This window comes from Podarcis cretensis (genome assembly GCF_951804945.1).
Source record: "Podarcis cretensis genome assembly, chromosome: 3".
NCBI lineage: Eukaryota > Metazoa > Chordata > Lepidosauria > Squamata > Lacertidae > Podarcis > Podarcis cretensis.
In genome coordinates this window covers 86,867,460-87,305,164 of record NC_137172.1, presented here as the reverse complement: position 1 = coordinate 87,305,164, position 437,705 = coordinate 86,867,460, and the positions used below count along the sequence as shown (strand labels likewise).

Sequence of the window (437,705 nt, the reverse complement as noted above, 5' to 3'; positions counted from 1 at the left end):
ATTAATTGTGCATATTTATCTACATCATCATCATCTATCTATGAATATTAACGCCCTGTCGAGAGAAGAGCCCACTTCTTCCAAAAGCATAGCAACCACTTTTGCAACTGTCTAGAGAAATGGTTTTTGGAAATTGCTAAAGGCTAGTTTGAATTGAAGGGGGGACGCAGGTGGCGCTGTGGGTTAAAGCCTCAGCGCCTAGGGCTTGCCGATCGAAAGGTCGGCGGTTCGAATCCCTGCGGCGGGGTGCGCTCCCGCTGCTCGGTCCCAGCGCCTGCCAACCTAGCAGTTCGGAAGCACCTCCGGGTGCAAGTAGATAAATAGGGACCGCTTACCAGCGGGAAGGTAAACGGCGTTTCCGTGTGCGGCTCTGGCTCGCCAGAGCAGTGATGTCACGCTGGCCACGTGACCCGGAAGTGTCTCCGGACAGCGCTGGCCCCATGCCTCTTAAGTGAGATGGGCGCACAACCCCAGAGTCTGTCAAGACTGGCCCGTACGGGCAGGGGTACCTTTACCTTTACCTTTTTAGTTTGAATTGAGGTGATTTTTAACAGCTGCATGTAAAATCAAAACGTATTCCTGCTGCCAATTAAATACTTCCACATGCATATAAGCAATTACCTGAACAGGCAACTCTCCCCCTGCTACCCCTAGGAAACTGCCATCTTTCTATTCTGACCGCACATGATTTGCAACTTTACTTGCCCCTGATGCACATGCACTGTAGAGGGCAATTTCCAGCTTGCTCTCCTCCATTTTGAACAACACATCATCAGAGCAGCCTCATCCTACTGTTTATAATTTGTTTTATGAAGGCTAGGGAAGTTGAGATGTCGCACAGCTTCATCCAGTCTCCTAGGTGAACAGTAAACACTATACACCCAACCATCAAAGATATGTAGTTTGTTTTGTTGCTGGGGAAGTTTTCAGAGAAAAGCCAAATAGGTGAGAGAGCTCATGGGAAGGAAGAGCTACAATGACATAACACATGCATTAGAGTGGCACGACTGTATAAACAGGAGCAAGGAGCCCACATAATCCACCACAGATGAATTGGGCTCTGGAGTATTTATTTATTTATTTTTGATTTTTGCAAATGCTGTTGCTAATGCTACTCTGGACGTCTTTCTAGAAGGGTCCAGGATGGGTGGGTGTGGCGGAGATGCGTCTATTTTTCTTTATACCTGAAGCATGTTCCACCTGTGTAATAAAACTCTTACAAAACAATTATAATACAGCTAACCAAAACGATAAGGGACGTGGGTGGTGCTGTGGGTTAAACCACAGAGCCTAGGACTTGTTGAGCAGAAGGTTGGCAGTTCGAATCCCCGCGACGGGGTGAGCTCCCATTGCTCGGTCCCTGCTCCTGCCAACCTAGCAGTTCGAAAGCACAAAGTGCAAGTAGATAAATAGCTACCGCTCCGGAGGGAAGGTAAACGGCGTTTCCATGCGCTGCTCTGGTTCACCAGAAGCGGCTTAGTCATGCTGGCTCCCTTGGCCGGCTCCCTTGGCCAATAAAGCGAGATGAGCACCGCAACCCCAGAGTCGGTCACGACTGGACCTAAGGGTCAGGGGTCCCTTTACCTTTAACCAAATGATATTTCATGCTCGAATCAGTCTTGATCACCTTCTGCTGTAATAATTTATTGGGGTGGGGTGGGGTGGAATATTGCCAAAATAAAATTGTAATATTAAAAAACACACACACAAACAATAGCATCTGAATGGGTAGTCACAGCAGTTTTGCTGAACTCTAGGACATCTAGGCTGAGATGGTCTATGGGAGGGGCAACATTTTTATTGTTGAAGGCCACATTCCCTAGGGGATGATATATGATAGTGGGGTCCCTGGAGTACAGCACTGTTGCCACTGCTGGCGTGCATGCTGTGTGTTTTATCTCTCATTATTGACCTGTTTAAGTTAACTTGAACCAAGTTAGGAGTAACTTCAAAATATAACTGGAGCCAACAGAGATTTCTGAGCCTTGACTTTTCCTTGGAACATCAGCTTTGTCGGTAGCTGTCAGGAGACCTGTTCTTTCCACTGAGCTTGTTGGAGAGATTAATGTTGGAGGGATTAATGTAAGCAATAACTCACACAGGAAATGGAGGCAATATCAAGTCTTTTGATTCAAAAAGGGGAGAAAATATGAAAAGTACAAACAAATAGCACATTTTCTGCTATTGCAATATGCCGCACGATGGAAGGATGCTCTAACTTCATTACAAAAACAATATACAACTATAAATCATATCTAGGACAAACAGCCTTCTCATGAAGTGACAGTTTATGCAGCATGAAGAACACCAGAAAACATTGATAGCTGCCGTTTACTTGAAGCTTTATATTTGTACTATGTCACAACTGAGCCTCTGTCAAGAGCGTTAGCTTATTTTCTACAGCTGTGATGGTGTAAGTCAGCACCCCTCATTTATTTCCCTTTGGCATCCTGTGGTATGAGTCCCATTTGTGGCAAGTAGGGCATAGTAGAGGTTGCCCAGTACAGGGTAGGAATCTACGTGGGAGAGTGAGGCTTTCAAAGCCTTTAAACTCCATCTAGAAAGCCTGGGATGATATCATCAACATTAAACACCTGGTGCCAAAAAGAGTGCAAAGTAGGTACCAATGTGATTCTCCCTGGATAGGGCATCTGGGGATGATGCCATTGAGAAACGCCTTTCCTCCACCCCGCAAATATATATATATATATATATATAAATATACATGTGCATAAAAGGTACCCCTGCCATACGGGCCAGTCTTGACAGACTCTAGGGTTGTGCGCTCATCTCACTCTAGAGGCCGGGAGCCAGCGCTGTCCGCAGACACTTCCGGGTCACGTGGCCAGCGTGACGAAGCTGCTCTGGCGAGCCAGCACCAGAGCAGCACCCGGAAACGCCGTTTACCTTCCCGCTACAAAGCGGTACCTATTTATCTACTTGCACTTAAGGGTGCTTTCGAACTGCTAGGTGGGCAGGAGCTGGGACCGAACGACGGGAGCTCACCCCGCCGCGGGGATTCGAACCGCCGACCTGACGATCGGCAAGTCCTAGGCGCTGAGGTTTTACCCACAGCGCCACCCGCATCCCCAATACATGTGCATACACATGATTAAAAACCTTGTAACAGACAGCACTATAAATACTCATTTTCCACTAAAGTAAATAGAACCATATCAGACAGTGAACATGAAGTTTTTGTGAAAAAGCCTGCCTATATTACTATTTTATTTTTTATTATTGATGAACTTATATACCCACTTAATGCCAAAATAGGCTCCGAAATGGTTTGCGAAGTGTATGTTTGTTCCATCTACTCCTGTGTCCTCAAAGCAGTCTTCATGTCCCCTCAACCTGCCCTGCTCTGAGGAAGAAAGGACAGTATTGATTGATATGATGAAGAGCCAATGAGGAGTGTTCCACCCCTCCAAAGTCATAAAGTACCATATTTTTTGCTCTATAAGACTCACTTTTCCCCTCCTAAAAAGTAAGGGGAAACGTGTGTGTGTCTTATGGAGCGAATGCAGGCTGCGCAGCTATCCCAGAAGCCAGAACAGCAAGAGGGACCACTGCTTTCACTGCGCAGCGATCCCTCCTGGTGTTCTGGCTTCTGAGATTCAGAATATTTTTTTCCTTGTTTTCCTCCTCCAAAAACTAGGTGCGTCTAGTGGTCTGGTGCATCTTATAGAGCGAAAAATACGGTAATCAAGAGCAGAACAGACAGACTATGGAGATGGTGCAAGCTTTAAGCCTCTCTCCACTGGGACATGGAATAGTACCTCAGAGAAGCAATAACTGTATTTTAAGGCATTCAAAGAAAGGGAGAGTAAGTCTGGAGGAGTAACAATTACTACTCTCTTCTCTGTTTTGCTTAATGGTCCTTTACCCAAATAAAGGATGGGTTATTGACCATGCTTGTGGAACTGACTTTGGTCTCAGAAGAAAGATAAGCATGGCTTCTCAGCCTCCCAAAAGTAATGCATCCAGAAGAGCTTAATTTGGATCTGGATTTTAAGATTCCTCGTTTAGCAACATCATAGTATATGCTGCAGAAACCACAATGAGATTTTTTTTTTGCCTACCATTTCGATTGAAGAAATATGTATGTGGTTAGCTTAGTGAGGGAGAGAGAGCACTAGGTCAAGAAAGACTGAAATGTTCCTGATTCCAGTAGTATGCCACTCTTAATTGCTGAACCCGGGTTGGAATCAGTTCAGAGTAAAAAATCTGTCGAAGCAAAATATACATATAGGTAGGAGAATTCCTAGATGCCAAAATCCAAGTTTGGGGCAAGTAGACTTTGGCGAGAGAACCCCAGCAGAGATTTAAAATTACAAAATATTCAACAAAGTAAGCACAAATCACAAAAATCACAAAATAGTCAACAAAGTAAGCATGGAAATATAGGCTGTTAGGCCTTTAAAATATTCCCTTTTGAGTTCCATAACTTCCCTTTTCCCCCACCATAGGAAAAGAACACGCATCCAGTAAGTTAAAAATTGGTTTACTTACTAACTCTTCAAATGTCTTGTTCATGTGTTTTTCCATGCATGAGTCAGAAAAGCTTCACAGACAGTAAAACTTGATTTAGTTACAGCGGTGAAAGTTCCTAGATTATTTGTACTGACTGATGAGAGCCTTGCTTCACATAGCAAGGTTCACATGTTGACTGGGGATGGAACAAGGAATTGACTACCTAGTTCCTCCCAAGGTGAAGGGAAGTGGACATAGCTAAGCCTGACAGGACAGCGTACTCTATGGTCTTAACCCCTTCATTCATTCATTCATTCATTCATTCATTAGACTTAAGCATATTGGTTATATGAAAACTTGCCCATTAAGGACCAAAGCTGCTGCAGAGGCCACTGGAGAAAATCTTTCTAATTTCATCCTCTCCCCTTTGAAGCCCTTGCACCCAGTTCTCAGAGCTTAACATTAACCTTAGAACTTAGACCTTACATACCCAACTACTGCTATTTCCTCCTCTAACCATAATTATGTTTAAGAGTTTGCACATCCTGTTGCCAGTAAGTATTTTTCCTGTGTGCGAACATGAGAAAGTACCATCAGTCCCTAAGGAAATATGGCAAATAAAGCTGTTGTTTCTGTAAAAAGAAGAAACAAGATGTATTAAGTAAAAAATATGAATGTACTGCATAATACATGTAAGTGGCTTGACTAAAATGATTATAACACAGCAGGGGGGCTGCAGGGTTGCAGAACTGAATGACCCTGCTGCCATATTCTATTGGCAAAGTCTCAGTGGGAAGTTACAGGAATAAGCATTCTGGAGGGATGATGGCGACAAACAGGATAGAATAGCACCTTTCCTTTCAAGAGGAACTACCAAGGCAGTTCACAGACAACAACTAAGCAAAATAACAAGAATAAGACTGATTCTAAAAACACAGCTTTCTGTAATTAAAATATTTAGTGAAACAGCAACATTAAAATACCCACAATTGAAAGTCCTCAAACAACAATTAGACCAGGAGATTAAAGTCTGGAGATCAGGGAAATGCTTGTCTTCACAGGCATGTTAGATAAAAAACGAATGATGGAACAGAAATCTATGGTGAAAGTTGGAGTCAAATATATACAGTATAATGCCACAACCATGTTAGAAAGATGGCAGAGTATGAACTACAGGAACCACAATACTGGCAAATATGTGTTAGGGCCTCACAGCATCTGAGCCTGGCAGAAGAGACCTGACATTATGTAGGAACCTGCAATGTGCCTTGGTCCAACATATCTGAAATTTGCATTAGTATATGAGGTCTCCTCATGACTACCCCACTGCAAAGCTAAGGCAGTAGGAAGCAAGCTTATAATTTTCTGAGTTTTATTTTTTCCTTGCCAGAAGCCAAATTTATTTTAGATCAGTTTATTACCCTTCTTATTACTTCCAAATGAATAATTAAGGGAATAATTGTAAAAAACACTGTTATTCAATTTAAAGAGCCCGGCATCAATCACAAAGTACATCATAAACTTCATTTATCTGAAAACATCTGTAGCCATATATATTACTCCAGATAATCCAATTACCTCTTCCCATGATTTACAGTTAGATTTTTTTTGTCATTAGACTTAAGCATTTCCATAAGAGTGATAGAGATGTCACATTGAAAAGTTGCATGCAGTACTTTGCAAGACAAGAATAATGGCTTAAACCTGACTTGCTTAACATTCTGATGAGGAAATTTATAGCATAATTGTTAGATGAGTTGGAGCAATGCTCAGATGTCTTCAACTATGACTTCTGGACACATTGTGGGTTTTCTTGCTGACTATAATTGGCAGAAGACCTGAATAAACAGTACACTATTAACCCGAATATAACACTAGGCTAGATTCACACCACGTAATGTACTACAACACCAGTTTGAAGAGTCATGGCACTGCTCTGGTTCTCCTGGCTGGTACACCTTCAGTCAGCTACACCTTGTCTGCTTTCCCCACCTTAGTCTACAGAGGCTCCTACACCCACACACCTAAAACCATATATAGCTTTAACTCACTTGATTTTCTTTATAGAAGGGGACTTCTGCCTGCAACATTGCTATGGGCATCAGTCACTCGATGGTTCTCAGGGAGAACCTACAGGCAGATAGGGTTTGGTCCTGTAGGGCTTTCTCCTACCTCACAGCACTGGCAGAGCAAATTGGAGTGTTCTCATTATTTCTATTCTTGTTACAGCTTGTGACAACTTGTGGAGGCAGGAAAGGCATTGGGTTGAATCTTTAGAAGGGATGAGCAGGGGAAGGACACATTTTTGTTGGGAAGGCAGGCTTTTATTAAGGGGGAATAGAACCTCAGATTTGTATTGATTTATATTGATTGATTGATTGATTGATTGATTGATTGGCAGCTGCCCCTCTGCCCCCCTTGGCTACGCCCATGGAAGGGTCCCCTGCTTTCTCCTAATGGGAGATCCCCAATGCACTTTGGAGGACAGCACTTTCTGCCCAGAAGGCCATCTCAAGGACCCTCTAATAGGTTGCCTGAAGGGGCCCACTTGAAGCAGTTCATATTGTGATGGACTCCAACATAAGGCAGCCCCCACAGTGGACTTGTAGCTCATTGACCAGCAGTTGGGCTGCTCAGTCAGTGGGTCCATGTCTCATGCTTATGCCGAACCTATTCTTCTGCAACCAATAAAGTTGTGGCCTAATTTTATCCCTATAGCAGGCTCTTCGGTGTTTCTTTCCATCTCCCCCTCCCTTCTTCACTGTGTGTGGGATTTATTGCTCCTTTTGGACAGATGGGAAGCTGAGGCTAAGAGAGAGACAGGCAAGGGAGAGCAGAGCAAAGCAGGGATTCAAACACATAAATTCTTGCCCCGGTTCTTAACACATTTCTTCACACACACTAGCTCTGTAATACCTTCACTTGGCTGTAGTGGGGAGCCGACATTTCGGACAAAAAATTATTATTGCTGTAAAATATTCCCTTTTCCTACTTTAAAGAATGGGCTTATTTTGTAATTCAGACACAGTGCTAAGAGAGGATCCCTTAGAGTCCTTTTTTTCAATTAGCCAGAGCAGAGTTAATAACACTCCAGCATCCCAACCCAATGAGCAAATATTATCACCCACTCATTTCTGCGTATGCTGGCAATACTTTCTGTAACTGGCAATACATTATTATTGATGGCATTAGAATCTTATTTTATCATAGATCAGTGGTTAATTAATTCATGCACAATAAAATGCATGGCTATCCACTATCCCTGACAATAAGTAATAAGTGCTCTTTTCTACAGAGTAAGCTTTCCCATTAAGAGTCTGCTCCCATTATGATCAGCATTATACGTTTTGCAGCTCCCTCCTGCATCCCTTTCCCGTTTGCTGCCTTGTATCATCCTAGTGGCAGCTGCCACAATTGTTCGTATGGGAGGAGGGGAGTGCTTTGACGTGCGTGGAGCTTCTTGTAATGAGATTTTAGCAGGTGGATAGAGAGAAAGAAGGGTGTTTGAAGAGCCATATGGCTAGCTCACTCTCCTAGGAACTGCCATGATTACTCTATGGACCTCCATTGATGTATGGATCACTACTGGAGAACTACTCAGCTAAATGGCTCTTTTCTTACCAAGTTAGATTAGTTCTATGGAATGTTTCCGCTGAGAGATTTAGAAATTCTGCTTTCCATCTTGCATTAAGTGAGGGATAATATACACTATGGGCTTTTTACGCTCTGTTCAGCTATACACATCTAGTGGCTTCTCCTTGAGACATATGTCTGACTCGCTTTTCATTACAGAGGATTTTGTCACTGCGAAGTGCAAAAGGAAATGGATTTTGCAAAATCTGGGTTAAGGATAATAGAGAGCCTGCTGGCCAAAGCTAATAGAGAACTCCCTGTAGATCAATGACACAGCTCATGCTTTTATAACTGAAGATCCTGGATTTGAGTGCCAGTAGCAACCTTTCTTGCTAATTAATTCTACAAGTACCGCAGTCCGTAGGGGTGTTTGAAGGCTCCAGCGCACCGGTAACTGTTGATAAGCCAGGAGAAGTTACAAAGTCAGTTACTTCTTTTAACTATCTTGGGAGGTAGGGGGACAGGGAGAGGAAAAATAACACTTTTTAAAATTTTATGCTGCGTTCCTGCTGCCTTTCAAATCACCTCTTTTAAATCAGAGACACAAGTGTTGATTTACAGCAGTGTTTACTCAAAAGTAAGCCTCACTAAATTCTTACACTTCCTAGTAAGTGTGTTTTGGATTGCTGTTTTGACTCAGTTAAAGATTTGACTGCAGATTAAAACTCCCGGTTAAGGTGAGCTGAAAGGTGCGCTACACTGCCAGCCATAAAGACACGCCAGGTCTCTTTCTCTCGTGAGAAAGACCCCTTAGAAGTTTGTTTTTCTTTCTAGCTCGTTTCCAAAGCTGGGAGGTATTTTGCATTTCAGGATGAATCCATGCTGACATTCCCTCTAGCAGCACACAGGAACACAGGAAGCCGTCTCATGCAAGTCAGACCAGCAGTCTATTTAGCTCACTATTGTATGATTGGCATGGGCTCTCCAAGGTTTCAAGCAAGGAATCTTTCCCAACCCTACCTGAAAGATGCTGGAGATTGAGCCTGGGTCCTCCTGCATTGCAAGCCAACATGCTCTACCCCGGAGCTATGGCCCTTCCCCAACAGATGCTTCCGAAGTAGTTTCTTGATAGGTGAAATAAATGTAAACATGTCTTTTAAATCTGAAATTCCAGCAATTTCCTGATGGGATTTGAACTTGACTGCAAGAAGATCAAACCTATCCATTCTTAAGGAAATCAGCCCTGAGTGCTCACTGGAAGGACAGATCATGAAGCTGAGGCTCCAATACTTTGGCCACCTCATGAGAAGAGAAGACTCCCTGGAAAAGACCCTGATGTTGGGAAAGATGGAGGGCACAAGGAGAAGGGGACGACAGAGGATGAGATGGTTGGACAGTGTTCTTGAAGCTACCAGTATGAGTTTGACCAAACTGCGGGAGGCAGTGGAAGACAGGAGTGCCTGGCGTGCTCTGGTCCATGGGGTCACGAAGAGTCGGACACAACTAAACAACAACAACAAATATGTGACGCGTGCCTTCATAACTCCCAACATTTCATTGGGTGGAAATAAGGATATACTTGTACTTGTAGCACCTGCATTCTCACACTATGGATCATGGCCTCGCCCTGATGGCACATTCTTCTCTGTATCGTGCATTACTGTTCGTATCATGTGGCCTTCCAGATGTTGTTGGACTCACTCCTAGCCAGCATGGCCAATGGTCAGGGATGACGAGATTATACAACATCATCTGCAGCACCACAAGTTCCCCCACTCTAGAATAAACAAGCATAACTCCCAGACTGAGCTGTTTGACTTCCCATTTGGCCAGGGACCCTGAAGAATGGCAAGTGATAACTCAAGTGCCCATACACACAGACAAATAAGAATGCAGGGGGAGAGGTATCCCGAAACCACTCCCCCCAAAGCTAATATTGAAACAATGATTTGTCAGAGACAGGTGCCTGAAAAGGACTATTTCTGATAAATAGGGGCAACTGAAGCATACATAGCTTGTGGTTTGTCTTTCAATAAAACTGTTGTTGTTCTGATTGCGTATTGTTCTCTTTATATTGTATACCTGGTACATATTTGGTAATGAAATCTTTTGAAACTTGCAGCAATGTTGTTTAGGTTTCCCATGAACCTCCTCTTTTTTTTAGTCATGGGATTTGAATCTGATGTTATTACTGTGACAGGGAATAGCCTAGACTGCCAAACCAAAAAAGAGAATGTCCAGTCGTACCTTGGAAGTTGAACGCCTTGCGAGTTGAACATATTGGCTCCTGAACGCCGCAAACCTGGAAGTGTGTGTTCCAGTTTGCGAATGTTCTTTGGAAGCCGAATGTCTTCCGCGGCTTCCGATTGCGTGCAGGAAGCTCCCACAGCCAATCGGAAGCTGTGCCTTGGTTATCAAACGTTTTGGAAGTCGAACAGACTTCCGGAACGGATTCCGTTCAGCTTCCAAGGTACGACTGTATTGTTCTTTTCTGGGAGGAAAGGTAACCTTAGGACAGGACATTAGAACTATCTCCTCTACTACTCTTACCAACATACGTTAGGAATCAGGTGGTTTTAAGCTTGTCTATAAGGTTTCACAGGGCATGACATAACATGACCTCACTCCTTAAAATTCTTGGTACTCATTTACATTTGCCTCCGTCTAGAATTGATTTGATCCAATTAATGTCTCTTCCTTCATGCTCAGGTTCTAAAGAGATTTTTTTTTATGTTTAACCCTCCTTAACTTCTTAGATCTCAAGAGAAAGGAAGAAAGCTATTAGCTGCAGCTGGGGTTTTCCCTAAACAAGTGTTTAGGGCAGAAGCTATCTCTCCCTTATTTTGTAACCATACCACTCCCTCCTTAATGAACCCCCAAACTGCCAACTATGTTCATCATGGTTCTGCTTTAACAGATGACAGGGAAGAGTGATAAGCTGCCATCATGCTCAGAGGCAGGGATGAACAAGCCCTGGGAGTTCTTTGCTCTACCGTTTCTGGGGTGTCAAGAGCATGTTGAGGAGAATCTATTGAGTTCCTTTGTAAATCCACCTAATGAAAAGCAGGAAGCTATTTGGGCTAAGCTTGAAACCTTACAGCGTAAATTACTCTCTGCAAAGGAATTACATTCTAAAAGCAACGCTTTGCAGCTAGAGCCACCCTAATTAACATTTTCTTCAGCTAGCAATGCCAAGCAAGCTGCTCATTCTTCCTTATGTGTTTTATCTCTGGAGGGCTTTCTTCACCATCTGCCCCACAGCCAAAATCCCAACCAATTAGATTACTTGAGCAACCCTTCATTGAACTCTCATTCAACTAGGATAGATTGGGTTAGGAAACCTTTGAATTCACCAACTTCTAGAAACTGGATGGTTAAGCATTAAATTGAACTGAATGAATTTGGGTCATCCAGTTCAGGTGCTGCTGCTAATACAGCAATGACAGCCTTAGAAACTGTGAAGGCGCTGAAGGATAATGGCTGCATTTTTCTATACTCAGAGGGGTTTCCCGATGGCATCACACACACAAACACAATTGTTTAACACCATTGACTCCCTTTTCATATTTTCTCTGCATTAGGCTGTTGCAGCAAACACCATCAAGAGTCTTGTGGCTAACCATTTTGTCATGGCACAAGCTTTCTTGGACTGGAGACCGCTGCATCAGATACATGAAATTATCCTACATTGGATGGTCTGTAGATGTACTGTATTTTTCCATGTATAAGACGACCCCTATTTTGAACTTAAAACATTTTTCAAAAAGCATCATCTTAAATGCAAAAAAAAAAAAAAAAAAAAGGTTGATTCACACACATTGATGTAGAGGGAGAAAATGTTAGCTGAGTGATGCAAAAAGCACAGGCTATGATAATTATATTAGAGCGTAAATGTTTGTAAAGTAATTAGAGTTGGTCATTCACAATGCAATTATGTTAAAGCTTCTATGTACCCGCAGTATGGTCTGTAGGCAGATAGAAGCCCAGTATATATGGCAAGAAGAGTGAGTTGTCCAAATTTCCTTCCCTATATTCTCAGGATGTTGTTCTGAAATCATTGGTAGGGCTGAAGGGATAATTCAGTCTTAATGAAATATATGGTGGTTTATTTCTCTCACTATGAAACTTGGCCTTTACTCTCAAATGCTTGGCAATTTATTTCAACTCTCCATACAAAAATTGACTGGAAAAAGAAGATTTGGCCTGCTATACAAATAATAAGAAGACTTGTCATTTTAAGAAAGCCCTTTCAGTTCCACTACAGGGCATTTGGCAGAGAGTGTTAAATTAGAAATATATAATCAGAAATTAGATGCTCAGCAAAATTTAGTCTGAACATTCAGTTAAATTCTTCCCACGGGCATTAAGTATCATTTGGGAATAGGCAATAAGAAGTCACTCCTCCACTGTTTAACTTACTATTAAGAAATCACTTACTATTAATATTGCAGTTATGTTGGATTGGTTATTCATTGTGCAGCTGACTGCGATGGAGGGGGAAGGGGGCTGGATCTTTTAAAAGTTGACCCTATTTTGGGGGCCCTAAAACATCTAGGAAAGAAACAGAAGCATCTGATTGATTGATTGATTGATTGGTCAGTTGGTCTGTCTGTCATAGCCAGTTTCCAGGATTTTCTCTTTTTGTCCTCTCCCAACATTCCATGATGATCTAGTGCAGGCATCCCCAACCTTCGGCCCTCCAGATGTTTTGGACTACAATTCCCATCGGCCCTGACCACTGGTCCTGTTAGCTAGGGCTCATGGGAGTTGTAGGCCAAAACATCTGGAGGGCCGCAAGTTGGGGATGCCTGATCTACATGTCTGAGAAACAGAACTCAGGGGGGAGTTATGCAGATAGGGGTTGGCTCAGTTCTCAGTGGTTCCTTTTGACTTCTATAGGAGAAAGTAGATGGATTTCACTATGGGACACAGCTGAAGAAGTGCAGAAGGGGAGATTGGCAATTGGCCAGTAATTACTAAGATTTTCCAAAATCTAGGAAGCGTTTCTTGAAGAGTGGTTTTACCACTTCTTCCTTCAAGCAGGCAGGGACCACCCCCTATCACAAGGAGGTATTAATCACCTTCCTGGCCCAGCTATCTGCCCCTTTCCTTCTAGTTTTTATCACCCAAGAGGGGCAAGGGTCCAGAGCATAAGTGGTCACCCTGACCAATCTAAGCACCTTGCCCATATCCCCAAGCCTTACTAACTGAAACTCATCCAACATAACAGGACTAGACAGTAATCTGGACACCTTGAGATTCATCTGCATCAACAGTGAAGTCAAGGTCTTGGCAGCTGCAAGCAATTTTATCCTAAAAAATGCTTTGCTAGTCAAAATGAGCTACCGTCGGTTCTGTCACCTCCTTTGCACCACCTAGAAAAGCTCTGCTGGATGGCACAATAAGGATGCAGTGAACACAGCAAACTATACCTTCGTTGCTATCTTCACTGCCACTAGGTAGGCTCAATGATGAGCCTTCACCAGTGTTCAATTGCATTCAACCAGAGTTTTCCTCCACTTGTGTGCAAGCCATCTCCCAGCTTCTTTCCTCATCCTAAGATCTGGAATATACCAGAGAGCCGAGCATGCTCCAAGAAGGGGGAGAGGGCCCTCAGCGACAATTGTGTCACTGGCCCAAGCCATTTGGATGTTCCAGAGGTCAGCCAGACATTTGACAGGTGCACCAGTTATATCAGTTGGAAAATCCCCCAGAGCCATCTGGAAACCTATTAGATCCATTAGCCTCTGAGGGATACCATCCTCATAGGTTCCCTGCCTCTGCAGAGGGGAAAGGATGCTGAAAGTCTATTTTTTTTTTAAATAATATTTATTAAATTTTTAGTTTAACAATAAAATAGATAGATAATAACACAGTCTTTTCCAATATCCACATTTCATATTCATCTTTGGACTTCCTCACAACCCTTGTTCCCGCTTTCTAAACTCATAAATTTTACCAGCAAATTATTAACTTAATTTAATTCATATAATATAATTTCAATATTTAATATCTCAAATTTTGGGATTTAACTTATTCACATTGAAGCTTAATCATAAAGTATTACTTATCCACAATTTATCTTTTCATCTTCCAATTACTTTAAATTTAAATTCTTTATAACTCGTTTGTTGGAGCCATATTTTTACTAATCTTACATCTTTCTTAACATTCATACAATTTGCAATATTTTTGTAGATAGTCCTTGAATTTCTTCCAGTCTTCCTCCACCAGTTCTTCTCCCAGGTCTCGGATTCTGCCAGTCATCCCGGCCAATTCCATATAGTCTATCAGTTGCACCTGCAATTCTTCCAGTGTGGGTAATTCTTGAGTTTTCCAGCTTTTAGCGATGAGTATCCTTGCTGCTGTAGTAGCATACATAAAAAAAGTTCGGTCCTTCTTTTGCACACTCTGACCAACAATGCCCAAGAGAAAGGCCTCTGGTTTCTTAGGGAAGGTATACTTAAATACCTTTTTCAGTTCATTATAAATCATTTCCCAGAAAACCTTCACTCTAGGGCAAGTCCACCAGAGGTGAAAGAATGTTCCTTCAGTTTCTTTACATTTCCAGCACTTATTGTCTGACAGGTGATATATTTTTGCTAGCTTGACTGGGGTCATGTACCACCTATATATCATTTTCATAATGTTTTCTTTCAAGGCATTACATGCCGTAAACTTCATACCGGTGGTCCATAACTTTTCCCAGTCAGCAAACATGATGTTATAGCCAATGTCCTGTGCCCATTTTATCATAGCTGATTTAACCGTTTCATCCTGTGTATTCCATTTTAACAGCAAGTTATACATTCTTGAAAGTATCTTAGAGCTGGGTTCTAACAGTTCTGTTTCTAACTTTGATTTTTCCACCTGGAATCCTATCTTTTTATCCAACTTAAAAACTTCTTTAATCTGAGCATAATGTAACCAATCTCGCACTTTATCTTTTATTTTCTCCATACTCTGCAACCTCCGGGTCTCTCCATCTTTTTCTATAATTTCCCAATATTTCGGCCATTTGGCCTCCATATTGAGTTTTTTCAGGGCCTTAGCCTCCATTGGTGATAGCCACCTTGGGGTCTTGTTTTCCAATAAGTCTTTATATTTCAACCAGACATTAAATATTGCTTTTCTGACAACATGGTTCTTGAAATTCTTATGTATTTTAACCTTGTCATACCACAAATATGCATGCCACCCAAATGCATTGTTGAATCCTTCCAAATCTAAAACATCAGTGTTCTCAAGAAGTAGCCAGTCTTTCAGCCAGCAAAAAGCTGCTGATTCATAATACAACTTTAGGTCTGGCAGGGCAAATCCCCCTCTTTCTTTAGCATCAGTTAATATCTTAAACTTGATTCTGGGCTTTTTGCCCTGCCAGACGAATCTTGAAATATCTCTCTGCCACCTCCCAAAACACTCCATTTTGTCCACAATCTGCAAAGTTTGAAACAGAAATAACATTTTTGGCAATACATTCATCTTAATAGCTGCAATACGTCCTGACAAGGAAAGTTTCAATCTTGACCAAACATCTAAATCTCTTTTAATTTCAGACCAACATTTTTCATAATTGTCTTTAAATAAGTTCCTGTTCTTCGCTGTTATGTTTACCCCTAGGTATCTCACTTTTTTAACCACATTTAATTCTGTCTCTTTCTGAAACCTTTCTGATTCTGAAGAAGTCAAATTTTTTTCTAAAACCTTGGTTTTTTGCTTATTAAGTTTAAATCCCGCCACTCGACCAAACTCATAAATCAGTTGTAATACCCTTTTAGTACTAGGCTCTGGCTCCTGTAAGGTCAAAACTAGGTCGTCTGCAAATGCCTTCAGCTTATATTGTTTCGCTCCGACCTGGATACCTTCCACCAACCGGTCTCCTCTGATCATATTCAAGAGCACTTCTAGGACCGATATAAATAACAAAGGGGATATAGGGCAACCTTGTTGTGTTCCTTTTTCAATTCTAAACTCTTCTGTCACCACATTGTTAACTATCAGTTTTGCCTTTTGCTCCGAATAAATTGCCTCTATCCCATTATAAAACCCCCGCCCCACTCCCATTCCATCCAAGTTTTTCTTCATAAACTTCCAGGAGATATTATCAAAGGCCTTCTCCGCATCTATAAATATCAAGACTGCTTTTGTATTAATATTTGTTTGCAAGAGTTCCAAGATATCAATAATGTTCCTTGTGTTTGCAAACAAATGTCTGCCTGGGAGAAAGCCTGCCTGGTCCTTATGAATTACTTCATTTAAGACTTTTTTGAGTCTACTTGCTAAAATGTCAGCAAATATTTTATAATCCACATTTAGGAGGGAGATGGGGCGGTAGTTCTTAAGTTGTGTCTTTTCAGTCTCTAGTTTGGGTATCAATGTGATGAAAGCTTCTTTCCACGACTCCGGTGCCTTCTTCCCCTCCATAATTTCATTACAAACCTCCATTAATGGATGTATCAAATAGTCTTTCAATGTCTTATAATATTTGGAGGTAAGTCCATCTGGCCCTGGAGACTTGCCCAATTGCATATTCTGAATGGCCTCCTCAATCTCTAATTGTGTTATTTTATAATTCAGGATTGTTCTATTCCGGAGAGACAACTTTGGTAAACCATTCTTCTTTAGAAACTGTTCTATCTCTGATTCATTTTGCGGCCCTTGAGTATATAGTTGTTTGAAATATCTCTGGAAGGACTTTCTGATTTCCACTGGGTTCTGAATATTTCTTCCCTCGATTTCTAAATTTGTTACTGTGTTCAGCGTTTGTCTCTTTTTCAGCTGCCATGCTAGCAGCTTTCCACATTTATTTGCCGATTCAAAAGATCTTTGTTTCATTAGCTTAACTTTCCATTCCACTTCCTGATTTATCAGTTTTGAATATTGTGCTTGATAATGTTTGATTTCTCTTAATATCTCCTTTGATTTCGGTCTCGATCTTAACTTCTTCTCACCTTCTTTAATTTTCTCCAAAATCTTATCTTTCTTATCATTCTGTACTTTTTCTTGATAGTATTCTGTTGTATCAGAAATCCTCTCATGACCGCCTTACTTGCGTCCCAAACAGTTCTTTTTTCCACCGTGGTGTTCAGGTTTATCTCAAAATAGTCCTTCAGAGCTTTTTGGGCCTTCTTAATAATGTCCTGATCTCTAAACAAATTGTCATTCATTCTCCATCTAAAGGAGCTGGTTGGAGTTAATCTCATATCCATCTTCACCGCATTATGGTCGGAGCAAGTCTTTGAGCAGATTTCCACTTTTTTTATCTTGGGTGCCAGGCCTCTAGTTATCCAAATTTGGTCGATTCTTGTCCATGTCAGTTGGGCTTCAGAAAAGAATGTTCCTTCTCTTCCTAGAGGGTTCTTTGTTCTCCAAATGTCAATCAAGTCCATGTTGTCAGTCATTTCAAAGGATGCTGAAAGTCTAAATCTCAACAGGAAGTGATCTAGTTACAGGTTGGTAGCAGTGTTGGTCTGCCATAGTCGAAACAAAATAAAAAAATTCCTTCCAGTAGCACCTTAGAGACCAACTAAGTTTGTTATTGGTATGAGCTTTCATGTGCATTCACACTTCTTCATATCTGACCATGACAAGGGACTGATGTCAACATCCCCCACTTTCAGAGCACCCTCTTCCTGCCCAGTTGAGAAAACAAGGTCCAGAATATGGCCCGTCATATGCATTGGGCCAGTGCCATGTTGGAATAACCCTATGGTCATCATGGCTGCCACAGAGTCCTGAGCCACCCCAGACCCACTCTTTGGATGTTGAAATCCCCCAAAACCAGCTGTCTGGGAGTCCTCAATGCTGCCTCTGAGACCAGCTCAGGCAGGGAGACTGCTGGGCAGTGAGGCATGTAGGAAACCAGCAGAATCCCAAAAATCAGTCCCAGTTTCACAGGAACAGATATATACTTGATGCCACTTGTTCTGGCAACCCAAAAGGTTTGCAGCTATTAAAAAAACACACACAAAAAAACTCCACATAGAAAGCTGTGTTATACAGAGCCAGACTGCTGGTTCAGCTAGTTCAATATCGTCCGCTATGACTGCCAGTTGTTCTCTAGGGTTTCATACAGGGAGTGTTTTCTAGCCCTACATGAAGACGCCAGCGATTGAACCTGGAACATTGTGCATGCAAAGCAGATGCTGTACCACTGAGCTGCAGCCCCGGTTTACAAAATGAAAAAAGATGGCCTTAAATAAGATAAAATACTGTAACACAAGCCACCACAATTAGAAATAGAACAACTGAAAGGGATACAGGAGAAAATGCAAGGGTAATAACACTTCAGGCAAAAGGATAGATGAAAGAAATAGGTATTATAACCTCTCCGAAAACCTATTCTTCTAACCCTTTAAGGAAGACTCCATCATTCTGAAGCCATAATTGAAAGGACTTGACACTTACCAGCCATTATTCTGCTGCCCTCCTGTAAGAATGAAACGGACAACAAGACTTATTGACTTGCCTTTATTGCAAGCAGTAAATTTTATTTGCTCGCCTAGTTGCCAACTGCTGTGAGTGGCATTTGGGCCTTTTATGAAGGACCTAAAAGTATGTGATGATAGCTGCAATGCACACAATAGTCAAGAGGTTATTACGGCAACACTGTTCTGTCCAGTCCACCTAGCAAGCGAAAATCGTTTTGTATCGTGCTACATTGATGCATCTCAGAAGCCCAGAATAAAGTCTTCATGCATCATCAGGTATGGATGTTAAGGCTGAACTTTTGGTTGGTTCCAGAATAGTTTTCTTTCATGCTGGTGTTTGTTGTCTCTGGAGGGCAGCACATTGCAGGGGCAACATGTATTGCTGATATCACTAAAACATCATGTTTTTATGCTCAGATTGGTAGTCTGATTTCAGAACTGTGCTAGAAGATGTGTTCAAAAGAGAACAGTACTATTTTTGACAGCTTTGATAAAAAATGAGGGATGGGCAGATATCCCATTCCCTCCCCCTGATTCCTCTGTTGTTCTTCCAGTCTCTCATTTGTATCCATTCCACCCCTCTGTGCTACCTATGTGCACGTGTTAATTGAGTTAATTTGGATGAGGGAGAATTTCAGCTATCCCTAATAAAAATGGATAAATCTGTGGCTCACAGGCAGCCTCCCCTTTGATTTCTCTGCAGACATGCCATCATCTGTCTGCATTTGGTTCCTAAGCCTGAAAGATTGTGCCCTTTTCTGAAAGGTGAAAATTTTATATGAATTAGGTTGGTGGTTGTGTTGTTTTTAACCAGCTACACAATGAGAGAGGGAATCATTTGTTCTAGTTCTTACTTGCATTTATTTCTCCATTCGGTGCAGCTGAAGAAGTTACACGAACAAAGATATTCTTCGGGAACAAAAGGCCACTTCACACAATCAGTGGTTGGAAATCCTGTAAATGCTGGAGGGTTGGGCCATAATATGTAACACAAGACATACATACATATGTTTATCTGTATGCATGTATGCTTGGTCCACAGTGAGGATGAGGAATGCTTTAGGTCACATATTATTACCATGTTTGTGTGCATAATAGCCAGCAGCAGTTGGGGGGGGGTGTCATTGGGTTAATGTTTTTATTTTGATCTTATATATTGTGATATTTTCTGTGAACCACCCTGAGACCTCCGGGTAGAGGGTGGTATATAATTTCAATAAATAAATAAAATAAAAGCAGGTAGGGTGGTGTTGCACACCCGGCTTCCTGATGGTGAGCACCAGTGCTGCTTACAAAGAGGGAGAGGGATGAGGAAGAAGGAGCACAGTGCAGTGGGAGTGCAACTGCAGAGCCAGTCCAGTGCTCCTGCTGCTGTGCCAGCACTGCACTGAGTTCCCAGCACATTGCACCTCCCCTTCTCGGTAAGCAGAAACAATTAGGGAAGTCAAGTGCATGGCATTGCCCTGCCTTCACTGCCCCACGGACTCCTGCTGGTAGTGGGTGCATTTCAGGTTTGTTGCCGGCATCCATGTGTCTTGAGAGACAAGGGAGTGCACCTCCAGGGGTGAAGTCAAAGTGCTGTGTTAGCAGCAGCACTGAAGTGACCTCTGCAGGACGCAAGCCTGGGCAATGTGCATGGAGGTCCTGGGCTGGCCAGACGACAGGACCACCCTACACATGGCTTCGCTGGTGTGGTCCAAAGGAAAGCAGAGTAATGCATTTTGCACTACCTTGGACTCCATTCTAGATTTGTGTGGGGTTTACTCTTTAGATTTTTCTTCTCCCAAAGATATCCCACAAGGCAGTGGAGGTTTAGGATCAGAGTTTTCCTTCACCTAGAAGGGGTCTACCTTCCCAGGTAGATTAGCCCCATCTGCTCCTCGCTTCCCTCTGCAGCACTGCAGACACTACCTTCTTGACAGTTGGGTCCACAATTGGTCTCATCTGCTCAACCCACCAGAGCCTGTCTTCACATGCAACGGGAAGTCCCTAACTCACTGAGGGTTTGAGACCCAACAGCTACCCACACCTGGTTTAGCCAGGCATTTGAAGCCATTTCCTGGGGTGTGGCCACTGTCGCATGTTGGCACAGGCACACACATACACACTGCAAGCAAATGGAGATTAATGTTCACTGCCATATGCCCACCCTGTAAACAAATCAGAACAAATGTTCAGTGAAGTACAAACATAGTCTAACCACAGTGTAAGGTAATCAGGATAAATCCTGAATAAACATGTTGTCTGGAAGAGCTTTAACATTCTTCTTTCTGCCTGCTGTATCATACTGAGACTGGGAGACAGAAGTTCATCTCTTGGACTTCCAGGTCGGCGCCATCCGGAGGGAGTCAGCTGGGTAGGGGTCGGGTCCTGCCGTGCCGGCGACGCGGGGCCCCTCAAAAACCATGGGCGGAGATGCCCATGGACTTGGTGACTCGGCGGGCACCGTTTGCGCCCCCCCGACCCGCGAAGGAGCCTTTTTAAAGGCTGCGGAGCGGGTGACGGGGGGGGGGGTGCTGTGAGTCCAATGCTTCCCCTGCCCAGCGAAGCCGCATGCCATTCGGCGGAGAGCAACGACTTCTTCTTTGAAAATTTTGGATTTGGACTAAAAGGAACAACCCGTGAGTAAATTGATTGGACTTAAAAGGGAAATTTGATCTTTGAATTTGGAGCGAGCGGGGGGAGTGCAAAAAGGAAGTCCGCCCCCCCTGTTGTAGATGGCTCAACGCAAGGATTTGACAACTAAGATCGAGAGATGAACTTGTTTACCTGAAAAAAATTTTTAACTTCACGAAGGGAAATTACAATAATTGTGCTGGAGGAGAAGACTGATTTGTGAGAACTAAAATGCAACCCCCCCGGGAACCGGGAACGATCCGCTATGAGAGACTGGTGAAGAGACACAGAAACTTTGACAGCTGTCAAAGTAGCTGTCAAAGCAGGAAAATAAAAGAGAACTTTGTTACGATGGCTTTGCTGGTTAGATTTGTTACAATTTGGACATAAATTATTGGAAATAAAGGCAACAAGTTATTTGACTTTTGGGTCTGATTTTGAAAGAAATTAAGTTACCATATTCCCTCTAGAGGGAGGCTGGGACATTGCAACAGTAGCAGCAAGTGGAAAAATCCTATGAATTTGAGCAGGATCTGTTATCTCTTGGGAAAGCTGCAAAAACGAAGCATTATTTTGTCTACAGAGGTTTCTATACTAAAGGAGACAATGGATTTATCTATTGAAGAAAGGAAGGGACTTGACGCAAGTTATGTTCCTGAATAACAAAAGCCTCTGTGGAGAACAAGAAGTTTCTGAATTAGAAGGTTTCTGCAGCAGAACAGGAAAAAGCAACCTGAGGAATAAGAGCTGGACCAAATTTGAAGCCAGAGTATTTGGAACATCCAGACTTTAAAAGGACCAAGAAATAGAATTTAAGTTAGACTCTTAAACATAGAGGTCTGGATGGAAGAACAATGACTTTTTCTGAGAGTTTTTTCGAGATTGGACTTTCTGAAATTAAAAGCTATCAAAAGACGGCAAAGTGGAGTTGAGATATAGACGTGGATACACCAGGCTGGCAGTAGACAATGGATGAACTTTGGGGATTGGAACCGGGGAATGGGGGGGGGGGGGAGATTTGGAATCCAAAGGCTGTAAAATTATATATTATTTCTTTCTTTTCTTTTTTTCATGTTTGTTGTTTGAAAATAGGGGAATTCGTGGAAGGGAAATGGGGTCGATCTTAGGGAATCATATAAAATATAAGGAGAAATGGTTCATTAAGATAAATAAGATAAATTAATTTGGAATAAATGGGTTATTTAAAATTACAAATAAGGTTTTAAAATTTGGGGTAAGAATCTGTGGAATCAATTTAAGGGAAATGGAATACAAGAGGGGGAGGGGGGGAAGTCCGGGAAAGATGCCACTGAAACCAAGCGTAAATCATATTTGTTTTTTCTTTTTTTCTTGCTATCTCTCCTTTTTATTCTGGAAATTTTTTAATAAATAAATAAATAAAAAAGAAGTTCATCTCTTGGATTGGGACATGGTCCTTTTATACTCACTCGAGCATCTTGTGCAGTTTTGCTGTAGCTTCTTAGCTGTAAGCACTCTGCTGAGTGCTACAGGGGTTGGGGTGATGCTCATGGATGAAGCTGAGGGCAGAACTGTCTAGTGATTGGTCGCTGTAAGAGTTAAAAAGGTAAAGGGACCCCTGACCATTAGGTCCGGTCGTGATCGACTCTAGGGTTGCGGCGCTCATCTCGCTTTATTGGCCAAGGGAGCCGGCGTACAGCTTCCGGGTCATGTGGCCGGCATGACTAAGCCGCTTCTGGAGAAACCAGAGCAGTGCACGGAAATGCCCTTTATCTTCCCACCAGAGTGGTACCTATGTATCTACTTGCACTTTGACGTGTTTCGAACTGCTAGGTTGGCAGGAGCAGGGACCAAGCAACGGGAGCTCACCCCGTCATGGGGATTCGAACCGCCGACCTTCTGATCTGCAAGTCCTAGGCTCTGTGGTTTAACCCATAGCACCACCCGTGTCCCCTGTAAGAGTTAAGAGCCACCATTTCCTGTTCTGACAGTGGTGGGAGGTCTTGAAATGGCAGCACAATCCAAAAACCATTTTATCACACATGAAATGATTAAATCATAAGAAAAACCAAAACAATTAGAACATGCCACCGGCTTCTCTTTTTTTAAAGAAGACAAAGAACAAACTTAGAGGATGATGTGGTTAGATGCCAGGGGGGAAATACTTCTGGATAAAATGGGAGGGAGAAATTGGTGGATAAATCACACCCACTCTCATTTGGAGTACACCCTTTGTGTATGCATGTTTGTTGCTAAAAATATAGCTAACATTTCCAGGCTTCAAGTGCTCAGTTTGGCTGAAAAACTGCAACAAACAGTTTAATGATATGAGGGGAAAATTTCTGTGTAAGCAATTTAAAAGAAGAGGGGGAAAGCTTAAGTGTAGGTGGAACCTTCTGCAGTCTAGGAGGGAGGGAAGAAACTGCATTTCTGTTAGTCATTCCTAATGAAATTGAACTATTTATAGTGTGGTGGCAATGGATTGTCGCTAGTAGTTAAAGAAGCACCTTTAAACATAATTAATACAGTTAATAAAAAGATTTAAAGACAGGGGTGAAAGGCCTGGTTTGCAGAGGCAAAAGGAAAAGGTTTATTAATTTACACAGGAAACACTCATATGGTTGGTATAAAATTGATTTTACAGTGTATTAGGTTTAGCGGGTCAAAGGCTTCGTTATAAATCAGAGCTATAGCAAAAGTAAGGGTGTTATGGACATGGGCAAGTATGTGGTCATGATTGTGTGCCAAAGGAGCAGAGGGGGGAAATGCTTCCAACGTCAAATCAAGAGGTCTTTTCAGTACAGATCGTTGAGTTCTGTCCCCACCCCACCCCACCCGGACCCTGTTTCTGGGTACATCTCCAACATCGGATTAATTAATTAATTAATTAATTAATTATGTCTAGCTGTAGCCATTACAAAAGCTAAAATGCATAAAACAGAACAAAATGCATTACACAGTTAAAATAATTACGGAAATTAGACATTCTGTCAGACAAGAGTTCGCTCCCCTGAAGAATTTAACTTATCGTCCCCAGAAACTTTTCGCCACTCAAAGCAGACCACATTTTCAGACCAGCCTCAGATGGGATGACATCCCTCATGCCGTCATATGTTAGCCCCCAGAACCCTCTTGCTCCTGATGCTTACTTGCTGAGCACATAACTTCATCCTCTCATCCAGGGCCGGCCAGAGACGTTTTGCTGCTATAGGCCCCTGCCCTAACGCTGCTGCCCCTGCAGATCTGGGTCCCCTCTGCCTCCCTGCACAGTACTGCCAGTTCCATCACCACAACTGTATCCTCACCTGTGGCAGCACCTATAGTGCTGCCACGACACAATGGCAGCGGTGAGGGCACAGTGGGCACAGAAATGAGGGCAACAGTGCTGTGTTAGCAGTACAGGAAGCCCCAGGCAGCAGCACAGTGGCCACCTGAGGAAAATGGCTTCACCTTGCCTCATGTACAGGCTGTTCCTGTTTCCAGCATGAAATCCATCCACCCAGCCTAAGGCAAGTTGATGTTTGTCAGAGCATCCAATCTGCATGTCTCTGAAATCTCTGGTGGTTAGATAGATTAACCTGGCAGTTCACTTCCCTTTTATAATGCTAAGAGAATAATATTTGTGTTAACTCAACTAGTCACCCACAACATCTGGTGTTGGCAGAGGTTTCTTTTTCTCTTTGTAATCTTCATTATTTCAGCCTTTTTCTATCTGAATATGAGAGGGGGAATTCGAAGTACATCTAATAAGCATGGGGAGGGGGAGATTGGGCAACATAGCTTGAGGACAGAGTGGGAGAAAAATTCAGAGGGACCTGGAAGAAAAACAAGTGTGGTAAAATCTTGAAAGTGAACTGGAAAGAAGATCTGGAGAGATGGGGAAGAACAACACTATAATGTAACACTGCTCATGACTTCTCAAGTGACTTCATTCACTCTCCTGTCATGTCAAATTTCCTCTCTACAGCCCTTTCATAAATTCCATTTATATTTCACAGCCAGCCATTATCACATAGAACACTCAGTACCCCAACTTCCAAAAGCTTCCGAAAGTCCATGGAAGTGATAAACCAGAGGCTGCTTTGCTAAGAGATGTGGGACCCGTGTATAAAAGGGTTGCTGGCATGCCGATCAGATTGGAGTCCTTTGAGACACAAGTCCCTGGAAAGTTGTCCTTTAAAGTCTCCACATCCTGTTGAGCTGTAAAATCCTAGCATTTGATTTTGTTCTCATGAAATGTATCAAGTCAGAATGGAGAGATCAGAGAACCTCAGCAAAAGCAAACATCATCCTGGCACTTTTTCCAAAGCAGTTTATTCTCAGGAAGTACTCGACCAACCAATTGGGCATATATAATAAACAGACTGATTCAAGCAATCTCTGATTCAATTCGATTAAGTTGTTTGATTGGGCTAGTTGTATGATAGGTCTTATGAAAACTTTCCCGGCCAAGAATCCAAGAACATAAGAATATTAAAAGAGGGATCAGGCCACAGACCCATTTATTTCAGCATCCTTTTCCTACAGTGGCCAACCAGATGCCCATGGGAAACCCATGCGCATCTGTAAGCCTGTCTTTCTCAGGGCATATATTGTGACTGCATTAAGCCACCCAGTGCACTGAGTCACACCATTTGTAAAGATTTTATTGTTATTATTAATGGCCCGCACACTAAATGGAAGAGAAAATACACACCTGATAGGAGCAAGCCAGCAGTAAATCACACCAAGCAAGCTGGAGTTAACTCTGGGGAAACCCAGCCAGATGGGTGGGGTATAAATAATAAATTATTATTATTATTATTATTATTATTATTATTATTATTATTATTAAAAACAGGATCTGCACAAGAGTGTCAGGCCTAATGAGCACAATATTCATCTCCAGTAGGTCTTGGCCCCATGAAGCTGTTGCTGAGACTGAAGGTCCCTGCCTCCCCATAGCTGCCTGAGTAAGTCTCCTCTTCTCTAGGTTTCTTCCCCAAGCCTGTGAAAAGCTAACTTCCCCTCCTCCCTCTTCATACCACCTCTTCTGGTTCTGTGAGACCAAGGGGAGGGGAGCTTGTTGCAGTAGGAGAGGGAGACACCTGTGCCTCTTCACCAGCTATACTCATCTCTCCTCTCCTGCTTCAGCTTCTGCCACAGACTCCCCACACCCACTAAGCCCTGTTACCCTTTCAGTTTCCAACACCTTGTTCCAGTCTTCCCCCTCTGACCACTCATCATCATCCTGCCACCCAATCCTCTGGCTCTGAGCCTTCCTGCCTCAGGGGTTCCCCAGCTGGTTCCTCCCACCATTCCTCTGCATCCAACCAGCCTGTGACAGCATCAGTATTTTGTTGGTTAGACTGGGTTTTGTTTTTAACTAACTAAATTTGCAGGTCTCAACCCTACAGCCTGTGAAATCTTTTAAAATTTCAGACTTGATGTACTTATGGTGGTGACCTGCCCGGTAATCACTTGGCGATAAACTGGGGGATTTAAGTTTTATGGGTGTGTAAGTGGAAAGAATGTGCTTGTGCTCATGTGCTTGCATGCACTGCATAGCACATCTGGCTGGCCACTGTGAGAACAAAATGCTGGACTAGAAGGGCATTTGGTCAGATTCTGCAGGGCTTTTCTCATGTTCTTAAATAAAAGGATTCTCACGTTCTTAAATAAAAGGATTTTTAATGTTACTATTCCCCAGCCTCTTGCCACAATCTTCTGTTCTCTAGACTAACATTTTACATCTTCTTCAAAATTTATTTATATATGCTTTTTAGCCCAGACATACTCTTTTCCTTTGTCTTTACCTCCCTTTGAACACTCTCCAATTGTCAGCATTGTTCTTTAAGATCTTTAAAACCAGATGTGGTTGTTTGAATGAAGCACCTCCAGTGCAGAATGGATTTGCAACCAATCTTAGACACTTCCACTAATGTTACTGCTTTTGCAGAAGCATTTTACTCCTATTCAGAAGATGTTCCTCCAGCAACTTCCAATTTATGTTACTAGCGTTAGGTCTACTCACTTATCCCTGCCCGCCCCCCGCTTTCTCATTTGTGTATGGTATTGGTAGGCTGGGAATATATATGCAGAGTGATTTTTTTTAAAAAAAATCCATATGTCCTTGCAATATTTGAAGGATTGCCTTTGTATGCTCTGTGTGAAACACTTCTATAAGGAATATGTGAAGAATTATTTGTATATAAAAAACATTTGTTGGGATGTTTAATAGGGAGGGAAACACATCCACCCTTCAAAATTTGCACTTGTCCAAATTTTGCAATGTAGTTCTCCAGCCAGGTAATGCATATAAAAATGCATACAATAGGGTAAAAGTGTGCATATATTCATGAAAATAACGAAAATGAGCTGTTTTCAGGGAAATTGATTTGCAAAAATGTGTATAATTACACAAAATTGCATACAAAATGTGCACTAGGAGAAATTTGCATTAAAATGCTGGTGACATTTCATTTACAACAACAATAAACTGGCATAGACATACAGAGAACTTAATTTAGGGTTGGGAAAAACATGAAACTCAGAGATACCAGAATTGACATGTTTTCCCATCCCTACTTCTAGGTAAGGCCATCCTGCAAAGGGCCCATGTGGTAGGAGGACAAATTCTCCCCATCTGTTCTTCCTTCTCCTCATCTTCCACCCCACAATGGTCCATGCCACAACTGCTGCTGTTCAGTCCTGAGTATCATGTGTTAAGTGGCAGTGATGTTAGTGGATCCTTCTTCATAACACTGCAGCACCCAGCAGGTGCCGTTGCTGCCATAATTTGTGCAAACAGGCTGAGCTCCACGTCCTTCAGATACCTCCCATCTTTGTAATTCTCTTACTCTGGTTTTCATTTTAGTGATGTTCAGCTGGGTGCATTTGTCCTAGGTAGAAGGCCTAATGTAAGCAAGCCCAGTGAAAGTTTCCATTCTTAGCAGTCCAGGAAATGATTAACTTGGCAAGGAGAATAATGGAGAGCCAGAAGATAATGGAATTGACCAGGCTTCAGGGTCAGACTATAGAATGCTTCACTAGTTGCTCTGTGTAATGAACTCTTTGAACCTTGTAGGCTCTTTTTCAGGTTAAATCCGTTCTGGGAGGGGTGAGATGGATTGATCACAACATTCTGCAGCTTCCAATTACACTGCTTACAAATGCCAAGCAAGCTATGGAAAGGTTTGAGTAGATTGATTTGCAGCAACTTTCCTGGTTTAATGGTGAAGGGGGAAAGAAAGGATTTTGAAAATGCAAGGGATGGGATACAGTGGTGAGCTAAAGAAGCCTGAAGCACAATAAACTTGAGGCATTAACTGCGAAGTGTTGTTAGTCACTTAGATTTGCTTGCAATATGTTTCTGATCACTGCATATATGTACGCATTCAAAAGTTCTAGCAATATGTTATATAAAACGCCATGGTAAAAACCTACACAGTAACATAGATAACAAATACTGATATCTGGCCTGTCCACTAGATGGAAGGGACACTTGTCCTAAACCATAGATTCACAGAGAGAGGGGGAAACAGGATCTTGTGAGAAGAAAAGGTGGGGATCAGAAGGCATGATTTGCAGGCAAATAAGTATGATGGCATGGCAGCTGAAGAGAAAACAGATCCAGAAAACAGATTCCACCACCAATAACCTAGCTGTCCGGTTGCAGTGGTGCTGCAAAAGTGAGGCACTCAAAACAAGCACCAATAGATAAGTGGTCAGCAGTGACCCTAAATTAGATGCAAGAGAAGAAGGAAGCCAGAAAGGGAGATAGATTGGCCATGCGCTTGTCACTTGAAGTGAGATTAAGTCAGAAACCTGACCCATTGTGCAGCTCTGCAAAAAAAAAAAAAAGCATAGTTGCAACATTAAAATATCAGTAGCTATCTGAATGATGAAAGCATAGGATAGTGAAAGCTCTCTAATAATGGTGTAGCAATCTGAATGTAGGTAAGATTCCACAGAGCATTAGTGCAGCTTTTTCAATGAAAAGGGACTGAATCTGTTGCCTCTTCAGTTGTTGCTGAGGGTATAATTTTGACATACACAATAAAGGGGGTGTATGGGTGTTTTACAGTAGAAGCCTTCAGCAGAGATGAGATTATAATCTGGGGTTTTCTTCCACCATGGACATGGAGGGGACTACAAAGTTAGTTGCAGAACACATGCTTTGAATACAGAAGGTCTCATCGTCTCCAGTTTAAAAATAGTCAGGTAGTGGGAGACTGAAATACATCTGCCTGAAATGCCGAAGAGCAACTACCAGACCCAGTAGATGTCCCTGGGACAGATGGACAAATTGCTTGACCAAATTGCCTGACGAAGGCAGTGGAACATTTAGTATTCCCACAAGTCAGTCTAATATGAGGAACTGGATCTTCCCGTCCGTATGTGAAAGGCACAGCAAATAAAGCCAAGCAGAGCTAAATCTATGGGTTACTTTGCTTCGAATGTCAGCCTGCTTCGTTGGGGTAGAGTGAGATGGCATGTAGTTGCAGTAATGCTATTGGCACAATTTAGAGTTCTGCCTTGATGCAGAAGTAGGAAAGCTCATCAACTGAGCAGACTTTACAGTTAGTCTTTTCGCAGAACAGATGAACACTAGGCTAAGCATATATCAACCACAACTGGTGCATCAGGAAAGATTCGATATTAAGATCTTAAAATATCTCTCTCTCCTGGCAACTTCCTTCTGGCAAGAGAAGCGGCTTAAACTGCCTTCTGAGATAATACGGATGCCTCTCCATGGGTTGCAGTTATGGTGTGCCATCTCAGCAGCTGGCTCCTTTCCCATATCCCAGGATCTATCAAGCATTAGAAAAATCACATAACTGCCTGTCCCCAAATTCAATTCTCACTGATCACAGCCACAACCTTCTGAGCCAGTACTAATGTAAGTTAGCTCTAGCTCTTAGAAGTGTGAGGTTTTCTTATTGCTTGATGAGGATATGCATATATTTGAAGATACATGGATTTGACGGGTTAGGCCTTTTAGCAGAGAAGCATTTGATGCAGCTGTTCCCATTGTGAATTGGCACTTTTTCTCAGTGTGAGGGGCTAACCTACGAGCTTACATACAAATGCATATACAGTACTGCAACCTGAACAGCATTTATTGCACAGAGTGATGACTTCAGAAATGGTGGTATGCTTAACCTCTTTCTAATCAATCATGTCTCTACCCAGAAGCAACACCGCTTCCCCTTCCTGCTTCCAGCCTACATTTGTAATCCAGGGAAAGCTGCTGGTGGGGGAGCAATTTGGGCTGGAGAAATGACAGCCAGGAAAAGATATTAGAAGTCCTCTTCCCCATCACTATTCAGCTCAAAATCCCACCCCACTGCTTTTCTGTTCAGCTTTAAGCCAGCGAATGGCCTCTGCTACCGGTATTTGCATGCACTATGCAATTCCCCTGAGTGCCAATTGCTTGACTGCACCATATTTATACCCCACTTATTCCTAATAATGCAGTATATCCTCCAGGTGTATCTTTCCTAGTTGCTAAAATATTTCCTGCTCTGGTGTAATTTTGAGAAGTATTGCTTATATATACAAGGTTACGAAATGCCTATGGCACATGCAGGGCTGCTGCCAGACTTCTTTTTTGGGGGAGGACCGCTTGGCACATTCCCCAACTAGGTTAGAACACGGCCCTGTTTGTAGTGACCACTGCAACAAATGCCATACTCTGTTTTCTTTGCCAGTCTTCACCAAGCCCTCAGACACACTTCAGCAGATGGCAGTGCTTTGGAACAGAAACTAGCCTTGCCTCTCCTTTGTGAATGCCACCCACCCACCTTCTTACATGCTATCAATGGATTTCATAGATCTGTGGGATTGGTGGGGGGTTGACATTTTTGGTGAATTCATATGGAGGCAGCCAGCATCAATGAAAACTTAACTTAGCACCTGCTCAAAAGTAGCACTACTGCTTGAAAAAATCTGGGGGCCCAGCAAGGAGGAGCATGGCTGGGTCAGGGCAGTAAAGGACCCTTCCAAATCCTTGGGACCATTGACTAGTGCCTGGCATGGCCAACAGCTGATGCCATGTCTGGGCACATAGAATATATGGACATTTGTCCCATCTAAGTGAAAGCAGGTATTCTATTAATGGAAGGGCAAGCTATATTTCCAAAATTCTTCAGCACCATATGCCAATCTTTGGACCCCATGGGATCAGCCTGCTTATGAATCTCATTACTTTGCTAACATAATTGTTTTCATCTGACAAATTTTGGAAAGAACGTATTAGCAGGAAACATGATGTGAGGCCAGGAAAGGACAGCAGCTAAACTGTGGGAGTGGTTTTACCTGCCAAAATCTACCTTGTGATCCTGCCAGTTCAGAGATCCCGTTTTAATTTTTAAAGAGTCTCTTCATTATGGGCCAGCAATTTTATTTATTAAGGTAGTTGTATACTGCCCATCATATAAATATATCTCAGAGTGGTTCACAATAAGAAATTGCAATACAAGACAATAACATAATTAAAATACTACAACAAGCTCACACATTATTATTTTTTAAAGCACTCTCCAAATTCACTGCAACTTCAAAACCAGTTCAGAAAGAATGGGTGACTCATAGCTTCCTTTTTCATCTTGTCTAAAACATTCATTTTATTTAAAATGTCTGAGAGAATAAATATGTTTTAGTATGGTACCTAAAGTCACAGGCACCATCCAAAGGCCCTTCAGAAGGGTATTCCGTAACACTGATATGGCCCCCACCTCTCAAAACTGAACATGACAATTACTCCGTGTTTACTTTGGATTGGATTGGAGAATGATGACTGGGGAGTGAGTGGGATACAAGCCAGAAAGAAAAAATCAAGGATATGCACTGGAAGGATGGGCAGAAATGAAAGCCAACATGGTGTAGTGGTTGGAGTGTTGGACTAGGATCTGGAAGACCAAGGTTCAAAAATCCACTCAGCCATGAATCTCACTGGGAGACCTGAGGCCTGTCACTGTCCCTCAGCCTAACCTGCCTCAAAGAGTTGTTCTGAGGAGCAAGAGGAGAACTAGTGCTGGATTTATCAGTACGCAGAGAATTAGGGCCTCCTGCAGTTATTTGTACACACTGTAAACTGAGATGATACCTTTGGAACATGACTACAAACAATGAATTGCCATTTTTTGAATTCTAGTATTTTAGTGTGCTGTGTTTCCACTCTTCTTTTCTCATAACTCCCTGGTTAGAGTCAGTGGAGGATGGTCCATTAGCCTGTGAAGACTTCCAGTGGTGAAGATTTCCATGGAATGGCATTTTTAAAGGTGAGAACTAAAAAATCCTGTGCTCATTTGCCTCCTCTTTGCTTTGCTGCCTGTTGACTTCATAAAGCAAACAGCGGATAGGTGCCTTGGCCATGGAGGCCATGGAGTTTGGGTAAGTTTGTGTGTGGAGGAGGAAGTGCAGGATCCACCCATTTGCTGCTCTATTGTTGTTGTTTTGCTGCCAGCCAGGCATGTGGAACAGCAGACAGGCAGTTACTAAAAAAAGAAAAGAAAAGTGTGTGTTTGCATGGGAGGGAGTACAGGAAGTGCCTATCACTTATTTTGCTGCCCACCAGCCCATGTGGCAAGGAGCTGCTTGAGGGATTTTTTGAACATGGGGGGAGAGTTGTTGGAAGATGAAATGTGGGAATTGTCCTGTTGTTGCTGCTGTGCTTGTTTTGCTATCTGCTGGCACCAAAAAGGGCTTCCCCAAAGAGATACGCACAGGCCTCCACAGGCCAGAAATCTGTCACTGAAGAGAACCATTTATGTCACCTTGAGCTACTTGGAAGAAATGCAGGCTAGAAACGTAATAATAAATGAATTATTGAGGTTTACATTCACATGTAAATAAAAAAAAAGTCACAGCTAGCATCACATAAAAACAATTTTGGAGTTTTCTGCTTCTGTAGTTACCATTATATGCATTACCTTCTATGCTCACCAGATGGATGAGCCCCCCCCCCCCCCGGATCCTTTTCATTCAGTTTCATTCAGGGCACCTCCAGATGGGCCTTTCACTGCAGGTGTATACAGCAACAACCCACTCAGACAATTAAAGTGTGTTCATAGTAACTGCCATAGTAAATGGATTTGAAGTAATTGTCTGCACCACTAACCCCTTCCTAAATTGATCTGTGATGCTCCTGCATTACTGCCTGTGCAGTAGCATTGCACCTTATAAGTCATGCCTGGAGGTGCCCTGGGTTCCTTTTCAGATCATTTGTACCCTACTTTCCCATCCAAAAACAACTCCAATAATTTCAGAGGACAGTAAGACAAATGATCTGACAATTAAAAATAGCTCAATAGATCTTCAGTTCAGTTATTTTTTATTGGTTTTCCAATTCATTAGTAAAAAATAAAATAAAATAAATCAATTCCGTACACAGGAAAACATCAATTCAATTAATAAACAATACATACAAAATTCATAAACAACACATTGGTAAACAACACAGATGTTATATATGCAGGTTTTTAAATGTTATCATCAAGCTTGTCAAATTACCTGCCCATTTGAAAACTGTAAATATTCATAACTGAAAAGGAAGGGTTTCTTTAAATGCTAAAGAAAAAATGGATGTCTTGCCACAGTTCTTGAAGATTTTAAAGGGGTGCTTTTGTTAGGCTGAAAAATACAACTCGGAATGTAGGATGCAAAGTGTCAGTGAGATAAAATGGATGCAGCTAACAGGCTCCTTTGCATTTTTAAAGAGTAATTTCATACGCTGAAGGCAATTTAATCTGGAAACATGACAAGAACAGGATAAATGGGGATTTACATGAAAATGACCTGCTAGGTTGTACAAGTAGTCCGTCCGTTCCCCCCCCCCCCACTTCCAAAATTAACTACAGTTTTTTGGACAAATTGCAATTTTTTTACTGCCTGGTAAACCAGAGTGGCAAGTCGAAATTTTATTCAGTCTCTAAAACCCAAATAGAAAAGGGAGCCTTGCTGAGATGCCAGATGTTCTTAAAAATAGATTTCTAAAGATGTATTCAGTTAGGGAATGAGATCGTTCCATTGGCTCTATGAATTTACTTGTGTACTTCGAACCTTAGGGTTGTACTCCTAAGCAGGCAAGCAGTGATCAGTGGGACACAGAAGCATAGTCAAAAGCCAGGCGAGGGCCAAGATCCAAGGCAGCAATCCTGGGTTGGATGCGTCAGAAGCAGCTGAAAGGTTAAAGTCTGGAAGAGATCACAGCTTGTCAGGCAAAGGGAACAGGAGCCACACACAATTCTCCCACTTGAGACAACTTACTCAGACCCAGGAACAAGGTCTGAGACCCATCAGGGTTAGCTGACCTTGCCTGATCCAGCAGGCTGTTCTTATGCTCTTACTTTGGAATCAGTTGTGCAATCCTACAGCAAATGACAACTCGATGCGTGAAGAGGGAACCACTCCATTTTTCACCTTTGTTGACAGTTTGTTGTTATGAAACTCACTGTAGCCCTAACATAGTCCTGGAATGGAGGGTGTTGTTTGGTTACATTTTTTCCTGTGTCCAGACACTGAGCAACTTGGAAATTGACTGGAAAGATCAGTCCGTAAGCTAGACAAGTATTGAGACAAGTGGAAGCCTCATTGCAGATAAGATTCATATCCTAAAATCGGTAAGACTTCTTACTAGAGATGAAATCTTCAGAGAACTCATTAAAACTAGCTTAGTGCAGGTAGCTCGGCTAATAAAAGCACCTCCTTGACACAACAAAGCGAACTGGACTCCTTGGTTGGTTTTGAATAAACATTCACCAACTTTTTATTGATAATTATTACTGAAATAGTTTGAGGATCTATACAATTGTGTAACATGCAGAAAACAGCATTTTTAGAGAAATCAAAGACTGGAACTGAGGGAAGTCGGGGGTGGGGGTGGGTGGGTTCTGTGGGGGGGAGGGGGAGGAAAAAAGGGGAAAATAAGGATGATATGTTTCTGGATAATATGTTTTGTTTTAATTTTGAATTAAAAAGTAATTTTTAAAAAAGCACCTCCTTAAGCCACTTAAGCTGCTCTCTGACCATCTGAATGTGATATATCCAACCATTACTGTTTGTAGGAATAGTTCATATGCACACTCCTGCATTGTAGTATGTTTTGCTTATTTGTACTGGTAGGTGTGTAAATTACCAGTCTGGAATGAAAATGAATATACTGATGTGCTAGGAATGAAAGCAAACTAAAATAATGTATGGCTGGAATTCCATAGCTTTATTTGGGGAGGGGGATTAGAAATTCAATCTACAGATAACGCATCCTGGTTCGTTGTTCTTTTAAATGGCACTGGTGGAACAAGCAAATATTGTTCAATAGTAGAATATACAGATGACCTCTCTGGGACCACGATCCCCCTGTCCCCCCTGCAATTCCATAACAGGGAGTCACATCTGTAGAGGGGAGCACACTGCACAATTGGTGAGGAAGCTGAAAGGTGGAAATAAGTGAGGTTTTATAATAATGAAAACAAGCTAGTTTTAAAAATTAAAACAGAAGTGTTCATTGCAATGGCAACAGTTCAGAGAGAGAGGGAGAGATGGATGAAGTAGTCTCTGCTTTCCCAGCTATCATATGAGCAACTGGTAAGAAGAATTTCAGTCTCATCAAGGAGACGTAATTTGGTCAGAGTCACATATTATAGCATTCATGGCATAAAGGTTGATCCAGGCTGAAATAAAATCCCACTCTTTACTGCTCACAAAGTTACAGCTACTGCTAACATGCATGTTTTGCATGCCCTCCCATGGATGAAATTCCAACACTGAATTTCTTATAACGCAATTATATGTTTTCTTTAGAACTTTGTGTTCATAGCTTTGATGTGTTAAATCCAGAGCTTCTCCATACTTCACTTGTCCTAGATTCCTGCCTATGTCATTCTGGGAAACATGTGTACTCCAGAAACGCACCTAGACTGACGTGAAGTCTTCTGTGATATCATCACATCTGCTCCCATGATTCATTCTTTGCTTCATCGTTTTGTTCTTCTGCTGCAAGAATTTGCATACTGCACAGTGTTAAGCTTCAGTGTTGCTTTAGCTTTCATGTTTCATTTTCCTGACTGGGTCTGTCTTCTTCTTTGATGGTTGCAGTTCTGATATATAAGGCCAAACAGATTTTGCTGAGGCTGGAATTTTACAGACGCTTGGCAATTGTCGGAGAATTTCTGGAGTGCATGCTGGCAACTGCAGAAAACCAAGTACTCCTGATAGCTAGAAGGAGGAGGGGATGCAAAATGACTCAGTGCCCACAGAGTGACCAGATGTAAAGAAGGGCATGGCCCCTGAATCTTTAACAGTCTATGTAACTATTAAAGGAACAGAAGACCTACCACCCTTTGCATCTGGTTCCCCCAAGTCAGCAGTGGGCAGCCTCCAGCCCATGGGCCTCATTAAGCCCACCAGCCTTCCCATTTGGTCCACTAGGCTGTTTCGATAAAGCCCTGCCCACAATCACTCTAACTGTCATGTCATATGACAATTAGAGTGCACTCTTCGTTCTTTCTTTGATGCCATGAGTTGAAGTTTGAAACCTCTGACATCCTACAATGTCCGAAAATTGACAAATGGGGGTCTCCTGTCAAAGTGGCCCACAGCACATTGGGTACTTCTGGATCCGGCCCTCTGACCATATCCGGTTCCCCATTCCTGCCCTAAGTTGCTAGCTTCAACCCAAACTTTAGAGAAGTTAAGACCTGAATGTGTGTCTAGGAACAAGAGAACAGTCATTTGCAAACAACGCTTTCTTCCTACTTTCCCCAGTGTCATTCCCTTCCCATTAGTGGTTCCTTGTTGGTTGCAATCTGATTTATGCTTACTTTACTCTCTAGTTTGTGGCCTCAATGTTGAAGCTCTTTCCCATGTTTTGCATTATGATTATGACTATTCAAACTCCTGGGCTATAATTATAGTTAGGGATGGGTAACAAAATGAGACAAGGACAAAACCAAGACTTCAGGCTCCCAACCCGCTCTCCTTGTTTCATCAGGAGCAGCAATATACCAATGGCTCCAGTTAAAGATCTATCTGTAGAGAGCTGAGGATCATGTCGGGGGGAGGGAGGGGGGGAGTCCAACCTTTGGGACCTACTTTCAAAGAGGCAGTACCAATATCCAACAGCCTTCCTTGACCTGGTGCCCTCCAGATGTTTTGTTTCACTAGCCCCTGACAACATGGTGAAGTCTGTACTACAGTAACGTGGGAATCTTGCAGTATTATAAATCTGTGCTTTAATGCTGTGGCTGGGCTACATGACTTTCAGATTCCTTTCAATTAGAGCTGGCCACTCAGATAATATTACGCCTATTTCGCTATTCATTTCCAGACCCAATTTAAGGTGCTGGTTTGGGTCCTTGAAGCCCTAAATGGTTTGAGACCATATTATCTGAAGGCAGAATGACCATGCATCCTACTTAACTGAGGACAGTCCTCTATTATGAAGGGCTGTCAGAGGACAATCCTCTGTGTGATGGGCTGACCAGTCCAAAGATAAAGAGCTCTAAGAAGGGAGATCAGGGGCTTTGAAGTTTCTCATTAGCACTTTGCACCTGGATATCAGACTGAGCCTTCTCCACTGCTGTGCTATGTATTGTTTTTCTGTTTAAATTATAATAATAGGTTTTTAAAATATGCAGTTTTTGTGCAAATTTTATGCAGATCAGTGCCACCTTTTAAACACCCCCCATGTTTTGGTAATGCAACTCCTCTTCTTCGCATTGTGTATATGGTAGTGTTACCAGATGTCCCCGGTTCCCGGGAACAGTCCCCGGATTTGCAAATCTGTCCCCGGACAAATTCTATCCCTGGAATGTCCCCAGATTTGCAAATCTGTCCCCGGGAAACGTGGCAGCAGCAGCCTCAGCAACCTGGAGCCAGCCAGGTAGCGCAGTTGGCTCTGGCTGGCTTCAGGAGCTGCTTTCTGCCATGGCGCCCGCTATTTTTCCTCACCGAAAGTCCCCATATTATGTGTCTTGTGCGCAACACATCATATGGGGACTTCCGGTGAGGGAAAATGGCAGGCCCCACAGCAGCGAGCAGCTCCTGAAGCCATCCAGAGCCAACTGTGCTTACCAGGCTGGCTACAGGCTGCTGACTGCCGCCGGCGCTGCCACTGCCACCGGGGAACCAGGGGAAGTCCAGTGGTACAGATCTTCTTCCCCCATCCCCCTTTGTTTTGACTCATCGGGGGAGGCTCGGGAGTTGTGGCCGGCTGGCCGTTGCCCATTTTTTAAAAAAACTCTGCACATTTATGTTTCACAGAATGTGAAAGAACCAGTGGCGTAGCGTGGGTTATCAGCACCCGGGGCAAGGCAAGTAATTTGCGCCCCCTAACCCATGGATTTGCGCGGCCTAACCCGTGGATTTGCGCCCCCTAACCCGTGGATTTCCCTAACCCCCAGATGTTGCGCCCAGTGCGGCCGGCCCCCCCTGCACCCCCCACGCTACGCCACTGGAAAGAACAGCTTTGACCTTGCCTGGCAGAGAAACTGTGTGCCTTGTGCCCCTCCTGGGCAATGGTCACCCACCCGCAACCCCCAAGCCTCCCCCGATCTGTCAAAACAAAGGGGGAAGGGGGCGGATCATCGGGGAAGGCTCGGGATATGCATGTGTGCTTGGGCCCAGAGTTTTTGCCTCTCCATCCCCACTACTGACTCCCTGTTGCTACTCAGCTTTGAAAAAAAAAAGTGTCCCTGGATTCATTGAAAAAATCTGGTAACCATAGTATATAGTCACACTATCTAAAGGACCATAAATATTTATGTGAGCCTGACTAGGCATTAAGATCAGGGTCAGAGACTCTGCTTTTTGGGCCCACCAACAAAAGCTATTAGAATGGAGGAAACTAGGAAAAGGGCTTTTTAGTAGTGAATTCACACCATTAGAACTCCCTCGCCAGAGAGACATAAAAAGGCTCATGACTACTAGTTGGGTTTTTTGTTTTTTGTTTTTAAGAAACTGTGAAGACTCTCAATTCAAGTCTGTGTTTGGCTGAATTGCACTATAATTTTCAACTAGTGTTAAAGCTTCCTCCTCCCCCCAAAGCCTTATTTATAAAACAGCAAACTTAAATAATGCAAGAAAAACAACAGTGTGTAAATATGAACAGAACATCATTCATATTCTTTCATACATTGATAAATAAGAAATGCCATAGTCAGCCACAGGCCAGTATAATATAGTAAGCTTCTGGCCTCCCTGCTTCTCTCCAGATCAAGTCTCCTGGGATCAAGTAAGAAAAATCCCTCCAGCAAGTCCCCAAACGGCAGTCCCAAGGTATCTGTCAACCAGACTAGTCTCTGTATTTCTCAAGAAGCACAGTTCCATTGCAGGTGATGAAAGGACTCAATAAACCTAGGCCATGCATGTCTGTAGACAACAGCTGTTTTGTAGGATTCTATAGACTCATTTGTTGTTGTTTAGTCGTTTAGTCGTGTCCGACTCTTCGTGACCCCATGGACCAGAGCACGTCAGGCACTTCTGTCTTCCACTGCCTCCCGCAGTTTAGTCAAACTCATGCTGGTAGCCTCGAGAACACTGTCCAACCATCTCGTCGTCCTCTGTCGTCTCCTTCTCCTTGTGCCCTCCATCTTTCCCAACATCAGGGTCTTTTCCAGGGAGTCTTCTCTTCTCATGAGGTGGCCAAAGTATTGGAGCCTCAGCTTCAGGATCTGACCTTCCAGTGAGCACTCAGGGCTGATTTCCTTCAAAATGGAGAGGCTTGATCTTCTTGCAATCCATGGGACTCTCAAGAGTCTCCTCCAGCACCATAATTCAAAAGCATCAATTTTTCGGCGATCAGCCTTCTTTATGGTCCAGCTCTCACTTCCATACATTACTACTTGGAAAACCATAGCTTTAACTATACGGACCTTTGTTGGCAAGGTGATGTCTCTACTTTTTAAGATGCTGTCTAGGTTTGTCTAGGTTTGTCTAGACTCATAGATTTCTATAAACTGAATAGGCTATTGTCTCTTGAAACTATGTGAGGAAAAACTGGGTCTGATTTGCCCTCCTTGGTTGTGTTTGACACAATTCAATTCTGTGCTTTCAGAACAGGCTGTACAAAAGCTTGCCACTAGGAAACTGTGCCATTTGAAAAGGTGGTATTGGACTGTTCTTGGGTTATGAGGGGCTTAACCTACATTATTTTTAAAGAGATTCTGAACTCGGCAATAGGCAATGGGCTCCAGGGACTTTTTACAAGCCATGCGGGACAAGGAATTAGATATTGTAGGGTGGAGATGGAATACACATCCCAATATAACTTTATCTGTTGGTGCTAGAGAGCTAACTTAAAAACTATTGCACAAATGGTACCTCACCCCAAGAAAGTTGCCCCTTATGTGTCCTAATACATCTCCTACACGTTGGAGAGGATGCCAACTTGTTGGTACATATTGTATGTACCCATGTGGTCGGAACACTCTTGTGCGCAAACGTTTTGGGTGAGAGTGTTTCAAGATCTTAGCTGCCTCGCCAGGCAATGGGTTCAAGCCTCCTTGCAGTTAGCACTGCTGAACTTTTACATCATAGGTTTAGATTTAGAACTGAAACACAAATAATTGCTGGATCACCTACTGGCAGCAGCAAGAACTATTATACAGTAACTTGCAAATGGGAGGAGTTTAATTTGGTGATATTAGACCTATGGTATCAGAGAATATGAAAGATTGCTGTTTTGGAAAAATTAGTACAAAAATTGAGGGTGACCTACGAGCAGCGGGGGGGGGGGGGGGGACAACAATCAAATCAGTTTGGTTTTCCATTTACTGTATTAACTTTCCAAATGTCATAAAACAGTTGCTCACCTCCGTCAGCATATGCTCACCTTTGAGCATACTAAATATTTTTTGTTCCTCCTTGATATCTTTATGCACCTAAGAGGAAGAATAAGAGAAGTTGACTGCTTGTTTGTTTGTTTGTTTGTTTACTGAGCAGTACTACTGTGCTGAGCTCTGAGACAATGTATTTCCACTTCTCTAGGCAACTACTTTCTGTATACAGTACTGACAACTCACCTTATCTGCACAGCTATGCAAAACTGTGGTGACAGGGATGGGTGGAAGTGGTGTGGGGTTTCACCCGTATTTCCATTTGGTTCAGGAATTCTAGGCACGGATGCGAGAGGTTTCTTCCCTTTTGTCCCACAGCTTTCCCCAGAAAAACCTGCTGTTTACTGCCGAATCACAGCAAACATCAATCAGGTTTTCTGCAGATTGGTGTTTGCTCTTATTCAGTAGAAAGCAGTGGGTTTTCCCTGGGTAAGCAGAGGAATAAAAGAAAAACCTCTTCAATCCGTGCCTAGGTGATATGTCACCCTTTCAGCCTCCACTATATTTCGCACATGGCAATAGCAGAATTCGCAATCCAAACCCTAAAGCATCTTCCACTTCTGTGCACTGCAGTTAACAAAACGGTTAGCAAAATTAATAATAATAATAATGTGTGTGAATATGAGAATTCTCATATGCAGATTCTCTCTCAATGACAGCAGAAAAACTACACCAGCTAAAATCCTATTTTCTACCCTTAATAGAATTTATTTAATTGTTATGAAATTACAAAGCATTTCACAATATACGTATTATTACAGTAACCTGTACAACTGATCTGGAAAGCGATTCAGAATAATTTTCTCTGTGTTCAAGATGGAGGTTGAAGCTGGAGAATGGAGGCTTGCCAAACACAACATAATGAATTCATGGCTGAGGTGAGATTTGTCCCAGGGACATCCTGGGGCACATAGCTATAGTGAGGGTTAGCCCTAAGGTCCCTTGGTCAAATTTCCTCTCAGGCATAAATTCATTATGTAGTCCTAGACACACTACAGTAGCTCAATTTATTAAAACACATGCTGTGACCTGAGCTATGACCCCCCTTTACATATCTATTAAAGTCGCAGAGATTCTGTTTCACACTGATTTTCAAAGACGTACATTCACCCCTACAGTTCTGTGTTTTGACCGAAAGTATCTCCACATCTCAAGTCAACAGTAAAACATTTGTTAGGTTCCATGCATGACCATCTTGATGAAGAAAAATAGACTGAGGTACTTTAAGCTCTTGCCTAATTTAGATTTTTGTCAAACTCCTTTTTGGCAGGTCTTTATCACTTGTTGTGTTTCCCCCCAGATACTTGCATGTAATGGAAACGTCGTGGGTTTCTGTCTTTGCAATATCTGTTCTGAACTTCAATAAAAGATGTTTATGCTGCATTTGCTGTTATGGCAACAGCATCCGAGTCTTAAAAATGACACTACGGAAATAATGGGCCCTTATGTGTCAAGGTTGCTATGGAAACCCTTTTTCTAAAAGCAACCTGTTCAGGACAGCCAGTTAATAGTGTCACACATGCTTTAGGAAGTATCCATAGTATGGCCTAGTCCTGAATGACTGTGAACTGGTCTCAGGAGTGTAGAAGTCGGAGGCCCTTTCAGAGACATAGAAGATTACTGTGTTGACTGAGGAACAAGAGCTGCCTTCCCATTGGCGGACAGTTGACCATTAGCACAAGCAACCTGCAACAAGGCAAGACGGTCAAAAGACTAACATTTTATTATTTCTTTAACTTATTAATTTTATCTCCCTCCCTTTCTTCCACAGTAGCAAACAGCTAATAGTTTCAAGGCTGCCTAGAACAGTTATCATTGAGCCATCAAACGCCTGGGTGGAGACACAAATGTTTTAAAATTCCTCCTGAATGTTAATCAAGAGGAAGAAATGTGCTACAGAGGGCATTCCACTAATAAGGAACCACGACCCAACAGGTCCTGTCACAGGGCAGTGCTAGCTGGGCAGCTCCTAGGAGATAATACAGCTAGTGTGTGTGCCACTTCAGGTTTCAGTATAGGGGAACAAAGGGGTTTCAGTGGTTGTGGTGGTAGGCAAACTTCATGACAAGGTTCAAACTCTTGTCCTTTGATATATTCGGGATGCAACTGCCAAAAAGTAGTTGTTCCAGTCCAATGGAGCTTGCCCTGAGCAGCCAAGACTGTGCACACAGAGCCTCCTGTGCTGCTGCTGGTGGGGTGTGTGTGTGTGTGTGTGTGTGTGTGAGAGAGAGAGAGAGAGAGAGAGAGAGAGAGAGAGAGAGACTGTGGCAGCAATTGCAACCTATACATTAGTAGAGATATTTCTACTAATTTCTAGTGGATAGATAATACTGGTTGAATGAGCAAACAGCAACAGATTTCAGCATAAATATGGCCTCTACAGCGGAAACACCATATCTCAACTATCAAGAGACTTTCACATCAAATATTAGAGGGTAGTGCTTTGAGTAGGCAGCATAGAATATTTCTCACACAGGCTTTCTGTGGTGATTAGACATGGTGCTTCAGTGCACCTGAACTGTGCTAACTGCATAAGCCTTGGACTGAGTCTATGTTGTCTCTGTCGCCGCCACCAATCTGTCCTCATGGCAGAAGGGACAGCATAAGTGAAGCCATCTCTAGCTGGGCTGTCTACACAACACAAGCTGCCACGTTGGCACAAGGGTCTTCTGAACCACATTGCATACTTAACAACTTCTTCTTCTTCTTCTTCTTCTTCTTCTTCTTCTTCTTCTTCAGGAAAACCTCCTGAACTTTTGGTGCGGTGCTGAAAGCTCAAACCACAAGCAGCAGATTCTTCCATTCATACTGATCATTTGTGTATGTAAACAAACAGACCTCTCCTTCTAAACTGAGTTCAATAAATCAGCAAATCTCATCCAACTTAACTTTAAAATAATCATCAAAACCCACTAACTACTACCTATGAAGCTATCTCAAGGAGAAACTGTGGGAAAGGACAGCTTTCTGTTATGACCACTTCGTGGGGCTGTGTGTGTGTGTGTGTTTGGCACAGTCTTAATTTAAAACAATGGGATTCTTCTTGCATGTACAGTACCCAAAGTTTATTCTCACTGCTTTTGTTTAGAATAAAGCTATCTCATCCCTTCTGTTATGTTACATACTGCTTTTAATTGTGAGAATGGCTGGTGGTTGTTGCCAATGTTCCCATTCAGATGGTTGGAGCCTAAAACCCTTTAACGATTAAAGGTACAGAAGCCCTACTATCTTATAAACCAGGAATGAGGACCCCCTTCTCACCCCAAGGTCCACATTGCTTTATGGTCAACCTTCCGGGTACTGCCTGTCAGTGGAGACTAGGGCCAAAAAGGGTGTGGCCTGGGGTGGAGGGAGAGACTTAAGGACCAGAAAAAGAGGTCCAGAGAGCCACATCAGTGACCAGGCCTGAGGGTTGCAATCCTATGTCAGTTCCATGTGAATATATCTATTGATTCCAGTGGGAGATGAACATGCATAGGGTCATGTTGCAGAAAGTTCTTTTTCAATTTGAGTCATGACTTGGATCACCTCGTGCATGCATGACATCATGTAGCAGACGACAGCATGCAAGGGCTCTATTTTCCACACACCACCATCAAATGGGATCAGATCCTGAAAGGTGATGCCCACACATCGAAATTCTGGCTCCATACATGAATCTCCCGTACGGGCCTTAGATTAATGTGTTTAAAACCAGGACATAATTTTTTGTACTTTCAGCAATTTGCAAATAACACATGAAAACAGAAGTGCTAATGAGCATGTGAAGGTTTTGGCCACTTAGAATAGTTACTGTTACACAGTATAAATTCATTTTGTCGAATCATCAAGCGGAGAAACAGACTCCTTTCTATGGTCTAGCTCTTGCAAAGAGGAAACCTGTGAGTGGACTGGACTACTTCAGATTGCATTTTTCTATTTCCAGGAAAACCACCTCAGCAAGGACTGTGGAAGAAAAATGCACATGAGGATTCATCAGACATTTGCCTCACTCAAAATAAGTCATTGCTTATCCTTTGTACCCCAAATTCAGCATGGACCTTTCTCAAACTTGCCTCTCCTACTCTGCCAAGTTTCAAAGCAGTCAGCAGAAACATTTTTGAACTTTGAGCTGCAGAGTCTTTTCACTCCCCACCTGATTTCTCATTATAATGGTGGGGTGAGATTCAGTAGACTTACCTGCAATTATTAACACAGAGCCATGTCTGTGGCCTTATAATTCAATGACTTTACTAAACGGTATGATCTCATGCCACTCTAAATCAGTCAATCTCCAGGATGCTGCAGCACCTTTTCTCTGCGCTAACAAGGCAAAAAGAGAACAAATGGTTTGCAGATGTACATGGTGAGGCTGTCAAATAAGGCTAGCAAGTGAAAAACTCGTTATCTGTGTACTGACAAGGTTTCCAATTTGCTCTTTTCTATATATATATAAACAAATGGGAAGAGAATGTAGGTGCACGGAACATAATGGTGAAAAATTAAATGGTAAGTTCTACGGCAGCCGCAGAGAAAGAGAAGCTCTGAACCATTTCAAATTTGCTCAGGTCAGAGGTTTAAATCAAATCATTTTGGCACAGTGCTGCAAAATTCCCCCAGTAGGAGCAGACACGAACCCTCCAAAGTGGAGATGGGGAGTAGTGGTCAGCCTGGACATTCGGGCATTGCTCAGCTGGCTTTGGAATGCCTCACATCACTGCTACTTATGGAGGCAGGGAGAAGCAAGGCAGTGAGGAATGCATTGCAGCATGGGTACAATGTCATGAGCATCAGATTGCCTCCATGCCCAAACCATGCTGAGCTCCCCGCTGCCTTGCCCTTCTCCCTCTTGGTAACTGGCAGCAACCTGCAGCATTGGGATATCAAGTGAGCAACCCTGCCCTACTGGATGCTACTGCCTCAAGATGTTTAATGGACTACAACTCCCATCATCCAGGAGCATTGGCCATGGTGGCTGGGGCTGATGGGAGTTGGAGTCCGGCAACATCTGATGGGCCTTAGATTCCCCAGCCAGATTCTAAGCTGACTATTTTAGAGTATCAGGTGCACAAACAGAATACTGGAACCTATATTTTAAAAGACAGCAGCCTTCAAGTTGATGCTTAGGTGTTCATACTTTGCCATCTGGGTCAGGCTGCAAGGAGCTTTATTTCAGAATTTTTCAGCCTGAGGAATCTTTCAAATGGAAACCTGTTAAGTATTAGTGCTACTGGAAACATCATGCAGTGATATAGAGGCTTAAAAGTAAACCAGAATAAGATACAGCTTAGAGTCAGTAGTGTTCCTTATTTTGACCACATTATTTTGACCACCATTGTAAAGGTAAAGGGACCCCTGACCATTAGGTCCAGTCGTGACTGACTCTGGGGTTGCAGCACTCATCTCGCTTTATTGGCCGAGGGAGCCGGCGCACAGCTTCCGGGTCATGTGGCCAGCATGACTAAGCCGCTTCTGGCGAACCAGAGCAGTGCACGGAAACGCCATTTACCTTCCTGCCGGAGTGGTACCTAGTTATCTACTTGCACTTTGACGTGCTTTCGAACTGCTAGGTTGGCAGGAGCAGGGACCAAGCAATGGGAGCTCACCCCGTCGTAGGGATTCAAACTGCCGACCTTCTGATTGGCAAGCCCTAGGCTCTGTGGTTTAACCCACAGCGCCACCCGCGTCCCTCTGACTCTATTGAGAAGGTATCAAATGAGATGCAGACAGAACTGTAGTGATAAATCAGTTGCAGAGCTAGAAAAGATCAGAGCTGGAAACAGTAAGTAGAACGTTTAACCACCTAACCAGATTTTTTTCCTCAGGGTTAGCACAAGGTACCAACCACTGATGGTATTGCTCTGTGGCTCTAGAATTAGACCTATGACAAGGTTGCTACATGCAGACACAAATATCTAGCCATCCAGCCATCCAAGCAAGCATGTGGTGTTATTACAGTTCAATAACACAAGTGATCCAGCCAAAAGCGTTCAAAGAAGATGTGGAAAAGGACTGGTGTTGGGTATGTGGTTTGTGGGGCAGATGAAAACGGCCTGGAGAGCTGCATTTGTCTCCTGCCCTTGAGGTTCCCATTCCTGCCACAAGCTGTTTGAGAACATAATAAAGAAGGCTCCAAATAAGGCATCATCCAGACTTCAAAAAAATTATTTTCTCATCTTGGAAAAAAAAAAGGACCTGAAAACCATGTACAAACCAAGGAAAGAGCCTACACTGTCCAGAACTTTTCCACCTGGAAAGCAAGTTAAAGAGGTAGATCTGAAATAGCAGCCAGGATTTGTTGCTAGTCAGTGAAGAAAAACTGGAGGAACTTTTTAAATTAAAAAACAGCTGGCGTAAATGAGACAGAAAAGAGATCAAGATGAAACATATGCAAGAGTTGCTTTAAGATGGTAAAAGGCGGCTGTCTCAAAGCCATATCTCAGTACCATGGAAATATAAAGGCTTCTAGAACAGCAAAGAAGAATTAAGAGCAGGAAAAGCCTGGTGCTCTTAGGATTGCACTCTAAAACCCCGGAGTCCAGGCAGGCATGTTTTGCAAAAACCCACACAGCACATTTGGGCACAATATTATACCAAAGGACATTTGGCATAGTATAGTGACCTGATAGAAGTGTTCAGATAAAAAAATATAATGTCCACCAAAAGTCAATGACATTTTGAGACGTCCTTAATATGCCGTGGGATCAAAGTAACAACCTACTTGTTCACATGAGAAAAACCACCACTTACTCACTGCAGACTTCCAGCTGGTATCCAGAGATACAGCGATCAGGTACCAGGAGGCAACTTTACCAAGTCAGTTCTGGAAACAAGGCATGATACATGAGATGAATTTATGTCTAACTATGCTCCTTTGCATTTGCCAGAAAGTGAGGCTTTCTAACAGACACGTTCACAGGCCCACACTTTCCACATTCAAATAGACGTGCTGAGAATTATGCACTGATAATAAAACATTATTAAAAGCAGTGCTGTTGAGATATGTACCTAAGCTTGTACAGCTACAGAAAGATGCCAGCTGCATCCCAGAAGGCAGCGCAGTCCACACGCACATTGCTCTTGCTACATCAAAGCACTATTTTTAGAGTTTATTATTATGCTTTGGGTAATTTGTATGCTTTTCCATAGAAATAATATGTTTAGAGCCTTCAGAACTGAGCAGGACAATAAGCCAAAATTACTTAAATAAATTCAATATTGCCAAGTACTGTGCTGGAACTTGCCCAGGACGAAGCCTTACAATCTGATTTAACCCCCAAATGCAAAACAGAGCTGAAAGGAAAAGGTACAACAAGATATAGATGCCAAGGACAATACCTAGATTAATCTGTACAAAATCAGAACAAAACTACCCTGATATTCAGGAGGAAATTATTTTCAGAAGCTGCTGACCTAAATGTATAGGAAGGCCAAGCAGGATTATTTTTTGAGGAAAACATTAAAAATATGTCTGTTTTTCTATATATTTTAAAGGTTAAAAGTGCATACACAAAACAAGATTAGGAGCGTGTTTCACTTTTTCCTAAACCTAATCAGTGAAGTAAAGCAAACAGGGACCAAACTGAAAATGACATCCATTGTGAGTCCACTATGAATTGTGATCCTATGTGTGTTATCTACAGAGCTAGGTGCACTGTGTTCAGTAGGGCTCACTTCCAAAAAAATTGTGCATAGGATTGCAGCCTGAACTTCTAATTTGGAATGCATGCTATATAGTGTCAGTAAAGATAAAGTCCATCATAGGGTTGCTAGGAAATTTCTTCATCGGATCTGGGAAAGCATTCACATTGCACACAACCAGGAAAAAGATAAAAGTTTCTAGAACTGTCCTTTGATAGGAATTATTTGCATTTTCCCTTACAAATGCATTTTATTAAAAGGATGCTGTTTACCTCTCATTTAGAGCACCACTTTGATTGAACTTGTTCTTAATCAGTAAATTAATAGATCCAATCTCATGGAGCTTTCTGTTTTCTTGTTTTATGGCCAGTGCCTTTCCAGAGGGAAGAGCAATGACAGTTGCCAAGCAACAGAAAGATCCAGACTGACAAACAATCATTCTGACGTACAGGTCAGTTGTGTTTGTAAGCGCACCAAAAATATGCTGGAATTTTACATCTCATGAATTATGTATGGGCAAACATTAAGGATGATGTCCTTTTATGAGGACAGCTTCATAAAATATGAATCAGCCTTTCAAAATTTTTCCTCTTAATTTAAAGAAGAGTGAAGTGCTTAAACATGAATGTGGGAGGTGACATGAGCAAAATTAAGATCACTCTGTTTTGACCACTGACTGCCTTTTAATGGCACTCTAAAATCTGCCACCTGAGGTGAGCCACCTCCCACTGCTAAAGATAGGGCTGGCCCTGGATTCCCATAGAAGCAACCATCTTCCAAAGGTTTTCTTAAGCCAGGATGCTGAAGGCTGCAAGACATGATGCTATGGATGTCCAGCAACAATGACCATCAAAGCTAAAACAGCTGAGACGGCTACTCATGGCTAACTAACTAATGGAGACACCTGGGACTTCCTGAAGCATCACCCTGTGGCAGGGCCATGCAGGCCTGTCTTGTTCTACTCCTCCACAGTTGCCACTGGCGGCTTCAGCAAGAGAGACCACCTATTTTATATATATGAGGTATTATAGCCCACCTTTCACTTATGCACATACCAGTGTGGGGTACAGAATGTATGTCAAATAATAAAATACACAAAAATAAATTAAACATCCCATGCAAAAAAATAAAAACTAGAGGTAGATAAAATAAATCAAGCAAGCAGAGCAAGCGAGGCACCTTTCATGATATCATAATGTGAGGTGAGGTGCTTAATAGCTTACAGCATCTCATACCGTGACACTGAGGTGCTGCAAACTATTAAGGCACCTTGGCTGAGCAGAAATTTCTTCACAGCAAATTGTTATGTGCTGAAACGTGTTGAAACTAGTACAAAGTCAAAATAAACTGGATATCTCTTGGTGGACAGACATACACCACAGACTGGCTTATATGAGTAACCTCATGCTTCCCTGAATAAACCCAGTGAAACTTACATGACTGTCTAAAATTCATGCCCCCTCTCTCAAATTGCTGAAGCTTTTCCACAATTATCCTTATTCTGCTTTTTCTAGGCATGGTCCACGATTTAAAACTCTGTGTCCGAGAGCTGCTATTATTATTATTATCATCCAGAACTTTCTTTACAAAAACTTGCTCTTTGAAGCTCAATTGGAGCAAGCATCAATCCGCAGAAAACCCAAATTGAAGTTTTCTCTGATTCAGCTTTAAAGAGCAGGTTTTCACGGGGAAAGCTTGGGGCAAAAAAACGCCACACACACTTGGACATGGAGTGCTAAAGCACAGACCTGTGCTTGGAAAGGGTGGGACAAAAGGTAAATGTGGATTTCTTTCTTTCTTTCTTTCTTTCTTTCTTTCTTTCTTTCTTTCTTTCTTTCTTTTTCTTCTTTAAGTCCACAATCAATTTCTATTCAGCTGTTGTCCCTCACTTGGAATATGAGAAATGAAAATATTTCCCACTTGCAACTTGTATTGAATTTTACCTGAAAGAGTTGTTAAATTTAAGGCATGGTCAATAATACATATGACACAGATGAGAAATCAAGCACATTTTGATAGGTGTCATTGATTGTACGACCTGCAGAGCTCATGTATGTCATTGAGTGGTAGTTTTTATATTGCTCATGCTGAAATAACAGATGCACAACAGTCAAAGGATAGCATGAGCTCCCAGGGAAGACTAGCTCCTGAAACAGCAAAGACACTGCAGTTGATTGAGGGTGCAGAAGGGTGAAGAGTGTAAAGCTACAATGGAGTAATCAAACTCATTCCAGATTGCTTGTGTGATGGAGAAATCAATTCAGGGCAAACACTGCATTATTAGCAGAATCTAACCATGGGTGAAAGTGCAGAGTTAACATTGCAGGCCCAAGCACAGTATGCATGCAGGCAGTGCTGGTGCAGAGCCAGGAAATGATGAACATTGGTATTGGGTGAAAATAGGCCCCAACTTCATTGATTACTGGTGTAATCAATGTAAGCTCCTATACAGAAACACCCCCTCCTGGACTCCTTTAACTGGGTACCTAATAGGCTAAGGATCCAACTGAATGCCTAACCTGCTACCCAAGCCGGCCTCCCCAATAGCCGACAAATTACCTCCCCAATAGCCGACTTAAATTACCTATAGGCAGACCTGACTGAGAACTGCATCTTCCAGGCCTGCCACTGTGGCCACGCCTCCCCACCCAATCCCAACTGGCCACTTTAATGGTAGCCTCCACCAGGCAACAGCCATGCCAGACCGCAAGCCGCCTCTCCCCAGCACCAGACTGGTAAGCAGCTATGCCCAGCAGTTGTGCAATAGACAACCTGAATGAAGTTTCACAGATTGAGTTTAGGCACCACCAGGATGAGTAAAGAAGACTTATTACAGTGGTACCTCGGGTTACAGACGCTTCAGGTTACAGACATTTCAGGTTACAGACTCCACTAACCCAGAAATAGTACTTCAGGTTAAGAACTTTGCTTCAGGATGAGAACAGAAATCGTGCTCTGGCGGTGCGGCAGCAGTGGGAGAACCCAAAAGCTAAAGTGGTGCTTCAGGTTAAGAACAGTTTCAGGTTAAGAACAGACCTCCAGAATGAATTAATTTCTTAACCTGAGGTACCACTGTACAGAAATTCTCCTTCCTGGTCAGGTTATATACATATGGGGTGCTTTGCAGAAACAGGGATCCAAGCTCTTTCCTTAGCACCTAGTCATACCCCTTACCTTAGGTCTGGGTGTCAGGGTGGGGAACATCTGGCCTGTGGGCCAAAGGTGGCCCTCCAGTTTCCTCTCCCTAGGTCACATTCCTCTTTAGTGCTTTCCCCTGCTTATCAGGTTGAAAAGAAGGTGGTCTACAAGGGGATGGAGCCATTGGGTTCATAAGGGTTCTATCCACACTTCATGTCTTCTTGTGTCATTTTCCTTTTGCTAGGAACTTGTGAGAAAGAACTCTAGGTGTATGCACACTCAAGCATGCACACACGCACACACTGCCCTACCAGGCATATTAAAGTCTCCCCCCACCCCCACCCCCACCCCCGCCCCTGTTCTAAGCAACACTTTATTGCAAAGGCTTGAGGGATCAGAAAAGAAGAACTTGGTGTGAAATGTGTATGGCTGAAGAACAAGGCTCTTCTTGATAGAGGCTATCCATTATATTAAATGTCTGGCATCTTGGAAATCTAGCACTGTAATAACTGTGTGGTAACAAGAGCGGAGACTCAAAACCAATTACTTTCTTGAAAATTGTGTGCCACCCAACTATCACTACTCAAAATTGAGTATGTCATATTGTGAGTTGAGGAAGGCTGAATTAAAAGTATGAAAATACCCTAACATCGCCACACATCCAGTTATAATCTGATCCATCTTGTGGAAGAAAGATAATATTTATACCCATAGCCATTTTCTCCGTCGCTTAAGACATTTAAGCTGCCTTTCTTTGAGATCTACCATGTCCTCTTAATCATTCTAAAAATGCCCCTAAGCAACATTCTATTGTCTCTTTATATCTAAGCAACCTACAGTCATCTCTTTATATTTATACTGTAAGCTATTTGACTCAAGAACCTTCCTTTGTTATGTTTTCCTGCGGTGGTAGCCACAAGATAATTACAATAAACATAGGTTTGGGTTTAACACTATTCTTCTGTTTTTGCTCAAACCTTTATCTGACAATAAAGATATTGTAGTATAGTGAGATATCTTTTCTACGGAGCTCAGGCTAGTTACAGCATTCTCTCAGCCCCCTGTTGATAACAGGCTTAGAGTACAATCCTATACATATCTAGTGCTTTTTCCCCTGGGGGGATGCAGGGGGACACATACCCCTAAACATTTTGTGAATCTAAGTCTGACCTCATTGAGGGGCAGTATTTCAATATGAGTAGGAAAATGAGAATACCCCTAAACATTTTTTTGGAGAAGAAAAAAAGCACTGTACATATCCACTCATAAGAAGGTCCTATTGAGTCCAGTGGAATTTACTGCCAGGTAAGTGAGCATAACAAGGGATGCGGGTGGCGCTGTGGGTTAAACCACAGAGCCTAGGACCTGCCAATCAGAAGGTCGGCGGTTCGAATCCCTGCAACGGGGTGAGCTCCCGTTACTCGGTCCCTGCTCCTGCAAATCTAGCAGTTTGAAAGCATGTCAAAGTGCAAGTAGATAGATAGGTACCGCTCCGTCGGGAAGGTAAATGGTGTTTCCATGCGCTGCTCTGGTTCGCCAGAAACGGCTTAGTCATGCTGGCCACATGACCCGGAAGCTGTACGCCGGCTCCCTTGGCCAATAAAGCGAGATGAGCGCCGCAACCCCAGAGTCAGCCATGCGGCGCTCATCTCGCTTTATTGGCTGAGGGAGCCGGCGTACAGCTTCCGGGTCATGTGGCCAGCATGACTAAGCCGCTTCTGGCATATCAGAGCAGCGCACAGAAACGCCGTTTACCTTCCTGCTGGAGTGGTACCTATTTATCTACTTGCACTTTGACGTGCTTTCGAACTGCTAGGTTGGCAGGAGCTGGGACCGAGTAACGGGAGCTCACCTCGTTGCAGGGATTCGAACTGCCAACCTTCTGATTGACAAGTCCTAGGCTCTGTGGTTTAACCCACAGCACCACCTGCGTCCCTACCTGGAGATACCAAATAGCAAACCTGGAACCTTTCTCATGTAAAGCGTCTGCTCTACTGGTAAGCTACAACCTGACATAACCACTGATAGGGCATTCTTTACCTAATAATCAAGAAACGCCTTACACAAAAATTAACTCTTTGTTTATCTCTGGTTTGGTCAGAGAACGTCACATCAGTTAAGCTGTCAAAGCCCATGCTGATGTAGGCATTCGACGAACCAAAATTACTGCACATGTTCCTTCAAGGGGAAGGTTGCGGGAAAACCATTCCTTCCAAGTCACTAATCTTCGTAAAGTTCCGAAACACTTTCCCCAGAGCTAAGCACAATCACTTGATAAGATGCCAGAGGACACTTTATCACACAGGCAGTGAAGCAAGGATGCAAAAGTTGATATTGATGACCAATGTGAACATATATAGCAAGAGTCGTATCTGGCTTTACTACTAAGGGTGTTTGGCTGACTCAGAAATTTACAGCTTGTTTTTTGGGTTTTTTTAAGCTGCTTAAATAATAGTTATATAGTTTAAATTAATTTGTTTCAGTGGGTCTGATAAATGTACAACAGTGTGCAGGGCAAACCACTTGAAAATGCTGCCAAACTCTTTAGTTTTATATCGGGGTGCTTCATATTTTTGCAGTGCTGAATTGAGCCCATTTGGAGTGGCCATCCTGAGAGAAGCTCCAGGTTTAATTTAATGTTGACATTCAAGGTAGTCAGAGTAGTCGTAGTAGTAGTAAACAACTTTACTGGCTGTGGTGTTGGTGGCATTGGATGAGGCGCACAGATGTCCCTCTTCCCAACTCTCCTGGTTCAGCTGGCCTCCCATTGGCCACCATTGGAGTGATGCAAGCATCGCTTTGAGAGCTCAGACCTTTCCCTTCTGCCTCTTGAATTTTCAAGAATTTGTTTATTTTTAAAAACAAGGAGTGATGAGCCCATGCTTATCTCTCTAGGAAGGAAGTTTCAAAAGTGTGGGGCCACCACTGAGAAAGCCCTGTCTTTAGTATTTGCAGCCTAACAGCTCTTGCTGATAGGCCAAGTGAGTTGGGTTTCTGGCCCTGGTTTTAATACTTTGATATGTTCATACAGGTGCTGGCAGTCCACCAGATAAATGGGTCCGATGCACTCATTCACAGATAAGAGTATGCATAGTTGAAACTAACAATAACAATAAATCCTGAAAAAGCCATCTTTTTTCCTGGCTCAGAAAATATCGTCCATTTTAGCTTACCAAGTGTCAGCATAGTAACACATGCCCCAAACTGCCCTGATATGGTTCCTCATCTGAAATAGTAACTCCACTACTCTTAGACTTTTAAAATGTTGTTGTTTTCATCATCCCCCTGGTCAATGATATTTCAGTGTTATTTTTAACTAAATGGAGACGGGTGTTTACCGACTAACAATAAGTAACTGGAGGTATACTTTCTCTCATTGACTTGCAGCACTGCATAATTATATGTAGTCTCCTTCTGCCAGCCTGCTTTCTTCTTTTCCTTCTCTTTCTCCTGTGAGAAACTCCGTAGTTGTGAAGAGAAGTGCTGCAAACCCAAAAGGGGGAAAGTCAGGCAAGCAAAGCAATATTGCCAAGGCCAGTAGAAAGTGTCTAGTTACAAGAAGAGTTGAGAGGCAGACAAATAACAGGATATGGCCGGCAGAATAAATAGAAAGAGGCTAGTCTTAAGGAGTTTCCATGACTCACTGCTGGGCCACACTCACTAAAGCGGCACACAGGAATGATTCAAAAGGATGCAAGGAAAATGGATGTGGAAGAAATAAAATAAATTTTTTAGAAAAGGGAGGAGGATAAAAGCTTTGTAGGGCTGAGGAGACAGGGAAATGGATGAGATGGAATGATGTCATGGAGAGATACCTTTCTTGGCTAGACATGTGGAAAATTGAGGCACACAGATTATAGCTCTGTTTATGATCCTCTGCCAGCAAGTACTTGTTTACAGCATAGAGGGTTAAGAAAAGATGACAGCTGATCCTTAATGTGACAGGAAACGTTGTTTCACAGCAAGTCTGGATAGGCCTGGCAATGGGATCAGGTTTGATAGAAACAGAGGCATGAAAAGATTTTGTTTCGATGTAATAGGCAAGTAAAAAGAGCAGATTTATTTTCAGAGCAAGGAAACAATGGGGGAAGAAACTCTTCTCCGGTCTGAGTCGTAAGGACTGGTGAGCACAAAACACCCTCCATATGGAGGCCTCTTTAAAATTGCTGCCTGAGGCATTGTCTCAGCTGGCTTGCTACACAGATTGAGGATCAGAGTGCAGTTGCTTGCTGCACAGATAAGATTTCCTTAGTATGGCCACGAACTTCCCACCACACCCTGACACAGACACACACGCACACAGAGAGAGACACTCAACAGGAGTGTGGGGAAGACTCCAACCCAAATGGAAAGCCATTGCATGTAAATAGCTCCTATGCAGAGACGGCTGCTGAAGGAACCAGTTTAAAATAGACTCCAGGTGGCGTCTCTTTCCTTAGCACTTTACTGAGGAGAACAGAGTGACTGCTAATACCATACAGAAATAATGTAGAGTTTTGTTTTGGTTTTTTTTTTAAAAAAGAGAGAGAGAGAGAGAGAGAGAGAGAGAGAGAGAGAGAAATTAGTTTTCACTCTCCCCAGGAGCCGATGTCAGAACAATTCTTAGCCTTCAATAGCTGCATAAGTGTTTGAAATTAAACAAGCAGATAGTTTTGATAGAACAGATGTCCCCATGGCAATACAAGGATATCTTACTCACTAAGGAGTGAAGGGAATGAACAGATGAGAAAGATTCACAGTATTCCCTGACAGTACTCAAGGTACACTGTGTATCTTTAGAAGCAAGCTGTAAAGGATACACATGGGTGGAGGAACAGTGTCACCATCGCAGGATTCGTAAGTAACGTGAGACAAGTTTGTTTTGAGAGTCAAATGAGGACAGCAATGGAAGGCAGGGTGAGGTGGGGAAAATCCCTCCTTGTTATTTTTAGTAGCAATGCTGTTTGGTATGGTTGATGCAGACAAGAAACACCATTTCAGAAATGGTCAGTTTTTAAAATCCAAAACCATCAATTTTCATGGCCTAGATTTCCATTAAATAGAATAAATCTCAATCTAGCAAGAGAGACCCACAGTGGACTTCTGTGTACATTGTTGATGTAGGCACACATTTAGGTGCAAAGCATCAGGAGCATCACAAGGCACATCTGTGTCACACTGAGATGGATGCTTTTTTAAAAATAAAGATTTTCCAAGTATTGTCACTGGAAAGTATGGCATGTTGTGACATAGTGGCACTCCCATTGAGGCATTCCATTCAAAGTGAAGAAGGAAAACTGCAAGGTGGCTCTTCTGTTGCCTGAAGCAGCAGCCGTGTTTTTGCTATGGAAGAAATAGAGGAACCACCTGTCGCCTCATCAGGATGGTAAACCCATCCTCCATGGAAAGTATATGATTCTGGCAATTTTTGTCCAGCCACAAAACTGATGAAAATGTCTCAGCCAAATACTTCAGTCCTGCTTTAATGATGACATTGCTCCTGCTGTTTTGTTGTTGTTTTTAATGGGTAGCATCACAGATTCACAGGACTTGCATGTACCAAGAATTTATTCATTCCAGTATCTTTGAACAAAGGCAAAATCATCCACACACCAGTGCCACACAGATGCAGAATCTATCCAGATTAACAGTTGTTCATATTTGCCTGCAACACATAGTAATACAGTGCTGCAGTGGGGAGGGAAGTCCATACTAGTGTCATGAACTAGCTGGATGTGGAGGAATGGTGGGAGGCACCAGCTGGAGAACCCCCCCCCAAGGGAAACCCCAAGGGAGGACGGCTCAGAGCCAGGAGATTGGTGGTGGGACAAGGATGAGTGGTCAGAAGGAGAAGAGGAAGCAGACTGGGAGGCAGAGTTGTTGGAATCTGAAGAGGTAACAGGGTCTAATAAGCAGGAAGAGTCTGTGACAGAGATCAGTCCAGAACCAGAGGCTGGAGAGGAGGGGGGTCAAGAGGCCGAGATGAAGCAGCCTGCTGAAGAAGCACTTCCCCTGCTGTGACCAGCTCCTCCCCACCCCATCTTCCAGAACCAGAAGAGGTATGAACAGGGCAGAGCAAAGACAGACAAGGTGTTGGAGTCTCAGATTGCTTAGGAAGGACCCAGGGGAGGAGGAGGAGACTTAGGGAGTTGTGGGAAGGTCCTCAGTCCTCACAACTGCCTCATTGGGGGAATATCTACCAGGAAGAGTTGCCGTGCTCACTAGGGCTGGCCTCCTGAGCTGTTTTGTTTCTTTGAATAAAGAGAGTTAACTTCACTGACACCGTGTGAGTGATTGCTGACCTGTACCTAACACCTGCCCTGACATCTGGTTGATTTTCACTCTTCTTCCTATGATAGTTTTTTACCCCACCATGAGAGTTTTTAATGCAACCTAGACAGATGTCTCACCATCCTCTTTATTATAAGAACAGCAAGAACAACACCTGGTGTCAATATCTGAATACTTATAAGGATGGACAAATCAGTCTATTTCCAGCTTGTGCCCCTTTTGCGTCTGTTCATTCCTAAATTCATCCCATGCTGTTTCTGGAGTCATCTGCACAAGTTAAAAAAAAAAACCCACACCAAAACAATCACTTAAATCTTTATTTAAATATATTTCTAGACATATTTTACCTCAGATGGCATCATTCTAAATATATTTCATATCCATTTCAAGACCTTAAAAAGAAAAAGAAGCTAAGAACTGCATTGCAACGTTCAGAAAAGTGTGGAATCCAACTGTTTATCCACATTCCTTTTTTAAAAAATAATATTTATTACTTTTAAACCTTACAAAAAAGAAGAAAAAGAAAAGAAAAAAAGAAGAAGCAAAAGAAAGAAAAAACAATACAATACAATATATAATCAGTACACAATGCAACATTAACACATTAGACTAAACAAAACAGAGCAAAAACAATTTAAAAACATACATCATACCATTTCAATGCCTTATCTTTCATTCCCTTGTTTCATCGACCTCCTCTCACCTCCCTTTTTGTATTCCACTTCTATTAATTGTTTCAGCAATTCCTTTCTTATCTTAACTTATTTTAACTTTATTTTCCATTAATACTATAATACTTATTTATGCTTAACTCCTTATAACATTTCTACTAAAGCCATATAATTTCATTCCAACATTTTTCTAACACTCATGAATTTTACAGTATTTCTATAAATAAACTTTAAACTTTTTCCAATCTTCTTCCACCGTCTCTTCTCCCTGGTCTCGGATTCTGCCAGTCATTTCCGTCAATTCCATATAGTCCATCAACCTGGTGATCTTCTGTCCGAGGCTCTTACCTCTTTTCCAAGTCCCTTCTGCAGGTCTTCTTTATATTTATACATGCACTTTACTTTGTCTTCTGCTGATCTTGTTCTTAATTTCCTTCCTTTGATGCTGAAGAGTAGATCTCGGGAAAGCTCCGACCTAGCAATGTTTTTATTCCTTCTCGACAGGTCAGCCAAATTTCCGTAGTTAAAACTAAAATCCAAAAGATATTTCAGGACGTGTTTCAAAATCCCTCCAAATCTGAAAGTCCCCACAACTCCAATCTCCTCCTGGCCCAGGTCCAGGTCCCAAAGGTCAGTAAATCCCTGCATGAGGTGATCTATCCAACTTTCCTTCTCCAGCCCAAGTAGGGTTCCAATCATCAAAATCTGACTTTCTCTGAATTCAATCATAGAAGGCAACAACTTATAGTCATCAAATTGCCTCTCTCCCTCTCCACTTGTATTACTTTAGGTTCAACAACAACAACTTTCTCCCTTGCCTTCTCCACAGTTTGCCATGTCAAAGTAGATTCCTGTATCGATTCCTGAATAGTTTCTGTATAGATGTTCATTTTTTGTCCCAAATTAGTCACTTTTTGTCCCAAGTTATCAATTTTGATAGTCATCAGATCCGTCTTCTTGTGGAGCTGTTCCAATGAATCACTTATCTTACATAATGCAATCACTAAGGCTTCTTCTGTTGACATTCTTAACCTATCCAAGGTCAATCCCTGGTTCTCACGGTTTTTTATCTTGCAGCTGGAGATTCCACCAGCTCAACTCTTGTAACAGTTTCAAAGGCTCCCTCTAGAGGGAAACAATTTCTATTTGTATCAATCCTTTTAAGCACAGTTCAAGCAATAAAATTAGTTTCAATTTTCAGTTACTGTTACTCCTTTTTGAACGCAGGAGACAATGGAAACAATGGATTTCTCTTATTTAACTAGCTGTCAAGATACGTTTTATTCACAGTCAATGAACTTTCCCAAAACGTCAGTCTTACTAGCAGCCCATTTCCAGGTTCAGAGTGGTGGTAATTTAACTTTCTTCACTCTCTCCTGCAGGCTTACGCGACCCCAAATTTCCCCCCCTCTTCTCTTGCTTCCAAGGGGGGTTTAATGATTTTAGCCGATGAAAGTTTAATCCTTTACAGAGGACTTTCCAAGACTTTAGCTTGCAAGCTCTTTGCTTCAATCTATTTACAAAAAGGGGAAGGCGGACTTCCTGTTTGAAACCTCCCCGTTTCGGTGCCAAATTAAGACGTTTAAAAAATCCACTTCTCTGTTCTACTCACGGGTAGTTGTTTAGGATCAAATTGTCCACAGGAAAAAGTCAGCGCTCTCTGGCAACTGCAGTGCGGCTTCACTCCGTGAAAGAAGCAGTCAATTTGAAGCACCGCGCCGCTCACCCCACGTCACTCCGGATCCCCGAAACCGGGTCTCCCCGCGAGTAGGGGAGGCGCAAAAGGTGCCAGCCGAATTCCACGTTCACAGGCTTCTCCCGCCTGTGATTTTTAGTGGGTCTCCGCCTTCGCCGTGGCGGTCAGACCCTGGTTTCCACGGAGCAAATTCCTCCCGATCAGAGGAATTCCGCCATTGTCGGAGGCGCCAACCTGGAAGTCCTCTATCCACATTCCAATCTGCTCATTAGTATGGGAAGCGCAGATCAGGTCAATTTGCATTAGAATTCATGGCAGTCAAATGCCTCCAGCACCCCTAGGTGCCCACACCGCAGCAGAGGATTCATCTTCCCTTCACATCCAGGGGGAGAGGGCAAGCATGTGAAAGGCTGGCAACTGCCTCTTTTCTTCTAGAGGATGGTTGCAGGTGGAAGCAACAGGGAGCAGCCTGTATTGTACTGACAGGCAATCAACAAGAAGGAATGGCTGGGTCTGGGCTGCCAGGATGAAAATGGCAGCACTGCTGTAATGCAGGGGTGGGGAGCAGCATTCAGCATTGCTTCACTGAAGGATGAAGGTTCCCTCAAGGTTGTAGGGCCAGCTTAGACAGTGACTCATTATAAAACCTGGGTGGACTGGAGGCCATCAATGGTGGGCTTTAACTTTCAAATTTCAGTGGCACCCAGTGTAATGCTAAAATTCAGTGGTGTCTGTCCCCACTGCCCTGCCTCTTGCACTTCATTCTACAACATTGCTGTGGCACCCCCCTGCAGCACGGTGCCCAGTGCAAATCTACATTTTCTTTTAGATTTATGATTCCACCTAGTTCCTAGATGCTCTTGATTGGTCAAGCTACAGGGTGGGGCCAGTTCGTATTTCCTTTTCTTCAATCTGTCTCCCATGTAGTGATGGCAGCCTTTAAGCTTTTAAGACAGGCCTCTACTGTTGCACATGCATGTATTTGCATAAGGGCCCTTCTGTCATACCCTAGTCATCCGCCTGAATCCAAGAAAACGAGGAAGGTAGGGGTGCATTTATATGACCTGCACCAGAACCAGGGGCAGCCACCAAATAGAGCTAGGGAGACAGCTTGCAGTAGTTTTTAGAACAATCGATCAATCAATCTTTATTGCAGGTGGTGAATGAGGCTGTTGTCAAACTGGCATCTGTTCAGGGCTGCCCTGAGTCACCTGGCGACTTACTGTAACAAATTCATGGTGAGTTCTGGCACCTATTTTTCTTGAAAAACAACACTATGTGGAGCACATAGTGGAACAGAAAGAATATAGTAGACTCAGTGTTTTAAAAGGACCTTATGAATGTGGAAGAATATTAAATATGTACCGTAATAGAAGATAAGCTTAGAGTTTGCTGCATGTTTATATATTATGTAAGAAATAAAATTATGATACACAATAATTCCTCCCAAGAAAGGAATTTGATTTGTTATGGTTCAAATGAAACATTCACTGATAAATATTCCTGTGAACAAATTTATATTAAAATCATAATTTTTTAAAAAAGTGTTAGCTACTAATGGTGACAGAAAACAAGAAAGCGTTTACTGGGAATGTTTTGTAAGCATTGTCAAATGGACCATGTATCTTAGTAAGGTGCACAAAAGACAAACAACACTTTGACTGGGTAATAAATAGGTTTTCAACATAGATAACAGGGTGCTTTTTAATTTAAAAAAATCCTTATACACAAAATATACATAGGCCCTAGATGTTTTGCTGCCTGAGCTAGAGCAGCAAATGGCACCCAAGTCAAGGTGCATAGTTCCCTCAATAATAATAATAATAATAATTTATTATTTATACCCCGCACATCTGGCTGGGCCTCCCCAGCCACTCTGGGCGGCTTACATAAAAACCAAAAATACAGTAAAATATCACACGTTAAAAACTTCCCTGAACAGGGCTGCCTTAAGATGTCTTCTGAATGTCAGGTAGTTGTTTATCACTTTGACATCTGCTGGAAGGGCGTTCCACAGGGCGGGCGCCACTACCGAGAAGGCCCTCTGCCTGGTTCCCTGTAGCTTTGCTTCTCGCAATGAGGGAACCGCCAGAAGGCCCTCGGCGCTGGACCTCAGCGTCCGGGCAGAATGATGGGGGTGGAGACGCTCCTTCAGGTATACTGGACCGAGGCCGTTTAGGGCTTTAAAGGTCAGCACCAACACTTTGAATTGTGCTCGGAAACATACTGGGAGCCAATGTAGGTCTTTCAAGACCGGTGTTATATGGTCTCGGCGGCCGCTCCCAGTCACCAGTCTAGCTGCCGCATTCTGGATTAGTTGTAGTTTCCGAGTCACCTTCAAAGGTAGCCCCACATAGAGTGCATTGCAGTAGTCCAAGCGGGAGATAACCAGAGCATGCACCACTCTGGCGAGACAGTCTGCAGGCAGATAGTGTCTCAGCCTACGTACCAGATGGAGCTGGTAAACAGCTGCCCTGGATACAGATTTGACCTGTGCTTCCATGGACAGCTGTGAGTCCAAAATGACTCCCAGGCTGTGCACCTGGTCCTTCAGGGGCACAGTTACCCCATTCAGGACCAGGGAAGGCTCAAGCTATTTTGGCATGTAAGGCAGCAAACCCCACAAGCACCTGTCCAGTAAAAATGCATAGTAATATGTGTAATAAGCTTCGGGTGCCACAGTTTGTGGATGCAAGTCACCCATAATTCTTGAATTTAGAAAAAGTTAGAATTAATTAAAGTTTGACTAAACTGTGCCAAACATGGAACCCCCTGGATTCATCTTATGGTAAAGAACCAAGCCAACTTGGCAGAGATTGCTGAGGATGGGTCATTGGAGGAACAAAGGCTGATGGTGGCCAGTCATTAATCCATCAAGGAAACGATTAAGAGGATGAAGATGTACCAGGCAAGGAGGAGGTGGGGCTCCTTCTTCAGCTGTGCGTTAGTGGGCAGAGACCAAAAGGGTTTAGGATTTCAGTCTGGATTCTATAGACTGGTGTATCACTGGGTTGGCAGTGAGAGTGGGGGGAAGGCTGGCAGAATACCATGTGAACGGACTGTGACAGGAGCATGGCTGATTTCTCTGTTTTTAGACCCAAGCCTGCTGTGCCCATGGAAAGGAGGGGTAGGACCATTTGTATGGGTGTAATGCTGAGATTCCCCTCCATCTAGGCTTTTTGTTGCATTATGTAAGTAAACCATATATTATAAAACACCACAGTCTCCACTGTGCCTCATTTTTCCAACATACACCCTGGGTTTAGCAGACATGGGACCCCTGAAATCTCACACTGCTCATGGAGATTGGGATGGTGTGTAACAGTATATACAGAGTGGGACCCTCTTTGAGTGAGCTGGAGGAGTGAATAGGCTACCCCAAGGGAGAGGTGTTGGTAGGAAGTGTTGCTATAAGGCAATATGGGGTGTTTCAGTCAGTTGGATGTCTATTTTCTTTACCCAAGTATTTTGTTAAATAAGAAGTGCTTATTGTCGCCCTCGCTGCAATTTGTTTTGTTTGTTTTATGACGCAGTTGTCAATTTGTTTCTTATTTACTGAACAGGCAGGTAGAAAAACAGGTTTACTTAATGAGATGCTGGTGAGATGCCATAAAAACGTAAACAAGGCCTTGCAGGATTAGACCAAGGCTGATCCATTTCTGCATCTTTTCCTCCCAACAGAGGCCAGCCAGATGCTTTTTAGGAGCCCATAAGAAGGTGATGAGTGTGATGACATTCTCCCGCTCATGTTGCCCAGCGACTGGAATTCTGAGGTATGTAGGCTGCATCTGATCCGGGAGGTGGAATACAGCTGGCGCGGTTTGTAGCTATACTTTGCTAATGGGCTGCTTACTCCTTGCTGGGTCACAAGCTGTGCAGACCTGTGTCAATGTGAAGCACGTGGAACTGCATGTGTTGCATGGTACCCTTGCAAAGCTTTATATCAAAGCCTTTCAACTGTATAAAGACAGAACAGAGAGTCAGGGAAGTCAGGAAGGTCTGCAGCTGAATCATAATTTCTGTTGACTGTTTCAAATGAGACTTCATGAATATTTGGATTCTATAGCACATGATGTTTATTAGCTGCAACTAAACATAGAGCTTTGCAGTTAAGAATACCGATTTCTTCTGGATAAGATTTCTGTTTTATGGTAAGAGACAAAATTACAGTTAAGGTAATTAATGTAATCTGCATCATAGACATTTACCAAAAGTGTATGCAGGCTGTGTTGAACAGACACAGATGTAGCTTTACCTTATGGCACATGACTCCCAAGTTTCAGAACTGACTAAAATCTTGGAAAAGTTCTGTGCACGCTTGTGTTGTAAGATTGGGGGTAGAACAGGCAAAGGTTAATGGTGAGGCTGGAGGCTGCCTTAAAGAGTCCTAGCATAATTGTCGCATACTTTCCTTTCCTGGACAAATTGGCTGATTACTGTCAACAGCTGGCCTTCTCAGCTGGAAATACCTGACAGGGAAATTCCACTCCTCTGCCCCTGCTGCAGATACATACCCACACACCATCAACGTGATTCAAGATTGGGCAGATATCAGGCTTGTGGGATCTACTCCCCCTCCCCACAAAAAACCTTGAAATCTATCAGCCATAGCTAGGCGTAAAATGGTTATTCCACCTGATATAATCCAGCCAAGCATTAAGGAATAGGGTGCTTCTGAGCACTTGATCAGCCAAGGAATTTGTGTGTAATGCCAGAACCAAGCTCACAAAAAATTTCATAACTCCTGCAACTTCCAGTCACCCAACTCCTGAAGCACCCCCCCCCCTGCAATCGAGTTTCAGAATGGAAGCTTTTTAGTTGTTGCTATTAGACACACAGGGACGCGAGTGGTGCTGTGGGTTAAACCACAGAGCCTGGGACTTGCCAATCACAAGGTCGGTGGTTCGAATCCCCGTGACGGGGTGAGCACCTGTTGCTCGGTCCCTGCTCCTGCCAACCTAGCAGTTCGAAAGCACATCAAAGTGCAAGTAGATAAATAGGTACCGCTCCGGCGGGAAGGTAAACGGCGTTTCCGTGAGCTGCTCTGGTTCGCCAGAAGCGGCTTAGTCATGCTGGCCACATGACCCAGAAGCTGCATGCCGGCTCCCTTGGCCAATAAAGCAAGATGAGCGCCGCAACCCCAGAGTCAACCACGACTGGACCTAATGGTCAGGGGTCCCTTTACCTTTACATTAGACACACAGAGATTTAGCAGTAGATCCTGATCTACCACATCTGCATGTGAAGGAAAATGGCACTTCAAGAACCGGAGAGCAGAGTTTGGGCTCTGTAAGCATTTGAGATATTTGTATCATTATCATTATTTATTAAATTTATTAAATTTGTACACCGAGTGTTTAGGCTGTGCTTCTACCTATGTTCAACCTATATGTTTGTCAAGAAGTGCACCCACTGCAAAATGCCAATGGCAAACTAACTCCTACACCTGGAATATCTCATTGCTTGGAGAAGTGGGGTAAATATAACACTAGTATTTCCAAGCAGTTGGGTAAAACAGAAATTCCTTATCTCAAGTTCAGTAAAAACATAATTAGATGATGAGTATTGTGACTGCACTTCTGTACAGCAGTTAGCAGAAGCACTGCTTCCACTGTTTCTACTTCAGCGTACAAACAAACATGTACATGGATTCTCTTGAAAGGACAAGAATACTTTCTTCCAAGTGTTCCACTCAAATGCCATCACTGGGAAGCCAGGATTGCAAATTGCACAGCCTGTGTTGACCATCATTATCTCTGCTGGTGGTGTTGATTTTGATGATTGCATATGCTGTCCTCCAATTCAATTTCCAGATCCTGCAGTTATGACCTCTCGGTCTGTGCCTCCTATTGTCTTTTATTCTCCACTGCATAAAATAGCCTGAATTCTGCATAAACATGACTGATTCAATAATAAATATTGCATCCAATAATAAATGTGCACAAATGTACACAATCTACATAATTTATTATATAAGCACACTTTATGTTTCCATGGTGCAGTTTGTATGGATTCTCTAATTTGAATAATGAATATTGCATAATACTCTTCCAAAACAGGCTGTGATTACTCCTTGCCTCCCCCCCCCCGCCCCCAATACAAACTGTTCCATTATTATTAGCTTAGTTTGGAACCCTTTAAGCTAAAAATGCTGAAGAGGGTGTTATTCTCATTTTCTTTCCTTCTTCCTGCACTGTCCAGAGTTCTTGTTGGCATGGCTAATGTTGCATTATCTTCCAGTCACTGGAGCTTAATAGTTTGCCAAAAAGTTGCTTAACCCACAAAGCAAATTTGTAGAACTCTGTTTAACTCTATAATGAATGTCAGCACTATAAAAATCATAACGTATTAACAATAGATTGATGGAAAGCAGGCTTTCAGACAAAAGCATACATTATAAATTCCATTACTGCTTTGCCCTGAAGTAAATGTTTGATCTTGAGGTAGTAACCTAAATTCCTAAACACAATAAAATGAAAAATGATTTTTTTACCCCTGACAGTACTTTTATTGCTTTGTTGATTTACTGGGGGGGGGGGGGGGAATCATAGTGGAAAATGAAAATATTTGTAGGAATTCTAAGGGCACATAATAATCCTGTCACTACTGGTGCTGGCATGGACCATCAGACTAGTGGCTGCACACGCTGAATAAAGTTTGATGTAATTAAACAGCTCCAAAATGAGCTCTCCAAAGTGGGTGAATGGGCAGTAAAATGGCAAATGCAATTCCTTCTAAGCAAGGATGCAGCCATGCACATGGGGCAAAGAAATCCTAATTTCATATATAAGTGAATAGGGTCTGAACTGGCAGTGACTGACCAGGAAGGAGACCTTGTGGTCATAGGAGATAGCTTGGTGAAGCTGTCAAACCAGTGTGTGGCAGCTGTGAGAAAGGCAAGTCTATGTTAGGGATAATTAGGAGCAGAATCCAAAATTAAAATGCCAGTATCATAATGCCATTATACAATCTATGGTGGCACTGTCCTTGGAATACTATGTACAGTTAGGTGTACATACATCTCAAAAAGAGGATACTGTGGAGCTGGAAAAGATTCAGAAAAAGGCAACCGAAGTGATCTAGAGGCTGCAACAACTCCTTTATGAGGAAGATTTCAACATTTGGGGCTTTTTAGTTTAGGGAAAAGATGAGGAAGTGAGGGCATGAGAGAGGTGCCATGGAGGGGACATGGTGCAGAAAAATTGGATAGTGGAATGTTTTCTATAATTCTCCCTGTCATAATACGAGAACTCGGGGCCATCCAATGAAGTTCAGTGTTCTTGACAAAATGTCCCTTCCTGTTCTTGACATTCCCAACATTTTTATACACTCTGAGTCGTTTCTCAGGAGTTAGGTACCTAGGATACCTTTCTATGCTGGGCACAGGCGAGGGACACAGTGTTGCATTCCTTGTCTACCAGCTCACACCTTCACCTGCATGCAATTTATTCTAGCCTATTACTACCAGGCTAGTCCTTAAATGCAAGGCTGCTCTGTTGCGCTACTAGTATTTACCTGAGTGTTTGGTTACTGTTCATGTGAAAGAGAAATAATAATAATAATAATAATAATAATAATAATAATAATAATAATTTATACCTCACCCATCTGGCTGGGTTTCCCCAGAAAGCAGAGGATCAGCACTTAAAGTGGGATTCATCTGAGCTGGGTCAGTGGAAGCCCTGTGCAAGAACTTCCACTTACCCAATGAGGCTTTCTCCCTCTCTCCTCCCCTCATGCCCAATACACTTCCCAAAACTGGTTCAGTGTGTGTGTGTGTGTGTGTGTGTGTGTGTGTGTCAGGAGAACCTTAAGAACAGCTCTTGCAGAGAGGAAATTGTTCTGTCTGGTGAGCTGAAACCCAAACAGAACATTTGTCATAGCACAACACTGCATTTCTCCCTAACAGTCCAAATTCATCCTGGACCAAGCATTGGCAAACACCTCATTTGCTTGTCCAAGATGGCCTGCAGTCAGAATCCTCATCCCTAGATGTGAGTAGGCAGAGAGGCTGTTTATGGTTCTGGATGCTGTTGTAAAGGAAACTGCTTTTTCAGACGTTTATATGGGTGCCAGCCGTTTATATGGGTGCCAGCCGTAGAACAGAATGTGATCTTAAACCTGCAGAATGGAGCAAGTGATCCATAAAATGAATCTGTGCAACCATGTAATTTCTCAGCTTGAATACTGCAATGTGCTGCCTTTGGGGCTAGCCTTGAAGATGGTTCAGAGACTGTAGCCAGTGCATCATTTTGCAGCCCATGTGTTGATGGATGCCACCTTGAGAGCATATAACACCCATCTTGGAGCAGTTGCACTGCCTACATGTTTGTCACCAAACACAATTCAAGGAGTTAACTTGTCATAAAGGTAAAGGTAAAGGGACCCCTGACCGTTAGGTCCAGTCGTGGCCGACTCTGGGGTTGCGGCGCTCATCTTGCTTTATTGGAAGAGGGAGCCAGTGTACAGCTTCCGGGTCATGTGGCCAGCATGACGAAGCCGCTTCTGGTGAACCAGAGCAGCACACAGAAACGCCGTTTACCTTCCCGCCGGAGCGGTACCTATTTATGGCAGGAGCAGGGACCGAGCAACGGGAGCTCACCCCGTCGCGGGGATTCGAACCGCTGACCTTCTGACTGGCAAGTCCTAGGCTCTGTGGTTTAACCCACAGCGCCACCCGCGTCCCTCTTAACTTGTCATAGAAAGCCCTAAATTGCTTGGGGGCCCAACTACGTGGGGAGGGGGGGGACTGCTCTTCCAGTACTATCCTGCGTGTTACCTGAGGTCAGCCAGGTAAGCTTTATTAGTTATTCCATCAGCAAAGGAAAATTTGGTTATCTGGGACCCAGAATAGGGCTTTCTCAGCCTTGGCTCTGGAATGAGCTCTTCCGGGAGATCAGGCAGGCTGCTATTGCAAAATGAGTTCTGGCTATAGTTAAAAAAACCCAACATTCTGATTTTGCTAGGCCTTTGGCAGCAGGTGTAAATTATATTATTCATCAGACTGAGAAATGTTGTATGCTGGTTTTAGATTATTCGTAATTTAAATTGTGCATATGGATGGTATCTCATTTGTATTGCTTATTGCAACCTGCACTGTGACCTCTGGGTGAAGGGTGGATACGGATCTTATTAATAAAATAATAAATAAATGAAGCATGATGCTACGTGATCAGACTAACTAACAAACGCTGGTCACAGATCCTGCTGTAATGATCAGTCTGGGTTATTTATTTGTTTATAAATATCAATGGTATGCCCAGTAATGAAAAGAGTTGTGATAAATTCTGCTTTGGTCTAGTAAAACATCAGTCGAGAAAAGTGGGGATGGTTGGGGGGGGGAACACACGGTGAAGAGAATACATAAAGCAAAAAAATTAATGCTACTTGTAGAACAGCATGCCTTCTCTTTCGACACAGGAGACCTCCATTTAAAGCTCATGCCAATGTAGAGGCATGAATACACCATATACAAAGCTGTATTGTAACTTTTGAATAATTGTGGGGTTTTTTAGAAATGAATACACTGTGATACAAAGGCTGTTCCTATACAACTTTATTTACTTGTTTTCCAGCAGTGACTCATTCCGCACAAACTTTTTAAAGAAACAGTGCTCACTGCTCATACGTCTGCCCAGGCTTTCTTTTAAAGATCCCGACTGCATGCTATGGCAATGGGTTTTGATTTGCTGTAAGCATGATAAATCCCGGATCTGGAAAACACATTGCTAATTCTAACACCCAGAACTACGGTATTTCAATTTCTCTCAGCTTGTGATCACCTATTGCAAATATTCTGTTCCCCTTCCCTTCTTTAAGGAAGGTGATTCTATTGTCTCCCTGCTTATCTACATCCCACCCCCTGTTACTTTTTCTGCTTGTAGACTTTATTTTGCATTGTTGAAACCAATAGGTTCCATTATACCTCCTGCCTACCCCTGCACTAAACCTTTTGTAAGGCCTACCTTTCAGGATTGTTGTAGCATGGTTTGAAGGAGTGTGTGCAAGAATAAAACTACGACAGGTCAGACTCTTCAAAACATTGCACAATTTCATTTGTATGCCCCTTTTCAGTGGTTCAAACCATGCCCAAAGTAGCTTACAACATGAAAAGGTTTACGTAATTACAAACATAACAAAAGTAGTCATAAGCAATAAATAACATATAAAATGTACACAACCACAATTGAACAATTTCCACTTAAATTACAATAAAATCTAAAAATAAAGATAGAAAAAAGAAACAATACCAGTAACAGCAACAACAAAAACCTTCACAATTTCCCAGCCCAAGAGTCTATTCAGCAGCCTCAGCTTTTGGAGTTGGAGTCAGTCAGGACTGGTGGAAAAGGCCAAGAAGCCAAGTCTTCCAGGACTCACAGCCAAGATGCTCGCAAACCCCCATTCCCCTCAAATATTTTCATATATAAACATTTAATACATTTAGAGCTACAAATATACAGATATATATCTGAGTCCCAATGAACCTTCTGGGAGTACCTCTGAGTAGCCATATATAGGATTGTGCTGGCACTCCCCACTCGAATTGCCCCAGAAGCCACCAGTCACACAAGCAATTAATTGCCATGAAACAACACATCTCTAATGAATTTGGTCCTTGTAATTTTGGCACACAGGAATAAAATGGTCTCCACCAGGCGCTGTTTACAAAAACAACGAAGGGTAATACTATCCATATTTGTGTTCTGAGGCTTGTGGAAGGCTGCTTTCCATCCACTCAAAGTCATGAACATCCACATTTAGCTAGATCAGATATGAAGACAAATATAAAATTTACATATAGGTGACTCCCTATTTATGTGGGGGTTACGTTCCAGTCCCCTGCACATATGCAAAATCACGTAAATTTGGGAGCACTGTGGAGAGTCCTCCTGGGTCAGGAGGAGAGACACGCCAGAACCCAGAACCTCTTTGGGGTCCAGAGAGGTTCTCCTTGTGAGTTGGAGGGACAGCGGGGCTGTTGACCAGGTGCTCCCCATTTCTGGGTGCCACTTCCAGGCACCCTGCACCACACGTGTGTCTGGTTATGTGCAAATAGAACGCAGGTAAATGGGGAATTGCCTGCACTCTATAGTACCCATGTAAACAGAAACATTTGTCCTGAAAAGAACACTTCCGTTGAACATCAAGTACATTTATTTGTAACAGTATATGCAAATTCCCAAGCACAGTATATGTGCAAATATTCTAACGTGTGAATGTGCAAGCAGCCTGTAATAGCATTTAATTTCCAAAATACTGTTTTGAGCAAGATTTTTTTTCTGTGTGAAATGTCCTGGCATTTTTTATTTTTGTATCTAATTTGCATAATGTTGAGAATCAGACTAGAAGAGAAGGATTGAATGCTTCGGTGGTTTGCATTCAGTTTTCCATTATGCAGAGATTTAAAATCAGGCCAGCCTTTTCAAACCTGACTAGTGGTTTTGAATGATTTTTTACGCAGAGAACCTGAGATCCGAAAAAGGCTAATATTTTCAGTATCGGCAGAACACTCAACTATTTTTGAAAAACGTGGGCTTTTAAAAATTGCTAACTCTTGACTGAACAGCTTTCCGATGATAGAACAAATGAAAAAATGATACAAACAAACTTGCAAAACAAAAGGAAGAGAGGTAAGGAGGGAAACTGATTGGGGTTGGGGAATAAAAAGGGATTGTGAATGCTGACCAATTGGATAGCAGGGGAAAGAAACTTGAGTAGTGGACAGAACCGGTGTCATACAGATGGGCATGGCTTGGCCAAAACAGCTTTTCACCCCAAATGGGGAGGCCTGGAAAGCCTAATTAGGTGCATAGTCTAGGGATCCCCCACCCCTGCTTTATCCACCTGTTGCTGGGGGCAGGGCGGGTAGTGATAGCTTTGTTAAAGGCAAAATCAGTCTGATGCCAACCATCATAAAGCTACAGTAAATCTAGTACAGTGGTACCTCGGGTTACATACGCTTCAGGTTAATACGTTTCAGGTTACAGACTCCGTTAACCCAGAAATAGTGCTTTAGGTTAAGAACTTTGCTTCAGGATGAGAACAGAAATCGTGCTCTGGCGGCGCAGCAGCAGCAGGAGGCCCCATTAACTAAAGTGGTGCTTCAGGTTAAGAACAGTTTCAGTTTAAGAACAGCACGGACCTCGGGAACGAATTAAGTACTTAACCCGAGGTACCACTGTACCAAGAAGGAATCAGTAACTCTCTAAATAGGATAGGTTCCAGATTTGAGGGGGTCCTCCCAGCAAAAAACCACATGGTGTCTCTGTCCTAGTTTAGTGGGATTCCATACCCTCCAAGTGTCCCTATTTTTCAGGGACAGTCCCAGAATTACAAAATCCATCCCAGCATCTTATTTGATCCTGGAATGCCCCTGTTTCCCCCATCAGTGCCTCTACTGCCATTCTGGCCATATGATACTGTTGTGTATTGAGTCAAAGGATTTTATATCTGTATTATTATTGTCTGTATTTGCATTAGGGTAAAGTAACTGCCTTTTGGTTCCAGAGGGTACAGCTAATATTGGTTCATTTAAGCTGCTGTATTTGGATCCTCTGTCTTATTGGTTTCCTCCAAAAGGCAGGACTGTGATTGCCTGATATTGTTCCCTCCAAAATGTATCCTTTCTAGCTAGTTCCCTGTCCCTATAAATGTAGCTCTCCCCTCCTCAGGTCTCAGTCTTGTTGCTTTAATAAAGAAGTGTTACTAGAGAACTGTCTCCAGCATATTATGTCAAGAGAGCTGAAATCACAAACCCCACGTCACAACAGATACCTTTCTAAGCTATCTGCATTTACGGTATTTCAAACACATTTCTAAGCTCAGTTCACGATGCTCATCTTACTCCCCGCAGCACTAAATGACCTGAAACTAAGGTTGTTAAAGGACCATCTTCTACAGTATGAACTGTCCGAAACCCCAAAGTAAAGATTCAAATCAGAGGCACTTCTCCAGCTGTAGTTACATAGGGGGAAGGCATAGAGAGGTGTTTCTTTTTCTTTCTGCTATATCCCTCCTGTTCTCCAAATAGCACCCATAGCTGTCACCACTTTTTTAATATTGTTGTTGTTGTTGTTACTATTATGCCACCCATCTGTCTGGGTTGCCCCAGCCACTCTGGATGGCTCCCAACAAATATAGTAAAAACACAATACAACATCAAACACTAAAAACTTCCCTGAACTGATTTTATCTTCACAACAACTTTTTGAGGTAGGTTAGGCTGCTGAGGGAGAGAATGGCTGGCTAAACATCACCACTGAGCTTCATGGCCAAGTGATTTGAACCCTGATCTCTCAGGCCCTTGGTCTGACACTCCCAGTTCTGACACTAACCATACCACTACACTCGCTCTCAGTCAGTTATGCCACCCTACCAGTAGAGAACCCCCTCAAACCTAGACAACATCTATTTACCATGGTTTTTAGTGGTTTTTCTAGATTTTACTAGATTTTACTGTTTTAATTAATGTTATAGCTTCTACTGTTTTATCTGGAATTTATTGATTCTCCTGTGCTTAGATTTCACATTTTTAAAGTTTTCAAATATTTATTGCCCTTGTTGCTGCTTGTTTTATAGATTGTGATGTAAGTATGTATGTATGTATGTATGTATGTATGTATGTATGGGATTGGACTAAATGACCCTTGTAGTCCCTTTCAATGCCACAATTCTATTTGTTTTCCAATCTCAAATATATAAATATTTTAGATAGAGATCTACATACGTGTTGAGGGGAATGATTGCTGTTCTTACAGTTATTTTCCATTCTGCAGACAGAACAGTCACTTCCAAATCAGAATTCTACCTTTTCTTATAAGACACCTTTAGATCAGGTTCAACAAATTCTATTAACTACCTGTGTGGAAATACGTACATGCTCTCTGTTACATACCCTATTGTTTCAGCTTTGTGACTTGCCTTTTCGTATAAGTTGAAATGTTTGTTATATAAAATTGTCAGTGAGTTAAAAGTTAATTTCCCCAGTCCAATGAGCTGAAGCAAAGCTAAAAACCATTTCCTGTCCACTCCTTATAAAATGGCACTAACATGCAGTGATAGGTTCCCCTATCAGCCAGAGGGTTCAGGTTTTCAGATGTAAGGATATTCCACTATGTTCTACTTTTTTTCTTTCTTTTCTTTCTTTTTTTGCTGAAAAAGAAATATAAACAACTATATCATGTCAAAAGTGCTGTCAAGTAGCTTTTATTTTCATTATATTAAAAACAGAAACCAAGAGATACTACACGCCTGTAGTTTTTTTTAACCAATTGAGATATCATTTGTTGAAAGACGAATTCAACCACTACGATGCAGTTAAAAACATCTCTCAGTCTAGTATTTATATTGAAAATTAACATAAATCATAATGGCGTTAATGCACAGCATATTTGGTAGCCATGATTTCAGGGATAACAAATTAGTCCTTACCTCAGAATCATGGCATTGCATGGAAAAGGATAAAAGCTTTTATATATGGCTTCATCAAGTAATTTGCAATTAGACAGCCATCCATTATCCCCTTCTTGTAAAGTAATATGTCAGCCTTCACTTCAATAATTCTCCACTCTCTCATAATATATGTATCGTTCAATAGAACTATAATAACCATAGGGCTAAATTGGAATTTCCTGTCTGGGGAATTCTTTTTCTGGGTGTGTGGGCGTTTTCTAGGAACATTTTGCCCATGTTTTCTGGGGAAAGCACATTTTAAATCAGTGATAGAGAACATCTGTCCTGCAGGTCTAATTGGGCAGAGCAGGATTTGACTAGGGCAGTTGTTCTGAAAAAAATTTCTCTGGGCCACGCTTTCAGAATAAAAATTTGCTCGCACCAATTTTTTATTGATCAGAAATACATTGGAAAACAAAAAGAAACATCTCATAGCAGTGCTTGATTTATAACACAGATCACAGCTACTTGATAAATGATTATGGAACATCCAGAAAGTATAAAACATGAATCATTCCCAAAATACAATTATAAATGAGCATCTTACATATGTACCTTAGGTATGTATACAAACTCAGTGAGAGGTGTGAGCTTGCAGTATCACTTGATGCTCTTGCTCTTATTTTGAAAAGATATTGATCCACACTGTTAGTGCTATTTTTTTATTTTTTTTGGTGGCGGGGAAGGTGCTGGAACTCACCATGAACACCTCTCTTGTTCTCTTAGAATGGCAATGGCACCCACTTGAGAGGTGCCGAAACTGTACTCCAGGGAGTTCCAGTTGAAAAAAGGCCCTGCATATTCTGTAAATTAAATTCTGCAAATTATTTTGATACTATACTGTGCTATACTGAATTGTTTAAATGAATCTTCCCGCCACACTTGCCATCTGCTCCTGCCACACCCTTTGAGAGGCACTGGACTAGGGAGACCATTTTCACACCAACCTGCCCTACACCTCAGGTGTGGGACAGGTAAAGATGCAGGTCCCTGGCCAAACCACATTTTGCTGATCAGATGTACGCCAGTGCTTGCAAACCCCTGGCCTTTGCTCATTGTGGTTGGATTTTAAAATTTTAGTGCAGTAGATATATTTTATGCTTCATTCCCCCTCCCCACCCCTGCCCAAAACAATTGTTATTACGTATTTGGGAGGGTGACAGTCCATGGACTCTACAGTGTCCCAGCCCAGCCTCCTTTTAATAGATATCTGGAATGGGATGTAAATAAACCCCACGTTCTGCATCTGCCATCCAAACTGTGACCTAAAGTCAGTTTGAAGGCCAGCACATATATTATTGCAAAGAGAGGATAAGGTATGACTGTTAGAGCAAACAAGCTGTATCTGTCACTGAGGAGCCATCAGACGAGTCAGGGTTGGGTTTGCAGAGTTCATCACTAGCTGATTTTTCCAGAGTTTGTCTTCTTGCCAGAGCTTTGTGAATGTGGACTTGTCTGAAATAATTAGGTGCTTCATATAGCTAAGAATCTAGGCATGGAGACTGAAGGTATCCTCTACTCAGTCAAAGCACACAAAGGGAAACGAGGAGGAAGGTTGTGTACCTTCTCCTTAGAAAAAGATTATTTTAATAATCCTGGTCTGTCTTCCTGTTCCAAGTTCTTTTTATGTATAATAATGAGACACATTCAGACATCATAATTAAGTTTTGCAAAGCATGCAAGCGAACAACTGTAGTACATTGACAAATAAATCTCACCTATGTGCCTTACTTATATATCTAAAATCTAGTGCTGATAAGAGTACGGGCAATGGATTGTAAAAAGTTATTAGCAATCGTAATAAAGATAAAAGGCTTATAATTAGTTTTTCCCCTCTTTGTATGTAATACCTACAAGAGGATTTTTCACAGGAAAATTGGCGAGAAAATATAATGCAAACCTCACCTGCAAAAAAGCACAGATATGCACAAAAGGTTGTCCAAAGTAACCTCTTTGAAAACACTGTTGTTGTTTTTGGTTTTAAATTTTGCATCTGGCTGTCTGGTCCGTCTTGCATCAGCATTTTTTCCTGACAGTGTATTCAATAATGCAACTATAGATTAACTTTTTTTGGTGCCAACTGTGTGCTAAGTAATATAATCCCACCTTTTCCAGTTCTGTGTGCACGAAGGTGAAAAAGGTCACTGCTGAGAGAATTTATAATATGCATTAAGTGGACCGATGGGGGATGGTCTGGCCAATAAGTGAAGGTGAGGCTAGAGTGTTTCAGTGCAGTTGTGGCTTATAGCTGGAAAATGCTCTCACAAACTGACATGAAACATGGCACTGCAGGAGAAGTTTGAGGATGGAAGAGTTGACCAATTATGGGAGGCATCTCAGAACAATACAGAATCTATGCACTGGCATGGTTGTGTGCCAAGAAGAACATGATGGAATTTTGTGCTCCATATTTAAACTTTTTTTAAATTTTGTATCAGATGTTTACATTGCCCTAGCTTCTTCGTGCTCTGGGAAAGTCAAATGCTCACCAAACTGTCCTGCATATCATGCTATGAATGTCCTTATGAAAAGTGAGACATTTTGTGCCTGGTCCTTCTTGCATCTTCAATGTGTAGTTGATATTATATGCACACAGCATCTATATTGCTTAGCTTTCTTTTCTGTGACTTGATGTACCACTAGAGGGCACAGAATTCTTATGGTATTCTCTAGCTCACAAAAAGAACATGTCCTCTGCAGCTAGATGTAATTGTTTTGCTTTTTCTAAACATTTTTGCCCCAACTCTTGCAAATGTAAACCCATTTGTATCTATATATAGAATTAGGAGAACAATGAGATTAGCAAAAAAAAAAAAAAAAGAAGAAGAAAAAAAGTTTATTGCCAATGTTTCAGTCCTGTCACACAATGTATACAAGTGGACTCTTTCTGCAGTGTCAGTCGACAATTATTTCATTAAGGTTGCAATTAGGTGGCAAAGATGTTGCATTTTATAAGCACACAGAACACTATGTCATCATCATCAAATCTTTATTATGGTGTGGTACAATCATTTAGAATCTGTAAAACGTTTTGGAAAGCTAAAAAGTATTAAAACAGAAGGAATATATAAAAGACTACAAGAATCTAAAATAAACTAAAAGAATCTAAAAAAAGGGTCAGGAGCATTAAATGGATGTAGAAGAGCATAAAAAATTAGTATATAAAAGACTAACTATCAATTTAGAGAGCACTTGAATGTGAGTGTTCATTAACTCTAATTTGTGACACAGGTCATCAAAGAACACTATATTCTGTACCATTCAATGCTGTGGTGTATGGAATGTGACCATTTAAGTGTCAGGGGCACCTGTTAGATAACTATTATTATTAACAGTGATAATACAGTACATAGCATGTGTCTCATGTTTCTAATCTGTCTCAGGTATTATCTTTTGTAATGGCTTGGAGGTGGGGGAGAAATATATATATATAATGCTTTCAAGTGTTCAAAGCACTTCACATGCATTACTTAGTTGTTAATGCCTACAACCGCCATGTAAGGAAATTCAGTACAGTGGTACAGTACCTCTGGTTATGAATTTAATTCGTTCTGGAGGTCCGTTCTTAATCTGAAACCGTTCTTGACCTGAGGTACCACTTTAGCTAATGGGGCCTCTTGCTGCCGCTGCGCCGGCGGCGCACAATTTCTGTTCTCATCCTGAGGTAAAGTTCTTAACCTGCGATACTACTTCCGGGTTAGCGGAGCCTGTAACCTGAAGAGTTTGTAACCCGAAGCATTTGTAACCTGAGGTACCACTGTATTATTATTCCCTCATACTGCTGAGGGAGAGAGGAACCGAGGCTGCAGCAGAGAGGCTCATCTAATGCCACACAGTGAGTTCCAGTTCATGGCAGAAGCTAGTTTCAAGGCAGGAACTTCCTGATTAGCCACTACACCACCTTTTGTGACAGGACTCCCACCCCCACTATTTCTACATGCCCACTATTAAAAGTTTTTTCCCCCTTTAACTATTAAAAGATTTCTTTGGTGCACACTTTCCCTCTACGTAATTCCAGCTAAAAATATATACCGTATTTTTTGCCCTATAGGACGCACCGTCCCATAAGGTGCACCTAGTTTTTGGGGGGGGGGAAATAAAGGGGAAAAAATGATTTCCCCCCCAGGCGTGGGGCTGGGGCGGGGGAGGCCCACCCGAGCTTCCCCCGACCCCAGCCCCCAAACAGGCAGCTCTCTGCAAGCTGTGGGAGCCCAGCGCTGGCTCCCGCTGCATGCTGAGAGGTCCGCGAAGCCTGGATGCACTGATCTCAGCGCGCGCAGGCTTCAGCACGCAGGCAACTCTCCGCAAGCAATGGGAGCGCTCCCGCTGCTTGTGGAGAGGTCCGCGAAGCCTGGAGAGCGAGAGGGGTCGGTGTGCACCGACCCCTCTCGCTCTCCAGGCTTCACCGAAAGCCTGCATTCGCCCCATAGGACGCACACACATTTCCCCTTCATTTTTGGAGGGGAAAAAGTGCGTCCTATAGGGCGAAAAATACGGTATTCATTCAGCTGTATTTTTTAAAAAAAAACAAACAAACAAACCACAGCAACACAACAGGAACACTAAAGCCTGCAGCAATGCATTTATGTTTGCAAAATCTGCTGGTATGCATTCTTAATAGTTAAACAATAGCATCGTGATATACCCAGAGCAGATCTTTCCCCCACTAGCATTGCAATCTGGTGCATTTTTGTTTAGAAATAAACACCACTGAACCCAGTGAGATTCACTTCTCAGTTAATATTTAGAATTGTGCTGTTAATGAGGAAAATTTAGGCACGTTTAAGCTGTCGTATACTGAATTGGGTCACTGATCAATATTCTTCTCTGTGTTGACTGGAACCAGCTCACCAGGGTTCCAGACAGGGTTTTTTCTTAGCCCTACCTGTAGATGTTGGGGATTAAACCTATGTCCCCACATTTCTTGAAGCTTACTAAGTCATTAAAACAATGTATCTCAGACTAAGTTGTTTCCAACATTAGTACTACTCAGAGTAAATCTGTTGAAATTGATGGACTTTATTAACCTAGGTCCATTAAGTCCCCTTGTTTGCATCAGAGTTTCCACTTGCTAAAGGAAACTTCCTCTTCCCTTAGCACCCCAATCTTTTCTGGGGTTCTGTTCTCTCCTCCACCCCCCCTCGAGTACATGGGGGGGGGCAGGATGAAGAGAGGGGAGAGGGAAAATTCCACCGAGCAAGTGGATGTCCTTGTGCAATGCAGTGGGTCTACTCTAAGTAGAATTTAGTTGGTTACAACACAATATTTATTTCTTTAACAGTTTGATATGCCACTCTTTGCCAACAGGGCCCCTGTTTTCCTGACGGGACATCTGTGCTGATAATCAATAATAAAACTGTGTGAGGATGATAATGAAAAAGTCAACATACACACAGCTTTTCCTGGCATGCACAAGTAGTGATGACTGGAAACACATCACTTCTTGAGATTCTGTTCATTGTGCAGCTGTTAAAGGTACAGGAATCCTCTGAGAAAGGAGAAAACAGAAAACCGTAATTCTGTTACTGTTGAAATTAAGGTTTCAGATATAGTTGCAGAATCACTGGGTGATCTTCAGCTAAGTTTCTCTCAGAGTAAACCCATTGAAATGAATGAAAAGGGTGAAGTCAGGGCTTTTTTAAAGCCGGAACCTGGTTCTGGCACCTCTCAGGTGGGCGCCATTGCCATTATGAGAGAACAAGAGATGGGTTCATAGTGAGTTCTGACACCACTCTTTCTAGAAAAATAGCACTGGGCGAAGTTAAGTCGATTCATTTCAATGGATCCACTCTGAGTAAGCCTTAGTTAAGCGGCAACCTATGCCCATGATGTCAGCAGACAATGGGCAATGTAAATGGTTAGAAAATGGAGAACAAATGGAATACAGTTTCTAATTCCAATTATGTGTAAGCCCATCTCTGTAAATAACACTAAATGGCAACTAAAGACCCTTCCTTTCCCACCTCCACTTCTCCCATGTAACTAATGCTCTGTTGAAAATTTATTTGGAGTCCTTTTTCTTTTCTTTTTATTGCTTTTTATTTGATTTTCTTTCATTATAGAATTACAAATTCACATCCATATTTTCACTTGTAATTAAAGTATAACAATGGAGTCCTTTTTGTACCATTCTCCATCAAGGTTTCCTTCACCCACAGGCCAATGTTGATAACTGGGTGTAACTGCCCACCTGCCAATGACCTGATGTCCATACAATTCTGCTTGAATGTCCTTTGAAGTCTGCTTGAATAGCGTGTTTTTTTGTTAAAACAATCCACTTGCAAATGGACTTCAAATTGATAGCAGTCATGCCTTCACCTGCTTCACATCATCTGATGCCCACATATCAAGCCAGGGGTGCGGCAGAGATTTGTGGTTTGGGGAACTGTATAAAGCCTTTTCTAATATAATACAAAGCCTTTTCTACCATTTGCTTTCAAATGGTTGTTTTTACAAAGAAAAATCCAGGAAGCATTAAATGAAGAGCAAAAGCTTGTTACAAAAAACCCGAAAGGAAACGAACTTGTTACAAGTTGATGAACATAGTAAGGAAACCATTCAAGGCTTGTATGTTAAACAAATTAATGTATCTCCGCCCAAAACAAAATTAAACAAAATGCTACTGGCCACAATCACTTGAAAAAGATGTTCAACAAACATTTGTGAGGCTTGCTGTCATGGGAATGTATCCAGGATCCTGGCGTTGGTATAATAGTACTTTAAATACAATATTCTTAAGGCTGTGATCCTGTGCACACAATCCTGAAAGCAATTCCCCCTGAACTCAGTTGCTTACTTTCTGAATAGATACAGATAAGGGACTGCCATGTTAAGGGACAACGGGATTCTTTTTCTTCTCAGATTTAACCGTCAGGAGCCATTCATAACCATCTGGATTCAATGTCTCTGGAGGCTTTGGTAGTTAGGAGTGCCTTTTTCAGTTCTGGCTGGTTTGCTAGCTAAGACCACTTTTGGACAGAGTTGACTTGGCCACTGTACTCTACGCTCTGGTAACTTCCAGACTGGATTATTGTAATGCGCTGCCCTTCAATTCATCCAAAATGCAGCAGGCAGATCACTGTCAAGGATTCACTTCAGATCTCATAATAACCCATTTTAAAACAGCTGCACAGCTCGCCAGCTTGCTTTCTGCCCCAATTCAATGTGCTCACATTACTGTTTAAAGCCCTAAATGACTGAGGCCCCAAATACCCAAAGACCGCCTCCTTCCCTACAATCCCTCTCGGGTGCTAAGACTGTTGGAGGGGGGCCTCATCATTGTTCCACTGCCCACAGAAGGTTGTGTGGCCTGGGAGAGGGCCTTCTCTGTGGCAGCCCCTAAGTTGGCAGCCCCCATAGTGGTAGAGCTGGCACCTTCATTGGTCAGCTTTTGGCAAATGCCAAAGACAAACCTCCCTACCTTGGCTTTTGTGACTTGAAATGCATGGTTTCTTTTAGGACCCACCTTATTCCTGTAATTTAAAGTTTCTAAAAACTGTTTAAAATATTGTGCTTTGATCTTTGCAACCTGCCCTGGGTCCTCAGGGTAAATGGCAGGATAACAAATGATAGTAATAATACTAACTAAAGCAGTTCAGTTGCAGTGTAAACAAAAGCTTTAAAGGGGTGTTTGGGGAAGTTGGTGGAAGCGGGACATCTCTAATGTGGAAGGCTGTGCAGCTCTGTGACAATTGCAGGAACCATCACAGCCTCCCATGGAGATACATAACATTTCCCAGTAAATATCAGATCTCTCCTCTGTAACTCTTTGAGGACTCCCAGCGTGTCTCAGGGAAGGGTCTGGTGGATTCCAGCAATCAGCCTTTAGGGAGGTCTATTTCACTATTTCTATGGAAGTGAGAGCTGGACCACAAGGAAGGCTGATCGCCGAAGAATTGATGCTTTTGAATTATGGTGCTGGAGGAGACTCTTCAGAGTCCCCTGGACTGCAAGAAGATCAAACCTATCCATTCTTAAGGAAATCAGCCCTGAGTGCTCACTGGAAGGACAGATCCTGAAGCTGAGACTCCAATACTTTGGCCACCGCATGAGAAGAGAAGACTCCCTGGAAAAGACCCTGATGTTGGGAAGGATGGAGGGCACAAGGAGAAGGGGAAGACAGAGGACGAGATGGTTGGATAGTGTTCTTAAAGCTACCAGCATGAGTCTGACCAAACTGCAGGAGGCAGTGGAAGACAGAAGTGCCTGGCGTGCTCTGGTCATGGGGTCACGAAGAGTCGGACACGACTAAACAACAACAACATTTCACCCCTTTAAAGCCACTGAATCCTGGAATGTTCCATATTTTTTCAGACCTACGTGATTTTTATCCCTGGAAAGCTAGCACTTGACTGTGTGCTGTGCATAGCTTCTGACTATTAACCACTTCCTTGTCTTGCTTGAGTCTGTGCTTCCTGCTCTTTTAAATCACCCCTCAAAATGACCTTTTATCTCCCTGCCTCCCCCAGGGTGTCTCTTCAGGATTTCTTTCTCACTAGATGCTGGCTAAGATAATGCTAGTAGCATTATCAGATGATGAAAGAGAGAGAGAAGTTTTCCCCCCTTAGAATGACACTTGCAAGAACTCTGATCTAGTAACAACAGCCTAATATCCCATCTCTAGCTAGCAAATATGGGGTGGTAGTCTTGCTGCAGGCAAATATTCTGCAGTGACACATAGCAGTACAGGTGCTTGACTCTCTTTTTTCTTTCTTAATCAGGCTTGTTTACAGTTCTGCTGGAGAGGAGGATGAAGACTTAACGTTCAGAAACTAAATAATGAAAAATGTGGCAGGGGGGACTACCTCCAGAATGAAATGGCAGTGTATTGCTGTAGGAGATGGGATTATGTTACCTATTCTCACCCTTTAAACCAGGCATAGGCAAACTCGGCCCTCCAGATGTTTTGGGACTACAGCTCCCATCAACCCTGACCACTGGTCCTGTTAGCTAGGGATGATCTGGAGGGCCAAGTTTGCCTATGTCTGCTTTATACAAAAGGTTTCATTTAATTTCATTTTGTTTATAAAACAGCAGCATACAAAATACAAGGTAGTACAAACAAAAGCAGATTGATACTGTATATGTTACAATGAACCCAATGATGTATAAGGTGATGCATTTTCCTCAGTTTTATCACTCCACTACATAACAAACCCCTCTTTTTTAAAAAGGTTGTTTCATTGGCTATCCTTCCTATCCTTTATTAGGTTTGTTAATTTAATCATGTACACCATATCCCAAATCTAAACATTGGGAGTCCTTATTTTCTTCCTGTTTGCAAAAATCAACATTCTGGCAGCTGTTAGAAAGATGCACCGAATCGTTTACAAATCCAAACAATATGAACAATTTATCTAATGGTAGCTTGTAACCTGTTATTATTTCAATTTCATTTATTATCTCTTACCACAATTTTCTTTAGGGCAACCCCAGAAGATGTGGGCCATGGCTGTATTTATTACTTTGCATCCCCAACACATGCTGTTAGCATAAAACAACAACAAAATGTTTAAAGGACTACTGTACATGAAAGCTCCTGGAATGCAACAGAAGGCAGCACACTCAGCCTCTGCAAAATTTTATATGTGTATGTTCAACACATTTCACAAAGTTATGATGGAAAGGGCTGAGTTGTGTCGCTTGTCACCAAAGATGTCATAGGTCACTATCTACTGTCATTTCAAAAACTTGCACAATTACATTGCATTATTTGCCCCACCTGTTACGTAAGTGTAAACTGGCAGGGAGGAATATTGCATTTTCCCAGTCAAAATATTGTTTTTTGACAGCTGAGAAATAAGTGATTTGCCTGCAATAGAAGCAGTACTACCTTGAGTAAAGATGTCTCCATCTCTTGTGACAGCTGAGAGCTATGTAATACTGGACAGAAATAATTGTCTGGAAAGACTCTGTCTGCATTCTAATTCACTCTTTGGTACAGCTTCACTTCAAATGGACATGCTTTAGAACTCTCACTCCCTCATTAGAATGGGGAAGTGAGAGCTCTGAAAAATACTTGCTCTTAAAAGGAAATTTTTCGGGGATTTTGGGATCGAGTTTTCCACCAATTGTATATTCCCACCCCCTCACTTAATTACAGATTGTGCTGTTCCATTTGAACCATAGCCCAAATCTGAACCAGAGCTCTAGGAAGTGATCTAACATAAACAAGTGTTTCTCAAACTTTTGAAGGTTGGGACCCCTTCTAAACTTCCTGTGCCCTTTGTCTCCCTTGACCTCTCCTCACCCTGCAAACTCAGATCTGGTTCAGTGGATATTATGAGGTCATATTATGCACTCGTGTGCATGCAGTGTGTAGGTGTTCATGTAAAGAATGAACGATTACTTGGCAAGAGCTTTCACCTGCCCCTCCATCAGCATCCGATGGAGGCTGGCTGGTCTGTTAGGGTGAATGGGACACTCCACACTGATCTCAGTCTGCTTTTCGCCAAACATCACCTGCCTGCTTTCTTACTCCCAAACAGTCCAGTGGGTGGCATTGCTTGTCAACTGCCCCACCAACCTCAGTTTGACCTCAGCCAGCCTCTCACCTAATGATTCATCCACATATCAGCTTGTGCCATGCCTAGAAATCATGGGTCCGAGCGGTTTCCCCCTTGCTCCACTCATTTCCAAAGGAAAACCTGCTTTTAGCGATAGATATGAACAAATGGCAATCTGAGGAAATTTTGGATCCCCCACCGCACAATGAAGCTGCCATTCACACATGCACAGCTGTCTCAAATGTCCATCACCATTCTGAAGTGAAAAATGAATGTAGCTTAAGTTTTCTAGTCGGTTTGAGGAAAAACACATCAAGCAGCAGTATTTATCAATAGACTTCAAAACAAGCAGCTGGAGAACACTGGATGCAGAGTAAGCAGTAATGTGAACATACCCTAAGTGCATTAAAAATATGACACTTTTCCTTCCACACAGGAATGGAACTGAACAGTACAAATCAATGCATTACAGATACAGACGAGGCAGCTAATATGGCTTAATGCATTCTTTGCAAAAGCCAACAAAACAAAACAAAGCACTCCAACAAGTTAAATTTAAAAATGGACATCAAGAGCTCTCTTAATGGGTCCCAGCCCTTTTCCAGTTTACTTTTTATGATCTTGACAATAAAGCAAACAGCTCTCAAAGGTGAACACTGAAGAGCGAAGGATCTTACTCTGAAAGAGTGGCAGCGATGAGGGAGGTTAGACGTTCAGAGAGGCTCATCATTCTTCCTCCATGCTACACTTGTTGTCACAGCATCATTTCCTGACCTGTTTTCTTTTCAAAGCAAGCTTGCCTGCGTGTAGATGACAAGGCTGGGTGCAGTTGACATTGGAAATGAATGTCACGCTGAGCTTCAGAAGCAGTATGCAAAAAAGAACAGAGAAAAAAAGAAAAAGAAGCTCTAAGCTACAGGAAGAATTCCCATTTTTGCTCGAGAATGGCAAGTGCTGGAAAAGAAGGGGCAGAAACACGATGTAAACGTCGAGAACCTTGAATTGCAACTGGGGTTTCATGATCTGTTACTTGTGCCACACCTGTACTTCTCTGGATTTAAACGACCCACGCAGTTTCCTCCCAGGCCACCTTCCCTTCCTCACGGCTCTGAGGAACTTAGGCGAGGGAGCGACCCAACTTGGCCACAGCCGCCTCGCGCCTAAGTTCCTGGGCGTCACGTGGGAGCGCGTCTCCCGCCAACCGCGCGTCGCGTCGCCTGGGGACGTGGTGTTTCTTCTGGCATTGGAGGGGATCTCGGGGAAGGGGCGGGATGCCTCCTCCAGCCCCGAGGAGTCGCCACCTGCTCCTTAAATGCGCGCCACAATGAGCGAGGGAAGAAGCGGCGGCGCTTCTCGCGGGCGCTGCTCCGCGAAGGGAGCCAAAGAAAGGCAGCCGCTACCTTCTTAGCAGCGGGAGCTTTGCCGCCCCGCGGGCCCTCTTCCACCCGCAACTTCGCTTTGCATGTCAGGCCGGGCAAACGTCCTGCAACTTGGCGCGAGTTCGCACGCGCCGAAGGAGGGCGTCCCTTTCCCGCCTTCCCCGCCCTGGTGGATTTATTTGGCCCTCAGGTCGACGCCGGCTCCGCTCTCTTCCCAAGACGGCGCTGCTTCGTCGTCTCGAGGGAGCTAAGCGAAGCATGCCAAGCTGAAGGGGCGCTTATTGCGCGGCGCTCTTAACAAGGGCGAGCAGCAATGAAAACCCGCCAGAGAGTGAGGCGTTAAAACTTAACAGATGCGTGTTCGGAGTATGGTGCCTTTCGACGGAGCCGCCGCCGCCAGGAGCTGCTGCTACTGGGCTTGACTCTTGAGGCCGCTTTATGACTTTCCGGCGGAGATTTCCTTATGGCGTAATTGCCGTGAGCTGCGCCTCTCTCTCACACAGACACTGCTGCTCATTTGGCCCAGGAAGCCGAGGGCGCGTCTGGGTGCCTCTTCCGACTTTCTGCTCTCGTCCGTTTTATGGACGGAGAGCAACAGCTTGCCCGCCCGCCCGCCCGCCCGCCGGAGAAGCGCTCGCCCTGCAAAGTGCGCTGACAAGCCAAGGTGGCAGCAGGAGCCTTGGGCATGAGTTTGCCTCTCTCCGAGGCTGCCCGGCTTCCCCCCCTCCTGGCGGTCCTTTTCCAATTTCTATAAATCAAGACAGCAGCAGACTTCTCTCTTTCTCTGGGCTCGCCCCCCCCCCCGTCGTTCCTCTCCCTCCCTCCTTCCCTCCTCCTCCAAAGCAGCAACTCACTATCCTCGTGTTATTTGTGGATGCGCCCCTCTCGCTCGGAAAGCCGAGCGGCGCTCTGTTGCTTCGCAGGCGCTCGCTTTTAACTCTAAAGTTTCATACGGTGTTTTTTTTGTTTTTCTTTTAAAGGCGGCATCTGAGGAGGCGAAGCGGTTGGCGGGGGGAAACGAGGCGAGCGAGCCGGAGCTTGAAGAGAGCGGACGCGCCTGAGAGGAGCCGTCGCTTTTTCTCTTCTCCCGCCTCAGAAGCCTCGGCGCTGCCTGCTGCGTGCTGCGCGTGGCAAGGTGGCCCCCACGGCTCTGCCTGCCCCCTTCCTGCTCGGCGGGAGCTGTGGGGAGAGCGCGAGGCTCCTGCAGCCGCCCCAGTCTCTTTTCTCCCGCCTTCTCCTCGCCGCCTCCTCAGCGCCCGGAGGAAGCTGCTCGCCTCCGCCCTCCAGCCAAGCGGGGACCCGCTGCTGCTGCTGCTGCTGCTGCCGGCGCCGCCGCTTTTGCCCCCGCCGTGATGCCATGCCCCGCAGCCACAGCCGAGGAGACGACGAGGGCGGCTCCGCCGGCGGGCTCTGGCTGAAGAGCAGCACGGCGGGGTGTCGCGGCGGCGGGGGCAGCGGCATGAAGGATGTGGAGTCTGGCCGGAGCAGGGTGCTCCTGAACTCGGCGCCCTCGCGAGGGGACGGCTTGCTCCTCTTGGGCACCGGCGGCGGGCTCGGCGGCTTGCGGGAGAGCCGGCGAGGCAAGAAACGAGGAGCCCGGATGAGCCTGCTGGGGAAGCCGCTCTCCTACAGCAGCAACCCGACCTACCGGCGGAACGCCAAGTACAGGAGGCTGCAAAACTATCTCTACAACGTGCTCGAGAGACCCCGCGGCTGGGCGTTCATCTACCACGCCTTCGTGTGAGTAGTAGCGCCGCGGGACGCGCGCTCAGGGGGCTGTGGATAGGGCCACCTGGGAGGGAGGGGCGCCCACCTGGCCCGGGGGGGGGTGAGGAGTGCGGTGGGTTCTAACGCGGTGGGATGTTGCTGGACTACCTTGGCGACGGTTCTCTGCAATGAGCAGCCATTGGGTGCTGCCCAGATGTGGTGCTGTCTCTAAGTGAGGCATCATCTACTCCGGATGACTTCACTTGGGTTTTTAAATGTCCCTTTAAAGCATTTTGTTTTGTTTGTTTTGTTAGCCCACTCTTTATTGCAAGAAAAAAACAAAAGCTGGTTGCACCCAAAACATTCTCCATATACATTTTGTCACTCTTTGGGTTCTTTTCACACATCGTGCCATTAAAAGCTCCCTGTCCACACTTGTAGATGCCTTTTATTTGAGGTAGGAAACTGGACAGAGAAACATGAAAGCCAAATGCACACCCTAGCCAGCTTCCAAAATACGGCACAAAAACTGCAATAAATAACCAATAAATCCAAAACGATGTAAGACTTTACACACTTACCTGGAAGCAAGTCTGTTGAATGCAGAGTGGCTTACTTCCAAGGAAGACATACATGTAACCAGGCTGTATGCGTCATGTGTGAAAGTGCCCTTAGAAAGCCTGCTTTAATCCCTTCACATTGTGTTTATAGTAGAAGGGTGGACAGCCTCACTTAAATGACTGTACTTGTGAAAACCTGAAGGTGAAAGTTAAGGTGGGGACCAGTTCTTTCAGGTTAATTGATATGTGATGATACCAGATGTTGCGTAGTTGAAAATATGGGACATATGGCAATATTTTCTGGCACTGCCAGGTTCACTGGCGGGGGGCAAATGAGGGTCTGAATTGATATGTTCTGAGGTGCACAGGCTCTTCCCTTTTGAGAAGTGCTGACAGGTGCAATAGGCGACAAGATCCTAAATATGGCGTGTAATGCCTTAAGTTTTCCCCAAGGCCAGAACAAACAGAACTTTTTTGGAATGTAGGGGTGGAAAGGTAGGACATACTGGTTCTCAATAATGCAGAGGGAGGAACCAGTAATAATGCACACATGCTGCAAATGAGTCCAAAGGGGAGAAATCTGAAGCGATTTAAGAATGATCCATAATGGGTTTGTGGAATGGCTCTAGGAAAGCAGTTTTCCATTGGAAATTGCGGAGTTATAGAATGGCTGTAAAATCCAGAACTATGACAAAAGCAACCATAGAAGCTATTAAGGGAGGTTCTGAGGAAAAAGAAAGACTGTTTAAAAACTATGTTCTTACTGTCATTATGCAGCACTCTAATTGCGCACACTTCTTTTCATTTACAATAATAGCACTTACATAGAACATCCAAGTGTTCGAAGTACTTCAAGGTTTCAATAGCCCTGTAAAGTAGGCCACTATTACTTTCCCCATTTTGCAGACAGGGGTCTGAGGCCGAAAGAATAGTGCTGAATACTTCTATATTGCACTTGAACTTTCAAGTGTTCAAAGCACTTCACATGCATTATCTGGTTGTAATCCTTACACAATCCTTAGCAGTGAGGTGAATATTATTGTATTGCAGGTGAGGGTGGTGTGACTGAGGTTTGCCTGAGGCCATCTTGCAAGTTCATGGACCACACACTTGTAGATTAGCTGTGCAGTCTCCTAGCCACTATGCCCCATCAGTTCCCATAACAGTGCTTGCATAAAGCTACCTAGCTGGTTAATGGCCAAGATGTGATTTGAATTATGGATTTCCTAGGTCATAACAGTTCACTTTCTTATTATACATTGCATTACATGATTTCTGCATCTCCATTGAAGTCAGTTTTCCATTCTGTGGAACAGGGTTAGGGGTGAGCAGTGAGATAGCCGGATTTGCATATGATATCTACAGGATCTTTCTAAACCGAGCAGTGAAATGGCAAATGTGATTCAGTAGAAACAAGTGTAAAGTGATTTGTGTCGAGGCAAAACATGCCCCCCTCCATAAACATGTACACTCATGGGGACTGAACTGCGGGTAATTGACCAGGAATGAAACCTTGGGATTGTAGTGGATAGCTTGATAAAGATATTGACCCAGTATGTGGCAGCCATGGAGAAAGGCAAATTGTGTGCTACGGATCATTATGAAAGGAATTGGAAATAAAACTGCCAATATTATAATGTCTTTATACAAATCTGTTGTGTGGTTGCACATGCAATACTGCGATATAGTTCTGGTCACCTCATTTTGAAAAGGATATTGTGGAACTGGGATGGAGTCAGAAAAGGACAAGGAGGCAAGTTACAACATTAAGGACTTTTTCGTTTAGAGAAAAGGCAAGTAAAGAGGGAACACGATCGAGATGTGCAATTATGTGTGGTGTGGATAAAGTGAATAGAGAAAAGCTTTTCTCCCTTGCTCATGACATTATACCTCGGGGACATCCAGTTGAGCTGAAAGTTGGAAGATTCAGGACAATCAAAATAAAATACTTCTTCACGCTGTCACACAACACATAGTTGAGCGATGGAATTTGCTCCTGCAGAAACTAGCGATCACCACCAACTTGGGTGGCTTCAAAAGAGGATTAGGCAAATTAATGGAGGGTAAGGCTATCAATGGCTGCTAGCTATGATGTTTATGTTCTGCTTCCACTGTCTGAGACAGTATTGCTCTGAAAGCCAATTGTTTTACGGTTGCCTCAGAAAGTGGCAGAAAGCAGTTAGGCGGAATAGCTGCTTTTTGCTTTTGAAATGTGTTGGGCCTGGACTGTAAACTTGCAGGCTTTTGTAGAGCAACTGAGAAACAAAAGAATTGCACCAGCCAACAATATCAGCAGGTGTTATAAACATTATTTCTGATCTTTGAATTCACCTAAAGTATTTTCATCTACAGCTGTTTCTTAAACTCTTGTCAGGATGAACAGCTACGAGTGTGCTAGATAGCATACAACCCTTTGGAAGAACAGACTTAGTCCTATATCCCCTGATAACAGGACATAACAGTTCTTAGGTCTTTTTAATCTCAGTTTGCATATGTGTGTGCAAAGAAAGGCATCCTCTAGCCCAGTGCAGCAAACTAACCACCTTATAACTAGATGCATGCACTGATTACAAGACTCAGTTTGGATCCCAATTTGGTGGTTATGAAACAGCCTGATCAAGCTCTGACCCAATTGGAGGCTGTTTATAACTTAATTTATCTGTTGTCAGAATTAGGTGAAGTTTACAAGAACGGTTGCCCCTTCTGAGGGCATGAATCCTTCCAAAATTCAGAAGGGTAGTTGTTGCAGTTTTGGAATCTGCTCCATTTTTCCTTTTGACAGAAGTGAGGGCCTTTCCACACTTACTTTTCATAGTAGTGTAGTTGCTGTTTGATTTGTGTTTTTTTTTTTTTTAAGTGAATTTGGAGCAGAGCATCTGCACCTGCAGTCAGTTGTAACTGTATATGGGAGACTAAGTGCAGTTTTTCCTGTCCACACCAATGGCTGGCTGTGCCTGCTTACTTTTTGGCTCTAGTACACTTCCATTGCTGGTTTTTGTTTTTTTAAAATTGTTAAAAAATTTCAACACAATAATTTTAACAAAAATACATCACCCATATTGTTCCCCCCTCCATTTCCCCCTCCCCCCAAAACAGAAAACCCAACCTCCCACCCCACCCCCGGACTTCCCTCAGCTCCTTTCTCTGGTTTCTCAACACATCTTTCTGTCTGCATGTTGTAAGATTGTCAAGATCCTCAAATTATCTATCTATATATTACAACAAAGAGTTTGTGAATGTTTATTCAAAACCTGCCAAAGAGTCCAGTTCATTCTGTGGCTTCTTCAAGTATTTCGTAAAAGGTTCCCATTCATCTTTAAAATCAGTTATCCTTGTCACGTAGTTTGTGTGTCAGTTTTGCCAATTCCGCATAGTCCATCAGTTTTTCTTGCACAGTTCTTTCGTTGGGATTTCCTCATTCTTCCATCCTTGTGCTATTAAGACTCTTGCCGCCGTTGTCCATTGCTGGTTTTTGAATCCATGTGCACATGACTTTAGCCACAATCCAAAGGTACTCTGTAGTTTCTTATGAAATACTGCTATTTGTTGTGTCTCCCTCCAAGCCATCATTGATCTGACTATAGCCTAGTTGAATTCATAGTAAAGTCCAGTTGTGTACATTTGAGATGCTGACCAGATGACAGTCCGCACAAGCAGCACCCTCCCCTCCCCCTCCCCACATGCCTTTTGCCACACACCCCTCCCTCTCTGTACAAGATGGCATCAGTTGCACCCAGCACCACCACTCTCCAGAAAAAAAATGTTTGTGGCTTAAAGCAAAATGTTGCGAGTGGGGAAGGGACATAGATTTTGTCTTTGTCCTTTGGGGAGGCAGGTATTCAAACTGCTGTGAGGCACAAAAGTTGTGAACATTTGTGGCACAGCGCCATAGGATTAAAGGTGGCGGGGGGGCAGCCGGGTTTGTTTTTGCAGAACTCAGGAACATCATCCCCCCCCCCCAATAAGTTGTTTATTATTATTTTCAGCCAGAATTGGATGAAATTTGCAGACAGAGTTGCCCCCCTGAGATAATGATACCTGCTAAATTTCAGAAGGATCACTGTTTTTCAAGGTGTGTACACGAGGAATCAGTCTACCTTTGTATTTTGTGGCCAAGTGGCCTGAAAATTGCAGACATGAGGAATTAGCTTCTGGGTAAGAATTTGCCACATTGCAGAGAAATAGGTCCAGGGAGTTTTGTGCCAGGAACCTTTAATTTTGGAGTGGAAAGAACTAAAAAGGGTTCACTTTCCATGTAAAATCGCTCCCTCTGGTTGCATGGTAGGCCTTTCAATTACCAAAGAGAGATCCCTCTCCCTCTCTCTCTGTCCTGGCATCTTCCTTTAGCTTAGAGGCAGAAGTGCCTGGCGGGCTGCTGCACTATTGCTCTCCTGTCTTCCAGGTACTATCGGTGGCTGTCACTTTCCAAGAGGGGAGCTTGGTGTGGCACCTGGCAGTGTTGGATTGGCTCCACCGCAACTCACCATTGCAAGCCTCTCATGCCTCCCCTCTCGGTAAGCGGCAATGACCCACTGTGTTGGGAGGCTGGGAGAGCAGTGGTTCCCTCCCTGCTCTCCTTCCTCTATTGCTTAGAGATATACCTTGGAAAGCTGATATCCCTCCACAGGTATTGGAACTGGAGAGCACCATTAAAATAATTTCTTCCTTTTACAAGCTAGACCTGTCAATCACAGTGGAGCTCTTCCTCCACACCCTCGCTTCACTCTAGGTTTTGCTCACCCTTCCCCTATCATCCCACTACAGTGGTACCTCGGGTTACATACGCTTCAGGTTACAGACTCCGCTAACCCAGAAATAGTACCTCGCTTTAAGAACTTTGCTTCAGGATGAGAACAGAAACTGTGCTCCGGCGGCGCGGCAGCAGCAGGAGGCCCCATTAGCTAAAGTGGTGCTTCAGGTTAAGAACCGTTTCAGGTTAAGAACAGACCTCCGGAACGAGTTAAGTACTTAACCCGAGGTACCACTGTATAGCATAATGGTAAGTTTGGAGAATTGCTTTAGATTTCAGCAGATACATTTTTTATTGTTGCCTGGATCATTGAGTCCCTATTTCACTCGAACCTGGCTTGTAGGATCCTGCTTTGTTTACTTAAGGCGTTTAGCTTTAGCTAAAAAGTATCTCAGATGTACTTGGAAAAATCATTAATAGCATGCTCCCTGCCCTCAGGCTTACAATCTAAACAGAGACAATATATAAGGAAGAAGGACAGAGAAGGGGAAAGGCTTTGCCTCTGACAAGCCCCAAACACCTCAGAGACATCCTGCATTACCTCGGGATTTGTGATATTCCTGAATTATATGCAAACCTCAATTTATAACACTTTCTCCGAAGGAACTTTTTATGTGAGAGAGCTGTAGGTTGGGAGTGTTGCAGATTTCCTTGCTTCAATTCTGTTGAAGGTTTATTGTGATTATTCTATCTGACAATTTCTAACATTAGCCATAGGTAAAGGTAAAGGGACCCCTGACCATTAGGTCCAGTTGTGGCTGACTCTGGGGTTGTGGCGCTCATCTCGCTTTATTGGCTGAGGGAGCCGGCACACAACTTTCGGGGCATGTGGCCAGCATGACTAAGCCGCTTCTGGCGAACCAGAGCAGCACATGGAAACACTGTTTACCTTCCCACCGGAGCGGTACTTATTTATCTACTTGCACTTTGGCGTGCTTTCAAACTGCTAGGTGGGCAGGAGCTGGGACCAAACAACGGGAGCTCACCCCGTTGCGGGGATTTGAACCACCGACCACCTGACCCACAGCACCACCCGCGTCCCAACATTAGCCATAGGTTATAGTTATTCCATTATCCTAGTGTTGGTATTTGGCTTCTGGGTTGGATGCATGGCTCGTTATTCTTCTATGTCCCTTCTGCCTGGAATGGTATAACATGTTCTATGAAATTCCTACCGAAAGGAATGATAGCTGGCACAGGGAAAGTATAAGTTACCTTGGGGTGCATATGCAAAATCTTCACTGATTTTAAACCCTTTAACTACGCTTAACCACCATATAACACTTGAAATGAAATTAAGAGAAATTAAGTTGTGCTTTCCCCCACCCCACCCAACACTTACTGAATGTTTTAAGAGTCAAGTACAGCTTTTACATGTGCTAGTGACTGGTAGCCTGAAATTTAAAAAAATGGTAGTTCTATCTTTTTTGTGCTTAATGTTGACTGTCGAATGTGTGATCTGTGTGATCCTTCTATATATATTTGGCTCAACTGTCAGACAGAGCACTGACAATCCGAAGTATTCTGAAGTTAGGAACTTGATTATGTATAGGGTATCAATATAGTTTTTAGCCCTTCGGAATAAAGCTCAGGAACACGTGAAGGAGGAGTTTTGCAAGGTATTTTGACAGCTAATTCACAGCTTCATTTAGGGATCAATTTTATGGAGTCTGGCTTGGTATCATCCGTAGGGCAAAAAGGAAAAAACAGGAAGAGCAGAAAAGATCTAATTGAGAGAATGATCGGAAGCAAATGTTTTCCCCTCCCTTGGGCTTTGAATATCTCTGAATGAGTATATTGCATCTTTGGCACATCCATCCATTCACTTAGATTCATGTTTGGTTGTTCACTCAGTCTCCTGTAACAGTTTTGTCTCCTTGGTTATTTGTAGATACTTTATTCATGGTTTCTGAATGAATGCACATTAAAAACAGTATAAACATTTGTTGGGGCAGTCAGCAGATTGCATGGGTTTTCAAGGTGTGCCCCCCCCCCCCAATTCTCAATTTCAGTAGCTTTTGTTTATTGTATAAATCTTACTTGCTTAGATTTTGCTTTTTAAATTTTTGAATTGATTGAAAGGTACTTAGGGAAAAATAAATATATAGAGAGAGAGACGCTAGGCTCTAAAACTCTCATTAAAGATTGAGAGGACTGTTTAAACGTCTTTAAAAGATAAGGGAAAGTCTTAGCAAATATCCAAATTTTGGATATTTGCAAACTGAAGAATTAGTTTTTGCTGTCTGTTCCTCATATGTTTCCTTCACTGGACTTTCAACAAAATACTTTATTCCCCTGATGATGAATACATCACCTGTTGTGACAAATTGTTTTTGATCATTAAGAGCTTGAATAGCACCCGCCTGGATTACACTGTTGTAATTCAACATATGATTTCCTCAATAATGGTAGTAATTACTAAACACAGTTTTACTGTAATATACTAATCAAACTTTTATTACTCAACAAATCAGTCTTAAGATACCTAAGGAGATTTGCATTATTCTGTACACTCAGTTGCAAGCCTGTGGATGTTTATTTGGGAGTAGGTTCCACTGAGCAGCCTCAGAGCACAATTTAATAGATGCTTAAGTAGGAACTTACCTACCTATTGCAGGTATCTGGAGCACCTAAAGGTCCCAGAGTGGATTATATATTCACTAAAAGTCGTAATGAATAGTGTGTTTAAATCTGAAACAATGAAACATCAACCAACTGAACATCGGAATTGTCAACAGAATTGAGATGGTGGCAGGAACAAAAGTAAAACAGCCTTAAAATCAACACTGCACTCCATCGCTTGACAAAGAGGTGCACCTTTCAATAAAATGAAAGTTATGCTGAAGTAGGACAGGACTTAAAGGGGAGGGCCCTTCAGGGTTGGAGTTTATTCTTCAGTTTCTAACCTTACAGTGAAGCCCATGATACTACCCCTGAAGTTCAATTTGTTCTGTGAGTAGTTGTGATTGAATTTTGCAGATGTATGTGTATTCCCTTTGAGGAATATTGGGTTACTACTGCAAAGATACAACTGCTTTGGATGGTTGTTTTAAAAATAGCCTTTTTAGTGAATACATGCGAAGGATGGATTTATATCAAGTTTCAGGGATGTACATGCTATTCTGTAGTGACCAGTAACATCTTCTAGGGATGCTGTATTCCCAGTAATGTAGAATAAGATGCGAATTATGGAAGTTGGTATCTATATATTAATTAGTGTTTCTAGCAGTTTCAATAAAAAATTATGCAATTTTTTTTGTCACCTTTAATGATTTTGTTCTGTTGGACTATAACGCTCCAAAAATGAGATGGTGAGGTAGCTTGGAGGAATGCCAAGAAAGCAGGGTTTTTGCTACTGTTATTTGTGAGTGTGATTCAAATATGAGCCTAGCTGAAAATAAATCTGACAATGTTAAATCTATTAAAATATAAATTCCCAGATTAATGAAGTCATGACACAGCAGCGGCACCGTAAACAATGACGACTGCCAGCTACCTTTAGATAATTGCCTGCATGGGATGAGTGCTGCAGCTTTAATTTTTAATTGCAAATGGCAGTTTTGGCAACTGAAAATATTCTATGGTTTTTCCCCCTGGAGCAAACTTATATGGAAATTCTTGAAAAATGATTGTAATACAGATGCACCAATTGTTCCAATGCATATCAGCTTCTCTCAGTCTTTGAAAATAGTTGCCATTCAATGTTGTTGTCTTTTCTAACTGGTTAACTTTAATTTGAAGCTTTGTTCCATGAAAATTTTGCAGGCTGTGTTCTCCTGCATGAAGTTACTGACATAGACTCAGATAGTTTGATTTCTCTAGAATCAAAGAGTTGAATATAGAGGAAGCAGCATGATGAAAGGAGACAATTTATGTCTCTTCTTTAGCCCTCAAAAAGAGTCCACAAAATCAGACCAGATGGTACATTGGATGCCTCATCCAGACCTTTCAGAACAACTTGTATGATTTGGTTGGATACTAGTCATAATGAATATGCTAGCTACTTGTAGTTCATCATGATTGGGATACTTCTGAATAGTTTGGGTATCAAAGTATAAAGCAGTTGGCTATATGGTGGTAGGCAGAGGGAATCAATATTTTACATGAGAAATGAAAGTATAGTTGCCAAAAAATATTTTAAGTGTTTTTTCCATATGTACTGCATACTTTGTCCCTTCACATTATAAGAGAGATCTGAGAAGCAACAGCTAATTACAGCCTAACGAATCATCAGTGCTATTTTTCTAGAAAAAACGGTGCTGGAACTCACCACGAACACCTTCTTCATTCTCTTAGAATAGCAATGGGGCCCACCTGAGAGGTTCCAGTGAGTTCTGACTGAAAAAAAGCCCTGCAAATCATTAAAACATAAGCTCCAAGTTTAACATCATCACAAGAGATATTTTTCTCACAAATGCATTGCTTTAGTACTTCATTGCTCTTGTTTTGAAGCTAAATTAAGGACCATCATGAGCTGGAACAATGACTCACGTTTTTCTCAGTGTAATTTATTATGAATTTTCTCCAAAATTCACCTTAATAAACATTAGCACATAAAAAGGCAAGAGGAATTTTTAATCATTTTAAGACAAAAATTGCTATCTTCATGTGTTTTTATAATATTCAAGTCGTGTGAGACAGAAATGAACACTTCTTACTTGATTGTTTTTCAACTGCGTATTACAGTAGTTTATTTTTCCCTACCACATTATCCTTTGGGGCTAATTATCTCTTTCCACCTCAGTTAATGAGAGTTTTGCCATTTTGTGTGATAGCAACAGGACCCTTCCTGTTCTGTCCATCTGAAACAGCTAAACTGCAGAGGAAATGGTTGAGTGAGGGGAAATGCATTGCTAAATCTAAGTTTTAAACATTGGCATTTAAATGTAGAGCTATTAAAATAACATGTGGTTTGTAAAAAAGAAAGAATTCCTCCCCCTTTGCTTTACCTTCCCTTTGAATCTAAGCTGGAGCCAGCTCAGAAGAAAGTCACTGTTGTCTGAGAAGTGCCTAAGTCTTGCAGAGGGGCTCAGGCTAGTCTCCTGTGGGTGGGAAAAATTGGGTTCTTTCTTTATTTGCTCAGCACTGCCACTGCTTATCTTCTTCCTTTATCCCCTCTTCACCTCTTCTCTTTTCACTCTCACTCAACCCTCTCTCATCCATTTTGTTTCCACTCCTCACTCCCAAAGCAGCTGGCCAAGTCAGGAACTCACCTGTGTCTTTTCAGGGGAGGAAGTTTTACAGGAGAATCAGGTCCACATGTCCTTCCTGTGTTTCACCTTCCACTGGACATCCTCCTTTAAAACTTCCAACGGAGCAAGGAAATTTGTGCGTGAAAGTTCCACCACTACTGCCATTTCAAAGTCAGTTCTCCATGGTAAGACTCAGGCTGAATGGAAGACTGATGGATTGCTAGCTTCCTCTTAGCATAACAGCAAGCTCTGACAACCAAGAGTTTGTATCTTCACATGGTGCTCAGTTTTACCATGGCTCAATGGCTGTTAAGGACAATGCATATGATGTATGCAGAGTTTGGGGGTCTTATCCAGTGCTCTGAATGCATAGATCTACTGGCACAATGGGACTTCTATCTCCTCTCCTTCCTCTGCACTCTCCAAATATGCTCCAGAGCATTCTCCCACCCTCCTGATTTGATTTTGAGGGGGTGCAGGGAGCGGAAGGGAACAGGAGAAGAAGAGGAAGTTCTGTTACCTACGCATAGATGCCTGTTAGGCCAGTAAACTAACTGTCTCTAGTGGTTTGGAAGGAGCTTGTTGGATGCGTGATGGGCTGTTGTGTGTGTTTTTAAACATATTACAAGAAATACTACTGCTTGCCCTCTTCTTGCTTGGTTTGGGTTCCCAGTGCACCCATGAAACCCTGTTTCAAAATAAGGGAGTGATTTGAAAATGTTGACCATTTATTAGGCCTGTGAGCAATTGTGGAGAAATGATAGATTTTGCTATATTTTTTGTCATATCCTGCAACTTTTCATAGCCTTAGATACATGGCAACCTTGAGATATTAGTATGAATTTATGCCTCGGGCGAAACACTACTGGAATATTATCACCTTCTTGAAGTGTCTGAAAAACAATGAAATACGAATAAAGAGTGGACACAATCCAGCATGCAGTAAAGGTCTGTAGCTATGCATGTGTTTAACAGTGTATTCCTGTGTTTACTGAGAAGTACGTCCCACCGTGTTCCTGAGTAGGCATCGTAAGCATGCATAGGATTGATTGCACGGAAATCTCCCATTGATACCAATCAGAATTTAAAATGTTTAATGCTGGCTGGCTGAATTGTGCAAATGGGCTTATAGGTTCATGTGGGATGCTATAGATAAAATATGATGCCTCAAAATACTCAACATAGTTTGTCAAAGGCACCATATTTAGGTTTGCATACAAATAAGCATACTTAGATGTGCATTGAGTCCCATTGATTCTCCCATCCATATACTGACCAGAGCCAGATAATATGCTGAGCTTCAGCAAGCCAGCACCATTGTTTGGCACCTTGACCATGCTCTGTGTCAGCCCACATGGATCATTTGCAAATGAATATTTTTCTAATGTAAGGATCGTGCAACTGCTATCAAAAAATTAATATTAGCTATCTTTTAGTACAGTTTTGATGCCACGAGTTAAGTACTAGATCCTGGAAACAGAAACAATTAATATGTGCATAGCATTAACCATGATTTTCCTAACACTCAAGTTGTAGGATCCTGGTGTTTCACGACATCTGCAGTTTCCTTTGTAGCCGCTAACTTGTTTTGTTATTAAACAAGAAAGCAAAATCCTGGTGCTTTGCAAAGTACAATTAACAAACAGATGGCACTTATTAAAGTCATGATTCATGTATTAATTCCATTAGGAATAAAAAGACCAGCCTATACCTGTCTTTTTTCCCTTTTTTTTAAATTCATGCAGGGCACCTTTTCACCTTGGCTTCCATCCTTTGCTTGATACAGCATGTCTTTCATTTCTGAGTTGTTTAAAATATAAATAAACCCAATGAATTTGGGAATAGAGAATGGGCTGATTGTCTCCTAGTTGGAAAAAAGAAGGTTGGGGAATGTACATTTCACATTCTTGACCTGAGGCTCCTACCCTTGGAGTCCAAATATATGCACTACACCCATTTCTAACTCTCTGGATGTCTGCATGACTCCATTCTTGAATGGACATCATTTATATTAACTGTGACTGAGAGCAGCCAGAGCAATTGCCAGAGTTCAAATGCTACTTTGATTAATAGGCAACTGTATATTCTTATTGCAAACAGTGTACCAAATCTGCCATGATGAAAGAGGGTTGAACAATAATTAAGAATCAATGCACATGTACACGACTGGATCAATTATGAAATATCTTAACTTTTTTTAAAGCAGCTTTGTCAGTGCACTAAATGGGTGCCCAGTTTCCCCAATCCTAAAGATGGTTGTTGAGCTACAAACGGGTGCCTATGCAGTATGGAACAGGGTTCAGTGATACAGGCAGCCTGGCTAATCTGGGCAATGAGGTATGGCTTTGTCTGCTAATTGCACAGCAGCTACTTGGGCCTCCCCTTTACCTTAAATGGTATTGCTTTCTTTCTTCTAGAAACTGAAGAAGGCAAGGAAATAGAGACATTTTGGATCACACTGCAAAGACAGGGTTTTTGCCTCCGTGAGAAAACTGGGAATCTTGTCTCTTTAAGAGGGGTCAGAGAGGGGAAAATGCAAATGTGTTTTTTTGGAAGGAAGCATGAAATTAATACAACTGAGCCAGGTTCAAGGTTCTTGTTTACAAAGAACCTTACAAAGCCCTGGTTACAAACTTAGCTCCAGAGTACTTAAGGTGTACCAGATCCCTACCATCACAGCTCGATGAATGATATCATGAATGATATCATCTGTAGCAGCATAGCCGGTTGATAAGGCTCGTTTGACGTCAACATGACACCAGGCTCTCAGTTTTATTGCTCCAGTCTTGTGGAATGCAGTCTTCCAATAGAGATTTGGCAGGTGTCTTCAGTATTAATTTTTTAACCTTTGTTGAAAACATTTCTATGCTGCCAGGCTTACACAGACATTTAAAGGAAAAGCAGTAATATTGCAGTTAGCCAGTGATTTGTCCTTTTGGTTATTATGTGGGGGTTTTTTTATTGTGTGCAAATATTGTGAATGTATATATTGTATGCAGTGATGATATTTCTTTATGAAATTGTGGTGCATGCAAATAACATTTTGACAGATTAATACTTTTGTTGGGTATCAATTTTTGGAAGGGGAAATGGTTTGGAGAGGAACTGTGAAACAACTGAATGACGTGGGGATATTCGTTTAAGGGGGAATGAATAGCGGAGATAATCTAGGTGTAAAAAAGTGGGGGGGGGGTGAGGAGGGTACATTAACTGAAGGAGAAAATTTCCAGAGGGATCTGAGATGGAAATTGATTTCAGTAGAATTTAATTGATGGGGATTTGATTTCGAGGGTTTGTTGTTCGAACACACATCAACTCTTACCTAGTTCTTACTGCTACAGGCAAGTCACTTCTCTCTCTCAGACTGACTTGTTTACTTCCTGTAAAATTGTTCTGGCAAAAGCAGATGTGGGGTCATTAGCCAAATGTATCAGGGTAATCGTCTGCCTAGTATTCAGAGGTATAGTGCATCTTATACAGCCACTGGACTGATAAAATGGTCTTACATGGATAAAGCTGCCCTAGAGCAGGGAGGAACAGCTTTTGGTGAACAGACATAGGGAAAGTATCCTTGGAGATGCTTGGCAAGGTGGGTGACTTTTTGGGGGCAGCGCTGCCCCTAGGCACATTATAAAACATCAAACATTATACACATCACCCAGGGACACTTCGCTGCCACATATACTGTGTGGTCCTTTGGAGAATATAATGTATGCAAGGAGGCCTGTTGGAGTCGGTGACCAGAAAATGGTCATTGCTCAGTGGTATTGTATTGGGAGGGTTGTGGATGTTTTGCCTGTTTAAGGGTGAAGTTCTGAGCACTGCCCATTTTTCTTCTGTGAAATGGCAGCTTACCTAATACTGGAGTGGGCAGTGGTTGCAGCCCATCAATGCAGAAGAAGGGCCTTTCCATTTGTGACCAGCTTCTGGGGATTTCCCATGGCTGGTCGCAAAGGAGGACAAGATAGCCCACCAAAGTCATTGTTAACCAATTGGGAGGCTGCTAAGCCTCCATATTTAAGCAGGCGGTCATTGGGTACAGGATTACAGTTGGCTGCAGTTGGCTACAGGATTACAGTTGGCTACAGGGTGCACCATTGGAGGGGTCTAGAGTGATGTCTCTCTCCAGAAGCCAAGAATGGGGCAGATGGGCCACAGAACTTCCAATGGCAGCCTCAGAGGGCCACGTAAGTAGACCCTTGTCTTGAGGTGGTCCTTCTACTCCAGGTTTGACCCTGCTCAGGCGTTCCCCCCACCCCAACAGGGGCCTGAGAATGGATATACACCCAATGCCTGAGCCAAAGCCTACCTACACCTGAAATCAATACAGTTGTGACCAATTTTACAATCTCAGAATGTTGCCCTGCACAGTTTTTACACCCATAAAAGACTAGGCCTTTGTTCCCTGGGGGTGGGTTACCGTTATTGGGTCCTTAATTGATGTTTTGTGGTGTCCACAACAATTCATTAGATTTCTAAATATGCCCTGGGCCCAAGAAAAGGTTGGGGACCCTTCAACACAGTGAACAGATTTAATTTATTTGATTTTTTTTAAATCATACCAGATGAAAATAAATTTGACACAGGTGTCTTTCTGTATAAAAAGGTAAAGGTAACCCTGACCGTTAGGTCCAGTCGCAGATGACTCTGGGGTTGCATGCTCATCTCACTCTATAGGCCGAGGGAGCCGGTGTTTGTCTGCAGACAGTTTTTCCGGGTCATGTGGCCAGCATGACTAAGCTGCTTCTGGTGAACCAGAGCAGCTCACGGAAACGCCGCTTACCTTCCTGCTGGAGTGGTACCTATTTATCTATTTGCACTTTGATGAGCTTTCGAAATGCTAGATGGGCAGGAGCTGGGACCGAACAATGGGAGCTCACCCCGTTGCGGGGATTCAAACCGCCGACCTTCTGATCAGCAAGCCCTAGTCTCTGTGGTTTAGACCACAGCACCACCTGCGTCCCATCTTTCTGTATACAGTGTGTAACATTATAGCAAGCCTGAATTCCATGTGCAGATTGCCAAGGCATATTATTGCCTCTCCATTTAGTGATTGTATTTGTTTAATTGGAGCAAGCTCACCTTTTGTGAATCTGTTCTTTGCTCTATCTATTAAAAAGTGTATATGAGTGCTAAATCAAACGAGTGTAATCCATGGAACAGAGTGTGTGTATCAAACAGTTTGCAAGTCTTAGTACACAGAGATTTCAGAAACACAGTAAATTTGTGGTATTAGGAGAAACTGTTTGCTTCTATGTGAAATCCATGGTGGTGGTGGGATTTATTTTATATGTAACATTATTTGTGAATTATTTGCTGCTGAATGTAATCAGCAAATAGTTCACTGGCATGGACAGAACTGTTCATGGAAGCAAATATCTGTCCAAACATTAAAGGATTCCATATGTATTTTTTCCCCAGAGAAAAATATAGCAAAACTAAAGAAATAGGATTTTCAGAGTTCTCAAGCATAGGCAGTAGAAGGATCTGACAGATATCTCTAATTGAAATAAAATAAATAAAAGTAATTGGATGTCCAGTGTGCTTGATTAATTTTGATAGTGCAGTAACTTTTAATAAAAAAAGATATGAGTCTGAACTTCTATAGCTGTCTTGTATGTAGCATTCAGGTTTTAATTGGGAGCATATCACCAAACTGACTGTTCTGTTAGGTTACTTGAGAAACTAACTGTACATTCATTATATTTAATTGTTATTTTGACTTTACAAAAAAAAATAAGAGAGTCTTACTTGGTTTCCTGTTTCCAACTAATTTTTAAAAACTGTATTTTAAAAAATTCTGCTGAATTATTGTCTTAGCTGATAGCATTCCTATTGTTATTATTTTAAGATTGTGCATCCCTTCTTGGCAAACATTATGAAACATGTCTAAGCGTTTCTTGTCAATCATTCAATCAATCACTTAAGACAGCGGGAATTTGCCAAATGCAGATTGAGCTCAAGATTAGCTAGATTTCCTCCCTGAGTCTTTTTTTTCTGAAAGAACTTGTCATTTTGCAATAAGATCTGTTTCTTGCAGTTTTACAATAAAAGCACATGACCTTACCAAATATTGCTGCAGATTCTACTGCTTGTCACTTTTAGAACTGTTTTTGACACCCAGAGTGAAGTTAGCTGCACAAACCAAGACGTGTTTGGTTCAACTGGATTTCAGCATGGGTTGCAATCCTAGTCGTACTTCTCTTGGACTCTGTGACTTAGCTCTCAATTAATATGTCTAGGATAGGGCTGGATGTGTGTTTAGCACTGCAGCCTGAGTCAGATTGCTACCTCTCCACCTTGCACCCAGGTGAGTAGGGGTTCCTCATCATCCCTTGACGGTAAGGTGGAAGTTGATGTGATTCTTTGCAAACTTCCCTTGGAGCTTCTAGATGGTTTTCTAATCCATGATATATCCCCTATTTTATGTTAAACTTTGGCTCTCAGCAATCAGACAAGGCTTGCGGTTTTGCCAAGAGCTTTAAATGACCCAGATAAAGAACTAGTCAATGAAGCAAACATTTATTTAGGAAAAGATAATGTAATTTCAAACATAGATCCCCTCTTCCAAAAACCGTGTCGTTGGCAAAGAACAGGATTCCATAGTTTTGAGCTGCAAAGAAATGGTTTCCTAAAGTGGTTTGCAGTACCAAAAGCCTCATCGTTTGAGCTTGTCCTGATCTGGGTGTATCCATGGAGCTGAATGAACACAAGGGTTAGACAAGCTTGTTCTGTTATAAAGTGGAGAATGATTTGTAGGCAGAGTTCCCTTGTGTTGGAAACTATCTCCTGAATCTTTTGAAATCCCTGTGGACAATGGGCATGTTTACATATGGCTCCAAGAAAGGATGGTTACATATTAGTAAACTTGTTAACATAATTAAAACAATGTTACTATGTGATGTTTCCAAAAAGGAAACTCAGTGCTTTGAAAAGGGTAGAGAAAAGTACCTTTGCAACAGATTCAGAAATAAAGACTAATGAAACAAGGAAACTTGTGTGCTATGTTTATATTTTGTTGAAAAATCAATTTAACAATTCTCTCTCTCTCCACATATATGTACCATTTGGAAAACTGCAACCTTTTCCACATGTGGTTTTACAATAAAGATAAATACACAATTATATAGAATATATGGATGGCCCCATGAATATGTCAGGCAGTTTATTTCCATATCACTATTTATCTGCATCTATTCTAGGGGCATTTGACAACAGGTTCTGTGCAGTTACAAATGTGAAATTGTTTGGAAGAAACCTGTTTCAATAAATACTTGATCAGTAATACTAGGAAAGTCAAAAAGAGTACTTAAAGTGTAATATTTTCATTTGATTTTGTGTGTTTTTTTCAAGAAACTTAAAGCTCAAAACAGGATATAGTGGCTATATCTTCCAACCACAGCAACGTTTTCCTTGTGAGATAGAAATGATATGATTACACAGTGAACTGCTGACAGCAAAAAGTATAACCAATATTAGAGGTAGGCAGTTTTCTGAATTATCTCAGGGAAATTTCACTAACAATTAAGTCTGTTGATTATTTCCCAGAACACTATTTAAAAGGAAAGGAAAATTTAAAAGAGTTACATCTGTGCTGTGCAAGATCTGACTGTACGGTGCTGCTAAGACTTTCCTGGTTTAACCAATCGGGATGGAATATATCAAGCTTTGCCATTTTATATACATATAGATAGGTAGAGGTTTATTTGGAAGTTATATTAGGAAGAGAAGACTCCTATTATAGCATTGTTCAGTTATGTCTCCAGAAGAGCTTTTGTAGCTCTGACAAACCTTAGTGTAATGTGTGAACTAGCACTCAATGGTTTCTCTCTCCCCAGACAAACCACAAACAGTACTCAAGGTTTGTCCTTGGCTTTCCGCTTTGTTTGGGTAGAATCAAACCACAAGCACTGGTTTGCAAGTTTCCGCTTGGGAAGTTTCCATAGGGAAGAAAACAGCTGGTGCATTTAGCAGCCTGCACTAGCAATACTGCTTATTTGCTTTAGACCATGGCTTACTGAGCCAATGTATAAGAACAATGACTTAAAAGTATATTCAGAAAAGATTAGAAAACATAATGTTTTCATTATGAAAACATAATGATTAGAAAACTAAATGTTACATTAAATATGCTCAGCTCCTTACACCAGATTGTCACAGTGTCCATAGGTGCTAAATCACTTGGTCTATATCTATTCCAAAATAGCGAGAGGATAGTCAAGTTCTTCTGAAGAATCTCTGAATTATTTATTGCTTCTCATTTACAAGCAGTTATCTTATTCACTAGCACAATATTCCAAATATTATTTTTCTGTTGACCAGAAGTTGGCACTGGATGTTCCTTCTTGACTTCCTTTATTGCTCCCAAAAACATGCTTGCAGATTCACTTGAATCCAGTATCCTGCTGTACCTCTGATGTCCTGTATAATATCAAACCAATTTTTAAATATGATCTCGGGTAGTGCAAGGTTTCTTAGGACTGACTCAGACATGCATGTGTTGTGGCTTAATCTCAAAGAGACTCCAATGGAAGCTGTTATGTTTGAAGTGATACCAGATTATTTGAAAGCTCTGTCTGTGGTGTTTGATACTGATAGCTGTTTCATACATGTAAATAATCTCTTAATGGCGGTGTCTTTGAGTTTGAGCAGATGCATGTGATTTTGGCAACCAAGGCACCCACTTTTCCCATCACCTGTCCATATGATTGTTGTTGGGTACAGCTGCTTGCTTTGTGACTACAGGTAAAGTTCACTTTGAGAAGTGGAGAGTGCTGTTGCACCCATTTCCTGATTTTGGGCTTCTCATAGGCATCTGGTTGGCCACTGTGAAACAGGATGATGGTTCAAATGAGCCTTTGACCTGATCCTGCTGAGGATTCTGCTTAACTTGCATCCTGCTGAGTGTCTAGTTATGCCCAGTGCTTATGCCTAGTGCAGGTTGCTCCCTTTGTGGCCTCAATGTGCCTTAATTATAAATGTTATTGGTAACAATACTTTGATGTGGGTTTGTGAACTTTGGTTTGGAACAAAAATGCTAACAATAGTTTGTCCATTTGAACTTTACTGCCAAATGGAAGTGTACAACAACTTCCGATTGCAGATGCTTCCAATTGCCACACAACAGGGGGACACCTCCACAGTGAACGGAACGGAACTGATTTGCTGGATATTCTGTGTATTCTGTGTATAGTCACACTTACCAGAAATCTTAGCTATACTGCAGAATATTAGCTCATTGCTCGATTTTGGCCTAGATTGGAAAGGATTCTTTGCTTATAGCCAGCACTACCCTTTCCAGTACTTAGAAATATGAAAAAACGTGTTACATAAGAAATACAGACATACTATTTTGAACCCTATTTGTTTTGAAGAGGACAGAAATTAAACATGAGGCTGCTCTAAAGGTATAATGATTAGAGTGGCTGGAAAGGAATAGCACTGGCAGTTCTTATGATTTTTATCTTGTACCTTGTTACCAGAATCTTGAGGACCGGAAATACATATAATCTAGGGCATATAACTAGGAAACAAATATTGAAGAAAATGTAGAATGTAAGATGCGAAAATGATAAACACACACATACAATGAATAAGAGCACACTTAAGAAATCATTAAATTTTTCTAGTACATGATTACTTAAAGATAATAAACATTGTAGATGCAGTGTAGTGCCTAGTTAGGGAGGCAAACTTCATTCCTGTTGAAATCAAAATCTGTTGTGTACCGGTCATGCCAGAAGCTGTGGTATACTTTAAATCCATTGTGAAATTAACATTGGCATTAAGGCAGCGGTATAGTCAGAACCAGAGTGGTACTGTGTAATACACAGAATATTGGGCTGGGACCAGGGAAGCCCAAATTAAAAGCCCTGCATGGCCATGAAGTTCACTTCATGGTGGGTTCCTTTCTCAGCCAAACCTGACATATGAGAATAAAATGAGGGAAGCCCTTGTATGTTGCCCAGGGGGAAAGGATGGATAAAGATGTTGAAAAATAAATAAAATGTTTCAAGGTCATGTATGGTGGGACAGATATCAAACTAAGCATAAGATTCCTTTTACTTAGACACACTAGGTGTTGTATGTGTCTACAAAAGGAGCTCTTAATAACTAAAAATTGGTCTACCCTCACCCACCCACCCTTGGCTCCATATGCCTGGTGCTTCATGGCGGGGGTGGGGGAATTCTCCTTGTATAATAACTTTAGGTGCTTCCCTTTTATTACCCTGTATTTCGTTTGGGATATTAATGAATTTAATTGGTCCTCAGGGTCAAATTATACTAAAGGAAATTTGTCTTTAAAAGTATAGTTAACTGCTTCTAAATTACTGTTGCATGAGAAGTCTTCCTAGTGATTTGCAATCCTTTTTTTTTGATCTATAAATGGAACCAATTATTCCTCCTAAGGAGTGGAAACCTGGATATGTTCCTGTTCCAAAACCAGAGCTTTTAAGAACATGTTTTAATGTTTTCCACTTTGAAACCTGACAATGTATTGTGTTTATTACCACACTAACACGGGAAACACAGCAACTAGTTTTATTGACAAAAGGGAGCAAGTGGCAGCCTGTGTCATGGATTGAGAATGCTACTGCCTTATTTATATACATTCTAAAGTGTAGAGGGACGCGGGTGGCACTGTGGGTTAAACAACAGAGCCTAGGACTTGCCGATAAGAAGGTTGGTGGTTCGAATCCCCGCGATGGGGTAAGCTCCCATTGCTCGGTCCCTGCTCCTGCCAACCTAGCAGTTCAAAAGCACGTCAAAGTGCAAGTAGATACAGTGGTACCTCGGGTTAAGTACTTAATTCGTTCCAGAGGTCTGTTCTTAACCTGAAACTGTTCTTAACCTGAAGCACCACTTTAGCTAATGGGGCCTCCCGCTGCTGCTGCGCCGCCGGAGCACGATTTCTGTTCTCATCCTGAAGCAAAGTTATTAACCTGATGTACTATTTCTGGGTTAGCAGAGTCTGTAACCTGAAGCGTATGTAACCTGAAGCATATGTAATCCAAGGTACCACTGTAAATAGGTACCGTTACGGCGGGAAGGTAAATGGCGTTTCCGTGCGCTGCTCTGGTTCGCCAGAAGCGGCTTAGTCATGCTGGCCACATGACCCGGAAGCTGTACGTCGGCTTCCTTGGCCAATAAAGCGAGATGAGCGCCGCAACCCCAGAGTCAGTCACGACTGGACCTAATGGTCAGGGGTCCCTTTACCTTTTAAATTGTAATGAAGTAAGGCTTTAGGGAGTTAAAAACCAGGACCCAGGTTATTGTTGAACATAATGAAGAGCAGCACAACCTTGCAGTGTGGGTAGATTTTCCCCAATAGGTGGTGACTTGAGAAAGCACTTCCTGTGTATACATGTATTCAGGAAGTTATGGTTATAACCATTCCTGCAGAGTGCACTTTGGGTTGACAAATAGTGTGGGGCAGGGATGACGCCATGTGCACAAAGGCACTTGCTTCTAGCCAAAGGCACCTGCATCTAGCACTGAATGCACATTATCACACATTGCGTACACACCATGTGATAAGATGCTGGACTTACATGTGCCTTTGAAGCCATCCAACATTATAGTCATCCTTCTTACAGCCAGAAAATATAGGCAGTAGATGTGCGCTTTGTTATGGTGACTATAAGGTAAAACAAGGAATGAAAGTGTGTATCTTTGTTTTGAGTTTTGTTCTAAGTTGTCCAACTTGTATTGATACTCATTCAGATCACATTCAGCATTGAGCTGCTATTGTGAGTCTAGGATTTCTCTCTATACTGCAGCTCTTTTGTACCTCGAGGTGTGCTGATATATGTCAGAAGCTGCAGCCTGTTGTATCTTACTGCTTAATTTAACCGGAGCTGGTGTATTTCTTGTGGTCTGATAGGCTGGCTGAGGACACAGAAATTCTGAGTCATGTATACCTATTTATGGATACCCAGTATAATTAGGCACAGCCTTGTAGCATTACACTCTAAAGAGTGTTTTAAAGTCCAAGGAACATGGTTAGGAGTGGGAATAAGAGAAACACTAATATGTTTCACAGCACAACTCAATACATATCTACTCACATTGTAAGCCCAACAGTGTTCAATGGGACTTGCCCCCAGTAAAGTGTGTATACTGAGGATTGCAGCCCTTGTATAAAACAACTTTAGAATAATATTAAAAAACCTTTAAACTACCAAATTCATGTTCCTTTTTTTTGTAAAGATAGGCCTGCTTTATTCAATTTACAAAATATTGCTATACAACCCAAAACCAACAATAAAACCACCTCTGTAAAAAAGCACAAAATGCATTGTGATTAACTGGAAACTTGGTTACATGAAATTGTGTTGGCATATTTAGACCTGGCTCACTCATTGCACAAATGGAACATTTGTCCCACTGCTACCAGTGTCCCTGTTCTTCTAGCTGCTTTGCTCCCAACCTTCTTGCTTAATTTTTAAACATAATTTTATTAATCTAGATTTTCAAGATAGCCTGCAAAAGAGAACCATAAAGCAAATATAAAACAGATCCAAAATATCTGAAACAAAAGCAATTATCATAAAACATATACTATTTTAAGTTCTGTGATGAAGTGATCTTTTTAAAAGCTGTCAACAAAAACAGTGCTAATTTCTTAACATTTGAGGGAAATGTGTGCTTCGTTTGATAGTCAGGCCTCCCTTTCATCATGGCCATATTTTTGCTATTTGTTTGGCATCTCACTAGTCATTTGGAATTACTGGAATTTCTAGTGAGATGCCCAAGAAATAGTGCAAACATGGTTATAAAAATAGGTTGTAATTTAGTGGGTTGACGAATGCCAATTCCAGCTTCCTTTCCCAGCTGGCTCTGCTATCTTTCAGGATGGACAGACCTTTCAGATTTGGAATGGGACTGGTTAAAATATATTAACATGAGCAAGAATATATGCAACAATATTAATAATGTTTGTGTGTGTGTGTGTGTGTGTGCGCGCGCGCACACACACACACACACACACACACACACACAAACAAATTTCCTATTATTATCTTGGACCCTGACACTAGGAGAGCGATAGAGGTGTTTGAATAGCTTCTTAGCAGTTCTTCTGAATACACCTAAATTATGTTTGGGTGAGTGAGTCAGTTGAATCACATTTCATTATGGTAAGAAGAAATCATGGGCAGTAGGTTTTATAGCGTATAGTTAGAAAATGGTTAAATGGACTGATTTGAAGTTTGCTACTGTAGAGGGCAATAGGAGGATAGTCCATGCTTATTTTGAACAAGTTAAACGTTGGGTGAGTGACTTTGTGAATCCCACCATGATAACAAGAAGTTGGTGGGGGGCAGCGCAGTATCGTGTCATGCAGCTACACTGCTGGGAGGCTCAGTTTTGCACTGTCTCTTCAGGAAGCAACATCTCAGCTGGGTACATTCTGTGTGGATGGTATTGGTTGCAAGCTGGGTGACTTTTGCTGTGGAATGGTAGCTTCAGTTCCACGATAGCTTCCGTTGCATGGAGTCCATGTGTCCATCGCAGTCAAATCGGGGAGCTACATCCACCCCCCTTGTCAATCGGTCATTCAGCTCTGAGGTAGTGGTGAAGGTTGTACTGACCGCAACTTAAGATACCATACCATATCCATATTGCACCCCAAAATAACCCATATATTAAGGGCGTGACTTCATGCGTGTAATTTCCCTGCCATTTGGAGCGTGTGTGAATATGGAAAACCTTTAAAGCAACGTGTTAAGTCAAAAGCATTTTTGTTAACTGAATATACCTGTTATGCACCACAGTTGATTTCAGATGGTAACAATTACCCATACACAGAGTTATCTTAAAAGTTAGCCACAATTTAGTGATAGAAAAGTTCCTTTGAGCATGCATGCATGCAGTGGGAACATGAACTGTTTTTCTTTGAACAGGCAAATATTATGATCTCTTCTTGTTTTCAGATTTGTTTCTCTTGCATCTCAAGGAGAACAACCAAAGTCAAACGACTGTTCTTATGCAAAGTTATTTGAGTTGTAACCTATAGTTATTACATATAACACCATCCAGCTCCTGCAATGTACAGTATAACACCCAAAAGGAAATTGGAGTTCTCAGCAGTAAACTCAATAGTTGTAACAGCAACAGCAATTGCACATGAATCCTACTAATAGCTGATAATACACAGTGATTGTCATGTAAATACTGCCTGTTGAATAGATCTTGCTGTCTTGCTTTTTGTGTTGGACCTTTGAAATGCCATTGTGGCAGTGTAATTCCGTGATAAAATGAAGACGGTCCTTTAAAATAGTTTATGTATGCCCAAGGGGTTCTGCTTGCCAAATAGGGTGGTCCTTTGACTTTTTCCCTTGGAGCAGCAAGACATGCACCCTTCCTCTTTCTATCTGTATTTTACACACACACACACACACACACACACACACACACACACACAGCCTGCCATATCTCAAAGTACTTTTAGCTCTCCACCAGTTTTCAAAAGTGGTTGGATCTGTGGCAGAAGGAACTGATACCTAAGAAGAATAAGTCCAAAGATCAGCTGAGTGCACAAAACTAATTGTACAGCTGTCTGGATTGTGGCCAATGTTATTGTGTATGGCCTTCCAGTAACATTTTCAGCTAAGCAGTCACCCATGCTTTGAATCTGAAGCCTTTATAATGCGTACAAATCAGAAAAGGCTTGTTTTTGTTGTTGTTGTTACCAAGGGAAGCTTTGTGTTACTAAGGGCTTCATTCCTATCTCATTTGTTTGGAAATGTAAAATCAAGAAGTAGAACAGCATGGATTTTACAAACCTTTTATGTTCTTGGTGCAACTAACTTCTAATTCATGCTGCACCAACTCGTTGTTTCCTTATTAAAGATACTTTTGGAATAGGCCCAAGGGGGGGGGGGAGTTGGTTATGCTAAACACGAGGCTTTTATTCCTTGCACATTAATTGTTTGTATACTCCTACCTGGAAATTAACAGGTGTCAGGTGCATTTTTGGTGGCAAAATTGATGTTATGCGTAAGCCTCTATTTAGAATGCTTAAAATCATTTTCTTTTGAAATGAAATGGAATCAGTTTCTTTGGGAAATGGGAAATATTAATTTTTGTATGCAAATTGTGCAGCTGGGTGATGCCCTCTGGATATGCTACATGCTGAGTGAAATTTGGACTCCCAAATAATAATTCATAAATTATGTATAGTTTTGATTACCTATAACACCTCCCATCAGTGTTAAACCCTCTCATTCATAGTATAATTAGAATCAAATTACCATATAAAGATGCCATATAAAGATTACATATGCACACTAGGTCTGGGTGATAACTGGTTTTCAATATCATGATATATCACCAGCTAAATATATTGATTTATCAATATATCACGATATCTGAAATAAGAAAGGAACTACATAGAGGTGAACAGGACAATGTCCTGGCAACTGCTACTACCTAGGGGTTTAAAACGGATAAATGGTGATACCATCAATCACCTCATGGTCACTTTCACCAGCAGGCAAGCCAAAATGCCTCCCAAGAGGAATTTTTGGTTTTGGGCTTGGTTAACAAATGGTGGTATTCAGGACAATCCAAAGTCCGGTGATGAGTCAAGTCGTGATTCCCTTATTGTCAGGTGAGAAATGCCACTCCATTTTGGATCTTGTATGTTTGCATGGTTTCACACAACTAATGGTACCATCTTGAGAGCACCTATGGACACTTCTCTCGTGAGAATGGTTCAGTGTACATTCAGACTCTGCGTCAGTGTATAACATTCTGGAGACTTGCTGAATCTAAAAGTATGTTTTTGTTTGCAGTCATACCATTTTATAGTTACTAAATGTTGGAGGGGGAGGGGGTTATCCTTGGCTTTAAAGGTGAATTGTTTAGTGGGATTGTGGATGCCACCAGCTGGCGTAACTGTTAACAACAGCAAAAGCAGACAGCACTAAATAAAGTCATTTTCGCACCAGAAAATTAGAAATGAGGATCTGTCTCTCACAACTGTGTAACTGATATGATGATGATCCTCCATGGCAACGTTCCAGGTCCCATGACTCTGCATTTCTGGAAATTATTCTGACTTCATGAACTGCCTACAAATGATTTTATTCTCAGGAATGAATCCTAGCTATATGGCTTTGTTGTAATGACAGTCATCCTAATTTTCTCTCTGCATTCCCCCCCCCCCCCAATCTAACACATGGACAAAAATGAAGAAAATATTAAGATATCCTTACCATTTACTTGGATCTGTTGTTGTTTCTTCTTAATTATGCAGATGACAAAATTCCAAAATTAAATCACTATCTTCTAAGGAAGCAGTAGTGTATGCTAGTTTTTAGAAGTAATGTAATATTCCTCAAATGAGGGACTGACTAGAAAAAATTATGGGAATATTTTAAAATTGCATTGATATTATGTTATTTTCTCCCTGAAAAATCGCAGAGTGAAGTGGTTTCAGGAAGAAAAGCACAGGCAGATATGGATTTGGCTGTCCTCCCACCTTACTATATTGTTGTTGTGAGTGGCCTCATACCATGCACTGCTTCAAATTAGTTTGGTTGAAAGCCAAGTCTTACACACAGGTCTGCCATTGTAATGCCTGGTATTTCCAGAATGGTACCATTAAGATGGGTCTATCACTCAATCGTAGCTACTCTAGTCAGTTCAAATCCATTTTGTATCTCTTTCTTGCTCTCTAGATATGTTTGTAAGTCCCACCCTCCCCCCCCCCCCCGGAAATGCCTTTGCCCTTTAAACAGTGGAAGGTGATTTTAGGACTGCTGCTTATGATTACCAGAAAATAGGTCTGAGCCTGTTTTACCTTGGTTATAAAATAGAATGGAAGGAAGGAAATATACTGAATATAACAAAAGGAATTTGGAAAAGGCAAGGTGGTTTTAGCTGTCATAGAAGACTGTGTGAGAGTCCCGTTCACATTGTATTGCACTGAACCGTTACATCCTAATCTATTACTGATATATAGGTCCTCTTGGTTCAGCTAGCTCAGTGTTTTATAAACTAATGGGCAGCAGTTTTCCAGATATCAGGCAGGAGTCTTTCCTAGGCCTTCATGGTGATGTGATTGGGATAGAAACTCATAACTTTATCATGCAAAGGGCTGAGCTATGACTCTTCCACTTAGCTATGATTAAAGTATAGCATTGGTTCCAGAAGGACCAAGGGGGTTGTGTTGGAGTGGGGCCAAACATAGAGACAAGGGTTGTGTGGTTTGGGAAGAGAGTGCCAAAGGTTTGTGTTTGTGTGGGGGGGGGGGAGAGAACACCATGGAATATTTCCAGGATAGGAAGAGAAAACTGGTGAGGCGGAGAATGGAAGGATGGGCAAAATTCTGTAGCCTTACAGAATTACCCAGATGCAACCTCTCCTTCAACACAAACTTTTCTGGGCTTTTTGCTAGTGAATAATAAGAACCCATTATTGGAAGATTCAGGATAGACAACAGAAAGCACTTATTCAGCACAAGAATGGAATCAGTAGATTCCACAAAAATGTAGTGATGGCCACCATACTGGGTGGCTTTGAAAGAGAATTAGGCAAATTCATGGGCTGTCAGTGACTACTAGCCTTGATGGCTGTGTTCTTCTGCCTCTACTATCAGAGGCAGGAAGATTTGTGCATTAAAGTGGGAATAATGCTGGTGTATTTAGTTCCATTTAGATCCTGCTTGCACACTTCCCATAGACATTTGGTTGGCTACTCTACTGTGAGAATATGATGCTGGACTAGATGGGCCTTTGGTCTCATCCAACTGGGCTCTTCTTATGTTTGCCCCATTTTTTGTAGATGTATCTCGTGTGTGTTTTAAAATACGTATTTGGGGACACTAAGCATTGCATTTGAGCATGCATATGTATATAGGCACATCCTTAAACAAATACCTGATGTTCATGTGGGTCTAGCAGTGTGCTTTGTTGAGTCCTGTATATAATTTATGGGTTCCTTACACTAACAGATAAAGTTGAGGCTTTTTGTCTATGGCTTTCTTCAAGTGACTTATATGACAGAATGAATGAGAAAGAGATTGTTCATGGTGGTACAGTTGGTATGGTAAACAAAGAATAGAAGTGATGTTTGTGCACTATACCACACTATTCCTCCTTTTTTCGTTCTCTGATGCCACACAGTATCTGGAAATTTATTAAGCAAAGGAGACTGGTAGTTCCAAAAATATGCTTCCTTTTACCTTTGAGACGTTCGTTATGGTGCAGGGACAAATCTGAGTATAAGGAGAATATCCCACCAAGTGGAATGGGAGGAGGAGGAGGAGGAGGAGGAGGAGGAGGAGGAGGAGGAGGAGGAGGAGAAGAAGAAGAAGAAGAAGAAGAAGAAGAAGAAGAAGAAGAAGAAGAAGAAGAAGAAGAAGAAGAAGAACAACAACAACAACAACAACAACAACAACAACAACAACAACAACAACAACAACAACAACAACAACAACAACAACAACAACAACACATCTTATATTCTTTCAGGGGCTACACCTTTCAAACTAAACAAAACAGGGCAACGTGAGTATTTTTTAGCAGTGCTTTGGGGGTTTGAAATATGAAATAATGGGGAAAACATCAATTTTTAATTAAGTAGAAGTCAATTAAATATTTATGGTTGCTTGAAGGATGGAAACAAATCTGAAAAACCAAACAAACACCTAATTTGTATCAACTGTAATTGGGAAAAGCAGTTTACCACTGCAGGCTTTTTCATTTCTAAAATTATTTTTGAAGTTGTCAACATAGCCCTGCCACAGCATGCAAGTACATATAATATTAACGAAATTGCTGCAGAGTTCCTATTAAACCTTTCTGTCCTGTAATTTCTGCTTTGGCTAGCATTCAGTTGGATGTTAATTTCACCTGAAATTCAAAGTGGAAATGGAACAATTTCTCTACATGTTATGGAGCAGTCTAGGTGCAAACAAAAGTCCAAGCAATAATCATTTTAAAAGGCATATTAAATTTAGCACAAATCACCAGGTTCCCAAAACTTAAACTGTGTGTCAGGAGGAGTCCAAATAGTTGCAAAATTCTTCCTGAAGCCACAATTCTTGACTCATAAATTTCACTTTTCCTTGTTCTTGAAAAAAACAAATGAAATACTGACTAGAAATTAACAGTCAATTAAAAACACAAATGCATATTCTAATCCCATTCGTTTTGTAGCACACATTTCAGGAGGTTGGGATGCTCATTGTTTATAGAAAACTGCTTTGCAAATGAGATATTTTAAGGACCAACTATAAGGGGAGTAGTTGTTGAATGTGTGGATTTGTAGTTGTTTTGCAGCACAAAACGTGCCTCATAATTGAGTATTTTTAAGAGTCTTGCTTGTGGTTTAAGAGAGTAGCACACAGTCATGGAAAAAATTCTGACATTTTCCTGCTTTCAGAATGAACATCTAAATTAGGATTGCAGTTAACAACTAATACAGGCAATCCAGATTCTCTCCATAGCCGACTCTGTGTCCTGGTACTTCCATACCTAGTTTTTCTGTTCATCCAAGGAGGTACTTTGTGGGGGGGGGGGATCCAATTCTCACTGACTCTGCTGAAAATGAAAGTTCCTAAATTGCATAATAAAGGAAGGCAATTAAGTAAATATACATGCAGATTTTCCCGATAGGTTTAAGTTGTCCTAGTGACAGAAGTTGGGCTTCCTTTAATATTTATGTTGTTGAAATCCTCTGTATTTATGAATTTACAACCTGGTTTTCAGAGCCACAAGAGAACTATTTTCTTCAAAAGGACTATTAATGCACTATTTTAAAGTTCAGGCAGTGAATCCTTAAATAAACTGTTACCATACTTGCAGGGTATGATTATATTACTTACCATCTTTTTGATGTGTACATAAACAAATTGACCAGATGTTAAATGTCTTACTTCACTGTAGACTCCATAGTGAAAGTAAACATTTAACATCTGGTCGATATGATCAATATGTAGGGAATCATGATTTCCTTGTCATCTTTGTTCGAAAAATTCTAAAATAACCAAGTTCAGAAAGCCTCCAGTGACCTACTCCAAAGGAAGCAGCCGAGTGTGAACATTGTACCAAAATGTTTCACTGCATGGACGTAATAGTGCTCTTAAATTTTCCAGTGCTGTGGGATAGAAAGCAGCTGCAGCTCTTCCCATCCATCTCCTACATGGGTCTTTTACACATGTTCGTGAGGATACATCCACATTGGACAATTCCCCCCACCAAAGGATGCTGGGAACTATTGTTCATTAAGGGTGCTGTGAATTGTAGCTCTGGTAACTACAGTTCCCATGGTTCTTTGCGGGATGCCACATGCTTTAAATGTGTGTTTAATGAATGGGCAAGGATGAACAACAGAACCAGTAAGGGAACAGGCAAGAGGAACTATGACTGTTCTCTCCTGTAGGGAGATTGAATTGAGAGCGTAGGTCTGAGGTTTTTAACCTTTTTGAGTCCATGGCTCCCTTAACCAACTACATTCTTTCTGTGGAACCCCTTTAGGGCTCAGGAGCCCAGTTATGTCAACCCTTGCCTGCAGAACTGGCAGCTTTTTGAACACCCTCCCTTGTGGAGTGTTCCCTCAACCTCCTCTCCCCCCCCCCCTTCCTTAGGAGTCCTATGGGCAGCTGATGCTGCCGTCCCTGGCCTCTGAGCTTCCCCCGTCACCCCAAAGAGAGGAGCCTCCCAGAGGCACCATTCACCTGCGGAGCTGCTGCAATAAAAAACTGTGTAAGCCTTTGGGAGGCAAAGATGTGAGAGGGCATCAGAGGAGGGAGGGAAAGAAAGAGGGACAGAGGCCAGTGGCCCTCACTCCTGACCATCATTCAAGGCACCCCAGGGTGCCACAGCACACTGGTTGAAAACCAGTACATCAGCCTCTACCAAAACAACTTTCATTCTCTTAAAACACACACACACACACACACACACACACACACACACACACACACACTATTTTCACCACTGCTGGTTGCCCGCAAAAAAACAAAATACAGTGGTACCTCTGGTTACAGACGCTTCAGGTTACAGACTCCGCTAACTCAGAAATAGTACATCAGCTTAAGAACTTTGCTTCAGGATGAGAACAGAAATTGTGCTCTCGTGGCGTGGCGGCAGTGGGAGGCCCCATTAGCTAAAGTGGTACCTCAGGTTAAGAACAGTTTCAGGTTAAGAATGGACCTCCAGAACGAATTAAGTTCTTAACCCGAGGTACCACTGTAGGTTTTTGATAGGTCGCACCAAAGCAGGAAGCGGCAGAGGAAGATGAAGCAGGGGGGAAAGGTGTGAGGCGGGAGGGAAAGGGTGGGGGTACGGCGTACCGGCACATACCACCTTTTTGAAAAGTACTTGTTCTGCGGCTCTTGTGTATCATGGCCATTTAAGTAGGGCATGTCAATCTGCTTTAGGGCTCATGAGCAGGATCAAGGTGAGTAGAGTCTTTGCTTTCCTTAATCCTCTGAGTGTCACTGCCACCAGTCTCCTGTCCCCAAAGCTCAATAGCTTGCCTTGAAGAGCAACAAGGAGTGGAGCAATCAGTGCTCTCAAGGCTACAACAGAGAGTCTTTTCTTGACATGGATGGAACGGGAGCTAGAGTCTGTTACCATGCATGCCATTTCCACCAGGGAGAAGGCCCTTAAGCAGGTGGTAGTGAAGGGTGCTTTCCTGTCAAACCCACTCACTCACTCACAAAAAGCTCCAGGATTTTGCCAGACTTCCATGTGAAAAGCTTGCAAAGGCTCAGCTACTTTCAGGGCTAGCAGAGGAATGCCCTTGCGCATAGCAAGTGGCGTGCTTGTAAGTTCCCTTGATTTTTGGAATTTGACTTTAACAAGATTGCGTGTTTAAAAGAGAGGTTCATATTTTATTTTAATTTTTAAAAAACTTGTTTAGCAGCAGCAACTGACTTTACTGCTATCTGGATACAATTATATATGCATACTTGCTTGAAGTTACAGGAAGAGGCCCACAAGAGCAAAAGAAGTTCAGAGATAGAGAGGTTGATGAAATTATTCTTACCACTTTCATTTATCAAGTTTTTAAATTAAAAAGCTGTCCCTCTCTTTTGAGACACGAGGAAACAAATTCCAAAAGTATTTACTTTTCCCAGTTGACATCTTGGGCAGCAACTCTCATAACTGGGGGAGATTTTTAACAGCCTTTGGACTGGCATTACCTTCATTTGGCACATGGGAATCATGCTTAGAGTCAGACCTGTGATCTTAAGTTGAAATCACTTGCTGTTTTTAGAGATTATTGACTTACGGCTTTAAATCCATTCCAGTATCTAGGATTCTGTGGATGTTTCCAAAATAACTTCTTTAACATTGTTAGCCAAAAGGTTCAATTCAGCCAAGAAATATAAATATGAAACTTTCTTAGCTATCCAGTATGGATGAATTTTGCCAATCATAAAAGAGGTACACGCTCCCATTTTGTTTTAATCCTCAAATAAAAATTAATGTTGCTCTTTAAAAACCTGGGTATTGTTATACATATACTGGATTACCCAGTATATATATTTGTATTTCATTATGTAGGCACTGCAAATGAATGAGAGAGAGAGAGAGAGAGAGAGAGAGAGAGAGAGAGGGAAAGAAGCAACTCTCTGAGGAAACTTATGGCTTTGACCCTTATTCTAATCCAGGCATAGGCAAACTCAGCCCTCCAGATGTTTTGGGACTACAGCTCCCATCATCCCTGACCATTGGCCCTGTTAGCTAGGGATGTATGCATGTATACTTTGAAGTCAGTGCTGCTCAGTTCAATAAGACTTACAGATACTGGACTGCAGTCTGATCCAGAAGGGCTTTTATGTTCTTATGAACCTCAGCCTGAGAATCTTATATTAGGAATTAGAATGTCATAAGGAACATAAAAAAGCTGAACACGAATGCCAAAAAGCATGTTGAGTCAGATGTCGCTATTTGCAGGTTGTGGTGATGAAAGCAATGACGTCTTTCTTTTTGGCCACATTTTTATCAGCTGAATCTCATTCAGAGCTTTCTCTGAATGTTGGAGATGGGTTTAGTAGCTCATTTGGAGATGAGCAAGGGTATGCCTCTCTCTCTGTTGCCTCTCCTTGACATATCAGTGGTGTTTTACACTGTGGATCATGACATAGTTAGGTGTTAATGTTTTGCATTGTTAATTGGTTTAGTTCATTTTAATAATAATTTACTTCAAAGTCCATTCATTTCAGTAGAGTGGATTTACATGTGCTTCGGATTGAGGAATAAAACAAGTTTTCACTAAAATGGCATGCCTAATGATCAGCAATGATTAATAGGGGCAGGATCACTGCCAAAGAGCATGCTGCTGCATATCAAAATCAGTTGCTAAATTAAAGTTATCAGACAGGAAATTGTTCTGTGGACTAGATGGGGAAATCTACCATCTACCATTTTTATCTGGATTTAAGGAGTCTACCATAAGCCAATCCATTTCAGATCAGGTCTGGTCTGTGTCCAAATGCAGTCTGACATCTACCGTATTTACTTGAGTCTAATGTGCACCCCAATTTACAGAACCTTGAAACAAAAACAAAATATAGTATTTTCTGGCGAGTGTAAATGTGTCATTGAATCTAATGTGCACCTTAATTTTCACAACGTAATTTGGCCAAAAAAGGTGAGAATTAGAATCGAGTAAATACAGTAGGTTGGACCTTTTGAGGCCTCTGAACTTTGGCATGAGAATGACATAATTTGCTGAGCCTGGAGGCCTCAGATCTGAGCCAAGAGCCTAATACATCACAAAGACACATTCCAGCCAGGTAAAAGCACTCAGGCGTGATGTGGAACAGCACTGTCGAGGCATATAACCTGAGGAAAGTCCCAAGGGCCAAACAGAGTCCTGTGGAGCCACATTTGACCCCTGGGCCTAAAGTTCCCTACCCCTGAGGTAAACTGTCACTGAGGTCATCTTGATGTTCTCACAAACTCATTTTAAAACTATATTCAGATTTTATTGATAATTATTTCCCATGAGTGATCATGGATAAACTTAATTGTTTTATTAAAATTGGGATTGGTTGCCTTCATTTTTGGCATATGGTAATGAATCTATATGTGTTATTATGAGGTTCTCGAGTAAAGGCCAGTTCATAAAACTAAATTTACATACTGAGTTTGTCTTTGAATTTTCACAATCTAGTTGGGTGGGATGATTAGACTTATTGGCCCATATAACTGACATGCCTGACTGTGACCACCCGTGTGGTCTGAACAGTACATGGAGATGATCCAAAAGAAAAGTTAGGGATATTCCCACACTTCCAGTTGTGTCTCTAGCCCTGCCATCTTATGAAGAGCTTGCATTGCAATTTGAAAACAGAATTTTATAAATACAGAGGAACAATAAAGAAGAGACTATAAAATACATTTCGGCTCATAATGTGCTAAATTGTATGTTTACACAAAAGTATAGTATTCTATCCCTCTGAGGTTGCAAGAACATAGAATTTTAAAACGTTCGTGGTGATTACGGGGTAAATAAGAAAATTCAACTGTTTAAATTGTTGTTATTGCAAACTGGCATTATAACCTAGGAATCTATATTGGAAAATGGCATGTGAAGGGGCATTTAGCAGATTCGTGAGATGCTGCTGCTGCTGAGCCTGGGAAAATTAAGATCTGCAAAATGAGCAATATTATAATAGTGAAGGACGTTGTTGATCCTATCCCATCATGTGGCTCAGGGACTGAAAGCTGTAGCCTTGCAAGTGATATTGAATTACAATGCACATCATCCATGACCTTTTGCCATGCTGACTGGAGCTGATGAAAGTTGGAGTCCACCAATGCCATGTCTACATCTGGAGAGGTAGTGTAGCCGCTGCAGAAAAAGCAGAAACATATACATTAGGTAACCAATTAATGAAAAAGAAGTAGTTCTCTTGGTGTGATATTGGGGAGGGGAGGTTGTTTTCACTTTGTCAGTATGCTTTGCATATGAGAAGCAGATGCAGTGGGAGCAAACTTGGTAAATGCTTATTAAGCAGAACTTGGAAACTTGTTCTCACATTGCTGAGGGTATTATTAAAGGATAGTTTATAGTGGCATTTCTGTCACAAGTAAAAGCCAAGGAAATTTTGCTCCAGAAAGGATTTATAGCAAATGACTTCCTGTGCAAAACAAGCCATGAAGAAGGGGGGTGGGGAGAGTTTCACCCAAGTTGCAAGGGGAAATCTTCATACTGCAGAATCTAAAGAAAATAAAACCGGAGAAGTCTGCAGTATGAGGTTTAGGATAGGGTGCAAGATTCCAGTGGTGACCATCATCATCATCATCATCATTTTTTATTTGTATGCTGCCTTTCCACAGTTAAAAAAACAATGCTCAAGGCGGTTTGCAGCATAACAAGATTTACATAATTACAAAAGTCATTAACAATAAATAAACCACATCAAAAAAATACACAACCAAATGGGAAACAATTTCCACATAAATCAAAATCTAAAACTAAGAATACAGCATTAATATCACAGTTTAAAATGACATAGGTAAAAAATAACAGCAATTTAAACAAAAACGAAACAAAATGAAGCCCTCTGTGCCCAGCAGCAGCAGCAGCAGCCCTTTATAGAGCCCATCAGGCAGGACTGGGGGCCTCAGGCGCTGAGTAGGGGAGTCCTCTGCTACCCTGACTATCTAATTCTTCCCCTTGAATTCCACAGAATTCCACAACACTGTTTTTCCTGCAACAGCCACATGGTGGGATAGGATCAGGCCATTCACCTTTAAAGCTGTTCTGTATGCCAGGGGTGGCTAACCTGTAGCATTCTAGATGGTGGTGGAGTTTGTCAGCCCTAGCCAGTAATTGGGGATTATGGGAGTTGAAGACTAACAACATATGGAAGGTCAAAGGTTAGCAATATCTGCTTTTTTCACTTTAGGACAGTCCACACATACAAAAATGTGTACAATCAGCCTGCATGGAGACTCACATTTGCTGACCCCACTCCTAATTCTGCACTTTGATTCATTCTCAGGGAATTCTCCTTTTCACAGTTCTGTCCATTTCTTTCTGCTTTCTGTATTTTATAAAGAAATTGTGTAGCTCTTCATAACACAGCAGATATGCAAGTTCTGAACTGTGTATAAGCCCGCAGTGTTGACACATGTATTCTGCCTGTATCCAATCGATCATGATCGCAAGATTGATAGCTATGTAAGGTTTGAAGTAACCTATTACAGGCTATGCAAATTCAACAGTACATTTCTCAGGTCATTGTGGCTCCTTCATATTGAACAGGTTTTATTTGCTGGCATCTATCTGAGATCCATTTTTAGCAGTGGATCCATTAATCTTTATGAAACCGCTGTTTTGTAGTTTGCTCCCTGAAGAGTATCCTACTGTTAGTATCATGTAAAGTACCTCATGTTCTGTACAGAAGTGAACAAAGGGCAAAAAATTAATCTAATGAATCATTACTTCCAGATATAAACAAAATAGATATTGTTATGACAGGTAGCTTTCCTGAGGAGACGCTGTATGAGGACACCTGGGGATCAGGTAGGTTGCCTTAGCAACCAGCAACCAGCCTGGCTGCTGGATTAAGCTAGAAGATCCGGATGAGGCCTATCACTGGCAGAAACAGATGCCCCAAACCAAAACGAAAGGGACCTGTTACAAGACCCACTACTAATGGGAAATTCATGCAGCTATGTTGTTTACCTATGAATTTCAGCTACGTTGGGTGTTTGAAACTTTGTTTATGTGTGAGCTCCCTGCTGCCCTCAGACTTTTCAACGTGCAGTTCCCTCAGTGAGGAAAAAACACCACAGACATTTCTCTTGCCATGTAGCAAATACTGCTCATAATCATTTTGAATGTTCAAAGTGTTTCATGTCCATTATTACAGCAGTCCTTTCAGTCATTGTGCAAAAGGTAAGCAAGTACTATTGCCGTGTTGTAGATGATGAAAAAAAGGCTACCTCATGGATGAGAGGATTCCTTGGTGTACCTCTGCTGCACTTTACCACTTTGCAACCCATGAAGTACACTGGATGATAATAAAACAAGTTAGTAGGGTAAGAGCAGGCTGTATCATTTGCTGAAGCACTGTACCTATCAAAGCCAGAGCATGAAAACCTTCCCTCCTTTTTCCTTCCACCAAATTGGCTTTACCTCTCTGGTGAAATAGATGAGACATACCATAGGTTTTCTCTGAAGCGTCACAGCACTTTTGGTCATCCTGTTGCTACAATCTGCTCTTTGAGGGAGGAAGTAACATGCATGGAACAAAACAACCTCCTGTTTACTTGATCCAGGACATTACAATGACAGCCTAGGTCGTGCTGGATCTCAGGAGTTGGCAGTGGTCAGCTGCAAGTACAGTAACTTCTTTACCAGTTAGTAATGTGTGCCACGGCATATTCAAAGGTATATTTGCATTTTATCTGCAGTAGAAATTAACTTGTTAAAAAGTGCCTGGGATTATCAGGGTTTTTGTAATAAGAGTAGGTAAGCTTTGCATAACAAGGCAGAATCTAGAACTGCAAATTACTTCAGCAAGTCGTCGTAATTATCCATATTGCAGATGATGGTTCTGAGGCTACGACAGAGTGGTGTGCCTAAGGCGATGTAGTGATTTTGTGTTTTTACCTTGTGGCAGATGCAAAATTTGAACCAAGGACTTACTGATTCATAGCTTAGTAACTGAGGAACAAATGAGACTGCAATGCCATTTTATATCAGATAATGCACACCTTGACATTTAAAAAGTGCCATGATATGAATTACCTTAATAATACTGAAAGTAGGTGAAAATGGATAGGGTTTTTTGTTGTTGTTGCATGGGTAGGGGTGGGTTTTTTTGTGTATGGCATTTCTGATACTTCAAATTAAAACGTTTAATTTTTATGCCAGGCGTACCACACTATCTGCTCCTCAAGGATTTTTGAAATGACAAATGAACAATCACAGTATTTATTTATAGTTATGCTGCACTTAGTTTTGTATTTGACCACAGCAAAGCCTTTCGTTTCTTAAAATAATATTATTAAAACTGCTTTCTTAAAATAAATTGTGCACAACTGAATTTGGTATAACAACATATGGGTGAATAATTTAGAGTGAATTTTGTTTGTAGCCGTGGGAAATGAGAAACAATGTTTCTTCATTGTGGCCTCTCTGCTGTCCTACATTTTTTTATTAAAAAAGTGTATTCTCAGAGTGGATCTTTCCACCACTGTCTAACAAGAAAGACATCTCTTCCTGCCTCCTCTCCTCAGCTGACATTTTTCCACTCTAGGCACATGTGCCAAACTCATTGTCTTTTCACTACCATGGAGAGCAGCAGCAGGAGAAACCGTTTATATTTGACAGAAATGTGCTTTTTTATCCTTCAGATTTTATCCTTGTTTATTGCATTGCAGCAATGGGTGCTGACGTATTTTTTTCAAAATAGAACCACAGTACTGTTTTAAGCTTAAGAGTACTGTGTTAATTAATTCTTAACAGAGACACTCTCGTCTAAGGATACTAAAAATGTGTTTTCTGCAGGTTCAGGCTGAAGCCCACCTTGCATTCTTGGCAAGAATTTGAGCCACCAGCAGGCACTGGTTCATCTCCAAAACATCTGGAGGGTTGGTGAAGGCTGTTGTAAGAGGTTTTTGGTCCTTAGAGCACACCTAGGCTAGTTAAAAGTCTACAATCCAACTCAATCTGTGCTACTCATTTAAAAAAGTGGATCAAGTTGGTTTGTAAGATTTCAGATTAAAATTGCCGCTGCTGGAGCTGAGGGTGTGGCAGGAGAAATTCCTCCCTGCTCAACTTCCAAGAGTGTCAGGAAAAGCTGATAGGTTCCACCTCTCAACTGGCCTTACAGAAAGGCAGCGTTTTTCTCTCAGCGGCCTCAAAAAATGAGCATAAGACTTTAGCTGCAGTTCACTCATTTTCAGCTTTGTATGCTTGTTATAAAAAAGTGCGTCTAGACAGTCTGTTGTTGCGCCCGTAACCTAGGTTTAAGGTGCCATTTAGCTCCTACTTTCATATCTTGGTTTCTAACACTGCACACAACATACGATATGATTAAATCTGCAGTGCAGAGATTCTGTGGGAAAGGCCTAATAGGCAGCATAAATAAGCAAAGCAATATTTTTTTGTTTGTAGTTGGCACTTTCACAGGCAGTCTATAAACATGTGCTTGCAGATCTGTCTTTGTTCTTCTCTCTTTCTCCAACTGTGCATGTGCTCATGTGTTAAGGCAAGGCAGCAAAATGAAATGAAAACTAGTACAGCTTTCACAAGCATGTGAAATAAAATGTCAACTTGCAAACACTGGCCTAATGCATGTAATGATCCCCTGTTTGTGAGTGTGGGGTGAGAATCCTGTATGCAGTTGTTCAAAAAGTAGGAATACGTGAGACTCTCTGCATATTTTCCATAAATATTTGTGACTATGGTGCAACAGAGTGGAAAAGTCTCTGGAAATAAGGGGATATGTTCCAGATACTCCTACTTTCTAGGAAAGTTCAGAAGTATTTCAGGGAGGTAGGTGTGAAAGTAGGTCTGCCACTCACCTGTCCAGACATCAAAAGAAGGTTTGTTGACACTCAGCAAAATAATGGCACAAACTTTGCTGCAGCCCACAGTATCGTGGAATTTAGCTAAGGCATTGATAATTCCTTCAAGGGATTCTGTTATTCGGTGTCTCTACTCTTAACTCAGAGCTGTGCTTTACGAGCACAGTCTAACTCACATAAATGGCTGCAAAATCTTGAGTTCATTCTGATGAGATTTCTAACCAATTCACTAAATGTAGACTGGCATAAAATGCATATCTGTAAGCACAAAATAAAGACAGAGTTTGATGGTTTGATAAACCAAACTAACTTGGGGCATGTTGGTAGCTTCCCAGCACATTTCATTTTCCTGCAGTGCTGAAGCCAGTTTCCGTCATTTATTTGGTTCTCCAAGGTACTTTATTTCACTCTTAGAGCTGAAGGCTTGTCAGCAGTTTTATTTTAAAAGGCCTATTTTGGGGACTTTATCCCTTGGCAGTGACATTTTAACACAGACTTGAAACATGTCATAAGACTTTTGGGTAAAATTTAGTTTGGTTTTAAATATATCTTTTAAAAGAATGTAGTCCTGTTTAACCATTTGGAGGCTGGTAATGCATTTGTACATTTAATAATTCTGCGGTAGAGGCAAACTACCACCAGTGTATAACACACGACCTGTGGGATTTGCACTGACTGTCAATCCACCATGGTGCCAGGTTCATTGTGTTGGTGCGAACATATAAAGTCCCATACCTGCTTACTTAAGAGACCACCTTATCCTTTATACCCAGTATATGTTGTTGTGAGGGCGGGAGCTTCTCCTGCAAGTCCCAAACATCTCAGAAGCCCACTCCACAGTATTTCAGAGGAGGGCTTTTAGTGTGATTGCTGCTGTTCTCTGCAATAGCACTGCTGTTCAAATCCGACAGTTGCCCATGATCTGCACTTTCCAGAAAGAACTGAAGATCTTGTTCTCCCCCAACAGGCTTTTCCAGATAAATAAATGGCTTTTTCCCACAAGTGTTTATTTTATATGATATTTGTTTTGTTTTAATGCAACTGCTGTTTTGTGCTTTAACTGTTGTTGTTGTTTTGGTTTTTTATTGTATATCACATTGAGAAAACTGTATGGAAGGTGATTAAATTGATGGAGATGTTGATGATCCAGAGATCTCTGTATATAAGAGGTTCTACATGCACAAGAATTGGGTGTAACTATCTCCCTTGCTCCTCAAAATGTAATGTGGGCAAGGTCTGAGCAGGGCACATTCTTGGAGCCTCTTTTGAAGCTCAGCTGGGTGTGGTTAGAGCCAGGGTGAGGGACTACCTGGGAAGCTCATGTTATACCACTGTAAGTTTCATGATGGAAGAAAAGTGGAGCATAAATGTACTAAATAGAATAATAATAAAATTATTGGCCCTCCCTGCTCTGGCAGGCATTGACTTGGAGGGCCAGGAGTTCATCAGTTTTCTCTCCCCCCAAAAAAATCTTCAAAGGACTTAACTTCATGGCAGTGCACTGTGCATAGCACAGGGACGGAAATGTGCATCCTCTCTGGTGCTAGATGTCAGAGCTACTGTTCTGCATGCACAGAGAGGAATCCAGAAGGATAATACATGCCCAGAAACAGGTTATATGCGTGGGATGTGTATTCTTTACGAAGGCAAAAATATCTGGAGGTTGTGGAGCCCTAGTAACCAAATGTGTTTTCAGTTGCTAGCACTTTAACCTGGCATACTGTAGGATGCAGAGGGTTCAGGGACCTTGCAGAGCAGATTTAGCATTGTGGGGGAGAGGAAATGGAAGTTTTGTTGTGTGAGTGGAACTCTGCTGACGCAAAATTGGATGCAACCATGTACGTATAAATAATCTTCTTGTAAATCACTTTTTGTTTGACAATGCATTTCCACTTTTCTGTTAGTGACTGAGTAACCACTCTAAGGAATGCAGGTGGTGCTGTGGGTTAAACCATAGAGCCTAGGACTTGCCGATCAGAAGGTCGGCAGTTCGAATCCCCGTGATGGGATGAGCTCCCATTGTTCGGTCCCTTCTCCTGCCAACCTAGCAGTTCAAAAGCACGTCAAAGTGCAAGTAGATAAATAGGTACCGCTCCAACAGGAAGGTAAACAGCGTGTGCTGCTCAGGTTCGCCAGAAGCGGCTTAGTCATGCTGGCCACATGACCCGGAAGCTGTACGCGGGCTCCCTCGGCCAGTAAAGCGAGATGAGCGCCGCAACCCCAGAGTCAGTCACGACTGGACCTAATGGTCAGGGGTCCCTTTACCTTTTAACCACTCTAAAGTGATCATATTGACATCTCTCCTCCCTCTAAACTACTGTGGTCCAATACGCAGCCCAAGGGCACATGCGGCCCTTGAGGCTTTTTTTGGTGGCCCTTAGCATCATTTGACACACACCCATCAGACCTTGTGCTGGACTTTGGGAAGGAGGCATGAGAGCTCTGACAGAGTCCTAGAGTCCTCCCTCCTTCCCAAAGCCTAATTAGTGCTTGCCCAGCTTTGGGAAGGAGATGGAATGTCCTAGGACCCTGCCAGAGCCTCTCTTAACCGGCTTTGAGAAGGCAGCTGGTGGGGGGGGGGAGGCATGAAATTTGGGCCTTGCTTCTCCCCTCTTGTGTGACAAGGCAGTGTGCTGCCTGTGGGTTCCATGTCAAAGTACTTTTGCAGCTCACTTAGTATGAAAAGTTGGGCCACTCTGCTCCAAGCAATACACAATTTCTGTGCTTTCAGAGAAACAAAAGTGTTATTGACTGCAATTGTTCATGAAGTGTAATTCACTACATATTCAGTCAGAAGCAGGTCTTACTGTCCTCAATGGACCATATTCCCCATAAGTGCTCCTTCAGCAGTCTAAGCAGCCTAACTACACCTAATCACCATCTTTATCAAGAAATACCTTGAGAACATTTACTATATTGAGAAACAGGAACTTTTCTATACAGTATTGCATTACTTAATTAGTTAAAAAGAGAGCTGTGACCTGATCCTGCTTTTCTCTCTCCCATTCTCTCTCTCTCCTTCCCTCTTTCTCGGAGATGCACATAGAGAATAACGACTTTTTAGGTTTGGTGTATCTGAAGAAGTGTGCATGCACACGAAAGCTCATACCAAGAACTAACTTAGTTGGTCTTTAAGGTGCTACTGGAAGGAATTTTTTTTGTTTTGACTTTTTAGGTTGTTTGTTGTATTTCGACAAAACAAGACAAAAAACTTTTTTAAAAAATAGGTTTAAAAATTTAAAAGAACTGCTGACACATTTAATTATAGTTACAAATGGAAAGTAAATAAAGAGGATTTGGTTTCAGTTTGAATAAAAATATACTCAATTATTGCATATTTCAAAAGCTGTACATTTATCGTGGTGAAACATAATTTCACTAAGTACTTTATATTTTGAATTATGTTGGTAGAATTGTTTCCATTACACTGTTTCCGGAGGAGTTAGCTTACCAATGCCAGGATGTCTGTACTATCAACAAATATTTTGTAAATGAAACTGTTAATTACATAATTGCAAGTGTCTCTCTACTTTCTTGTGCTGTAAAAAAATTGCTAGCCTTTAAGATATGACAAGTCTCCTTTTTCTTGCCTTTCTACTGCACAAGTTAGTGATATAATGGACCAATCTAGAGTACTTCATTAAGAAAATTCTGGTTATTTTACTAAATATTAAATCAGGTGCAGCCAACATGTACAGAACAAGGCACACCGTCAACAACATTAGCTAAACACATGGACTTATTTTGCAAATCTCATTACTTCACATGAACTTTCTAGAGTTCAGCCCAAAAATCCTTCCAATTAAAAAAAAAAGTGATGCACTTAAAAATGAGTTTTTTCATAATTTGTTTTATTGTATCTTTGAACTCATTAGTGAATGGGTTTTTTTCTGAATGGAAACTGTGAGTCGTGAGAGCCCATCAAGACCACTGTGGGTGTAAAGTACAAAAAACAATATGTTAGCATCCTAGCAGATAAATGCCAGGAAGCTGTCATGATGCTACACAGAGGAAGCATTAACAGTGCTTCTCTTTTAAAATACGCTGTAACAACCCTACAGTGAGATAATGTTTTGGAATAGCTTTATGTTAGCAGGCAGATTATCAAAACAGTGCCTTTCAATTGTTAAAAAAGTATTTCTTAATTATTTTTTTTACTGCAGTGTAAAGTTTTTCCATTACTATCAATCTGAGTATTAAGATCTAAGCAATATGAATGATGAACTGATAATCTGATTTACCAAACAAGGTAAACTAATTTATCCCTTGAATAAAATAATATGGACAAATACTAGGAGCTCTTTAGAATCTAAATGCAGTAATTCTAGCCAATCATCTCTGCTTCCCTCTCAGAAAGGGGGGAGGAGGAGTATCCTATTAAGATTCTAGGTATAAAATGCAGAATAATAATAATTTGTGAATCAGAAACATGAACTTCCTTAAGAGTCTCTCTAGCTCAGAGGTTGGCAGCCTAAGGCCCATGGGCCAGTTCCAGCACATGAGCTTCCTGGAACCGGCCTACGGCCGTTACGTGAATCGACGTGGGGATTCTGTGTTTTTTCCGCGGCAACATTTTTTTCCTCACCGCAGGGACCGACTTCTGGGTTGGAAGAGCGCCGGAAATAGCCTGTGTGCACAGGCACTCACCTGGCCCACCGAGAGGTCTGCCAGGGAGTGGACCGGCCTGGCCTCAAAAAACGTTGCCGACCCCTGCTCTAGCTCTTAAACTTCACAGACTGATCAGAATTATGTACTGTGGATTAGTGCCTGGCCCCTTACCATATCACATTTGTTTATACTGGAAGAGAAAGTGGCAACGTTTTTAACTTTTCTTTGAATCTTACTACTACTAACACTCAGCAGCGTACTATAATAATAAAATGAGTGGTTCCAAAACTGTTTTTAAGCAGACCTATTTAGACCGTTCACTGTTTTTGCAGCAGCATAGGAGGAGGAGCAAGCTGATCAGACGCCTGGGGTGGCGCACGTGCCCTGCACCCAGGAGCAAGGCCAGCCCCCTGTGGGGAGAGCCGGGGCTGGACCACAGCCAGTTGTGGGAGCTGTTGAGATGCTTCAGCAACTCAAATTCAGATGGGCCAGTCACCTCCAACTTACTTAAACTAGCTTCACTGTCGCGCCTGGTGGGTTGGGTGATTCGCAATCGTGTTCAGCAGTGTGACTGTTTACAGGCCTGATGGTGTGCATCTTTCATCAAGGGGCAATGAGGTTTGGCTCCTTGACAACTACTGGGGCCTACGTAATTGGTTGCAGATGTGAGTGGTTTGGTGGTGAGCTAGCAGGGTGGGACTGACTTGAGTGGTGGAATAAGGCATTGGGTTGGATCCTTAGTTTAAGCAGGAGTCCGTGCTTCCTGATCTAATTATCTAATTATCAGGATACCCCAGTAAATGGGTCCAAGGGGCTAGCAGGCTATAGAACCCCCCAAATGGCATCCTGGGATGATTGCCCTATTTGATGTGTGTCATGGTGAATCCTTAACCCATGATCGACCCTGATGGAGTAATCAGCCAGCATACCCGGTGACTGTGCCAAAGTCTACTGACATCTGTATTCAATAAAGTTGTCGCCATTTCAACCTCAATATGTTGTCAGGTAATTTTTTATTGCTTCCCGTGCCCTAGCCCCAGTGGGCTGGGCCCGCAACTTAAGTTTTCTCTTCAAATAGTAAAGTTAAAAGTAAGTGACTGTTGACAACACAGTGAGGACTTGAAGACAAAGATGAAGGTATGGGCAGTGGAAATTGTAGTCTAGTTTATAGATCTCCTCACATAGGCCTTTTCATCTTGGAGATTGCAGGGTTTGGGTTGTATCCAGTGCTGTGTAAGCAGCATTCTGCTTGGGCAGTGAGACTTCATTTTGTCTCCCAAAATCTGTGTGTTTCCCAAACCTTTGGAGCAGGTTTTTAGGGAGCATAGGGAGCGTCAGAGACTTGGGGGAAGTTCTTTTGTGCAAGAGGAAGTATGTTGCACAAGCTGAACAGCAGTGTTGGATATAAACCTTTGTGATTACTGTAACCAGAACTGTTCAGTATAACCATTTCTAAAAAAAAAAAAAACAAAAAAAAAAACCTGTATTGGTCCAGAAAAAGTTGCTTTCATTTTGGGGGGGTTGAAGGAGAAACAAAGTGTGCTGAGTATGAAACACTCAATAAGATTCCCATAGAAATGTGGATAGGACATGCAAGCCTGCTGAATCATAGCTTTTTGCATACTTATGGGCTACATTTGCAAACACTTCAAAGGCTATAATCCTAACTTCACTTACATAGAGAGTAAACTCTTATCAGTATGCAGTAGTACCTCGGGTTACATACGCTTCAGGTTACATACACTTCAGGTTACAGATTCTGCTAACCCAGAAATAGTACCTTGGGTTAAGAACTTTGCTTCAGGATGAGAACAGAAATCGTGCTCTAGCGGTGCGGCAGCAGCAGCAGGCCCCATTAGCTGAAGTGGTGCTTCAGGTTAAGAACAGTTTCAGGTTAAGAATGGACCTCCGGAACGAATTAAGTACTTAACCCGAGGTACCACTGTATGTGTAGTTTCATGGGAATCCTTTGTACCCAGTGCATACTTACACAGTGTATCCCGCATGGGAGAGATCAGGTGAACTGTGTCAGCTTGCTTCTGCAAGAGCCATTTGGCTGGTGGGAGCCTTATGCACAGCAGAGTGCTGCAGCCGAATCAAGTGAAAGTCCAGAGCAGTATAGCCCATGCTGTGCACCCTATTGTCTGAAGTATGGTCTGTGACAGATGTTTATATGCTGCTTTCTGGGTATGGTGACTGCACAGTTGGAGAATAGGACTGTTGCAGTGGTGTGGGCAGAGTGGGACAATATGTTTTGACTTTCTGCTGAAATCAAAAGGAATGTTTAATTTGCACCATCTCGTCTGCTTACAGGTTGTAGGCATGAAGTCTGGGCTATGTTGAATTCAAATTTAGGCCACGTCTCTGCTGCCTATCACATGCTTTATCCAACTCATTAAGGACCCTAGCCTATGTAAATTTAGACTAGGATTGCACAGTAGTATCCCAAACAGTGCATTTTGCAAAACTAGGTAAACGCTGTGTTTCTTTGCTTCCTTAGACTATAGTCAACTTTTCTTCAGCTCCTTTCATGCAAAAGCCATAATGTATTGAATTGCTGGGGTGTGCGGGTTTCCCCCCCTAAGTGGGTGTTCAGCAAATAGCAACAGTCAAAAAATAGTCTTAGAGCACAATTACGTATTGCAAATCACAAGTTGCTAGAAATACAGCTCATTAATTGGCTTCTTAAAGAGATGAAAAGGGGAAAGAGCAGGCACTTAAAATAAAGCTTCATGTGTCCTTGGTTACGTCTTTGTATATATAAAAAAATAGCTTTTCAGATATGCTCCTGTTTTTAACCCAAGATAAAATACCTGTTGACATTAATGAATGTGAAAGCCTGGGGTAGGGACTGGAAAAGAGGACAGGAGATTGTTTCCTCCCAAACCCAGAAATAGAAGAAATGGAAATGTTGGGAGAAATGCTTTCTCTTTTGGAACGATGAGAGAAATAGTTTTTAAAGCAATATTTTAAAATAATATTTATAATCCATTCTTGCTTCTATAAATCTTCTGGATTAAAGATTCTAAGGTAGCGATGTTAGTGATGATAGCATTGCTACAGCATTTGATTGGATTACTAAACACACTGGAGAAGTACTTTAAAGTGCTGCCAGTGTAGATTCATTTAAATCAAGGCAATTAAAATAATTGATCTAAATAGCCAAGGAAAAGGCTGATTTGAATCATTGATTTGGATTAAGTTTCCAGCTTTCTAACTCATATATTTTATAAATAGGTATGTATACTAATTGGTTGCTATAGCAATTGTAACCTATATTTGAGACTGAATAAATCTTTTATTATATCCACAGGGATCCATCATCATAATGCAGAATCTCTAGTCATGTGGTACTTTTGCCTTTTGTGCAACAGAATTAACATTTGTTTAGAGGAACAATTCTGAAATTAAGGATATCTGTTTGGCCATATGTATATGTGTGATAAATATATTAAATAATTTAGGTAAAGGTAAAGGGACCCCTGACCATTAGGTCCAGTCGTGGCCGACTCTTGGGTTGCGGCGCACATCTCGCTTTATTGGCTGAGGGAGCTGGCGTACAGCTTCTGGGTCATGTGGCCAGCATGACTAAGCTGCTTCTGGCAAACCAGAGCAGTGCACGGAAACGCCATTTACCTTTCCGCCGGAGCGTTACCTATTTATCTACTTGTACTTTGACGTGCTTTCCAACTGCAAGGACTAATACCACCTTCAGACACTCAACTTGCATAGAATTAAATATGTGGGGGACAGATCTGGTATGTTAGCTTTGGCCCCTGACTGATGCATAACCAACCATTGGAGGGGCTTATTCTGAAACATCCTATATACATCCGTTGTGCACGCTCAGGATGTCTGAAAAGAGCTGAAGTGTCCAAAATGTGTCAAGGCTTGTCATTACTGAACAGTAAATTGCTTTTTATTCACTTTGTTGCAAAATACTAAACATCTTCAGGTGCTATTTGGGAACCTGCCATTTCTCCCCAAAAGCAACAAGGCCTAGGTACTCCATCCTCTTATTTCTGTTGCTTTCACCTTCTCTATCAAGTGAAACAAACTGATGAATGTTTGAAAAGACACGAACATAATCAAGAAACAAACTAGCACATGGGAGACTTGAGAAGCTGCAATTCATTCAAGCCTTTATTTTCTGAAGTCTATAAAGCTCAAGGTTTAAAATTCAGAGTCTGTCTGAGGATTGTTTCCTGTTGTGTTCCTCCATAGAGGTTTCTATCTGCAGACTGGAAGACAATTTTTGATCGTCGCCCCTCCTGCTGTAGCCTCCCCACCCCCACCCCGCCTGGCATCCCTGCAATCTGCTCCAGAAGATTTAGTGGGGATGGGGCTTGGAACAGTGTAGGAGGGAGAGGGGATTAGCAAAAAGCACGTTCCTTCCCCACCTGCTGATAGAAGTACAGTGGTACCTCTGGTTACAGACGCTTCAGGTTACAGACTCCGCTAACCCAGAAATAGTACCTTGGGTTAAGAACTTTGCTTCAGGATGAGAACAGAAATTGTGCTCTGGCGGCGCGGCAGCAGCAGGAGGCCCCATTAGCTAAAGTGGTGCTTCAGGTTAAGAACAGTTTCAGGTTAAGTACGGACCTCCGGAATGAATTAAGTACATAACCAGAGGTACCACTGTACCAGACAATTTTCCATCAGCACTAGGACACCATCGGATACAAGATTCTGATATTTAAGATAGTGTTTCTCTAATGAGAATTATGCAGCTATTTTCAAGGATTTACTCTTTATTGGAACAGAGCAGGATATAAATCAATCAAATAGATAGAGTCTTGGAATAGCTAAGTTTGCATACAGTAACTATGACACTTTGTGTTTCTCATGATGATATACTATTGAAGGGTTTGGTATTATTATAAAGCTTAACCAAACATTCAGATTTATTACCACTTCTTTACATTATGGGAATGTTTATTTTATAAGCATTTTCTCTAAAATATGAATTACTTCTGTTTTATGCATGGCAATCTTGAGGCCTGTATACTGTTTATAAACTCAGATAATAAAACCTTCATTTTTTGTGACAATTTATAATGACAATGTTTTAGTTTTTCAACTTTTCTTTTTGTTACTTGTTTTTCCAACTGGCAAAAACTATCTTATAGTGCAACAGCTTGCATCTATGTATCTATTAGTAATGATTGCTTCAATAAAACTAAGGCATTTATATGTTTACATTTCATAAATACAGCGAACAGTACAATTTTATGTGCTAAATTATACATAATGCATTTCATTTCATGCTGACAAATTGCAAAGCAGTATTAAGTTTGCATATATTTTGTTTTCCCTCACCACAAAAACAAGAAAGTTATCCCAGTTTCCAAGACTGTGAAATTTCTTTAAAATAAATAAATAATACAGCTCTGGACTTTAGGCATATAGTGTTCCATATGGAAACTTTGGAAGTTTTTATGGTGAAGAAGGCTATGAAAGTCCTGTCTTTGCAAAATGGATTACTGCATGCCCTTGATGTTCAATTAATTTTATGAAATAGCTGTTTAATTATTTTATTGGTGCATTCAGAGCTACACATGACAAGCGATAATTACAGTGCTTCTCATCCGAGAAGATTGATTCCTCGGGTCAAGCCATTTTCTTTCTCTTGTTTTGACAAACTTGTACACATTGCAGTTTGTGTAATAGATTTTGAAAAACAAAACAACTCATTCATGCTGCCGAAGGGCTGTAAGAGTCAGAACAGAATCAGAATGCTCTGCACAACACTTGACAGAGCTGTGACTTGGCTATATACCAAGCTGGAATTCACCTCCATGTTTTTTTAGGCTGAGATGCATATAATGTGTTTGGGAAATGATCTGTAACCTTTGGCCAGCAATGTCACAAGACATGGAAAGTATTTTTAAAAAGAAGCAGTGGTTTTTAATTCAAATGAAAGCAGGACTTGTCTTGTACCTTTTCAAGCTGAAGACCGACCTCCTGCAATAGCCATGAAATTGACCCTTTGGATCTGCTCAGAACTGCCAAATGAAAATAAGGTTTTCCTTCAAGCCTTGGTTGCTAAGGGCAACTGGAACTGACTCCAAAAGATAAATACTCTACCTACTTAGAGCATAATGCTTACTTTGTGAGCTAAATAAAGAGCTAAATTACAGAGAAGGAAGTTGCTTAAATGTGAAATATCAAGGGAGCAAAAACCTAAAATCATTAAGGGCACAGAACTCGGAAAGGGCTTGTAATGCAGTGATTGTGGTGCAGTGATTGTAACTGGCTGAAATTGTTTTAGCCATGCTATTCAAGGTCCATCCCTCATTATAATGGGTAGGATTAGAGAACTGTCAGGTCCCTATTGGCACTAAATTTGATTGCAATTGCAAATTGTCACTGGGTGTATATCTGTAAAGCACCCTAATTGTTCCTAAAATAATTTTAAAGTATTACAAGATGACCCAGATCAATATGGTGGCCCTTGAATTAGTTCTCCTAACTGAAGGCAGGGCAGAGTCAGATGTCCACACCATAAGGATCAGCACAGTCACACACAACAGGAATTCATAGTTCAGTTTATGGAATATATATTTTACATCTAAGATCTCCTGCTTTAGCAAGGGAATTGTTTTCCAGTGTTCACTGCAGATAAGAAAGAAAAGCAGGATTAATTATTTCTGTCGGGAAATGTAGTAGGAGGGAAACAACACATGTTTTGTGCTTACTATGTGATGAATTAAAGAGGCAGTTGGTTGCAAATACATCTTCGAAGCATTCCAGGCAGTCACAGCTGTTTCATGTTCCTTATTCCTAATTTTATATAGTCTGTGTCTGAGACTTTTGTGAGTGGTTTCCTGGTTATGTACCTGGATAGAGAAGCACTCTTGTGCTGCCTTTCGGACAGTGGATACATTCAGACATAAGGCCAAACAATGGATTGACACTATGTTGAAACTTAGAGCAGCTTACAAACCAGAGTATCAACCCATGGTTGGAAGCTGGTTTGCAAACCCAAAGTTCTGCTCCTGCTTGTTATTCTGAATTGATAAACTAATCTTTGAGTGATTACTTCAACTAGGGTGAAGTGTAGGTGGATTCAGGCATGACCCAAGACTGAGATTCAGCTCAAGAAGGATTTATTGGAACATCAGGAACAAGAAGAACAAGAATGATAAACAGGGGCACTTGGCCTAGTACAGTCATACCTCGGGTTAAAGTTGCTTCAGGTTGAGCGTTTTCGGGTTAGAATCATAGAATCATAGAGTTGGAAGAGACCACAAGGGCCATTGAGTCCAACCCCCTGCTCAGCAGGAAACACCATCAGAGCACTCCTGACATATGGTTGTCAAGCCTCTGCTTAAAGACCTCCAAAGAAGGAGACTCCACCACACTCCTAAATTCCACTGTCGAACAGCTCTTCCTGTCAGGAAGTTCTTCCTAATGTTTAGGTGGAATCTTCTTTCTTGTAGTTTGGAACCATTGTTCCGTGTCCGCTTCTCTGGAGCAGCAGAAAACAACCTTTCTCCCTCCTCTATGTGACATCCTTTTATATATTTGAACATGGCTATCATATCACCCCTTAACCTCCTCTTCTCCAGGCTAAACATGCCCAGCTCCCTTAGCCGTTCCTCATAAGGCATCGTTTCCAGGCCTTTGACCATTTTGGTTGCCCTCCTCTGGACACGTTCCAGTTTGTCAGTGTCCTCCTTGAACTGTGGTGCCCAGAACTGGACACAGTACTCCAGGTGAGGTCTGACCAGAGCAGAATACAGTGGCACTATGACTTCCCTTGATCTAGATGCTATACTCCTATTGATGCAGCCCAGAATTGCATTGGCTTTTTTAGCTGCCGCATCACACTGTTGGCTCATGTCAAGTTTGTGGTCAACCAAGACTCCTAGCTCCTTTTCACATGTACTGCTCTCAAGCCAGGTGTCACCCATCTTGTATTTGTGCCTCTCATTTTTTTTGCCCAAGTGCAATACTTTACATTTCTCCCTGTTAAAATTCATCTTGTTTGTTTTGGCCCAGTTCTCTAATCTGTCAAGGTCATTTTGAAGTGTGATCCTGTCCTCTGGGGTATTAGCTCCACGGCAACCCGGAAGTAACGGAACGCATTACTTCTGGGTTTTGCCACTTATGCATGCGCAGATGCTCAAAATGACGTCACATACATGCGCAGAAGCGGCAAATCGCGACCCTTGCACACGCAGACGCGGGTTGCGTTCTCTTCAGGATGTGAACGGGGCTCCAGAACAGATCCCATTCGCATCCAGAGGTACCACTATATATACCTTAAGTCAGCCCAGGCAAAATACACATACTGCCCGTGTTAGGTCGCCTTAATACTGCAGTTAGTGAATCACAACACTGGCCCTATCTCAGCAGGGATTGGCTGCCTGCCAGCTACTAACAATGTCATTGGAGGGTTTTAGAATCCTCTCTGTCTTTTGTTATGCAGATGAAGCTCCTGACCTCCAGGAGGCCTGAAGGCCTAGGCCTGCATTGCATGCATAGAGTCTGGCTTTGGCCTACAGTGCTTGCATACATAACATGGGGGTTCAGCAGATAGCAAACAAAAGCAGAATAAACCATGGTAAGTAATTGTTTCTCTTCTGTGTCCAGAAATTCAAGCCATGGTATGGGATTTTTTAGTAAAAGCATGTAAGGTGGGGCACAACCACTGAACTACTCAGTGGGACAGCAGTTGGGTAGAACATCATGGCTGTGAGGGCATGGGAGCACCTGGTTGGTTGTGGCAGGCATAGATACACATGTACTTGTGCCTGCCACTACCAACCCTGTGTTTCCTCTGCCCTCAATGCCACACTGCTCCATTGTTTGTCGCTTGAGAAAATGAAATAGCAAGAGGATGTTAGATCCCCAGGAGGAGGGGAAACGGTACCCGTTACTCAAAGTTGTGTTTGGGTCCCTGGGTAAAGAATAATTGTAAAGCAAACCAACCACTGTAAATAGAGTTGTTTTCCTCAGGACTGGCAAATCAACATGGCAACCCACTGATTGAAGCAGAGGAGACAGGTGTAGGCCTGGAAATGATCTGGGTCCAGACTATTTCAGGGAATGTCTTATTCCAAAGTTCTTTGAGATTCTTTGAGATTTCCTAGTGACACCCTGCTAGGGATGTCATCGTTTGTGGTTGGAAGGTTAGGGCCTGCTAGGAGCAGGGCCTCCTCTGAGGTTGCTTGGATAATGTAGACTTCCCTTCCACAGAAGGTATGTTTGACCTCGTTATCTCTTTACTTTCGGAAGTGGGCAAAATCTTGCGCCAGGCCTTGAATCCACGGTAGTCCTGCTTTTTACTGTTCGGTTGTTCTGCTTTTTATGTGTTTTTAAGTTATTATGTTTTTTGCATTGGATCATGCTTTTATATTGTAAACCATTTTATAAATGAATATGGAAAAATGGCATACAAACCTTAGGTATGGAACCAGAGGTACCACTGTACTTTAATGGTCGCTATGAGGTACGCATAGAAATGGGTATGGTTCAATCAGTAGTTGGATCTAAAGATGGCACGTCAATTATTAAATCCGTTGACTATTTAGGTATTGTATTTTTGTTTAGTGATGGTTTTAAAAGAAATCTCCATGACTGCAGTGCCGCTTCTGAAGATGAGACAACTAAGCTGGGATACAGAAAGACTTGAGCCAAAATCAATTGGAGCTTTCCACTAACCGTATAATAGGCTTAGTTCCAGATCTACAGCTGAGAAGATGTAACCCTCAGTTGAAATAGAAAGGCAGAATGTAAGCCCCACTCTGCACTGTAAAAGCAGGGAGCCTGCTGCAGTAACATTTACAGTAATTGGCTTATTACAACTACTCTTGCAGGGTTTGGTTTTTCTTTAAGATTTATTAAGCTTTTGGATTTCGCAGTAATAAGGTGCTTACCTGTGAGGATGTCATTTGAGCTAATTCTGCAAACTACATTGATGGACTTGTGGGTTACTTGCCATAAATATTCGCTCTCCCCATCCCCATTTAATAGGGAGGTCCATTTTTGTAAATCTTGGTGAGTAAGCTGGTATAATAGTTGTACATATTTTCTCTCTGTTCAGTGCTGGGCATGTTTGCAGTATGAGGCTTGTTCCTGTTATATAAAATAACATTGTTGAAACAGCGTTCCAGATCATTTACTGATGGTTTGTAATAGAGGAAGAGAACGGGTGTAATCATATAAGCATCTAGAAACACAAACATAAAAATATCAAAATGCAGCAGCTGGCATGTCTGTCAATGCCATTAACAAGGTGACAATTTTTTCAGGGAGCCATCTGCTATTTGTCAATAAGCCAATGAAATAACAAGTGACCGTCAGAGGATAACAAGGAGGCTAGCATTTGCTACTGTGCAGACTCCCATCTATAGAGTAATATGGAACCACAGTGTTAGAATAAAGTTGAAATACACAAAAGGGCATGCAGACAGTTTTGATGGGTATGGGTGGAAGGGGCTCATACTGATCCCTGTTAACTGGGAAAGATTTCTATAAAAAAAATAAAACCTATTGCTGGACATATTTTGGGTTCTAAAGGAATCTCCCATCTGTGGGCTGTATCCAACACTTCTGTTGTTCAAGTGGGACAGACTTCTGCTTGTGCAGTAGGACTTTCTCTCCTTGTCAGCCCCCCTGCACACAATCAAAATCCATCCTAGAGGGTTGAGGGACAATTTGGAGCACATTTTAAGGAGCATGGGAAGGGCTGCCAGAGGGAGGAGAGGAAGGGCAATCGTGTTGCACATTTATAACTCTGCTCATACAGCACTGAATACAACTCTGTGTTCCTTCAAAGCCCTCTGAGCAGGCTGGGCAGGTTTTAAAGGGAGAGATGTTTGAGAATAAGTTTGTTCAAAGGAAAACAGACCTGCCATGATAAGAGTCTAGCGTGAGCCCTATAACTGGACTTGCTTCCTAGCTGCATCACAACTTCCTGTCCTTTTCAGTTAGCTGTGTCTTGACATTGGGCCCTAAGTAGATGCTTACAGAAATTAATTAGCTGCAAGGATGCATATCAAATGCCTGTTCCAAAGGGCGACTGAGAATCAGTTAATTTACTGTTGATTTGAAATATACGTTTTCAATTTTTTTCCATAGGTCCAGCCCTCTTCAGTCCTACTAGGAACATCCACATATGTGGTCTGAAGTAAACGGCCTAAGCATCATGATCTATGCTGGTAATATCACATCAACTCTGGAAATCCACTGAAACCTGGAGCCAGAGGACAAAGGTCCAGGTGAGTACTGTTTTTAGTATATTGTGCTGTTTCACAAAGTGGTCAACATGACTTTTAACCCAAAGAAATATAGAACTTTGCAAAACGACACAATATACTAAAAAGTTCTGAAAGTAAACAACCCTCCCCTTACTCCCAATCCAACATTTCTTGAATTCTCCTGACTCTGCATAGGCTTGACTGCATGCTCCAGTGGACTTCCATAGTTGTTGTGAAATCACCAGTATGGCGTAAGTAACATTTCTGAGATGCAATTACTATGGTGCATGCACTCATCATAAACGGCAAGTTAAAATGCAGTCCCTAGTTGCAACATCTGTGGCTTATAAATCTAAGAATACCAATTCCACACCCAAAACAATTCTGCAGATACAGTCACATATTAGCCTGGTTTGGAAAATTGTATCTTGACTTAATAAGCTGATATATGAATGCATCATTTTGTCTGTGTAGACTGCCCTGCCACAACTCTTGGCAGTACAAGCAATCAAACCAAGAAATTTGTATTGTATTGTATTGTATTGTATTGTATTGTATTGTATTGTATTGTATTAATTCCACTTAGCTTTTTTAGAGAGAAAAAGTCTATGCCATTTATAATTATCCATTGTTTCCTATTTCATCCAAACAAGTTAGGATATTAAGCCAGTTTTATTTAATACACTGGCTTCTTCCAAAACAGGCAACCATAGTTTCCCAGTTTGGACAAATTAGGAAACTATTGTTAGAGGCTTCCTGGTTTGACTGCACACACTGCAGAAGGGACTGTATGTGTTGGCAAAAGTCTTGTTCATATTTTTGCTTATTAAGCTAATACGATTGTTTGAACATAGTCACTAATAACTATGTTACAAGTTCTTCCTTGTCCATGAAATGTGATTTAGACTAGTCTTGTTCTGATCTAAATAGACCATATATCAAAGACAACACAGGCTTTCTATTTAAATGCATACAGTATTTTTAAAAATAAACCAGAGAATAACTTTGTCTGTTCAGTGTTGCCAAACAACACACTTTTCTACACTTTCTAGAGGAAGAGTAGAGGCCACAATTTATTCTAATCTTAGGTCTGAAGACAATAAGTCTTTGTAATTAATCAAATAGATAGTTTTAACACATACTATTAGGTGTCTGGTTTGCTTTCACTCTTCCTCTTTTCATGAGCAAATTTCACTTAAAACAAAAACGGAAACCTGTATGGACCATTCAAGAAGCTATAAACTTGTTAAAGTGGCTAGATTTCTTGCAAGTTACGACATATTGGTTGCCTTAAGATACTTATCCATAGAGTTGAAATTAGTACGTCTTCATTAATGTGTATTTTTGACTTACACATAGAGAGATTGGGAAATATACTATTCACTACCTTATCTATGGTATGTTTGTGTAAACACACACACACACACACACACACACACACACACACACGGCTGAACCCAATGGTCTAAACTGGGTATAAACTGCCTAAATACTTGCATGCCTGAAGTTGCAAGGGGGGGATGGAGAGATGGAGATGGGTCTACGTTTCTTTCAGAGCTGCGAAATCTTCTGCCTCTTCTGTTACTTACCCTCTTTGATCTAGCTGTCAGTACCCTGCGCACAAACCAGTAATCAGCAGAGGTGCCAAAGACTGGCTAAAGATCTGGATGGTTGCCTCCAGCAACTGCAGACTTCTGGGGGAGCAGGGATTCTCCCTTCTGCGCACCTAGCAGTACATAGAAATGCTCATATTCCAGCTCCATCGTGAAACACAGCTAGTATATATTGGAGATACATCATATTTGTATTGTAAACTGAACTGTGATCTTCGAATGAGGGGCAGTATCGAAATTTTATTAATGATGATGAAGGTGATGACTTGTCAGTGCACATTCACTGGCATAAGAAGCAAACATGAGACCAAAAGCAAATGTGTGTCTGCGAGGTTACACTCAGAAGTGTGTGTTACAGTCTCCCATGAAAATGTTTGTCTTACCTTTACTGATGAGCTTGCCCAGCAATCTATTAACACCTAATTTATAAGTAGGAAATCACCTTCCTTGCAGAATACTCGGCTGGGGCTTTTTTTGGGAGGGGGAGGGTGGAGGAATCCATCAGTGTTTTGATTTTCCACCTGAGTTGCTTAATTTGGAGGGGAGAATCATGCTGCAGCATCAGAAATGCTTTTTCTGTATTTCTTACAGTACAGGCAATGGCAGTTTTGCACTGGGGTTGCGTTCCTGACCTGCCCCCGCCCCCGCCCCCCCCGCCCCCGGGTGCACGTTGGTAATGTGTTCGTAAGCCCATTCTGCTCCCTTTTCTGGCCGCTTCCAGAATGCTCATGGCTGCAGTCGTGTGTCAATTGATTGTTGCCTGTACTTACTCTCTCTTAATAATCATTCATAAATGAAGATACTACTAACATTCAGAGTCATTATAGCTACATATCTATACAGTGGTACCTCGGATTACAGACGCTTCAGGTTACAGAGTCCGCTAACCCAGAAATAGTGCTTTAGGTTAAGAACTTTGCTTCAGGATGAGAACAGAAATTGTGCTACGGCGGCGTGGCAGCAGCAGGAGGCCCCATTAGCTAAAGTGGTGCTTCAGGTTAAGAACAGTTTCAGGTTAAGTACGGACCTCCAGAACGAATTAAGTACTTAACCCGAGGTACCACTGTATATCATACTGTGTATCACTGTTTCTCCAGAAAAAGGTACGGTATACAGTTTTTAACAAATTGTATCTAATCTGCAGAAATTCCTCATATGTTTCACTACTCCCAAAAGGTTAAGGGTATTTTAACTACTGATCTCCAAAGTTGAAAAAAATAAATACATGTTTATGTAACCTCTAGGCAATCAGGGATTTGTTTTGTTTTTGTTTTTTAGAAGATCTAACATTGTGTTTTATTTGTGTTTTATTTTATTTATTTTTATCATATAGGTTTTTTTTATCACGCTCATTGAGCATTCTGTTTATATATCATAAGATTATTTGCAACACAAATTGGCATTCATTATAACTCCAGATTATTCTTTTTTTAAAGAGGCATTTTAATTTGTATAGAACAGTTTGCATTATTAGCAGTACAATTAATGATGACAAATGCACTCAGAGCTAATGGAAAAAAATTATTGTGAAATTTCAGGTTTTCCTTTGCACCAAATAGGAATAGTATCATCGCAAGTCCTAAAAATGTATCTTGTCATGCTTAGTCAGGATATAAAAAGGTTCCAGGGCACTTTTTCATTGCAGTAGAACAACTGCTATGAGACTGAACCCGGTGGTGTTTGCAGCATACTTAATATATGAAACAATAAGAGAACAGTTAGGGTTGTTTCCCCCCTCTTCTTAACCCCCAAAACATTTGTGCATAATCTTAGTAAACATAACTCACAATTGCTTTGTCAATTGATACTACCCTCATGAAGTGTTAAAATGAACAGGTAGAACTTCCATCGTCTTCTACGAAATGCTGGCAGAATTGGAGCACAAAGTTTAATCACAGCTTGAAATTGAGCCCTTTGTTAAAGTTACTAACACTGCATTGAACCTATCCAAGGACAGTGGCATTAAGAAACTTTCTAATCACTCAGTAGATTTAGGTCAAAGCCTTCAATAGTGGTTCCATGTATTTAGGAGTGAAAGTGAGGAACTAAATTACATTTCTGTTATGAGGAAGCCAGAGTTGAGAGTTATTTGTAGATGAATTTCCTGTAGCTTTAATATAAATTGGGTAGGGAAGTTTGCCTGTCTTATCATTTGTTTCTAAGAAAGTTGCTGGTCTGTACATCTGCCCTCTCAAAAACAAAAGGCATAATAAAATCACAGAATATTCCAAACACCTGAGCAGCTTTCACATTATGTGGGTACATAGGTAGAACACAGAGTGGGGCTGCATTGTTGGCCCCACCTCTGACATGCCCAGTCATGCTAGATCAACCCCACAATGTCTGGATGTCTGAATAACTGCTAATACATAAGGACTACTATTCAGACATCCATGTTCAGTCTGTAGATGTGGGAGGGAAGGCAACACTTTAAGGCTGCAAACTCACTGGTACCTCTGGGTAGACACTGCATATTCTTCAGACAAATACAGACGATGCAGTCCTTGACCGTAAGCTTGCAATCTAAAAAGACACAACGCAAAAGGACAACAGGTTGGGAGGGAGGAGAAAACAAGCACAACAGATACAAGTTCTTCTGGTGTCTAATTGGGGTGCGGGAAACTCAAGGAGAGGAGAAGCCAGCCATTGCTTGTCTCCTAAGATGTGCCCCTGCTTCTTTTCACTTCCCCTCTGCTACAGCCTGACGTAATGGATTCTGCCAGTGAAATTGGGAGGGAGCAGCCTAGCTTCTCAGAGGAACTTACCATTTGCCCCCTCTAAGGTCTGATCCAGGACCCCATTTCTGCAATTTCCATAGGGGGGAGGAAGCTACCATTGAAAGAAATGGAAGCTATTTTCCTAAGTAAATTGCACAGGGAGCAGGGGGGAGTTAAAGCTCCCCCTCCCATACCAGTGTAGAGTTTGGGCACACTATACTGAAAAAACCCAACAACCAGGTCTGTGGGATGCTTGCCCTCAAGGGCTAACTACGAAGTCAGATGACCTGAAAAGTGAGATGCTAACTAACTAACTAAAGCTCTGTAAGAGGAAAAGCACGCTGCTGGAAAAAGTCGATCGACTTTATTCCATTTGTTAACATATTACTAGCATTATGTCAGTGACAGACTGTGTATGTTAAATGACAGACAAATTACATCTTGTCAGGTAATTTAATAAGACTTGAATGCTTACTAATGTAGGTTCTGCTTCTGCACATAAGGCAGGTTTCATATTATACAGCAGAATTTCACGCAGATGGAAGAAACAACGTTGCAGATTTTGGGAAATCCTTGGCAAGGGTTCTTATCCCCCCCCAATCATCTGTCAGTTTAGAAAACGTATATATTACATTTACTGTGTGTGTTGCATCATTCAAAAATATCATAAACAGTTATAAATATGATATTAAAACCACTGAAATCTTAATATTCTTAAAAATAGGCTCCTAATTGAAGCATCCCATTTAATATTCATACTTAGATTAAGAGGTATGGACGAACATTTCCTCTGCAACATGGTGCTTTTGCAAAACCAACAACAATCGCTGCACAGTAGTATCCACTTCGAACTGCGAGTCATAATATAGCCAAAATTAACTATTTAATATACAGAAGTCTATTAAGAACTGATTCATAGTGATGTTCCTCTTGGAGATTAGTGGGAAACATGCACTCTTGCTCCAATCTCCTGCAATTATAGTCAGAGAAAAATTATATTCAAATATTAAAGAGACTACCAGTCATCCATAGAATTGCCATAATTAAGAAAGAACAGTCCTTGAATAGTCATTAAGTAGTCTTAGCAATTCAGATTAAGCTTAGTAAAGTGAAAGGAAGCTCTTTCCACTGTACAGTAGCCCTTTCAGTGTCTCTTCATCATAATGAAAATGTGAATAGTTCTGTCCCACTAGAATTACTCTAGCGTCTATTCTTAGGTCATTACTTTTTAAGAATATGAAGCTGACAATGATTGAAAATGCCGACATTTATAGAGATGCCTGCCTGTTAACTGCGATTTGCCCTAGTTTATAGAATATCCTTAAGGTGTATCACAACTGTGAAATCAGTTGACAAAGCAGAAAGACTGACATTGCAGATTATTCAGTGCAATGAGTACATCACCAAAAATGCATGCTCATTGTATAGATTTCTGAGTATTTCTCCTAGTCTCTTAAGGCTTTTATCAGTAAGTATTCACATTGTACGTAAACATTTCTTCAGCATTATACCTCCTCTCTCTCTGACTTCCCCTGCCCTAAGGAGAAATTGCAATACCTTAAAAATTCCCAGTTCCTAGCTATGTCTGAAACATACACACATGCTGAATACTCTCAATTTTACACTCAGGCTGTGAAATTTTAATTTCTAACTTTCTTAAAAATTGAGAAAGTTACATTTCCACTGCATCTCGCGATTATGGGGCATTTTTTGTGTTTAATTTCTAAAAGACTACTGTATTTACAAATACTGAAAAAGGAAATAAGGTAAAGGTAAAGGTACCCCTGCCCATACGGGCCAGTCTTGACAGACTCTGGGGTTGTGCGCCCATCTCACTTAAGAGGCCAGGGGCCAGCGCTGTCCGGAGACACTTCCGGGTCACGTGGCCAGCGTGACATCGCTGCTCTGCCGAGCCAGAGCCGCACACGGAAACGCCGTTTACCTTCCCGCTAGTAAGCGGTCCCTATTTATCTACTTGCACCCGGAGGTGCTTTCGAACTGCTAGGTTGGCAGGCGCTGGGACCGAGCAGCGGGAGCGCACCCCGCCGCAGGGATTCGAACCGCCGACCTTTCGATCGGCAAGTCCTAGGCGCTGAGGCTTTAACCCACAGCGCCACCTGCGTCCCGAAAAAGGAAATACAGTACTATAATTTTAATAAAAGACTCAGACATTTTTGCCCAGCTATGTGCTTTCCCAGAAAGTCTTTTCAAACATCAGCATCAGATCACTTTTTAATGTTGCGCTTCAGGCTTTCTGGTAGAATTATTGTCGTGAGTCATATTTAACCTTTGTACAATTTCGGGTTGCAGGCAGAGGTAGAGATGAAATACTTCTTCATCCTGAAGTACGCCAATGATTCTTTACAGTCATTGGAGACTGACATGCCGTTAAGAGCTTAGACAAGGAGCTACATCAGAAATGAAATCTTTGTTTTGTCTGCTTCCTATTATCACCTGGCGATTTGCTAATCAGCTGACCAGTTAAGGAAGAGCTTTTCTATGTAAGGAAGAGCTTTTCTATTGGTAAAGAGAAACCATTTTCAGACACAAACATGAGGAATGTATAGCAGCCATGATATCAGAGTGGCTATATGTTTTCTGTTTTGAGTGGCGCTGTGACGAGGTTTTTATGAATCCTTGTGTGCAGCATCTGCAGATAATAAAGAAGCACTTGTTTTTGTAATTTCTTTGTGCTACTTCTGATATTGAAATGCCCCTCCCCGAATGCTATGGCAGTAAGTCATGTGATAGAAACTCATGTGTCAGAGTTGGCATATCCTGAATAGGGATGTCTGAGAATTTAGCCAGAAAGAGAAGTGCAAATTCCTGGTGTTTGCTTATTTGTCCCATGTCCAGAACAAAAAGCCATCTTGCCAATAACTATTGATATTTACTGTTGCTATTGTTTTCAGTCTCCAAATGATACATAACTGCTTATGTTCGCTCCCATCACCACCACGTTTCCATTTCCTTTCCTTTCCATTGAAATGAATGGTTTGGGGAAATATAATATATTACATTATTAATTATGTAAAATTCCGTCCCAACAGATAGCGAGATGGAAAGCGTATTTTTTTTATCAGAAACCAAACTGTAGCAGAATGGAGACAGTGCTGCATGCAAAATGAAAACAGTTCAGAACAGAAATCAGTTATTTTTTACATTTCTAATCCTGAATTATTTAGCAAAAGAGGCTAGGTCTGAATTGAATGTTCAAGAGTGCCCCTTTGAAAGAGGTCAGTTCAAAATGCATAGGGATCAATAAAAATATGTGTATCCTGTGCATCTAGAGATCTCCTTCCTTAATTTTTATTTCAGTTGGTCCCTCCTCGCCTATTTTTCTTGTTCATGCTTCTATTTGGTCATAATTCCTCAGCTGGATTTGGTAGATGGCCACATCATGGTGAATGTGCTGAGAATCCCAGAGAATATTTGGCATACCGGTTTTATTTTTTTATTTATAAAAATACTTATAGGTCATTCATATAAAATATCAGGGCAGTATCCAACCAAATGTGCAAGTATAATCAAACATAACATACTGTAAAAACAATAGAATACAATATTTGGCTTGGATGTGCAAATAAGGAGTCCTGCACCAAAAAGCTTTTAAAAATAAACAAATAAATGAACACCTGTCATCATGCTGTGGCTACCAGGGAATTCCTATTTCGAATGATTTGAAGTCTGCCCTGGACTATACAGAGGAAGCAACAGCGGTAACGAATTGACTTCTGAGGAATCCACTGCACAATGGGCAATCCCAGTGGAGAGACCTTAGAAGTCTCTTCCTATAGGATTAAGAGGGACATGGATGCATATGCCAGATTCCAATGAACCACCTGACAAGTTTCACGTATCCAAAGGGGACCTTGGGCTTGTCTGTATTGGATAGCACCTGTGTTGAAACTGAGTTTCAATAGTATTTTGTAATATTGCATGAGGGCCTGCAGTTTAAAGTGGGGGAATGGGCAGTAGTACGCATATCAAGCATTGTGTGGCTATTCCCTCCCCCCCACAGGTGGAATAAATGAAGACAACGGACACAGAGTTTTAGGTTAATGGGCGAAAAATGGCCACAACTTTATTGATTACAGGAAAGAAGGGTATTGGCTTTAGGCATTGGCCCTAACCGACTATCCGGTCTGACCGGGAAGGGTTAAACACCAACAGGGGGAGCCACCCGAGATGCATATCCCTGGGCGCTCCCCAAGGGGTTACCGCTCGGGGGCGCGCTTTAGGCCCTAGCCTCCGTAGGTTTCGGACGAGGCGTCGCCCCTCGGAGTCCTTTAACGAACTACCCTTCAAGCATTGGGGGAGGTGATGGCGTTCCTCCCCCCCAACCTCATCTGCATGATAATACCCCGGCCAATGCCTACCGCCACCGAGCCGCAAGCCGGCTCGCCGCCAATACCCTCAGACCTGTAACCAATCCCTAACGCCTTGAAAATTATCTGCCAACCAAATAGCATTGCCAGCATCAGATAGATGCACGCCATCCCAGTGATAAAGCATTTCCTTGTCAAACCGTATGCACGCCATCCCAGTGATAAAGCATTTCCTTGTCAAACCATATGCATGGGTGCTGAATGACCCGACCGCCCCATGCGGCCACTCTACGAGCCACCGTGCGCTCCACAATCCTCCTAGCTTTGTTCACAGCCACGGGTTTTTCTGCATCCCTTTCCAACATCGCCTTTCCAGCAAAGATGACCAGATTATTGTAATGTTTTCATGGGATGCCCTCAACAATTCCAAGTCATTGATAATGTTCCATATCAAGTCCACCCCTTTCCTATACGCCAAGTCGTTCTCGCTCAGCTGGATGACCATGGCACTGGGTGGGCCCTCAATGCCACTCCCACCCAGGGCTGCCACTCTACGCACCACCGCCCAATGCCAGGCTTTCCTAGCCCTGTTTGTGGCTATCGGGCACCTGCAATCTCTCCAAACCCGCCTCTCCATCCACGAGGCCCCAAATAAACTAGTAGTGACGTTTGGGTAAGAGGCCTTAAGTTCCTCCAAGTCACTAAAGATATGCCACATCAAGTCGACTGCCTTTCTGTACGCTAACACTTTTCGCCTAATTGGATATCTAAAGCATCTGGGGGCCCCTCCGCCGCCTCTCTGGCCCTAATAGCGGGCAACATTTTTTGGCCCAGCGCATTCTCCTTCGAGAGATCCAAGATATATTTATGTAGCTAAGGTGCGGCCCGAGACCGGAATTGATGGCGCGGACCCTGGCCCAATGCACCATGCTGTGCCCGATTATCCAGATGCGCGCCCTCGTAGCTCCTGCACCCTAGGTCCCCATTAGCGGCATGGTTTATATCCCAGTGGACGGTGCAGGGCCTATACTCCAAATATGCATCACAACGTCACCTGAAAGCAAAAGAAGGTAACAAAGCCAGGTCAGGTATACTGTGAACAATCACAAGGTCTTATGAATATATCCTTTATATGCATCAGACTTCCCTTAATGCATCAGACTTCCACTGCCCCCAAGTCCTTCATCCTTTCAGATGAGAGTCCCAAATGCACTGCTGTGGTGGCGGCCCCAATCCGAAAGGAGTTAACCGTGAATTTAGCTGAGGGTAAACCTCAGGCAGCAATCGCCCTTCGCATAACGTGCATGGACTGATGCCGTGCAAGGCCGGAGCCATCCCAATGTTAGAGGAATGGACCTGAGACGGTTGGTCCCATGTACATGAATTGTTTAGTGTCCTTTACTGCTGATCGGTTTTGGAACATTGGACATGCAGGACTAAATTGGATCTGAACAAGGTCAGGTCTCTCAAACTACCTCGGGCAATGGAATCTGGTTGGCCCTTACAAACCACTTCGCCACTGCGCATAGCGCCAAAGGCAATGGAGTATGCAGCTGTAAATAACTGGGCCTTGTCCTCGGACCAACAGATACTTCTTAATTTTCTTCCTTCTTGTTTTTTTTTTATGGTTTATTATTATTATTATTATTATTATTTTACATTTATTTATTTATTTATGAATTAGCATAGAATGTCATAAGTTAAGGGCCTTCTACCATCACTTTTAGGAGGCTGCGGCCTGCGCCAGCCCCACAGTGCCCTTCACACTAAGAAGGCCACACCAGGGTCTCTGGATTAAACAACCTTACAGAAAAAAGAGATTGCCGCCTACTGGATGTTTAAGAGTCTTTGCTGCACGACCCAGCACTCTCCAATGTACCAAGTATTGCAGAGCTTCAGCCTTGGTAGGAGGCGTGTGAAGCTTAGGATTTTTTAATTTACCTTGAGGTGTGTCAAGTGTAGGTTTTTGGTTTTTTTGTTTTGTTTTGTTTTTGTTTTTGTTTTTTTTTTGTTTTTTACTATTATTATTATTGTCATTATTATTATTATCATTATCATATTTTATTATTATTATTTTATAAGTTTGCCTTGAAACTCCATAAAGTCCACCCAAGCCCTTTTAAAAGATCTAAGCGTGGGCTTGGCTCCTGAAGCTAATACTCCCTTCAGGACATCCTGTTCCCAAGGCTCCAAAGGTGCTCCCGGAATGGCTGTGGCAATTCGCTGCACCTGTGCATCCGTGATGCCCTTGTTAACCCCAGGGGTAAATTTGTTAGAGAAGTAGATGTTTATTTCTAAGCACTAAAGGTCAAAGGTCCGGGACAGGTTTGCCACTCTAGGAGTGCGATAATTGTTTAGACGGGACACTTCCCGAACTGATTCTTTGGTTTGGGGGGGGGTCCCCGAGTTAGGGGGTAATGAAATGAGGATCCTGAGGCCATAAGAGAAACTCTTTGCTGCCTCTATTTTTAGGGTATCTATCGAGAAGGGTTCTAAGAGGTGAGGGCTCAACAGAAGAGAACATGCCAGTCAAGGGCCAAATTAATACCAGTTTCTGGCTGTTCTTTTTGGCGGGTCTGTGAGCTTTTCAAGACCCCTGATGGAAATGCCCCCTGCTGCCCGGAAAAGGCTGTTTACCTTTAAAACACGAAGACGCTGGGTGGTTACCTAGGCACTTCTCACATTCATGCACATACTTACAATTTGGCCCTTGGCACACACCCGTGTTGTACTCCCAGCAAACCTCATGGTGAGGGACTCGCTTGGCTTCAAATTTTCTGACTTTCCTTTTCCCACATAGGGACCCATATGCTCCATCCAGTAATTCTGGTCGCTCGGAACACAGCAGGTGGTGGGCAGCAGGAAGCTTTTCTGAATCGTCCTCGGCATCAGAAGGCTTACTTCTTTTGCTCTTCTTGGCCGAATGCTTCTTCTTACTTAGACTTCTTTCTCCCTTCCACAGCATTCCCTGTGGAATACTGGGAAAGTCTGGGGTATACTGAGAGGCAGAAAGGTTATAATTGTAAGCATGAGCCCTACCTCCCGAGGATCTGTCATTGGAAACCCAGGGACACGTAGACTGTAATTATGTGTGAGGATGCATAAATGGATTGCTACACTGCTGCGGTGGCCGCGGAGGTGCCAGGGTGGTCCACAACGTTAGGTGGCGTATCCGGGATGCATTTATTAATATTTTATATTTATTAATATATATATAAAGATGCTTCCTACTTCATATTATAATATCTCATTCAAACCCCTGCAATGCAGAATATGCTGCGGTCCCGTACAGGGATCAAACCAGCAACCTTGGCATTATAGGCACCATGCTCTAACCAATGAGCTATCCAGGCTCTCTAGAATTGTGTGGGACCCCAAGGGTCATTTAGTCCAACCCCTTGCAAAGCAGGAATATGTAATTGTTCCATACAGGGATCAAACCTGCAACCTTGGCATTATTGTCGCCACGCTCTAACCAACTGACGGTTCCGAAATATATGTAAATTATTTATTATTAATGAATTTTATTTTATTTTATTTGTTTATTTATATATTTATCTATAGATTTGTTCAATTAATTAATCAATTTAATCTTGGTATGTGACATCATTCCACTTATTCTCTTTTATTATTATAATGTATATTATCATTATTAATTTTTATTTATTATAATATTTTTTTAAAAAAAAAATTATTAAATTTAAATCCACTTATTTTATTTATTATTAGTAGTCTTTCTTTTTTTATTATTCTATAATTTATCTATTCATTTTTATTTATTTATTTGTTGTTATTATTATTCTATTATTTATTGTTATTGTTATTTATTACGATCTATGACAGTATTTTTTTGTTCAATTAATTACCACTGTAAGTAGAATTAATTGATGATGCTATAAATTGTCTAGCATAACTAATGATGATATGAAATACTTATTCTTCACTTGACTGTTTGGTTTGTATTTGCCTATAAATTTATTTATTTGCCTCCTAACAAAGGGTCAGGCAGATAGACACAGCTAAATAACTCACAAGCATATAGGGATGGAACAATAGGCAGCCCCACCTGCAATCAAATGGAATCAAAGAAAATCGCTCTCTGGGAATTGTCCCTTTAACTAACACTTTGAAAAACAAAAGGTTATGCTGGAGGCCCAGCAGAAGGAAAATGCTGCCAAAGACAATGTATCCTTGATTGGCCATCCACCAGGTACCTGAATTAACAATGTAGGACGAACTGCCTGTCGTTAAGCGACAATGTATACTGCCTGGAAGCCGGGACAATTGTGATGGGATTTCTTAAACCAGGCAGCAGAATGAGTCAGACTGAAAGAAGGAAATAAAATGTAAGAGTAAAGGACTACACGAAGGGGAAACTTAAGGAGGGGGGAATAAATCAGGAAATAAGGCTCAACACCAGAAACAGAAAGCGGGTAAAAGGCTGCTGACTATAAGGCACACGGCAGGCTAACAAGGAGATAGCTACTAGACCAGCTGCCCGTTATAACTCACTAAACGCAGCCCACATGTTGAGTCAAAATCGGCAGGGAAAGGCTCATGCTTTAGCACGACTCAAAAGGGGGCGGCATTCTTATTTAAGACAATAAGGGACGTCGTCTTCCGCCCGCAGAAGGCTCAGGCGTAACTCCTAGGGCTATCTGCTTTAGCGAGATTCACAAAGATTTGCTTATATGCTTCTATCCCCCAAAGCAAGCCCCTGGATTATTGAAACAAGTTGGAAACAATAACAAAACAAAACAAAACAAACAAACAAACAAACAAACAAAAACACTAGTTGGGACTTGAAGCTTTCTCCCGAATACTAACGCTGATTAGTCAATTGGGGGAGGAGCAGAAACCAAAATGCAGCAGCTGCAAGCCAAGAAATGGCAGAACAGAAAAAACGGAAGGCAGGGACTTTTTAAAGAGGCAGCTACAGGCACAAAGAATGGCAAGCAGGGACTTATAAAGAGCGCAGTTTTCAGCTGTGTCTAAGGGCACGAATTGTACCACACAGTAGCCACACATGCATAGGGAATCACGCACATTAGTGCCCCAGTTGGCACTCAAAATGTAAGAGGAGGGAGTGGGTTGAAGAGGAAACATGCTCACTCTACCCACCTGGGGAATCACGCACGCTAGCACTGTCTGTTCAAACGTACCACCAGCCTTAGATATATGTTTTAGGCAGTAGCCCAGTGGCTCTCACAAAATACAATTTAAAAGAAAAAGAGAGGCTGGTGGAAATTCGCTACGCTCTGAATCGCACTTATCCTCAGCCACAGATGAGGCAAGCGCTGAATACAGCTTCAGTACCGAGAGTATAAAACCACTAAGACAGACTCATAAAATTTCACGGGTGGGGGTTAGACGACCTGAACGGCAAGAATATAGATAGGCTGCCCAGCACGTGCTCCCACAACACTCCCCGCGCTCTTACTGCTTTGTTAAAGCCACTGCGGGGAGGGGGAGAAGCAAGCGTTTTGTTTTGTATTTTAAATCACTGACGCAGGAGGAGCGAATGGGGGGGGGACCCCCTGGGGAGCTCCAACAAATGTCCCGCTGTCTACAGCAACTCTGGAGAATTACTGCCAAAACAGCTGTGTAAATTGCTCCATCAGCTGTTTGGCGGGAGGCTTAAAAGTAGCTGCGGATAAACGGAAGCAGCCATGGCCACGTGGGCTGAGGCAAAGGGGGGGGGCGAAATAAAAGCAGGGGTTAAGCCAGTTTTGTGGTAATATTAGTAACTCTGCTGCAGCGGGGCGCAGGGGATCACACATAGATGCACACTCCCCCAGCACACACAGCTGCGAAACCAAATTTGGACTGTTTGCACTTGCGCCCGAAATGAGTGGGGGTAGCCAGAAAAGGATACTTTGTGTGTGTGAGCGCGCGTGCGTGTGTGTAACCAGGCACTAGGAATGGGGGAAAGACAGCAGACCAGCAGATTTGGATTTAGAAAATTAGGAACCCCCTACTTAACAACCCTGAAATTAAACCGAACACCAGAAATGGGGGGAAATAGGGAAGTTAGCTCAACGAAAAGTAAACTGAAGCAATTTACATCCAAGCAAAGATCCAAACTCTCCCAGTACTCTAATCACAAGGAATTAGCTCCAATAGCAATAAACAGCCCCCCCCCCCACTCTAGGCCTTGCGAAATACTTCCCTGGCTTCTGCAGACAGCAAGGAGGTTAGACCTGTTGACTCCCCACGGGACGACGATGAGGGCTGCGTCGTCTCCAGGGAAGAAAGGGGGTGAGCCAGGGGCTGCCCTGACCTTAAGTGGCCCTAGGAAGGCCCGCCCCTGCCGCCAGCCAATTGGCTGGCGCCACAGGGTATGCTAATTGGGTGAATCCCTGTCTCCTGCGAGGCTGACGCCAGCCTCGCAGAGTGTGGGCGGGGTCGTGATCCCACAACCCCCCCTCCTCCTGAAGGTCGGAAGGGGCATTGTGACTCTTGGCCAAAGCTCCTCAACTAGAAGTTGTAGGTGATCATTCTTAGGTGAGGTCATTCTCATTGACAATGCTTTTTTTCCCCTCAAATTTTTTTTTAGGGTTACTCTCATTTTGACTCAAGAAAATCAACATTTTATAGTTCAAATTGGGGAAAATAAAATAAATAAATAAATAAATGGACGAAAGTACAAAGATTCACAAAATGTTTAGGGGTTTGCGTACTCCTGTGTCTCCCCAGAAAAAAGCACTGCTTATGGGAGATCAATACGTTGTCTCTAGGATGTGGTAAAAGGGGTTCCCCTAACTAGCAGAGACTGCTCAAGAGTCACCACAAGGCCAGTATCTAAAGATAAGGAAATCTTTAAAATAAATAAAAAATCCAAACAAATTATTTAAAGCTGCTATGATTTTTATTTTTATTTTTGCCCCTGGTTTGTAGAATAGAATTTTCATTTTTCTTTCTTAGTGGTTCCATGTTCTCAAATGGGAAGACTGGTTTGGGTGCCGGAGAAATGTAACCTCCTTTCACTGTACAGTGTAAAAGTAAAATGAAATGAAATCTGTATTTGGCTTCGAGGCCTGGATTAAATAGTGTATTAGTCACTCGCTATTGGATTTGTGTCTGCTACACATAATCAAATCTATTGCTAATTGAACAAAAAGGGATTACATTGACTGGCTATAAAAAGGCTTAAGTATAAAGATTCCAAATGGATAAACCGGCAGCACTGGCTCGGTGTGTTATGTTGACTGAGGTGAAAGGAAAAAGGTGCCCAAGACCAGTACTCCTACTGAAGAAAATAAACAGCAGAATAAAGCCATATGCAGATACATTGCCCTATGGATAACTGTTCAGCAGATTCAAAATTATAGTTGTGAATCTGATAATTTGTATTGCATACTTACAATAAAAATAAAAGTTGCAAGGCAGAAAGGGAGGCCAAAGATTCTCTTAGCTGTGGGGCAGCAGATCATGAGATCTTGTGGGTGGAGACCGATCAACACTGAAGTTAGAATATACGAATCTGTTCTGACATTCATTCATACTTTCACCTGGTATTTTCTGTTGGGTTTGCAAGAGGTTCATTTTCCACAAGTCTGTCTTCTGTTTTCCTGTCCGCTGATGCAACTTAGTGGGGTGACACCTCTGGAAATATGGCTGGAAAGTTAACCGAATTTGGCTGCATTCCGCTTTTGTTTTGGATTAACCATCGTTTAGCATATTGGCCCTAAACTGTGGTTTATTCTTAACAGTGGTTAATTGGAACAAGCCAGATCATGAGATTTGAATTTTTGATTATTTGAATTAAGAGCAGTCTAGGTTCGAACTGCAGTTAATCTAAAATGACAGCAAAAGCTTTCAATCTCCTCCTTGCGGCTAGGAGAATCCAGGGCTCACTGTGGTGCATTTCACATAGGAGGCCACGCTCTACAGCTGATTGTTGCTGCCCTAATTCACTCAGTCATCCTCCCCCCTTCTTGCTTGTTGTCTTGTGAGCTGTCTCCAGCTTTTTGGATATCTCAAATAATTGACTAACAACCCAATCCTAAATCCATTAATTCTGAAATAAGATTCATGGCTTTCAATGGGAGTTGCTTGCTGACAGATACACTTGGCGTTGCAACTTAAAAACTGGCCTTTATTTGAGCTGCCACCTCTGTTGTTTATTAGGTTTGTGTGTTGCCTACAGCAGAGACTCTAGGTGAATTACAACATACAAAATCATGGATAACAAAGTTTAAAATACATAATTACATCTCATAAAACAACATCAAACAAGCAACTCCTCTATTATACAGAACTATAAATAAAAGAAAATCCTGCATACCAAAAGCAACAAAAGTAACAATCATCCCACAGTTGCTAGGAGAATAGTGTTGGCTGTAAACCCTCTGAGCTACTCTTAAAACTAATAAAAGTACAGTCATACGTCGGGTTAGATGTGCTTCGGGTTGAGCGTTTTCAAGTTACGCTCCACGGTGACCCGGAAGTAATGGAGCACGTTACTTCCGGGTTTCGCCACATGCGCAGACGCTCAAAATGACATCATGCGCATGCGCGGAAGCAGCAAAACGCAATCCGCAGATGTGCTGTCGCGTCTTACGTTTTACTCAGGATGCGAACGGGGCTCCGGAACAGATCCCGTTCGCATCCAGAGGTGCCACTGTACTAAAAAGAGTACTAAAAATTAATAAAAATCTGCAAATATAAGTCTCTGGGATGAATTAAAAACATACTGTCAAATGGGTGATTCCTAGCACCATGGGAGCCAACACCTAGGGGCCGAAGTCCCTTCACCCCCCCCCCCTAAAAATTTGAGGGAGCTGCTCCCCAAGTTGAAGAGCATTCCCACATCACCAGTTATGCAGGGCAGGGCTTACCTGCCCCCCTTCCAATATTTTATTCAAGTTGGCACCCCTGCCTGGCACTACCTAATAATTGCTCTTCAACTCTAACCTACAAGTTGAATTGCAACTGAATTTCCAAACTCCTGGGAGCATTGCATTTTAAAAATGTATGCATCTTGCTGTGTTCCAGCACACTAGCAGGCATGATATTGCCAGTGTGGATGGGATTCAGAATATTTGGCTGGTTGGTTTTTTGTTGTTGTTTTTTTTTAAAAAAAATACTTAATTAGCACTAGAGTGCTTATTCATAAAAATGAAAAGTAATGTTTTAAAAGGTTTGCCTTTGATTACAAATGTAAATCTGTATAAAAGAGTATGAAAATATTTTCTGGAATTTGATTTGGCCAACGTTTTGCGGTTTTACTTTCTAATTTAATGAAAACGTTGAAACCCATTTAAAGCTATCACAGAACTGCAAGAGATATCCCAAAAATCCAGAGAAAACTGCGCTATTTTTATGGCCTGGGAAGCTGCTACTTTCTGGATATACCCCAAAATTGCTCCTCTGTGATAATAGCTTTGTGCTCTCACTGCTAGGGGTGCTGAGACCCTTCTTTGATATTTACATTCTGTTTGCATCTTTTAATGACTCTCATGAGTTTTCACTGTCAAAGGTGATCAGATTCCAGGTATTAGAATGACAGACTTAAGCACCTGTAGGGAAAATGTGTTTATTGCCTGTCAAAATAAAAGTTATTTTTGCTGGTATTTTTTAAAAGGTCAGAGACTGAATAGTTTTTTTCTGTGTGTTAGCATTAAATTCCTATCATAACCATTAGCACCTATTTTCAGTTTCAGTATAAAAAAACACCACTTTTCTTTTTTGCCTTCACAAAGACTCAGGGCAACTTTGAATAACAGAACAGCAGTTTCTTGCTCTGAAAGTATTCCAAACATGCTCAGCAAGTTTAACTTTTAATTTGATTTAGGGTTTATTATAGTGAACTGCTGGATGTCCCTAAATAACATCCAGTGACATCATCATATGTTTTCATGTGCAAAGTAAATATTTTACGTGAAAGCCAAATCTTAATCTTGCTCAGAGAATTAGAACACCATACAAATTGCCCTTTCATCAGAAGAGCACTAGAGATGCTTGAGGATTTTTGGGTGCATTGGTGAGGAGATCTGCAGAGTGAATTCACTTTATACAGTGGTACCTCGGGTTACAAACACCTCGAGTTACAAACACTTCGGGTTACAGACTCTGCTAACCCGGAAGTAGTACCTCAGGTTAAGAACTTTACCTCAGGATGAGAGAACAGAAATCGCGCAGCAGCGATGCAGCGGCAGCTGGAGGCCCCATTAGCTAAAGTGGTACCTCAGGTTAAGAACAGTTTCATTTTAAGAACGGACCTCTGGAACAAATTAAGTTCGTAACCAGAGGTGCCACTTGGAACAGTTAGAAACAGGGCCACAACAACCTCTGAGAGGACGGGACATGATGGAATGGCATATATCTTCTTACATTTTGTATGGGGGGGGACTGCTACCATGGATATAAGGAGCAGCCATCTTTATTTCTGTCTGAAGAGATGGCATGGCATCATATCCTGAGCTCAACTTTTGATGCCCCGTTTGTAACATGTACAGCAGCTACATGCTTTCTAGCCATTCCAAATGTCTAGACCTACTTGAAAAAGACAAAAGAGAAGGGTAGGAGGTGGCACCCACTGGAACACCTCAGAAAAACCTTTAAAAGTTGTAGATAAAAAAAATTCACACATGGAAATGGAATGGAATGGAATGAGAAATCAGACAAATGCATAATTGCAGTGGACCAAATTTGCCCATCCCTACAAGCCATCACCATATTCTCCTTGTACAGTGGTACCTCAGGTTACATATGCTTCAGGTTACATACGCTTCAGGTTACAGACTCCACTAACCTAGAAATAGTACCTCGGGTTAAGAACTTTGCTTCAGGATGAGAACAGAAATCGTGCTCCGGCAGCGCGGCGGCAGCAGGAGGCCCCATTAGCTAAAGTGGTGCTTCAGGTTAAGAACAGTTTCAGGTTAAGAACGGACCTCCGGAGCACATTAAGTACTTAACCCGAGGTCCCACTGTATAGAGACTGGGCTGTTAATCAGTTCTCTCAATATTAAGCTAGGTTTCCTGAGTGAAGTTCTGCAATAGATCATTTAAAATAAAATAATAAGGAATATTGCCTAAGTAAAATAGCAACTTCTTTATTCACTCCTCTGATTAAATTAGGAGATTAATTAGTCCGTGTATAATTAGTCTACCTGTGGCTTCTAGCCATGGTAACTATTTTGAGAGACTACACGTTTGAATTATTATTATGTTCCACCACTGTTTCTCCTCTCCTAGCTCTCAAGTGAAAACAAACCTTAAGTATCTCCTAAGAAGATGATCATGAAGCAACCGAGATTTCCATTATACTTCTATAGTGTAGCTTTCAGTTTAGGAATTTAGGCTTCCCGCAGGGTTTACCTGGGGACCTATAGGTTCCCAGGTGACATCCTGCTACAACTTCAGAACCCAGAGTGTACTCATAAGTAGTTTAATAATTACAGATCAGAACCCCAGAGCTACACTAAGAACTTTAATATCAGTACTAGAATTGCAACTGTAAAGGCATATGCAAGCCATTTATAACTTAACCAAGCAAGTTGTTGTTTAGGTATAATTCATAAAATAGGATTGTTTATAGCATCTAGCTTCACTTTATTCTCTTGGTATTTGTGCTTCAGATATGATCCTGTGGTATATTTTATTCATTGGAGCCAGAGAGCAGCATACCTTGGTTACAAAACCAAGCCTCCCCTATGAAACTTTGAAACCACAGGCTAGCTGCAACTGTATTTTTCAGCTTTTGGGGCAGAGGGGGAGGGCAGAACGGCAGCTTCACAGCAACCCCCACCAGCTCCTAAGGCAGACCAAGGTTGTTGAGCTTTTTTCTAGGGGAGCCACCTGGAGAAAGGGTTTAAAAATAGTGTGTGCACGTTATTTGCCTACTGAAATTCATGTTCAATATTGGTCCTAAGCAAATCTGTATCATAGTAACTTCTATTTAAATCAAACAGACTTATATCAGTCTAGGTATAGGAGCATGACAAGGACATGGGCCATAATTCAGAAAAAGCTAGTCATAGTTAAGCCATATTGAAATCAAAGTTTTCAATTATTTGCTAAATTTAATTTCTTTGGACTTCATGTTACAAAGTACTTCCTATGCCTCAAGTACTGTTTGCTGGTGACAAACAGTGGGATGAAACATTCATGCTTTCCTTCATTAGCTCCCTGAAGTCGTTATGGTTGGTCGTTATGGGTAACAGGATGCTTCTCCAGCAGGGGTCTTCTTATGTTCTTCGTTATGAAGGACTAAACATTTTTATTTTAATGGAATTTGGAATCTGACCTCTTACCAAGGGTCCCTGGTGTCTGAATGAGGGTATCAGTTAGCTGTTAGTAAGTATTTGCTTCTTCTAGCTACTACCTACCATGGTGAGAAGGGTGCACCTGTTTTGCACAAGAAACTGTTGGTCCACACAGTAGTGAGATAGTGTTATTCAAATGATAGATTTGATTCAGAAATGACAGATTAGAATTGCGCAAAGATCATTCTCACACTTTCTCAGCAAAAGCAGTCTCACAACACTAGAAGCAACAGTAGGTTAAGTGGTATGAATGGCACATCGGTCATCTTGTGAATGAACCATCAGGAGCTTTTCCAAAGAAAGGAGGACGATTTTGTATCACTCAGAGTCTGCAGTTCATATTATTCTTTCCTCTCACAGTCTGAGCTGAAGAAGGTACTTACATTTGCCAGACACTGGTATCTGTGCCCTGTGTTCCATGGAAGCCCCCAAATGCCTTTTCCATCCCTTGACGTTTTATATCAGGCATAGGCATAGGCAAACTCCAGATGTTTTGGGACTACAATTCCCATAATCTTTGACCACTGGTCCTGTTAGCTAGGGATGATGGGAATTGTAGGCCAAAAACATCTGGCGGGCCAAATTTGCCTATGCCTGTTTTATATCATCAGGCTAGATTCACCTGAACTTCAGAAAGAGACAGTTCTGCATAATTTCCTTATAGCTTTAGACCCCCAATGTACCAATCATTCAAGCATATAAAAAGTATTTCTCCTTAATTTTGGTCACAACATCAGCTTCTCTTGTTCTCACATTTAGACCCAAGATATACCAGCACTAACAACAAAAGTTGCTCAAACATTTCAAGAGAACTTTCCCTTTTTTGCTTACAGAATGTCAGGGTTTATTTTCTTGTTTAATTCACCTATGACCCTTGAAACGTTTGTCAGATACATTTGACCCTAGTATATATTTTCAAGTGAATAATGCTTCCTATTAATCTAAGAAAGCAATACTATGGAGATAAGAAATTCCTATAATTTGGCTAACATGTCCTGAAAAAGGACCATATTTTCCTTTTTACCTGTCCATTCTTTCCCCCATCCCAAATTCACTTTTTTTCCTGGTTCCCATAGATGATTGTCAACAAAGCATATCAAAGAATGTCACATGTTGTTTATCTTCTCCTGTCACTTGAGAAAACTAATTGACAAAATGGGTCCTCTTGAGAAAATAGCTAATGAAAGAAATCTGCAAATCTGATTACATATCCACAGATTTAATTTACTCTCAACCTTTTGGCTAGTTATTTCGTAGGAAATAAATCTTCATATTGTCTGGTCTCATCTTTGAAAGCAGATGCAGGTGGCATTCCAGGTATATATTACCCAAATTCAGAAAATTGGTTTATTTGTTAAAATGAAATTTTTACAAAGGTGGAGTCATATTTTATGATCCTAGCAAAAAACAGTATAATCTCAATAAGATGTATTTGAGGACAGTGACATGTAATTATGCAATGGTTTTACATTCAAGTGGTCTATGAATCTTAGTTAAAAACTGCTGGGGACACCTCTAATCTAAAACTAGTTTGTTTCCAGCTCAGTCTAATGTGCTGATATTAGCATTTAAAGCCTAAAAGGTTTTGTAGCCAGGTATGTGAAGGACTTCCTCCACACGCATGATCCTGGACATCTGTTAAGCTTGGAAAGTCCAACACATATGTCCCCCCATACTGGCAGGCATGAGAGACAGGGTCTTCTCAGTTGTGGTCTCAAACTCATGTAACTCCCAACACAATTACGCATTATCTCAACACTGCAGGTATTCAGATGCACTTAAAAAACTTAATTGTTACAAGCTTCTGTTTCTCCAAACATTGTTTCTGTGTTGCTATTTTTTTTCAAATTTTTGAGCTGCATTGCAATTTCATATCTCCAATGCATATCTTAATCTGTTTTACTGTGTACATCACCTTGTGAGGGCAATGCCATCTCGAACATAAACAATAACATATGTTCTACAGTGACAAATTTGTGGGATCTATTTTTAGGATTTTTGTTTCTTATGTTGGTTGATAACACTTCTAGAGCTTCTGCTTCCTGTGGGAAATAGTTTCCCCCCCCCTCAAGGTGAAACACCCTTAGAATTGACAGTGGGAATGAACGGTAACACTTTAAAATAGGAGTGGAACGATATTTCATCACCAGTGCCTCACTGCTTCACAGTTTACAGGGATTCTGCTGACAATATAGAAATAAGCATTCGGAATCTGCAATACATCTCTTAACATTGATAACAAGAGATGGTTCTGGTAGGCAAGCCTGTGATTCCATTCTCAAAGGTTTTAGTGTCATCTTGCAAATAAGCATAAACATTTGCCTGCACCTTAATTCTTTAACCAGGAGTAGTTTGTTTATTTTTCATTTATTAAATTTATACACTGCCATTCATTCAAACATCACAGGGTGGTTTGCAACGTAAAAACACAGGATAAAAAACACAAGATACGTAACATAAGAGCAAAAAAAATATCCCAATAACCTCCCAACCCCTGCTTTCCAGAAGTCATTGAATTCCAAATCCCATCAGCAATGACCAGTAGTAAGGGATAGGAAATGTAGTCCTACAATATCGGGAGATCCACATAGCTACCCCTGTTTTAAGACACTGATAGCTAAGACAACAGAATTAGGAGCCACTAGAGAGTAGCTTGTATATTTCAGTTTGTCTACAGGCAAATTCCTTCCTAGCTCCGAATACAGCAACCATTAGCAACCATAGCAAGGCCAGGAAACCTAACAAATCAAAACATGACTAAACAGAATAAAACCTAGGGAATAAAGCAAGGTTAAAGCAGCAGCCTGAAAAACAAAATAGGTTTGAAATGCATGATAAAGGATTGACCTAGAATGTAATAAAAAATGAAGGAGGGAGGAAGGGTTTGCTGCGGCCAGTGTCCAGTCAGCCAGGTTGTGGGGTGGGGGAGTTCTGATGGGCCCGTTTGAACTTAACTTTTTGGTGGGGAGTCCCGCTTTGTGACCCTGCCAGCAGGGGAAATTTTCAGAAAGCCAGGGACAGTGGCTGCAACCACTGCCCACCCCCTAGGAAAGCGGTGAATAGCTATTCCTGCTATATCTAATGAGTGGAGATACAGAATTCCTGTGTTACCAGTAATGTGTATATCCACTCTTAGGGCCAGACAAGACCTCATGCTATTCACTTTGCATGGTATTTTTTTAAAATAAATAAATAACAGGCATGCCCTTCATGAACCAGATTAGGACAATGGCATAGGAAAGGCTTAAAGGTCTCTCCCTAATGGTCATGATCTCCCTTTAGCTGCCCTAAATTTACTATTTATTAATACAAGGGCTAACAACATGGATAGCATAAACAGTTTAGCTCTTAGACTCCTTCCTTCTGGGCCATGGCTTTCAATTGGGGGGGGGGCGTGTTGCAGATTGCAATATTATTATTATTATTTTTTAGTATTGGAAAATCACTGCCCCTTCTGACTTCACACAGCCCCCTTCCCCTCCCCCATTATCATAAAAAGATAATGGACATAGAATGTTAGAGTTTGTCATACAAAGGTGTTTCAATTCCCTCACCCATATTGCTACTTTCTTTCATCTTTTCACTGATAATTGCTTTCCAGGCTCTCTCGGTGAAGAGTGTGAATATTCAGTGTTACAAGGAAATGGTGTGAGAAATGAATTGACATTGTGCTGGTAGTAAGCACCCGCCAATGAAAACTACCATATTACAAAGATGCTATTGCAGACATCTCTTCTGGAATTACTAAATTATGATTGCAAGAGATATGCTTTTGAAAGTTTTAATTGTGACTGTACTACATAAAGTTAAGCAAGGGAGTGCACGGTCCACTATGGTATAGTATGAATTAATGTTATTGTTGAATGCTAGCCAGTCTATAATAAAAACTTGCTGTTTTTATATACTGTACATTAAAATGTGTAAGTCAAACCAACAATCCCTGGATCCCAAGGAAAAAGTAGTCCTAACAAAAATAGATTTTTGAAAGATTTCTTTATGGAAGAAGAAACATCAGGATTTGCTGAGTTTCTGCCTCTGTGTCTTGGTAAATTCCTTTGCTGCTTTTTGTGGATTTGCAATCTACACAAACTGCAGAATAGGAATTACTTTCTTTTTTTATATAACATTTTATTAATTTTCCAAAAATGACAACAAAAGAAATAAAAATTATGACAACAATATTTAAAGAAAAAGAAAACATCATAAAAAAAAAATTTAAACCATGATTTTTGCTTGACTTTCCTCCACTCCCCCTCTTGGTTCCATTGTTTAAAACTCGTTCATGCACGTCCTTAAAGCCTTATATTCTTAATAATCCCATTTTTAAACCTTCTTCATCTAATTACAAGTGACTTTTAAAAGTTATACTAATGTAAAAATCTATACACGAAGCTTAAAAGACATGCCTTAAACACTTGCCACTTTAAAAAAAATTCAAAGTCCTCTTTCTTTCTTGGGTTTCAAGTTAACTGATTTGTCCTGCATAGTTCAATAGTTTATTTTGCCAATCTTCTATATCTTCTTTGGCGGAGGCTTCTTTCTTCTGCAGGAGCTGGCTGGTCTTCGCCTGGCGCCTTAAGTACAGGGACAAAGTCTTTCTTTCAGTAAGTCCATCAAGTCCTGTATGTCTCAATATCAAAGAATGGGAATTACTTTCAAGCAAGCCCCTACTGGGACACTTAATTTACACTGAGAGCCAAGGAAAGGCTCCAGTCTGCTGCCTCACATGACAACCTCCATGCCTAATTTTCCAAGGGCGTCAGCTGATAGGGAGGGCCACATCTTGCCCTCCCTGCAGACCTACTTGCAAAGAGGAGGGCTAAAACTTTCTGCTTCAATTTAGTTATTAAAAATATATATATTTACTACTGTATCATTTTAAAAAATGTGGTTTACAGCAACAATATATACAGTAAAAATCATAAAACTCTGATCATTCTTACAGAAATAAGGTAAAGGTAAAGGTACCCCTGCCCGTACGGGCCAGTGTTGACAGACTCTGGGGTTGTGCGCCCATCTCACTTAAGAGGCCAGGGGCCAGCGCTGTCCGGAGACACTTCCGGGTCACGTGGCCAGCGTGACATCGCTGCTCTGGCCAGAGCCAGAGCCAGAGCCGCACACGGAAACGCCGTTTACCTTCCCGCTGGTAAGCGGTCCCTATTTATCTACTTGCACCCGGAGGTGCTTTCGAACTGCTAGGTTGGCAGGCGCTGGGACCGAGCAGCGGGAGCGCACCCCGCCGCAGGGATTCGAACCGCCGACCTTTCGATCGGCAAGCCCTAGGCGCTGAGGCTTTAACCCACAGCGCCACCTGCGTCCTTCTTACAGAAATAGGTTTTCCTAATTACCCGCAGAAGCCTGGCAGCATTAAAAAGTTCTCAGCAGGTATTTAAATATTAAATCGGACAGTGCCTGCTAAGTATCTATTGGCTGAGCAATTCACAGGACTTGGTTGATGACACTAAAGGCTCAGTTTCTTGTTTCTGTCAAATGAGCCTCACCAACTCAGGGGTGCTCCTTCAGATTGCCTCAGCTATTGCCCTGGCATATGAGAGTTCAGGCAGTCGCTAAAGTAGCCTAGACCTAAATTGCTGAGGATTTTGTAATTTAATGCAAATATCTTGAACCTGCTAGGTAGGGAATGGACAACCAGTGCAGATGTTTTAACAAAGGTGTCACATGTCGGCAACTATGTGCCCCCCCAATACACCCTTTGGAGGTTCTGAGCCGGGCCCAATGGCACCCCACATAAAGCATGTTGCGGTAATCCACCAGGTTACCACCTCATGGACTACAATAGTTAGGCTGTAGCCCTTCCTTAGGTGAATTTAGTTGTGAAGTAAAAGTGCAACTTGCTATCCATCCACTCATGTTGGATAGATCTGCTTTCCAGGATCTGCTTTCCAGGAAAGGACTACAATGTGCTGTGTGAAAATAAAATCTTTATACGGTATATACACCCCTGCTGTGGTAGATTTGCTGAGAAAGAGAGGGGCGATGTTCTTTGAAATGGGTTCAATCGTTACCTACCCCTTTTCCAGTTCCCCCCAAAAAAGCCTCTCCTGGGGGTTGGGGGGGCTCTGTTAAATGGGGATAGGGCCTGGGGAATACTTAAAAGATTCCCTCCCCCCCCAGCCCCTATGCCACTGTCTCCCCTATTTAGCAGGTTACTCCAGTTCTCAGGAGAGGCTTCAGAATGGAGATTTCCAAGAGGAGGAAGAAGCAGGTGAGTTAGCTTCCACCATCCACATTTCCCACACACCTTTGTGGCTCCAATACAACTTCTGTTCAGACATCACAAGGAATATTTCAGGGAAAGTGAGTACCCACTGTAATAAAGTACTTACCTTCTCTTCAGAAAGCCCAGAGGTGGAGCCCTAAAGAGAGACATTGCTAAATGTGTTGACAAGAATTGGTCCTGAGACTCCCCATAAAATGTTTTCCTTCTATCTCTTCTATGTTTGGCATTACAATCATTGTGTGGTTTAATTTTTCTTCCCTGTTCTGTTTTTGAAGATGTTACTTTTATTATCCATTTGCTTTAAATGGTGCACACTGTATTAATTTATTGCAAAAGTTGATGGAAAGATTGATTTCTATAATAAAAATGTATTGTTCTTTAATAGTATTAGTACAGAGAAAATTAAAAAGGAAACAAGATAGTGTCGTCCTCCCCCCCTCTCCACTTGGACTGTCCTTTCTGGCATGCATTGCAGGAAACCAAAATGAAAGTGCGACTTTTTCAGTCATTTTTAATATTACTAAATCAGTTAATGGAACTGTGATTATTGCTTTGATACCAATATACCGTAAGTAGGAGTATAATTAATCTAAAACACTTGTAGGTATTTAAGTTCATAGCTTTCAGGCTGACTACACTTGAAACAATCCAAGAATCTCAATTGCGTGGACAGGCGGAGTCCCCAGATCCCAAGTGGTCCCCCCCGTCATGTGGAATAACGACTCTAGACAACGTGCTATGGGATTAAATTGGCCACAACTTTATTAAATTTCAAATGTGGGTAGACCTTGGCTCAGGCATTGGGCGTTCTCCCTCCCTAGTCCCCAGCCGGGGACCTAGGGAGCATCAGGGTTATCCAGTGTGTGGGGGGGGATGGGCCGGCTCTGGAGAACATATGTTCAAGCAGAGATAGCCGCCCCCGTTACGCCGCCGCAGGGGAGAGCAATGACGACCTTTCGGCGTACGGCCAAAGCCTCCCTTCAAAAACCCCTTTAACGGGGAACCCTGGTATCGCCGCCGCAAAGAGGAAGATGGACTAAAGGATTCCGCCCAAGGCCTGATACCGCCAAAGTTGTGACGTTTTGCTACGGGAAAGGCGAAACCTGCCAATGCAGGGAAATTCCTTTCCGGCCCTTTAACAGCGACCTTATCGTAGCCGCGCCCGCATACCTGTGGAGAAAGGTTAACCTGCAAAACCTATGAAGAAAAGATAACCTGTAAAAGAAGGCATTAACTGAGGGTGGGTAGGGTGGGAGAAGCTCTGGAGCCAAGTGAGGATTAACAATTAAGATCCACCCTCTATTGTGTGGGCAGGTAATCCCTCCCCCTACCTGGCCTGGTTTCCCTGGCAACGCTTCCCCCAGGTGGGATTGGACAACTCACTGGGGTAGGCGGGGACCTCCAGGTATCCCACCTGAGGGAAGGCAAAGCCTATGCTGATGGGGCCACTCCAGATCCAGGGCTGCACGCGTCCCCGCAAAGGGCGCCCCCCGTTTTAAGTGGGGAGCGGTCATTGCGTGGACAGGCGGAGTCCCCAGATCCCGAGTGGTCCCCCCCGTCATGTGGAATAACGACTCTAGACAACGTGCTATGGGATTAAATTGGCCACAACTTTATTAAATTTCAAATGTGGGTAGACCTTGGCTCAGGCATTGGGCGTTCTCCCTCCCTAGTCCCCAGCCGGGGACCTAGGGAGCATCAGGGTTATCCAGTGTGTGTGTGGGGGATGGGCCGGCTCTGGAGAACATATGTTCAAGCAGAGATAGCCGCCCCCGTTACGCCGCCGCAGGGGAGAGCAATGACGACCTTTCGGCGTACGGCCAAAGCCTCCCTTCAAAAACCCCTTTAACGGGGAACCCTGGTATCGCCGCCGCAAAGAGGAAGATGGACTAAAGGATTCCGCCCAAGGCCTGATACCGCCACCCGAGACCGCAAAGATTGCGGTCTCGCCGCCAAGACTACCTACATCTGAAAATCCCCTTTGCCATCCTCCAACCAGTCAATCAGGCCATGCCTGATGTCGCTCAGCCAACGCTCGTTACCACGGTCTGATAGGTGCCCACCATAGCTCCTTCAGACCAGAAAATCATGATGTTGGGGTGAGCGGCCTGTAGCTCCTTCAGACCAGAAAATCATGATGTTGGGGTGAGCGGCATGTACGCTTTCCAGGTCCGCGATCGCTGTTTTGATCAGAATTATGCTTTTTTGCGCGACCAAGTCATTTTCGCCAAGGTGGAGCACAACCGCGTTTGGCGGATGGCGGAACGCAAGTTCGTGACGCAACCAAGGGAGCAGGGCATCCCATCGCATTCCACGTTTGCACGACCACGTCATTTTCGCCAAGGTGGAGCACAACCGCGTTTGGCGGATGGCGGAACGCAAGTTCGTGACGCAACCAAGGGAGCAGGGCATCCCATCACATTCCACGTTTGCACGACCAAGTCATTTTCGCCAAGGTGGAGCACAACCGCGTTTGGCGGATGGCGGAACGCAAGTTCGTGACGCAACCAAGGGAGCAGGGCATCCCATCGCATTCCACGTTTGCACGACCAAGTCATTTTCGCCAAGGTGGAGCACAACCGCGTTTGGCGGATGGCGGAACGCAAGTTCGTGACGCAACCAAGGGAGCAGGGCATCCCATCGCATTCCACGTTGGCCGAACCAGGAAATGGAGATCTTTGGCTGCAGACCCAGATGTTCTCCGCCTGGACCAGTAGTGGCATGGATGGCCACCGAATGCACTATGCTGTGGCCAAAGATCCACACATGTTTGGGGGTTGAGCCTGAAAGAAAGGATTATATGGTATCTGTCAGTGTCTGCTGGTTGTTTCGAATATAGCCTTTGAAGGCAGCTGAACGCCACCGCCCCATTGTTTTTATGTGTTCCACCGGGAGGCCGCTCGCAGCTGCCGAGGTTGCTGCACCGATATGAAAGGAATGCCCGGAAAATTGTGCCGGGTCGCCTCCACAAGCATGGATGGCCTTACGCAATATTGAGACAAATTGGCAACGGGTCATGGGGCGGCCTGATGCATGAATGAGGAGGGGGGCTGGCCCCGGAGGATGTACCTTCAGGAATTTGCGTGTGTCCGCGACAGGGCATGGTCCAGTGTGTGGGGAGGAGGCTAGACTTAGCGTGGAACCCCTACCTAGTTGATCGGTTTTTGGAGGCTTGGATTTTGACTTGTATCATGCGCCTGTCAAGGTTGATATCAGCCACAGACAAGCCCCTGCGATGAGGTGACAATGTGCCCCCTATGCACTCCCCGATACGGAGCGCACCAAAGAAGGATAGGGAGAAGGCTGCCCTTAAGAGCCTGACCTCATAGCTTCCTTACGTGGAAAGTGTTACAGGGGTCTGGGAGCCAAAACAGTTACTTAAGTAGGAGATAGCGGCCTTGTGCAGGCTGATGGTTTTAAGGGCCATGCCCCTACGCTTTAGGTGAACCAAATATTTTAGGACATCAGACTCCTTAGCTGTACGCCTGCGACGTAAGCCAAACTTATCTCTGAACCCCTCGAATTGGGACCATGCTCTGGTGTAGGACCGCAGCGTTGATGGTGCAAGGGCGCTCAGAACTCCTGCTGTCACTTCTCCCGTCCAATTTCCCAGAGGTCCTCCAGAAAGGCTTCTGGGAGTTGATCGGCCTCGGGTGCTAGGTCGCGAAAGCGCTCCATCTGAAAGCGAGACAGGGCATCTGCAATGTCGTTATTGAGGCCCGGGATGAACCGCGCAGAAAAGGAAATGTTACCTTTCAGACATTCCAGCACGAAGAGACGGAGCACGCGAATTACCCTATTGGATTTTGCGGATTGCTTTGCAATGATTCTTACCACCGCCTGGTTGTCTGACCAGAAGCACACCCTGGTGTCCTTGAGGAGGTGCCCCCAAGCACGGAAAGCCACTAGGATTGGGAAAACTCAAGGAAAGTTAAGTCAAATGTAATGCCCTCCTCAAGCCAAGATGTCGGCCAAGGCTGCGCGCACCAGTGACCCCTGAAGTAAGCGCCGAAGCCAAAGCGACCAGAGGCGTCAGAGTGCACCTGTAGCTGTTCCTTAGGCAGCAGGCAAGATTGGCCAGGGGCAGGTGAGAGGTTTGGCTCACAGAATCCAGTTCAATACCCAGATATGAGATGACGGTGGTTGGACCTTCAGTCTTGTCCGCTGCCAATGGGATGCCCAATTCAGCTGCCAGCTGAATGAAGCATGCCAGCGCCCTAGCGCAGGCGTCTGAGCCCGCTGGCTGGACGTAATGGGAAATGCGGTGGGACCCTGACCTGCGTTTCATGGCCCATACCACAAATGCAACCAGAAGTCCCCGGGGTGGACTGGTAACAGACGGAAGGCTGATTCGATGTCACATTTTGCCATGAGCGCGCCCGGGCCACACTCCCTAACCAGCCTGATTGCCTGATCAAGAGATGCATTTTTGACTGGGCCTTGTTCTTGAGGAATGGCATCATTTACTGACCCACCCCTTGGGTAAGAAAGGTTATGTATTAATCGAAACTCGCCTGGGGCCTTCTTAGGTACAATACCTAGTGGAGACACTATGAAGTTTGGAAATGGAGGTTCTGTGAAGGGACCTGCCACTCGCCCCAGCAAGCGTTCTTTGGTAATCTTCTTCTCGGCAATGTGTGGCATATCTCGGACAGACTTTTGGTTGGGGGGATTGGTGCATGAGGGGGTGCCTACCACTGGGATGCGGAAGCCTTCCTTAAAGCCCTCCTCAATGTATTTTGCTGCCTCTTTATTAGGGTACTGGTGTAACAAAAGCAGCATTGCTGATAGAGATATGGGTGAGGGGGCTAGGGAAAGGAGAACACTATTTGCGGGCATTGTTTTTGCTTTGCTGAGCGCCAGAGGAGCCTGTAGAGGCTCCGGCCTCTCTTTTGTCATGAGATGTGCCTGTGCCTGATCCACGGGAGCCTCGAAAAAGCTTCTTCCCCCGAATACATTTGATGGTGGGGTGAGATCCACTACAGCGCTCGCAAGATCTCCCAGCAAGATCTCTTGGGGGCCTTGGATTGATATTTGGACTGTTTCACATTGTTGGGCCCTTTCTTGAAGAACGGGGAAACCAACTCAGACCACACGTCATCATCTTTGATATCCCATCTAACTGTGTCGTCCTCTGCCGCCCACTCCCTGAATGCCTGGTCATAGGCGAGTGCCGCCTCCCCCCCCCAGACATGGCTTCAGCCTTTAGGATGATGAGTAGGTAGTTGGTCAGGTGCCAACCCCTGTCAGGGTAACTAGTGACTATAATACCCATATAAGTGGTATATGCAGTGAGCCAATTACGAAAGGTACGCTCAACACTCACTTTTTTTTTCTCCCCCCTTCTGCTCGGCGGATTTAGATTTTAGGGCTGTCGAAGCGGCAGGGGATAGCAGATCAAACAAATCCACGAACTCCCCATTAAGGATGCGTTCCCGCAACTTCTCACGCAGGCGAATGCCTGGGGGCTGCTCGGTTCTTTTGTGGTTGGATTTCCTAATTCTACCTCTGGAGTCAGTGCCCTCCTCCCCGCATGGCGCGATAGCACCATGTTCACGCCTGTGCCTCCGGTGCGGCGCCGCCAGACCCAGTGCGGCAGCCCTGGGGCGTGGGGGCCTGTAACCCAATAGCCTTTGATGCTCCCCCCCCCCCCGTTCACTATCAGTGGAGCTGGATCTACCTGAGGTACTAGATGATCCAGGAGAGTCCCTCTTGGACTTGTGGCCCCTCCTCCTGGATTTGTGGTGCTTCCTCCCGCGATGACGCGATCTGCGCGACTCAGGGCTCTTGTCACTCTTGTACCTGTCAGAGGAGCTGGAACGGGGGGACCTACATCTGCGCCTGGTGGATGCGGATGATGAGCGTGATCCCGCTTCCTGAGCACGGCGGTCAGCGGAGCTGCTACTGCGCCCTCGCCTGCGGCTGTGAGGTGACACAGAGCGCCCTCTGCGCGAATCCCGCCGCTCAAGACGGGCGTGGCTTGCCAAGGCTAGTGGGCTTATGGACCCAGAAGACCCTCTAGGTGCCGCTGCCCTCTTGGGCGCGGTCTTCCTGGGCTTGGCCTGCTCCTTCCTGGTTGGACGCGCCTCCCGCTGTCCAGTCGCCTGTCTCTGGGCAGGCTTGGTGGGCGCGCCCCTTACAATGCCCCTTCTGGTGCGGGGAGGAGAGGCAGCCTGACGCTTTGGCGGCATGGTGTGGGGCTGATAGAGTGGGGTATGCTAGGGAATCCGGAAAACAAGGGGGGGGGCAATGATTGGTAGGAAATGCCCGCTATCAATTTGCAAAAACACACTAGTGATAAAGGTAATGGTACAGATAATGGGAGGGGAGGAGATAAGGCAAGAACTGAGTCACAGCAGGAATCGCTACTGAAGGCTGCAAAATAACAAGCAATAGTTTAGAAAATCACTGCACAGATTTCAGTTGAGGTCCATTGGCGGTCTCCCCTCGACGATAATGAGCGCGATGCCTGCTGTCCGCTGCACCTGCTGGCAAGTCATGGTGGTGATATGTAAAACCAATACGTACCTAATGAGGCTATAGGTGTGCCTGAGGACCACCGAGGCATGACCGCTGCCATGCGGCCAGATCCAGGATGGCTGCCGCCATGTGGCCACCAGCGCAATGGCTGCCGCCATGCGGTCACCATTGAAATGGCTGCAGACATGGGGCCACCCCCAAGCAGGCCCTGCACGCCCCCAACAGAGACCAGTCCTACAGTGGGTTGGCAGGGCCCCGTGATGTGGCTCCACCCCCCCCCGCCACACAGTTTGAGGGGGGTGGGGCAAGCAGGGGCCCACACTGTCCCCCGGGGCCGACTCAGGGGGGTATACCCGCCGGCTGCAGAGATCCCCCCTGCTGCCCAGGGGAGGTTCAGAGTTGCCAGCGGCCTCTGCAGCCGGGGGAGGCAGGATCGCGGGGGCGACAGGAAGGCCCCCGCCGCCCAGGGGAGGCTCCGGGGCCGGCCAAGGCCAGATTAGGCCTCGGAGCCTCCCGAGCCGGGGGGAGGCCACACGGCACGGCCTGCGCCCCCCCCCCAGCAATCGCGAGGGCGACAGGAAGGCCCCCGCCGCCCAGGGGAGGCTCCGGGGCCGCCCAAGGCCCGCTTAGGCCGCGGAGCCTCCCGAGGCCCAGCCAGGCCTCCCTGAGGCCTAGCTAGGCCTCTGGAGCCGGGGGGAGGCCACACGGCGCGGCCTGTGCCCCCCCGGCAATCGCGGGGGCGGCAGGAAGGCCCCTGCCGCCCAGGGGAGGCTCCGGGGCCGCCCAAGGCCCGATTAGGCCGGCGGAGTCCCCCCGAGGCCTAGTAAGGCCCCCAAAACGCGGCAGGCCTCCCTGCGGCCTAAAAAGGCCGCCTGGAGGCCACAAAGGCCCTGGGGGGTGGCCGGGGACCCCCTCCGCCACCACCCACCACACCCCAGGGGCGCCAGGCCTAGCAGGGAAAGGGGAAGGGGCCACGTGTGGCGTTGCCTCCCAGCACCCCAGGGCATCAGGGCCCGCCTAGGGAAAAGGATCCCCTTTTTAAAAGGGGATCCTGGAATCCATTACCCCCCCCCGCTAGCCTTTGGAACCCAATCGCGGGGGGGGGGGAGGCCAAAGGCCCCAGGCTTACCTTTTGGAGCAAGGAAGTACAGCAACGTCCTTCCAGGAGAAGCTCTGGAGCCAAGTGAGGATTAACAATTAAGATCCACCCTCTATTGTGTGGGCAGGTAATCCCTCCCCCTACCTGGCCTGGTTTCCCTGGCAACGCTTCCCCCAGGTGGGATTGGACAACTCACTGGGGTAGGCGGGGACCTCCAGGTATCCCACCTGAGGGAAGGCAAAGCCTATGCTGATGGGGCCACTCCAGATCCAGGGCTGCACGCGTCCCCGCAAAGGGCGCCCCCCGTTTTAAGTGGGGAGCGGTCATTATATAATATAAGCCATCAGTTTCACTTTTCAATGGTCTACATTTCAACACGTATACTTGGCACATTTGTGTTCATCATGATGTTTTGCACAAGTAGACACACACACAAACAAATCTTATATATTTGGATGTGATTTTGAAGTGCACTTCACCTTTTGGTTACCCTTCCTCTGAGTATTCCTGTTTACCCCAGTATATTTTGTGTCCGAATGAAAGGAAGAAAACAAAATACTTGTGAGATACAGTACATTTGGTTTGCCTGCTTTTCCAAATACAGAAATGGAACTGTTTGTTTTAAATTCTGCTCATGCATACTGCTAGGTACATAGGCCAGTATCTGATGGATGCATGTAGCAAGGAGGCAACTTACAAATCAAGTAACAATTTAATTTCCCAATTCATTGTGAAGGCATTCTTTTCCATTTGTGTTTAACTTTCCACAGAGCATCCATTCAAGCTCTGGCTCTGGGGGACTACCAGTTGTTTCTTAGCAACTGGTGGTCACTGGGGCCTTGCCATCCTGGCTATATTTAATCAGAATTTTTATAAAGCATTCCCTAATTATTTAGAGGCAAAACACAAAACAAAACAAATTGATGGTGAAATAAGTTTTAATCTAGTGCAGACGAGGAAAGGACTTGGTTGTTATGTGTAGTGTCATTTGACAATGGCACTAGGTAGAATTGGGCTGTATTGTATCTGGTTAGAGTTGTGTGTTTCCTGTTGCTTCTTGTTTAAGAGAGACAATAAAATTCATATTCCTCTTCTTAACTGCTACAGCTTCTAAGCCTTCCATGAGAGGTATGTAATAATAAAGGTGCTTTTTTAAAAAGGCCAGCCAGATTATCAGATGGACAAAACATTCATCAGCACTTTCGCACTGAAATTTAAGCTACACACAACTGGCATGTTTATTTTTAAATGCAGAATATGTGTTGATGGAAGCTGGGGCCTGTTCCAGGCTTCTGAGCATCTCTAGCAAGGTCCCTCTTCTCCCCCACCCCCACCCGCAGTAGGCTTAGTTTATCTGATCTGTGTCTGCAGGTGTGCAACAGGACAGAAGAGTTCAACAGGTGAAGTTTTCAAACCCTTTATCATTATGGTAAGGAATTGGTATCCTGATGAATTTCTATCATGCTGTTGTTACGGACAAGCATTTCCATCTTCACCAGACCTACTCTGTAAGTCAGAATGGGAAGGCTTCCCAATGCTACTCTCTTTATTAAGAAAAAAAGATTAGTAAAAACTAGAGAAACTTTTTTAGTATTTTTTTTTTAAAAAAGCAAGCCAATTCCCAAGTTTCAATTAAAGCTGGAATCATAAATATGCTTGCATGGATGTAAAACTTACTGAAACCAGTGTTGCTGACTTAGTATATATACCTAGAATTGGAACATTTATGTGAAATCCTATATTCATATAGTATATATGCATATACTAAGGCTGTGGACAAATTACCATTTACCAGTGTGGTTCCACTGCTAGTGTTTAATGGTGTTAGCAACAATCCATATCTATCCTGGAGATCCTGGAGAAATATTTCTGTTTGATGTGTTTCCCCTCAAAGCAGCTTCTATCCAGTTTCAAAATGTAAGCCACGGTTAGGCTGAGGTGTGTACATCTGAGACACCCATTGTGCATGTGTGGATAGCAACTACATAGCATAGGAGTTTGGCGCACTGCAGACACAGGGAAACATATCCAGAAATGTTCCTCTGGTGAAGATATCTCTACCCCCTCTCTGGTGTGTATAGCAACATAAAAATGTGATGAGAAAAGGGGTGGGTGACCTCATTGCATTTTAAGCCACTAATACATATTGTCAGGGAACTGCCATCGGAGCCAGAGGGAGAGGGAGGGCTCCAGAGGGATTCCGGAGAGCGTACCGGGAGGGAGAGAAGCAGCCCATCGTCTGGGGAAGGAAATCAGTGTAACACTAGTGGAGAAGGGGGGCAGATGGGGGAATCGGCGAGGTGGCTCCATGACTCCTTGTTGGAGACCAGCGGGGAGAGCATGGGTCCTCCGCTGCCCACACCCTCCCTGCGCAGAAGGCTTCCGCGCAGGGAGAGTAGGCGGAGACTAGGCGTCAAAGAGCTTCTTTGCTGGAAGAAGTTCAAGAAACGCCCACTGACGGATTCTGCCAGCGATTGAGACAGCCACGGGTGAGTGGTTGTCCGGACAGAAAGGGTTCACCCAAGTAACTCAGCCAAGCGTGGCGCCGATTTACGCATGAGCAACCCCTAGAACCATTACACATATTTAGGCTAAGTCTTCAAAATCGAGTCAGGTGCCTCCACTTGGGAGCTATAAGATATGAATCAGCCCTCAGAAATTTTGTTTAGTCACATAAAAAACTGAAGTGGAATAAGGTGGTTACATATCTTTCCTGCCTCTTTTTTGCACCAATTTGACTATTTTCTGAAAGTATGGTCGGGGGGAGAAAAACTGCAAAAGAAACTGTAAGTTTATTAACAAGATATAGTTCTGACAGCAATTAAATCAATGGACAGTGCATCTTTTAAGTAAGCATCCTACTGAATTCAGTGAAGCTAAATTCTTTTCAAATGGAAAAACACAGGTCAGCTTAACCTGCTGTGTTATCACGGGTAACCTGATATCACATAGCCAAGGGAAAGTGATTTAAATGTCTAGATATGGAAGACAAGTCTGCCACAATCCTGTAATGGAAAAAGGTCAACACAGATCCTTGGTATACATATAAATCTGTTCCTAAACTCTGATCACCATTCACATATTGAGCTACATAGCAAGGCTCATATCCCACAGGACATTGTTCAAATTAATAGGCCTGAAACAGAAGCAGTGAAAATTTAGTAAAGGGCAAAGGATATCAAGACCCAGAACAATAAATCTTCATGGATTTAGGAACATGGTGCCATTTGAGACTCAAAAGCCACAAGCAACACAGTTTTCCTCCCTAAATCACTCTATAAACTCTGGCAATCTTCTGAGCTCCCTTTTGAAACAATACTTATTTTCCTAGTTCCCAGTGCATGCAAATGTTTTGCCATTACAAAACAAGTGCTATTAAATATAATGGATAAATAATAAGCAATGCTTCCATATGGTCTAGGGAATCATCCACTAACAGTGCCTCAGTCTTATTTGGATTGAGTTTCTCTCAGGAGCCAGTGTCGGGAGTAGGTCAGCAAAACAAAACAAAAAAACACCGGTGTCAGTGAAGTTAACTCTTCATTCAAAGAAACCGAAACAGTGCAGGCTTAGTGATCACAGCACCTCTTCCCAGTAGAGCTTGCCCCAGTGAAGCAGTTGTGAGGACTGAAGGTCCCTGCCTTCCCACCACTCTTTAAGGCTCCTCCTTTGGTTCCATCTTGCCTCTTTGCTCCACCCTCTTCATTTCAATGCAAGTTCTGTGAAACCAGGGAGGAGGGGAGCTGGTTGCAGCAGGAGGGAGAGACTCCCTGGATTCCTCAGCACCCTGCCTCTTCTCTACCTCGTGGCCCCGCTCCTATTTTGCCTCTGATTCTGGAACGCCCTCTGCCCCAGCTTCTTCCTGCTCAGTCAACCCTGTTGCCTCTTCAGCTCCTGACACCTCATCCTCCCAGCCTTCTCCCTCTTCTCCCTTTTACCACTTGTCACACCACCAATCCCTTGGCTCTGAGCCTTCTTACCCTGGGAGTTCCTTTGGGGGTTCCCCAGCTGGTGCCTCCCATCCAGCCAGTCCATGACATCTTCAATTTTCCTTGGCTCTTATTCAGTTTACTACTGAAGAAAGAGAACAGTCCAGCACGGTCTCACCTGTAGATGTACGGGAAAGTAGTGTTGTGTGTCATCAACATATTGCTGACCACTTACTCCAAATTTCCAGACATCCCCACTCAGTAGTTTCATGTAGATGTTAAACAGCATAGGGGACAAAATCAAACTCTGAGGAAACCTACATTGAAGGCTCCACAGGACTGAACAATACTCCCCATGCAACACCCTCTGCAAACATCCATTCAGGTAGGACCGGAACCACCTCAAAGCGGTGCCACCCACCCCTAACTCAGACAGCTGCTCTGGAGGGATACCATGGTTGATGGTATTGAAAGCTGCTGAGGTTGAGAATTAACGGGGACACATTTCCCCTGTCCCTCTCCCAACACAGATCATCATACAAGGCAACCAAAGCAGTTTCAGTGCCAAATCTGGGCCTAAACCCCTAGTGACTGCCTGGATCTGGTCTGCAACCACCTGCTCAAGAACTTTGCCCAAGAAGGGGAGATTGGCAAGTGGCTGGTAGTTATACTTAGATTTTCTTGAGGAGTGGCAGGGACCACCCCCTCTTGCAAGGAGGCATTAATCACCTCCCTGGCCCAGCCAGCTGTCCCCTTCCTACTAGTTTTTTCAGCTAAGGGAACAGGGGTCCAGAGTGCAAGTGGTCATCCTGACCGATTCAAGCACCTTGTCCACATCCTTAAGGCTTACCTTCATGTAGATATTCAACAGTATGGGGGATAAAATGGAACTGAAGGCTCCATGAAGCTACATAATTTAGTGCAAGATGTATGCCTAGAATGAGACATTAAAGTTTGCAATATTATTTTGTATAGGTAGGCATATGAACAACATGGTTATGAAACAGTACTGAATGTACTGGTACAGAAAAAGCCTGTTTTGTAGTCCTGTGGGAAGTTGTGTGAGCATCAAACAACAGTTTCTTCCAGAGCTTTCTTTTCCTGGAGACAAAAGGTATCTGGAAACATTTGAGGATAGGGTGCTGCTCAATTATTAATGAGACACTTCAAAAATTCTGCAGTTGGAGTGGTAAAAGTCTCCATATAATGTACGATTAAGGTAGAAGGATTTTAACATCAAAAGAGTAGGCAGTACACAATTTGATAATTCCTAACCTCAGCACGGTAGTCTTCATGGCAAGCTAAAGCAGTAAAACAGCCAAACACACCAAACTGTTAATTACTTTGAAATCACATTTAAGGCTCCCAGGAAGATCAAATAAGATAACATTCTGAAATCTTTGATTGTATGGATTATAGTTTAGTTGACTTACCCTTAATTAGTTTTGCCTTTGTATTTTTCACCGTGATGGTTTTGCAAATGTCTGGGGCCAATTTTCATGTGATGTCGGAGCTTAGAGTTACGGCCACTGTGTCAGCTATTGAAGGATAACCTTAAGAAAAAACATTCCTTCTTCAAATGAGTGAGGCCCAAAACATGAAAACAACATCTGCTACTGAAAACAAAGGGAACTGGCAAGTCCCACTGACCCCTGTGCTGACTGTATTATATATGTTGCAGTCTGTATTATATATGTTGCTCTGCAGCTTAGTCAGTTGGGTGCTGTGGTCTCGGTAACAACTGAAGGGCAAAACTGGCGTTCTTACACAATACTGGCTTGATCCCTGCTTTATCACACCCTTTATCAGTGTTTCCTGCCTATCCTAGATTCAGCAAAACTCTACCACATAAGGGAAGTCATGAACCTCTGGAGGGGTGAGAGGGCAAATGTATTCAGTATTTTATGGGCTTTTCTGGTTTATATCATCTGGGGAGGTTGGTACAAGAGCTAGCACAATTTTTCACAATGGATGGAGGCAGAGCTTCCACCTGCCAGGCAGGGAGGGAGTCGGGTTTCAGATGTGATATGTTTGGGCACCAATTGAATCTAGGGTCTGGTGCAAGGTTGGATCTGGCTAGTATCTTCATGATTATAGATGAGCAATAGCAGAACATGCGAAGATGTCTTATGCTGAGTTGGACCATTGACTCATCTGGTTTGGCTCATTTGGTATGCTATCTAAACTGATGGAGCGCAGTCTCCAGCCAAGCTCTTCCCTAACTTTGCTAGTTGGGATCCTTTTAAATGGAGGTGCCAATAATTGAACCTAGCTTCTTCTACATGCAGTATGTGTGCTCTGTCACCAAACTATGGCCTCTCTTTGAGGGTGAAGACGAGTGTATGGCAAAGGCAGTGTTGAAGCAAGGTCTAAAGCAGAGACAACAAGTAGTAAGGCAAACAGACTAGATGGAAAATGGGAGACTTAAGACAACATGGGAAAACATTCACAGAAGGTTTATGGCAAAGAATTATGTGCAAGGATAGATTAAAGGACTCTTGCATGAAGCATAGTTTAGAAGTTGAATTACTTAAACTTAATTTGATTTGATTTAGAGAACTGTAGCAGAAAAAAGTATTTCTGAACAAAGTCGCCTTATGCTTTATGAGGCCTTATTTTATGTCCCATTGATATAAATTCATGAGCAGAATCTGACTCTCATTGTCTACCCTCTGAACTAAATGCGCAGCAGGGGGTGGGACAGGACATTCATACATTGTGTATATGTGTGTTTTGTACTTTTTACACTTAATATCACACAAAATGGTATTTCTAGTGACATATTAGTTGTGCCTCATTTTGCTCATCGTGAATGTTTTGAGAAAGTGCCAGGTAATGTTGCATAAAATGAAAGTAACGTTGGGAAAACGTTGCTCCGTTTTACAGAATATTGTATGCCAACATGATGATAACTTTAGTTTTTGTGCTAAATTGTCATGGCATTGTTTTTAATCTTTTCAAACTTATTATTGATACCAAATGCTTTTCTACGAATGTAGAAATAGCAGTTCTTACTATGGTAAACTAGGGGGAACAGAAGAGGGAGGCTGAAATTCTATGCACATTTACCTGGGAACAAGAGATAGGTTGCATTGTAAATGGAGTTAATTGATGGGCAGAGCATTTGTAAGTGGGGAGGGAGAAATGAAGTGGTGAGTGATCCACTGCTTCCACAGCTCTGCTTACTTGGGGCAGTTAGGGCAAGCAGTCCATGCCTGCCCACCCCCCAAAAAAACCCCCAAACAGGTCTAGCAAATATTTGCTTTTTGAAACCTTTCAAGGGAAAAATTAACTAGGCCAGCTCTATCCTGATGGGCCCAACCTGGGGCTGCCCAGAAGATAAAGATGCAAGGTTGCCTGTGCGTCACCTGCAGAATATGCCACCTTTCAGGAAACACAGACAATGATAGATTTATGCCCACAGATTTCTCCCTGGCAGAGGCACATGTTCACCCTGACCAAACACCCTCCAACCAGTGGTCCTGCAGGTTAGGATTTTACTGCGAGTTGCTATGCTGTCCTCCTACTTGGCTGAGGTAAAAAATTGCAGTACATATTGCAAGGTGGGCAACCATTTTCATCAGAAGGACAACCTTCAGAGGGCCAATGCCAATGGTGGGTGGAACCATACATGTAAAACATGCTTTTGTACAGTAGGCCACCTTACACACACACACACACACACCCCTCTGTTCTCCATAAAAAAAAAAGCAGGAGGCATTGGCGGAGTCCAAGGACAAATCCAGTTGAGGCAAAACACTCAGGTTCTGGGGGGGGGGGTATAGCCTAGGGAGAGTTCAAGGCCCACACAGAGAGGCCTAGAAGGCACCATTTAGCTCCCAGGCCTGAGTTCCTCCATCTCTGCGCTATATATAGTTGAAGGTCTTCCCATTCAGTTGGAGAATTCAAGGTTTTAACTGCACAAAAGATGAATAGTTTAATCTAGTTCAGGTAGAGACACTCTCTAGTGATAGAATTACCAAATTCAGAGCCCGACAGGTTCACTGGCCAGAACAGAATATGAGGGGGCAGCTTGAGAGGAAATAATTACACCAGGTCCAGGGTTTGTATATTTCCCCTGCCTTGCCAAGTGGGTGTTGGGAGAATGGGAGGTCTTTGGACCTTGCAGATGGCTGTTGTGATTACTGCAATTGTATTGAAGAGACCTTCAGGGGGGGGGGGCTCCTCTGCCTGGTGACAGGAAGACCCACAATACCATATGGCCCTTGGGATACCATCCCAAAAACCATGGGATTGAATTCTAAATGGCATTTTTCGTGTTTATTATCCCTCCTCAAACCAGATGAAGAATTCCTAGTTGCCAAAACAGTAATAAAGATGGATGTTGATTGTTGGACATGGTTATTTATTTTCAGCTGGATTCAGTCTGCATCAAACCCACTGTCTTCAGATTAAGTCCTAATTAAGGGTAGAAGTGCTTAAAAATGAATCATTAACTCCCACTGTTTCAGGTAGTCCTTCAAAGATCTCATCAAAAGCATTTATATGTCAAAGGAAGACACTGTGCTGCTATCTGTGCTATTTTTTTTTAACCTAATGAGAAACTCAGAGCACACTTTAATTAAAAAAAATATGAAGCAATGCATTGGAAAGAAAGCTAATGAAAGAAGGACAATTGTAACTACATCCTCCTTTCTGGTTATTCATACATTTCCGAGTTTCTAGATCTAAAGTATTTTAAAAATACAGTGCATTAAGTTCTGAGTAGTCTTGCATTCTTCAGAAGTCTCAGTTCCCACCCACATGCAGTTACCCACCCACCCCATATAGTCCCCATTCTTATCTCCCTCATCCATCATTCACTAGAGATTGAATAGGGCTATGGATCATTTTAATTCTAGCATTCCATTGCTTCCAGATTTATGTCGTTCAATTAAAAGACAAAATTCAGGCTGCAGTACTAAACATGTTTTAATGGAAAGTAAGTTAAACTGATCTTGGTGGGTCCTGTTTCTGAGTAAACATTTTTAGGATGCAATTGTATGCCTACCTTGAATTCTCTTAACTTTCTCTACAGAACTTCTGTATCAAGCAAGCTTTGCATCTATTTCAATCTTTCAGCCAAGTATGTGTCCAAATAAAGGAAAGCTCCATCTGTTTGTCATTTTTGTTGATGTGCTTGATCTCTGTGAATTGATGGAGCAAAATGTTCTTATAAATAGGGCACAGGTGTTGATCTCAGGATACAGCATGCTTAATCTAGCTCCATGTCAATCTTCTTTTTGAGAGCATTTATAAAAACAGGTGCACGTTCCAAGGGTATTTTTCCCCCATCTGCACTCCTTTGTATGTTTGGCCATTTCTTGTACTGTATTGAATACTGAATGCTCTTTTTCAGAATTTAAATATATTCCTTGCACTTTGTGATAATCTGCTAAATTTGCATCCAGTATAGGCTGATCTTGAAGTCTTTCATTTATTGCTGTGCCACAATATACAGAAATTTAGAAGACGGAAGATAGAAAAATCAATGTTTTTTATCGTAACCACTGAGAAATCACTTAAAAAGTTTATATCTTGTAAGATAGCATCCATAGCCCAAACTCCACCTCTCTCTGTTTTAACTTATGAACTGTGTCAATTGAAAAGACCAGATGAGCTAAATCAAACATACCATGTGTCAAGTTACAGTGGCCAGAATCTGGCTTAAGGATGCTAATGCACACTGTGAAAGCATCACAAAGAATAAAAGAGTCATTCGGGGTTCTCTTTCTATGGAACATTCAAACCACGGCGTTTTAGTGCTTATGGATGCAAAGATATGCTTGAAAGCATGTTGGCAACCCCGCTAAATATAGATTTCCAGCAGACAGAGAGTGGGGATTTTTTTACCATTACCATTGAAAAATCACTTTAAAAGGTTGCACTTTTAAATCACTTGCAAAGCCCTTCCCATGGCTTGGAAAGGTGAATAGCTTTTGAATTTATACTGAATATAACAGCTCGTAGATTTTCTTTGTGTCTCTGTATATCATTACACCTCGGACCATCAATACAACATTTGTAATGACCAGAATATAAATACAGATTTGATACTATTGGGCGTTCATTGTTCTTTATCTGCAGCTGGATTCAGTATGCACCTATTCCATTATCTTCAAGGAAAATGAAATCAGGAAAGGACCTGGACCTCTGCATGGTCAGGGTTCTAGAGTGTGTGAAAGTCTATATGCATGGAGATCTATGCAGATATGTGGTGCAGACATTCACACTCAATACATAGGCATCAGAGAGTGGTCTCTGAGAAGGTGTGCAGTACTTGGAGCAGAGCCAGAGATGCGCACAAGGCATAAAGAGAGCTCATACGAAGGATACTGATGAAATATGGAAGGATATAGAACTCAGAGTAAATTTCTTAAAACAATGAACATTGTTGAACAAACATGAAAACCGGGGAGAGTGGATGCAAATTGGGAAAATCTACAAGGTGCAGAATTCAAGTTAAGTATGGGTTGTTGGGTTTTTTCTGCTCACAGTGTTGACCTCTCCAACATATAAGATAATAGTAAAGGTAAAATAAAGAAACTACCTGCAAGGAATCACGTATGTAAGACAGCTCGTATTTCTGTTTCAAAGAGCAATATATTTTCCAAATGCTCTTGTCTCCCTATCTCTCTGTGAGAGATATAATATCTCTTCATTCTTCTGCTTAAAGTCCTAGCAATTGATAAATTTTAATTATTTTAATTGTTCTAAATTGAACGATTTAATTATTTTATCACATCATGTTCTTTTCTTCAGAACTTACATATTTTACATCCACAGCTTGTGCCTCTCCTGTGAAGGATCCTGATAGGGCTGAACAGACTGATTTTCAAGCCAAGGAGAAGGAGGGCTCACATTTCCATTAACATCCCGTCACACATCTTGAGAATCCAGAAACTTGTTATTCTGTGACTTTTGATACTGATTAGTGATAGTAGGATACAACCTAGCTCCGGTATTTTTCATAGCACCATCCCTTTCTTTGCACCCGTTCAGGTATGTGATTCTAGATATTCAGAAGCAAAATACATACCTGAGGGTGTGGGGAACCTTTGGCCAGGGGCGGGCTGTGCAGTTTCATCACTTGAAGCACAATGAGCTGCAGATTTCCAGTGAGATCTCATGACATGATGCTGAAATCTTGTGAAATCTTCCTGGAAATCTTTGCTGATGCCAGCACTGATTCTCCACCAGTGGTGGAGCAGGCAGGGCATCTGAGACAGCTGCTTCACCAGTCCTCAAGATCTGCCTTGGGCAGGTCTGCCTTTGCTCCCCACCCCCATGTTGCCTAACTACATCTCCCACCATCACTGGTCATAGGGCATGCTTGTAGAGACTGATAGTTCCCCTCACCTCATCTGTGCAAACTTTCATTGTTGCTTACAAGTGATCTTCCAATTAACTACCTTAATCTCCTTTTTATCTTGCTTTAACACACTTTGCTTGGTTGTCTAAGAATTTTGAACTATGTTGGGGCAAATAAAGAAGTGTTTTTTAAATGATAAAAAGTAAGGTATATTCAAGAAACAAAATCAATTCAATCATGTCAAGGAAAAAACAAAGTAGCATTCCATGGACAAACAGTAAAGAGTTATAAAGAATCTGTGTGGGTGGCACTGTGGGTTAAACCACAGAGCCTAGGATCAGAAGGTTGGCAGTTCGAGATCAGTACATGTGAAAAGGATCTAGGAGTCTTGGTTGACCACAAACTTGACATGAGCCAACAGTGTGACGCGGCAGCTAAAAAAGCCAATGCAATTCTGGGCTGCATCAATAGGAGTATTGCATCTAGATCAAGGGAAGTAATAGTGCCACTGTATTCTGCTCTGGTCAGACCTCACCTGGAGTACTGTGTCCAGTTCTGGGTACCACAGTTCAAGAAGGACACTGACAAACTGGAACGTGTCCAGAGGAGGGCAACCAAAATGGTCAAAGGCCTGGAAACGATGCCTTATGAGGAACGGCTAAGGGAGCTGGGCATGTTTAGCCTGGAGAAGAGGAGGTTAAGGGGTGATATGATAGCCATGTTCAAATATATAAAAGGATGTCACATAGAGGAGGGAGAAAGGTTGTTTTCTGCTGCTCCAGAGAAGCGGACATGGAGCAATGGTTCCAAACTACAAGAAAGAAGATTCCACCTAAACATTAGGAAGAACTTCCTGACAGGAAGAGCTGTTCGACAGTGGAATTTGCTGCCAAGGAGTGTGGTGGAGTCTCCTTCTTTGGAGGTCTTTAAGCAGAGGCTTGACAACCATATGTCAGGAGTGCTCTGATGGTGTTTCCTGCTTGGCAGGGGGTTGGACTCGATGGCCCTTGTGGTCTCTTCCAACTCTATGATTCTATGATTCTATGAATCCCCGTGATGGGGTGAGCTCCTGTTGCTTGGTCCCTGCTCCTGCCAACCTAGCAGTTCGAAAGCACGTCAAAAAAAAAGCCACACCGGGTATACCTGCGCGTTTATGGTTGGCTAAACCTATTTTTGTATCAGTGGAATAAATCATCTGGATTTTATAAGTTACGTAGCACCAGCCTTTTATATGGCATAACCCAAGCAAAAGCTTCCCTATCTCAAAGTGCTAACAATTTTAATGTGGAAAGAAGTTATAACCTCTAGTGAGTTTTGTAAAAAACAAAAAAACAGGGGGGAAAACCCATAAACCTGTCACTTTAAAGAAAGTTTTACTAACAATGGGCATCTATCAAAGGCTTAATTGCAGTAACTGACTTGTAAAAGGGAACTGCACTTTAAAAGTCCTATTAGCACAGTTAGTCATTATGCAAACGAAGGAAGGTTCGCAATTTAGTTCAAAAGAAAGCCAAAGGAAGGTGAACACTGTTTTCAGTATAACCCCTTTCAGTATAAATTTTTACAGCAAATACGGTAATAAAATTAGTAACCATTTTTATAAAGCACAACCACATTTATATTTCCATATATCCTTTTTTTTTGTAAAAACCTTACTTTACAAAGTTGTAAATTCTTCTTTAAAATTAAATATGGAAGCTGAAAGAAGGCATCATTACTGAACTTTGGTAGTGTGGAGTACATAATTTACCATTTTTAAATGACAGCAATGTTAGTACTTAGTATAAAGTACACTTGGCAAATCAGAAGATCTTTGTCCAATGAGGGCCAAGTCATGTGATAAAAGCCATTTTTGGCAAATGTTACCCATTCTGAAACAGTTTAGCAAAGGCTCCAGAACATTGCATGTCAAACCTTATGTATTCACGCAGGTCTTCAGCATATATCAACTACTGTTGTGATTTCAACAGCGACTATTTTGGTTGTGTGAATTAACCCTGAGACAAAGGCATTATGCTAGGTGGAAAATGCGACAAACATGCATTATGTACTAACATAGTTGCCCTAATTGTAGTTTGAAGAACCTCCTACTTCAAATTAACACCCCTTTTCCCCCATGGAGATTCGAAACCTTGTAGAGTAAAACTTGCTTGCCTGACATAAAAATAGAAACAAGTTAGTTATAATAGCATAGTAATAATAAAAGACCGGCTTCATGTTGTGTTGGCCCTTTGGGAAGTGTGACTGAGTCAGCCTTAATCACAGCAAAACAGCAAAAGGGATAAGATGTGACTCACGATCTGCCAAGCAAGGCTCTACATGAAAATATGTTCTTGGGAGCGAAAAATCACCACGTAATATGAATATCAGACATCTAACACTTAAAAGGTTCTTGACTAGGAGCCTGTTTCTAACAGATTTTTAAATGATTTTGGATTAACATTGTGTATTCTCTTTCTGTCAGATTAGGAGGCCTGATCTGAGCCTCTCTTTAAACTGCAGTCATGAAAGGGCACTTCTGTTGATTTTATACCAGATATATCAGTCTATTAAACAGATGTGTTGTATTCCAGCCAAGTGGATACAAGAGCTATGAATTTCCTCTGTCAATTAGATGGCGGCATCTGTAGAAGAGCTGGTTTAGAATAAGAATTGGTCCGTGGCCAGTGAACTTCCGTGTCTAGTATTTAGGCAGTGGAGAAACAGCAGCTGACTACAATTTACCTGGGCATAGCCTTGGTTGATTGATTGATTAATGTATGTTGATTGCCATAGACTTTAATTTGTAATATTTTATGGTGGTGGCGAGCACATAAAAACAAAACATTCCTCCCACCATTCAAATGGGTAGGTTTTTTTTGGGGGGGAGCAACAGTCCCAAGAAGTAGTCTTGGCCACGTTTATAATTGGAATGGTGGGATATAAATTCCCTTATAATAAAATCAAATAAAGTCAAAGCACTGTTGATGCAGGTGAAATGCTATAGAAAGTAAATTGTTTTGCTTAAGTTATCCCTCTGTGCTTTCCTGTTGGGTGCAAAATCACTCCCAGCTATTTTGATTCAGCAGGGTAATAAGGTTTCACAAAGTTGCTCTTCCTGTATACCAGCAACTTTGAAAATATTCCCAGTTTGTCTCACATCATGTTCCCAAAGATAGTCCCTTCTTTCCCTTTTAAATTAAAGACAGAGAGAGTTTCTTTTGAGTATGTTTTAATTGACATAACAAATTCATGAATGGTATGGTAATTACTTTCTATAGCAGATTGATTAAGGCTTAATAACATTTTCATAAAATAAATGCTTTGCAATTATGTAGGAACAAAATACCATCTGGGTTCCTCCTATCATCACCTCCTGTTTATTTTAAGTGTCTTCTCACTGAACATTTTTAAGGCTAGAGACAGTATTGCTCAGACTACACATCAAGCTTAGCTGATGGACCAGCACAGTGGGTCAGTTACATTTCCTGCATCTTTCTCCTGAAAATGAGAACTGCAGCTAAAGTGTTCCGTGTTTGATACCATTGTAACTTGCATTCATATAATTATGTGTAGATAGATAGAAAGCAAGAGATTGTGAGCATTTTGAGGACTATAAGGCATCCTTTAGTATACTGACGATGAAAAAAGTTAGGTTGCAAAATATTGTTAAAATGTGTTGTCCTCAAAGGGACGAGGTACTATATAAACACTGTTCCTCTTAGGCAGTTGAAAGAAACAGTGTGGGAGTCACAATTACAGGTTCAAGAACCGATTTTCTTCCTTCTCCCACACAAGCCCTGCCATATTCTTTCCTGATAGTGTTTCTCAGTATACCCTCTTATGTGTGTTGCTGACTCTGTCTACATATGAAAAGGAAAAATCAACTTATTTATACTGTTAGCTGCTTTCCCATCTTTCATCCAACCCTAGTGATGTGAGGTGAGAATATTCTCTGGATAATATTCTAGAGAATGAGAATATTCTCAAGAATATTCTCTGCTAGAAAATTCTCCAGAGAATACTCTCCACAAACTGTAAATTCTAATGTAAGAACCAGTTTTACAACCCACATTTTAAAAATCTAGTAAATAATAAAGTCAAGCTGTGATATTGCCAGTGTAGGTAATGAATAATTAATTTTTTTTTAATCCAGTAATGACACTGGCCATTGTGTCATTCACCATTGGCAGTTCTGAAATGTGAGCTACAGAAAATATTTTTGTTTTTTGTTTTAAAAATGCTATTCATTTAATTCGATGAACATTTGAATTCATATGTATTTCAACTATATGTAATAGCCTTTTTTCTGTTTTGGTGTGACTTTATTTTTAGCAATTCTATACCCTTGGCCATACAGTGTGATTTTTTTTTACAGAAAGTAGATTTAATGCTTTATAAACTTAAAGTACCTAGACCAATACAATTATGTGTAACAGCATGTGAAGTGGGCTTGATTTAAACAGTTGACGTTTCTATATTTTTATTTAGGGCCAGTAACTGGTTTTTGCAGTGCCATTCAATGATACAATATTCTCATTAATCAAGAATATTCTCGAGAAAAGATTATTCTCAAGAATTTAACATCACTAACCCCACCAATGCTGGGACCATGTGGACATTACATACAAGCAAAAATGCACACATAGGTCTTCATCATGAATAGAACAAGACTTAGGGTACGTCCAGATAGACTGTTTATTTGCATAAAATTTGGTTGTTCTCTCATACTTCCTAGTAAAATTGCCCTGTCCTTTTTGTAACTTCAAAAAAGTGATAAGAAAAGAGAAAGAAAATCGCACTAAAAAGTGTTCGATAACTACCACTTGCTGGTGATAACTTCAGTACAAGCATATAAGGACGAATACTCAACACAGATGTAGAAGAAGAAGAGGAGTTTGGATTTGATATCCTGCCTTTCACTCCCCTTCAGGAGTCTCAAAGCCGCTAACATTCTCCTTTCCCTTCCTCCCCCACAACAAACACTCTGTGAGGTGAGTGAGGCTGAGAGACTTCAAAGAAGTGTGACTGGCCCAAGGTTACCCAGCAGCTGCATGCGGAGGAGCGGAGACGCGAACCCGGTTCCCCAGATTACGAGACTACCGCTCTTAACCACTACACCACACTGGCTCTCTTAAAGTTGTAACATTCTTTAAGCCCCATACAAGTTTTGTGTGAACATAATCAGCATAAGTCCTCAATAGACAGCTGGGCCTGATCTCCCTTACAGGAAGGGAGGTCATTGGCAAAAGAAATTAGGACTCCTAACATAGCAAGTTCTGTTAAAATCGAAAGACTGCTGCTTTTCTCTGTCTTGCAACACAGAGGGAATGAAAGATGTGTAACTGATCTGTGCAGTTATTCTTTATTGCAATTTATTTATTTAAGACATTTATACACTGCTTAATCATTAGAATTTCTAATTGTTTGCAACATTTGAAAGGAAAGTAAGGAATGAAGCACCCACACTTCGGGTACATTCACTGTACATTTTTGGTGCCTGCTAAAAACATTTTTGTTTAGGCAAGCCCATCCAGAAATGTAGAATGTTGACATGTGTTTTCATCTGTTCCTCACTCCACCCCGCTTATTGTAGATTTTAATTATTATCTTTTCTACTTTAAATAGTTTTAAATGAAAGGTCTGTTGTTACCAGTCCCTCAAATGACGGTGCAATGTGTTAACCATTTCCCTGTGCTGTGGAGTAAGTGTGTGTGTGAAACAATACAGTTGAGGAAGACACTATAGGCAAGTTCCTTGGGAGTCGAATGGAGCTCCAATTGCATGTAGCCTGTGAATTTTTTTTTACCCTGTTTCATCTTTTTCACAGCCAAAGAACCCACATCTCATAATTCAACCAAAGTTTTTTAAAAAAACTGTTTTGAAAAGTCAATTTGACTTTAGTGGGAAAGGGGTTCATTTGGCGAGTGAGGCATGCTTAGCTTTTTTTTTTTGTTTATTACATGGGCAAAGCAGCCCATACCTCTGACCTGCCATGCTGGATGAGCTTGTTGTGCCCCTCCACCTAGCCTTGCCTGATCCACTTGCTTCTAATGCTCAAATGATGGGAGGATGGAAGCTACCACCGGTAGTGTCTCCACCAATGGTAGCTAGTGTAAACCCCCAAACAGGGCAGTGAGGGACCAGCACAGGATCCAACTGGATCCTAACCTTGCTCTTTGGCCATCATGTGAAGGTTATGGGCCCAAACCAGGCCTCTTTGCTTTGCCAGCCTGGGACCCGGCTAAGTGAAGACATTATCTCCCCTCTCATTTTCCTCCCTAGCATGTGTAAGTGGCAGAGCTCTCGGTGTGGTGGCAACTATGCCATTCCTTTTAGCCCAGCCGCTGCTGGCCAGGGGTTTAGGTTGCCCACCCTTTGTCCAATGAGATTACGGCAGTGTACATTATCCCCACCAACTTTGTCCTTCTAATGAGGTAGGTTAGGCTGAGAAAGGGCCAGTTTTCCAAGGTAACCCAGCAAATCTCATGCCTGTGCAGATTTGAATCCAGGTCTCCGCAGTCTTAACTAACTACTTTAAAGGGGAAAGGGCCATAGCTCTGTGGTTGATCATCTGCTCTGCGAGCAGAAGTTCTTAGGCTCAACTCTTGGCATCTACAGTGTGGGCTTGAAGAGAACACTGTCCGAAATCCTGGAGAGCTGCTGCCAGTGTAAACAATGCTGAGCTGGATGTACTACCAATAGTCTGACTCAGTATAATGCAGCTTCCTATGTTTCTATATGCTGTAGCATACTGCCTCAAGTAGAATAGGATCACTTGCTCTTGCGATAGCATATCCAAGCACAAGAAGATACAAGTTTTTACTTCACAGCTATTTTTACATGTCAGCTTACTGTGAATAAAGAACATGATTAAAGAAGGTCCAGTATGTCAGTTCCAAAACCTATAGTGCTGATATGCAAATACATTTAGATAATATTTGCATATTTCAGCATTCTTAATCAGGCAACCCTGGCACTGATCCAGTTCTGAGCAACTATTTTTTTTTTAATGTGCATAAGCTGAACTAAAATATTCTGGAAAGTGTGTTTTAATAAACACTGGTTAAAAAGCTATCATGTCTTATAACCTCAATTGTCTCAAGAACTAAATTTAGTCTTTGATGTGGGCCCAACCAAATATAGTCTAATTTAAATGCAAAAACATCAATTTCTGGGTAATAATATCTTTATACAGAAAAGTATTGCTACAGATATTAATATCCTAAATGAGTAAAAGAGTAGAGGAAGTCATGATTGCACTGATTAAAAGACTAGAACTGATGTCAAATATTTCTGCCAGTTAACATTTGAGTAGGTTTGGCATTCTTTTTCATCTGCTGCAAAAATCTACGCATTTGCATGGAATCTTTAAAAGGTGCATTTTATATATTCAGAGAAGATTTGCAGTTTGTAACCAGAATAAAAGTCAAATCTATCCCTGCAAAAATGGTAGTACCATATTTTATGTGCCCTTACGATCTGGGGACACTAAAATTTCTTTCTGCTTACATTTTTGTGTATAAAAATGGGATTCTGAAACTGATCAGTTGACCAAACAGATATTGTCAGTTGAGCATCTGTTATTTGACCATCGTCAAATAGTGTCAGCTATTCCATGGTATTAAGATAGCCTACTTTTTTCTTTTTATTTGGGATCAACTGATAGCAATAGCAGGCGTTTAAATCACTTGGTCACTTGCCTTGCAGGTGTCAGGGTGACATTAACAGAGGCACCCATACACTGTCTTAGAGCTTTTGCATCTTCCCTCCTTGTTTTGCCTACTACCCGCTGATTGACTGCTGGCATTTTAGAACAGACCTACATGCAAAAAAGCTTCCCCTCCATTAAAGTGAATGGGGAAGCTCTTGTGAGCCCATGGAGCTCTCAGTGAATCATTAGCTCATGATACCTATTTGCTGAAGGCAGTTTGTTGATGTACTTGAAAATCACAATAAAGTACTTATGGTTTCCTTGTGTCCTCCATATAGTGTCACAGAGCACCTCTGACTGAATTGATACAGTATAATTAGCTTTACAGCAGATTTTTGGGCACTTAACATTCTGTTTTTCATGAAGCAAAGCTTTGAAGTAAAATAGGAAGTGTTATTTAAGGACTTGTTGAAACAGAAAAAAAAATGAGATTGATTTCATGACATTTCTGCATGAATTACAGAAATCAATTTTCTCTGTTTTGTGTCTGTTCTCAAGCATAATTGAGGACACTTTTGGTATTAACATAACTGGAAGATTATTATATACCATTTACTTTTCCAAATCTATGTATGCAGTGACTATGTAGCTAATAAATGTGTGTTGTTTTCCCATTCCCTGTTGTTTTGTTAGTTACAGTAAATATATCTCAAGTCTTTGTTTTTAGAGGATTAGGTCTCTTACAGCACAATCCAATGTCTGTTTGCTCAGAAGTAAAGCGCCACTGTGTTCAGTGGTCTAAGACGAGTGCGCAAAGTATTGCTGTTGTTCAGAATGGATGGCATCATATGCCAAGTTGATGCCATTTCAAAATCTGTTTATATTTTTAATATGTGTTGACTATTAGTTTTATATTGGGTTGTGTTTTAGGATATTCTATATTAGCTTAATTATCTTATTACCTTATTCAAAGTGGTACAAATCTCTGTCTATACATTGCAGGCTGCAGGAGAGGCTGCTGCCCATTGGGATTGGTAGAGCAGAAGTAAGGGAGGCTGACAGGAGTTGGCGCCAGAGATAGTAATAAAGGTAAAGGGACCCCTGACCCTTAGGTCCAGTTGTGACCGACTCTGGGGTTGCGGCGCTCATCTCTCTTTATTGGCCAAGGGAGCCAGCGTACAGTTTCCGGGTCATGTGGCCAGCATGACTAAGCCGCTTCTGGCGAACCAGAGCAGCGCACGGAAACACCATTTACCTTTATCTACTTGCACTTTGATGTGCTTTCGAACTGCTAGGTTGGCAGGAGCAGGGACCAAGCAACAGGAGCTCACCCCATCATGGGGATTCGAATCGCCGACCATCTGATCAGCAAGTCCTAGGCTCTATGGTTTAACCCACAGTGCCACCCGCGTCCCTAGAGATAGTAATAGTTGGAAACAAATAATTCTGGTTTTGTCTCATTGCTGAATTCTAAAAAAACAACACTGAGCCTCACATCCACACCCAACAGGTAAAACACATGGCTTCCCTCAAAGAATCCTAGGAGTTGTAGTTTACTCCTCACAGCAGAAACAAAGGCTCCTGGCATTTTATTGGGAAAGCAACATGTTTTAAATATACGGTGTGGATTTGACAAGGGCGACAGCGAGTGCCACCTCCTGGACTGGTTTTAAGTAAACAGGTGGGGGCTGTCTGAGGGCAGACTGAGTTTGGCCAGATAGTGCTCCATTTGACCCAATGGACCAGTATCCGCTGACTGATTTTGGTCTAGGTGATGTTAAGAAAGTTAAATCCCAATGAGTTAACCCAATATCTTACACTTCACTGCTCCATCATCTCACTTGTTTCTGTCAGTGAATGTCTGTGGAAAGAGGGAGTTAATACTATTCCAAATTGAAATACGTTATCTAGCTGTCACATGGAAAAAGAATAATAGTAATCTGGTTCATTTGCCATCTAGTTTTCAAATGATCGAAATTGCTACTAAAGTATGGTTTTCTGGTTCAAAAGATATACATGCTGTTGTGTATTGAGTCAAAGGATTTTATATCTGTATTATTATTGTCTGTATTTGCATTAGGGTAAAGTAACTGCCTTTTGGTTCCAGAGGGTACAGCTACTATTGGTTCATTTAAGCTGCTGTATTTGGATCCTCTGTCTTATTGGTTTCCTCCAAAAGGCAGGACTGTGATTGCCTGATATTGTTCCCTCCAAAATGTATCCTTTCTAGCTAGTTCCCTGTCCCTATAAATGTAGCTCTCCCCTCCTCAGGTGTCAGTCTTGTTGCTTTAGTAAAGAAGTGTTACTAGAGAACTGTCTCCAGCATATTATGTCAAGAGAGCTGAAATCACAAACCCCACGTCACAACACATACAACCCGCTAAACATTGCTGATCTGCATCCTCCATTCATTTCACTTGCCTTTGCAAAGAATAATTGTGCAAGTCCTGCAGAAATGGATAGAAGATGCACAACACTGCTGCAAATTGGATGGATTGTGCCTCTCACTTTCTGTACTGATAGTATTGCAAACATTAATCTTCAAAAGAAGCCTTATGAGGGATGCATTACTTACACTTTACACACAAAGAAAACAGTCCTTTCTACCTCCCAGTAATATGTTCATTTTATTTTGGACTTTCAGACCTGTTGTTTATAATATTGACTACACAGCCTTGATGTTGTGGATTCACAGAGCTCATGTGATCATGCTGAATGCTGGTACTTTAGAGGGCAGCAAAGTGAAAAATGGTATCATTGGTATCTCAAGAGGAAAAAATGGTTTTGTTTTTCTGTCTGCAAGTGTGTTTTAAAGAATATGAGGAGTGTCGTCCAAATCATTAGCCAGAAAAAATAAATTAACACATTTGCAATGCAACTGAATCTGTTGCGAAACACAAATGTGTCTATGAAAATTGCTAATAGGGCTTGGAGGCAATCAGTTTAAGAACAATTTTATTTCTGTTATAAAAGATTATATCCTCTAAATAATAACGGAACAATTTACACAGAAAGCACTACATAATGTATTTTATCTTCCTTGCAGGGGCTATTTTTACATGAATCGTGTTCATAGTGGCATACATACTGGAGGCAATGCCTGAAATCCTGGGAGATGTGTATTTTCTCCGTGGATTTACTGGCAGAAGCTCATCATTTTCTAATGACCTTGTGTTTGGGTTATTTACAAAGGGCTGCCCTTGAAAACAATCTGGAAGCTACACTTAAGTGCAGAATGCATCTGTCAGGTGATTAACTAGGACAACAAGAAGGGATCACCTTCCCTATGAGCTCTGCGATGGCTGTCCATATGCTGCTGGGGTAGATTTGGGAGTAGATTTGTCAGTGGTGGCTTACAAAACCCTAAATGACTTGGAGACCATTTATCTGCAGGAGCATCTCCTCTGGTAGCAGCCAATCTGATCCTTCAGATCAGATGGGCAGGGGAGGACTCTGTTTGTGATCCCCACAAGGATTTGGAGTGAGGGAACGTTCAAAAGGACCTTCTCTGTGGTAGAGCCCCAACTTTGGAATAATCTTTTGTTAGAGATATGTCTGTCTTCCACTTTGCTAGTTTTCAGGTGTGTGTGTGTGTGTGTGTGTGTGTGTGTGTGTGTGTCTGTCTCCCTAAGCTAGGGGCTTTTGCCATTTGATAAATAAAAAAGTAAAGTTCTTATCAGGAACATATGTATTTCTGTTGTAATTTATCTACTACAGATTTATGAAATTAATGACTTTGACTAAGTTAGGTCCATTAGTTTCAATGAGTCAACTCAAACTAAAGCTTCATTGTATATGTTTTTAGTGCTATTTGTTATATTTTGGTCATAAGTTTTTACATTGCTCTGGGGTCTTTCTGAGGATGGGTGATTAATACATTAATAATAAATACAATAATAATTAACAATACTAATGTAGATCCCTTTCAGCTGTTCTCTAAAGACTGCTGTTTGGGAAAACTATGGAGAGAGCTCTTTTTCACAAACAGAACGCCTGTGCTCATAGAATTTGCAAATTGTGATTGTGACCATTGAGTAATATATACATGGATCCGGTCTTGTATGGAGCATTTGAATCCCCAACACAGCAGAAATCGCAGACGTTTTCACATCAGGGTAGGGCAGGGTAGAATTTCACACCTTGCCTTAGTGTAATAAACCATGATTTGGACTATATCTCTTGTCTTGTCAATTAAGTAGCTTTCTAAAAATACATTCTTTGTAGCATAGCAGTGTGGATAATGGAGATATATGTATATGACGAAAGAGTTTCTAAACATTACTCGTTCATATTAGTGTATGGAATATTGAACACTTGTAGAAGACTTCCACAGTTCGATTAAAATAGCTTTATTAAAACATAACTTTTTAAATGGAGAAAATCATAGTTCTTTAAAAGGTTTTTTAAGCTATTTGTCATCCAGAATAACAGCCCCTGAACTGACAACAACACAGAGAAAGAGAATTATTATTATTATTATTATTATTATTATTATTATTATTATTTTCTAAAAAGGCTTTCAAGGGGTAATTTTGAAGTTGAAGTGAGCGATGAGTCAGCAGGGGATAACTTATACCTCTTTCACTCCACATCAGAGATGGCTATCTATAGCCTGTGTGAGCTTCACAAGCATTCATTCATAAACCTGTTCCGTTCCATTTCCACATTAAATTTCAGTTTAAAAAAATTAAAAATGTATGAAAAGCCATATTTAAATACACACCGTTCCATTTCCACATTAAATTTCAGTTAAAAAAAATTAAAAATGTATGAAAAGCCATATTTAAATACACACCTAAACATGTATTTTGAATGAATTTTCTCACAAAAGACACATTCTGAAACGAATGTGTTTCAATACCAACATTTGTCAGGGAAATGCAGCTCAGGTCTGTTTGCATCAGATTTTGTAGATAATGTATTCTGCAAGCATTTCTATACTACATTTCATTTTCATGTAAACAGTATCGGCATCACTGTCTAATGATCTCTGTGTTACCCAAGATTCATTTATTAATAAAGACATTCATAAGGGGAATAACGGTTCATAAACAGATTCTCTTATTTGTTGTTGTTTTATTTAATATTTTTATTTAGTTTTCACATTCAAACAGACATATTCTCACCCACATTAGAAAAAAATCCAAAGCAAAAAAAACAGAGATGCAAACATTAACAATAATAATTACTATACCTATGTGACTTCCCTCTGCCAGTGAACGTCATTTCTTGATTCCTTTATATTCTTGTTTACATTGCAGCTTATATCTCACATCCCTAATATTGTTATTTTACCAGAACTTTATATTATTAATCAACTTTACAAACTTAATCTAAACATATCAGCATGTTATCTTTAGAACAGTGTTTACTAATGTAATCATCGAACCATTTCCATTGGGCCCTTAATTTCTGGTTTGTTTGATATCTTATTGCTGTTGTTAATTTCGCGAAATCTATAAATTCAGATAATTTGTGTAGCCAATCCTCTTTTGTGGGTATGTAATCTCCTTTCCAATTCTTTGCAGATTCTCTTATTCGTGTAAATCAAACCATGTATTGAGCATCAAGCAATAACTATAAAGCTGTCCAACCTACAATCAGAGGCATTTCTAGACCATATATAAGAGTGAGCTCTTTAAAAAAAAGTATTATACAAATACTTAGTTATTCTTGAGCAGCAGCCTGGATCTAGAAATTAAATTTTGCTCAACTCAACTAGGTTGTGATCAAACATGTCTAGATGCAACTTCTCCGGTGCCATCCTGATTATTGGTAATCTGAGGTTTTTTTGTAAATTAATAATAATAAGAGGGGAAAAAGAGAGGAGCATGACATGATTGTGCCCAGTATAAAAATCTCTTCAGATGAATGCTGTCTAAGAAAGTCTGGCATAAAGAGATCATTGATATGTGCCTGAGTAAGCTAAAGGTTACTGAAATGACAGTATGGTACTTGTTTTAGCTGTATCTCATAGGTCAAACATTCTTTTCCTGGGAAAAAAAATCTAACATTTCTACTGGCTCTGCTCTGTTCAAGACAAATTCCTAAGTACGAGCTTGTTAGCTCAAAAGTCCTGTATTTTTAATATTCAGAAAAGCTGCATGTTCCTGGCAATCATAGATTCCTGTGTTTTTAAAATGAAAATATGTTTCACTTCAGCAATATGGGGACCAGTCACAAGTTGTTTATCTTTATTGGAAAGTATTCAAAATATTTTCTGAAATAATACATCTTCCAATGGTATGTAGTCTCCATGTGATAGGAATACATTACACTGTCCTTAAAGAAACAACCACATATTAGGTGTAGAAACCACCCAAGAGGGAGCAGAGGTATGGCAGAGAATGACAAATCAGCATTTCAGAAAGATTTGAGATTCAGCTGGAGCTTTTTGATGTATGCACTCTTCAGTGTTTGCTCACTCTTGGGTTATGAGGCTGGACGCTGAAAACAGTTGGCCAGGTTCCATTAATGTACACGTGTCTCTGTGTCCCATTCATCTAAGGCAGGGATGGGGAAAACAGGTTTCCCTATTTGGCCTTGTATTCTTCTGACTCCATCCTTTCCCAAGCCATGCCCCCTAGTCCCCAGGCTACATCCCTCAACAGCCCTGATCTCAGCGTTAGCCTGCTCATTCATCATGGTATAACCCTTGCACTATTCTGCCACTTCAGATTGCAGATGAGGAATCATATTTTTCATGCTTCCTTATGTAAAAACCCATCAGAGAGAAGAATGGTTCTTGGTTAGCTCTCACTCAAAAATGTTAATTTTCCTAGTGCCAGGGGTATTTTTGTTAATTAGTACTTTGCATGAGGTGCTCTGCCTGCAATTTGAGGTGGTAAAAAAATGCCAGAAGGATTCTACAGCGTTATTTGGTTAACATGTCTTTCAGTACTAAGTAGTTGAAAGGAATCCAAAACTGAAGTATCTGCGTTATCTCACCTGTTGAACTCCTCCTTACACCTAGATGGTAACATTACAGGAAAACCTAGATACACAAGAGAATAGGAGAAATGATGCTCTGAATAGGACATCTGTAATGAGAAAATGAGAACGGGTCAGACAATTGTTTTGAAAACCACACCAGAGATTGGAAGTATTCAACCCAATTTTGTTTGAAATCTGCATTTCCGTAGATCTATCATAAGAGGAAGAATGGCTGCACCAATTTATAGTATAATAATGAAAATTTCTTAAAATACAGTTCTTACTGCCGCTTAATGATCTTCAGATTGGATTGTTGGAGAGCCTGTGTTAAAGTGTTGGATTAGGACTGGCGAGAGAGACAAATTGCCATTCAATCATCAAGTCCACTTATTCCAGTAAAAAATAAAATAATAATAATAATAATAATAATAATAATAATAATAATAAATTATTTGTACCCCACCCATCTGACTGGGTTGCTGCAGCCACTCTGGGTGGCTTCCAACATATATAAAAACATGATAAAACTTTAAACCTTAAAAAGTCCCAGTCTAACCCACTGGTAGGGTTGTTGTGGGGATACAATGCAGAGAAGGAAACCCATGTATGCCACCTGAGTTCCTTGAAGGAAACATAATAAATGTATAAACTATATAAATGCATCTAACCAAACCTGAGCATGTTAGAGTCCCATTGATTTCGAATTAAAAAATACTGAAATCAGTGGGACTTGGAACAGCTTTAACCTGAAGATGGAGGTTGCTCTAGAAATATATGTGAGAGCATTCTTCTTGAACCACAAGCCAAGTCAGTTATTATTATCTGGGCCTCCACTGTGGTATTCACAGCATCAGGTGAAGACCTTTTTGTTCATCTAGGGCATGTCACTGATTTTGTACAATTTTACTTAAGCTTCTATATCCAGACCTTTCATACTCTGGGAATATATTTGTCCCCAAGTCTTCTTATATATACATGGGTTGATACAACTCATGAAGATAAGAGCCCAATGAGACTAAAAAGCAGGGCAAGAACAGAATTAACAAGGTATAAGGTGGAATTTCAACAGCTGGCAGAGAAAGAATTTATAAGGTGTAGTATAGGGATGGGGCACCCGTGGCCCAACAATTCCCATTAGTCCTAGTCAACATGGCAAATGGTTGAGGCTGATGTAATCAAGCAACATTGTGTGTGTGTGTGCACAGAGATGCCTCATCCTTAGTGCACAGTTAGTGATTAAGAACATGACCCGGGCAATAGAAAAAACCCATTCAATCCCAGCCTTTTATTTCAATGGGCAGTGTTAAACTACTCTTCTTTCAGCTTCACCTCACCTGGTCTTACATCTATCACAAGATGACACACATTGTTAAAACAATATTCTCATAGAAAAATTAATCACAGCTTGAGTGGTTTTGGGGAGGATTTATCAGTATCTTTTTCACCAGAATATTATCCTCGTCATTCCCTGGTTAATACTAAATAACACAGTCCTTGCTTGCATTGATTTATTGACTCATAATGTCTTAAAGTACTGCACAGGCCTTACAGACATATTTGCCCTGGAAGCATGTCAAATGACACCTCCAAGCGCTTTTTAAAAAAATGGTACGCAGAGATGGAGGTTGTCTACAGGGAAACGGTGTTTGGTTTGGGATCGCCTGCCTGAAGCAATAGGTTTATATCCTAACACAGCTAGGAGCTAATGTAGATGTGCTTTATCAGATTAACCAACTCATATCACAGTCTCTGATCACTACATGAAAATGTGAATTATAATGGCAAGCCTCATGTGGTTATTGGGTTACTTGCTGTGCAAACCTATACATGCTTACAGGGAAGTATGGTCCATTAAAAATAGCAGGAGTCTATGGAGTTTGTATCTCCAGGGTTGTATCACAAGTATTCTAAAATACTTGCTCTTATAAACAACAACTACTTAACTAATTCTCTTTTCTTAACTAAAACCCATGCAAGTAGTTGTGCAAAAGAACTCAAACAAGGCAGCAGCAAATCATATAAACATCTAACTTCACACACACACCCCAACTCCCTTTTTCGCTGCAGCCTTCTGATCATTTTGGGCCTTCTACTACAGTAATTACAAGTTAGTCATTAGTCATGCATATGCTTAGCGCCCTAAGGTCAGAATAATGATGAATGAACATGCTTTCCTTACGAACTCCAGTTGTCTGAGCGCAGTACTTTGATTCCCCAGCTGGAGGAAATCGTTGTCTGCCTGCCCCAGTAATAAAAAGAAAAATGCTGGTTTTTTAGAGCTGAGGTTTTTCCATAAAATGGTCTGATTAATGCTCTTGTCACTTTTGCTGCTGATAGAAGTAACTGGTGATTCAATTTCACAGTGATCCTGAAGCCAGTTTAATTATTATTAAGCAGGAAGCTTTTTGCTTATCTCAGCTGTATGGCATCGTTATACTAACAGAGGAATCCTGTACATGTTTACTTTTTCAATAAGGGATGCAGCTTCAGGCTGTGATCTATATACATTTCCCTGGAAGCAATCCCCACTGAATTCTATGGGACTTAAATATATGTATCAAATTGCACTGTAAGTCACATAATAGGTAGGCAGCTTTTGGGTGGCGGGGTTTCAGTGCACGCCTCTCTACTCAGAAGTAAGCCAAACATTGTTCAAAGGGACTTAATCCCAGGGAAATGGAATTGCAGGACATTTATTGTTACTATACTTGAATTAACTCACTTTATATAGCTTTTAAAAGTCCTTTTAAAAGATTATTCCAAAATCTTAACTTGTGGGACAAGTTAATAATAACCAGTGAAAAATAATTGTTAGGGTCCAACCTAATTAAATGGAACCCATTAGGCATTTATGATTGAGACACATTTTTTGTATATATAATTTACTATGATTCCCCTTCCCCTTTGGACCTGAACAGTAACAAGAAACCTAAGGGAGGAAATAACTACACTTTAATACCTTCAGGGAAGATCTTAAAGAACAGTGAGTAAAAGCTAGGTGTTGCCACCCATGATTATAAATTAAACAGGACAGTGACATTTCCAGAAGATTACAAAAACAGATTCCCTTTCCCCTTGTTGTGACTGGGTGCATTAACTGTAATCTAACACAACTTGCAGGGACGCAGGTGGCGCTGTGGGTTAAAGCCTCAGCGCCTAGGGCTTGCCGATCGAAAGGTCGGCGGTTCGAATCCCTGCGGCGGGGTGCGCTTCCGCTGCTCGGTCCCAGCGCCTGCCAACCCAGCAGTTCGAAAGCACCTCCGGGTGCAAGTAGATAAATAGGGACCGCTTACCAGCGGGAAGGTAAACGGCGTTTCCGTGTGCGGCTCTGGCTCTGGCTCTGGCTCTGGCCAGAGCAGCGATGTCACGCTGGCCACGTGATCCAGAAGTGTCTCCGGACAGCGCTGGCCCCTGGCCTCTTAAGTGAGATGGGCGCACAACCCCAGAGTCTGTCAAGACTGGCCCGTACGGGCAGGGGTACCTTTACCTTTACCTTTAACACAACTTGCAAGACATCCTAGCACAACGTAATGAATGGAGATTAATATTGCTGAAGAGGATAAGCCATATTCTTTTTGGCGGCTTCGAAAAGCGGTAGAGCATTTATTTTATTTTATTTTTTGCTCTAGCAGTGTTGAAAGAGAAGCCACAACTTTCAAAGAACTATGTTTATGTGTGATTTTTTTTAAGCATTCATGAAAATTCATCAACATTCTTACAAATTTCTCCTGATATGTGCATTTTTGCAAATCAATTTCCCCTAATATGATGCATTCTTGTAAGTTATTTTCACTAATATATGCATCTATATTGCACTTTACCCTTGCATATGCCTTTTTGTACACATCTCTTGGCTGGAGAAATTCAGAGAAGTGAGAGTTTTGAAGGATGACTGTGTTTTGTTGACGTATTGTTTCAGAAGGTGCAAATTCAGTAAGTTTGTCTTTATATGAAAACTGAACTGGATTTCTCCCTCCTACCTGGTGTGTGTGTGTGTGTATGTGTGTGTGTCACATAAATGAAATATTTGCACAATGGCAGAGCATAGAAGCAGGAAAAGTGAGTTATATTGCTGATATTTCCACTTCAGAAAAGAAGGACAATCACAGCACTACTCTTTAGTCGTATCTCATTACAATGATACCTTAGATGCCCATTATCTGTCAGAGCCCCATCACATATAGTATTATCATTGCAGTACCTGTGTTATTAGAGTGTGGGTGTGGTAGAGAACCGAAATAATGTGATGTTGTGGTTATCTGCTATATTAAGGCGATACTTTGAGTGGGCTCCCTTCATACACTATCTTTATAACATGTATACCACTGCAATGCACACAAAGCTATTACCAGAATTACCAGGAGAGACAAGAGGAAACTATGTGACAGCTCCTACCCAGGCCTCTATGGCCCCACTTAAGCCTGATATTGGTGTGGGAGCACTGGCCAGAGCTTCCCATTTGACCTTTGTGCACACAAAGACATTGTGAGAAGAGACCCAAAGGGGTATCTTGCAGGATTTGAGATTTACTTAGTATTGGGTAATAATTACTTAACATATATATATATAATGCATGTTTATGTAAGTTCATAAAAGAAGCATGCTCATTCAACATTCTGACACTTAGCATATGTGTGACTAATGCACCTATAATATGTCTTTAATTATGTGTAATATAGCAGATGAAATCTACTCTAGTCCACAGATATTTAATGGCATAATAAATTTGTTAGTCTTTAAGGTGTGAGAGGACTCTTTGTTATCCTAATGCCTAATCTGTGCCTGTGAAATAACAGTTATGCTTCTGAAGTTCTGGGAGTCTCACAGTGCAGACTTTTGAGAAAGGAGTTCCTATCGTTCTGTGTTTTAGAACGATAGGAAGTCCTTTATGCCCTCATGTGCACATGAGAAACAAGAACCAAACAAAATTTAACAACTTGCATGTTCCAGGCAATTAAAACATTTCACGTAGTAATTGCTTCACATGAACACCTGCTCAAAAGTGCTTTTCAGAGACATGCATTGCAGATGCTGCTGGCTTTAATTGCAACTATTAATGGAATTTTGAGTGGCTGGAGAAACTGTATTCAAAGACAAGTCTTCAAGTTCAACTTCATTATGTATAATACTGCAGGCTATAAATGTTTATTGGAACTATATTTGGAATGATACCCTATAACTAGCCTGCATATGCTTATCTTTGCCCCTTCTTTAATATTGGATGCCAGGTGAAATATCTGTTTGACTGATGAAACTTGGTTGTTACAGTTTCTTGGTGCTGGTTTCACACATGCTCAGAAAATAAGAAAAACTACCCTGTATGTTTAAGTTTCAACTAAGCCATGTCTTATGGTTAATCAGGATTGAACAGCATGCTAACTCCTACCTTAGTCCTTCTTTGGCACAAGCCATGAAGCCTTGACTTGTTATGTCCAATCCAGGACTGTGGTTTTTCCTCTCTCTAACAGACCACCATTGCTACCCATTGTGAAGCCATGATTTGCTGTTGGCATGTTGATCATAGTTGGGGTTTTTTTTTAGTGAGAAACAAACCACAGGCTCAGTTTGGCCTTCATGGCTTGCTGCTCCTGCTGGCACCAAAGGATAAAAGATCAGGGGGAATGGTCAGGCAGCTTGTACTAATACGCACCTTCACCTTAAAAAGACATTAACCATGATTTATTGATAGATGAAAACTGACACTGTACCACACCATAATGAGAAGCACCAGAAATATTGATGGCAGCATGAAAGAAAAAACCATTCATCTGGGTAAATAAGGGGAGGGGGAGGAATAAGGACCGCTTACCTTCTGAGTGGGAAGCAGCGGTTGTGGCCCATGGCGGTGCTGGGGGCAGTCTGCCAGCTCTTGCATGATCGGGAGAGGATGCCATTTCCTCCTCTAATGACTGCAGAGGCTTCTGGGGCTTGCCTGTGGATCTGGCCAATCGCAGGTGAGCTGGGGGGTGTGGCTTGGGAGCGGATGAGAGGCAAAACTTTTTCGTTTTTCCCTATACCCAGATGTATCATTGCAAGGCTTACGATGGAATGATACTAGTGAGGCCACAGGAAGTGTGTGTGAGAGAGAGAGTGAGAGAGAGAGAGACTGGGGAAATGGTACAGGATAAACACTCCAGTGCTGCTGCTCCAGCCCAAACCCTCCCTTCCCCCAGTGACTACTTTGAAATGAAAATAAATATATTAAGGCACCCAGCTGTGGGTCTCCTGCATAGTGTGTAGCTTTAAAACACACACCCTTTTCCTATCACATTATTTCATGTTCTAGCCTGGATCCAGATATCCTTACAAACTCAGTTGGACACATTGATTTGGGCCAACAAATACATAAAGTGCTTTAACCCTACTTATGCAAAGTTGTCTTGACCTGCAATTTCTAATCTAATGAGAACACCATTCTTTCGGTGCACCAAGGCCATGAGCAAGAGCTGCACATTAACATGCATTCAAAGTAGCCACCACAGTATCATCGTTAACTTCCCTGAGACATTGGGATAAAAATGATGAGCACAAATGTTGGGCTTTGCAAAGTAAAACAATTGCATCCTGCCTACTATGAAAGAGCTTTGGAATGTGTTAATTTCTTTCTGGGGTGGAGATCTCAATAGTGTCGTTTCATCCTAAGCCTTTTAACAAACACAGAACTGTTCTCAGAAAATGAGCAAACATACTTTCTGAATATTGCCCGAGTGTGTGTGTGTGTGTTCGTACACATTGCATGGTTTCACAGGCCAAGCCTTAGAATATCCTGCTGCTTCTGTGAAACACCTCCCTAATTTCACATCCAGCAGAGTATGCTGAAGAGAAAAGAACATATAAATCTTGTTTTGTAATTGGACCTGTGTGAGGCCTGCCTTTGTGAGTGAGTGAGAAACATTGGTAGCCCTGTTTGCTTCATGCAGGGAAAGAAGAGGAGAGAGAAGGAGAGCTAGTTTTCCCAAATTGGCTTGCAAATCACTTTTGTAAGGGGATGTAGATATTGGAGAAGAAAAGAACAAAAAGGGCAAAAAGTCAAAAACCATGGGAAGCCAAGTGAGATTCCTTTCTGCATTTGAATTTTACAACAGGGGACCTATTAAAATGGTCAGACCCCTGGAGGCTAATGGATTCTGATGTATTCTGGAGAACTCTAGAGAATTTTCCCGCTGGTGTGGCTGGTCGCTCTGTATAATGTGGAGATGACTTGGGCAGTTGACATTATTGTTCCCAACCGCATTTTCCCTCTGAGCAGAGCCTAGGCAGCTCCTTGGTATACACCTGAGTTGGTGGCAAAGAAACAGGAGGGGTGATGGCTAGAACACAGAGGAAGACTCGTGCTGAGTCTGAACAGGTTGGAATTAATCTCCAGGTCTACAGTATCCTGTGGTGATGATAGTGGCAAAGAAAATTATTTCTCTGTGTTGTTTCCCAAGTGGTTTGTGGCCTGTTGAAATCTGTGCCAGTGAGAGATATGATGGAAAACTCAGGGCTCACCCACACTTCCAGTCACATGTCCAAGAGGTTTTTCTTTTGCCTACCACTTTCCCTGGGAAAACCTCCAGGTTACTGCTAAATCGGAACAAATGTTTTCTGTGTGTTAATATCTCTTCCATTCAGCAGTAAACAGTGAACAGGAGAACCCCAGACCATGGCCTTGAAATTTCAGAGAGGCTTGCCTGGTACCAGCTGAAGAACCTTTCATTTTAATAGGCTTAGAAAAATGTTTTAGTGCTTTTTAGAACTTGGCCATCATTGTTCTCTCTGTACCTGGTTTTGTTCTGCTTTTATTCTGATGCTGTTTTAACTTTTTTTCAAAATGTGTTCCTGTGACATTTTTATATGTTATAGTTGTCTGTACAATGCCCTGAAAACTTATTATTAATGTGTGGTGTAAAAAAATAATCTGTACCTAGGAAAGTAAATAATACATGTTGAGTAGGAATGAAGAACCACTTCTTTTTATTAGCATCTTGTAAAATGTGTAACAGCCCCACCAGAACAAAAGGTTTGCTTTTCTCTTTAGATACCTGTTGTTGTCCTTGCTGAGAGAGGTGTTTTTTAATAAGCGCTACCCGCACTGAACACCATCCCAATATGCATATTTCATTTAAAAATATGCATTGGCGTGTTTTGTTTACATCAATTGGGTTTATAATTCTCATGGAATTTGTAGAGTAGAAACAGCAAGCTGTTTTTCTTTTACTAATAAAACAGTGGGAAACTTTTTGAAGCAAAGCCCCTTCTGTGGAAATGGATCGGAAGAATTGTTATGTGAACTGTGTAGCTTTATCTAGGTTACACTGATTGTCTTGTGTACCTAGGAAACCTGTCCAAACTAATGTAATTTTGAGCTTATTTTAGAAGTAAGTGATATTAGAACAAACTCTACAGCTGTGCATGCATTGCATTTTAATTGCTGGAGCTCCTGTTAGAGACCAGTGGTGGCATATAGGGTAATGCCAGCCACTTTAGGGATGATGCTCATCTGTAGACCAAACTGATTACTTGAAATGCATCTGCTGCAGTGCTTTTCATAGAAGGTGGGCCTCTTGAAAAGGAGCTGTTGGCAGGAAGAGCTGACAAACCCCCTTGTGAAGGTTCGTCCAGGTTAATTAGACCAGTTTTCAGCCCTTTCTGTCAACATTTCAGTTCCAGGATAAATGAGGGTCAGCCACGGGGCTTCAATTAAACAAGGCCTCGTCAAGGTTCCTCCCCCCCAAAAAAATTGATATTCAGTGGTAGAGTTCAGCTTGTGCCGTGTGAAATGTTAAAAACTGTCTTTAAATGTTCTCACCACAAAGCACACATAAAGCAGTCTTATACTGAGTCAGACCATTAATCTGTCTAGCTCCAGGCATTTACTCTGCAGAAACCCAGACAAATATAGGTCTTAGCCCCACTACACTATGTAGATGCTTGTAAGGAATGTGTTCTATCCAGCAACATGGGGCAGAAGATTTCACAGTGCTTTTATTTTGCTGTGGATTCTCCCCCCACCCCCATTTCATAAGTTTATTACTATCAATGAACGGATGGATGGAAGCCAACTGCAAATAAACATTACGCAGCTTCAAAGTTTGTAGCTTTGTTTACTCAGTCCAAGTAAAATAAACATGCTAAATTAGGTCACTTTCTAGGGAATCAGAACTTTTTCTCATGCAAAAATTTCTTATGCAATTCAGCACTTGCCAGAAAAAAAACACATCATTGGTTCTATCACTGGGCTTTGGTCCTGCCCCCCCCCCAAGTAACTTCAGTCACACCCTTAGAGTTGGGACTACATGGTAAGATTTTAAGATAACAAGATGGTAGTCCTTGCACTTACTGTTTAAAAATTAAAACTATCTCAACAACCATATAGGGCATTTTGAGTTCTTAATACTGTTCCCTTCCTTTTCTTTTGTTCCAAATCAAGAGTGAATATTGGAAGCTGTGCCCTTGTCTTTGAGTTATTTTTGCAAGCCATACCCTCAGCTTTCAGGGTTTTTTGTTTTATTCTGTTTTACTTGGAGTGACTTACTGTTGCAATCTGAAACCTCATGGTCTACTTGATGTCTTAATACAATCAAAGCTCAGATCCTGAACGCCTCTGTTTTGGAACGTTTTGGCTCCCAAATGCCAAAAACCCGGAAGTTGAACATCTGACGTGGCTTCCGCTTGAGTGCAGGAAAATCCTGCAACCAATCAGAAGCCGCTCCTTGGTTGTTGATCATTTTGGAAGCCAAACGGGCTTCCGGAATGGATTACATTCAACAACCGAGGTTTGACTGTATAGAGAATGGAAACCCATGACAGTCTGAAATCTTGTGGTCTAGTACTATGCCCCTGATCTGAATCGCCAACTCTGCAACTGCTTTGAAAAAAAGAAGACGTAATGAAATGTATACATGCAATTTCTGCATCCCGTTTAGTTTGGCTATGAGATAAATGTAAGATGGAGGTGGCCTTGAGCTGGAGCGTGTACACTCTGCCTGCCCTGAATGTTGAGCATTGAGACACTGAGGAGGAGTACCACTAAGGCACTTGTATGCTGCTCCCTTTCCAGTCTTCCACTTGAGCCTGCCAGATCTGCATGTGGAGCACTACACATATGGCAAGAGACAAGTGAGGTGACTCTTAAGTGGTGAATGATTTTGCAGCTGTGATTCCTGCTCCCTACTTTTGCCACATCCAATTTCAAGGCTGCTGCTGTAGAATTAGGAGAGAGGAGGAAGAGGAAGGATGAAAACAAGGAGAATAGACCTAAACTACCTGCTCTCTCACCTGTAAGCAAATAATATGGTTTTGATAGCAGCCCATTTTTTAAAGTATAAAAGGTAAAGGTAAAGGTACCCCTGCCCGTACGGGCCAGTCTTGACAGACTCTGGGGTTGTGCGCCCATCTCACTTAAGAGGCCAGGGGCCAGCGCTGTCCGGAGACACTTCCGGGTCACGTGGCCAGCGTGACATCGCTGCTCTGGCCAGAGCCAGAGCCGCACACGGAAACGCCGTTTACCTTCCCGCTGGTAAGCGGTCCCTATTTATCTACTTGCACCCGGAGGTGCTTTCGAACTGCTAGGTTGGCAGGCGCTGGGACCGAGCAGCGGGAGCGCACCCCACCGCAGGGATTCGAACCGCCGACCTTTCGATCGGCAAGCCCTAGGCGCTGAGGCTTTAACCCACAGCGCCACCTGCGTCCCTTTTTTAAAGTATAGGGTTGCCTATATTTGGGGAGGGAGCTAGTGATGGAAAGCGCTTGTTGTAGACAGATAAAGCATTGTGCCCTTCATTCTAAAGGATTGTCCTAGAGATTTCCAGCCAGAGTCTCTGGAACTTGTCATTTTCTATGGCACTTAGTTCAATACATTCAGCTGAATGGCATAGGGAACATGTGGGGGACAGGTGGTCTTTCAGATATTGCTGAACTACAGCTCCCATCACCCCTGGACATTGGCCATGCTTGCCATGGCTGATGGGAGTTGCAATGCATCAGCATCTGGAGAGTGTCAGGTGGAACCCCCAGGCATTGGAAATTGACATTCAGGAGCATCTGGACATTAAGGATGAGTCCTGTCAGTCCCCTCCTATCTCCAGCAAATCCCTCCCACCACCACTCTATTTACAAAGGTAAGTTTACTGAGGATGGCTAACACGGAAAGCTGAAGTTGAACCCTACACTTGGTTTCCCTGAGATTTCAATGGGAAACCACAGAAAAAACTGAGATTTTAAATAATAATTTTCTGAGGAAGCTCAGAAAAACCAAATCAATTTGCCAAGTGAGCCAGGGGGAACTCAACCACCCCTAATAGTATGGTTCCTGCCTGTAAAAAAAAAATAAATATAGATTTGGATTTGAACAGCAGCTAATGTGCAGCTGTCCAGCCATAGGAAAGTATCCTCAAGTGTATGTTTTATGCAAATAGGAACAGCTGTACTAATGGCCAAGTGGGCAAAACATTCATTAGCGCCTAGTTCTCAGCAGAAGATCCGAACAATACTTATGGATATGTCCTGTGTACAATAACCTTAGAGGGAGACAGATTGAACTCCAGAGGAGACACCAAATGGCTCATAACCTTTAGGAAACTAAAGTAGACTGCACAAAACCATTGCTTTTATGATGAGGTTTGTTCTTATGGCTCAAAGCTATGTTTTTGCACATGTGTTAGGTACTCTGGTTTTATATGCTGTAGTCTTGCATTTTCAAAAATTGTTTGTAGGTGCAAAAGTATAGGCTTTATTTTTTCCAATCTGGAGCGATGAATGCATGATCAATGCCTACAACTGCTGTGTTGTGGGAACTATCTGTGCAGAAGATGCCCTCCAAAGTGTATCCAAGGTGCACTTTGAACTCCACCAATTAGGTGTGAGAGTCTTTCAAAGAAGGGAATTGGTGTGTTTGTACTGACTTTTCTTTGAAAAGTTCTTGCACCTAATCACCAAACTACTTTTTGATCTCAGTTCAAAGAGCAGTTTTGTGGGGGGGGGGGTGAGAGAGAGAGAGAAAGACTGCAGAGGTAACTCTAGAAAAATAATAATGTGTGTACATGCCCTTTTGGATGCCACCTTTTATTTCAAATGAATGGCAGCTTTCCCACTTAGGTGCATGGAGCCAGACTAACAATTTGATTAAGAAGCTTTTTAGTTTTCTGATTTTTGGCAGAGGTATTTCATGGAGTGTACTTGGTGCTATCCCAAGCTGCCAAGCATAAAATTCAGAAACTTGCAATGAACTAGTGGCCTCCAGGTTGAGTCATATAATTATCTTTCCCAGTTTGTTGAGAGAGAACCAACATTCATCTCCATGCCTGGGGAATCCCAACACTGCAGCTGCTAGTTACACAACAACATAGCATGCAATGAGGTGTAATTGCATACAGCAATGAACAGAATTTCAGGAGAATATAACATGTTCTGCCGTGCAGAGTGTGATCATGATTGCTGCCTTCTCGTGAAACTGTGAAGTGCCACACTGTTAGGAAGGATGCATATTGTGTTGTTTCTCTCTATACCAGTAGAGATTTCCAAAAATAACAGTCAGGAATTGTTGCAAGCCAAAAACCAGTATCAAAAGAAACAGACAATTGGAAATGTGAGTGTCTTGATCTCCCCTATCTTTTCTTCTCATGCAACACCGTTTCTTTCTTATTGAGACTCTCATATGTATGCCAATGGCTGGTCTTGTATCAAAGCTAACATTAGTGGTTGTTCAGGTTGAACCTTTAACCAGGGCAGATGTGCATCAGTGGGTGCTGAACAGCTAGGTGACAACAAAGTGGAAGAAGTATGGCAGAGTTCAGAAACTGCCAAATACTGGGTTTCTGATCCATTGCCAAACTAGATGTGCATCACTGTTTTCTTAATTTTCTTTTGTTGCTGCTGCTGTTGCTTTAAGCAGATCCAGCTGTGAAGGGGGAGACATTAAGGCACCCTGTTTTCCTAGCAGCAGCTGGATTAGGGCTTCAGCATTGAGGAAAGCTTTTAACTCCCTCCTTTCCCCCACCCCCTCACTGCTTCCATCTATATTCACATCTAGTTTAGGCCTCCAAGCCAGTTCATTAGAGCTTCTAGGTGCCTATCTTGCTCCTAGTGCAGGGAGGAGAGGGCTTGAGAAAGAACTCAGGCAGGGGAGTGGTACCACAGACAGCTCCCAGGGAGCTGGAAAGAATAATAGCTGAATACAGACATTTCGGGAACATAAAACTATACTCCATGAAAGATCTGGAGCCAAATGGAGGTTTTAAAGGGCTGTAGTCAGGTCAAGGTTTTATAGCTCTTCTCCTCCCTGCCTACCCCAAGGAAGTGGTCCTGTTTCATCCATCAGCTGCAGGCTCTGGCAATTCTTGCTTACATTTGTTTTCATTTAGAAAAATGTATAGACTGCTTAATTAGAAAACTCTCCCAAGTGGTATGCATGATAAAACTATCAATTAAACACAAATAAAAATCAGCAAAACTGTTTTTTAAAAACAAGTATACATATGATAATTATCAATAAAGCATGGCTAAAAACAGCAAAACTCTTTTAAAAAAAACACCATACATAATATATGTATGTATTACTGAGACCTGAGTAGGTGAGCTGGAGGGAGCTGATCTGAACCAACTCTGTCCATCCACGTGCTTTGGGTAAAACCAGTCCTGGCTCCTAGCATATGGGTCAAATTGTAACTGAGGAGACAATACATACCACCTCTCTGTTGATGGCAGTGGAAGGTGGTGCAGGGCATTCCCATTTTACATACCTAGGCCACAACACCTTCCATCCAAAAAGGGGTGTTAAGTAAGCCATTTCTAAAACTGCCCTGTGGACGTATTCATAGGAAAAGAGACTTGCCAATCATTTGTATGTGCTAAAAGATATGTGTTGTAGACGAATGTCTGGAAAATGAAATCTTTATTCCAGTATAGGTAACTGCATTCTTTTAAGGGATTGTTGAAGTGGATAATTGCCCCCCAAACAAGACAGCACATTGATGTTTGCAAAATATGCTTGGGGAGTATATAAAGAAATACCATGCAGCACATATATTATTGATGGCAAGATTTTCATCTTAGGTGTATTAACTTTACCCCCAATACAAAACCTGAGTAATGCCCATCTTTCTAAATCAATGGAGAATTCTGTTATCAAACTATTAAATAATTTGAAAAATTTCTGTAGGAACCAAAGTACCTCTGAAATCATGAATTAGCATACAAAACAGCTTCACACAGTTAAGCCAGGTTGAAATTAAGGTAAAGGATATGTGCAGTGGTAGATAAAAATATATTTCTAGTCCTGCAGAATGAAAGCTGTGTTTATTATTATTGTATTTATAATAAAAAATACATAATATTAATTAATCCATTAGTATAATAGCTGTTAGAAAAGTCTGCTCTTCCTCTGCTTCAGAAAGGGGAAGAAAATAGTTCAAACAACCAAACAATTGCGTACCCATTTTAGAACAGCTGGCATTCTAGACTGACCTTCTGCAACCTTGTGCACACCACATGTGTTGATGGGGACGGGTGGGAACTGTAGTCTAAAACACCTGAAGGGCACCAGGTTGAGGAAGTCTGTTCTAGACAGTGTGGCAAACCAGAGAGCACATAAGCATTAGAAGAAACAGGTATATGTAATTAAAGTAGCAGCTTCAGAGTGAACTCAGACTCGAGATGGACTCCACGGCAATAACATGTGCTATGAGGCAGACTTTAGAGTGGCTACTGTGTGACTTCTGCCACCTGGACCTACCATCAGAATGATATTACAGGAAGTAATAACAATATGCAATCTAACCAGCTGTATTCATTGTGCACAGAAGAAATGCTGAAGTGGAATATGGGAGGCAACCACAGGCCACCCATTTCCCATAATGGCCTGGCACAATGCCTGCATGCACACTAATGGTGGTGATGGAGTGGGGGAAGAGGGGCAAGGCTCTGTTGAACTCCATGGAGTTCTGTGCGTGGCTAATTGGCCCGTAGAAGGACTGGCTTTTTACATGTCCTCCAATTTACAAGATTGCTATTATCTGTAAGATGGAATTTAGAATGCTGTTGCTCACTTAACACCCATTTCCCTGATTTTTTTGTGGTATGTGCACCCTAATTAATTATCTCTCTGAGCAGATTATGAATCATAACGTTTGATTGCAGGCTTTCTGGCTGCTGAGGGTGGAATGTGCAATAGAATGTGACCTTTTCATTCAACAGCTAGTGGTCGCTTAGGAACCAGCCCTCTTGCTGGTACAGAAGGTTAGGAGGGGTATATAAAGGGGGGGAGGGAATTTCTTCAATTTATAATGCTTAAAACATTGGAGAAAGCTCTTGGCGTATCTTGTTTAACTCTTAAAGTGTGTTGACTCTCCACTTATTGCACCTTAATGAAAGACTTGAAAAGGGAAACCAGAGTATCCTATTCAGTTTAGTCCTTGTCTTATTGCTGCAGGCAGCTTATTGATTTAAAAAAACCCTGTTTCCAGCATAGTTATTAGACCTCCTGAGATTACTAGCCTTTTAAAACACCATTGGAGTGGCGGGGGGGGGGGGGTGCTTGTAATTAGGGAATTCTAAATTTAGCTACCAGTGCTTTTTTGTTTTGTTTTTTAACCAAATTAGAAGTGGCTGGTGTTTCGTCCTTTTCTCCTGATAGGCTAGAAACTGATGGAATAAATTATCTGGCCATTTGCTCTTCAGTACCACTGGAGGTATTGACCACCTATGCTGCAGTCCCATAGGGACATAAAGGTTTCCCAGTGTGCTAGGGAAAATGCATTTGTTCCTCAAAGGGCCTAGGAGGAGAAATCCAAAGAAGTCATGTTGTTGTTGGGTTAAAAAAAACAACAACCAAACACTTAATTCAAAAAGGAATTAAACCCCTCTTGAGTTGCCATGAAACCATCCTCCTCAACTATGGAGAATTTTGCAGTCAGTCTGTGGTGATATTCTTTTGCTTGTTAGGCTTAAGAAGCGGGGTAATAGTAGTTTGACACCCACCCGACATAGACCCAGTACAGACCAAGCCTTGCCATTTAGGAACCCGCCTTGAGAATGCATGCTCCCTCCCTTTCTCCCATCCTTCTCTCTCTATTGAAAACCAACATGGTTTTGCATTTATTTCTTTATCTATTGATATTATTATTATTTCATTTCTATACCACTTTATGTTTTTAAGAAAAAAAGTCATAGCAGTTTATAAACACATTGAAACATCAAATAAAACAATCTAGAATAAAGATATCCAGAATCCAGAAAGTCAAATATATAGTACACGTTCAAAGCAACATAATTAATAGGCAATTAAAATATTATCTTAAACATTTCAAAAGTAAACATTATTAAAAGAAGGCAAAATTCACATTTAAGGTAAAGGTAAAGGTACCCCTGCCCGTACGGGCCAGTCTTGACAGACTCTGGGGTTGTGCGCCCATCTCACTCAAGAGGCCAGGGGCCAGCGCTGTCCGGAGACACTTCCGGCAAAATTCACATTTAAAACAGCATAATTAGCAAGAGAATAAAATAGTATCTTAAGCACAGGACAGAGCTGCTGCTGTCGCTGCCAATCCTGCCAATGGTGTTTCATGGTGGACAACGGCTGCGGAAGCTGAAGTTTGATGACCTGGGATGGCACAAAAAAAAACCAATCAAGATGGTCTCTGGCCTCTTCAGCAGTCTCAGCTTCTGCAGTTGGAGTCAATCAGGGCCCTGCCTGATGACTTTTCCATGCCACTATTCAGTGGCCCAGTTTGGACATAATGCTGAACCTGGGCTGCCTTTCATGTGGTGGCCATACATTTGATGGGTTCGTCTGCTTCACAAGAATAGGTACATAGCCGTCAACGTTTCCATTTTTTAAAGGGAAATTCCCTTATTCCGAATAGGATTCCTCGCAAGAAAAGGGAAAAGTTGACAGCTATGAATAGGTATTCAATGGATGTGTTGTTGGTAATATTAGCATAGTGCTGACCCTATGGAATTACATAGATGGCATGTTTCTTCTGGAACTAACAAATAGTAGACACTTATGCTTGATTAGAGCAATTCTTTCAAATAAGTTAGGAAAAGGAAGGGTGGGTGAAGAAAAGTGGTTATTTCTTTTGGACTGACTGGAAGTACAGTTAAAAAAGGTCTTTGGCAGTAATGCTGTGAATCTACATAAGGGGGATGTTATTACTATTCCAAAAAACAGTCTATCATATAACCTCAGTATCCCAAGTCCCACCCACCCCTCATTTGCAAGGATGTCATATTATCTAGCCGAAACAAAATAAAAAAAAAAAATCCTTCCAGTAGCACCTTAGAGATCAACTAAATTTGTTATATTATCTAGCATCATTCATACAAATGTGTATGCTAGAAAAACATAGATATATTGACTTTAATTTAAACCATTCTTTAAATTGTCTGTATTTCAACCAATACGAAATGCATTACCTTTTACAGCAGATGTAGAAATTCCATGCTACATCTAATGTGAGCAATTATCATTAGTGAGAACAAATGCTTTTGATGAGGCCAGGGGACCAGCTGATTCTATAGCGGTAGCAGCTTCTTTTTCAGTTACACTGGACATGTATATGAAAGATAATAGTAACATGTTATTATCATTTCCAGTAGGTATTTTTTTTCCCTTTACTAATATTAATGATTTCATAATCCAACCCTTATGTAGCACCCACAGCTTTAACTGAATGATATGGATTGCATTCCCCATTCTTAAGAACCCTTCTTGGTTTTTAAAAGTCCACCTGAACTAATATCAATGCTCACTGCCCATGCCCTTCCTGAATCAGCTGGACTTGTATCCTGCCTAATACCCTTCTTCCTGCTTCTTTTAGTCACTCGAGTTGTAGGGTTTGGTTCATGGTACAGAGTGCTTCCTCACCAGTCCTAGACAATGGTGAGAAAGTTGGACTACAGTTCCCATCATACCTGGTATCGGCCAAGCTGTCTGTGACCGATGAGATAGTGTCCAACAATATCTTCAGCAGGATTGACAAATGTGGTGCTCTCCCATCAGCCCCTGTCAACATGGCTGATGATCAGGGATGGGTCCAACAGTATCTGGAGAGGACACCAGATTAGATACACCTGATGCAGATGTTTGAAGGGCTTCAAATCCTTATTAGTGAATTTTCTTGGTCATTTGTTCTTATGGCTAGTATGTATGGAAGCATCCTCTGGACACTGCTTTAAATTGCTATATGTGACAACTCTTCCTCTTAATGCAAAACAGCTACTTATATGGGTGGGGACTTAAATCTCCCCATAAATCTTTGCATAACTCCATGAAACTGCAGGGATATCCAGTTTACATAGCCAGTTATGCCTGAGAAATACATGACAACCCAATCCAAACAGGGTTTTCATTGGTCTGCATCAATGAGCTATTTTGGTATCATTCAAACTTGGAATTTCAAGCAGATTCTTTCTTTATAGCATTTTTTGGATAAGAACAATAGAGAGAGGAAACCTCTGAAAAACATCATTTGAAATCTCCATCGCCCTATGTTCTTCTGTAATGCAGACAAATTAGTTTATGGTTCAATAATACTGCCTTAAGAAGGAACTTTGAAAAATACACTGAGTTGTTCATCCTCTCTGTATACAGATTATGTATAAAAGATGCTGTGGGAAGGTTAATACCATTGAAGTGATATCTCCCTGGGGAGAGGAAGAAAGTGATGAAGTTATTATAAGTCATATACAAAATGAACAAACCGAAGAGAAGTAAAGAGTCCCAAAGGAGAAACTGTGCTAAATATCTGCAGTTTTTCATTCATGTGAGAGTATATGTTGCTATAAAGGAGACTGTAAACCTATTCTAAAAGATGGCTTGCATATTGGTGAATTCTTTATCTGAAGTAGAGGAGCAAGCAGACAAATGTCACACAGAACGTGCTGTCTTCTCTGAGTCACACTGGATGCATGTATATTCAAGTGATATTCCTCAAAACTGGATGGAATAATTCCAGGAACTGGGGACGTTGCATAATCAACGTACACCTACACTGCCCAATTCCACTTTACTTCCATATCCAGGAAACTGTTTGATTCACCAATATGTGAATCAGCTCATAAATAAATCAAGGGAGCACAATTCAACCAGTTTAAAGGATCGCATATCTTCTGAGCTTCCTAAAATAAAAATGGAAAGATATTGTTGCATAGCATAATTGCTACAAGTTTTGTGAGTGATATCTATGAAGCCCCTCTGGGTAAAAGATCAGTCTAATACAGATATATTTTAAAAATATTTTGACAGCCATTATTATGTTGCAGTTTTGTACTATAGCTTCTGGCTTAGTCTGACTTCAGTGAGAATTAAGAAACAGCAACACTCTGATATTTTACATCTACTCATTTCCCTGCCAACTATATAAACTTAATATGGAAATAAAAGCTGGAAAGTGGAAGTATATCACACAGTCACTTTGAGGATAGTGTTAAATATGCCCATTCAGAGGTGACACGGTCTCAGTGGCTGTTTATATGTTGGAAGTTGGAAATTGATTTAGCATCCATTTCTGGAACATGGATAGGCCATCTAAAAGGATCCCTTTGAGATATGACCATGAGTAGTGGTGTGGGGGGAAATGGGGTGGGGTTTTTTTTTTGGGGGGGGAGTATCACACAAAGTTTGGTGCCAGTAATTTAGGTTCCATAGTGAAATTTAAGTTCTACGATACACATATGACCGCTACCCCACACATGTGGCATTTATGAGGAGAATATGGGATTGTAATAATGATGCTTTAAAATCCTGATATCATTGTATGAATGTGGGGCTTGAATCTTAAATCTTGGTGCCACCGTACAGCACCAGCTGTGAGGAAAACTTTGGAAGTGTTTGTTTCCATTTTCACTTGGTTTGACTTTATGTGCAAACCATGAACAATAGTTAATCTGAACAAGCAAGGATTGTAAACTACGTTATGAAGTTTGTTTGGACAAAGCATAATTAAACCTAGTAGCAGTTCCTCCCAATTCAAATGTTATTGACAAGCTGCATTCATTGAAAATGGAAGGAAATGCTTCCAAAGTCCTCCTGATGGCTGCACTGGAGGAAAGGGGGGGGGGAGCATACTAAATCCAAGGCTTCTTCACATAGCACTAAACCATAGTTCAATGCAGCATCCAAACTTAGTCCCAGTCTAATAGCTGTTTACTACACTAGACTCATTAAGCAATGTAAGTAAGTTCCCTCTTGATGGTTTTTAACAGATGACAAGAGTGACATTCAGCAACATTTATTATTTGCTCACTTATAAGAGGGCTTGAAAGGAAAGCTCAGCTGTTTGCCAAAACAGATTGCAAAAGGTTGTTCTTTTCATAAATGCTTCAGAAACAATACGTCCTATTTTTCCAGAAAACATATTTGATTTGATTTGTTTTTCTGCAAAAGACGATACTACCATGACACCTACACTATAGTTCTTTGAAGGATTACACACACACAACATAACATAACTGATGCAGTATTCACAGGAGAGGGGGGAAATTGGGAGCTATCATTATGACAGCAATCTTAGTGTCCCAAAATAGCTACAACAAATCAGGATATACCAGGGTTTTAGATCTTTTCTGATTTTCAAATTTAAAACAAATCACCGTCTCCCGAGTTCAGATATTACATGGAGCTGTGGTTTATTTAAAACTGAAAGTAGAAGTGCAAAAGAGGAGGAGCATGTGACCCTGCAGTTTGCACAGTGGGAAATCAGGTGCAATGCATTTTCCTACCTGACTTAGGACATTTGTTTTTATCAGCTGTAGTCCTGTGCAGTAGGAGCAGCTTGTCCATTGGAGTTGAGCTGCAGCAAGCAAGGTAATGGCTGCACAGGGACACTAGCAAAGCCAATCCAGCCCTCAAACCAGTGTACCTGTATGGTCCCAGCTTCACTGCTACCTCACCTGTCTCCCTCCTCTTAAGTGGCAGCATCGCTGCTGCCAGGAGGCTATTGCTGTGGCTCCCCTCTACCAGGAAAGCCACTCCTGGTGCTCTGAGGTAGAATGTTTTGTATAAGATATATCTAATATATAAACCAAATAAAAACGGCAATGATTTGACTGTATAATACATTTATTTACAAAATACCACTTCAAAACCTCGAGAGTTGGAAGTTTGTTCCACAGTTTAGGTGTTATTTGAAAACACCGCAGGTCATGAGCAGTATTGTAACTCGTGTTCTATAAATGCATTATTAAATACAATGGGTGATATTCAGTGCTAGTCACGCTCAGAGTAGAGCCGCTGAAATCAATGGAATTAAGTAACCGTTTATTTCAATGGATTAGCTCCGAGTGTGACTTAGTTCATTATCACTCGGTGTAAGTAAAATTATATACAGGCCTAATTAGACAAGTAAACAAAGAGCTGTGATTACATCTGCGATATCATTAAATTTTAGTAAATAGCTGTTGGAGGGGGGCAGATTGGGACTGTTTTGCTCTGGGGGGGGGGTTCTTTCCTCAGTGGTGGGTTTTTTTAATAATCTTTCTCTCCCTCACTTTCTCACGCATACCAGAATGGTTGTATGCACCATTAGGGGAAACTTTATTTGTATACTTTACACACACACACAAACACACCTACAAACCTACACAGGACAAATAGCAGCTTTAGAGGGGGTGATTTTCATTCGGAAGATGGCCTAGAGGGAAAGCTTAAAACACACAGACAGACAGACAGACAGACAGACAGAGTTTCAGTTGCTGCTATTTGATAAAATGGAAAGAGATGAGAGTTCTGATCACAAATCTCCACCACCTCCTTGAGTTATGCCCAATGTATCCTTCACTTTGCTCAGATAGACGTTTACCACTGTCTCTGTGCTTCCAGAGCACAAATCTGCTTTCCATTTGTATCTTCTGCTTTATGACCTCTCCTGTACCTTTGCAACACTCATAGCCCCATCGTTTATTTTGCTTCCTCTTTTTTCTGTTTGGCCTCTTACTGTCCTTATCATACCCCCTAATAATTTATTATATTCCTGTAATCCTTCTAGTGCCTCCTCTCAAAAGTTCTTGGTTGAACCAGTTATAAGATCTGCAGCCCAGTCTAGAAGAAGACTGGAGATATAGATATAGATATAGATATAGATAATAGGTTTAGCTCAGAAGTAACAACCAACATTTACAGTAGGGTTTACTCATGAGTGTATTCAGTGGCTACCACGATGGCAGGGATGGCATTAGCTAGCATGTCCTTCTTCTCCCCTTACATAATTCTAACCATGTGAGTCTCCTGAGTGCCTGAAAAGGGCTATTTTTTCCCCAAAGAAGTGTCTTATTTAAAATTCATTTAATTTATTTCAATAGCTGCCTTGAATACTTGATCAGTAAGGCACTATAGAGAAATGTTTAAAATAAATAAATAAACCCCTAATCTGAAGTTGGATTGGCTTTCTGCACTCAGTGGCAACTTTTCTAAAAAGCTGCAGCCGCGTGCCAAGAAAACCAGCAGATAATGGACAACATCAGAAGGCGTCGGTTGACCAAAAATGAAAGAATACACAGCAGCAAATGGCAGCACGAGTGAGCTATGCAAGCCAATTCATACATTACTTTAACAGCATGACTTTCAGAAGCTTTGAGTGCCTCGCAACTCAATTTGCACTCCTCACAATTTAATTGCCTGCAATTAAAGTAATATTTGAAGTGAGACTCCAGGTGACCTTCTGATTGGTGAGATCCATGAGTCGCTCTTCAAACATTAATTGTGGGAATCAGAAAGAAGCGTGAGGCACCTGAGCTTCTGCAGGGTGTGTAATTAAAATAAGGCATTAGCCGGCTGTCAGCACTGACGTCTGAGCATTTATGTTGCCCACAACACTTCAGAATTTAGATAACTGTTTTTTTTGATCCCTTGGTAAATTCATGTTCCACAGACATAACACACACTTGTGCACATTCTGTAGTTAAGGCAGAGACTGGTGATAAAGAGAATACTAAACTATATATTGTTATCATTCCTCTTTCCAAATTTTTCTTGTTTAACTCATAACCATTGTGTAAAGAAAAGATTGGGTAATGGGAGGAGAATATAGCCTTAGGCTGCAATCCTATACATGCTTTCCTTAAGATAAGCCCCAATGAATGGTTTTGAGGGGGCAAGTCTCCTCCACCCATGGAGGCTCTGTGTGTGATTTAAGACCCTGCACAATGGGGGAGCCTCATTGAGCAAAGGAGGGCCCTGCCTCAGCCTTCGCCCTCAAACTTGATAGAAATGACATGCTATGATACGTGGAGCTCGGCGATGTGTCCCTGCTTCTCCTTGCATGTGTGTCTGAATGGGCCTCATGTCATTCTGACCTCCCATATCCTGCCCCCACAGACATTTTCTTAATTGTTTATTATTAAGAGGGGAAGGGTTTTTTTTTTTTTTAATAAATAGTGGGAGTAAGGTAAAGGTAAAGAGACCCCTGGCCATTAGGTCCAGTCATGACCAACTGTGGGGTTGCGAAGCTCATCTCGCTTTATTGGCTGAGGGAGCCGGCGTTCAGCATGTGGCCAGCATGACTAAGCCGCTTCCGGCGAACCAGAGCAGCGCATGGAAATGCCGTTTACCTTCCCACCAGAACGGTACCTATTTATCTACTTGCACTTTGAGGTGCTTTCAAACTGCTAGGTTGGCAGGAGCTGGGACCGAGAAACGGGAGCTCACCCCGTCACAGGGATTCGAACCGCTGACCTTCTGATCGGCAAGTCCTAGGCTCTGCGGTTTAACCCACACCCGTGCCCCTAATAGTGGGAGTACTCAAACATTATTTGAATTGTGAAAATTAGAATTGTGGGGCCCTTGAGCTTCCGCAAAGTTTGTAATTAAAAGTAAGGTAAATCCATTGCAGAGTGAGTCTGAACAGGTCCATCATACCAACACAGAGATTGCCATGATAAGTTTTGCAGGTATTTATGTCTGGTATTTCACAATAGCTGATTCTGCATTACAAAAACAAGCCTAGAATCTCTCCAGGCTAGTGCACTGCTCACCTGGAGCAGCCACAATGAGGAGGAGTTGAATTTTTTTACTTCCCAGTATAATAAATGCGGGACGCAGGTGGCACTGTGGGTTAAACCACAGAGCCTAGGGCTTGCCGATCAGAAGGTCGGTGGTTCAAATCCCCTTTACTATAATAAATGCAGTTTGTTGTATCGTCCAAACCTCAGACAAACTGGATAACCTTAACTATGGTTAGTGAAACTAAGCCAGCTACATCAATTATGGTTCAAAATGGAAGCAAACGCTTCTGAACATCTTGCGGCTACACTGGACAAGGTGGAAGTGCACTAGCTGGCAAGGGGAGCAAGGCCAGGCTCATTCACATAATGCTATGCTGTGATTTAGCAAGTGGTGCATCTGAATCAGCCATGTGACTCTACTGTACAGTATTACACCAATTAGCAACTTCAAGCAGCACAAAGCTGTTAATTTTCACCAGTATCAAAACTGTTGCATGAATTATCCAAATGCCAGGATACAACAGCTCATTAGCAGCTCTCTTAATGATGTGTACACAATAATCTGCCACTTTTACTGGTGTAATCACCGCTGGTGGGAATTCCAGACTGAGTGTAAAATACACATCTAGAAAACAGTTTGAGTATGGTAATCAGCTCAGATGTCCATTTGGACACTGAAATTTTCCCCAAGGGCTTTTCATCAATTGATCTAATGCATACATGGAAATAAGCAGTTTCATTTATTTAAAAAACCCAGGGTCGAAGTTATTTAGATTCTGGATCAAGTGATTATATTTTATTTCTTTATTTTGGCAATCAAAGTATGAGTTTGCATGCGTGAATGAATTTTAAACAAACACAGTAATTATTTGATAATTTGCTGCAGATATACTGCCCTATAATTCTTTTTCACTGTTATTATTTGAATAAATTCTACCAGTAGAAGTTGCATCTGAGTATTTTTATCAGCTTCCTTATACCCTGTTTTCTGATTGTTGCTTGACATGCAAGATTTATTTTGACACAACGTTGTTAAATTTTGACACTATAGTTTATCCAACGAGAGTGAAATGTCACAGAATGGTACAAAACTGAAGTAAGGAATTAGCTTTTGACATTTTGCAAAGAATAAGAATAATAGGGATCCTGATTTTAAAAGATGGTTCAATATGAAGGTATCCTTTAAGCAAACAATGGCTTTTTAAACATATTTCAGTAGTGTAGCTGTCTTAGTCTGCTGTATCAAAAATAACAGAGTATTGTGGCACCTTAAAGGCTAACATCTTTATTATGGTATTAGCTTTCATGCATCTGATGAAGTCCACAAAAACTTATCCGATAATAAATTACTTAGCTTTTAAGATGTGACAAGACTCACATTTGAGTCTTATTTTTTACCATTTGTTCACTTGCATACACAAAATGTGGGAGACCTTTTCTAACTGTAACCACTGAAATAATTTTACAGAAAATGTCAAGAGATTCAGGCTAGACTAGTATGCCTTAAGTGGACTGATGTGTACAATACTCTGCCTTTGATCATGGAGTTTAATCTGCCTTTCTAGCCCTTTCTAGCTGGTTCATGATCATTGAGCTGAATATTGCAATTATCATGTGACAACCAGGTTACCCATCTTTTGCCCTGCATGTCAGCTATACCAGATAAATCCAGTAATTGGATCCAAAAAACAACAACAACCCCCCACAAATGTGAGGGGGGGGGAATCCATTAGCATTCTTCTACAAACACAAGCTCTTACACAAGCTCAATAACATCTTTGGATTTTACTTTTCTCACACAGCACTCTAACATGAAATCTACTGTGAATAAAAGAAGACTTCTATACACAGAATGCACCTTGGAATTCAACCCATGATATAAATTTGTAGTATGTTCACATTTGGAATATTGTGTGAAGTTCCAACTAACTCCTTTTTTAAAAAAAAAGGAAAAAGGATGCTATAGAGTTAGAAGATACAGAAAAGGACAATTAATATGATCAAGAATATGAACAACAGAGAAATTTTCCATATATATATATATATAAATAATCACAAAACCAGTTGTGAAGTTCACCCTTGAAGGAGTTTAAGGAGTTGTGTTAAGTCAAAATTTTACTGACAATGCACATTATTATCTTATTTGATATGCTTTCTCTTGCATCTTCTAAATTAAATTTGAGATGTGAATGAAATTATATTTTTGGATGTTTTTACATTGTGTTGTAGAAATAGTCTGAGGTGCTAGGTTAATCCAAGGTGGCTAGAGTCTGGAGTGTCAGTTGATCCAAGAGAGAGAGAAAAGTTCTTCCCACACCACATGCTTCATCAGTGCAGGGTATTATTATAGTCAACTAGCATAATGACCTTTAAAGATGATGCTCATTGGCATGTATCCAGTGGTGGCAATGACCTAGCTCAGGCTTTCTCACCCTGTGATCTGCAGTATGTCTGTAAAAATGCGGTTAAAAATTACACTGTATCTAGCACAGCCCACAACACTTGCTACAACAAACAGAAAAAATATTAAATGGTTTGCAAAGACCTTGAGAAATTTTCAAGTGCTTCATGGCAAGCGGGGTTTGGGAGCCAACTGCACTAGCGGAAAGTGCTTCTGCTCTCATAAGGCGGGACACTAAACTTTTGTTCCTGCCTGCTGCAGCCATCTGTGCCATTGCTCATTCTATTCTGGAGCCCCCTAACCCTCAGGAGCAACTTTTCAGGGGCGTGGGGAACCGTAATAGGTGGAAGGGGGGATAAGGAAAAATTGAGTGCCCTGCCTTGTGTGATCAGAAATGTTGTCCAATAGTGCAAAGTCACCATGTAGCTTGTTTTTTTAAAGGGAGTCATTTAATCTTAAATGTTCAAAGATGGCAGTGTTCAGTCTCCAGCAGTGGCAGACTGGGATAAAGCCAGGCTGTTACAGCTTTTCCAAAACATTCTTAGCTATTATGTTTCACCAATCCTCTCTGCATTGTTGGAAACATAATGCTAGTCTAGTTGAAACTTCGTTCTGATCCAGCGAAACAACACACGCTCATTACTTATGGGACTTCATCTTTTATTTCTCTCATTTCCAACATGCTTTGATAAGCAGTTGTGTATGCCCCTGAATGCAAACTTAATACAGAGATCCTGGGGAGAGCCATTTGTGACAATGCAGTTTAGCTGTGATGAATGCTTGAGCACAAAGGTTGTGATCATTGGTAATTGTGGCATTAGACTTAATTAGGCAGACCTGAAGATTTCCCACAAGGACTTGGAGGCAATTGCCCTTTGTGGTTGTCAGAGAATAAAAGATGGCAGAACGGTAAGTGGCCCAACTATTTTTTTTATTTAGGTCTTACACTACTATTCTAAGCATTCAGATTAAGCATGGGCACTTCTCCAAAAGAGTTCATTTAATATGTAAAGTGGTATGATTCAGATTTATTCCTCATTTTCTCAACAATATTAAGTGAATAACTAAAGATACAGTAGTAGCCCAAGAAAAACGACACATAAAATAATACGCTTTGCTAGAACATTTGCATTTACAATTCTGTTTTAGCACAAAATCATCACTTGTACATACAACTAACCTGAATTTTTATAGCATATACCATACAGAATTTTTTAAAGCCCTGCCTTAAAATTAGTCATTAAGTTAGCTGGACAATTTTGTCTGCCTATGTTTGGAGTTCACTTTAGTGCTATGGCATACAACTTTCTGGACAGAAAGAAATAAGCAATGTGATTCAGATTTTGTGTGATATGGATGCTTTTAAATTAAAGTGCATCTTCAGATTAAAGTAAGGTTTTGTGAACAAGTCACGCTTACTAGCGGTACAGCTGGTTGTGAATAAACTTTGAATTATTTTGCTAATTGTTTTAAGCATCTTTTAGTTGACAGAACTGAAATAGAAGGGAACGAATCTTCAGAGCACTTTGAGGAGAGAAAGGAAGATAAGATTTAAAAGTACAGTAAGCCTAAAATTTGTGCACTTTTAACTTGTGCACATTCTGCTTTGTGCACTTGGCAAAAAATAATAATTAAAAAATAAGAAAGGGGGAGGGCGTCTGGGGAAAAGACTTTGGTAATCCCACCCATCATTGCACCCAATGCATTTTGACTATACAGGCACCTCCCCACTCACACACAACCAGCATGTGCACAACTGCTGACATGCACACTGTTTTCTGCGCTGAAAGCAGGCAGAGATGGAACCGACTTGCATGCATTCCAGTGACATGAATAGTGGCTGGGAATAAAAACCCCATGTAAGTTGTAGGCTTACTGTACCTTAGGTCTCTCTCTCTCTCTCTCTCTCTCTCTCTCTCTCTCTCTCTCTGTGTGTAGATAGGCTATTTTTTACTACTTCAGAAAAAAATAAAATAGATATTTTATTGTGTAGATACAGCTTATTTCAGAATGTGGGTAATGTGTGGGAATGAGGGCTTCCCAACTCATTATCTTATTTTGAGGTGTTTCGTATGCATTTGGTATGTGTGATGGAAACTTATTCTAACCACACTGAGGTCCCACTTATTTATGGTCTAGTGTCAGTGGTGACATTACAAAAAAAAATATGATAACCCCTTCACCATATGTTTGTTGGCAATTTGGGGAAAATGGCAGAAAAATATATCCCTGTCTACTCTCCAATTACTCTGCTATTGACTCATCAATACAGAGAGCCCTTCTTAAGTTACGTCCCAAGGGTTATTATCGCATACTGGACTTCTATCCTAATGACAGAACAATCATGTGTTAACAGTTACAATTGGCAATCCAAGATCTGAATATAGAGTGGTTTCAGGTATACCATACTGTATTTGGAAAGTTTTGCATGATCCTGTGATTAAGACCCAAGCAACGTGTGAATTTACACAAATGGAAAACGTTGTTGTTGTTTTTTAACCTGGGCCCAACAGCTAAAGATTTGTGTCAGGAGCTTAGTAAACATGGGATTTGGAAATCTAAATAGCTTGAAGCATATATGGGAAACAGACTTGCAGGAGAAAATTGTGGGGGATAAATGGGAAAGGGTCTGGAGGGGAAATAGTTAAACATATCAATATCAGCCAAAACAAGGGAGCTTGCATTAAAAATAAATTACAGATGGCATTATACACTGGTTCAACTTCCCTGCATCACCTCCAATCAATCTTCCAGTTGTGAAAGAGGATATGAAAATAGAGGAACGTATTTTCATATGTGGTGGGAGTACCCTTAGGCACAGGCATTATGGTCCCATTTTTTTTATTGAAATGAGGAATATTCTTGGAGAAGCTGTTCAAGCTACACCTCAACTGGTGCTATTATCAATATTTGATAGTAGAAATGAGGAAATGAAATTGAAGACATCATTAATTCTTTTATTAGTGGCAGCATGTACTACCATGTTCAGAAGTGGAAAACATTAGAGGAAACTGGCACTGGAAAATGGTGGCATAACATCTGGAGTATAGCTATACGGGAAAAGCTTGCATGGCATGTAAAACTCTTGTCTGGTAGGACTAAACCAGAAGCCTTTTGAGCAGTTTGGAAAGATCTTATGCAATATACGAACAGGGCTACAGCTTCCACACTCCCCAATAGCAGCCTCAGCAAATATGTGCACTGGCTTTGAGTTTCAAGAGAGATAACCATGTTGGTCATTAAGGGGCCACTAGACTCCTGTTCATGTTGAGAACGATGAACAAATTTATTATGGGATAAGTTGCATGGACAGAGTCCACTTCGTTAGATATATCTGATAAAGTGTAGTCTGATCTACAAAAAAAATTATGCCATCATAAATTTGCTTGCCTTTAAGACTCTTTGTTGTGGCTTTGAGTTGAACCTGAAAATGGCCATCAAATCAGCATTTTTAAAAAATAACTAGAAGGGACAGACTACTTCCTATTTTATATGCTTTAGTACAGTTTCATTTTCTATTTTTTATGGTGATGGTTCATTGCTGAAAATAGATTCAATCGGGATACTGGGAAATTGGTTTCTTTGTTTAATAGTTAAAGAGAAAAGACCAGAATGAAAGTGTATGTGTGAATAATACATGACAGTAATTTGGGACATTATTACAGATTGTTTCTGCTAGATCTAGAGGAAGAGATAATTTTGCTTTTGCCTTTTTTGGTTTTTAGCATTGGATCACCTGTTACTCTATTAGTCATGCTATCAATTATCTTTTCAACCTAGCAACAATGTAATTGCTTTTGGTAACACTCTAATAATGACGCTCCAGGGTTGTCAGCATCAAGAATCATTTGTACTTGCCTCGTCTCTGTTTTGAAACAAGTTGGATTCTGTACCATACCTACTACTTTGCAAAATTTGGGAAATGCACCCCAAAAGTCAAGGAAGTAAATACATGTATTTGGAATGCTGAAATATAGTTTTCCAATTTAAAACAGGTGAGACAAGTTCCCCAGGGCAATATTCCTATATAGTAGATGTGGAATTTATTTGCAGTTCAAGCAAGAAAGAACCTAATAATAGGGCAGGAGTACAATTTTGAAAATAAAAGGCAAAGTTTATTATTATGAAGGACTGAAAGCTGCTCCTTCTCTGGAAAAAGTTTCGTTAGAATGGAATGTAAACACAGAATTCCCTTTCTCTTGTGATTGTCATGGCAACTGTGGAATGGAGAAATATTAGAGTGAGGAAGAAAAACTTTTCATCTACAGTATTCACTTCTTGTCTTTAACAATTCCCTTATGAACTCAGATGGCATTAGGTAAGAGGCTTCTGTTGACATTATTTAAAATCACCCTGTAGGGAAGCGCTTTAGAGACAAGATTAATACTGATTCAAGAGGCATTTTTATTCTCGCTGTGAATGAAATGCTCTGCTTGCTTGCTTTGCGAATTATTCCTTTGCTAAGAGCCAGTGAAGGAGGGGATTTTTCTAAGTTTAATTTGGGCAGATTTGCATGAGTAATTTAATGAATTGTCCAAAAATGAACCGATCGGGCCTCTATCACCTAATATGCAAACATATTACCATGTGCAATTATAATACCGTGTGAAATCAGTCCTTAGTTCATGTATGTAAACAATGGAGTTGATTGTATAATCAAGATTCAGAGCTTGTTGTCTCATGATGTTAGTTCTTAAATGAGTGCTGATTATATATGTAACTGTCTTATACTGAGTTGGATCATTGGCTCAAGTAGCCTAGTCTACTATGACTGATGACCGTAGCTGTCAAGGGTATTATAGGAGCCTTTCCTAACTGTCGTACCTAAGATTCTTTTTCAACTGGACATCTGAAGAACTGAATTCAGACATGCCTCATGGTTCAGTGGAACTTAAGAGTAAGTGTTTATATGATTGGAGACTGAATATTCAAAATGTTTTTGTATTATCATATACATACTATTTACAGTACTTCCTATTGATTTGTTGACCCACTGTAGTTTTCACATTTGGTAGGGGGAAATGTCTCCTAGCTTTGGATAAAACTAAAAGGAAAAAAAAGTCTTCTGTTTGACCGAGTTTGATGTACAGGGAACGGAGCTCAAACATGATGTGGGAGTAGCAATTTTGAGCTAAAATTAAAGCTTGTAGTTGATTAATTACACTGATTAATGCATTAAAGTTTGCAACCCCACTTCTTATCTGTATTTTCAAAAAGTTGAGTTGATAGAAATTTAAGTGATGGATTTGGCTTGAATTGTGCTGTAATCGTCCAAATCTCTGTCCATAATGAGGTCAAATTCTAGCCCTAAGAAATGTTATTACAACTCCCACTGAAATTAGTGGGAGTTTTGGACATCCAACTGTAGGCAATCTGGCAAATTTTAAATTACTTATAATAGAAGACAAAAAGAACAGTGTGTCACATACACAGAGAGAGAGAGAGAATGAATATGGATTGTGGGTGCAAGATACTTCTGCATTTTCAACACAAAGGAAATCCTTAGAAAAGACATAAATACGTTTGGTGTGCTCTGCTTAACATCACATTATTAGAAAACCGCTACATAAATTACATTAATAGAATCAGCCGAAGATTAACATCTCTTCCTGTATTAAACTACTAATCGTAAAAGGCATGGCCTTCATTTAGACAATGAAATGAAAAAGATTTTGTAGGGGCTCAGAAAGATGCTGGGGGGGGGGAGGAAAACTTAATAGAAGAGCTATTCTCTCCCTTCACGGAAGGGCTATTTTCAATTTCTCAGTATCCCACTGCTAATACTCAGTTTTCAGGATTATTAATTACATATTGTGTTAGCTCAATTGCACTTAGACAGCTCATGTTTACATTTGCTTGCATATGGTTTCTTGATTTTATAGGTTTCATTTCTGCTTCTTTGGTCATGGCTACTGTCAGCACTGGCCCACCTGTGAAGCAAAGTAAAGCAGTTGCCTCAGGCAGAAGCCCCTGAGGTGCCACCCCAATGGGTGCCCCGCCACCTCCACTTCTGTTGGAGAAGCAGTGCCGGCATAGGCACTAACTGCTAGTGAAAATCTCATGCATTTTCCTTTCTATAGATAATTAGAAGACCCTCTGTGGCAATTTAACCCTTACCATTTCCCCTGTACTGCTTCCCCAGCGTAAATCATTCCTGTGCTGCTTTTATCTTCATGTGGGAAACTTGCAGATACTATACCTGCGTTTACTCCCACCCCCACCGCAGAGGTGCAAACACCTCCCCTGACACCATTTCCTCAATCTTCAAAGCAGTACTTACTAAAATGAAATGAAATTTAACAAGATATCCTTATCATAGATCCCTCGCACCATGCCTAGTTTGTACCTGTGACTCTCTCCACATGTTGTTTACTCCAGTCCCCATCAGTCCCTGCCAGCAATAGGCAATAGTTGGGATGATGGGAGTTGTAGTCCGCCCTGAGATCTATGGTTATAGGGTGGTATACAAATTTAATAAAGAAATAGTAGTAGTACAACAATATCTGGAGGGCCAATGTTTTTCCATCCCTGATGTAGTTAGGTGGAATCTACACACATATAAAAAGACACGGTGAAAATCCTTTTTTAAAAAAAAATGTTTTGAAAAATAATTTAATTTTGCATAGCCATCTAGTGTCATATTTGTACAGTGGTACCTCTGGTTACAAACGCTTCTGGTTACGAGCTACGCTAACCTGGAAGTAGCTGCTCCTGGTTGTGAACTTTGCCCCAGGATGCGAACAGGAGGCCCCATTAGTGAAAGTGCGCCTCAGGATAAGAATGGTTTCAGCTTAAGAATGAACCTCCGGAACAAATTAAGTTCATAACCAGAGGTGCCACTTTACAACACATTTAAAACGTTTTATTTTTAGCTGTGTAGCTGAGTCCTTAGGCAGCATTCTGTCAGTTGCACAGGAAGGTGGGATTGGATATACCTTCTGTGTCAGTTGGTACATGTGTATTTTATTTAAAACATTTGTATGCTGTCCTTCATTCAGTTCATATTCTAGTAATAATCACCAGCCCTTTAGTCACCGTTAGTCGTCAGATTTAAGGAGGAAGCAAACAAATACGGAATATTACGGTTATGTAATAGAACAAATTAGAAGTTGCCAAATATATTGAAATCAGTGGCAAACTATCCATGAATGGATATAGGTTGCATATAGGATTATTAGCCCTTTTCTGTTGGTAATTTGATTTGGGCATGAATTGTACTGCATACAAATTATGCTCTATACAACTTAAATGCAAAATGTTTTTCTGCTGCTGATTCCAATGCAACCTTCAAAATAATTCTTTTACCTTATATTGGGGTGGGGGTAGAGAAACCATCCAAGCTCTTCACGGTCTGGTATTTTTAAAGAGAGGGGGCTGATAGAATCAGTCTTTGTAGTCCTCTGTCAGGATGTGCAAGATAAGATCATCTTACAACTGAGGATTTAACTGATAATCTTCAGTGGATCTAAAGGACTGTAGGGGAAAGAACATATAGGAGGAATTTCTAAGTACATCAGATAATAAATGATATGTCTGTAGAGTAAAACACCATTCAGTGTTGTAAGTATAATTCTGCTGGCTTTGTTCCCACTCTCTAAACAAACAAAACACAAAACAAATAGTGTTTATCGAGTCTGCCTTGTGTGTCAGATTTCAGTTTCAAATAAACCATTTTCATTTATTTAAGACATTTATTCCTTAAATAAGGCATTCATACCTTTAGCCAAAAGGGCTCTCAAAGCAGATTTAGATATTTCAACAATAGGCATTATCGGACTAGTGGAGAAGGAGTAATGATAATGATTTCTAGGGGAAAATAAACACCTTATATTTATAAATAACTGAAGAAAAGACATTTAATGTTCCTGCACTCATACTAACAGCATGTAGTAATTACCATTTCCAGTAATGAAATTAGCTGGCACACCACAGAGGCCAAGACTTAGCTGTCTTAGAAAAATCAGGAGATCATTAAAGCAGGCTCTAAACATGTTCTGCCCCATTTATTTTTTTAAAAAAGAAGAATAACTCCTCTAACTTTGCATTCTCTCCCCAGCCCGGAATACGTTGTATTTGCATTTAATTTTAGAACCTATAATGCTACTTACTGTGAAACTGCTTTTGCATAACTCTGAGATTCATTCTGTTTACAGAACCTACCAAATAGTATTTTCTCCTAATTCAAAATGTTTTAATAACTTTGCACAAACATCTCTTTCACCCCATCTCTTTATTATACTGGGGAGTGACCAAGAGACACAGCACTGTCAAATGTGGGCTGGCCTTGACTCCTTAACTGTTTCAGTTATTTGGAAAGATTCAGGCTATGGATGCTGCCAAAAACCAAGGCCCCATTTTACGGCAGTCATACAATACAAGCTGCAGCTATGTGGCTCTTTCAGGTGATATGATAACTTCCGCCATGCCACAAGTGCAGAATACTATCCGAATGAGCACACTTGTAGCTGCCTTATGCCAGCTCATACTGTTTGGAGCATCTAACCCTAGCACCTTGACTAGCAATGCCAGAAGTGCCAGGAAGAAGACTTTCACACCACCCTTCTGTCTGAGATCCTTTAACTGGAAATGCCAATCACTGAGCCTGAGCTCTTATAGGCTGAAATGACGTTTTACAACTACGACTAAGCTATGGCCCTTCCCACCTGAGGCCTCTGGTGCTAGCATTCACATTGCTGTTTACTACAGTGCCAGTGTGCTCCCACCACTGGCTTTTTAAAAGCCAGGTTCACATGACATTAGCCACAATCCATATGTGTACCTGTAGCTTTTAGAGAAATACTCCTCTTAGAGGTGCCTTTCCTCAAACCAGCTTCCATCTGATTCAGAAATGGAAGCCACGGTTCCATTGTGGTGTGATACGACTGTGGCTTTTGTGTGATGTCGCATGTGCCGATGAAACCTTCACTTGGTGTGCGGAAAGAAGTCACCAGCCCGCATCCCCCTCTTTTGTGAACAGTGGCAGAAGAAAGTGGCTTGGGAATGCAGTGGGGGGAAATGACCTCACTGCGTTTCAAGGTGCAAATGGGAACATAGTTTTAATTTAAGCATACAGTATGGGAAACTCATATTCCTGAGGCTTGCACATGTTGGTGTCGGAATATGGAGCCCAAATTATGTATTATGTAAATCCAGCTGCACACGTTCTCAAAGAGTGAGGTTTGCTGCAACAAGTTGTGTGTCGAGGTCCCCAAGCCACCCCTCACACGGAATTTTTGTTTAAGGTTTTTGGCATAATTTTGGCCACAACTTTATTTATACTCAAAAACAAATTGCACCTGTTAGGTTCAGTGGGTAAAGAGTGCAGTTCTCCTGTTACCTGCAATAGAATCTCAAGACATTTGCTCAAGAGTTACCCTTCTGAAGATGTAAGGATAATTTTATAAGAAGCAGTTTGAAAATTGTACGTCAGGTCTTCACACATAAAATAAAGGTTGATTATGGATTTAAGTTTTGATTGGGACATTTCAGTAAGAAATATAGCTTAATTAAGACACAAAATTATAGTGGAAATTGTGTGTGTGTGAAGTTTCAACAGGGGAAATGTAACAAAAAGATCATTGGGTTGTTGTTTTTAAAAAATGCAGTTTTAAAAACTAAATAAGCACATTGTTTTGAATCTCTGAAATTATGTTTTTAAACTATAGTAGCTGCTGCTTTTGACAAGAAATGTATCCTCTGTCATTCTCATTGCCATTTTTAAAAAGCGCACCATGGGTGGGATTCAACCTATGAGTCCCATCAGCTGAAGCGCTGTGCAAGGACTTCTGCTTGTGCAACTGGGCTTTCCCCCCTTTCTTTCCCCATGCCCCCCACAATTGGCTGTGCAGGGAAGACCCCCCTGGAACACACAGCAGGGAGACTCTTCCATCTGGCAAGCCAAAATGCTTGCTTTGATGGAACAAATGCCTTTGTGTGATGTTAAATTCCTTCCCATTACTTTGCAACATCAAACTTAATATACTGTTTTTCTTACTAGAGATGTCCAGCTTTGTGGGTTTGCTCTTGAAGACAGTCTGGAAACTTTAATAGGTCCATAATGTTCCGGCAGGGAAGTGGGAGAATGGGACATAATACTCCAGTATTTTACCAACTCCACTGCAAAAAAATTATTCTGGGCTCACTTCAAGGTGCCCGCTTAGAATTATAAGGCCCTGAACAGCCTGGGGCCAAAGTACCATTGGAATCACCTTGTCCCATATGGTTCAGTTGGTTAGAGAGTAGTGCTAAGAACACCAAGGTTGCAGGTTCAATCCCTGATGGCTCCATATGGAAGTTGGACTAGATGATCCTCAAGGTTGCTTCCAACTCTGCAATTCTGTGATCTATGGACTTGTCCAATAACTCAGCTCTGTTCCAGAGGCCCTCTTCCATATCACCTGGAAGAGGCCCTCTTCCAGAGGCCCTCTTCCATATCACCTGGGGTACAGTCGGTGCTCACAATTCTGGTGCTCAGATTTTTGAAGTGTTTGCCTAGAAAGGTGTGCTTGGCCTTCTTCATGGGCAATGAAAATGACTGTGTCCCACTGAGTGTTCTCTCTTTTTGGCTTCTATTGTGTTGTTTTTTTATCTGCTGCTTTTTACTGCTTTATTTCTAATGCTGTGCTTTTATCAAAACAAAAAAATTCCTTCCAGTAGCACCTTAAAGACCAACTAAGTCAGTTCTTGGTATGAGCTTTCGTGTGCATGCACACTTCTTCAGATACACTGAAACAGAAGTTTCCAGACCCTTCTATATAGTGAGAAGGTGGGGAGGGGTATTACTCAGAAGGGTGGTGGGAATGGGTGATTGGCAGATAGCTGTGATGAGCCTGTTGACGACTCTTAACGACTGCAATAGGTCTTTCATTGCCTACAGACAGCCTTTCATTGCCTACAGACAGCCACCCAATCTTAAACAACTCCTAACCCACAATAATACTACAACCAGACCTAACACGGACACTGGCACCAGAGCCTGCAATAAACCCAGATGCCAACTTTGCTGCCACATACACCCGGACAACACCATTACTGGCCCCAACAACATCACACATACCATCTCGGGACTATTTAATTGCTCATCGTGTACATTGTGTATGCCATCGTCTAACATTGTGTATGCCATTGTGTATGCCATCAAATGCCAACAGTGTCCTTCAGCTCTCTATATTGGACAAACAGGCCAGACCTTACGCCAAAGAATAAACGGACATAAATCTGACATCAGGAATCACAAGACAGAGAAACCAGTAGGAGAACACTTCAATCTCCCAGGACATTCTATACAAGATCTCAAAGTAGCTGTTTTACTACAAAGGAATTTCAGAAATAGACTGGAAAGAGAAGCTGCTGAATTGCAACTTATCACCAAACTTAAAACCATGGAGAGTCCTGGTCTGAACAAAGACCTTGGATTCTTATCTCATTATACATGACAAAGCCATTTTTCACCTTCTCACCCCTTGCTTTTTCCTGTAAGACCTATTGCAGTCGTTAAGAGTCGTCAACAGGCTCATCACAGCTATCTGCCAATCACCCATTCCCACCACCCTTCTGAGTAATACCCCTCCCCACCTTCTCACTATATAGAAGGGTCTGGAAACTTCTGTTTCAGTGTATCTGAAGAAGTGTGCATGCACACGAAAGCTCATACCAAGAACTGACTTAGTTGGTCTTTAAGGTGCTACTGGAAGGAATTTTTTTGTTTTGACTATGGCAGACCAACACGGCTACCTATCTGTAGCTGTGCTTTTATGTATAACAGTGTGCTTATAATTGGTCACCACAATCTTGGCGGACTGGGACTTTCATCCATTCACTTGGTCCTTTGCAGCAGTCATTACTGAGATGGTCTCCATAACTATATATATATATATATATATATATATATATATATATATATTTCTTTTCGGTGAGAAGCCAGCTGCTTACACAGTACTTCTCCCTCCCAAAATCAGATGTGATTTATTACTGAGCACGGCTGTGTGTGCAGCAACTCTAATAGGTTTAGTAATAGCCTAACTGCATTTTCTGCTTAATTGCGTTAGTAGCCATTTTAGTGTTTAATTACCTTTCCAATGTCCATAATAGGAGTAGCATTGTTAACATATTACATTTTAAATGAACCTGAAAAATTCAGGTCATCCTCCTTAGTAATGATAAGACTTAACCATTCCAACAGAGGGGATTGGCTTGAACAATTATACCTCTACTAATTAAAGCTATTTTTGTATCACTGAGCATGTAAGTGAATGGCCTAACGAGCGTACATCCTGAGACTTAAACTGTAATAGTGATTCCTCCTCCTTTAGAGTACTAAAACCAGACATGATGCAGGAAATCCATTTTATTTTATTTACTTTAAAACAGGCACAGGTTGGAACAGTTTTGATCACCTCATTGGTACTGGGCAAGGGAGTCCTTTCCCTAATCTAAATCTCACCTCCTAACTCTGCTGGTGAAAAATACAGGAATAGATGCTGTGCTTTAGTAATTATGGAAAACATTTACCCACAATCCAGTAGCCATTCATATATCTGCCATCACTCTTAAAAGTAGCTTCTGTGATTCTATGAACCTCATTAAAATTGTGCCTTGACTGTACAGTGCGGATGAACTGCTGTGTGGGGAGGGAGTTTATATATCTTTAAGTTAACCCTCCCAGTAAACTCCTGCTGCCACCATATACCTTAAAAATAAACAATTCCTTAATTACTCCTCTTTCTGTAGTAGCGTGGTTACTATAGTGTCGGTGTGAGAGACCCATAACTGAGACCTAAAACTCAGCTACATTCGTTAAGATAAAGCACTTTATGTGCGTTATAATGCTGTGACACCAGATGGCGCTGTGTAGTCCCGTTTTTCGCAAATGGGATTTCCCTGTGTGAACTTTACAGCACGTTTAACTGAATCGCTTCTTTCATGTGTCTAGATCTAGTCAGAGCTTAAACAAAATATCAAAACAATAAAGATTAATAAATATGTGATTACTTTAAAGATCACATGAAAATATATCATTGTTAGATGTTGCTACAGACTTAAATTTTAAAACTTCAGATGTTATATCTTAAAGGTAAAGGGATCCCTGACCATTAGGTCCAGTCGTGGCCGACTCTGGGGTTGCGGTGTTCATCTCGCTTTATTGGCCGAGGGAGCCGGCGTACAGCTTCCGGGTCATGTGGCCAGCATGACTAAGCTGCTTCTGGCAAACCAGAGCAGCGCACGGAAACGCCGTTTACCTTCCCGCCGGAGCGGTACCTATTTATCTACTTTGATGTGCTTTCGAACCGCTAGGTTGGCAGGAGCAGGGACCGAGCAACGGGAGCTCACCCCGTTGCAGGGATTCGAACCACCAACCTCCAACACGCTCACAGACGTGGGGATACAGGGCATAGCCCGTAACTGGTTGTGCTCTTTTATCTCCGAGCACAATTCAAAGTGCTGGTGTTGACCTTTAAAGCCCTAAACGGCCTCGGCCCAGTATACCTGAAGGAGCGTCTCCACCCCCATCGTTCTGCCCGGACGCTGAGGTCCAGCGCCGAGGGCCTTCTGGTGGTTCCCTCATTACGAGAAGCAAAGCTACAGGGAACCAGGCAGAGGGCCTTCTCGGTAGTGGCACCCGCCCTGTGGAACGCCCTCCCATCAGATGTCAAAGCGATAAATAACTACCTGACATTCAGAAGACATCTTAAGGCAGCCCTGTTCAGGGAAGTTTTTAATCTGTGATATTTTAGTGTATTTCTGGTTTTTATGGAAGCCGCCCAGAGTGGCTGGGGAAACCCAGCCAGATGGGCGGGGTACAAATAATAAATTATTATTATTATTATTATTATTATTATTATTATTATTATTATCATCATCTCTGGTCGGGGACAGAGGGTGGCACTAGGGAGGGAAATGCCGTCGCGCCACTCCTTGGTGTGTGGAGTGCCGCAGGGTGCAATTCTCTCCCCGATGCTTTTTAACATCTTTATGCGCCCCCTTGCCCAGATTATCCGGAGCTTTGGGCTGGGCTGTCACCAATATGCTGATGACACTCAGCTCTATCTGCTGATGGATGGCCACACTGACTCGGCCCCGAACACACTGACCAGATGCTTGGAAGCTGTGGCTGGATGGTTTCGTGGGAGCCGATTGAAACTAAATCCTTCGAAGACAGAGGTCCTATGGCTAGGTCTGGATGGCATGGGATGAGGGACCAACTCCCTTCTCTTGCGGGGGCCCAATTAGTGCCATTGCCTTCCGTTAAGAGTTTGGGTGTAATCCTTGACGCCTCCCTTTCCATGGAGGCGCAAGTTACAGCAACAGCCAAGGCGACATTTTTCCACCTTTGCCGCATCAAGCAGTTGGTCCCTTACCTTTCCTGCCCCGACCTGGCCACGGTGATCCATGCGACGGTCATCTCCAGGCTTGACTACTGTAATTCGCTCTACGCAGGGCTGCCCTTGAAGCTGTCCCAGAAACTCCAGCGGGTACAGAATGCTGCAGCGAGGCTCCTCACAGGGTCTCTGCCATGGCAGCATATTCACCCAGTGTTTTTCAAGCTGCACTGGCTCCCGGTGGAGTACAGGGTCAGATTTAAGGTGCTGCTTTTGACCTTTAGAGCCCTTCATGGCCTAGGACCCTCATACCTACGGGACCACCTCTCCTGGTATGCCCCACGGAGAGCCTCAAGGTCCATAAATAGCAACACCGTAGTGGTCCCAGGCCCTAAGGAAGTTAGATTGGCTTCAACCAGAGCCAGGGCCTTTTCAACTCTGGCTCCGGCCTGGTGGAACGCTCTGCCTCATGAGACCAGGGCCCTGCAGGATCTGATTTCTTTCCGCAGGGCCTGTAAGACAGAGTTGTTCCACCTGGCCTTTGGCTTGGAGCCAATTTAATTCCCTCCCTCTCTTTCTTTTTTCCTTTCCTTCTCCTCCTGCGATGAGGCTACATTTTAATATTTTAATGTTTCAATATTTTAATGTTGTATTTTAATTTTGTTTTTAAGTTGTAATCATTCATCTTGTTTTTATTATTGCTTGTAAGCCGCTCTGAGCCCGTCCTTGGCTGGGGAGGGCGGGGTATAAATAAAAAAATATTATTATTATTATTATTATTATTATTATTATTATTATTCTGATCGGCAAGTCCTAGGCTCTGTGGTTTAACCCACAGTGCCACCCGCCATCCCTTGTTATATCTTACTTACTTTTAAATTGATTAAATGTATCAAATAAACAAAGTACCTTATTGCCATGAGTCCCAAGGTGCCAACAGTCTCAGGGATGGCATGGCAGGCTGAGACAGATGTGGGGGAACAGGATGATGACATTGGGAAGTTAGACTGGGAAACAGGGGCTGGAGGAAACAGATACACCCCTTTCTCATGATGTGGCTGCTCCAGATGGGGAAGCAGGACTCCCACTTCCCCTCTTCCTTCCTGGGGAGAGGGGGGAAGCCAGAGGGGAATCCAGAGCGGGTGTCAGTTTAATATTTTATTTCATAAATGTTGTAAAAGGGGAACAAGATTTTTCAAAGTGTTCTTTGTTCTGTCTCCCTTCCCTCAATCCTATCATTTATGTTAATTTAGACTTCATTGTAATATACAATGTTTTATTGTAGGAATAGTGGGTATATGTCATTTTGCAGCTAGTAACATTCTTGCAGCTATTAATAAATTCCCTACTAAAATGCATTGTTCTAATATTTCATACTACCCAGAAGTATTACTATAGATTTCAAAGGCAATGAATAACCAATCGCAGTTTCAATATTTTTAATAAGCTTTGCACAGTATTACTTTACCTTTTCACAGCTCCACGGTGTATGGAAGAAATCGTTTCCAACATCAGTTGCAAATTATGCCTTATTTAAACTTTGCATAGCTACTAAGGAATATATAAGTCATCATCATCTAGTTAACCCTCTGTTTAAAAGAATGGCATTAATTCCTCTTCTATCTATGCAAGCCGGGACTCACAGAGCAGGGTTGGTTTCTCTAGTAAAGTCTTTTCTCAGGTTCAGCACTTAGTGACGAATGCTCAGCCACAATAAGGTCTTCTTTCTGAAAAGACACTTTCATTTGTATCAGGACCACTATGCTGGCTTTAGAGTTCCAGCTCCCTGCTTGCTGAAGCCTCTCTGCTTCCTTAAGCACAACTCTTCTGAAACCTTCTTTCACTCTATATCATTGAGGATGAATGCTCGATAAAGAGGTTGTTTGGAAGCAATGCCAATAGGGATGCAGGATAAATTACGTTCACATTTAAAGGCAATTCTACCTAATTTGCAGTTTCCAAAATAATACACAAACCAAAACACAACCATTCTTTGAAATTCACACTTCTTTGAATTTTGCAATGCAACTCTCCAGGGTACAAAAATGCGTATACTAGGGTAAAACATCATACAAATATGCATTATATTAGGGAAGATTGCTTTGCAAATACAGTGGTGCCCCGCAAGACAAATGCCTCACAAGACGGAAAACTCGCTAGACGAAAGAGTTTTCCGTTTTGGAGGTGCTTCGCAAAACGAATTTCGGCTTGCTTCGCAAGACGAAAATGTCTTGCGAGTTCCTGCGGGGTTTTTTTCCTTTCCCCCCCTTTTTCTAAGCCGCTAAGCCGCTTATCCGATAAGCCGCTAAAAGCCGCTAAACTGCTAATAGCGCTAATCCGATAAGCCGTCAATGGGCTTGCTTCGCAAGACAAAAAAACCGCTAGACGAAGAGACTCGCGGAACAATTCTTTTCGTCTTGCGAGGCACCACTGTATGTAGATAATAGACAATATTGCAGACAAGCATGTATTTATTATGAGAAATACAATAAAATGCTGGTGGTTTATTATTTAAAAAAACAAGTAGAAAACTGATATGAAATGTGGAGATCTGAACTTAAGATGGGAAAATAGAGAAACTGAAAGTGACAGATTCATTGATCCTTAATCAATGAATTGAATATGGAAACTGCAGACTGAATTGGTCTCTGCTAGCTGTTTAAGGTATCAGGCTGCACCTAGGATACTGGGATAAATAATCAATGACTGATCCCAATTTTTATTTTATTCTTGACAACATTAATGCCCAACTGTTACAAATCTGTCCTTTTTTTCGTTTGTGTGCTTGTTAAATTGGATACTGCCTTTGTTTCTTTTCAAGCCATTTACAGGGTGGGTATTATGCATAGATAAATAAATAGTGGTTCTTAGTACCAAGGTCTCCATGAGCCTGCTATAGTATTATTTTTGGATTGGTATTCTTAACAGCTTCCATTTTGATCTATTTAAAGCAACATATCATGACAGTTTTTGGCCTCAAGAGTTTCATTTTTATTGCAATTTTGAAGCCGGTGGAACGCTGGCACTGACTCAGCAATTTTATGCCATGATTTTACTTGCAGCATTGCCTTACAGTTTTCAGACTGTCATCAGTTTGGACACTGATGTGAGCCTTTATCTGTATTAGAAATTAAGTTGACCAGTCAGGAACACAGAGCCAACTTCTTCATAAAAATGATATAAATCTCAGATCCTCAGAAGAAGCTCACAGGGTTGTATAAAGTTACTGAAAGCAAAAGAATGATAACAGCCCATGTTTGTCAGTTATCTGCTAGATTTCGCAGCCAGATTAACCTTAAATGACCATTCATTTAAAATTTGCTTAATCATTATTAAAGTTATTTACCTAGTGCAGGCATAGGCAAACTCAGCCCTCCAGATGTTTTAATAATAATAATAATAATAATAATAATAATAATAATAATAATAATAATTTATTTATACCCCGCCCTCCCCAGCCAAGGATGGGCTCAGGGCGGCTAACAAGCAATAATAAAAACAAGTTGAATGAATACAACTTAAAAACAAGATTAAAATACAACATTAAAATATTGAAACATTAAAATATTAAAATGCAGCCTCATCACAGGAGGAGAAAGGAAAAAGGAAAAAGAAAGAGGGGGAGGGGAGGGAATAAAATTGGCTCCAAGCCAAAGGCCAGGCAGAACAACTCTGTCTTACAGGCCCTGCGGAAAGAAATCAGATCCTGTAGAGCCCTGGTCTCATGAGACAGAGTGTTCCACCAGGCCGGAGCCAGTGTTGAAAAGGCCCTGGCTCTGGTTGAAGCTAATCTAACTTCCTTAGGGCCCGGTACCACTAGGGTGTTGCTATTTATGGACCTTGAGGCTCTCTGTGGGGCATACCAGGAGAGGTGGTCCCATAGATATGAGGGTCCTAGGCCGTGGTCTAACCACTGGTCCTGTTAGCTAGGGATGATGGGAATTGTAGTCCCAAAACATCTGGAGGGCCGAGTTTGCCTATGCCTGGCCTAGTGGGACCTCAAATACTGTGACATTACAAAATAACTGAAGGGAATTCATACAAGTGAAGGTGTCCAATTCCTTTTTCTCCACCCTAGCAGCCAAATGCACCCCTCCATGGATGACATACAGGGATCTACTCAGGGAGGGGAAGACTGCCCAAAATTAAGTGGCGCAGCCCCTGCACCCCAGCTCACATCATTCAAGAGCAGGCATGGCATCAGCATCCACCATGATACGGCAAATTGCCGGGGGTTTACTTGAAGAGCAGTGGAGTTGTTGATGTCACACACTTTGAAAGAATTGCCTTGTCATGCTGAAGAGAAGCACTGGCTGAGGCACCTGTAATCACCATCAGCATTGCTACACTACCTGTAGGCCCCTTGCTGGGGATCAGAGGCATTCCCATTTATTGAAAGATGGTGTCAGCTGCTTTAGTTCTTTTATTCAATACTTCTCTGCTGAGTGCTGGGAGTGACTATCTCCACGTGGTCTGGTAAGTGGGTTTTTTTGGGAGGGGGGCAGTTGAAGGTGGACACAAGGGGGCAAGCTACAAGAGGGGCAAGCAAAGTGGCTGCAGACACAGCCATAATCTAAATTTCCCTGACCCCCTACCAGGATGGTATTTTTTTGAAGCTGCACCAAGCCAATTTCCCCAGGGCCTCCTCAAACCTGGTGCCTTCTCTTTTCAGGATGGCTCCAAATTCTTCAAATAGTATTTTCAGGGAGGAAAGATGACTACAGAGGGGAAGAGCAGAAGCTTATTAAATTAACTTAGGATCCAAACCAAAGCCCTGATTGTGGGTGGGAAAAGACATTTTTTTCATTTTTTTCATCCTAATCCTCCAGCTGACAAGACAAAACATTCTTACCTTTTATGTAGATAAGTTAGACTTTCCAGAAGGGTGGCAAAGTTAGCCTGTTGTTGCAGCAACAATAACAAAGAATCTTACGGCACCTTAAAGACCTTACTATGGCATGAGCTTTCATAGACAAGAGTCTATGATATATGTTAAGGACAGGCATGGTTAAAATTCTCTCGTGTTCATGTATCTACCATGAACTTTAAATTAAATCTGTTGGTGTTCATTGGAGCCATTATGTCTTACAGCCCAGTGGAAAAAAGTTTGAAGAAAACCTAACTCAGGAATATATTTCATGTGTCACTCTGTGTGTGTGTGTGTGTGTGTGTGTGTGTGTGTGTGTGTGTGTGTTGGTGCTGGTGCTGGGGAATCTGATAAAAACAAACTAGCTATAAGGAAGCAATCTGTGTTTTTTATCGCTGTTTTTGATGTAAGTTATAATACAAGTTGACTATGAAACTCAAGGATTGCAGTGACTGCAAACAGCAAAGAGCATTTAACTGTAAATCAGCCTAACCAGTAGAGAAGACATAAATTAAAAGATTATGGGGCTTAAGAGTAACTATTGGAGGAAAATTGATAGGGGGATAAGGGAAAACAGCATTTGGGGAGCAGCCATCACAGGAGTAAGATGAGATATGATCTTCTCGAGTAAAACAGAAAGGAAGGAAAGAATTAAAGTTGTATGTAAGGAGCAAGGGAACTGGAGGGGAAAAGAGGGCTTCCTAACATTCTTGGCTGGAACAATGGAAAATGGATAGTAAAGAATATATTTTGCTTAAGTGCAGAACATGATCTTCTGCCAACTTTGGTTCACTCTCAGGGATGGAGTTGCAGTTTATGTGGAGAGATATATACCAAGCGGCACATTTTTTCAAACTGCAGCATGGCAGAAATCCAGGATTTGGCATCACAGGAAGTATGTGGAGGGTGGCATTGTCATACACATAGTTAGATTATCACTGTAGTTCCTATTATATTGTCACTGAAAGGTAGTACTGGAAAACCCTCAAATTCAGCCTATAAGATAACACAGAATAAAAGCTCGGTCTCACACAAACCATTTAGCTCGCAATTTCTATTCTTCATTTACTCACTTCTTACAGGGAATCCAGACTATTATTTATTTCATTTATGAATCACTTCCCATGAGGCATCTCAAGCAATTTACAATATAGTGACATATAAACAGTTGCAAATATAAAAAACAGTTAAAAACATTTGTATATAAAACAGTTTTAAATATGGGAACAGCTTAAAGCTAGAGCACATATGTAAAATCAATTCAAATCCAGGACAGATACCAACTGGGACAGAGATTTTAGAAAGCTTGTTGCCAACTCACTGCATCCTAATGTTTGGTTTTTAAGTTGTCCTACTATCTATTTTCCAACCTGGTTGCAGTGAAACTTTTCACTTAAAAATGCATTGTGGGCCAGCAAAATGTTTTTGAGGCTTTTCAGGTCTATTGTACCTTTAATTAGAAACTTTGTTTGCTTTCTGTTCAGACTGACTGGGATAATAGTGATGAACTGCTCCTTAATTAGTCATCTTATTTTCCCTACCAATTGTGAAAAGGGTTTAATTAGTGGCTTCACTCCAAATCACATTCCCAATGCAACTGTGTGCAAGTTACATGTAGTTTTTGGGTAAAGCGTCCAATGGTTGGTTTTGGGAACTTCATGTGGCCTACTTTGCTTGCACAGGAGCGTAAGAAGCTGCCTTAGAGTAGATCAGACCAATTGGCTGTCTAGTTTAATATTATCTACTCTGACTGGCAGTAGATTTCCTGCATCTGGGTCTTTCCCTTGTTACAAGATCCTTTTAATTTAACTGGAGATGACAGCGATAGAACCTGGGTCTCCATTCAGCCTCTCCTCAACCTCCTGTGAGGCTGCTAAATGTACCTGTAGTGTAACTTGTTTTACTCAGAGTAGACTCATTGAAATTAGCGTACCTAACTTAGTCATAGTCATTTTAGTTGATCTACTCTGAATAAGACTTGGTTGAATACTACCCAATGCCTAGTTTTGTGCATGCGGTAAACAAAGGAAGCTGCAAAGTGAACTGGATTTTCTGAAAGGAAAAGTCAGAAGGTTTGTGGAGGGGTACTTCATGGATTGGGGGGGGGGGTTGGGAAACATCTGGCTACCCAAATATAATTCCCCAAAGAACATCTGTTCAAAGGAATGGAATGTGAGAATACTATATATATCATGTATATCTAGCCACAAAGCTTTAGTACATTAGGTTGATACAGAGCTCATAGTTATGTAATCCCTATTTGATGTGGTTAAGTCTATCCCTTCATCTGTACAAATAGCTCTGTCTCTCAGATAAACTGAAGTCAAATGATCCCAAAAGAAAAGTCCTAGTATGTGATATTTTGTAGTATTGTCATGCTGTTTCTTTGATCACTTCTTTGATCACAGCTCAGCTGCCTTCTCTTCATTATCGTCTGATTGGGTGGTGCATATCAGTATTACTAGCCCGATCAAAGTTTCTTAACTCATAAAGGTACCTAAATCTAATAATAATAATAATAATAATAATAATAATAATAATAATAATAATCATCGCTGTCAGTTGTTCGACACAGTTCAACCTTTTGGGGAATTGTGAACACCAAAGAATTAAGAGCACTGCTGCTACTGTTGATATAATAACTGTGTTTCCTGAACATAAAGGTAAAGGTGAAGGTACCCCTGCCCGTACGGGCCAGTCTTGCCAGACTCTAGGGTTGTGCGCTCATCTCACTATAGGCCGGGAGCCAGCGCTGTCCGCAGACACTTCTGGGTCACATGGCCAGTGTGACAAGCTGCACCTGGCGAGCCAGCGCAGCACACGGAACGCCGTTTACCTTCCCGCTGGTAAGCGGTCCCTATTTATCTACTTGTACCCGGGGGTGCTTTCGAACTGCTAGGTTGGCAGGTGCTGGGACCGAACGACGGGAGCGCACCCCGCCGCGGGGATTCGAACCGCCGACCATGCGATCGGCAAGTCCTAGGCGCTGAGGTTTTACCCACAGCGCCACCCGCGTCCTGAACATGCAGAAGGTTAAATGGGGTGGAACTCATACACATACCATCTCTGCTGTCAATGTGCCTAGGCTGCTCTTCACACCTTCATGCAATTGGTGTGAAGATCTAAAGAGGGTTTTAAATGTGTTCCATTGAACATATTTAGAACCCTTCCTGCAAGCTGGAACCCTGGGTTCTCAGGGTTTGAATCGTGGGAGGTGTTTCTACAAACTTTCAGTTGAATGTGCTTGAAAATTATTTTCAGACCTTCATACTAATTATACAAAGATCTGAAGAGATGTCTGAGGGCCACAGGTCATTAGAGGTGGTACTTGATGCACCTAGGACCTAAACCAATGGATTCAAGATACAAGAAAAGAGATTCTAACTAAACATCAGGAAGAACTTTTTGACAGTAAGAGCTGTTCAGCAGTGGAACAGACTCCCACAAGAAGTGGTAAGCTCTTCTTCCATGAAGGTTTTTCAGCAGAGGTTGGATACTTAGATACATGACAGCCTGCTATGTAATAATAATAATAATAATTAATAATAATAATTTGTACGCCACCCATCTGACTGGGTTGCTGCAGTAAAACAAAGTAAAAAGAAGAGGAGGATCAGCTACCAGTTGCATTTTAATTTCTTTCAGCTTTTAATTTCTGCTTGTTTTCCTTGATGGTTTTTCACTCTTTCAGCATTAAGATTACATTACTTCTCTGGCAGTTTTACTGCTGGCTTCTGTGTTTTAATTGCCGAAGCAATTTTTCCTGCAGATTTTTTTTTTTGGCTGTATCTAGTCAATTTTACTTTTATTCTTCATTGCAGCAAACAAAATATGTAAGCACTCTAATCACCTAATTGGGGGAAAACCCAAAGATATGGTAAGTTATATAAAATTAATGATATAACAAGGCTGACATTTATAGAAGCATTTAAATTATCTCCAATAGCTTTTATTATTAGAAAGTGAGTGTTTTGCCCAACATTCTAATTATATTATTGCCTGAATTGGTTCAAAAATAAGTAGACTCAAGGTGGAAGAATCTACTAGCTGCAGAACCATAAGTCAGTCTTGCATATAGCTTTTTATAAAATAAAGTGACTATGTCTTGGGTAAGGTTTAGTTCAATCAAGGCATATCACCAACATTTTAGAGCCCATTTCCCTTCTCTTTATTCATGGTGACATTTCAAATATTCAGCTACTCTCCTGTAATTTTTAATGGAAATTCAGAGGTTTTGGAAAACCCTTTTTCTTAAGAAGGTAACTTTATAGTGTCTTGTGTTTTGCTTCTAGGGTGCTTCCAGGCTGTAGCTGTTTTCAGGTGGGATTCAGCCACATAATGGCAAATTCAGATTATGCAATTAAAACTCATATAACCTCCCCACGGACGTATTGCAATGCATGTTCAATAAACAACCAGCGTCATCTAACCTCCAAGCAAACAAATCAGTGAATATGTCATCTGGAAGCAACCCTAGAATCATAACGTTAAGAAATTCCCTGTAGAACCTGTGAGGTGGTGGGAGGGTAAAATTCCCAGATGCTTAGGTAAGGAGAATGTTTTGGCAGGGGACAGGAGCAAAACAGAGTTTCTCCTCATGAGCCAGAGCCATAGCCTTGCTAATCTGATGCAGAAAACAACTACAAAGAGTCATGTAGCACCTTAAAGACGAAAAAGTTTATTATAGCATAAGCTGTCATAGGCTGTGGGGTAGCTGTGAACTGTTACTCTGAGTTGCAGGTCTATATGACCACTGTTTACAGTTCCCTCTCCCACAAACCCAGTAGTGGCTGCTGCAGTTACACAAGTAGGGCTGAACCACTGCACCAGGCAAAGTATTTAAATTATGTTTTTATGACCCTCAGATTACATTGTACTATTCGTAAGAGGAGATAAGATCTTTTTTTTCCTTTGGGTACATAATTCCACTATTTTGGAGAGTAAGAGTTTATTTTATTACACCAAGAGAGGAGAAAATCAGTTTATGAAAACCTGAACAGCACCAGACATGCAATGTATGTTTTAAAATGTTTCTGAGAAAGCAATGCTCGCACCCTGTGTGCATGCTAAGATAATGCCTTGTGCTCTCTCTTTTTGCATCAAATCTTGGGGAAATCTTTTTATGGGAGTGACGCTATAAAGCTAGCATATTTAAAATTACATTAAAATGGGTCAATCATGTGTCAAGCAAGTGTCACTGATTAACGTTGATAACCTCAGATACTATGGGGAAGTGCTTTCTCCAATGGTGAGAGAATGTGTAAACATATTACGTTGAAACCCTTTCGCATGTTCGAATATTTTTGAAAGGCTCTGTGGAGAAAATGTTTGACAGTTAGATAAGCTATGTGAGCACTTTGCAATCTAGAAGTTTCCAAATCTATTTTACTGATTTATCATCGGGGAGGAGATTTATTCACATTTTTCCACTGATAAAATGTTTTTGTTTCAAAGGATGTAGAGTTTATGGGGGTTTTTTTAAAAAAAGAAAAAGTCACTAGCATAGAAATTGAAAACTCTGGAAGCTGCTGCTGCTGCTGTGCCCTGGGACACTAGCCTTGTGGGAGAGAGTTTTACAGCTGCCTCAGTATGCAGCAGAGCTCCTAGTCTCTACTTTGGGGAAATGCTCAACAACTTTAGAATAAAAGTTCCTTGCTGCTGTAATGTTTCAGAAATATCTGGCTGGAATCCCGCTGAGATTTTCATGGTTGTTGTTTTTTTCTTTCTTTCTTTGACAAATGAGTTTGGGAAAGTTTGTAGCAAATGGCTCATTCACATAACTTTGGCTATAGCTGAACTCTGAAACAGGCATCCTTGTTGTTTGTCCACCCTTGTTTTGGAGTAAATGACCCTTGGGTTTCCTTCCAACTCTACAATTCTACGATTCTATGTAATATTTCTGAATTCAATATTAAGCTGCTGGTTTTAAGTAAGCTATTGTTGTTTGTTTATTTGGAATCAAATGTTTTAAATCTGCCAATATTTTTATTTACGAGTTGCCATATACCACACAGCTCTCAAGGTGGCAGAGAAGTAAAATGTTGTTGTTTTTTTAATTACATATGATAAACATAATAAAAAGTGGTCATACATGCTAAGGGTGTAACCCTAATGCTACCCCCCCCCCCTTTGCAGGACTTTGCTACATCTGTATTCTTGCTGCTTATGGCAGTTGTGATGGAAGGTGGAGTTCAGTGCAAAAAAAAAATAATGTAAAGGAAATATGTATTAGCGGCAGCTAGGAACCTAGTTACTATCACTGATGCTCACTCCAGTGACTCTCGGTTTAAACAACTGTTATTCACTTTAATTTGGGCTACCTTGAACACTGCTTGGAAACTTCAACTCATGTAGAATGCAGCCACCCATCTAGTGGCAGGTGTGAGTGGACCAGAATGCATGACAGCTATCTGGAAACATTCTGTTACCAGTATATTCTGAAGTCCAGGGTGGCAATTTTGACCTTCTCAAGTAGTCTGGGCCTCTCAAGCAACACCTCCCTTATGATCTTACCAGCATTTTGAGCAGAAGTGACTCGCCGGATTTTGCGAAGTTGCCACTCTAGCTTCCCAACAGTTGGGGCACTGTTGCTTACCAGAAGGTGCAAGGAGTGGACAGCACAGTGGAAACAAACCAGGTGGAGCACCAGGAGTATTTGCATCACACTAGCTTTTTGGCCATGGGACGCAGGTGGCGCTGTGGGTTAAAGCCTCAGCGCCTAGGGCTTGCCGATCGAAAGGTCGGCGGTTCGAATCCCTGCGGCGGGGTGCGCTCCCGCTGCTCGGTCCCAGCGCCTGCCAACCTAGCAGCTCGAAAGCACCTCCAGGTGCAAGTAGATAAATAGGGACCGCTTACCAGCGGGAAGGTAAACGGCGTTTCCGTGTGCGGCTCTGGCTCTGGCCAGAGCAGCGATGTCACGCTGGCCACGTGACCTGGAAGTGTCTCCGGACAGCGCTGGCCCCTGGCCTCTTAAGTGAGATGGGCGCACAACCCCAGAGTCTGTCAAGACTGGCCCGTACGGGCAGGGGTACCTTTACCTTTACCTAGCTTTTTGGCCACCTTCCCCTTCTCTGCCACCGTCCACTGCTTTCATCCTTGCATTTTTTTTGGCGTTCTGATGAATTCACCTAGATCAGGTGTGGAACCTACCCCTGTGGGGCTGTTCCAGACTCCAAGTATGCTCAGTCTTTCCAGATCAGATAACTGTTAGAGACTCGTTGAAACTCTGCCCTCTTGCATTTAAGCAAATGTCCAGTAAGGGAGGCTAGCCTTTGTGATTTAACAGGGAAGTGAGGAATGCCGTTGATCTCTGAAGTGACTTGCATGACCGGAAGCATCTGCTCCTACATTGAGTGTGAGAGAGACAGACCAAAACATATACTTCTACATGGAGTTCTAGGTCATGTACTCTGCTGTGGAGCAATCACGGTATACCCAGAGAACCCCTGCTGATCTAAGTATAGAACTTCTGTATCAACTATGACCTGGCATGATCTACAGCTTTGCGGATGGCAGATATGCAGGGGGCCTTTGGGAGATGAAAATGGTTTCCAAGAAGCTAGAAAGTTTGAAAACCATGGGCTTGTGATGATGAGGCAGTACCATGGAGTTTTTTAGGACATGCATCTACCTCTTCGGCATTGAATTAAAGTTGACTGTGACATTCAGGGCAGTTGAACCCAGGGTAAAGGTAAAGAGACCCCTGACTATTAGGTCCAGTCGTGACCGACTCTGGGGTTGCGGCGCTCATCTCACTTTATTGGCCGAGGGAGCTGGCATACAGCTTCCGGGTCATGTGGCCAGCATGACTCTGGCAAACCAGAGCAGCGCACGGAAATGCCGTTTACCTTCCCACCAGAGTGGTATCTATTTATCTAGTTGCACTTTGACATGCTTTTGGACTGCTAGGTTGGCAGGAGCAGGGACTGAGCAACGGGAGCTCACCCCGTTGCGGGGATTCGAACCGCCGACCTTCTGATCGGCAATTCCTAGGCTCTGTGGTTTAACCCACAGTGCCACCCGCGTCCCCCAGGGTAGTTCCTATTAAAAACATTGGTAAAATAGGTAAAATACATGATGCATGGATGTATCAGAATCTGTTTTCCCAGACATCTGCACTGGCATTAAAGTTGTATGTAGCACTCGTGTGTGATCCTTGCACATCATGTGACCCCTGTGGGTATTAAACATCAATGTAACACAGGTATTCCCACTGTGCGTTATATTCTTATTGAAATCAGAACCTCAAAGATGTTCCTGGGGATAATCTATTAAGCTGCAGTCACATACCCATAAATATATTTTTCAAATAAAAGTGTTTACTTGGCTGCTTTCTTCTACAGTCTTCAGCAGTTTTAATTTTAAAATACAGAAGTTGTTGTTTCTGTTCCTTTAAAAGCAGCTAAAATTAACACTGCACAGCTATATAATCACATTCAAAGTGACACAATAGTTTTGCTCTTGATAAATGCTTTTAAACCACCGATGAGAGCATTTATCATACACATTTACAGTTGTCCATTTATCTAAAAGTCCGTATCTTTGCATTAAAGATAGCCAGAGTACATTCAAGGGGCACTGAAACAAGAACAGCTTATCTCTAGAGAGAAATTAGCCAAGATAACCTTGACATCAATATTTCCTTTTCCTTTTAAAAATTTATAGGAGGATGAATTACATGCAGGATTCAATAAACAAACAGAACTGCCTCTGTGTATTCAATGCAGTGAACATGACAGAGGCCACTAGCTTAAGCAATTTCATACGCTAGTGGATCTTACTTCTTGACATGACATTATAAAACATTTGGTGATCAAATTTAACACAATTTTTTTGTCTTTCCCCCCTTACTTCACTATTTCAATACAATTTCTATTTGAGATTATGCTCCAGTTAACTGATGTGACAAAAACGTCTGGATTTTGGCGTTTAAATGTTTCAGTTTATCTTTAGAGACAAATGGGGGCTGAAATTCAGGAATATTTTTAAAATAGGATACAACTTCTCCATACGCTCTTGAATAGGAAGCATGAGAAGCCCATATTCAAGGTAGGATTGTAGTATATGCTTCCTCTAAGAAATTAACTAGAATTTTGCAAGAAGACAATTTAGAGAAAACAGTGAAGCCTCTTTTAAGTCAGATTGCAGGATCCCCTTCTCAAGATCTGCATCAAAGCTTGTCAGCATGCTAAGTATGAATTGAATAATGTATTTTCTGCTAGAGCTGAATTTTCATTGGTGTGTGTGTACCAAAGGTACTGGGAAAGTGGTAAGAGACTGAGTAAGATTTTGGCTTTTCATAAAAAAAAAGAAGAATTCCATTCCACTGTTTAAAGGAGAACAGAACAGAACACAGTATGTATGTTAAAGATTTGGTTGCAAGCTCCGTTCAATGGGAACAGAGGGAAGATGGGGGTAAGTAGAGCAGTTGATGCACATAATAACCAGCCATTGTTTGCATTCACTAGGATGTGAATGTGCACATTTTCCTTCCACGAACAGTGACTTGTACACATTTCACAGCTATTATGCATAATTCCCAACAGACCCTCAGCAATTTTCAAGCAGTTCATTGCGGGGGGTAGTTTGGCAACCACTGGCCTAAACAATGGAAAATTGCCTTAAAATTGTGTTTGTTTGTTTGTTGAATTTATATACCATCTTATACCCGGAGACCTCAGGATTTTTCACAGAATAAAATCAAAATATAAAATCAGAAAAACAACAACCCAAGAACCTCCCCCCCCCCCAAAAAAAAAAAACACCACCCCATATTTTAAAAGGGCATGGGATATCCTTGGGTACATTGGATTCCACAATGTTGGTATAGGAAAGCACTGTCTGTTATGTACTGAAGTTCTCACCCTGGGCCAGCAGGGGGATACTGTAGATAGTTATGCAAATAAGGGATCGAAAGTGACGTTCAGTGATTGGATAGTTTTAGAAAATTGTTACAGTTACATTGTACTGGAGCTCTATATAAGCAGGCTGACTGAACCCTTCAGTTCAGTTCTGTCCTGGCCTGTAAATAAACAAGAGCTGTTTGAAGAATCGCTGTGTCGTCTGATATGTTCACCCACAACTTAACACTGTCCCTGTTGGGCCTAATTTGACCTGCAGGCCAAAGGTATCCCATGCCTGGTATAAACAATATTGTGTTAGATGGATCAGTTCAGTATAAGGCAGCTTCCTGTGTCCCACAGCATTGAACGGAGCTTGCAACCAAGTCTTGGTTGCAGTCTTAGATAATGATATGAGTTTGCTGCATTTTATTTTATTCTTCATGTGAGCCACCTTGAATTTTATAAGGGAAGATGGGGTATAAATATTTTAAATGAAAAAATGCTGCAATTCTTCATCAAAGACAGCAGTCATTTCATGTCTCCTTTGTGATATATTTTCTCGACAGAGATATATGCTTATTACATTTCTTGCTTGCTTCCCCTAAATCTGTTGTTTATATGGCAAATTGCAGTAGTAGTTGTTGGGGGGGGGGGTTAGATGAAAATGGCTAAGTCACCACCCTGACCAAAAAAAACAGTGGGCAGAATCTTGTAAGCATGCCGCCAGAGCATAATTTCTGTTCTCATCCTGAAGCAAAGTTCTTAACCCGAGGTACTGTTTCGGGGTTAGCGGAGTCTGTAACCTGAAGCGTATGTAAGCTGAAGCGTATGTAACCCGAGGTACCAGTGTACTGTAGAGTGATTAATACAGAAGGTACAAAGAAGGCTATTCTAAGTTTTCTTATTTTTCTAGAGAAAGGCTGGAGACCAAGTACAAAAAGTAATGAGTGAAGTTGTAATGTGTAATAGCCTTTTGGAGCTGTAAAGTAAGCTTTGTGTCAAGCTTGTAAACATTACTTTGTAAGGAAGTGACAAAGGAAGAATATATTTATTATTATGTATATTATATGAATGCTGTAAATAAAATTGATAATGCTGCAGTTTTATTGCATGTGCAGCAGTTATGAGAGCCACCAACTCCAAGATTTCCTTCAGGTCTTGCTTTGGATAAGAGCAAGATTTAGTCCAAATTGCTTCAGAGGCTGTCTGTTTCCGTTTGGGAACTGAATAGGAATCCTGATTAGGAAAAACAAATCTTCATACTTCACTCATTCACTACTATGGGAAATCAAAACATGTTTATAACCCCCCCCCCCAATTCAGCAGAATTGGATGAGATTTTCAGGCATATTTGCCCCTCCTGAGTGGAGAAAACCTGCCAAATTATGGATCAAATTTAGTCTGGGTTGGTTAAAGAAAGCAAAAGCAATCCATAACAATTAAGCCACTTGATAACTGTGTGTTTATGGCTAAAGATCCTGATGTGGATTCCCCCCCCCCCCCCCGTGGTGCTCCTAGGAAAGTAGCTGTAAAATTTCAGAAAGGCAGATCCCGGTACCAAGGAGATATGATGAATGAAAAAAACAGATTCAGACTTGTGAAACAAATTGCAAAGCTAATTTGACAGGAGTGTACGTGTGGGCATGTGGCAGAAAGGTTGAAAGGATATGAATGTCAAGCATTTCCCAAGCAACCATCACTAGCAGAACTAGCAACAAAGCAATACAGTGGTACCTCAGGTTACATACGCTTCAGGTTACATATGCTTCAGGTTACAGACTCCGCTAACCCACAAATAGTGCTTCAGGATGAGAACAGAAATCGTGCTCTGGTGGTGTGGCAGCAGCGGGAGGCCCCATTAGCTAAAGTGGTGCTTCAGGTTAAGAACAGTTTCAGGTTAAGAACAGACCTCCAGAACGAATTAAGTACTTAACCCGAGGTACCACTTTACATAACTACAGTATTCTTTCCTCAAAGCACTAGGATTGGAAAGCCCTGGTAAAATGTTTGCCTATGGTTAGAAGGAGGATCTATCAAAAGATCGGTCTCTCTCTCCTACCCTATATGGTACAGTGGTACCTCTGGTTACGTACTTAATTCGTTCCTGAGGTCTGTTCTTAACCTGAAACTGTTCTTAACCTGAAGCACCACTTTAGCTAATGGGGCCTTCCGCTGCTGCCGCGCCACCGGAGCACGATTTCTGTTCTCATCCTGAAGCAAAGTTCTTAACCTGAAGTACTATTTCTGGGTTAGCGGAGTGTGTAACCTGAAGCGTATGTAACCTGAACCGTATATAACCCAAGGTACCACTATATTTCCTTTATGTGGCAAGCTTGGGAAGAAGTGTTTTAAGTTTTGCAGACATTCTGCTTCCAGCATTTTTTAAAGAGAAGAGAGTTAGATGTCCCCACTTCAGGACACTTAGGAGAGACCTTGCTTCAACTCGGAGGAGCCCCCCATCCTGCTTAGCATTATCTTGCAATCAACAGCCACTTCCAGTGTGACTTAAGATCCTACTGCTTTTTAGTTTGCCTCTCAGCGACATTTAACATGGAATAGCATTATAAACGAAGAGATACAGTATTGTATTCCATACAGCATGCCTCATTGGCAGCAGGTACATTTTTGTAAAATAAGCAGAACCACAATGCTTCACATTCAGTCTGGATTCCACCCATTTTTGCATAATGGACACATTCCAGAGAAAATTAAGTATATTTTAATCCTCCCATTGAGACGGGTGTTGTTTGTTTATTGTTTAGAAAGATTTACGGACTACTTAATCAGAAGACTTTTGTGAGCATAATAAAACACAGCTAAAATCCACCAGACTTTAAAAAAAAACAAGTATACATAAGGTAAAATCAGCAAAACATTTAAAAACAAAAAGTGAATTTGTGGGCTGGGTGGCTCACTAAACTAAATAAATAAAAGAGTAAGTTCAAGTTTCTACCACAAGGGACCCCAAACATGGACAGCCTTGTGTATAGCTAAGGTTCAGTACTGCAGGTAAAGGTAAAGGTACCCCTGCCCGTACGGGCCAGTCTTGACAGACTCTGGGGTTGTGCGCCCATCTCACTTAAGAGGCCAGGGGCCAGCGCTGTCCGGAGACACTTCTGGGTCACGTGGCCAGCGTGACATCGCTGCTCTGGCCAGAGCCAGAGCCAGAGCCGCACACGGAAACGCCGTTTACCTTCCCGCTGGTAAGCGGTCCCTATTTATCTACTTGCACCCGGAGGTGCTTTCGAACTGCTAGGTTGGCAGGCGCTGGGACCGAGCAGCGGGAGCGCACCCCGCCGCAGGGATTCGAACCGCCGACCTTTCGATCGGCAAGCCCTAGGCGCTGAGGCTTTAACGCCATTAATTCACCCAATGCTTTATGTCTTGGGTTTTTGATGTTCAGAATGGTCTTCGAAAACCCTTCCTTGTCTGGGCAGCTTGCTTTGGTAGTTGCATTTCTTTCCTTTTATAGAGTTCAAACCTGCTTATCTATTGTTTTCCTAGAACTTTAAAATGAGGAAGAATAGGACAAGGGCAAACATCTCCACCCTGTTTCTAAATCCAAACATTAATCTCCACTATAATTGTCAAACACAGTGTCAAAACATGAATATTAATGCTTCAGCTTGTAATATACTTATTTTTCCAGTATTCATTCCTAAAAAGCTATACTTACAAAACACTAGCTTACATGCCGGATACTTTCAAAACAGTTGTCTGTGTTGACCTGCTCTGTGCTGTACCATTGTACATACTTTTAATAGACTCTGTAACTCTACTTTCATATTGTAATTCGCTTTTTGTTTAGAATCTTTATCATTAAAAAAGAAAACACTGATACTGCTTCTCTTCATAAGCATACTGCATTATAAAAGAAATGCATTTGGCAGGGATAATTGCAATATCTATTTTTAAAAAATATATTAATATTATTTAATATGTTAATCCAGTATTTATTATATCTCAGCATAAATCACTGGAATACATAATAGGTAACAAAACACCAAAAATATATTTGGGACATAATGTAACAGTATGGTGGGTGATATCCAATGGTGCCTGACTTTTTCTCCCTCCTATAGCTTTCCATGTGCTCCCCAAATCTGATCTGGAGGGACCCTTCTGAAGCAGATTTTGGGGGTGAATGGACTGTGCGCACACAGTGTGAGCTGTGCACACACTGCAGGGTGGGTGTGTGGGTGGGTGTGGGTGTGCTGACGTTGCACAGCTCTAGTCCCCTCAATGGCAGGGAAAAGGTGGTCCGCTTGACACATAGCTATCTAAAGGAGGGGTCATAAAAGCCCATTGCAGTGGTACCTCAGGTTACAGACGCTTCAGGTTACAGACTCCGCTAACCCAGAAATAGTACCTTGGGTTAAGAACTTTGCTTTAGGATGAGAACAGAAACCGTGCAGCAGCAGCGGGAGGCCCCATTAGCTAAAGTGGTACCTCAGATTAAGAAGAGTTTCAGGTTAAGAACGGACCTTCAGAATGAATTAAGTTCTTAACCCGAGGTTACCACTGTATGTCCAGGGTCTGGACAAAGCACTTACAGCATCAATATTCAATTCCATATTATGATGAATTAACTGAAATGCAGGAAAGTATGGTTTGACCCAAACCATATCCTCATAGAACTAAAGAGTTGGAAGAGTAGTCTAGGCTTGCCCCTGGCGTGCAGAGATCACAGCTAAACCAGTCCCTACAATGCAATAATCTAATACATTACATTATATTTCAGAAATGAAAGTTCATAAAATGAGGCCATAGTTCAGAATCTGTTTATAAAGGAATGTTGCAGGATCATTGGGCCCTAGAGAAGAGTTTGGGTTAGGAAGGGCTCTCCAACTTTCTTCATGTCCAATAAAAGCATCTTGTAGAATCCATCTCTGGGATATTAGAAGAAACACATCCCCTTTTGTTCTGCACAAGACTTAAAAATGATTGACTGGAAAATAGCTTTAACTATGGGCAGCAATAATTTGTAATTTCTGAGAACACCATTTTATCAACAGTGGAAAGTGCTTTTTTCCCACCCTGTTTCCTGTGTCCTTTTCAGATTTTCTCTTTCACAGTGCATGCTCTCAACAAGGTTCTGCTGAACAGGAAACAGCAGCCAAAGCTAACGTCAAACAGCGATTTTAGTGAAATAAAAAGAATTCATATTATTGTTAGCAGCACATGAGATGTCACCATGCTCCTTTCAGTAATATGACAAGAGCTTTCATGATTTACGGATGTTCATCCCTTTTTCTTCATATCCAGTCATTTATTTTAAAATTACACTAGCTTTTCCAACCAACTGTTATTGTGATTGCATTTGACTGTAATGGATTACTGAGAGGTTTGTTTTTGTTTTTTATGGTTCCAGTCCAAAATTATACCTGGCATGATAAAATGTGACATTATTACAAATTACTGCTTTAAACTGTCTACCAAAAGGAAATACCAAAATTAAGAAGGTTTGGTGGCTGCTGGCTCCACTAGTGAAATAAAACTGTTTCAGAAAAGGAGCTTGAAAGTGCTGGACATGTCTGCAAATTAACATGGGTGGGGGACAAATAGTAAATTATTATTATTATTATTATTATTATTATTATTATTATTATTATTAATGTTTTATTAAATTTTTATCCCATTCCTCTCACATGAGCCCCAGGTCAGCAAATGAAAGCCTTGAGCCCGGTCAGTGCAGTGTGGGTTCTTGATTCTTTTTATTCAATCTTATTAGCAGTCAACTTTTTTAAAAAAATAACAATAATCTGGATCTTGTTAACATAGGATTTGTGTTCAATTCATGAAAAAGAACTGGTTTTGTTTTCAGTATCCAGATATGCAAAGACTCTTGGCTCATGTATCCAAAGGCAGTTAAGTCACTAGCATCATGGAAATTTGGCCAGGATTTGGGTCTAGAGTCAGCTATTTAAAACACACCAGCACACACACGGTTTAGGTTGCCTTAATAGGCTATTGTCCTCCAATCTTTTGTTTGTTCTTTCGCTTTTTCTTTTTTACCCTTTAGTGAAAGTATCTAGTTATTCAAAGAAATATTTTAACTCCAGTTTTAAATCCAATCAAGGCCTTCATTGGTTCAAAGTATGTCATAACTTTAGCAGGCTGTCCAGAAAGTAGATGCCTAAAATAACAGCATGGATGATAATCCAAACAGCAGCTGCCCACCCCTAAATCAAGTAAATAAATAGAAATACTTAACTAACTGACCATTTGCATCACAGCTAACTCGGTTCTGCCCCTCCCATCATAATGCTTGCCTCACCCCCATCCTGACTATGAGGGCCTTTCATCTCCTTGAGGGCCCTTATTCCCTAAGGATCCACAAACCTTGAGAAATGGCTTCCTTGGAGGTTAAACAGTGTTCTGCAATGGCATCCTAGGAACTGCAAACCCCATTTATTCCTCTATTTGCCCTATGTAAAAATGCAGTGTGCCATTGCTGGAAGATGGTGGCATGCTTCACAGCAGAAGATAAGCTGGTGAATGACCCCTTGATGTTTTTATTGATGTTAGTTGGCCCTGTAATATTGTTACCTGAGTAGATAATAAAAACAGATGTTTGTTGTACAGTTTGGGTCCTTGTGCCTATATCTCTGTTGGTAGCTTTTTTATGCTATTTCCCATTTCACTTCTGATACTAACCTTTCATGGCTGAGAGCCAAAGAGGATTTAGACATACAAAGTAGGGTTTTATACTTTCCCCCTTTAACAGCAGACCCCGCTGTTCAAAACTGCAGTTGCCACATAGAAATATGTCTGGGAGTTGCCTCTGCTGTTTGAAAATATAAATCGAAAGCTCCCTTGGGTGTACCAAACTAGTAGTACAGTTTTTTGGATCAAGGACAATATTAATGAGCTGGAAAATGCAAAGCACATGAAACCATACAATAAAGGCTAACAAAGTGAAAGCAAAATACTCATAAATGTTGAATTGTAGCAGTAGCAAAGTACCTGATTTGCAAACAGTTTAATGTTCTCGGGAGTTCAGCCCTTCCTGTAAAGCTCAGTTAAAGGGAGAAGACACAGTTGCCACAATTGTGTTGTTGTTGTGTGTGTTATTATAAAAAAAATACATTTAATCTGTTCTTAAGATGTTTAGAAACACCCATCTTACTGACCCTTATTTACGTGAATGCTCCTTGCTTTCATGAGATCTCAGCTCCTAAGGTCATGTTGTTATATTCATAGAAAAGACTAGCTATGGGGCTGTAGGAACCACATCTTTTTGTGGGGCTCCAGGGCCAAAGTCCCTGGAGCCATGAAAGGGGGTGTGGCTCCTGTTGCACAATGTGTAGGCGTAGAATCCTAGGCACCGCTTACACTCAAGCGAGAACTCACCTGTGGCATGCACCCTGATTGAATTCCCAGCACACCCTATGGAAATAATTGCTTCCAGGGATGGGTTTTCCCGGTTTTGCTGGCTCAGGCCTGTTTCTGATGTAGGGCCCCACCAATTCCAGCCACATACCCTTGTTCTTTGGATCCCACCAAGTGTGAGGGTTATTAGAGAACCTAACACCATATTCCATGGCAGCTGTATCCGCAGCCATGATTTGCATTCTCGGAATGACCCTCAAATAATTGAAGAGGTACCAGCCCCTATCTGGGTATTTTGTGGCAACTATGCCTGCATAGATAGAGGAAAGGGCCCGTCAGGTTGAAAAGGGGCATTCAATCTGTGTCTTTTTGCCCCTTTTTGTATTGTCAGTTTTCCAAGTGTCCATTTTTCCTTTCTTGGACTCGGGGGGACAGCAGAGAGAACAGGTCTGGCAAATGGTCCTTACTGACACTCGAGAGCTGGGTGCTGGGGCTATCCCCAGCCAGAGTGCAAGCTTCTGCTCACATTTCCAGCTTGACATTCACCTGTGCACCAGCCTGCGAGATTGGCCAATGACAGTCTGGTGTGGAGGGCTGGGAACAGGTCCACTCCTGGGGGATTTAAAGCTGCACATGCTGGCGCCAGCACCCTGCTCTAATGGAGACGTAATTACAGTATTTTTCCATGTATAAGACGCCCCTGTGTATAAGACACCCACTATTTTGGGGGACTCAAAATTAAGAAAATGCACTATGCACTATCCGTGTATGAGACAACCCCTTATTTTAAACTTCAAAAATTTAGGAAAAAATATAGTCTTATACACGGAAAAATACAGTAATTCTGATAACTTGACTGTTTCATATATTTAAAGTTTATTTTCACTCCAATGGTCCTTGCTAATTTTTACATTCTTTTGTTTTTCAGTTTTCTTCTTGTCTTCGGTTGCTTGATTTTATCAGTGTTTTCTACTATCCCTGAACATACCTGGCTTGCCACTAGTTGCCTCTTCATTCTGGTAAGTGAACTTTATGAACCAAATAACAATAATAATTCAGAGATTGGAAAGTGCATTATATATATTTTTATACATATCCATAGTAAATTAGGGTGTATTTTATCAGTACTTTGGGAAATATAAAAATAATAGCAGCAAGAAAAGAAATTAAAAAATGATAGCAGCACACTATTATGCAAGTTTTCTCTGAAGTAAGGCCCATCCTGTTATGTGGAACTCTTACTTCCTAGGAGGGTGTTTGGTGAGTCATATTTCATTTGAGATTTATTCAGAGGTGGCAAACCTACAACCTGGTTGGCTGGTGTGCCTCCCCACAAGCAAATTTACCTTGTCCCCCCAAGACTCTACCAATTTTGGTGGCAGGAAAAAATAAAATAAAATAATAGACATAGTGTTCTGGTGGTCAGAGAGGTTTAAACCTCTCTGTTCAGCCCTGATGAGGATGCACATCACCCCTTCCGAATCACAGATCAATGGGAGAAGGCTATGTGTGTGGCTACATGCACATGAAGTGGTCAAACCCATCTCTGGTATGTGGGCCCTGGAAGGTTGACCGAGGGTGAGCGTGGTCCTTGCGCAAAAAAAGGATACCCAACCCTGATGTAAGATATAACGTGGTACCTTGGGTTAAGTACTTAATTCGTTCCGGTGGTCCATTCTTAACCTGAAACTGTTCTTAACCTGAAGCACCACTTTAGCTAATGGGGCCTCCTGCTGCTGCCGCGCCACCGGTGCACAATTTCTGTTCTCATCCTGAAGCAAAGTTCTTAACTTGAAGCACTGTTTCTGGGTTAGCGGAGTCTGTAACCTGAAGCGTATGTAACCCGAGGTACCACTGTATATGGTTTTTGAAACTCTGAAGTCTTTGTGCTAGGAGAGGAACTTGTCTATGAGGCCTTCTCTGCTCCTACCCTCCAGAAACAGACACATTATTATTGGGGTCTCTTTGGAGGTGACCATGTTCCAAGATTAGGATTCTGCCCGTTTAGAAGTTACGAAGAACGGCAGCATTCCCCAACTGTAGACTTTCCCATAACTACAACAAACTGCTGGGGAAAAGTAAATCTGTAGAAACTGTTGTCGATAGAAGCTTTAATCCTATTGAAACATGGTCACCATAGTCCTCTTCTCCATAGTGCCCAGAAGGTATATTAATGACAGATTATAAGCCTCTGATATCATCCTGCTAATAAAAAGTTAGCATCAGGTATATCTAGATGTATACTGGGGGTGGGCCGGGGTGGGAGGGGGAGGAATTCTAAATATCTCTAGAGAAATACAATTGTACCTCAGCTCCCATACTCCTTGGGAGTCGAACGTTCCAGCTCCCAAACAATTGGAAACCGGAAGTGAGTGTTCCGGTTTTCGAATGTTCTTTTGGAAACCAAACGTCCGACGGAGCTTCCACAGCTTCCAATGGGCTGCAGGAGCTTCCTGCAGCCAATTAGAAGCCACACTTTGGTTTTCGAACGTTTCAGAAGTCGAACGGACTTCTGGAACAGATTCTGTTCAACTTCCGAGGTACTATTAAATATACTATTTAGGCAGAAGTGGCTCACCAAGATAAGGTGGAGCTGCTATGCTAGCTTCTCAATAGGCAGATTGTTGTTGCATAGTGAGAGGGGCAAGGCAGCAGGGAGGTCAGCATGGTGCAAACACACCAGCCAGAGCTACGTTGGTGCTCCTTCCAGAGCATCTGCAGCATACCAACCTCCCTGCTTCCCCTTTCTCCTCCTGATAAGCAGCAATGACCCTCCTGCCAGTAAGCTAGCATAGCAGGTCTCTGCCAGCAAGCAAAATTCTTATTTACAGAGGTTTGTACAATTATGACAAAATGGCACAGTATTACAAGCAATATATTCTCTCTTTTTTGGGGGGGGGAGGCTTTCATGATATGCTTCCCTTTTCTTTCTACCACCATGGAAAGATGTTTATTCTAATGAAATTTAAAAGTATCCAGAAAACCCAATTGGACATGAGATAATTGACTCCCTAGAAGAGGCAATGCGGGTTGTGATTCTTGTGTGCAATTCTTGCTGTCCTGCTGGATCACTGCATACTGAAGTACAGAGGAAGAAAATATGAGAAATACGCAAATCCGTATTATTGTTATTGATCTTGCAGTGGTTGTTAGCTACAAATTATGAAGATCTGGCCATATTTACTATTGTTAGCTCCACTTTTGTTCTTCGCTCTTGTCTTTGGGGGAGTTTTAAGTTTCTCTCGAAAGGTTCTCCCCTTATGGGAAGCCCAATGATGCTGTCTCCATACAGCAGAGCTGCTTTCTTTGGAATTAGCGTACAAAAATATAAAGAAGATTGCGATACATGGGGCAAGTGAAAAGAAGTTTTCATTTGGAGATCAAATGGATGATGTTGGCAATAGAGACAAAATCGCAGAAGGGTAGCCTCTTTAGTCTTTCGGAGCAAAACAACAAACACTTTACAGATGAACAGATTTATTTTGGCATAAACATCTATGTTTACTTGTACAGGCAGAGGAGGACTACCTCTGCAGCAAATGCTTGTGTACTGGGGAGCGGGGTGGGGAGAGAAACATTGCAGTCAGTGACGGTATCAACAAATGGAACAAACAACTAAATGGGAGAGGAAAGTGACTGTGTAAAGAATGAGTAATTCTAGATTTTATGCAATCCAAAATATTAAACCTTTATTGCTTTCCCCACTTAAGTGGAGTGCCTAATGACTGTGTTGTTCTGTATTCTTCCATCCTTTTGTAACTTGGACTGAGTTCTGCCATTCAAAAAGAAACATTGCTAATTACTGGAAGGGGGTAGTGGTCAAAATAACAGGTCCTAATTATTAAATTAGAGCAAGCAAGCAAGCGCGCGCACACACACACTTATTTGGATCCTGCCCTTTTGTGTTGATTTTTTAAAAAATATTTCAACGTTTATATAAAGTGTCCATGAGCCTTATAATTTATCTCCTATCTATGCTTTACCTCATAACTGTGCTTTAAAAAAAAAAAAAGAAAAAAGAAAATTTGCTTTGACTCCCTCAGGAGTTTATGGACTCTCCTCCTTTGGAGGTTTTTAAGCAAAGGTGGGATGTTCACCTCTCATGAATGCTTTAGTTGAGTTTCCTGCATTGCAGGTGGTTGGCCTAGATGTCTCTTCCAACTCTATATGATTATTTTATTCTAAGCCTGCTTTTGTATAATGATCACTCTTACTGGGTTGGGGCATCAGTATGTTAATTTCTCTTAGCTTTGCTTGGATCACCGTAATACCATATTTTAAGTTCTATTGTCAAGAGCACTGAAATTTGTCCAGAGTTTTGCATGAAGAGCTTTAAAAATGCTGATGTTATTTTTTAGCCTTTTACCTTACCCATTGGTGATTTATCACAATCTGTGCATTGTACAATATCTTAGCATATTTTTAAATTTGTAATATAATGCCCGTTAACTAGCAGCCCAAAAGTGCAGTAGCAGAGTATTACATCATACCATATGCAAAGCAAGCAAATAATAATAATAATAATAGGAAGAAGTGGTAACACCAATATAAATCAATTTCCTGAGCTGGCATGGATAGTGAATGTCAGGCATCTAAGTCTGAAGCATAAGAAATAAGATCCTACCAGATGACGCAAAAGTATTCTGGGTCCTCTGCCCTCTTGTGACATGCAATTTGTGTGTGTTTTTTCCCCAAATGGCCAAAGTCCATAAGTTCTTATACCATAAAAACAAATGTTGATTTTTCAAGGTTTTCCATTGCTGAGATATTGAAATCCTAGCTACAGCTAGCATCCATGTCAACAGTTCTTTTTGAGCAACTAGCCTTCATGTTATCAGTCAATACGTTCAGTAATGACAGTTGTGGGGAGACCTGAACAGGTGATTTAATTGTTTTAGGTATTTCATGATCTATTTGAGACAAGAATAATGAGACCTGAGGGCATTCCCACCAAAGATGGAAGAATGTCCCTTGAAGCTCACCAACAATCCTGTGTTGACTGTGACGTGATAGGAGACATCTGCACAGGTAGACAATGCCATCTGTGCACAACTTTGAGGGAACATTCCTTCACATATGATGAAACAGACTTATGAGGCCTAGCTGACCACCATGATTTCCATTCAGATTCCTCTATTTCAATGTTTAGATACTTTTCCCAAGAAAATATAAGGCCCACCAAGGGACCAGCAGTAAGCTCTAAAAGCTCTGTGTATAAATTAAACAACTAAACAAAATAATAGATTAAACGACTAAACAACAACAACAAATAATAGAGACCAGTCCTTTGTTTCTGTGTCCCTGGAGCCTTCATTACATATCTTAAAGTGCCAGGAAAAACATTCCTCTTTTCCCAGGCCTTTGGCTAATTAAACATTCTATGGCCTTTTAAACAGGCTGTTATTTTTGTTTCTTATTGTGGTATGTATTTTTATATTGTAAACCACCACCCTGTCATTCTTGGATGAAGGGCAGTAGAGAAATTTAATGAATAATAATAATGGTTTCATAATTAGTCAGAGATCAGGGCTGGATCTACACTGGTTCTAAAAACACTGTTTAAAAAAGTAATATAGCTCTCAATGCAATTTTGCATTGACGACAGGTTGCTGCTCTTCAGCGACCCTCTGGTGTCACATTTTTATAACACATTTTTAACATTATAACTAACCAGTGTAGATTTGCCCCTAGGAGCTTGGGCTTTAAGTGACTGATCTGCCAGTATATGGTGAAGTTGATACTTCTGTGTAATCAGTTTAGACCTGAATCCCTCATTTTTTAATTTAAAATATTTTTGAGGTCTCTATTTTGAAATCTTCAAATATCTAAAAAAATTCCTTCTTTAGGTAATTTTAAAGCAGCGAGCTAAATAGAAGGAAAGCATCTGACTTTTCCTTATGCCATTAGCCTTTAGTCTTATTATGTGCATAGATAAATGAAACAATGTCTTTCATGCTGATATCACAGAGAAAGATAACAAAATACAGTAGAGCTGGCCACTGCTCTGCCCCCCAACATAAAGATATAAAGTAATACAAGACTCCGGGGACGCAGGTGGCGCTGTGGGTTAAAGCCTCAGCGCCTAGGGCTTGCCGATCGAAAGGTCGGCGGTTCGAATCCCTGCGGTGGGGTGCGCTCCCGCTGCTCGGTCCCAGCGCCTGCCAACCTAGCAGTTCGAAAGCACCTCCGGGTGCAAGTAGATAAATAGGGACCGCTTACCAGCGGGAAGGTAAACGGCGTTTCTGTGTGCGGCTCTGGCTCGCCAGAGCAGCGATGTCACGCTGGCCACGTGACCCGGAAGTGTCTCCGGACAGCGCTGGCCCCTGGCCTCTTAAGTGAGATGGGCGCACAACCCCAGAGTCTGTCAAGACTGGCCCGTACGGGCAGGGGTACCTTTACCTTTACCTTAATACAAGACTCCAGCTATACATAAAAAATAATGTTGCTTGGTATGTTTCAAATGAAATAAAATCCTTTCCTTCCCCTCCCACATAAGCTTGGATTTTTGATATGTCACCATGGAAAGAAGTTGATAAAACTCATCTTTTCAAATGTACAAACTGCAGTGATGTTTCCTTTATTTATATTTAGACAACTGAACAAAGGGTCATGTTTACTAGGGGAAAGAAAAGGGGACTGGAAAAGTTCAGAGACAGAATAAAACCGTTTCCTGGAAATGATTACACAGTGGATGTGTGTAGGAATAGAAAGATATAGAGAAAACGATGTATTTTGGAAAATATACATCACTAAACTGCATTTTTAAAATAGAGTTGGTACTAAAAGCTCTCTTACTTTGCTTCTACACTGTCTAGACCACTAACAGTTAAATCAGCAATCCAGTGCAAAGGGTATCCTTAATCCCATGGCTTTTAGGGGACTAAAGTAAGCCCCTGCTTCTGACATTATTATAATAGCATGGGAGCCACTCTTGAATGTGCTTTTCTTCTTAACACTTTGGTAGCATCAGATGCTCATGTTCACATGGCAGAAGCCAGCTTGACAACCCTGTAAACAGCAGGGAGGTAGCGGCTTATGGGTCTCTGAGAGCAGCAGGCACAGCTGATTTCATTAAACTAGGAGTAGCCAATGAGATGTTGTGGACTACAGCTCCCATCAGCCCTGGGTTGGTGGGAGTTGAAGTCCACAACTTTTGTAGGGCACCACGTCCCAGCATTAGACAACTGTAGTGCCTAGACTCTGCTATGCAAGACTATTGTAATAAATGAGCCGTCCGGATTCCAGCAAGTTGCCCTACTTTGGTTCCCAGTGGACCGAGTAAAATCTAGCTAAACGTCTGATAATTCTGTACCAGTTGAGCCCTCTGAACACTTTGCCTTTCTAATCATGGAGCATGAGTTCCCCCAAGAACTGGGGGCATACCAAAGGTCACCCCTTTTCATCGTCCAGATGACAAAATCCTGGAAAAACTTCAGAAATCAATGGTGTCTTTAACAACCTGTAAAACTATCATCTTACAAACCACTTTTGGGATTCACCAAATTCCCAAGTGCCTCCTGTCCTACATTGTTCAGGATGCCCCACCAACCTCCAGAATGGTTTTTCAGGAGGTGGACAGTAGAGGGAGAAGCTTTTCTTCCATGAATTTACCTTGGGCTCCAGTCCAGTTTTTGTAGCTTTTTTTCTTGACATCACAAGTAGGAGCACATGCTTGCAATATGCCAGACTTGCTACCTACTATTTATTTACTTCTGTGAGCTACAGATTGTTTATAAGGCAAGGTTTATTTTGTATTAAACTGTAAATAAATTTTAAATGTTCCTAAATGAACATTTTGATCTTATAAATAAATAAATCCAAGAGACACTTGTACAATTGTAGCACCGTGTTTGTAAGTGCATGTGCGGATAAACTTCTGACAAATTCAAAAGATTATAAAAACATTTGGCATGGCTAGTCAGATACTTGGCAAGTCAAATAGATAGGAACAAAAGCAGCTGCAGAAGCATAGTTGAAATAAATTATAATGTTCAAAAATATGGTAGGTAATTTAAAGCCCTGTGGTCAAAAATAAAATCCAGTAATGGGAAGTTACAGATAATTTTCAAGTGGAAACGCAGTACAGCAAATAATATAACTGCTGCTAATACACTGTGCAAACCAAGCAGGTCTCTCTCTACACACACAGTACTGGTTCACAAGACCCATTAAGTCAAGTTATGGCTTAGCAAGACCACACAAATATGGGAGCTCTTTGAAAGGAGCTCACAGTCACTTTGCTCCCCAGCCACTTCGTTCCTTTTACTACTATATCACACTAAACGAAGGTAAATAAAGGTTAGCACAGCTTGTCATCGGAACTGGACCTCATGGCTAAATTGCTCCTACTTAAGCATGAGCTGTAGGGAGTCCCAGTTCAGATGACATGCTAAACCGAACCCCAGTTTAGCAGGACCCCCCCCCCCCAAAAAAAAAAGACTACAGAGGAGCAAAGCATTTGCAAGCTACTCTCCAAGAGCATGCTTAATAAGTTTAATAAGCAGTAATTTGTTACATGAACCATCTCAAAGTCTTGAGTAAAGTACACTGTTGTAACCAGGTTGAATCAATTTTAAACATCAAGAGTGAATCAGTAAATGGAGTACTCTGCATGCAGATAATTTTCATGGGACAGCACTGTGTCAATTAACTTTGGAAGAAAGTGTTTTCTGCAAAGGCTTAAAACTTGGAAGAAGATACCAGAGGGATAACTGCAAAGCATTGCGGCAGATGGCATCATTCGCAGAACAGAAGTGTCAACAGATTGGGTATACTCTCAAGTTGTGGTAGAAAGGAAAGGGAGAGAATCACATTTTCCACTGACCCCCAAGGAACCGAGCAAAAAATATTAAAAGTATACACTTCCACTCATCTCTGAGATGCGAGATGTTAGCCGAGATAGCAGGAGTGAAAAATCTTTCCTCGGACCATATGCATCAACAGGATTTTGGCAGATGAGAGGTTCGTTCTTTAAATATATTACAGTTGGTTTCTTCGTGCCGTTTTTCAGTTACACACTTGGAAGAAACAGCTCCCAGAAGTTCTCCAAACCTCCTTTTCTCCAGCATGAGGAAGGGGTATATTTGGAAGCAAAGGCAAGAAGGAAAAACCTCCTGGCTGGTAGAATTATAATCTCCCCAGTGTGCTTCAGGTGTAGTGGGCCCAGACTGTAAAGGGCTTTAAAAGTAAGCACCAACACCTTGAATTTTGCCTGGAAACAAATTGGAGCTAATGTCGGTGGCTAAACAAACTGCTGCTCAGTGAAATAGCTCCACTTCCCTGGCTGCCTTCAAAGACACCCCACATAGAGAGGTTGCCAACACTGTTGGTGATATTAATATTGTGCAGTTTGAAGTGACTGAAAGCATAGGAATTGACTCCTTTGGAAGAAAACAGTGTCCTGGCCCAAGAAAATATTATTCATAGTTTTACTGGCAGAACTCTTCAAAAACATCATAAGCATCAAAGATACAACAAAAATATCTATGCAGTGTCTTGTGCTGTCCAGCACAGGCTCAACATCTTCTTAGAAATAAGAGATTCCAAAAATCCAAACTGTGTCTCTCCCCCATTCCAGTCTGCATTCCAGCCTTCATTGGCTTTAGGCTATGCATGTCTTGCAGAGCCATTTACATGCATTGTTCACCCTGTAGAGTTCAGAAATGCTAACAGCCACCAATCTCTCAAGATGGTGAATTTGCTACTCAATACCTTCATCACATGATCAAAGGTTCACTCTCAGCACAGAGTAGAAAAACAGTCAACAGGTCATTAACAAGTTACAGCTCAGAGAGAGCTCTTCTTGCTTTCAATATAACCTCATGGAAAATCCCCATGTTAAACCTTTTCACAAACACACATTCAGGCATTCTCATTTCAGTGGCAATTAAACCATTATACTTAACAAGTACATGCATCTCACTGTTTAGGTCCTTCCTTTGTAGCAAGTGGTACACAACCTCCCTCTCTAGCTTCAACTCCTACAGCTTCGTGTACAAGCAGTCTCTCACTCATGCTTGCTGTGTTCTAGAGCAGGGCCTGGGTGAGGAGCAATGTTGTTTCTTCTCCTCTGCATTAACTTTTGACTGGTTCCAGCAAATTTCACCAGATCTGAACATCCCAGGGAATAATCCTCAAATGTGATCCACAGCGGGATGGAGAAACGTCTTTCTCCAGTAGGCCAGATATTTATATCTCCACCTCAGACTGTGGACAAGGCTGCTCGTCATTATCAGCTGATGAGCGGAGACAAGGGACTGAGCAGGATTAAACTGATAAGCAGGGGATTGAATACTGATGCTTTGGCTGTGCGTGCTAGTTCTCAGTGGGAAACTAGTGGGTTTCCCACCAGTGCAGAATTGAGCTACATAACCCCACCAATCAGCTGGCAACATCTGCCCATCAGAATGGTATCAGATGATTGACATGGTTATGGAGAAACAGCATTGTAGGTCTGATTGGACCCCCCTGGAAGGACAAGATTGGTCTGTGGGCTAGGCTAGGGGGTTCCTCACTCTGATTTACAGGTTAGCTTCAATGCCCTTTTTGAACTTATGATGCTAGGCTTACAGCATGAGCTTCCCCCTTCCACCCACGTTGGTCGCAAACCTCAAGCATTGATAAAAGTATATGAATCCTCGTCCCCACTGCTTGTGGGTAAGCCTGCAGTCATGAATCGCTTCCTGATTTTGTGAGGCAAAGGTAAAATGGTTTAGGGGAAAACATGTCTCCTTGATTGCAACAAACTACATAATTGAAGAAACAGAGCCAGCATGCTGTAAATCAGCAGGCTGATTAAAAATGAATAAGATTGGCATGAACAACCAGCCATTTGAGTATTTCATCTTATACCCAGTGTCACTGCTGGATCTTCCAACAGCTGCTAGGCATAAGAACTTCAAAATTGGTGAAAGTTGAGCTCTTGAAGAGCTCCTTTCCCATCACTGACTGACTGAACCCTTGAACAGACATCGTGCTCATGACAAGCGAATAATATGCAACTAAGTTACACTCAGGGTAGACCATTGAAATCAATGGATTTAAGTGCCTTGCCCATTGATTTCAGTGGGTCCATTTTGAGTAGGCTGACTTTGATACACCCAGATATGTATAAAAAAATATTTTTAAAAAACTATTGGCAAATAAATGCTACTTTATCTTTAGCAAAATTATTTGTACTTAATTTTGATATGGAATAACTAGCACTTGTGGTAAGACCTGTTTTCTAGTGCAAATGGTGCAAAATCATTTATATCTAATCCATGTATTAAGACTATTTATTAAGACTATTTATTAACATCATCAAATTGTTGTGAAGGTTGATTGTGTGGCTGATAAATACTAGAAAATCCTTAAGGCACAATTAACTAACTTGTAAGTGATACACCTTGCTGCAACTCCCCCACCTATATGGCTCAGCAGAGCAGCTGTGCAGTAATATCTATAAAGGATCTGGAGGCTGCATCTTGTTGGAACAGCATAGCAGCTCCTTACCAGGCTTGCAGTTGCATTTAGAGGCAGCAGGATACAGAGGTTTATAGCTCTAGTCTGAAAACACTTGTGACTACACTGACTAGTTGCAGACCCTTTGGAGGTGGCTGCATGGCTACCATGCAGTAATCCCAGATACCAGGTACCCCTGGTGTTTGGTGAAGTTTGGCTGCCTATGCTGCTATTGAGAATGGGAGGTAGGGCTGGCCCACCCATGGGGCAAGGTGAGGTGACCATCTTCAGGTGGCAGAATCCATAGGGGCAGTAGATCTGGTGGCAGCAATAGCTGCAGCATGCTCCTTGGAGGCCAGATCTCCTTGGCAGCCCTCACCATGCCACCACTGCAGAAGTCCTCTTGGCAAATAGGAAGCACTGCTGGTGTCTTCTCAGCCTTGTTCCTAATGTAGATCTTTATCTCTCTCTCTCTCTCTCTCCCACCCCTTGTTCTTAATGTAGATCTTCACTCACCCCTTCTTCCCTGGTCTGGTTTGCCTCATATGCCTCTTCTGACGGCCTTGATGGGAGGATAGCTCTAGTGCAGGGGATTTGAGAATTACCCCCTCACTTTCCAAGACTGGAATCTAAGCATGTTTATCTGGAATTAAGTAGCCCTGAAAGCCTCGGATAGTCTTACTTCTGAGTAAACATAGGAATGGATTGCTTGGATGTTTATGAGATATTCTACTAGGAACTCTTGGGAATTTATTGGTAGTGATTTATGTTCCATTTATAAATCTCTTCCAAATTTTTGTGTTTTTAAAATTTATGACCCCACTTTTCCTACTGTTAGAAATCCAGCTGGATAGAATTCAACATTAACTCTGTGTTCCCTCTGTTTTAAAATCATTGTCTCCGAGTTCTTTCCTCTTATAGTTGAAATGTGAGTCATCCTTATTTATCCAAGGCATTGTTCTCTTGAAGTATATATAATACAACATATTAATCACCTACTTAATATGAATTAGAAGCAGGTAAAACTTAGCAGTTAAATTTTAAGATTTTAAAACTTTAAAAATCAAGTGACAAGCTTTTTTCAGGGGGAGGACAATGTCAGAGCAGCCTTCGGTAAACAGAATGCCGTGTAAAATCAGTGAGAAGGTAAAGAGAAATTACTGATGTAGGGGTTAGTATGTGGTATGAGGAGAGTGAAACACTTTCCAGTTTCTGATATCTTTCCTACAGATAATTCATAAAACAGATTCGAGCTTTTCCACACTGTTGAGTAGGTAAGAGTTATCAAGATCCATGTTTCCCAATTAGCTAAGTACTACAGACCCCTTGTTTTTCAAAAGCCAAGGCATGGACCCTCTACTTTTGAAATCTTTGTGCGAAGCAAATTTTTGAAGCAAGTGTGGGGTAGTCCCTAAAAAACAATGGATTTTAGTTATCACAAATTTTATGGGCAGTGTTTTTTAGTATATTACTCACACAAATGACAATGATTTAGTGCGGGGGAGAGAGACGAATTTAATTTTACTAACATGCATTACGAGTTAACAAATTAGGATATATCTAGCAGCTACTAAACCTATATGTGTTGGGAGAAATCATGCCTTTTTTAGTCCCAAACAATCCCTTCTACTTCCAGTTCAGTATTTCCTACTTTTAATCTCAAATCTAGATTAACATTGAGCCAATTTCTTTGCTTATTCTTTGTATAACAAAATGTCCAAAATGTTTGTTCACAAAGATATGTGGAACAGAATGAAACTAGATGTTTCAAAGTTTTTTCACCTACTTATAATCAGGAAAAACCTTCACCCAGGATGAGCTAGTCTACATTCTTAGAAAAATTATTTAGATGAACCGTCACAAGTCACATCAACAAGTGTATCTTCCGCAGATAGAGTTGTTAGTTGTACGTCACCACATTAAAAAGGATTCCTTATCCATGAGTATTCAGGATTTGGTGCAGGAAAGTAATATCTGAAGCTAGTCATACTAAATCATGCAGGTGCTCATTGATGTTATTTTTTACTTCTAGTATCAATTCTTTCTCAGTGGACTCCAGAAATGTCTCCAATGTTTGGATGTTAGTAAGGCTACCACCTTCTACCTGGCTTTCCCTTAACCATATTTTTTAAATCACTGCCTCAATCTTATCTGCAGTGTAAAAAATATACAATCACTACCTTGAAGGCTTGTGTTGAGAGTGTTCAAGTAGGTGAAAACATTGCTAGGTAGGCTACCAAACACAACCACTCAAAGTTGTTCAACTGACCACATGAAAAGTTTGAATCTGTCAGGAAAAGTCATACTTCACCACGGATGAACAAGTCCACTGATTTTCCTTGACATAGCACAAGCACCATCTGTTGTCAGACACACACATTTCTCCCATGAAATGTGGTTCTTTGCAACAACAAAAAACAAACAACAACAACAAAACCCACTTAGGGATTTAAACATGCACTCTGCTGTAGTGTGTGCAAGTTCACATGAAAGTAAAAAAATCCTCCATATATTTTTCTTCCCATACCTAGTGTACAAAGGCATGATAGCTTTGTTTGTAATACCAGAAGTTTCATCAGTTTGCAATGGAAAGAAGTTGCAAGTCTGGACCCTTAAAGTGAGAGTCTGTTTTATATCATTAGACATTAGACATCATTAGACATATTCTTCATTTCACAATGTTGCTCGAAGGAGGTGATGTGTTGATTTCCCTAGCCTCCCGACTCACCAAGTACTCATTTGCATTTAGCTACACAAGCAGGGAGAATCACTTCCTCGCCTAGAATATGATCCTTTCCTGCTTTGCCAATGATTTGTGCCACATAAGAAGCTAAGGTTGCATTCTCCTGAGAACTCAAACTTGAAGGTTTTTTTTCTATGGTTTTTTTGCCCCTTCTTCAACTCCACAAAAAACCATTGATTTATTTTTGGAGCGTGCGTGTTTTGTCTCCAAATGACGTTGAAGATTAGCAGGCTTCATAGATTCATTAGCTAGAATTTCACAACATGAAACACACAGGGACTTTGGTTATAAGTCAGATCCTTCAGTAAATCCATACTGAAGATAGTCATCACTGTACTTACGGATCAAATGCGCCCAGCATCTAGATACAGTGATTCTTCAGCCATTGTAAAACATTAACATATTTATTGGTGCTGCCGTCACTGACAGAACTGAATACCTGCTTAGGGCAGGAGAAACTAATCCAGGCACTTCCATCCCTTCCATCATAGATGATCAGCAGAATAAGAGATGGCAGTGCTGATTATGACCCAGAGCAGAAGTGGGCTATCTGCGCACTTGTACGTCATTTAGGAAGCTAACAGATGGTCAACGACAGAGGCTCAATCCAAGAGCAGCAAGAGATGGTGGTTGGTGAGCACAAGTCCCTGTTCCTTCCAAAGATGCATCAGTGGTGTCAAAATAGTAGTTACCACCAACTATCTGCATTGCGCATCCATCCTGCCTTGGGATCATGTGGGCACCACCCATTTCAACACTTTGAATTTCACCTTCTGCCACTCTAAGAAATACTCAGAATCCCAGATAAATGTAATAGAACTAAACTTTGTGACTAATAGTCCCTTTTGGTTTCACTAATTTTATAATTAGGTTATTTCACATTCAGCATCTAAGTAAAATGCAAATTCTATTATAATAATTAATACATTTAAACCTAAATGGTTAGTCAGCTAAAAATATTTAAACTGGTTGGCAGCCTCAAAAACTGTGCATATTAAAAGTGAGAGTGTGGATAACATAACAGAAAATGGATTGTTTTAATCTTTTTTTACATTCCACTGCTATGCCATTTTTGCATAGCTAATCAACCATGATTCTTCTGAGATTAGGGAATTTATGTCAATGGGTTCCGCCCTCCCCTTACTTTTTATCCATATGCCTTCTGATTCTCTAGCAGACTGGAACTATGGGAATTTGATGGTCACAGCATGTACTCTGCAAATTAACCAAAGGTTATTTAGAGTTTTAATGATTAGTGGTGTTAATTAATGAGGAAACTACAATAACAACAGTTTTAGCAGTTTTAATGTCTTTCCAAAGGAAAGCACTTATTGTTTCAGCCAACAGAGAAGCAAGGGAATTTAAGCCATTTCAATAGCCTATGTGAAATATAACAGTAATCACAAAGGACACAATCCAGCCAGAGTTAGTACTTTAGAAGTCCCATTGATTTCAGTGGCAGAGTTGAGTACCTTCTTAAATGCATCTGATCTTGGACCACCTCTTTGATTTCTATTAGCATATTACTTAGCACCACAATTAAAGAGAACTTCCCCTCCCATGATGTTACTTTGTGAAATCCCACAGCTTTCTTTAGCAAAGCAGCAATGACATATTCATATGTAAAAGAGCTCTGGGAGCTTTAGAAATGCCCTTATTGTTTCCTGAAATCAGTAGGTGTCAATTCTTTCATATGCATACAGTTTGATTATTAACGTCTGTAAGCACTATTTCGGCTCAGATCAACAGAAGTGCTGAATAGAAAGACACAAATGAGTTGATGAATATGATCATACAGTCAAGTTCATAAATTTCCTTTCCAGAATCTGTGGTAGCTGGGTATCAGGAGAATATGTTTAATTGATCTCTAAAGCCATCATGCAGTCCCACTGAAATTAGTCTAACTTCAGTTCTTCCCTAAGTAGAGCTTAGCTGTATGTAGCCCATCAACTCATGTCATGCATGATGGCACAAATAAATATACAGGTACTGTATCATCCATTGCCCATAACAAAGGAGAATATAATCTGTACATTTTGTCGCAAACATCAGGAAATTGGACTCAACTACCACTTCCCACCCATGAAAGTCCCTTTTCAAGAGATGTGTGTGTGGCAGCCACTTTTATGTCCATCAGCTTTTCCAGATATTCTTCAGTGCCAGGGACTGGAAGGGGGGGCTGCAGTCTGATTCAGGAGAGGGGGGTCAGTGATTTGTGGGGAACTGTTCCGGCCAGGGGACAAGAGTTGGAAGCAGGGGAAATTTAAGTGCTGAAGGGTGGAGCACAAGATGGGTCGGAAGAAGAGATAGATCAGGCAAGTGAAGGGCCAGATGATTCCCCAACCATTCCTGCATCATTCTTCTAGAACCAGGAGGGGATTGAAATGGGATTAGCAAAGGAAGTTGCCATGTAGGTGCAGTCTCCGTTGAGCGATGGCACAAAAACTAGTGGAAGGGGAGTGGTCCCCGGTTGTTACAACTGCTCCATAGAGCATAGACCTGGCAACACCTGCGTAGATACTAGATCAGGGCTTTCCAAACTTTTCATGTTAGTGACTTTTTAGACATACATCATTTTGCAACACAGTAATTCAGTTTTACTAGCAAATCGGAGGTTGAACCAATTTCCATCCCCGGGAGGAGTGCGGGGAGTGTTTGCGCAACACACACACACTGCAGCCAACACACTAACATGTCGCGACACACAATTTGGAAAGCTCTGCACTAGATTGTTGTGCGTAGACATCCAGAGCCAACTCAAAACAATATAAAGAGATGTAGGAGTGTGGAAAGTGTTTTAGGGCTGTCACCCAAATAAATCTCTCAAGTTTATGAAGCTTAAAAGATAAAGTAATATATTTGCAAATGAGCCATGGTTCTAACAAAACAAAACAAAACCCTCGTTTTACATGTTGCACACAGGTTTCAAAGCAAGCACCATCTCACTTGTTTGTGAGAAAAGGAGGAATGTGTCCTTCTGTGGTATATGGTGTGTAAAGGGTTAAAAGAAACTGTGACCATTGCTTCTCCTGTGGCTCGGTGGGTAGGATTTGTGTTTTGTTCGTGTTTCAGCCCCCAGCGTTTCAGTTCTGGGTAAACTGGCCTCAGAGCTGGTCCTGTTCATTCTCTGTTTAACGAAGCCACTGTTCAGTTGTTCCTTTGGCATCTGTTGTTGTGCACAGTGAACAGGAAGCTGTGCAACCCTTTGGGTAGATGCACAAGGGACCCACGTAAGAATATTACATCTTCCAAGATGGAGCCTGCCATATGGGCTGCTTTGAAAAATTAAAATATTGAACTTTAAAAACAAATCAAATCTGTTGTCAAGTTAATCAGGAACACCCTCTAAATTAATTGGGAGGTTATTATCTGAGTAAATGTTGTGGCCTTAATACAAGATGTTAATTCCATTAATTAATTGGAGGGTGATGTTACATTCGCAGTTGACCTTAGCTTGAAACACACCTAGTACAGTGTTGCCTGCCTGACCTGTTGTCGTGACCTGCAAGTAGGTTGTGAAGCCCGGGCATGTGAGTCATGGGTTTTATAAGCAAATCCAAAGCAATTACCATATTGCTTCTAATCCTTAACTGGTATAATAATACTTCTTCCAACTTTCTGTTTGGTTGGCATATTAGAATGCTGTGCTGACACTTGGTAGAACAAAGTCTTACATTTTAAAATTTGGGGGACACTCTGTTGTGGATCACGGCAGGTCCAATGACACTTCACCACAAGGTACTCATACAGGGAGTATCTCGTGGCGAACCATCACCAGATCTGCTGCCAGGGTTAGTTAATAGTTTAGCCAAGGCTGATGTGAAGTTTGCTTAGTCGTGGTTTGTCTACTACTTTTGTGCTGAAGAAACAGAGAAGTTTGGGTGTGAAACCCATTTACAACTGATGTCACAAAGCTGCATTTGTGCAAAAAGAACAACAATGTGTTGAACTGCAATGTGTTAGGACCTTCAGAGCTTGCTGATAAAGAAATACCCATGCTGCTGCTGTTTAGTAGTACATGTCTACAAGAGACAGGTTTTTCAGCAATGACAGGCATGAGTCTAAAATTAAGTGGCACACTATTACTAAGGATCTATGTCTAACAGCCATCAAACTACACACTGACCTACATTGACAAAAGGCAAGCTTAGTCATCCCACTGATACTTTCCAACATAGACTTTATGATGAATAAACTATTGACATTATTCATAATTTTTGTATTTAACACTGCTTTAAGTTTTAAGAATAATTTTTATAGTTTATGAAGCAATACCCTGCAATAAGGTTGTTAATGTTCTTGCATTCCCATAAAAAGAAACCTGTGAATAACTTGGTGAGTACTATAAAGATTTCAACTACTTAACATTATTCTGTTAAATAGGTTTTAGCTTGGATGCCTCACATAAGGGTTATGAAATAGGCAAAACAAAAACAAAAAAACCCAGATCTAAAAATTCATGTGACAAAAAATCAATGACTCACTCTACCAAGTGTTAGTTACCATACCAAAAAAGTTGGGAACCACGGTTCTAGTATTCCAGACATAATATGGTACCTGGACTGCACTTAACCCTACCAATTAAATTTTCCCCATACTGATTAAAATTACCATTCACAGTTTTAAACCTCCTGTGTGCAAATCCTCCAATTAAAGCAATTAGAGTTTGCAGCCCTCATATTACCTATCTGCAGTTACTGAAATGCATAAGTATAATAAAATGAGAATAAGCTCAATTAGCAAATAAAACACCTAATTATATAATAATCGAGAACTAGCTGATCTGACGTTTCTTATTCTTACTCAAGGACTGATTAAAATAAGTTAATTAAATAAGTTAATGTCAGTTCTACAGTTCCATGATTACTTTAATTAGGATGGTCTGATTAGAAACAATAGTGCTAGATTTGCCCCACAAGTTTAAGATAACACAATCACTTAGAACCAAGGTTCCATTTATGCTTGATGCTTACATGGGAGTCCCATCCATTTCCATGAAGGGATCCTTGTTTCAGCGATGTGTGGTTGAAAATTTTCCACAGGGGAAAAAAAATCCAAAATGGGAGATTTTGCAGTGCTTTACTTTTGGTGGGAAAAATATCAATTTTGTATGTTCGTTAGTAACAATGAGTGGGTGCCAAACACAACTATAATGATGGCAAGCTTGGTGATTTCAAAGTTTTTTGCTTTGTTTACTAAATACAAAAGGAAATAAACTTGCTAAATTAGATCACTCTCAAGGGCATCAGAAAATATTCCAGTAGAAACAGAACTTTTCCCGATACAAATTATCTTACGCAAATTAGCTTAGTTCAAAACCTAGTTCCAATTTCTGTTGGAACTCACACTCTGCCAGGAATGTAAGGTCCAACAAATTCTTCAATTGCGTTGCTGACAAACTTCATTTCCCAGAAGGCAGAAGAAACAACAAATGGATCATCTACAGTGTTACCTCAGGTTACATACGCTTCAGGTTACGGACTCCGCTAACCCAGAAATAGTGCTTCAGGTTAAGAACAGTTTCAGGTTAAGTACGGACCTGCGGAACGAATTAAGTACTTAACCCGAGGTACCACTGTATTTTGGATCTCGTCCTCACCAAGAGGGAGGAACTGATCGACAAGGAGGAAGTAATCAGGAACCTTGGGAAGAAGTTATTCAGATGCAAGAGAAAGCTGAATGTGGTCAGACATGCACTCTGCACTTGATTTCAAAAAGCTTAAGGGACTACAGTTTGAGATCCCATGGTCAGAAATACTTAAAGAGAAGTAAGTCCAAGATGGATGGAAGATTCTTAAAGGTGAAATATTGAAGGCACAAATACTAGACAACACAGACAATTCCAAAAAGAAATAAAAAAGGCATCTAAAAAAAAATTGGTGTATATAACAAATGAAAGAAAGGGGAGATCACAATGGAAGAGTATACATGAGTTGCTAACCATTTCAGGGAGAAGATCAGGCGAGCTATACCGCAGAATGAGTTCAGGCTTGCAAGAGAGGTTAGTCGACTGCAAATTTAACATGAATCAACAGTGTGATTCAGCTGCAGAAAAGCTAATGCTATTGTAGGCTGCATCAACAGAAATATAGTATCCAAGGGAAGTAATAGTCCCGCTCTATTCTGTCTTGGTCAGACCACACCTGGAGTATTGTGTCCAGTTCTGAGTGCCACAATTTTATACCAATATTGACAAGCTGGAACATGTGCAGAGGAGGGCAACCAAGATTATCAAGGATCTGGAAACCAAGCCTTATGAGGAATAGTCATAATATCCAACTTTGGAGCAAGAACTTTTTGCTGAGATTTGAAGTCACAAAATATGCAGTAAAGTGTGAAAATATAGGCTGTTCAATCTTTAAAATATTCCCTCTTCAAGTGAGTTCCAAAATGCCCCCTTACAAGGTTTATTTCCAGTGTTCTCCCATTCCCCCAGCATAGGAAAAGACCAGACATTTGGTAAATTAAAAAGACCAGACATTTGGTAAATTAAAAAATTGATTACGTACAAACTCTCCAAAAGTCAGGTACTGTGCATGTGCTTCAGAAAGTTGCACAGGCAGTAAAATTTAGCTTAGTTGCAAAGTTGTAAAAGTTCCTAGATTACTTGTATAGGAACTCAAGATTCAAGTAGGTAGCCGTGTTGGTCTGTCATAGTCAAAATAAATTAAAACAATTCTTTAAAAAGATAGTTAAAAAGACTCTTCTCAAAAACCTTAAAACTCCCTTAAAAGAATCAAGTCTTCAAAAAAATTGTATGATCTAAGAAATTCTTTAAAAGAATCCTTCCAAAAGAATTTAAAAATTATAATGTAGCACCATAGAGACCAACTGAGTAGTTTTAGGTACAGTATAAGCTTTCATGTGCATGCATACTTCTTCAGATACACTGAAACAGAAGTCATCAGACCCTTATATATAATGAGGGGGAGGGGGGAGGGAATGGGTGATTGGCTAATGGGTTTAGTAAGTCTGTTAGTGATCGTTAATGACAGTTGGTCGAAAAAGAAAAAGCAAGAGATTTTTAAAGGGACAGTATGTAGATGACCAAGAATAGTTTTAGCCTTTGTAATGGGATAAGAATCCAATATTGCTGTTCAGACCAGGTCTCTCCGTAGTTTTCAGTTTAGTGATAAGTTGTAATTGTAATTCAGCAACTTCTCTTTCAAGTCTATTTCTAAAATTCTTTTGTAATAAGACAGCCACTTTGAGATCTTGTATTGAATGTCCTGGGAGACTGAAGTGTTCTACTGGTTTCTCTGTCTTGTGATTCCTGATGTCAGATTTATGTCTGTTTATCCTTTGGCATAAGGTTTGGCCTGTTTGTCCAATATAGACAGCTGAAGGACACTGCTGGCATTTGATGGCATACACAGTGTTAGAAGATGAGCAATTAAATAGGCCTGAGATGGTATGCTTGATGTTGTTGGGTCCAGTGATAGTGTTGTCTGCGTGTATGTGGCAGCAAAGTTGGCATGTGGGTTTATTGCAGGCTCTGGTACCGGTTTCCATGTTAAATTTGGTTGTTGTATTATTGTGGGTGAGGAGTTGTTTAAGATTGGGTGGCTGTCTGTAGGCAATGAAATGTCTTCCTCCCAGAACTTGAGAAAGAGAACTGTCATTGTTTAGGAGATGTTGTAAATCTCTGATGATGTGTTGAACTTTTTTAACTTGAGGGCTGTATGTAATTACTAGTTGTCAGGGGCTCAGGAGCAGAGGTACAGGGAAGAGAGGAGATGGAGAGCAAAGGGGAAGAATCCGAGGGGAGCGTAGGAGAAGAGGACAGTGGACCGAGGGATTCCATGAGCCTCTCCAGCGAATCGGAAGATTCACAGAAGGGGGCGCCAGGGGTAGGGGGTTCCCAAGGGGTAGGGGGTTCCCAAGGAGCAAGGGGACAGCAGGGACTCCCAGAGCAGTAGCTGGAAATCAGGACCAGCTTCCCCACCAAAGCAGAGTGGGGGGGAAGAGTCCCAAGGATCGGGGCCAGTGCATTCCCCACCAGGGAGAGAAGATAAGGCAGGGCTGACCACGCCTCCATCAGAAAGTCGGACAACGGAGGAGAGGTCAGATCCGGCCAGTGTCCCGGAAGAGGGAAGCAGTGACCAAAGTAGTGTAACGGTTAGGAGAAAGGTCACTGGGCTGGCGCGAGAGGCAAGTTCAAATGTACAGGAGCGCGGGACAGCAGAGAATGAGGATTGGGAACCGGGTCCTAAAGCCCGCCGGAGGGAGGGGGAGGAGCTAAGCGACTCAGCGTCGGAAGAGTCCAGAAAGGGCAATGCCCCAGCGGGCAGGAGGACCCAGAGGAGGAGAGAGCAGCGTAAAAGGTGGAGCAGGGCTAGGATCTTAAACTGGTGTCATAGGGGAGGAGACTCAGACGGGACTTCGCCGATCTAGGGTTTAAGACGTAGGGCTGCACGCTGTGGCTTTGAAATGGAAACTGAACTTCAATAAAGACTTTTGTACATTACTACAGCCTAGCGTTGGTCCTCTGTGAGCTGGGACCTAGAGGCAGCTCTGACACTAGTGGTGTTCTGTTGTTTTCTTTTTTGGATCTGTCTTGCATCAAGTTCTCTCTGGGTATCCATCTGGCTTTGTTGATCCATTGTTTAACTTCATCAGGTGGATATTTTAGTTCCAAAAAGGTTTGCTGTAGGTCTCAAGAGTTACTGATGAGAGCCATGCAGTTGAGCTGGAGCAACCAGCTGTAACCTCTTCATATGCTGAGTTTATCAGGTAGACTGGAAGAGAACAAAGGTTGATCAACTAGTTCCTCCCAAGATGAGGGAAGTATATAGCTAAGCCTGGCAGGACAGCTTACTCTGTGGTATTAACCTCTTCATGTATTAATTAGACCTAAACGTGTTTGTTATATGAGGTGGGTTATCCCACAATGTCTACATACATTTCTGTCTCCTCTAGCTTTTTTCGGGCAACTACCTTAGCCACATGGAAATGGAATTGTCTCTAAGACCCAGGAACTCACTGTGCTAAAAAAAACCCAACCACAATTTCTGGCCATGTCACACTGTGCAAAACATTAGATAACTCCCATGCACCTGCCAATTTTCTGCCTTCATTTCTTTTAGTTATTTGATAAAATCTTTCTTTTAAGTTGGATTTAAAAGGTAAAGGTAAATACTTTGATGCAATTAAGTAAGGGGCTTTGGTGTTTGCTATTTTTCTAGGTTGGTGTAAAGCTAAAGGAGTGTGGGTTTCACTTTTAAAAAATAACATGTATGTTTATGCAAAATAATAATCTTGCCTCTAGTAATGTAGTAGAGAATCTGAAATGGGAACTCTAGTTCCAGGCTGCCTTAAAACAAACCAGTATCAGACTTGAGTGAGAATTTCCTCAATACTTTTGCTCAGTACACATTTGCTTAGTGGCAAGCTCTGCAAATGATATGTCCTAATATTAGTACAGATTATACATCCTAAACTGAAAGGCTGGATGTTAACAGTATACTAAAGAAATATGAGTACACTGTTTCTTACTCTTTACAAATATCTTGGGTATTAGTCTAAGAAAAAACAAACAGTAGGAAGCATTTAGGGATTAATTTCACTTTTAGCTTTCCTGGTTGAGATGTCCTAGTAGTTTATGATGTGGATTCTAAAATATATGCTGTGTTATTACTAGAATTTAAAACTGACTCATACTTTTCTATGGAAAAGGATTCTCCCCCATGTGGCTGTTTGCACAATCTCCTTAATCTACCTCTGTCTTGCATGCACAGGAGCTCCAAAGCATTTTCCTTTTCTGCAAGGGGGTCCGTGTTCATTTTGACAGAGCAAAAATTCTACCTTTTCAAAAGGTGCCTCTTCCACTTATATGAATGGTGAAATTTGCTCACATGAGATCTTCATTCACACACACACACACACACACACACATAAAATCTCAGAGAACCTATGAAACTCCAAATCAGAGAGTACACATTGAGCATGTAAACTTGCTTTATAGGATTAATTCTAGGATTCTGTGCTTCTGTGAAGTGATTCTTTCAGCAAAGGGTATCTTACTGTGATTCCAGTGTGCTGGAATATATTCCATTTGCTTCAATGTAGGCACTGTGAATGTGTCACTTACCCATTTAAGTCATATTTGTTTCATTCCGATCCTACAATTGAAGATGACAAGATCATTTGACATGTCAGATATTGTTGAGAATATTTACTGCTAGATAGATTCCATTTCTAGTGCTTTTCCATATATTTGCTTAATCTAATAAATCATCTAGATGTGATGTTACTGCTGCCATATAAATAGCTTAGGCTGGCCTAATGGGTGCAAGTTTTAAAAAGAAACTTCTCAACGATCATGTGCATTGTTCACTTTGGCTTCTTAAAAAGCATTTCTGGGAACTTGATCATGACTTTTCCTTATTTTGTATCTATCGTGAGTGGGAACCTATAGAGTTTCTAAAAACAGTTTAGTAAAGTATATGAACCTCATCACTAAAATGACAGCAATTGCAAGGTACAGTGGTACCTCAGGTTACAGATGCTTCAGGTTACAGACTACGCTAACCAGGAAGTGGTTGCTCCAGGTTAAGAACTTTGCCCCAGAATAAGAATGGAAATCGCATACCAGTGGCAGCGGGAGGCCCCATTAGCGAAAGCACGCCTCAGGTTAAGAACCATTTCAGGTTAAGAACGGACCTCTGGAACAAATTAAGTTCTTAACTCGAGGTATCACTGTAGTAAAGTCCAATGAACTTGGTAGCCTGCCTAAATTGTGGCCCCCAGAGCACAACATCAAAGACAAAACTTCTATTCTAACTGATCAGGCAAAGGCAGTACCTCGTCTCTTAGAACACACTGAGCTTCAGAGTTGCTTAAAGGCAACAGAAAGCCTCAGTGATTTTTGATTCCCTCTGAAGCTCATGGACTTCCAAATCCCAATTTCCCAATCCTCCCTTGCTTGCCCACTTCCTTCCCTGCCAGTAGTGCACATCCCAGTCTGTTCCTGGGCCCCATGAGAGGTTCTGCTTTGGTTCTGCTTTCTCCTTGACATCTCCTTTCTTCAGTTCTATCTCACCATGAGCCATAGTTTCCTTAGGCCCCTATTTTTAGCCAGTTGCCTGCCTTGCCCAACTTCCTCCAGCAATCTTTTTTCTCCCTTTCCAATAACATCCAGTCCCTCCTGTGCAGTTAGGAGATTTCTTTGCACCTGTCCTTGCTCCAGTTTCCTGTCTCCGATGCAGTGTAATGTCATCAATTCTGGAGAGTTTTTAATGTGAGTTTGACTCTTATTTGCTCCAGCTTAGCCAGCAAGGGGGGAGCCTTTTTCAACCTGCAGACTGCATTCCCTTGTGGGGGGGCCAAATGTAGGTGGGACCAGACGAACGAAATGGGTGGGACAGCATATGTGAGTCTTAACTCTGTAACAGAGTAGGCTACATTCCAGCCAGACAAATGTGAGACATTTATGCAAACAAGAGGCATTGTCACTGCTCAATGAAACTTTCCAACCAGGCAAAAGTACTGGAAGAGCCAGAAAGGAGTGAGGTTTGGGGAGAGGAGATCTGGCCTGGGGAGATTTATGAGAGTCAGATAGAGAGGCCTATTGGGCAGCATTCAGTCCCCCCTCCCCAGCTTGATTTTTATTTTATTTCGTAAAATTTATGTAGTGCTTGATTGTACAGAAAAACCTCAACGTAGTTTACAGAAAGGGATGGTCTCCATCCCTGAGCTTAGCCAACCAATGTCAGAAGCAGGCATAGGCAAACTCCGGCCCTCCAGCCATTTGGGACTACAATTTCCATCATCCCTAGCTAACAGAACCAGTGGTCAGGGATGATGGGAATTGTAGACCCAAACGTCTGGAGGGCCGGAGTTTGCTTATGCCTGGTCAGAAGCTTCAGAAGGTAGAAGCACTAAACAAAGTAGGCTTTAAAGCAAATGGGAAAATGCTATGCAGCTAATAGCTATGTTTTAATAAATTAGCTGGCCGTCATTATTCTCTAATCAACAAATAAGCGGTGCTTGCAAAAGGTAGCCTGTTTAGCAGTAGATGGCTGCCTTCAGTTGACTGATTAAGGAAGTGTGGTTTCTTACAGAGTAAAAACATGAGTGATGTATTGAGCGGGGGGGTGTTAAAAGGTGGGTCACCACTTTCTTTGCTGGTAATTCCTGTGCTCAATACATTTTTCATGCTTGCTTACTAATGTGGTCCTACAGCAGTCCCCATCCTGTAAGGATAACAAATTAGCCATCTGATACAGAACAGCTTTATCCTGGACATGGAAATGTTTTCATCTGCCAAATAAAACATAAATCTTATCCTCTGTTTCTTTGACAAACTGCTTAATAAGCTTTTTCAAATACTTTTGTCCGCTGAAGCTAGCTCACGAACCCTCAATCATTTCAAACCAACACAAGTGTAATGCTGATAACCTGGAAGCTGATTTCTGTTGGAAGTTGTGTCACTGTACATCTGTTTTGAATATACTTGTTCTGACCCTGACTATTGTGAGGCCTTGGGGCAAGTAACTCTGTGTGTGTGCGTGTATTAGAATCCTACCTACACGGATCATCAAAAGCATGGTCAAATGAAAATGGTTTTAGAATGCTTCAGAAACATGCTTGATTGGAGTAAGTCTCCATCAAATGGCAGCTACATAAGTGCTGAGTCCGGAGTCAACAATTTTAAAGTGATTTAAAGGTGGCACGATAGCGTAACTGTTTCCCATGGAGGGGAGGACTAGGAATGTGGCATGTGCACTCCCTCCTCCCTTCACACGCACTACAGCAGGCTTCCTCAAACTCTGCCCTCCAGATTTTTTTTGGCCTACAACTCCCATGATCCCTAGCTAGCAGGACCTATGGCCAGGGATGATGGGAATTGTAGTCTCAAAAAATTTGGAGGGCCGAGTTTGAGGAAGCCTGCACTACAGTTTGTCGTGACATCTGAAAAGGCAAACTAGTGGTTTGAGCAAGCCCTCCCAACCAAGACAGCGAGATTCAAGCACAAACAGCAAATTGTGGTTTCACAAACCAAGAAGTACATGCAAGGGGGAGAGGAGGTGCAAGCACCACTTTCCCAGACCTCCAGCTGCTGTTAGTTGTAGAGGTGAAAAAGACGGTCCAACACAGTAAATCTGCACAATCCCATGCAAGTGCTACCTGTCCGTAGAAAACAAAAGCACGTAAGAGAGAAATGTTCCAGGTTTGCCATCTCCCAGAGAAGCTACTTTTCTACGTGTAGGGAGTTGGGGGTTGGTTTTTTTCAATCTTCTCCCTATAGTCTTGTGTTATCCTTTTCAAAGCTTTTGATGTCACATGCAATGCAATCCTTTAGCTTTTACAAAAACCCAATTATATTTCAGCTGCTTGAAATTGAATTAAGCCAATACCGACAAGTATTTGCTTCTGTTTTCTGTGCTGCTGACTTCACTGGCTGTATTTCTTATTTCCCCCCCCCCCCCCTTTTAGGAGTCTGTCATGATTGTTGTCTTCGGTTTGGAGTTTATCATGCGCATCTGGTCTGCTGGCTGCTGTTGTCGGTACCGTGGATGGCAGGGAAGGCTGAGATTCGCAAGGAAACCATTCTGTGTAATAGGTAAGTTTTTTAACCATAGCTAACCTAGTTATGAATTACAGCACTGTCACAGAAGGATAGGACTCCACTGGCTATTATTTTAATTTAGATCCTAGTTTATATTTGGCTGTGCCTTTGATGGGTACATGGATTGTCCATAATCACCAATAGAAAAGAAAAAATATTGCTCTGGAATATGCATCTGGTCAGATAGATTATGGTGGCCTGCAGGCACCCCTGCAGGTATACCTGGAAGAAGCAGGTTATCTTGTCACATTTCAGCCTGGTTTCAGGCACAATTTTAGCACCAAAACAGCCTTGGTCACCCTGATCAATGACTTTGATCAGAGACAGGGGAATACAACTCTATTGGTTCTCCATGATCTCTTAATGATGGTATGGGGAACCTTCATCCTGCAGACCTAACTTAACCCAGCATTTGTTTTATTCAACAAAATTTATATACCACTTGATTGGAATAGAGCGTCTAAGCTGTTTACAATAAATATTTGGCCTATGAGGTCGTTCCCCCTCAAACCACACCCACCTGCACTGCATCTGACATCACGTTAATAATAATAATAATAATAATAAATTTTATTTATATCCCGCCCTCCCCAGCCGAAGCCGGGCTCAGGGCGGCTAACAACAATCAAACAATCAGATCACGTTGGTCTTCAGTTTATGGGTTGGGACCCACAGCCTGATCCAAGGTGGGTCACAGCAGGAACAGTACCACCATACCAACATATGATAAAAGAAATGGGCTCCCAAATGTAAAAGTAGGTCCTTCTTTAAAGTGTGCTCCTGGTTGTGCATTGGCAAGAGAGGCTTGCTGAACTGGCACTAAGAACAAACCACCTGGGATTAGTGTTTCCATGGGGATCTCCATTGTGCAGCCAATTCCAGCAGAAAGTGGAGCTTGAAGTCAGCACCTTTTAGCTGATAGGCACGGACTTCAACACTCTGGGATTGGCCGTGCTAGGAGGTTCCCCATAGGCAACTCTGAAGCCAGCTGACCCTTGAAGGAGCTTGCAAAGAGCCAAGTAGAGCTCTTGTAAAGCCCTTTGTCCCTTGCAAAGCGCCCTCCCTACTCAGTGCTTTGAAGCAGTGCACCAAAGCAATGCACACAACTTTTTTTTTTAGCCTTGCCTAGCCATAGAGCAAATATTTCAGAATCAAATGTCCCAGGAAACATGAATGTCATGCAAGAGAGATTCATTCAAGGAGATTAATTAATGTTTGTTCAGTTTACGCAGATTGGTTTCCTCCTCTGGCTTGGGGACTTTTCAGGGGCACAATACTCCCCTTCAGACTATATATGTCACACCAGCATTAGGTCTGGGAGGAACAAAATGAGAAAGTGGCATCTAAGGAATTAATAGTATCTATGCTGATGCCTGCTCTCAGGGTAGTAACCAACATTTGGACAATTTCAGAACTTTTAACATTGAAATTTTGGCAAAATAAAAAGCTAAAACAAAAACATTTGCTTTTTTTATATAGTGTGATACGATTTTTTTATCATATACACATCAGGGACATATACATCAACATTTATTAAAGCCTTTCCTCAGATTATGGAAAAGAGATTAAGTACTGTAATATTATGATGAACTATACAGAAAATCCCCAAGTTGCAGTGGATCTTCCATAAATGCTTACCTACACATAAAGAAGAAAGGTATGTTTAATGCATTAGCTTCTGCCAGTAATTACAAGATGTAACTCTATTTTGTTGTTGTTTCTACATTTTTGAAATAAAACATTATTATTTTTTAAAAAACCCTGTTCACCCTTGTGATTGAAGGATATTGTTTCTGGCAATTTTTAGGTTATAAGTTGTGAGGATACTTAGTTTGCCTTTAACTGGGCTTTTTTCTCGTATTGCTTGCTGCCCAGGGCTTCATTGGGAGGAATGTTATTTTTTATCAAATACATAAATAAATAAGTTGTCATTACTGATGTCATAGATAGCACATAAGATTGTATATAATTTCATTTCCACAAGCAGCCTATGAATAGCCCAGGTATTTGTGACTTCTAGGTTCATTGGCTTTAAATTCCAGATTTTAACCAGGACAATGGAATCTCTGTCTCTATCAGCACTCTTAGTTGCATTGGTTATCACTTGGCTTTAATCTTCATAGAACATAGGGAGCTGCCTTATACCGATTCAAACTACCCAGTGCGGAATTCATTATCCATATGCCTCAGTCTTCATTATCTATCTAGCTCAGTACTGTTGGCAATGATTGGCAGTAGCTCTCCAGGGTTTCAGACAAGACGTCTTCCCAGCCCTACCTAGAGGCGTCAGGTATTGAACCTGGGATCTTTTGCATCTGAAGCATGTGTTCTATCGTGGAGCCGAGGACCTTGCCCCATGAATCGCTCTGTAGTGGAATGGGAAGGGAAGCAATTTTCCATGGTCCCCTCCCACAGTAAATCTACCAAAGAACAAAATAATAATAAAGGGATTAAGAGGTTTTCTCAGTATGGTGAAGGGTGTGTATACCATATCTCATTAGTGTAGTCATGGTGGAAATGCTTTGTGGGATGTGTGTGCAAAAATGGGGGGATCAAGGATGGTCAGTTGTTGGGGGGTAGTGAGAAATGGGGTGTGTTATCATCTCTGATCAAACAGGTATTCGAAACATTTCCTGTAAAAGTCTCTGTAAAACCTGTGAACAGAGAGAACAGTAGGGTGAGCAGGCACACTATGGGCAATGATGCCTCCATTATATCACTTTGGAAAATAAAATGATGATCTGCCTTTACAATCAACCTCAGAGTGTTTCTTTCCTTTGCCATATTTTCTGATGCAAAATGCTGCTATCAACATGTTTTCTGGATTTGAGAACAGGGAGAGAGATTGGCAGTTCTGATGAAAGAGATAGTTAAGACTGCACCTTTGATTGTACCCCATATTATAATTTATAGGTAAGGAACCATGCTTTTGAAAGACCATGTGTACTTGTGAGCCTTTTTTTATTCCACGTTTTGCTCAAGTCTGAATTTTTTGGCTAGTGTTCTGAACTGTTATTAGTTACTGTAAGAAGGCAGAGCCATAACCATTCCATTTCTGGGTAGTCCCACTAAATTTAGCAAAATTATTCTGAAGTAAATGTTTTGTTGATTTGCACACTTAGGCCACAATCCAGCTAAGAGCAACATATGCATAAGTGCATCAATTTCACTCGTTCTGAATTGCTGCCTAAGTTCCTTCCTTGGCGATTTATAGTTTTCCACGTTATATCTCTCTCTCTTAGTAGCTGGTGTGCAATCGTTTAGATGGTTCAGTCCAGAAATTCCTGAGCAGAATTATCCTCTAGATCACAGATAGCCCCTTTCATAAGGCTGCCTTCCATGAACAGAAGGACTTCTTATATCTGTGCAAGGGCTGATCCAAAGTGGAATGCTAAGATTGGGGAGTCATGGGCTTAATTCATATTGCTAGAGATTTGGGGTATATCCTAGAAATGAATAAATGCCAGGATTTGGGGTTCTTTGTGATACGCAGGGAGAATATAAGCTGCAAGGGGATTCCTGGGCAGGCTGAGGGAAGAGCAGAGCTGTTAGCATTGCAATAGCCATTGAGGGTCTTCAACAACTCCTTCCCCCAGGTGTGACCAGAGACTGGATATTTGGAAGGTTGCCAGGGTAACTTCTCTGGGGGAGGGCTCTGGCTTCTGAGAAGAAGAAAGGGAAGATCCATCTTGGTGAGGGTGAAGGAAAGACTGCCTGCAAAGCTTTGGGCCATGCTGTAAGATCTGAATCCCCTCCAAGCAGACAGAGGGTGTAAATAGGTGAATAAACCCTATTTCTTAAAGCACAACAGTCTCCACCGTGTCTTCTACTCTCAAAAGGGACACAAGACCCCGTGTGCGTGCCTGAGATCCCATGCACCTTTGCCACAGCTTGGCAGAGAGAGGGACAAGCGCCGGACTTTTGTAACACTGGCGTTAGAAGTGGGATCTGTGTTTCCTGGAGAGAAGGCCTAGAAGTCAAAAATGGAGGAAGGAATAACAGCAGTCTTTGCAGCTGAAGCTGATGCATGAGCACCAAAGGCAACAATGGGAGCAGATGTGAGATGACCATGAGCAGCAGATGCAGCAGCAGCTGAAAGTGTGGGGGAGAAGTCTCCAGGGAGAATAAAGTGTGACTCCATGCCAAGAGCCAGCGGCCAAAGAAAAAGATACCAAGCTGGCTGAAGCTGAGGAGGGGCTGCTGATTGATATCTCTCTTACTCTTGGGGTGCAAGTGGTGGAAGAAGAAAGCGCCCCAAGAAGCTACACCTGATTAACCCTTGGAAACCAGCTGTGGAGGATGGCGAAGAGGACAAGAAAATGGAGGTGCCTAAGAACTTGCAAGGGGTACTGCTATTCGATCTTTCTACTTCCTGGGTGCCTGCTGTGGAAAAAGAGGTGCAGGACCAGAAGGGCTGGCTGGCTGAGTTGCTACTGATATTGCCTGGCCAAGCTCTTAGGGTCAGTATCTCTCAGCCTAACCTTCCTCAACAAAATGAGGGACAGCCATTCCTAGCTGTTCTTGGAGGCAGCTGCGGGAATGCAGATGTAATAAACAGAATAGATTAAATATGAACATGCCTGACACAGACAAGGCTACAAATGAGCCTCTCTCTTACCTTGCGCATGCCAATGCTAAATTAATTGAAATATTAATTTCTAATTAAAAGCATGATACATTCAGTTTTGAGTGTCAGGCTTTGTTTAAGCAAGTGTAGCATCCCCCCCCCCTTTTAAATAATTGTGTGAATTTAAAGTCCTCTCTACTGACAGAACTGTTGTAGCTAATTAGAAAATTCCTTTAGAGGTTATGTGTATATGGGAAAGGTGGTTCTCTGCTCCCTGCCCCCTGCCCCCCGCCCTTTCTTCTTTATACCTCACTAGATAATTGTTACCTTTTCAAATCACAATAGATGAACTTATAAGTTTGAGCAGCAGCATTCATGCATTTATAATAGCAGAATGGCACGAGAGTCTTCTTAAAAGCTTATGATTATGATGCTGGGTGCTTTATTTTAACGGGCGTTTTAACCACATTCCCAACTTCTTGCTATCATCCCCTACTTGCACCACCTGATATTAAAACAGCTGGCACGTCGGCTGCTAATATTATTATGCCTTTCAATTGGTTGCATTTGTGTTCAAGCGCAAATTTCCTAGGTCAGCTGCTATAGTAAACAGGTGGGGAGGTCAATGTGGACATGGGTGGCTTATATGAGAGTGCGACAACAAAGCACCACTGAAGTGGGGGGGACACTGGATGCCCTTGGGAGGTTGAGGCACAGCGGGTTTGTTCCTGGGGCTGAGTTTACAACTGTTAAGTGGTAGCAGCACCAGCCATGATGCTAGTGCCCCACACTGAGTGATGCTATCTTCGCAGCTAGTGCACATCAACACACACACCATACCTTTAGTCTGCTATGTAGTAAAGCTCTTTAGTAAGAGTCTCAGGTTCCAGGTCCCCCCAACCCTATGTACCAGTGCCTTATAGTGGACTCAAGCAGCCCACCAGCAAACTACTACAGAAGCTGTTGCTGTCTGCAGATTTCTTGCAGAGGGTACATTCAGAGGGTCTTTTTTTCCACACTCTCTCTTCTGCATTCCTTATGAGTCCACCAGAGTATAGTAATTTCAACCCAAGCCAGTACTTCTGTTTAGCAGATTAGTCTGCATGGCAGTTCTGCTTGCTCCTATGCTAAAGGCATGCATCACTGCACATTAATCTGTTTTGTAAGCTATTAGCAAGCTATTCTTTAATCCTACAGGTGTGTGTTTTACCTCTGATCTGTGGAGACCTGCAAGCCCTCACCAGAACTAATTCAGTTCTGGGCCATACCTTCAGGACAAGAGGGCATTTGAGAACCAGCCAGCGTACCAATCATGTCAGTATGAAGCTGGGGAAATCATCCTGCTGTAGGAGGATCCGGCTGTGAGGTTCTTGAGGCTGTTCATTCCCTGCCTTCTGTTCCTTCCTTCTTACTGATTGTTGAGTCATGTTGTGGGTTTCTTGTTTTTGAAAGAAATGCGTTATCTTTCCTGAATTGTGACAAGCGATTATTCTTTATTCCATTCCTTTAATGCTTCCCAAATTTAATTAAAGCAACAACAGCAACTTCAGCTTGTGAGAACAATCCACCAGGACTATCTCCTGTGCAGTTGCACAACTGAAACAGATTGGAAGTGGGCAAGAGAAGAATGTAAGCAGCTCTGATGCTCTCACCAACACGGGGCTGTTCATGAAGAAATAAGCAGCTGGAAGCAGAGATGATCCAAGATGTTTTGGTGCTTGAGTCAGAAACTCAAAATTCTCTTCCCCAGTGGCAAGCACAGAACAATAAACTACATTATTGGCCATTTTAATTACCCCATTTATACCTCAAAATCTGCTTCCTCACACTGCCTAGGGGTACGGACCAGCCCTGCCCCTGTGCTTATGGGTGAAAGGGGTGCAAATGTTTCAGATGCTATTGTTATTTTTCCAGCCAAGAATTCCTAAATCAAGAGTAAGGGTGCAATCCAGGCTCTGGCCAGACATAATGGGACTGCCATGCTGCTCCCACCAGGGCTGAATGTAGTGGGCAGCCAAATTGCTGTGGATTTGCTTTGGCAATTGGGCTCAATGCCGTCATGTGATGGCAGCAGGGCCAGCTCAGCATTCAGTGGATACTGGCCTGGCTCAGCCCCTCTCTGACCCTTGAATACCCATTTCAGTGATTTCCATAGGCTATTGATAGTGGGGACCTTGCCAATGGTACTCTCACCCGCACATGCGGCAGGCAAAATGGGGAGCACCACACTAGCTGAGTGATGCTGGCATCTCTCTCTGGGTGGGAGTCAGCATGGGTGATCAGAGAGACATTTCTGCCCAACCCAACCCTGTGCAGTCCAGCAAAAAGGGGGTTTGGACTGCAGTGTTAGTAGTTCAAATCTGGAAAGAATAATTTGTAGTATGTCCCCAAGCCAGAGGAGGAGACTGAGCTACATAAACTGAGCAAACATGAATTAGGGCAGGGGTCAGCAACCTAAGGCCCATGGGCCAGAAGCAGCCCGTGGAGGTTGTTTGACCGGCCCATGAGCCGCCCCTAAACCAAGCTGCCCACTCACGTGCTGCGCGGTGTGGGGACTCGCTTCTGCGGCGCCGAAAACCGGGTCTGCACAGATGCCGAAAATCGCGAGCAGGTGTGCTCACACACGCATGTGGTCTGGCCCATGGAAGGATCTCCGTGGGACCGATCCGGCCCAGGCAAGATAAACCTTGCTGACCCCTGAATTAGGGCTTACCCACATTTACTTTTCCTCCTGTCTTTCCACGCAAGGACTGCACTTTAAAGCTATATGTCCTGGTGCCTTTTTCTTTTTGGCTCTGGAACTTTCCCTGCAAAAACCTGCTCTTTGGCACCCAATCAGAGCAGAGCAAATGTCAATCCATGGGAAACCCAAATTGACGATTGCTGCAATTGAGCAATAAAGCATGAGTTTTTGTGGGGAAAACTGGGGGGGACGGCAAAAAGCTCAAACACAGAGCTTTAAAGCAGGACCTGTGCCTGGAAAGTGTGGTGCAAAAGGTAAATGTGGATAAGCCCTCTGTTTCCTCGAACAAAGCTCTATTGCACTTTGTTTCGGTTTCCTGGGACATTTACATCTGAAATGTTTGCCCTATGACTCAGTCTAGGCTGAAAAATTCTGAATTGTATACATTTCCTGGGGCAAATCCCCCCCCCTCCAATTACTTAAGTCCCTTACACTGTATGTTTACTCAGAAATAATAACTGGGTGGTGTTCCAACTAAATTGTTGCACTAGCACAAGGATTAGCACCAGCTCAAGGGGACTTTCCTCTCTCGCATGCACCACAAGCAGTCTCCAAATCTGCTCTGGGAAGGTTGGGAGAACCTCCAGAAGAGGTTTAGGGGGTGATGGGAGAGGAGATGGGAAGAGCATTCCCTCACAAGGAGAAATCCTTGGGCTGATGGAACGTTCTCCTGAGGGCTACTTTCAATACAACCACTTGCATTCTCTGTTTTTAACCTCTCCTGCGCTTGTACATTTTAAAAATGATCAATTAAGGTAAATGTCTTTGAGCAGTTGCTAATAGCTGGGAAAAGGCATATAATTTTTTGAGATGAATGAATACAAGGGAGTCCCTTGTTCAGTTTAGAACTGGATTCTTAACCTAGTCTTGTGTACAGTATTTTGAATAGTTGTTTCTAATGGGTTTTACTGATGATTTTATCATTTTATTCTGTTTGTAAACCATCTTTAAGGGTTTTCTTTTTACAATCAATCAGTATATAATTTTTATGAAATAAATGAATTATGTTTAATTTTTAAAAAATATACATGGGAAAACTAGGATAGGGAAACATTATTCTACCTTGCTTTTTGTGAAAAGTACTGCAACCAGTGCTTTTTTTTCTGGGGGTACTCCAGGGAACGCAGTGCCTTTCCCCCCACATGTTAAAAGTGTGGCATTTACTGTAACAATTTCATGGTGAGTACCGACACCTTTTATCTAAAAAAAGAAAAAAGCACAGACTGTAACAATAAAATTCCAAGGGGGGGCAGCATCAAATCTGATTGTATTTTGAGCCAACACATTCAGTCCAGAGAAGTATATTGGGCTTCACTTTTCTGCTTCCAGTTCCTTGCAGTCCTCAACTTCTGTGTTTGAGATATGAAAGATATATGTTCCACCCCAAGGTCACTACATTCACAAATAGCACTCGATAGCGAGGGGCAAGAAATAGGAAATTGACCATCTGAGCTGCTGGCCACACAGTGAGTTCTGCTAAGAAATACTCCGGGAATTTCTCCTTAAATTCCTTCCAGCTGGCTGCCACAGTGTGACCTTGAAGTAGTCCCATTGTCATGAAATACCAGCACCCGAAAAATGGAGCAAAAAGCTGATCTATTGTTACCTTGATGATGACAACTTTGATGTGTCCAAGTCCTTTTCTCGGGGTTAGTTTGTCTACCAAGGTGTACCAGTAATGTAGGGGCGGTCCCATGGTGCATCCCGTTATAAACATGTGAGATGCACGTTCAACATCCCACTTGTGTTTGGGATTTTGCCTTCGTTCCAAAGACTGCTGGACTAGATCTGCAATTCCCAGCAATAAACCGCTACTCACTGTATTGGTAATGATGAGGTTCCGCCCTCCAAACAATGGTGCATAGAAGCGGGCCATTGCGGCTAGCTGTTGTATAATACGGGCCCGCATCTTCCTCTCTTTCTCCTCTGAAACAAATGCATGCAGATCCGGTAACTATGTTGAGAGCATTTTTCTGAACTTTCAGCCTTCCTTTCCCAGACTGAAGGTATTATTTTTCAGGGGTGGTTGCATTGTGCTTTTAGGATTATTTCATTGCGAGGACCTGAGGAAGAATGATGTTACAGCAGGCATGTTACAGCAGTCACAGGAAATACATCATAGTATTCTAGTGAAGAATTTTACTTTTGTGCTTTATTATGATGTCATGGCTGATCTTCAGCATCTTGCACAGCACACACGTAGCAGAAAAATAAATTGCATCAACTGAACAGGTACATGTAAATATAGCTGTTTCTTACATCACTTAAGATGAGCAGTCCAAAGAAAAGAAACTTTTACTTTGCTTACATCCTTTTTATTTCAACAGAACGTAAATGCACTTTATCTTAATTGGGCCCTTGATTGATGACCCTGAACAGGATACCTATAAAGTAGTTGCTTTTCCACTAAAGAAAGCATACAAAACAACTTACAATCACAAACAAACAAAATAACCTTCAGCTTTCATTATGAAGACCTATACAAAGCAAATTATAGCAAAGTTTTTAGAGATTCAAATTCGATATAATAGCATCCCATTAAAAACAACTACAATAAGTTGGAAAATAGCTAGGAAAGATTTTCAGAACTTCCTGGCTATTTCAGGTGAAAAAATGTTTTCACTCTTTTCCCTGACCACTGGGTTGCTGCTGTTTCTTTGTACAATCATTTGTGGTTGTGTAACCCCTCTCTACCCAGTTCCACACTCCAAAAAGAAGAGAAGTAGCCCAGTGGGCCTTAGGTGATCTTACCCTCATAAAGGAGTGGCTCTCACTTTCAGTTCTGGAGGAGGATTCGGACGTACATACAGTAAAATGCAAAATAAGCAGAGCCATTTACACTTTTAAAGAAAATAACATTTGGCATGGGGGGGCAATGGAAGAGTGCACCTTTGGGGGTGAGGTCAAGCTGTTGGAAGCGTCTGCTGTGGCTGCAGAGACCGATGCGGAAGAGACAAGTTTTGTTGCAGCTGGGGCAGATGAAGGCGTACAATTGTGCTTCTGCAGAGGCACCATGGCGTTTCCTCTCTCTGTTCTCCTCCCAGCAGTCATTTTGCCTCTGGTCCATGCTATGGATAGGCAACCTGTCTGTCTCCAGGCACCGCAGTTGTCCGCAAGGGATTCCTGCGTGGCAAGGTTGGTGTTGCCAGCCTTCATGTCACATTTGCAGACCTCTTTATAGCACAGAGTTGGTCTGCCAACAGGCCTTGTACCTGACCCCAGCTCACTGTAGAGCATGTTCTTGGGAACCCAGCCATCTTCCATTCTGTGGGCATGACCAAGCCAGCATAGACGTAGCTGAGACAGGAGTGTGAACATGCTGGGAATGTGGGCTTGGAGAGCATATATTTGTTTGAAATTCTGTCCTGCCACGTGCAGCAAAGTGAACTGGGCTTGGAAGGCGTTTGGAAAATAGAAGAGCCAACGTTGATAGATGGGCTACAGAATTCCTTTGCTAGCTAGAGCTTTCAAGAATTAAAGAGCAAGGGTGGGGCCTGGCAGACAAATCTGGGATTTAGTCTATTATACACAGGTAAGAATAACATGCATTATTCTAACTACTTTTTGTCTCCTGCCACGCCTATGTTTGCTTCTGGCTGTGCCCTGCATTGGGATGTGGCATCCTTCAGGCAGAAAATGGTTTCCCACCCAGTTCTATGTAACATGCTGCAGCAATGCAGGTGGGAAATGACCTATTTGTGGATGTTTCATATTCCACATAACTTAAAATACCTTAGAGTAGGTCCATTGATACTCATGAATCTGAGTATGGCTTTGTTGGACATCATCCTGTGTGTATTTCTGTAAATATGTACCTGAAAATGCATGTAGTGTTTGGTTGGTATAAGCATACATTTCACTATTTTAATATCAGAATAAGAGATACAACTGAGGCAGTTAAGTATTTTGTTGGGCCAGCTTGCTACAGCATAGGAATATGCAATCCTTTGAGTCACTAACATCCGCATATGCACCTGGAGGTAGGCTGTATGAACTCTGTATTGATTTGTAATGTTTTGTTGGGTCTCTGGACCGTAATAAAGATTGTTGTTGTTGTTGTATATGCACACTCGGAGGTGTTTAAGACAGTGCTTAAGCTGGGGAGAATATTATCTCCTGTCCTTTTTTCTCTCTGTCAGGACAGGTGAGGGAAAAGCCTGAGGGAGTGGGGTGAGGAAGATTTGCCTTACTTTGTCAGGCTGCCTCCTTGCAACTGCAGGACTGAGGTTGACTTTAGGGGAACTTGCTTTAAGGGGATATTTTAAGTGGTAGGGCAGCCCCAATAACTCACCCATCTTCTCCTGAACACCCAGTAGATCCATCTACCTGGGGGAAAGGTTTTTTTTGTTTTGTTGTTGTTGTTGTTTTGCACTCGGTGGGATTTACTTCTGAGCAGAAGTGTCTAAGCTTGTTGTCAGTAAGTACCACAGGCTGGATTTTCCTGGATTTGCCTGTGTGCATGAGCCAAAGGGGTAGCAGTTGAACTCAGCAACGGAAAGTGGAAGAGGAAGCTGGCTGGAACTCAGCTTCCAAAATGTTCCCAGTCTTCACAGTGTCTGGGCATGCTCATTGCTACTGCCTCAGATTTGCTGAGCTACTCCAGTTTGCCTTCCCATAAATATGTCTCTTTGCAAGCCTTTGAATTCTATCTGGCAGGATGGGGACTTGTTATCTTTTAAAGCAGAGGTGTGGAACCTCAGGCCTGGGTGCTGAATGTGGCCCCCAGACCTCTCTATCTGGCCCCAGGCCACATCCCTCATTAGCCCTGCTTCACACCTCAAGTGTTTTTGTCCGGCTGGAATATGTCCTTGAACTCTGAACATGCCTCTTGCTTGTCTAGATAGTGGACAGGGCAGTCCGTGTGTGTGGAATTGTACTACACAAAACTATATTATACTTTTGCCTCTGGCCCTGCCCACCACTGGCACATGGTCTCAAGGAGGTTGCCCAGAGGGAAATGAGGCCCTTGGGTGAAAAATGTTCTCCACCCCTATTTTGAAGCAAGTTTGGTTATAAAAATTTGAGGGCTCTGTAATAGCATCCCATGAGTTGTGTGAGGCTGCTGTCGGGAGGGAAAAGACCATCCACTTACCAGCATACATGGCAATTTTGTGGACTCCTACAGGCTTCTTTCTATCCTGGATTATTTATTTCAGCCAATTCAGTTTAACAAGTGGTCTGTGTTTTCCTTTTAACACAAAGGGTTGTGAATCATACTCAGGGGTAGAGGCATTGGAATTAATGGGCATGGATTTACTCTGAGTAGAACTATGATGACTTACAAACCAAGGTGAATAGCTGTCCCCATTTGGGGGGGACAGACAAAAAAGCAATAATATTTGGGGTAATGACCTCTTGAAATTGCTTTCTTCCACGTTATTAAAGGTAGTTTGAAGTGCATTGAGTGCTAAGAGATGCATTCCAAAAATTCCCATTGAGTAGGTAATTCAAATATAGCACCCTTCCCCCCCCCCGAATTTTTGCTACCAGAGAACACTATTATTGTATTGCACAGCAATAGCTCAAATCAATTTTCACATCCCAGTCCAAGTTGTTACTCAGGATTATTATGAAATCTAAGCCACTTTAGTTTCTTATATCATAAAACACTAAGTTGTCTTGCAACTTGAAACAAAATTGTAAAACTGAAGAGGCTGGGTAATTAATATTTCCCATGTTGATAATTAACAGGATTTCCATCCAGAGAGTATTGTATATGTTCTTGAGAACTCAAGAGACTTTTTGGCTAAAATGACAACATCTGCAAAAATCAAGACAGAGCCATTTATTCAGAGAATTTCCTGAAGATACCTTGCCAATTACTTTTTACTAGTAGGTGATGATTAATCATAACTTGTCTGGCTTTAAGCAGATAAATCCAGTTTCTTTAACAGAGAAAAATGGCTCCCCTTTATTACATACACAGCCCAACAAGACAGCAACAAGAATCCACCAACAGCATACAAATCAATATGGCTAACCTGATCCAAAAACACACACACACCCCACTCACACACGAAAACAAAGTTCACCACAGCCAATCACAAATGAACTACCACACCCTAGGCCAACCCCAACCTGCCTCACCACCAAAGGAAAACAAGCGAACAGCAAAGAGAACCTGCACAAACGATGCTGACACAAAACCCCAAACATACATTAAGTAAAATAGAAACATCGCCATCCGACTCCACCCCACTCACCATAGCTCCCTCCACCTCTTCCCCCCTATTCTTCCTAATGTAACACTAATGTCTCAACAAATGAAACTGATCTGTAGAAAGAAGAGACATTGCACATACTTTTGTAAACCAAGAAATCTTTAATAAAAAAAATGTTTTTAAAAAACAGTAAAGTGCTACATGTAAAACATCTAAAAGTAAATGTTGGGCAGGATATAGGAATCTGAACACTGTTTTGACATACTTTGTTTGTGCAAATGGAAGGACAGTAGTTTGCATGAATTGTTTGTGGTTACTTTGTTTTGCTTGATGAAAAGACTATCATCCAGGAAAGGGCTATATTAATTTTCAGTGGTGTTGTTGCATGTAACTTTGATGGCGGGACAGAGTTAATATTTTTCTTTGGTTCTGTGCAGTAGATTTAGAGGAGGCTCATTAGAATTCATGTACATGACCAACAAGTGCATTGTTTTCATTGGGCCTACTCTGAGTGTAACTTAGTTGAAAATAACTCCTTAAGTAAGTTCTAGCATTCGTTTGCTACCGATTCTGTTCACCAATACAAAGATGTCACCAATGTATCACCACCATATTAGCAGCTTGTTGGTGGGCTCTTTAAGGATGACTTAGTTAAGTTTGCTCCTGGGCATCTGCATGGCTCCATTTTATGTCAATTTATTTTTGAGAAGCCTGAACAAGTCATAGTTAAGGAGCCCACCAACAAGCTGCTCATTTGTTGGCGATGCATTTATGACATCCTTTGTCATCTGGACCACAAGCAACAAAAGTTTGGAACAATTTAAGAATGATACCAACCATCCATCCCACCATCAAATGTGCACTTAATAGAGTCATTACAAATCATATGGGATGTTCTTGTCACATAAAAAACAAGATAGTCACAGATCTTTACAATCAACCCACTGATGCTCACATTCATTTAAAATGGAATTCCTCCAGAACACACACAAAAACATCATCTGCAGATTGAAATGTTTTTGCAACTTCAATGAAAACTACCTCAGGTCTGAAGTGGGTGGTTTAAGCAAATGAAGGAACACCCAGTTCAGACCCCATAAGCATATATATGAAGTTAGGGTGTCTCACTCCAGTGTGCATAACTTTACACTTGCTTACATTAAATCACATTTGCCATTCACCTATTTTGGAAAGCTCCTTTTGGAGCCCCTCACAATCTTCTTTTGTTTTCACCATCCTGAACAATAAGCAAACTCATTATCACCTCATTACTGCTCCCCTCTGCCAACCAGGTCATTTAACTGCAATTAAGGAAGCAGAGTTCCCAATACTGAGCTCTTGTGGCAAATCCTTCCATTGTGATAAATGTGCTTTTTGGTTTTTAACCTGTTACCAATCAATAAGAGGACCTGCTCCTTCATCTCACGACTGCTTTTAGCTTTTGAAAGCTTTTTGAAAATTTAAGAACACAACATATACTCCTGTCCATATCCTTGTTGACACTCTCATAGAACTCCAAAAGGTTAGGCAGGTTATCTTTTTGGAAAGCCTAGAATTTTCTCTCTCTTTGCTACTATTTGCCTTAGTTCCTCAGACTCCCTTCCTGAGAAAATTAGTTAAGACACAGAGGCTTGTAGGTGTTGTTGGATTACAATTCCCATCATCCCTGACCATGCTGGCTTGGGCATATGGGAGTTATGGTTCAAAACACCTGGACAACACCGGGTTGGGGAAGGCGGCTCCAGACCGGACAACACCGGGTTGGGGAAGGCGGCTCCAGACCGGACAACACCGGGTTGGGGAAGGCGGCTCCAGACAAACTAAGAACTGAAGTAATACTAGGGCAACCAGCTCCTTAAGAAACAGAATGACTAACCAGCCTCAGTACATTAAACAGAATATCACCTGCAAAGCCAGCAGTGTAGTGTTTGTAGAATGCAAATTCCCTGGATGCCACATGAAGTATGTTAGGAAAGCAACTACAGGCCATGGTACACATTTGAGAAATCATGTCAAAAGCAAATAAGGAGCGGGCAGCCACAATAAAAATAGCCACTTCTAAGTCAGAAACCACAAAGAACTGATGGCTAAAATTCCCAACACATTTCAACACATGTCTATTATCAGGCAAGCAAATATCCGTAGACAATAAATAAAATCAGTATGAAAGCAGAAATCTATAAAAGCCCGGAATAACATAAGCGTACCATCTGTGCACAAAATAAATAACTAGTGTGAAAATTAGTAACGTGCAATCCATAAATACCTTAAGAATAACATGAAGGTGGCATATGGAATCCTTTTGGAAGGACTACTAACAGCAGTTTTATAAAATGATGAACCTTCTTCTCTTACACATATGTATAGAGAGACGATGCATTCTGTGACCCATGAGAGCAGTGTAATAACTGAAACAGGGCAGCAGTGATGGGTGAAATCAGGTTGAAACTTTAATGACTACAGCAGGTAAGCAGGGTTGGCATGGCAGTAAGGCAAGGATTATTGCCTCATTCCAGTCAGCCCATGCTGGTGGAATGGCAGAGCATGGCACCCACCCTTATCCCATCCGTGGTGATCACCCAGCGTTGAACCCAGGTGTGATACAAGCCAGCAATCCAGGTTCTCACTGGGTGGTCAGGGTGAAAAATTCCAGCCAGGTAGCATGCCTTAGTCAACCCTTTCCTCAGGCCCCTTATGGGAGCCCCTTTACTATGCCATTTTTGCCCCACAAAAGTACAGAATTATCTCAGCACCTAATGTAAGCAAAGCTTTATGTCACTGAGGGAAAGGCTGTAAAAACTCCAACTGAGGGCCAACTCAATTTGGGAAGGAAAAAACTTCTTTCTGGCCTTGTAAAGCAGTGACCTGGGTAGTTAGTTCAGTGAGGCTCTAGCACCAAGAGCAGGTGGGTGGGAAGCTTGTAGGGCAAAATGGCCACAAATCCTCATGGGTGAGGCCTTTTAAGACCTGGGCTCCTCTTGCATCTCCCAAAATCGTGCAGGATGGCCAGCATTCTGTGAGATCTCACAAGAGTTGCAAAGAGATGCAGCATTACACATACACCCACTGCTTTCCGGGCCCCATGCTGCTGGGCAAAGTCACCCCACACACAAGTTGCCCTCAGAACAAGGCTTAAAAGTCTAATGGTTTTGAATTACAATCCCTAAGTCTGCTCAGAGTAGCCAAGCCCACTACACAATGAGATAGCTCTATAATTCAAGCTATGAAAAGACCAACACACAACATTCAAACTAGCTCTGACTTTTCCAGTCGTTTGTGTGAAAAATAATAGTTAAAATTGTGGGGTAAATTCAGACTCCAGAAGGATGAAAAGGCCTGTTTAATGCTGGTTTAAAATCTTGTTTACCTTTTTTATGTTGAAAAAAAATTGTAAATGCAACTATGCAATTGACAAAGAAACTGAAACGTAAACAATTCAAAGTCTATCTGTATTTTGCTTGTCAATTTTTTATATACACCCACAAATCAAGGGTTGTGTATAACGAAGTCATTGGACGTGTGGAATGACTTCCGACTTCCGAATTTTGTCTCCTGTTCCCTCCCTTTCCATATCTGCTCTAATGGTTTTCCCAGGCATTCAGAGCTTTTAGGGTGGGGTGGGGGTTGCTGGGGGAGGAGAGGGAGGGAAGGTTCAATTCCACATGTGGAATTTGTTCCGTGAGCACAATAACCTCATCTACAAGCACATCAGTGTACGACTATCTGCATTGAAAGGTTATTTGGAACAAATTTTACCACCTCTGCTCCCATTGAATTTGATCTTTATCTAGAAATAGCATAGAATTTTGGCCAACCCCCCCCCCAAAAAAAAAAACCCCAGTCACTTTTAGTTTTTGAGGACATGCGAAAGCTCTAAATTTAATCTAAACGCCAGTTTCTGAAAGGTGCAAAATGCTTTCAACACTCATCCATCTCAGACCTTTGGTCTACTGAGGGTTGTATTTCAAGAGTTGGCTGCCATCTCCCAAGACAGTGCGGTGGTTATTAGAGCAATGTGACTCTCCTGCTTTGGTAACCTCTGAATTATGGAATCACTTGGGATAAGTGGAACTTGTAGGAAATTCCAGAATCAGCACAGGGAAAGGTAGCTTACCTCAGAAAACATTCCCATTTCAGGGCTTCATTAAGAACATGATTAGATAGTCCCATAGATATTTTTTTTTTGGGGGGGGGAGCAGCTACAATAGGGCAAGCAGCTACAATAAGGGAGCTACAATAAAGCATCTGAAACTCAGGACATGGCAATAACAGGTCCATTGCCCTGCCTATAAGATAACAAAACAGGTAGCTTTTTCATTATCAACACTTTGCTTGGGGAAAGGTGCAAATGATTTGAAATGTGGCTAGAACAGGGAAGTAAGCCCCATGGAAGTAAGCTCCATGGACATATATTAAATCAGATAGCTCCACTGGTCCATTATAACAAATTCATAACGTCAGTAAAATATTAAATTTATTAGTATCAACAAATAGTCATGTGGCAGTTCATCTAGTCTGAAATAGAACACTGTGAACTCAAAAGCTCACATGCTGCATTGTAAACATTAGTTTGTCCCAATAAATACAGTATTTTGCTTCCCAATATGACACTGGCAAATCTTAAAACACTTAGTAGGAAGTAAACCCTATTGTGCATTGTGGGACTTATTTCTGAGTAGATAAACATAAGATTAAGCTGTCACTCCCATGTCAGTGGGTTTAGATTGAGACTGGAATAGATGCTAATCTAATGGAAAGTAAAATGATTCAAATATATAAGCAAAGCATGCTATACACCCTTTCCTGGACTATCAAATTTCAGATGAAGGAATTGTACCTTCCTACATAAAAGCTTTGCCAATGAAAAGCTAGTATGTCAGCAGAATGCTAATCTAATACAAGAATTGCTGCTATAAATTTATTGCATCAGCATGATGATTCCATCCCTGTGGTGCATTTTCAGTTATTATCACTGCTCCCGATTATTCTCAGTGAAGGGGTAGCCAAAGGGAGCAAATGTGTTGCTAACAATTCCATCTATTAACAGGAGCAGAAAAGGTGGGTTCTTCCAATTAAATAGCTACTCTTCAAGTTATTACAATTTGACTGGTTCCCAATACTAGGTATGTGAGCTACATAGAACTTTTAGTGAGAGATACTTATATTAGATCCTTTTCAGTTAAAAGTTTGGTCCCATGAAATTGGCACACACAAATTAGATGAGGACTGTAGAGCACATACCTGAAATAACTGGAGGCTGTCTAAGAACTTGGGTTAGATGATTGTGTATTATGTATTCTTGTAAAGTGTGTATTTTTGTAAATTGAGTAAAGGGGCATTTCTTTTGATAGAACTTAGCACTGGTCAATGCAACATTTTATAGTATTGTTTTTTTTTGCATTTATAGGGATGTTGTTGTTACAATTCACTTTCTTTCAGCATAAAGACTGTTAAAGAATATTCTTAACATACAAAGCCATCCAATTCACCCAGCATATGACAATATGCTATCAAGGTATTACTGGTCCATATGCGTAAATTAATGTATTTTGTAATGTATTTCTTTCAGACATCATTGTTCTCATCGCTTCAATAGCAGTTGTTTCTGCAAAAACTCAGGGTAACATTTTTGCAACATCAGCACTGAGAAGTCTTCGTTTCCTACAGATCCTTCGCATGGTGCGCATGGACCGAAGAGGAGGAACCTGGAAATTGTTAGGTTCAGTGGTTTATGCACATAGCAAGGTAAGGGCCTGTTCATATCCTTCACTTCTCTGAATTTTGTCAGTCATTCATGCATGTATTTCATGCTAAAAAAAAAAAAAGGAAATACAGAATCCTGTAGCAGTGGTTTTTGTTCTGCATCCACCATTCACATTTGTGGTTGTATATCTCGGGTAGGAACCCTTCACCTCGCCGTGGGGTCAGATATAACCTGTGAGGCCATTTCTCAAAAACCACCTGCTAATGAACTGGTGCCACTGATAGAGGCTGATGTCAGCTGATGGGTGGGGGTTCCATTCTACAATGGCTGCGCCAAGTTGCCCTGCTAGGAATTGGCCCACACAGCCAAAGTAGCCCTGCTCAGTTTGGCTATGTGCTTCCATTCCCATGCTGGAACATGTTGCTCACCAGGGCAAGGAGGACTGAGCATATTACACCAATCCTGGCCCGACTGCACTGGCTGCCAACTAATTTCTGGGCCCAATACAAAGTGCTGGTTCTGACCCTGCAATCATAATCTGAGGCCCTTCTTCGTGTGCCTCCTCCACAAGAGGTCCAGAGGGTAACAACATGAGAGCGAGCCTTTTCTGTGGTAGCCACCCTCTTGTGGAATGCTATCCCCAAGGATGCACACCTGGTGCCTTCACTACATATCTTTAGGAACCAGGCAGAAGCATTCCTCTTCCCACAGGCCTTTGGCTAACTAAACAATCCATGGCTCTTTAAACTATACTGGGGGGGGGGGGTTTAAAGAACAGCACAGGAATACTTGCAAGAGGTCTTTCAAACAGCCCAGCACTGTTCTCTAAACCTCTGAAAACCCTAACCCTGGGGTGCTCTTTGACTTTCAGTTTTTGACAGGCTTAAGAGCAACATGGGGCTGCTTGCAAAAGGGCTTTCTAACAGTCCATGTTACACTTTGAGGTCCCAGTATTCATATTGACAACAGATAACTGACAGGTGAGAAGGCCTGCCTACCTTTCAAATTTGGCCTGGCAACATTTTGATTGTGATTGCAAATATAAAACTGTGATACATCAGTATGGCTAACAAAATGGATGCACAACTAACACTCAAATATACAAGTCAAATATAAGTAAGCAGTAAGGGTTGCAGAGATATTAATCTGACTTCCTTGCCAGAAAACATTCACCACCCTGGTATGTGTGCATAGCTGACCTATGCAAAGTGTTCCCAATCAGTGAGGAAAAAAGGAACAGTTCAGCTTATCACAGCCTCTCTGATTTATCAATTTCCACAGTAATAGTGGTGTCAGTATGTTGCAGCAAAAACTACACAGAGTTTTATGGCACCTAACAAACCTGTGACATAAGCTTTTCTCATTTATTATTATCATTTTCTTAATTTATGAATCACCTTCCACATGAATCTCCAGGTAATTAAAAACTACTGGAAAAAACATGGCAGCATTGACTTGTCCGCTGTTGCAATTAGAGATACCATCTGATCCAAAAACATTAGAGAAAACATACGGATATATAAACAACACCCCATGCCCTCGTCCTAGAAGATAATACTTCAAATCACTTACCTACAGTAAATGCCACACCTCTGAACGTTGCCATCTTGGCTACAGCCCCCTTTGACACTGGAGCAGAGGAAGCTGAAATATTTTACTTTTAAGACTTCAGTATCTCTGCTCTGTTAATCACTGTTACGTAGTCATAATCCAAAGAACCATGCAACTCATTCTGCTCCAAAGAGGCTTTGGTCCCTTGTTTCTTGAACAGCAAAGCCAAGTTGCATAGCAAACCTCTTGAAACTTAGGAGAATTTTTTAAGAGTTTGTGATGGCATGGAGTTTGTGCTGCCAAGCACATTCAACCTCTTCGGCTTAACTCAAGAAGCAAATTGCATCTTGGCCCTGAAACAGTATTATACATTGTAATGTATAAGGAAAATTTGCGTACAAAGAATTTTTTTGTATGTAACTAATAAAGTAACTACAGAATATGGAGGTACAAATATTTCAATAAATTGTATTGGTACAGATAAGTTGTCAAAATACTTGTTTTTAATACTCTTTTTTTATCCTATAGGAATTAATCACCGCCTGGTACATAGGATTTTTAGTATTGATTTTTTCATCTTTCCTTGTCTACCTGGTTGAAAAAGATACAAATGCTCAATTTTCTACATATGCAGATGCTCTGTGGTGGGGCACAGTAAGTACAGAATCAACTGAACTTCATGATTTAGACTATGCAATATTTAAAAACCATGACCTAGCATGAAAGTGCTCCCATGCAGGCTCATTGAAAGGAGATTGTGGCCACTATGCTCTTGCCCAGTCATTCTGCGGCTATGCAGTCATGGTTTGGCTTGGTGTATCATCCAGTCCAGGGCTTGTGATTTAACTCCTCCATACAAATATGAGCTGTAAACCACAGGACAAACCTTGATTACCGCTTAGTATTACTTTGTAAGTCAGGTTCAGATAGCATGCTTTGGCCAGCTATGACTTACTTAGCTCAGTGCAGCACAGAAGCAGAATGACCAGCAAGGAGCAAAGGGGCAGGGAGTTCTTTTCCTGGAGCCTATGATTTCTCTCTAAGCCAAGCATAGGCAAACTCTGGCCCTCCAGATGTTTGGGACTACAGTTCCCATCATCCCTGGTCCTGTTAGCTAGGGATGGTGGGAATTGTAGTCCCAAAGATCTGGAGGGCTGGAGTTTGCCTATGCCTGCAGTCTAAGCCATGGTTTGGCTTAGCGTGATATGCAAACCAGTTCATAATCAGAGAAGAAGGCCTTAAGTCATATTGGCAGCAGCTGAATTGTGTTGGTATTTGAAGCTTTGAAGCATATTAGTCCCACATGACAGAATGATCTGTGGATAGAAATGATAAGTGTCCCTTTGGTATGGTTAATTAAGATTTCAGATTTCACTAATTAGAGTAGCTGTATTATAATAAAAAGACACTCATCACTTAACCACATTTGATTAATTTTTGGATTGTTTGCTTAATTAACAGTTAACCGTAGTGTACTGAAATAAATTTTGCTGCATTAAATAACATACCTAAGGAATTAAGAGCCTTTTGATATTATCCTAATTTGGATATACCAGTTCCAGACCTTTTCAAAGATGTGTCTGTTACTGAAGATCATAACAAAAGGAATTTTAAATTCTCTAGAATAGAAACTTAGGGCTAGAGAGACAGAGAGGTTTTTTTTTGCTTATTCCAGATCATAGCCCTTTAATTGTTTTGTCATAGCTGCCGAAAGCATTTTTGCAAAATTAAGGTACATTTTGTTTACTGCTTTGCAGGTTGGTTGGGTTTTTTTTACAATCAAGCAGCATATAAATTTTATGAAATAAGGAAAGAAAGATAAGCATGAGCTCTTGTTCACACAGCAAGGTAAATGACAAAGTTCTCAATAACATAAGGCTGTGTACACACTAACCCACACACAAGTCAACCTGGAATCGTACATACTTCACTTCAAAATGTTGCTTTCATCTTGATTGATTCTAGTTTCTGTCATCCACAGGGGTAGGGTGACTATGTGCATTTGAAAATCCTCCCTTTGATTAGATTATCCTAGCCTCCTCCCTGTGCATGCCCCAGGTGAATGCAGAAGGAAGTCCTGATCTTGATATATGCCAGCTTACAAGATCATTGAGCAGGTGTGGATACACCCCCCACTCACACCTCCTTGCTGTGACTGCATACATCTGTTTTCCAATAGATACACTGAGAGGTTATACACAATCAAACTGTAATGAATTTTTTTTCCAGAATGAAACCAGTTCTTCTAGAAGTGCTTTTCATGGGCAAAGAATACACAATAGGTATAGAATGTGGGCTACACGGGGGGGGGGGGGGATAATAACTCAATCTACACTAATTCTAGGATAAAATGTAGTAGTAGTAGTAGTATTTTAATTTGTTACCCACCCTTCACCCTAAAGTCCCAAGGCAGGTTCCAGCAACTAAAACAAAATGTTTAAAACAGCTTAAAACAGCTTACAACCACAAACATAAGTGTCCTGGCAATGTTGCATGTATGCAGCCTTAATCACAGTTACTTAGATTCTAGCCATATGTTACTCAAATTGTCTGTGACATATACTGCAATGTTTTCCTGGGAACCATAATAATAATAATTCATTATTTATAACCATTTCATTCACGGGTGCCTATACATTAGCAACCAGGAGTAATACAGGCTATGCATGAGAGATCATTCATTCAGTCTTTAGGCATTTGATTAAGAAAAGAAATGAAGGTGTGAAACATGGGCAGCCAGATCAGATCCCTCCTGCAGTTGCTGCAGCAGTTCCAGCACAAGTGTCTGCTTTCACAGCAAGAGCTCCAGTGGCATCCTCTTTGAAGCAAGTGAGACCATCTGCCCAGCTTTGCTCAATTGACTTTTATAAAGACCACCTACCATTCTCAGCCGGCAGTGGCGGTTGCAGCCAATCAGGGCTCTCGCTCGGGCAGCGGACCTGTCAGAGCCAGGTTTCTGTCAGGTCTGCTGCCGGGTTTAAAAGCAAATGGGCAGTGCAGTCAAAACCAGATGTCCCACCCACCCATTCATTGGCCCTGCCTGGAGGTACGCAAGCAGTGCATGCATATAGCCTTGCTGTGGAATTAATCCGTCACCGTATTCGGGGCCAGGGAGAACTTTGCCTGCAAACAAATTGCGCCTGTCTGAGGGTTTGCCTTCCTCATAGCAACTGGCACAACTCTTGACAGGGAAAACGCATTGGGTATGGATCCTTAGCCTAAGCTAGTGCGAGGGATGGGTGCCCCTTCCACTGCTCCAGGATCAAATTCTGGGTAGCCTGGTAAAAGGGTCCAGGGGTTGGGTTCTGCCTGAAAGCCCAGATTGGGAGGCCAATGGGCCATAGAGCACCCCAGGTTTCATCCTGGCAGGATCTCCCCATAGATCTGCATGATGGTGGGATCCTGAACCCCAGGATCAATCCTGATGAAATATCAGCCATCAGCCAAGCAGATTGGGTCAGGATACATACCAAATGCCTATGCCAAAGCCTACTTACACCTGTAATCAATGATGCTGTGGCCATTTCAATCTCAAGTCAGTGTCATGTCATTCTTTGCTGTTTTGTCTCTTCCTACAGCAGCCTCCAGCCTGCTGTACATGGGCCTGCAAATTCACTCCTTCCCAATTAGCCAGGGCAAGTTGGTGCTGCTGCTCAGTGTAGGTGAGGCCCTGGGGCCAGGCCTTCTGTCCTGCTGCACCCTTCTCCATAGCTGCTAAGGATACAATTGTTTTATCACTCTTGCCCATTTCCCCCCTCCCAATTTGTCATCGGTCCGAGGTTTATATGCACTGCCAACAAACACACCTGTTTAAAATATAAAGTTAAGTTTGCTGTTGTGGAAAACCAGTTAGACTGTTTCAAAGTTGAGGGAAATATATATATATATTCATCGTTACTATTGTTTTTTATTTATATTGCATCATCGGCGTACTTTGTGCTTCACAGAGAAATATAAGCAAAGGCTCTGCCCTAAGGATGTTAGAACCTACATTAGTTCACAATCTGAATGTCTTCTGAATCACACTATTGCAGTATGGAGGCAAAAACAAGTCCGCTGTTGAGAAGCAGACTTGTGAAGATGTGACATCTCTTTATCGCTCAAGAACCACCCTGCAGCAGGGCTCAAAGGCGGCAAGGAGTCTCTGATACACTTAAAAGGTGTAATGTACTTGTCAGGGGGCTTCAGAACCTGTTGAGCGTGTGAAAGAACAGGCTGGATTCTGTTAGGAGAGAGAGAGAGAGAGAGAGAGAGAGAGAGAGAGAAGTGCTGCTGTTCTTTCTTTCTAAGGGCTTGCAATTATATAAAGATCTACAGGAACCATGGTATATCTCTCTGCTGCGGAGACTGTGAGCCAGCAGTGTCATTAAAGATAAATGACAGCTGGCTCTATCCTTTTCATAAGCTCCTCTTCTTTTCTTCAAATGTAGCTTGGAAACATCTCTCTATTCTCCAGTGTCTGGCAGTGATAGCAACCTGGATGAAGGCCAGATTATTCAGGTCCATTCCTGATAAAACAGGTTGATGCTGATTTGCTGAGGAAAGAACTTTGTGGAACTGGCAAGGCCATCAAGGAATGGAAAGATATTTGTTAGTCCTCTGTTAACATTTCAGGTCTTTGCTATCACTACATTTATTTTGGAAATATAATTTATTTTTATTAAGGCAATCAAGAGATAAATTCATGGGACTTGGTTGTAATTTTTTTGGGGGGGAGAGGGTTAATTCAAAGCTATGGATTAACCCCTTTTTACCTATGCAAAGCAGCAGTCAATGAAAGATTCTGCATGCAGAAGCAAAATAAGAGGTCTCAGATGGGACTGAAAGATAAAACTTTATTAATAGTAATTATAGTTTACAAAACAGTAAAATGACAGCCCTTCCTCAGGGACACAGCTATGGATGATATCCAACTAAGTTGTTCTGCAAGTGCAAGGATTTGTGCTTTCAAAATAGAAGTCCCCTCTTCCTGCCCTTTGCACCCCCTAAGACTGTTCAGGGGATTCCCCTAACCCTCCAGACCAGATTTTATCCTGTGAAATTGGGGAGGGGCACTGGATGCACAATGACAGAGGAGGGGGAAGTTCTATTGCACAAGCATAAGTCCTTGCACTGATGAAACAAGATAGAATCCAACCTCTGGCTTAGACCTTTTTTACCAAACAAAGCAGCATTGTTTTGCAAATTTGCATGTGGAACAGCATGCAATCTGGTTGCCTAGGTGTGGCCATTCAAGCTCTGTGCAGATGTAGTTAATGGTAAATGAAATCAGGGCACTGTATCCATATCAGAGGCATAGAGGAAGGGGTGTGTAAGATACTGTTCTGTCTTGTCATCAGTGATGGTGGCACAGGGTTATGTACTGAGTTGAATAGGATCCAAAATGCAGCAATCTGATTGGTCCTAGAACAATAGGATTCAGAATGCAGCAGTCTGGTTGGTCCGCAGGAGCCACCCAATCCAACTCCAGGTAGAAGTGGATCCGCAACCAGATTGGCCTACAGGTGAATCCCGGAATTAGCCAATCACGTGGGGCCCATTGTGTAAATAATGTATATAAAGCAGACATTTCAGGGGAACTCCCACTCCTCACTACTATGAGCTGAATAAAGAGCATTGAAATCCACACTTGACTGAGTATCTTTCACACAGGATCTGCACAATATGTGCCCATGATAGTTATACAGCTGAGTTTCACACAGCAGTATTGACAGCAGGGAAAGCTCTACTGTTATTTAAAGAGTAAAAACAAATTGCAGCTTAAGAGAGGAGTTCCCTCCCCAAGGGGTTCTGCAAATAAAAGGGTTGATGACGTAAGTTCCCCGCAATGAAAAAGTCAAGTCATTGTTTCTCCTCTAAAAGAAGATTCTTAAAAAAAAATTATGCTAGACTGCCTCTAAAATAGGGTCTCCAGTAGCATGTATTTCTGAATTTGTTGTCATTCTTAAAAGCTACAGTGATGAGCATGGTTTAACGGTTAAAATACCTTCCAAATGAACTTCATTGAATGGTCTTGTATACACATTTTGTTATTTTCTTAAAACATAATTGAGGGTTTTCCTGGTCTTTTTAACTTCTCTGGTGTCTCTCATTTGAGAATATATTTCAACTAATCTACTTGTTTAGACATCCAGATTAATTCTAAACTAAATCTCTCTGTTATCTCAGGGTTCATGTGCAGTTGCTTCAGGGGAGTCCGATTCTGCTATTTTATTTAACAAATTGGCATGCTGCATGTGCAAGTGTGGATTCTTAGATCTAGTTGCTGAAGTGTGGGAGGCATTTGCAAGCAAAAATCAGCCACCAGGAGGGGAGTTAACCCTTTCTATGCCCACTCATTCACCCCAACAATACCCCCAGGCCACTTCCCACCTGCAGGCAAGCTTACATCCAGTTTCTGAGAAGGGGGGAAATATCAAAAACAGCTTGAAGCATTTGAAGCTGGTCTATGATTAAAGCAATGGAGGCAGCTCCAGCAGTCTCATTCTGCCCTTAGCCCGCCTGCCTTCTTACTTACAAGCAGCCCATGGGATGGTACTGCCTGTCAGCTTTCTCCTTAGGTTCAGTGTTGCCTTTGTAGAACTCAACAGGGATGAGGAGGAAGACAAAATGGGAATTGGTTGGCTCTGGCCTCCCTTGCTATTAGTCTCCCTGCCTTCCCAATCCTACCAGTCCCAGTGGACACCAATTTGTTCCAAAGGTCCGTACTTAACTACTAATTTGAGGAATGAGGTGGTTTTTTGTGAGCAAGCCCCATTCAAATCACTATGTATGGACCAGGAAAATTTCATATTTTGGTTACTCTTTTATCATTTTGCCATTGTGAATATTGCCCAGTTAATGTTAAAATTATCGACATCTGTGCCATCCACTTTTTTTCTCACAGTGAATTATATTTGTTTCTTTTCAGATCACATTGACAACAATTGGCTATGGAGATAAAACCCCCCTCACCTGGCTAGGAAGGCTACTTTCTGCAGGGTTTGCACTGCTTGGCATTTCTTTCTTTGCATTGCCTGCTGTGAGTATCTTTACAACTGTTTGCAAAACTTCAAACTCTTTAAGCTGGCATACATGGGAAACAACACTGGGACAGTTATTTGTATGGCACTGCAACTTCTGCAATCTACAATGCGGAAAATTGAAGCTGCTTTAAAAGCTCATTTATTGTCCTGTGATAACAGTAAAATCTATCTGATAAGTCCCAGAATTTATTTTGGTAATATTGTACCCACATATCGTTCCATAAGCAGTAGGCAGCTTTTTATGTGAGGCATGTTAGTAAGGCTTATTGGGAATGGGACATTCAGCCCCCACTATCCATAAATGACAAGATTTAGTCCACCCTAGTTCCCCATCTATCCACATGGTTGATGTGGGCAGGATCTGAAGTGGCTAAAGAAACTGCTTCCTGCCATCAATACAAATATCCCCAGTGGAAAATATATCTGCCTCATCCAAAAACACACGTCATTGTGTGGTTATGTGATCTGCAGTGAAGATCTAGTAATTAATATATCACTGTGATTTTCATGCAGATCCAGTCAGGGCTTTTTTTTTGGCAAATGTAATGATATTATCCTTGTAATGTTTTTTGGATTGTCAAAAAGCATCCAGAAGAAATTTTACTCGTCTTGCAGGAGGTTAGGGAACACACTGTTCTATCCTCTTGAGCTTCTTAGTATAATTATGAATATTCTCAACCTATTTCAGCTGAGATGCAAAAAAATAATAATGGTGATATAATTAACCAAATTGTTTCCATGCCTTGCAGGCATGCTGTGTTATATTAATAATTAAAGTGAAGCATTTACCTTAGAGTTTATAAGTCAGAAATGTTATTTCTGATCCAGCTGCTAACTACTGGTCTTGAAGGAAGGAAACTGTATAATCTGTGCTGAAATTCTTGTGAACCTAGATAAGCTTGCCTGCCTGCTGACACTGACACCTAGCTGTGAGTTTTAGTAACTGTTGTGACGTGGGGTTTGTGATTTCAGCTCTCTTGACATAATATGCTGGAGACAGTTCTCTAGTAACACTTCTTTATTAAAGCAACAAGACTAAAACCTGAGGAGGGGAGAGCTACATTTATAGGGACAGGGAACTAGCTAGAAGGGATACATTTTGGAGGGAACAATATCAGACAATCACAGTCCTGCCTTTTGGAGGCAACCAATAAGACAGAGGATCCAAATACAGCAGCTTAAATGAACCAATAGTAGCTGTACCCTCTGGAACCAAAAGGCAGTTACTTTACCCTAATGCAATTACAGACAATAATAATACAGATATAAAATCCTTTGACTCAATACACAACAGTAACATGTATTGGAATATTTTCCATGTTCCCTTTAAATGATCATTGTATACAGTACTTCTAAAAAGTTTGCTTCTATAAATAAATAACCCGAACACCCCTGGGGCCACAATACAAGTCTTTTATTCAGAAGTATAGGGTGATATGTACTGAATAAGGTGATATAGCACAGTGGTTAAAAAAATGTGCTATGACCTAGAGGTCCCTGGTTTAACTATTAAATCACCCTATGCTCACTTAGGTTAACTTTAGGCAAGCCACTATTTTTCAGTCTCAACCTTTCAAATGGAATGTGAGAAAAATACTACTACATTATATGGCATAATTGGGATGCTTCTTTAAGACATATGTTTGGTGGAAGTAAACAAAAGTGCTGCTGAATTTGCAGGTTTCCTGTCTTCACACTTAAGTCCAGTTTAAAGGAATCCCAGTTGAGCTCTTTCAGTAATTTCACTGATATTTAGGGCTAAATCATACGTTGTGTTTAAGCTCCCAGTATGGTTTTCATTTGTAAAAACACAGCATTCCATGCATTTGTATTGGGGCTGCAGCATGGGGCAGAGGTTTTCTCCTCCCTTCCTCCTGCACTACGACCCCAGTACAGATTGCCCACTCAAGCTGCTATTAAGTGCACGGGGGGGGGGGTAGATTACATGTTTACTCAGCTATTTCACATTTTTAAACTAACCCCTGGTTTTCTACAAAGGGGCACTGGAGCTGAGCGATTTACAGGTAAAAGCTCACAGATGAGAGGAGGGTGCTTAACCTTTCCCCCTGTCATTTGCACCATGCAATTTCCATTTGCCATTACCCTTTCTACATTGTTCGATACACGTTGGAAAATGTCTGGAATACGTATGGGGGTGGGGGGTGTACATACTGGGGCGGGGGATGTAGGAGAAAAGGAGTAGGCAAAAAAAGGTTAATCACTCTCCTCTCACCTGTCATTTTTTCCTGGCAAATCATCCCTTCTTTACAATGGAAAACTTGTGAAAACACAAGTTGGCAACATAGCATGCACTTCTGGGCATAGAGCCAAACTGAACAGTGAGGTGTAAATGGTAAACATGGTGATGGTAGATTGTTTCTGAATTGCTTTAAAACTGGACTGGGACAATTCAAAACACAGGCTGCGGATAGGAGAGGGTTAGTAAAACCTCTTCTGCCTGCACTTTCCCCAAAAAACTGCCTGTCCTCATTTTGCTCCTGGCTGGGCAACAAGACTTTTTGACTGAAGTCCCTTTTGAGATAGAAAAACCTGAAGAAACGTTGTTCAGGGGAAATGTATGAGCAAGTGAAAGCTTCAACAGCTTTCCTTCCACCAACCACTACTGTGCTTTAAATTGCTCTGCTCCCTATATTGTAGAGAATGGGCACAACCCTGTATTGTCTGGCCACTAAACACACTTGATTTGCTCCAGATTGTGTCCAATGTGTTATTTCAAGTATCCAAAGAGTGGAGGAGCCATGCTTACTATGGCAGGTGCTACCTGTATGTGTAACACTTCTAGATGATTTTAAAGATTGTATGCTCTTAACCCCTTACCAAAACGACTATCCTGACCATGAATATTTGTCATACTGTACTGCACTCCAGGGCATTCTTGGGTCAGGATTTGCATTAAAAGTACAGGAACAGCATCGTCAGAAACATTTTGAAAAAAGAAGGAATCCCGCTGCCAGTTTAATTCAAGTAAGTGCCAAATGAATCAGATTTTTTGAAAAGTTTTCGTTCAGGGATATTACAATCCGTATCATGCAAAGTTGTAAAAGAAATGCAAACATTATCCAGATTATTTGCCATGGTGCAGCATGTTGCAGTAAATGTCTTCCTCCCATCTAGCTAGGGACCATGCACATATGGAACTGGACTTCTGCACACACAATCCAAACTGGATGGGAAATCATGCACAAAAACTGTGATTCATCAAGTTGCTGGGATGCTTCACATGTATTTCTTTTTAAAACCTGAAATCAAGCCAATCTGCTGCTCAGGGGTAGGGGCTAGATTCTGTCCCTCATGTTCCTGCCTTCCTACTAAATGGCTGATTGGCACTATTTCAGATTTTTTTTTAAAGAGGGCTACATGCACACAACTAGTATGTTCTCTGTTAAACTGAATTCTTGGCTACAATCCACCACTTACTGCTGAATTCATAACAACAATTCCTGTTGATGTCAATAGATGCTGTTTGTGCTTGACATGTCTCATGTTCAGTGCTTGGATAACACACTGTATGTAGCGTTTTCAAGAAGTAATCACTCCGGAAGACCTAGAAAGATACAAACTGTGTGATATTTTGCATGACACAGTTTACAATATAGTTTTCTATAAAAACCCAGAACTGATAAATAAATGTCAGATTAAATTATGGCATAGCACCATCGCCCACATTCAATTAATTATTAGTAGTGGGTCTCTGACACTGTGCCAGGGGGTAAATACATTCAGTTTGAAGGAAGAGACCTCTGTCCAAACAATTCACTACAACAGTTTGAATGATTGATCACAATAGCTGTTGGCCTAAAATTATGGGCACCTTCCCAGTGGTGGCATTGATGTGTAGAAGGAATCAAACAAAGTAAATCGAAATGTTAGCATATTTGATGTTTTAAACAGCTGCTTCATTTAATTACATTTCCTTTTAGTGCAATAGATTTCACTTCGTTGCTGTTTTGAATACTGCACGTTGTGTTGCTTGGCTTTTTTCACACCCAGTTAAATCGAGGTTTATATCCAAAGTGATTGTTTAGTATGCTGTCTGAGCTATTATTTATTTATTTAAGAGTCCAGAATCAATTCTCTATTATTATTTGTGTGTGTGTGCGTGCACACACATTATTCCTTTGAAAACCAAATTTAATCTGCTCTGAAAGACTTTGGCAGAACTGATTCCTGAATTATGCTGGATCATGCCCACAGAGTACAACTGCCAAATGTCTCTTTGGGGATCAGTCAGTCATTTCCTCAGCCTGTCATTTATGCTTGCCTTGGAAGTTGAGGTCTGAGCAATCACAGAGCATTCCCACTCCCAAAACAGAATGATAGCTGGGAGGAAAGGGAACCTATCAAAACTGTCATGCTGACATGACCACTGGACAAGTTCCAGGCTGTGCAAGCATGGGAGCCTCCTTTATACATGGTTTGTAACAACATGGGAGGGATGCATATTGCTGTCAAAACTTCAACAGGGTTAATTTTAAAATATGTGTGTGTTTTCATATTGGAAGAAGGGAAGAGATAGGAATTCACTTTCTATATTTGCTGAATTGCAGCTATATACTGTTATGAGCCAGCAACTGTCAATTAAGAGCCTGCATGAATATGGACTTTACAAACTGCAGATTCATCCCCACACTTGAGAATGGCAGCCCAAGCAGTGACGGTGAGCCGCCATCTCACTTTATGCCAGGGTTAACTAGTAGTGTCAATTTAGCCCAGGATTCACACCTGATGAACTCAAGACAGAGTAGTTGCAGACAGCCTCCTCTGCCTGAAGTCTCTACTCCCCAAGGACCAGTGCAGAAATACCACAAAGGGCTTTTAATGGTATCAGACACGGCCTAAAGATAAGAAGACACCACCACCCCCATCCCACATACAGAAACTTACCAGACTGGCAGCTGAATCTTAAACCAACACTGTCAATGGGACAGCGTCTAACTCCACCACACCTGAGGGGAACAGGCAACGTAGGGGGAGCAGGGCATATAGAGTTCTGCCCTTCAACACTTCACCACCATATCACTCACTACTCTTGCCTGGGGCCTTGGTGCTACCCAGTCAAATAAATGCTGCAATGCAGTAGCACTGTCTTGCATCCCATGAGCAGAGCAACACATGGCATATATGTGATGCCTGCTGGAGTGCGTAGCCTGGGCTGCCGGCTCGTACATTGGGAGAGGGCAACTAAATGAAAGAGCCAGGCCAACCAAAAAGCAAGGATTGCTCTGCCAATGCACCAGGTCCTAAAGATAGGAGCAGCAGAGGGGTGAAGAGGGACTGCCAGACATAGCCTCATTCTGCCTCATGGTACTGGAAGACCTGGCCATATTGATTGGGGCTCAACTTTGTCTTAGAATTGCATAAGGCATCCAATGATGAAGGATGTTATTTTTTGCACAGGATCTAAATCTCTTGATTTGTACTAAAATGAAAAGTAGTAAGAATGTGAAATTTGAAAAATTGGGACTAGAAACCACTATCCTAGAAATATAGCCTGTTCATACGATTTATTATTAGCTTTATGATATGCTTAGTAGTGTACAGACATTTTATTTTATTGAGCAACCCAAGCTACTGTAGGATTAGATACAGAATTCTGCTTGGCAGCCCCTAGCACGACCTTCCAAAAGGTTGGGAGACCCTCTGTAACATCATGGGAGGTGGTTTGGGGGCTGCAAGGGAATGGAGGGAAATCAAGTGAAAACTGCCCCCACCCCTTCCCTTCCTTCAGCAGGAAACCTTTGCTGGATTCCAGTTTCTCCACAAATGAAGGGAGTCCTTCCATTGAAATTGTGACTTTCTTGTGTACAGTTTTCTTGTGAATTTTAATACCTAACCAAATCTTCACTGCACTCTGCAAGCATAACCATACGGAACTAATTATTTAAGCCAAAGTAACAGGTATTGGTTCCAGCTTAAACAAAATGCAGATTTTCCATAGCGATAACAATGCTTTCATTTCATATATTGTTGGCTCCTTTGTGCTTTCTGTTGTTTCCTTTTCACAAGGCTGCTTGGCGGTTTTATGCTACTGATTGCAGACGAACAAACCTGACAGCCACTTGGCGATATTATGAAATTATTCTTCCACCCCTTAGGCATATATCAGTGCTACAAATGACACAAAAAAGCCATGACTTGTATTGGTATACTAATATGCTTTTCTTTTCTTTTTTGTTTCATCCCCCGCTCCCTCTTGCCTTTATTTCCCTTTCTTCATCATATATCCTGCATGTAGTGTGTATGGCGTAGTTATGCAGCTGATGAGAAATCCGTTTCCATTGCTACCTGGAAGCCTCATTTGAAGGCCTTGCATACCTGCAGCCCAACAAAGTAGGTAAAAATTTGGCAGTTGGTGCTGTACTTGATGTCTGTTTTGAGCTTATAAAAATCAGTGTGTGATTTTGTCTTGTTGTTTTTTTTTCTCTCCCCCCCCCCCTTTAATACCATTCATTAAGGAACTTAGGTAGCAAACTGGGACAATTACACATCCTCCAAACATAATGACAAATCGGATTCCCATTTTCTTTTGTTTCTGAGCCATTATTACAACAAAGCAATAGAAGATTTTTTCCGCCACCAGGTCCTCAAAACCCTGCTGGAAGTTAATCTTCTAATAGCATCTAGGCAAAATATTACCTGTATTGGACTCAGTTAATGCTAATTCATCCTACTTCACATGGTTGGTGATATATTATTCCAATCTCTAGGGCACCACACTGGCTACCCCTGCATTATTTATTGTCGATTTCTAGCAGCTTAGACCTGCTGACTTCCATTGGTTTCTCTCAATCTAATTGTGCTTAGAGTTAGAAGAAAAAGCAGGCGTAAAAACAGCATATAGGTCAAAGGGCCACACTAATTTATACCAGCAGAGGTTTTGTCTTGTTACCATTCAGATTAGGAAAAGACTGAATGAAACCCAACTGGTTAATTCACCACAAACAATTTGCTGCTGCTTTCAGTTTGCAGTACTGTGCTTTTTGCATAAAGCTGCTGTGTTTTTCTTTTTCTTTGTAATAAACAGAAGCTTAAATGTCACCATGTTATCCTTACTGTCAATTACATTCCACATGTTTCCTCTTCCTGTGAGAAACCTGTGTAGGAGGGTGTTAGTAATAAAACTGATACGGCTGTTCTTCATTCCCATTAGATGGGTCATACTGATATGAATCCTGGGAAACATCTATTTTCAGTGGGAGAGAAATGCGTAGCTTTCTACTTCTATGTGTAATGGAAATGCAGATAACAATATCATTTCGTCATATATGTTCCTTGTTAGATAATCATAGTTAACAAAGAAATAGTCCCTATTCATTTGAGGGCAGAATTTGGTTGAGAGAAACATGCCTATTGCAGAAATTCCATATTAAAGAATAACCAAAATACAGTGGTACCTCTGGTTGCGAATGGGATCCGTTCCGGAGGCCTGTTTGCAACCTGAAAAGAATGCAACCCGTGTCTGCGCGGGTCGCGATTCGCCACTTCTGCGCATGCACATGATATCATTTTGCGCATCTGCGCGAGCGGCAAAACCCAGAAGTAACCCGTTCCTGTACTTCCGGGTCGCCACAGTACACAACCTGAAGCAAACGTAACATGAGGTATGACTGTACTGCTTTTTAATTACAAACACACACGCAACAATATCAATTGGGCATCCTTCTAGGAATTATGACAACAAAATCATGCTTGTATTATCTACATTAGAAAGTGTTTTCCAGAAGAAAGTTCTAAAAGTTTGGAATGGATTTTAGCATGTTTTCATATGGCACAGCAATTCTTGTTATTTCTTTTGCTTTACAAACTGTCACCAAACCATTTTGAGCTGTAAGAATAAGTGAAGATGGAAAACAAATAGATTCTGAACAAGAATCCTATACACTCCTAAATTCCTTACTCTCTCCTCTAGAGCTGAGACTTTGGTGTGTACTACCTTTCTTACAGAAGGGAACTGAAAGTTATGTGGAGTTCTCAAGACCCATTTGTTGTGGCTAAACTATAATTGTTACAGCTATTTTGCCTAACAACAATAAAATATGGGGCAGACATACAACTGTTTAAAAAGACAAAGGGTGGCAGAGAGAGATTATGTTTCCGTCTAGTTTGTCTTCTCTTCCATTTTCCCCACTTGGATGGGCACAGAAAGCTGATTTGTAAATTTCATCTAATTGGCAGGCACAAAGCTCATGATTGCTCCACTGGAACTCCTAAAAGCTTCAAAATAAAAATATTTTGTTCTCAGAGGCCAGAAATGTTGGTTTTAATTGTGTTTTAGACAATCACTGTTTAGACCTAAGAGTTATCTAAGTTATGTAAACAGTTAAGTCATAGTCTGACTAAATATATTACAGTACACTTCTGGCCAAGGAAAAATATCTAACATCAGTCCTCTGTGTGAAATCTCAGGTCTCAATTATTAAGTCAAATGTGCTCCATTAAAACAGATATCTGCATCTAATAATAAGCCTACAGCTTTCTGTTATCTGTATATCAGCACCTGCATTTTGCCTAAATAAGTGCTTTGCCAACTCATTCAATAATGGTATGTACTAAGTGCATTTAGCATGCCTTGAGGTGCCGTTCAAATATTTTTTCTGATGTCACGGTAGTTATATTAGTCCCTGCTTGAATGTTTTGTGTTTGCTTTATAAAATGTTATTATTAAATGTATTAATTTGATTAACACAGCCAGCTGTGATATAGCGTTTATCTAATAATGTTTGTAACTACATCATAATTGGTACTGCCAGCATAACAAATTTCTTTCTTCCCCAAACTTTCTCTCTTCCGTTATTGACACCTGAAGGAAAGAACAAGGGGAAGCATCTAGCAGGTTTGTGGTGTTTCTATGCATATAGTTTTAAAAATAAAAAACATTGTTTGAGAATGGGTGCAGATCTCTGTGAATGCGGGGTCCAAATATATTGGCACAGTATTGACTAAAAAAGCTCATGCTCAGATCCAGTAATGGGAAGAATTTAAGTACAGAATTCTAATTTTTCTAGACAAAATAATATTGTGAGAACAGAATACTGCTCAGTATTATCCACAGATGCCTAGCAACATTTGCATATTTAATAATGGATTCTGCAGGAGTATGAACCTAGCACTATACTTCAATGGATAACAGAATGATTGATCAAGACTTGAAAGACATTTGTCTCTTACTATCCAGGATAATGAATTAGGGCTAGATGAATCATCCCTTGTGACAAATGAAAACACCTCTTAGAAACTTCAGTAATTAAGTGGTTTATAAATAACTGAAATACCTAAACAAACAAGCAAACAGTCTGAAGAAGGAGGGTGATGTCTTGTATATGATGGTTTTCCCCAGTACAACTTTTTAAATTGACACTTCTGTATATAAATTTAGTTACTTAATTTAATTTAGTTACTTAATTTAAATGACCAACTGACATAACTTTTAACTAAATAGTGTAGTTGTGATCGATTGAAAATACTACGTAAATGACTAAAACCTGAATGGTGGATGAACATTTTCACACACTTTGAATTATGTCAGTCATAACCCCCAGATCCATACCTTCTGCATATTCACTCCTATTGCTGTCTAAACTCACAGAAGCAAACATCATTTGACAATCCTAACAACCACACAATCTGACTGCCTAGAGAGAGTGGGACCATGCTGGGTAGGCTGCTGTCATTTCAAATTTCCCTGCAGGTGAACATGCCACTATTCTATATTATAAGAAAATAGTCATCTGGTTTTGAGGATGAAAAGGGAATTTTGAAGGATCCCATTATATGACGCAGGATAAACACTGTCAGGCATTTATGCACTGGCAGGATTTCTGATGTAAGTAGGGTCCACATAATAAAAATCGAAGGCCAAGGTCCATCTAGTCCAGTATCCTATTTTCAACAGTGACTGGACAAGTATCTCTGGAAGATCACAATCACAGCATGAAGGTATTCCTTTTGCTCCTTACATGTGGTAATCAAAAGTATGTTGCCTCTGAACATGGTTCCATTTAACTATCATGCTTAATAGCCAGAGATGTACCTATTTTTATACATAAATTTATATGATTTTTTAAAAGCATCTAAGGCAATTCATAAAGCACAATGGAATCTCTTTCACTGTGATTCAATTCCACACTGGTCTAGTAACGTTTGTATGTCAGAAATACATAAGCAAGGTGAATGGCCCTTCTCACATGGACCTCATCCACCTTGAGATCCCAAGATCTCTATTCCAAGACATAAGAGACAAGTTAGAACCTCTTTGTTTTACTTTTGGGCTTGCACGTTTCCTCTTTTTTCAACATGGCCAATGATTGGGATAATGGGAATTGTAGTCACAACAACATCTTGAGGGCCATAGGGTCTCCACCCCTCCTCTATTTCTTAAAGCAATTTTAGTCATCTACGGCTCTTAATGTACTGGTAAGGTATACTGCAAATACAAGATCAAAGTTGCCTTGGATACATTACTCCAAATGTGAAATGCATTACTTAAAAAGGAGGCTATGGACCATCAAAGGGAAACTGCATATGCAGTCAGAGCTTCCCCACTGCTGATTAGAGAAAGCAAATGTTTTCCTTTTGTGTAGGAGCTGGTTGTTCCATCACCAGCAACAGGAATCCTGTTATACTCTGAATCCCAGTCAAAAATTTCAAGATTGGGTGAGAGCCACTTCTAACAGCTGCCAGAACCAATTTCATATTGTTCTCTTTCACATATTGTTCTCCTCCTAGTGGTGCAGCAATAAAACTGCTAGCACATTTGCAAAGTTTAGCAGGGTTCAGTATGGTTTCAAGTTGGATAAGGGAACACTTGATGAGATTCCTGCATTGCAAGCAGATGGATTTAGTTGATCCTTGGGGTCACTTCCAAATGTACAATTCCATGATTCTATGTATATAATTAGCTTGACTGCTAATGCACATTTAATCCATTGTCTAGAAGTAAGTAAAACTGATATATAAACAAAACTTGGTCAGCACTGTTGCCACACTCAAGTTACTACCATAACTATTAAAATCTAAAACAGTGTTTTAAGATATTCCAAAAGGCCTGTGGAATTTACTCACAAACCTCCCACTAACTTTCATGGAGTTAATATTTAAGATATTTCAAGATCTTGAAGCATCTTTGCTAGGCTTCCTCAACCTCGTCCCTCCAGACTTTTTTGGCCTACAACTCCCATGATCCCTAGCTAGCAGGACCAGTGGTCAGGGATGATGGGAATTGTAGTCTGAAAAAACACCTGGAAGGCTGAGGTTGAGGAAGCCTGATCTTTATATGATTTGTTGAGCTGGGTCTAGTCATAGCAAACTTAATTTTCTTCATTCACATTCATATAAACATATACACTTGAAAAATAAGAAATACAAGACTATTGTAGAGATAAGAGACATTCATAAGAAAATAAGGTTTAATAAAAGGCATCACTGTTCTTAGTTTGTATTAGCTATCATACTTTAGGTACAGGGGTAGATAACCTCTTTGCTGTTGAAGACTGCAGTCCCTCAGGGGTAAGGAACTGCATACCACAAGCCATGGGTAAGGCCAGAGTTGGTTAAGTGAGGCTCCCACCCTTTCCTTTCCTGTCACCCATTTTACCCCCATTTCCTCCCTTCTTGCTACCTGCATGAAATTAGGCCAAGAGACACAGAGGTGGCCCACGTCTGCTTTAAGACCAATGTAACAACCATATATCTACTGTAAATATGACTTCAGCATTTTAAGAACAACACACTCTTCAGCTAGCATCCTAGGCTGAGTATTATTTATTTTCTGTATTGCATATTTCAATATACAATATACAATTTCTCATTTAACTGACAACATACCCATGTTAAAGGCTCAGGAATTGTTGCTCACCCAAAGCCACAAAGTAAGCATAATGGGACTTAAGCTCCCAAGCCAGTGATCCACAGAGGGTGGGGGTTAGCTATGCCTTCTTGTGATGAATCAGTAGCCCATAGTTCCTAGTAGCTCTTAAAGTGTGGCCTACATGTATCAGCCTACATCACTTATAATCTGATACTTTGCATTAACTGATAGTATAATTGCAACATAGTAAAGGTAAAGGTACCCCTGCCCGTACGGGCCAGTCTTGCCAGACTCTAGGGTTGTGCGCTCATCTAACTCTATAGGCCAGGGGCCAGCGCTGTCCGAAGACACTTCCGGGTCACGTGGCCAGCGTGACAAGCTGCATCTGGCAATTGCAACATACTGTGGTGCATTTTCAGCTACTGAAAGTTAAATTCCCATTTCAAATTTTCTTCATGGCAGCTGCCCTGTTTAGCAATTCTTATATGGATTGAGCAGCTGCTGAATATTCCTGATTTAGAGGGTAGAAGCAGATCATGTAGTGGGGATATTCTTATGGTAAGCATAAGTGACTTGCTCTGTGGTACTTAATGGTGCCAGTGTCACTTGAGTAGCCATGTCTTAAGATGCTGTTCTTAGCCACTGTGCAGGAATATCTAGGCCCAAGGATAAGGTACCATTTTTAACCAAAGGGCCATGTTTGCTCATGGACAACCTTCTGCCAGTGGTGTTTGGGACAAGAAAAAAGTAAGTGGAGTAATGTATGTGTCTCTTCTTACCTTTGTAGGATACATTCCAGCCACACAAAATTCAGAGGCATTACCTCAGTTCAAGGACACATTCCAGGCAGGCAGAAACACTCAAAGGGAGACATGAAGCAGGGCAGATGAGGTGTGGCTTGGGGAGAGCAGTTATGGTCTAGCTGTGGGATGTGTCCTGAGAAGAGTCCTGAGAGCCAGATGGGGGGACCTGCAGGGCCACATTCAGCTTCTATGCCTCTGGTTCCTTACCTATGATGTACAGTTTAGTCTTTTAATAAACAAATCAGCATTAAGATTAACAGGCAAAAAAAATAATATTAAATAAGTAACAAGGCAGTAATATTGATATTATGGGCTGTATCCTCTGGTTTCCCGTGCAGCCCCCCTAAATCTGCTTTAGGGGATTGAGGGCCTCTCCAGAGCAGATTTGGGAGTGGTGCAGCGGGGAGGGGAAACAGCTGAAAATGGCTTCCTTCCTGTTCTGCTGACAGAAGCTTTATCATCAAGCAACACCAATGGATACAACCTTAGTAATGTTAACCCTTAACTGATGTGTTTTAAATTCTATTTTTAAATAAACAATATTTTAGATTTTCTCTGTTTTGCTAGGTGTTGCATATTTATGACTGTGACTATCAAATAGGTTTCCATTTTAATGGAAAAACTGCACAAACTATTGAGCATAACATACATTGTCAGTTGCACTTCAGTTTACTTTTTTTGGAATTGAGGTGAAGGACAATATATTTTGTACTGACCATGAGTAAACCACAATTTCTACACATTCCAGTTAAAATTTGTTGTTCACAAGAAGCTTTGCTTAAAGGATAGCTTGACATATAACCTACATAAGATTGCTGAAAGCTTAAATAGGTTATCAATTACTGAGGGCTGTCAACAGAGAAATGAATTTTACTCCATTAGGAAGATGGGCTTTTACTATTCTGTTATATTGTAGTAATATATTCTGATCCTGAACCTGTCTTTGGATATACATTGCAGGAGTTTTGTCTTAGATGAATGTTCAGGACTTTTGACTGTCATTTCCGGATACATTTCGTTATAATCACAATTCTGACTTCTGTTTGACACAGCAATCTTACATTTTACAATTGGCTTGTAAATTTTAAGAAACAAAAATGGTAGTGGTCTGACTTGCCTTACACGGAAAACCTAACCCCTTTCCTCACATGGAATGCTTAGTAATATGATCCTCTATTTCCCCTCACTCCTAGTAAGCTTTATAGTAATAAACAGAAGCTCTTCAGGATGTACACCTCTCGGAAACATAGGTATCCAGCATCCTGTCTATTCACATGATATTTGGGAATGCCAACTAACATCAGGTGCATGAAGAGTTTATTTCCCCTTCTTAATGCTTTACAGTTTTTACTCTTCAAAGGGTTCATCATTATTTGGCTGGGTCACCCACTACAATTGCTTGTAATTTTCCTTGTTGCTTGCTGCCTGCAATTATATACCAAAATAGTCACGCACAAAGAAATTGCCTCTTCTGATTTATGTAGCAATAATCTAAATACTCCACACAATGGGACAAGTGCGATGTTGCAGTGCCTTAGTTTAAGACTATGTGTGCTCTTCCATCTGATATGCTTGAGCTAAGAAATAGCTATGAATGATTCTAATAACTAAGTTTTCCTGAGTCCAATATGATTTTTGCAATAGTGGTGTTTGATGTTTCCACATTGTTTGGTTGTAAAGTTAGGCAGCTATAATCACAGACCACTTGCAAAGCAATTACAGTAGTAGATTTTTTGCACTTCTGAAGAGTCATTGTGGCCTAGCTTGTGGGGACTGTGCTAGGTGAAGTGCAGTGTACAGTGTGCAGAACTGCATGTTCAAACAGTTGTTTACTCCAACTGGAATCGCTTGACCTTTGCCATTTAACCAAAAATAGTAATTACTATTTTTGGATCTCAAGGGGGAAATCCCGTTCCCTGCCAAGGGGGGGGGGAGTACATCAGGTTTCTAAGATGTAATATCAAATCAAAATGATTCTTGATTTTTTAAAAAATCAATAAAGTAAGAATTCATTGTTGGCATGTGTCTGTCTTGGGAGATAATGGAAGAGTGCCTTCGGGGGTAAAGTCAAACTGTTGGAGAGTTCTAGCGCCTGCTGTGGCTGTAGAGAATGATAACAGGAGAGACATGTTTTATTGCCAGTGGGGCAGAAGAAGGCACCTGGTTTTGCACATGCGAATTGCTTATAGCAGTTACAAATCTATGAGAAGGCAATGACGGAACAAAATTTGATCAATGCCATTCTTCTGTAGAACTTGGAAATGCACTTTGTGCATGATAACTGCTTTATGGATTTGGTCCTAAGGCCTAATTCATACACTGAATGAGTGGCAGAGCAGGTGCTTTAAAACGTACCATTGTGGATACTGCTCCACATGCACAGCGAACCGTTTATGTAAATAAAACCCTATGTAGTTCTAAGAGGTTTTCATCACACCATTGCAGCCCCTCGTTTTTGTGGTTTCCGATTATGTGTTTAAAAGTTGGAGGAACAACAGAGCAACTTCTACATAGCTGCATTTTCAGTGTGTGAATCAGGTCTAAGCCTACTTACATCTTCTATCCCACAAATGTTGACGATAATTCAGCAAAATTATTGTTATTAGTAGTAGTACTAGTAGTTTTTTAATTTATTACTCACCCTAAGGTCCCAGGGTGGATTACAGCAACTAAAATATAATGTTAAAAACAGTTAAAAACAATTTACAATCACATACACACACAAAATAAATCTTGGCAGTTTTCCTGTGTAGCTCTGCTATGATACCACAGTGTCCTCTAGTGTTGCCAACAGATATAGGAAAAAGCAGAAAAATACAGAACTCACAAAAACATGGCAGTGTGTAGATACAGGAGTAAAATATAACAAAAGAAAAAAGCAATCAAGGCATTTGGAAGGGAAAAATGAGGCTGCATTTTAATGTTTTAATATTTTAATGTTGTATTTTAATCTTGTTTTTAAGTTGTATTCATTCAACTTGTTTTTATTATTGCTTGTTAGCCGCCCTGAGCCTGGCCTTGGCTGGGGAGGGCGGGGTATGAATAAAAATTATTATTATTATTATTATTATTATTATTAGAGCTAGATCTAGTGACTTGAAACAATATTCAGAGTAATATCCAGAACTATCAACTGTCCTATTCTTTTTGTGGGTGATACCCAGTTATGTTTATCTGCCTTCATTGGTTTGTAGTTATAGCTTAGACTTGAGCTCATAAAATCAGCTATGAACCTTAATGAACTTCAAATAATGTTATTTGCAAGCTAGCTATAAGCAGATTCCCTAGATTATGATTATTTTACTCAGTGAGAACAAAACAGAATAATTCTTCAGTTTACTCTTCAACCTTAAAAAATACAAGGGTAACTGTCAGAGTAACTTTTGCTTTCAGCAGCCATTTAGGAATGTAATCCAAATGAAGGCAAGTATTAAATTATCTACAGAAGTTTTCTCATCTTTATTTCTATTAGGCAGAGGACCATACTAGGTGCTAAGTAATACTTCTGTATGAGAGACAATTGCTTACATGATGGAACTTTTCTTTCTTGCACACTGCTCTTTTTTTACCATCTGAATTTCCTGGAAGATAGCTTGTAGATAGCCTAGAGGGTTGTTCCACATCTGGAGCTGTATGTAGTTTTACCATCTCTCATTTCGAGGGTGAAAATATTGCTTTATCCTGGCTGTTTCTATTGGCATTCCTATGATGAGTATAAGTTGTGCTCTGGCCTTGCATTCAATGCAGTGGGGCAGGGGGATTTGGAGGTGGGCCTTCATAGCACATCTCCACAATTCCATACGCTAAATCATATGAAGTCTTATATTTATGTGTTTCTGATTGCCATTTCTGTTTGCATAACTCTCTACCACAGTCATAGTTCAGTCTCCAGCTTTCAAGCAATATTTATTATAATTATACCTATCAAGTATATCCTTGGGGCAGTGGGGAGGGGAGAATAAAACAAAGTATATAACCTGAGCTATATGTAGGCAGCAGTGTTGGAAAAAAGAAACAGAGTTGTCAGAGCTGCCCGAGGTCCCAGCTCACAAAGGACCAACGCCAGTTCGTTGTTATATACAAAAGTCTTTATTGAAGTTCAGTTTCGATTTCAAAGCTGCGGCGCGCAGCTCTACGTCTCAAACTCTAGACCACTGAAGCTCCGTCTGAATCTCCTCCCCCCAGACACCAGTTTAAGACTCTAGCCTTGCTCCACCTCTTCCTTTGCTCTTTCCTCCTCTGGGTCCGCCTGTCCGCTGGGGTCTTGCCCTTTCTAGACTCTTCTGACGCTGAGTCCCCTGAGTCTTCCCCCTGCCTCCGGCGGGCTTTAGGACCTGGTTCCCAATCCGGGTTTTCTGCCGTCCCGCGCGCCTGTACATTCGAACTTGGCACGCACGCCCAGCCGGCAACCTTTCTCCTGACCATTACACTGCTCCTGTCACTGCTTCCCCCTTCGGGGAGGCTAGCTGGACCTGACTTCCCCTCCGTTCCCTCACTCTCCGATAGAGGTGTGGTCAGTCCTGACTCATCTTCTCTCCCTGCTGGAGGAGACACTGGCCCTGATACATGGGACTCTTCCCCCCCCCCCACGCTCTGGTGGGGGAGCTGGTCCTGATCTCCCGCTGCTGCTTTGGGAATCCCCGCTGGCCCCTTGCTTCTGGTGCATCCCCCCTGGAACCCCCCTTGCCCTGGCCCTCGGCGCCCCCCTCTGGGAATCTTCTGATTCGCTGGAGAAGCTCATGGAATCTCTCGTGCCACTGTCATACTCCCCTACGCTGCCCTCAGATTCTTCCCCTTCACTCTCCATTTCCTCTCTCCCCTGTGCCTCTGCTCCTGAGCCCCTGACAAGAGTATAAATACAAAAAATACAATAGGCTAATGACCCGCAGGATCCCTTCCAACTGTACAATTCTATTATTGTTCCATCAAGACAAACATTTTGGTTTCCCTCACTGAGCATTCCTCCCCCCATGTCCAATTCTGGGGGTTCTCCTGACACCCTCAGAGCCAACATTGGGGGGGGGGGGAGGAAAGCTTCATTGAACAAATGGATATCCTTGTGTAGAGTTTCTGCTGATGGAATTCTTTAGTTGAATCTTGCCCAATAGTTAAGGGGAATGACATGTTATAAGAAACAAAGGGAATTAAAAATGCACACTTTTATGGTTAAGCAGGGAGATTAAGACAGTTCTGGAAACAGGTACTCTCTCAGCAACTAATAATTTTTTTATACAATGTTCTAATATTAAATTCTGGTAATATGATTTTAGTACTCCCTCCATTTGTCCAGCATGTGCTTGATTTGTTGCATACGATCTCCTGCCTGATCTCTGCTTGCACTGCGGATAAGATGTACTAAGTTGCATGTGCAATTTTTATTATTATCTATAAACATCATAACAATGGTGCCTCATAATTTCATTTTATATTGTCATACAGAACATTTCCTTTTTAGATTGGAGCTAGGCATAGGGAACAGTAAGTTGTAAAGTTTCTCGGTAATTCTAGAACACACTTCCATTTACAATGTTTTGTATTGTCATGCTGCAGTAAGATGCAAGGACCATGACATAAGTGGAACAGACAGGACCTCAACTTGATTAGCAGCTATAGCAACAGGCAGATAATCTCTGCCACATGTATCTTGATGGCCCCTAAGGATTTGCTTCTACAAGAACTCTGTGTTCTTATTGCAGAAACCAGTAAAATCTGGTCGAGTTCTAGAGATTTTTCCACTTGCAATACAAACATCATATTTCTGTCTAACTCCCTGCCCATTCAAGAAGCAAAGAGCAATGGCAGAGCTAAATCTATGAACCCCAGCACCATTCCACATCTCTTCCAACGTGGAACCTGCATTTGTGTCTTACTGATGTACAGTGACTGGTTACAACCCTAGACACACATACTAGAGAGTGTCCTATTTAATTTAGACATACCTCTGAGTAAAATTTTTTAAGGATTGCACTATGCAAACATTACTAGTGTTCAGCTGAGAGTAATGTATATATTTCACATGAAAATGTGAACTAAGATTACTCTGCAACTTCTAATTTCTAAATGCCCTTTTTTTGCAAGTAAACAAGAGAATCATTCAATAATAAGCAGCCTGCATCTTTGATGTTTTTGTTTAGATGTGAAATCTGAAGCTATAGAGCACCTTTGATCCGCTAACAGTTGACTGATTTTCCAACCCCAGTTCATTAGTGTGCTTTGGGGCTATCAGCTGCAAGAAATTCACCAGTGTATGTCACACTCTTGTGAAATACTCATTTCATTGATAATACTTATTAGATATTTTGTTAATTTTCTTAATGTTTGTTTTTGTCTTGTCCAAATGAGTGTTGTAATACGGAATTTGAAATGTAATGTTTGCTAATAATGTTTGTGGAGTATTAAAGTCTTGTTTTGGGGGGGAAATGCATGTATAACAAAAATAATCTTGCTTGCTGTAAGTCTTAACAAATGGCATGCAAAAAAGCACTTGACAATATTATTCCTAGATTATTAGAAATGCACTGACTTATGCTATGCTACTTTAAGACATAGTTACAACTGTCTAAAGGTTTAAAACTGAAGCTTTGCTATGACATTTGATAAGCTTTTATATTTATTTTACTTTATTTCATTTTTTATAATATAGGATGTAAACAATATATTTTTTACTCATTAGATAACACAAAATGATTATAATCCCTAGTATATTGAAAATGAAGTGAAAATAAAATTATACAGAAAATAGGAATTGTACATGCACCCATTGTCCCTTATTTGAGGGGAATATATATATATATATATATATATATATATATATATACACACACACACACACACACACACACACAGTTCCCTAGCAGAAACATTTTAGAGTGAAGGGCTAGCCACGCCAAAACCTATGAGAGTCACTGCAAAGGGGAGGAAGGCCACAATTCTTCCTCCTCCTGAGATCCCTCCACAAGACTGGAGTATGCACCTGAGGATCTTTGCCTTATTACCCCAATCCAGCAATATGAACCAGGTGGGAGGGTTCATGCACTTGCATGAAATTATCTCTCTTTCCAGAACAGCTTTCCCATTCATTTCAGTGAAGGGAGCTGTTTTACACAGCCATTCCTTTGAAATGAAAGGTGACTCCCCCTCCACACATATAATAGATTCATATAACCATCTGAGTGCACCCTGTTCAGTAGACTGGGACATATATGTACATCTATTCAGCACTGTACAACAATTACAGTGAGTTGGAATGAAGTATGAAGTAAAATAAATTTTCTGCTTTCACAGTCAAAAACTGAGCTTTAAGGAACGGGTACGGATGGCTAGCCCACGTGGACAGAGTATCAAGAACAGGCAAGCTTCAGTTGGTGACAGGAGATCACCAAGTACTGATATTACGGCAGAGGGCAGCCCAACAAAAGTCCAAAAGAGCTGGAGCTTCAATGACCGAACACGCTTCCGACCTTCCCTGCGTTTGAAGAGTTCACAGCCTAAGCCAGTGCCAGATAGTAAGGTTTATTTGTTTTTTTAAAGTACCAAGTGTGTTACTCATTGTAGTTATCATCCATCTTACAACCACAAATTTGATTTTCATCATAGTAAAGCCACACAGACATTTAGGAGGTTCTGTGCTTTGATCCTAATCTTGCTGAAGCCATGCTTCTCCTACTGCTGCTTAATTTAAAGGTACTTTATGTGTCTGTACCTTCACATATACAGGACAGTCCAGAGATTATATGGGCTCTCTCCTATCCAACTGTATCTGGTCATTAACAGGCAGGCTCCAAACCCTATTGTATCCGTGTACAACGGAGGCATTAAATCCTTCTGGTGACAGTCTCTCATACTACCTGGGATATAGTACGCTCTGGCACTCTTCACGGTGTGAGCACCACACTCCATAGTCAACTTTGGTTGGACTTAACTGTTCAGGAGTCCTTTACCTTTTACAAACTGGAAAGGGTGCCACCAAGTCCAGAGGACACCAAAGTAGTTTACAAGCAGAGTCAAGGAAGTTTCTTTCAGAAAATGGAAGTCTTACCCAAATGAGACACATACATACACATGCAGAGAGAGAACTTCGACAAAAGAAATGAAAGTAGACAATAAGGAATGTGGAAAAAAATGTAAAGAGCATATTGCTTTAAAAAAGACCTATTCTGCCTAATTATTATTAATAATAATAAATAATAATAATAATAATAATAATAATAATACAATCAGAACCAGGAAGCCAACTACAGAGCTGGTTGGATAACAAAAGAGTTAAGGTATTTCTTAAAAGAGATTGCAGAAAAGCTGGATGAATTCTGTGTGGCTTTTTGCACTACAGAAGATTCCTAATATTTGAGGAGGGAGATCTGACAAACTGAGCCAAATAGAACGTTCTAGGCCTTTTGGATTAATTCAAAATAAACAAACCTCCTTGGTCTGCTTGACCAACTCATCTGGAAATCGAAAGGTGTCACCCCCCAAAAAAAAAAGTTTTGGCTACTTTTAGTTCTCTTTATTACTGTGAACAGTACCTACATTTAAAGCTACTTTTGTTACGTGCTGGTAGTAGGCCATGTTCTAAAACTATTCAGTTTGAATTTGTGGTTTTTCCTAAAGGAATCTATTTAATCTGTATCCAAACCATTTAATCTTTCCAGCCCGTTATATGAGATATTTAGTATTCAATATATCTTGAAGGGATGGTGCAACTTACTAACCCATCAAAGTGTTCCATCATGAGAAAGTGCACAGACATTTCACGTTATTAATTAAAAAGAACTCTACAAGGATGCATTTGATTTCCATTCCTATTTTTGTAAGCTCACATGAATTCTGCCCTTTCATTGCCTTCAGTGTGATTTTGCAGTCGTCAGGGTTAGAAACTTATTTTTAAAAATGGAAACACTGTTATGGCATCCTCAATTTACTTCTTCCCTTGTCCTTTTATATTATTTATGTCTTTTTAATGACTATTTTCCTTTGTACACAAACACTTTCTTCTCAGTTGAACTGTCTTGCTCTCTGGTCAGCCTCTATTCAGTTCCTTGGTGGTTTACAATGAATAATTTTCATATATAATACACTTTCCTGATAGATCTGCATGGTTTACAAGACATATAGTAAGAATGACAGGTGTCTGTTTAATGAGTGTTGCCTACCTAGGCTTGCCAGCTTTTTTGCTGCTGATGCATCATTGCATCTCCATAACACATAGTGTTTCAGCAGCTGAAGTTTTTGCTTTTCTGAGTTAAAAAGCAAAAAGGGGGTGACAATCCTGTGGCGATCCCAATCACCATCCCTTCCCCATCATAGTCAGATCTGTGAAGTACACAGGACATTGGAATAAGTATGATTGGTACCCTCCGGTGAATCAACCGCAGTGCCTGAGTTCAAAGCATTGTATGAGAAACTACCCAGAGTTAAGGAAGATAAAGCAAAGAAAGCCACAGTATGGTGACTATAGCCTACTGTTTCATGATGGAATCATTAAGTTACAGTTAAAATGTGGTTATCATTTTAACCATGGAACTATTGCTCTTATGGCTTTTAAAACATCTTGCAATTCTGCATAATTATTTGAAACAGAAGCATTTTGTTTTAATCAAATAAAAAAGCTTTATGTGCCAAAGGCTTTCAGAAATTAGTATTTAATTCTCAGATAAATATTAGTAAGAAATCCAATGTGGGGTGCTGAGTATGTGGCTAAAATTTGGCAGCCCTAGTTTACCCTGCTGCAGTTGAGTTATATTCAGAAACATAGTGCCTCTGACCTAAGAGGTAGTATTTAGCCATCATGACTAGTGTCATTAATAGACAGCTTTAAAAGACAAATTCATGAAGGATAAGGCTAACAGTGTGATCCCAAACTCCAATCTGCTGTTCTGGAATAAGCAGGATTTTGATGGAGTGGAAGTGCCACTGCCCAATAATTGTCAATAGGCAAATGTATCTGCCTGTAATAATTCTGAGCCCCCAAATTAATAAAATTGCCTCTGAAAACAGGACTCCCAAAAAACCTATTTGGAATATGCTTCTGTTTTTGGCCTCAAAGAGTTAAGCTGTTGAAATAGGACTTGACTTTGGTCATTCTTTCAGCACATCAGCAGAACTTAGAAGAGAGGATTTTAGACCTTGATCAATGCTTGATTACTGCCAGCATTTGACAGTTCTCACAAAACAAGCAAATGGGATGATAAAAGTGTTTCTATTTTGTTGAGTAGGCAGATATACCTTGGCTGTTGCTCACTCTAAGAACAGCACTCTAAGGAAAAAATGAAAGCTGCATTTATAGTTCCACTCTTGCCAAGGTAAACCACAAAAAATATTGCTGAAACTTACACCATCTTACAGAACTAAAGCCCTAATCAGCCCTGGTGAGAGGTCAGATGGAGTGGAGTTGTCCCTCTGCCCAGCCCTGTCCAGCTACCCCATCCTTTGCCATTTGAGGGGCTCTGCTGTTTTCTCTTGCTCTGGAAGCTAGGGCCCAAACCAATGGATTCAAATTACAAAAAAGGAGATTCCAGCTAAACATCAGGAATAATTTTCTGACAATAAAAGCTGTTTGACAGTGGGACTGTCTTCCTCAGGAGGTGGTGTACTCTCCACTGGAAGTTTTTCAGCAGAAGTTGGATGGTCATCTGTAATGGATGCTTTCATTGAAATTCCTGCATTGTAGGGGGTTGGAAAATATGACCTTCAGGGTCCCTTCCAACTCTACAATTCTATGATTCAAGTAGGCATATGCTATCCAAATGTCCTGGCAGATAATCCAAATAAAACTGACATTTATAAGCAATGCATTCAGGTGTAGCAAGTGCAGTAAGGCCATTGGACCACTGCTATTTGTCCTTCTAGTTTTGAAGGATAAATCTGGCAAACATAAAGGCTCACAAAATACACTTTTTTTTTTTGTCCTGCTGTTAGTCTTTATATCATAGGAGTGGAATTTAAATGGACATCTGCAACTATCAGGGATTTCTCCAATTCTACTTCCAGCTTCCATCTGTATGAGTGACTTCCTATAAAGACACTAGGAAGCCCAATATATCCAAAACATCATTTTTTGCTGAATAAATTAAGTCTAATGAAATGTTCCATATAGAGTCTAACAGAATTTTCAGTTATTTGAGCATATAGCACACTATTCTTTTCTTTTCTTTTCTAAACTTCTGCATGCCTACTTTACAGAATTCCAGTAAGAATTTGTAAACAGTTACAGGTTTGATTTTCTGTAAAGACCAATTATTCCCTCCAGTAAGATTATTTTGAGTTCGACAGCTTTTAGAATATTTGACCTTTTCATACTTTTACTGACCCTTGCATTCTCTATAGGTATGCATATCATTTATGCAGAATTTCTCTTGCAGCTGAAGCCAGTATTGCTACAGATGATGTATATGATGAAAGAGGATGCCAGTGTGATGTCTCAGTAGAAGATCTCACCCCTGCACTTAAAACAGTAATCAGAGCTATCAGGTAGGTGGCAAATACATTAACAAGAGAAAACACATCAAACTTCACAGATGTACCTAGAAGAAATACTATCACAACAAATTGTAGGGACACTGTACTTGGATTGAATCGAAGTCCAGCTGCACTTCAGATTACACAGTCATCTGTTAACTGAGATGGAAGAGGGAAATTTAGGCCACTTCTTTCTACCTTGCCTATTGGGTTTTCAGGGCAGCAGGTACCTGTAACATAACTATACTTAATGTACAGTATATATGAAAAAGAACTTGCACCATACTCAGATTAAATGCTGAAAATTAGAACACATGAAGTCCAAGACAAGTAGGTTACTAGAATAGTGCTTTGAAAAACTGAGTGGTTTGTTTGCTTTGCCTCTTGCAAATAAAATAGTTCTGACAACAGTATGTCAGTGCTCTCTATCTGATGTACCATTCTAATTCAACTAAGAATCTTGAGGCACTTTAATTACTAACGTATTTATTGTGTCATAAGATTATGTAGACTAGAGTCTGCTTTGTCACAGGCATCTCGAGCAAATTTTTTTCCACTCTCAGTTCTATGATCCAAATAGTATGTTATGAAGTGTACAGAGGAAATTTCGGTTTATCTAAATCTAACATTACTTGGAAGTATAGGCTCTGCTGAACATATCCATCAACATGTTGTATTGAAAATGATGCAAATTGCCATCTGTAAGGAATAGTTCAGTTGACCAATACTTATGTCAGAAAAGTGCTTTTTAATCTTTTGAACTGATGACAAATTATGTAGCGTTTTCATAAATTGTATTGGAAAATATGTCAGAATAAAATAGCATTAGAAATAAGCCAGCAGCAAAGTACTTCTTCCCTGATTACTAAGAGAAAAACATATATTTTATAATTGATTTCTACTTCTTGCCTCATTTCATCATAATCAAAACTATCTAGCCTTCCAAAGTTGCTGAAGCTTGACAACTTTTATTAGAATGATGAATTGGAGTTATGAAAGAAAGGTTCTAGTGGAGGAGGTAGACCCTCAGTGAATGTGTTCTAGGATTGGGTTTCAAAACAGAAACAACCAAAAGCAATTAAATGAATAAGCTGCTGGTCTAACTCAAATAAACAGTAACAATTTAATAATTAACGAGAAGCAAAATGAATACACAAAGTTTCCTTTTGCAAAATGAAAATTTAAGCACCTTTTATAACACACAAGAAAATCTTTGGAACAATTTCCATGTGATAGTGAAATATAGTAAATGTACAGTACAGCTGGGGCCATAACTGTGACGGAGGTACACAGAAAACACAGGTCCATTTGAGGAATATAATGAAGTGATTTGGGATGGAGTTATTTCTTGGCATTAGGGAAAACAATCTCGCTTTTACATTCACATAAAGCTGCACAAGTTTCTCTCAGTCTATGGAAAGTGCTTATCCTTCAGTATAGGCATGATATTGGACAGTTGATATCAAGAGTGGAACATCTTCTCCAACCCAAGAACCACATTTTCTTGGGGCCAACCTTCCGACAACTGCATGCCTGTAGTTTGTGGGCTCATGGCCAAAACAGGGTGAGACAGTGGCTATAACTCTTACAGTAGTTTGCAATAGTTGACCACATTACAGTCGTGCAGAAGCCAGGGGTTTCTGCACACACCCACATACCATGCAGCATCCTCTATCTTGGCAAGCAAGAGGCACTGTCCCAGTTCCAGGCAAAGGCAGTTAAAGGTGCGAAGTAGGCCAGTGAGGAGTGTAGCAAGAAAGGGGTTATGGCATTGGGAAGGGTGGAAGTTACGAGAGCCAGATAGAAGGCCATGTTTGACCCACTGCCTGGAGGTTCCCCACTTCTTGTTTATATTTTCATTTATCATAGTACAGTAGAAATAATGGGTTGTAGTGCTAAGGGAAGTGTTACATCAGCACAAGAATTTTTCTCCATCTCCTTCCTCCTTGTGTCCCTTAAATGTGTTCTGAGGTTTTCCCCAACACTTCAGAATATATTTAGAAATAGTGCAGGTCATGTACAAAGCAAAGGGGCAGGGATGAGTTCCATTGCACTAGCACTAATATTTAGTTGAATACTAGCACAAATATTTAGTTGAATACTACCCCATGGAATAGAGCTTCTTAAGCACATTTAATTTCCTAAATAGTTCTCAGTAAAAATATTATCATCCTTAGCCTATCTAGAATTGCTGATTATTTTGTGTGAGCTTATTGATTGGCCACTTTCATGGCCTTGTTTTGATGTATAAAGTGCATATGGATAATTAATCTAGATTGTATTTCTTGTACAGAATCATGAAATTTCATGTTGCCAAAAGGAAATTTAAAGAAACTTTGCGTCCCTATGATGTTAAAGATGTCATAGAACAGTATTCAGCAGGCCACCTGGATATGTTGTGCAGAATTAAAAGTCTTCAATCAAGGTAAGGGATGGAAATCCTTTTACAAATAAGTTCCTTCATATAAACTGCCTTTTATCTTTAGCTTGGCTGAAATAAAAAATCAGATTTAAAAACAACAGTGGACAACTGTCTACAGATATTTGTGCATTAACCACTAAACAGATAGTTGTCACTCTCGACAACTCTGATCAGTGTTCTGACGGGTAGCAAACTAATTCTAGGCAACTACAGTGATACTTTGGGTTAAGTACTTAATTCGTTCCGGAGATCTGTTCTTAACCTGAAACTGTTTTTAACCTGAAGCACCACTTTAGCTAATGGGGCCTCCTGCTGCCGCCGGAGCACGATTTCTGTTCTCATCCTGAAGCAAAGTTCTTAACCCTAGGTACTATTTCTGGGTTAGCGGAGTCTGTAACCTGAAGCGTCTGTAACCCGAGGTACCACTGTACTTCCCTTTTTCCCCCATAGTTAATTGGCCAACTCAAAAGATAAAATTGACAGTCATTTGTTTGAAAGGAGAAATCACTGTGTGCAGTAGAAACGAAAAAGCCCTTCATCATAGCCAGAATCTATACCCATTTTTTTAGAATGCACCTTCATTCCAAAATGAAAATTCTGCTTGTAGGGTCAAAATGAAAGTACTCTTACCTGTTGAAGTGATCTTGCACACTTGTATATTTAACTACCTTGCAGGGTTGACCAGATTCTTGGAAGGGGACAAATTGCCTCTGATAAAAGAAGTCGAGAGAAAAATACTGCAGAGAATGAGACAGCTGATGACCTTAGCATGCTAGGGCGCGTAGTCAAGGTGGAAAAACAGGTAACATGACTCTCAAAGATCACGAGTCCCATTTTATTTCATTGATCACTATTTCAGTAATTTAAAACATGTTTGATATATGGAAGGTAAAACAATTTCCACCCAGTTTCGAATCCTCCATTCCTGGGTAAGGTGATTGAGAGAGCGGTTGCTGAACAGCTTGGTAGGTTTCTGGATGAAACATCAGCTCTGGATCCATTCCAGTCCGGCTTCCGCGCTGGTCATGGGACTGAGACGGCTCTGGTCGCCCTAACAGATGATCTCCGCAGGCAGCTGGATCGAGGCGGGTCGGGGCTGCTGATTCTTCTAGACCTGTCAGCAGCCTTCGACATGGGCGATCACGAAATCCTGGACCACCGCCTTGCCAACGTGGGGATCCAAGGCACAGTCCTTCAATGGCTGCGCTCGTTTCTCTCTGGTCGGGGACAGAGGGTGGCGCTTGGGGGGGAATTGTCATCGCGCCACTCCTTGGTGTGTGGAGTGCCTCAGGGTGCGATTCTCTCCCCAATGCTTTTTAACATCTTTATGCGCCCCCTCGCCCAGCTTGTCCGGAGTTTTGGGCTGGGTTGCCATCAGTATGCCGATGACACCCAACTCTATCTGTTGATGGATGGCCATCCTGACTCGGCCCCAGACACACTGACCAGATGTCTGGAAGCTGTGGCTGGATGGTTACGTGGGAGCCGGTTGAAGTTAAATCCTTCGAAGACAGAGGTCCTCTGGCTGGGACGGGGCGATATGGGATTGAGGGGGAAACTCCCATCTCTTGCGGGGGTGCAATTAGTGCCAGCATCGTCCGTTAAGAGTTTGGGTGTAATCTTCGATACCTCCCTCTCTATGGAGGCGCAGATTACAGCTATAACAAAGGCAGCATTTTTTCATCTCCGCCAAGCTAAGCAGTTGGCTCCTTATCTCTCTCGCCCTGACCTAGCCACTGTGATCCACGCGACGGTCACCTCCAGACTGGATTATTGTAACTCGCTCTACGTGGGGCTACCCTTGAGACTGACCCAGAAACTCCAGCGGGTGCAGAATGCCGCGACGAGACTCCTTATGGGGTCTTCACTGCGAGATCACATTCATCCGGTACTATACCAGCTGCACTGGCTCCCGGTGGAGTACAGGATCAGGTTTAAGGTGCTGGTTTTAACCTTTAAAGCCCTATACGGCCTAGGACCCTCGTACCTACGGGACCGCCTCTCCTGGTATGTCCCACAGAGGAACTTACGGTCTGCAAATAATAACATCTTGAAGATCCCAGGCCACAGAGAGGTTAGGCTGGCCTCAACTAGAGCCAGGGCCTTTTCAGCCACGGCTCCAATCTGGTGGAACGCTCTGTAACAAGAGACTAGGGCCCTGAGGGACTTGACATCTTTCCGCAGGGCCTGCAAGACAGAGCTGTTCCACCAGGCCTTTGGTCAGGGTGCAGCCTGACCCCCCTCCTCTGGCAATCAGCAAAGAATTTTGCTTATTGGTTGCCATCAATTTGATTTTAATTAATTTTTATAATGAAATGTTTTTAGAATCATTGGATTATTTTGATTGTTGTTAGCCGCCCTGAGCCCAGCTTCGGCTGGGGAGGGCGGGATATAAATAAAATTTATTATTATTATTATTATGGTATCTACACCAAAGTCATTTTGTGTGCAAAATTATTCTTCTAAGGTGTCAGTGGCTTTTTGTACTTTTATTCTTCTTTGTTGTGTCAGTGGGACTGTGCCAGTTTTAAGTGAATAGAACTGGCCTAGAAAACTGTAGTCATAGCATAAGTGCTGTACAGAAATATTTCCACAAGTTCCATACATTTGGGTAAAATTTCACTGGAGCTACTTGAATGGATTCATTTTTCACCAAAATTTAACTTGTCTTTCTTTGCAGATATTATGGGTGGCCATCTGTCATGGATGTTTTTAGCTGAGCTTCCTGCATTGCAGGGGGCTGGAGTAGATGACCCTTGGGTCCCTTCCAACTCTAATATTCTATGATTATTTATACATGTATGCTTGGTTTATAATATTTGGTATTCATAGACAATTTTCTTCTTCTACCACCAGGTTCAATCCATAGAGTCAAAATTAGACTCACTGCTAGATATCTACCAACAGGTCTTGAAGAAAGGATCTGTATCTGCACTGACTTTGGCTTCATTTCAAATGCCAACTTTTGAATGTGATCAAACTTCTGATTATCAAAGCCCTGTAGATAGTAAAGATTTGTCTAGCTCTGCCCAGACCAGTGGATGTGTATCCAGATCAGCCAGTGTCAACATGCCATGTGGCCTACAGCTTATACTGACACCAAATGAATTTAACCCTCAAGCTTACTATGCGTTTAGTCCAACTATGCATAGTCAAGCCACACAGGTGCCAAATGATGGACCTGCAACTCTATCAGCTAATAATGCACTAAACCAAATACACCAGACATCTAAGCCAACAACACCTACAACGTTACAGATACCACCTTTTTCATCAGTAAAGCATAACAATAGGCTGGAGCCTATACATGTTATTCCCGTGAGCACACAGGAAAATACTTCTGATGTCACCGCTTGCCTTGTTGCTTCAAATGATAATGGACAAATTGCACAGTCCAGTGTGACAAAGGATCTCTCATGGAGAAAAAGCCTTGATACAGAAGGGGAACCCTTGGTCTCAGTGAAACCAATAGTACAAATGGATATAGGGAAATCGCTATCTGTTCAAAACCTTATACAGTCAACAGCCGAAGAACTGAATGTACAGATTTCTGGTAGTGACACCAGTAGCTCAAGAGGTAGTCAAGAATTATACAGCCGATGGAGGGAATCAAAATTATTTATAACTGATGAAGAATTGGAAGCAGAGAGAGAAAATGAGACTTTCGAAGGCATTTCCCACCCATTAGTGGAAACAACTCTCTCTACAGACTCTCTAAGGACTGGAATGTCAAGATCATCTCAAAGCATTTGCAAGCCAGGGGATGGTGCAGATGCTCTCAGCCTGCCTCATGTCAAACTTAAATAGCATTTTGTGGATTTTGTTCACATGCTGAATAATCCTTTCAGTCATACATATCAGAGCATGGACTATTTTGAAAGCCCTTTTAATGATTTTTTAAAAAATTAAATTAATCAGAAAGAAAGGCAGTTGTATGAGTCCATATCTTTTAGTTGCATGAAAATGCATGTTTAGGAGATGGAAAAATTCAATTTATATCTGCAGTACATTGGTTCTTTCATTTAGTACAGTAGGTATAAATGAGTAATCTACAAAACTAATGCTAGAGGTTTATTAAACAACAGATCTGAACATGTAGAAACCATGTTTCTAAAGTACGCAAGTAAAATTCTCAAGATAATAAAAGCACTTTGCTTTTGGTTAAAATAAATATTTGCCCTGAATTAGACCACTTATGTTTGCAACAAAAACTACTATATGCAGCTGCTAATGAAGGAACACCCATAATAAAATATTAGAAATGGCTGCTAGTTGCAAGCTTCCTTAGTGTCTGTATCTCTTTGGAGATATAAGACTGAGACAAAGTATTTTGCACAGCACTTTTTTTAGGTTAGGACTGACCTTTTTTCCCTTTTGCTATGAAATGTACACAGTTCCAAGTTATCAGGGATGACCTTCAATGTGAATTTTTCTCTTGTCTCAAACTTTCTGAACATATTGATGGTCCTCTTGTGAATCTGAAGAATTTTGGCAGAAATCTCTACAAGGGAGAAAACAGAAGCTTGCTTCAGATGTAATATCTTCTCCTTTTATGATGTAGTCAGTCCTCAAGTTCTGAGGCTGAGTGATAGCACAAGCAAAGATTGGGGAGAATAGAAGAAGTACTGTATGAGGTTGGAAAGATAAAAGAAAAACAGTGGAAAGTAGAACAGGGAGAAAATAGAATAATTATTTTTCAAGAGTTAAGAAAAAAAAATAAAAAGAGTATGCACAAGCACAGGTAAAAAAAATATGTAGATAGAAAGAAGGAATGAAGGGTTAATCATTTGTCCTCCCCACAAAGACTAAGGAAATACAACTCATCTGACAGTGAAGACTACCTGTCAGATCCTCCAAGTATTTGTTCTTGGAAGGTATGCTGGGAAGAAAGAAAGGTTTACAGAACTGCCTGTAGAGGTTTTAACAATGGGAACCTAGAAACGGGTGTGACTTTCGAATAGATGTTTCAGAACAGTCTTTGTCCCCAAACTCTATCCACAGAGGTTTGTGATTCACAGCTTCCAGGAAATTGAAGTTTCTCCCCCCCCCCAAAAAAAATGTATTTTACTTCCCAAATTTTATTAAGACTAATATGAAGCAACAATACTAGTAAATATTTACAATGTCATACCTAAGCTTTGCCACATAAATCTTTTAAAAGCCTATAAGCACATTCCAATCTCACTTCCCATTGGTAACAAATATTTCTATTTATTATATCCCCTCCTCCGAAATATACATTCTGTGTATGCTCATGAGCAGGATGTCCTATACTCAACCTTCTCTAGTGATTCCAAAGGCATTCCACAAACTGAAGGATGCCACTACTAGCTCACTCAGAGCATGTGATCGTTTACAAGCCAGCCCTGCTGAGAATGATGTTATACATAAAAATGTCACAAGAGTCTTAATCATGGTTAAATGCTGCAGATTGTACTGCAAACAATTTGAACTGTTTACTCTACATCTGTTGTAGTTTCTGCCTCCATTGTTCTTTTATACAAAATAAATTTCTTGATGTTTCCTCTTAATCTTATGTGAAAGTACAAACAAATTGTAAATTGTTTATACTGTGTCATTCATATGATACCTGCAGATGATTAATGCTGTTCTGCAGCTTTTGCTTTGTCAAAGCTCATGGTAAATACAAAGAGAAGGCACACTGAAGCACATGGCTGTCTTTCACTTCCCACATAATTTTCTACAGTATACCATTACAATTTGCTGTATAATTTTTGCTGAAAGTTGATGGCTGTAAAATGTTTATGTGAACAAAAACAGATTTTCCAGAATATTTACAAGGAGGCACCTAAGCAAAATATATTTACAAGGAGGCAACTGGAGGTGCCTAAACAAAATTTGTCCTCCCAACAGATCATTTCTGCCCATCTACTTGTCAAAATCAGAGCAAAAAGAGGTGTGTTGATGAGTTGCATCTGTTGCAAACTATGGGGGGAAGGGAGAGGAGCATATAGTTTATGCCTGTCACTCCTTCCTCTGTTATATAAAATATACTTCTGTCAAAACAAGTTCCGAGACAAGAGTTTAAATACTTCCTTATTTAGATATCTGCAATTTATCCAGCCAAAGCTATTTTTCCCTATTAAAAAAAATAGAATACAGACAATAGACCTTTATTTATGTATTGAATGTTTAATAGTGCCTTTTTGTGCTTTATGTGAAATCTAGCTTAACAAAGGAGCTAGAGCAAAGCCACAAGGCAAGCTACACGTGTACAAATAATTAGACCTGCTTCCCATTTTAAACAGATGAACATGCAATATCATTCCATCACGTCTATGGAGACAACAGCATCTAAATGGAGCTCCATTTCAGCTATGGGTTAGAGAGGGTTGCTACTACAAGACAACTATGGTTGTCTTGGCTTAGATGATTCACCTACCAGAAATTGCTATTTTTGCCTTAATCAGAGGACATGCTTGAGTCCTCCTTGTTTTAATTATGCACATAATTTGAAAGTTGGCTACTTTCAAAATACATACAAATCAGGAATACCTTTGCAAAGTTACAGCTAACAATTCGTATTCTCACTCCATCCCCAGCACACACACACACACCCCTTTGCACTGGCAGGATTTACAAATGCTATTCTAAATGTACATGGTCTTTTTTCTACTGTTACACTGATTACACTGGTACATTTTAAAAAACAATTATGTGAAGGTTTTGATTTTTAATATGAATGTTCAAGTGTGGATTTCATATATCATCAATGGGAGTTCCTACATGCACAACATAGCATGTGGGTCATCTTTCCTCCTGCTGAAATAATTACCAAATTTTCATGTTGAATACTACTGAACTCACCACAATGATAATGAAGTGTAGGAGCAGGGACAGAATGAACTTCTCCATTGTTATTCATTGAAGAGCTGTCAATCTCCCTGTGTATTAGAGCATATGAAAGCTGTAAAAATAACAAAACAGGAGGGAATAATTTGATCCTTCCGAATGATTTGAGGATTACAATGTAAACGATTAATTTTATTTTGATAGGCATGTTACATGTTCCAAGTTGAAGAAAGAACTGAACATAATAATAATTCTGATGATAGTATCTAAAATATATATTTTCTTCTTGCTCATATGATATAGTTTTATTTAAATAAAGATAACAGTGTTCAAACTTAGAATTCAGTATATCACACTAACCACAGTAAATGTGTATGAGATATTCATACCTAAGCAGACTGCTGTCATTAAATACAATGGCACTTGCTTCTGTCCATCTGACCAGACAAATCAATCCAAAACACTTTATAAAACTGTACTGCCCATGAGTTTATATATGTAGTTCTGAACTATTCAAAAATTCTGTTAGCTTACCTCAACAAGTGTTGTCAAGGTTAAGAAAATGCAGGTTTGAGCTCCAAGTTTTCCTAAGCATCTGTTTAAAGTGTGAATGACATTGTTCCAATTATTTCCTGAGGAAAATAATACTTCCCTAAATTAATCCAGATGTCATGTTGACTCTAAAAATTAATGCACAAATAGTAACAGAAAGCAGATAAAGAAAAGCGTTATGCTAAAGCACAGTAAAATTTAGCAAAAAGAAAAATGAAATATATAAGCAAAAGCAAGCTGAAGCATGGTGTATAAGTGCTGTATTCAATGGGAATTATTTCTATTAAGGGCCAAATTACATCACACAAAGGTGTATATGATAGCCTGCTGCCCTTGTTCTCTACAAGATGTACTGGAATGTATAATTGAGCAGAAAAATGAATGTTATGTGGGGAGGCAGTGCTTAACTCTTTCTGCCTGGTATTTCGACTTTCTCAATAATTCCCTCATGAGGTGGCTAATGTGTATGTAATGTGTAGTTTGGCCCTAAAGTTACAAGCTTTTATACACTTACATTGGAATAAGCCCTGTTGAACTCATTCGCCAAAGCATGCCTAAACATGAATGTGTGGACATCTTGATACAGTAAAGACCGTAACAATTTTGCTTCCCCCATCCCACAATTGTCCTGCTGTTGTGCTACCCAGAGCAAAGCCATGTTGACTTGGCATTATGCCAAAACCCAGGCTCATGGTTTGTATCACCCCGTGCAGACCATGAGCTGTAGCTAAGGTTTGTTCTTGGCTTATCTTCTGTGGTTTGTAAGAGACAAACCAACATGCTGTAATGCTAAGCCAAACTATGGCTTAGTTCTGAGCAGCAGCAGAAGGACCGAGGAGTGAAATAACTGATTTTTACTGTGAATACCTACAAACTCACTCTTTCATGCCTGGCCATGGTTTGGCTTAGTTTTATGTGTGAACTGGGCCAGTGGGGACTTACTTGCTTCTGAATGCATAAGATTGCAATGCATAAGATTTTGTTGTGAATGTGCTTAGAATCACAGCCTTAGTCCATCCTAAGTATATGAACATTTCACACACAAGAATGTTTTGTTTTTGTTTTTAGAATTGGGGCCTTAATAAATAACCATAAGAAGACCAATTTTGACCTGGTGTGATTCTGTTAACTTCATTGGCATTATTTGCAGAATAATTAGATTTGCCTTTCTGAGCTTCAGCTCCCTTCTTTACCACAAAATTGTTTTAATATTGTTCAAATTGACTGCAACATCAAAAATTGCTATGTCTATTTAAATTGTTTCCTAGGTTTTCATAAAATTTCCAGTAATTCAAACAGATATGGAATACTTCCACAAACAAAACCTTTGGCCATTGGGTGTGTTATGAGAAACTAAAACTGGCTAAAATATGAGGGGAAAGTGCTTAAAGGTTGGTTGTATGACAGTAATGGAAAAATATAAGGGACATTTCCACTGATGCTAAAATGGCTTAAGCCATTATATTAGAATACAATGTTAATTGTAATTTCATGATAAACTGAATCCATATTGTTGTTAATAAAACAGGTTAAAATAACTATAATGTATATGCTTTTTTCTTTAACTTAAATAAATGCTAGTGGAACACGTCACATAAGTTCGTTATGTCTGAGTCTTCAACCTCTGGTTAGCCACGATGCAGTCAAAGCTAAGGAATCAGCATAGCAGGTATTGTATGCCATTTGATTCTCCGTTTTTCAGTACTGGGGTGTTCTCCTTGGCCTTAGAAGCCTCCTATTACATTGCTTCCTTTTATATTCCTCCTATTCCATGTTCTATCCCCTCTCTCCTGACATCGTCTCAGTATTGCCTCCTAATTCCCTGAGGTCCTGTGAACTCAATAGATTCCCAAGTCATTCTGTGCTGCTCAGCAACCTCATTGCACTATGCACATTGAATGTGAATATTTTAGTCATCAGATGCGCCTAAAGATCTCCACAGGTGCTAGGGTTAAACCACCAGATGTATACTCCCACACAGTAACAGATTACCTACCCATATTAGAAATGCTAACATATTACTGTCTTTATGCACCTGTTTCAACTAAACAATATTGCTTACAAATGCACTTTCAACTAAACTCTGTCATAGTGTTTGTCATCCACAGTAGCAGGCGGTGCTTGATGGGATACGTCTGAACTCTGTGTTGCTTTTCTCACCCCACAATTAGTACTTTCTGAACCCAAGGTCCATTGCAGGCATGAGTGCAAGCATTTGTTTACCTGCCTGTGGCCTTTTTTCCATTTTTGAGTTACAAGTTTTACAATCTGCCAGACTTAAACAAAACTGGGATAAAGTGCGTGTGCACACGTGCCCCACCTGCTGTAGCCCATCCTCTCCAAGTTCTGGAAACCTGAGGTCTATTATGGGCATGCATGCAGATATTGGTTTACATTTGTGCCTGACCAATTTTTAAAAATTTTTTCTGAGATACAAGTTTTCCAACATACCAGACTTGCACAAAACAGGTTAATTTAAAAACAAAAATGATTTTTCGCCATTCTCAGCCTCAGCACTGAGAAGTACCTCACTAACAACAGTAGACGGTGATAGACAGCGCACCCAGCAAAATATTGTCACACTTTTTTTTTTAAAAGGCCACCAGTGCACTAAGGCACTTAGGTCCACAGTTATGTGACTTCCTCGTCTTCTAATTCCTCATAATAAATTAAATGGGGAGAATTATGGGCTGCCACTTGGGTCCCATCAGTGAAGAGACTAGGGGCCTCCAAACAACTCTCAGCACCTTTAAACTATAGGTCCCAAGATTCTTTGGGGGAAGCTATGTTTCAAGTGGTATGATACAACTTTTAATTGTAGGAGTGCAAATATCCAGAGATGTAGTGATCAGGTGGGATTGCTATGAGGAATTATAGCAAGTATAGACTAAACCATCTGTGTCAGCAATGAAAGCATTGCGTTGACTGGGTTTAAACTATTTTTATATGATTCTTGATCAATCAACACCCCTGCATCCCTGTTCCATTCCTCTCTTCCCCACATGTCACGTATGCAGCAGTTGCTTTGCCAGGCAGGCATCCTGTGCCATAAAGATAGTGGGCAGGTTCTTTGATGTAGTTTCTTATATGTAATCTTAGATGTTAATCTTGGAGCCAGGAAACAGATTTCACATTAAGGTGATAATGGTCACTGTCCTCCTGGCCATCCTTCTTATCATGTGTACTGATTTTTTATGACCTCCGGGGTTGCTGTATTCGCTCCTTTGTAGTATTCATTCATTTACCCCAAAAGTATGCATGGATAACTAGTGTTTATAGTTTAACTTTGTCCCCACTTGAGGTCTGTTTGAATGCTCAGAAGAAATCTGATTGGTTCTTATGAACACTCTGTAAAAAGCTTTTTGTGAATAAAAACGGCTTGGGCCAGGGGCTGCGGCAGATCGGACAAGCACAGAGAGACACAATTATACGCACCCTTCCCAGAGTCTTGCTGGTTCAAGCCTCTCTGTGTACTCTTATTAATCAGAGTTCAATCCTTCCTTTACTTTGCGAACGCAACATTAATGTACAGGGCAGATGGAGCCTTGGATGAGGACGCCCTACGGACAACGCAAAAGCACATGGAATACATGAAATAAACTGTCCCGTGTATGCAGCACAATTCCCAGCTAAATAGTGATACAATCATAAACCCCCCAAGAGGAGAGACACCAGGATTAGGTAATACTTAAGACTTTTGAAACACACTTACTCGAGATTTACTTTCCACCCAACATGATCCCGTTGGCGGGATTTTTGCCCAGCACCCACGCAGCACCACAGTATTTACCCTGTAGAGAAATAAATTACCTCAGCAGTGTGCGCAAAACTCGCGCGTGACGAAAAAGCCGGACCACTCCCTCTTCGAGGCACGTAAGAAGAGGTTTCTCCAACAACTCCCCTCCTCCTGGACCATTTGGCAAGCTGAGGGGAACTGTCCTCTCAGCGACATTTTGGAGGGAACCGGGCTCCGCTACCCATTACAAGCCTCCGCCTTAAGCGACACCCCTCCCTCTCGCACGCGAGCCACGAGGGCGCCTGCCCGCGCCGGCCAATCACACGCGAGGAACTTAGAAGCGCTCCAGCCAATCCGAGCGGCCGCCTGAATCCGGCGGTTTATTGGGGCACGCGGAGAGGCGGGGCGAGGCGACGGTTTGGTGGCGCGAGGGCGGCGTTGACAACCGCTGCTCGGGTGGCTCCTTCCCTTCCTCTCACGGCAGTACCGTCCCTGTTGGCTCCCCTCTCCCGCCATGTCCGACTGGGAGGCGGAAAGTGAGGACGACGAGGCCCGCCAAGCTCCCGCCAAACCCTCTCTGGCCGAGTGGCGCCCGGTGACGGCGAGGGCTAGTGGGAAACGTGGCTCCGCGGGCAAAGACGACGAGGAGGAAAGAGGCGGTGGCGGGAGGAAATGGGGTTCGCGGCCGGCGCCTTCCCGCGAGCCGTGGCAGTCGGGGCCCTTGGAGTACCGGGCCCGAGGCCCCTTCCGAGGGACGGGCAGGGAGCGTGCCGGGTCGCCGCCGCTGTGCTTCCACCTGGATAACTCCCTCGTGGGAACCCTCATAGGTAGCGGGGGCTGTCCGTGAGGGGGAACTTGGAGTGATCTCTTTTTGGGGGGCGGGTGGAGAGAAGTCCCCTCTTCCCCTAAGCTAGCTATATATATATATATATATATATACACACACACACACACACACACACACACACGAGAAAGCGCAAAGGGGGGGGGCGCCCTGGCTTCCCTGGCTTCCCTTGCTGTGAACAATCCTAAGAGGCTTCTGACTCCCGTGTCGTTCAGTGTTGGACTTGACTCCCTTGCTGATTGCAGTAGACAGCGTATTGAATTTGGACTGCCTCCTGGATAGTAAATTGTATAATACCACATTGTTTATGAGACTGGGTTATATGCCACTTAACAGTGCACACTCTATGTAGAAAAAGTGGCTGGGTAAACAAATAGGCTCCTCTCCCAGAAAATAAATAGCACCCTCTAACGTCGCAGGTCAACTCAATAGAGCATCCTGTGAATTCACGAGTGTATGCCTTTTGCTTGCCACATTTGTACAGTGTTTTTCTGCTAGTGCAGAGGTGGAGTTACATGTTTGTGCACTATGACAGGGGAAAGGGCCAGGGAGGGAAGATAGATTTATTAGCTAAAAAGTTATCAAGACCACAGTCCTAACCCCACTTACCTGGGAGAAAGGCCCCATAAATTCAGTAGGACTTAATTCTGAGTAGACCCACTGTTGGATTTGCACTGTAAGGCTGAAAATGTATACTTACTTACCTGGGAATAAGTATTGGACTCAGTGGATCTTGAGTCTGGGTAGACATGAACAGGATTGCACTGTTAAGGATGTCCAGAAATAAGAACTTTATAGTGTTGAAAAGAACTGTCAGGGGTCTTTTACCTTTACTATGGTGTACTTAGTTTCTCTTTAAAAGAGAAAGAGCGCTGACTTTATAGTCATTAGCACTTTTGCAACATAAGTGATGTCAAATCTGAATGAACTGTCACTGGAGATAGAGAAATGGAAAGGAAACTCATGCCTGCAATTCCCGGTGCAAAATGGTGCAGCCCTAATATTTTCCTTTTCTTGAATTGGGTGGCCAATAAAAAGAAAAAGCAGCAGCATTGTTCATTGTGGGCATGGAACAGTAAGCCTAGGAAATGCATATGTATCAAGGCCCAAAAGAGGATTGACAGAGGGAGGCAGTCAAAGGTACAGAGAGAGTCTAAGGGACCTCCAGATTCTTAAGACTATCTGTTTTAGCCCCATGCAAAAATCCCTTTCTGTAATTGAGTTGCACCCAAATCTCTAATACTATATGATCATGTTTACAAACTTTGGTGTTCTTTAAATGGTTTAGTTTAGCTTTGTACATAGGGAAAAGCGTGTTCACTGAAATATGTGAAAGTTGCATAAATATTATCACTATTATACTGGTGTTCTTATGTCATAAGTTCATTGTGTCATTTTGCAACAAAATATTAGTTAACATAGGGATAGGAATTGTTCATCTGGGGAAAACCTAAGAATTGCTCAGCTTCACATCTGAGTGTTTTTATGTAAAAATGTGCACCCTCTTTAGATGCCTTCAGACTCTTGCCCTTGTTTCCTTTACTTGTGATAGAAATAATGTTTGCATTTTGCCAGTAGCAGTATGCATTGTTCTATTTTTGAAAACATTTAGCTAAAATAGGAATGTGGCCAAATTTTGCATATGTATTTTAATTTTGCAACAGGTCGAAGTGGAAGTAAAATAAAAGAGCTTCAGGAATCATCAGGTTGTAAAATACAGGTGAGGCACTTTTTTTAAAGTTTGTTTAAAAAAACCCAGTCTTTACTCAAAAGACTGGTTGTTGCATTGCAAAATAACTGCTTTTCTTTGCGAAGAGTGGGGTCATGTGTATATTTGTGATCACGAAGCAATTAACAAAGGAATTGGGGAGAAAATGTCTAGTGTGTAGTACTTTATGTACTTGAATCAGTTTATTAGTGCTTAACTGAACTTAAATTGGGGGGGGGTGCTATACTGTTTTTAAACCCCAAGCATTTCCCCCAAACAAGTAAAACCTCAGTACTATTTATGATTGTACATTATGTTAGTGTAACATTTGGTAAGCATCATCAAAAACACATGGATTGTGCCAGCAGATGGGTAAGGAGTGACTTCCAATGAAGAACAAAGGTTCTGCTGAAAACCACTGGGACTATTGGCCAATGATGCAGATTTTCTGGAAAATTTACCAGAGTCCTAAATCTATTTTGTTTTTATTTAGGCCACAGTTCTATACCAGCTTCCCTGGGAGCAAGCCCTACTAAACTTAATGAGACTTGCTTTTGAATCAAATTACACAGGCAGCTTGTTAGACATATATTAATAAACATTATTAAAATTGTTAATTTAACATACTCTATAAATAGCTTAGAAGTTTTTCCTACAGCTAAAGATTTTTCAACTGAAATTATTTAGTAAGGAAAAAATAATAAAGCAAACATAATGTAGATGGATACATTATTCATATCAGTTCAAAAATTATATCCAATATTATTCATGTTTGGAGTAGACCCACTGAAATTAATGGGCATAGCTAACTTAGATAAATTTCAGTGGGTCTAGTTTGAGTAGAACTTGGATGCAGCTCACAGCTTTTTTTACTAGAGTATTTGAAAATATTTTAGGAGATGACAAATCGTTAGCACACTCTCACCTTATATTGTTTGGATTTTAAAGAAAGGGCTGAATATGAGTTATAAAATATTCCCTGGGTATATACCCTTTTTCATATTTTATGCACACTCTAGTTAATCTAGTTAATACATTGAATGAGAGCATGGTCATATCTTCTGGCCCTGTCTTCTGTGGAAGAAGTGAGTGGATTCTTCATGGATCCAGGTGTGTGTGGGTGTGTGCACATGTTTGTAATTACAAATTCTGGTTGTGCCAGGGTTCCTAATCACATACTACCTATCCACATATAGATTGCTCACACATAACACTAAACTGTGGTTTAGTGCTATATGCACAAGCTGGAGTGAGCCCCAACTTGCTTCCTTTCCTGTGTGGCCAGAACTGGACTTTGGCATCATTTAGTTTTGCTTTCTCCTAATCTTGGATTGTTATTGCAGCTTCAGATTAAGTGATAGTTTCTGTAGGTTGGTTGTTAAACTAAACCAGACTTGGTTATAAACTGCAATCTCTGGTTCACAAGCAAAGATGATCTGAGAAGAAACTGAAACTTAATGCCATCAAAGTCATCCCAGTCATGTGGTAGGGTGTGTGTATTCATTCATATGACACTATAATTTAGTACTATATGTAAACTGGCTGCAGATTGTTCTCACTTTTTGCTGACTGCACAGAGGTTAGTGCCAGCTGGTGCACAAAGGGTGGGGAAAGTAATGGTCCCCACACCTTGATAGAATGTATGGACGAAATATGAGAAGACTGCTTTAATTTTCTGATAAAAGTTAATGTAACTTTGAAACTGCCTAAGGTAGTAGACTCCTATCTATTATGTTACTTTTTCTCGTTGAAATGAAGCAAGGCGTATTTAGAAATGGAAAACTTTCAGCCTAATATATTGCTTCTGACTGCAAGATATCCAAGTGGTTTAGGAAATCTTACTTGTACTTATCAAATAACTTTTTAGTACCCAGAAAGACAATTTTAGAGCGGTATATTGCAGGAATCTAATATCTGATTCTTCTACTAAGTAAAAAAAACCTTACATTTAGGTTGTAAAGGGCAATTATGAAGCTGAAATAAAGATATTTGGTGGTAATGATAAGCAAACAAAAGCCAAAATGATGATTGATGATCTTATTGAGAGGTGCAGCCAAAGCAACGCAGGAGAAAGGTATGTTAAAGGTAAGAATTTAAAACTTGATATGTGTTTTATATTTAAGCTTTCTCTGCAGACTGCTCTGCTTGTATAAAACCCAGATTAGAGTTATCCACTCTGTTGAAGAGACATTTATAAACTGAAAGCTAGTAGGGAGTGTAGGAATATCCAGAGGAGTTCATAAAGCTGCCCTTGTGATGCATCCAAAAATAAAACATGGTATTGGTTCACATAGTTTGTCTTTAGATTGCAGGGAAATGAAACTGTTCTGTGGTTCATAATTAAACTTTTTATCTGAATTCCCAAGAACTAATTTAAGATGCATAATCTGATAGAAAATGTTTAACCAAATCAGAACCTAATTTTGTTTTAACAGATGGCTTTAAACACCAAGATTTTGGAACCACTCGTTATGAAGAAAGTCATTCCGGTGCTTTGAAGTCAGGATACAGTAATCCAAAGCAATCCATTAACTGGGCCTCCCTTCGAGAAAATAAAGCTAAATATGAAGCTATGAAGTGGGCTGGTTAGTGTAACATATTTTTTTAAAGGAATTGTAGGTGGTCATCCTTCAGTATAAATGCTTTATTAGCTGTGAAAATCATCTCCTTTGATATGTAAAAAATTCTAAGAAATTCTGAGAACATTTGATCATCTATTGATTTTGTTATATTTATTAAAAACTGCCTGGTATGTGGTCACGGTTGAACGCAAAAATCAGATAAGATTTGGTGTAAAGGCCATAGTGTTAGTGCAGTATTTTAAGTGTCATATCACACTGAGGTAGCACCTTGGTACAAAAAAAGGCTTTCAATTAGATATAAAAGGTTGTGCTAACACAATATACTATATTGACCACACTTCATGCACTAATTTAATGCCACTACAAAACATGGGTGCCAGGGTCCATAGGCATACTTACCCACAGAGTTAGGCATATAATATATGGACAAGTCTACAGCACTATAGGGCATACCAGTCGTTCACACTAATGTGATTGGTCACTCAGGCAGACCCTGGACGGATGTACTGTTCTCATGATACTCAGAAGTAACAGTGAAACCAGGGTACTGAATTCAAAATGTCTTGCTGTGCCTGTAGAGATTTAAAAATTAATCCTTGAATACAAAGCTGGGAAGAAGTAGTATCTTGATATACAAGACTGCCCATCATCCACATCTCAGATTACAGATCAGTACTGACTTTGGTACAAACTTTTTAAAAAGAAAGCTCAAAAATTGTTTTTGTGGTTGGGTGTTCTTATTTTTTAATCTAGTCAAACTTTATGAATGTGGAAAAATGAATTTCCATACTCATGCTATGGTTTCTAGTAAACGAAAAGTGTTCAAGGGCTTATTGATAGCCCTTCTTTGGGTGATAAATATATTTGGTGTAGTTTCTTATCGGCATTTCTTTGCAAGCCATGTTGAATTGTGTGTCTGCTCAATAGAACTACCTGTAAAAATGAGGAATAGGCTGGTATGGGAATAGAGTTCAGGGTTGTTGTTTTTAATGAAGATGGTGTTCTTTTCTATTCTTAGTAGTTTGAGAAGTTACTTTTTAAAATAACCCATTTTCCCTTTAATTTTATTAGATTTGCCTCCAATTGAAAAATGTTTTTACAAAGAATCTCTAAAGGTTGCTTCAATGTCACAAGAAGAAGCTGATAGGTGGAGGTAATAATTTAAATTGAAAAGTTGTATGGCCTATTGGAAAGTTGGGTTGATTTTTAAATGGATTATACTTTTAAGAAGGTGAAGGCAATGTCTGCAAAGTAGTAGGTAATACTGAGTTTAGATGCACACCATAAGACTAGGCTGTGTGCATATTTCACACAGGATAGGTCTTACGTGCCATTTTTTGGGGGGTTAGGATTGAAACGCATAAGCTCATTGTATAGCTTGTAAGGTTTGAAAGCTGATGCCATCAGCCATAGAACATTTCCAGAGGTATGCACTTTAAAATGTCTTACATGAATGAAACATGCATCTATAATCAGAGAGCCTGGTTTGATTGCAGCTCTTGGACAAGTGTACATTCACTACAAACCCTGGCTTTCTATTATGTAATAGTTTGAAAGAACCTTAATTATTCTTTAATCATGTTTATGATTTGCACTAAATCATGAAACTCCTTGCATGCAGTGGGACTTAGTTGTCATCATAGCTTCTGTTGGCAAAGGTCATGTTTTGTTTTTAATAGCAGCCTCTACCACTGGCTTTGATTATGTTTAGTGCATAATAATGTTAAGCAACTTTTATCTAGTTGTTCACATAAGCTAATTATGGAAATGATAACAAAATGGAAACTACATAATTTTTTGCTCTAGATATTTAGTACTTTGTCTGTAATTGATAAATAAACCATTTTGTCTGCTATCAGTATAATATTATCTCTTTATGTTGTCTTTTAAAGAAAAGAAAATAATAATATCACATGTGATGACCTGAAAGATAATGAAAAGCGTCACATTCCCAATCCTATTTGTATATTTGAAGATGCTTTTATGCATTATCCTGACATTATGGCAAATATAAAGAAAGTTGGCTTTCAAAAGCCTACCCCAATTCAGGTATTTTAGTTTTCTTTATTTCTGAATAGTGTAGAAACTGTGCTGTTTAAATAGTAGGCCCTATGTAATAATATACTGTTTATTTTAGTCACAGGCTTGGCCAATAATACTTCAAGGATTTGATCTCATTGGAATAGCGCAGACTGGTACTGGAAAGACGTTGGCTTATCTAATGCCTGGGTTCATTCACTTGGATTTGCAGCCAATGTAAGAAGTAACTGGAATAAGATTTGATTTATTCTGTGCCTGGTGGGTTGTTTTTGTTAATCAAGTTAATAAGATTTAACACAATCTTGGTCACAAGAGCTGTGTGTGGAACTACTGTCATGCTTTTTGTCATCCAGCCCTGTTGCACTGTCAGTTGCCATTCTTTTCTCTTGCATACATACAGTAGTCCATAAACTGGAAAGAGATTCAGCAGTGTATTGTTTTTAATGCTTATAGAGTTTGCAACAGTTAAGGTTGCTATTATTTTTTTAAATCAATGCTATCATAAACAAGTCAATATAAACATTGTTGTGCTCTACACAGGAAGACATCCCACCCCTGCTTTACCCCTTAATTCTCAAAGCAGGCTTCTGTCAACATTGGGAGGCGGATTACAGCTCTGTGATTTCCTTAAGAGATGGAACATTTCAGATGGGATATAAAAAGCAAACTCTCCAACCTCATAATCCCAGCTATGAATTACTATCTATATTTACATGATAGCCACCATGATGCTATGGCTATGGAGTCCCAGTGATGTGTACATTTCTCTTGCTCAGGGATGCCAAGTTAGCAGGTGCTAACCAGTCTAGGTTATTTTACACCTCCCTAAGTTACAGCTTAAGGGACGCTGGTGGCGCTGTGGGTTAAACCACAGAGCCTAGGACTTGCCAATCAAAAGGTCGAGGGTTCGAATCCCCACGACAGGGTGAGCTCCCGTTGCTCGGTCCCTGTTCCTGCCAACCTAGCAGTTCGAAAGCACATCAAAGTGCAAGTAGATAAATAGGTACCGCTCTGGCAGGAAGGTAAATGGTGTTTCCGTGTGCTGCTCTGGTTCTCCAGAAGCGGCTTAGTCATGCTGGCCACATGACCCAGAAGCTGTACATCGGCTCCCTCGGCCAATAAAGTGAGATGAGCGCCGCAACCCCAGAGTCAGTCATGACTGGACCTAATGGTCAGGGTCCCTTTAGCTTTAAAGTTACAGCTTAACCCAGCAGCCCTGCCTTTTCTCTTTATTCTTTCCCAAGCATCTGGGCATTGTGATCCATTCTTCCTACTCCCATGAAACCAAGTTACTTGGTTTGCATTGCCATAGTATTTAGGCAGCTAATGTCATAAAAGTGTTTTTGTAAGTGATGTATGCTTTTGAACTTACTTCCAGGTAATTATGCTTTGAAATGTGAGCTTAATTAATTTTAACCAAAGTTAAATGATACTTGTATGGAAGCCAAACAGCATAGTTAGCCTGTCTGCTAGGTTTTCCTATGTTCTCTTCTTAAAATAGTGCCTTTTATATTTTTTATGTATAACTGCTATCTAAACAAGGTTGGATTTTCTTACAGACCTAGAGAAAAACGTGGTGGACCAGGTATGTTGGTTCTCACTCCCACTCGAGAACTGGCTCTTCAAGTTGAGGCAGAGTGCTCAAAATATTCCTATAAAGGAATTAAAAGGTAATATTTACATCATCTTCATTACTTTGGCAGTGGTACTGCAATGTGTCACAATATCTCTGAAAGACACCACTGTGAAACACTTCAAGTAGTATTTTTATGTTTACAGTCTTTTGATGGATTTATTAGTATTTAACATCTACAAATTCCCGATAGTATGCCAAATACTGTATGGACTGCAGTAGAGATTATAATTTCTATCTAGAAATTTTACAGTCTTCAACTGCCACCTTCTAGCTTTCTTATGATCATGTTTAAAACTTTTCATTCCTACATCTGACTAAAATAAGCATTCCTAAGTCCCTCCAGATGTTTAGGAGAAACATCAACATTCTAGTTCAATAACGACATATATTTAAACAACTTTCTCAGCATTTCTAAAGAGTTGTTCAAATATTATTCCTGCTACTAAAACAGGGCAATCCCGCAGTAATCAAGAGGACAGCTGCCACTTACCAAGAGGGTCAAAAGGCCTGGTGCATGTGCAGCAGTGGAGCCAATCCAGTACTCCTGCTGCTTCACCCATCTGCACTGGGTTCCCTGACCTTTCCCTCTCAGTAAGCAGAAGTGAAACTCAGCATCAGAAAGACAGACAGGCAACACTGCCCTGCCTGCCCTACCCCACAACCTGCTTGTGAGACAGTCAAAACCCTGGCCAGGCCATGGCAAGAAATAATGCTGCAGTGGAACCACTGCTGCATCTCCAGTCCTGTTCCTCTCCGTGGTTGGGGTGGAAAGTGGGAGGGCAGGCAAATCACTGTGCCAGCCTGGACCTGGTGCAGTAGTGAGGCTCAGTGTTGTGAAATGAGAGCACAGGGGACTAGGTTGGGATCCAGAAGACCAGCCCCTCCCCCGAAACACTCTTCTTCTGTTGTACAAACTTGGCTGATGAGAATCCCCCTGGCAGTACTTCGTTCAGCCTCGCATTCAGCAGGCACATCAGGGAACTCTGCACCAGCAGAATGATGGCATCAGACTGCACAGGGTGTTCCTCTGCCTAAGCCAACTCTGCAATCCAGCACAAAGAGGATTTGGACTGCAGCCAAATTTACATGAAAAAATAAATCATGCAGGGTATTTAATGTAACCTGTGTTCAATGTAAAAATTTAAAATGCACAGTAGCATGACCATATAGTTTTAATTTTAAACAGCTAAATATTGGATAAACTCTCTCTAGCATTTGCATATATGGTGGCGGAGACCGGAAAGGGCAGATCAGCGTGGTTACCAAAGGTGTGGACATTGTTATAGCTACGCCAGGTAGATTGAATGACCTCCAAATGAACAACTTCATAAATCTGAGGAGCATTACATACCTGGCAAGTAGTCAAAATGTTGTATTAAATTGGGAGTAATGTGCAAGTATAACCTGCAAGAAAATATTGCAATAGGGAACTTTCATGTTTTCTTCCAGAATACTCCATTCTGTTCCTGCTAATCACTGTCATCATACCTCCAACAGTTAACATTGCATGGCAAGTGGCCAAGATAATAGAATTGTAGAGTTGAAAGAGGGACTCCAAGGGTCATCTAGTCCAACCCCCTGCAATACAGGAGTTTCACCTAAAGCACCCATGGGAGATGGCCATGCAACTTTTGCTTAAAAACCAAGGAATGAGAGTTCACAACCTCATGAGGGAGACCATTCCACTAGGGACGCGGGTAGTGCTGTGGTCTAAACCACTGAGCCTCTTGGGCTTCCCGATCGGAAGGTCGGTGATTCAAAGCCGCATGACAAGGTGAGCTCCCATTGCTCTATCCCAACTTCTGCCAACCTAGCAGTTTGAAAGCATAGCAGTGCAAGTAGATAAATAGGTACAGCTGCAGCGGGAAGGTAAGCAGTATTTCCATGCACTCTGGCACTCATCATGGTGTTCCGTTCCACCAGAAGTAGTTTAGTCATGTTGGCCACTTGACCCGGAAAGCTGTCTGCGGAGAAATGCCAGCTCCATCAGCGTGAAAAGCAAGATGAGCGCCATGAACCCATAGTCGCATTTGACTGGACTTAACTGTTCAGGGGTCCTTTCTCCTTTACCTTTTACTATGGATATAATGAAGAGGGGTGTTAAAAAAATAGAAGGACAGGGCTAGTAGTAATGCTAAAGAAGAATTCAGAATGTCTGGTAATATTTTAGTCACAATATGAACAGATGGTATAAAGGTCCTTTTATTTAATACAAATGAATGTTTTTCAGATCAGGTGATTTTCAATTGGAAGGTGTCTTTGAGCATCAACTTTTGTTAAGTAATCACATAATTGTTCCTTTAGGTGTCCTTCAACAGGATCTACCATAACCATCCATTGGTGCATGAGCAGAAAGTTATTGCATATATGGGGAGGTGAGAAGGGAGGGGAATTTGGAAAATGGTTGTGTAAATGGGTACCCAAGGGCACAGTTTTGGCTCACAGCCTTGGTTACATGGTAAGCATGCAACATTATCTTTTAAAATAAGTATGTCTCCCAAGCACTTCTTTTAGTTCATATATAGCGTTACTATGTCTAATTCTGCGTTATTCACAGTGCAACCGGAAACTTCCTTAGGGATACCTATTTTATCTATGTTATCTCTTGTACAACAGCCCCAGAAAGGAGTTAGGTAGATTTTGAGTCAAAATAGAGGTATTGTGTTGGGAAAGCCAAAGGATATAGTGATGAGAGTATACATGTAAAATGAACTTGTACATGCTCTGCAGATAATAGTTTAGAAATTTAGTGGTTTTGGCATGGAGTTTCAGAAAGCCAACAGTTTATAACTATTGTGTTTCACAGGTGTTGGATGAAGCTGATAGAATGCTAGATATGGGTTTTGAGCCTCAAATAATGAAGATTTTATTAGACATCCGCCCTGATAGGCAAACGGTTATGACCAGGTATGTGTGGTTCATGACTTCATCTGAAAATATGGTATCTGGATGCTACATCCCAAAGTTGTTTTATGCAATTTATTATAATGACCTTGGGGAGAAAGGTAAGTGTGAAATATTGTTTTATTACATTTGCATACTACCTTTTCCTCCATGCGGCTCAAGGTGGTGTACGTGTTTCTCCACATTTAATCCTCGCAGCAAGCCTGTGAAGTAGGATAGGTGGAGAGTGTGTGACTGCAAGGTCACCCAGTAAGCTTCATGACTGAGTGGGGATTCAAACCCATGTCATCTTCCAGCACTCTAACTATTACACCACATGGAAACTTTCATGAATCCAGCGAACTGGTAGAATTCAGGCACCCACAACTAAGGGGAGCCTATAAAACACAGGGTTCTTTCTCCATGTGGCCACTCTCCTCTGCCCTAGGAGGAAAGAAGCACTTTGCCAGCCCTGTCTGTGCTCAGCACTTTCCAAAGTGCCAAGTGTAGGGCTAGCAACACCACTTGTACTGTATAGCAGTTGTCAAGCACCCATCAGTCTCATGTGAAAGGGATTTTGACAGGTGGACAGGATAATTCACCTGTCAGTTGTGTGGAATCATAAAGGTATAATGTGATTGACAGTTAAGTGGCCCAACCCACCTGTCAAATTTGCCCCACAAGGTCAGTCCTGATAAGGATCTGGCCCATGGAAGCAAAAAGGTTCCCCATTCTGGAATTAAATCAACACCTTTCTATAGAGAAACTTTATTCTTGGGTAACTGAATTCTTTATTTTGTTGTTGTTCATAGTAGCAAACTATTTGTAACTGCCTTGTTTGTATTTAGGATGGAAACCTGAGAATGCAGGACAGTAATAGAGTTGAAATACAAAATGACTTTCCTTTTCATTCCTACCAGTGCTACATGGCCAGATGGTGTCCGCCGTCTTGCAAAATCATATTTGAAAGATCCTATGATTGTGTATGTTGGTACTCTTGATCTAGCGGTGAGTTGTTTTCTATTTTGGGCTTATTACTCCTGTGTTGTTTTTAATGAGACTGTATAAACTGGACAATGTCTAGTCTTGATTTGTGTGTGAACTAGGCTATATTTATAAAAGATATAGCAACTCAAAATCTAATAATAGCCCAGGCTAAAATGAAAATTATAAAATGGAAATCTTAATAATGCGAGAAGTTACAGATTGCAACATTTGTTTCTTTAAACCAATGTTATCACATTCTTCAGCCTAAAAAACTGCCAGAATGGCTTGCAAATGTCCCAGCCCTTATTCTTTGCAGTCTAAAAACATGATGGAAAGGGGGATGGGAGGAAAGAGGAAAAACACTGTTTTAGTTCATAATTATTTTAATAAGCAGCTGGAATGGAAAGATTTCAAGGAGAGGAGGAGCCAAACGTTCCGGTGAGCTGAAAGGCTCTGTGGCCCCATCTCTGTTCTCCGCTGAAGAGAAATTATTTAAGCTTCCTCTTTCTCATGCACAGAATAAGAGCAGTATTGCCCATTCCTGCCCACAGGGTAGACCTGGCTAAGACTTTGAGACCTTCAGACATCTATGTATGGATACAACATTTCAACAAAGTGTGTACAGTATGTCTAAAATCCAATGCTTGTGAATTGAAACTGGTCAATTTCTCAGTTTTGAGGCAGAAGTCACGGTAAAATCATCCATGTTATTTGGGATTGTGCATGTTGGGTTTTAGGCATATCCATTTATACCCAAAATGCAATGTGCATAATCCCAAATAAGATGGCTAATTTACCATGACCCCTGCAAAATTAACTGATCTGCCTTCCACAAAACACTGGAATTGGAGAGCTCTTGTAGAATCATTGCTCCTGATTACAAGCCAGACCTGTTAGTCACAGTGAAGTGCTTCCTCCACCCTCATAGTGTTTTTTCTATATCTGGATCACCAAGGTTACACAAGATGCTTCAGGGTTCCCTGCTCTGTGTAACTCATGCAGCTTTGTAGAGATGCTAATTTACCTTGGGAAGTCCAACATCTCTCCAAGGCTTCACCATGGAATTCAGGATTCTTCCTAGGGGAAAACAGCCTTACCAAGAGGGTTGTGTGCCTAACTCTTGCCTAGTCATTTAAAGGGGAGAGTATTTGAATCGGAGACTAATCAGACCCACAGAAGGCATTGGATCTGGATTCTCTGGTTTGTGGTTTGCAATCTAAAGTAGTGCTCTGGTTTTTTTAAAAGTGAGTTACTTGATTCTTAATTGTGGGTGTTAAGAACTGTATACCAGCACCCAATGATTTAGGTGGGATTTATTTTCAAATAATCATGCCACAACAGCCAGTTCTAGTCAAAGCTCACATTCAAAGTCTCCATGCATAGTACCTGAATAGTCTTCCAACATGAAAATTCTTTGATTCTGTGTTGAGATTCCTGCATTGCAAGGAGTTGGACTACATGACCTACAGGGTCCCTTCCAACTGTACATGTCCATCTCGAACTCTTTCTGTATCCCTAGCTATAACAAAGTATGTACAATTCTTAATTGATACTTTGACAAGGTTCAAATTCACATTCAGGTTTCCTTTGATTAAATTTGGTTTTCTAGGCAGTAAATACAGTGGAACAGAAAATTGTTATTATTCCAGAAGAAGAAAAAAGAGCTTTTACACGTTACTTCATTGACACCATGAAGTCTGAAGATAAAGTCATCATTTTTGTGGGAAAGAAGCTTACGTATGTAGAAGAAATCTAACAGGAATATTTGGCTTACTGCCTACATTTGTCATTCACTATTAACCATTATATATGATTTACAGGTGCCTTATTATTGAGTCAGGCCATTGGTCCATCTAGCAGCTAGCCCAATATTACCTTACTGTATTATGTTAGTTGAGCTCTAGGGCCTACAGCAAAGGTCTTCTCCCATCACCTTTTGTCCGTCTGTTGAAACGGAAATACTAGGGATTAAAGTTTGGGCATTTGCATAAAAAGCATGTTCTCTTCCAGTCAGTTATGGCCTTTCTTCAGCCAAAATGTGGTTTTAAATTTAGATTCTTTAGAATTTTAGATAGAAAATTTAAGCTACATTTATTTTCAGCTCTTAATATTTGGTGATGTGCTCTAATTAATTCCCTTTTCAAGAAGTAGCAGCAGGGCATTATTTGACCTCTTGGAGGCTGGTTCCATCTTAAGCCGTGCCTGGGGGAAGAACAACGCAAAGACTGACTCAGTTTCTTGAATCAATAGGCAGGGTTATCCCAAGCTCCTCACTCCCCCCCCCCCCTAATACTTATATGATCAAGATATGGTGCTGCACATAGCAGCATTTAACCAAAGTATATGTTACTTTTGTTTACCAGGATGTGTAAGAGTTACCCATAAGAGAAGTTATGTAAAATGTCATATTGTTTATATGACTCTGCTATATGCCACTTAACAGTGCCAAAAAAGTGGTTGGGTAAACAAATAGTCTCCTCTCCCAGACCAGAAAACCAGTAGAGCCAGATGTTTTCAAAGCTAAATGCAGCATGTCAAAACAGCTAAAAAGTATGGGTTTCTTGCAAAAGGTCTTGGCCCCAAAGATGTGCTTGAGGTGACATGAATTTGTCCAGTCACTTCTGGTAGCAAATTCCAGATGCAATGTGAGGAGAAGTACTACTTTTTGTCCCCCTAACCTCCCACTGTTCAGTTTCATTGGATGGCCTGGGATCTTATAATATATGAAAAGGGAGAAGAAACTATAGCCATTTCTTCTACACCATACATCATTTTATACACCTCAATCATGTCCTCCTTTAATCGCCTTTATTCCAAACCAAAAAGCTCCAAATTTAGTCTTCCCTAATATACAAGTTGCCCCACCTCCTCAATTATTTACTTCTCTTATATTGCTTCACGCTTCTTGGTTGGATCCAGATTTCAAGTATGACTAAATTATGACTAACCTTAGGTAAAGGTAACGGTACTACTGGCCAAGGGACCCAGCGTTTGTCCACAGACAGCTTCCGGGTCATGTGGCCAGCATGACTAAGCCGCTTCTGCCGAACCAGAGCAGCGCACGGAAACGCTGCTTACCTTCCTGCCGGAGCGGTACCTATTTATCTACTTGCACTTTGACATGCTTTCGAAAGTTCCATTAATTTCAAGGGTTCTACTCTTAACATGGGTTAGTGTGGATCCAACCCATGACTTTTCTTTGTACTGTACTGTAATTCCTTAGGTAAAGGTAAAGGTAAAGGTACCCCTGCCCATACGGGCCAGTCTTGACAGACTCTGGGGTTGTGCGCCCATCTCACTTAAGAGGCCAGGGGCCAGTGCTGTCCGGAGACACTTCCGGGTCACGTGGCCAGCGTGACATCGCTGCTCTGGCCAGAGCCAGAGCCAGAGCCAGAGCCGCACACGGAAACGCCGTTTACCTTCCCGCTGGTAAGCGGTCCCTATTTATCTACTTGCACCCGGAGGTGCTTTCGAACTGCTAGGTTGGCAGGCGCTGGGACCGAGCAGCGGGAGCGCACCCCGCCGCAGGGATTCGAACCGCCGACCTTTCGATCGGCAAGTCCTAGGCGCTGAGGCTTTAACCCACAGCGCCACCTGCGTCCTGTGTACTGTAATTCCTTACCTAGTCTAAATAGAGCAGCTTGACTTCTGAGAATTCAAATTCTCCCGATAGCAAAGAAATGTCAGGAAATGCTGGTTCTCATCTATTTTCAAATATAAAAAAGAATAGTTTCAGCATATAATCTCGATAGGACACTTTTTCTTCAAACTCTTTTTGATTGACTCATGTTTCATAATGGGGCTAGCAGTACAATTCTTGGAAATAAGCACACATAGGGTGGTACTACTAGTCAAAGAAAACTGTTTACAACTTGATAACTAGTGATATAAGATGTAAAGGGTGTGTTAGGTATTCTGTTATATTTCATATGCTATTGCTGAAATTTAACATTTGCAACAAAGAATTCCATAATTTTTGCATATATTCTATTACAGTGGATTTAATCTAGACACAACATTTTCTTTAGTTGCTGAAATCAAAATTCTACTCCACTTCATCCATAGAGTTCTTAAGTGACTTTTCAGCCCTTCATCTCTGCATTAGTTCCCTGTCTGTGAAGTGAGAATATTTGCATCTACCTCATAAGTGCATTTTTGGGAAACCACATCTCTACGCTGGTGATTTCTTTCTCTTTTTTTCTATAAGGAAGTCTGGTAAATGCATACAATGTTTACTCGCTGATCATGAATCCTTTAGCAATAGGACATTAAATGAGTTTCCTTGAACATGTGGAAGGAACAGAATACCTGACATAGGGTTTAGACTACTTATTTTAAGTACATGCAACTGTATCTCCAAATGTATGAACCAAGCAATCCTATGTGTTTTTTTAGTTTTTAACTTTTCTGTTTAGTGCCGATGACCTATCAAGTGATTTTGGTCTTCAGGGAATTCCTGTCCAGTCCTTACATGGCAATAGAGAACAATGTGATCGTGAACAGGCTTTAGACGACTTCAAGAAAGGTAAACTTGTAATTGATTAGAATCAGTTGTAGCATAACACTAAGCAACCAGTCATAACATATTTGCGGAAGAAGATGCAGTACCACTCAGCAATGATTTTTTTAAAAAAAACCCTAAAGCCTTGCTGGCTGTGTTTGCACATTAAGTTTCAGGGCAGGTTACAACAAATACATCACAAAAGCAGCATAAAACTATGGCAAGTTGTTGTGTGACTTATTGCTACATGCAAATGTGGCCATTGAAAAGGTTTACCATTGCTGCAATCCAACCATCCTTCTATAAGGATAACAGAGAAACAGCCAGTGAAAAATATTTTTTTGAAAAACAAGGCTATCTTTATTATTAAGGTGCATTTACTATAAGGTTGTGAATATTGCCCTAACCTTGGGGAAATTTGGGATGTTTACATATTGTGTTTTTGTTTTGTATAATATTGTAAAGTAATACAAAGAGGGAAAAATGGCATTTCCAAAATAAATGTCCAGCCTTATGTATGTGCAGTGTGAGTTCAAATATAAAATAAAAAGTTGTTGATTTCTCCACCTAAAAACTCTTGTCAGATCCCAATTTATGCCTTTTGTGAGGTATATATGTCTCACTGTGCTTGTTCTAGGCAGAGTTCGCATACTGATAGCAACTGACTTGGCCTCCCGTGGACTTGATGTGCATGATATCACTCATGTCTTTAATTTTGACTTCCCTCGCAACATTGAAGAGTACGTTCATAGAGTAGGCCGTACTGGACGTGCAGGGTAAGTGGAATTCTCTATATATAGTGAATTGGATATCTGGAATGTGCCACTGTTACTTCTTAGAGGAACACCAGTGTTTTCTCCAGCACATTTTACATAGACAGGCAGCCCTGTTTAGGGGAGCTTTTAATGTTTAACAAACTATTGTATTTTAATATTTTGTTGGAAGCCACCCAGAGTGGCTGGGGAAACCCAGCCAGATGGGTGGGGTATAAATAATAAATTGTTGTTGTTGTTATTCCTCATTTGGGGACATCCAAAAACAATTAGAAACCAGCTCTCTTGCTGAGAATCAAGTTGACATTCTACTTCAAAGAAGAAGAAATGAGGTTTAAGCTGCTCACTAGTACTTCAGCCTAAGAGTTGCAACAGGGTATTTCGACTATTACTCCTCAGCACAACTCAATAAAAGAAAACACCGAACTGATTTTATTTGAGTTGGCTATCTTGACAGTTTTGTGCTTGCTTTTTTTTTTAGCCGCACAGGGGAAGCTGTAACCCTTGTGACTAGGAATGACTGGCGGAATGCATCTGAATTGATTGACATTTTGGAAAGAGGAAACCAGGTAGTGTTTATCATACCCACACTAGCAATTAGCCCTCTCCCTGACTTTCCCCCCAGACTTGAGGTGTGTCTCAAAAGTTCTTTAATAAGAACATGTTTTTAAGGTATTGAAACTTTATTCTTAATATTTACTTGCTGTTTAAGATTTGTACCAAGTCTTCATGCATATAGCCTCAAGTGGTTTACAATGCAAAACAAAACAAAACAAAACAAAACAAAACAAAACAAAACAAAACAAAACACTAGAAAAGTCACTGTTAACAAGCTGGTTTATGGAAACCATTCAAACATAAAAAACAGGTATGAATCATAGACTCATAGAGTTGGAAGAGACCACAAGGGCCATCGAGTCCAACCCCCTGCCAAGCAGGAAATACCATCAGAGCACTCCTGACATATGGTTGTCAAGCCTCTGCTTAAAGACCTCCAAAGAAGGAGACTCCACCACACTCCTTGGCGGCAAATTCCACTGTCGAACAGCGCTTACTGTCAGGAGGTTCTTCCTAATGTTTAGGTGGAATCTTCTTTCTTGTAGTTTGGATCCATTGCTCCATGTCCGCTTCTCTGGAGCAGCAGAAAACAACCTTTCTCCCTCCTCTATGTGACATCCTTTTATATATTTGAACATGGCTATCATATCAGCCGTTAACCTCCTCTTCTCCAGGCTAAACATGCCCAGCTCCCTTAGCCGTTCCTCATAAGGCATCGTTTCCAGGCCTTTGACCATTTTGGTTGCCCTCCTCGGGACACGTTCCAGTTTGTCAGTGTCCTTCTTGAACTGTGGTGTCCAGAACTGGACACAGTACTCCAGGTGAGGTCTGACCAGAGCAGAATACAGTGGCACTATTACTTCCCTTGATCTAGATGCTATACTCCTATTGATGCAGCCCAGAATTGCATTGGCTTTTTTAGCCGCCGTGTCACACTGTTGGCTCATGTCAAGTTTGTGGTCAACCAAGACTCCTAGATTCTTTTCACATGTACTGCTCTCAAGCCAGGTGTCACCCATCTTGTATTTGTGCCTCTCATTTTTTTTGCCCAAGTGCAATACTTTATATTTCTCCCTGTTAAAATTCATCTTGTTTGTTTTGGCCCAGTTCTCTAATCTGTCACGGTCGTTTTGAAGTGTGATCCTGTCCTCTGGGGTGTTAGCCACCCCTCCCAGTTTGGTGTCAGTTTGGATCAGGATGCCCTTGAGTCCATCATCCAAGTCGTTGATAAAGATGTTGAATAAGACCGGGCCCAAGACAGAACCCTGTGGCACCCCACTAGTCACTCTTCTCCAGGATGAAGAGGAACCATTGATGAGCACCCTTTGGGTTCGGTCAGTCAGCCAGTTACAAATCCACTGAGTGGTAGCATAGTCAAGACTGCATTTTACCAGCTTCTTTACAAGAATATCATGGGGCACCTTGTCAAATGCCTTGCTGAAATAAAGGTAGGCTACATCCACTGCGTTCCCTTCATCTACCAGGCTTGTAATTCTGTCAAAAAACGAGATCAGGTTAGTCTGACATGACTTATTTTTCAGAAATCCATGCTGACTATTGGTGATCACAGCATTCCTTTCTAGGTGCTCACAGACTGTTTGCTTAATGATCTGCTCCAGAATCTTCCCTGGTATTGATGTCAGACTGACTGGGCGGTAATTATTTGGGTCCTCTCTTTTCTCCTTTTTGAAAATAGGGACAACATTTGCCCTCCTCCAGTCTGCCGGGACTTCGCCTGTTCTCCAGGAATTCTCAAAGATGACTGCCAGTGGTTCTGAGATCACATCTGCCAGTTCTTTTAATACTCTTGGATGCAGTTCATCTGGCCCTGGAGACTTGAATACATCTAAACTCGCCAAGTATTCTTGTACTATCTCCTTAGTTATTCTGGGCTGTGTTTCCTCTGCTGAATCATTTGCTCCAAATTCTTCAGGTCAGGCATTGTTTTCTTTATCAGAGAAGACTGAGGCAAAGAAGGCATTGAGGAGTTCAGCCCTTTCTGTGTCCCCTGTTTGCATTTCACCATCTTCTCCTCTGAGTGACCCCACTGTTTCTTTGTTCTTCCTTTTGCTAGAACGGTATGGAAAAACAACTGACTTCAGCTGGAATCAAGAGATAATAAATAAGGGTAGTTTAAGTTCTAATAATACAGATTGTGAATTTGAATATATTTATTTCTGGATGTAATGGTAGTATCTTGTAAAAAAAATTAATGCATGCTTAATGTCTGGGTGCATGTCTTTGTATTGTGAATGTGAAAGGAATGGCTCTTATAAGATGACATCCACCACTTTGGTCTCTGGTAATTTAAACTAACTTTCTAAAGCACTTTGCATAGCAAAAGTTTGTGCTTTGTACCTTTCTCATCAGTAAGAGCTTGAACGGGGGAAATGTGATGCATTCCAAGCAATTTGCAGTAATGGGTAGACTTTATGCAAAACAGACATTACCTGCCAACATACCAGAGTTTAATGAAGTGCAAAGTAAATGGGAAGCTACTCTAAAAGACCTATTAAGCATTACACTTATAACTATCTTGCTGTAATAATATCCCAGTACAGTGGGATCTTGGTTTACGAACTTAATCTGTTCTGGAAGTCCATTTTGAAACCAAAACCATTCTTAAACCGAGGTGCGCTTTCCCTAATGAGGCCTCCCGCCCACAGTGCCCTTTCACCATTCAGATTCCATTTTTAGACCGACATAAAGTCGGTCGGGTGGCACTGTGGTCTAAACCACTGAGCCTAGAGCTTGCCGATCGGAAGGTAGGCAGTTCGAATCCACGCGGCAGGGTGAGCTCCCGTTGTTCGGTCCCAGCTCCTGCCAACCTAGCAGTTCGAAAGCACGCCAATAAAGTGCAAGTAGATAAATAGGTACCGCTCCGGTGGGAAGGTAAACGGCGTTTCCGTGTGCTGCTCTGGTTTTGCCAGAAGCGGCTCAGTTATGCTGGCCACATGACCCAGAAAAACTGTGGACCAATGCTGGCTCCCTCAGCCAGTAAAGCTAGATGAGCGCCACAACCCCAGAGTCGTTCGCGACTGGACTTAACTGTCAGGGGTCCTTTACCTTTTTAAAAAAGTTCTCAAATCAGGACACTATTTCCAATTTTGCGGAGTTTGTAAACCGAATCATTCTTAAACCAGACTGTTCTTAAACCAAGGTACCATTGTACTGTGTATTTAACAGTTATCAAAAAACTTACAGAAGGGGGAAATCTAATTTGATACGATACAAAGAAGGAATAGTAGCCTTTTTCAGTGTACTTAGATAAAATATTTAATTCATGGAACAATAAATATTGATGTCAGCGGTATGAAAGTATTGTTGCCATGATTTTCTAATTATCAGGTAATTCCCGAAGAACTTATTTCAATGGCTGAAAGATACAAGCAGTTTCAGTTGAAAAAAGAAATGGAGAAAGATACGGGGAGGTCTCGTGGGAGATCTCGAAGAGGTTTTTAATCCATACTTGAACACAGTGAGTGCCTACTGAAATGTTAGCAATAATTTTAAGTAGAATGTAGTATTGCTCAAGCTTTATGCACACTTAAAACATAACTTTTTAAAATCTGGTTGTCTTGAAATTGCACCATTTACAGGAATGAGCATTTCCAGATTTGAAAAATATGCTTATTAAAAAATTGAAACAATACTTTTTTATATAGCTGTCATGAGATATATAGCAGTCTTCTGAGCAAAGCCTGCTCTAAATATTCATAACAGTAATCATACTGAAGTTGGTTGGTCTAGTCTGGGTCTGGCTAGTGCCTAGGGATTTTAAATCATGCAGCTCTATGGATACTAATAATAATAGGACTTTGAAGTAATTTGAGAATAATGGCCTTAATCTAACATCTAATGGGGTTTTATTGGCTTATGGTACATTGATTACATCTTCTCATCTTCAGGGAGGAAACCTTGTACATAAAGCAGTAATTGTCAACACTGAAGCTTTTGTCTGCTTATGAGTACCAACATCTTGATCAATGGAGTTCAGAAATACTGGAAATTATGCTGACTTGTAATTATTTTCAAATTCTATCTATTCACTGTAATGTATTCTAATGCAGTGCTGTAGTAAAGCTGGTGGATTATTTTGTTAAGTTTCAGTTTTGATACATTTTGGTTGAGAGTAATAACTTAATACTTAAATTCATTCTTGTTTTGTAGCTTATAGTAGTTTTGTTAGATGGAAGAACTGCACTTCATAGAATAATGTTGATAAAAGTTCTTATTTACAAGGAAAAGTAACAATGAGGCAAACAGATCTTCCCCTCGCCATCTTAAATTTAAAATTAGCCCGATTCTGTGGGTTCTGTGTACTGCATCTTTTTTATTGGTAAGATGTAGTGTATTGACATATTTGCATGCCTAGCGAGTCCCACCTGTAGATTAATAGTGGGTCTATAAATGGCAATGGTAGAATACTGTAATTTTATGAGAACTTTATGCATTAACATTTGGCTTCCAGAATCTTCCCTTTACTTGCATAAAAGACTAGTTTTAAGAGAATAAAGGATTAGTGTTTTCATGGATCTATAGTTGTTATGTTTATTCTTGCTAAATAAAAGCTTTTTAAACATGTATCATTTTCATATAGCATGTTCCAGAACTTGCCAAACGGTATTAATCTGCCTTGCTATAAAATTGTGAGTCAAACATTGTATCATAATTTGTTTCAATGACTAAAGCACTTCACCTTCATGTGCTGTGTGAGAAGGATTATTCAGTTTCTAGTTTCTAGTTTTGTTGCACTTGAATATAATTTTCTAGTATGAACAAGAAATAGAAGCAGAGATTGGGATTAGCCATTTCCTATTTATATATCAAATGGATCCTGGGGAAGTCTGTGCAACAAAATATGGTCTACATTTAGCAATACTGTTGTATACCTATGCACACAAAAAAGCTGGTCATTTGCAGGAGGGCAAACAAACACTCCAAAAGTGCCCCTAATTAAACATTCTCTTTCTCCCCCATAATTGCATGTAACTTGTTCCCACAGGAAGATATGCACCCAGCCAGGGAAATGTCCCAATCTCCTTGCCAAATCAGTTCTCTATGCATGTGCACTTTCTCAAATGTTCCTACAATATAAAGGAAACATGCAAATAAAATATGAAGCTTTCCTTTCCAAATGTTTAACAGTGGCAGGGAAGTGATTTGCCGCCTCCCTGGAAATGTTTTGAAAGAGCAAGCCATAACTGGCATTGTAAATTGTTGATTTGTACTTGCATCAAAGTACTAAGTGCAAAACACATAATGAAAAGCTGTCTTTATATTGTGGTGTTAAAAACTATACACACTATCTCTACTTGCTCAAAGAAATTCCAGACAAGTTGAAAATGAGGTACTAGATCACAGAACTTTCTTTTTCCTCAGCCCACTTCCTAACTATGCAAGAGCCTATGTATTGCTGCTACCAGCAATTAACTTTATCATGAGACTGGCCCTTAAAAGCAGTGAGAGAGCATAGCAGTTTTCTTAGAAACCAAGTCCACCACTGGAGCCAGGAATTTATGGCATATGACAATATCTCACTGCCAGTGGCTATTGCACCCCATGAGGTAACGTCATAGCTGCTGGCCACTGTAACTTTAAAGCCCACACAAGTCTCAAGTTTCCTACTCTTCATGGGGTTATGTTCACAGTACCCACTGGGCCTTCTCAAAAGGGTATGTGCATGTGAGCTTGCTTGTGAGGACAGCAAAGACTGTCCATCCTTTTTCTTGCCTGCCAGCTACCAGCGATAGCCTAAGCTATGCATGGGGTGCAGTAAGTTGTCCCGTGCCTATCTCCACTTGGCTCCAGAAAGTAACACTGAGAGAATGGGCTTTAGCACCATTGTAGTTATGCTGAGAATTCCTCAGGGCAGTTTTATCCCCCATACCATTCAACAGCTATATGAAGCCATTGGGGGGAGCAGCCATAAAGGGAATTGGAGCATGATGTCATCAGTATGCTGTCACCCAACCCTCTTTCTCCTTATCAGTCAGATGTGGCCCTGCAGGAACTGGACTGGTGTGTGTGCACAATGGTGGGCTGGATGAGGGCCAATACAGAACTTGAATCCTGGTAAGACTGAGGCTGTGGGTGAGTGGTTTTCCAGATCAGGGAAATAGGTCAGTTGCCCTCTTCTGAACGTGATTGCACTCCCTCTAAAAGAGCAGGTACATTGCTTCAGAGTACATCTAACTTTGTCACCAGAGGCCAAAGTGACTTCACTAGCTAGGACACCTGTCAATTAAGGATGGTGTGAAAGCTACAATATTTCAGGCAATGTCAACTTCCAAATTGCGGTAACCCAGTACGCTGTATCTTCTGCAACTAGTGCAGAATACTTTAGCAAGGCTGCTGCAGGTGGTGCCCAACTGACAGTGTGAAACACCTGTGCTGAATTGCAGTGGCTGCTTAAATACTACCAAGACAGGTTTAAGGTTTTGCTATTGGTATACAAGGCCTTGAACAACCCAGGACCATGATAGCCTTGGAAAAGTCTTTGCCCTGACTGGTCAATTCTTGGAGAAATTCTTTACCTTGCATACTTGTTGCCGGTCACTTGGTCTTACGTCCACTAAAACCAGGAGTTTTGGTGTGGCGGCAATGGTTCTCTGGATTGTACTTCCAGTGTTTATCAGGCAGATACCTATAGTGCAGGCACGTCCAACAGGTAGATCACTGAACGTCTGTGGTAGATCACTGGTAGATCACATTTTTGCCCTGCACCCCCCAAAAATGGGCTTTCCTCCTCCCTAAAGAAAGCTCAACAACTGACCTGAACCCCAAAAAAGGTAAGGGGGTAGATCACTGCCAGTTTTTAACTCTGAGTAGATCACAGTCTCTTGGGAGTTGGCCACCCCTGCTAAAGTACTAAGGCACAAGTGTAAAACTCACATCTTCAACAAATAATTACAGAAAGGGTGATCAAAGTGTTGATGTCTTAATCTGATTTGGTTTTGGTGTATTTGAGTTACTAAGTCTAATTTATGCTTTGGCAAGAAGGTGGTCACTTTGCGGGAGGGGCAACTCACAATTATCAAGTGTTTTCTGCCTTTCAAGCAAGTAGAAGCATAATGATATCCCACTTTGTGATGTCCTTGTAATCCTTTCAGGTGAGTACCCATAGTGTCTTTCAATTTCATTCATAATTCTTTGCATGAATTCAAGTATTGTAGCTCTTTATTTCAAAGTTACAGGAAAAATACAGGAAACATATTGTTTTGCTCACTTTCAATTACTTTTGCAAGTGCATTACATTTTGTCTTTTCAACTGTCTGAAGCAAGTTGAACTCAGGTATAAAAAAGTGTTTTAACTCAGCCGCTCTGAGACAACCCACGAAATAATCCAGTAGTCTGTTGAAACATTCGTGAAGATTTGCTGCAAGCCATTCATCATCACGGGACCACTTGGTACATGCATGAAGAAAGGCAGTTTTGGCAAAGTAAGAATGGAATTTTTCAAACTGATTTCTGTTTTCATGTTTTGTTTTAAGCTGCTCCAGTAAATACTTCAGAAGCTTAAGACAATCTTTCCTGTTGGGAAATAATAAAAAACACTGTGAAATATGTTATTCTGAAACACACATCCTACTAGGAACAATTGATTTAACAGGGATATTTGCTATACACAGACCTGCTTGGGACAGGTTGTGCTATTGGGTGGAGTGTGTTGGACTTTTAGATAGCATAGCTTAACCTTTGCCACAAGTAACTTGGATGTGTTTATTTCAGTTCCATAAATGCTTCTAGAAATTGCCTTCCTCACATCATCAAGTTTTAAATATATACATTTCATTTCTCACCACTACCATCCCCTCTAGTCCACGCCGGCCTCTGGAGGGTCGCGCAGAGCTGCCTGCGCTCCCGGGGTCCGCGCAGCTCTGCGCGACCCTCCGGAGCCCGGCGCCAAGCTGCGCCAGGCTCCGGAGGGTTGCGCAGAGCTGCCTGCATTAGGAAGCCTCAGTGCGCCCGTGCTTCACACAGCTGTCCGCAATCCTGGGGAGCAGCGTGGCTCCCTAGGCTTGTGGATAGCAGGCTCTGCTGGGGTCGGGGGAAGCTCAGGCTTCCCCTGCACCAGCCCCGTGCCTGGGGGGGGGAATAAATTTTTTTCTTTATTTCCCCCCAAAAAAACTAGGTGCATCCTATAGGGCGGTGCGTCCTATGGGGCGAAAAATACGGTATATACTAGCCAAAGGAGTAACACCAGAGAAATGGACGGAAGCATTCATTACATTAATTTCCAAACAGGGGACAGACCTAACACTTATTTCAAGCTACAGACCAATCTCATTACTCAACAATGACTATAAACTTTTTGCATACATCCTAGCAAAGAGATGAAAAAAGACACTGGGAGAAATAATCCACGAAGACCAGGCGGGCTTTCTCCCTGGACAACAAATGAACAGTAATACAGTGGTGCCCCGCAAGACGAATGCCTCGCTAGACGAAAAACTCGCTAGACGAAAGGGTTTTCCGTTTTTTGAGGTGCTTCGCAAGACAAATTTCCCTATGGGCTTGCTTCGCAAGACGAAAACGTCTTGCGGGTTTGCTTCCTTTTTCTTAAAGCCGTTAATACCTGGGGAATCCGCGCTCCGCAAGACGAAAAAATCACAAGACAAAGCAACTTGCGGAACGAATTAATTTCATCTTGCGAGGCACAACTGTATAAAAAATGTTATTAATATACTGGGGTACCTAGAAATCAGAAATGACAAACCAGCAGCTCTCATGCTAGTAGACACAAAGAAGGCGTTTGATAATATCTCGTGGAGCTTTATGAAAACACAAATTAACCTAATGGGCAAAACAAAATAAAAAAAAATTTCCTTCCAGTAGCACCTTAAAGACCAACTAAGTTAGTTCTTGGTATGAGCTTTCGTGTGCATGCACACTTCTTCAGATACCATCTGAAGAAGTGTGCATGCACACGAAAGCTCATACCAAGAACTAACTTAGTTGGTCTTTAAGGTGCTACTGGAAGGAAAAAAAATTTTATTTTGTTTTGACTGGCAGACCAACACGGCTACCTATCTGTAACTAACCTAATGGGATTTCTCTACTTTCTGCAGAGGAATAGAGGCAATCTATATGGAGGACAGAGCAAAACTCATTATAAATAACATCACAGACAGCTGTAACATAAGGAAGGGGACAAGGCAAGGATGCCCCCCTGCTCCCATTGCTATTTTAGTACTGGATATCCTGAACAAGAAGTTAAGAGGAGATGAGAAGATAAGAGGCACCACTTTAGCTAATGTGGCCGTCGCTGCACAATTTCTGTTCTCATCCTGAAGCAAAGTTCTTAACCTGAGGTACTATTTCTGGGTTAGCGGAGTCTGTAACCTGAAGCGTATGTGTACCTGAGGTACCACTGTAATCCAGAGATCCATTTTAAATAAAAGGACACATTCTACTCAGGTAAGCCCCCCACCCCCCACGACTCTCCCCTCCCTTCTCCGCAGCACCAGACGAGCACCGGTAGCTGCTTACCTGTGTCTTGTGAGCAGCAGGGGCTAATGGCGGTGCAGAGGGAAGATGAGCGGCACACAAAAGGGCTCTGGAGAGGGGCAGCTTTAAATGACGGCCGCTCGAGTGCTCACGCAGCTGCTGCAGGCACCAACAAAGCCCCGCCCCCTTCCTCTCAGCTCTAAGCAAGGCAGGGAGAAGCCAGGAGGAGGGAGGGAGGAGGCAGCACCACCACCGTGGTGTGGGGGGGAATGGTGCAGGCTGAACAATCAGCGACGATTCCCGGGCTGTCTGCGGGCCAGATCCGGCCCAATTGCCTTCTGGGACCGTAGTTTGCCAACTCATGCATTAGACAGTTGTCACAGGGAGTTTTACCATATTCAATCATTCTTGATTTGAGCCTATGGAGATTCAGAATTTTGGTACTACATCCATTTTATACCTCTAAACTATAGTTTGGCAGTACATTTAGTTGATAATTGTAGCCAGTAAATCCTTACAATTTCCCAGTTTCTTAAGCATTTTCTGGACTTATATAGTGGCTAAAACTGACAAAACAAATAGGAAAACGGTAGTTAAAGATACTAACCTGCAGCATTTTTGTCCATTTTTTTCACAACAGGTCTTTGAGTTGCCATGATTAGTCATTATAGCCTTCTCAATATGTGAAAAAGAGAGTCGCCAAGTGTTTTCTAAGGTTTTTTTTTTAAAAAAAGAAACAATGTAAATTTTGGAAAACATGTTGATTGAGCTATTTTTTAACTGTTTATTAGTGACAGATTATGTGACCCTTTAAGCTACTATGTGAACACTGAAACTCATAAGCAAAAACTTTCAGCTGTGGAAATGCACTACTTTTGCCCTTGTGCTGGCTCTGGCCTAAATCCTGCCACTGTGCATAGATATGCTGAGCAAAATCCAAGTCAAGTGGTATCTTAGCCTTGGAAAAAGGAATACAACCCAGTTCTTCATTTTTCTGCTTGTATAGGAAGTTTAGCTACCATGAAGCAGAGAGCTTATCCCACTGTTGTTCAATTGTGCCTTTAGGATTGGTCTGTTGACTGTTGCCCAGCTTTAATATTCTTTTAAAGAAGGAGTCTCTTTTCTTAAGAAATAACAGAACAGGGACCCTGATACTTCGAAACATTTCTTGTTATTTACAGCACATAGAAAGAATAACCAATTACTGTAGTCTCTTGAAAATAGTCTACCACCACACAAGAGCTAGAATACCTGATACAGTGACATGACTTTGTGCATTATGTATTTAGCCAAAGATAAGCTTTAGTACCTATTAAGCACTTTCCATCTTTGGCAATCTTGGGCACGAGGTAGAGTGGTTCATTTAAAAAGGCATTCTTTACTTTTCTTCCTAGCCATCCTGTAATATCCAGGCCATTCTTTGTACATTCACACCAGGTCCGGTTCCGAAATTCCAAAGCAAGAATGATATCTACTGATATAACGGAGGGAGGCTTTCCAATGAGAAGGGTTACTGCTGGGCATCCAGGCTTCTTTCTCTCTACATGCACTTCCACATCCAGATCTGTTGATAACAACAGCAACAATCTAATCTAAACCAATTTTACTGTGTTTCATTAAGATTTCCCCACCTCACAATGATTTGAACAGGAAGTTAAGAATATGTACTTAAAACAATATCGCCAAGTAAGCAGCATCAACTCCAGTTATGGCACTTAATGCCAGCAGCTAACACAGACCTTGGAAAAAACAATGTGGTAGTGGCACTACAGTTCTGCTATTCTTACTCTGCAACAAAAAACTAAATTCCAATTTAAACACTATGTGGTGAACAAGAATATAACACAATTATTAAGGAAGCTGTAGGCTGGATTCAACAAACAGGCTAGTGGAAGCCTGCACAAGGATTTCTGCCAGTGCAACCGGTCTTGTCTGCTTTCTGCTCCCCAAGTACCCCCCTCCAAATAAGCTCAGAGGTGGGTGGAAGAACTTCCAGAACAGGGAGGAGAGGGGAGATAGCTGCATTGGGCGAGCTGATATGCTTCTGCTCCTAGAACATTTGGAAAAGGGTGATGTTGAATTCTTTGTAGTATATTTTGGGTTACCTCTTAAAATATACAATATTTAATGTTTCCTAATAAAAATAATATCCAATTTGTATAATAAATGTTTACAATACAAAGTCAATTTTATATTGACATTCTTCTAACCAAATATTTCAGTTCAACTTTTTTGTTATGGCAAAAATGGCAGGTGTTCAGCATTTAAAATTAACATGACTAGTTACTTTCTGCTTATCAAAATAATGTTTCTAATGTTTCTTTTAACTAGATGTTTAACAAACTTTCTGCTTATCAAACTAATCTTATCTTCCATTTCAAGCAACTGAGTTTTCAAATTCCATTGCAGAAATCCTACATTACTATTTGTAATTGGACCTATAAATTTCAGTGGGACTAGAGAGCATTCATCTGTTTGCACACAGTATTTGAGCAGGGTTGCTTATCTCTGAAGAGGAAGGAAAAAAATTAATGTAATGAATACTTACCCTTATTTTTTTTTACTACTTCTACAATAATGTTCCTCAGTGCTGACAGCATATCAGAAGATGAAAGATGCATTTTGTCATCTAAAAATTTAGCTAGATATGCCTTTTCTCCGGGGTTCCTTTTCAATTTTACATAGCAGAAAGCACCAGAAGCAGCAACATTGCAGGATTCTAGTTCAACTCTCATATCTGGTACTTTGAGCATAATATCAAATTCATTTGGGTTAGAAATCTGCAAGACAGACAAAAACATTTCTCACAATTTACTATGTCCCAGAATGTGTTAATAACTTGTGTTCTCATGACTCCAGACTAAAGGTCATCCTTACAGCCCTCTGGAGACAACCACTGAAAAGTGCTTCTGTGCAGTCATGTCATTTGAAAGACCCTTGCTAGGTGCATAATAGTGATCAAAACCCACACACATTTGCTTACACCCACACAGGCTGGCAGCCTCAATGGCACCCCTCTGGAGGCTTCATCTGGGGCAAAAATGCTTTCCCCCACCCCATAGCTACAATGAGAGGTCTTTCTTTTGCCCCATGCTTTCCCTGGGAAAACCCGCTGATTACTGCTGAATGGGAACAAACGTCAATCTTCAGAAAACTGACATTTGTTCTGATTCAGTGGTAAACAGGTTTTCCCGAGAAAAGCCATGGGATAAAGTGCTTTCAAACTCCCCAGCTGCATGGAGGACCGCCACATAGACGTACTTTCCAGAAGCCTCAACAGGAGGGCAATAATGCTGACATCATCCCCAAATCTCAGCATCCACGACTACAGTGTTTTTAAGGTTTGGGATCTGGCAGCTTTTGGACCGGTGCAAGGAAAGATGCCCCGAGCAGTCTCCAGCACTGCATCTCCCATTACCTTCAGGTGCTCGTAGTAACTGCCGGTGCCCAGCACTTCGACGCAGGAGAAGCACGCTTCACTCTTTATTGCTTTTACCAGGATGTCCCTGACCTTGTTAACCAGCTGCGCGGCATTGGAGCGCTCCTCTTTAGCTAGCCTGAGCTTCTCCAGCACCTGCCTCAAGCTGCGGTTGCCCCTCGGGCCAGGCTCCTTGAGGGTTGCCCCTCGGGCGCCGGCCTCCTCCTCTCTCTCTCGGGAATCTCTCCTCCCTGCGGAGGCGCTTTCTTTGCCTGGCTGGACGACTTCTTCCTCCTCTTTGGGGAGAGGCTTCGCCTTCTGGGAAGCGACCCGCTTGTTGGGGGCAACTACTGCGCTTCCTCGCGAGGCGGGCTCTAGTTTTACCAGAGCACACATAGCCTGCTCGGCTTCCCGCGCCTTTTGCGCGCCTTTTTCCTTCCGGGAAGCTTTCTTCCCACTCGGGGCAGCAGCGCCGTTTGATGCTTCGGCTTCGGGCCGTTCCTCTGCCAGCGCCTGCGTCAGGCTTGGGATGCCGCTCGCGCCAGGCTCCTCGGGAGCAAATGTGCTCTTCAGCTTCCTCCGGGCCCCCCCTACGGCTTTCCCCTGATCCGGCGGCTCCTTCTGGGAGCCTTTCTTCCCGTTCGCTGCCTGCAGGGGTTCCTCGGCGCGAGCGCGCTCCCCTGCACCGAGCGCGAGCTTTCCCAGCGCCTGCCGCAAGCCAGGCTCCTCGGGAGCAAGTTTGCGCTTAGCTTGGTCCGGCTCCTTCTTCTTCTGGGACGTTTTCCTCCCACTTGGGGCAGCAGCGCCTTTCCCCTCCTGCTGCGATGCCCGCTCTCCCTCGACGCCCCGTCTGCCCTCCTCTCGCCCCTTGGATCCCGCAGTGCCTCCGTCCCCTTTGGCTGCCGGGGCCGCCTCGCCCTTCCTCGCGCCTCTCCCGGCTCCACCGCGCCCCATGGCGCCAGAAAAAGATGTCCTCGCTTCGGAGCTCGGCGTCTCCTGTGTCGGCGCCCCGCGCCCGCCCCGCCACATATGAACCCGCTAGCCACGTGAACGGCCGCATCCTGAAGGAGAAACGAAACTTATCTGCTCCGGGCTGCGGGGAGCGTGTCTGAACCCGCTTGCTCGCTCCCTCCCCGTCTTCCTTATTTTGGGTTGCCCAGTCTACTCAAGGGATGGAGCAAGTCCCCTTTGAGGAAGTACGAGGGCAGTTTAGAGAAAAGGCGAGCGAGACGCGGCATGAGAGAAGCTTATACAGTAGAAATATGCGAGGCATGGAGACAGTGGCTAGAGGAAAGTCCCCGCCGCAGCCTCCCTCATAGTATTAGAGCTGGCAGGCATTCAATGAAGTTGAAGGTGGGGACATTCAAAGCAGGCAAAGCAAAGTACATCTCCACGCAAGGCACAGCTAAACTATGGAATTCCTTCCCCCAGGAAGCAGTGAAGGCCACCAACCTAAGTACGTAGCTTTAAAAGAGGAATAGGCAAAGGGCCCATCCACATTTTCATTTGCAGTAAATAGCAGGTTTTCTTGGTGAAAGCTGTGGGACAAAAAATAAGCCCCTTGATCCTGTGGCCAGAAATCATGGCACAAAGGAAAGTGTGGATGGGCGCAGCCATGATTTTTGTTAGGGGAGGCAGGCTTTTGTTGGAGGGGGCAGAACCTCAGGTTTGTATTGATCTAGGGGGGATAGCTGCCCCCCCCCCGGGCTATGCCCATGGATGGGCAGAAATTCATGGAATAGCAGGCTACTGATGGCTATTAGCCACTATCAGACTTGATGCTTCTGAATACCAGAGGCTGGGAACAAAAGGATGGGAGAGAGCACAGGAACTATTTATATATACCACATATATATATATATATATATATATATATATATATATATCCCAATACAGTATTAGCTTAGGTCTACCCATATCTCCCTGTTTGGGGAACTGTTCCCCTCAGGATCCAAAATAATCTCTGATCAAAACTGTTTTGCACAATTACAGATAGTGAACTTTGACCTGCTGCCCACAACAAGCTTTGAGATGAGATAATGGAACTGATCTGGCCTAACGCTTGTTGCAGAATATTTAACCAAGATGCTAATAGCCAAAATATGTAGGAAGCAGTGGCAGCTGCTCCCCATTGGAACTGGTGGGGCAGAAAGCCAAGTGTCTTGTGCCCAAAGCATGCTAAGGCCAGATCCTCTTTTTCTCTATGCATTTTGGCCAGTCTTACTTTTCTAGAAAAAGGTGCTGGAATCCAACATGAACACCTCCCTTGTTCTCTTAGATTGGCAATGGTATCCACCAGAGGCATGCCGGAACTGAGTTCCAACAAGTTCTGGCTGGGGGGGGGGAACCCTGAATTTTTGGCTGCTATTGACATAGGTACATACGCTTGATGGTGTCTTGCATTCAGAGAGCTGGGCCAAATGCAATTCAGGCCCATCTCATAGAGGGCACTTTCCCAGAGGTGTGGGTATTATCATTTGGGGTGACCCAAACTCTACTGTGGGTTGCATACACCCAATTCCTTTTTCTGTAATTGTCCTCTGGAGTTAATGTACATTCATGAATGGCCTACACAAACAAAAGGTTTTGATTGTTTAAACTGCTGCTCTTGAAGGGAAGAATCTCCACCCAGATCATGGAGACATATAAGATGAGGCCATTTCGGGTTTAGGGGCATATGGAGTTCTTTTTAAGATTTATGACTTAGGTGTATTTCTAGCTTTTGTGCAAATAAGGATCTGGGAACAAGTAATCAACTTTAGCTTGCTCTGACAGCAACAGTGAGGTAATCTAGACTCGCAGCAATAGTTCATGCTTGAATATGCCCATTGTCAAACTTAGATTTCAAAAGAAAAGAAATCAAGTTTATTTTTCCTGAAACGGATTCTTCTCCAATGATAACATGGGGCTGGGTTAAAAATAATCTGGTTTGCACAATTTATCTCATCCTTTTACTCAACAGAAAAACTGCTCATGTAATTTTTTTTTGTACTAAAAGCAACAACACTGGTATTACCACTCTTATTTGTCTAGTCATGGCATGCAGCTGGCACTTTTCTCATAAATGAATCTGCTTGCTGGGAAACGCTCTGATTATTGAATGTTGAACCAGGTGCGTAAAAGCATTTCTGTACTTTTAAATTTGCTTTGAACAGGAACAAAGAACAACTTCAACAAGAAGCTTCCCATTTTTATTTTGCTGCATAGAGAAAAATCTGCACATGGGGAATTCCTGCCTATCACACAGGTACTGGATAGGAAAAAAGATGGCGGCACATTTTCTTCCTGTTTCTGATGTATGTGTGCAGGAAAGAGAGGACAATTGCGTTGTTTTTTCTAGTACAGAAAATAAGAGCACATCACTATTGCATGGGGGTATGTCTATACATACTTGGTCCTTCACTCATATCTTATCCCTACAAGTTGGAAAGCGGGTAGAGGCAGATTTTAGTGGATAGGCAGAAGGCAGAAAAAGAGCTAAGTAACCCTTTCTCCCATCCTCTGCACCTAAATTTTAGCCTATCAGGAACTTTTCCTATGAGGAAACAGAATCACTTAGTGAGACCTAAAGTAGTTTGTTCCATAGTGGGGAAGGAGCATGTGCAGCAGTTTCCCTTGCAGAGATGACCATGGCCACATCCATACCATAGATTTAAACTGCATAAAGGTAAAGGGACCCCTGACCATTAGGTCAAGTCATGACTGACTCTGGGGTTGCGGCACTCATCTCACTTTATTGGCCGAGGGAGCCGGCGTACAGCTTCCGGGTCATGTGGCCAACATGACTAAGCCGCTTCTGGTGAACCAGAGCAGCGCACGGAAACGCCGTTTACCTTCCTGCCAGAGCGGTACCTATTTATCTACTTGCACTTTTGACGTGCTTTTGAACTGCTAGGTTGGCAGAAGCAGGGACTGAGCAACGGCAGGGATTCAAATTGCTGACCTTCTGATCAGCAAGTCCTAGGCTCTGTGGTTTAACCCACAGCGCCACCTGTGTCCTGAAAATTGCATGCCTTCCTGCAAAAAAATCCCAGGAATTTTTAACAGTGCTGGAAATTGTGGCTCTGTGGAAGGCAAACTACACTTCCCATAATTCTTTGGAGGAAGCCATGTGCTTTAGATGAGAATGTGACCCACACTGACAGTTTCTGCTGGCTACTTGTAGCAGCTCACCCGTTGGATAAAGCTTTCCTACAATTCAGTGTTTTGGAGTCTGATTTTACAGGGATGGAATATGCATGCGATTAAATGCGGTTGCCACTTCTGGCAGAGTTCCTATGACTCATAACTGCATGTTGGACTGAGAGTCCCCAATACAGTAATAGCTTTTGCATCAGGGTGTCACGGTGACAGGAGAAAAAATGCAGCCCACAGCTGCATGTACCTGCCTTCACTGTGGCAAACCATCAAGGAGCATCCAAAGATGCCGACAGCTGCATCAGTTCAATACACACATCAAAGTGCAACAGGAAGCGCTGCAATCCTGAAAAGAAAATTAAAGTTGCTGTGTTCTTGCCCCCCGGGAAGCCCTGCTTTAAAAAACAAAACCATGAACAGATGCATGCCGCCCTCTCCGCCAGCAACAGCCTGCTGCTCGGTGAGCGAAGAAGACCTCTTCACGGGCGCACTTTCAGCGTCGTATTTTGAATAAAAGGCCGGCAGCGAACGGCGCGCTCCCTTCGAGGGAGCCTCCCACCGCTAATCCTGCCGGTCGGTCCTTCCCGTCCAGTTACAGGCGCGCATGCGGGAAGCGTCCCCGACCCTTGGGCAGCGGGTGGAGCCGGCCGCCTCGGCGTCACGGGGCAAGATGGCGGCGCCCTTGCGCCGCGCGGAGTAGGCGGTGCGCGACGCGCGTTCCTTCCCGCCGCCGCGCCGACCTGAAGGGGCTTCGGCGGGTCTTTCTGTCCGGCCTCGGGATGTTGCCTCTCAGGCGCGTCTGGCGCCGCCTCGCTGCTCCCCCGGACCCCGGGTCGTGGCTGCGGAGCGTGAGGGGCGAGGTGACCTCGGCGGCCGCCGGCCCCTCCAGCGCTTCCAGGTACGACGTCGTCGTGATCGGCGGTGGCCACGCCGGCACTGAAGCGGCGGCGGCGGCGGCGAGGGTGGGAGCCCGCACCCTGCTCGTCACGCACAAGGTGGACACCATAGGTAAGCAGGGAGCTGGTTTGCTTGCTCAGTGGGAGCCGGCAGGTGTGGGTACACAGGGCGCCCGCCGAGGGATGCAGGTTGCTAAAGTTTCTGCCAGGGCAGGTAACACAGTGGACCTCAGCAGGGTTCCTTCCCCTAACACTTGGAAAGCATGATGGTGGAGCTCACAGGAGATGCAACAGCAGCAGGGCAGGGCTAGCAAGTACGTCCTCATTATCTCTCCCTAATAGGTTACTTACATGGGGAGGAAAACGCTAGAGCAACGACAAATCTAGACAGCATCTTCAAAAGCAGAGACATCACCTTGCTGACAAAGGTCCATATAGTTAAAGCTATGGTTTTTCCAGTAGCGATGTACGGAAGTGAGAGCTGGACCATAAAGAAGGCTGATTGCCGAAGAATTGATGCTTTTGAATTATGGTGCTGGAGGAGACTCTTGAGAGTCCCATGGACTGCAAGAAGATCAGACTTATCCATTCTGAAGGAAATCAGCCCTGAGTGCTCACTGGAAGGACAGATCGTGAAGCTGAGGCTCCAATACTTTGGCCACTTCATGAAAAGAGAAGACTCCCTGGAAAAGACCCTAATGTTAGGAAAGATTGAGGGCACAAGGAGAAGGGGACGACAGAGGATGAGATGGTTGGATAGTGTTTGTGAAGCTACCAGCATGAGTTTGACCAAACTGCGGGAGGCAGTGGCAGACAGGAGTAGTGCCTGGCGTGCTCTGGTCCATGGGGTCACGAAAAGTCGGACATGACTAAACGACTAAGCAACAACAAAGGGTTTGTTCATCAGGAGACATGAACTTTTCCTAACACCTGACATGGCAACATCACCTTTAATCCATTTGCTAAATCTTTATTTTATGAATGAAGCTACCAGAGAAACATAACAGCAGCAGTGTTGTTGGTTGATAAGTATACTGTCATTTATTATTATCTCATTTCATTTATTACAAAAATGGATTAAAACAAAAGTCCAGTTGCCTCCCATTTTTGGACATCTATATGTGATTGGATCTGCAGAACAGATTAATAAAAACAAATGCATTTTTAAAACAAAACCCTGACATTTTGATGTATATTGCATCTAGGATTGCTAGAACTAGAGAATTAGAAATAAGCAGAAGTATGTCATCTTGGTTTTCTCTTACAATTTGGGCATGGGTCAGCAAACTAAGGCCCGGGGGCTGGATCCGGCCCAATTGCCTTCTGGATCCGGCCCGAGGATGGTCTGGGAATCACCATGTGGATCGGCATGGGGATCCTGATCGTTCGGGCTGCGCCATTTCCCCCCTCCACACACACATCGTGGTGCCGCCTCCCCCCTCCCCCCTCCTGGCTTTTCCCTGCTCTGCCTAGAGGAGGAAGGGGGCTGGGCTTTGTTGAGCCGTGGTTGGCTGAGCACCATTTTAAGCAGTCTCTCTCTGGAGCCAGCCCTTTCGTGCTGCTCATCGTTCCGCCGCCGCCAGCCCCTGCCGCTTGCAGGGCACAGTTAAGCAGTCACTGGGGCTCGTCCAGTGCTGTGGAGAAGGGAGGGGAGAGTCATGGGGGGAGATTCCCACCCCCCAAAAAATATAGTCCGGCCCCCCCCACAAGGTCTGAGGGACAGTGGACCGGCCCCCTGCGGAAAAAGTTTGCTGACCCCTGATTTTGGGTCTAGAGGGGTACAGTAGTGCCATGAATTCTACTCATATTGATCCAGAGCAGATTCCAATGTTAGCAGAGTAGTTAGCAGAGTAAAAACTTAAACATATTGCAGGATTCCCAAAAAATAGACCAGAGGCAAATAATATTTTATCTAGCAGAGCTTTACTGCTACTGAAGGCAAATGAGCATAATGGTCACAAATCCAATACATTCAGGAATGGCACTCTCCATAGAAAATCCAGTTGCGACACTTAACTCAACCTCCAATAATTTCTAATAAGACCAAAACCTTAACACCAAGCATACTATACAGTCATACCTCAGGTTGAAGTAGCTTCGGGTTGAGCATTTTCGGGTTGCGCTCCACGGTGACCCGGAAGTAACGTGCTCCGTTACTTCCGGGTTTTGCCGCATGCACAGACGCTCAAAATGATGTCGCGCGCATGCGCAGAAGTCCTGAGACACGGGTTGCGTTCGCTTCAGGATGCAAACGGGGCTCCGGAACGGATCCCGTTCACATCCAGAGGTACCACTGTATACAGAACACCACACCAGAAGGAAAGAGAGATAGAAAGTGAAACTTGGGCTCCTTCTGGCCTATTGTTCTAGTCAGCATGACCTTAAGTGAAAGAGGAACCTTCGACCTCTTGCTAGGCAGAATAGAAACTTGCATGTCAGCTAGAAACTTCCAGCTTGCATCAGCTTGTATTACACAGAGAAGCTTCCAGAAACCTCATGAATCAATTATAATGGGAAAGATCTCTACACATCAGATCAGTACTTTCTTCACCAAAAAATGCACCCTGACAAGTAGCTTGCCATTCATGTCAATTTGGAGCATAGGAAATGGGGTCGGGCTAAAAGCTGTTGCTTGCTTGTAGTTAGATGCCTTTCATTTGTTATGCTGTCCAGGGCAAATGTCATGTAACCCTTCCTTTGGTGGAATTGGAAAAGGACATCTGGTCAGGGAAGTGGACGCACTGGACGGGCTCTGCGCACGAATCTGCGATCAGTCGGGAGTGCATTACAAAGTGCTAAATAAATGCAAGGGACCGGCCGTCTGGGGTCTCCGAGCCCAGATTGACAGAGAGCTCTATAAAGAGAACATGCAGGTGAGAATGGATAGGAAGAGAGGAGAGGAAGGCTTCTGAGGCAACCCCTATGCATGCTTACCTAGGGAACTCAGAGGGGTTTATTCAAGTATACATGTTTATGAGTGCACTGACAGTTTGATGAAGGTAAACATGTGAATGGATGTGTGTGTGTCAGATATAATAAAATAAAATGTACATTTCATTTACCGTTAATATGGGGGAAATGACCAAAATGTTTCCTAATCAGAGCATGGAATCTTGATTGACATTTGGGGGGGCGTTATCCAGTAATTTGGTTTGTTTTTAAAATGCACGAGTTACCTCTCACTCAACAAATTCCCAAAATGATTTACAAAACATTCAAATCCAAAAGTCTGATTGGAAACGGCAACTTATTTCTGTTATGCTTAAATGTATAGGAATGTAAACTGTATAGGGCAGGGGGAATGGCTCCTTATTCCAACAAACAAGTGTCATTGGATATACAGCAATGGAGACTCAAACGTAATATTGGGAAATTTAGAAGAAAATCCCTGCAAAACATAATCTACAATTGCATTTTACACCAGAGTTGTATTTAAAAAAACATGACTGTGAAATTATGGAGTGGATCCAGAAAAACATTGACAGAAGGTGAATTTCCTGCCCCACCTTCTTCCAGAAACTGCACCAACCCCCCTGAAGTGGGGTGGATGATTTGGGTGGGAAGGGGAGGTACAGATTCCCAGCAGGTGCCTCCTAACAAGGGTCTCCTGACTCTTAGGAAAGGCTTTTCAGAGGGCTACTGTGGGAGGAGAGGAAAGGGAGAAAGCTTCCTTCTGCCTTCCCCTTTCTGCTGGATTTTCTCTACAACCAAGCCAGTGTCTGTTTTTAAAATGTAAAACATTGTGTTGATTCAGCATTCTCTGAATAAGCCGTTCTGTACTCACATAACAAGCACTTGGGTGGGACAACTTTGAAAAGTGCTGTATGAGAACATAAATGCTTATGCAATTTCATTCTTCTCTTTTTGGTAAAATCTCGTGAGGGAGGAAAAGGAGGTGCTTCCATCCTTGATTTGGCAATGGTGGACTATATATGGCTTTTAGCCTTTTTAGTCTTCATTATTTGTGTTATTAGATATAATTCTTAAGCTGACTGTGGCTATTTAATGCATTTATTGTTTTCAAAAGCTTAATAAACTTAATAGAGTAATGCTAAAAACTAATTTAATAAACCAAAATATTTACTGCAACTATGGAAGACATTGGCTATGCCTTCTTTTAGTTCAGGCAGGAAAGGGCCTCACTCTTGAATAGGGTTGACCTATCAAAGCTGTGGGTCTGGGGTCTTTATTTGGCCCACAACCCTATTGTCCCTCCAAACCGTTCCCACCTGCCCCACAGCTGATATCATAGGTGGGGCAGGGAATGACAGAGCTGAGAAGGAACAATTGGAAACCTTAAAGTGCACTCCCGGCTGTTCCTTAGCAAGCAAGGCTTGCAGTAAGCTAGGGGAAGCTAGGAACTCAGTAGTGCAGCCATGTTACCTGGAGGTTCTCTCCTTTGCTTAAAGGTAAAGGTAAAGGTACCCCTGCCCGTACGGGCCAATCTTGACAGACTCTGGGGTTGTGCGCCCATCTCACTTAAGAGGCCGGGGGCCAGCGCTGTCCGGAGACACTTCCGGGTCACATGGCCAGCGTGACATCGCTGCTCTGGCGAGCCAGAGCCGCACACGGAAACGCCGTTTACCTTCCCGCTGTAAGTGGTCCCTATTTATCTACTTGCACCCGGAGGTGCTTTCGAACTGCTAGGTTGGCACGCGCTCCTTTGCTTATGAGTCCTTAAAAGATCATGTGTGTGCGTAAATTCCTTTAACAGGGTTTTTTTCCCCTAGTAGAAAGAAATTCTCCAAACCCCACTTCTGACAGTTTGTGAAGCTTCTGTGGAAGATCTTCTACTGACAGACCCAGAATCGGATCATCCGGGCAAATGTTGCGTCAGTGGAGTTGTGTTGGGTCAGTATTCCGGCAAGCTGCGTCCTCAAGCAGCAGTCTTCATCCATTTGTGTAGGATCTGCTTTCCATGGCAGCAGCTCGCAAAAACTATTTCCAGGTAAAAGGAGGAAGGAGAGCTCACCTCTGCAGAGAACTCAAGTGGCACAAGAACCCAGTAGTTTTTTCTAGATGCTGCCTTGAAAAGCAGATTGGTTGGGAAATTAGCTAAGCTATTTACCTCATTTTTTAAGCCCATGCAATGTGAGCCAGGGAATCTAACCCATCATTATTTCCAAAGAGTAAATTTATAACTGATCTTAATCTAGCCCTTAATGAACTAATAGCTACATTTGCAACTGTCACTTGCAATGCATATTGAATGTCCATTTTTGAACTTGTAAAAACATCAGGGCTTGGTGTTAAAAGCTGGCTGGATACTTAGGGTGTGTGACTGTAGCTTCACCATCTCAGAATAGCTGTATGAAACTACCCTGACACAAAAAATAGGATTTCCTAGTTCTAGTTACAGTAAATAAAGAACCGTGTTGGTCTGCCGTAGTCGAAACAAAATAAAAAAATCCTTCTAGTAGCACCTTAGAGACGAACTAAGTTTGTTATTGGTATGAGCTTTCGTGTGCATGCACACTTCTTCAGATACACTTCAGAAACAGATACACATCTCTCTCATTCACTGTAATAACATTTGTGAAACTGAAGGATAAGAAGCTGTCTTTAGGTGGCAGCAACATAAACTAAGGGTTTTATGTAATATCAAACTGCAAAAAATAAATGTTTTCTGTCATTGAATAAGACTGTGCTGAACTTCAGACTTCCTTGTGTCCTGGTGGAAAAAGATACTCACTCTTTCCAAAATAGATTTTATCTTAAACAATTGCATGTTTCCATCGGGAGGAGTATAGAAAGAGGATGGACGTCCTTCAGTTTGTTTAACGAAAGGAGCTTTAACAACCTTTCTATGCTCCTCCCGATGGAAATATGCAGAAAGGGACATATATACCCCTGCTTTAAGTCGTTTACAAACTGTCTTCTCTTGTATATTATTTACTATAAAGCTTGATGACTAAACTCTTTAGCAATGAAACGTCAGATTACCAGAACGACATCCAAGCACTGAACCACTAGTATATCACAAGTGGACTGTTTATTACTGCATTTGCAATTGTTCAAGATAATATCTATTTTGGAAAGAGAAGAAATGATCACTGAACTACTGATACATTACAGGTGAGCTCTTTTATTTACTGAATTTACTATTGTTTAAGATAAAACCTATTTGGGAAAGAAGCTACTTCTAATTAGGGCAGCAGCAGGTATTCTAAACTCCGCTCTGTTTCACTCCATGTTATCCCCTCAGAAGATGGAAGGAGAGTGCATGCTGGGAGTGTTGTTCTGACCACGGGAACATTTCTGAGGGGCATGATCCTAATTGGACTGGAAATGCATCCTGCCGGGCGGATGGGAGACCAGCCCTCCGTCGGCCTTGCTCAGACTCTGGAGAAACTTGGATTTACCATAGGAAGGTTAAAGACTGGAACTCCACCCCGACTGGTGAAAGACTCCATTGACTTCAGTGTCCTCGAGAGGCATCCCGCGGACAGCTCTCCTGTGCCGTTCAGCTTCCTTAGTGAATCTGTGTGGATTAAGGTGCGAAGGAGTCCTGAGGAAGTAATCAGCCGTTGAAGTTTATGACCGGGAGTCTCTGTTTCTCTTCCTTAAAGTGATATGTATTACTCTGGCAGTGCTGTGGTTTTCAGCATGCAGGAGGATTTCTTTGAAATGGCTGTGTCAGAAATTATCCCCGGCTACACAGATGGGGGTGCGCTCCTAAATCATCAACATATTTGTCTATTCCTGTTAAAAGTTCCGGTGACAATGTATACCGTCAGAGTTGACAAGTTTTATTCCTGAAATATCAGCCCTCATACATACGTAGAAGAACTGAGGGTAATTTTTAACCATCACACACTGCTTCACCAGCGATCTTTGTCCCTGAAATATCTGCCCTGTCGTTTTTGCAGGCAGGTCACTATTTTCTTCTTCAGTGGACTTCTTATATTGGTCAAAAAGTTTCAAAATAAATTTTTTTAGTTATATACTGCTTTTCATTTTTAGATTTATAAATCTCAAAGCAGTTTGCAATATGCAGAAAACCATCAGAAACAGTTAGCACATCCTCATGGACTTACAGTTTGAGCTACTACAGCTGCTAGAGCCAAAAAAAGTGTCAGCAGTCAGGAAATTATTCAGGAAATTACAGTGGTACCTCGAGTTAAGAACTTAATTCATTCTGGAGGTCCGTTCTTAACCTGAAACTGTTCTTAACCTGAGGTACCACTTTAGCTAATGGGGCTGCCGCACAATTTCTGTTCTTACCCTGAAGCAAGCTTCTGGGTTGCAAAATATGGATGCAAAAAGGGTGAGGTATGGGGAAGTCCGAGAAAGAAGGCTTATGAAAATGAGCTTATGAAATTATATCTGTGTGTTTGTTTTTGTTTGTTGATGTGTGTATGTTGTTTTGTCTTAAAATTGGAAAAATAATAAAAATTATATATATATAACCTGAAGCGTCTGTAACCCGAGGTACCACTGTATTACTAAAATACAGTGTGAACCATTTTAGAATCATTACTGTCCTTCTAAAGGAGTCCATTCATAAATTCAGAGCAGTGGTACTGCTTACTTGAGGGCTCAAAGGTTCAAAGGATAGGTCGCTATCTAATGGGATAGCTCTAGGTTGGTGTGGAGACTTCACAAAAGGCTTTCTGTGTGACCTTTGATAAATCATTAAGCCTTCTGATCTCAAGCTTGCTTGCTTAGAGGTTAATTCTAGTGAAATTGCTTTGATTTCTTCCCAGGAGAAACATTCTAGATTGGGGCCTACTCGTGCTTCCATTTCTCCAATAGTATTATGGAGAAATTAGGGGCTATATTCAACTAACTCGTTGCACTGTTTTATTTTATTTTTATTTTTTTTTTGCTTTGTTGTACCACCATAAGCGGTGGTTTTTATCCATGTACTTTTATTTTGTTTTGATTTATTGTGGGTTGGGGTGGGGTGGTTGGGGAGTGGGGTGGGGATTGGTTTTGTTTTTATGTAATTGTTTTTCTTTGTTTGCTTTTATATTCTGTAAATGGAGGCAAGTATGAGGCTTGGGATTCCTACTGTGGAGGGGCGAGGGAGGTATGGCGGTGGGGGCAGATGTCATAGGCGAAGGGGATCGAGATACGGATATGCTCGTACCCCTTCCAATCTGCGCCCCATCCCGAGAGACGAGGGTAGGGTGAGCAAGGATTACTCACCTCCGTCACTGGTGTTGTGCAATGCCAGGTCTATAGGCAACAAAACCGCCACCCTGCGAGATTTCTTCACCTCGCAGGGGGTTGACCTGGCATGTGTGACTGAGACCTGGGTGCGCGAAGGGGATACTGTTACCCTACGAGAGATGGCGCCCCCGGGTTTCTCCGTCCTTCACCAGTCGCGGACTGTGGGCCGGGGGGGAGGGGTGGCGTTATTAATCCGGGAAGATTGTTCTTTCAGGGCTCTACCATCGCCATCGATCCCCGGCATTGAATGTGTTGGCCTAGTGTGGGGCTCCGAGGTGAGCTTGGCTGTCTGGCTGGTGTACCGGCCACCTAGCGCACCAGCAGCCACCCTGTCAGGCCTGCTGGAGGCGGTGGCCGGCTGGGCCTTGGAGTTCCCTAACCTATTGGTATTGGGGGACTTCAACATCCATGCTGATGCCACTCCCTCCTCACAGGCTCTGGACCTGGTGTCTTCCATGGCGACACTAGGGCTCTCCCAGTTTGTTTCGGGCCCCACACATCAAGCAGGCCACACGCTGGATTTGATCTTTGGCGTCGGTATAGATGTGATCATGTTTCCTTCGATGAAGGTGCCATGGTCTGATCACTATGCTCTGAAAGCCAGGATTGACGTTCCACCCCCACCCTGCTTGGGTGGCGAGCCAATTTGGGCTCGCCCGCAGAGGCTGATGGACCCTGATAGATTCCGTCAAGCCTTGCGGGACCTTTCTCCCCCTGGCGACTCATTGACTGAGCGTGTTGAGGCCTGGAATACCCAGCTCCTGGCAGCCATCAATGAGATCGCACCTAAGCGCCCTCTGCGACCCCGCAGAAACCGGGCTCCCTGGTTTACCGAGGAGCTCCGGAAAATGAAGCGGGACCTCAGACGGCTAGAGCGAGTATGGCGGGGTGCCCGTGACGGAGCCTCAAGAACATCTTATAGGGTTTTTATGAAAACCTATGAGATGGCAGTGAAGGCCGCTAAAAAGTCCTACTTCTCGGCCTCCATTGCATCCGCTAGCTCTCGCCCGGCACAATTATTTAGTATAATTCGGTCTTTAACGTCCCTCGAAGGACAGCCAAATTTAAATAACAATTTGACACACAGCTGTGAGGCATTTGCGAGCTTTTTCGCGGAGAAGGTCTTGTTGCTCCGCCATGACCTCCCTGCCAATTTGGATACAATAAAGGAACTGGAGGCCCCTCGACTGTCCTCGGGTTCAGTATTGGACCACTTTGACTGGATATCCCCAGCTGATGTAGACAGATTCCTCCGAGCTGGAAAGCCCACCACCTGTCCTCTCGACCCGTGCCCGTCCTGGCTGATTAGAGCGTGTCCAGAAGAGGTGCGGGCCCCCCTGGGGGATATCATCAATCTGTCCCTTGGCACCGGGACATTCCCAGGGGAACTGAAGGAGGCAGTGGTGCGCCCGCTCTTAAAGAAAACATCATTAGATCCCTTAGATCTATCCAATTACCGCCCGGTTTCGAATCTTCCATTCCTGGGTAAGGTGATTGAGAGAGCGGTTGCTGAACAGCTTGGTAGGTTTCTGGATGAAACATCAGCTCTGGATCCATTCCAGTCCGGCTTCCGCGCTGGTCATGGGACCGAGACGGCTCTGGTCGCCCTAACAGATGATCTCCGCAGGCAGCTGGATCGAGGCGGGTCGGGGCTGCTGATTCTTCTAGACCTGTCAGCAGCCTTCGACATGGTCGATCACGAACTCCTGGACCACCGCCTTGCCGACGTGGGGATCCAGGGCACAGTCCTTCAATGGCTGCGCTCGTTTCTCTCTGGTCGGGGACAGAGGGTGGCGCTTGGGGGGGAATTGTCATCCCGCCACTCCTTGGTGTGTGGTGTGCCTCAGGGTGCAATACTCTCCCCGATGCTTTTTAACATCTTTATGCGCCCCCTCGCCCAGCTTGTCCGGAGTTTTGGGCTGGGCTGCCATCAGTATGCTGATGACACCCAACTCTATTTGTTGATGGACGGCCACCCGGACTCGGCCCCAGACACACTGATCAGATGCTTGGAGGCTGTGGCTGGATGGTTACGTGGGAGCCGGCTGAAGTTAAATCCTTCGAAGACAGAGGTCCTCTGGCTGGGACGGGACAACATGGGACTGAGGGGGCAACTCCCATCTCTTGCGGGGGTGCAATTAGTGCCAGCACCGTCCGTTAAGAGTTTGGGTGTAATCTTCGATACCTCCCTCTCCATGGAGGCGCAGATTGCAGCTACAACAAAGGCGGCATTTTTTCATCTCCGCCAAGCTAAGCAGTTGGCTCCTTACCTCTCTCGCCCTGACCTAGCCACTGTGATCCACGCGACGGTCACCTCCAGACTGGATTATTGTAACTCGCTCTACGTGGGGCTGCCCTTGAGACTGACCCAGAAACTCCAGCGGGTGCAGAATGCCGCAGCGAGACTCCTTACGGGGTCCTCGCTTAGAGATCACATTCATCCGGTGCTATACCAGCTGCACTGGCTCCCGGTGGAGTACAGGATCAGGTTTAAGGTGCTGGTTTTAACCTTCAAAGCCCTATACGGCCTAGGGCCCTCGTACCTACGGGACCGCCTCTCCTGGTATGCCCCACAGAGGAACTTACGATCTTCAAATAAAAACACCTTGAGGGTCCCAGGCCTCAGAGAGGTTAGGCTGGCCTCAACTAGAGCCAGGGCTTTTTCGGCTGCGGCTCCAACCTGGTGGAACGCTCTGTCACAAGAGACAAGGGCCCTGCAGGACTTGACATCTTTCCGCAGGGCCTGCAAGACAGAGCTGTTCCACCTGGCATTTGGTCAGGGCGCAGCCTGACCCCCTCCTCTGGCAATCTTTACAAAGCTTTAGTTTATGGTTGCCATCAATTTTGATTTTAATTCATTTTTATAATGTTTTATAATGTCACACTGTTTTAATGTTGTTAGCCGCCCTGAGCCCGGCTTCGGCTGGGGAGGGCGGGATATAAATAAAATTTATTATTATTATTATTATTATAAGCCAGCACAAGGATACCTGCTAGTACAACAAGATTCCCCCCCCCCACACACACACACACCCTCACTAAATCTGCTCCGGAGAGACGGGAAAAGCCCCAAAACACCATGGAGGGCAGGAAATTGTTCCATCACCACAGGAATATCTGCTTGCCTAATGGAATGATCTTCTTAGTACTTTGTTGAATGTATCCCAATGATTGGTATAGTTTCCTGGGAAAGGTTAAGGCTGCAGTGCTTGGGTACTAGCGCTTGTAATATGCTCAGGTGGTATGATGATAATGGGTGAGTGTGGGCTGAAGTGATCTCTCTCAAGATGACTGTGAAAACAGTTCGGCATGCTTCAAAACTACCCTGATTTGCTCACTGAATGCAGGTGGTTCTGTTTCAGCCAGAAAATCAGCTGTCATGTTACCTGACACACACAAACCCCAAAGTGGAGAAAATTATCCATGAGAACCTTCACCTGAACAACCACGTCAGAGAGACAACAAAAGGACCCCGGTACATCCCCGTTTATATTATTTTATGTACAGTGCTGTCGGTGTACATGGCGTGAAAAGAAAGAAGGGGAAAAAGTCCCCTGATGGGAAGAAAGGGGGAGGGGATGATAGCTGCAAGGCCAATAGGCAAGAATATTGCAAATGCAGTTTAGGCTTAGAGTTTGTTTAATTCAGGGGTGGGAGACATTTTGCCTTCCAGATGTTGCTCAACTACATCAGCATCAGCTCCAGGAAGGGCACGGATGATGTGAGTTGTAGTTCAGCAACATCTAGAAGGCCAAAGGTTCCCTATACCTGCTTTTGTGGGTGAGGAGTACAGCAATAAGGAAACCTATCCAGTCTCTTGAAATTTCATGATTGGACTCTTCTCCATGTCATCATCCTAACCTGGCCGGCTGTTCCTCCTGTTTCTAGGTACTGTCCCTCACTAGAGTCGAAAGTTCTGCGTTTTCCAAATCGCGCACATCAGGTCTGGCTTGAGCCTGAAGGTCTGGATTCCAACGTCATCTACCCACAGGGAATATCTCTGACGTTGCCATCTGAGATCCAGGAGGAGCTCATCACCCATATTAAGGGCTTGGATAAAGCAAAAATGGTTCAGCCAGGTGAGAGGTGGGAAGGAAGTCAAACTTCTCCAGTTGGATGGAGCTATATAGGCAGCATATCATGTGGGAGTTTGTGTGGATGCAGAGGTTTGTCTGCCTCATCTCAAGTGGGATGTTATTTGATTGCCCACCAGCACATGGCTGTGCATGTCTTCTGATCACCAGACATGTCGTTTTGTAAGCCTTTATCTTACAGAAAGGTTTGAAACAATGCAGCATGCATCCTTTCCCCCTGCTACCTGTAACCACGTTGCTCTGTTGTAGGGTGTGGATGCTGGAATCAATAAACCTTTTATCACCTATATCTGTCCTAATAGGCTATGGAGTGCAATATGATTTTCTAGACCCACGTCAGCTGACCGCCTCCCTTGAGTCTCGCCTCGTCCAGCGGCTCTTCTTTGCAGGGCAGATAAATGGCACAACAGGCTACGAAGAGGCTGCAGCTCAGGTGGGGAGAACCTGCGAGGAAGTGGGTCGTGGCTGTGAAATGCTTTCTGCAGTATCAAGCATGGTCATTTAACTAGCAACTTGCAGTCACAGGTCTTTTGACTCTGCCTTCTTCCAACCCAGACGTTCTGGACTACAACTCACATCAGCTTCAGCCTGCATGACCCTACAGGCAGGAACTGGTGGGAATTCTGATCCAAAACATTGGAATGCACCAGGTTGGGGGATGCCGATTTCAAGAGCATTTGTTCAGAACATGTGTCTGTACACATGTCTGAAACTTACTTTTTTATGTCCAGGGAATGAGCCCTTGTCATAATTGGCTTCTGCCGATTTTATTCTGCTAAGACACCTTTTAGCATGCCATTGGATAACTGGGATACATGGTGGGAAAGTCACATGTGGTATCTACGGCTTAAGCAGTCTCCTTATCGTAGACACAGAGCTACTGAACAGATCAAGCAGACCAAGCTTCTGGTGTCTCGTATATATAGTGGTTTCCTCTGTGATCTATAATCTCTTTGCTCTCTGGCAGGGTGTGGTTGCTGGAATCAATGCCAGTCTGCGGGTCACTGGGAAACCTCCATTTATTGTCAGCCGCACGGAGGGGTACATTGGGGTTCTGATTGACGATCTCACTACTCTGGGCACCAGTGAGCCATACCGCATGTTCACCAGCCGAGTGGAGTTTCGGATGTCTCTGAGGCCAGATAACGCTGACAGCAGACTCACCTTCCGAGGTAGTCAATTCCTCCAGAGGCAATTTTTTTTTTAACACACGTGCACACAATTTTCCTAATTCCTGAGCACTTTTTTGGTCTCTTTAAGGCTATCATGAAGCTGGCTGTGTGTCTCAAAAGCGGCATGAGCAAGCATCTCAGATGAAAGCAGTGTTAGATGAAGGACTTGAAATGCTGAAATCTATTCAGTTCAGCAATGCAAAATGGGCCCGGCTCATACCAGAGATTACAATAAGTGCTGGTCGTAGCTCTCCTTGCAGGTATGAGTCTCTCTCTTATCCCCCCCCCCCCCGCCGCCGCCGCCGCCGCCGCCATGGTCTTGTTTTAGAGAAGCACAGATTCATACAGAAACTTCATATACCTCACATTTACCCACTCTCTCTATCCTTTTTAATTGTCTCTATTCATAGAGTGTTTCTTGTGATGGTGTTTGTGTGGGGGAGCATGTACAAAGCTGTCAAGAGTGTTTCTGTGGAAAGGTGAAGCAATTTCATTGCTTTCTTTTGTCTTGCCTCACCGGTGACTCGGTGAAATTTATGGGATTTTATAATGAGAAAGGCTGGACTGGATGAATCCCAAGCCGGAATTAAGATCGCCGGAAGAAATGTGAACAACCTCAGATATGCAGATGACATAACCTTGATTGCAGAAAGTGAGGAGGAATTAAAGAACCTCTTAATAAGGGTGAAAGAGGAGAGTGCAAAATATAGTCTGAAGCTCAACATCAAAAAAACTAAGATCATGGCCATTGGTCTCATCACTTCCTGGCAAATAGAAGGGGAAGAAATGGAGGCAGTGAGAGATTTTACTTCCTTGGGCTCCATGATCACTGCAGATGGTGACAGCAGTCACGAAATGAAAAGACGCCTGCTTCTTGGGAGAAAAGCAATGACAAACCTAGACAGCATCTTAAAAAGCAGAGACATCACCTTGCCACAAAGGTCCGTATAGTTAAAGCTATGGTTTCCCCAGTAGTGATGTACGGAAGTGAGAGCTGGACCATAAAGAAGGCTGATCGCCAAAGAATTGATGCTTTTGAATTATGGTGCTGGAGGAGACTCTTGAGAGTCCCATGGACTGCAAGAAGATCAGACTTATCCATTCTGAAGGAAATCAGCCCTGAGTGCTCACTGGAAGGACAGATCGTGAAGCTGAGGCTCCAATACTTTGGCCACCTCATGAGAAGAGAAGACTCCCTGGAAAAGACCCTGATGCTGGGAAAGATGGAGGGCACAAGGAGAAGGGGACGACAGAGGATGAGATGGTTGGACAGTGTTCTCGAAGCGACAAACATGAGTCTGACCAAACTGCGAGAGGCAGTGGAAGACAGGAGTGCCAGGCATGCTCTGGTCTATGGGGTCACGAAGAGTCAGACACGATTAACAACAACAACATCATCATAATGGCCTATAGAAACAAACTCCTAGAGCTAGGGCGTATTTTCAGTTTCAAATCCTAATGTAAAACTGTTAACCTGGTACCCCACCACTATTACCACATAAAATCAAGGGGGAATTCAAAATTTATTCCTGTGGAAAGAAGGAAAGCAGTCCTAGAAAATCTGAGGCTTTTATCTTTGAACTAAGTAACCCTCTTAACAATATCATAACTGGTACATCACATAAGCAGAGTTCAGGTTTCACAGCATGATTTGTGATAGGGAGCAAGGCTCTGGCTAAAATGGCCTGGGATTTGTTGCCCACATCAAACAAACACACTGGCAAACCTGTGGACTCAGAAATGTTTGTTTTAGCAGCTTCAGAAAACAATATTGCACGAGGAAATAGGTATATGACTGCAGTCTTTCTTAAGCCCTGAACCAGCTTCCTTAAGCCTAATTTTGTTGCAGTTGCAAAAGCATTGTGCCTTAAAAAAAACTGAGAATAAATTCTAGGTGCCCTTGAGCTAAAATGCTGTGTTTCTTCCATTACATAACCTACCTTATCACTTATTTCAATGTATTATACAGTGTCATTTTTTTTAATGCTGTCCCCATGTTATTGTGTATAGTTTCTTTCCAAGTTCTTATCTGTGATCTTCATTGTTGGCTTGTAAGCTCCTTGAGTTGAATCAGCCATTTTTGTGTGTGTGCATTAAATGATCCCTAATACAATGTGGTTAAGGCTTCCTGGATAGTGATACCATATTTTGAGCAAGCCTGAGGTCTTGTAAACTTCCTTGAAATTCCATGGGAATGGGTACTAGCTTAGACTTGTTTTAGATCCCACCTTTCTATGACGAGAGCACTCAACGCATCTTGCACATAATTTCACAGGAATTGTTTTTGCTTTGTTTTGGTTTTTTGCTTAGTGCCCTGGACATCCTTCAGTACCAGGGAGCCAATATGGAGATTTTGTCACGAGCTGTCCCAGGGCCTCTGAAAAAGTTTGCTGAATGGAGACAACTGGCAGAAAGGCTGAAAATAGAAGGTATGGAAGACTAGCAGGCCCTTAATAAAACTCCCATTAGTACCAGCCAGCATGGACAGTGATGGGAGTTGTAGTCCAGAAACATCTGGAGGGCCCCCATTCCTGTCCTAACTTGACACATCTGTGCCCAGTAGATCTTGCTTCTTTGGGAACTAACTCAGAACATAAATTCCCTCGAGTCCAAGAACAGAATTAGGCTTTATGTTCTTATTCAGAAAGCTTGTGGCCGTTTTCCTTCTCTCCAATGGTGCAGGAGTAAATCTGATATAATCTGCTCTGCTTAGGTTGCAAACCTAAGCATATTTACTAGGGAGTAAGTCCCATTCAACACAGTGGAACCAGCATTCGAAATTTGCCAGGTGCATTTTGCTCATGGCTATCGGCCACTTGTGACCAAGTGAATATGCCCAGGTGCCAGGATAGCACCTGATGTCTCTACCATCTGGAGGTGCATGCCTGGGGACCCTTGGATCTTGACTTTTTTCACACACTAGGAACACATCCTGTACAATTCTATCCGTTATATTTTATCAGAATGAATTTCAGGAACCAAAATATATAATATATTGTTCTGTTCATTCTCTTTGTTCTTCTCACAAGCTGTTTATGAATGGCATGTGTCCGTTCAGAGGTTGGAAATAGAGGAAGTGCGTCAGGATGAGGCTCTTCAGCTGCCAGAAGATCTGGATTACTTTGCCATCGATGCATCACTATCTCAGGAAGTGCGAGAGAAGCTGGACTCCCACCGTCCCCAGACGGTAAGGTGCTAGTAGAGTGAGTTTGCTGGATGCAGTAGGGATCCTGTGGCTTTCCAGATGTTGCCAGACTCCCAACTCCTACCAGCACTAGCCATTGTGGCCCGGAATTGTAGTCAAGCAACCCAGCATTAATATGTAGGGGGTTAGTTATTAAAATGTACCTTGAAAGCATTATAGTCATTTCCAAAGGGAGAAAACTGAGTAAGCAGGGGCTTCGCTAGGTTAACAGCTCTGCCTTTAGAGTGAATCTTCCAACTTTGTTTGCTATTAGAGACCACATGGAAAGTGCCAAGAGAATTCCAGTTCTAAGTTGAGAAATAAAATGGGGGGGGGGGAGGGGGGAGCATTTCACAAGATTTCACCACTGTGTTCCTGGCCTTATTAAAAATTTGGAAATTAAAAGCATCAAGGGAGATTTAGAAAAAACACTTAACTTGGTGGGGCTTTTTATTCTTTATTTTTAAAGCCCATTTCTGTGCAAATATATAGATTATGTATAATAATTTATAATCTATAAATATTATGTTTAAAGTAGCATAGACATGCTGATAATATGGTAAAGTTTGCCTGCCATTTTGATTTCTACTGTTTTGTTGTTATCAGAATGCTTCAGACTAGCTTATGTGTCTTTTTCCAGTTTGAACATGTAAGGCAGTCCTTTGTATTCCTTTGTGCACACCAACGAAAAATGGCTACCATTGTATGCATAGGAGGGGGTGTGGCATAATGGGTAAGACACATTCTTGAGTCAAATGTGGCCAGAACTTCTACAAACCTTTCTGCACCAACACTATGGGGATAGTAATACTGACAGGCTTTGTAATCATTTAAGTAATTTAAGCAGTCAAATAAATGCAAAATGATGTTCTTTTAGACATGTGCACAAATGTTGAACCATAGCTGTGAACTGTATGTTGTTATAATGCTGATGACAATGGAATATAATCTATCAAGAGCTTCCACTGCCATTAAAAAACAAACTAGCAGTGCTCATTTTTAATGGTGGCTAGAAAGTTATAACCCCCACATCCAGAACGGGAAGGGTATAAGAGAGGGAGTTATGCTGCACAAATGGAAATAATTGCATTGGCAGTAGGACTTAAGAGTTTGCTCATTGACATGACTCTGTTTATAGAATGATCAACAGTCTTCAGTGATGTGATGTCCTGTTGATCCCGAGTGGTAAGATATGCAGGGAAGTTTACTTTGTGTGTATTTTAGTCACTTCAATGAAACACACATGAAGGGGAGGCGGGGAGACTGTGGCATTACAATTCTTACAGTAGGCAATCTCACCTTCCTGTTGTTTCTAGATTGGCGCCGTCAGCCGCATTCCTGGAGTTACACCTGCTGCTGTTCTAAATCTACTAAGGTTTGTGAAGAACCATCACAAAAGCAGAACAAGTGAGAGATGTAGGATTGCTACCCCCATCCCTGATGTCAACCTGCTGGGACAAAGAAAGCTCCAAGCTACTGATATGTGAACAGTGCTTACTGAGCAAAACCCATTGAACTGTTTGTGTTCCTGCAGCCTGTGTTTATCCGGTCATTCACATACCATGTATGTAATTGCTATCCAATAAATAGACAAGAGCTACTAGAGTGATGTTATCTTACACACAAAGGATGGTGATTCAGTGAATAATGAGTTAGTCCAAAAAGCTGAAAAACTTCCAGAACACCGCAAAGGCACTACTAGCCAGAAAAAGTGGCAATGTCAGATCAGGTGTTGCCTTTTAACAAAGGCTAGAGAAATCTGTTTCCTGCTTGCAATTTCTTGAGTCACTTCCTTTTCTACTGCCTTTGCTGCCACCTATAGATTTATGCATCTTAGTGCATAAATATTCTTCTTAAGCAAGGGAAAGATGTTAACAGACTTCCTTTACAGTAGTTGAAACACTGGCAGGTAGGTTTTTATTTAAGCTTATGCCCAAACCCAAATTTGTTTTCAGACATAAAATGTTTGTAGATGAGAATCAGGACCTTGTTCTCAATAAGGCTCTGTAGGTGTTGCTATGCTGGGACTAGAGGCTTTACCTGCTGTTTATGGAGTGGAAAAACACAATTACACCCAGAATAGTTGGAGCACTGAACTGAGGTCTATAAATCTAGTCTATATAGCTGGAAATTATTTCTAGGTCAACCCAACTAGAGGCTGGCTTGCGCTCTCAATATTTAGGCAGTGCACAGTACAAGTAGAGGGGTTTGGTGCTTGGGAGTCTACAAGTTCAAAAGGCACATGATGCCTGGAACTAGGCCCCTGACAAGGTCGAGGGCTGTTTACCCAGCCTTGGGAAGGTGGTGAGGGCTCTGGGGCACCCAAGAGTTATGAAAGACAGCTACTAGAAATTAGTAGACCACATTGGGACGCAGGTGGCACTGTGGGTTAAACTACAGAGCCTAGGGCTTGCCGGTCAGCAGGTCAGTACCAGCTGCTGCAGTTCGAAAGCACGCCAAAAAAGGGCAAGTAGATAAATAGGTAGGAAGGTAAACGGTGTTTCCGTGCGCTGCTCTGGTTCGCCAGAAGCGGCTTAGTCATGCTGGCCACATGACCCGGAAGCTGTACGCTGGGTCCCTCCGCCACTAAAGCGAGATAAGCACTGCAACCCCAGAGTCGTCCACAACTGGACCTAATTGTCAGGGGTACCTTTACCTTAGACCATGTTAACTACGCTATATACTTCAATACAACTAACACAAACACGTCTGTACTACACCGAAAAACTATCCTACCTAGAAAAAAGAGCCGTAGAGGTAAAGTAATTCTAGACTCAAATTTATTGAAGATAAAAACTAAAAGTCCAAGTGTTTGCTTACAAAATTTAGTTTTTTCATTAACCCAACATAAGTAAACTATCACATATGCATTGGAAAGCAAAACTAACCTATTGGAAGTGAATTGTCAGACATGTATCAAAATGTCCACATTGCTACACGTTGGGTTTAATAATAAAGGCAGTGTTTAGCTCTAAGACACAGAATACACAGAACACCCATGGTCATTTTGCAATGGCAAAACTAGCCCTCTACATCAAAGTGTAATGAGGGCCAGTTTGAGCACTTTAGAATCAAATTTACTCTCAGCCTTGAGTCTCTTGCAACCTCTGTCCGAATGCCTTTACTATCTTTATCCAGTTGTCCTATAGCATATTGCTTTAGCACACATAGTAGCTGCCTGACTACAATGTGCAATTTAGGATCCTTATTTCTAAAGAGTTCCTATTTCATGTAAGAGCCATTTTACCCAAAACTATAAATTGCAGAGAAAGGTAACTGGAGAGATAACACCCATTAACTCCCATCTGCTTATTTAAGGCAAAATTCATGTGCATCAGTCCTTAAAAATGCCAACTCCAATGCCCGTAAACAAGGTACCACCCTTTTTCAAGCTTAAATTTTCAGCTGCTAGGGCAAGGGGGTTTTGAGGCTGGAAAGGGGGAAACCCCATAGACCACTTTGCATGAACACCCAGGGAATTTTCCTGCAGGCCAGAGTTTGTGCCTTCAAGAGCCAAAAGCCTTAATGACATTTTGCCATTATTATTTTCAATACCCACAACTCATTAAACTCTTTTAAAGTTACACTTGGTAAAATACCATTTGGTCAGACTCTAGATGAAAATAATATGGACAATGATCCAGTTAGTTGAACTTAAAGGTCCAGTTGTTTTCAATAGGCATAAAGCACATGGCACAACTTCCACACCTTGAATTGAGTTTTATAATGTCTCAACTTTTGCTAGAATGCACCCTAAAATTGCTGGTAGAATTTAAAATCTGGAATATTTGTGATAACTACCAAAATCAGGACCCAAATATCCATTACCCCAATCCATCAGAGCTGAAGCTAAGAGAATATGAAGTTTAACTACAGAAAAGCAAGGCCATTTAATTTGGATGCCACACTCCATGCCTAAAATTTACTGGAGGTGGAAAAAGTAACAAGTAATTTGTATAACAAGGACTACTTTTAATAATAGAATTCGATCACCTTCAATGCTGTCAAGTCAACCAAGATAAGCTATAGTATAATACTTACTAGTGTCCAGTGTTCCTCAGAAAACAGGACAACTCGCTAAAGCTATCTGAAGCTACAACTGCTAGTTGAACACTTTTTTTAATGTCCAATTTTGGCCCCTTTGTAGCAAGGCTCTCAATCATACTCATTTGGCACAGCACCTAGAACCTGGTTGTTTGTGTTGATCTATGCTGTGTACTAGAAGCTGGTTCTACACAAGGAATCACAAAGGGATGGAGAGCATGCTGTTTTCGCACGAATTATTAATTCATGATCTATTTTTGGAAAAAGTTTACCAATTTCATGATCTTAAATGACTAGCCTGGGGATCAAGTAAAAGTCTAGCCTCTCATTTCATAGCCTACTACAATTAAGTTAGCAGCAAAATACTATTGAGAAAACCTTAGTGACTTCAGTCATGTTAATCCATAACATTCCAATTTACATTACAAATATTCTACCAGAAGCAAAGCTTCCAACTTGTGTGGTAAACTGTAAGGTAAGAACGCAAAGCTTTAATCAAACCAGCAACAGTTAAAAGTAGTCACTGAAACTTCAAAGCTTAACACATCTACACTATCATCTTGGAACAGAAGAAACCAGCTACCAACTATGTGTGCTTTGCTTAAATAAGAAATGACAGATTTTAAACCTGTAATCCTAAAAATTTAGTAGGCTTAAGCATGCCTAAACACTGCAGAAAATTTAGCTACTCAACTCCTTGATCCCAGCTCAATTCTGGGTGAATATTGGCAAAGGTAAGAAGTTCAGAAGGCTTTTTCCACCCTAGCCTTTTGTGTGTTGCAATGTTTTAAAATATTAACATACCAGTATCAAGGGATAAAGTAATTCCTTTTTACCTTTGAACTTTGCAATAGGCCCAAGTCTATTACCAAGTATCCAAAGTGTAACTATTAGCCCCAAAGAACACAGAGACTTTGCATTAAACTTTGTTTTAATGGTCTCAAAATTTGTGACAGATTTTGGTCAAGTTGTTTCCATTTAAAAAAGGTTACTGATTTTAAAAACTAATAACTTAAGAACTGCCACGAAACAAATGGTCCACAAACATTCCTTTCCTTCTGAAGCTTTTACGATGCATTGTAATCATTAACCAGTCTTTTACTATTAAACTTAAATGGCCAATTGAGACAAACAGTTCTGAGACCATGCTTCCACCACTGATTAAGACTGGGGTGGCAGATGTACAGAATTTTCATTTAGCCTTCTGAGCTTTCTGGGCAGACTTTGTGACCTTGCCAGCACCAGCTGCTTTCTTGTCGACAGCCTTGATGACACCAACAGCAACGGTCTGTCTCATATCACGCACAGCAAAGCGACCTAGGTGTGAAGAATAGAGTTAACAACCAAGAAACCTTCAAAGAAAATCACTACATCCTATGGGCAATTATAAAATGAAAACACACTTTTCCATTTAAGATGAGCAAAGTGCAAAAAATAATTACTCAGACGCCAACATTAATAAAACATAATATTTCTATTAATATTCTCAAGGAAAAAAGTTAGCTGTATCAAATTGCTATCTGGAACTGATCCAAGAGTATAGAACGGTATACAAATTTAGTAACAGCTACTCCAAAACTAACCCTGCCCTGATAAACAAGTTAGGACTAAAATGGCTACTTACCCAGAGGAGGATAGTCAGAGAAGCTCTCCACACACATGGGCTTCCCTGGAATCATGTCAACGATGGCAGCATCTCCAGATTTCAGGAATTTGGGGCCATCTTCCAGCTTCTTACCAGAACGACGATCAATCTTCTCCTTCAGCTCAGCAAACTTGCAGGCAATATGAGCAGTGTGGCAATCCAGCACAGGGGCATAGCCAGCACTAATTTGGCCAGGATGATTCAAAATGATAACCTATGGAATAGTTCAAAGAAGAGAAATCTACATCTAGCTGCATACAGTAACTTTAATTCCCCTCTAGCTGTATATAAGCTGAAATTGACCAAATTAAGAATTGCTGAATACCTGTGCTGTGAACCCAGCAGCTTCCATTGGTGGATCATTTTTGCTGTCACCAGCAACGTTACCACGACGGACATCTTTAACAGACACGTTCTTTACGTTGAAGCCAACATTGTCACCAGGCAGAGCTTCACTCAGAGCTTCATGGTGCATCTCCACAGATTTTACTTCAGTTGTAACATTAACTGGGGCAAATGTTACAACCATGCCTGGTTTCAGGATACCAGTTTCCACACGACCAACTGGAACAGTACCAATCCCTTAAGGAAAGAAATATAAAGTTTACATTCATGGCATTACACTTATACTTCACCTACAGAGAAAGAAACAGGAATGGAACAGTGTCATGTGTGGGGAAGTTCAAGTGGATGGGATGGCACAGCTACGCACAGAAATGAACTTCCAGTGCCATCTACATTTTTGGAAATGCAAGTTCAATTAAATTATTACCTAATATGAAAGCTTTACTTTGTAGGCACTAGTCCCTCCGATAACACAATATACATATTGGTACATACCACCAATTTTGTAGACATCCTGAAGTGGCAGACGCAGTGGCTTGTCAGTTGGACGAGTTGGTGGCAAGATAGAATCCAGAGCTTCCAGCAGTGTAGTTCCGCTAGCATTGCCATCCTTACGGGTCACTTTCCATCCCTTAAACCAGGGCATCTGCAAAAAGGGGGGGGGGGAAATGCAACATGTTACTTTTCTACGAAAGCTCTATAAGCAGTTTTTAGTTACTTTCTGGTGATAACTGAACATAAAGTTTTCTGACAAGAATATTGCACAAGTTTTTAACTTTAGCATAGAGATTTTGTTAAACATGTGTTGCCAGCCAGATGTGCCGGGTATAAATAATAATTTATTATTATTATTATCATCATCATCATCATTTCCTCATTGCTGCAGAAATCAGATGAGCAACTATTAAAACCTTACATTTATTGTTCTTTTCAAATTCCAAAATTATTTGAATTGCAGTCTCACAATTCTTGACGAGCATTATTACTTACATTAGAGCTGGGCTCCAACATGTTGTCTCCATTCCAGCCAGAAATTGGCACAAAAGCCACTGTATCGGGATTGTAACCAATTTTCTTGATGTATGTGCTGACTTCTTTGACAATTTCCTCGTATCTCTTCTGGCTGTAAGGTGGCTCGGTGGAATCCATTTTGTTAACACCAACGATGAGCTGTTTTACACCCAGTGTATATGCCAGAAGGGCATGCTCACGGGTCTGCCCGTTCTTGGAGATACCTGCTTCAAATTCACCAACACCAGCCGCAACAATCAGGACAGCACAGTCGGCCTTTAGGAAAAATATGTAATAATTTATTTATACTGTTTTAATCATCATACAGTATTTAGTTTTTATTATAGCCAAAATGGTACAACTGTTTGCTCACCTGGGAGGTACCAGTAATCATGTTTTTGATGAAGTCTCTGTGTCCAGGGGCATCAATGATAGTGACGTAGTATTTGCTTGTTTCAAACTTCCAAAGAGAAATATCAATGGTGATACCACGTTCACGTTCTGCCTTCAGCTTGTCCAACACCCAGGCATACTTGAAGGAGCCCTTACCCATCTATTTAAAGGGGGAGAAAAATGGCATTAATGTCTCTTGCACTAAACATACAGTAATGAACACATTAACTGAATGTTTCTAAAGATAGCACACTTCCATGCTCTGAAATATAATATACAAGCTATGTTTAGCAAATTGCACTTGGCAGAAGCGGTGAAAGATTTCACACCTACTTTGCTTACTTAACCCACTGACACGCTAATCCACCATTACCTAATATACGTAATATGAACTGTTCAAACTTTTATCACCTAGTTTCTTCTGCAAGAATCTCATAGAATTTAGTTCTATGGAAACAGTTGTTTCAACACTAACTAGGAATAAGACGCAAGCTGCCCACACCTCAAAGGAATCAATTTCACAGGATCCTTCCAATTTGGCAAACGTTACATAAATTCAAAAATTAATGTCAGCTTTACAGCAGGAAAAACGAGTCTCGTAAAGCTATCTTTCTGCACCCATTTAAAATTGAAAACTGACAATTGTTTCCAAAGACAAACGCACCTCAGCAGCTTCCTTCTCAAACTTCTCAATGGTCCTCTTATCAATTCCACCACATTTGTAAATCAGGTGACCGGTGGTGGTGGACTTGCCAGAGTCGACGTGTCCGATGACAACGATGTTGATGTGGGTCTTTTCCTTTCCCATTTTGGAATGTTAGTAGATGGTTCTCTTGCTCTTCAGATAAAGCACCTTGGAGGTGTGGGGGAAAAGAGGAATGTAAAAAACAACCACCAGTTTTTATAAAAAGAAAATGCAGTTAAAGCAGAACCCCCTAGTGGAGAGGAGCGTTAACAACACGAGTAGAAGACGCCATGCGGGCTGGCCGTCCAAGGCCGGTTATCTGCTCCCTTTGATTGAAGGGATCGAGGCCGAAACTAGGCCCAAGCCAGCTCCACCCACCGCGGGAGGGCGCGTGAGAGGGGGACGGCGACCACGACGAGGCTAACTTGGGCTAGAATTCCCCTCATAAACTGTTCTCAAGACCCTACCGCGTCGTGGCCATTACAGGATATAAGGAAAGAGGGAGGTTTTTTTAGGCGGGGGAGAGAAGGGCGGCTCCCGCTCCTTTGTGTCGTAAGACAAGCGAGCACGAGCCCGGGTTGGGCCGGGGAGGGGGATGAGTAAGGAAGAGCGAAGCGTGCCGAAGGTTCGCGTATTTGGGGGCGGGGGGGCGGGAGGGGGGTGTCCGGTGAGGAGCGGTAGTTGAGCCACTCGTTGGCTGGCACGCGCGCCCCGCCCGCCCTCCATTTTGTGACGGCAGCAGCGGCGGCGGCCATTTTTCCCCCTCTTCCTTCTAAGCGGAAAGCGGGGGAAAGGGCCGAGAAATGGGGCCTCTTGTAGATAACAAGAGAAGAGGATGGGCCGTCGTGTGTCACGGGGCCAGAACTAAAGCAAGAGTACAGTCGAAGAGGCCGCTATGGGAAAGCGGGGCTGCTTTTTAAAGACAATCATGGGGGCACACCTGCCACGACCGCAGCCGGCGCCCCCATCCCGCCCCACCGAGGGTGCCGCGTTTCTCCCCGAAGGGAACACGACACGTGTCTTCGGAACCCTCCCTCCTTCCTTCACTGGCACACTGAGGAGAACGGATGCTCCTCTCGGACTCCCCTCCCCCACCCCACACGAGACACACAATCCCCCCCCCCATTCCGCACACACCGGGGCATTGTTATTTTTTGAGGGGGGGCGGACTCAGGGGTGGAGGAACCCATTTGGGTCGCGGCCAAGGCAACTGGGCATGCGCATGCACACTTCCCCACCATCGCCCCCCCCCGGCTTCAAACCGCCGCTGTCCCTCTCTCCCTCGGCCCCCCTACGCGTCGCCAGGAACGGCTCTCGGCCGTGCGAGGACCACGTGGGCTTCCCTCAGTCCCCGCCCCCCTCCCAGGCCTGGGCCTATGAACGCGGCCCGCCCGAAAGCCAGCTTACCTCTGAAGCAGCGGCAAACCCGTAGCGAAAAAGGCAGAAGCCGAGAGCGGCGCCCTTTATATAGTTTGAGCCGGGAGGGCGGCGGCCTGAGGGACACGTCACGGCTCCCAGCGTTCCATTCGCTGCTTCTCGGCTCCCCCGCCCTTCGCCCTCCCGCCCCGCACGCCTCCCCTCGAGAGCTGCGTCTAGGGAGAGGGGCAAAACACCTTCTCTTTCACGGAAACGTAACTTTCCATTGAATCGTCCCTCTCCCCTCTCGAAGTCGCATTTCGTGTAAGAGGGCGTTGAGAGTTTGGAGACACGCCCTCTTCCCTCCTGCAATGCCAGAGTTAGGTTGAGCGGGTCAGTCCAGCTTTCAGCAGTCCCAGCCCATCCCCCCCCATAGTGCCTGGCTAGAGGGAGCGCCCATCCCCCGGCCGCATCCTCCTTTCACACATGCACGCCGCCGAGTCCTCCCTAGTTTCTGTCCCCACACTTCACACCCGTCTTCCCACCTCGGCGCTTCCCTTTAATTCACTCTTGGGAGCATGTCTCACCGAAAAGCACATTTTTGTTTCACTTCAGTCCTTCCCTTCCTGTTCCTCACACCGTAAGTCACCGTAGCTATGCACCCGAAGCATGCATGCATACTTCGCCCGCTCTTTACGTTATGCTCATTCATACATCTCTCAGTACCACGCCACGCAAAAAAACCCCCACGCTCTCTTATCTAGACGCAGTAGATTTTGCCCCTTCCCCTCCGCAGTGCCTTACCTGCGAAATAAGCAATATTTCTCCTCGATTTCTTCTGAAGTTTCATTTGCGTTTAAAGCTACTGTTAACCACAACACCTAAGAGCTTCAATTTATTTTTAGGAATGTTCATTCATGCACATTGTAAAATTTGAATACAAAGAGCATCAGCGAGGCTTGGAAACACAAGAGCATTCACTGCCTTTTCATTGTTTATAACTGCCTTTTACATTTATTTCATAAACGACAGAAACATATTGCCATATTTCAAACAATGAAAATCCGGACAGTTGTTGAGCTTTGTATGCCAACCCTAAATTTGAAGAAATGATACAGCCTTGCCATAAACACCAATTGTCACCAATCCAGCTAAAGTTAGTTATCTTAAATCTCAAATGTTTAAGAGCATAATAAGAGGCTGTGGGATCAAGCCAGTGGCCCATCTAGTGCAGCATTCTGTCCTCACAGTGGCCAACCACATGCCTGTAGGAAACCCACAAGCAGGATTCGAGCCCAAGAGCACTTCCTATGGTTTCCAGCAACTGTATAGAAGCATTACTGCCTCCAACCGCGCAAGCAGAGCACAACCTTCATGACTAGTAGCTGTAGGCTGAAGTTACATGTGATTTATGTGCCCCGTTAAGTTTAGTTGCACTTCAGTGTACAATGGTTATAATCCTATCTGCTCTTACTTGGGAACAAGCCCTGGTGAATTCAGTGGAATTTACTTCCCAGTAAAATACGCACAGGACTTCTCTAGACTGAGCATAACTTGGAAGTAAGCTAACCATGGACTTGTGCAAACTGCAAAGAAGAATTCAGCAGGGTCTTTTGCTGTCTTAGTTTTAATTCTATGCCATTGGCAGCATGTGCAACAGAGGTAGTCGGTATTCCTTTCGTAAAGATACTTCTGAGAACCTATTAAATGGCAAAAAGTATAAACTGAAAAAAACTTTTGTCCTTTCACTAGCCACTTGTTTTTGACATGTGACAAATAAATCACAGACAAACTACTTTTCAGATAGTGATTTGAAATAGCTCCAGGCACACTGGGGTGGTGGTGGGAGAAATCCAAAAGATTTGCATTCACAGACAGAATCATCGTGGTATCGGGGCTCATTCACTGTGAGCTGCTTCACTGATGTAAGTATAAACAAAGTGGTCAGTCAGTTTGCTAATTCCTCCTTAAGGAAACCATAATCCATAAATTGTTTAATGTTCTCCAAAGCATTAAAATGCTCCTTCAATCCTGAGCATGTTTACTCAGAAGTAAGTTCCACTCTATGGAATGTGTGTTGAACTTTATTTTCCTCCAACTGATCTCAGGCTGCAATCCTACCTAAACGCACCTACTTTAGCCCCATTTAAAACAGTCCTATTAAAAACAATGAGCTTCCAATGCATGCATTACGGATTATGCTATGTATGGAATTTATTTATTGGTGAACCTATTGAGAATAAGGCTGCAAGTCACATTGGGCTCAAGTACCTGGAGACTTCAGTATTTTGTTTACTTTAGAGGTGACCTTCTTTAGGTTTCTCAGTGGACAACTAATCATTACTGAGTAAAAGAGGCACGCACTAATTACAGACCCACAGTAGATAAAATTCACAGTTCCCCAGATTCTCATGAAATCTTTCCCACAATACATACCTGGAATGGGGGTGCTGAAGATTCCTTTTGGACTTGTAGGCCTTCTGATTGCAGCAGGAAAGTTAACTAGGCTAGAGAGGGATCCGCAATGACATGAAGGAAAGCAGCTGCTTAAACAAATACAAGGAACTTGCTCACAAGGATTTTTTTATTTGGCAATAACAGCTCATTGTTTTCTAACAGGTAAAATCCAGGCATAACGTATGTGCCATCTCAGTGAATACTGAAGGCTGAAATCCTAACCCCATTTACCTGGGAATAGATTCTGTTCAACATTTTTTTAGTCAGCCTACGCCGGCCCCGCAATTTTGAAAGGCAACATTTGCCACATTCCTCAAACTAATCAATTTGAGGAAATGATTGAAATTAAAGTGGTGAGCTATTGCACCCCATGCAGTCAACAGCCAGCCTTGCCCCATTGCCTGGTCCTCTTCCCAATTAGGCAGACATCCACCTTTATTCAAAAGCACAGCAAAGGTTGGTGGCAGATGGGTGGGAGAAGAGCAGCCTAATAAAGGGGGGGGGGGGAATAAACTAGGCTAGCAGCAGCAGCAGCAGCATGACCACCGCCAAGGGATCTGTTAAATTGTGGGTTGACATAGCAGACGACACAGCGATTTCTCCAAGTAGCTCTTTATTTTTGTAAGCTGGAATAGAACTGCCTGCAAACAGCTCAGCCGGCCTGCTTTTATGGGCAGCCGGCTGTCAACATTGTAACAACAACAGCCCCGAGTTCCCGCCTAAAATAACTGACGTGGACCTGAGGGAAAACTATCTACAGACCTGAGTGAAAACTATATACAGTATCCCCCTGCTGGCCCAGGGTGAAACTTCACTACATAACAGGATCCCCCTCCCCTAAAGTACCCCCTCAAGCCTAGCAACACCTCAGGTGAACACAGCACATTCACTAGCCAAAGGCAGTTAAAATAAAATAACATAAAATTACACAAACTGCATATGCACAAACTTGGTATTCAGACCAGCAAATAATCCCTTTTCTATAACCTGCCAGTCAGGTAGGAAGCAAAACCACTAGAGCGTGATGTCCCCAATTTCTCTTCTAGGATGGTCACCCAGAAGCATACCATTGTCAATTATATTGAAAACCACTATGAGATCCAGGAGAGTCAACAGGATTACACCTCCCTGTCTTCTTCCCCGTGTAGATGATCCACCAGTGCAGTCAAACCAGTTTAAACTTCAAAAGGTAGTCTGGAAGCTAGGTGATTTTATGGATGGTGATAATAAGGAGGTGTGTTAATGTCTGACATTAGTATTGGTTGCTTTTGCCAAGCCAGTTCCTTTAGCCTTGGGAAAATGAATCCATAGGTTCCATATGCCCATAAAAATTAATGTGATAATTCCAGATCCTCATTCCCTCTGCCCCAGTTGTCAAATAGCAGCATGGTTTAAAAGTAGCAAGTGGTTTACTTTTGATCCCATCTAAGAAGTACACCTAAGACATGCAGAAAGGCACCCTAACTTGATGAATGAGAATTTGGAAAACTGTAGGGCTTGGAATATCTGCTCTTCCTTATAAAGGCAATTTGCATTAATTACCTATATAAAGTTCCCTCAAAAGACTGCAGAAATACTCATTAGAACTGAAAGGACTAGTTTGGACTGTCAGAACTTCTAGCTTCTCTCAAGTACAAATTGTGGGAGGTATATGAATCCCAAATAGACAGATTTGCTTTGGGACGGGTCGGGAAGAATGGTTACCAACTGCAGGTTACTCTTCATTAATTACAGAGGAACCCCTTTATAGTAGGAAGGCCAGACGGAAAAGAGGTCAGTGCTCCTGGATATTTAACAGTGGTACAGAAGAGAGGGTTTCAGCAAGTGTAACTTGTCATCCTAGCCTTGTCCTCTTCTCTACCTGGTCACACTAAGATGCCTCTTCCTTCACTCACCTCAACAGTTCCCTTTCAAATATACCTCACTGTGGCTGGGGGAGAGGGTTTTTTTAATGGAGATCACCATCAACAGCCAAGACATGTTAAAGAAAATCGGTCTGTTATGGTGATGGTAGAGACTTAACAAGCAAAGTTCAGTAAAATGCCCCTCTTATCAAAGTATGGATTATTCAAGTCCTCTTCCAGATCACTTGATCTTACAGAGAATAGAACTATCTCCGGGGGGGGGGGGGATTGAAATTGCAGTCTAACTATCCAATTGATATGCAGCTCAAACACTGAGGAGAGCTAGAAACTGAAGTGACCAGTTAAGAATCTCATTAAGAAAATGTAATAAAGGTCACTATGGAGATTGATTCAGATGGGGCAATATGTTCAGACTTAGCTCACAGACAAAAGGTGGGAGTAATCTCCACACATATCTAAGAATAGAGGACATCAGGATATGGAGGGCACAATCTTTGACTCTGTGCAAGTGTGAATCTCAAGATGGCAACAGCATTGACATGGAGTACTTGTAATGTTGCCATGTTTTGTTTTGAACTTCCTTCTGCCTCTCTGTGCTTTTAACATAGCAGAAATAGAAACATTTGCAGGTGGTACTGCTTATAAATTACCTCCACACTGCGACTAAACTGCGCCTAACAGTTTCTGCAATGAACCTATAAAAGCCACAGGAGCAAGGTCGGAACCTTTATCTGAACAGTTGGTAACTGTATTTACAAGCTGGAAGACCGTTATGATTGTATCCTTGGTACTGTTGTGAATTGGGGAAGGGGATTAGGTTGTATGATGCCTAAATCAGTGGAATTAGGGTGGCAAATCCCAAAAGAGGACAGAGCTCTTGCGGCTTTAATAGTCATGCAGTCATTCCAGCAGGTGTTGTTTGCATGACCATTGTTAAAGGTATAGGAGCCTTGCCATTTCTTTCTTCTGGCCATCCTATATGAAATCAGCACCACCATATTCCTATGCTGTACATAGCAAATTAGTACGTTAGGGAGACAGCTGAACGAAAATATCTTCATCGGCATCAGTTTTTTCTTCTGTGGAAAGGGAATAGTTTTGTGTTGATGAATGCTGAATCCTGTGACAGTTCCCGTCACTGCAATTTGATATGATCTATTCTAGACACAAGTTTATTATCTCACCTGCTCCTTGTAAGAACGAAGGCTGCAATCCAATACACACTGGACTGGCATTGAATGCAATAGGACTTGCTTCTGGCTGGGCATGCATAGGATTGTGCTGCAAAAAAAGCCTTTGAAAAGATCATAGTGCCTTTGTGAACCAATATCATTCATTGTAGAGGAAGGTGATTTTGTCAGCTCTGTCAAAGGTTAAAAACTTTCCTCTCAAAGGTTTCTATGTAGACTTTAACCTTGTTGGCTCATTTTCTCTTGTGAGTTCAGGGCATTGGCACTCAGTCTGGCATGCAGAACTGTCATACTTTGCCAAGTTGTCACGTCAGCTGTGAACATTCCAGAATATCATATAATGTAATAGTCCCTCCCTTGCTGCCTGTAAGGGTATTGCGTCTTTAACAGCTACTTGACATGCAGAAAGTTAACATGTGTAGCTTTCCACATCTCCATGCTGAGAAAAGCTGCACCAGCTGAATTTCTGCTTCTTGTGCAACTGTTAAAGAGGCACAGAATCTCTGTTGGAAGAACAAAAAGCAGAAAGTCCAGATAGTGAGAAAGGAGGAAAGAAAGAAATATTATAATAATTTAAACCTTCAGTAAAACATATTTGCGGTATATGCTAGGGAATAACTATGTTGTTTCTTTAAATAGTTTCTGTGTGCTCAAGGTGGTAGATGATCCAAATTTTAAGGCAAAACAAAAGCTAAAGCCAACACATAGCAGTGACATAAAACATTGTTGCTCATCATGAAAATTGAAAGCAAACCTCTCAGTGCCTGGGAGCTTTCCTAAGCTGTGCACAGTTGCCACCCATCCCATCAAGTTCTCTGGGCAGTTTAAATAGACAGTAAAATGCAAAATTCAATCTATAATAAAATCCTTTAAAACAAAACCAACAATTTACAAAAGCAGAAAGTGCAGAACCCCCCCCCCCCCAATTTGTAACCAACTGATATCTTGACTTCAGTTGTGCAGTACAGTAATGTTATTGCTTTATTGTGATTCTTTTAGTGTAAGCCATTTTGGGTAGAGTTATGATCCTGAGAAGGGGAATAAAAATCATTTAAATAAAAAAATATATAAATGATGGTAGTGAGAAAAGTTCTTTGCCACCATATGTGCCACCTCTTAGGCCTACACATGGGCTCTGTGAAGTGTTCAGTAAGATCTGGCAATAATTTTTCATCACAACACTAAGTAAAACATGTCCAAAGGCTAGTAGAACCTCTGTCCTATGACAGCCTGCTAACGTAATAAGAATTTCCCTTTTTATCTGCTACCATCACTAAAAAGTTAAGAGTTGCACACATGACAAAGGGTTCTTGCTTTGCATCTGTCTGAGGTTAACCAAGACTGAATCTGCCTTAGGTTGACCAGAGCAGTTTGACATTTTACGAAGCCTTGTTTTGTTTGTTTTATGTAACCCTTATGAACAATTAAATATCTGAATTTGCCATGATTTCTTTTGCTTGTTTTCAAGTAAGTGCTCAGAAATACATCCTTTTATTTTATACTATCAGTTTATATATTGGCAATAATGCTACCTGCTCGATCTGTGCATAAACTTCTGGTGAATTTATATCCTTCCACGTTTCCACCACAGTCTCTCCCCCCCCCCCCGTGCAATCAGCGAGGCTTACACAATCAAGACTTGTTGGCAGCTCATCAGAGAGCCTACGTTGGAGAAATCTCATAGGATTAACTCCTCATTGTGCAGTGCCAGCTAAAAATGTAATATAAATAGGAAATGCTGCACAGATTAAGTTGTAGAATGTGGATCCATGATGGAAATGTACATGGGGCTGCGCTAGTAACTTTAGTATGGTGGCTTAATTCAGCGTTCCCCAACTTGGTGCCCTCCAGTTGAAGCAGATGAGAGTAGTCCAAGATATCTGGAGGGCACCAGGTAGGGAAAGCTGGCCTAATTACATAGAAGTCTGCAAGGAGTTTGTAATCTATCTTTGTGATACTGTATTAGGATTTTCCTCGTTAATCTGAAGCTCTGTATGGAAGCAAAACCAGAGCTCCTGGATCGATCTGCCAGTATTTACTTCAATTGATTTTGTAAAGCAAGCGAGGACAGAAGGCAAATCAGGTTATACTGATCTCTGTCTGGTTTACAGTAGAATGGCAAGGGTTTCTGACTGCCAGTTGTTCAAAAATCACAACACAAAATGACTTATCCTGCCTAATTAGGCTGCTGAGGTAAAGAAAGCTAAGCAGGAGAGGATTTTTGTGTGAAAAGATGGTGATCTCAATCCATTTCTGGTATGAAATCAAATCCTTCAATTCAGAATGTGCTCAGAGGCACCTTGTCCTTTAATACTACCTGTATGTCTTTCAAAGAAGAAGAGTTTGGATTTGATATCCCGCTTTATCACTACCCGAAGGAGTCTCAAAGCGGCTAACATTCTCCTTTCCCTTCCTCCCCCACAACAAACACTCTGTGAGCTGAGTGAGGCTGATAGACTTCGAAGAAGTGTGACTAGCCCAAGGTCACCCAGCAGCTGCATGTGGAGGAGTGGGGAAGCGAACCCGGTTCACCAGATTACAAGTCCACTGCTCTTAACCACTACACCACGCTGGCTCTTTTGTACCTGCTTCTGCATAGGAGGTCTTGGGATCCGGCTAAAAAAACAAACTAGATCCAACACACTTGAAATCTGTCTACCTCTGTTGTAAGGACCATAAATAACATCTAAAGTGTGTATCGTCAAGAGAGATAGTAAAATTCCCATTATCTGAACTTCCATTATCCAACTGCCCTTTATGCTTTGGCTTCCCCCTAATTTCTCTCTTCATAATTTCATGTTGATCCAGCCATATTCAGTGATCACTTCAGAGTCACAGAGGATGAGCAATACATCACATGTGTTGTTAAAGGAAACGGCCTACAGGTCCTAAAAATACACAATTTTTTTTGCAAATATTTTTTTATGATGCTGTCGGGGATGTACTTGTGAATGCTTGACTTCAAATAGCAACTACAGGCTCAGTTGCAGATTTGATAGGTAAAACACCGCTGCATCTAAAATTGGCATTCAGATTATAATGAGGACATCCAAATTTGTTTTTGAAAACAGTGTGAGGAGAGGGGGTGCAGTTCTTGTGGTGAGGAAGAGATATTTTCTTATTTGCACCTCATTATTTGCATCTCAGTTCCAGGGCAGGAGTAACAAAACCTGTGGTCCTATCATACCTGACGGTTTGCCCTGTTGTTGGCTGTGATTAATAAGAGTTGGAGTCCAACAACATCTGGAAGGCTGCAGGTTCCTCATCTGTTCCATGGTTTAGTCAGAGCTTTGAAAAGGAAGAACCAAGCTATGGTGGGTTTCCTTATCTCAAACAAAGCCCAGGAGAAACCTCTGGAACAACATCTGAAGCAAAAGTTTTCAACATGCCAGTGACTTCTGAGATTTGGCTTGTTGTTGTAGGCCTAGTAATGGCGAATGTTGTACAGTGGTACCTCAGGTTACATACACATCAGGTTACATACACTTCAGGTTACAGACTCCGCTAACCCAGAAATAGTGCTTCAGGTTAAGAACTTTGCTTCAGGATGAGAACAGAAATCGTGCAGCGGCGGTGCGGCAGCAGCAGGAGGCCCCATTAGCTAAAGTGGTGCTTCAGGTTAAGAACAGTTTCAGGTTAAGAACGGACCTCCAGAACGAATTAAGTACTTAACCCGAGGTACCACTGTAATGGCGAATGTTGTGTATGAGGACGGGGTCCCTACCAGCCCCCACCCCTGAAGGGGACATAAAAATAGTTCAAGTTAAGGAAAGGAAAGCTCTTTGTCACCAATAAGCCTCAGTCTGTGCCCTTTAGCAAGTCACTGCTCTAGGTCCTGAAACAAACAAACAAACAAACAAACAAACAAAAATCCCCTCTTTAGGCATCTTCCTCCGAAACAGAGCTAGGCAGATGGGCTAGCTTGCAACAAACATGATATAGAGCAGGGGTAGGCAACCTAAGGTCCGTGGGCCAGACGCAGCCCAATTGCCTTCTCAATCTGGCCCGCGGACCGTTCGGGAATCAGCGTGTTTTTATATGAGTAGAATGTGTCCTTTTATTTAAAATGCATCTCTAGGTTATTTGTGGTGCCTGCCTGGTGTTTTTACATGAGTACAATGTGTGCTTTTATTTAAAATGCATCTCTGGGTTATTTGTGGGGCATAGGAATTCCTTCATTCCCGCCCCCCAAATATAGTCCGGCCCACAACATGGTCTGAGAGATGGTGGACCGGCCCACGGCTGAAAAAGGTTGCTGACTCCTGATATAGAGAATATCTGTTTCCTCTGATTGTGAAGAAGAGGAGAGAATTGTCAGTGCACACAGAGAGCTTTTTCTCGCTCCTGCGTCACAAAATGTGTTCAACAACGTTCCCCTGTCTACCCAGCTGCTAAAGGCACAGGGACTCAATTCTAATTTGCCCATGGCTGCACTAATATGTATTTTATGGTGGTTTTATTATGTTACATTGTGTACTACACTGGGAGCTTTTCTGAGTCAGTGTTAGAAAGAAATTTATGGACTCTGCTTACTAATAGAGATGAATTAGATTTTTTTTTGGCACGAGCATGAAAAGAGCAAGAATCCTCTAGACTGGAAATTTGGTGATTAGAATTTGAGGTGTTGAAGAAATTTAACTCAGCAAGGCAGACTAGACAGAGGGACAAGAGTTTTATGGAGAATTGGAGCTGTTTTTGGCATATTGGAAGGGACACGGGTGGCACTGTGGGTTAAACCACAGAGCCTAGGACTTGCCGATCGGAAGATCGGCAGTTCGAATCCCCGTGATGGGGTGAGCTCCCATTGCTCGGTCCCTGCTCCTGCCAACCTAGCAGTCCGAAAGCACGTCAAAGTGCAAGTAGATAAATAGGTACTGCTCCGGTGGGAAGGTAAACGGCGTCTCCGTGCGCTGCTCTGGTTCGCCAGAAGCGGCTTAGTCATGCTGGCCACATGACCCGGAAGCTGTACGCCGGCTCCCTCGGCCAATAAAGCGAGATGAGCGCCGCAACCCCAGAGTTGGTCACGACTGGATCTAATAGTCAGGGGTCCCTTTACCTTTACCTTTACCTTTAATGGCATATTGGAATGAAAAGGCAGATGACACAGTAAATCCCTACATGCTTTTTGGGTAAAATATAATATTACAAATAATTAAAGTTTAATTCTTCTTGGCTGAAAAAGGATATTTAATGTATAGGCAAAAAATTATTATGTGGCTTTATATTAAAACGTCTGTATGTGTGTGTGTGTGTGTGTGTATGATTATACAACTTTGGAAAGGGAAATATATCAACAGTGATCATAGTTAAGGATACTGCGGGGGATAATAATAATTGCTAGAAATTGCTTTAATAATTGCTTTATAAAGAAAACGTTATGCTTGATTTTTAGTCAGATTCTCAGTAGTTCTGTTGGTATGTTTCACCTTGGTTGTTTTACATGTCCTGAATGCTTTGAAATTGTTTAGAATTCCATTTATAACCCGTAAGATAGAAAACCCATTCTGCATTGAGGGAAGGGCAGTGGCGATATACTAAAAAGTTTCCTTTAGTCTGCAGCCCAGATATTGCTCTCTCTCGATTGTTCCAGAGGCATGAACGAGAGCTCAGCAGAGTGCGCTTAGTCATTTTAAATCCCCCTCTTTTGTCTCCTCTGCCAGGAACAGAACCGCTTAGAAGAGTAACTTTCTTGCTTGGTGCATATTGAGACAAAGCAATTGACAGCCACATAGCTGTGTTTCATGCCTCAGCAAAAAAATCGTCAGTCGCTCACTCATTTGAGGGCTTGCACATTAAAACTCTCTCTCTCTCTCTTTTTCTTTATGGAAAGCTCATGCGCACAGCGCAATCCAGTGCTTGACTGTTTATTAGTAAGTCCCATTTGAATTCAGTGGGGCTTATCCCCAGGAAACTGGGTACAGGAATGTAGCTTAGTCATCGACGTCTGTGCTGAATCTCCTGAAGGAATACAGCTCCAATATGATTCACAAAAGGGTGGGGAATCTGAAGTTTTAAATGCCAGTACACCCAGCTGCTACCATCTGTCTCTCAGAATCAGATATTTACTTGCATTTGACAGATTCCCCAGCACAGTGCAAAGCATCACAAAGCTTCTTAGCGTGTTTAAGAATGGTCTGGACTTAGGACCAATAGGAGTAGAGAAATTGGTTGGCAGGTGCCACGGAAAGATCCTAAGCTGCTGGGTGCAGTAGGTAACACCCTTAAATTTAAAGAAAGGGTAGAGGTGGGGAGAATATGCCAGCAGGGAAAGGAAAGCAAGGCATTTCCTGTACTTTTACGACCATTGCTATTCATATCACAGAAGTTACTGAGGCATCTAATCATAAGCTTGCATTTTTATTAAAGCTTATATGTTTAATCAGGGCCTGTATCTTAAAAGACCAGTCTTAGAAGACCAGTTGCCTAAAAACCTTGACAAGATGTTTTACTCCTAGACAAGGGGCCCCCCTGATTTATAGCAGAAAACAATTCTCAAAGTCGTAAAAACGGAATTACAGGCTGACAGCCAAGGTTACACTGACCCTACAAATTAAGGGTGGATAAATAGTAAAATGAGCCATATCTTCTTCCTAAGGTTAAGAAGGTCAAGAGCAGTGAAAAAGCATCTAGCTGGCAGAAACAGAACATTTTCTGGGAAATCTTTTCTAAAGCTGTTTGTTTCTTAAACTAAGATCCTTTTAAGATTTCTTTTCCTTTTAAAAGGTTATTTATGTATTAAATATATTAGTTTAAATATAATTATGCAAAGGATTTAAGAAATGCTAGATTCTTATTTCATATAGTTGGAAGAGATCACAGGGGCCATCAGCCATCAGCCCCCCCCCTTGCCAGACAGGAGACGCCATCGAGCACTCCTGATATATGGTTGTCAGGCCTTTTGTTTAGAAACCTTCAAATGAAGGAGATCTCTCAATGTTGATGTGAACTCAATCCTTGACATGCATAAGATAAAAATTCAAGATTAATTATCTGTTTTGGAAGGCAATAGGGCAAGGAGGGCAAGAGGTGAGCTGGTAATTAAGATTCCTTGTTGAGACACATGTAAGATATATTACTACTTATTTGTCATTTATAGATAGAAGAATATATAGCTTTTTGATTTCCATAAAAGGGCAAGAAGGAAATGGGTGTATCTTTTGTGATTGGCTCTAGCAAACAGCCAATAGGAATTTCAACCAGGCTGATTGGACAGAGGCAGCCACAGGAGGAGCAAGGGGGCTGGATTAAGGAAATATAAGTGCTGGCCAGAATGGCAAGAGGCCAGGCCAGAGCTTGGTAACCATATACCACTGTGCCTCATATTTATTTGTCTGACAAATAAATTACTATTTTAATTTCTCTATTGCTGCGTTGAATATTTCATTCCAGCTAAGCGTTAACCACAAGCAGGGTGCTACATTACGATAGCAAAATTCAAAAGTTGGAAAAAGCAAGTTAGCAGCTGTCATTCAACCCTATACAGGGGTACCTCTGGTTACGTACTTAATTAGTTCTGGAGGTCCGTTCTTAACCTGAAACTGTTCTTAACCTGAAGCACCACTTTAGCTAATGGGGCCTCCTGCTGCTGCCACGCCGCCAGAGCACGATTTCTGTTCTCATCCTGAAGCAAAGTTCTTAACCCAAGGTACTATTTCTGGGTTAGCAGAGTCTGTAACCTGAAGCGTATGTAACCTGAAGTGTATGTAACCCGAGGTACCACTGTAAAAGCTTTGGGGGGGGAAGCATCTGCTCATATATATTGGGGGTGCAAAACTAACCTGGGCTTGAATGTGTTGTTTCAAAGGGGCTGCACATACACACAGCAATGACCAGGGACTTTACCCTGATCATCCAAGCTGCAGATGGGCACCGTAATTAACCAACCTTGCACCACAGACTAGAGTTTGTACCAGACCCATATAATCAAACTTCCATTAAAACGTCTGCTGAAATAAAAGTATTCAGCAGCCACTGAAAGTTCAGTAGGGAGGGGACCTGTCTGAGCTCAACTGAGAATTCCATGCATTTGTTACTTATGTTACACATTTTTTTGTTTTTATATTGTAAACCACCCTGTCATCCTTGGATGAAGGGCGGTATAAAAATTTAGCAAGTTTAACAAAATGGTCATCCCAACTCCTCCATTTCCAACCTTAGCTTGCAACTTGAAAGCATAGAAACCTAGGGTTGTAGCCAAGTCACAAGTCATTGGGATGAATTTAAGTTAATGATATCCACCGATTTCAAAGGGTCTCCTCTTAGTATGACTTAGTGGGATACAGCCTAGAATCTGGATTCATCCTTACATTCTGAAGCCTAGTCACTTTTAGGTGGAGGTAAGGTTTCTTCATTCCATAGTACAGGTACTTTCAAGCAAGCACGGTTAAGATTATAACCTGATCTTGAAATCACTGGGACTGGGTTGCAAGAATTGCCTTAGGCCAATGTATAAATGCTGTCAGAATTGAGTAGGGAAGTGTTTACTGGATAACAGCACTTCAGATTGCAGATAGCATTTAGGTTGGGGGATGACAAACTGTATATTTGAATGGTCTCCCATAGAAAAGTACTATTAAAAACGCATGTCAGAGTAAAGGCTGTATATGAAATCCCTTATTTTTCTATGCATGGCAAGTATCTTTTTCCTACTGAGCAGCTATTTAAAAGGTGGTACTAAAAGCCCCCCTTTCCAGCATCATTTCCACTCCTAGTCTAGAGGCTGGCACCTATCCATTTTTTAAAAAAATCTAAAAAAAGAAATGGAAATTTTACATAAATTTTCAAATATAGTTAGAAAGAACCTGTTCCCCCGTACAATGAAGCAAGCAACAATGTCAGCACAATACTCAATACACAGGTTCACCTGTGGTGTAATGTTAAGTGTCAGATATAGTTGCTGTCATTATAAAAGGTTCTGAGTGGATACCACATTTCTATACAGAAAAATGAATTGTGAAACCATTTAATGCTTAACATGCTAAGTTTCTCCATTAGTGCTACTGCCCACATCTTCTGTCTCCACAGAGAGAGTTGAAGATGATCCAGATATTTCAAATTCTGCACAATGAGCTGTTGATCTGCCACAAACAAGAATGCAGCAAGTTCTTTGTGTTGGTCTTTCGGTTCATTGTGAAAGATGCTCAGTAAAGCCAATTGTGGCGTGCAATGCCCA

At 41.9% G+C, this 437,705-nt stretch overlaps 5 protein-coding genes, 6 long non-coding RNA genes and 1 pseudogene across 19 annotated transcripts; 5 read left to right on the top strand and 7 right to left on the bottom strand.

Moving 5' to 3' along the window:
* The first annotated feature begins 61,450 nt into the window (after positions 1–61,450).
* On the top strand, positions 61,451–85,691 carry LOC307212994. The gene is made up of 3 exons (XR_013837335.1): positions 61,451–61,521; positions 63,965–64,056; positions 83,458–85,691. It is a non-coding gene; the product is annotated as an uncharacterized lncRNA (long non-coding RNA).
* Positions 85,692–85,791: 100 nt separating this feature from the next.
* LOC307212974 lies at positions 85,792–86,456 on the bottom strand. Its single transcript, XR_013837317.1, has 2 exons — positions 86,284–86,456; positions 85,792–86,196 (listed from the first exon to the last, which is right to left on the bottom strand). It is a non-coding gene; the product is annotated as an uncharacterized lncRNA (long non-coding RNA).
* A 1,448-nt stretch (positions 86,457–87,904) lies between these two features.
* On the top strand, positions 87,905–353,328 carry KCNQ5 (potassium voltage-gated channel subfamily Q member 5). 4 transcript variants are annotated; one of them, XM_079970427.1, is made up of 15 exons: positions 87,905–88,361; positions 268,320–268,410; positions 295,014–295,140; positions 314,187–314,362; positions 316,401–316,526; positions 322,783–322,893; positions 325,787–325,882; positions 329,154–329,248; positions 331,725–331,751; positions 336,721–336,777; positions 342,812–343,032; positions 346,885–346,993; positions 349,275–349,406; positions 350,079–350,205; positions 352,260–353,328. In XM_079970427.1, the coding sequence occupies exons 1-15, from the start codon at positions 87,979–87,981 to the stop codon at positions 353,208–353,210; spliced, it is 2,829 nt and encodes a 942-aa protein (XP_079826553.1). In that variant the 5' UTR covers positions 87,905–87,978; the 3' UTR covers positions 353,211–353,328. The 4 variants fall into 4 exon arrangements, with proteins under 4 accessions (XP_079826553.1, XP_079826550.1, XP_079826551.1 ...); XM_079970424.1 differs by lacking the exon at positions 336,721–336,777 and having other exon boundaries at positions 87,911–88,361; XM_079970425.1 differs by lacking the exons at positions 87,905–88,361; positions 336,721–336,777 and adding an exon at positions 235,286–235,350.
* On the bottom strand, positions 303,707–304,569 carry LOC307212927 (mpv17-like protein 2 pseudogene; annotated as a pseudogene). The gene has a single exon. The product of its transcript is annotated as a mpv17-like protein 2 pseudogene (transcript).
* Positions 311,092–312,435, top strand: LOC307212996. Its single transcript, XR_013837337.1, has 2 exons — positions 311,092–311,214; positions 311,319–312,435. It is a non-coding gene; the product is annotated as an uncharacterized lncRNA (long non-coding RNA).
* Positions 320,690–322,789, bottom strand: LOC307212986. Its single transcript, XR_013837328.1, has 2 exons — positions 321,534–322,789; positions 320,690–321,234 (listed from the first exon to the last, which is right to left on the bottom strand). It is a non-coding gene; the product is annotated as an uncharacterized lncRNA (long non-coding RNA).
* Positions 326,199–360,759, bottom strand: LOC307212947. Of its 5 annotated transcripts, none has more exons than XR_013837272.1 (4): positions 350,034–350,134; positions 347,047–347,211; positions 335,504–335,734; positions 326,199–326,462 (listed from the first exon to the last, which is right to left on the bottom strand). It is a non-coding gene; the product is annotated as an uncharacterized lncRNA (long non-coding RNA). The 5 variants fall into 5 exon arrangements; XR_013837273.1 differs by having other exon boundaries at positions 347,089–347,211; positions 350,034–350,132; XR_013837274.1 differs by having other exon boundaries at positions 347,047–347,140; positions 350,034–350,132.
* Positions 353,767–358,300, bottom strand: LOC307212944. The gene is made up of 3 exons (XR_013837268.1): positions 356,751–358,300; positions 356,232–356,331; positions 353,767–353,904 (listed from the first exon to the last, which is right to left on the bottom strand). It is a non-coding gene; the product is annotated as an uncharacterized lncRNA (long non-coding RNA).
* Positions 360,760–360,888: 129 nt separating the features above from the next.
* Positions 360,889–383,720, top strand: DDX43 (DEAD-box helicase 43). Its single transcript, XM_079970449.1, has 17 exons — positions 360,889–361,331; positions 363,013–363,068; positions 365,009–365,141; positions 365,492–365,641; positions 366,710–366,791; positions 367,531–367,687; positions 367,776–367,894; positions 369,238–369,348; positions 370,527–370,668; positions 372,121–372,221; positions 373,118–373,205; positions 374,794–374,921; positions 377,600–377,709; positions 378,323–378,461; positions 378,940–379,027; positions 382,365–382,494; positions 382,925–383,720. The coding sequence occupies exons 1-16, from the start codon at positions 361,019–361,021 to the stop codon at positions 382,476–382,478; spliced, it is 2,031 nt and encodes a 676-aa protein (XP_079826575.1). The 5' UTR covers positions 360,889–361,018; the 3' UTR covers positions 382,479–382,494; positions 382,925–383,720.
* Positions 383,721–386,177: 2,457 nt separating this feature from the next.
* CGAS (cyclic GMP-AMP synthase) lies at positions 386,178–392,934 on the bottom strand. The gene is made up of 5 exons (XM_079970455.1): positions 391,885–392,934; positions 391,015–391,246; positions 389,776–390,030; positions 389,074–389,176; positions 386,178–386,549 (listed from the first exon to the last, which is right to left on the bottom strand). The coding sequence occupies exons 1-5, from the start codon at positions 392,911–392,913 to the stop codon at positions 386,207–386,209; spliced, it is 1,962 nt and encodes a 653-aa protein (XP_079826581.1). The 5' UTR covers positions 392,914–392,934; the 3' UTR covers positions 386,178–386,206.
* Positions 392,935–396,672: 3,738 nt separating this feature from the next.
* Positions 396,673–415,142, top strand: MTO1 (mitochondrial tRNA translation optimization 1). The gene is made up of 12 exons (XM_079970485.1): positions 396,673–397,029; positions 399,591–399,790; positions 401,651–401,768; positions 403,123–403,412; positions 408,455–408,567; positions 408,981–409,171; positions 409,489–409,619; positions 410,154–410,358; positions 410,447–410,618; positions 412,669–412,787; positions 413,388–413,545; positions 414,859–415,142. Exons 1-12 carry the CDS (start codon positions 396,801–396,803, stop codon positions 415,027–415,029), a joined length of 2,097 nt encoding a protein of 698 aa, XP_079826611.1. The 5' UTR covers positions 396,673–396,800; the 3' UTR covers positions 415,030–415,142.
* Positions 415,143–418,499: 3,357 nt separating this feature from the next.
* EEF1A1 (eukaryotic translation elongation factor 1 alpha 1) lies at positions 418,500–423,223 on the bottom strand. The gene is made up of 8 exons (XM_079971222.1): positions 423,073–423,223; positions 421,645–421,833; positions 420,961–421,140; positions 420,567–420,863; positions 420,072–420,222; positions 419,557–419,813; positions 419,211–419,445; positions 418,500–418,903 (listed from the first exon to the last, which is right to left on the bottom strand). Exons 2-8 carry the CDS (start codon positions 421,786–421,788, stop codon positions 418,779–418,781), a joined length of 1,389 nt encoding a protein of 462 aa, XP_079827348.1. The 5' UTR covers positions 421,789–421,833; positions 423,073–423,223; the 3' UTR covers positions 418,500–418,778.
* Positions 423,224–437,705: the final 14,482 nt, after the last annotated feature.

Bases quoted from the DNA above. Each gene is read 5' to 3' on its own strand.
- EEF1A1 (XM_079971222.1), bottom strand. From the start codon at position 421,788: ATGGGAAAGGAAAAGACCCACATCAACATCGTTGTCATCGGACACGTC. The intron at 420,864-420,960 runs GTGAGCAAACAG...TTTTTCCTAAAG, and splicing joins TGATTACTGGTACCTCCCAG to GCCGACTGTGCTGTCCTGAT. The intron at 418,904-419,210 runs GTAAGTAGCCAT...CTTCACACCTAG, and splicing joins CTCTGACTATCCTCCTCTGG to GTCGCTTTGCTGTGCGTGAT.
- DDX43 (XM_079970449.1), top strand. From the start codon at position 361,019: ATGTCCGACTGGGAGGCGGAAAGTGAGGACGACGAGGCCCGCCAAGCT. The intron at 363,069-365,008 runs GTGAGGCACTTT...CCTTACATTTAG, and splicing joins CATCAGGTTGTAAAATACAG to GTTGTAAAGGGCAATTATGA. The intron at 365,142-365,491 runs GTAAGAATTTAA...TTGTTTTAACAG, and splicing joins AGGAGAAAGGTATGTTAAAG to ATGGCTTTAAACACCAAGAT.
- KCNQ5 (XM_079970427.1), top strand. From the start codon at position 87,979: ATGCCCCGCAGCCACAGCCGAGGAGACGACGAGGGCGGCTCCGCCGGC. The intron at 325,883-329,153 runs GTAAGTGCCAAA...TCCTGCATGTAG, and splicing joins CCGCTGCCAGTTTAATTCAA to TGTGTATGGCGTAGTTATGC. The intron at 343,033-346,884 runs GTAAGGTTTATT...TTTCTCTTGCAG, and splicing joins GCCTAAGCCAGTGCCAGATA to CTGAAGCCAGTATTGCTACA.
- CGAS (XM_079970455.1), bottom strand. From the start codon at position 392,913: ATGTGGCGGGGCGGGCGCGGGGCGCCGACACAGGAGACGCCGAGCTCC. The intron at 390,031-391,014 runs GTAAGTATTCAT...TGTTATCAACAG, and splicing joins AGTAGTAAAAAAAAATAAGG to ATCTGGATGTGGAAGTGCAT. The intron at 389,177-389,775 runs GTACTAAAGCTT...AAAAAACCTTAG, and splicing joins AGATGGAAAGTGCTTAATAG to AAAACACTTGGCGACTCTCT.
- MTO1 (XM_079970485.1), top strand. From the start codon at position 396,801: ATGTTGCCTCTCAGGCGCGTCTGGCGCCGCCTCGCTGCTCCCCCGGAC. The intron at 409,620-410,153 runs GTGGGGAGAACC...GCTCTCTGGCAG, and splicing joins ACGAAGAGGCTGCAGCTCAG to GGTGTGGTTGCTGGAATCAA. The intron at 413,546-414,858 runs GTAAGGTGCTAG...TGTTGTTTCTAG, and splicing joins ACTCCCACCGTCCCCAGACG to ATTGGCGCCGTCAGCCGCAT.